We start from the raw sequence: 576,716 nt of genomic DNA, 5'->3' as shown, positions 1-576,716 counted from the left end.
TGCCATCGAGCTATCCACCAGCATTGACAATGTGATGCTGGAGGTTGTTTCGAGATTCACATATTGAGGCCAACAATCTGTCACTTGATGCTGAAATCAACACACACATTGCAAATGCTGCAGCTGCTATGTCCAAGTTGAATAAGAGAGCGGAACAACAGCAACCTGATTGAGAAATCAAACTGTGAATCTACCAAGCCTGCATCCTCAGTGCACTCCTCTCAGGTGGTGAAGCCTGAACAACACACGCTAGGAAGGAACAAAAGGTTGAACAGTTTCCATCTTCACTGTCTCAGACGTATCCTTGGCATCTCTTGGCAGGACGATGTCACCAACTCAGAAGTCCTGAGGCATGCTAATTCCATTAGCATAACCTCATTGCTGATCCAACGATTCTGACCAACTGCATTGACTCGACCGTGTTCATCAGATGGAACATCTGTAAACCCAAGACATTCTGTACAGGAAATTAGCCAATGAGTCACAACCTCGTAGGCATCCATTCCTTTGCTACAAGGGCACCTGCATGTGGGATATGAAGATGGCAGACATTGACAGAAGGAGACAGTCGCTGATGGCCGTGACCTGTGGATGTTGAATGTTTGGATCATCATTGGAAGAGAGGGGCAGAAATGAAGAGCTCAGCTGGCTGAAAAGAAGGCCCAGAGAACACAAATGCCAGTGAATTCTGCACCTTCTCAGTCCAATGTCACCAACTGCAACAAATGCAGCAGAGACTGCCATGCCAGAGGGGACCTGCGGGCCATTGCAGCCAATGCTTAACACAAGAGTTGAGCACCACAGTGCAACCATCGAATTGTGAGAGAGACGGCTGCCGTATTTTCAGAGCATGACTCAAGCCAGTTGGAACTGATGGACATATATTCTTCTTCAGACTAAAATACAAAGGGCAATAAATAATCAATACCAATGGGGAATCTTTGTACAATAATGTTTTAGAAGGATAGACAAAATTGATTTTTATTGCTGATTTACTCTCTCCATGGCTCCCCTATTTCTTTTAACCATTATTCCAATCCCCTCCTCCATGTCTTCTCTTTTGTTTCCCATTGTCATTTTGTAAAGCAGCTCTGAACGTTTCCCAATGTGCGATGGTACAAATGCATGTTGTTTATTTAGCACACTTTTCTAATCTGGTGTGCTGTCAGCGAGTTTACTGATGCTGCAAAAATACATTTCTGTTATTTTTCTCCGCTAGCTTTTCCTTTTTCTATTGGTTTGAAAAGGGTCGCAGTAGGAGCCAGGCTTCATAATACATCAAAGAGAAAAATAAACCATTTATATATTTGAAATGATGCCCCATTTGCAACTCTTGCTCGAATTATACCTATGGACTCACAATATTGAGCAGTATCTTGGAAATCAACGGCCAAATGCATAGTGCAACTGAAACCCTGGGCTGTAATTCAGACAACAGCACTGGCGGGTTTGAAGGCGGAAGGCATGTTAAGATCCAATGGGTCGCTTGCCCGCCACCTTCCCAAGCACCCAACCCCACTACAATAGTACTCGTGGAGGGGGGAGCGTTGGGCGGTCCACACTCCGGTCAGCCAATTGAAGCCCTGACATGGCCAATATTTTTTTTAATTCATTAATGGGATATGGCATCACTGGCTGAGGCCAGCATTTGTTGCCCATCTCTAATTGTCCTTGAACCTAGTGGCTTGCGAGGCCATTTCAGAGGACATTTAGGAGTCAACCATATTTCTGTGGGTCTGGAGTCACATGTGGCAGATGGGTTTTTATAACAACTGTTGATTGAAACAATGGTTTCAAGGTCATGATTAGATTTTTAATTCCAGATTTCACCATCAGCCATGGGATTATAAAAGCATAAGACATAGAAGCACAATTAGGCCATTCAGCCCATCGGGTCTGCTCCACCATTCAATCATGGCTGTTATTTTATCATCTCCATTCTCCTGCTTTCTCCCCATAACTCCTGATCCCCTTATTAATCAAGAAGTCTTAAAGAACTCATTGGACTTCCGGTGGCGGCCATGGGGTAAGCGGTCACACATTTGGTAGCTCCCGCTCAAGGTGGACTTTTGTGGTCCTTTCCCCATCTGAGAAATGGAATTTTGGATGGAGAGAGGTGTCGGAGTGCCAGGAGAAGGTATAACTCCTCTGGTGTGGCTGGTGGATGGATCCACAAACTAGGAGTGGGTCGAGAAGAAGGGAGCTGTTGGAGGAGGAGAGTCTTTGTGCACTACAGGTTAAGATGGCGGAGGGCAAAGGGGCTGTTCTGCCCGCTCAGTGGTCAACCTTTTCTCCTTTGAAATGTTTTGGTGGGTTTGGTGGTGGTGAGCTTGGGGAGCTTCAAGGGTGAGTGCAACTTTTTTCTGATTCTTTGTTTCTTGAGGGAGTGTGGATGGGGGAGGGGAATCAGGGGAAGTAGAGGGTTTGGAGGCCTTGGTGGGAGCTGCCAGGCTAGCTGAGCAGGCTAATTAATGGAAGCACAGTGGGGGATGGTCAGGTGGTTGGTATAGGGGAGGGGGATGTGGTTATTGTTTTGTGTGGGGGGTGGGGGGGGGGGGGGTTGACAAGGGAGTGATAACGGTGGACACCTGAGGGTGGGCCAGGAGGGCCGCGAGTCACCGGCGGGGGGCTGGCCCAAAAAGGGATATGGTTGATCGGCAGGGGAAGGGGGTGGGGAGCCCCCGGTCAGCCTGGTCACGTGAACACGGGGGGGCTGAATGAGCAGGTCAAAAGGTCAAGTGTGTTCGCGCACCTGAGGAGGCTGAAGGCAGATGTGGCTTGTCTACAAGAGACGTATTTAAAGATTGGTGATCAGACAAGGCTGAGGAAAGGATGGGTTGGGCAGGTGTTCCATTCGGGATTGGACATGAATATGACCGTGGTGGTGGTGCTGGTGAATAAGCTGTGGCGTTTGAGGTGGGCAACATTGTGGCAGATTCGGGAGGGGGGGGGTGGGGGAGGTTCTTGATGGTTAGTGGGAAGCTGGAGCGGATGCCGGTCCAGGTAAACATTTATGCCCCAAATTGGGATGATGTGGAGTTTATGAAGTGGGTGCTAGGGACGATTCCTGACCTGGACTCGCACCGGTAGATCATGGGGTGGATTTTACCATGGTCATTGAACCAGGTTTGGACCGGTCGAGCCCAAGGCTCGGCAGTGGCTAAAGGGTTTTATGGAGCGCATGGGGTGAGGGACCCGTGGAAGTTTGGGAGGCCAAGGGCGAAGGAATTTTCATATTTTTCCCATGTGCACAGGGTGTACTCTCGGATTGGCTTTTTGTGGTGGACAAGGCATTGTTGGTGGGGTGATAGACTTGGAGTATTTGCCGATTGTGGTCTCAGACCACACGCCACACTGGGTGGATTTGTGAGTTGACCAGGGGGATGGGTGGGGCAAGCGCCCAAAGTGGAGGCTGGATGTAAGGCTGTTGACCGATGAGGAGGTGTGCGAGTGGGTGAGGGCTGGCATGCGGGGGCATGTGGAGCTGAACGACACGGGGCGATCACGGCCACGACGCTGCAGGAGGTGCTCAACGCGGTGGTTCAAGGAGAGTTTATTTCAATTCTGGCACATGGGAGAAGATGGAACGGGCAGAGTTGGAAAGGCTTGTGGGTTTGAGCAGAGGTTTGTGGACTGGATCCGGTTGCTGGATAAGTCACCGGTCGCAAGTGTGCGGACGAACCGAATTAGCTTGGGATATTTTGGGTTGCACCATGGGACAAGGCAGGGGTGTCCTCTCTCCCTGTTGCTTTTTGCCTTGACGATAGAGCCATCGGCAATGGCGCTTAGAGCATCAAGGGACTGGAGAGGGATTGTGCGGGGGGGGGGATCGCGGCTGTCGAGCACAGGGATTCATTGTGCTCAGCCGACATGTTGTTCTATATTTTGGACTCATCGGGGGCACTGGCAGCATTATGGGGATTCTGGAGGACTTTGGCCCATTATCCGGCTACAAGTTGACATGGGAAAGAGCGAGCTGTTCAAGATTTAGACCAGAGGGCAGGAGAGGAGGTTAATGGAGCACCGTTTAAGGTGGTGGGGCAAGCTTTAGATACCTGGGCATCCAGGTGACGCAGGTTAGGCACAACTACATAAGTTAAATTTGACTCGGCTGGTGGAGCAGATGAAGGGGAACTTTAGGAGGTGAGATGTGCTGCCATTGTTGTTGGTGGGTGCAGACAGTGAAGATGACGGTGCTGCCAAGGTTCCTATTTATATTTCGGAACCTCCCAATCACTTGAGGAAGGAGCTGTGCTCCGAAGCTAGTGATTCAAAACAAACCCGTTTGACTTTAACCTGGTGTTGTAAGACTTCTTACTGTGCTCACCCCACTCCAACGCCGGCATCTCTACATCATGGCTACCATCGACACTGCATACTGCCGGCTCAAAGTGGAGAGGATCTCCAAGAAGATCGCGCATATTGACAGATTCACCTGAGGAAGGAGCTGTACTCTGAAAACTAGTGATTTGAAACATACTAGAAGGCAGCCGATACTTTGGAGCACCACCCGCAAGTTCCCCTCTACGACACTCACCTGACTGACTTGGAATTATGTCGACATTCCTTCACTGTTGCTGGATCCAAATCCTGCAACTTCCTTCCTGGCAGCACTGGGGATGTACCTACACCACAGACAGCAGTGACTCACCACCTTCTCAATGGCAATTAGGGATGGGCAATAAATGCTGGCCTGGCCAGCGATGCCCACATCCCATGAATGAATTTTTTTAAATGAAGGATTTCTCTGACACAAAGAAGAGGATCATTTATTTTACCTCTTCGGCAATTTATGGTGAGTTAGTGGTCCAATATTATAAAATCATTACCATCATTCTTGTTCAATGCACCTTGTTCAACTGTCATTCCATCTGTAAACTGTCTTGTCTAAGGTCCTTTGATGTGTCCTCACCTTCCAGCTCCATGTTGCCCATCCTGCAACTGCTTGTTTGAATTGCTTCAGTATAGTTTCCATCCTGCACATAACACTGTGATCGCCCTCATCAAAGTCATCAACAGCATCCTTTGTGATTCAATATTGGCACATTATCCCTTCTTGACTTCAAAGTGAACTTTGTGACCGTCAATCACACCATCCTCCTCCACCATTATTCCTGTGCCCCAACGCAACTCTATCAGTGGCTCCTTTAACTCATGTTGGTCATCACTAAGTGTTCCCCATGAAATTATCCTTGGTCACTTCACTCCTGCTCCCTCATGGAAGAGGCAGAATTTCCTCGAACCGAACATCAGGAAGATTAAAATTATATTTTTGGCACCCACGTAAGATTTCACAGCCTTACCATTCACTCTGTCATCCTCTCTAATTTTGCCCATCTGCCTGCACGCAAACCCAACATTCTGTTCCACCCAGAGGTGTGCTTTAAACCCCATATCCTATGAACATTTTCTTACTTTCACCTCCACAACATTGTCTATCTCTCCTGCAACCTAACCTCATTGCCACTGAAATCCATACAAATTTGACACCACGAAATGTGACTTTTCCAACATCCTCTTCACCTTTACCGACCAAAGTCTTCCATCTTCTTTTGCAGCTGGGATTTTCCAGAGCCCCTGAAAGTTAATGGACTGTCAGACAGAACGCCAAATATTCCGTTCTTGATCACAAAGGCCCCCGCCATGGACAAGACTGGAAAATCCCGCCCACTGTCTATAAACTCCAAATTATCTGAAACTCTGCTTGCGCATCCTGTTCTGAAGTAAAACTTCGATCCTATCACCTCAAACCCAGCCTTATTAGCAGACTCCTGAATGACCCTCTTATGGACTGAACTGATCTCTCTACGCATCTTCTCTACTGTTATAGCAATACACCCCATGGGCTGGATTCTCCGCCATTGGGATGCTTGTTTTTCCGGCAGACCGGGGGGTTCCCGACAGCATGGGGCTGCCCCACAATGGAAAACCCCATTGACTAGCCGGTGAAGCGGAGCATCCCGCTGGCGTGCCGCACCAGAAGTCTGGCACAGCGGGACGGAGAATCCAGTCCCATATACTTCACCCGATGCCTGTCTATGTATTTACATTTTCCAAAGGGCAGCACGGTAGCATTGTGGATAGCACAATTGCTTCACAGCTCCAGGGTCCCAGGTTCGATTCCGGCTTGGGTCACTGTCTGTGCGGAGTCTGCACATCCTCCCCATGTGTGCGTGGGTTTCCTCCGGGTGCTCCGGTTTCCTCCCACAGTCCAAAGATGTGCAGGTTAGGTGGATTGGCCATGATAAATTGCCCTTAGTGTCCAAAATTGCCCTTAGTGTTGGGTGGGGTTAGTGGGTTATGGGGATAGGGTGGAGGTGTTGACCTTGGGTAGCGTGCTCTTTCCAAGAGCCGGTGCAGACTCGATGGGCCGAATGGCCTCCTTCTGCACTGTAAATTCTATGATAATCTATGAAAGGTTGAGTTTAGAATTTCTGTACTCAATTGCAAATCCCTCTGTGACCACACCTTAACCGATCAATGCAGTATTTTCCAGCCTTATATTTCCTTCAGTCCTCTGACTTTGGCCACCTGCTTACTCTCTCCTCTCTCCAGTCCGGCTTCTATGGTGGTTACATGCTGGACCTCACTTTCCAAATCAGCCAACTTTTCTGCTTCCTTCCCAGTCTTAAGAAAGCATATCTCTTTGACCCAGAATTTGACATCTTAACCTTCCCTGACACCGATTTCCTTTTCCTTTTTGTATTAAATGTGTGATATAAATCCAGGTTGTTGCCTGAGTCAGCATCATTTTACAAAGGAAAATAGAGAGATTAGCTATCTCTATTTTGACTCACCAAGTATTATCTTGAGCAGAAGACAGTGAATGGGCGCGATTCAGCAGACTCATGTTAAAATCCGCTGCACGGCGCATTTAGTGAGGTGTTAGTTGGTGGTTGCAGAGCCGAGAAACACCCTGCTGTCTAACGTCACTTTGCGTTTCTTTTGGCCCAGGGAAGATTCTGTCCTCTGAGGCCGTACTTCAAGGGATATCCTGCTGCAAAGACTCCTTGCAGATCGGGGCGCATTTTGGATGGCTGCCCAGTTCTTCCATCTCCATTTTCAGGCCCCCCCCCCACCTCCGCTGATGTTTTCTGACACCCCTCACAACCCCCCCGCCCCCAATCTGGAAAAGTCACTCTGGGCCCGACCTCTGGCAGTGGCAACTTGGCACCTGGGCACCCTGGCACTGGCAGCCTGGAAGTGCCCCTGGCACCTTGGCAGTACCATTCTATCCTGTCCCTGACCACGCGGGAAGCTCCAATTGCTGCAACCCGCCCCCAGGTGGCATTATGTCTGGTCCATGTTTGTGTGGACTAGTACTAAATGGTGGCCTGGCAATACACGCCCAGGCAAATTTGGTGAGTCCCTCATGCCGGGTCAATCCGGTGTCCGGGTTTTTTAATGAGCCCGGCATAGAGCCCAATTTGGGGCTTGCACGTGATTCACCCATTGCACCTGGATCCGCGCCATACGCAACGGGATCGCTGAATCGCACCCATAGTGCGGTGGAATCTGAGTCATTAAATGTTTTCAAGAAAGAGATAGATATATTTTGGATTTTAAAAATTGGTTCAAGGGATATGGCAACAGGTGGGTTGACTGGGATGTAAAGGGTTAACAGGTGAATGATAATGATTCATACCACTAGAGGGAACCACAGAACACTCATATATATCATGTGACTTTGGGGATTCTTGCAGTTGAAATCATAGAAATCATAGAAATTACAGTGCAGAAGGAGGCCATTCGGCCCATCGAGTCTGCACCGGCTCTTGGAAAGAGCACCCTACCCAAGGTCAACACCTCCACCCTATCCCCATAACCCAGTAACCCCACCCAACACTAAGGGCAATTTTGGACACTAAGGGCAATTTATCATGGCCAATCCACCTAACCTGCACGTCTTTGGACTGTGGGAGGAAACCGGAGCACCCGGAGGAAACCCACGCACACACTGGGAGGATGTGCAGACTCCGCACAGACAGTGACCCAGCGGGGAATCGAACCTGGGACCCTGGAGCTGTGAAGCAATTGTGCTATCCACAATGCTACCGTGCTGCCCCACGTTAGTTGAGTTAGTAGAGAACTGGAAGAGTGTCAGGCATAGATAACAGTTGTATACTTGAGAGTTTTGTAAGTTAGAGATAGCATAGTTGTATATAATAACCTTCTACTTTAAGAATGTGAATGAATCTTAGTTGTGTAAATAAATGTATAGTTTTGTTTGTTAACAAAGCTTTGTGTTCTTTATTCGACACTACACATCTGAGCCATCCAGGTAAAGTAGAATAGAGAATACAACAGTGGGAGGTGGATTGAGACCAGGAAGAGATCACCCATGATCAGATTGAATGGTGGCGCAGATTCAAAGGGTTGAATTGCCTACTTCTGTTCCTAGTTCCTCTGTCTCAAATTTAAACACTCAGTTGATAGAGTTGCAGACCTGGAAAAATCTACATCACATGAGAGTCGTGCAGGTTCATGAGCAGTCAGCATTCGGGAAAAGTTAAACAAGTCATGAAGCAGCCGGGGATGTAGAGGACAGCTGTTCAGCATCAAATAAGATCTTAAATTTAACGCTGGATTCCCTGCAAACCCCGTCCTGCTAAAAAGTTGGGGAGGGAGGGAGGGGTGTCCCAGACTGGAGATGGAATGTCCCACCTGAGTCAGATGCCAGCCTTCAGAGGCAGCAGTTCCCTAGTACATCAGGGCAGAAATGTGCGCCATTGAAGGTGTTTGGCTGGCAAGCCTCAGCTGGGGACGTTGGGGGAACTGGGGATTTGAGACATTTATGGGGGAGGGCAACCTTCAATAGGGGGGGGGGACCTTCCAATGGGCCCAGGGGGTGGTTAAAGAACAACCCTTGCACCCTACCCGTCACCAGCTTGTGGCTGGAAACCTGCCAAGCTGGTGGCTTGGCATGGACTTGCCAGTTAAAACTCAATACTGGTGGGATGAAGCCCTTGAAATTGAATTAATTCCCCACTTAAGGGCTTCAATTGGCCCACTGGTGGGCAGGTCATCGAATGCCACACCATCACTGGAATGGGGGCAAGGGCGGGTGGAATGGTGATGGGCAGACCACCCGCTGTATTGAACAAGCCCCCCCACATCTTTAAATCCATCAATGGGGAAAGAGGTGTAAAATCTAGCCCAGTACTTGCAGCGCAGAAGAAAGTAAGTTGCCAATACAATGTAAAGTTCAGGATTTTGTCATTGTGAAATTATCATTGGCTATTTGTTGCGAACAGGGTGAGGGAGTTCGAGGCAATCGGTCTCAGTGAGGTTAAGCAGACTTCAAATATTACACCTACTAATGGAATATCAAAATAATGTCAATCCATGGACATGTTGGGCCCATTCCATGCTGCAGTCTCAATAATTTGATTACTGAGTGAGAGAGGTCTGTAGTAGGATAGGGCATTCTGGGTGATTAATCAGCCAACTTGGTTCATTAGTGGGAGCGGGAGAGACTGAAGGGACATATCACTGGAGCTCCAAATTGTCCTACAAGTTAATGCTCAAATGCGTTGTGTGATCATCTTTGGAGAAACAATAGTAATTAGGCTACTGCTGCTGTGTGTTCTCAAAGGAATAGTGATGCACGATCACTAAAGTGAGGTTGTAGTCCAACTGAAGGCTTTTATAAGCTAGATGTTTCCCCCAGCAGCTCAGGTACAGAATGAAGGCTGCTGGGGTGGCACGGGTTCTTATACCCCGCCTAGCAGGGCAGAGCTATCAAACATTCTAACCAATAGAAAGCAGACAGTTTCCACCAATGGTGCTTTAGCCTACCGGGTACCGTAATACCTATAATACCACATTCACCCCCTGTTAAAAAAGAGTCCGGCCCGGGGGGGGGGGGGGGGGGGCATGAAACTACAAAACATGGAAGGACATACTGGCACTGGAGCGGGTCCAGCGGAGATTCACACGGATGATCCCAGGGCTGGTAGGCCTAACATACGATGAACGTCTGAGGATCCTGGGATTATATTCATTGGAGTTTAGGAGGTTGAGGGGAGATCTATTAGAAACTTACAAGATAATGAATGGCTTAGATGGGGTGGACATAGGGAAGTTGTTTCCATGGGCAGGGGAGACTAGGACCCGGGGGCACAGCCTTAGAATAAAAGGGAGTCACTTTAGAACAGAGATGAGGAGAAATTTCTTCAGCCAGAGAGTGGTGGGTCTGTGGAATTCATTGCCACAGAGGGCGGTGGAGGCCGGGACGTTGAGTGTCTTTAAGACAGAAGTTGATAAATTCATGATTTCTCAAGGAATTAAGGGCTATGGAGAGAGAGCGGGTAAATGGAGTTGAAATCAGCCATGATTGAATGGTGGAGTGGACTCGATGGGCCGAATGGCCTTACTTCCGCTCCTATGTCTTATGGTCTTATGGCAACGTGGCATAATTAGTTATGGAGGTACCGTAATACCTCCGTACAGTGTTCAATAACTATTTGCAATTCTGATAGCTATGTACATTTGATGGTTTATATTTATAGTTTACAATTAAAATGGAGCAATTAGATTACAGTTTACAGTCTACAATTTAAAATGAAGCAATCAGTCGATCGGGGGCCCTGGTCGGCCTCTGTGATCGTCAGAGCTTCGGTGGTGACTCCGTGGAAGGCTCGGGCGTCTGTGACTCCGGGAGCATGGCTTCTCCATGGCAGCTTCGGCACACCGAGACCGCACTGGTGGGGAAAATGGTTGACCTGGGAAGGGAGCGTCTGCAGGGGGCGTCGGTGGGTGGGGGGGCCTAGACAGAGCTGGCGGAAGGACCAATCCTCCTGTAAGGTGCTGCGGTGGAGGGGTGGGTAGGACTGGTGGCTGGGATGTGCGTGGTGTTCCGGCGGGCGCCAGATCCCGTAGGGAGACTGTATCTTGTCGGCCGTCGGGGTACGCCACGTAGGCGTACTGGGGGTTAGCATGGAGCAGATGGACCCTCTCGACCAATGGGTCCGACTTGTGCGCCCGCACGTGTTTTTGGTGTAGGATGGGTCTGGGTGCTGCCAGCCAGGTCGGGAGCGAGGTCCCAGAGGAGGACTTCCTAGGGAAGACGAGAAGACGTTCGTGAGGTGTCTGATTGGTGGTCGTACAAAGCAGTGACCGGATGGAGTGGAGGGCATCCGGGAGGAATTCTTGCCAGCGGGAGACTGGGAGATTCCTGGACCGTTGGGCCAGTAGGACGGTCTTCCAGACCGTTCCGTTCTCCCTCTCTACCTGTCCGTTACCCCGGGGGTTGTAACTGGTCGTCCTGCTCGAGGCGATGCCCTTGCTGAGCAGGAATTGGCGCAGTTCGTCGCTCATAAAGGAGGACCCCCTATCACTGTGTAAGTGTACAACCCAAACAGTGCAAAGATGCTATGGAGGGCCTTGATGACGGTGGTTGCGGTCATGTCGGGGCAGGGGATGGCGAATGGGAACCAGGAGTACTCATCAATCACATTCAGGAAGTACGTGTTGCGGTCGGTGGAGGGGAGGGGGCCTTTGAAGTCCATGCTGAGGTGTTCAAAGGGACGGGAAGCCTTTATCAGGTGTGCTTTCTCTGGTCGGTAGAAGTGCGGTTTGCACCCCGCGCAGATTTGGCAGTCCCTGGTGGCTGTCCTGACCTCCTCAATGGAGTAGGGCAGGTTGCGGGTCTTGACAAAATGGAAAAAGCGAGTGACCCCCCTCGTGGAGGGCTCGGAGGCGGTCCACTTGTGCGGTGGCACATGTGCCGCGGGACAGGGCATCAGGAGGCTCGCTTAGCTTCCCAGGACGATACAAGATCTCGTAGTTGTAGGTGGAGAGTTCGATCCACCACCGCAAGATCATGTCGTTTTTTATCTTGTCCCGCTGTGCATTATCAAACATGAAAGCAACCGACCGTTGGTCCGTGAGGAGAGTGAATCTCCTGCCAGCCAGGTAATGCCTCCAATGTCGCACAGCTTCTACTATGGCTTGGGCCTCCTTTTTGACTGAGGAGTGGCAGATTTCGGAAGCATGGAGGGTACGAGAGAAGAAGGCCACGGGTCTGCCCGCTTGGTTGAGGGTGGCCGCCAGAGCTACGTCGGACGCATCGCTCTCGACCTGGAAGGGGAGGGACTCGTCGATGGCGTGCGTCGTGGCCTTTGCAATGTCAGCTTTGATGCAGCTGAAGGCCTGGCGGGCCACTATCGACAGGGGAAATGCTGTGGATTGGATCAGGGGACGGGCCTTGTCCGCGTAGTTGGGGACCCACTGGGCATAGTAGCTAAAAAACCTGAGGCAACGTTTCAGGGCCTTGGAGCAGTGAGGGAAGGGGAACTCCATAAGGGAGCGCATGAGTTCAGGGTCGGGGCCTATAACTCCCTTTCGCACTACGTAGCCGAGGATGGCTAGGCGGTCGGTGCTAAACACGCATTTATCCTTGTTGTATGTAAGGTTAAGGATTTTTGCGGTCTGGAGAAATTTTCGGAGTTGGTATCGTGGTCCTGCTGGTCATGGCCGCAGATGGTAACATTATCGAGATACGGGAATGTTGCTCGTAAACCGTACCAGTCAACCATTCAGTCCATCTCGTGCTGGAAGACCGAGACCCCGTTGGTGACACCGAAGGGAACCCTTAAGAAGTGATAGAATCACCCATCTGCCTCGAAGGCAGTGTATTTGCAGTCACTAGTACGGATGGGGAGCTGGTGGTAGGCGGACTTGAGATCCACCGTGGAGAAGATCTTATAATGCGCAATCCTGTTTACCAGGTCTGATATGCGGGGGAGAGGGCACGCGTCCAGCTGCATAAACCTGTTGATGGTCTGACTGTAGTCGATGGCCATCCTATGCTTCTCCCCGGTCTTTACCACCACTTCTTGAGCTCTCCAGGGGCTGTTACTGGTTCCAATGACCCCTTCCCTCAGTAGCCTTTGGACCTCTGACCTAATAAAGATCCGGACCTGGGCACTGTAGCGTCTGGTCCTGGTGGCGACGGGTTTGCAATCCGGGGTGAGGTTCGCAATTAGGGAAGGCGGGTCGACCTTAAGGGTCGCGAGGCCGCAGACAGTAAGGGGGGTTATAGGGCCTCCAAATTTGAAGGTCAGACTTTGAAGGTTACACTGGAAGTCTAAACCCAGGAGTGTAGCCGTGCAGAGGTGGGGAAGGACGTAGAGACGGAAATTTTTGAACTCCCTTTCCTGGACTGTGAGGTTTGCTACACAAAACCCCTTTTGTCTCCACTTAGTGTGAACCGGAAGCGGGGGAGATTTTTTGATTAATGGGGTGAATGAGGAGAGAACAGCGCCTTACCGTGTCAGGGTGTATGAAGCTCACCGTGCTCCCAGAGTCGATTAGGCAGGACGTCTCGTGCCCGTTGATGAATACTGTCGTCATAGCAGTTGAGAGTGTTCGAGGCCGAGACTGATCCAGAGTCACCGAGGCTAATCGCAGCAGTTGAGAGTTATCTTCAGGCAGTGCGTGGTCAGCTGTGCTGGGGTCCTGGGGGTTCATCCAAGATGGCGGCTCCCATTGGTCGCACATGGCTGGGGGTGCACAAAATGGCGGCGCCCATCCCTCCAACGTGGCATCCACGGAACAAGGTGGCGGCGCCCAGGGTCCGCTCGTGGCCCTGGAATATGAAGATGGCGGCGACCGCTGGCCGCACGGGGCCCGTGGAGAAGTTTGTGGTTGCGGTCCGCATTCGCCGCCGGAGACCACGGCAACCGCATGGGCCTGACATACCCCCACGAAATTGCCCTTTTTGCCCCATCCCTTGCAGGTGGATGCGCGGGCCGAGCAGTGCTGACGGGGGTGCTTGGCCTGCCCGCAAAAGTAGCAGCGGGGCCCCCCGGGGTTGCCAGGCCGCCTTGCAGCGCAGGCCTGTGGGGGAATGGGGGAAGTCTCGGGGTCGGCCGCGGAGAGGTTCCATGCTGCCCAGGGGGCTGCCACGCGTTCGGGAACGTAAGCGCAGGTGTTCCTGGAGGCCACGTCCAGGGAGCCTGCAAGGGCCCATGCCTCCCTGAGAACCAGGGTGTCCTTTTCTAACAGATGCTGGCGGATTTGTGAAGATAGCATACCTGTCACGAAAGGGTCCCGGACTAAGAGTTCCATGTGTTCGCGTGCCGAAACTTGCGGGCAGCTGCAGCTTCTGCCCAACACCAGGGGTGGATGGTAGAATTCCTCCAGCGATTCCCCAGGGGTTTGTCGCCTTGTTGCAAGCAGGGGCCGGGCATAGACTTGGTTTACCGGGCGAATATAGTGTCCTTTTAGCAGCTCTATTGCTGCATCGAAGTCTTCCGCTTCCTCGATGAGGGTGTAAATCTCCATCTCACCCTTGAGTGCAGGACATGCAGTTTCTGCTCTCCCGTGGGTACATTTTCAGCCGTCTCGAGATACCCTTTAAAGAACGCCAGCCAGTGCTTAAAGATTGCCACTGAGTTCGCCACGTGGGAGCTAAGTTGCAGACACTCCGGCTTGATTCGGAGCTCCATCCTTTCTTCTTAAAAAACTAGCTTATTAAACTGATGCACGATCAATGACCACTAAAGCGAGATTGTAGTCCAACTGAAGGCTTTAATAAGCTAGATGTTTCCCCCAGCAGCTCAGGTAGAGAATGAAGGCTGCTGGGGTGGCACGGGTTCTTATACCCCGCCTAGCAGGGTGGAGCTATCATACATTCTAACCAATAGAAAACATACAGTTTCCACCAATGGTGCTTTAGCCTATCAGGTACTGTAATACCTATAATACCACAAATAGTAAGAAGTCTTACAACACCAGGTTAAAGTCCAACAGGCTTATTTGGAAACACTGGGTTGGATTCTCCGAACGCGATCGGCCGGAGAATACCTGTTTCCGACCAAATCGAAAGCGACATACTCCAAAGCGCGCCGTATTGACGGTCTGAGGACATTGCCTGAGTGAACTCACCTGATTAAGGATCTGCGCTTCGAAAGCTAGTGATTCCAAATAAACCTGTTTGACTTTAACCTGGTGTAGTTTACCCAAATAAGCGCCGGAATGTGGCGACTAGGGGCTTTTCACTGCAACTTCATACTTGTGACAATAAAAGGTTATTATTATTAAGACTTCTTACTGTGCCCACCCCAGTCCAACACTGGCATCTCCACATCATTCTCCAAGGAAGTCACTGGTAATAAGAGTACACACCTTTGGCAATGTATTGGTCAGGAGACTGGTCTGTGTACTCTCAGTGTACTTCCTGGATGTGCAGAATCAGTCATTTTAGTACAAATATTAAGAAAGGAAGAATAAAGGACTCAATTCAGCCAACTGATGCATCAAGCAAAATGCAATGTGGCCTTGGGTTCGTTGTAGTGGAACGGGACTTTGTGTATTTACAAAATAAAAGGCAAACTGGCACCTTTACATATGGGGCAGGGAGCATCACTGGACAACAGCACCTACTGGGAAATCTGGGGTCATCTTGGTCACAAGCATCAGATCATTCATTTTAATAATTGGAAAATTATGAGCAGTGTGGCTACATTTCATAGATTATCATAGATTATCATAGAATTTACAGTGCAGAAGGAGGCCATTCGGCCCATCGAGTCTGCACCGGCTCTTGGAAAGAGCACCCTACCAAGGTCAACACCTCCACCCTATCCCCACAACCCAGAGGATGTGCAGACTCCGCACAGGCGGTGACCCAAGCCGGAATCGAACCTGGGACCCTGGAGCTGTGAAGCAATTGTGCTATCCACAATGCTACCGTGCTGCCCTATTTGAAATAGGCTCCTCTGTCAGGCTGTCCACGTATGGTGCAGGTCCTTTAGATACTTGTGACTATTGAACTGCAATGAGGTAAGACAGGATTACATAGCATGTACAGCATAGAAACAGACCATTTAGCACAACTGCCCTATGCCTGTATTTATACATCACACAAGCTTCCTCCCTCCTACTCCAGTTTCCACCATATTGCTCTGTTCCTTTCTCAATTATGAAGTCTGCCCATAAACGTGTCAGTACTATCTGCTTCATGTGGCAGTGAATTCACAACAATCCCCACTCCCTGTAAAATAAATCGCTCTCTTCATTTGATCCGTTCGTGGCTATTTTATACAGATGCCCTTTTGTTCTGTGCTCACCAGGAAGTGGAAGCAGTTTTGCTGCAACCATCCAATCAAACCTCATTTTTGAACTGTCAGGTCTCATGTAACGTTTCTACTTCCCAAAGCATCAAGACCCCAGTCTGCTCTACCTTTCTCGGTAACTGCATGACCTGACAACTATTTGCAGAGCCATTGCTGCACCATGGTTCGTGGACTTAACAAAAGCCTCTAGCAAGTGAATTAAAAATAGAAAGATGTACCACTAATAGTGTCTTATCTACAAACCTGCTGTGACTCCTCCATCTGGAAGAAAAGGTCATTCACTATAATCCAATTAAGCACAAGATACAAGCATCATGTGACTTTTGCAAAGTGCTGTGGTCAGTAGGAATCAGTGGGGCTGGGGGGGGAGGGGCAGGGAAGTGACCTGAAAACTTCATCGACAGATTAGCTGGCCTGATTTCCGACAGCCTCTGCAAAGTATTCTCAGAGAATAAAACCTAACTGCAATATCACCACATAGAACCAGCCAAACACGGTAACCTGCACATATAAATCACCAGCTTTAAAAACTCCTCACACTATTCATGTAAAAATAAACAGAAATGTTCCAATTGCTACTCGGATCCAATTATTGGCTAAAGCACAGTCAGTTTGATGCAAAAATTACTTTACATATCTCTGCTCATTCAAAAACATACAGCCCAGCTTGCCATTGGCAAGAAACAAATTTTTAAAAATTAGGTCAGTAAACCAAAGACGAGGCACTGAGAAGAGTTTTTAGGGGAAATCTTAGAAGGCAGGATTGGAGCAAGGAATGTGAAGTGGTTTTCGGAGAGGATTCCAGATATCGGGTGTATACTTACTGAAATGTCAGCCTTGGAGAGGGGAGCAGAGGAGGCGAAGGCTCTGACACACCACTGAAGAAAAAACACTTCTGTGACGTTTAAGCCTTAAAGTTCCCACAACCTTTTGCTGTTTGGTTTGCCCCTAACATTTCCTGTGACTTCTATTTGTGGTTCCATTGATCCCCACCACACCTGGGCCTTTGCAGCCATCTCCTTTATGGTGTTGCTCCAGGCAAACCTCAATATTTGCTTTGGCAGATTTCCTGCCTTCCCAAATGGCAGGCCGCACATGAGCACTTCCATTGCTGCTGGCCTATGTTTGAGTAAGACCCAATCGCCAAAATGAACGAGGCCACCGTTGGATAGCAGCAAATGGATGTGGTCATCTCTACGCCCACCGCCCATACAACATTCTTGACCCCCTGTTTTCTAACAGTTTCACAGTATGTCGGAACAAAGTTCTACAAAAATTGGACAACTGCCTTGAAGATGAAATTTGGATCAGAATTTAAACATGGTGTTTGGAGGTATGTGGTTTGCAAGAAATGTGCTGGAAAGAGAAAATATGTTGCATTGCCAAATACCAAATATGCAATAAAAGTCTCAGTACAGTTCGCCCAGGATGTTTGGTGGCACTCCTCTGGATTTATCTTGAGAGAGCAATTGGGAAGGGTGAGTCACCCAGAGGAACAATATAGGTGCAGGATACGTGGATGGCTCTGGTGGTTCAGGGATAATGGCCCAGGGAAACCATGGATTAGCAAACCAAGTGCTGCACTGAATTGGAGTAAGAGGCAAGGGCCATTTATGGCAGTGGGAACTCCCGGTCCCGCAAACAGCAATGCCCCGCCAGGGCGGAAAGTTCCTTGCCAGCGGAAAGTGTGAACAATGGGTAAACCTGTTGACAGTGGTGGGACCGGAAGATTCCGCTGCCAGCCAATGCGTCACATGGTTGGGGGGGGGGGGGGGGCTGCAAAATCCCATCTAGGTTATGGATGCAACACAGTGAACTTTTTAAAGTCAATTGAATTATAGATGACCGAAACTTGAAGGGCATCTTAATCCATATTTTTCTGAGACTCATCAGTTACTTTTGGGTCTCACTTTAAAACAGAGGCGGATCATTTATTTTTATCAACTAATTGTGTGTATTCATCTTCTAAAAGGATTTGTGTGGAGCAGATGCAAGAAACTTTGAAAAAAGGTGGAAACGAGTGCATGGAGGTCCACTTGAAGAATGTTTCGCTGGATCCTCCAATGTAATCGAAAAGTGATGCAGCGCTGAGTCCATCACGAGAAAAATGAAGCTGTTACTTCCGAAGCGAACATTGGACGAATTCCCACGTTGCACCCATGTAACCAATTATAGAATGACACTGGCAGATATAGGAAAGGTTAAGCTTCTGTTATGTTCCAATTAGCTACTATCAGGTAGGCCTAAAAGTGGGACTGCATTAAAACGTGAAGGAATTTTAAAAAAAGAAATAGAGCAAAGCACAATATAAGAATTAAAGTGATGCAAAATGCTATCACACCACAGTTTTCTAGTTCAAGCATGTTGGCCGAAGGTAAGAAAATAAATAGTTGAATGTGTGAAAGATATCACGCGCATGTGGTGGGTGGGATCAGTTTGGGGATTGCTGGGGCAGCCACACAATATAAGCAAAAGCTAAGCTGTTTCTTTAACTTCACTTTTATTATTTGCATTTCACTTCCATTTTATTTCTTTCCTGGTTATTTTACAATTCAGATGTTTTTTTCATTTTGTTCCTCTTTGTAATAAACAATGCTGGAAAAACTCAAATAAATACTCGGTTTGCAAAGGAGAGATCCTGGGCGGGATTCACCGGAACGATTTCTAAGTGTGGTAGCGAGCGCGAACTGCCGCGAGCTTCCTAGAGCTCGGCCCAGCAAGGCCGGCAATGCTATTCAAGTTGATTGGTCCACTTAACGAGGACCCATAGCTTCTCACTGCAAATGAAGGCTCGCCAGCCAATTCACTGGCAGCACTTAAACAGCTCTTGCACAGCCAACCCCAGCCAGCCCGCAACAATGACGCCCAGGAAACCAGCCCCACGATTTGGGGATGCAGGTCTGGCCAGGCTCGTAGACGCAGTGGAGGCCAGGAGGGTTGGCCTGTCCCCCGGGGGTCCGGAGGGTGTCACAAGGCAGCCAGTGCTGCCTGAGACGAGGTAGCAGAGGTTGTGAGCGCCGGGAGTGTGACCAGGAGAATGAGCACCAGTGCCAGAAAAAGGTCAAGGACCTACACCGGGCAGCACGAGTGAGTAGACACCAAGGCACTATCCCCGCGAGACCTTTCCGCCCCCACGCGAGCATCCACCCCCCAACTCTCCATGTGACGTTGCACCCTCGCTCCACACCCTCTCGCTGCAAACACCCCAACCCTCCCTCCACCCCCCCTCCCTTCAACGCCCCCAACCCTTCCTTCACATCCCCCTCCCACCACTGTGAACCACGCATGTGGCTAACGATGCCCTCTCAGTATCTCCTCAGAGAAAGCTCTCCCACAACCGTTGGGAGAAGGCCCCGACTGGTGGACGGGTGATGGACATAAGAATCCTCACCTCCTTTGAGGGACGCACCCTGGAAGTGACTGGGTTGGCCGAGGACGTGAAGGTTGATGGATGCCGCAGAGGTGAGGAACCGCTGAGCTCCACCTGGTGGACCTGTCAATTTGAGTTGTTATTGCCTTACTGACTGACCCATCCCTCTCATTCACCACATGTCCATTCTCTCGCAGGTCTTCCAGCCGATGGCATCAGCCCATCCTGTGTAGCTCTCTCTCCAGCTTTCCAGGGGAACATCTTTGAGGGGAGCTCCGAGGAAGACACGATCAAGGCGTCATAGCTGTCACCCCCACCCTTCACCAGGGCAGAACCATCCCATGGAGTGTCAACGGTGGCCCCCAAGTCCCCCGTGTTCCACCCCTCTGATGAGGCCGCCTCTTGCAGCAGCACCCAGAACAGGGCAGCATGGCTATGCATGTGCCGCTGACAAGTGAGCTGGGGCCCTCCGTCCCTACAGCTCCCAGAGGACGCCTGGCAGGGGCATCGAAGGCCACAGGACGCGGTGAGTAGCTGCCTGCCTCTACCTTTGATGTGCATCCTAATAATAATAATAATTGCTCATTGTCACAGGTAGGCTTCAATGAAGTTACTGTGAAAAGCCTCTAGTCGCCACATTCCGGCGCCTGTTCAGGGAGGCCGGTATGGGAATTGAGCTCACGCTGCTGGCATTGTTCTGCATTGTTCTGCATTACAAGCCAACTGTTTAGCCCACTGTGCTGAACCAGCCCCTGGTGCTAAACCAGCTCCTGGCGACACATGTAGACGTAGTGGTAGAGGTAGGAAGGCAAAGCACAGCAAGGATCACTGAGGGCACCGGGGAGGGGTGAGGTGGTGGGGGGAAAGGTAGGGGGTGGGGTGGGGGGAGGGGCAAAAGGGGTCAACACAATTGGCAGAATGGGGAATTGTTACACACAATAAACACCTTTGTGCACAACCAGTATGATGCCTCTATTGCTTTCTTCTGCAATGAGAGCTGACCTCCGAACACTTGGCCCATCTCTCCAGTCAACTCCCCCTCCCAGGGCACACCATGTGCAGGTCAGACCATGGCATAAATTGAGGCACTCAGCCCTCTGCGGGTTAGCATCATCCCCCTGCCCTCGACAGTGATCCGCTGACGGTGCCGACACAGTCCCGTCACCCTGGAGTGGTGTTACACAGACCCTGGGAGGGTGGGAAATGGGATTGGGGGTAACGGACCAGGCCATGTCCTAAGTGAATCGGACGAGAATGAGAATATGAGATCCTCCCTGGCCCTCAAGACTTGTCGGACCCTCGCCACTGCTGCCTGTCCTGCAGCCTCCAGCTGGGCCTCCAGTTCCTTCCTGGGATCAACCTTCAGCCCCTACTGCTCCACTACCTCCTCATCATCCTCATCCACCTCCTCCTCCTCGGTGGTGGCCACATGTTCCTCATCACCAACCTCCAGTTCATGCCCCGCTGCTGTGCGAGGTTGTGGAGGCCACAGCAGCCCACCACAAAGTGGGCGACCCTCTGGGCGGTGTACTGCAGTGCACACCAGAACAGTCGAGGCATCGGAACCACATCTTGAGGAATCCGATGCACCCTCAATGACAGCTTGGGTGGCCACATGGGCCTCATTGTATCAGGTCTCCGCTTCGGTCTCCAGCCTCCATGCTGGCGTCATTAGCCAGGCTCTCCACGGGTACCCCTTCTCCCCCAAGAGCCAGCCACCCATCCTGGGGTGCTCCTCGAAGAGGCCGGAGATGACCCACTGCCCCAGAATATAATTGTCGCGGACGTTCCTCGGGAAGTACACATGTGCACACACGTGCATGATCTTCATCTGATGGTCACACATGAGCTGCAAGTTCAGGGAGTGGAACCCCTTTCTCTTAACGTAGGGCACCCCCAGATGGTCTGGTGAGTGCAGGGCAATATGCGCACCATCTATTGCCCCCTGGACCTGGGGCATCCCGCCAATGGCGGAGACATCTGCTGCCCAGGCATATTGCTGAGCTTGGTCCATGTCAAAGTTGATGTAGTTTTTCCGCTGGGCATACAGGGGATCCGTGACCTGTTGATGCACCTGTGGGCTGTGGCCTGCGAGATATCACACAGGTCCCCATTTGAGCCCTGGAATGATCGTGAGGCATAAACGTTCAGAGTTGCAATTACCTTGATGACCAACAGGAGCGGGTGTCCTCCTGCTCCGTGTGGAGCCAAATCTGCGAGGATATGGCACAGGTGCCGCACCGTCTCCTTGTTGAGGCGGAGTCTCTTGCGTCATGCGCTGTCTGTCATCTGTTCAAACGACCAAGAAAACCTGTATACCCAGGTCCGGCATGGGACACCCCCTCTGGGTCCCTCCCTGGCCTGACGGACAGCCGTGTATTCAGGGTGTGGGGCAGGGTCCGGTTCATGGCCTGCCGCCTCGAGCATCTGCAGACGCTACTGCTGCCGCCATCTCCGGCGTCTGGCCGCCCGGCCTAGCAACAGCACCACTAGGGCAAGTTCTGGGTCCAAAATCCCTGCCAAAGCGCTCAATATCAGTAAGGCATTGGGAGAGGGTGTTAGACTGACAAACAGCAGTAGCACCCATCCCGGGACCCTAAATTCCCCCATTGATCCCCCCCTCAACCCGGCACACCCTGACCACGCACACACGGCCGCAGAGGATTCCCCTCACCAGTCCCGACAACCCATACCCCAGGCACCCGCTCATAACATCACTGGGTGATGGTCCCCTCCCCATGGCACTCATTCACTCTCCTGCCGTGGACATGTCCCCGGAGCTGTGTCCCAACTCCTGGGTGTTCGGACGTTGGTTGTTTTATGTGTGGTGTTGCCTCCCGCAGTGGTCAGGGACAGTATCCAGGCATCTCAGTCTGATTGGGATGCTAGGCAATGACTCCCACATGCTACATGGCCTGCCTACCCACTGGGAACCACTTGGGTTGTGTGAAGTGCTCACTTACCCGCAATTGCCAATTCCCTATTAGCAATAGCCTCAGCTGCACGGCCAGTTGGTTGGGGTAATGGTTGGTCAGTGGGGCAGACGGGCAGGGCCAAGGGTTGCCCGGAATGGGTACACATGATCCAGGGGTTGGCATAGTGGTGTCACACACGTTTGCCCCGCGGTTGCCCCCCCCCCCCCCAGCACCTCTCCCCCACAATCCTATGGCGACCCACCCCTGCAAAGGCTCCCCCATCGCCAGCCCAGCACTTGGATGGCACGCCCAGCGCCTCCGGGCTCTTTGCCTGTGAGCAAAGATGACTACTCACCTCCTTGGTTCCCCACAGAAGCCCTTCCACCACGTTCACATTTTTAAAAAGGAGTACTAATCGACGCCAGTGTGACCACTTGTTGGGGAGGCCGGTGAATCACAGGAGGCTATTGGATATGGGGTAACTCCCGTTAATTGTATGGAAATAGGGCTTAAATGGTGATAATCTTTTACTTTTAGTATTGTCACGAGTAGGCTTACATTAACACTGCAATGAAGTTACTGTGAAAATCCCCTAGTCGCCACATTCTGGCGCCTGTTCGGGTACACACAGGGAGAATTCAGATTGTCCAATTCACCTAACAGCATGTCTTTCGGGACTTGTGGGAGGAAGTCAAAGCACTGAGAGGAAACGCATATACCCTTGCTGAATATACAGTTTATAAAATGTAAAAACTTCAATAAAAACATTTTTAAAAAGGGAAAGCTGAAGATGGGGAAGGCCAGCTGGTTCCCGCTAGAATTCTGTAAGAAATTTGCAGTTCAGTTGGCCCCGTTGGTGCTGGGGATGTTTAACAATTCACTGGAGCGAGGTTCTCTCCTGGAAACACTGGGGTAGGCATCCATCTCCCACCTCCTGAAGAAGGATAAGGACTTCGCAGAGTGCGGTCACACCATCCAATTTCACTGCTCAGTATGGATACAAAGCTTTTGGCTAAGGTCTTGACACTGAGGCTGGAGCCTTGACACCCTGAGGTGGGGGAGGATCAGACAGGATTTGTGAAGGGCAGGAAACAGTTTTCCAAAGTGAGGTGGCTTCACAACGTAGTGGAACCAGAGATAATTGTGTCTCTGGATGCAGAAAATCATTCGATAGGGTTGAGGGGAGCTATCCTTTTGCGGTTCTGGAGAAATTTGGGCTAGGACCTGAGCTTGTGTTGTGGGTGCAGCTGTTGTATGAAGTTCCATCTGCTAGTGTGGGCATAATTGGCTTTCGACAATCTACGGCGAGATCCCGATTTTACCTACAGGAGCGGGCAGTTGCATCACAAACTGTTTGGCGTCTGGCTCGGTTCTCGTTTTCGGCGTCTCCCGCTATTCATCGGCTTCATTTTTCTCAAGCGAGAGCGCAACGAGGCCAGCGAATCGTGCCTCTGATCATTTGCATTCACACAGCATTATTCTTTTCAGAAACATGGTGAGGTGTTAGAGGCTGTGGAGAAGGCTCTGTCGAGGCTGGTGGCTGAGAAGAACAAGAGTCTGAGGGCTAAAGTTGACGACCTTGAGAACCGTTCGCGGAGACAGAACCTCAGAGTTGTGGGGTTGCTGGAGGCTGTGGAAGGCCCGACCCCCACTGTGTATTTCTCGCAGATGTTCAGCCAGGGCATGATAAGGCTCAAATATATGTAAGGATAGAAGCCAATCAATCACATTCGCCTGGATTTTCATTGGGTCAGGTTGACATGGGAGTCATCTAAGAATGACTGGCATGTTCTGATTCCAGGATTCCCAACCCTGTTCCCAGGCTGTGTGATTTTTGTGAGTGCCTTTAAAGGATGTCGGCTCGTTCCTGTCAAAATTCCACAGCCAGCACTCTCAAGCTGGTCATCACCATTGTGGAGATAGGTATCTCCGACTCCTCCTTTTCATGGACTTGATGAGCTAAAGAGCCTCTTCTGTGCTGTATTATTTTGTAATTCTGTGTTTCCGAGTCAGGCCAAGTCTAAAGGGTTCTGCTTTGTGGCCCCTTTGAGGAGTTTTGAATCCTTCTGCATGAGGGGACCTTTTAAAAGGTAAGTATTAATGAGGCTTAGCTGAGAACCCAGAGAGCTATTATAGTAATTGAATACCTGCTTTCAAAATGAGGAACTTCTCATTAGATTATTTTTACATTTTTGTACACATTGGTACAGGGGGCATGAGGGGTCATAGGGGGTGGGGAGGGGGACTTGAGGTGGCATGAATCATGACTGTTTGGGGGAGATGGATGAGGTTGTGAAGTTGTTGTCAGCTGATCCAATTTCAACCAGCAACTGTCCCCCGCAATGAAGATCCTGGGCGGGATTCTCCAATCGCTGACACCGAAATCGCGTTCGTTGATCGGTCAGAAAGTCCCCATTTGCACCAAAATCGGGGGCGGCGCCGCTTTTGTGATGCTCCACCCCCTCAAAACCGGTGTACTCGCACGCCGTCTAGACGGCCTCAGGACGTCACCTGAGGCCCTCCCCCGAGGCTCAGCCCCCGATGGGCCGAGTCCCCGACGGCACTGAAAATTTTAATTTTTTTTCCCTGGCCCCAGCATGGTGGCTGCGGACTCTGTCCAGCGCCACCACAGTCAGGGGGGCGCCGTGCCGCTGGCCAAAGCGGGCTTCAGCGAAGGCTTGTGTGGGGACTGGTTGGGGGGGATCCGGGGGTGGCGAGGGAGGTTACTGGGGGTCATTATTTGGCAGGCCGGGTCCGTGCACAGCCGGCGGCATGTTGCACGGCGCAGTCGCCACAGGCCGCCGCCATGCACATGCGCGGCCATGGACCCAGCCATTCTCCGACCGTATCCCACGTAAAGCCAGGCTTTATGCTGCGCATCTTCTAGCTCCCCACTGGATGGAGGATCAGTGCAGCTGTTGCGCCGTTTTATCTGGCGGAAAATGCCAATGTCCCCACGCTAGCGTCAGCACTAAGTCTGGAAATCGGAGAATCCAGCACCCTGCCTTTGCGGACACTTTTCCCTGAGGCAGATGGGCCAGGTCAGGAATTTTTCAACTCCTCCTAACCACCTCAGTGATAAAAATCCAGGCCTATCAAAAAGGGTTGAGAGTTAAGCAGCAAACTAAACAGAGATATCATATGATATGCTCCAATTTTAATTTATTTATAGACCTAAATTTTGTTTAAATTTGGGTCACATCAGATGTGGAGTCATTTCACTCCTGCAGTTTGCATTCAGTTATAGAGGGGTTGCCCTGTGATGTACCGACAATTACCATGAAACGAGAATGGTGAAACAATTGAGGCTTTATTGCACAAGATGTTGTGCCTCCTGCAGCTGGAACCAGAATGGGAGCAGCGCAGGAGAGCACACACTTTTATGCATTGCCTGCTGGGAGGAGCCAGCAGGCAGGGATTTACTGTAGTACCTTTAATATACAGGCAGTGCCATAATACATACACTATATCACTAGTGGTGTTTACCACATTCATCCCCTGTTTAAAGAAGAGTCCAGGGGGGGGGTGAAGAACAACATTACAGATTAAATCTGTCGGGGGCTTTGACGCTCCGCTGCAATTGCCTCAGTCCTGGCGGTGATGTGGGTGCCGACGTGGTCACCTGCGACTCCAGGAGCGTGTTGTGCTCTCCTTCGTCACCCCTGAGTGGGTCCAGTGGGAGGACGGATCCTGCTGGGGTGCGGGCTGTGGTGAGGTTCGTTGGAGGGAGGGTGGGTGGCGCAGGGGTGAATGAGGCAACCGGGGGGGGGGAGGAGCGCTGTCAGGTCGTAGGTCGTGGGTGGGGACCCAGCGGGTGCCAGGTCCCAGAGGGAGACTGTGTCCTGGCACCCGTTGGCGTGTGCCACGTGGGCGTACTGCGGGTTGGCATGGAGGAGGTGGACTTGCTCGACCAGGGGGTCCGATTTATGGCTCCGCACATGCTTCTGGAGGAGGACGGGTCCAGGAACTGTCAGCCATGTTGGTAACGAGACCCCGGAGGTCGACTTCCCGAGGAAGGCAAACACACATTCGTGAGGGGCCTCATTAGTGGCGGTGCTGAGGAGCGACCAGATGGAGTGGAGCGCGTCAGGAGGACCTCCTGCCAGTGGGTGATGGGGAGATTTTCAGACCGAAGGGCCAGCAGGACGAACTTCCAGACCGTCCCGTTCTCCCTCTCCACCTGCCCGTTTCCCCGGGGGTTAAAGCTGGTCGTCCTGCTCGAGGCGATGCCTTTGCTGATCAGGAACTGACGCAGCTCATCACTCATGAAGGAGAATGCCCGGTCGCTGTGGATGTAGGTGGGGAAACTGAACAGAGTGAAGATGCTGTGCAGGGCTTTGATGACTGTGGCAGAAGTCATGTCGGGGCATGGGATGGCGAATGGGGAACGGGGAGTACTCATCAATTACATTGAGGAAGTACACGATGCTGTTGGTGGAGGGGAGGGGTCCTTTGAAGTCCATGCTGAGGTGCTCAAAGGGGCGGGAGGCCTTCACCAGGTGCACTCTATCTGGCCGGTAGAAGTGCGGCTTGCACTCTGCGCAGATTTGGCAGTCTCTGGTTACGGTCCTGACCTCCTCAATGGAGTAGGGAAAGGTTGCGGGCCTTGACAAAATGGAAGAACCGGGTGACCCCCGGGTGGTAGAGGTCATAGTGGAGAGCCCAGAGTTGGTCCACTTGTGCGCTGGCACATGTACCGCGGGACAGGGCATCAGGGGGCTCATTGAGCTTCCCCGGGCGATACAAGATCTCATCGTTATAGGTGGAGAGCTCGGTCCTCCACTTCACAATCTTGTCGTTCTTGATCTTGCCCCGCTGCATATTATTAAACATGAAGGCAACCGACCGTTGGTCAGTGAGGAGAGTGAATCTCCTGCCGGCCAGGTAATGCCTCCAATATCGCACATCTTCCACAATGGCTTGGGCCTCCTTTTCGACAGAGGAGTGCGGAATTTCGGAGGCATGGAGAGTGCGGGAAAAGAAAGCCACTGGGTTGCCCGCCTGGTTGAGGGTGGTGGCCAGAGCTACGTCTGATGCATCGCTCTCCACCTGAAAGGGGAGGGTCTCGTTGACCGCGCGCACCGTGGCCTTGGCGATGTCCGCCTTAAAGTGGTTGAAGGCCTGGCGGGCCTCAGCCGTCAGGGGAAAAACTGTGGACTTGATTCACTGACTTAACATAATGTCCTTTCAGTAGCGTCATAAGTAGGCGCATCCCGGATGAGGGGAAAAATTTCAGGGCTCACCCTTGAGTAGAGGACTTGGAGCTTCTGTGGGTCCGAGAGTTCTTCAGTGGCTGCTCTGAGGTAGCCTTCAATGCAGGTTAGCCAGTGCTCGAAGGCGGATGTGGCTTTGGCTGCGTGGGGGCTCAGCTGCAGGCGATCAGGGTTGATTAGGAAGTCCATCTTTTAAAATCTTGTGCAATAAATGAATGTACCGTGATGCACGATCAATGACCACTAAAGCAAGGTTGTAGTCCAATTGAAGGCTTTAATAAGCTAGATGTTTCCCCCAGCAGCTCAGGTACAGAATGAGGGCTGCTGAGGCGGCACGGGCTCTTATACCCCACCTATAAGGGCTGAACTATCATACACTCTAACCAATAGCAGGCATACAGTTTCCACCAATGGTGCTTTAGCCTATCAGGTACCTTAATACCTAAAATACCACATTCACTCCCTGTTTAAAAAAAAGTGTCTGGCGGGGGTGGTGGCCAGAAACTACAAAACATAACAACATGGTACAATTAGTTATGGAGGTACCGTAATACCTCCATACAGTGTTTAGTAACTATTTACAAATCTGGTAGCTATGTACATTTGATGGTTTATATTTACAGATTACAGTTAAAATTAAGCAATCAGTCGATCGGGGGCCCTGGTCGTCCTCTGTGATCGTCAGAGCTTCGGTGGTGACTCTGGTGGAGGCTCGGGCGTCTGCGACTCCGGGAGCGTGGCTTCGATTTCCATGGCAGCTTCGTCACCCCTAGACGGCGCTGGTGGGGAAAATGGCTGACCTGGGAAGGGAGCACCTGCAGGGGGCATCGGTGGGTGGGGGGGCCTAGACGGGGGCAGTGGAAAGACCAAACCTCCTGTAAGGTGCTGCGGTGGAGTGGAGGGTGGGACTGGTGGCTGGAATGTGCATGGGGTTCCGGCGGGCGCCAGGTCCCATCGGGAGACCGTATCTTGTCGGCCGTCAGGGTACGCCACGTAGGCATACTCGGGGTTAGCATGGAGCAGATGGACCCTCTCGACCAACGGGTCCGACTTGTGCGCACGCACGTGTTTTCGGAGCAGGATGGGTCCGGGTGCTGCCAGCCAGGTCGGGAGCGAGGTCCCAGAGGAGGACTTCCTAGGGAAGACAAGGAGACGTTTGTGAGGTGTCTGATTGGTGGTCGTACAAAGCACTGACCGGATGGAGTGGAGGGCATCCGGGAAGACATCTTGCCAGAGGGAGACTGGGAGGTTCCTGGACCGTAGAGCCAGTAGGACAGTCTTCCAGACCGTTCCGTTCTCCCTCTCTACCTGTCCGTTACCCCGGGGGTTGTAACTGGTCCTCCTGCTCGAGGCGATGCCCTTGCTGAGCAGGAATTGACGCAGTTCGTCACTCATAAAGGAGGACCCCCTATCACTGTGTATGTAAGCGGGGAAACCGAACAGTGCAAGGATGCTATGGAGGGCTTTGATGACGGTGGTGGCGGTCATGTCGAGGCAGGGGATGGCGAATGGGAACCGGGAGTACTCGTCAATCATGTTCAGGAAATACGTGTTGCGGTCGGTGGAGGGGAGGGGGCCTTTGAAGTACATGCTGAGGCGTTCAAAGGGACGGGAAGCCTTTATCAGTTGCGCGTTCTCTGGCCGGTAGAAGTGTGGTTTGGACTCCGCACAGATTTGGCAGTCCCTGGTGGCTGTCCTGACCTCCTCGATGGAGTAGGGCAGGTTGCGGGTCTTGACAAAATGGAAAAAACGAGTGACCCCCGGGTGGCAGAGGTCCTCGTGGAGGGATCGGAGGCGGTCCATTTTTGCGGTGGCACATGTGCCGTGGGACAGGGCGTCAGGAGGCTCATTTAGCTTCCCGGGACGATACAAGATCTCGTAGTTGTAGGTGGAGAGTTCGATCCTCCACCGCAAGATCTTGTCGTTTTTTATCGAGCCCCGCTGTGCATTATCAAACATGAAAGCCACCGACCGTTGGTCAGTGAAGAGAGTGAATCTCCTGCCGGCCAGGTGATGCCTCCATTGTCGCACAGCTTCTACTATACGAAGTCTTACAACACCAGGTTAAAGTCCAACAGGTTTGTTTCGATGTCACTTTTGTGCGTTTTGTGTTCCACCCCACCAGGAGAAGGCTGTGCACAACTGCCCTGAGCAGGAGAAGACAGGAGGGGAACCACTGGACCTGTGGCCCCTCACCGCAGCAGAGCAGTGGGCACTGGACATGTGCTTCTACTATGGCCTGGGTCTCCTTTTCGACTGAGAAATGGCGGATTTCGGAAGCATGGAGGGTACGGGAGACGAAGGCCATGGGTCTGCCCGCTTAGTTGAGGGTGGCCGCCAGAGCTACGTCGGACGCATCGCTCTCGACCTGGAAGGGGAGGGACCCGTCGATGGCATGCATCGTGGCCTTTGCAATGTCTGCTTTGATGCGGCTGAAGGCCTGGCAGGCCTCTATCAACAGGGGAAAAACTGTGGATTGGATCATGGGACGGACCTTGTCCGCGTAGTTGGGACCCATTGAGTGTAGTAGCTAAAAAACCTTGAGCAGCGTTTCAGGGCCTTGGGGCAGTGAGGGAGGGGGAACTCCATAAGGGGGCGCATGCGTTCAGGGTCGGGGCCTATAACTCCATTTTGCACTACGTAGCCGATAATGGCTAGATGGTTGGTGCTAAACACGCATTTACCCTTGTTGTATGTAAGGTTAAGGATTTTTGCGGTCTGGAGGAATTTTCGGAGGTTGGTGTCGTGGTCCTGCTGTACGTGGCCGCAGATTGTGACATTATCGAGATACGGGAATGTTGCCCGTAAACCGTACCGGTCAACCATTCGGTCCATTCGCGCTGGAAGACCGAGACCCCGTTGGTGACACCGAAGGGAACCCTTAAGAAGTGATAGAGCCGCCCATCTGCCTCGAAGGCAGTGTATTTGCGGTCACTAGTGCGGATGAGGAGCTGGTGGTAGGCGGACTTGAGGTCCACCGTGGAGAAGACCTTATAATGCACGATCCTGTTTACCAGGTCGGATATGCGGGGGAGAGGGTACGCGTCCAGCTGCGTAAACCTGCTGATGGTCTGACTGTAGTCGATGACCATCCTATGCGTCTCCCCGGTCTTTACCACCACTACTTGAGCTCTCCAGGGGCTGTAACTGGCTTCAATGACCCCTTCCCTCAGTAGCTCAGATCCGGTCCTGGGCACTGTACCGTCTGCTCCTGGTGGCGATGGGTTTGCAATCCGGGTTGAGGTTCACAAACAGAGAAGGCGGGTCGACCTTAAGGGTCGCGAGGCTGCAGACAGTAAGGGGGGGTATAGGATCGCCGAATTGGAAGGTCAGTCTTTGAAGGTTGCACTGGAAGTCGAAACCCAGGAGTATAGCCGCGCAGAGGTGGGGAAGGACGTAGAGACGGAAATTTTTGAACTCCCTTCCCTGGACTGTGAGGTTTGCTACACAAAACCCCTTTTACTCCACTGAGTGTGAACCGGAGGCCAGTGAGATTTTTTGATTAACGGGGTGGATGAGGAGAGAACAGCGCCTTACCGTGTCGGGGTGTATAAAGATCTCTGTGCTCCCAGAGTCGATTAGGCAGGACATCTCGTGCCCGTTGATGAATACGGTCGTCGTAGCGGTTGAGAGTGTTCGAGGCCGAGACTGATCCAGAGTCACCGAGGCCAATCGCAGCAGTTGAGAGTTCTATTCAGGCAGTGTGTGGGCAGCCGAGCTGTGGTCCTGGGGGTTCATCCAAGATGGCTTCTCCCATTGGTCACACATGGCTGGGGGTGCACAAAATGGCAGCACCCATCCCTCCAACGTGGCATCCGCTGAACAAGATGGCGGCGCCCGGGATCCGCACGTGGCCCTGGGATATGGAGGTGGCGGCGACTGCTGGCCGCACGGGGCCAGTGGAGAAGTCTGTGTTTGCTGTCCGCATTCGCCGTTGGAGACCGTGGCCACCGCTCGGGCCTGGCATACTCCCACGAAATGGCCCTTTTTGCCGCATCCCTTGCAGATGGATGCGCGGGCCGGGCAGCGTTGGCGGGGGTGCTTGGCTTACCCGCAAAAGTAGCAGGGGGGCCCCTCGGGGAAGCCAGGCCGCCTTGCGCGGCAGGCCTGTGGGGGACTGGGGGAAGACTCTGGGTTGGCCACGGAGGGGTTCCACGCTGCCATGGGGGCTGTCGCGCGGTCGGGAACGTAAGCGTGGGCGTTCCTGGAGACCACGTCCAGGGAGCCTGCAAGGGCCCATGCCTCCCTGAGACCCAGGGTGTCCTTTTCTAACAGGCGCTGGCGGATTTGTGAAGATAGCATACCTGCCATGAAAGCGTCCCGGACTAAGAGTTCCCTTTGTTCGCTCGCCGAAACTTGCGGCCAGCTGCAGCTTCTGCCCAACACCAGGAGTGCACGGTAGAAATCCTCCAGCGATTTCCCCAGGGGTTTGTCACCTTGTTGCAAGTAAGTGCCGACGTAGACCTGGTTTACCGGGCGAATATAATGTCCTTTTAGCAGCTCTATTGCTGCATCGAAGTCTTCCGCTTCCTCGATGAGGGTGTAAATCTCCATCTCACCCTTGAGTGCAGGACATGCAGTTTCTGCTCTCCCGTGGGTACATTTTCGGCCGTCTCGAGATACCCTTTAAAGCACGCCAGCCAGTGCTTGAAGATTGCCGCTGAGTTCATCGCGTGGGGGCTAAGTTGCAGACACACCGGCTTGATTCGGAGCTCCATCCTTTCTTCTTAAAAAAACTAACTTATTAAATTGATGCACAATCAATGACCACTAAAGCGAGGTTGTAGTCCAACTGAAGGCTTTAATAAGCTAGATGTTTCCCCCAGCAGCTCAGGTACAGAATGAGGGCTGCTGGGGCGGCATGGGTTCTTATACCCCGCCTATCAGGGCGGAGCTATCATACACTCTAACCAATAGCAGGCATACAGTTTCCATCAACGGTGCTTTAGCCTATCAGTTACCGTAATACCTATAATATCACATTCCATCAATTACCACGAGACGAGAATGGTGAAACAATCGAGGCTTTATTGTACAAGATGTTGTGCCTCCTGCAGCTGGAACCAGAATGGGAGCAGCGCAGGAGAGCTTACACTTTTATACGCTGCCTGCTGGGAGGAGCCAGCAGGCAGGGATTTACCGTAGTACCTTTAGTACACAGGCAGTGCCGCTAAACATACAATATATCACTAGTGGTGTTTACCACACCCTGCTAGCTCTGTGCCTCTTCTGAAACATGCTATAATCTTCCAAACTGAAAGTAAAGCTATTAACAGAAGGGACAGTAATGTCTGCCTTGGTTTGTTTAAGTCGGGCCCACATTTGATCAGTCCTACCTCCATTCCTATCCGCACACCCGTTAATTGACCGTCAAACCTCAGGAGCCCCGGTGATTGTTTGCTCTGGGAGTTGGTTTCAGGACACGGAAATGGTACCAAATTCTTTCTAACCCTAGAAGGAAAATTCTGCACATATAGGCACTCACATGAGGTGCCATCAGAAGGATAGTGCAAGATTCCTCATGGCTCGTCTCTCTCTTCCAAACAAAATGGAATGGATGCATTTTCTCCTGTGACAATCCTACTAAATAAAAAGTGACTATGCACAGAAAATAAAACTTGTGTGAAGTTTTCCAGCAAAATTATTGTTGAGTGGAATTTCACCCCTAACTTTTGATAAACACTTTTTGACAAAGTGATGTACCTTTAAATAGCTGGAGTATAATTAGTTGGCAGACATATAAACAGAGCTCTTAAAAATGATGTTATCGTGTACAATATTTACAAAATAATTCTTAGTAACTAACATTGAGAAAAGTTGATAAATGAGAAAGTCTGCCTCACTGCTGCATGCATTTGTCTTGTGAATTATACACCAGCTAACAGATTGTAAACATGTTCAGTCTCATTTTTTACAAGCTGCCAATGAAGACAGACGGGGCCTTTGGTGCACATTTTGCCCGATTTGAAAGTTCCCATTTAGTCACCATCTGGCAAAACCATAGATTATATAAAGATACAGCCGCACGTTTGGCCCATGCTCAGTTCTGAAATATTCTTGACTTACAATTAGCTGAATCTTTCCTGCCCCTTAACATTGAACTCATTAATAAAAAGCTGCCAGCTTTATTGGCCCATGCTATTAAAATTCTGAACTAACCATAAACCAAGACAAAATTAGCATTATTTAGCCCATGAGGACATGATTTTCTCAGGATGGTTTAGAGCTTCACATTCTGTACTGACAATATGTATAATTAGAAACCAGAGAGAGAGTCAATTATTAGCCTGGTTTTCATGTGACTTTAAGAGAACTTTCTTTTCCTATTCATCTCTCAATGCTTCTGAAGAAATCAATTTCAACGGATGTGGCACGCCCTGTCTCTCTCTATCAATAGGAACCAACTGTTCTATCTGTCTGTCTATTGTTTTGCCATAGGCCTCAGCCTATGGGTGAATCTTAAAAGCTCCTTTGAAAAGACTGCTCTTGTTAGAAAAGCAAAAGTATCAGATTGATGCAGAATAGATGCATGAACTTCAGGGTAGGATGCCATGCCCCTTTACATTCAGCTATTGGTTCAGCCAGTAACACAGGACTTGAAACGACCCACATCTGTGCCTCTTTTTCAAATTGCAAATCATTTGTATTCAGACATGAAGGAATTATTTAACTGTTATACTGGCTAAAATGATTGAAAGGCTTGAAGACCTCTTTTCAACAGGTCAAGCTTTGCAGTCTTCGGGGACTGGAGGTTTTCACATGCAAATAGTTGCCTTGAAACAACTACAGAGCAAAAAATGGCTGTTGACACTACAGACCCACATGTCTGTATATCCATGATAAAAGAAATGAAAGAATTACAACACCACATAGACTCTAGCATTATTCATATCCATCACCTGTTGTTCTTCCATTTTGGCTTGTAAATAATCCAGAAGACAGGACCAGAGGTTCATGAATAAGCAGCCACTCCAAATGTTGGGATAGAACAGACTCATTTAGCTTTTGTTTTCTTCACAAAAGTATGGTTGTAATGAATTTAACATTTGCCGTGGTTTAAATAAAGCATTTAAATGAAAGTTGGCAACAAAATCAATGCTCCATTTAAATTATTCTCTGAGTTTTCATTGAATGAAGTCTAAATTTAGAAAGACACAAAAATATGCAAACTTTAGGGAATAAATAAACATGTATATAACGGATTCTCCATAGCCCGAAGCCAAAATCGGGAACGCGATCAGGGGAAGAATGGCTCCCAATGCCGGAATCGGGGCAGGCGCCGGTTTGGCGCAGGGTCGTGATGCTCCGCCCCCTCCAAATCGGCTCCATTGGGACACGTGCTGCAAGCTGTCGCATCCCCGTCTGCATATAATTATCGGGCTCACCCGTGATGCTCCGCCTCCGATGGGCCGAGTTCCCGAAGGCACGGGCCACATGTGGTCTCAGCGATCGGAAGCCTAGAATGCCGACTGTGAGGAGAGAGAGAGGATGTGCGGACAGTATTCACGCCGCCACACTCGACTGAGATCTGTGCCGCTGGCTGGGGGCTTCTGCCAGGGCTGGGGGGAGTGGTGGAGGGTGGCCAGGAGATGGGCTGTGGGATCGGGGTGGATGGGTACGCATTCCAGCATGGCCGGCGCAACTGGGGCGTGTGTGGGGGGGTGTAGGCATGCACAGCTGCAGCTTATCAGCCCTGCGCATGTGCAGCACAGGACCTGGTGATTCTCCGACCATTTTCCACGCGTTTAGTAGGTCTTTCACGGGGCACCGGTACCGGAATCGCCGATCTTCCCATCATGAAACACCACGGATCCTCCGTTGGTTTCGGCACATAGCCTCAGGAACAGAGAATCCAGCCCCGTATTTTTTCTTCCAGGTTGTTATGCGTTCTGTGTCGCAAATCTTTCTGAAATTTACACAGATTAGCCCGCATTAGCCATTGGTGAGAACAGCGATGTAGGCGCAAAATTACTCGCGCTTCTCGCCGGCGAAATTGGGTTTCCCGACTTTCCACACTCCTCGCTGGTGACGTAACAAGGTTCTCGCCATGGAAGGTCAAGAACCTCATTTACATACATCACCATAGCAGTAAAGAACCCTCCTGTCGGGATTCCCCCCCTCATTGAATATTCATCGGCATTGAAATAAATATTTGTAAAATTGATTCCAATCCATGCACAGATTTCTAGAGACAATTACCCCCAAGATATTAACTCACAATATGCAAGAAAAAGAATTGCATGGACTTCCGGGTGCGGCGATGACCAGCTGAGTCGCACGTTTCGGCAGCTCCCTGTGAAACGGACTTTTGGGCTCTTGATAGGAGCCCCAACGGCAATTTTGACGGCTAAAAACACTGTGCGGTAAACCAGAAGGGAATCCCCCCTGGATACGGATGGAAAAAGGAGGAGAAAGTGGCCAGATTGCAGTGGATCCTTTAGAACAGCGGCAAGGAAGGCAAGCAAAAACCAAGATGGCGTCGGAAGGTGGCAGTTTAACATGGGGCCCTGAACAACAAGAGTTCTTGAAATGCTGTGTGGAAGAGATCAAAGAGGAAATGAAGAAAGAGCTGTTGGCCCCGATACGACAGGCGATCGAAGGGCTAAAGGAGGAACAAAAGACCCAGGAGCGGGAGCTTCGGGTCGTGAAGGCAAAGGCAGCCGAGAATGAGGACGACATACAGGGCCTGGTGGTGAAGACGGAGACGCAGGAGGCACATCAGAAACGATGTGTGGAAAGGTTGGAGGCACTGGAAAACAACGCAAGGAGGAACAACCTGAGGATTCTTGGTCTTCCTGAAGGTGTGGAGGGAGCGGACGTCGGGGCATATGTGAGCACGATGCTGCACTCGTTAATGGGAGCGGAGGCCCCGGCGGGTCCATTGGAGGTGGAGGGAGCATACCGAGTGATGGCGCGAGGACCGAGAGCAGGAGAAATTCCCAGAGCCATAGTGGTGAGATTCCTCCGTTTTAAGGATAGAGAAATGGTCCTTAGATGGGCGAAGAAAACTCAGAGCAGTAAATGGGAGAACGCGGTGATCCGCGTTTATCAAGACTGGAGTGCGGAGGTGGCGAGAAGGAGGGCGAGCTTTAATCGGGCCAAGGCGGTGCTTCATAAAAAGAAGATAAAATTTGGAATGCTGCAACCGCAAAGACTGTGGGTCACATATCGAGGGAGGCACCACTACTTTGAGACGGCGGATGAAGCGTGGACTTTTATTGTGGAAGAAAAACTGGAATGAGCGGGTTATTAAAAAGAACGTTCGAACAAAGTGGTGGGGCGAATGTGGGGGGCAAAGAGGGGTTTTATGTAATAATCCTGCGATGTGGTAACTTTTCTCTCTCCCACAGGTGGTGATGGGGGGAGGAGGGGAGGTGGAGGAGATGGGGCGTTGGCCATTGGGGACGGGGCCAAGGGAGAAGCGCGGGCTTGGTTCCCGCGCTATGATAATCATGGCGGGAATAGAGAAGCAGGAAGGAGGGGGCGTCGCACGGTGCGAGCCGAGGTCACGGGGGGAAGCCGAGGTCAGCCAGAGTTTGCTGACTTCTGGGAGCAACATGGGGGGAGTAATTACGCTAGCGGGGGATCTAGCGGGGGGGGGGGGGTGGGAGGGGGGAATTACTGGGTTGCTGCTGCTGGGGAGAGGGGGGAGCTGGTATGGGAGAGGGTGGGCGGAGGGGCACCGCCTGGGGGAGATACAGCTGCGTGGGAACCGGGTGAGGAGCTGGAAAAAGGTGATGGCTAATCGACAAGGTTAGGAAGCCCCCCAACTCGGCTGATCACGTGGAACGTGAGAGGGCTGAACGGGCCAATAAAGAGGGCACGGGTACTCGCACACCTTAAGAAACTTAAGGCAGATGTGGTTATGTTACAGGAAACGCACCTGAAACTGATAGACCAGGTTAGGCTACGCAAAGGATGGGTGGGGCAGGTGTTCCATTCGGGGCTAGACGCGAAAAACAGGGAGGTGGCTATATTAGTGGGGAAGCGGGTAATGTTCGAGGCAAACACTATAGTGGCGGATAACGGGGGCAGATACGTGATGGTGAGTGGCAAACTACAGGGGGAGACGGTGGTTTTGGTAAACGTATATGCCCCGAACTGGGATGATGCCAATTTTATGAGGCGGATGCTAGGACGCATTCCGGACCTAGAGATGGGAAAGCTGATAAAGGGGGGAGATTTTAATACGGTGTTGGAACCAGGGCTGGATAGGTCGAAGTCCAGGACTGGAAGGAGGCCGGCAGCAGCCAAGGTACTTAAAGATTTTATGGAGCAGATGGGAGGTGTAGACCCGTGGAGATTTAGCAGACCTAGGAGTAAGGAGTTCTCGTTTTTCTCCTATGTCCATAAAGTCTACTCGCGAATAGACTTTTTTGTGCTGGGTAGGGCATTGATCCCGAAGGTGAGGGGAACGGAGTATACGGCTATAGCCATTTCGGATCACGCTCCACACTGGGTGGACTTGGAGATAGGGGAGGAAACAGGAGGGCGCCCACCCTGGAGAATGGACATGGGACTAATGGCAGATGAGGGTGTGTGTCTAAGGGTGAGGGGGTGCATTGAAAAGTACTTGGAACTCAATGATAATGGGGAGGTCCAGGTGGGAGTGGTCTGGGAGGCGTTGAAGGCGGTGGTTAGAGGGGAGCTGATATCAATAAGGGCACATAAAGGGAAGCAGGAGAGTAAGGAACGGGAGCGGTTGCTGCAAGAACTTTTGAGGGTGGACAGACAATATGCGGAAGCACCGGAGGAGGGACTGTACAGGGAAAGGCAAAGGCTACATGTAGAATTTGACTTGCTGACTACAGGCACCGCAGAGGCACAATGGAGGAAGGCACAGGGTGTACAGTACGAATATGGGGAGAAGGCGAGCAGGTTGCTGGCACACCAATTGAGGAAAAGGGGAGCAGCGAGGGAAATAGGGGGAGTGAGGGATGAGGAAGGAGAGATGGAGCGGGGAGCGGAGAGAGTGAATGGAGTGTTCAAGACATTTTATAAAAAATTATATGAAGCTCAACCCCCGGATGGGAGGGAGAGAATGATGGGCTTCTTGGATCGGCTGGAATTTCCCAAGGTGGAAGAGTAGGAAAGGGTGGGACTGGGAGCACAGATCGAGGTAGAAGAAGTGGTGAAAGGAATTAGGAGCATGCAGGCGGGAAAGGCCCCGGGACCGGATGGATTCCCAGTCGAATTCTATAGAAAATATGTGGACTTGCTCACCCCGGTACTGACGAGGACCTTTAATGAGGCAAAGGAAAGGGGACAACTGCCCCCGACTATGTCTGAAGCAACGATATCGCTTCTCTTAAAGAAGGAAAAGGACCCGCTACAATGCGGGTCCTATAGACCTATTTCCCTCCTAAATGTAGATGCCAAGGTCCTGGCCAAGGTAATGGCAATGAGAATAGAGGAATGTGTCCCGGGGGTGGTCCACGAGGACCAAACTGGGTTTGTGAAGGGGAGACAGCTGAACACGAATATGCGGAGGTTGTTAGGGGTAATGATGATGGCCCCACCAGAGGGAGAAACGGAGATAGTAGTGGCGATGGATGCCGAGAAAGCATTTGATAGAGTGGAGTGGGATTATTTGTGGGAGGTGTTGAAGAGATTTGGTTTTGGAGAGGGGTATGTTAGATGGGTGCAGCTGTTGTATAGGGCCCCAGTGGCGAGCGTGGTCACGAATGGACGGGGATCTGCATATTTTCGGCTCCATAGAGGGACAAGGCAGGGATGCCCTCTGTCCCCATTATTGTTTGCACTGGCGATTGAGCCCCTGGCGATAGCGTTGAGGGGTTCCAAGAAGTGGAGGGGAGTACTTAGGGGAGGAGAAGAACACCGGGTATCTTTGTATGCGGACGATTTGCTACTATACGTGGCGGACCCGGCGGAGGGGATGCCAGAAATAATGCGGATACTTGGGGAGTTTGGGGATTTTTCAGGGTATAAATTGAACATGGGGAAAAGTGAGTTGTTTGTGGTGCATCCAGGGGAGCAGAGTAGAGAAATAGAGGACCTACCGTTGAGGAAGGTAACAAGGGACTTTCGTTACCTGGGGATCCAGATAGCTAAGAATTGGGGCACATTGCATAGGTTAAATTTAACGCGGTTGGTGGAACAGATGGAGGAGGATTTCAAGAGATGGGATATGGTATCCCTGTCACTGGCAGGGAGGGTGCAGGCAGTTAAGATGGTGGTCCACCCGAGATTCCTCTTTGTGTTTCAGTGCCTCCCGGTGGTGATCACGAAGGCCTTTTTTAAAAGGATTGAAAAGAGCATCATGGGTTTTGTGTGGGCCGGGAAGACCCCGAGAGTGAGGAAGGGATTCTTACAGCGTAGCAGGGATAGGAGGGGGCTGGCACTACCGAGCCTAAGTGAGTATTATTGGGCCGCTAATATTTCAATGGTGAGTAAGTGGATGGGAGAGGAGGAGGGAGCGGCGTGGAAGAGATTAGAGAGGGCGTCCTGTAGGGGGACTAGCCTACAGGCTATGGTGACAGCCCCATTGCCGTTCTCACCGAGGAACTACACCACAAGCCCGGTGGTGGTGGCTACACTGAAGATTTGGGGACAGTGGAGACGGCATAAGGGAAAGACTGGAGCCTTGGGGGGGTCCCCGATAAGAAACAATCATAGGTTTGCCCCGGGGGGAATGGATGGGGGATATGGAATGTGGCAAAGAGCAGGAATAACGCAACTGAAAGATCTGTTTGTGGATGGGAAGTTCGCGAGTCTGGGAGCGCTGACCGAGAAATATGGGTTGCCCCAAGGGAATGCATTCAGGTATATGCAACTGAGGGCTTTTGCGAGGCAACAGGTGAGGGAATTCCCGCAGCTCCCGACACAAGAGGTGCAGGACAGAGTGATCTCAAAGACATGGGTGGGGGATGGTAAGGTGTCAGATATATTTAGGGAAATGAGGGACGAAGGGGAGACTATGGTAGATGAACTAAAAGGGAAATGGGAAGAAGAGCTGGGGGAGGAGATCGAGAGGGGCTGTGGGCAAATGCCCTAAGCAGGGTAAACTCGTCGTCCTCGTGTGCCAGGCTAAGCCTGATTCAGTTTAAGGTATTACACAGGGCACATATGACTGGAGCACGGCTCAGTAAATTTTTTGGGGTGGAGGATAGGTGTGCGAGGTGCTCGAGAAGCCCAGCGAATCATACCCATATGTTTTGGTCATGCCCCGCACTACAGGGGTTTTGGATGGGGGTGACAAAGGTGCTTTCAAAAGTAGTAGGAGTCCGGGTCGAACCAAGCTGGGGGTTGGCTATATTTGGGGTTGCACAAGAGCCGGGAGTGCAGGAGGCGAGAGAGGCCGATGTTTTGGCCTTTGCGTCCCGAGTAGCCCGGCGCAGGATATTGCTAATGTGGAAAGAAGCCAAGCCCCCGGGGGTGGAGACCTGGATAAATGACATGGCGGGGTTTATAAAGCTAGAGCGGATTAAGTTTGTCCTAAGGGGGTCGGCTCAAGGGTTCACCAGGCGGTGGCAACCGTTCGTCGAATACCTCGCAGAAAGATAGACGGAATGGGAAAAAGAAGGCAGCAGCAGCAGCCCAGGATCGGAGGGGGGGGGGGGGGGGGGGAGGAACCAGAAGGACTCTCAGGGTTGTTAATATATACTGTATAGTATGTATAGGTCGTTGCTACAGATAATTATATATTGGACTGTTAAATTATATTTTTGGAGAGTGTTACTTGTGACAAGGCAGTTGCCAATTTGGGCTAGTTTTCATTTTTGTTATTTATTATTTATTCATTTTTTGTTTATAAAATAGGTCATTGTTATTTGTGTTGTTATAATATTGTGTAAAGGATGCACAATGTACTGTGTTGGTTGACCAAAAATTTTCAATAAAATATTTAATAAAAAAAAAAGAAAAAGAATTGCATTTGTGCTTTCCCCTTCCCCCTCCCAATTTGTTTATTTATCTCCACCAAGATATTGGGGATAAAGTGCCCAGACAACGGTTCACATGTTTTTGTCTGTGTGGAGAGTTAAATTCCCTGAAATTGACATTAACTCAGAATCCTGACATCTTTTCACCCTCTTTCGGGTTTCTGTGAGGCTGTGATTTGAGAACAACAGATGTATAAAAATGAGAACCTGGTGACCTCATTTCCAAACAGGATATCGGAGGTAAGCGCTCAAGTCGCCATTACCCTCTAGGGTGCCAATTGCAGAGAGGGCATCAGAGAGCAAGTGGTGGGGTGACACAGGAAATTGTATCTCGGGGCTAAGGATGGGGTTAGGTCTCAGCACCTCAGGAGGCGTAGGGCCACTCGCAGACATCAGTGGCCCTTCACGGCTGTGAGCATTTAGGTTTAACGGGCTAAAGGGGTCTGGCGGCTGGTTTGCAGGTTGCACTTCCTGTGCCCTCTTTCCTGGGCTTGTGGCGATATCTCCGCTGTGGGATTGCCCTTCTAGAGCGGCAGCTGGAAAGTGGATGGAAGTAGGTGAATTCACCAGCATGTTTTTCCACTGGCATTGCAGGGAATGGACCCCACCTTCATCTGCATCCCATCTGCTTCCCATTAACAGGATGCAAATTTGTTTCATGCTGGCCACCAGCTGGTTTTCCGATTTGCCATGGTGGACACAAGCGGAAGATCCAATAGGAGATTTACAACGGCGTAAAACATATTTTTGTACTTCTGATGAATTTTCCCCCTTCCAGCCTGCCATTGAACCCACTGGCAGGAACATGAGAGACTTCCGCTTATTGACTCTGGTTCAGATTTTTGCCACAGTGGACAAAATTCTGGAAATGGCCAAAAACCCTTAAGTTCTGCCCCGAACCTGACTCTTCCCATTTTTGTGGGGACTGGAGTTGGGCCAGTATTTGGCATGTACCATTTGCGGAGGCAGGTGCCCATTTAAATGACAAGTTACCTCCACTGAAATGGGATTTTGGAAGGCTAGGAGCATTAAACCCAACAATTGCAGATTAGAACAGGTAAGAGGAGATCTGGATTTTGTGGATTCATTTGGATAGCCAGGACACCCCCTTGGGCAGGTAATTTGCCCCATTTGGACAGGGTCCTGGATAGCTGCCAAAGCTGTCCAGGAGTATCAAAGCGATCCAGGAAGTGTCAAAAGCTGTCAACGAACTGTCCGGAATCTCTGGAGACAGCAAGGGTTCCGGAAGTTTGGAAAATGGCTAATGTAATACCCCTGTCCCTGGGAAGGAGGCAGAAGACAGGAAATTATAGGCCAATTAACCTGACTTCAGTCATTGGTAAGATTTAATGATGAAATTGTGGAGTACTTGGAAGTGCATGATAAAATAGGACTGAGTCAGCACGGCTTCGTCAAGGGGAGGTCATGTCTGACAAATCTGTTAGAATTCTTTGAGGAGGTAACAAATAAGTTAGACAAATGAGAACCAATGGACGTGATTTATTTAGATTTCTAGGAGGCCTTTGACAATGTGCCGTATAGGAGGCTGTTAAATAGGTTAAGAGCCCATGGTGGCATGGATAGAGGTATAACTGACTGGCAGAAGAGAGAAAGTGGGGATAAACAGGTCTTTTTCAGGATGGCAGCAGGTGACTAGTAGCTTGTCTCATGGGTAGGAATTGGGACCACAACTTTTCACAATATACATTAACGATCTGGAAGAAGGAACTGAGGGCACTGTTGCTATGTTTGAAGATGATACAAAGGTATGCAGAGGAATAGGTAATATTGAGGAAGCAGGGGGGCTGCAGAAGGATTTGGACAGGCTATGAGAGTGGGCAAAGATGTGGCAGAATGTGGAAAAGTGTGAGGTTTATGCACTTTGGTAGGAAGAATAGAGCCATAGATTATTTTCTTAATGGGAAAAGGCTTAAGAAATCAGAAGCACAAAAGAACTTCGGCGTTCTAGTTTAAAATTCTCTAAAGATTAATGTGCAGGTTCAGTCGGCCATTAGCAAGGCAAATGCAATGTTAGCACTCATGACAAGAGCAGGGATATACTTCTGAGGCTGCATAAGGCTCTGGTTAGATCCCAAGAGAGTACTGTGAGCAGTTTTGGGCCCTGTATCTAAGGAGGGTTGTGCTGGCCTTGAAAACGGTCCAGAGGAGGTTCACAAGAACGATCCCTGGAATGAAGAGTTCGCTAGATAAAGAGATGTTGTGGAATCTGGGTCTATACTCATTGGAGTTTAGAAGAATGAGCGGGAATACTATTGAAACTTATAGGATACTGAGAGGACTAGTTAGAGTGGACATGGAGAGGATGTTTCCAATAGTAGGAAGAACTAGAACCCAAGGGCACAGCCTCAGACTGAAGGGATGATCCTTTAAAACTGAGATGGTCCAAGGATACAAGGTCAGTTGGTATGGAGGGGATAAGAGCAAAGGGTGGTTGGTGGGGGCATGGATTGGCATGAATTGGCACTAATTTGTCACAGGAAATGGGGATGGTTAGAGGAGCACCAAGTTGGTATAAAGGATATTGGGGACCATAAGGGTGGGTGGGAGGCATGAATTACATTGGGGGCGTGAGGGGTAATTGGAGGGTTGGGTGTGGACAAGGCTTGGCATATGTTGTCATAGATAGGTCTAGGGAGTGCTTGGGGAGGGTGAGGGTGGTTTAATCTTTATTTTTATTTATTTAAACACAGTGCCGGAGCACAGAGGTTGGCCTTGCGGTCAGAAACCTATGGACTCATTCTGGGATCAACCACACTGACTCTCATTTCAGCCAGGCGACCCTCCACTCACAACCGAAAATCCAACCTCAGGCAAGCATTTTTAAAGATGGGATCCGCCGAGCCGCTCAAACTCCCAACTCTGCAAACCCAACAGGGACAAAAAGCAGACCGCTGTTTCTCTCGCCACTGATGCTGCCAAATGGAGTATTATAGAGTATGTTGAACTAAAGGGTTGACTGTAACATATGGCATGGAAGGAAGTGACGTATACTCATGTGATCTGAGAGAGTCCAGGAGAAAGTAAGGGAGTATTCTTATAATGGAAAATATGTTACAGTAAGGTTCCAGTGTTTACAGCCAACAGTTTTCAGGAGTAATTCAAACTACTCTAACCCAACAATACAAGCATATATCAGACATGCTGTGTATTTCAAGCATTTTTAGATTTCTAGTCCACAGTATTTTGTTTTTGGATTCGAAGAAACAATTTCTTGAAAGTTTTGGTGCCTCTGACAAGACTCTTTTGCACAAAAGCATCACTCTGAACAGCAACAAGAAGGTCTTGTGGGGAATATTGGTGCAATGCTGTTTCTCAGGAGTGTCAGTGCTTGAACTGACTCCAGAGCATCTGAGTCTATTGCAATCTGAAATCAAGTTAAGGTCTGACACTCTACAACTTTCAAAACAGTGCAAAGCAGAAATGACACTTTACAGGGGTCTGCATTGGTAGCAGAAGTACTCCTTCAAAAGATGTGTTTTTAATGCATTTCCGCAAATTATTAGAACAGCAGCAGAAGAAATGACTCAACACCAAGACTAATTAGATGTTTTGATCACAGCAGCATTAGAGTAATGCAAAAAGATCAGTCAGATTTGACAGACTATTAACAGGTCATGTAATTTCTTGTGTCAAAAGATATATCACGGTGTGAGGACAATCTTTGTATAATGCATCACAGAATAGGGTACGAGGCAGCAGACAGATGTTGCCTCTGGTAGAAAACTGTTGAGTAGAAAAATTACAGTTTGATGGCTCCCTTTATGAGCAAGTAAGCCAATGTTCATGATCTACCAGATCAGTCTTTATGTACATTTATATTTAATACAGTGGAGGGAATTTTAACCTCAAGTAACATATGGATTTAAATGAGGTTGGAATGGGAAGGGGTTACAAGTGAATAAAAATGTGTTCACATTTGCAAACCAGCTCTCAATCATTCATTAACGGTTGGATTTAACTTGGGTTTGTTTGGGCGGTTGCGCCTCACCCCTCCTGGATAGGTTGGGTTACCAAGTTTAATATTTTGTATTAATCAATTCCAAACATATTTTAACCTGTGTTCATACTTAACTGCCCATAGGTTTCACAAGCTTTCTGAAACTCATTATTGAAACCAAGGCAAGAGCAGAACAGCAAGGAGGAGGACCTTTCCTTGTTAGCCTGCTCCTGGCCTTGGCCAAGCTGACTATCAAGAGGCCAGGATCATCCAACCTAATGGTCTGCCGCTCTTCTGTGACTATGTTTTTTTGGGACAGGACTCCTTGGAGACGGAACATGCAGCGTACAATGACACAGTTGAGGACGATCAGTGGACACTGTGGGGGCTGGAGTGCTTCCTCGCCCCACAAAATTACCTTTATCTTAAATTTAAATTTCCATTTCCATCTTTTGTTACGATGTCCCTTGGAGCTATTTCACCATTTTAATCTAATCTGTAAATTTGATGACTTGTTTATTGTTTCTGCTCAAAAAGAATTTAAAGAGAGTCTGGCCTCTTGCTCTAATATTCTGAAAGTACTGACCTTGTTTGATCTTGGAAGCTAAACAGAATCTGGCCTGGTTAGCACTTGGATGGGAAGTTGCCTTGGAATACCAGGTGCAGTAGACTTTTGCCCCTTTACAGGATTTGTGCTTACAAAAAGTGGAGTCCACACTGAATTGAGCAAAAGACCATAAGACTATAAGACATAGGAGCATAATTAGGCCACCCGGCCCATCGAGTCTGATCCGCCATTCAATTATGGCTGAAATTTTTCTCATCCACATTCTCTTACCTTTTACCCATAAGTCCTCATCCCCTAATTAATCAAGAGCTATCTATCTCTGTATTAAAGAAACTCAGTGATTTGGCCTCCACAGCCTTTTGCGGCAAAGAGTTCCACAGATTCACCACCCTCTGGCTGAAGAAATTCCTCCTCATTTCTGTTTTAAAGGACCGTCCCTTTAGTCTGAGATTGTGCCCTCTGATTCTAATTTTTCCTCCAAGTGGAAACATTCTCTCCATGTCCACTCTATCCAGGCCTTGCAGTATCTTGTTAGTTTCAATAAGATCCCCTCTCATCCTTCTAAATTCCAATGAGTACACTCCCAGAGTCCTCAACTGGGGAGGCGGTGGCAAAGTGGTATTGTCACTGGACTAGTAAACCAGAGCCCAGAGTAATACTCTGGGGATCCAAGTTCAAATCCCACCACTGCAGGTGGTGAAATTAAGACAAAAGGTATGTTCTCAGACTTAAGATACATGGCTCCTGGCGATACCCAAACGGTTTCTACAGGAAGTGATTAAGCTGCCCTGCCCCCTTAGCGGGGAAGTGCATATTCAGCAAAGGACTCTGGGAATACGATCGTCCCGACCCTGTATGTTTCACACGGGGACAGGTTATTACATCCCCCCCCCCCCACCCCCCCAAAGTCCGAAGAACCCTACGATGGCCGTAGACAAGGAGGAAGAGGAGAAAAGGAAGGAAAGGAAAAGCGATGGACTCTCTTCAGCTCAGGCAGAAGATTCTGTGCCCAAGAAACCAGGTCTGACAGTGAATATCGTGTCGGGGAAAGCCGCTTCCTACAGGAGAGCCGCAGCGGAACTGCAGCAGGAGACAATTGCACAGCCGAGTCCATTTCAGAGGTCGCAAAAGGCTGTGTGTTCATTTTGGAAAAAGAAGAGGCCGTATCCTGTGATCATGCGCTGACTCATTCATGGGGCAACACAGCGGGTCTGTTGGACAGCGGACCGGATAATCTGGAACAGGGCACATCAAGAACCGGACAAGTGGCGGCCTTTGTGACCGAAAGTGATCCAGATTCTGCTTTCGGAGCTGGCCGCCGACCTAAACCTGGTAGGACACTGGTCCAGTTTGACAAATAACAGTCCCCAAGTGCCAGCGGGCGCTGATGGCGAAGTTCCGGATGAACATCAGGTCACCTGGAGAAAACTGCCAGGGCAAGATAATGTGAAGCAGGGCAGTGTCCTTGTAGTTCCTGGGCATGGCACACCTTCGACCTGATATCAGGGAACAGCAAATTCAGGCAGGTACAGAGTCGCCAGCTCATGAGCAACTCTGCTACTCCAGTCACAGCGTGCGGTGTGGTCTCGTATGCAAACAAGAACAGAGCCAGCCTCGTATCCATGGATCCCAAAGTCTGTTTTCAGAGTCCTCATTTGAATGCCTGAAAGGCACGCTCACCGAACCCGTTAGACGCCAGGTGGTATGGGGCCATCCCGAATCCCACTGGCCTGTTCGAATACCGAGTATTCCTCACTGGTAAAAGAAGCCCCGTTGTCCATGACAAGAACTTATCCGTATCCATGACGGGGATGCCATGCGTCAAAAAAGAGACACGCAGTTTCTCGACAGTTGTCCGACAGGTGATCGTCGTCTTCCTGTGGATCTCCAACCACTTTGAATGGGCTCCAATAAAAGGAGAAACATCAAGTCCATGAATGGACCAGTGAAGTCAGCAGGAACCCAAGCCCGGGGTGGCCCAGCCACTCCCAAGGGTGAAGGGGCACGGCGGCAGGGAGTTTCTGGTGCTCTTGGCAAAAGGGACACTGGTATGCCACTTTCTTGATGTCTGCATCGAGTCCTGGCCACCAGACATAGCTCCTTGCCAACATCTTCATTTTAGACAGCCCTGGGTGTCCGTTGTGCAGGTCCTTCAATACAAGTTCCTGGCCTTTCGCTGGTACTACAACCTGCAGGTCCCAAAGCATGATACTGTCTTCTATACTGAACTTGGCCATTCTGGAGGAGAAAGCTTGCAGCTCTCCCACAGCTGTTGATGCTGGCCACCAACCAATATCAGATGCCGCACATTGGTGAGCACGGGGTTCAGTTGTGGATGCGCGATGCGGTGACCAGCAGGGAGGCCATGAAATTTTCATGGTGATGACCTCGCCCACCAGAGGGGGGTGCGAGACCTCAGTCAACAGGGGCAGCCGGCTCAGCGCGTCAATGTGTGCTATGTGGCTCCCAGGCCGATGCTCAAAGGAGTACTCATTTGCTGCCAGCAGCAGGGCCCAGCATTGGATTCGTGCTGATGCAAGGGGAAGGATTACTTCACCCTCCCGAAAAAGGCCGAGCAAGGGCTTATGTTCCGTAATGATATATAAATGGCAACCATATACGTACTGGTGGAATCTTTTCATACGAAATGCCATCAGACCCTCTTTCCCAATCTGTGCGTACTTGCGCTTGGCTGCAGTCAGCTTCTGGGATGTGTAGGCGGTTGGCCTCTCCCGACCATCCTATTGGCCAAAGCGGCCCCAATCCCATAAGGTGATGCATAAGGGGCAGCACGGTAGCATTGTGGATAGCACAATTGCTTCACAGCTCCAGGGTCCCAGGTTCGATTCTGGCTTGGGTCACTGTCTGTGCGGAGTCTGCACATCCACCCCGTGTGTGCGTGGGTTTCCTCCGGGTGCTCCGGTTTCCTCCCACAGTCCAAAGATGTGCAGGTTAGGTGGATTGGCCATGATAAATTGCCCTTAGTGTCCAACATTGCCCTTAGTGTTGGGTGGGGTTACTTGGTTATGGGGATAGGGTGGAGGTGTTGACCTTGGGTAGGGTGTTCTTTCCAAGAGCCAGTGCAGACTCGATGGGCCAAATGGCCTCCTTCTGCACTGTAAATTCTATGATAACATGTCATGATTTGGCTTGCTCATTGTGTGTCAGCACCCAGAGGACGACAGCTGTCTCTTTACACACCGGAAAGCCACCTCCTGAGCCGCATACCAGATCCAGGTCTGGTGTTTCTTCAAGAGCATATGTAGAGGGGCCACAAAATTCGGGACGAATTTCCTGAATTGTTGACCAATCAAAGAACAACAAAGAACAAAGAAAAGTACAGCACAGGAACATGCCCTTCGGCCCTCCAAGCCCGTGCTGACCATGTTGCCCGACTAAACTACAATCTTCTGCACTTCCTGGGTCCGTATCCCTTTATTCCCATCCAATTCATGTATTTGTCAAGATGCCCCTTAAATATCACTATCGTCCCTGCTTCCACCACCTCCTCTGGTAGCGAGTTCCAGACACCCACTACCCTCTGTGTAAAAAAAATTGCCTTGTACATCTACTCTAAACCTTGCCCCTCGCACCTTAAACCTATGCCCCCTAGTAATTGACCCCTCTACCCTGGGGAAAAACCTCTGACTATCCACTCTGTCTATGCCCCTCATAATTTTGTAGACCTCTATCAGGTTGCCCCTCAACCTCTGTCATTCCAGTGAGAACAAACCGAGTTTATTCAACCGCTCCTCATAGTTAATGCCCTCCATACCAGGCAACATTCTGGTAAATCTCTTCTGCACCCTCTCTAAAGCCTCCACATCCTTCTGGTAGTCTGGCGACCAGAATTGAACACTATACTCCAAGTGTGGCCTAACTAAGGTTCTATACAGATGCAACATGACTTGCCAACTCTTATACTCAATGCCCCGGCCAATGAAGGCAAGCATGCCGTATGCCTTCTTGATCACCTTCTCCACCTGTGTTGCCCCTTTCAATGACCTGTGGACATGTACACCTAGATCTCTCTGACGGTCAATCCTCTTGAGGGTTCTACCATTCACTGTATATTCCCTACCTGCATTAGACCTTCCAAAATGCATTACCTCACATTTGTCCGGATTAAACTCCATCTGCCATCTCCCCGCCCAAGTCTCCAAACAATCTAAATCCTGCAGTATCCTAGAAACAAGCACAGTTTTGTTGTGTCCGTCGGGGTGGAGGCCGACTAGATGGCATGCACCCTCTCTACCACTGGAAGCAACCCATCGTGGTCCACTCAATAGCCCAAGTAGACAACCTCTCTGGCATAAAACACACCATTCGCCTGACGCAAGCGGACACCAAATTCCAAAAATCAAAGCAGCACTGGCTCCAAGTTTCTCTCATGTGCCTAGTTGGTAGCCCCCATGACCAGCACATCATCCAAGTTTAACGTGACGCATGGCACGCCTCGCAGGAGATTTTTCATGATGCGCTGAAATAATGACGAGACCCCAAAAGGCTACCCGGTATACTCTTAGAGGGTGGTTTTACTTCGGGTTCCACTATTCCTACAGCAAGTGCCTTTGTTGGGCGCAGAGGGTTTTCCTGGTGGTAGGTCCATGTGGAGTGGCCGCCATTCACCACTGGCTAAAAAACAGTGGTGATGTCATGAGGACCTTAAGTGGGCTTAAACTTTACTCTTAATAGCATCAGTTGATCTCTCAATGGGAAGGTCATCTTCAAGCCCTGGACTAAATCAGAAAGAAGTGAAAATATTGGGACTTCCAATTTGTATCTCCTCACTGGATCACAAACCCCCTCACCTCCGAATCTGTCTCTGGGGGATATCAAATTCTGCCCCATGTCTCCATGTCAAACTCTCATGGTTTAGTTTCTTTTTAACTATTTTTATTCTCCTCCTTTTTCACATTTTCTCCCAAATTTTCACCCACCAACAATAAACAATAATCTGCAACAAATATAATGTCAATCCCCATATCAACAACAACAATCCCATCCTCCCACCAAACCCCCAAACAATTGCCCGCATGTTAACATAAACAAATAACAAAAGGGAATCAGGAATCACCCATAGTTACCATTAACACATACAGTCCCTCCCTCCCCCCAACCCTCCCAATCCTCCCCTCCCCCCCCCCCCCCCCCCCCCCCCCCCCGCCCCGGCCCCCGCAACTCCTGTTCGATGTTCTCTAATTCTCAAAAGTGCATAATGAATAACGCCCATGAATTGTAGAACCCCGCCACCCTTCCCCTCAGTTCAAACTTAACCTTCTCAAGTGTCAAGAATTCCATCAGGTCCTCCCGCCATGCCAGGGCACAGGATGGAGAGGTTGTTCTCCATCCCAACAGGGTCTGCCTTCAGGCGATCAATGAGACGAAGGTTACAATATCTGCCTCCGCACCGGTTTCCAATCCCGGCCGGTCCAATACCCCGAATGTGGCCTCCCAAGATCCTGAGTCCAGTTTCACGTGCTCCACTTTAGAGATTACCCTGAAAACCTCCTTCCAGTAATCGTCCAGCTTTGGACAGGACCAAAATATATGAACGTGATTTGCACTGGCTCTTGGAAAGAGCACCCTACCCAAGGTCAACACCTCCACCCTATCCCCATAACCCAGTAACCCCACCCAACACTAAGGGCAATTTTGGACACTAAGGCCAATTTATCATGACCAATCCACCTAACCTGCACGTCTTTGGACTGTGGGAGGAAACCGGAGGAACCGGAGGAAACCCACAAACCCACGCAGACACAGCGAGAACGTGCAGACTCCACACAGTGACCAAGCGGGGAATCGAAACTGGGACCCTGGCGCTGTGAAGCCACAGTGCTATCCACTTGTGCTATCGTGCTGCCCTCATCCTTGCCTTTATGAGGTATGCTCCATATACCACTTCAGCTGTATGAGCACCAACCTCGCGCACGAGGCGTTCACTCTCCAGAGCACCTCACACCAGAACCCCACTTCAATACCCTCTCCTAACTCTTCCTTCCACTTCACGTTGATCCCTTCCAGTGATGCCTTCTCCTCTTCCAAAATAGCTCCATAAACCGCCGACAATACCCCCTTCTCCAGTCCCCCTGTCGTCAGCATCTCCTCCAGCAATGTGGAGGCTGGCTCCACCGGGAAGCTCTGTATCTCCTTCCTGGCAAAATCTCGAACCTACATGTATCTAAACATTTCCCCCTGCTCCAGCCCATACTTTGCTCCCAGCTCCTTCACTCCTGCAAACCGACCCCCAAGAAACAAATCTTTTAGTGTCTTAATCCCCTTCTCCTCCCATTTCTGAAAATTTCCAACCCACTTCCCTGGCTCAAATCTGTGCTCCCAATCGCATCTTTTATCTCCTGCTCCACTATCGCTCCTTCTAGTGTAGCCCTGTCCCCCTCCCCTAACCTTGGGTACTCCAGCCCATCTAGATGTTCCTGCCTCTCCTGTTCTCCCCCAGGTGGCTCTGACCTGTACAGCCTCTCATAGAATTCCGCAAAGACCTTGTTAATCAGATCCGGAGCCACCACCAACTTCCCTGCCCTGTCCCTCACCTGAACAATTTCCCTTGCCGCCGCCTCCCTCCGAAGCTGACCTGCTAACATACGTCTCGCCTTCTCTCCATGGTCGTAAACTGTACCCCTTGCTCGCCTCAGTTGGTGCACTTCCTTCCTGTTAGATAGTCGGTCAAAGTTCACCTGTAGTTCCTTCCTCTTTTCCAACTTCGCTGGGTCCACATCTTCTGCATAACTCCTATCTACCTCCAACATCTCATCTCTTACCCTCTGCCGCTCCAATCTCTCCTCTTTGTCCACCCTGGCCGTAAACGAGATCACTTCACCCCTCACCGCCGCTTTTAGAGCCTCCCAGAACAACTGTCTTCGACACCTCACCCGCACAATTGAAACCGACATATTCCTCAATTACCTTTTCGATTTTGTCACAGAACCCTCGATTCCCCAACAGTCCCACATCTAATTTCCACCCAAGCCTCTGTACTACCTCTTTCTCCAGTACCACATCCACCCAATGCGGAGCATGATCTGATGCTGCAATTGCCGAGTACTCCGACCCCTGAAACCCAGCCAGCAAAGCCTTCCCCACCACAAAAAGTCAATCCGTGAGTATACCTTATTGACTGCCGAGAAAAATGAGTACTCCCGCTCCCTCGGGTGCAGAAACCTCCAAGGGTCCACTCCTCTCATTTCCACCATTAGCCCAGCCAATGCCTTCGCCCCGCCCCCCCACCACCACCCCGATGGGACCAGCGAGCGCAGCTGTGACCCGTCCAATTTTGGCTCCTGCACCAAGTTTCAGTCCCCCCCCCCCACTATCCTGTGTGTATAGGCAGGGATGGCCCCGAACCCCTTCTTCGTGAATCCCATATCATCCCAATTGGGACCATAGACACTTAGCAGCGCCACTAACCTCCCCTCCAGCACCCCTGTCACAATCACATATCTACCCCCTTGATCTGCAACCACATTCTCCATCTGGAACTGTACTCTTATCTGACCATTACCGCTACCCCTCGACCCTTTCCATCAAATCCAGAGTCAAACAACTGACTAACCCAGTACTTTTTAATCTCACCCGATCCTTCATCCTCAAGTGAGTCTCTCGCATGGTTTAGTTGAAGTGATTTTCCGAATTTGTTTTTGTGTGCTGCTTACTATCTGAGATGATCTCTATCCACTGTGTCGAGGCTGGAAGCCTACATTACTTCAGTCTTTTCTCATATCTGCCTTCTAACACCAGGGATCATTTGCATGTGTCCATATACACCTCCAGGGTTTGCATATCTCACTTACGTCTTGGGAATCAGACCGGGCACATTATACAAGTTGTGCTATTTTCAAAGCAAGAGACAGTCTTGACAGTGTGGTTCAGACTTTAATTGTTTAGTTCAAGCCTGCTTTGTAAAAATTGGATATGTGGAGTCTGTTAAAACTTCTAGATCACTTTCATCCGTAACTATAGCAACACCATTTATGAGGTACTTATTCTGCTCATTATTTCTTCCCGCGTAATGCTTTCCATCAACTTATTAAAGTTTAACTGCCCTTATCTGCCCACTTATATGGAACAACTGATTATACAACTTCATACCCCGTACATAGAGCTTCACCTGCTGGGAGAGCACATTGGGAATGCAGAAACACAGAACAATACAGCAAGGCTAACTGACCTCAATGCCTCACTGGATACACCCCCCCCCCTCCCTCCACCCCCTCCCCGCTCCATCCCTCCCCACCACCACCACCAAGCCAACAACACTTTCCCACCTCCACATGGTTCCTCTTCAAGGTCATCAGTTTCCTTTCCTTCAAACAATTTTGTTACGATTCCAGCTTTTAGATTAAGTCTCCCCCTGTTTAAATTTCAATCGATGCCTTTCATTTTTATTTATTCATTCACAGGAAGTGGGCATCACTGATGAAACCAGTGTTTATAGTCCATTGCTGATTGTCTTTGGGAAGGTGGTGAGTCACCCTTCATTTTAATTTGTTTATGGTATGTGAGTGTTGTTATTTATTGGCCATCCACACCTGCCATTGAGATTACATGAAACATGGAAGTATTGTGAACCATGAGAAGTTTAGAATTTCAAAAGGATACAGACAGATTCAAATTGACAGACAGTGGCAGATGAAATTTAATTTTGAGATGTGTGAAGTGATTAATTTTGGGAGAAAGAATGAGGAGAAACAAAAGAAAATAAGGGGTACAATACTAAAGTGGGTGCTGTGGTGTTGGGTGTTCTGACACACAGATGAGCCAACACAGTTGCATATGGTACAACGCTTCTTTATTTAAACTCACTATTTACAACTTGGTCTTTGCACTCTGCACGTGGGGGGCTCCCTGCTTGTGGTGTTTCAACAGCACTTTCTTGTTCCCTTCTCCCCAGACCTACTGGCCTCCAGGTGTCGTGCTCGTGCTTTTTATGTGGTTGGTGTTCTTGTCTGTGATTGGTTGTGGTGTTGTGTACTCTGATTTGCCTGTTAGTGTGTCCATCATGATGTGTGTGTTTGAATATCATGACATCCCCCCTTTTTACAAAGATATGTGCCTACGTGGTAATAAATATGATCGTGACGTGAGTGCATCTAAGAGTGTGTGTGTGTGTCGTGTGCAGCATGTGTCTATGACGGAACTATGTACATGGGGCGATGTCGAGTGCGTCACATGAATCCAGTTGTACCATAACATAACAGAAATGCGAACGAGAGAAGAAGAAAAAAAAATTTGAACAGTTGTCCAGTCAGACGACATCTGGAACGATAAACAACAACAGGTTATCATGTAAAATTGTCCAACTTATTAAACATATGAACTGTATTATAAGTCCATTCTAATGGGTTTGCGACGAATTCGGGTTGACCGCCTCAAGGGTGGATCAAGAACCACCGGCTGCTGTGCAGGCATGGCCATGGGTGGCGATGGAAAGGGCGTGATGTGCGGCAGCTCCACAAAGTCATCCTCGGAAGCCTGTTGAGGATCTGGCGTGTTGTGTGGCTGTGAGCGTGGAAGTCGGCGAAGGGCGCGCCGATTGCGGCGACGCACGGAACCATCCGGCATGCGAACCAGGAACGAGCGGGGAGCCACTTGTCGGAGGACTTCGGCCGGTGCTGACCAGCCACCATACGGTTGATGGACGCGTACTTTGTCTCCGGAGGACAGGGGGGGCAGGTCCGTCGCTCGTGTGTCGTACCGACCTTTCTGGCGATCACGCTGCAGTTGCATGTTCCGAAGAACCGCCTCATTGTCTGTTGTCGGTGCCAGGACGGAAGGTACCGTCGTCCTGAGGGAGCGACCCATTAGTAGCTGCGCTGGCGAGAGGCCCGTGGATAAAGGGGCCGATCGATAGGCCAGCAAGGCAAGGTTAAAGTCCGATCCGGCATCAGCCGCCTTGCACAGGAGCCGCTTTGCGATGTGGACACCCTTTTCAGCCTTCCCGTTCGATTGTGGATGCAGAGGGCTGGATGTCACATGAGTGAAACCATATGCTGCGGCAAAGGACGACCATTCACGGCTGGCAAAACAAGGTCCATTGTCTGACATGACAGTCCTTGGAATGCCATGGCGAGCAAACGTTTCCTTGCAGGCCCCAATGACTGCGGACGACGTCAGATCATGGAGAGGCATGACTTCCGGGTAGTTTGAGAAGTAGTCTATAATAACAATGTGATCTCTGCCGAGCGCGTGAAATAGGTCCACACCCACCTTCGCCCAGGGGGACGTCACCATCTCGTGTGGTAGAAGTGTTTCCGGAGGTTGCGCCGGCTGAAACCTCTGACAGGTTGTGCAGTTGAGCACCATGTTGGCTATGTCTTCATTAATACCCGGCCAATATACCGCCTCCCGGGCCCTTCGTCTGCATTTTTCGACGCCCAAGTGGCCTTCGTGTAGTTGACGAAGAATCATCTGGCGCACACTGTGTGGAATAACGATCCTATGCGATTTCATAAGGACCCCGTCTATATTGGTGAGATCATCTCGCACATTATAAAACTGGGGGCACTGCCCTTTTAGCCACCCTTCCGTCATGTGGCGCATCACTCGCTGCAGCAGAGGGTCAGTCGCCGTCTCTGCGCGTATGTGGGCCAGACTAGGATCATCAGCTGGCATATTTGCTGATGTCAGAGTCACGTGTGCCTCAATTTGACGCACGAACCCCTCTGCATCTGGTGGTGTGCTCACTGCTCGGGAAAGAGTGTCCGCCACGATGAGTTCCTTCCCCGGAGTGTAGATCAGTTCAAAATCGTACCTCCTGAGTTTGAGTAAGATGCGCTGGAGGCGAGGAGTCATGTCGTTCAGGTCTTTGTTAATGATGTTGACCAGGGGGCGGTGGTCAGTTTCGACCGTGAATCATGGCAGGCCATACACATAGTCGTGGAACTTGTCCAGTCCAGTTAACAAGCCCAGGCATTCTTTTTCGATTTGCGCGTAGCGCTGTTCGGTAGGGGTCATGGCTCGTGAGGCATACGCAACCGGGGCCCATGATGACGTGCTGTCTTTTTGCAGGAGTACCGCTCCAATACCAGATTGGCTGGCGTCTGTTGAGATCTTTGTAGGGCGAGTCGTGTCAAAGAAGGCCAGCACTGGTGCTGTGACCAGTTTGTGCTTGAGCTCCTCCCATTCCCGCTGATGCGACTGGTGCCAGTTGAATTCCGTCGATTTTTTTACGAGATGGCGCATGTTTGTTGTATGAGAAGCCAGGTTGGGAATGAACTTCCCAAGGAAGTTGACCATGCCCAGGAATCTTAAGACAGCCTTCTTGTCAGCCGGTCGTGGCATGGCTGTGATGGCGCTAACCTTGTCTGCATCGGGACGGACCCCGGACCTTGAGATGTGGTCCCCGAGGAATTTCAGCTCCGTCTGGCCGAAAGCACACTTCGCACGGTTGAGACGCAGGCCATTTTGCCGTATGCGGGTGAAGACACGTCGAAGACGATGCATGTGTTCCTGCGGAGTGGTGGACCAAATGATGATATCGTCCACATATACACGTACCCCTTCGATGCCTTCCATCATCTGCTCCATAATGCGGTGGAATACTTCAGATGCCGAAATGATGCCGAATGGCATCCGGTTGTAGCAGAATCTGCCAAAAGGGGTGTTGAATGTGCATAGTCTTCGGCTGGCCGGGTCCAGTTTGATCTGCCAGAATCCTTTGGACGCATCCAATTTAGTGAATATGTTGGCTCGCGCCATCTCGCTGGTGAGGTCTTCTCGTTTCGGGATGGGATAGTGTTCCCGCATGATGTTGTTGTTCAGATCTTTTGGATCTATACATATACGGAGCTCGCCAGAGGGCTTCTTTACACAGACCATGGAGCTGACCCATGGCGTGGGCTCCGTGACCTTGGATAGGACCCCTTGGTCCTGAAGAATCTGCAGTTGTGCCTTGAGGCGGTCTTTGAGAGGCGCAGGAACCCTGCGAGGTGCGTGAACGACAGGGATGGCGTCCGGTCTGAGTCGAATCTTGTACGTGTGTGGCAATGTCCCCATGCCTTCAAAAACCTCCTGGTTGTGAGCGAGGAGGGAATGGAGATTCGCGTGGAACTCAGCATCCGGGAAGTCGGATATCTCATCTGGAGAGAGAGACATAATGCGCTGTACCAGGTGAAGGACCTTACACGCTTGTGCGCCCAGTAACGAGTCCTTTGATGAGCCCACAACTTCGAAGGGGAGTGTGGCCGTGTACCTCTTGTGAGTCACCTGTAGCTGGCAAGATCCTATGGACGGGATAACGTTCCCGTTATAGTCAACCATCTTAAGCCGGGATGGTGTGATGGGTGGTTTGACCTTCATGGCCTGGACTGCAGAGTAAGCAATCAGGTTGGCGGATGCGCCGGTGTCCAGACGGAAGGCGACGCGCGATCGGTTGACCGTCAGGGTGGCACACCACTCATCGTCTGGATTGATGGCATTGACCTTGTTGACATCAATGACGGCAACTCGGAAGTCATCCTGGTCATCTGCATCACTTAACTGGAAGTCTTGATGCGTGGGCTGGACGGTCCTGACTCGTGTGCGAGGTTGTCGAGGATGCGCCGGATCCATGGGTTGAGCCGCACGACAGCGGGCTGCGTAGTGGCCCATCATGGCACATCTGTTGCACTGTCGGTTTTTTGCAGGACATTGCCCTTTTAAGTGCAGACCTCCACAATTGCTGCACGTCATGACGTCACGGCGTTCGTTGCGCCACTGCGCATGCGCAGTGCGATCTTGCGGTGGGCGCGCCTGCGCAGTGCGTCCCTCGTTGTGGCCGTTATTTTTGGCGCGCACCTGCGCGGGAGACCGCGAAAAGCGCGGGAAGCGGCCGCTGTCGTCCGGGCCGTGGGGCGGGAAGAAATCGACGGCCTGGATGCGTTCAACGTCGTGGGCGGCCTGGCTTGCCGATTCGACGGCTGGGGACCCCCTCCGTGCCAACTCGGACGCCTGAAATCGGGCAAAACGGCAGGTAGCATTTTCATGGAGGACACAGGCTTCCACAGCAGACGCTAAGGTGAGGCTTTTCATTTTAAAAAGCTGCTGGCGTAGGCCACTAGAGGCAACGCCAAAAACAATCTGGTCCCTGATCATGGACTCTGTAGTGGTGCCGTAACCGCAGGACTGCGCTAGAATCCGGAGGTGCGTCAAAAAGGGTTGAAAAAGTTCCTCCTTACCTTGCAGGCGTTGCTGAAAGATGTATCTTTCGAAAGTTTCGTTTACTTCAGTTTGAAAGTGCTGGTCCAGTTTGAGGATGACCGTGTCATATTTGGCCTGGTTTTCGCCTTCTTCGAACACCAGTGAGCTAAAGACATCGGTTGGGTACGGGCCTGCGTAGAAGAGGAGCATTGCAATCTTCGAATCATCCGAGGCATTCTGTTTTTCGGTGGCACGGATGTACAGGTCAAATCGCTGCCTGTAGAGCTTCCAGTTGGTGCCTAGGTTCCCCGTGACTTGCATCGGCTGCGGTCCGTCGGTGTGGTCCATGTCCAGAATGGCAGGTTAGTAGGCAGGTATCGATCCACTCCTGTACCATGTGGTGTTGGGTGTTCTGACACACAGATGAGCCAACACAGTTGCATATGGTACAACGCTTCTTTATTTAAACTCACTATTTACAACTTGGTCTTTGCACTCTGCACGTGGGGGGCTCCCTGCTTGTGGTGTTTCAACAGCTCTTTCTTGTTCCCTTCTCCCCAGACCTACTGGCCTCCAGGTGTCGTGCTCGTGCTTTTTATGTGGTTGGTGTTCTTGTCTGTGATTGGTTGTGGTGTTGTGTACTCTGATTTGCCTGTTAGTGTGTCCATCATGATGTGTGTGTTTGAATATCATGACAGGTGCAGCGGCAGAAAGACCTGAGGATGTATGCATACAAATCATCGAAGGTGGCAGGGCAGGTTGAGTGAGTGTTTCAGAAAGCATCGAGGATCCTGGGCTTCTAAATAGAGGATTGGGACATGGGATACTAAAGCAATGGAATTTACGATAAACCCCTATAAAACACAGGTTTGACTCAACTGGAACATTCAGCAGAGTTTTATCAATGTGCCTGGAAATGCCCCCTTCTCCCAGACCCCAAGGTGTCACTGGGAGATGAAAGGACAAGTAAAAATGGCCCTCACTTGGGTTTTATTGGCATAACGTCTCCTTGTGGCATGAAATCTGTCTGATGCCATTCCCATTGTTGCGAAAATCCTTGATGGTGGATGTGGTTGGTGAGCTGATTCACCATGGCCCCCTGTGATTTTACCAGTCCCCATGCCTTGTTCACGCCTCGTGGGGAAGGCTGTAGTGTCCATTTCTGGGCACCGCACTTTAATAAAGATGTAAAGACACCAGAGAGGGTGCAGAAAATGTTCACGTGAATGGGTACAATGGTGAAGAACTTTGCTTGCATAGGCAGGTTGGAATAGCTGGGGCTAGAGATGGTTGAGAGGAGATTTATTAGACGTGTTCAAAATAATGAGGAGTTTGTACAGAGTTCAGAGGGACAAACTGTTCCTATTGGTGGAAGGATCTAGAACCAGAGGACATCGATTTACGGTGGTTGGTAAAAGGAGCAATGGTGACATGAGGCAAACCTCTTTTATGCAGTAAGTGGTAAAGACCTGGAATGCACTGAGTGTGGTGGAGGTAGGTTCTATTGTGCCTTTCAAAAGAGTGTTGAATCATTAGCTGAAGAAGGAAAATGTGCAGGGCTATAGGTAAAAGGCAAGGGAGTAGCACTCACTGCTCCTGAAGATAATTAGAATAGGCATGAAAGACTGAATAGCCTTGCTCTGTGCTTTAACCATTCTATGATTCTATGACAAAGCTAGAATTTAATGCGCATTTATAATTGCCCTTGAGAAGGTGGTGGTGAGCCGCCTTCTTGAACTGCTGTGTTCATGTGGTGTAGGTGCATCCACAGTGCTGTGAGGAAAGAAGTTCCAGGATTTATGCCCAGCAACAGTGAAAGAATGGTCATATCGTTCCAAGTCAGGATGATGAGTGACTTGGAGGGGGACTTCCAGGTGGTGGTGTTCCCAACATCTGCTGCCCTTGAGCCTCTAAGTGGTAGAGGTCATGGGTTTGGAAGGTGCTGTCAAAGGAGCCTTGGTGAGTTGCTGAGTACATCTTGTAGATGGTAAACACTGTGGTGGAGGGTGTGAATGTTTAAGGTAGTGGATGGGGTGGCAATCAAACAGAATGCTTTGTCCTGGATAGTGTTGAACGTTTTGAATGTTGCTGGAACCAGGCAAGTGGAGAGTATTCCATCTTACTCCTTAATTCTGCTTTATAGATTGTGGGCAGGATTTGGGGAGTCAGGAAGTGAGTTACTCACCACATAATTCCCAACTTCTGATCTGTTCTTGTAGCCATAGTATTTATATGGCTTGTCCAGTTCAGTTTCTGGTCGGTGAGCCCCGGGATGTTGATAGTGGAAAATTCTACAATGGTAATGTCATTAAATGTTGGGGGGAATTTATAGATTTGCTTTTTTTGGAGACTACTTCTATTTAGACCAGCTCCAGTTGAGGTTCTCAAAAAGTTGTTGATCCGGACGAGACCCCTTAATTTGTCATTATCCAGCTGGGATACCCCCAAATTGTTATATACCCGGGGCGGGAGGATGACTGGCTCTGTGTCTTTATTCAACCCATCCTCTGTTGATAGCAACAAGGATGAATCTAACAAGGTTCCCTTTCTCTTGGATACATTTTACAGCCCCAATAGTTATGTTTAACAAGGAGCCAATTTAACCAGGTTTTCTTGAGTTACGATAGAGTAAGTTTATTAACCACTAAAATGGTAAGAAAAATGGTAAAATACAAGCATTAACAATCATATATAATATCATAGATTATCATAGAATTTACAGCGCAGAAGGAGGCCATTCGGCCCATCGGGTCTGCACTGGCTCTTGGAAAGAGCACCCTACCCAAGGTCAACACCTCCACCCTATCCCCATAACCCAGTAACCCCACCCAACACTAAGGGCAATTTTGGACACTAAGGGCAATTTATCATGGCCAATCCACCTAACCTGCACATCTTTGGACCGTGGGAGGAAACCGGAGCACCCGGAGGAAACCCACGCACCCACGGGGAGGATGTGCAGGCTCCGCACAGACAATGACCCAAGCCGGAATCGAACCTGGGACCCTGGTGCTGTGAAGCAATTATGCTATCCACAATGTTACCGTGCTGCTCTTAAGAAGTAAGGATTGAGTCCAATAGTAAGTAAATATGAATAGAGGGTTATACGGAACAGTCCTTGACGTATGAGGAGTATCTGTTGACACGTTACAGGTTGATTCCAGGACAGATGACTTCTGCAGGTGAGTAGTTGATTGTTCAATTCAGGTGTTTTGTGGTTTGGTAGAGATACTTCCGTTTGTTTGTTTTCAGCTGCGATCCTTTTACTGGCCAGTTGACTTCCACAGTCACAGAGAGAGATTTCAGATATTCCTGCAAAATATAGCTATTTCCTTTTTGCAGGTGTACTGTTTTTGGTACTGCATCACACACTTTCTGTGTGAAAAACTTTGAACTGATTTTTCTCACAATGTACACACACAGACCGAAAGACAGACACAGGCAGGCAGCTATCTTTTAACCCCGCTTTGTATATTCCGACTGGAACCCTAAAATACACTAGTCTGGCTCGGCCGAGATGAGATAGCCATTCTGTTCCTTTGTCTTTACCAGAGATGGGTGTCAGTCTTTGGATACTTTTTATTGGAATTTATTTATTGGAATTCAATGGAAGCAAGTGTGAGGTAATCCATTTTGGACCAAAAAAGAGTTCTTTCGAAATGGAAAGAGGATAGGTACAGTGGATGTCTAAAGAGACTTGAGAGTTCAGGTGCATAGATCTTTAAAATGCCAGGAACAATTGCAGAAAATAATCAAAAAGCCTAATGGAATGCTCGCCTTTATATCTAGAGGACTAGAGTATAAAGACACAGGGTTATGCTGCAGCTATACAAAACCCTGGTTAGACCTCACTTGGAGTACTGTGAGCAGTTCTGGGCACCACACCTTAGGCAGGATATTTTGGCCTTAGAGGGAGTGCAAACTAGGTTTACAAAAATAATACCTGGATTACAGGGGTTGAGTTACGAGGAGAGATTACTCAAATTAGGCCTGTTTTTGTGAAAATCTAAGGTTAAGGGCTGAACTGATCGAAGTCTTCAAGATAACAGGGAAAGAGAAGGTCGATAAAAATGAACTATTTCTGCAGGTTGGAGATTTTAAAACTAGGGGGCATTGTCTAAAAATTCAGGAGAGATGTTACGAAGCATTTCTTCACTCAAAGGGTGGTAGAAGTTTGGAACTCTCTCCCACAAACAGCAGTCGAAGGTAGAACAGATGTTAATTTTAAATCTGAGAGAGATAGATTTTTGTTAAGCACATATATTAAGGGATATGGGCCAAAGGCGGGTATATGGAGTTGGGTCACAGATCAACCATGATCTCATTGGATAGTGGGATAGTCTCGAGCGACCGAGTGACTTTCTCCTGTTTCCATGTTCCTATGATTTTAAAAGTACTTTGTCTGGAAACAGGGAGAGATTCCATAATCCCTTAGAGAAACACCTTGCAGCCTGTATAACCCCCACGAGATCCGCGGGGATGACCCAATTGATTTTCCCATGGGGCTCGTGAAATATGAGATTCCCACTGAGGGGCAGAGGCCTAACAGCGGAGATCATTAAAATCCACAGGTAAAAGCCTGGCAGGAAGAAAACTGTCATCTTTGGATGGTCCCAGCTGGGACTAATCATACTCGCCGCAGCTTTGCGGATTGCACTTACTTTTGGAATAAAACAACCTGCTTTAAACCTTTTCGGGACTCCTGTGATTGTAATACTGGCTATGAGGAGAAACTGGAACTACAGGCGGTATTGATGGGCGTCCAGACAATGGCTGACACTTACTGCAGAGGAGCAAGGTTGGAACCAATTTCAAAATTGATCCATTACAGCCATCACAAAGGAGAAAGTGCTAGAGAAACTAAGAGGTCTAAAAATTGATAAATCTCCGGGCCCAGATGGGCTACATCCGAGAGTTCTAAAGGAGATACCTGAAGAAATAGTGGAGGCGTTAGTTATGATCTTTCAAAAGTCACTGGAGTCAGGGAAAGTCCCAGAGGATTGGAAAATCGCTGTTGTAACCCCCCTGTTCAAGAAGGGAACAAGGAAAAAGATGGAAAATTATGGGCCAATTAGCCTAACCTCGGTTGTTGGCAAGATTCTAGAATCCATTGTTAAGGATGAGATTTCTAAATTCTTGGAAGTGCAGGGTCGGATTAGGACAAGTCAGCATGGATTTAGTAAGGGGAGGTCGTGCCTGACAAACCTGTTAGAGTTCTTTGAAGAGATAACAAATAGGTTAGACCAAGGAGAGCCAATGGATGTTATCTATCTTGACTTCCAAAAGGCCTTTGATAAGGTGCCTCACGGGAGGCTGCTGAGTAAAATAAGGGCCCATGGTATTCGAGGCAAGGTACTAGCATGGATTGACGATTGGCTGTCAGGCAGAAGGCAGAGAGTTGGGATAAAAGGTTATTTTTCGGAATGGCAACCGGTGACGAGTGGTGTCCCGCAGGGTTCAGTGTTGGGGCCACAGCTGTTCTCTTTATATATTAACGATCTAGATGACAGGACTGAGGGCATTCTGGCTAAGTTTGCCGATGATACAAAGATAGGTGGAGGGGCAGGTAGTATTGAGGAGGTGGGGAGGCTGCAGAAAGATTTAGACAGTTTAGGAGAGTGGTCCAAGAAATGGCTGATGAAATTCAACGTGGGCAAGTGCGAGGTCTTGCACTTTGGAAAAAAGAATAGAGGCGTGGACTATTTTCTAAACGGTGACAAAATTCATAATGCTGAAGTGCAAAGGGACTTGGGAGTCCTAGTCCAGGATTCTCTAAAGGTAAACTTGCAGGTTGAGTCCGTAATTAAGAAAGCAAATGTAACGTTGTCATTCATCTCAAGAGGCTTGGAATATAAAAGCAGGGATGTACTTCTGAAGCTTTATAAAGCATTAGTTAGGCCCCATTTAGAATACTATGAGCAATTTTGGGCCCCACACCTCAGGAAGGACATACTGGCACTGGAGCGGGTCCAGCGGAGATTCACACGGATGATCCCAGGAATGGCAGGCCTAACATACGATGAACGTCTGAGGATCCGGGGATTATATTCATTGGAGTTTAGGAGGTTGAGGGGAGATCTAATAGAAACTTCCAAGATAATGAATGGCTTAGATAGGGTGGATGTAGGGAAGTTGTTTCCATTAGCTGAGGAGACTAGGACCCGGGGGCACAGCCTTAGAATAAAAGGGAGTCACTTTAGAACAGAGATGAGGAGAAATTTCTTCAGCCAGAGAGTGGTGGGTCTGTGGAATTCATTGCCACAGAGGGCGGTGGAGGCCGGGACGTTGAGTGTCTTTAAGACAGAATTTGATAAATTCTTGATTTCTCGAGGAATTAAGGGCTATGGAGAGAGAGCGGGTAAATGGAGTTGAAATCAGCCATGATTGAATGGTGGAGTGGACTCGATGGGCCGAATGGCCTTACTTCCGCTCCTATGTCTTATGGTCTTATGGTCTTAAAATGCCACTCTGCAGGAGGCTTGATGCCTCTGACATGAGCATAAAAGGCTGGGCCCAGTACATTGAGTGAATGCGTTACTTTTTTAGAGCAAATGCCATTATTGGGGATGATCACCAGAAGGTGATGCTCCTGACTGCCTGTGGGGCCCCTACTTTTAGTGTCATCAGGAACCTGACCTACTCTGCAGCCCAAGATTCTAAAACATTTGACGCATAGGTGGCATTCGTGGCAAACCACTGTGACTGCAAACCGCCAGGCATTGTCCAAAAATACTTGTTCAATATGACCAGAAGAATCCAGGGGAGTCAGTCACAGAGTTTTTTGCATGCCTACCCAAGCTGGCTGAGCATTGCAATTATGGACCATCCCTGCAGATGATGCCTTGTGTCCAGAAATAACATCATGGTGAACCAATGAAAGTTGCTGAGTGAGCCATCTTTGGTCCTGGAAAGGACCATAGGAATCTCTTTGTCACATGAAAACACAGAGACGGGAGTCCAGAAGTTCCAGGGCTCATAAGAGATGGAGGTGAATAGTTTTAGACATCCCATATTCAGGTGAACAGCACCCCCGAATAATAAATCCTCTGGGACCCAGTCACTGACCAAGTAATGTCGGTGCCAGACTCAATGGCCAAGGACCTCTACAGCCTGTTGAGATGGCTCCCTTAAACCCCAGGAGGAGGTCTCACAGCAGGCTGCACCTGTGGTCAGAGGAACCACAGAGACCAGGAACGCAAATCAGTTGACAAGCGTACCGCGCTGGTCAGGGGCTCGGCCACCTTGAGCCAAGGCTTTACACCTAGCGCAGCCCGAGGAGGCCGAGTGCATGCAGTTAGACTGCATCGCCGCACCAAGAATAGCCCCGATCAAAATGGCCACCCAATTGAAATGGAAGTTGACACTGGGGCTGCGGTCTTGGCAATAGGATGGCAGGTAGTCCGGACAGGAATGCAATGCCTTGACCTGAGGGACATGGAGGCACGTTTGGCAATGCAAATGGGAGAACTGTCAGCCATCATGGGCATGACGATTACTCCAGTTGCCTATGGACAGCTGTCAATCCGTTTGCCGTTGATGGTGGTATGAGGGCCCGGACCCAGTCTGTTGGACCATGGCTGGCTGCAGAGGCTCCATCTCGACTAGCCGCAGAATTTCAGGATGGGCACTGGGGGGATTGTACAAGGTCCTTGGGAAATATCCAGATGTTTTCCAGGATGGGTCGGGAAAAATATAGGGTGCCATGGCCCAAATCTACGTCGACCCAGAAGCTCAGTCGAAGTATTTTAAGGCCTGCCCAGTTCCTGATGCCTTGTTGATGCAGGTAGAGAATGAGCTCATCTGGCAGGAAAGCCTGGGAATTATTTGTCCTGAGTAGTGCCTGTAGTTCCGGTGCTGAAGGCGGATAAAACTGACTGCCTTTGTGGTGATTAGAAATCAACAGTGAACAAGGCCTCGCACTTGGACGGGTTCCTGATGCAGCGCATGGAGGATCTCTGTGCGGAGTTGGCTGGGGAAAATCCTTTTCAAAACTAGACATGAGTTATTTATACCTCCAGTTGGAGCTTGACATGGAATCCAGATGATTTGTGGCTATCAATACGCACAAGGGTCTTTACAAATATACAGGGCTTTCATTCAGGGTATCATCTGCCTGGGCAATTTTTCAGAGGGTCACGGAAAGCATCCTCTAAGGGCTTCCAAGGATGGCAGGTTACTTGGATTATGTTCTAATCACCAGAGCCCCCGAAAAGAAGCACTTAGAAGAAATCCTTCATTGGTTCTCTGCCGCAGGCACCCGCCTACAAAGGGGCAGCTGCGTTTTTCACGCAGTAGAGGTCAAGTAGCTGGAGTACTGGGTTGACAGGTACAGCTTACAGCCAATGGAGCAGAAGGTATGGGCCATCAAACAGGCTCCCACACCAGAGAACACGAACAAACTACAATTGTTCCTTGGACTCATAAATTATTACAGCAAATTCATCCCTAACTTAGCGACCATCCGAGCGCCACCTCATGAGTTGCTGAGAAAGCACCAAGACTGGGCATTGATGGCACCACAGGAAGTGGTATTTGCCAAGGTGGAGTGACAAGGATGTTGTCCTCAAGGCTGCTGATGCACCACAACCCTTCCAGGCCACACTTGCTGATGTACCACGACCCTTCCAGGCCACTCTTGATCACATGTGATGCCCTCCCATATGAAACTGAGGAGCTGCTGGTTTTCGCGACTAAGCAGCAAGAGTTTAGCATGGAGGACAACATCCTCGTGTGTGGAGCTCATGTTCTGGTCCCGAGCCAAGGCAGAAAGGCCGTATTGCAGAACCTGCACAATGGATACCCAGGAGTGGACAAGATGAAGATGCTCACCGGGAGCTACGTATGGTGGCCAGGATTTGATGGCTACATCGAGTGGTTGGTACAACAATGCACCATGTGTAAGGAGCATCAAAACTCCCACCAGCAATGCTCCTTCACCCTGGGAGTGGTCAGGTTGACCCTGGATGCGATTGCAAACCGATTTGTTCCTGCTAATAATAGACCCCCACTAAAAATGGTTAGATATCTATTGAATGCCTCCACCACTTTTAGGACTACTATCGAGCAGTTGCGCCTTTCGTACACCACCCATGGCATCCTGGAAGTGCTGGCTACAGATAACGTCATCCCTTTTACTAGCAATGAATTTTCACACTTCATGAACTCAAACCGGGTAAAACACATTCGGACCGCCCCATACCACTAGTGGTTAGCACTGCTGCCTCACGACGCCGAGGACCTGGGTTCGATCCTGGCCCCGGGTCACTGTCCATGTGGAGTTTGCACATTCTCCTCGTATCTGCATGGGTGTCGCCGCCACAACCCAAAAAGATGTGCAGGGTAGGTGGATTGGTCATGCTAAATTGCCCCATAATTGGAAAAAAGAGAATTGGGTACACTAAATATGAACATTTTTTAAAAATAAAGACTGGAGTGGGACTAGCGGCATTATTGATGGGCCGAAGACTGAGGAGCCGCCTTAGGCTGACATTCCCCGATATTGGCGGGAAAGTGTTCTCCCCATGGGGGTTCTGGAATACAAGCTACCCTCCTGAGGGGCGGAAGCCGAACAATGGGGCTCATTAAAATCCTCAGATAAAAGCCGGCCAGAAAGGGAACAGACATCTTCGGATGGTCCTGGTTGGCACTCGTACTCCCCGCAGCTTTGCGGCTTGCCGTTACTTTTGGACTAAACCAATCTGCTTTAAACCTTTCAGGGACTCCTTTGATTGTGATGCAACTATTCCTGTCTGTGGCTAACTATACATTCTCAGCCACAGGGTCATAGAATTCCTACAGTGTAGAAGGAGGTAATTCAACCCAAGCGCCTGCACCGAACCTCTGAAAGAACACCTTGCCTCGGCACACTTACCCCACCCTGTCCGCGTAACCCCACCTAACCTACCCTTCCTTGGACACAATGGGGCAATTTAACATACTTACCATGGCCAATCACCTAACCTGCACATTTTGGACTGTGGGTGGAAACTTGACCAGCCAGAGGAAACCCACCCAGACATGGGGAGAAAGTGCAAACTCCACATAGACTGTCATTGAACCGGGGTCCCTGGCGCTGTGAGGCTGTAATGCAAATCACTGTGCCACCTTGCTGCCCTTTCGGGGTTTATGTCACCTTGGCAGTGCCAGGGCGGCAGTGCCAAGGTGCCAGCCTGGGAGTGCCAAGGTGCCAGCCTGGGAGCGCCAACGTTCCTGCATTCCAGGGGGAGGGCCTAGAGGCCAGCCAGCACTATCCCTGACTACCCAGGGACCTGCGATGACCTGTTAAACCCCCCTGGTGCCATTCGGCCTGGTCCACATTTTTGTGGACCAGTACTGAATGCCGCCCGGTTACGGCCTCCCTGGGGAGATAGGTAGGCTATCCAGATGATTTGTGGATATCAGGTGGCTGGGAGATACTGGGTAAGCTCACCAAAGTCAGTTTAAACCCTACTTAGGCGTGCCGTTTTGTCACGCCCATTTTGGATAGGGTTTTGATTCTGACGCCTCGCGAGATCTGGGTAGATTTCACGAGGCATAAAGGCTGCCGGGAAGCTTGTGGGTTGCCTCTCCTGGGATCTATCAGCCGCGCCGCATTCTCGCTAGAGAGCAATCGTGCCCTCATCTTTTGTCTCTTATTGTACTTAGTGGTGAATATTGTTCAATGCTATTTGTTTGGAGCATTTTTTGGTCTATCAAGAACTTCTATTTCATTGAGGATAATTTTACTTAGATTATTTTTATTGGGGAAAGCATGGTGTTCATCTGTTCCCTATTTGAATTCTTTGGGGAAATAATTTTTAGTTGTGTTAAGCAGGTTATACTCCTCAAGATTTGCACCATTTACATTTCTGTGATTGTTATTCCTTTTCTGATGACCCACTTAGTGTCACGAGACTGGAAAAAATGATTACTAGTCTGCTTGTGTCTATTATTGTATTTTTCTGTGTCCCCAGGACACTCTATGCTTCTTTTTCTCTCCTTTTAGTGTATTTGTGCATGTTTCAATCCTGTTCACCTTCTTTTATTCAGGATTTAAATGGTAATGTGCTTTCTTTTGCTTCGATCTAATTTGTTAAGCACCTCGGAATCATGGATTTTAGTCAACACTTGGTAATCAGATTATGGATGCAGTTGCACAATTAATATTAAGGCAATTGGGAGCTATTAATTGTTTAACCAATTTGTTATAAAATCAAGATATTGGTGTGTGTCACATTTTCTAGACTAAAATTGCAAATATACATGTTCATTTCAATATGCTCTGGTTTTTCCACTGGACCATTACCTGTTTATTTAACCAAAGAAACAGATGTTACAGACAGACACAGCTGTGAAAACAGATGTCACAGACACACCCTCACACAAGATGACCAGAAAAACAGATGTCACAAACATGCAAAGCAGCAAAGAAACAGAGAGAACAACCTTCCTTCTCTCCAGATCACCAAATGAACACTGTGCAGAGCTGCTAGACGAGCGTTCAAACCACCCAATAGTCTACAAATTTAAAAAATCAAATGCAAACCAAATCTAAAAAAAAAGTTCCTGCTACTCACTCGGTCTCTTACACCATAAATATAGAAACAAGGATGTGGGCCAAATTTAATTCAAGACATTTGTCAAAATGTCTTCAGATTCCTGCAGAAAGATTTGAATTTACAAAGCACTATATCAGTTCTCAGCAAAAACCCAATGTGCTTCTTTGTGTAACATTGGTGTCTCAGTGAGGAGCACTTGAGACCTGTATACTTAAAACATTTTATTGGTGGTCTTTAACTATTTACAGTTCCCAAGTTACTATTATGCATGGTGCTGTCTCTTTGCAGGTAGTCTCCTTAATTACGGAATTCTGTTCCAGACTGTGCTCTCCCAGAGGCTTTTACCATATGACATCATACTGTGGGTGGTGCTATTCTCCAGTCCAATATTAACCCTTCCTCTGCTGAGCACCTTTGGATTACAATAGCATGTACACAATATCACAACATTTCTCACACTGAATTATTTTGAAATGTGGAAGTTGTTCTAATATAGGCCAATGCAGCAGTTGCTTGGGCACACCTGGACCAGCAGTAGGATGAATGGCCAGTTAATCTGTTTTTAAAAATAAATTTAGAGTACCCAATTATTTTTTCCAAATGAGGGGCAATTTAGCATGTCCAATCTAGCTAACCTGCGCATCTTTGGGTTGTGGGGGTAAAACCCACGCAGACACGGGGAAAATGTGCAATCTTCATACAGACAGTGACCAAGATCGAACTCGGGTCCTCAGCGCTGTAGGCAGCAGTGCTAGCCACTGTGCTACCGAGCCGCCCCAGTTAATCTGTTTTTGATTGGCCAAGAATGTTAACCAGTGGGCCAGGAAAACTCCCAGCATTTCTTCACATGGTACCAGGCACGAGTAGTTATTCAGAGGATGACTAGCATGTGTACTCCATATCCTAGCTGTGAACAATGGCAACAAAATTTCTGTGTGCAGTGCCTAAGGAATGCTTATCTTCCAGACAAAATAACAGGCAGTCAGGACCACAATTGAACATCTCATTTGAATTGTGGCAACTCCAGAAATGGAGCATTTCTTCGGGCTATCATGCTGAACTCATGCCCTGAGCCTGCAACAAACTGATGCAGAAACAATACTTTCAAATTAGTCAATTTTACAGACTCAATACAAGATCTGCCTGTTGCAGTGGAGGTAGGCACCACACAAATTTGGTGGTGCCACCTGATTGTACCAAAGGGTAAAGCTGGCCTCATGCTGCTGGCTGCCTGAGTGTTTAGCAGGATGCCAAACAATAGGTGTAGCCAGCCTTTTCTTCTCAAAGGCAATCTGTCCCTCTGAAAGGAAAACAGCATTGAATTGCAGGCAGCTGCAGCTGAATTGTATTGGTGCAATTCTAAACAAAGTAAATGGAAAACCAGGACAACATGTAGACCCCCAAGTCCACAGATGTGGATTGGAGGCCTTGGTGGTAGAGGCCACAAGAGGGAAAAAGGCATTGCTTGGAGGTCTCTGTTCCATCTCCCTACTGTCCTGATATTGCAGAGACACTGCAACATCAGCCTCAATAACTGTTGTAGCCTTTGTGGGGACAGGTCACCATATTCCATGGCCACCCTCTGAGGAGTCAGCTACACCACCTGACAAATCCAGGAACTCAAAACACTTCCAAAAACACTGCATAGTACCTGTGCAGACTTTGTAATAGCATAAGTTATTTGGAAATACTTCATCTGCAAGTTGGGTGCCTGACCCTTTAATAATGTTAGTGCTGGGCCTCTCTTGCGACTGATCACCTGTTGTTTGGTAAGTGACAAACAATTCTGTGACCTGGACCTGTGTGGAGGACACATTTGGAGTCATACGTCTCGTTAAGTTTATTTCCCTGAAATGCCCATCCGATTTCCTTTTGAAATAATTCATCATTTCCATTTCAACAGCCCCTGTAACCAACAAATGCCAGATCGTTATTATTCTGTGTAAAAAAGTTCTTCCTTGCATTCCCCTAAATCTCTTGCCCAAAACCTTAAATCTGTGTCCACATGTCCTCATACCATCAACTAATGAGAACAACTTTACTTTGTCTACCTTATCTAAGTCTGTCATAATTTTGTACACCTCTATCAAAGCTCCCTTCAGTCTCCTTTACCCCAAGAAGAACAACCCCAGTTTTTCCAATCTTACCTCGTAGCTCAGTTATCTCAAACTTGTAAATCTCCTCTGGACATTCTGAAGGACCTTCACATCCTTTGTAAAGTGTGGTGACCAGGACTGGATGTAATATTCTAGTTGTGGCTTACCCAGAATTCTTTGCAGGTTCAGCATAATTTCCCTGCTTTTTTACTTCGTACCTCTATTTGTAAAGCCCCAAATCCCATGTGCCTTGCTAACTGCTCTCTCATTTTAAAAGATCTACGCTCATGAACCCCCAGTGCACACATTAAAACTGTGTGATTTAGTCTATCACTTCTGCCAAAATGCATCACCTCACACTTTCCTGTATTAAATTCCACTTGCCACTTATTTACCCATTCTGCTAGCCTACTTATGTCTTATTGCAACTGATTGGTATCATCTTCACTGTTTGCCATACCTCCAAACTTGAAATGAGAGAACATTTTGACATTTCTGTTCTGTATTTGAATATCCAAGTCATTTCTATATATTAAAGAAAATAGCACATGCCCTTGGAGAACACAACTGTCTGCTGTCCTTCAGTCTGAAAAATACTATTTACCATGTCTTGATCTTCTTTTTCATCCAAGCTGACAGTGACTCTCCTATTCATAAGAATATAGGAGCAGACCATTCAGCCTATCGCGCCTGCTGAGCCACTCAATGTGATCATGGCTGATTATCCACCGCAATAGGGTTTCATGAACCTCAATTTTGGTAACCAGTCTTTTGTGTGGCACTTTGTCAAAGGCTTTCTTAATGTACTGCTAAACCTGAGTAACATTATCATAGTGCCAGGTCAGATGCGTCTGGTGATGCATGCGTGCCCATGTGTGCCCTTCCTATGATGGCGGTGAATGGGTCATACTAGAGGTGGCTGGTGCTGCAGCTCACTCCATTAGGAGTACGTTCAACTTCTGGAGTGCCATCTCCAAAAGAGATTCTTGATCCTAATTTCAAAGCCCCAATATTCAAAAAGCAATAATTTGTCCCTGTGTGTGGCGTTTTTTTAAGCTTATGAATGTCCCAAACTCTACCAACGATTTTTGAATGATTCTAAATCAGTCCAGTTCACATTTGCCCACTTTCCAAAACATTTGAGTTAATTGAACTGATTTTTTTTTTCAAACTTAGATTTATGAAATACACTTATTATGAAGGAAATTAAATCTAAATATTCATAATGTGCTTTTTCCATTATTTTAATTTAATATAATTCTCCTTGCTCCCGGATAGATAGTTGATAAAAGTAACATGTAGTTGAGCCATACAGGTCAGATTTAGCTCCTGGTCTGTAATGAGTTAACTGTAAGCTTCAGCACCACTTGGTCTTTGTTCTTGTCCCTTGATTATCATTGAGTGAGATCTGCTAGAAATGTATGTCGGCATTTAGTAAGGTCAGATATCCCTGTGGTCGAATGTAAATGTTGATAAGCTAGGCTTATATAACACATGAGTAGTTATTCAGAGGATGACTAGCATGTGTACTCCATATCCTAGCTGTGAACAATGGCAACAGAATTTCTGTGTGCAGTGCCTAAGGAATGCTTATCTTCCAGACAAAATAGAGGAGAACGAGAGGTGAAGAGCTGTTATGTCAGAACTTTGCATTGTCCCAGCCTTTCTGGGGATTCCTCAAATGGACCTGTGCCTACATCTACACCAGCTGCAGGGCCAGTCAAGTCATTGAAATGGAGTTGATAGTCCCAACCAACCTAGCTCCCACTCCACTTTGCCCAACTGAGGAGCCCATATTTTAATGCCTTGTTCATAGATTGCATGGTCTGAAGAGACCATGTTGTAAGGCCAGGGAAGCTGGAAAGGCCAGTGTTACCCTTTGCATCCAACTTCCTTCAGATCTTCTGGCCTGGATGCCATTATAATAATGGTCCTTATCAGTTCTGTAAGCTGAATGTAAGTTCCTGGCTCAGCTTTGCTGGCACAAAGGGGGTAAGCATTTTCAAGGGTGCGACTATGTTACGTTAATGACGCAATAGCAAGTATAATGAGGCTTGGGCAGAAAGGGGCACTTTAAACGGATACGTCTTTCTCCACCTAAATAAAGCAAGAGGGAGGAATATTAGGGTCAACATCTTCAGTAGAGGAGGGGATCAGGAAATAAGCAACCAAAAACAAATTCCCTGATTTAATGAAAATGTTACTATAAGCTACTGTGGAAACAGCGACTGTGACAGTGGTTCCCTTTGTAACACGGTATTGGGCTTTCAAAGCACTTGGGTGGTTGCATTTGCAACTTGCTTCAAACACTCTAATTGAGCAATGTGATCAAAGTAGTGCTCATAATGATATGCTTTAAAATTCTGAAGGTGCATCTTCTCTCTAATAAGCTAGATTCTAATGATCTAACAACTATAATCATGTGAAAGATGAGTAATTAAATACAGAGAATGTATACACTGCGCAGTTGTTATCCTTTTTGAAAAAAAACAACTTTGTTGTTAACAGAGGTCCTCAATCAGAAAATTTATTGCTGTTAACTTCGCCTTTTCATGTTGAAAAAGTCTGTGATCCATGAAGGTGCTATCTGCAGACACAAAATGAAACAACTGATTTATTTCTTACAGGCCTACTTGGAAATATTTAAAGCCACCAACACCATTAAATGTTCAAGACCTAATAAAGCCCAGGCTTCACAAAATGTTCTGAATTATTTTCTGACATATTCTGCAAAGGCCATGAGCCTTTACAATGTTCTGGCAATAGCACTGAAGTCTTGTCCTCTAGAACTTTCCGTGCTCCTAGCCAAACTGCTCCAGTACAGCTTCAATACTAGTATCTTCCTGGAAATGTGGAATATTTCTGTCCTGTGCACAAAAAGCAGGACAAATCCAGCCTAGCCAATTACCACCCCATCAGCCTACTCTCAATAATCATTAAAATAATGGAAGAGGTCATCAACAGTGATATCAAGCGGCACTTACTCAGCAATAACCTGCTCACTGATATTCAGTTTGGGTTCTGCCAGAATCACTCGGCTCCTGACTTCATTACAGCCTTGGTTCAAACATGGGTAAAGGAGCTAAAGTACAGAGGTGAGGTAAGAGTGACTTCCCTTGACACGAAGGCAGAATTTGACCGAATGTGGCATCAAGAAACCCTAGCTAAACTGGAGTCCATGGAAATCAAATAGAAAATTCTACACTGGTTGGAGTCATACATGACACAAAGGAAGATGGTTGTGGTTGTTGGAGTTCAGTCATCTCAGTCCCGGGACATCACTGCAGGAGTTCCTCAGGGTAGTGTCCCAGGCTCAGTCATCTTCACCTGCTTCATAGTGACCTTCCTTCCAACGTGAATGAAAAATGAAAATCGCTTATTGTCACAAGTGGGCTTCAAATGAAGTTACTGTGAAAAGCCCCTAGTCGTCACATTCCGGCGCCTGTTTGGAGAGGCTGGTACGGGAATTGAACCCGCGCTGCTGGCCCTGTTCTGCTTTACAAGTCAGCTGTTTAGCCCACTGTGCTAAACCAGCCGCTCATAAGGCCAGATGGGGTGATGTTCACTGATGATTGCATAATGTTCCGCACCACTTGCTACACCTCAGGCATTGAAGCAGTGCCTGTTCAAATGCAGCAAGACCTGGACAATATCGAGGGTTGGGCTGACAAGTGGCAAGTAGCATTCACACCACAAGTGCTAGGCAATGACCATCTCCAATAAGAGAGAATTAAACCATCGCCCCTTGGCATTCAATGGCATTACCATCACTGAATTCCCCGCCATCAACATAGAACATAGAACGATACAGCGCAGTACAGGCCCTTCGGCCCACGATGTTGCACCGAAACAAAAGCCATCTAACCTACACTATGCCATTATCATCCATATGTTTATCCAATAAACTTTTAAATGCCCTCAATGTTGGCGAGTTCACTACTGTTATAGAACATAGAACGATACAGCGCAGTACAGGCCCTGAGAGTTGCCATTGACCAGAAACTGAACTGGGCTAGTCATATAAATACTGTGGCTACAAGAGCAGGTCACAGGCTAGTGATCCTGTGCCAACTAATTACCTCACTTACTAACTTACCAAAGCCTGTTCACCATCTACAAGGCACAAGTCAGGAGTGTGGTGAAATACTCCCCATTTGCCTGGATGAGTGCAATTCCAACAACACTCAAGGAGCTCGATACCATCCAGGACAAAGTAGCTTGCTTGATTGGAACCCCTTCCACAAACATTCAAACACTCCACCACTGACGCACAGTGGCAGCAGTGTCTACTTCTACAAGATGCACTGCAGCCACTCACCAATACTCCTTCGTCAGAATTTTCCAAATCCACAACCACTAACATCTAGAAGCACAAGGGCAACAGGTACATGGGAACACCACCACCTGCACATTCCCCTCCAAGTCACTCACCGTCCATTCCTTTACTGTCGCTGTGTCAAAATCCTGGAACTCCCTCATTGCACAGTGGGTGTACCTACACCAATGACTGCAGCGATTCAAAAAGGCAGCTCACCACCACGTTGTCAAGGGCAATTATGGATGAGCATCAAATGGCCTAGATTTACAAAGCCCACCTGAAAAATGATGGATGGAGACTGCTGCCCACTCCTGTAGCCTCAGTGCATTTCCTTGGCAATGGGAGGGAGGCGAGGGGATGGACAGAGTGTGAAGGAAATGACAAATTTCCTATGCAAGGTGGGTTAAAGGCTACCATGCTGCTGCTGACGTAAGGGATCCTGGTTTAGTTGGATTGGGTAAAAGGCTGTCACAGCTTAAAAGGACAGAAGATATTCATTTAAATATAACCTTTCATATCTATAGTGCTTGCCATAATACCAGGACACAGGGTGGTGCAATGGTTAGCACTCTTGCCTCACGGCGCCGAGGTCCTAGGTTCGATCCTGGCTTTGGGTCACTGTCCGTGTGGAGTTTGCACATTCTCCCCATGTTTGCATGGGCTTCGCCCCCACAACCCAAAAGATGTGCAGGGTAGGTAGATTGGCCACGCCAAATTGCCCCTTAATTGGAAAAAATGAATTGGGTACTCTAAATTTTAAAAAATAATTAAAAAAATATAATACCTGGACAGTCCATAGCACTGCACAGCCTACAAGATGCTTTCTAAATTGAAGTTGCTGTTGGAATGAAGGGAAGCATGGCAGTCAACATGGCAAAGAAAAGTTTCATAAATAATAATCAGGGTCGAGATTCTCTGACCCCCCGCCGGGTCGGAGAATTGCCGGGGGCTGGCGTGAATCCCGCCCCCGCCTGTTGCCGAATTCTCCGGCACCGGAGATTCGGCGGGGGCGGGAATCGCGCCACGCCAGTTGGCGGGCCCCCCCCCCCGCCCGCGATTCTCCGGCCTGGATGGGCCGAAGTCCCGCTGCTAGAATGCCTGTCCCTCCGGCGTGGATTAAACCACCTCTCTTACCGGCGGGACAAGGTGGCGCGTGCGGGGTCCTGGGGGGGGGGGGCGCGGGGCGATCTGGCCCCGGGGGGTGCCCCCACGGTGGCCTGGCCCGCAATCGGGGCCCACCGATCCGCGGGCGGGCCTGTGCCGTGGGGGCACTCTTTTCCTTCCGCCTTCACCACGGTCTCCACCATGGCGGAGGTGGAAGAGACTCCTCCACAGCGCATGCGCGGGGATGCCGTGAGCGGCCGCTGACGCTCCGGCGCATGCGCTGCCTGCCCGGCAAAGTCATTTCCGCGCCAGCTGGCGGGGCACCAAAGGCCTTTCCCGCCAGCTGGCGGGGCGGAAATCAATCCGGCCCGGGCCTAGCCCCTCAAGGTTAGGGCTCGGCCGGTCAAGATGCGGAGGATTCCGCACCTTTGTGGCGGCGCGATGCCAGACTGATGTGCGCCGTTTTTGGCGCCGGTCGGCGGACATCGCGTCGATATCGGAGAATTTCGCCCAAGGTCAATAACCAAATCACTTACTATCTCAAAGGGATAAATGTGGCCCAGGAGAACTACCCTACTTTACTTTAAATCATGTCACTGGAGCTTTTATGTTCGTTTTTTATTCTTTCATGGTGTGATTATTGCTGGCAAGGTCAGCATTTATTGCCAATACCTTACTGCCTCTCAGAAGGATATTCACCTGACAGGGGTGATAACAACTCGCTTTACCTCCCGATCACACACCTCTGACAGTGTTGCAGTCTTTATTTTCTGTTCTGAAATTGGTTTTTTTTTCATGGGATGTGAGCATTTCTGGTAAGGCCAGGATTTCTTGTCTATCCTTAATTTCTTGAACTATTGCAGTTGAGCTGGTATAGGCACACCACAGTACTATTTGGTGTGGAGTTCCAGGATTTTTACCCAGTACACAAAAGTAATGATGATAGTTCCAATTCGAGATGGCGGGTAGTCTGGTGGGGAACTTGCAGTGATGGTGTTCCCATGTATCTATTCTCTTGTTCCTGGTGGTAGAGGTCACAGATTTGGAAGGTATTATACAAGTTGCTTGATGAGTTGCGGCAGTGCGTTTTACAGGTGACAACCTCTGCTGCCAGTGTGCGGTGATGGCAAAGGGAGTGAATGTGTAATGTGGTGGATTGGGTGTTGATCAAGTGGTCTGCTTTGCCCGGGATAGTGTAGAGCTTTGTAAACATTTCTGGAGCTGTACTCATCCAGGCAAATGGAGAGTATTTAATCACATTCCTGATTGTGCCTTGCAGATGGTGGACAGGCTTTGGACAGACAGGAATTAAATTATTCACCACAGAATTCTCAGCCTCTCATCTGCTCTTGTAGCCACAGTATTTATGTAGGTGGTCCAGTTAAGCTTCTGGTCAATGGTACCCCAAGGAAGTTGATAGTGAGAAATTCAGCAGTGGCAATGCCACTGAATGCTAAGAGAATGGTTAGATCCTCTCTTGTTGGAAATGGTCATTGCCTGACACTTGTGAGACATCAATGTTTCTTGTCACTTATCAGCCCGAGCCTGAATATTGTCCAAGTCTTGGGCTTGGACTGCTTCAATGTTTGCAGTGTTCTGAGATTGGGTCCTTCGGTCTTGGGACTATACAATTTGGTTAAGACAACAGACTGTAAACATATTCTGGTACCTGATTCACACTTGTTTATTAATACTATGTCTAAACAGGTTACATAGTAGGCATGGTGCTCATTAGCATGATTCCAACTTCTCTCTCAAGTCTAACACATGACTGACACTAATACATCGTCATGTACATCATATATTAGCATATCCCACCTGTTAACACTTTATACCTCATGGGGAGTCACAAATGGTACTGAATATTGTGCAGTCATTAATGAACCATCAGTGAACATCCCCCCTTTCTGACCCTATGGTGGAAGGAAGGTCATTGATGATGCAGCTGAAGATGACTTAGGACATAATCTGAGTAAATCTTGCAGTAATGTCTTTGGCTGAGATGATTGGCCTCCATTAACTATGACCATCTTCCCTTCTTGGTATGCTGGGTATGACACCAACAACTGGAGAGACTTTCCTCTGATTGCCTTTGATTTATATTTTGCTAGGGTTTCTTAATATCTTATTCAGTCAAATGCTGCCTTGGTGTTAAGGACTTTCACCTTACCTCTTGAGTTCAGCTCTGTTGCTGATGTTTTGTCCTAGTTATGTACTCAAGTCTCTTGAGAGGGACTCAAATCCAAGAGGTTCATGACACAGTGGCCAGAACGCTTCCATTGAATCCAACTGAACCAGTGGCAGAACCCAAGTCAGTTACGGGGAATGGTCACATGATAGACATAAATGTAGCTGAATTGATCTCGCCTCCATCAACCCAGTATAGGAGGCAGTTTCCAGCTCATCTCAGTGGGCATCAAGTGTCAAAACAAAATGACAGCAGAAGTAGGTCTTGCAAGGACATCAGAAATATTGGGATGAGTGTTATTAAATGGCTCTATAGCTATCATCCCAGCGACAAGTCTCACAAACTCCTTGCTTCCTATTAATGAAGTGGCATTGCATGAGAGTAAATGGTCACGTTTATATTCATAAAGAGCTTTAGGCACAAGAGATAGGTACAATGATAAGAAGCAGTAACAGGACAGAATGAGGAGACAATTACTACATAGGGAAATCTTTGATGGATTGGAGTTTGTGTACCATACGTTATTCCCACTGCCAATTTTTGGCATGGGTTTTGTTTTGTGAGATTTTGGTGCCAGAGTTTTAGCTGCAGTAATTATCATTTTGTAAATTAACTAGTCTTTGCGTAAGATAAGGAAGACAGTGAAATCAGGGATGGAAAGTAGGTCAGACGGCAGAGCAATGAGGTTAATATTCCTCCCACTTTTCCTAATCCAGTGTCACTTTCAAGATTGTGTAAGATATACATCAAAACTAATAAATAGCATCGTTGTTCCTATCTGGAAGCTTTGAAGTAAGGGCACTTGTAGCAGACTAAAATTCTCCGAAGGATAATCAACTATGAGCAGTTGATGTATTAATATCCGGCAATTGAGATCTTAGATTGTTGACTATTCAGCTCAGAATAGAAAATGCTGGCAATATTTGTGGGTCAAACACCATCTGTGGAGTGGAAACTGGAGTTAATGTCTGGATCTTCCGATTGAATTGGCAAAGAACATACAGATATTCACCATTGTTGTATGTCGGAACCGAGAGGAAGTCCTGATGTGTGCACATAGCTGGTATTTACCTGATAATATCAAACATTTGAGGGACAGCGATATGCTGCCCGAACCCTTCTATGGATGCCTTTAACACTGATCTCACCACTGTAGATCAACCTGAACACTCCCAGACATTTACTTCAGAATACTCATGCTGTTAATCACAGGCATAGGACCTGAGTCGAAAGTGATTAACAGCAGTAGGCAAGGCTGCAGTTTGAATCAGAGACCATTACCACTGAACAGGGAGGATCTAAGCCAGGGATATTCAAAGTGCGGGTCATGACCCGGGGGTCGGTTGTGCACGGGTGACGCGAGGGCCGCGGAGCAATCGGTTGCGGCATTCCCGTAGCATTCCCGATTATATAAAATCAGGAACAAAGCAGTATAAAGATGATTTCTTCAGGTATGGCTTTGTTAATTGTGCCAATGCAAAGCAGGATGCAAAGCCCATGTGTATTATATGCAGGGAAGTACTGGCAAATGAGAGTTTAAAACTCTCAAAACGTCAAAGGCATTTGAAGATTAAGCATGGCGTGTTCGAGCACAAACCTCAAGATTTTTTTTAAAGAATGCAGCGAGAACTGAAATCATCAGCTGAAGTCTTTAGCAGAAATGTAAAAGTGAAAGACAAAGCAAGTGAGACATTGATGACCAAGCAGGCTCACCAGTGCCATTAAAGGTAAGCGAAAATGACGTGTTGCGAAAGTCGACCGGCGTGGGTCGCGAAGGTCGTTTGGCATGGGTCGCGAAGGTCGGCCCGTTGATAAAAGTGGGTCCCAGGAAAAAAAGTTTGAAAAGCACTGATCTGGGCCAATGTTTCAGGAGACTGGCCATTCATTGCTTCTCACTCCACAGATACTACCCAGCATGTTCGAACGTTTCCAGCATTTCTGTTTTATTTATTCAGTCTTTGAAGAATTTTGTTTTTGCATTAGCTCAGAGTAGATATTGGGCAAAATTAGCACTTTTAAAATTGTTTTTAACATGAAAAGTGCAGTAAACACGCATTATACGGAGTAGTTCTGAATGAGTCAGCAGATCAATGGCTATATAAATACCACCCAAGTACACCATGCTCACATGGTGAATATTAATTAGGCATAATTTCATTCTCTTGAAACAATGGAACATTAAGTCATGTTTTCCCATGAAAGACTTCACAGTACCTGCATGTTCTGTATCTTTAGAATTCAAAGCAAGAAAATACAGTTAAAATGACTTAAAAATGATATGACAGAATACACAAACACATTTTCTTGTTTTCAGGACAGACACAAAGTTTTATCTTTCCCCTACCCACCACCCTCCTCCACCCTTTGTGGAATGGACTCCTTTATGGGCCGATGGTGGTGAGTGGTAATGTTACTGAACGAGTAAATTAGAAAAATAGGCTAATGCTCTGGGAACACAGGTTCAGGCAGATAGCGGAACTTAAATTCAGTTAATAAAATCTGGAATATAAAGCTAATCTCAGTAATGGTGACTGTGGTAGAATGGCCCTTTAAGCGGGAGTGCTCCATGGACCACATGACTGGCTTGGGGCCAATTGTGCGGGAGCGCGAAACTCCGGCCAATGGGTGCTTGCACAGGACCCTGGGAGTAGGACCCAGGGCAGTGTGGATCAGGGAGCTTAAGTGCTGAGACCTGTTATATAATATCTTGTGCCTGTTACTTGACTGCCTTTGCCTTTCATCAATAAACCCCTATGTTAACTATTGGAAGCCTCCTGTGAGTGTTTCAGTCACCACATTGGCAACAAGGTGAAAGTTTTTGATTGCAGACTACAGTCGTCATAAATCGAGGGGGCAAGGAAGGAACAGCTGACAAAGTAGAGAAGTTCCAGCAAGAGTCAGAATTATTTAAATTGTGTGTGGAAATGCCTATCATTGGGGAACTCAACCCATTTGGCGAACGGATTATAGGATTGGAGTCAGTACATTGAATGGCTCCTTTTTGTTATCACAAATGAGATCACAGCAGAGGACAGGTAGATGGTGATACTTCTGACAGTTTGCAGGCCCAAAAGTTAAATTTCTCTCATCCCCCGAGGGACATGACTCAAAGACCTTTGACCAGATAGTGATGGTTAAAGAATATTTCAACCTTAGGCCCTCAATTATCCTCCAAAGTTATATATTTAACTCTACAGTGAGGGACCATGAAGAGCCTGTCTCAGCCTTCATAGCCAGGCTTAGCCAGATTGCTGAGCACTGTGAATTTGGGACCATGCTTAATGACATGTTGCGTGACCAACTGGTTTGTGGGATCTATGACCTTAATATCCAAAAGAAGTTGCTGGCGGAGACCGCAATTACATTGAAAAAAGCAATCGAGGTAGCTCAGGTGATGGAGTGCGCTGAAAAAAGTGCCACTGTGTTTCAAAAGGTGGCTGAAGTGGAGGTCAACTGGGTATGGGGTGGAATGGCCACAAGGTCTGTGGTGGGATCAACAGGCACAGCATAGAACCAGACATGGTCTTCGGGACTGGACAGGAACCCAAGGAGTGGGAAAGAGGTGGTGTGTCAAGCCAAATGTAAGGTAGACTGCTATCGTACCAGGGAAGAACCAGCCCCAGGAGACCTGCCATGTCCGGGAGTTCATATGCCTCTGATGCAACCAAAGGGAGCACATTCAAGCACGTTGCCCTGCGAGGCAAAACTCAGCTGATGGAGTAATGTCATTTGTTACACAAATACATTATCGGAGCGTTTCACAGGCTTTTGTGGTGTTCACAATTGTACCCTGTTTGAGCAACATCTGGCACTATGTTATACGAACTCGGCATGTGCCACCTCTGATTCTTTCTCTACGCGGCTACAGAAAAGATTATAATGAAAGAGAAACTGATGACGAGATCTGGGTCATAAACGAAAAAGGAAGGAAAACAATTTTCAACATACAATTTACTGAGTGAGAAGAAGGAATCCTCGACGGTTATCCAGGCCCATAAACCATCAGAAGTGAGGTTGGGAGAAATATCGTTGACTTCCAAGATGAAATCATCACTGTGCCAAGTAAAAATTACTCTCAAATAAATATTTGGACACCGTGCAGTTTGTAGCGGGGCATCAGTGAATCATCCAATCGATCACAATAGTCGCTTGTGCAAGTAAAGTTTTTTTTTAAAAAAACTATTGGACAACTGCGAATTACTATGGGCTTATTTCAAATGGAGGATCAAAGTTTTCAGTACACTTAATGTTATAGTGGGTAGAGCTGTGGAGACAGCACACAAGGCACTGGAATGGGCCACGGGAATTCAAACCTACGTGGCTGACGACTCTGTAACCTACTGTCTGGGAATTGATAGTGAGACGCAGAAACAACTAGTCTACTTGTGCACTGCAAGATTCTCTGCTATAAACAGAGAGAAAATAAGAGAAAGACAGGCAGAAGGTTGAGTAGCACAGATCAGAGCTGCAATCCAAAAATGGTGGGAAGAAAAGTGCCTTGGACGGGTTTGATGATGAGGGGGAGACATGGAACTCTTGTGAGGAAAAGGTCCAGTTGTTCCTGAAAGCCAATCAGACTCCAGCATACCTGCATACGACAACCTTTCTCAGATCACCTAGGAGGAAATAATTCATGTCACCACAAAATCTAGTGCCCCCAGCTAAATCTGGAGACAGGTCAGATAATGCCTTAATGGCTGTATTGCAAGAACATTTCTCTACCCGTCCACGATTAATAGCTGAAAGATTCTGCTTTCACCATCATGCACGGAGGAAGATGAAAACATTTAGCAATTTATTGCATCACTGTGAAAGCTAGCAAAGTACTGTGAATTTGGCCAGACTTTGGATGATACACTTGGTGACCGATTATTTTGTGACCTCAGGAATGAAGCTATCCAAAAGAAATTGTTGACTGGAGGTGCATGATGCACAATCAATGACCACTAAAGCGAGGTTGTAGTCCAACTGAAGGCTTTAATAAGCTAGATGTTTCCCCCAGCAGCTCAGGTACAGAATGAAGGTTGCTGGGGCAGCACGGGCTCTTATACCCCGCCTTGCAGGGTGGAGCTACCATACAGCTTGACCAATAGGAAACATACAATATCTACCAATGGTGTTCCAGCATTGCCAGGTACCGTAATACCTCTACACAGACTACCACAGTGCATTAACCCTAAAATCTGCTATAGAAATCACAACATCAATGGATTATGCTGCGAGAGAAGCTTCACTGATTGGAGTTCAGGCTAAAGTCCATAAGATGGAGTCTGTGAGAAGCAGATCCACCAAAAACCTACCACGTCATCACCGCAAACAAGTGGGGCATATGGCTGGAAATTGTTGGAAAATGCAAAAATTGTGGTAAAGTTTGTCACATTGCCAAGGCATGGTGGTCATGCCATCTTTTATCAGCACAAAAGAAGTGTACCAAGAAATTGCAAAGTCTACAGGGCAGGTTTACCAGTTAAGTGATCCAACTGAAAACTCACCAAGTACCAAAGTGTCAAGTCAGCATAAGGAATTTAAGCTCAGCATTCCAGCAGTACAAAGGGACCAGAAATTATTTTGGATCTATCCAAAATTAAATGGAAACACTTTTAGTATGGAATTGGCTATGGAAGCTGCAGTATCCCTTTTACCTGAATTGATATACCATCAGAAATTGAAGTAGTTTTCAGTACAACCATCTGATGTGGTCTTGAAAACATATATCGTGGATGCCATGCCACTGAAGGGCTTCATCAAGGTTACTGTGGAAGTTAACAAGTAGAAAGTGGAGTTGCCTCTTCACATTGTTCAAGGAAACCTTCCAGTGTTATTTGGGAGATCTTGGTTAAGGAAGATCAAGCTAAACTGGGCCGTCGTGAACCAACTTGTTGAGTCTACAAATGATCTTCAAACACTTCGGAGAAAGTATGTGAAGGTATTCAAGGAGTCATTTGGATCCATGACTGGGGTCGAAGTGAAACTCATGATAAAGGCAGACAGGCTGCCTCAGTGTTTGAAAGTGCTTACCATACCCTATGCTCTTCAACCTAAAGTGAAGGAGAACTCGAGAGGTTACTGAAGACAGGAGGCATTGAACCTGTTATCACCAGCGGTTAGGCAACCCCAATCATCCCCCTCTTCAAGAAGGATGGTTCAGTACGAAAATGTGGGAGTTTCAAAGCAACTATCAACACTGTATTATGTGCTGATCAATACCTTTACCATGTATCAAAGATCTTTTTGCAGGACTCTCAGGTAGCCAAAAATTTAGCAAAATTGATCTCTCCCAATGAACGCAATTATTTAGCCTCAACGATTATTGACCGAAGTACCACATAAGGGTCTCATTCGGTATTGTATGCTTCCATTCAGGATAATGTCTGCACCGGCTCTCTTCCAACAATTTATGGATCAGATCTTGAGTGGGCTATCGGGTTTTCAATGCTACCTAGATGTCATTTTGGTCCAGGTTTGTATGATGCATGTAAAGAAATTAGACGCTACTCTTGCATGGATGAAACTACATAATCTCAGGGTCAAAAAAGAGCAGTGCAAATTTTTTAAATCTTCTATTCACTATCTTGGACGACCCATCGACCAAGATGGCCTTCATAAAGAACGTAAGAAGATGTCAAAGATTCTGGATGCTTCCCGACCACAGAACATGACTCAGTGAAGCTCATATCTAGGATTATTAAATTACCATGATAAATTCGCAATGCGCTGAGCAACAAGGCTGAAGCCTTTATATGCATTGCTTTGCAACAAACAAGCTTGGCTCTGGCTGAAAGACTGTGAGTGTGTTTACCAAAATAAGTGTCAGGAATCGGAGTTATTGGTCCAGTATAATCCTTAAATGAAGCTGCAGCTTGCTTGCGACACATCACCTATGGGCTCAGAACAGTTATCGCACATATAATACCTTCAGGTGAAAAGTGACCAATAGCATTTGCTTCCAGGAGATTGACAAGTGCTGAGTCCAACTATGCTCAACTTGAGAAAGAAGCTCTCAGCATAATTTCTGGCATTCGAAGGTTCCACCATTATTTTTTGAGCCATCAATTTACTCTGCTGACCAACCATTGTCCCTTAACAACAACTTTTAAGCTGCATAAGTGGATCCCTTTGCTCGTTGCTAGTCGATTACAACACCAGGCGTTAATCTTGTCGGCACATGATTATGTCATCAAATATCAAGGACTGACGCCAAAATCGTGAAATGCGACTGAGCGGAGAATAGGTTCCGACTCCAAAACTGCAGCAAGCGTCAATTTGACGCCAAATCATAATTCTCCATTGCTTTGACAGCGGCGCCAATGCGGTCTGGAACGCACATACAACAAATATCGTTTGCATGTCATTAGCGGGTCTGACCCGGTATTCTCCGGGACATGCACAATTCCCCGCCTCCGATGGGCCGAGTTCCCAACGCGCATTTCACTTGTGCCTTTAAAAACCGTGAAACCGGCATCGTGGCTGCTGAGGGAGAGAGAGGGGATACGGAAAGTGTCCAACATCGCCATAGTTTGCTGTAAGTTGGGCCGCTGGCCGGGGAGTTTCAGCCAGGGCCGAGGGGAGTAGTGCGGAGTGGCCAAGAGGAAGGTTGTGGGGTCGGGTTGGATTGATACGGAACACCATATGGAACATAGGGGCTGGTTTAGCACAGGGCTAAATCGCTGGCTTTGAAAGCAGACCAAGGCAGGCCAGCAGCACGGTTCAATTCCCGTACCAGCCTCCCTGAACAGGCGCCGGAATGTGGCGACTAGGGGCTTTTCACAGTAACTTCATTTCAAGCCTACTTGTGACAATAAGCGATTTTCATTTTTCACCATTGCTGCAGCCAGCAAGGCAGCATTGCAGCTGCACACACCGCTAACAGCCCACTGTGAACCTAGGGCCGAGGGTCGTATAGGTGTCCCCCCAGGGCCCATCCCCCCTAAGTACCAACTTGTTGGCTGGGATGGTGGGTGTGGGGAGTGAAGTGTGTACATGCAGCTGCAGCCTGTCAGCCTCCCGAGTGTCAATCGTGGACCCAGCAAATCCACACCATTTTCATTGGAATCGATTGTGTTCCACGTGGGGCTGGTGCTAGCCCCTCCACAGTTGCTGAATCGGTTCAGGTTCGGTGCCAGTTTTGCTGTCGTGAAAGTCCACGAATTTTGCGTCGGCGTCAACACTTTCTCAGAAACAGAGAATCCTGCCCCTTGGGTCTGAACAGCATGCGAACGCAGATGCTTTCTCTGGTGCTGCAAGATCAACAAGACCAAAAAGACAAGTACGAATCTGATGAACACTTCAACGACATATTCAATTTATCTCACATGGAAAATGTTCCAGTAACGTCTTCTCAGGTGCGAAAATTTATCCAAACTGATCTGGTGATGGGGAAGGTTCAAAGTTTCAAAGGGCACTGTAATACAAGAGCACAGAAAAGGATGCAGACCTTAAACCCTATCATACCAGGTACCTTGAATTGACAGTACAAATGGAGTATTGTTGTGCAGTATTGGAGTCATCATTCCTCCGTGTCTATGAAATAGAATCTTGGAACAGTTGCACGAGGACCATCCCAGTGTAGTTGGAATGAAGGAGTTGGCAAGAAGCTCCTTCTAGTGGCCCAGGATGCATGCCCAAATAACGGAGAAGGTGGGGTTATGCAATCCTGTGCTGCGTTGAGAAATGTACCTCCACTACAACCTTTGAATCCATGAGAATGGCCTACAAGGCCATGGCAACGAATTCATGTTGATTATGTGAGACCAGCCGAAGGACATATGTTTTTGGTCATGGCTGATGTGCATTTGGAGGTTGCCATCATGAAATTGACAACTACGGAACAGACCATAGAAAGGCTTGACGAGGTATTTGCAAGATTCAGGAGACCTGAACAACTCATAAACGATAATGGTACTCAGTTCACATCGACCAAATTCAAGGACTACATGAATAAATATAGGTGCCCCCTACCATCCAGCTATGAATGGCCTAGCTGAACATTTTGTACAGTCACTGAAGCATACAGTGATGGTTTTGTGGGATAAAGGCTCTCTACCTAAACGTGTCAATAGCTTTCAATTGAAATACAGAAACACTGTACGCTTAACAACACAAAGCTCTTAGGGTGGCATCCTCGCCAGAGTCTTTGACCCTGGGGATCGTGGCCAGGATTCTCCGAGCCCACACTGGGTTGGAGAATCGCCGTTGACTCCAAAAATTCCCGCCACGCCGCTCCGACGGTGGGATGCGATTCTCCGGCGACCGGAGAATCGGCGCCAGTCGCACATGCGCGATCGACGCGGTGCCAGTCGGCGCCCATTGAAAGAGGCCCCTGGGCGATTCTCCACGGTCGACCGGTCGAGTTCCCGCCGAGTTCCGCCGGTGTGGTTCACATATGGTACCACCAGGCGGGAGCTCGGATCCGTGGCTGTAGTGGAAGTCCTGGTGGGGAGGCGGGGGATCAGACTCCAGGGGGGGTGGGGCTCCACGACAGCCAAGCCCGCGATTGGGGGCTACTGATCGGTGAGCAGGCGCGATCTGGGGGGGCCTACCTTCTTTCGCACGGGCCCGCTGTGTCGCTACACCATGTTGCGTGGCACCGGTGTGGAAACGGCCACCATGCGCATGCGCCAGCACGAAACGGCCGCCGCACACATGTGCAGGCCCGCACCAGCAGTGCAGGACCGCTTATCGGCGCCAGCGGCTGGGCCAAGAGGCCCGTTGACGCCGACGTGAAACACTCCGGTGTTTACGCTAGCGTCAACACTTAACTGGGATTTTGGAGAATACCAGCCCATGATCTTGCTAGAAATTACACCTCAGACAATAAATGAACTCCAGCAACTGTATTGACCAAAACAAATCCAATTTTATATACTGTACAAACTGACGATGAGTGAATTTGATGTTGGCATGCTGGCCAATTATTTTCTGCACATATTGAGAGTACAGAATCTGTACCAGATGTTTACACCACAGAGAGTCCTGGGATTATATTCATTGGAGTTTAGGAGGTTGAGGGGAGATCTAATAGAAATTTACAAGATAATGAATGGCTTAGATAGGGTGGATGTAGGGAAGTTGTTTCCATTAGCAGGGGAGACTAGGACCCGGGGGCACAGCCTTAGAATAAAAGGGAGTCACTTTAGAACAGAGATGAGGAGAAATTTCTTCAGCCAGAGAGTGGTGGGTCTGTGGAATTCATTGCCACAGAGGGCGGTGGAGGCCGGGACGTTGAGTGTCTTTAAGACAGAAGTTGATAAATTCTTGATTTCTCGAGGAATTAAGGGCTATGGAGAGAGAGCGGGTAAATGGAGTTGAAATCAGCCATGATTGAATGGTGGAGTGGACTCGATGGGCCGAATGGCCTTATTTCCGCTCCTATGTCTTATGGTCTTATGGCAGTGACATGTTCGACTTGAGGACTGCAACTGCCGAAATTACATAATCTGGTATGACAGAATCATCCAAACAACCAGAGACAGTTTCTGAGTTGCTTTCGCCAGATGTAACACCAACCAGTGTACAGGGAGACACTCTTAGTAGCCCTAAAAGCGAAGTTCCTGTCGTGTTCTGCTAAAATGAGATCGATGTTGACCCAACAGACTGCCTTACTCATGTTCATATGTATCAGTAACCTGGGATTCATGTCGCATTACATTCATCCCCCACCATCTGGCCTGCGAAATCCTACCAACTGTCCTGGCTTGACACAATTCACACCTCTTTAACCTGGGGTTACGCCATCTCTGGATCTGTAAAGATTTAATCACCTGCTAATGCTCGCATTCCAAGCATTGTCTGGCATCTTTGAATCTGTCTATATATATATGTTTCTGGAACATACCCCTTCATTCACCTGAGGAAGGAGCAGCGCTCCGAAAGCTAGTGACATCGAAACAAACCTGTTGGACTTTAACCTGGTGTTGTAAAACTTCTTACTGTGCTCACCCCAGTCCAACGCCGGCATCTCCACATCATAATAATGTTAGTTATGGCATAATGTGTTGGATCTGAGTTAAAGTGTTTGATAAGGAACAATGCCGGGGAAACTAAATGAGTAAAGAGGGATGGGTTTTACATTATAGAGTGGCACCATTGGCTGATGTAATTCCCATGTTGCACAATGACATCATCAGAGCATTTCACAGGCTTTTGTGGATTTCACCACTGTATCCCGTTTGAGCATCAATCTTGTAAATAAACCCGATGCACTATGTTATACGAACTGGTTGTGTGCCACCTCTGACTGTTTCTCTTTGCAGCTACTCAAAGAATACAACAGCACCAATACAAAAAAAAGCAGCAGAAGCAGTTCACAGCACCATTGTATATAGTGAAGAAGAGCTCTGAAGAAGAGCATGCAATGTATTGGTTGGATGCAGTCTAATTGAGTCAGACGACTCCGATTGAAATTGTCTTCAGGGTAAATGGTAGACCCCTTAAAATGGAGGCTGACTACGGAGCTTCGGTGATCGACGTGGGTGAGCAGAATTTCCAATATCTTTGTGCAGGAACACAGACTTTAAGGTTGAAGAGTAGTAAGCTTTCAATACATGCCGGGGAAATTTTGAAGATCTGACTTTGGTTGTCATGAAAGGATATAGACACAGTCTGTTGGGAAGAGAAAATTAGGCTCAACTGACTGGAAATCTTCAAAATACCTAACGGCGTCCTCCAAGATATCTTAAGGAGGTCTTCCACAAGGAATTGGTCTGGATTAAGGGCGTAAAAGCCACAATATATGTCAATCTGGATTCAACACCCAAGTTCTTCAGAGCCAGACCAGAGCTATACACATTGCATCAGAATGTTGAAGCAGAACTAAAGGGATTGGAAGAGCTGGGTATAATCAAGCTGGTCCAATTTTCATAGTGGACAGCACCAATAGTTCTGTCCTTAAACTTGACCGTCCAATAAGGATTTGTGGGGACTATAAGCTGACCATCAATCAGGCCCAGGTTGATCGGTATCTGATTCCCCAAATTAAGGACTACACTAAGCTGACGGGGGGGGGGCATCAACTATTCAAAATTAGAGCTTAGTCACACCTACTAGCAAGTAGAGTTAGATGAGGAGTATCAAAAGTTTGCTACCATCAATACCCACAAAGGCCTCTCCCAGTGTCCCAGACTGCAATTTGGCATCGCTTCAGCCTGCACTATCTTCCAGTATACGGTGAAAAATTTCCTCCAGATAATTCCCAAGGGTGATGGTGCACCTTGATGACGTGCTAGTCACCTGCACTGCACCAGAAGAACACATGGTCAGCCGAGAGGAAGTATTAAAGAGATTTGTGATTCACGGGCCCACCTAAAAGCTTGAAAAATATACTTTTCCCTGCACCCAAAAATGTCAAAGGGATTAAATCTTTCCTCAGTATGGTCAATTATTATTCCACACAATGGGAGATGGTATGGAACAACCTATCGCCTTTGCCTCAAGGACCCATTCTGAAGCAGATCAAAACTACATCCAGATTGAGAAGGAAGGCTTAGCGGTTATTTTCGGTGTGACAAAATTTCACCAGTATGTGTAAGGTTGACGGTTTGACACAGTGACTCACCACAAGCCATTACTGGGCCTTTTAAGGGAAGATAGGCCCATTATGCACACAGCCTCGGCAATGGTGCAGCTTTGGCCCCTGCTGTTGCCGGTTTACAACTGTGCTTTCAGCACTGACCTGGGACGCAAATAATTTGCCTGCCCCTACTCAAGAGCATTCCACCACTCCCTGTGCCCCAGGCGATAATTCTAGTTTTAAGCTTCCTAGACACTCTGCCAGTGTCGATGGGGCACATCCATAACTGGACCGAAAGAGACCCGATTGTTTCAAAGGTTAAACAAAATGAACAGTCTGCCTGGCGTTATGAGAAGTTTGAACAGCTGAAGCCCTCCTTCACTCATTGGAACGTGTTAACATTTAAAGACAGTGTGGGTCTGTGGCGATCACAGGTGGTTGTCCCACCTCAGGCCAGGGGGCCCTGCCTTCAAGAGCTCCATAGCACTTACCCAGGGCAGACAAAGATGAGGATGTTGGCATAGAGTTACATCTGGTGGCCAGGCATTAAGAAAGCCGTTGAACGGCTAGTATAACAGTGACTCTCTTGCCAAATGCAGCAGTCTTTGCCACCTTCTGCCACCCTTCACCCTTGGGAATGACCAGGTCACTCGTGGACCAGGGTCCATGTTGACTCTGCTGGCCCGTTTAGGGGCAAGATGTTTTTGATGCCCACGCCAAGAGGCTATCGGTTCAAGAGATGGAGACCGCTACCTCGGCAGCCACGGCAGATGCCTTGTGCCCAGTATTTGCCATTCGCAGACTTCCTGAGTCAATAGTGTTGAAAATGGCACCGATGATTTCCAGTTTTTTGTGCGAGCCAATGACATACGACTCACAATGACATACCACCCAGCGTGAAATGGTCTGGCTGAGGGAGCCGGTCAAACTTTCAAAAATACCATGAAAAAGCAATCTGAAAACCACTTTGCCAGAGGTTGGCTCATTTTTTGTTGTTGTACAATTCAATCCCTTATTCAACCAGGGGGAGGTTACGGCAGCTGAGCTCCTCATGGACCATAGGTTGAGAATCCGATTGGATCTTGTGTTTCCAAATTTGGCAGGGAGGGTGGCACAGTGGCACAGTGGTTAGCAGTGCTGCCTCACAGTGCCAGGGACCCGGGTTCGATTCCGGCCTTGGGTGACTATGTGGAGTTTGCACTTTCTCCCTCTGTCTGCATGGGTTTCCTCCAGGTGTTTGGGTTTCCTCCCACAGACCAAAGAAGTGCAGTTTAGGTCGATTGGCCTTGGTAAATTGCCCCTTAGTGTCCAAAATTGCACAGGTTAGGTGGATTGGCCATAATCAATGCGCAGGGTTATGAAGATAGGGCGGTGGAGTGGAGCTATGTAGAGTGCTCTTTTAGAGAGTCGGTGCAAATTGTGGCCTCCTTCTGCACTGTAGGGATTCCATGGATTCCATGGATGGAGGCACGTCAGGCCTTCCTGAAGAGTCATTGGTCAGAGCAGGGGAGTGCCAGGTCGATCCGAATGGGGGACCTTTTGGTCCAAAATTTCACCTCAGATTTCTCTTGGTTTGAAGGATGGGTTGTGGCCCAGCCAGGGCCTCATGTGGTCATTGTGAATGCGAAGACCATCAGAAAGCACATCGACCACTTGAGAAGTCAAGGGATGGTGACCCCCAACGTGGAGTCGACAAGTTTCCTTAGCATCGTGAATAAACCTGTAACTCTGCCCAGCCAAGGGGAACCAGGGACTCCCATTTCTGTTCAACCAGCTGTGCCTGTAGTGATCTCTGTATATCAATATACATAATCAATATATGTATATATGTGATGTTAGTACAGGCAATTGAACACTAGAGGTCTCACTATCAGAAGCTATATTAATGGTTTTCCCACCCTTTCTGATGACTGTGTATCAGGAGTGCAGAGAGAACAGTCACAGCAAATCTAGAGAGAGAAGAAGTTATTTGTTATCAAAGCATTGTGTTGTATAATTTAACTAGTTGTCTCTCCAATTGTTTCTTTGTTTATTAGTTGAGTATTAAGTTAAAGAACTCACAATATTTATTTATATTACTCAGTAAATTAGTTTATATTTAAAAGAAGACTATTACTCATTTCAACAACTTGGTTGGTTCAAGAGAGTAATATATATATTGCACAAGGTAATATAACAATGCCGTTGAGGCTGATGAGATTCACCTGTTGTTGAAGTGGTGCGTCCTGAGGTGGCACCAAATGTTGACCACTCGGTCACCCAAGAGGATCAAGCCTGTGGCAGCTTTACAGAGGTCAGGGAGGACTCAGGACTCCAGAACACTTGACTTTTTGATGGACTTTATTTCCCTTGTTACCTCTGTTAACATTTGTAACTTCTGCATATAGTTTTTGGGGTAGTTATAATAAGGGATTTAAGGGGATGGGCTCCGTGGACCACGTGACAGACTTGGGGCCAATTGCGTGGGAGCATACAGCCCCAGCCAATAGGAAGTTGCACGGGTCCCTGGAAGCAGGACCCCAGGCAGTGTGGACCAGGGTGCTGAAGTGTTCAGGCCTGGGTTTCGTGTTCTATGCCTGTTACTTTGTGTTTCATGGGGTGACCCCTTTGTTAACTATTGGGAGCCTCCAGTGTATGTCTTGAGCCACCACAGTGACCATGAAACTATTGTTGATCATTATAAAAAACGATCTGGTTCACTAATATCCTTTGGGGAAGGAAATCTGCCGTCCTACCTGGTCAGGTCCATATGTGACTCCAGACCCACAGCAATGATTGACTTTTAACTGCCCCATGAAATAATCTACAAAGCCACTCAGTTCAAGGGCAATCAGGGATGTGCACAAATGCTGCCCTTGCCAGTGGCGTCCAAGTCCCATGAAATAATTAATAAAAAACTTAAGGTACACAATTATGATCCCTGTGCTCAGTAAAGAGTTTGCTTTCAACAGCTGAAAAAAAAGAATAAGTGCGTTCATCAATTAGCTCTTAATACAGTATAAATTCTGCTCATTGGAAGATATTTGGTATAGTAAGCAGTGTAAAGTTACATAGAGATACTGATAAATTAATTGAAAAGCATAACTTTGCAAAATTGATTTCAATCTCGGTAAATCTGAGGTCATCCAATTTGGACCCAAAAAGGATAGGACAGGGCACTTTCTAAATGGTGAAAAGTTAGAAGCCGTGGAGGTTCAAAGTGATTTGGTCCAAGTACATAGATCATTAAAATGTCATGAACAGGCGCAACAGATAATCACAAAGAATAATGGAATTCCTGCTTTTCCATATAGAGGGTCCATATAGAGGGCCCTTTCCTTATAGAGGGCCCTTTCCATATAGAGGGCAGGATATAGTGGGTGGAAGTCATGCTTCAGCAATAGCTTTAGACCACACCTGGAGTACAGTTAACAGTACTGGCACCATAGCTTCGGAAGGATATATTGCCCTTGAAAAGAGTGCAGCAGAGATTTACCAGAATGATTCCTGGAAGCTAAAGGGAAGATTTAAAACAACTTAGCATAGTTTTCCCTGGAATTTTGATGGTTATGGCGTGATTTGATCAAAGTTTTCAAAATACTAAGGAAAACCGATGGAAGAAATGCAGAGAAACAATTTCCATTCGTTGGCAACTAGTTAGAACTAGGGACCTTAGTCAAAGTATTAGGGTTATACATGTCAGAACATAATTAGGGGAGGAATTTAACGGAAACATTTCAAAGTTCAGTTGTGATGGATTTTGCTGGGAGAGAGCCGGCGAGTTCCAATGACACTTAGTCACTTTTTTGGGCCCTGGTAATTTCTCACCAGTGTTGCCTTTTTTACCTACTGTAAATATGGCAATCAATGAGGTTGCCCTTCTTTCTTTGGATATCGATATTATATTGCTCAGAGTCGCCAAGTATCAAATGGTACCACCACACGGTTCAATCAGATATCGATCAAAGAGCTAAACACCAGTTAGTTAGTTCAAGATCAAGGGTACTTTATTTACACACATAATTAAAACAACATAGACACTACTAGTTAAACTACACCTATCAACAATGACAACCTGTACTTAACTTCAGGCACCAGGCTTAGGTCAGAGGAACAGTGGCCGTTGTTCGAATCCAGGTCTATCGTGTCTGGAGAAGTAATTGCTGCTCAGCTGGGCTCATCCGTCTGGTAGCGGGCGTTGAACTTGAACTTGCTTCTGGTGGTGCTGCAATTGGAAGTAGACGTTGCCGGAGCGCCAGGTCCAAGAGAGGCCGAACACATGGTGGTCTCTCTCTTCATCCTTGGAGGTTTTCGCCCTCTTTTGGGCGGTCCTTCAGTTTGGACCCCACTAATTGGGTAATTCTTGATCACTGTGTTCGATTTGAACCAATAAAGGGACGGGTGCCTGGATGGCTGGGCGTGTCTTAAGGGCTCATTGACCCTGTTGTTTACGCTTCCTGAGTACAGGGAGTGCGCTGAAATGTCTGGGATTGTATCGGTTACTCAAGTATCAGTCCTTTGTCTGACGAAGATGGGCCATCAAAATGCGAATCGGTTGGGCGTTTCGATACCGTCTGGATTCTTCGCTCACAAATATACATTCAGGCTCTGAGTCTGCCTGAACCTTGCATTGTCCATTTTTACAATTATGCTTTGGACCGTCCATGTTCCTTATTGTAAGTGGCCATCCCAGATGGCTACACCAGTTTAGCCCACACTTAGAGGGCAAATTCTCCATTGGCGGGATCCTCCGGTCTGCCAGCAGTGCACCCACGCCCACAGGTTTCCGATGCTGTGGGGTGGCCACAATGGTCACCTTTTGCCATCTGCGGTAATGGAGAATCCCGCTGCCGGTGGGGGCGCGCCGTGCAGGAAAACACGGCTGAAGGAACTGAGAATCCAGGCCAAAATTTTTTCAGCACTGGGGAGTTGAACTCAAAAGGTAGAGCCGCCATTGTGAAAGGGTGCCCTGATCTCTAAGTGGGTGCCCCACGTCCCCCACACACATGAGCACTACCCCACACCCCTCCATGGAGTACATGGGCACTCCCCTCTTCAGGCCCCCCCACACACCCTTACAGGCCCCCGCCTCCAGGACTCCCACCTGTCACCCTGCCCCCTAGAGGACCCTACTTACCTACCCTGCATCACCATACCCTTCATACCCCCTACATCCTCCTTTCATGGGCATGGCCCCCCTCTGGCCCTGACCCTTGGCAGTGCCACCCTGGAACATGGGCACCCTTGCACTGCCACTCTAGCATCCTAGCAATGTTCCTACCAGCTTGGCAGTGCCACATGGGCACTTTGGCAGTGCCATGGCAGCAGTGCCAAGGTGCCAGATGGGCAGTGCCAAGGTGCCCGCATTCCAGGGGGAGGGGGAGGGAGCCACCATGCACTACCCCTGGCCAACCAGGGGCCTCTGATGGCTGGGAAATCACCCGGGTGCCATTCCACCTGGTCCACGGTTATGTGAATGGTATTGAACGGACACAGCTGCAGCATCCCTGGGAGGCTGGTATATCCCGGGGGGCCAGTAGGTCCCGGGTAAGCCTACCTATGTAGGTCTAAAGCCTATGTAGGCGCACACCATTTATTTACACGCCTTTTGAGCGGGATTCTGATTTTGACACCTCACGGAACTTAGGTACATCACATGTGGCATAAAGACTGCTGAGAAGCCCTTGGGAGGCCTTTCCCGGCATCTACTGGCCATGCGGCCGTTAGATTGTGCCCTTGAAAAACCTATTCATACATTGGATGGTAGAAGTTTGAAACTCTCTTCTGCAACCAGGAAACGTTGCAAGATCAACTGTACATTTTAAAGTTGATTTTGGTAGATTCTTGTTATCCAGAGGGATTAAGTGATATGAGACACAGGTGTGTACAAGGTGTTAGGTTGCTCAGACATGATTTCATTCGATACTGGAACAGTCTCAAGGCGCGATTCAATTAATTGGGAACAAAGTCCCGTAGAGAGCGCGTTTAGCCGCTTGTTTCCTGGTGCTCGCAGCGCCGGGAAACACATCGCTGTACAACGTGACTCATGTTGCATAAGGCGCCTCAGCGGGGCCAAATCCGCACATAGCCCCCTTTTGTGCACTGAGGAGCTCCGCTCGCCAGAACTCACAAGTGTAGCAAGAGAGCAGGATGCCATTTTTAAATGGCGTTCCAATCTCTGAGCCCCTGAATGGACCCCCCCCACCAGCCCAAATGTACTACGGGATAGTCCCTGACCCTCCTCCAACACCCACATAGGGCACCCCCAGCCTGGTCACACACATACAAAAATGTCAGCCTGGCAGTGCCTAGCATCCAGGTGACACTGCCAAGTTGCCAGGTTGGCACTGCCAGGGTGCCCAGTTGGCACTAGCAGTGCCAGGGCACCACCTTGCCCAAAGGGCATGCAGTTGGGGCCTCTGACTCCCTGGGAGACCCTCACGAGTGTCGTTCCATCTGGTCCCCGTTTATGGAGGATAGATCCCAAAGCCTCAGGTACCTTGGGAATCTGTACATTAAAGTGAGACTAGCTGTCTCACTTTAATATGCAGATTTTCCAAAATGTGGGAGGGGTTAACATCGCAAAATCTCACGCGATCGTGTTAGATCTTGTGAGGCATTGTGAGCCATATTGATCCCGGGAGCATGGTCTCCTGGCTTTTATTGGCCACGCCGTGACGGAGCTAGCTAACTTTCAGGCGAAGCGTGGCAATTGGATCGCACCCTCAAAGTGCTAAATGGCTTATCCTGTTCTGGTGTTCCTATGCAGCGCTTTTCCTTTCCTCTCCAGAAGAGGTGGCAGTTGAATAGCCTCACCTCTTTTCACTGGTTCCTACTTGGTGTTATTGGGTAATGAAGGAATTCTGAAAGACTTTCTTCCCTCTAGAGTGGTGAAAACTACTGTCTGAAAACAGAAACAGAAAATGCTCAACAATCTCAGCAGGTCTGACAGCATCTGTGCAGAGAGAAGGGAGCTAATGTTTCGAGTCTGGACGAAACTTTGTCAAAGCTACTGTTGTCTAGCTTGCGATCAGTTAACTCCATTAACAAATAATTACACAAGAGACCTTTTGACCTGCATAGTTCATGACGCATTCACCAGGTAAGGAAATATGTGAACACCCATTGTTCTTCATCGATGAAAACATAAAATACTACCTAGGGCTATTTTCCAAGTATAAGTCAGTTCAAAATGTTTAGAATTAATTTAAATCCAGGACAGCACAGTGGCACAGTGGTTAGCACTGCTGCCTCACAGTGCCAAGGACCTGGGTTCAATCCCGGTGCAGGGTCATTGACCCTATGGAGTTTGCATATCCCCTGTGTCTGCGTGGGTCTCACCGACACAACCCAATGATTTGCAGGGTAGGTGAATTGGCCACTCTAAATTGCCCCTTAATGGAAAAAATATAACTGGTACTCTAAATTAATATTAGAAAGGAATTAATGTAAATCCCATGAAAACTGATCCAATTATAATGCAGGTACAATATCTCAAATTGGAACCATAAGATCGACGCTGTGCTGGATTTCAACTCTTGCTGGATTTCAGATCAGGCAGTTGGAGCTATGGGTGGTTCAGGTCTATCTGGGCCTGGTGAGATCAAGTGTCGCTGAGAACACGTGAAAAGAACAAGGTGCTTGCGGTAAAGGGGTGGCAAGTCTGGTGCCACATCGGAGCAATGCAGTACCTAACCAAATTGTCCAGGTAAGGTGTGTTTTATTTTACTCAATTAAAATTGTCACATTTTTATAACGTCCATTTTTTGACAGCTCTTTGGAGACACTGGGCGAAATTCTCCTACCCGCCCCGCCACATTTCTGCCCCGACCGGCCAGCGGGAGTCTCCGTAACACCGGGCGGTCAATGGGTTTTCCCATTGTGGGGCAGCCCCACGCCGTCGGGAAACCCCCGGGCGCCGGCAAAACGGAGACTCCCGCCGGCGGAGAATGACGCCCACTGTATTGTAACATTCAATTCTCCAGTCTAAACTCAGTTTCACAACTTTTGGGGGCAATTTAACCACCGCAGAGGGTACGGCGTAGATCTGTGTGCGCCAGTTAAATAGCGGTAAAGGCCAAAATCGAGATTTGCACCAGGCGCGAATCAGTTTGCCATCTAACCGGCCTGCTCCCGATGGTGAATTCAGGATCTCGCCCAAATATGGTGAGCCCATAAATCCTATTTGCATTCATTTCAATCTTATTAAAGAGATTAACATCAAATGTAACCGCCTCCTGGAAATCAAACAGCTCCCGAGCGAGAAATCAAGCGGATGTTTAGCACTCCTTTGTAAAAATGTGAAGCTGGCACAATAGCTGCTGAGGGGAACTGAGGAGATGAGTAGCCATTTCTATTATGGGGCACAGAAGCAAAAGAGGTGGCAGTAAACAAACACACGGCCTTCGGGTATTTGCAACTACCAGAAGAAGCAATCAACAAAGGCAGTCTTCAGCACCACTTGAGAGCTGTGCAGCTGCAGACGATTGGTAATAAGGAATTGGTCTTGTTGGTTGTGAGAACACTTCACAGCTGCAGGTTGTTTTTGTTGGAATTCAAGTACACTAGATTCCAAGATGACGCCGGAGTATGGCGACTCTCTGCGAGCTCTCGCCCACAGATCCTCTTCCTACATCCTTTATAATCATACTAACCTTTTAAAACTTAATTCTAAAACTAATAGTATCTCCAACCATGCTCTTTTATGATTACTCACAGGTCTGGAGATCCTCTGACGTCTGTGGACCGACCCACATGACCAATTTAACCACTTTAGCAAAATCGGTCCTGTACAGGAATGGAGTAAAATTTGGAATGTTCGCAGACAGGCTCTGGAACACTAATTCAACACCCCGGCAAAGGCAAACGAGTTTGTTTGGACGAACGGCCTGGAAAAGGAGCAGGCAAACCACACTGAAGGCGAAGCAGAGAAGGAAAGAGGCAAGAAAGAAATATGATGGATGCACAATGTGGGACTGTAATGCTCCGCTTTGATTCGAAAGAGCAGATCACAGGGAAGGACGAGGTCAATGGAACTCAGGTGAGGGTGAGGCATAGGCAGAGGGAACAGACAATCAGCGGGCATAAGACAGGGGTAAGACCAGCACCGGGAAGGGGGCCACCCACAAGTAGGGATAGCTAGCGCAGGAAGTACGATAGTACGCAGCACACCTCCCGGCAGTTAGGTGCTTGGCAGTGGGGGGAGGACATAGGGATAGGGGCCATAAGACATAGGAGCAGAATTAGGGCACTCGGCCCATCGAGTCTGCTCCGCCATTCAATCATGGTTGATATTTTTCTCAGCCCCATTCTCCTGCCTTCTCCCAAGTGGAAACATCTCCCAAAGCGGAAAAGGGGCCGCACTGTAGCATTGTGGATAGCACAATTGCTTCACAGCTCCAGGGTCCCAGGTTCGATTCCAGCTTGGGTCACTGTCTGTGCCGAATCTGCATATCCTCCCCGTGTGTGCGTGTGTTTCCTCCGGGTGCTCCGGTTTCCTCCCACAGTCCAAAGATGTGCAGGTTAGGTGGATTGGCCATGATAAATTGCCCTTAGTGTCCAAAATTGCCCTTAGTGTTGGGTGGGGTTACTTGGTGACTGGAGATAGGGTGGAGGTGTTGACCTTGTGTAGGTAAGAGTAGGTGCAGACTTGATGGGCCGAATGGCCTCCTTCTGCACTGTAAATTCTATGTAATCCTCTCCATGTCCACTCTATCCAGGCCTCGCAGTATCCTGTAAGTTTCAATAAGATCTCCCTCATCCTTCTAAACTCCAACGAGTACAACACAGTCTACGACCGTTCCTCATACGATAAGCTGTTCATTCCAGGGATCATTCGTGTGAACCTCCTCTGGAGACCCTTTCCAAGGCCAACATATCTTTCCTTAGATATGGGCCCAAAACTGCTCATAAAATTCCAAATAGAGTCTGACTAGAACCTCACACAGCCTCAGATGTACATTCCTGGTCTTGTATTCTAGCCCTCTTGACATGGATGCTAACAGTGCATTTGCCTTCTTAACTGCCGACTGACCCTGCACGTTAACCTGAAGTGAATCATGAACAAGGACTCCCAAGTCCCTTTGTGCTTCTGATTTCCTAAGCATTTCCCCATTTGGAAAATAGTTTATGTCTAAATTCCTCCTTCCAACGTGCATAACTTCACACTTTTCCACATTGTATTTAATTTGTCACTTCATTGCCCACTCTCCTAGCCTGTCCAAATCCTTCTGCAGTACCCTTCATCTTTAATAGTGGACTCTAAAATCTTACCAATGACCAAAGTCAGGCTAACCGGCCTATAATTTCCCATCTTCTGCCTCCCTCCCTTCTTAAACAGTAGCCAATTTTCAGTCCTTCGGGACCCTTCTTGTCTCCAGTGATTCCTGAAAAATCACCACCAATGCCTCCACAATCTCCTCAGCTATCTCTTTTCGGACGCTGGGGTTTCCCCAGAACCTTCTCCTTTCCTTAGTGATGGCCACTGTACTCACCTCTGCCCCCTGATTCTTCTGGAGCTCTGGCATCCCACTGGTGTCTTCCACCGTGAAGACTGATGCAAAGTAACTATTCAGTTCATCTGCCATTTCTTTGTTTCCTATTATTACTTCTCCAGCCGTGTTTTTCAATGGTCCAATGTCTATTTTTGCCTCTCCCTTACCTTTTATATATTGAAAGAAGCTCTTCCTATCTTCCTTTATATTACTAGCTAGCTTGCACTCATATTTCATCTTCTCTCCCCTTATTGCTTTTTTAGTTGTCCTCTGCTCCCTTTGAAAGGATTGCCAATCCTCTGGCTTCCCATTAATTCTCGTCACTTTGTATGCTTTTTCTTTTGCTTTTATGCTGCCCTTGACTTCTCTCGTCAACCATGGATTCCTTGGCCTTCCCTTAGCATGTTTCCTCCTCCCTGGCTGAATTTCTGTTGTGCCTCATGAATAACCCCCCAAAACTCCTACCATTGCTATTCCACTCCCTTCCCTGCTAGTCTCCTTTTCCAAACAGCTCTGGCCAGTTCCTCCCTCATGTCTTTGTAGTTACCCTTATTTAATTGTAATACCGTTACATCTGACTCCAGCATCTCCCTCTCAAACTGGAGAGTAAATTCTATCATATTGTGGTCACTGCTCCCTAAGGGTTGTTTCACCTTCAGATCCCTAATCAAGTCTGCCTCATTACACATCACCAAATCCAGAATTGCCTGTTCCCTAGTGAGCTCGACCACAAACTGCTCCAAAAAACTATCTCTGAAACATTCTACAAATTCCTTTTCTTGGGATCCACTACCAACCTGATTTTCCCAGTCCACGTGCATATTGAAGTCCCCCATGATTATTGTGATATTACCTTTTTTACATACCTTTTCTATCTCCTGATTTATTTTCTGCCCCACATCCTGACTACTGCTAGGGGACCTGTACATAACTCCCATCAGGGTCTTTTTACCTTTGCGATTCCTCAACTCTACCCACAGAGGTTCTATGCCTTCTGATTCTATATCGCTCCTTGCCATCGATTTAACTTCATTCCTTACTAACAATGGAAGGGAGGGGGTAAGCAAAGGGGGAGATGGACGGGGGGGACATGAGGGGGGATAGTAGGGGGACAAGGGAGAAGCAATACAAGGGGAAAACGAAGAGAAGAACGGATTGGGTCTCAGATTGGTTTCAGCAGGTAAGGTGCAGGTTGAGGGAACAAGATGGCGCCTTAGGAGGGTCCCTAAACAAAGGGAAACCCCAGAGTGCAGGGGCATGTCCACCAGGTAAGTATGGTTGATCCCGGAGGAAGTGGGGGACAGAAACCCCCACCAGGATTATCACCTGGAATGTCAGGGGACGTAATAGCCCAGTGAAAAGATCCAAAGTGTTCACCCATTTAAAAAGTTTGAAAGTCAACATAACCTTCCTGCAAGAGACACACCTGAGGAGAAGGACCAACTGCGGGTAAGGAGGTGCTGGGTGGGACAGACGTACCATTCATGCTAGGGGACGAGGGCCAGGGGTGGGTAGCCACCTGATTAGCAAGTGGACAGTGTTTACGGTGACAAGGACAATCACAGACCCAGGGCGATGGTACATCAATGGGTACTGCCTCAGTACCCATTACCAAATCCAACATAGCCTGTTCCTTGGTTGGCTCCAAGACATATTGCTCGAGGAACCTATCCCTAATGCACTCTATGAATTTGATGTCGCAGCTACCCTTTCCAACTTGATTAACTGAATCAACATGAAGGTTAAAGTCACCCATAATTATTGCTCTTTACTTTTTGCATTTCCTATAATTTGTTGATTTATATCCTTTCCTACAATTTGGGCGTCTATACACTACTCGCACCAATGTCTTCTTTCCCTTGCTGTTTTTTACTTCCACCCAAATGAACTCTACATCATTTGCATCTAGATCATCTCTCACAACTGTCTTCATTTCATCCCTTATGAAGAGTGCTATCCCACCATCTTTCCCTTCCTTCTTGATTTTCTGACAGGTCAAATAACCCTGAATATTAAGTTCGCAATTTTGATCTCGTTGTGACCATGTTTCCATAATGGCTATGAGATCAGTAAGGATCCTTCTGTTTAAACTCTGTTTTCCCTGTGTACTCTCTTTATTTTATTTTATTTTCGCTTTTATCATTTTTGTACCTGGACAAACATTTGCCTATCCTTTAAGATGGAGGTTCACATTTAATTTAAGGAAAAGGGAATCCAGCCGGATGTGATGACATCAGTGATGATTCATCTTGATGGACTTGGTTGTCGACCCATGAGCTGTTTACATTTCCGGGATCTCAGCTTACCATCAATATTGATTGGTAGTGACTGTTCTAGAATGTTCCTTTTTTCTATGAGACTGTTTGCAAGTTAGTTTTGGTTTGATCAATAAGCTGGTGGGTCAAAGCCCTGATCTCTCTCTTACCTAATGGATTCTGTCTAAATGTCTAAATTAAAGATCTTTCTCTCTCAACAGTCAGATTGACATTCAAGGAAGTTCAGCAACTGCAGGCAGGGCCAGTTGTTTAAAGAACCTTCTTTAAAATCTCATGAGCGGAAATCTGTTTTTCGTCAGTAAAGCTAGGAGACATTCTAGTGGAGTTGGAAACATAAACGAATCACACAGGCCTGAGGCAGATCTTCTGAATGAAGGACCAGGTTAGTAGAAGCGAAAGTGACTCCCCAGAGGGAATCTCATAGTCTGGGGATTTGGACTGAATGTTCCAGCCAGAAGATCCTCGTTAGCCATCAAACCGATGCTTCTCAAACATTCCGCATCCTGAAAGAACAGTCAGCTGAAATATCAATGTCAACATCCAAAGCAAGGTCAGTTGGAAAGAAATTATGTTTTAAAAGGAACAAAACAAAGGCAAGAGAGAGCACAGTAACAAGAATACACACATGTAAAAGAGATAGCATACACGGTATGACGTAAAATGAGAGAGTTTGTGATGTTAACCTGAGACACAAGGAAAACAGTGAACACTTCCTTCTTAAAATTAGGTAATGCACACACTATTCCTGACTTAGGTTGAGGTAAGAATGCTGCTGAAGATCTTGAGTGGCTAAGGCCTCTGGTTGAGAGCCCTTCTCCCCTCCCCCGACTCTCTGAGCATTTCATCTTCTGTGCTACCTTTGCTCAATTTTTCTTTCTTGCTGTACGGCGAGTAGGATGGTAACTACAGTATCCATGACCCGGCGCAAGTAGTCGGACTGAAATCAGAACTAAGGTCTTTTATTAAAAGTTATTTTTAAGGCTAGTGAGTCATCAGCCAGGGGGACTCTTTTTTTTCTGTTCACGTTGGGTTATAAGTTAAAAATAAGTGGGGGGGGGGGGGTAAGTGCCAGGGTGGCAGCAGATAGAGTCCGGGGGGGGGGGGGGGGGTGGAGATGGTTGGGAGGGTTGTAAGAATCTTTAGGCTGTTTGCAGTTGCCGTGGTTGGTTTAATGTTTTTTCATCTTTTTTATGTATACACTTGATAATGATTCCAATAAAACGTTTTTCAAAACAAAATTCATTTTTATGGGATGTGGGCATTGCTGACTAGGCCAGCATTTGTTGCCCATCCCGAATTTGACTTGAAAAAGTGATGGTGAGCTGCTTTCTTGAACCATTGTAGTCCATGTGGTGTAGATACACCCACAATGCTGTTTGGGAGGAAGTTATAGGATTTTGGCCCAGTGAGAGTGAAGGGATGGTGAAGGAAGTGGGAAGTATTGCATCACACTCCTGACTTGTGCCCTATGGGTGGTGGACAGGCTTCGGGGAGTCAGGAGGTGAGTTACTCGCAGCAGGATTCCTAGCCTCTGACCTGCTCTTGTCATCACAGTGTTTATATGGCTAGTCAAGTTCCGTTTCTGGTCAATGGTAACTCCCAGGATGTTGATAGTGGGGGATTCAGTGATGGTAATGCTATTGAATATCAAGGCGTGATGGTTTGATTCTCTCGTATTGAAAACGGTCATTGCTGCCTCACACTTGTGTGGCACAAATATTACTTCTCACCAGGATATTTTCCAGCCAGGTCTTGCTGCATTTACACGTGGATTGTTTCAGTGTCTGAGGAGTCACAAATGGTGCTGAACATTGTGCAGTCATCAGCGAATATCCCCACATCTGGCCATATGTTGGAAGGACGGTCATTGATGTAGCAGCTGAAGATGGTTGGGCCAAGGACACTACCCTGAGGATCTCCTGCAGTAATGTCCCGGGACTGAAAAGTCTGACCTCCAACAACCACAACCACCTTCCTTTGTGCCAGGTACGACTCCAACCAGGGGAGAGTTTTCCCCTTTATTCCCATTAACTCCAGTTTGCTGGGGCTCTTTGATGCCTTACTCGATCAAATGTTGCCTTGATTTCAAAGGCAGTCAATCTCATCGCCCTTCTAGAATTAAGCTCTTTTGACCATGTTTGAACCAAGGCTGTAGTAGAGTCAGGAGCTGTGTGCACCCACACTGAGCATCAGTGAGCAGGTTATTGCAAAGTAAGTGCTGCTTGATGGCACTCTTGATCACTATTTCCATCACTTTACTGATGATGGTGAGTAGACTGATAGGGCGGTTTTTGGCTGGGTTGTCCTTTTTTGTGTACAGACATACCTGGGAATGTTTGAAATTGCCGGGTAGGTGCTAGTGTTATAGCTGTTTGGAATAGCTTAGCTCGGGCCGTGGAAAGTTCTGGAGTGCAAGTCTTCAGTGCTATTGCTGGAATATTGCCTGGCCTTTGCAGTATCCAGTGCCTTCAGCCTTTTCTTGATATCTTGTGTAGTGAATTTATCGGCTGAAGCCTGGTATCTATGTACTTAGGGACCTCCAGGGGAGACTGAGATGGATCATCCACCTGGCACTTCTGACTGCAGATTATTACGAATACTTCAGCCTTGTCTTTTGCAATGATGTGCTGGGCTCCATCATTGAGAATGAATCATAGAATCATAGAATTTACAGTGCAGAAGGAGGCCATTTGGCCCATCGTGGAACCTCCTCCTTCAGTGAGTTGTTTATTTGTCCTCCACCATTCATTACTGGATTTGGCAGAATGAAAGAGCTTAGATCTGATCCGTTGGTTGTGGGATTGCTTAGCTCTGTCTATCACTAGCTGCTTATGTTGTTCAGCACACAAGTAGTCCTGTGTTGTAGCTTCACCAGGTTGACACCTCATTTTTTGGTATGTCTGCTGTTGTTCCTGGCATGCCTTCCTGCACTCTTCATTGGACCAGGGTTGATCCCCCGGCTTGGTGGTAATGGTAGATTGGGGAATATGCCGGGCCATGAGGTTACAGATTGTGGTTGAGTACAAGTCTGCTGCTGCTGATGGCCCACAGCACCTCATGGATGCTAGACATGTTCTGAATCTAACCCATTTTGCTTGATGAAAGTGCCTTCACGTGTGCAGCCTGCCTCCCTGTAGACATTGACAATCTGGAAACCACAATAACAAACTAGCTCTACACCCAAATCAATCAAAAGCCAACCTGAAGGTAGTTGGTGATTCCTTTAAATAGCACTAGTAGTGGTGGGGGGTCATTCCTGCTGCTGAATACACTGTGTGTTTAAGGAAAGATGAATTTGATGGAATGGCAAGGTTGAAAATGCCATCACTGGTGACAAATCAGTATTACATGATCTGCCCATTCTGCATACGCCTGGTGGGCACTCTTGATACCCACATTAACATCCTTACCAAAATGAGATCTGATCTGGGCCACACTGGAGGTATGTGCATCACTGCATTCTTAAACAGACATTTTCTGATGGATTCTTGAGGGAGTAGTGCAGTGCATCGACTCTGGTGGTTGGTTAATTCCTAATTGTTTTCTCTTTTAGTGTAGCTTTAACCTGCATGCTCTATAGTTTCCTCCTCCTCCTGTTTCAGTGTGTCTACATTATACAGGAGTTTCAAGAATGCCTGTAATGAATCCCATGGTAAACGTTTCATGACGGGAGAGACAGGTTTCCCCATTTGAATATGCTATAAAAACAAGTTATTGAATTATTTTTTCAGCAGTGCCAGCTGTGCCAGTCGTGGTTGGGTTGGCAGAACCCTTGCCTCTAAGCCTCAAGATTCTGGGTTCAAGTTCAACTCCAGGGTTTAAATCAAAACTGATACTCCAGTTTGGTAGCAAGGGAGTTGTGCTCTGTCAGAGACGCTGACTTGCAGGTGTGATGTTAAACTGAGGCCTATCTGCCTGCTGGGGTGGCTGTAGCAGATCCCACGGCACTATATTTCAAAGAGGATTGTCTGTTACCCTTGGTGCCCTGGCCAATAATTATCCCTCAATGAACATCTATAAAACATATTATCGAATTGCTATTGTGTGAGTTGCTGCTACGTTTCCTACAGTACAACAATGACTACGCTTTGGCGTGATTCACTGGAAAAATGTCAAAGTACGGTTTGGGGCGTGTCTGGCACAGCGGTTCACAAGTGGACAGAGTGGATAGTCAGATGCTTTTTCCCAGGGTGGAAGAGTTAATTGCTAGGGGACATAGGTTTAAGGTGCAAGGGCCAAATTTTAAAAGAGACGTGCAAGGTATTTGTTTTACACAGAGGGTGCCTTTAACTCACTGCCGGAGGAGGTAGTGGAAGCAGGTACGATAGTGACATTTAAGGGGCATCTTGACAAATTGATGAACAGGATGGGAATAGAGGGATACGGACCTCTGAAGTGTCGAAGGTTTTAGGTTAGACGGTCAGCATGGTCAGCGCAGGGTTGGAGGGCAAAGGACCTGTTCCTGTGCTGTACTTTTCTTTGTTCTTTGTTCTTTGACTGCAATGCCGAGATTGAGTCCTCTATTCAACAACACTGAACCATTTCTTTCGTCCTCAGGGAGTTTGTCCCCGGTCAAGCCCACACTTTGAAATATTTCTGGCACTGGGAAGCTGAACCCGCCAGCAGGACCAGCTCCTCACAGATTGGGGCACTATTTTTAAAGGCTATCTCAATCTCTGCACCCCCTCTTCGGGGCAATGCCATTCACCGCCCCCCAGCCTTTCTGTTGCCCCCACAAACTCCCTCCTCAACCTGCTTTTATGGGCATGGCCCCCAGGTCCCGATCTTCGGAAGTGCCAAATTGACACGCAGGCACCTTGGCACTGCCAGTCTGGCAGGGTACCTGGGTGACATGCTGGGATGCCTGGGTGCCAGGGTGCCAGGGAGAATGCCAGGGTACTATCCTGCCCTGTCCCCGGCCAACCGGGAGGTTCTTATGGGCTCCAGGATCCCCCCGCACCAAGGTGCCATCATGCCTGGTCCAGACTTGTGCAAACCAGTACTAATCGACATCCGGATGAGGCCTGGCAGGCGTGCCGTTGACTCCCATGCGCTGGGTGAAAGTGGCATTGGGATACTTAAATGAGCTGAGTTGCTACTTTAATTGCTCATTTAAATACCATTCTGTGGATTGCACTCAGTGAGGCCGTGAGCCAGACTGCGCCGGGCCCAGCAAGTCGGGTGACTCACAATTGGACTGACGCAAGGCCCCATTTAGGGATGTCTCAGGATTCACCCGTCACACCTGGCTCCACGCTGGGTGCAAGGCGGTGGTTGAATCATGCCCTTCATTGTTGATGATTCCTTTAATCAGCACTGGTGCTGGTGACAAGTAATTCAAGCTGCTAAATGCAGTTTCTGCAGTGTGTGTTTAAAGAGAGGACACACAAACTGTAAAACACTTTGAGATGTTCAGTAGGTGTGAAAAATGCCACATAAATGCAAATCTTTCTTTCAGCTGCTTCATTGAACTTACAGCACAGAAACAGGCCACTTCCCCAATCTATGGGCACGATTCAGTGGCATCGTTGCGCTTTAGCAAGAGTGCGACGAGGCCAGTGAATAGCGGGAGAGGCCAAAACCAGAAATGTGCCTGGGTGCCAAACCGCTTGTGATGCAACCGGCCCGCTCCCATAGGCGAAATCAAGATCCCGCCATAACGTGGCAAGAAACCACTTATCATCACTTAAGCCTTATTTCCATACAATTAACGGGAGAAGCCACGCCTTATCCAATGCCTCCCGTATTCAGCAGACTTCCCAATGGGTGGTCACACTGGCGCCGATTAGTTCTCCGATTGAATAAAATGTGAACCTGGCAGTGTTTTGTTATGCTCTTGACGTAGCATAAGCTGCTTCCTTGATGTGCAGTCTGACAAAGGAAGGTTCAGACTTGGAGATAGCTTTAACATGTTTATTAAACTATTAACAATTCTCCTACATGGATTCAACGCTGCTGTTAATCCTGCTATAGCTACTCAGACTGATGAACCAGTCTGCTACAATCCACGAGGTGGGAGTGATGTTCAATCAACCCTGTGTCTGTACTCACTGAGTGTCTCCACTGGAAAGAGACTGAGCATGTGTGATGTGTCCTTTTATATGGATTGGTGTAATGCCCTCCTGTGGTAGTGTTACCTCTGTGTGTAACGTGACTGCCCATTGGTTGTGTCCTATCTTACTGACCTATTGGTTGACTGCCTGTGTGTCATGTCTCTGGTGTTCCCTCTAGTGTCTAGCTAAGTGTAGTGTATGTACATTAACCCTTTGTGTACTTGATAATGATAAAATGAAAATCGCTTATTGTCACAAGTAGGCTTCAAATGAAGTTACTGTGAAAAGCCCCTAGTCGCCACATTCCGGCGCCTGTTTGGGGAGGCTGATACTTACAATGATGTATAATACCACAGGCAGAAAGGCTGCTTCAGGGACCCTAGGAGTAGCCATCTTTGTTCACAGGCAATGAGTCCGGGGCATTGGGCTAGCTGCCCCTGTGCTCAGAGGGAGTAGGGGCGGGATGACCGGGAGGGTGGAGCCCTGGTTGGGATGGTCCTTCACTGGGTGTTGATGGGTGGGTGTTCTGCTGGCATGGGGGAATAACCATGTGCGGATCCTCATTGCCAACCCCTGGATCGTGTGTACCCATTCCGGGGTAATGCTAGTCCCTGACTGTCTGCCTCCCTGAACACCCAGTACCCCGCTGCCAGTCTGGGCCCTCTCATGATAATTGTGGGACAACTTCTCCTGCGGGGACACAGAGAGGGCATCGTTAGCCACATGTGTGGTTCACCGTAGTGGTGACAGGAGGGTTGGGGGGGTGATGGAAAGATTGGGGGGTGAAGGAAGGGGGGCTGCCAAGTGAGGTCCCGATGGATTGGCTGGCGAGCCTTCATTTGAGTCCTTAAGTGGACCAATTAACGTTGTACTGCGCTGCCGGCCTCACCGGGCCGAAGCGCAGGAAAGCTCGTGGCTGTTCCCGCTCACTACCACACTTAGAAATCTTTCCAGAAAATCAGTCCTCAGTCTATGTTTATACTGCACTCGGGTCTTTTCAGATGCTGTAGCTCTTCCTCCTCAGCTCCCAATAACTTCTCTGTCTCCTTTCTCTTTCATGTAATTCCACCTATTCTCCTATGTACAAGTTAGAAACTTATTCCAGTAACTCCTCTCCTCATATCTTAATTGCCCTTGGCAGGCAGCTTGCTGATAGAAGCAGAAACAATTGCTTGAAAGATTGGAGGCCACACTGTGGTCTTGAATTCACACCACCGGAACAAATCAATAGGGTTGTAAAATGCAGCCAAAATGAGCACTGAAAACAGATCCTGTGCACATGCTAGTCAATACACAAAGCTGACATTTCAGACAAATGTTGTGAATACAACCATTTCCTGCTTTGATCAGTCACACTAGAAATGTGCATCCCTTTTCTGCAGATTTAATTTAAATTAGAATTGTTGCATTGCTTTAGCTTTCATTACCCTGACATCATCCGCATTTGCCACTTTGAGAGTGAGAACATTTTCTGTCAACATTCAGTCCTACCAAAATGTATTCTGTATTCACTTGGCGGGATTTCCAGTCCCACCCATTCCAAGATTGGAAACACTTGCCCGAGGCCAATGGTCCATTCAAATTTTCCATCCCGCTCATGACAATTCCCAGGATGGGGGGACTGGAAAATGTACTCCAACATGTCCAAATTAAACCCCAAATTCTAGAGCCATACTCTAGAACTATATCTTCGCCACTCAAAACCTCAGGATTTTGAAAGCCATACTGTATAATTTTAACTACAAAGTTCTATGTTCTGTTAGTGTTGCTGATTGCTGCTCAACATTGACTACATTGAACATTGGAGTTTATATTCAACTGTATCCTTGAATGTTTCATAACTATTCACACAAAACTTTTTTTTTTTCACGCGTGAAGTGCTTTAGCCTCATTCTTGATTAATTCCTGATGAATCTGCTATTTATCTATTTTATCTATGGCCGGAACTGGCCATTCCCGCCGATGGCGCACTCCTGCCACAGGTTTTCCGGCGGCAAGGGGTGCATTCAACAGGAACCTCAATTGGCAACAGCTGGACCTTCCCATCCATTATCTTTGCAGTTCTCATGTAATTAGTTAAGTTGTATCTGATTTACAGCCCATTATCTTCTGTGGCTGTAAAAAGACTAATATCTGTAATAATGGGTTTTGGTATATTCTGGCTGACAAATTGCAATTCCTGGAATGTAATTGGATTCATAGCAGGTAATAAACATGATACATTGTGAGAAAATATAAAACATGTTGATAACCATCTATCTGGTTAATAAGTGATGCATTATTTCTAATTTTAAAAATTTACATTCTTTTCAGTTACATGTATTGTATAATCAAACTAATAAAACTGAGATAGTGCTTCATGTCAATATCTAAACTGTGCTGTAATCTTCTGTAAAAGAGCCCATTTGTAAAGAATTTTCTGGGCAACATAGGTGCTTTTCTGAGTTTCTAGGATCTGAGTGGAATTTTATCATTTTTTTGACTAAGTGTCAACTCAGGCAGGAAAAGCGATGTGTTACCTGTCGGCTCGACGACCGGCTTCCCCCATCATATTTTTTGACACGTGGTTGAAACAAAATCCTGGAGGCGGGTCCCACAACGTCACACCAGCGGAATGAGCCAGCCCCAATCAGGGCTCCAGTGGTACAGGACATCCTCCGGGTTGATGATGGTGGTGTCTGGGACACTATCTGTAAGGTATGATTACATGAGTATGGTTATGTCAGGCTGTTGCTTGACTATTCTGTGAGGCAGCCTTCCCAATTTTGGCACACGGCCCCAGATGTTAGTAAGTAATATTTTGGAGGGTCGACAGGGTTGGGTGCCGAGGTCATGCCCAGTGGTCTGTCCGGTTTCATTCCTTTTTATTGACTTTGCAGTAGTTTGATACAACTGAGTGGTTTTCTAGGCCATTTCAGAGGGCGTTTAGAAGGTGAGGACTTGCCAGATGACAAGATAGAGGAGCTTTACATCTCCTCCGATGGGGAGGATCTCAAAGGGAATGAGAGAGATAAGTTTGAGCTTGAGGAAGCCAAGGCTGCAACAGAAGAGGTCATAGCACAGGCCAGGCTGGGTAGGCATGCACGTCTGGACCTGATGGCCTCTAGATCCCTCCAGGATAATGACAGGTTGCAATGAGTACCCTCTTGGACAAACCATTATGAACCATCAGCGTCTCTATTCTTCTCATTCTGCACATGGAGTTTAATATGAGAGAGAATAGTTACACACCAGGCTCACTGTCCTGATCTTTTGAAGGACGATGAACCCTCGGGAGCAAGTGTTCTCGCTGAGACAAGGCGCTAAATGTAGGCGAGGAGGGTGCCAGCATCAGCCATCAGAAGGTTCTACCTCTTCAAGCAACTCTCCAGCACTCAACAAGAGCCAGGAGTAGTTACACGAATCTCAGTGGTCTCATAGCACTGATGCATACCCTGAAAGTGGAAAACACAGTTTAGCAGCGCACTTGAGCTCTGAGTACCAGCTCATAGCTTGAAAACCATGCCGAGGGACAAAGAACACATGGAGCTGAACCATGTGTAAGGCTGCCGCTGTTGGAAGTCCGGGTTTGGGAGCTAGAGTGGCAGCTAGGGACAGTGTGGAGCATCTGCGAGGTGGAGAGTATTGTGGATAGCACATAAAGAGAGGTGGTCACACCGCAGATTAAGATTCCACAGGAAGGAAGGGAATGGATGACCACCAGGCAGAGCAACTGGACTGATGCACGATCAATTGCACAGAGACGAGAGTTGAATACAACTGAGGCTTTATTACTCTAAGATGTGTGGCCTCCTACAGCAGCTGGCGAAATGGCTGCTGTATAGGGAGCACACATATTTATACTCCACCTACTGGGCGGAGCCAACAGGCAGGGACTACCCCCGTACCTGTAGTACAGGGTCTTACCACACATCTTCTAATATGTACAACAGTGGTGATTACCACATGGACTAAACAGACAGTGCAAGAATCTCCTGTGGCCTTGGAGGGCCTCGGCCTACTTTGGGTGTCCTCCTGTGGGGCAGGTCTACCCTCCTCAACAGTGGCACATCTATATAATATACACCTGTATAAATAGAATCATACCTATTTCGCACCTTCTCTGGTGTGTGCCTCCTTCTATGATGAACTATGTTGCTGTTGATTAGGTGTGTGACCATTGTCCCTCCCCCCACTTATTGCACATGTTCCTATGACTGTCACTGCAGCTCCAGCAACAGATTTAGAACCGAGTCCTGAGACTTGTCATCTGATTTGGACTCAGCAGACTCGTGGCCTCCGGCAGTCCTCCAAATGCTGGTGAACTTAGATGGCCCCAACTCTACCTGCTATGGGCCAGGTTAAGCGCTATACTCAACAAATCATAACCCAGACTGCAGGATCCTCACTTGGGTGTGCACTGCCCAGCACACTGTCAGAGCAAGCAGGCTCGACGTCCTCTGTGCACAGCTCCATGGCACGGTTTTCGAACTACGTGAGAACCTTGCGTTCGGGCACTCCGCCCTCGGTCTGGGATCTCTCCCTTGAATTGTGCACCAGCTTGTTCTGCACGAAGAGAGACAGAGAAGGTTTGAGCAAGTTGCATTCCAGGGCAGATGATGTGGCTATCTCACAATTGTAGCTGGTGAGTGAAGCCATAGGCGGGATGAGGATGTAAGCTCTAGAGTAGAAAAGGCTAGCATGCAAGTTCAGCATGTAATTGGGAAGGCAAATGGAATATTAGCCTTTATTTCAAAGGGAATGGAGTATAAAAATAGGGAACATTGGGAGTAGGAAAACAGGTATCTATACAAGGCACTAGTTAGACCACACCTGGAATACAGTTAACAGTTTTGGCCCCCTTATCTAAGGAAAGATATATTGGCATTAGAGGCAGTCCAGAGGAGGTTGACGAGGTTGATCCCGGTGTGGAGGGATTTTCTTATGAGGAGAGGTTGAGTAGGTTGGGCCAGTACTCATTGGAGTTTAGAAGAATGAGAGTCAACCTTATTGAGACATATAGGATTCTCAGGAGGCTTGACAGGGTAGATGCTGAGGGGTTCTTTCCCTTGTGGGAGAGCCTAGGACGAGGGGCACAATTCCAGAGTAAGGGTCACCTATTTAAGGCAGAGATGAAGAGACTCCCAGTGGCAACATGTAAGTGGAGGCCGCACATTGAGTGGCTCCCACTAGAGCTTTTGTTTTTTGGCCCTTTTCACCCAGATTTGGGGGGAATTTTACATGAACGATCTCCAATACAGTTGTGGTAATTAGAGGATATTGAAACCCAATGGAAGAATACAGGATGAAAAGGAACGAGCGCCAGTCCACCTGAGAGCTCCAGTTCAGTGCAGAGTTCTGTGAGAGGATAGATGGTGGGAGCAAGCCCATTATGGTGGACGCACTGACCGAGGTGATGGTGGTGGAGTTCGAGCAGCAGTTTGCTGAGCATTTTGAGCAGCATGGGAAGGAGATGATGGGAACGCTCAAACAGTCAGTGGACGATATGGTGGGCCCGATAAAGGAGGCTCTTGAAAAGATGTTGAAATGAAATGAAATGAAATGAAAATCGCTTATTGTCACAAGTCGGCTTCAAATTAAGTTACTGTGAAAAGCCCCTGGTCGCCACATTCCGGCGCCTGTTCGGGGAGGCTATTACGGGAATCGAACTGTGCTGCTGGCCTGCCTTGGTCTGCTTTCAGAGCCAGCGATTTAGCCATGTGGAAGCATTGGAAAGGCTGCAAAGGAGATTTACCAGGATGCTGCCTGGATTGAAGGGTAGGTCTTATGAGGAAAGGTTGAGGGAGTTAGGGCTTTTCTCATTGGAGCGAAGGAGGATGAGAGGCGACTTAATAGAGGCATTTTTGACTGCTGCATGCCCATACCTGCTCTTCATCTGAAATGAAAGTTAATCAATGCTCAGTTCTGAATGGCCAAAGGTTTCAGAACTTAGCATTCTTCAGCTAATACAGCGAAGACAATTATTTATAACGTCTGTCCAGATTCTCTGATCAATCCTGGAAACATAGGAAATATAGAACATAGAACAGTACAGCACAGAACAGGCCCTTCGGCCCTCGATGTTGTGCCGAACATTGTCCGAAACCAAGATCAAGCTATCCCACTCCCTGTCATTCTGGTGTGCTCCATGTGCCTATCCAATAACCGCTTGAAAGTTCCTAAAGTTCCGACTCCACTATCACAGCAGGCAGTCCATTCCACACCCTTACCACTCTCTGAGTAAAGAACCTACCTCGGACATCCCTCCTATATCTCCCACCCCGAACCTTATAGTTATGCCCCCTTGTAACAGCTACATCCACCCGGAGAAATAGTCTCTGAACGTCCACTCTATCCCCCTCATCCTCTTATAAACCTCTATTAAGTCGCCTCTCATCCTCCTTCACTCCAATGAGAAAAGCCCTAGCTCCCTCAACATTTCCTCATAAGACCTACCCTTCAATCCAGGCAGCATCCTGGTAAATCTCTTTTGCACCCTTTCCAATGCTTCCACATCCTTCCTATAATGAGGTGACCAGAACTGCACACAATACTCCAAACGTGGTCTCACCAGGGTCCTGTACAGTTGCAGCATAACCCCATGGCTCTTAAACTCAAGCCCCCTGTTCATAAACTCTAACACAATATAGGCCTTCTTCACGGCTCTATCCACTTGAGTGGCAACCTTCAGAGATCTGTGGACATGAACCCCAAGATCGCTCTGTTCCTCCATATTCCTCAGAACCCTGATGTTGACCCTGTAATCTGCATTCAAATTTGTCCTACCAAAATGAATCACCTCGCACTTATCAGGGTTAAACTCCATCTGCCATTTTTCGGCCCAGCTCTGCATCCTATCAATGTCTCTTTGCAGCCTACAACAGCCCTCCACCTCATCCACTACTCCACCAATCTTGATGTCATCGGCAAATTTACTGACCCACCCTTCAGCCCCTTCCTCCAGCACTGATCCCTGTGGTACACCGCTGGTAACTGGTCTCCAGTCTGAAAATGTTCCATCCACCACCACCCTCTGTCTTCTATGTGATAGCCAGTTACTTATCCAATTGGCCAAATTTCCCTCTATCCCACACCTCCTTACTTTCTTCATGAGCCGACCATGGGGAACCTTATCAAATGCCTTCCTGAAATCCATGTATACGACATCAACTGCTCTACCTTCATCTACACACTTAGCTACCTCCTCAAAGAATTCAATCAAATTTGTGAGGCAAGACTTGCCCTTCATGAATCCGTGTTGACTACCCCGGATTAAGCTGCATCTTTCCAAATGGTCATTAATCCTATCCCTCAGGGCCCTTTCTATTAACTTACCGACCACCGAAGTAAGACTAACCGGCCTATCATTACTAGGGTCATTCCTATTCCCTTTTTTGAACAGAGGAACAACATTTTCCACTCTCCAGTCCTCTGGCACTATCCCCGTGGACAGTGAGGACCCAAAGATCAAAACCAAAGGCTCTGCAATCTCATCCCTTGTCTCCCAAAGAATCCGAGGATATATCCCATCTGGCCCAGGGGACTGGTCGACCCTAATGTTTTTCAAAATAGCTAATACATCCTTCCTCAGAACTGCTACCTCCTCCAGCCTACCCACCTGTATCACATTCTCATCCTCAAAAACATGGCCCCTCTCCTTGGTGAACACTGAAGAAAAGTATTCATTCAACGCCACTCCGATCTCTTCTGACTCCATGCACAAGTTCCCACTACTGTCCTTGACCGGCCCTAACCTCACCTTGGTCATTCTTTTATTTCTCACATAAGAGTAAAAAGCCTTGTGGTTTTCCTTGATCCGACCCGCCAAGGACTCCTCATGCCCCCTCCTAGCTCTCCTAAGTCCTTTTTTTTAGCTCATTCCTTGCTACCTTGGAACCCTCAAGCGACCCAACTGAACCTTGTTTTCGCATCCTTACATATGGTTCCTTTTTCTTCTTGATAAGACATTCAACCTCTTTTGTGAACCATGGTTCCCTCACACGGCCATTTCCTCCCTGGCTGACAGGGACATACCGATCAAGGACACGCAGTATTTGTTCCTTGAACAAGCTCCACGTTTCAATTGTGCCTTTCCCTGACAGTTTCTGTTCCCATCTTATGCTCCCTAATTCTTGCCTAATTGCATCATAATTACCGCTCCCCAAATTATAAACCTTGCCCTGCCGTATGGACCTATCCCTCTCCATTGCAATAGTAAAAGACACCGAATTGTGGTCACTATCTCCAAAGTGCTCTCCCACAAACAAATCTAACACTTGGCCCGGTTCATTACCCAGTACCAAATCCAATGTGGCCCCACCTCTTGTCGGCATATCCACATATTGTGTCAGGAAAGCCCCCTGCACAAACTGCCCCATCCAAACGTTTCGACCTATAGAGGTTCCAATCAATATTTGGAAAGTTAAAGTCACCCACGACAACTACCCTGAGACCTCCACACCTATCCATAATCTGCTTTGCAATTTCTTCCTCCAGATCCCTATTACTATTTGGGGGCCTAGAGAAAACTCCTAACAACGTGACCGCTCCTTTCCTATTTCTAATTTCAGCCCATATTACCTCAGTAGGCAGATCCCCCTCGAACTGCCTTTCTGCAGCCGGAAAACTATCCTTGATTAACAATGCTACTCCTCCACCTCTCTTACCACCTTCCCTAATCTTACTGAAACTTCTATACCCCGGAACTTCCAACAACCATTCCTGTCTCTGTTCTAACCATGTCTCCATGATGGCCGCAACATCATAGTCCCAAGTACCAATCCACGCTCCAAGTTCACCTACCTTATTCCGGATGCTCCTTGCATTAAAGTAGACACACTTCAACCCACCTTCCTGTCTGCCGGTACACTCCTGCAACCTTAACACCCTCCTAAGTACCTCACTACTCTCAACACTGGCTTCTGGGCTACAGCTCGTTTCCCCATCCCCCTGACAAGTTAGTTTAAACGTGCACCCCCCCCCGAAGAGCCAGAACAAATTTTCCTCCCAGGATATTGGTGCCCCTCTGGTTCAGGTGCAAACCGTCCTGTCTGTACAGGTCCCACCTTCCCCAGAATGTGCTCCAATTATCCACAAAACTGAAACCCTCCCTCCTACAGCATCCCTGCAGCCACGTGTTTATCTGCACTCTCTTCCTGTTCCTCAACTCGCTAGCACGTGGCACCGGCAACAAACCAGAGATGACAACATGGTTTGTCCTGGCTCTCAGCTTCCACCCTAGCTCCCTGAATTACTGTTTTAAATACCCGTCCCTACTTTTACCTATGTCGTTGGTACCGATGTGTACCATGGCTTGTGACTGGGATTCCCCCTCCCCCTTAAGGATTCTGAAAACACGGTCCGAGACGTCACGGACCCTGGCACCCGGGAGGCAACATACCATCCGTGAGCCTCTTTCGTTGTCACAGACCCGTCTATCTGTCCCTCTAACTATCGAGTCCCCAATAACTATTGCTCTCCTGCTCATCCCCCCTTCCCTTCTGAGCCACAGGGACAGACTCAGTGCTGGAGATCAGGTCACCGTGGCGTACCCCTGGTAAGTCCCCCCCCTCCCCACACCAGTATCCAAAGCGGTATACTTGTTATTAAGGGGAACGACCACAGGGGATCCCTGTACTGACTGCTTCCTCCCAGCCCCTCTCACCGTCACCCATCTATCTTCATTCTTCGGAGTAACTACATCCCTGAAGCTACTATCTATGACCACCTCTGCCTCCCGAATGATCTGAAGTTCATCCAGCTCAAGCTCCAGTTGCCTAACGCGATTTCTGAGGAGCTGAAGATGGGGTGCACTGCCCACAGATGAAATCAGCAGGGACACTGACGGCGTCCCTCACCTCAAACATTCTGTAGGAGGAACATTGCAGTGCCTTCCCTGTCATCCCCCTAGATAACTTGTGGTAAAAACAAGAAAAAGAAAGAAAGAGCTTACCTGATATTCACTCACCCGCTTAGGTTAGAGGAGGTGGAAGGGTAAAGGACACTACAAGTGTAGCGTCTCGGGTTTAGCAAACGCCCAACTTAAATATAGGTAAAAATAAAACACTTAACCAGCAACCACTGCATCTCCCGGCTGTCTCTCCTCTTGCGCTGTTTTAACTCTCCCGGCAGTCTCCCCTCTCGTGCCGTTTTCAATGTCCCGGCTGTCTCTCCTCTCACGCTGTTTTCACTCCCCGACTGTCTCACCTCTCGCACTGTTTTCACTCTCCCGACTGTCTCTCCTCTAGCGCTGTTTTCAATGTCCCGGCTGTCTCTCCTCTCGCGCTGTTTTCACTCTCCCGACTGTCTCTCCTTCGCGTTGTTTTCGCTCTCCCGCTGTCTCTCCTCTCGCGCTGTTTTCACTCCCCCGGCTGTCTCATCTCTCGCGCTGTTTTCAGTCTCCGACTGTCTCTCCTTCGCGCTGTTTTCACTCTTCCGGCTGTCTCTCCTCTAGCGCTGTTTTCAATGTCCCGGCTGTCTCTCCTCTCACGCTGTTTTCACTCCCCGACTGTCTCACCTCTCGCGCTATTTTCACTCTCCCGACTGTCTCTCCTCTAGCGCTGTTTTCAATGTCGCGGCTGTCTCTCCACTCGCGCTGTTTTCACTCTCCCGACTGTCTCTCCTTCGCGCTGTTTTCGCTCTCCCGCTGTCTCTCCTCTTGCGCTGTTTTCACTCCCCCGACTGTCTCATCTCTCGCGCTGTTTTCAGTCTCCGACTGTCCCTCCTTCGCGCTGTTTTCACTCTTCCGGCTGTCTCTCCTCTAGCGCTGTTTTCAATGTCCCGGCTGTCTCTCCTCTCGCGCTGTTTTTACCCTCCCGGCTGTCTCTCCTCTCGTGCTATTATCAATGTCCCGACTGTCACTCCTCTTGTGCTGTTTTCAATGTCCCGACTGTCTCTCCTCTCGCGCTGTTTTCAATGTCCTGTCTGTCTCTCCTCTCGCGCTATTTTCTCACCCCTGATTGTCTCTCCTCTCGCGCTGTTTTCACTCACCCGGCTGTCTCTCCTCTCGCGCTGTTTTCAATGTCCCGACTGTCTCTCCTCTTGCGCTGTTTTCAATGTCCCGACTGTCTCTACTCTCGCGCTGTTTTCAATGTCCCGACTGTCTCTCCTCTCGCACTGTTTTCAATGTCCCGGCTGTCTCTCCTCTCACGCTGTTTTCAATGTCCCGGCTGTCTCTCCTCTCGCGCTGTTTTCACTCCCCCGACCCATGTATGTAGATAGTATGTCCATACTGGACCCAATATTAGGGAATGAGCCCGGCCAGGTGGTCGATGTTTCAGTAGGGGAGCAGTTCAGGAACAGTGACCACAATTCACTCAGCTTTAAAGTACTAATGGATAAAGATAAGTGTAATCCTCAGGTGCAGGTGCTAAATTGGGCAAAGGCTAATTACAACAATATTAGGCAGGAACTGAAGAATATAGATTGGGGACAGATGTTTGAGGGCAAAGCAACATCTGGCATGTGGGAGGCTGAGAAGTGTAAGTTCATAGGAATTCAGGACCGGCACGTTCCTGTAAGGATGAAAGATATGTATGGCAAGTTTTGCGAACCTTGGATAACGAGAGATATTGTGAGCCTTGTCAAAAAGAAAAATGAAGCATTTGTCTAGGCTAGGAGGCTGGGAAAACATGAAGCAAGTGCGGAATACAAGGAAAGTGGATAGAAAGTTAAGCAGGGAGTCAGGAGGGCTAAAAGGGGTCACAAAAAGTCATTGGCCAGCAGGATTAAGTAAAATCCCAAAGCTTTTTCTGCATATATAAAGAGCAAGAGGGTAGCCAGGGAGGGGTTGGCCCACTCAAGGACAGGGGAGGGTATCTATGCGTGGAGCCAGAGGAAGTGGGAGAGATATTGAATGAGTATTTTGCGTCAGTATTCACCAAAGAGAAGGACTTGGTGGATGATGAGTCTCGGGAAGGGTGTGTAGATAATTTGGGTCATGTTGAGATCAAAAAGGAGGAGGTATTGGGGGTCTTGAAAAACATTAAGGTAGCCTGGTCCCCAGGGCCTGATGGGATATATCCCAGAATACTGAGAGAGGTAAGGGAGGAAATTGCTGGGGCCTTGAGAGAAATCTTTGTATCCTCACTGGCTACAGGGGAGGTACCAGAGGATTGGAGAATATGTTGTTCCTTTGTTTAACAAGGATAGTAAGGATAATCCAGGAAATTACAGACTGGTGAGCCTTACGTCAGTGATAGGGAAATTATTGGAGAAGATTCTTCAAGACAGGCTTTACTCCCACTTGGAAATAAGTGGACATATTAGCAAGAGGTAACATGGTTTTGTGAAGGGGACGTTGTGTCTCACTAACTTGATCGAGTTTTTTGAGCAAGTGATGAAGATGATTAATGAGGGTAGGGCAGTGGATGTTGTCTTCTTGGACTTCAGTAAGGCCTTTGACAAGGTCCATCACAGCAGACTGGTTCAGCACGTGAAGTCACACGGGATCAGAGGTGAACTGGCAAGATGGATACAGAACTGGCTCGGTCATCGAAGACAGAGGGTAGCAGTGGAAGCGTGCATTTCTGAATGGAGGGCTGTGACCAGTGGCATTCCTCAGGGATCAGTGCTGGAATCTTTACTGTTTGTAATATATTTAAATGATTTGGTGGAAAATGTAACTGGTTTGATTAGTAAGTTTGCGGGCGACACAAAGGTTGGTGGAATTGCGGATAGCGATGAGGACCATGAGAGGATACAGAAGGATTTGGATCGATTGGAGACTTGGGCAGAGAGAAGGTAGACGAAGTTTAATCCGGACAAATGTGAGGTCATGCATTTGGAAGGTCACAGATGGGAAATATACAGTAAATGGCAGAATCCTTAAGCATATTGATAGGCAGAGGGATCTGGGTGAACAGGTACACAGGTCACTGAAAGTGGCAGCGCAGGTGGAGAAGGTAGTCAAGAAGGCATACGGCATGCTTGCCTTCATTGGCCAGGGCATTGAGTTTAAAAATTGGCAAGAGCTGCAGACGGGAGTGGGGGCAGACGTTTTAGCTATCGCCTCGCTGATTGCTCGCTGATGGGTCCTGTTGGGGTGGAGGTCAGCCTCTTCGCCCAGTGTCTCAGTATGGCTTGAGGACCTGAAGGAGTTCTGATATTTGGAGAAGGTTAAGCTCACCTTGAGGGGGGCGATTGAGGTGTTGGACAAGAGATGGGGTTTGTTTATTTTTCTCTTTACAGAGTGGGTTACTGTCAACTGCTAGGGGAGTGGGGGGGGTAGGGATTAGGGGGCTATTCTTTGCGTTATTGATTGACAGAGTGTTGGGGGTGTTCTTTTGTTCTTGTTCTTGTTGTTTTGCATTTTTTGTTTTATGTATAAAGTGTTAAAATGTTAAAAACCGCATTCAAATATTATCATTAAAAAAGAGAGATGAGGAAGAATTTCTACTCTCAGAGGGTAGTAAGTCTGTGGAATTCTTTACTGCAGAGAGCTGTAGAGGCTGGGTCATTAAATATGTTGAAAACTGAGATAGATTTTTAATCAATAAGGGAATCGAGGGTTATGGGGATAAGGTGGAAAAGTGGAGTTGAGGATTATTATTTCAGATCAGGCACAATCTCATTCAATGGTGGAGCACACCTCAATGGGCTGAAAGGCCTATTTCTGCTCCTACATCTTGTCTTATGGAGATGAGGCCAGATGGAAATGCGAGGGTGAGTGTGGATGTGAATGGTGATGTCCTTGAGCTGCCAGGGAGTGAGGTGTCAGTGAATGTGTGATGGTCTTGTTTTTAATTTTTAATAATCTTTATTGTCACACGTAGGCTTACATTAACGCTGCAATGAAGTTACTGTGAAAAGCCCCTAGTCGCCACACTATGACACCTGTTCGGGTACACTGAGGGAGAATTCAGAATGTCCAAATCACCTAACAGCACGTCTTTTGGGACTCGTGGGAGGAAACCGGAGGACCCGGAGAAAACCCACAGAGACACAGGGAGAACGTGCACAGACATAACCCAAGCTGGGAATCGAACCTGGAACCCTGGTGCTGTGATGCAACAGTGCTAACCACTGTGCTACCGAGCTGCCCACATAATGAGTGTGTAAATTGACATACTCCAGCGACACGGGTGAGATTACTCATCCTCTTCCTGCACTGGGTAGCTGACCTCTTCCGTATGGCTCTGACTACACTGCCACCCCCCTCCCAAGTTGGATTGTTGATCTTGCTGGATCTCCTGCAGCCAGAACGGGGGGAGAGGACCCTGCACTGGTCTTAACTACATCAAGTAGGCGCTCCACTGAGATGCCACAAAATTTGGGGATTCCATCTTCTTGAGTTTCAGATCCATGTGGAGCAGTTCTGGGTTGCCGACATTGAGAAGCCTGTGCATGGCCGCATGTTAAATATGGCGCTCGTAGTGAAGAAGCGATGAGCTGACGGCAGAATGGGTGAATCAGAGACCAACCAACAGCAATCGGGCCTGTTTCTGTGTGCGCAGAATTAATGTGATGGGAAGCAGACGGCACGCATGAAAACTCGCCATTGCAGCCAGCGGGTAAAATGCTGTTTTTCACGCCAGCTCCCACACGTAGTGCAATGGGGGGGGGGAACGTCCTGTCCGATAATTTAATCCATTAAGCCTCCCCCGCCTAATATTTTCCACAATCATGTTCCTTTTCCATTTCCTGAAGTAGATGAATCACCAGAAGGAAATCTTTGCAACGGATAAAGTCCAAAGATAACAGGAAAATCTCTATGATGTCAATGCATCATCAATTACAGCCAGGTGCAGATCAAAGCTAAATGTTTTGTAGCTGTATCAGGACTGGAAGAATCTTACTTCAGAATATTTGAAATCAACATTTCTTTATAACCGGTCCAAAGCATATATTTGTCCAAGCTCTTTTGAAAAGTCTCTCTCCAGCCACCATTAATCATTTGGTTAAAGATATTTTTCTTACCAATTTTCTCATCTCCTAATGACTCCTAACAGGTCCAATTCACTGCACACTTTCTGCTACCTCAGTCAAGCAACTGTCATAATATACACCAGTATATTATGGTGCAGACACACACACACCTTGATGGACATGCAGTGGGACCAATCAGCATACACAACACCGCAGCCAATCACCAGTGAGAGCACACGCACTATAAAGACAGGGGACAGGAAAGTTCCCACTCATTCTAGTAGCAGCCAGCTCGGAGCACAGAGCTCACAGCCTGCAACACAGACATTCACCATGTGCTGAGTGCATCACCTGGTTAGGACTAGGTAAGGGTCAACAGTTAAAGCTGGTATTGCATTTACCCACAGTTCACGTATGTTAATATAGTTAACCTTATAATAAAATAGAGTTGCACCACTTCAAGTGTTGGTGACCTGTTTGTGATCCAGAACACCCAACACATCAGCAACTATTATTCATATGTGACTTTAACATTGAGTGTCGACAAACTATATGTAATAAACAAATAGGCCAAGCCAATATTTAATTTTAAGTAAAATATTTAAGTCCATTACTATTCACGCCAAATGTTCAAATATATGTACTTCCAACAGAGCTTTCAGGATCAGGGAAGAATTGGGGTGAAGTTGACTAACACATGCAGTTGGAGCGAAGGCAGGCAAATTTTCATGTGTCTTTTGGTAGACTCACTAGAATACAATTCCATTGAATGTCTAGGGTTCTCGCTGTTCTACACTAATGTATCATTGGATTACATACTCAAGCCCATAGATGCTGGTTTAAGTCCATAATATTAATGACTTGCAGGTGGTATAGTGCTACCACTGAGCCAAACATGTTGGTCATAATGTTTCAAAACAATATAACCTGTTTTTAAACCATAAACAGTGTAAATTGAAACAAACTACACTGAATGACACTAATAATATATTTTTCTATTGATCAGAAAACATTGCAAAAGCAACCTTAACACAGTAAGTCAGATAAATGTGGCTGCAACGATTTGTTCAGTTAATATCTGAAACGTGATGTTGTTAGTATAGGAACACTCGCTCTGGTGTGTCAGAAGGTTGTGTTCCCTGACAGAGTGCTGAGTAAGTGCTCCACTGTCAGCAGTCCCATCGTTTAGATGAGGTGGACATAAAATATCCTGTGGCATTATTTGAAGAAGAGCAGTTGAGAGTTCTCCTTGGAGTCCTGGCCAATATTTATCCCTCAATCAATAATTATCTCTGAACATACATTTCATTGCTGTTTGTGGGACCTTGCTATGCCCAAACTAACTGTTATGTTTCCTCCTACAGTGACTGCATTTCAAAAGTACTCCATTGGTTGTGAAGCACTTTTGGGACGACCTGACTTGAAGCTGAGAATGTTCTTTCTTTAAGTAGCTTTTATAAAATGCAATTAATATTTTTTATAGTTTCTGGTGTCTTGCCAATATCTGGAGTTTTATGCAGTGTTAATGTTCCATGAACTTTATTTAGATAGACCTTTCACACTGCAATTGAAAATATCTTGGTACTGCATTTAATTAAAAGCAACCTATTGTACTCCATGGGAACAGTGTAATGTTTAAAACAATAACTGCTCTTGTCAACTAGGGTCTTCATGCAGCCTGAAAGGACACAATGTACTGTACTTACCGGTTTATGTAGCTGGGTGGAGACTGAGACAAAAGTCAACAATCTGTGCTAAAAAGAGCTTGTCCCTCTCAGACACTATGTACTGACACAGCAGAAATGGTGGGAAAGGAAGCCCATTGCTAGACTTCATAACTCCACCAAATTGTTTTAATCCCTGGCTAATTACATCATATATTCATAGGAAATAGGTGGTGAAATGTAAAAGAAATTGCGCAGATTATAAAAAATAAGACTTTTGGGAAGAAGAACAATTTTCCTTAAGTGGGCTTTTTTATCTCCACTCCTGTCACCAACTTGTTTGATGTGTCCCAGCCTTAACTCCTTGCAATATGACCTCTGTTGCTATTGTATGCTAATTGAGGCTGGCTGCTTTACAGCCAAAAATAGATGCGCTTTTAATGCTATTCAACAAATGTACCAGATCAATGGTGATAAGCGCTGATAGAGGACAATTGCACTGTCGTAACCATAGAACATATTATCGGTTTCACTTTTATTTTTAAAAGAGGCTTCATTTTCACATCATCCTGAATTTCATTGCTTTTCTGTTCATGCCTGTTTGCAGGAACCACAGTGCAATACTTCAGGGGATTGAGCTTGTATCATTGGACTGGGGCCAACAGTTTAATCAAAAAGCATTCATTACAAATTCCTAGCTACAGGATCAGAGTAAATTCTTATCTCTTTTTAGTCTTAGCTAATTTAAGGCCATGTTCTACAGAAATAATTTTATTTCACCAGAAATCCAGGTATTTATTTTGGTCAGAAAACAGATTATTTAGCATTTCATTATTGCTGCCTGCATTAAGTAAATAATCATATTTTTATAGACCTATGGGTACATTTACAATGATACAAAGGCTGAAGTGTAGTGGTAATGAGATGGAGATCCATGGCTTCCAGGTACCCTTCCTCCCTCATGTTGAACATGTGAAATGGAATTCCACTGAAGACACAAACTGTGCTTCCTTTATATTACAGTGCGCCGTTGGTGGTGGAGTAGTATGCACCTGCTATTTCTGAAACACTATCAACAAACGGAACCTTTTAACAATTATTCCCACCACTCAAGTGTCCTAAATCTTTATACAAGAGGAAAATTATAACTACAAAGAAATTATCCCAAGTTTGATGTCTGTATTAAACAGCCAAGGTGCTGTTAAAGGCTCTACAGCTTCAACTGTACTCACAGGGAAGGGAAGGGGAAACCAATATAAAATAATTCTGCCAGGGGTTTCTGCTTCTTATGAATATTGCTTGATCCTTGCTGCCAAGTACCTGTGTGTAAATGAGGTCAATAGTAAAGTCATCTCCTAACAATCCCCCGGTCAAACTCACATGGGCTGGATTCTCTATCCCGCCACGCCACTTTTCAGCCTCGACCCGCCAGCGGGATTATCCGTTACGCCAGCCGATCGGTGTGGGGCAGCTCCACGCCATCGGGAAACCCCAGGGCGCCGGCAAAATGGAGAATCACGCCGGCGGAGAATCCCGCCCAGGGTCTTCCATTCTCGTCCATACATCAGGTGAGCAGATTCGTGAGAAATCCCAGCTCCGTAAACCCAATTTCTGAAAATGTCTGACTGAACATGAGATTGTCAGTTCAGGGATTGCTGGCTATCTAGAGTCAGGGTAGGTGATCACGGGCGTAGAGAGAGTTTGGAGGCGGGGACATTCTGGCTTGGGCAACTCAGGCGCTGATAAAATGTGGGCCCTCAGAAAAGTCCATTTGAGAAGTTGGCCATCCATGATGAAGTCTCCATGCCTCAGAGACTTGTCAGGTGAGAAAGAAATCTGTAAATATTGTCCAACAGGTTGCTGGCCTTGGGACGGATATCCCATCATGGGCATTTCCGAGAAAAAAATTGTGGTTGTATCTTCATAGTGTACTGTACTAATGCACTTGAATCAAAGAGTGGATTCACCGCTTGTTATAGATATTCTGCAGTTATATAATTCATTGCCAGAATTCAGTGGATGAATGATGAAGTGTCATGGTCATTACCGCATCCACTTGTCCTCCTGCCATCCATATGTCAAGATGTGTCTACACAGTTGACCCTTGACCAGATCCCTACAACTGTACATTGTCATGGCATAACAATGAGACTAAGAAGGTGGAAGTCAACCGGATTGTTAATGGTCACAGAACACAGCATGTTACATTGGTGCCACAGCCACAACATATATGGCACCAAGTATTTGTGCAGAGCCATTTTCTCCATCACACTTTACCAGTAATCACTGTTGTTATGGTGAAATGAGTTAATGCATGTAAACCTCAAAAGTGAATGAGAGCATTGTAATCTGAATGGCTCACAACCCGTTTTGGCTTACATTTTTATTGATAGAATGTCACACAAAGGAGGCCTGAGGTAAGGGATGGGTCCAGCTCCCTCACACTTTACTGATCAGGACCTTCAGGCTTTGCTGGAAGAGGTTCAGAAGAGGAGAGCAGTCCTGTATCCTGCTGGCCGTCCTAATGCCCCTGCAGCAACCAAGAAGGCCTGGATTCAACTTGTAGTGCTCATGGATTCAGTTCAGGAAGAAGTTCAAGGACCTGCTGGGTTCCAGCAAAGTGAGTAGCTTGGCTCAACCACACAGAGGTCCAAGGGAAGAGTCACATCTGCAAGCTGCAGCTAGGGTGTGAACCTGGTATTTTCAAGACTTAATGCTGAAGCAGATGTATGTGTAAGCTGCTCATATAGGTGAGTTTAGAACATCTGTGAATGAACACTGTGATGCACACAGTGAAGTGAAACATTGCTGCATGCAGTACCAAGTTAGTATGAAATCATATTGTCGTTGCAATTGAAGAGGATGAGATGGGGGGGCATTGATTAAGCAGAATGCCATGGGGATTTCCAAAGTCATTGAGCAGCGATATGAATGGCCATTAGGAAGTGATAAAGGTGGTGTTAAAATCACCTTGGAAAATTGTGAAGGTCATGATGCAGAAGGGGATGTTGGAATGGGAGGGAGTGTAAGGATGTGGTTGCGTCAGACACACAGCACAAGCGTGGTTTAAGTCAATGGTGTGCATCAGAATGTGCTTTTACAATGAGAAGGGCTTTTCCTAAATATCTCCTTTTATGTCTCACACAAGTGCCAGTATTGTTCCCTCCCCCACCCAGGCCAGATCATCCCTCAGGCACCGAGTGAAGGAAGGGGTGTCTGAGGAGACAGCATCACATCATTCTCGCTTACACTCTGCCAACTCAGATAGCAGCACTTCGGAGGGATATAGAATGTGTAGAGTCAGTGGCACAGGGTGTTAGGAAACTGTGTTTCCAGGTTTTGTTTATTGAGAGGAGAAGCCACACTTCTCAAAACATGTGTGGATCTCAGGAACTAGTTCTGGAGGGAGGCATCTTTGCACAGTCCCCCTTGTAAGAGGAAGGAAAGTCACAATGATGCTTCAGGGGGCAGGAATGTGGAGCCTCAGGAATCATTTATTGGGACTTAGTATTGGACGATCAGCAGAAGATATGTGCTCATCTTGCGGAGTTTCATGAGGGAATGGGAGATATAGGACTGAATGGACACCATCATGAGCTCCACATTGTCCCGGGGGCTCAACCGCATGAGCTCTGACTGTGAGAGATTGGCCGCTCTCATAAAGAGGCACAAGCATCTGCTTTGAGTGCTGCTGCAAGAGCAGAGCTTTGGCCAGGAAAGGGTGCAAGCCTTCCTCAGTATCTTGGATCAGTCTGTTCAGAGTATGAGCACTAACTTCCATGAAATACATAAGGAGCTGTGTACTCTTAACAAGACGGTCGCAGTGTTGGCAGAGCAGTACCTGGAATGGACGACAGATGCGCAGCCTCAACCTGCCCCATCAACCCCACCTGAAGGCCAACGCAGAGCTGTGCAATTCACTGAAGTGGATGAAAATACCAAGAGCTCCTGAATACCTTTGTTTTTTTTCACAAGTCTGGCCTTCTAGCAGTGCCCTTGTCTACTCAACATGTGTCATGACTATGCAGAGGTGCAAAAGTCACAGTTTGAACGAGGTCTCCTTTGGATGCCTGCATGACGAGGCTAGCCATTACAGTCCTCATTGCCACACAGACTGAGAAATCAGCAACCTGCACCCACCTCCATTGAGGCAACACTTGGATGGTGGGATGGGCTGGAGAGGGCCACTTTATACTAATGTGTGCTGTCTCATCTTGAGCTCTAATGGATTCACCATGGTTACATGTTCCACATTATATATTGCCACGAGGTCCTGAGCGACCAATTCCAGCCCCACTTGACCCGGTTGAGCCCAATAAACTACAATCACCAGCTTTGTAACTAACACAAGTAACCTTTTATTCTGTACAGTATTATAATTAAATGGACAGGCAATGTAATTGATTATCTACTATCCCTTTCCCAACCCCTTGCCCCCAATTCTTCACACACACATACACAAACAACAAGAGGGGAAAGGGTGATGGAAATGGAAAGAAAATATTAATAAAAATAAAAGAATAAAGCAATTTGATGCTCTGGGATGATTTCCGGTTAGTGTCGTTCTGAAGTTCAGCTTTCATTTCGATACTTCTTCCTTCTGGGCTTGGGATGGTTTACTCTGGTAAGGTTTTCTATCTTCTCTGCAGACTCAGCATCATTTCAGATTCACAGCAAAGAATGTGCCAGGTTCACTGCTTTCAGAACAATAGAGCAGTTATTTCACTTCAGCAAGTAAGAGAGAAAGAGCGAGCATTCCTTTAACTTCAAAAGTCTAAATACTTCTGTCCAGTTCATCCATAAGAACGGTTTGGACAGGCAGCAAGAGAGGCAGCGGTGAGAAAGGCACAGAGGAGGTGGAAGAAATCAACGGACAATTTTGCGCGGGACTGCATGTCCTCGCTATGAACAGGGGAACCAACTCATAAGGCAACAGATGGCAGGAGAGGGTGAGGAGGAGAAAGTAGGGACATCAGCAGAGTGGGCTTAGGAGGGCGTCAGATCGAACACTGGGAGGGGGCCAACATACTAGTGGGAAAGCTAGCACCATGAGGTATGAGTGAGACCGGGGAGAGGGTGTTTGCTGGGGAGGGGAGCACAGCATTTGCGGGGGGGAGACAGAAGAGGGGGGACATGGGGGGATAGGGGGAGCAGCGACAGGGGTAGGGGGAGAAACAAAACCACTGGGGGAACAAAATGACAAGGGGGAAAGGCTCTAGACTGGCTTCAGCAGGTCACTCTTGGAAACGTGGAACAAGGTGGCACCACAAGCAGCCACTGTGAAGAGTACCTGAACAAAGGGAAACCCTAGAGTGCAGGAGCTCACTCACATGGGGTACACACAGTTGGTGGCCATGTTGGATGGCCCCTGGACAAAGGCTAAGCCAGGAGTGCAGGAGACCAACTACATGGTGAGAACAGTGACCACGGCCATTTTGGATGTCCCCCTAACAAAGGGAAACCGCAGAGTGCAGGGGACCATCCACAAAGTAAGTATGGTTGATCCCACAAGGGGGGGGGGGGGACAAAAACAACCCAGCAGGATTGTCACCTGGAATGTCAGGGAACTTAACGGTTCTGTGAAAAGGTCCAGAGTCTTCTCCCACCTGAAAAGTATGAAAGCTAATATAGTCTTCCTTCAAGAGATGCACCTGAGGGAGAAAGACCGACTGTGGGTAAGGAATGGCTGGGTGGGACAGATCTACCATTCCTGCTATGGGACGAGAGCCAGGGGGGAGCCATACTGATAAGTAAGAGGATGGTGTTTACTGTGATGGGAATGGTAATGGACCAAGGAGATGGTACATCATGGTCAGTGGTGTCTTGGACAGGGCACTGGTGGTCCTGGTGAATGTGTACGCATCCAACTGACCATGGCAGAAATCCCCAACATAGATACACACCGACTGACCATGGGGGGAAACTTTAACTGTGTTCAAAGCATGACTTTCCAGGACCTGTTTGAGGCCAGCAGCCAATAGAGTGAGGGGAGGGGGTGATGCATGGGAGCCAATGAGGCTGCAGGGAACAGACAGGGAAGGGAGGGACGGGGGTGGGGGGGGGGGGGGGGGGGGGGAGGCCGGAGAGAGAAGAGGGGGAGGCTGGAACAAGGCCATTACAGAAATCAGGGGGCCTAAAACAGGGCTACAAGAAATGGAACCCCCAAAGAGATGCTGAAAATAGGTTGGGGGGAGGTGAGAAGAGGGGCTGATACTAATCAACAAAAAGGGGGGGAACGGAAAGGGAAAACAGCGCCCACATGTAAATAGAGGATAGCTGTCCAAAGTAAAACAAGCGACCCTGGAAAAGACCCTGAAGCAACAAAGGGAGTGGGTTGGGGGAGCGGCCAGGGGGTTGGGGGAGGATGGATCGATACAGAGGGAAATTACTTGTCTATTGTAACCGGCGCATCTACCCTTGCTGAATGTACATTTTATAAAATGTAACAACTTCAATAAAAACATTTTTTTTTTAACTCCCTGACTGTTCTAGGCTGGAAATGGATACTTAAATTTGTCAATTGAGAATATTTGCAAAACTGCTTATTGACATGAATGCAAAACCAAACTTGCTGAAAAAGCTAGTACAGAGCCAGACTGTAACGTGTATTGTTATTGATTTCAGCCTTCCTGTTTATTGTTTGAAACTGGAATTAAATTTGACTGAGTAACATCCTTCCAATGTTTCACCAAACTACAGCTAAAATCTATTTTAGAGTTGTCTGCAACCATAAAATGGAATTTCTGTTGTAAAAGCATCACTTTAACTTTTTTTTCAAACTTGACAGCCAATTCAGCTGGGAATTCAATCCAAGTGAACACAATCTTTACTCTCAGCACAGTGATTTGACGCCGATACTAAAATTTTAAGAAGGAGATTAACTGGCGATTCGCCTTCAAAAGATGCCAATATTTCTACGCAGACAGTTCTTCAATACTTCTTCTTTTAGTGTTATTTCTGCTCCTTTTATTTGTTTATTGGCCATTCTTTGAACACAATAGACAACGTTGTTGCTCATCCTCAAAGTATCATACTCTTTGGCCAGTGTTTATTTTCATCTTATACAATTTGCGAAACTACCACCACTATTAGCAACGATTTGCATTTATATAACCAATTTAATGTAGATTAATATTCCAAAGGGTCGCAAAGGTATGATTAAAAAGAATAACTCGAAAAGGGTAGCTTTGGAAAGTTCAAATTCAGCATGATGTTAAACGGCTGATATTTGATCAGCTGTCCATTATTTAACCGGCTCACTTTTCCCTTCCAGAGATTGATTTTAAGGAGAGTCTTAAGTGGGAGAGTTTTAATCCATCGCATGGGGCCCAGGCAACTGAACAAAAACAGTTGTCAGTAGTGGGACCGAAGTTTGCACAGTCGGCTGGGACCAGAGAAATGGAAATTTCAGGATGGAAGGATAAGTTAAAGGTAGGAAGGAGCAAGGCCGTGGATAGCTTTAATACAGTATGAGAATATTATATACAGTATGAGCCTATCGAGATTGCCCCACCATTCAATACAATCATGGCTGATCATCTATTTCAGTGCTTATTTCCCTCATGATCCTTTATGTCATTGGTATTTAGAAATCTGTCAATCTCTACTTTAAACAAATCCAATGATTGAGCTTCCACATACCTCTGGACGCACAACCCCCCCAATCCCCTCCGAGCAAAATAAATTCTCCTCATCTCGGTCCTAAGCGTCTTCCTCATTATGAAATTATGTCCCCTTGTTCTAGATACCCCTTGCAGGGGAACTATCTTACCTGCTTCTACCCTGTCTGGCCCTTTTGTAGGTTTCAATGAGATCACCTTTCATTCTTCTTGCCATCCCAGGAACAGGTCTAGCTGCACTCCCTCTATGGCAATAATATCCTTTCTAAGGCCAAGGGAGGGGAAAAGCTGTACTTCAGGTGCAGTCTAACCAAGGTTCAGTACAATTGAAGCAAGACTTTACTACTGTGCACACATCCTCTAGGAAGTGTTAAATGGGTCTGGCAACATCCAGGGAGAGAGAAACATAGACAATGGGTGAAATGTTGCGTGTCTGTTTACAACTGATGTAAATCCCATAATGAGCATAAGTATCACGAGAGGCCAAAAACAGGGGGCTGGATTCTCTGCTCCCCGATGACGAAATCACTTTCAGTGACGGGGCGGAGAATCCGTTTTGATGCCAATATCGGGAGAGACGCCGGTTTTTGTATTCTCTGCCCCCTGAAAAGCGGCGTACTCTAGGAGTACGCCATGCTGATTATCCACGGCCTCAGGCCTGTAATGTTCTGTCCCCAATTGGCCGAGTTCTCGATGGCAAGGATTATGTGTGCTCCCACCGCCCGGAACCTCGCGTGGTAGCTGCGGACTCAGTCCGGGGCCTCCGCAGTTGGGGAGGGCCGATCCGCGGGCAGGGGGGGCTTCATTAGGGGCTGGGGGCACTGTGGGTGGGCAGTCCGGGGAGCGTGAGCGACCAAAGTGGGGCACTACTTTTCTGGGCCGGGTCTGCAGGCTGAGTCCGCCATGGAGCACAATGTTATGGCATCCTGGACTGGTGCATGATCAATTCCAGCCGCAAAGGCCCTGGGGTCCCAACCATAAGTGAATTAACCAATAATTTGTATGTTTTCCTGAGATCTTTGACTCTCGATGGCACCAATGACTTTCAGGCACCAGACGTGTAAGTAAAACTATGATGTTGTGGCCATTATGGAGATATGGATTTCACAGGGGCGGGAATGGTTGTTAGATGTTCTGGGGTTTAGATGTTTTCAGAAGAATAGGGAGGGATGTAAAAGAGGAGGGGGAATGGCACTATGAATTAGGCAGTGCACCACAGCTGCAGAAAAGGAGGTAGTTGAGGAGGGTTTGTCGACTGAGTCAGTATGGGTGGAAGTCAGAAACAAGAAAGGAGCAGTCACTTTATTGGGAGTTTTCTGTAGATCCCCCCAATAGCAGCAGAGAGATCGAAGAACAGATTGGGCAGTGTGACAGTCGAGGAGTATTCTACCTAAGATCTTCCCGATTAGTTGAGGTTGTAAGCTACCAGACAAGGTCGTGTCAATATCTAAAGTAAGACTCACTGTTTGGGATATATAATTATAGTATCAACAATGTTCCTTGCTTTCACTACCTTTGGTATACAAGATAGACTATCACTTAGGGGGCTATCTTATCCTTAACTGCAGCTAAACCTTTCTTATTCTGAGAGCCAGGTATGGGTAAGTCATCCTCCAGTAGCCTCAGAGGTGAGGATATAATGAGCCTTCGTTAAATGTCACACTTATTTATGAAAATAGACACGGATCTGTATGGTAAAGTATATACGCAATTTATTTAAAGAGTAAGGGTAATACAAGTTTTTAGTAAATGATACTGTTTGGCAAATACAGGATATAGAGGATTTAGCCCTTGAATTCCCTAACTACATAGTTATCTAAGCTATGAACAATTCATACTTACAACGGCTAGTAGTCTCGGAATTCAATACTCAACCAAGAGCAGAACTCTACGAGTCGAGATAAAGGCAGCGGCTTGGTCAGATAAACGCTCAGCAATCTTCTAAACAGCTCTTGAAGCAATTTCCTCCACAGCTTTTTGCTTAAACTTTTATAGGGCTTTTACTTAGTGAGTTCTAGGGCGGTTTTAGCCGACCTCTGCTTCAGAAGATACTAGATTAACACACCAACAGTCATTTCTAGACAAACAGAAGCCTCCCGTAGTTGGCAAAGCCACTAGACAAGGCCACTGGACTAATAAGCTCACTGCAGCTGGGCCTGTACAAAGGTAATGCCTGCAGTACTTGTTGAAAGGCATTATTGCGATAAGTAGCATCAATGTTATGGTTTACAAGAAATACATGGCTTCATCAGCTTTTAATATAGAGTTGGCGATGATCTTTGTGTCCTCACTCTCCATTGGAGTAGTACCGGATGATTGGAGGGAGGCGGATGTTGTTCCCCTGTTCAAGAAAGGGAATAAGGAAATCCCTGGGAATTACAAACCCATCAGTCTTACGCCTGTGGTGAGCAAAATATTGGAAAGGATTCTGAGAGATAGAATTTATGATTATTTAGAAAAACATAGTTTGATTAAAGATAGTCAGCATGGCTTTGTGAGGGGCAGATCTTGCCTCTCAAGCCTCATTGAATTCTTTGAGAATGTGACGAGACATATTGATGAAGGTCGGGCAGTAGATGTGGTGTATATGGATTTCAGTAAGGCATTTGATAAGGTCCCCCTTGGTGGGCTCATTCAGAAAGTTAGGGGACATGGGATACAGGGAAATTTGGCTGCCTCGATACAGAATTGGCTGGCCAAAAGAAGACAGGGAGTGGTAGTGGATAGAAAGTATTTCGCCTGGAGGTCGGTGACCGGTGGTGTCCCGTAAGGATCTGTTCTGGGACCTCTGCTCTTTGTGGTTTTTATAAATGATTTGGATGAGGAAGTGGAAGGGTGGATTAGTAAGTTTTCCGATGACACAAAGGTTGGGGGAGTTGTAGATAGTGTTGAGGGTTGTTGCAGGTTACAACAGGACATTGACAGGATGCAGAGCTGGGCTGAGAAGTGGCAGCTGGAGTTCAACCTAGATAAATGTGAAGTGATTCATTTTGGAAGGTCGAATTTAAATGCTGAATACAAGGTTAAAGGCAGGATTCTTGGAAGTGTGGAGGAACAGAGGGTCTTGGGATCCACGTACATAGATCCCTTAAAGTTGCCACCCAGGTTGATAGGGTTGTTAAGAAGGCATATGGTGTGTTGGCTTTCATAACAGGGCAATTGAGTTTAAGAGCCGCGAGGTTTTGCTGCAGCTTTATAAAACCCGAGTTAGACTTGGAGTATTGTGCCCAGTTCTGGTCGCCTCATTATAGGAAGGATGTGGATGCTTTGGAGGGGGTATAGAGGAGATTTACCAGGATGCTGCCTGGGCTGGAGGGCATGTCTTATGAAGAAAGGTTGAGGGAGCTCGGGCTTTTCTCACTGGAGCGAAGAAGACAGAGAGTTGACTTGATCGAGGTGTACAAGGTGATGAGAGGCATGGATAGGATGGATCGCCAGAGACTTTTCCCCAGGGTGGAAATGGCTGTCACAAGGGGACATAATTTTAAGGTGATTGGAGGAAGGTATAGGGGAGATGTCAGAGGTAGGTTCTTTACACAGAGTGGTGGGTGTGTGGAATGCACTGCCAGCACAGGTGGTGGAGACAGAGTCATTCGGGACATTTAAGCGACTCTTAGACAGGCACATGGACAGCAGTAAATTGATGAGGTGTAGGTTAGGTTGATCTTAGATTAGGATAAATGGTCGGCACAACATCACGTGCTGAAGGGCCTGTACTGTGCTGTACTGTTCTATGTTTTATGTTCTAATACATTTTTTAAAACTGTTTATTTATAATAAGAAAAGAGGTTAACATTAAATGGAAATAATAAAACGATGATCTACGAATCTAATTATTCCCGAAACCCTGTCCCATTCTCCACCCAGACACACAAGACAGACACACGGTCGGCAAGAAGAAAAGGTTAAAAATAGTAGGAATTTCTTTTTATTCGTTCATGGGATGTGAGCATCGTTGGTTGGGCCAGATTTTATTGCCCATACCTGAGGGGATTTAAGAGTCAACCATATTGCTGTGGATCTGGAGTCACATGCAGGCCAGACCAGGTAAGGATGACAGACTTCCATCCCCAAAAGACATCAGATGACCAGATGGGTTTTTACAATAACCAACAATTCAAATTTCATCATCTGCTATGACTGGATTCAAACCCTGGTCCCAGAGCATGACTCTGTGTCTCTGGATTACTAGTCCAGAGATAATACCACTATGCCACTGTCTCCTCTAAGCAGATTGAAGGGGCTGAGTTGAATCTTTGCTGCTGAGGTGGTAGTGACAAAACACAAATTTCTTTACCCGTCAGTCTGGCCTCAATAAAAGTCGAGATGGATTTGCAGGTGCAGCATTAGTTATTTTATTTGACTTGCAAGCCTGGCTCAGTTCACAGCGGTACAAAACACATCCTGCTTTCTGTACCTCCGGAATCGAGTGAGTCTGTAGAACAAAGAAGTCTCTACTGATACATTCAAATGGCATCAATTTTCACATACACGATTCCCATAGGTCATCCTATACCCCTCCTGACCTGGCCATACATCCTAATTGGCTCACTTCCAATCCCTTCCTCTGGCCCCCTATTACCCAGCATCCTTTTCCCCTCCATAGCTGGACACACCTCCTCCTTGCTTTGCCATGCGTTCTGAAATCCTTTGTCTGTGAACTCACCAGGATGAGACTGGCCTATCTCTACATTACAGTAACTAATATCTCTAAAACAATTATTTTATATCACATTCGTCAGTAGTCTTTGTCATCGGCGCTCTTTACATCATCCGCAAGTTTGGGTCTTTTAAAATCTGCTTTAAATTAGACCTCACAGACTGCAGGAATTCCTTTGGAGAGTATCCTTCACTTGGAAAGGACTCTAACAGATCGACTCTCAGTCTCACTCCGATAATACCAGAATTCTCTATTTGAGAGTTTACAGCAGGTTCACCCTCCACTCTGCCTTTAAGCTGCTTCTCCAGCCTTTGTCCAGGTTTTCCAGCTGTGGTACAGAAAGAGAGGAAAGGGCTTGGACGTCAGGACCCTTTTTGGATTCTCAGGAGAGATATCAGCTTGGGCTTTCCCTAGCCTTTCTCACAGAAGTTTTTCTTGCACAGGCTTGGCTGGAAATAAAGTTTGCAGCATTTAAATCAGGAGATAAACCTTCCCAGGAGTATCCAGACCTGCCCACTCCAGTCGAGATATCAGAGAGAGAAGAAGTTCTAACCTTTCCAGGAGAGATATTTAACAGACTTCTGCCCAGATCCTTCTCAGAACAAAACTGAAAGCAAAAATGGAACCTGCCTTCTCCTCCAGATTCTTCTGAAAGCCTCTACCAATCCTAATCGAAAACAGAAACTGTTCCAGAATTTCAGCAGAGGGGATTGGCTGCTAACCATCAAAATGAAATCACAAGCTACGTCACAGAGCACACCGCATCAAGGGGTGTGCCTAGGCCAGTTCAAATAACAGCTTGCAGTGGGGAAGTTCAGTTCAAAACAAGAAGTTTGGAGTTTTAAAAGCAGCCAGCAAAAAGCAGCCATCAAGACTGGGATGAAAAAAAAAACAGGATCAGGCAAGGATTTCTCAAGATTCCATACACTAGTGTTTTTTTTAAAATCGAGAACCAGGCGCCATGATCACCAACAGGGAGAAAGAAGGTAACCCCCCCTCTCCACCTTGTACTAGGGTGTATAAGGGGACAGTTCCAGGTGGCCATGGGGAGGGTGCGGGGTTCAAGGGTGTGAGAATGAGGAGGAGGGTCAACCTGGGTTGGGAGTCACGGCTGGAGTGTGTTGTCCTGAAACCTGCAGGCTGTGTATTTTTTTTAAGGTTTCAGAGTACCATTCTGCAGGCGGTGTTATCAGGAGATGGAAATAAGCGCTGCGTTACTCAGCCATCAGTGGCATGGGGTATCTGTGGGTGTGGAGCTCATGAAGTTGGGGGAAGGGTGTTATGAGACTGAGGGTGGCTGGCCTAATGGGCTGGTTGGATGAGACCCCAACAACGAAGGCAGGATGGTGATCAGCCTATGTGGGTTGAAGAGGGCTGGGGGGGGGGGGGGGGGGGGGCGCTGCGGGGGGGCTAGGTGGGAAAGCATTGAGTGTCTGTCCAGGAGTCTTAAGTATAAATGCTCGACAGCAATGAAATCTCGGGATGCTAGCTGGAAGAAGACAACGGTGGTTGATGGGAAATGTTCAGACTGGAGGCCAGTTACTAGTGGTGTACCACAAGGATCTGTTTTGGGGCCACTGCTGTTTGTCATTTTAATAAATGACCTGGAGGAGGGCGTAGAAGGATGGGTGAGTAAATTTGCAGATGACACTAAAGTCGGTGGAGTTGTGGACAGTGCGGAAGGATGTTACAAGTTACAGAGGGACATAGATAAGCTGCAGCGCTGGGCTGAGAGGTGGCAAATGGAGTTTAATGCAGAAAAGTGTGAGGTGATTCATTTTGGAAGGAATAACAGGAAGACAGAGTACTGGGCTAATGGTAATATTCTTGGCAGTGTGGATGAGCAGAGAGATCTCGGTGTCCATGTACATAGATCCCTGAAAGTTGCCACCCAGTTTGAGAGGGTTGTTAAGAAGGCATACGGTGTGTTAGCTTTTATTGGTAGAGGGATTGAGTTTCGGAGCCATGAGGTCATGTTGCAGCTCTACAAAACTCTGGTGCGGCCGCATTTGGAGTATTGCGTGCAATTCTGATCGCCGCATTATAGGAACGATGTGGAAGCATTGGAAAGGGTGCGGAGGAGATTTACCAGAATGTTGTCTGGTATGGAGGGAAGATCTTATGAGGAAAGGCTGAGGGACTTGAAGCTGCTTTCGTTAGAGAGAAGAAGGTTAAGAGGTGACTTAATTGAGGCATACAAGGTGATCAGAGGATTGGATAGGGTGGACAGTGAGAGCTTTTTTCCTCGGATGGTGATGTCTAGCACGAGGGGACATAGCTTTAAATTGAGGGGAGATAGATATAAGACAGATGTCAGAGGTAGGTACTTTACTACCTCAGAGAGTAGTAAGGGTGTGGAATGCCCTGCCTGCAACAGTAGTGGACTCGCCAACATTAAGGGCATTCAAATGGTCATTGGATAAACATATGGATGATAAGGGAATAGTGTAGATGGGCTTTAGAGTGGTTTCACAGGTCGGCGCAACATCGAGGGCCGAAGGGCCTGTACTGCGCTGTAATGTTCTATGTTCTATGTTCAGCCTGAATGCCTATTAGTCTTGGTTATCCCTGATTCAGAGAGCAATTGTGCCCTCTAACATTCCTGAAACTCATGCTCATCAAAATAATTGACCATCATGGGTTAACCTTTAAGAAGATCAGTTGGCCATATTCCCAAAGTCAAGGATATATTTGAAACTAATTTTTCAAGGTTAAAAGGTTGGGTGCAGTGACTAGAGAGGAAATGTGGAAGCTTAATTGCCGTGCCCTAGCACCTACCAAAGAGGAACCATTAGCCCTCAAGGTATATGTAAGTGGCCAGTTGATTCCACCCATGAGGGATGGATGACCATTGGAACAGCATGTCAGAATCCCCAGCAATGGGGCGGCACAGTGGCGCCTCACGACTCCCAGGTCTTAGGTTCGATCTCGGCCCTGAGTCACTGTCCGTGTGAAGTTTACACATTCTCCCCATGTCTGCGTGGGTCTCACCCACACAACCCAAAGATGTGCAGGGTAGGTGCATTGGCCAAGCTAAATTGCCCCTTAATTGGAAAAAAAATAATCTAAATTTATAAAAACAACAAAAAACACTCTTGCAAACTTGGCACCACATGGAAGAGGAGGGCACACACTCAACGGCAGCCCTCAACGTCTACATTGTGGGATAATACCAGGGCTCAAAAGGTGAACTGTGTAGCATCTCGCAGTTATCTGCCCACATCCATGAGGTCACGGGTGCACTCTATACCAGGGCATCAGACTACATTATTTTCAAACTGGACCAGGCCCATCAGGAGGAGAGGGCTGTGGGATTTGGCACCATAGCTGATAGTCCACAGGCACAGGGGGCCATAGATGGCACTCATGTGTTTCTATGCATCCCATGGCATCAGGAAATCCTGTTTATGAGCAGGAAAGAATTCCATTCATTTAATGTCCAGATGATATGTGACCATCAGCTGAGGATCATGTATTTGTGTGCACATTTTCCAGGGAGCGTGCATGATAGCTTCGTCCTTGGGCTGCTTCAAATCCCTGAGATTTTTCAGGGTCACCCCAGGCTGCATGGATAGCTTTCTGGGGACAAGGGTTAACCGCTGAGGTCTTAACTGATGATGTCAGTGCGGAGTCCTGAGACCAAGGCAGAAGCCCATTAAAATAAGGCTCAGTGCCACCTGATCTGTGATTGAGTGGTGCAACAGGCTTGTGCTTCGAGCCTCGATAGGTGCATTGGGACCTACAGTACAGTCCCAAGAGGGTTTCCACATCATCATGGTCTGCTGTGCCCTACATAACATGGCGCAGCAGCGGGGTGACGTCCTTGATGATGATGACCAGGAGGAGCAGAATGTCTCCTTTGATGAGGAGGAAGTCTAGGAGGGAGTGGAGGGAGAAGCCGAAGAGGAGCTGGAGGATGAAGGCTAGGCAGGGCGAGGGTTTGAATGGGCAGATGCTGGTGCTGCCTGTCCTGGAGACCAACCAGTGTCTGCACTATGGTCGAACCCTTCAGCCATGGTCGTAAGGGACTGAGCCAAGCTTTGGAGTTTATCACTCAAGTTTCTGATGTCTTCCCTCAGGCGTTCCACTGCTGTCGCCACCCTCACAGTGTTGACCTGGATGCCACGTAATGCCAGGATTCCTCCTGCAACTGAAGGTCTTGGGACTCCTCTATTCAGCCTTGCAGTCATAGGAATGTGACTGACCCCCTGTTGGTATTCTCGGCTCTGCCTTTGCATTTCCAGCTTCTAAGGGACAAACCTGTCTTAACGCACGGCACCTGGCTAGAGCACAGCTGAGCCCTGGGATCCAGCAGAGCTCCGACTGTCCAATCCCTGGGTCGCCCCTGTCTCCACCTGCTGTGCATCAGAAGTAGTGTGATGCTCATCAGATAGTGAGCCAGAAGCCTGTCTGCTATGTTTGCCTACCAAGGTGTGCGTTTCTGCGATGGTTTAATGTGCGGGTGATAGCTGTGACACATCATTCATGTCGTCCTCAGTGATCTCCTCCGAGGTGCTGTCGAGGGGGCCCAGGAAGGCACTTCTGGTGGATGGCTGAGGCTCATCAGTTGATGTTCCTGAAAGGCAAGGGACATGGTTTTACGACATGGCCTGGTCAAGGGTTTGGACATCAAAAAACTCACTTGAGACTGGTCAGCTGGATGAAGTTGCAGTAGTTCCTCACTTTTCTGTTGCAGGCCAACCCTGGTGTATGTGCAGAACTGCTCCTGGTCAGGGCAGCATGAGGCACTGTGGTTAGCACTGTTGCCTATGGCGCTGAGGATCCGGGTTCGAATCCTGGCCCTGGGTCACTGTCCGTGTGGCATTTGCATATTCTCCCCATGTCTGCGTGGGTTTCACCCCCACAATCCAAAGATGTGCAGGTTAGGTAGATTGGCCACGCTAAATTGCCCCTTAATTGGAAAAGAAATAATTGGGTGCTCTAAATTTCAAAAAAAAGAGGAACTGCAATAACGAGTACCTCTTCTACACAGGCGAATCATCACTATTTGCTTCCATGGAGACATCAATAACAAGTCGTTCACGTATTTTGGTGGGCGGCACGGTAGCAGAGTAGTTAGCACTGTTGCATCACAGCTCCAGGGTCCCAGGTTCGATTCCCGGCTTGGGTCACTGTCTGTGCAGAGTCTGCATGTTCTCCCTGTGTCTGCGTGGATTTCCTCCGGGTGCTCCGGTTTCCTCCGACAAGTCCTGAAAGACGTGCTTGTTAGGTGAATTGGACATTCTGAATTCTCCCTCAGTGTACCCGAACAGGCGCCGGAGTGTGGAGACTAGGGGATTTTCACAGTAACTTCATTGCAGTGTTTATGTAAACCTACTTGTGACAATAAAGATTTTTTTTTTAAAACATGGTTCGAAAACATGTCTTGATTGCAACACTGACTGCTGGAGTGCCTCTCTACTCATTAAGCGGTCTACATGTTTAGGGAAGATTCATCCCTCCATGTTCACTTGGTTTGAAAGAGGTCTGGTCTTAGAGACAATAATGATCCCATGTTGAAGTTTCTCAAATATATGGCTTAATTTACCATAAATGATTGTGCTGTAATGCACGAATCATGGCTTGCTTTCTGATTACTTTGGCTGGCTTTGATCCTCACTAGTAAATTTGGAGACAATTGGCTCAGTCTCGTTCTGAGATGACTAGCAATTCTGCTGGTTTAACTGCCGCAATTGTATATGGAGTGGTACAATAGCTAAGGAGGAATTTGGTCTTCAAGGTTCCTTCTGATATTCTTAATAATAATAATAATCTTTATTAATGTCACAAGTAGGCTTACATTAACACTGCAATGAAGTTACTATGAAAGTCCCCCAGGCGCCACATTCCGGCGCCAGTTCGGATACACTGACAGAGAATTTAGAATATCCAATTCACCTAATTTGCACGTCTCTGGAAAAATGTGGGAGGAAACCTGAGCACCAAGAGGAAACCCATGCAGACACGGGGAGAATGTAAAGTGTCAACCATGTAATTACTGTTTGAATTTCATGACACCAAAGACTATTGATGGTCCTTCCTTCTCAATTTATGAGTAGCCTTTTTCAGCCTTTGGGAGGGTTCTTGATACATACCCTATTAGTCTTTCAGATGCCATCATCCATCTCATGGAATAGCACCTCACTAACCCCATATTGAGTGGAATCACAGGTCAATATCAGTTCTTTGGATGCATGCAAGTGTAATATAAGGTTTGAGGAATTCAGCAATTGCTTTACTCTGGGGGAGACTTCCAAGACCAACAATGGTGTTTTTTTAGCAGAATACGCAAGGGAACAAATACCATCAATAAGTTTGGTTAAAAAAAACTTTCATTGTAGTTTGCAATCACCAAGAACAATGTGAGTTCAGTTATGTTTGGCGAGGCAGACACCTTTTTTTTATCGTGTTGGCCTTGTATTCCACAGGGTGTAATCCTTGTGATTTACAAGGTGCCCCAGGCAGGTCACCTCAGTGGTTTGAAAGGTGCACTTCTCTTTGCTGAGGTAAACTCCAGTCTCCTGAAATCTCTTTAACACCCCCTCTATGTTTGCTAGATGCTCGGCCTCTATCAATCCAGTTTTAAGGACATCATCACAGTATACTACAGTCCACAGTAGCCCCTGTAGCAGACTCTCCATTGTCCTTTGGAATAATGCACATGCCGAAGACACACCAAAAGGCAGGCCTGTGCACGAGCACAGGCCTGTATATGTCCAGGAAGGCCTATATGTGTGTTTATCATGACATACCCCCGGGAAGCGTCATCTAATTTGAGTTACTGGTGCGCATGACTCATATCGAACTTTGTGTAAAATTAACCTCCTGCCAGCTTTGTAAATAGGTCTGAATTCTTGGGATTGGATATTTATTCAACTTGGCGGCCTGATTAACTATTAGCTTATAATTGCCGCAAAAGCGGATGGTCTTGTCCGGTTTCAATATGGGGCCTGTAAGTGATGCCCATTCTGAGAGCTGAATTGGCTGGATAATACGCAGTACATCCAACCTGTTTAATTTAGTATCCACTTTATCTTGTAAGGCATATGGTACCGGTCTTGCCCTAAAGAATCTTAGCTTGTAGTCCTTTGATTTTGCCTAATTCATCACAGAAGACGGTCTTGTATTTTCTTATCAGTTTGGCCAGGCCCCTCCTGGCCGACTTCAACTTGATTTATTTTAGCCGATCGCAACTGAGAAGGCTTGGTCCTTCACCTGTCACTTTTATCACTGGGGGCTGGGTAGACTGTTGTCCATAGCTTACAAGTACCATTGTGGTGCCTGTTATTTTTAATGCCTGTCCCGTATGTCTCCAATTTGGCAGAAGTACTCTTCAAGTCCAATGGTTGGATCCCTCCCTTAGGTATTGAACTGTATGCTCACCCATCACAGTGGCTGATGCCCCTATATTCATTTCCATCGTAAGAGATTTCCCATTTACCTGTAGAGTTACAGTAATTGGGTCTATCGTGTCTGTTTTCGATTAAACAGAGAGTGAATACCAGAATCACTGGTGCTAGGTTCTTCCATATTGTATACTTGTAACATCTTGGTTGATTGATTACTCGCCAATCTTGACTTAGCTCTGCACTGCTTTATCAAATGTATTCTTTTGTGGCAACAAAAACACTCAGCCTCCTTAAACCAACATGATTCACGAGTGTAGTTACCTTCACATCATGACTGATTGTCTATTACTGACTGATTACTTATTCTGTACATTTTTGTTTTGTTGGAGGCTGAAATGGTTTCCTGCTTTGCGGCTCATTTGGAGGTCTTGGCGCCATGGATGGCTGCAGATTCCTGCTCTAACTGGTAAATGGCACCATTCTTTGTGCTCTGCAGCTTTTATGCACCCTTTTCAGCACTTTCCATGGCCAGCGCTATCTCCATTACTTGTATTAAATTGATGTCAACCTCAGCAAGCAAACTGTGTTGAATAGCATCATTGTTCACCACATGGACTAATCTATCTCGAAACATGTCATTTGGGGTGGCTCCAAAATCTATTCACCCAAAGAGAGGTATTCTGGTGAGTACTTTTTTTTCCAGAGTTCGGTTAAAACAGGATACTCTCAGGTGTTGGGCCAGGGGCAGTGTCAGGATAATTTATCATCATTGCCAGATGTAAAAATGCACTTTCACAGGCATCCTTAGCAAACATAAGAATTGGACAGCAGCCTCATGGCTGTAACTAGCTCCCAAAATGTCTCTTTGCCTCGGAGCCTCTCTCACCATTCCACACTCTGGAGTCCTGATTGGCCACACAGGCCATGTGATCATACTCTGCTGTGTTGCCCAGAAAGGGGACAATCACCACAACTTGTATTTAACTTGTGATTTTCACAACAATCAGATGTCTCAGAACGTTTTACAGCCAGTGAAGCACTTTAAAGTGCAGTTCAAGTTGTAATGTAGGAAAACCTAACAACTAATTTACATACAATCCCCCAGAAACAGAAACATGATAACGACCTGATTTTTTGTGATGCTGATTGACTGATCAGTATGTTCCAAGAACACCAAGGATAATTCCCTTGCTCTTCATTAAGTTAATACCAAGAGATCATTAACATCCTCCCAAGGAGGCTGATCTGATCTCAGTATAACAACTCATTTGAAAGGCACAGCTTTCAAAAGTACAGCACCTCCTCAGTAATGCACTTTCCAATATTTTATAATTAGCCTGAGTATCCTTGGGCTTTAGAGGAAGAAGAATTATTTTTTTTTTAAATTTAGAGTATCCAATTTTTTTTCTCCAATTCAGGGACAATTTAGTGATGCCAATCCACCTACCTTGCACATCTTTTGGGTTGTGGGAGTGAGACCCACGGAGACACAGGAAGAATGTGCAAATTCCACATGGACAAGTACCCAGGGCCGCGATCGAACCTGGGACCTCAGCGCTAACCACTGCGCCACTGTGCTACCCTTGAGGAAGACTAATGATTACCATGTTTCCTACTTAAATATTATTCACAGTGGTCATCCTTCAGTTGCCTACAGGTATCATACTCTGGGATTTCTTTCCAAAACCTCTCCAACTCCATCTTTTCATTTAAACACTTGAGACATTCTTGAAAACCCACCACATTGACCTAGATTTTGGTAAACACTTGCACAATGTTGCTTCTTATCTTGGTATCCAATTTTTTTTATATCCCTTATATCTTTGTGAAGTGCCTTAGGATGTTTTTTACATTGAAGTTTCTATATAAATGCTAGTTGAGGAAAAATAGAGTTGATGACTTCAGGATGGAGAATAAATTGGAAAGAAAACACTTTAAAAAAATAAGAGCCTCAAGGAAATACATACAGCAGTTACAAAATGAAAACAAGTTATTCCGATTAGCCAGTCCTTGATAGTACATACCCTTCACATGGGCAAAAGATAGTCCTGTCAATGTTCAGAAATAGTTCAAGTTTTACTCTCAGGTTTATGAAAGGATCTTGAAATTTACCCAGCAATACCTTGGATAGGGATGAGGATAACCCTCGCGTTAAGGTGCTAAACTGGAGAAAGGCAAATTACGAAAGCATTGGACAGGAATTTAAGAATTTGGATTGGGTGCAGCTGTTGGAGGGTAAATCAATATCGGACATGTGGGAGTCTTTCAAGCGACAGTTGATTAGGATTCATGAAAGTCACGTTCCTAAAAGAACAAAGGATAGGCATGGGAAGTTTAGGGAGCCTTGGATAATGAGGGATATTGTGAACCTCGTCAAAAAGAAAAAGGAGGCTTTTGTACGGTCACGAAAAGTGGGAACAGTCCAAACCCTTGAGGAATATAAAGAAAGTAGGACGGGGCTTTGAGAACTTCGGTAAGGCCGCACTTGGAATATTGCGCACAATTCTGGTCGCCACACTATCAGAAGGATGTGGAGGCTTTGGAGAGGGTGCAGAGGAGGTTTACCAGGATGTTGCCTGGTCTGGAGGGTGTTAGCTATGTGGAGAGGCTGAATAGATTCGGACTGTTTTCATTCGAAAGACGGAGGTTGAGGGGTGACCTGATAGAGGGCTACACGATTATGAGGGGCATGAATAGAGTGGATAAACAGGCACTCTTACCCAGGGTGGAGAGGTCAGTCACCAGGGGGCATAGTTTTAAAGTCTGTGGGGCAAAGTTTAGAGGAGATGTGCGAGGCAGGCTTTTTACGCAGATGGTGGTGAGTGCCTGGAACTCATTGCCACGGGAGGTTGCGGAAGCAGATACATTAATGGCGTTCAAAAGGCATCTTGACAAACACATGGATAGGATGGGTACAGAGGGATACGGCATAAGGAAGTGGGGAGAGTTTTGGCCAAGGGTGGTATCATGACCGGTACAGGCTTGGAGGGCCGAAGGACCTGTTCCTGTGCTGTTTTGTTCTTTGTTCTTTGTAATGTTGATCTCCATATTGTGTAGAAAATAGCATATGCTGTAAATTTGTGCATAAACTGCATAAACTGATATGATTTCACTCCCAGTCAATGGTTTTCTTTTGTCTCAATTATCATTTAATTTGGGCCACTCTTTTTTGATTAGCTGAGATCATGTAGCGATTTCTCATCCAAGAGGACAAATTGGGAATCAGCTTCAATCCTGTTGAAAGTCGTCTATCACTCTGTAATCAGCTGCCATGAGGTCTGTGTGAACAATCCAGGATAACATGCTTACAGGTTTTCATTTCTTCTTCCCCGTGGAGACAGACCTTCTGCAGACAGCATGGATGAGTTAAACTCAGCATGTGGGAATAACAAGCAAACATCCAACCTGTAATCTGCTGCACAAAGTCTTGAAATACCATTATGCGACACCACCACACCAGCTGTTATCAATGTGCATGACCACTCCTCCAAAATTGACATTTCATTCTTCAATTCCAGTTAATAAGTAAGCACATTATAGGAACTTCCATCTTTTTTTATACAAACCCTGCATTGCAGAATGAGACCTTTCAGCCCATTGAGTCTGCACCGACCCTCTGAAAGAGCCCCCTACCGAGGCCCACTCCCCTCACTGTATCCCTGTAACCCCACCTAACCTGCACATCTTTAGACACTAAGGAGCAATTTAGCTCAGCCAATCCACCTAATCTGCACATCTTGGGACTGTAGGAGGAAGCCAGAGCACCCAAAGGAAATCCACGCAGACATGGGGAGAAAGTGGAAACTCCACACAGTCATCAAAGGCTGGAATCAAAACTGTGTTCCTGGCGCTATCATTCATGTATGTGGATCACTGAAGCAGTATTGCATACAAACCCATAACTTTGGAGCCCAATTGCTACGTTCCAAAAATAATCTCAGAGAAGATTGGAGTTGCTGGCAGGAGATTCATACAAATACAAGCATCCACTGTCATTTAGGACTCCTGAATTCAACATTCTACAAGAGAATGCTTTTCAAAGAAAGAGCACAGCATGTCTGCTGTTGACAACCTCTATGAGTGTGAAACTATCTCCAATGAACTATTACTGCTGCATAGGTTAAAAACAGAAGTATTAGCACACAGTCAGCATCATTAATAAGACTCAATTAGTGGACGATCACCAGAAATTTCTGGTGGAGTCCTCCCTTTCATTTTGCAACAATGGTGGAAATGGAGGACATTCGAATTACACTTGCTCTCCGCAGAATGACGATTTTGATTGGCTTGTTCAACGTGATTTCAGCGGAAATCCTGCAGAAACATCGCTTATCTCCTTTCTCTGAGATTTCCAGAGAAATGGTGAAGGCAATCGGTAGAGCCCATTTATTAAAGAATTAATTTCATGAACCATTCTACCTGGTCTAAATGATAAAATGGATTTTTTTCTCTTATAGAGCAGGAAGATCTTTATACATATAAAGCTGCAACAACGGGATCAATGGATCCAAATCAAAACACTATGAGAGGTTTGACTGTCGTTTCTATCTTTATATTAATGGTTCATTAGTATTGAATCTCAGACAGACGAGGCAGAATTTTTCAGTTTTTGGTGGGTGATGGAGGTGAAATGGAATGGGAGTGGTCCGCTTGCTCAAGCACAGGATGACCAATTGGCGGTCACCCGGCAACAAGATGGCCAGATGGGAATAACAAGTGGGCTCTGTACCCAATCAGAAGTCTAGGCCGGGATATCAGGCGGCTGAGGGGCTATGGCATGAAAAGGCGGTCAGCCATGGATACAAATGAAAAAGTCTCTCTCAACATGTCCTTATGTATGACATCAAGATCAAAGCAGTAAGTAAATTAAGTCAAACACTGCTATCTTCACCAGCAGACTCTGCTGCTACATTCAGCCGTGGTACCGTAGGAAGGCCTTTTCTTCCACTCTTCTGCTGCCTCCACATACCTGTTGTAAAACTCTCCCAAATGTTTGCCTGTCCAGCGCCCATAAAACAGAATGGCAATGAAAAATTGTACACAATTGACTGTTTAAAAAGCTGAATAGCTTGTTAATTGGTTATATTAAAATGGCAGGCAGGCTTCTGATACCCGTATCCGCTCACCTTCCACAATATCGGAGATTGCTAAACCAATGCCATCAGGCTGTACTTTTGTTTGAGAGAGAGGGCGGGACTTCCGATTTGCAGCAGTAAAATCCAACCAATGCTTGCTGCAAGTAACTCAGAAATGGAGTCTATTTTTGACAAATTCAGCTGACCTCTCCTCCCATCCACTATATAACCTGAATTATTCAGTCTTCTGACTTCCATCACATTTCAAATTGACAACTTAACAAATGACAATTTTAAAAGATACTGTAACCTGTAATGTCACTTCATGTAAGAAGCTATTTCCAAGTAAAATAAATGATAAAGCATTTCTATTGCAATTCCACAGATTTTAGTTTAAACATGAATTAATTTAGTGCTATTCAGCATCAAGCCCAGGCGCCATTCTATATTTCATTTAAAATATAAAAGTATTGAATGTATTAATAGCATGAAATTATCATATATTTTGTAACCTTGATTGTGCTTTTAAAAATCCTCTAAAATCATTCTCGATGTAGCCTAAATAGGAAAGATATAGAAGTGGTTTGTGAGTCAGGCATTCAACTCAAAACTATTCAAATTCAAAACGGTAAAACCGCTGGGATTTGACTGCCAGTGTCTCACCTTCACCAACTCCAGGAACACTGGTGAGTGGCCTCCATCCAGATCACAGATGTCAGCTGTGGTTCGGTTGGTGGCACTCTTGTCTCTGATTCAGACAGTTCTGGGTTCAAGTCCCATTCCAAGAACAACGCCTCATCTCTGAGGTAGAAATTCTACAGCCTTGCAGACTCAACATTGCCATCAACAATTTCAGATTACAGATCTGCACTCACTTTCTTTCCTTTTTCTTTGCAGGTTTCGGTTTTACTCAAATTCTTCCCTTGTTTTTGTTTTTGGCTGGCAGCTGCTCATTATTCTGCCATGCACCCATCCTGTGGACTCGCTTTTGTTTCTTTACTGCACCCTTTGACCCTTCACCACAAAATGTTTTGTCATTTAATTTCTTTTGTCCTCCAACCCATCGGGATACGTTCTTACTGTTCTATTAGCATGCTTCCATCTTTCATGTGCTTCAAGTTTATTTATTTATTTATTTTTAATTTTTCAAATTAAGGGGCAATTTAGCCAATCCACCTACCCTGCACATCTTTTGGGTTGTGGGGGTGAGACCCATGCAGACACCAGGGCAGCACGGTAGCACAAGTGGCTAGCACTGTGGCTTCACAGCGCCAGGGTCCCAGGTTAGATTCCCCGCTGGGTCACTGTGCAGAGTCTGCACGTTCTCCCTGTGTCTGTGTGGGTTTCCTCCGGGTGCTCCGGTTTCCTCCCACAGTCCAAAGACGTGCAGGTTAGGTGGATTGGCCATGATAAATTCCCTTAGTGTCCAAAAAAGGGTAGGAGGGGTTATTGGGTTTCGGGGATAGAATGGAAGTGGGTCGGTGCAGACTCGATGGGCCGAATGGCCGCCTCTGCGCTGTATGTTCTATGTTCCAATGTGCAAACTGCACAGGGACAGTGACCCGGGACCAGGGCTGGGATCGAACCAGGGTCCTCTGTGCTCACCACTGCGCCATCGTGCCGCCCGTTTTTCAAGTTTATTTCTAACTTTCTCCAGTTTCGTTGAAGGGTCGTTAGCCCAAAACATTGGCCGTGATCCAGCAGACTTGAGTTAAAGTCTGTTGAACAGCACGTTGAGTGGGTTGCTTCTCGTCGCTAAAGGTTCTGCTGTTTAACGGCACTTTATCATTTGTTTTTACCTTGGCGAGGAATTCACCATCGAGGCCACTCTTTAAGTCATTTCCTGCACTGGCGAGCTCATTTTTAAAGGCAGCCCCGATTTTTCAAACCGCCTCTGCGCCCCCACCTCAGCATCAGGATCCCCCACTTCACTCAATTTACCTCTTTCGGGTTCTCGAGTGCCCCCTCACCCCACCTCTTGTGGGCATGGGCCCCCTGGGTGCACCCCTGTTACGGGCAACCTGGGGACCTTGACAGTTTCCCTGCCAGTCTGAAAGTGCCACCTGGGCACCTTGACACTGCCAGCTTGGCACCCTGACAGTGTCCCTGCCAGTCTGGAAGTGCCACCTAGACACCCTCGCAGTGCCATGGTGGCACTGTCAGAATACCTGGGTTGAATTTGCAAGGTGCCAGGCTGGCAGTGCCAAGGTGCCCTCATGTCAGGGGGAGTGCCAGGGTATCACCCTGTGCTAGAACACCCAGGGACCTCAACTACCCAACAACACTCCCAAGGTGCCATCACTTGGTAAACCAGATCCTGATGCTGAGCACCCCACCCAAGATCAACACCTCTACCCTATCCCCATAACCCAGTAACCCCACCCAACACTAAGGGCAATTTTGGACACAAAGGGCAATTTATCATGGCCAATCCACCTAACCTGCACATCTTTGGACTGTGGGAGGAAACCGGAGCACCCGGAGGAAACCCACGCACACACGGGGAGGATGTGCAGACTCCGCACAGACAGTGACCCAAGCCGGAATCGAACCTGGGACCTTGGAGCTGTGAAGCAATTGTGCTATCCACAATGCTACCGTGCTGCCCACTAGAAACATTTCAGAAACATCCAGCTGTCATCTTTCACAGTTGTAGAATAAAAGAGTTGTGTTTATTCAGCACTTTAAAAAAAATTATTATTATGACAATAGCACTTCCTGAAGCATTGAACAGCCAATGAAGCACTTTTGAAGTGTGGTCACTAATGTAGAAAACACATCAAAACCAAGGGCTCATCTCGCCGCTCAGTTAGACAGAAAGGTCCCATGGCACTAAAAATAAAGCAATGTCAAAGTAAGAAATTGACAATTTTAAAAAAGTAATAACGATCATCGTTAGAGTGCTAGAGATACAGAGTGTTTGCCTGGAGGTTAGTCAATCCCTGAAAAATTCCCAGCCTCTGGCCTACTTTTGTTGCCGCAGTATTTATGTGGCTGGTCCAGTTTATTTTTCTGCTCAATTGTGGTTTCCAAGATGTTAATAGTGCGGTATGGTTAGATTTTCTTTTGTTGGAGCTGGTTATTGCTGGTCACTTGAGGCTGGCATTTGCCAGTTATCAAGTCTGAATTGAGCCTGAGGTTTGTTCAGGTCTTGCTGCATGCGGGGACTGGGAGGAACTGAAAAATGATGTATCGTGATATTAAATTAATAAAGCATACCAATGATTTTTAATTTTAAAATATTCTGAGTTGAAAAAAAGTTGCACATAAATTGTACAAAAAATATACATCTAATGTAAGATTTACAATTAAAATTTCTATTTCATTTTATGAAAATTGTCTCTTAATGGCTGAATTAATCAGAGGTCATGTGTTCTATCTTTAAATCTGTTCTGAGCTAACTGTGGCTGGGCTACAATTGGGCTCAGCATCCCTAGACTGGGAGAGAAATAAAACTATAATAAGCGTTGCTAATTCTGTCTAATACCCTAGGAGAGTGTACGTATGTAGATGTCATGTGAGGACGGGATCAGGCTCAGCTGTGATGGTAAAGAGCTTACTGACAGTGTCATATGTGATTAATGGTCATATGCAAAAGATCCTGGGAATCAACTAACATCCACAGAGACTCTGCAGGAATCAGCACCTTCACTCTAAGAGAGACAATATACCCTTTTTTTAAAAAATTCATTCCTGGAAACCTTGCTTGCTTCTCCTCTGCATTTTCTTAACCTTTTTAAGCCAGTTTTCTCTCTTCCAAATGATGGCATTCATTTCTATTCATTATTTTCCCATGTAATTTTGTAGTTTTATAGTTTTGCATTAATAATTAACATAACATTCTTTGAGTTTCAAACAATGTTCATTACTTAGTAAGTTCAAGATGTGGAGATGCCAGAGTTGGACTGGGGTGAGCACAGTAAGAAGTCTTACAACACCAGGTTAAAGTCCAACTGGTTTGTTTCAATATCACTAGCTTCAGGAGACCTGAGGAAGGAGCAGCGCTCTGAAAACTAGTGATATCGAAACAAACCTGTTGGACTTTAACCTGGTGTTGTAAGACTTCTTACTGTAGTAAGTTCAAAGCAGAGCATCCCGTTTGGTTGCACAATTTGAGGAAAATCAGCTCTGACTTAAAAGAAGTAAAAATTCAGCTGGAATATGCTAAATTCAGCTTTGACATTGTGCAGTAATTTGTTTTTAAGCCCTAAAGCACAATTAACAGTTCATGATCATCTCTATTTTACATTGGGTGGAATTATCCTTTATTTTTCCAGTGCAACGCTCTGACTGAAACTCGGCATGCCGCTCTCCAGCTGCAGAGTCGAGTTTTAGTCCCCATTTTGAGCTTCTCTGAAAAACAAAATTCAGGGGGCGGTTTTCACCCCATGTTGGCCATCAGTGAGTACGGCAACATGGGTGGAAAATCCCGCAAGAATCCAAAAACGCGATTCTCGCTGGCGAGATTGCATTTTCCAATTTTCCATGCCCCTCGCTGGTGACTTGGCAAAGTTTCCACCCAGAAAAGGCAGGAACCTCATTTAAATACATTTTAATATACTTACCGAACCCCCCCCCCCTTCCCGCCTTCCCCTGCCTCATGTTTCCCCCTCACTGAATATTCATACATAGCCGACATGACATCACGACAGCAAGGTTTACAATGGGCTCCGAAAAATGTGAATCAGTCGAATGGGTCCCTCCAGGGTCGCAAAGGTAAGTATCGCCTCCGGGGGGAGAGCAACATGCCGGCACAGGTTGGTACTGTCCCAGCACAGGCTCGCACTGCCAATTTGGCACTGCGAGGTTTGCACTATCAAGTCTCACCTACCAGAGTGACGGCATAAACCAGGCCCCCAGATTCTCTGAGTGCCAGAAAACCTGGAGTGAAAAAGCAGCTGGAGAGCTACACGCTGGTTTACAGTCTGAAACAATAAGAAGTCTTACAACACCAGGTTAAAGTCCAACAGGTTAGTTTTGAATCACTAGCTTTCAGAGAGAAGCTCCTTCATCAGGTGAGTGATGAAGTAAATTATGGACTGAAAGTGAGACCCTGACAAATTTTGGGACAATCTCATCCGGTATTTCTTTCAAAAGTTTGCACTTATTGCTGTATCCGATCGCCAGATGAACAATATACTTGAGCAGAAGCCATTTAACACATCATTGAAGTCTCTTTCTTCTGAAATGTACTCACATTCATTTCTTGAGGGGTGCAAGTATTTATATTCTTGGTTCTCCCAGTGAGCCAGAGAAGACACAGCCAGAGTTAGACACAGCTAAGAGTGAGTTTGGGAATTTGAAGCTAGGTGGGAATTCGAAGCTTGGGGGGAGGAGGTGCTTTTTATCCCTGGTAAGTGACTGGTAAGTAGTTTTTCCTTTTCTTTTTTCTTTTTTGTTTCATTGGTATATTTATTTATTTGTTCTTCGATTTTTGGGGGGGAAATGTAGTTGTATAAGTTAACCGAAGGTTTAAGACTTGGCAAGAGATCCCAGACTCGTGTCATGCTCCTCATTTGCGATGTGGAAGCTCAGGGACAGGTCCACTGTCCCTGGCTCCTTCACGTGCAAGAAGTGTGTCCAGTCGCAGCTACTGTTAGACTGCCTGACGGCTCTGGATCTGTGGATGGACTCAGTTTGGAGCATCCACGATGCTGAGGATGTTGTGGATAGCACGTTTAGCAAATTGGTCACACCGCAGGTGAAAGTTACTGAGGGAGATAGAAAATGGGTGACCAAAAGACAGAGCAAGAGTAGGAAGGTAGTGCAGGTGTCCCCTGCGGTCAACTCCCTGCAAAACAGATATACCGCTTTGGATACTGTTGAGGGCTCACCAGGGGAAGGCAGCAGCAGCCGGGTTCATGGCACCGTGGCTGGCTCTGCTGCGCAGCAGGGCAGGAAGAAGAATGGCAGGGCTATAGTGATAGGGGACTCAATCGTAAGGGGAATAGACAGGCAGTTCTGCGGACGCAATCGAGACTCCAGGATGGTATGTTGCCTCCCTGGTGCAAGGGTCAAGGATGTCTCAGAGCGGCTGCAGGACATTCTGGGGGGGAGGGTGAACAGCCAGCTGTTGTGGTGCACATAGGCACCAACGATATAGGTACAAAATGGGACGAGGTCCTACAAGCTGAATTCAGGGAGTTAGGAGTTAAACTAAAAAGTAGGACCTCAAAGATAGTAATCTCAGGATTGCTACCAGTGCGATGAGCTAGTCAGAGGAGGAATGTCAGGATAGATAGGATGAATGCGTGGCTCGAGAGATGGTGCAAGAGGGAGTGATTCAAATTCCTGGGGCATTGGAACCGGTTCTGGGGGAGGTGGGACCAGTACAAACCGGAATGTCTACACCTGAGCAGGACTGGAACCGATGTCCTAGGGGGACTGTTTGCTAAAGCTGTTGGGGAGGGTTTAAACTAATGTGGCAGAGTGATGGGAACCAATGCAGGAAGTTGGAAGGTAGTAAAACAGGGAGAGAAACAAAAGGCAGTAAGGGGCAGAGAAGCCATTGTCAAAAATCAAAAAGGGCGACAGTACAAGGTACAGTGACTGAGGGGAGCTCAGTGAATAGGCCCAGTAATACTAAAAGGAATAAAACGGGAAGTAAAAACATAAATTCTCAGCGACGCGGCAGGTTGTTACATGAAGATATGGGTTCAATGACAAGGAAAATTAGGAGAAAAGTTAAGAGGAAAAGAGGTTACTGATCGAGGTGTTAAGATTCAAATAGGAGGTATAAAAGCCAACATAAGTGTACTTTACCTGAATGCTCGTAGTATTCGGAATAAGGTAAATGAGTTGATGGCGCAAATCATCGTGAAATACTATGATTTAGTGGCCATTACTGAAACATGGTTAAAGGATGGTCACGACTGGGAGTTAAATATCCGAGGGTATCAAACTATTCGGAAGGACAGAGTGGATGGTAAGGGAGGTGGTGTAGCTCTGTTATTTAAAGATGACATACGGGCGATAGTAATGTCCATCGGTGCTATGGAGGATAAGGTTGAATCCATTTGGGTGGAAATCAGGAATAGTAAGGCGAACAAGTCACTGATAGAAGTAGTCTATAGGCCACCAAATAGTAACATTATGGTGAGGCAGGCAATAAACAAAGGAATAACTATGCATGTAAAAATGGTACAGCAGTTATCATGGGGGATTTTAATCTACATGTCGATTGGTTTAACCAGGTCGGTCAAGGCAGTCTTGAGGAGGAGTTTATAGAATGTATCCGTGATAGTTTCCTAGAACAGTATGTAATGGAACCTACGAGGGAACAAGTGGTCCTGGATCTGGTCATGTGCAATGAGACAGGATTGATTCATGATCTCATAGTTAGGGATCCTCTCGGAAGGAGCGATCACAATATGGTGGAATTTAAAATACAGATGGAGGGTGAGAAGGTAAAATCAAACACCAGTGTTTTGTGCTTAAACAAAGGAGATTACAATAGGATGAGAGAAGAGCTAGCTAAGGTAGACTGGGAGCAAATACTTTATGGTGAAACAGTTGAGGAACAGTGGAGAACCTTCCAAGCAATTTTTCACTATGCTCAGCAAAGATTTATACCAACAAAAAGGAAGGACGGTAGAAAGAGGGAAAATTGACTGTGGATATCTAAGGAAATAAGGGAGAGTATCAAATTGAAGGAAAAAGTATACAAAGTGGCAAAATTAGTGGGAGACTCGAGGACTGGGAAATCTTTAGGGGGCAACAGAAAGCTACTAAAAAAGCTAGAAAGAAGAGTAAAATAGATTATGAGAGTAAACTTGCTCAGAATATAAAAACAGATAGTAAAAGTTTCTACAAATATATAAAACAAAAAAGAGTGGCTAAGGTAAATATTGGTCCTTTAGTGGTTGAGAAGGGAGATTTAATAATGGGACATGAGGAAATGACTGAGGAACTGAACAGGTTTTTTGGGTCGGTCTTCACAGTGGAAGACACAAATAACATGCCAGTGACTGATAGAAATGAGGCTAAGACAGGTGAGGACCTTGAGATGATTGTTATCACTAAGGAGGTAGTGATGAGCAAGCTAATGGGGCGAAAGGTAGACATAAAGGTATGGCCCTGATGGAATGCATCCCAGAGATGCATTCTCTAGATGCATAGAGAAATTGCAAATGCACTAGTGATAATTTACCAAAATTCACTAGACTCTGGGATGGTCCCGGCGGATTGGAAATTAGCAAACGTGACACCACTGTTTAAAAAAAGAGGTAGGCAGAAAGCGGGTAATTATAGGCCAGTGAGCTTAACTTTGGTAGGAGGGAAGATGCTGGAATCTATCATCAAGGAAGAAATAGCGAGGCATCTGGATGGAAATTGTCCCATTGGGCAGACCCTGCATGGGTTCATAAAGGGCAGGTCGTGCCTAACTAATTTAGTGGAATTTTTACCAGAGCGGTAGATAACGGGGAGCCAATGGATGTGGTATATCTGGATTTCCAGAAAGCCTTTGACAAGGTGCCACACAAAAGGTTGCTGCATAAGATAAAGATGCATGGCATTAAGGGGAAAGTAGTAGCATGGATAGAGGATAGGTTAATTAATAGAAAGCAAAGAGTAGGGATTAATGGGTGTTTCTCTGGTTGGCAATCAGTACCTAGTTGGTGACCCTCAGGGATCAGTGTTGGGCCCACAATTGTTCACAATTTACATAGATGATTTGGAGTTGGGGACCAAGGACAATGTGTCCAAGTTTGCAGATGACACTAAGATGAGTGGTAAAGCAAAAAGTGCAGAGGATACCGGAAGTCTGCAGAGGGATTTGGATAGGGTAAGTGAATGGGCTAGGGTCTGGCAGATGGAATACATTGTTGACAAATGTGAAGTTATCCATTTTGGTAGGAATAACAGCAAAAGGGATTATTATATAAATGCTAAAATATTAAAACATGCTGCTGTGCAGAGAGACCTGGATGTGCTCGTGCATGAGTCGCAAAATGTTGGTTTACAGGTGCAACAGGTGATTAAGAAGGCAAATGGAATTTTGTCCTTCATTGCTAGTGTAGCCATATAAAATGGCTGCGTTCCGATTAATCTGACCAAAACCCAGTTTAAAATGGCTAACCCGAAAGACTGCTGGGAAAAGCAGCCAAGGAGACACAAGCAGGCAGCTGCAGACAGGTTTGCAGCTTCAGCTCGGGGAACGTAGCCCAGGTCAATACTCAGGGCTATCAACAGCCCATCAACCCATGTATCCGCAGTTGCATTCAGGACTGGTTACACCTAATCTACTCAGACATCCACAGCTAAATCGGCTATCCCCGGGAACAATTGCAACATACTAGCAATTGAATACCGGGCCAGACCTGTCGGCGCCTGCAGTGGCTGAAACAAAGACAGGTGAGCGATCACCCCCCGATCGAGGACTCACCTCACCATTGGACACATCGACCCCAGAGACTGGGGGCAGAATCCAATCACTTGGGACTCAGGGTCAAGGACCGCCCAGGGAGGCGGGAAGCCGCTGGGCCCTATAAAAGTAAAGGTCCAAGTTCAGATCTCGCTCTCTCTCATCTTCGCCTGCTCGAGACCTTCGCAAGACCAGCCACCGTGTATCGTAAGTTTGAATCCAACGATCGCTATCCGGTAGAGACACCTAGCCACCGACCTGTAGCAGCCTTTTGAATCCAGCGGGCCAACAAAGAACAAAGAACAAAGAAATGTACAGCACAGGAACAGGCCCTTCGGCCCTCCAAGCCCGTGCCGACCATGCTGCCCAGATTTGATTGGACAAGCCATTCATTTCCCTGACCTGGTGGGGTCTTCCTAAGTTAAGTATTGACCAGTAGTGATAGGTTTATTATATAAATAGTAGTATTAGGGTATTAATATTGCTTGTTGTATATAATAAATGACCGTTGTTTTAATCCATACTAAGCGGTGTGCTGTGTTATTAATCATAACCTGAACTTGAACCACGTGGCGGTATCATAAAGATACCTGGCGACTCATGAGCAAAGGTGACCTAAACAGAGCAAATAGACTAAAGGTGAAAAAGAGCAACACTAGAGGCATGGAGTTTAAGACTAGGGAGGTTATGCTGTAATTATATAAGATGTTAGTGAGGTCACACCTGGAGTATTGTGTTCAGTTTGGGTCTCCTTACCTGAGAAAGGACGTACTGGCTCTGGAGGGTGTGCAGAGGAGATTCACTAGGTTAATCCCAGAACTGAAGGGGTTGGATTACGAGGAGAGGCTGAGTAGACTGGGACTGTACTCGTTGGAATTTAGAAGGATGAGGGGGGATCTTATAGAAACATACAAGATTATGAAGGGAATAGATAGGATAGATGCGGGCAGGTTGTTTGCACTGGCGGTTGAAAGCAGAACTAGGGGGCATAGCCTCAAAATAAAGGGAAGTAGATTTAGGACTGAGTTTAGGAGGAACTTTGTCACCCAAAGGGTTGTGAATTTATGGAATTCCTTGCACAGTGAAGCAGTAGAGGCTCATTCATTAAATGTTTTTAAGATAAAGATAGATAGTTTTTTGAAGAATAAAGGGATTAAGGGTTATGGTGTTCGGGCTGGAAAGTGGAACTGAGTCCACAAAAGATCAGCCATGATCTCATTGAATGGTGGAGCAGGCTCGAGGGGGCAGGCAGCCTACTCCTGCTCCTAGTTCTTATGTTCTTATGTTCTTCCACATAGATATAATTTTGTAAAAATTGTTTCTGATCCCAGAAATAATTCACTCTTTGATACCACTAACCATATTATCCCTCCTCATCCATCGCAACCTGTCTGCAGAGTTTGACAGAGATGACTACACCATTCTCTTCCAATGCAACTCCTTCATTATCCAGCTGGGTGGGACAGCCTCACCCAGTTCAATCACTATCTTTCCAGACATCTCCAGAGAATCACTATATACGTTTTTTCTTCTGACTCCGAGATCATTATTTCTGTCGTTCTCCTAAAGATCGAAAATTTGCTCCTCCAATGTCCCATCTACATGGTGCCCCCAAAAATAACATCTGAAAACAAAGCATCAGATTCCACATGGGCATTGATATCACCCAGCTCGGTCCCACCACCACAACCCTGTTTTGATTATTCCACTCTCTGATTTGTCATGCTGCTTGATTAGCATGCTGTATTAGGTGAGCAGAAATGTTCCTCAATTAAATATCGAGAAGAAAAACCATTGTCTTCAGTCCATACCACAAACCTCTGATCGCTGGATATTGACTCCACTTATCTCCCAGTTAACTATCTGAGACTGAACCAGACCATTTGCAACCTTGGCTCGAATTGAACCTGAGCTGAACATCTGACTGCATATTCTCTCACTCATTAAGATAGCCTACCTCCACCTCTGATCATTGCCATTTTCGTCCCTTTATCAGCTCATCCACTGCTAAAATCTTCAGCTTTTGCTACCTCTAGACTCCTCAGTTCTAATGTTCTCCTGGCCAGCTTCCCAACTTCCAACCTCCATTACTGTAAGCTCATACAAAATTCTGCTGGCCCTATTCCAACTTGTACCAAGTCTCTTTCACTCATCAATCTGTGCTCGCTGACCTACATTTGTTTACAGTTGGGAATGCCTCAATTTTAAAATTCTCAACTTTGTTTTCAATTCTTTCCCATAGAGCCACCCTCACTATTGCTGTGAACTCCTCGAGCTGCACAATCCTCCGGGATTCTGCACATTGACAATTCGAACAGCCTGTGCTGTGCTGGCCAGTGTCTATGAACAGTTCTTGGGCACCAATCAGAGTCTGATAGCTCTGCATTTGCTAATTGACTCAATGTGCCTATCTGTAGACAATGGAGAACAATATCAGACAGTGATTGGTTGAGTTCCCTACGAGTGGAAAAAAGCTGATTTGAAGTCGTCGAAGTGACGTGGCTGCAGCCAAGGTGAAGATCTCCTGTGTTTTTGCGAAGCAAGCTGAAGATCTTTGCAAAAAAAGTTGCAGTTTTATTTGACCTCGACCTAGGGTTGAAGAGGACAGGCCACAGCCAAGCATCTTGCAGCAAGGTGAGGTCGTCGGACGAGGTGAGGTGCAAGGTGCTGGTCATCGAGGGGAGCATCGGGCTGACTCAACCCCCAGGCCGGGGTTGAGGAGGGTTGGGCATGCTCGGCCATAACCAGGCAACCTGAGCCAGCAGCGAGGCAAGGTCATTGAGGGGCGAAAGGTGACTCGCCACTTTGGCCAGACTGAGGTGGGCTGGACAGGCCATAGTCAAGCAACCATCAGCAAGCTGAGGTTGTCAAGGTGAGGTGCAAGGTGGGACAAAATTGGAAGGGGGTCAAAATTGCAAGAGGGGTGGCACAACTGGGTGAAGGGACAAAGCTGGGATGGGGAAATAATACTGCAATGGGAATAATACTGGGAGTGAGGGGGCAATGCTGGGAGAGGGTTAAAGCTGAGAGAAGGGACAGAGTTAGAATAGGGAGCAAAACTAGGATGGAGATAAATTGGAAGCGAGGGGGCAAAGTTGGCAGAGGGCAAAGCTGGAGAGAAGCCAAATTGGGGGTTGGGGGGAAGAGCTGTAGAGGAGGGAAAGCTTGAGGAGGGGCAAGGTTGGAGGGGGGCAAATCTGGAACACGGGAAAAACTGGAAGGGGGCAAAAGTGGAAGGCGTGTTTTTGCAAGTTGCAAAGAATTAAAACAGTTAATCAGTGACCAATTTGTATATTTTTGTGGCTTGTGTTCTGTGGGTCGAAGGTGGGCAGGGTCAGGAAAGGCATCATGCCATTGGGAGGAGTGAAGTGACATCATTAGGTAGGGCATCAGAAAGGAATTGAGCACATGCCCCACAAAGTGTAAGTCCGCCCCTGCTCTGGGCATCTAAATTGGCCCTTGCCTCCTGTGAAAATCTGGAGACCAAGTGAAAAATTCCAGTTGACATCCTTGCATTCTCTAATTGACCTTAAATGGCCCTTAATTTCTTGAATTGATCACCTGCCGCACCCCCACCACCCCCATCCTGCTCCCATCCTACAAAGTCCCATCTGTGCAATGGTGCTATTTTTATTCCTCACTCACAGTTTTGGCAGCTGAATATCTAATCCCTTAAGTCTTGTTTTGTTGCTATATTTATTTGGTTATGAATATGGCAGTCAATATGGTCGCTTTCGTTAATCCTAATTACGTTTTGCTCTAGAGTCGCAAGGTATCTTTCGATACCGCCACAAGGTTCAAAACCGAATACCGATCAAAGACTCGATACACCATTCGTTAGTTCAAAGTCAATGCTTATTTATTTACAGACACAGTTAAATATACTCATGCACGAAACTCTACAGACTAAACTAGCACTGCTGCTTAAGCCTAAACTTAGGTTCGGGCGCCCAATCAGTCAGAGGAATAATGGCCGTTGTTCGGTTCTGATGCTGCTGGGGTCGAACTGGTAAAGGGGAACAGGTAAGGTCATCTGTCTGGTAGCATGCGTTGACCTTGGACTTACTTGCTTCTGGTGTAGCTGGGGGACAGGTCTCTCCTCGGTGAGAGTCAGGCCCAAGAGAACGATTCTCTCTTGGGGGCTCCTTCTTATACCCAAAGGGGCTTCACGCTCTTTTGGGCGGGCCTTGAACTTGGACCCAATTGGGCCGTTTCTTGATCATTCATATTGATCTCGTCCAATAAAGATGTGGGTGCCCTGATGGCTGGGCATGTCCTAGGTGGCCATTGGCCTGCTTAGTTGCAGTCTCCTCTGGCGCCGGGGGTGTCTGCCTTAGTAGCGGTTACTCAAATGTTACTCTTTTGTTCCCGGAGATGGGCCATTAGTATGCTAATGGGCCTACAGTTTTGGTCTTGTTTGGGAGCTGCGGCTTCAATATGCAGACAAACCCTGAACCTGCTTGTTTTCTCAGTATTGTCCATTTTCCCAGCAGTCTTTGCAAAGTGTCCATTTTGTAATTGGGAAGTGGCCCTCCCAGATGGATACACTCCCTCCTTGTGATCCTCAACGCGAAGCGGGAAGGATCACATTACCACGTTGCCTTCGTTCTCTGACCAAACGGGGCACCCATAAGCACTTCACGGGCTCTACACTGCCCTATCCTATGAATCGCAATTTTTACCGAAAATCATTTTACGTACATACATCATTATAAAACTCCACGGGGAGTGACATTCAGGCATGCATTACAAAATAAAAAACTGGAACCTCTAACTATCCAAAATAAACTATCCTCACTTAAACAATCAAAAATAATCTACAACATCTTAAACTTTACAAATAGCAGCAACACAAGTTTCTCCGGCTTGGCAGTCAAGCACAGAGGTTTACATTTCTTTATTAAACGAACAAAACACACACAAAGAAAAACGGATGCACTTTAATTCACTTAAATGGGTTGGGGGGTTTGTTGGAGTCTGAAAATAGGGGACCTACACGTGAATACCGGGGTGCGAGAGCGGGAGGCTCTCCTTCGCCATTTCCTGAGTCTAAGTGCCTGCACGACACTGCAGAGTATCGCCAGTACTAAGAGTGCTTCTACGATGTAAGATAGTGAATAAAGGTGATAAACCTTTCACACCAGGTCGGGGTGTCGGTAACTGTCTCGGGGTAACTATCTCGGGGTTAACTTTCTCGGGGTTAACTATCTCGGGGTTAACTATCTTGGGGTACAGTGTATGGCAGGGCTGGGAATCATTCACAGCCTGTGTGGTCGGGGTCAGGGGGGTAGCGTCCGTGCGCAACTGAAGGGATCCCGCCAAAATCCAGGTGAAAAACATGAAGGTCGTCTTCATTTTTCCTTTTTTTGTCGTCTTCTTTTTCTTCCTCTGGGGTTCCTGAGGTCCCGGAGTTCTGTGGACACAAGCATAATATCTGTTATTATCTTGCTTAAGATCTCATATGTCTGTCTGTCTGTCCGTTGTTGCCAATTACCCATTATAATTGGTCACCATCTGTGACTTCCTCATTTTTTTTAAAAACCGAATATTTGGACAAGACATCCGAGAAAAATACTGACACAGTGCGAGCCGTCTCGCAGCCTGTGCGATCTACCATCCCAGTGTTTGAGGATGTAAATAGCATATAGAAGCAACCTAAGGGTCATCAGGAACAAACAAAAACATTTCGAACTGAAAGTGCCAAAATGGGGAGCGTATGGACTGCGGCGGGTAAGGAATGGGTGGAATCCCCGGGTAGGACGGTGATAAGTGCCATTTGTGCTCTACCAGAGCGTAGCTGACCAGAGGGGGTTCCTCAGGCAGGATGGGGACCAGTGCCGTTTCTCCACTGCCTGAGCAACCGGCAAGAACGGGTAAGAATGTGGTTGTCGTGGGGGCTGCCTCTCTTGATTACCTTCAAATCAGGAGAGCAGCTATGATTGGTGTCTGCCGACAAACTAGTTCCTTTAACTGCCAGTGGGCGTTAAAAGAGTGGTGGCGTGCGGCTATTAAAACTTTAACAAACAACATTTAACGTTCACAATAACGAACAAACATACATAACAAAAATCGTGCAGGTTCCATCAGAAAGAAGGATACCGTAAATCACATTTGGCTTGGGGTGTAACTAGCATATGGAGGCAGTGTAGTGTGACGAAGAAGAGATGAAAGAGGAGAGAAACAAAAATGAAGTGGCATTGCTGAGGAGTCCCTGCCATGAGAAGTGGTGGGTAAGCGCTCACAGTTTGCATGGGGCAGCTGGGACCTTGTAGCTGCTGTGGGTGGTGTTCTCCTTCATATCTGGGGGCTAGTCGAGCTGGTGGGGGTCTCCTGCAATCTCGGGCGAAGTGTCCTGACTGCCCACAGTTGTAACATGACCCCTGGGGCACGTAAGGTGAAGCAGGCTCTCTGGGGTATTGCTCCCTTGGATATGGTTCCCTGGGTGGAGGGGTTGGGTCTATTGGTGTCGTTGCTGGTTCGGGGGGCATTTGTGGGCTGATTCCGTTGCTGTTTCAGGGGGGCATGACTTTCTCGTGCGTAATGTCCTAATTGGCCGCAATTATAACACTCCTGGGATTTGGTTTGCTGTGGGCTGTTTCTTCCCTCATTTACCCATGCGGGGTTCTGGTGCGTCCTAATTGGATGCATGTCTGCCTGATCTTCCTCTGGTTTTGCAAATGCAGTTTTGCCTTGGACGGATTGTTCCCAAGTGCAGGACAATATTTTCAAAACCCATTTCTCGTTGTGGGCCTCGTCTGAGGGGGTCATAATTTGCGCAAGCTCTCTGTCCTGCCTCTGTCGCATGAGAGACTAGGATTCGAGTCCATTTGGCCATATTATCTGCGGACAAATGGGTGCGGGCTAACTCACCAAATACTGCTGTGAAATGTATCCACAAGCGTCCAGCAAATGCTGTGGGGTGCTCTGTTTTCTTTTGCCTACACTTGTTTAGGCCTTCTACGGGGTCTCCTGTTATAGCTGATCGCATCCAGGATCGGTGTGCATTTCTTGGAGTGTGCCTCGCGCGGTCGGAGAATCCCGCCCAGTACCTTCCTTTCTTGAGGACAATCGTCACGTTGTTGCCAATAGCCTGTGGACTTTGGAGAATCCAGCAAATAAATGGGGGAGTCTCATACTTTGTTGTTTCTGATCAAAATGAACAAGTTAACCTTGATGGGTGTGGCATGGTGGCAGAGTAGTTAGCACTGCTGCGTTACAGCGCCAGGGACCCGGGTTCAATTCCGGCCTTGGGTGGCTGTCTGTGTAGAGTTTGCACATTCTCCCCGTGTCAGAGCGGATTTCTTCCAGTTGCTCCGGTTTCCTCCCGCAGTCCAAAGATGTGCAGATTCGTGGACTGGCCATGATAAATTATCCCTTTGTGTCCAGGGATGTGCAGATTAGTTAACAGAGTTACAGATATAGGGCGGAATGGGTCAGTGCAGACTCAAGGGCCGAATGGCCTCTGTCTGCTCTGCAGGGATTCTATGATTCTATGAATTCCTATTTCAAAAAAATAATTTAAAAAATAACGAATGATACATCTCCACCCTACAAATGGCCTTATATTGCAGAGATCCCTCGGGATAACATTGAAAGGAACTGGAGGCAGAAGAGGTGAAATAATGGTTACTTTGACTGAAAAGTACTTTGACCCTGCGATTGAATGTTTTTTGCATGCATGTTTGCAAAAGGTGGAACAGTCCTATAACCAGAGCCAGGAAAGGGTATATCCTGAAAATTGCCAAGTTTCTGTGCCTATGCCTGTAAGGCTGGCTTTTTGATAGTGGTGGGTGTAGATACTCTACTTTTGGTGTAATTGAATCTTTTTGGTGATCCTTTTTTGTTGTCTTATATTAAATCTAGTGAAAGACAGCAGCAAATTCAATCACCATAACTTTCGAATCAATGCCATTCAATAAGTGCAGCTTTAAGAAATCTCTGGTCACTGGCCTTTGAATGTTTACTTTATGAGTCCCCGGCTGCCGTGCACTGTAAGCACCAGGAATTTGCACAGTAACCAATTTATTGTTTATTAGCATCAACCTAATGAAAGCGCTGCCTATTCTACATCAGAGAAAGGAATGTTAGTGAACAACCAGGTCGGCACTTTCCACTGTTGTTTTATTCAACAGTGACCTGATTATCTGCCCAAATTCCAAATCCTGCTCGCGCATTTCACAATTAGTCCCCGGCTGCTGGAAGTTTTTGCCTATTTCAAAGACATTGAACAATGGCGAAATTTATCTGTTCTGAACTGTTTGAAGTAGATTTAATCCTTTTAGTTTTCCTGTTCAGTAATTAGTTAAATCTAAATTCCAGTTGATCTGGCTAAGCGACATAAGAAATAATGTTAGGAAAATGATGTACGGCCAGCAGTGAGCAGGAAACTTCCAAATCAGTCCTCCTTCAAAAAGAAAAGTATAAAATGTAAAGATATGAATACTGGCTGCATGGCGAAACGACTTGATTGCATTGCATTCCCTAACTCAGGGGCACTGGCTGACAACTCCAATTAATTCTGCAATATCCTTTGTAGTTATTTCAATTCTAGCGACTGCTGAAAAAGCTTCTCAAAAGCTCAGTTACATTTTATTTCCTCCAGTGAGTCTTTGAACTGTATAACCAAGCTGGTCTCAGGTTTAAACACGTTCCCTGCTAGCGGATCTGAGCACATCCTAGGAAAGAAAGAAAACCACCTTCCTGCTGCTGCTGGTGCTCCCGGGACCTCAGCTAGATGTGCATGCACATATTGCAAGGTCAGGGTTAAAGGATTGTGATGCTCCCCTTCAGCAATAATGTGATAATATTCACAATCCCAGAATCATACATAAAAAATAGCCACTTGACCAAGAGACCAGCAGTAATTGGTAACCTGTTCAATTCTAAATGAGAAAAAGGCTCAGGTTGGAATTTTGTGCTATGACACGGAGTGGGAAACAAGGTAGGTGGGCGCACTTAATTGACTGGGTGGAAAAATGTCTTCCCAATGGTGTGGTGAAAGTGGTGTATTAGGGCGGCGGCAGATTGTGCTTCTTGGTAGCACAGTAGCATGATAGTTAGCACTATGGCTTCACTGCGCTAGTGTCCCAGGTTCAATTCACGGCTTGGGTCACAGTCTGTGCTGAGTCTGCACGTCCTCCCCGTGTCTGCGTGGGTTTGCACCAGGTGCTCCGGTTTCCTCCCACGAGCCCCGAAAGGCATGCTTGTTAGGTAATTTGGATATTCTGACTTCTCCCTCTGTGTACCCGAACCGGCGCCGAATTTGGTGACTAGGGGCTTTTCACAGTAACTTCATTGCAGTGTTAATGTAAGACTACTTGTGACAATAAAGATTATTATTATTGTTATTATTATTATTGATGGCAAGCAGCAGGAAGCAGTTTTTAATGCATTAACATGTTATGCATAATTATTAAAACACAAGTTTCTTGGAGTAAATTAATGATTTGCAATTAACTCCACAGCAAATGAGAAACACGTCTTCCGATTGATGACTTGTTAAAGGTAGACTGCAGTAGACTAATTATTCCTTCTGGTGGATTTGGGTTGAGTAGGAGCTGCTTTTTCTTGGATGGGAAACTTTGTTGACCAGGGGAGAGAAGGTATTGATGCATTGAGATCGGGTGTCAGCTGTGCAAAGAGGAGGGGAGCATGGCTGACGAGATGGGGGGGGGGGGGGGAGGATTCTGCCAGTCTTGCAAAGGCTCATGGGGGGACTGAAGCAGGAAGCTGGACTACACAGGGAAGGTCAATCTCTATAGACAGGAGGGCAAGTGTGATTGTGGGGAGACCAAGTGTTATAGATGGAAGATTAATGGTGAGGTCTTGAAAGTCAAGAGTAACAGAGAACAGGTCACAGGTGATAGAGGGTGGGCCAATGTCAATAGTGGATGGCAGGTCAAGTGTGCTGATGACAGGCTGATCGATAAGGGGCAGTACTAGAGTGAATAACAGTTGTCAGGGTGATGGAGTGAGGGTAATGTCAATGGAGGGAAGGTGACTGAAGATGGATGCGAGGTGATGGTTTCTAGCTCCAGGGTCAGTGTTGGAGTATCCAGGGACATGGCTGTAACAACAGAAAGAGATCGCCAATGAACAGGTCAATCTAGATGGTCCACGGTGAGGTGGGTGGAGACCAAGATGTTAAGTATTGTCAAAAGTGCTCAAGTCAGGGGGAGGGCCTTAAAGACTGTGCTGACCCGATCTTTGCCTGCCTTGTGTCTGCAGTTCACCTCAGACAGACAAGATGGATCAAAGTGAGCCCAGTGATGGTGCAATGGTACATAATCAAATGTACCACAGGTGGAATAACTAGCTGCAAATGTCAGAGAAGCAATGACAGAGACAGTTGAGGATGTCACAGATTTCTGTCACTTACCTACGCCAGCTCCTTCAGGGAGAGCCATGACCTTGTGGATTGGGAGACAATCCAATGCAAATATCTTTAAAGGTCACCATGGCATTCAATTGCAACACCACTGGATCATTGCAGGGATCCACTGAGGACGTGTGGCATCTCACAGTCATCTATTCAGGAATGCATCAAGGAGGTCACCAAAGCCTTGTTCAGAAGAGCCCAAAAAACCTATGCGAGTCACCACAAACCCTTGAGGCAAACAGCCAGAGCTGTGGGTTTCACTGCCATCACTGAATTTCCACAGTTACAGGGAGTAATTGATCACACATGTGGCACAGATAGCTCCCGGGGATTATCCAGTGGCTTTCATAAACCGAAAAGGCTTTCACTCACTCAGCAGCTAGTGTGTGACCATAGCAAACAAATCCATTTAGTGGGTGCTCACTTCCCAGGGAGTTCTCACAATCCTCACTCACTCACTCTCAGATGCCCCAACTGTTTTCTTCCCTCAGCAACTGAAGAGGTTGCTCCTGGGGACGGGGAGATCTGCGGAAGACCTGGATCACGGTACCTGCGTGGAACTCACAAAGTCCAGCAGAGGAGAGTTACAATGCTGTTATGTCTCAACAAGAGCAACAATAGAACAGGCCATTGGGCTATTGAAGGTGAAGTTCAGCTGCTTGGATTGCTCAGGTGGAGCACTGCAGCATCCATCACAGAGAGTCTCCATTATGGCCTGCTGCACCCGATACAACTTTGCGCAGCAAAGGAGTGAGGAATTCGCAGACACAGAGATGAAGGAACTGGATTCCTCCTCAGTGGAGTTGGTAGAGAAAGAGCCTGATGACCCGAGGGATTCTAACAATTGTAAAGTCATAGAAACATTGAAAATAGATCAGGTGCAGGCCATTCAGCCCTTTGATCCTGCTCCACTATTAATTATGATCATGGATAACAAGTTCAATACCCTGATCCCACCTTCGGCTTGTATCCCTTGATCCCTTTAGCCCAAGAGCTATCTCTAATTCCTTCTTAAAATTACACAACATTTTGGCCTCAATTACTTTCTGTGGTAGCGAATTCCACAGATTCACCACTCTTTTGGTGAAGAAATTTCTCCTCATCTCAGTCCTAAAAGGTTTACCCCTTATTCTCAAACTATAACCCCTAGTTCTGGACTCCCCCACCATCGGGAACATTCTTTCTGAATCTACCTGTCTAATACTGTTAAAATTTTAAAACTAACTATGAGATTGCCTCTCACTCTTCTAAACTCCAATGATTATAATCTTAACCAACTTAGTCTCTCCTCATATGACAGTCCCGCCATCCCAGGAATCAGCCTGGTAAACCTTCACTGCACTCCATCCATAACAAGAACATCCTTCCTCAGATAAGGACACCAAATCCGCAGACAATACTCCAGGTGCGGCCTCACCAATGCCCTATACAATTGCAGTAAAACAAATCTATTCCTGTACTCAAATGCTGTTGCTATGAAGGCCAACATACCACATGCCTTCTTTACTACCTGCTGTACCTGCATGCTTACTTTCAGTGACTGATGCACGAGGACATGAAGGTCTCGCTGAGTATCCACCTCTCTCAATATACACCCATTCAAATGATAACTTGCCTTCCTATTTTTGCTACCAAAGAGATAACCTCACATTTATCCACATTATACTGCATCTGCTATGCAGGTGCCCACTCACTCAGTCTGTCCAAACCCTGCTGAAACATCTCTGCATCCTCCTCACAGCTCACCCTCCCACCCAACTTTATATAATCTGAAAATTTGGAGAAAATACATTTAATTCTTTCGTCCAAATCATTGACATATAATGTGAACAGTTGGGGCATAGGACAGATCCTTGCGGTACCCTTCCAGTCACTGCCTGCCAACTTTTTGTTTGCTGTCTGCTAACTAGCTTTCTATCCATCTCAAGACAATACCTGTAATCCCATGTGCTTTAACTTTACATATTAATCTGCTATGTGAGAAGTTGTTGAAAGCCTTCTGTAAGTTTAAATAAACCACATCCACCAGTTCTCCCTGGTCAAATCTATTAGTTACATCTTCAAAGAATTCCAGTAGATTTGTCAAGCATGATTTCCTTTCGTGAATCCATGTTGACTTTGTCTGATTACACCATTGCTTTCCAAATGCTGTGCTATGAAATCCTTGATAATGGACTTCATCAACTTCCTTACTACTGACGTTAGGCTCACTGATCTATAGTTCCCTGTTTTCTGTCTACCTCCTTTTCTGAATAACGGGGTTACATTTGCTACCCTCTAATCTGTAAGAACCATTCCAGAGTCCAAAGAATTTTGTAAAATGACCACCAATGGATCTACTATTTCTAGGGCCACTTCCTGATGTACTCTGGGATGAAGATTATCAGGCCCTGGAGATTTGTCCACCTTTAAACCCATTAATTTCCTCAAAACCATTTCTTTACTCATGCTAATGTCATTCAGCTCCTCACTAAAACTTGTGCTTCTCAGAACTTGTGGTACATTATTCATGCCTTCCTTGTGAAGACAGAAGCAAAGTACAAATTTAGTTCCTCAGCCATTTCTTTGTTCCCTGTTATGAATTCCCCTGATGGCACTGTTGCTTCACAGCAACATGGAACCCGGGTTCTATATCCGGCTTGGGTCACTGTCAGTGCGGAGTCTGCACGTTTTCGCCGTGTCTGCATGGGTTTCCTCCCACAAGTCCCGAAAGTCGTGCTTCTTAGGTAAATTGGACATTCTGAATTCTCCCTCAGTATACCCGAACAGGCGCTGGAGTGTGTCGACTTTCACAATAACTTCATTGCAGTGTTAATGTAAGACTACCTGTGACACGAATAAAGATTATTATTAATATTATAAGGGCCTGAGCACCACATGCTGGCTTGCCAGACAGGTTCAAAATCCCTGACCCAACAACGGGTGACAAACATAGAAACCTGCAGATATCCAGGGACTCAGAGATGCCACTGCTTCTGAGACCACACATTAGATAGCGTTTTCATAGCCTTGCACCACTCATCATTGGTGGTCCCTTGTAAGTTTGCCATAACCATTTAATACACATGAATTAATTTATTTAAACCAGTGTTCTTCAAACTTTTTTTCCGGGCACCCATTTCTACCAACCGGCCAACCTTCGGGACCCAACCTGGCCGACCTTCGCGACCAGCGACGGCCGACCTTCGTGACCCACGCCGGCCGACCTGCGCCACCCACCATTTTCTCTTCCCTTGTTTGCTGCTGACAAAAATGGAGGAAATGGTTTTGGGTCCCTTTGGCCCTCGTACACACTCCTCCAACGGAATCTGTTGGATGAAGGTGAAGTCTTCCAGTGTCGGAAAGTATGGAGTCTCCATCTGTCCAAAGTTCTGCATTTTTGTCCGGTAAAGTTTTATCAAATAAACCCCCTCCCCCGAAATTGTAAAAAAACAATAAAAAGAAAATGAATAAAATAAATGAAAAAAAAAAAAAATGAATAAAATAAATGAATAAAAAACCCCAAACTTGTAAAACAAAAAGCTGTGACTGTTTAAAAAAAAAAGCGGGCGCACTGCGCATGCGTGCCCGATCATCGGCGCGCATGTGTATGGTTTTGTGCATGCACGCCAATGATCTGACACGCATGCGCAGTGCGCCCGGATTTTTTTTACATGGTCGCGGCCATTTTGAAGGCCGCTTGCAGCCGCCGTTTTCAACTGTTGCGCACAGATTTGCGCGATCGGGAGTGCCGCAACGGACGGCTCCGCGACCCTCCCGACACCTGCCCACAAACCACCTGCGGGTCGCGCCCCGGAGTTTGACAATGCCTGATTTAAACTGTGTATTTAAACATAACTTTTCAGATCCATTGAATGAATAAACACTGTGCCACCTTCGTACCATCAGAATTGTTTTCAGTTTTCATTTCCTAACACTGTGCCTTGGTGCTACTCCAACGTCTACATGTGATGTAGAGGAGCAGCTTGTAGAATGCTGTACCTTATTAACTAAGAAGACCTTGACATCTGGTGGTCTGACGTCTAGACAGCTCTGACCTGCTAAGGGTCTCCTGCAGAGGTGAAGGTTCGCCCTCTTTGGCCTCATCCGCTGGAAACAATGGGGTCATTGGCAGAAATAAGGAGAAGCACCTACTCACCCTTGGAGCTACATGAAATGATACCCCCAAGGTGTTTGGTTGGTGCGCCTCCTCCCTGTCTGTGCATGATAGCACCTCTCTGATTCCAGGAGAAGGGGCACCTGGAAGGAAATGAAGGTGCCTTGTTCCCTCTCTCGCTCGCTGTTATATAGAGCCTATTGCCAGAGTGATGAAACGCAGGTCCGAATGCATATCTGGCAACCATTGAGTGTTCTGCTGGACCTGGCTCTCCACTGCGGTTGCCAACCTCTCCCTAGAGGAAGACTTTCACTCATATGCCAGAGTCATAGCAGAATATAAGACTTGGATGCACTCCTCTTGGGCAGCACGGTAGCATAGTGCTTAGCACAATTGCTTCACAGCGCCAGGGTCCCAGGTTCGATTCCCGGCTTGGGTCACTGTCTGTGTGGAGTCTGCACGTTCTCCCCGTGTGTGCGTGGGTTTCCTCCGGGTGCTCCGGTTTCCTCCCACAGTCCAAAGATGTGCAGGTTAGGTGGATTGGCCGTGCTAAATTGCCCTTAGTGTCCAAAATTGCCCTTAGTGTTGGGTGGGGTTACTGGGTTATGGGGATAGGGTGGAGGTGTGGGCTTGGGGAGGGTGCTCTTTCCAAGAGCCGGTGCAGACTCGATGGGCCGAATGGCTTCCTTCTGCACTGTAAATTCTATGATCTATGATCTATGATCCTCCAACCTTTAGTCATGGTTGCACATGGCCTCTGGCATCTCTGCCATTTGTTCCTGTGTTCCTCTGCCTGACTCTGCATCTCCAGCAAGTTTCTTAGAACCATTTCTAGAGGCAAGTCATCAGCACAGGTCTCAGCATGGACCTTAATTTTCTCCAACAGTTACCCAACTGTCAGATACATCAGCTGTCACATCCTCCCACGACTATAGAGACTTCAATGTGGTGTGCTCCCCTGATTGTGACCCCAAGTCTAATCACAAAATGTGTAACCACCATCGAGGAGGGTGTAGCTGAATGATATGATAGTGCATCCGCTTACTGGCCTGTATCATCATTCTCAGAGGTGGAGGTGTGCACACTGAATTCACTCTCTCTCCTAACTGTGAGGGCCTGGAATGTAGAGCACAAAAAATTAGCTGATGGTTGTGTGCAGTCACTTTTCCTGTCGCTGAATCACAACTGTATCCTGTCTGCCCAATACTGAACACCGGGTTGGAGATATCCTCACTCTGATGCCCTGAAACTCCGGCCTCTCCATCTGCACTGTTCTGCAGCCTCCTCTATTGTGGGCCTCAATGTTTCGATGCCTGTGACAACTCTACCTAACCTTGATGGCTCTCTGGAGTTGTATGCTCTTTTGGCCTGCAGATAGATAGAGGAATTGTGTGTCATCTCAATGGGTACACAAGGCGTTATGAGCCTGCAGGCTTCTGACAGTTCCTGCCAAATCCATAGTAAGTGTTCAACCCAAGCACTCTCCTGAAATTGTTCCAACTGTCATACCATGAACGGTTCCCACATATTTGGTCCACACCTTCCATCTGGTGCTGATGATTAGAACCTAGAAGACAGCAGGGATGATGATGCTGGATTGCAGGGGGTGGAATGCCTGTCCGCAGGTGCTATTTAAACATGATGCCCACACCTTTTACCCCAAGGAGTAGTAGCAGGGCTGGCGACCTCCTGCCCACCTCCACAGGATATTTGGCTGGGCCTTTCGCCTCTGATTAGATAATTGAGTGGCCATCACATGATTGTACATGGCTAACCATTCTGCCTCCAAATCGAAGTCACCTGTCAGGACACAAAACACTACCACAAGATTTTGGCTTCAGTTTCAGAAGAGAGGAATGGTGTAGAGGGAGAGGATAAAATTGACAATCAAAAACTAAGTAGGAATAAATAAAATAATAGAAACCCTACTCACATAAATTTGCTACTTTTTAAAAATTCATTTAGGGATGTGGGCTTCGCTGGTCAGGCCAGCATTTATTACCAATCCCAAGGGACCTTCAGAGGGTGATAGTGAGTTGCCTTCTTGAACTGCTGCAGTTGTTGAGGTGTACGTTCTCCCACTGTGCTGTTCGGGAGGGAGTTCCAGAATTTTAACCAGCGACAGTGAAGGAACAGATATATATTTCCAAAGCAGGGTGGTGAGTGACTGGGAGGGGAACCTCCAGGTGGTGGGGTTCCCAGGTATCTGCTGCTTTTCTCCTTCTAGACGGCAGTGGTATGGGTTTGGAAGGTGCTGTCGAAGGAAACTTGATGAGTTACTGCAGTGCATGGCTTCCACTGTTCGTCGGTGGTGGAGGGTTTGAATGTTTGTGGAAGGGGGAACAATCAAGCGGGCTGCTTTGTCCTGGATGGTGTGGAGCTTCTTGATTGTTGTTGGAGCTGCTGTCATCCAGACAAGTGGAGAGTATTCCATTACACTCCTGAGTTACTCGCCGTACGATTCCTCGCCTTTGACCTGCTGTGGTAGCCACAGTATTAATATGGATAGTCCAGTTGAGTTTATGATCAGTAGTACCCCCAGTATGTTGATTGTGGGGGATTCAACCATGGTAATGCAATTGAATGTCTCGGGGTGAAGGTTAGATCCGCTCTTGTCGGAGATGGTCATTGCCTGGCACTTGTGTGGCATGAATATAATTTGCCACTTGTCACCCCAAGCCTGGATATTGTTCAGGTCTTGCTGCATTTGGACATGGACTTCTTCTTTATCTGAGGAGTTGCAAATGGTGCTGAATATTGTGCTGTCACCTGTAAACATCCCCACTTCTGACCTTTTGATGGAAGGGGGGTCATTGATGAAGCAGCTGAAGTTGGTTGGGCCCAGGACATTATCCTGCAGTAATGTCCTGGAACTGAGATGATTGACCTCCAACCACCACAATCATTTTCCTTTGTGTTTGATATGACTCCAACCAGGAGAGTTTCCCCCCTGATTCCCATTGATTCCAGTTTAGCTAAGGCTCCTTGATGCCATACTCAGTCATATGCTGCCTTGATGTCAAGGGCAGTCACTCTCACCTCACCTCTGGCACTCAGCTCTTTTGTCCTTGTTTGAACCAAGGCTGCAATGAGGTCAGGAGGCTGAATGACACTGGGGGAACACAAACTGAGTGTCCGTGAGCAGGTTATTGCTGAGTAACTGCCGCCTGATAGCGCTGCTGATGACTCCTTCCAATACTTTACTGATGATGGAGAGTAGACTGATAGGGCGGTAAATGGCTGGGTTGCTTTTGTCCTGTTTCTTGTGTACAGGGCACACCTGGGCAATTTTCCACATTGCCGGGTAGCTCCCAGGGTTGTAGTTGTACTTGAACAGCGGGGCTAGGGATGCGGCAAGTTCTCGAGCACAAGTCTTCAGTATTATTGCCGGAATATTATCAGGGCCCATAGCCTTTGCAGTATCAATACCTTCAGCTGTTTCTTGATATCACATGGAGCAAATCGTATTGGCTGAAGACTGGCATCTGTAATGCTGGGGACCTCCGGAGGAGACCGAGATGGGTCATCCACTCGGCACTTCTGTCTGAAGATTGTTGAGAATGCTTCAGCCTTGTCTTTTGCACAAATATGCTGGGCTCCTCCATCAATGAGGATGGTGATATTTGTGGAGCCTCCTCCTCCAGTGAGTTGTTTAATTGTCCACCAGCATTACGGCCGGATCTGGCAGAACTGCAGCGCTTAGATCTGCAGCGTTCATTGTGGAATTGCTTAGCTCTGTCTATTACTTGCTGCTTATGCTGTTTGACACACAGGTTTTCCTGATTTGTACCTTCACCAGGTTGACACCTCATTTTTCGGAAGCCTGATGTTGCTCCTGGCATGCTCTTCTGTACTCTTCATTAAACCAAGTTGATCCTCTGGCTTGGTGGTAATGGTAGAGTGGGTGATATGCTGGGCCATGAGGTTACAGATTGCGGATGAATACAATTCTGATGCTGCTGATGGCCCACAACACCTCATGAATGGCCAGTCTTGAGTTACTAGATTGATTTGAAGTCTATCCCATTTAGGACAGTGGTATTGCCATACAACTCAATGCAGGGTATCCTCAATGTGAAGACGGGACTTTATCTCCACAAGGTCTGTGCGGTGGTCACTTCTACCGATACTGTCATGGACAGACGCATCTGCAGCAGGCAGATTGGTGAGGATGAGGTCAAGTATGTTTTTCCCTCTTGTTGGTTCCCTCACCGCCTGCTGCAGTCACAGTCTAGCAGCTATGTCCTTCAGGACCCAGCCAGCTTGGTCTGTGGTGGTACTATCAAGCCACTCTTGATGATGGACATTGAAATCCCCCACCCAGAGCATGTTCTGTGCCCTTGCCACCCTCAGTGCTTCCTCTAAGTGGTGTTCAACATGGAGGAGTACTGATTCATCAGCTGATGGTGGCGAGTACGTGGTAATCAGCAGGAGGTTTCCTTGCCCATGTTTAACCTGAAGCAATGAGATTTCATGGGGTCGATGTTGAGGACCCCCAGGGCAACTCCCTCCCAACTGTATACCACTGTGCCGCCACCTCTGCTGGGTCTGTCCTGTCTCACTGGCAGGAATGGTGATAGTGGTGTCTGGGACATTGTCGGTAAAGTCTGATTCTTTGAATATGACTGTGACCTGATTCAGGCTGTTTCAGATTCTGTGAGACAGCTCTCCCAACAAGCCCCCAGATGTTAGTTAGGAGGACTTTGCAGGGCTGGGTTTGCCGTTGTCGTTTCTGATGCTGTCCTGTTTCATTTTCGTCGTGGTTGAATACAACTGAGTGGCTTGCTAGGCACTTCAGAGTCAATCACATTGCTGTGGCTCTGGAGTCACATGTGGGCCAGACCAGGTAAGGATGGCAGATTTCCTTCCCTAAAGGGCATTAGTGAACCAGATGACAATCGACAATGGTTTCTGTCATAATATACACCAGTATATCATGGTGCAGACACACACTGATGGACACACAGTGGGACCAATCAACATACACAACACCGCAGCCAATCACCAGTGAGAGCACACTCACTATAAAGACAGGGGGCATCAGAGTTCCCACTCATTCGATTAGCAGCTAGCTAGGAGCACAGAGCTCACAGCCTGCAACACAGACATAGAACATAGAACGATACAGCGCAGTACAGGCCCTTCAGTCCACGATGTTGCACCAAAACAAAAGCCATCTAACCTACACTATGCCATTATCATCCATATGCTTATCCAATAAACTTTTAAATGCCCTCAATGTTGGCGAGTTCACTACTGTTGCAGGTAGGGCATTCCATGGCTTCACCACTCTTTGCGTAAAGAACCTACCTCTGACCTCTGTCCTATATCTAGTACCCCTCAGTTTAAAGCTATGTCCCCTCGTGCCAGCCATTTCCATCCGCGGGAGTAGGCTCTCACTGTCCACCCTATCTAACCCCCTGATCATTTTGTATTCACCATGTGCTGAGTGCATCAACTGGTTAGGACAAGGCAAAGGTCTTTAGTTAAAGCTAGTATCGTATTTACCCACAGTTCAAGTATGTTTGAATAGTTAACCTTTTAATAAAATAGTGTTGCACTACTTCAAGTGTTGGTGACCTGTATGGGATCCAGAATACCCAACACATCAGTTTCATGGTCATCATTAGACTTTTTAATTACAGATATTTATTACGTTTAAATTCCATCACCTGGCTGTGGTGGGATTCGAACCCGGTTCCCCAGATCATTATCATGGGTCTCTGGATTACTACTCCAGTGACAATATCACAATGCTACAGAATCCCCAATCCAGTGTACTTAAACCAGAAGGAAGTAATTTCTGGGAGTGCATTGCAAAGTTGTAGCACATTTGATGATGTCATCAGCTACTTGAACTTTGCTCATATGCTAATCAACCAAGTTCCAACATTGCTTAATGTACGGCAGTGAACAGATTCCCACATCATTTTACGATTTTGTCAGAATGCTTTATGATCTTGAATGCACAAACTGAAATGGTGGTGGAAGAAAATGTAATAGTTACTTTCAAATGGGAGTTGGATATATTCTTGAAAAGAACATATTCCAGGGCTCTGGGGGGAAAGAGCAGGGAAGTGGGACTAATTGGAAACTTCTTTCAAAGAGCTGACACAGATACAGTGGGCTGAATGGCCTCCACTGTGCAGTAAGGTTCTTTGATTTTTACATGTTAATGTATGTTTATGTGTTTCCCTTCAGTAACATGTAGTGAATATAATTATCTCAGAGCATTCCTGGTGTTATGCAAGGAAAATTTGGATCCCTCATTATTCCAACATTATATTTTCCACGTGATTCCACATGTTTGTTTATTTCTCTCAAATTCAGCTGTTAATTTACTAGTTCACCTTTGGTTCATCCAGGAAACTCCCAGATTTAATTCCTAGCAGATGGTAATTTACCTGGGGCTACATTAACACTAACTATACAATTGACAATAGCATACCTGGGTTTGTAAAATTAGTCACGTATTGACTGCTGATCCTTATCCAGTGACCCCTTTGAAGTGTATGTCAGATGATGGCAGTGATTGATTTGAATCAATTTGAATACCCTAACAACAGTCACTGTTATGGCTCACTTAGTACGAAGTCTTACAACACCAGGTTAAAGTCCAACAAGACCTGGGATTCATGTCACATTACATTCATCCCCCACCATCTGGCCTGCGAAATCCTACCAACTGTCCTGGCTTGATACAATTCACACCTCTTTAACCTGGGGTTACCCCATCCCTGGATCTGTAAAGATTTAATCACCTGCTAATGCTCGCATTCCTAGCATTGTTTGGCATCTTTGAATTTGTCTATATATGTGTTTCTGGAACAGACCTCTTCATTCACCTGAGGAAGGAGCAGCGCTCCGAAAGCTAGTGACATCGAAACAAACCTGTTGGACTTTAACCTGGTGTTGTAAGACTTCGTACTGTGCTCACCCCAGTCCAACGCCGGCATCTCCACATCATGGCTCACTTAGAGTAACTGGAGGAATTAATATTAGTAAGGAAAAAGTACTGAATTAAATTAATGGGACTAAAAGTGAACAAATCCCTAGCACCTAATGGCCTACATTCTAGGTTCTGAAAGAGGTATTTGCAGAGATAATGGAAGCATTGGTTTTGAATGAGGACAATTACAGTGGCTTCAATGTTCCTCTATTATTAGCTTTGACAAAGGGTCACCTGGACTCGAAACGTTAGCTCTTTTCTCTCCCTGCAGATGCTGCCAGACTTGCTGAGATTTTCCAGCATTTTCTCTTTGGTTCCTCTATTATTAGTTGGGTGGAGAGCTAGTTTGTGATGCAGAGCAAGACCAGCAGCGTGGGTTCAAATCCTGTACCGACTGAGGTTATTCATGAAGGGTCCACTTCTCAACATTGCCCCATGCTTGAGGTGTAGCGATCCTCAGGTTAAATCACCACCAGTCATCTCTCCCCCGCAAAGGGGAAAAATAGCTTATGGTCATCTGGGACTATGGCAACTTTACTTTGCTTACTTACTAATTATCATTGAATCGTAGAAAGCTTGCAGTGCAAAAGGAGGCCATTTGGTCCATCGAGTCTGCCCTGACCCTCCGAAAAAGCACCTTGTCCCCATAACCCCACCTAACCTTTTATTTGGTCACTAAGGTGCAATTTAGCAAATCCAATCCAATGGACCATATCTTTCTTTTTTATCTCCTGTGTCAACAAAGAACAGGCTGTCATCTGTCTTTTCAGATACAAGACCGCTGACCATCAGCTTCTGCGGCTGAACATTCTCCAGAATTCCCTTCAATTTACTCATGCATACCCTGCTCCATTTCTTCTTCTTCTTCTTGTTGCGCTGCCTGCCCTTTGCACCAGGTGTTCCCTTCTGCCTCCATGAGGCTTTGCCTCTATATTGATACAGCAGGAATCCCAGTGGAAGAATACGATAACTCTGTTGGGAGATGGAGGGAGCTGTGCTTGATGACATACAATGAAAATATTACATAATTGACTTAACTTGGCAGCTTCTATTCTTTGGTGCATTCTTTGAATGGAAAAACAATACTTTATCACTGTCTCAGAATACTGTAATAGTAGTAGCATTCTTCTGACAGTGATAAAATACACTGCCACAAATGCACAGAAATTAATCTGATTCTCAACGCTGTCATCATGTTTACTAATTTTCTTGGTAATTAAGAAGAACCTGGGTAGCATAAGTTTGAAAGTACGAGAGAGTCCCAGAATGTGAGTATATTTCTGGTAAGAATTAATATACACAGCATTGTTTTTATTCTCGCTGTTTCTTCCATTACCTATCTCAAAAGACCATTATTAATGTGGAAGAGAAATAGGAGCAGCAGGAGAATATATGGCCCCTTGTGGTTGCTCCATCATTCAATAACATTGTGTCTGATCTTCTACCTTAACTTCACTGTCCCCTGCTGATCTCCATTTCCATGATTCCCTCAGAGTCCAAAAATCTATCAATTTCAGCTTTAGAATAATACTCAGGGAGACCGGTAATAATAGCCTCATTGAGAATTTGGAGGCAGTTTCGCCAACACGTCGGGTTGGGGGCAGGGTCAAGGGAAATGCAGATTCAGGAGAACCTCACGAGGGCGAGGATGAGCCGATTCTTTGAAGGAGTAGAAGATGTGTGTGAGCGTTGCCGGGGGGGGGGGGGGGGGGGGGGTGATTAGCGGGCCCCCCCCATCACGTTCATATGTTTGGTCCTGTCCAAAGCTCGAGGATTACTGGAAGGAGGTTTTTAGGGTAATTTCTAAAGTGGTGCACATGAAACTGGACCCAGACCCCAAGGAGGCCATATTCGAGGTGTCGGAACTGGCAGGGTTGGAAACGGGTGTGGAGGCAGATGTTGTAGCCTTCGCCTCATTGATCGCCCAAAGGCAGATCCTGATAGGTTAGAGAGCAACATCTCCACCCTGTGCCCTGGCGTGGCGGGAATTCTTGACTCTTGAGAAGGTTAAGTTTGAACTGAGGGGAAGGATGGAGGGGTTCTACAATTCATGGGCATTATTCATTATGCACTTTCGAGAACTGGATAACATCGAATGTTAGTTGGGGTGTGTGGGTGGGAGGGTTCGGGGGAGGGGGGCGGTGTGTGTTGATGGCGACTATGGGTGATCCCGAGTTCCTTTTTGTCATTTGTTTGTGTGAACATGCGGGCTAATGTTTGAGGTTTGGTGGGAGGGTGGGATCGTTGTTATTGATATGGGGATTGACATATTTGTTACTGATTATTTTTTATTGTTGGTGGGTGTACATTTGGGAGAAAATGTGAAAACGGAGAATAAAAATAGTTTAAAAAAAATAAAATTCAGCTTTAGAACATAGAACACACAGTGCAGAAGGAGGTCATTTGGCCCATCGAGTCTGCACCGACCCACTTAAGCCCTCACTTCCACCCTATCCCCGTAACCCAGTAACACCACCTAACCTTTTGGACACTAAGGGGCAATTTAGCATGGTCAATCCACCTAACCTGCACATCTTTGGACAGTGGTAGGAAACCGGAGAACTCGGAGGAAACTCACTCAGACACGGAAAGAAAGTGCAAACTCCACACAGACAGTTACCCGAGGCTGGAATTGAACCTGGGACTCAGGAGCTGTGAGCAGCAGTGCTAACCGCTGTGTCATCTTGCCGCCCACGGAAGGATGAGGGGGGATCTCATTGAAACTTACAGAATACTGAAAAGCCTTGATAGAGTGGATATGGAGACGATGTTTCCACCAGTAGGAGAGACTAGACCCCAAGGGCACAGCCTCAGACTGAAGGGACGATCTTTTAACACTGAGATGAGTAGAAATTTCTTCAGCCAGAGGGTGGTGGATCTTAGGAATTGCCATAGAAGGCTGTGGAGGCCAAGACAGTGGGGGTCTTTAAGACAGGGATAGATAGGTTCTTGATTAATAAGAGGATCATGGGTTACCGGGAGAAGGCAGGAGAATGAAGATGAGAAACATATCAGCCATGATTGAATGGTGGAGCAGACTCAATGGGCCAAATGGCTTAATTCTACTCCGATATCTTATGGTCTTTGGTGATGGGCTGGGTGGCAGGAAAACTGGTAAACAGCAGAGGAAGGCATTGGGAGCGAGATAACAAGCAACTGCGATCTCCGCATTCAAATATTCTGGGCGGGATTCTCTAAAAATGGGGCTATGTCCCCAGGCCGGCGGGAAAACCGCCGCCAACGACTCAGGCATCAACGGCCCCTGAAAGTGAAGTATTCTCACCTTTCTAGGGGGCTAGGTTGCTGCCAGAGTCATCCCCGCATCTCTAGCCGGCGCCGAAGGGCTGGCGCGAGTTTGTGCATGCGTGAAATGGCCGGCGTGGTCTCGTGCATGCGCTAACCAGCAGGCGTATTTCCACGCATGCGCAGAACAGCCGGCATATTTCCGTGCATGTGCGGGGGTTTCCTTCTCCGCGCCAGCCCCCGCGGGGCAATATGGCGGAGCCCAACAGGGGCCCGGCGTGGAGAAAAGAAGGCCCCCCATGGAACCAGCTGCCCGCAGATCGGTAGGCCCCGATCGCGGGCCAGGTCACCATGGGGCCCCCCCGGGAGGCAGATCCTCCCGCCCCCCCCGTAGGACCGCCCTGCACGCTTACCTGCCCAGGTCCCGCCATGTGTGAGGTGAGTAATTCACGCTGGTGGGACTGGGAAAACTTTATGGCCACATGCCCATCGGGGCCCGGTGAATTGCCGGGGGGCCACTGTCAATGGCCCCTGACCAGCGTGGCAGGAATCCCGCCGGCCCCCGAAATACGGCGCCGGAGAATAGGGCAGCCGACGGCGGGGCGGGATTCGCGCCTCCCCCTGGGGCTTCTCAGACCCGGTGCAGGGTGGGAGAATCCTGGCCACTGCCTCTCCGAGCAACAGGGGCCCTTATAGCAGGTGTGTCCATGAATCACAGAATCACAGACGAATACAGTGCAGAAGGACCCTTTGGTCCATTGAGTTTACACCAACGCATGAACAACACCTGCCCCACCTACCTAATTCCATTATCCAGTACTTGGTGCTGTAGCCTTGAATGTTATAATGTGTCAGATACTTTTATAGAATGTCAGGCAACCCACCTCGACCACCCTCCCTGGCAGTGCATTCCAGACCTTCACCACCCTCTGGGTAAAAAAGCCTTTCCTCAAAAGCCCCCAAACATCCTGCTCCTAACATTGAACGTGTGTCCCCTCGTAACTGACCCTTCAACTGAGGAGAACAGCTGCTCCATAGCAACCCTGTCCATGCCCCTCATAATCCTGCACATCTCATAACCTTGTACATTTCATATCGCCCCTCAATCTTCTCTACTTCAGCGAAAACAAATCAAGTCTATCCAACCTCTTTTCATAACTTAAATGTTCCATCTGTAGCCATCTGGGATGGCCACTTTCCGATTACAAAATGGACACTCTGCAAAGACTGCAGGGGAAATGAACAATACTAAGAAAGCAATCAGGTGCAAGGTTTGTCTGTTGATTGGAGCCGTAGCTCCCAGCCAAGACCGATACTGCAACCTATTTGCATACTAATGAGCCCATCCCCGGGAACAAAAAGGTAACATTTAAGTAAACAATACCAAGACAGACACCCCGGCGCCAGAGGAGACCAGAACAAAGCAGACCAACGGCCACCTAGGACACGTCCAGCCATCAGGGCACCTACCCCTCTATTGGACGAAATCGATGGGAATGATTGGGAAACGGCCCAATTAATTGGGGCCAAGTTCAAGGCCCACCCAAAAGCATGTGAAGCCCCTTTTGGGTATAAGGAGAATCCCCCAAGAGAGAATCGCTCTCTTGGCTCCGGCTCTCACCAAGGAGAGACCTGCCCAACAGCAACATCAGAACAAGTAAGTCCAAGGTCAACACACGCTATGAGACAGACACTCCTAGCTGTTATTCCGTACCAATTCGCCCCCAGCAGCCTCAGAACCGAACAACGGCCATTGTGCCTCTGACTGAGTGGGCGCCGAAGCTAAGTATAGGCTTTAGCAGTAGTGGTAGTTTAGTTTGTAGAGTTTTATGCATGAGTATATCTGACTGTGTGTGTAAATAAATGAGCATCGAGTTTGAACTTACTAACTGGTGTATCGAGTCTTTGATCAGTATTCGGTTTTGAACCTTGTGGCGGTATCGAGAGATACCTGGCGAATCTAGAGCAAACGTAATTAGAATGAAGGAAGGTGACCATATTGGCCACCATATTCAGAGCCAAATTAAGAGAAACACAATTAGCAACACATCCCAGGCAACATGCTCTTCGGCACCCCTTCCTGTGCAACCACATCCTTCTTATAATGTGGCAACCAGAATTGCACAAGAACTCCAGCTGTGGCCTCACCAAATTTCTATACAACTCCAACAAGAGGTCCCTAGTTTTGTAATCTATGCCTCGATTAATAAAGGCAAGTATCCCATATCCCTTTTTTACAACCCTATTAACCTGCCCTTCTGCCTTCAGAGATCTATGGACAAAAACATCAAGGTCCCTTTGTTCCTCTGAACTTCCCAATGTCATGCCATTCATGAATACTTCCTTGTCACATTACCCCTTCCAATTTTTCAACCTCATATTTTTCAGGGTTAAATTCCATCAGTCACTTTTCTGCCCATTTGCCCATCCTGTCTATATCTTCCTGTGACCCAAGACACTCAACCTCACTGTTAACCACCCGGCCAAACTTTCTGTCATCCGCAAACTTGCTGATCCTACCCCCGCCCTCCCTCCCACCTAGTCATCTATGTCATTTATATAAATGGCAGACAATAGGAGACCCAGCACAGGTCACTATGATACACCACTGGTCACTGGCTTCCAGTCACTAAAGCAACCATCTGTCATCACCCTCTGACTCCTACTGCTCAGCCAATTTTGAATGTAAAGGCCCGAGAAAGCAAATGGCGAAGAGTTGTAGGAAATAATAGATGGCCAAGTTTGAAGTTTGGTTGCTATTTTCAGGACAAGAATTTCTGAACCCAGAACACCATTGATTGACAGTTTCCTTGCTTTTATCTGTATTTATGTTCTGGTGAAATATATACATTTCCGCAGTTTCACTCTCCGTTGTTGGAAATAATTTACAATGTTTATTTCAGTAATCTCCAGAGGGCCACCAGAATGACCCATAGTTTTTTTATGTATTTTGATCACGAGTTGTAATGGTGACTTCTGTTATTTAGGATAGACATGCTGAAAATCTGAAACAAAAATGGAAAACACGAGAAACACTTAAGAGGTCAGGGAGAATTGGTGGAAAGATAAAAAACATTTGGGTTTGGACTATTAGTCAAAGCTGGCTGCTGCAATTCCAAGGATGGAGTTCCTTACTGAAAGATCTTGGGTGGAACTTTCTGATAAAATGGCAAAGTGTCAATTCTGGCATGAAAATCGGTGCGAATCCTGCCAGTCCTGGTGATGCGGTCCAAATTGCAATCTTTAGGCACTTCAAAATGATTTTCTTCCACACATGAAAATCACTTTTGCCTGAGGCACCCTGGGGGGTCTCTGAACACTTTAGTCGAGGAGGCGCTGCATTTGAACGGCTCCATTGTAGCTGCTCACGGTCAAGTCAGGAGGATGGCAGTGAGAAGATAGGCTCCCAGGTTTTCGGCTGGAGCACCACCCAGAAGAGCCTGGGAGTGACCAGTCCTTCTGAATCCCCCCTTCCTGATACCGGCGCATCTCAGGAACAGTGTGCAGAACAGGGTGAAGTGGCAACATCAGTGCCACCTGAAAGTAGGTCGGGGCTCTCCAGGTCCCGGCCCTCCAGAGGACACCCCTGAAGGGCATCTCATGCAACAGGGCATGGAAGACAGCAGGCCGCCTGCACCTCTGATATGAATCCTGGGAACATACCTAGACCTAGTGGGAGGATTCACAAGGGTAAGGATTTACAGAGGCAATGAGTGGGCACTGGTGAAGTTGGGCACAGATAGTTGAGATCATAATGAAATGTCACAATTGCATTTCACAATCTTAAGGCTTCATTCTCTTTGACCCTCCTCCCACTGGGATAGATCTTGACCCTAACTGGACTTGATATTCTCACAGACCCTTAATGTAAGGGAAATGGTAAGGTACACTACAACAAGGAGTAGCTACATCCTGGAAGGACTCTGGCATTAATCAGTGAAACCTAGACCCTCGCCCCTAAAACACCTCTGGGACAGGATTTAAGCCCGAACCTCACTCGCACATGAGCCGGGGAGTCAGCGTGCTGGCAGCTGGCAGCAGGCAGACAGGAATCAGGCATAAGCAAAGGTTCAGGAGCAACAGAGCTCTCCTCACTGCGAGTCATAGTCATCCTCCTGCATTGACAGGCTAAGCAGTCACAAGGGCTCCCCAGGCCCAGCACCCTGAAGACCTGTTTTCAGGTGGATCCCCTCCCTTGGTTGTGGAGGGGTCATGAGTGGTGTTGTAGAGCGGTGTGAAGCAGGAAGCAATGAGGGCATCCATTGTCTTCCTCCCCTCATCTCTACCTGGCCTCCATTCCCTAGCTGCTCTTCAGCCTCTCCCTCCACTCATTCCTAGACTCCCTTCTCATCAGGAAAAATGTTCTGCACCTCCTGGACATCTATTTGCTCTACTGCTGCACAAAGTTATGAAAGGCACTGCAGACCACGATGATGCGGGAGACCCTTTGAGGACCCATTGAACATGTCAATGCAGCGGAAGGGCATCTTCCAAAGCCTGATACACCGCTCTATCACAAACCATGTTGGACTGTGAGCCTCATTGTACTGGGCGTCTGCATTGGGGGCTCCACAATGGCATCACCGGCCAAGACCTTGGAGGGTAAACCTTGTCCTCAACGAGCCACCCCTGCAGCCTGGGGTGGCGCTTGAATATCCCAGGTATATGAGACTGGCCAAGGATGAAGCTATCATGCACACTCCCTGGAAAGCGTGGGCATGATCCTCATCAGGTGGTCACAGACCATCTAGACATCAAGGGAGTAGAACCCTTTCCTGTTAATAAATGAACTCCCTGATGCCATGGGGATCATAGAGTCATATGAGTGTCATTGATGGCTCCCTGCACCTGCCTCCTGTGATAGGTTGCAGCCATAAAGGGATTTGCACCTGTGGCTTACAGACCCATAGAACAGAGCCCCTTATCTGTTTTATCCACAGATGCTCCTTGGCCTGCTGAAGATATTTACATCACTTTCTGTGTTTATTACTTAAATAGCATTGCTCTTGAACAACATTTTTCTGGAAGAGTATTAAGTACGGCCGATACCAAATAACATGCATGCTGATTAATTAATCACAATGCTCAATTCTAATACCAAACAGAATGTTTTAAATATAGTCACTGCTCTTTTTTAGTATATACTAATGATTGAATTTGGATGAGCAATTTTTTAATCATTTAAACCAATGGGGGATGACACCTCATTACACAGAGCCTGCTGATCAGGTAATAATACCAGTAATAAGAACCTCATGCCAGAGAAATTCACTGCAACAGCTAGGGAAGTACCCATAATGTTTGTGTTGTGAGCCTTGAGCTGCGACTGGCAGATGTGTAATAATGCTGCTGTGTGAATAGTGTCAGGCACTGTACATCTGGCAGGCTGTAATTTCAAAGTTTTCTTTCTCCTTTCCAAGAAACATTTCCCTTCACAGTTATAACTCAATAATGATATAAATGCAGCATTAAGGCATATACATTGGAATGTTCAAGCTGTGTTATTGAGGCTTGTTAAACTTGCATTTATATAGCATCTTGACAACTCAAAATGTCCCAAGATGTTGTGAAGTACAGAGAAGATGGAAGTTATTCACGGCAATTTCATCTTCTAGTTTAGTTTCCAGAATATTTTTTGTTCCTGCTCTCGCACTAGCAACAGTTGTTGGGCTTCTGGCTTGATGTAAAGGAGTTTGTCTGGCTTTAAGTATTTTAGAAGGAATTTTCAAAACCATATCCAGTAAATTTATTTTAAATTTATGGAAATAGATGAAATCACACTGATCCTTGTGCGACACAGGGGTAATCCATGGGCTGGACAACATTAACATTGGACTGGCAAGCTACAATTAATTTAAGGCTTATGAGCTCCAGCGGCTGTTTACATGAGGTATGAGGATTGATGTGATATCCTCTACTTAACAGATTAATGTTTGTTATTTCTGCAATTGTAAAATTGAAAGAAAGAGAGATTTATCCTCTATCTAGGAAGATTAGAGCTGTGTGTATGATCATCAAGACATGGGATGATCGATGAGATTAGGGGCAGGATTTTTGGAGGTTGACCGGGGTGGAAATTGAGATGGGTGGGTGTATAATTTTGCCTTGCTGGCCAGTATGCTGGTTTGTCAGCACTATCCCGTCCCGAGCCATTTTTGGGAAGGCTCAGTCAGGGGAATTTCCAAGTCAGTAAGGGGTTCACAAAACAGGACCCGAAACATGGGCAGTTAAACAAGATAGGCAGCACGGTAGCACAAGTGGATAGCACTGTGGCTTCACAGCGCCAGGGTCCCAGGTTCGATTCCCTGCTGGGTCACTGTCTGTGAGGAGTCTGCACGTTCTCCCCTTGTGTGCATGAGTTTCCTCTGGGTGCTCCTGTTTTCTCCCACAGTCCAAAGACATGCAGGTTAGTTGGATTGGCTATGCTAAATTGTCCTTAGTGTCCAAAAAGGTTAGGCGGGGTTATTGGGTTACGGGGATATGGTGGAAGTGAGGGCTTAATGTGGGTCGATGCAGACTCAATGGGCCGAATGGCCTCCTTCTGCACTGTATGTTCTATGTATGTTCCATAGCTTCCCAGCGGGAGCAGAAGGTTTATATTTCATGTCGCTAGGGACACCACAACCCTTCACCCTTTATTGCCGTTGGACCGCAGCTGAATTTATGGATAACCAAAATGGGTCAAAATCCTGGAACTCCATCCCTCACAGCACTGTGGATGTACCTACACAACATGGACTGCAGCAGATCAAGAATGCAGTTCACCACCACCTTCTCAAAGGCAATTGGGAACAGGCAACAAATGCTGGTCTAGCCAGCGACACCCTAGAATAAACAAACAAAGAAATGTACAGCACAGGAACAGGCCCTTCGGCCCTCCAAGCCCGTGCCGACCATACTGCCCGACTAAACTACAATCTTCTACACTTCCTGGGTCCGTATCCTTCTATTCCCATCCTATTCATATATTTGTCAAGATGCCCCTTAAATGTCCCTATCGTCCCTGCTTCCACTACCTCCTCCGGTAGTGAGTTCCAGGCACCCACTACCCTCTGCGTAAAAAACTTGCCTCGTACATCTACTCTAAACCTTGCCCCTCTCACCTTAAACCTATGCCCCCTAGTAATTGACCCCTCTACCCTGGGGAAAAGCCTCTGACTATCCACTCTGTCTATGCCCCTCATAATTTTGTATACCTCTATCAGGTCGCCCCTCAACCTCCTTCGTTCCAGTGAGAACAAACCGAGTTTATTCAATCGCTCCTCATAGCTTATGCCCTCCATACCAGGCAACATTCTGGTAAATCTCTTCTGCACCCTCTCTAAAGCCTCCACATCCTTCTGGTAGTGTGGCGACCAGAATTGAACACTATACTCCAAGTGTGGCCTAACTAAGGTTCTATACAGCTGCAACATGACTTGAATGAATTAAAAAATAGTCCAGTGGCCAGGCACTCCATGATCAGGGCCAGGTGGCTGTGGCCTTTCTTAAATTCTTTACAGAGGGTGCCTCGATTGTGCCTTCTCTCTCCACGGGTGCTACGGTTTCCTCCCACTGTCCAAAGATGTGCAGTTTAGGTGGGTTGGTTATGCTCAATTGCCCTTAGTGTCCAAAAGGTTAGGCGGGGTTTCGGTGATAGGATGAAGGCATGGTCTTAAGTAGGGTGCCCTTTCCAAGGGCCAGTGCAGACTCGATGAGCCGAATAGCCCCCTTCTGCACTGTAGATTCTATAACTCCATATAACATAGGTGGCACATGTATTTGAAAGGAGAGAAGTCAATATGGCAGCTGAGTTTTGTCTTTTCGTTTTAAGGAAACGGCTAAAAATTGGTCCATGGTGTTTATTATATACATAGGCTGCAATTTGCAATCAGTCCATGCCCGTTCCCATGGAGAAATCCTCTCCCTAACAGCACTGTGGGGTATCTACACTTCAGTGACTGCAACAGTTCAAGAAAGCAGCTCACAATCACTTTCTCAAGGCAATGGGTAATAAATGCTGACCAAGCCAGTGATACCCACATCCCGCAACTGAATAAAAATAAAAGTGCAGCAAACAACTATGGTGCTGTCTGCTCATTTACCTGATTGTAGTGTTGGTCAAAGTGTGGCCTGCACTGTTGGCAGCCTGAACAGTCCACAGGGGGTCAAACAGCATTGACTGATGTTACCCCATAACATATGGGATAGCCAGTCTTTTCCTCTTAAAGGCGGTCGACCCCTCTCAATGGGGATCTGTACTCAGTGGAAGGGAGTTACTGCAGACTTGCCCCTGTCAACACTGGCTGCATGCATGAGCTGTACAAATGGAGCATCAGGGAAGTGAGGGTTCTTGGGTTCAAAGATGTGGTGCTGCTGGCCTTAATGGACACAGGAGAAGAGAGGCCATGTTGTTGCAGTAGTCCAAGAAAATTCTCAAAAGGTAATAGGAGCAAGTGGTCAGGGACATCAACTCCTGGAATCTTCAAGGACCTACCTGTAGCAAAATAAGTGGAATAAAAATATAAATCATACAGCCCCTCCAGCTTGCTTACACCTTTAACCATGGCTGATCTTCTGTCTCAACCAATGATTATCAGTGGTCAAGGTCAGTGCATACATTCTCAAAAGGCATTTCCCAGCTACTGCTCCAACAATACCTCATGTTTCTCAATGCAAAACACCTCCATTACTCACTCAGCAGCTCTCTCCAGTGCTCAGGATTTCCATCTAATAACCAATTACTCCATCTCAGCTTAACACAATTCCCAATGATGCTCACCTCAAACCCAATTCTCACTGCTTCCACATACGCCCAACTATTTAGATGTGTCAGGCACATCACTCAAGCACAATCGCTAATATTCTCCCTAACAATTGCAGGATAAGGTGGTGCACAGTGGGGGTACCGGAGAACCAGTGGGAGACAGGACAGCTGTACCTCTTGAGGCCTAGGGAGAGAATGATACTTTGCATCTTTAGTCCATCTGGGAGAGATTCTGTCGTATCTGGTGTCACTGAGAACATTGAGAATGTTTCTACCTTCTGTCCCTTCTCAACTACAGCTCATCCTTAACTTGCTATCTGACACAATGAGTAAACTGCAACTGCAATGTCCACACCCCTCTTTACTTTTCACCTCCTTTCGCCACCGCAACATTCCCTTTCTAATGTTTTGTTTTCTGACACCCAATAACTACTACATGCCCAACCTCAGCACACCGAATGTGAGGAGAAAGAGCAACAACATAGATAGCATTGACGAAGAGGTCCCCATCACTTGATATGACACTCACAGCCAAAAGCTCAGACACTGGTACTTCATTGACTTTAGGGGTTAGTATAGAGTCAGGATCTGCACTTGAAAGGATAATTTACCTGTCAGTTCACTGGAGACCGAGGCCGCTGTCATGATATGCAAACATGCAGCTAATGAACACATAGAATAGGACATGACCAATGAGCAGTCAGGATACTCAGGGGTGGTATCTCACTATAAAAGTGATGAGCACTCACACCCTGCCTCTTTCCACAGACCAACATCTACAGAGTGAGACAAGGTGTGTCCTCAGCATCACACCCCAGCACGTGGTGTTGCTGCTAACTTTAGCCTTAGTTTAATTGCTCTGTTCTATCACCTTTGCTCTTGAGTCACCAGGTATCTTTCTGATACCGCCACATGGTTCAAGTCCGAGTAATGATCAATAATCCAACACACCGCTTAGTAAGAGTTAAATCAACGCACATTTATTATATACAGTAATCAATGCTTATGCATAAATTCTACTTCTAAGCTACTTCCTACAACTAACAGGCCAATACTTAACTTTGGAAATGGCCCACCAGGTCAGGGAAAAGAATGGCCTTTTGTTTGGGTTCTGAGCCTGGTACAGATCGATAGCTAGGAGCGCCTATCTCGTAGCGAGCGTTGAAGTAAGACTTACGATTTGAGCGGCTGTTGTAGAAGGCGAGCAGAAGGGTGGCAGGAGGAAGAAGGGTGCAGAAGGGTCGATTTGAACTTGGACTCTATTCTTACAGTCCCCAGGGGCTTCCCGCCTTTTGGGGCGGACCCTGTACCTGGTTCCAAGTGATTGGACTTTGTCCAAATCACTTGGTTCGATATTCTCCAATGCTGGAGCGATTCTTTGATCGATGGGCGGTCTTGGGGTAATCGTTCACCTCCCTTTGTGTAGGCTCCTGTTGGTGCCGCAGAGTCTGGGTTGGCTTTGTGTGTCTAAATTGTTGCACATTGTTCCCGGGGATTGCTCATTAGTATTCAGATGGCTGGTGTTTTGTTGTGCTGATGGCTACAGGTATCAATCTTGTCTGGCCTTTCCAGAGGAGAATACACAGTTTACCTATAGCTGCTTGTTTTAGTCCTGATGGCTGATTTTCCCATCAGCCTTTTCTGTTTGCCATTTTAAATCGGGGTTAGCCATTCTAAATCGGGAGTTAGCCATTTTAACTGGCTACAGTGGCTTAGAGCAAGGCTGGTTCAGCTAGACTGAGTTACTACATTTAGATTAGCAGAGAGACGAACTCATTGGGAACTCGGTAGCATGGTGGTTAGCACAATTGCTTCACAGCTCCAGGGTCCCAGGTTCGATTCCGGCTTGGGTCACTGTCTGTGTGGAGTCTGCACATCCTCCCCGTCTGTGCGTGGGTTTCCTCCGGGTGCTCCGGTTTCCTCCCACAGTCCAAAGATGTGCAGGTTAGGTGGATTGGCCATGATAAATTGCCCTTAGTGTCCAAAATTGCCCTTAGTGTTGGGTGGGGTTACTGGGTTATGGGGATAGGGTGGAGGTGTTGACCTTGGGTAGGGTGCTCTTTCCAAGAGCCGGTGCAGACTTGATGGGCCGAATGGCCTCCTTCTGTACTGTAAATTCTATGAAAACTGTGCTAATAGTTCAATAAAACACATTGAACTCACTTCAAAGCCCGGAGCATCTTTTACTCAAAACTGCATCAAGTGGCAGCTTGTGTTATTCCAAATTACATAACACAACATGATACCAGGAGTCTGTTCAATCTAGTTAGTTCAACTCAGCAAGATCCGTGACAACCAGCGAATGTATACCGGCACAATGGAAAAGATTCAGGCTCCTCACCAGCTCAGGCCCTCCGGCAATCTCAGTGCCAACTGGTGGACATCCAAGCAGAAATTTCAGCTTTATGTCAAAGCATCAGACCTCAATGGTGCGTTCAATGCACGGAAGATAGCTCTTCACCTCACCACAGCGGGTGATCACACCTTGGAAATATTCAACTCCTTTCACTTCGCCAAAGACCAGGAAAAGACAAAGTTTCAGACCATCCTGGACAAGTTTGACAGCCACTGTGGGGTGGACACCAACGAACTTTTCGAGCGCTACATATTCAAGCAGCGATTGCAAGGTAAAGACGAATCCTTCAACTCATATTTAACTAACCTTAGACTGCTAGCGCAATTCTGCAACTTCGGTGATATCACTGACTCCATGATCAGAGACCAAATCGTTTTTGGAGTTCACTCTGATCCTCTGAGAGAGCAGTTACTGAAGATCAAGCATATGACCCTGCCAGTCGCGATTTAAACATGCACAGTGCATGAGCACGCTAAAACCGCTATTCCCAGTACAAAACGGCAGAAAATGATAGACTAGCCTCCCACGTGGCGGAGAGTGTGCAGGCCATCTCCGGATGCAGCACCTCAACATTGACAAAAGCGGCCATTTTGCGCGCTCTTCCCGGGGCCCAACACATGTGCGATGCGAACGATGCGAAGGGGCCGAAACCCGCACTGCGTAGGTGCAGACGTCTGAGAATCACACTGCACATGTGCAACAACGCACGGAGCGTCAGGACGCCGACGTCATGACGTGTTCGAACTGTGGCACCGCCCATTTAAAGAAACACTGCCCTGCAAGAGGCAGACGCTGTTTAAATTGCGGGAAGCCAGGCCACGATACAGCCCTGTGCAGATCTGCACCATCAGTCAGGAGCCATCGCTCCCAATTCCGACGACGGCACATCCGGAGTGTGCAACAACGCCTACAGGATTCTGATCCTGGCAGTGCAACGGATCCAGATGCTGAATGCCTGGACAACGCCTACCATGTGGGCATTATTACAACGTGTGAATATGCCACATCAGACACATCGCAAGTCCAATCAATCCTAGCTGTGGATTCCGAGGACGAATGGCAAGCGGTGCTGAAGGTCAACCACTGCCCCATCCAGTTCAAGCTGGACACAGGTGCCTCTGCCAACCTCTTCCCACAGGCAGACTTCAGACACATTAAGAAGCCTCCCACAGTCCTTCCAGCTGCCTGCAAGCTCCTGGATTACAACGGGAATGCCATCACGGCACTGGGATCCTGCCATCTGCACGTATTCAACCAACACACACAAGCACGGTTACGCGTTCAAATTGATAATCCGGACAGGGCATCCCTACTAGGTGCGCACACCTGCAAGCAACTGAACCTCATTCAAAGGGTTACACTACGACATCCTCCCATGTGGATCTTCAGGCCGGCATTGACGACATCCTCGCCCAGTATCCAGATGTGTTCGACGGGATGGGCACGCTGCTGCATCGATACAAGATTCTGCTGTGGCCTGATGACAAGCCAGTGGTCCACGCACCACGACGAGTCCCTGCTCCACTGAGAGAGCGCCTGAAGGTACAGCTCAAGGATCTTCAGCAAAAAAGCATCATATCCAAGGTCACTCAACCGACTGACTGGGTCAGCTCGATGGTGTGCGTAAAGAAGCCTTCGGGAGACCTGCGCATCTGCATTGATCCCAAGGATCTCAATAAGAATATCATGCGGGAACACTACACCACCCCAAAGTGGGTGGAACTCACGAGTGAGATGGCATGCGTGCTTCTTCACTAAATTGGATGCATCACAGGGATTTTGGCAAATCCAGCTGGAAGAGTCCAGCAGAAGGCTCTGTACCTTCAACACGCCTTTTGGCAGATACTGCTACAATCGCATGCCATTTGGCATCATCTCGGCATCGGAGATATTCCATTACATCATGGAGCAGATGATGGAAGGCATTGAAGGGGTTCGTGTGTACATGGGCGACATCATCATTTGGTCCACGACCCCTGAAGAACATGTGTCCCGTCTCCAGAAGGTATTCCGCCGTGTACAAGCCAACGGCCTAAAGTTAAACAAGTCCAAATGTTGTTTTGGCACATCGACGCTCAAGTTCCTAGGCGAGCAGATCTCACAGCATGGTGTGCGCCCGGACACAGACAAAATCAATGGAAAAGTCGAGAAAGGGGTGCACATTGTGAAATAGCTCATCTGCAAGGCTGCGGACTCTGCTTCCGACATACACCTTGCACTGCTCGCGTACAGGGCAACTCCATTGGTCGCCGGCTCAACTCCTGATGAACAGGGACCTGCGGACATCGCTTCCAGCCATACACCTGCCCAACCTGGATCACCTCTCCGGTGCTGCAGATGATGCAGCAGCTCAGAGACCGTCAAAAGCAGGACTATGATGCTCATGCCACCGATCTGGCCATGCTATCCCCAGCAGACACTGTCAGGATCCAGATACCGGATGGTGGGTGGTCTGCCCCGGCTGTCGTTGTTCGACAGGCTGCGCCCCGCTCTTATGTTGTACGTATGGCTGATGGCTCCATCGTGCGAAGGAATCGACGGGCACTGCGCAAAGTTGCCTGCCTGCAACCACTTTCTCCTCCACTTCCATATGTTGAATTGCCACCTCCTGATACCTCGCACCACGAGGCCACCAGTCAGGCGTCCATCCTGCCTGTCAAGGCGCCGGTCGTCCCCTCTGCCAGCTCTCCGGCGGTCGACCAGGATCAGACGCAAGCCTCTGAAACTGGACTTATGAACATTTGTTTTGTTTGCTCTGTTCTGTTGTCCTCCGTCAGTCACGTTAGACAGACTCATTCACATGTAAATACATTCACATACGCCAACAAAACATTAAAAAAAGGAGATGTCATGATGTGCAAACATGCAGCTAATGAACACATAGAATAGGACACGACCAATGAGCAGTCAGGACACTCAGGGGTGGTATCTCACTCTCAAAGGGATGAGACACTCACTCCCCGCCTCTTTCCACAGACCAACATCTACAGAGTGAGACAGGGTGTATCCTTAGCATCACACATCAGCACCTGGCTTAGAGCAAGGCTGATTCAGTTAGACTGAGTTACTACATTTAGATTAGCAGAGAGTCGAACTCATTGAGAACTGTGCTAATAGTTCAATAAAACACGTTGAACTCACTTCAAAGTCTGGAGCATCTTTTACTCAAAACTGCATCAAGTTGCAGCTTGTGTTATTCCAAATTACATAACACAACAGCCGCAGATAAACTCTGCATGGAACTGAGATGAGGACCTTGATGGGGTGGCATTCTGGAAAATGATGCTGAGGATGCACGTGGAGATACTGGCTGCATTGGTCCACCTGCCAGACAGCATCCTTCACTCTCAAAGGCCATGGAAGTTGTGGCAGTAGAGGCATTACGGTACCTGGTAATGATGGAACACTATTGGTAGAAATTGTATGCCTCCTATTGGTCGAGCTGTACGGTAGCTCCGCCCTTCTTGGTGGGGTATAAGAGCCTGTGCTGCCCCAGCAGCCTTCATTCTGTACCTGAGCTGCTGGGGGAAACATCTAGCTTATCAAAGCCTTCAGTTGGACTACAACCTCGCTTTAGTGGTCATTGATCGTGCATCAGAAGTGTCTGGATAAAAGTAGGTAGAGGGAATCGTGCAGTTGCATCTTTCATCTCCCTTTCATCCTGCAGACTCTGAGGCCCTGCAAGTGCAGCAATTGCAGCTTTTATGTGGTCAGGTGATCAAATCCTTTGTTTCCCCCTAAAAGGATACAGCAATACTTCCTGCTAAAATCAGGGAGTCACCACAATAACTCCTAAAACACTGCAGAGCATTTCCAGAGCCACTGGAATAGCATAAATTATTCAAGATTACCGTGCCACAAGTTGGGTGCCAACCTGTTAAAAGGCCTGTCCCTTGCTGTCAAAGACATGGTGGCTTCTTTGGTGAGAGACAAATGAATATGTTGAATGGACTTGCAAAGTCTAAGTTTGTAAATAGTGCACCCAATCAGTCAGTGCTGCTGTTTGACATCAATGCAGCATTGGTTGCAAGGCTTTTGTCACAACTCAGTGAACGTCCACATAAGCGTCCGTCATATTCTGAGCCACTGTGCAGCTGCACTGAAAGTGCCTGGACGTACAGTGCAACCCACGCAGAGGGCTTTCAACTTCATTAGCTCTGCTCCAGCGGCACTATGGATCTCAATTCCTGCCAAATGAGTCTAGTGCTACAGTACCTTGCCAAGTGACCACTCTGCAATAGCAACATCTTGCACATGTGTAGTATCTTTAACAAGGACAGCAAACTAAAGGCTCCTAACATAGAAGAGTGTAAATTGAATTGATGTCGAAGACTTAGAAGAGATAACAAACACATGGTCACCATTTTATTCTAAAATTATTAGCGGGAGAATTCAACCCTGGATGTCCACTGCAGACATCAAACTGTGCATACACGAGCTAACAAAATGCCTCAATTATACACATTGCAGGACTGTGAACAAAGGAATCCAACCACCAAACAAAATTATTAATAGTTATATCACGTGTGTAATATCCTCAGTGACCTTGATTCACTACAAATATATATCATCCTACCTTTCATAGTTTGCTTTGCTGTTGTGTCTTAAGTGCCTGCTCAATTCCATTCCAAAGTACTCATCTGCTGGCAGGTAAGTGCATTATTGCTGTCCTGCGTTTCTGCTGGACCACAATTCAAGCAGTTTCACAGCTACTCCTGATCTCAACTTCATACGCTAGTTTTGACTGCTTCTTTGAGAAAAGTAGTAGAAAATCATGAATCAATAAATGAAGATATTGAAAGACAGTGGAATTAATAGTGCAGTGCAATGCTGTAATATATAATGGTCATTGAAGTTCTTTATTGCAAGTTGAAGATTACTTCCTTATAAACCTTAACATCTTTCTTTTGTCAGTTTTCCCCTTCCTCTCTTGACTCTACTGTGGCAGTTTCACAGACAGTAGAATCCCACAAATGCCTTCCTTAACACCCATGGGAAGAATGGTCACTTAAGAGTATACGTTCGCATGTTATTCATCTAGTAGCCCAATCAGAGTTCCACTCATCTCCAGGAGTTCTAAACTTAAGTGTAAGGCTCCGAGTAACGTCTTGGCTGAGATCACTTAGGTTTGCAAAGACTGGGGATTGAACCTGGGAATTTCCTAGCCTTCGTGGTTAAGTTACTCACCTGGTAAATCACTGACATAACGGAGGGCCTCTTGAAAACATTGAACAGGTAACTAAAAATGTAATTCTGCAATATAGTCAGAATAAAAGGAATTGAATTATAGACAAACAAGAATACCAAAAAGTGGTGGTGTAGTGGTATTGTCACTGGGCTAGTAAACCAAAGACCCAGGCTCTGGAGACCTGGGTTCAAATCCCACTAGCACAATTAAAATTTGGAATTTACTGTCTCATTATGACCATTGTCATAGAAACCCATCACGTTCACTAATGCCTTTTGGTAGAAGTAAATCTGCCATCCTTACCTAGTCAATAATGTAGATCAATTTAGGATGGACAACAAATACTAGCCTAGCTAGTGAATGAATATCAAAATAAAAGAAGAGCAGAAGAAAGACTGGTGTAGCAACATACATTGACCGAACCATAATTCAATTGTACAAAAAAAAACGGAAAAATGTTATTGCTGTATTTTTAGAATTATTACTTCTGGCAAGGCTAGTATTTATTGCCAAGAATCAACGTTGTTCATGTGGTGAAGGTAAAATTTCCCCCAATGCAATTTCACGATTTCGACCCAGTGATGCTGAAGGAGTAGCAATTTTATTTCCAACTAGAATCATATGTGAATTGGAAGACAATTTTGAGGTCATAGTGTTTCCATGCACCTGCTGTCCTTGTCCTGCGAAGTGGTCAAAGTTGTGGGCTTGGAAGGTATGGCTGACGAGGCCTTGGTGACTTGCTGTGGTGCATCCTGCAGGTAGTATGCACCATAACCACTGTGCACCATTGATGGAGGGAGTGATTGATTCATCCAGTTGATTAGATGCCACTCAAACAGATTGCTTTGTCATACTTTTGCTGTTGTTACAGCTGCATTCTTCCAGACAACTGAAGTGTTTTACTGAACATTTGACTGATGCCTTGTAAGTGATAGAAAAGCTTTGGGGAGCCACAAGTGAGCCATTCACCACAGAAGACCCAACCTTTAACCTGCTCCAGTACCCACAGCAGTTATATAATTAGGCTGGTTGAGTTTATGATCAATAGTGACACTCACCGCAAACCCGCCAAGGAATGTTGAATGTTTATGAGAATATTCAACGAGAGTAATGTCACTGAATGTCAAGGGGGAAGTGGTCAGGCTCAAGATGGCCATTGCCTGGTTCTGGGTGGCATGAATGTTATATGCTATTTATCAGCCCAAGCCTTGATGTTGCCAGGATCTTGCTGCATGACAACTTGACTACTTCATTGTCTGAGGATTTGCCAGTGCAGCTGAATTTCAGCAAACTGCCTAATTTCTGGAAGGTTCATTTTGTACCAATTAGAAACAAGGAAATAAAATGTTGCTTTATCCTCCAAGTCACAAGGTCATAGAGTCAAGAGTTCTACAGCACAGAATAGGCCCTTTAGCCCATTGTATCTGCGCTGGTCAAAACCAACCATCTAACTAATCTCATCCCATTTTGACCCACAGCCTTGTGTGCCTTGGAATCACAACTGCACATCTAAATACTTCTTCAATGTTATGAGGGTCTCTTCCTCCACCACCCTTTCAGGCAGTGAGTTCCATATTCCCATCACCCACTGGGTGAAAAAGTTGTTTGTCACATCCCCTCTAAAACTTCTGCCCCTTACCTTAAATCTATGCCCACTGGTCATTGATCCCTCCATCAAGGCAAAATCTTCTTCCTGTCTACTCTATCTATGTCCCTCATAATTTTATACATCCGAATCAAGTCCCCCCTCAGTCTCCTCTGCTTCAAGGAAAACAGCCCCAGCCTATCCAATCTCTCTTCATAACTAAAACTCTCCCTCCAGCACAGGCAACATCCTGGTAAATCTCCTTTGCACCTTTTCCAGTGCTGTCACATCCCTCTTATAATGTGGATTCCAGAACTTCACATAATACTCTAGTTGTGGCCTAACCAACATTTTAGGCAGTTCCAGCATAAGCTGTCTGCTCTTAAGCTCTATGCCTCGGCTAATAAAAGCAAGTATATCACATGCCTTCTTAACCACTGTATCCACCTGCCCTGCTACCTTAAGGGACATGCACACCAAGGTCCCCCTGATCTTGGTGCGTCCCAGTATACTGCTGTTCATCATGTATTACCTTGTCTTGTTAGTCCTGCCCAAGGGCATCACCTCACACTTATCCGGAGTGAATTCCATTTGCCACTGATCAGCACATCTGACCAGCTGTAATCTAAGGCATCACCCTCTGCTTCCTGCCATTCAGACAATTGTGGATCCAATTTGTCAAATTTGCTTGGATCCCATGGGCTCTTACCTTCTCCATCAGTCTCCTATGTGGGACCTTATCAAAAGCCTTGCTGAAGTCCAAGTAGACTATGTAGACAATGCATTGTCTATATCTATACACCTGCTCACCGCTTCGAAAAATTGTATCAAGTTGCTCAGACATGACCTCCCCTTAACAAAACCATACTGTCAGTTCTTGATGAAACCCTGCTTCTCGGAATGTAGATTAATTTTGTCTTTCAGAATTGCTTCCAACAATTTGCCCATAACTGAGGTTAGATTGACTGGCCTGTAGTTTCCTGGTTTACCTCTTCCACCCTTCTTGAATAATGGTACCACATCGGCTTCCTCCAGTCCTCCGCCAACTCTCCTATTGCCAGCGAAGAACTGAAAATTATTGCCAGCGCCCCTGCTATTTCTTCCCTTGCCTCACTCAGCAGCTGGGATACATTTTATCTGGCCCTGGAGATATATCTCCTTTGAAGCTTGCCAGACCACTCAGAACCTCCTCTCTATCTACGTCACTTTCTTTAATTTTATCCAAATCCTTGTCTCTGATTTCTATACCACACTGTCCCTCTCATTCGTGAACACCGACACAAAGTATTCATTCAGAACCCTACCTATGTCCTCCAGCTCCACACACAAATTAACACTGTGGTCCTTAATGGGCCCTACTCTTTCCCTAGTTATCCTTTTACCCTTAAAATACTTCTAAAACAACAGGTTCTGGGTTCAAGTCTCACTTTAGGGCTTGAGGAGGAAAACAAGGGAAATAAGTACTGAGGAAGTACTGCACTGTCAGAAATGTGATCTTAACTAGTCCCTTAAACTTAAATAGAGACAATTACATTGGTATGAAGCAAGAGATGGCTAAGGTAGACTGAGAAAATAAGTTAATAGGGTCAGATATTTAAGGAGATATTTGATCAATCTCAAAGTACATCCGATTGAGAAAGAAAGACTCTCATTGGGATTTTCTGGCTGTTGCCAGATGGGATCTTCCAATCCCACCGATGGTCAATCCTGCTGTGGGTTCCTCGCTGGAGGTGGGTGTGAATAATGTGAAATCCCATTCAAGAAAGGAAGGAGACAGAAAGCTAGAAACTATAGGCCAGTTAGCCTTACATCTGTCATATGGATCAGGCTGGGACCTCAACTATTTACAATCTATATTAATGGCATGGGTGAAGGAACACTGTATCATCAGCAAATTTCGCTTCAATAAACAAAGATGTGAAGGAGAGCAAGTTGTTAGGAGTACACAAAGAGACTATAAAGTTATATAGATAAGCTAAGTGAGTGGCAGAAATTTGACTGACGGGGTATAATGTGAGACTATTTGAGGTTATCCACTTTGGTGGGAAGAATAGAAAAGCAAAATATTATCTAAATGGAGATAGATTACAGAATGCTGTGTCCAGAGGGATCTGATGTCCTCGTGCATAAATCTGCGAAAGGTTAGCATGCAGGCACTGTGAGTAATTAGATTGGGCCGATACTCATTAGAGTTTAGAAGAATGAGAAGTGATCTGAACGGGTTTGATAGCGTATATGCTGAGATGATGTCTCCCCTCTTGGGAAAATCTAAAACTAGGAGGCACAGTTCAAAAATAAGGTGTCTCCCACGGTGATGAGGAGGAATTCTTTTCTCTAAGGATTGTTAATCCTTGGAAGTCTGTACCTCAGAGAACATTGGGTGCTGAATATACTCAGCACCATTGAATATACTCAAAACTGAGCCAGACAGAACATTGATCTACAAGGGAGTGAAGAATTATGGGGGGCATGTAGGCAAGTGAAATTGAGGCAATAATGTTTTTCAATGTAAGAGCAAGCTCGAGGGGCTAAATTGCCTACAGCTATTCCTATCTTTTATGTTCTTATGTCTCTCAGATGAGATATCAAACTGAGGCCCCATCTGCCTGCTTGGATGGATGTAAAAGATCCCATAGGCACTATTTCAAACAAGAGCAGGAAAGTTATCCCCAGTGACCTGGCCAATATTTATCCTTCAATGAACATCGCAATAAAGCAGATTATCTGTTCATTGTCACATTGCTGTTTGTGAGAGTTTATTGGGCAATAGTTGGTTGTCAGCTTGGCTGTATGGCGTAAAAATGTTCATTGCCTGTAAAGCACTGAGACATCCGGTGGGTGTGAAAAGTGCTATATAAATGCAAATCTTTCTTATTTTTCCATTCATACTCTTATACCAAACTGGTAAATGGTGTACACCAAATTTATTGTGTCCTCCTGCATATTACTGACCTGTTTTTTCTTGAAATATCTTGAATATCAAACAGTTTAAATGGTAAATGTGGTGACTGGTGGACTGAGCCACTCTGTCCGAGTTCACTGTGAATTGAATAAGCTGCCAAGTTCGTACAAAGCAGGTGTGGTGGAGGTAATGTTTCTATGCATCAATGCATCACACTGAAGTGAGGCAGCATTAAACTTCAGCCTTATTAGAAGGAAAATTAGTTTGGTTAAATATTTTCAGATAAAGCATAAGGGTTTAATTTCTTCCAGTAATGTGTTGCTCCTTAAATTACCCATGTCATATTTTAGGAGCACAACACAACAACAACCTAATTTAAATCAAGATATTTACATTAGTTCTTTTATCAGTCAATTCTAGATTCAAGTTTTTTTTCTTGAAAAGACATCTAGAACAAATACTCCAGTGCTAGCCCCCTCCAAAACATAAAATATTCAATGCCCAGAGTTTTTTTGAAAATGCTTAACCTATTTGAGGATTTTCTTTAAGTCTAAATATGAACATATGCTAGTGTTAGGATATTTGAGTAGCTCATGCCTTCATTAATAGAACGGTTAATGACATACAGCATATTGAAACAAGAGTTCAAAGTGCATAACTAGGATTTTATGAGGCTGAAATTTAATGCTGCCTCAACTATGCGGTCTTGTACATGAAGTACTTCTTTAGATGCGCCTGCTCTTTAATAATTTGGTACGCTGTGAACTAAAGCAGATGTATGTGGCTCATTGCACCAGCAATGCACACATTCCGTATAAACCCCCTTTCTATTGAAGGCATTTGAAATAGAACCAATTTGGTAATGTGCTGAAGACCTGGTGCTGTTTAATACAAACCGGTATAATATAGATGGTATATTTGGAAACCCTGAGCTGCGGGGCGACAGTGGCGCAGTAGTAATCCCACTGGACTAGTAATTCAGAGGCCCATGCTAAAGCTCAGGGGACAAGGGTGCACCTACCATGGCAACTGGTGATATTAATTTCAATAATAATCTGGAACTAAAAAGATAATTAATGGTGACCATTGTCAGTGGTCGTAAAAACCCATCTGGTTCAGTAATGTCTTTTAGGGGAGAAAATCTCCCGTTCTTACCCCGCCTGGTCGAGAAGTGACTTTGCCAGCGGTGCCCATATATCATGAAAGAATAAGACTTCTGTTGCAAGTGGAATAAGGTGGGCAGGTCAGGGCCTTTCATGCTTTGGTGCACACTGGATGGGCTGAAGGGCCTCTTCTGCACTGTAGTATTCTGTGATACTATCTCCAAATGTCAGAGGTTCAGTGTCAGAGAAGACTGCATCCGTCCCAAGGGAGAGTGGACCATATGTGCCAGGTGATGCAAGAGTTGGTATCACATGGACTGGGAAGTCACTCGCTGCCTGTGGCACTGAAGGTAGTTGCCGCTCTGAACTTCTATGCCAGCATGTTGTTTCAAGGCTGCCTGGGTGACCTGTGCAGCATCTCCCAGTCTGCCGCACACAAGCACATAGGGAGGTCACAGATGCATTATTTGCGAGGACCCACATGTACAGCAACTTGGAAAAGGACCAGAAGAGCCAGGAACATGGGCTTCACCTGCGTAGCAGGCATGCCCCAGGTACAGGGTGTCATCGACTGCACCCGCATTCCCCATGATGATGTGGGGCGCCATTTATAAAGCGCAAATGATACCACTTCCTCAATGCCCAGATCATCTGCAACCATGATACACATTATGCCGGTGTGTGCCCATTGCCCGGGGAGCATCGATGACAGTTATGTTTTGGGGCACTCACAGATCCCAGATGTATTTAAGAGATGGCAGTGACCAGAGAGATGGCTCTTCAGGGCCAAAGTGTACCCACTCAGGAAATGGCTGATGACACCAGTGCAGAGGGCACGAACACCTGCGGAGACTCGCTACAATGAGGCCCATCCATCAAAGCACGCGCTGATCAAGCAGGTGATTGGCCTGCTCAAGACGTGGATCTGGTGCCTGTGCCGGTCAGGCGAGCCCTCCAATACAGCCTCCAAAGGGTCCCATGCATCATAGTGGTCAGCTGCACTCTGCACAACCTGGCACTGCAGCAGGCTGAGCAGCTGGATGAGGAGGACATGTAGCAACGCCACATCTCCTCAGATGATGAGGATGTCAAAGAGTGTGGTGTAATAATAATAATAATAATAATAATAATAATAATAATAATAATAATAATAATAATAATAATCGCTTATTGTCACAAGTAGGCTTCAATGAAGTTACTGTGAAAAGCCCCTAGTCGCCACATTCCGGCGCCTGTTCAGGGAGGCTGGTACGAGAATTGAACCCGCGCTGCTGGCCTTGTTCTGCATTATAAGCTAGCTGTTTAGCCCACTGTGCTAAACCAGCCCCCGTGGAGGAGAAGGAGGAAGAACCTCAGGGGATGGCCAGAGTCCACATGGGGCGCAGGACTTGGGATGCCCTCATGGACTCTCGGTTTGGGGATGAGCAGGACTAGGGTGTGAGGACCTCTCCCACCATGGGACTTTACATCTTCTCACTACTATAGTGCCTGCGGGAGGTCACATGATGGTGGAAACATTAGTGGATAGGGCGCTAAAGAGATTGGCCAGCACTGAAGGATTGTTACATTCTGGTGCTTGGCCGGTAGGAATTATGCACAATAGAACGTCTATGTGTTGTCTAGTTGAAGTATTTTATTATGAAACAAATGCGTGGTAAAGATAACTATAAGAAATATATTACAAACTACCAATACTGATAAATTATCCTAGAGCTACTGCAAGTATGATGATCCATTAACATGACTATCTCCCACCTTCTCAAGGTATAGTGTCACATGGTAGATTTACACTGTCACCTGCTGGTTGGAGGTCATTTACATCATTATATACATGATTGCTTATGCATTTCATCACAATGATGATGGCTTGCAGTGAGGGCAGAGCGATGCTCCACTTATCCTCTGCAAAATGTCTGACTCCTGCCTGACAGAGAGCTGAACATGACCTGCCACTGAACAGGGTAATCTTTGGGCCCAGAGAGAGTGAATGTCACATCTCAGCTGCTACTGCCTCGTCCGAGGTCAGAAGCCCCTGAATGTTTCTCAACCTACTGACCAGGTGGACAGACTCACACTTTTTCAGCAGATGCCACCCTCATTACGAGAGAATGTTGGCAGACATGAGAGGCATGAGCATTACTGTTGGGGGGTTGACCCTTCCATAGATGGGGGGTGAGGCTGCAAGGTCCATGCCAGTAGCAGAGCTGCTTTACGGCATCGTCAGTTTGGAAGGTGGGGCAGACTGCTCAGGGATGAAATGCCGAGTGTGTGCAGGGGGTTTGTGGAGCATGTCACCATGACATGACATCATGGAGGTTCTTGAAGGGTGAACTGAGGAATTTTTAATACAAGTGAGTTATTACGATGGTGACTTATCTCTACTAGTGCCAAGGTTCACCCGTGCCCACTCGGTGACTGTCGCTTCTTACTCTTCCGCACCCTCCTGCTATGTCTAGGTTTATCCTCAGAATCCACAGCTGAAGTTGAGGTGACCTTCTGACTTCCATGCCCTGTTGCCTGAGATGACCTTGGTTGGCATCCCTGGGGAGCCTAGTCCTTGAGGTTCCCAGCCTACTTTGGGGCTATATGGATGCTGCAATGTTGCCCTCCTCGGTGCACTGTGCTGGGGGGTGTCGCTCACAGGGATGAGGTGTCACATGGGCTAGACGCCCCTAGAATCACCTGGGTGAATCACCGGGCTGCGTTCCTGACAATCGTCTTCCCTTTAGGTGCTTTTGCACGCTGCATTCTTCTATGGGATAGAGGGGCTGCTGGAGTGAGATCCAGAAGCCACACCATCCTCTGGCGCTGACACTCGTAGATTTCTACGAGTGCCTGCACCAGGCAGTTGAAGTCCTGTACCTTGAACAGCCCTGGAAGTCATGACCGAAACGATAGAGCTGATATTCCCCACCATCGAGTGCATGTCCTGCGCCAAGGTCTCTTTGCAATATTGGTCTCATTGCGTCGGAGTGATGGAACCATCTCCTTGGATAGAAGGCACTGGGGCTTGTCCAGTTGGTCTTGCAGTCTGAGAAGGGATGCTGTCATCCCTACTGATGCTCGCGACTCTGCCTTTGTACCTTCAGAAGCTCTGGGATGACCGGACGCGGTGGCACGTCATTGGACTCGGGGCGGTTCACTAGGATGTCCCTGTCTCCACCTGCAATGGATCATCAGTTATGAGGTGCTCACCAACGAATGATCCAGAATCATGTCTACTAGTTACTGCTGTGCGAGTATCTACGATGGTGGAGGGTGCTTTTCCATAGAATCTCTACAGTGCAAAAGGAGGCCATTCGGTCCATAAAATCTGTACCAACCTTCTGAAAGAGCTCCCTATCTAGACCCACACCCCCATCCTATCACTGTACCCCATTTAACCTGCATGTCTTTGGACACTAAGGGCAATTTTATCATGGCCAATCCACCTAACCTGCACATCGTTGGACTGTGGGAGGAAACCGGAGCACCCGGAGGAAACTCACGCAGACACGGGGAGAACGTGCAAACTCCACACAGACAGTGACTCGAGGTCGGAATCAAATCCGGGTCCCTGGCGCTGTGAGGCAGGATGCTAACCACTGTTTTTTTTTATTAGTGTCACAAGTAGGCTTACATTAACACTGCAATGACGTTACTGTGAAAATCCTCTAGTCGCCACATTGCGGCGCCTGCTCAGGTACACTGAGAGAAAATTCAGAATGCCCAATTCACCTAACAAGCATGTCTTTTGGGACTTGTGGGAGGAAACCGGAGCACGCAGAGGAAACCCACGCAAACACAGGGAGAACGTGCAGAGTCCGCACAGACAGTGACCCAAGCCGGGAATCGAACCTGGGTCCCTGACACTGGGAAGCAACAGTGTTAACCACTGTGCTACGTGTCACCCTTTTGTGAGGGTGACAGCTGTGACGCTCTTCGATGTTCATCTCTGAGATGCCTCCCTTGGAGCTGCTCAGGTCTGCAGTCTCCAGTGAGCATGAGGATGGTCAGGGCTAGTCGACTGACCAACCTGCAAGGGAAGGGAGATGGAATTAGCTCATCACAGAGGCTGATTGAAAGGAGAAAATTAACTCACATGAGGCTTGCACCATGGGTGGATGTCTTCTTACTTGTCTCTTGCCCCCACCTTGCCTTCTGCACAAATACGCTTCTGTTCATCTCCAGCCAGCTCAAGGGCTCTCTCCTCAAAGAACACTAGGGTTTTCAGCTCAGGCATGACCTCGGTAGGCTGTACCCACTCATGCCAGTTGTGCTTGAGTTTGTCCTGCAATGAGACAGATGGGGAGTCCTGCTAGGTCATAAGTCCATAAGATACAGGAGCAGAATTAGGCCAATCGGCCCATCGAGTCTTCTCCGCCATTCTATCATGGCTGATATGTTCCTCAGCTGCTACCTTCAATGTTACAGACCAAGAATTGGATTGCAAAATCAGCCAGAGCATCTCCTCACAAGAACACATGACCTAGGAGCGGGAGTAGGCAATTTGGCCTCCCGAGCCTAACACCCTCAATGTGATCATGGCTGATCTCATCCTGGCCTCAACTACACCATCCTGCCCATTCTCCATAACGCTTCAACCCATTGCCAATTAAAAATTGGTCCAACTCCTCCTTAAATTTACTCACTGTCCCTTCATCCACCGCACTCTGGGGTAATGAATTCCACAGATTCACAACCCTTTGGGAAAAGTAGTTTTACCTCAAATCTGTTTTAAATTTGCTACTTCTTATTCCTATGATTATGACTTCTCGTTTTAGAATGCCCCACAAGAGGAAGCATCAGCTCCACGTCTACTTTAGCCACACCTTCTAGTATACCTCAATTAGATCTCCCCTCATTCTTCTAAACTCTAGAGAGTGTCGGCCTAAACTGTTCAATCTCTCCTCATACGATAAACCCTCATCTCTGAAATCAATCTAGTGAACCTCCTCTGAACCGCCTCCAATGCCACTACATCATTCCTCAAATAAGTGGACCAAAACTGTGCACAATATTCCAGGTGCGGTCTTACCAATGCCTTGTATAGTTGCAACAACACTTCCTTACCTTCGTTCTCTATTCCTTTTGCAAAAAGTGCCAACATTCCATTTGCTTTCCTTATTATCTGCTGCATCTGCATGCTCATTTTCTGTGACTCATGCACAATACCCAGAACCCTCTGCTTCGGAGAACCCCAAAGTCTCCCCCCATTTAGATTATAAGTTGCCTTCCCAATTTTTCGACCAAAATGCATGACCTCACACTTATCCACGTTAAGCTCCATCTGCCACATTTTGGCCCACTCTCCTAACCTATCTGTCTCCATTTGTAAAGTTCTTATTTCCTCATTGCAACTTACTGTCCCACCTATTTTTGTGTCATCTGCAGGTCAGATGGTGATGAAGCCTGGCATGTATGGGAGGTGAGTGGAAGTAGGGATGTGCGGAGCAGAATAGATCCTGGGGGAAACAGTGTGGATTGGGGAGGTGGGGCCAGTGTTTGGACCCTGTGAAGAGGCTTGGAGAAAGATCTCATGGAAATGTGATGGATGTGTTAAGGGGTGCAGCAGGAGACATGAGGCAAACTTATCCCGGCTGCATAAAGAAGGTCATTCATCTTCTTGCAGCACTATAGCCCCGTCCTGGCACTCACGATCGTGGCTTCAGCCTCCCAGGTGACTTTGGTGACCTTGCTTGCTGGTCATCTGCCAATCGTGGGTACAGGATGTCATGCCTGTGCTCAATGTAATCCAGATGTTTGGTGAGGGCTCCTCCTGTGAAACGTGGTGCTGTCTTCCTGGTAGCCATCCCCCTGACTGCACTTGGAACAAGTGCTGAGAAAGCGTTTAAAAGGAGTGCCCCATTGATTAAGTTTTACCGAGGCGAACACATCGAAGGCAAGCTGCCAAGAGCACGACGTGAAGCACATGGAGAAAAAGATTTTTGTTGAAGAGGCTGAATATCCAGCGACTGTTCCCTCCGCTGGTGCCATTGGAGGGAACAGTCGACGTATATTCAGCCTCTTCAACAAAACCTTTTTTCTCCATGGCACCATCGGAGGGAACAGTCGCCATATATTCAATTTCGTACAATATTTCTTCTCATCTCCACTTAAATGGGAGACCCTTTATTTTAAAAGTTTGCCCCCTAGCTCCAGTCCCATCCATAAGGAGAAACATCCTTTCAGCATCCACCCTGCCATGTCCCCTCAGGATCTTCTATATTTCCGTAAGATCACCTCTCATTCTTCTAAACTCCAGTGGATATAGGCTCAGCCAGTCCAACCTTTCCTCACAAGATAACCCTCCCATTCCAGGTATCAGCGGAGTGAACCTTCTCTGAACTGTTTCTAATGCATTTATATCCTTTCCCAAATAAAGAGACCAAAACTGTACACAGTACCCTGGATGCGATCTCACCAATGTCTCATGTAATTGTTGAGAAGCATCCCGGGCGGGATTCTCTGTTTGCTGAAATCGGGAAACGCGGTTGGGTGGAGAATGGGTTCCAAAGCCAAAATCGCGGTGGCTGTCGACTTGACGCCAAATCATGATTCTCCGTCACCTTGACAGCGGCGTCAATGTGTACTGGAACGCACGTACACTGCACACCGTTTGCATATCATTAGAGGGCCTGACCTGGTATTCTCCGGGGCCTCCGCGATTCTCCGCCTCCGATGGGCCGAGTTCCTGACGGCGCGGTTCACTTGTGCTTTTAAAAATCGTGAAACTGGCGTTGTGCCTGCTGAGGGAGGGAGGGGGGTCACAGAAAGTGTCCAACATCGCCATAGTTTGCTGACAGTTGTGCCGCTGATCGGGGGGGCTTCTGCCAGGGTCGGAAGGAGTCGTGGGAGGTGGCCAGGAGGTGGGCAGTGGGGTCAGGGTGCACCTGCAGGAACACCATTGCCGCAACCGGCAAGGTAGCCATGGAGCTGCACATGCCGCTAACAGCCCACTGTGAACTTAGTGCCACGGGTTGTATAGGTGTCCCCCCAGGCCACCCCACTAGGTACTCTTGGCTCCAGCTAACCCATCAGCTGTATGTGTGTGCTCCACCACAACCAGTGCCATCTTCTGGCTGGCATGGTGTGTGTGGGTAATGAAGTGTGTATATGCGGCTGCAGCTTGTCAGCCTCCCTAGTCGCAATCACGGACCTAGCGAATCTCGCACCGTTTTCCATTGGAATCGATTGTGTTCCGTGTGGCACTGGTGCTAGCTCCATAACAGTCGCTGAATCAGTCCAGGTGCGGAACCAGTTTTGCTGCTGTGAAAGTCCATGAATTCTGCGTTGGCTTCAACACTTAGTCTCAGAAACAGAGAATCCCGCCACCCTACTTTTATATTCCAAAGTACTAATAAAAAAGGGAATGGAAATGTATGTGATCAAGGCAAATACAGTTTGTGTCAGGCTCATATTGGATTTTAATTTTCTCAACCATTACTGTAATGTCACAATGACTCAATGATAATGGGAAAGTGCTTTGAAAAAGGAGTGAAAAAAGCTGCCTTTTAATGTACAGCATTTCTTTAATTATAGGACTAGAACTTAACCAAGCTTTATTGTCTTTAACACAATATGAGTTTTAGTATTATTCAAAATTTCCTTTTGGTTAATGCTGCAATGGATATTTTAAAATTTGTGAGTAATAATTGATTTGTTTACAGAATGCCATCATCAACTCTTTGTTGCTACTAAACACAGCAGCCATACAGTGAGTTATATTATGCAAACCTTGACCTGCGTGCTCCAACAGCACCACAAATTTGTTGTATTGTAGTTTCCTATTTTAAAATTTGAAAACAAGCTATGTTGGCCTGTACCTTCCAGGGGAGATGCAATTGAGATTTTCACTCCATTCCTGGTTTCTTCTCTTATTATGAAGCCAGTCCTATCTCGTCCGACCTTCCGACTCAGGCTGGTAAGATCACTCCAACATAGTGCGTTCCCGAGTCTTACAATCGAGGGCAGCTCAGTCGAAGGTAAGTAAGTCTTTTTTATGGTAATAGCTGCGGTCGAGCAGGTGAGTGTATAAGGTACATGCGTAGCATTTTGGCGGTCGGGTGAAGAAAGGAGGAGGCAGTGGGAGATTGGATCAAGCCTAGACAAATTGGGAGGAGAATTTGGCAGAGCCTGGGGGCGTGGGGTGGGTGGTTGGGTTTGACTTGTGCTTTTAAAAATCGTCAGCTCGAGGATGGAAGGGTACTCAGGGCAGTAGCTCTTTCTTGTCTCCTGAAGTTACCGTTTCCAAAGTAGCTGTGACTTTTTCTGGACTTAGCTTGACTCTGTCAGGTATGTGCACGCCTTTGGGAAAGTGGTGCTGAGTCCACAAAAGATCAGCCATGATCTCATTGAATGGCGGAGCAGGCTCGAGGGGCCAGATGGCCTACTCCTGCTCCTAGTTCTTATGTTCTTATGTTCTGAATCATTGAAGTTCTCATGAATACAAAGTCAACAAAATAGTGCCAGATCATAAACCATGGCATGCATTCTCAACAACAGTCTTTTTTGAGGCAGAGAATGAATGACTTGCCTGTTGCAGGGCTTTATCATATCTCACAGAAATGTCCCAAAGTATTTCACCTGGGAGTTATTTTGAAATGGAATTATTGTTATGTTTGCAAGGATGATATTTAATGGGTGAAATTTAATCCGGGTGACTGGAACCTGGTTTGCCAGCTAGAGAGCAGGTAAGACCCCGCGTCACCTCCTTTAGGGAAAGCTGACCATTCGGCACTTAAGTCACTGGTGTCAGGGCTTCCCAGGACAAGGATCCTAGGCTAGAAACCCTGCTCCTCGAGAGCTGCTGGCCAATCAGAGGCTGGCAATTCCGTTTTGCCATCAGTGCAACCGGGTGAGCACTGCCTGCGGTTGGTAATGCAGATACTCCAGATCAGTAAGAGATCCAGGCCACAGGTGAGTGAGTGAGTGCAGGATGGGGCTTCCAGGAAGAGGCCGCTGGCAGGGGGTGGCTCTCAGTGGCACTCTCACTTTTCTGATGCTCCAATTTCCCCTTCCCCCATCTGCCCAAGATTCTGCAAGGAAACCTGACAGGGTATTGCCTTTTGCTCTCCCCTTGTGATGATTCACCCACCCACCACTGGTTGAATACCAACAGAGGCAGGATGAAGCCCTGAAGTGTGTATTAATTGTCGACTTTAGCGGCGCAATTAGCTCCAGGGTGGGAAGACCATCCATGAAATTTCCCTCCCTACACCTAATCAAGGCAGAGGTTGGAAGGTGGCGGGATCCCCACCCTGCATCAAATACTCCAATGTAAATTCCAAACTCGCCACATGGGAGGGAACTAAATTTGTCAAATGTGTGCAAAGCAAATGCCTATGAAGAGCAACTGGCTGAGTGAGCAGCTAATCTACTTAACTACTTGAGAGAAATTGAGTGAAGGATTCCCTTTGATTCTTCAAAGAGTGCCACTGGATTTTTAACGTCTGCCACACCATAGTCACAAGCAAAATAACTGGTTTAATGTCTTGTACAAAGAACTGCATTCTTCAATTTAGCAATCCATTAGTAGTGAGTGTCAGCCTAGATTATTTACTGATGTGGGACTTTGACCTCTGACATTCGACTCTTACGTGAGCACAAGTGAAATATTAATGAACAGAAAAAGCACTGCTGTTTTTAGTAGTCAGACAAATTTATGCATATTCCACTGATCCCCTGATGACAAATGTTTCTTTTTTGTAGTTTTAGAAACTCCGCTAGATCGGGTAGCCAGTCTGAGGCTTGGGTGATGCTGCCGACCTTCATCCAAGCAGTCGGAGGTCTGCTGGATCCCAGGACACAACTAGCTTCCAGCCAGATTCCGAGCCTCTGGACAAGGTTCTCCCAGAGCTGATGCAGTACAGGACAATGCCATGAGATTCAGGAGGTGGTGTCGCTGATATTCCAGCGACTACAAGGCTGATTGGAGTCCCAAAGGTTGATGGCACAGGATATGGTGCTGACGATGCATGGCACTGAGGCCAATACTGTTAAGTTGCCGACCGCAATTGAAAACCTTGAGCATCATGTCCACGTCTTGAGTGGAGGTGTCCGAAGCATGGCTCAGTCTGTGATGACCATGGCTGAGGGTCTTGACATCACGCCCCAGTTGCTGAGGGACATATCCCGGACACAGATGGACATTGCCAAGGCACTTTAGAGCATGGCACAGCACTGAGGATCATTGCTGAGGACATCGACACCATGGTGCAGACACTGGGGATTCTCCAGGACTGGCAGCACCAGATGACTCAGCCAAAACTGAGGACCACCAGGGCTTTCCTCACAGTGAGTTATCATACCTTGTACGGTGACCCGCTGGCAGTGCCAACACAGGCCTATCGCCCTGGAGTAATGTTACACAGACTCTTGGAGGGAGGGGGAACAGGTGGTCGGGGAGGGGGCATTATGGTGGGGGTGGAATGGGGGAGGGAAATGGGGGGGGGGGGGGAGGGAGGGAAAAAAGGGGAGAGGGTGGGGAGATTGGGAGAATGGAGGGAAATGCCGGGGTAAGGGTGGTTGAGTTGGGGGACCCAGCTTCATTCCAGGAGACTGTGGAGACGATGTGAACCTCCTTAGTCCTCCGAGCATGTTGGACCCTTGCTGTCACCTGTGCTTCATCCTCTGGCTCCTCCTCAGTCTCGTCCTCCAGCCCCACCTAGACCGCCTCATATTCCTCCTCAGACATGGCCACGTGTCCCTCCACCTCCTCCTGCTCCTCCTCCTCCTTCAGCATGTCGCCCCACTGCTGTGCCAGATTGTGCTCAAAGCCCTTAACCCCACAGGCCCAGGGCCTACCCCCAATCTGAAATGCTTCAGCCCCCCGACCATGCCCAACCCCTCTGAAGCATGTGTGCCCCGCCCCCCACGCCCCCAAACCCCAAGCACTGGGGCAGCAGCTCCGGTGCCTTTGAGCTGCATGCGATAAATGGAAAGGGCTACTCATCTCCCACTTCCCTGTAGTAGCCATTGCACCAGGAGTACTAAACAATGCCCATGTGACCTCCCGCTGGGGAGCCAGGTAATTTCAGGAGGTCACTTCAATCTCGTTAATGAGTTTGAAATGCTTGCGAATTAGGGTTAATGATATTCTCACCAGAACTAGTCATCCGGAGCAGGCCGGGTGAATCGTAAAATGGTTCACGCCCAATGCAAATCTCGATTTTGCCCTCACCCGCTATTCACCCGTCACACTCGATCTGCATTGTGCACAATGCGGTCGCTGAATCGCACTCGACATTTCTGTCCACTTGCCAGATCTCCAATGGCTCAATTTTTACATGCAGCTCAAGATCAGATGGCCCAGGTACAATTCCCAATCTTTGCTTGGTTGGCTGATCTGAGTGCAAAATGATGTGTTAGGCAGGTAGGTTCGATGTGGACTGCACTTGATGCAGGGAAGCTAGAAACAGACATCTAACACTGGAGAAGATCCAACACTGTTTTATTCAACGATAGAACTGCTATACATGTTCAGCTGTGGGTTGACACTATACTGAACTGACTGGAGACCTTGTAGTAGCCTGACCAGACTTAATAGCTACCGCATGGTGTTTGCACTTGCTAGCTCGTGGACTCTGACTGTCTCAGTGGCTGGGTCCCGAGAGAGCGGGAAACCTAGTGCCCTCTGGCTTTATAGTGGTAGTGTCCTGTCTGGTGATTGGCTGCACTGTGATGTATGCTTACTGGTCATCCTGTGTGTCAATCACTGCCTGTCTGCATCTCATTATATACATGAGTGGGTATTATGACATCTCCCTCTTTTTTTTTTCAATAAATAAATACTAATGTGTGTGTGCGTATATATATATATATGCCTGGCTATATACAAAAGGTGTCTAAATGAACATATCTACATAGGAAGGTGTCTATGGTGCGATACATGGCAAACAAAATAATATTTACAGAGGTTAAATCGATGTAGTCACAAAATGTACAAAAGTTCAGTCTACAGATTCAGTCTTTGTGGTGGGCGACGAATTCTTGTTGATCCTGCACATGGATAGGCGGGATCGCTGCCATCGCGGTGGTCGCATGGGCCGGCAGGATTGCAGGTAGATTGGTGGCCTCGTGGCAGGGTACGTCCGGAGGAAGCATCATAGGCGGCGGGGCACTTCGGTCAGGTAGTGGGTGTGGAACTCTTCGCAGTGCCCGTCTGTTGCGCCGTAGCAGGGAGCGATCAGCCATGCGGACAAGGAACGATCTTGGGACCACTTGTTTGATCACAACAGCTGTGGCTGACCAGCCGCCCTCAGGCAACTGGACACGAACATGATCAGTTGGGGCCAGCTCGGGGAGATCCTTGGCACGAGCATCATATGTGGCCTTCTGTTGGACCCGTGACTGCTGCATTTTCTGTAAGATCGTAAGGTGGTCAAGGTCTGGAACATGGATGGCTGGAACTGTGGTCCTCAGAGTGCGATTCATGAGCATCTGCGCTGGAGACAACCCAGTGGACAGTGGGGTTGCCCTGTATGCCAGCATCGCCAGGTTGAAGTCGGAGCCTGAGTCTGCAGCCTTGCACAGCAACCGCTTTACAATATGGACCCCTTTCTCGGTCTTCCCGTTTGACTGCGAGTAGTGGGGACTGGAGGTTACGTGACGGAAGTTGGAGGACTGTGTAACATCAGACCATTCCTGGCTGTAAAAGCAAGGACCGTTGTCGCTCATTACCGTGAGCAGAATCCCATGTCTGGCAAAAGTTTATTTGCAGGCTTTGATTACCGCCTTCGACGTGAGATCGGACAGTTTCACCACTTCTGGGTAACTGAAGAATTAGTCGACCAGCAGTACGTAGTCACGCCCCTTGGCGTGGAAAAGGCCTACACCTACTTTGGACCACGGACAGGTCACGATCTCGTGCTGTTGCAGCGTTTTTTTGGGTTGAGCTGGTTGAAACTTCTGACAGGTAGGGCAGTTGAGGATTGTGTCGGCAATGTCCTGGCTGATGCCCGGCCAATAGACCGCCTCCCGACCTCTGTGGCAGCATTTCTCGACCCCAAGGTGACCCTCATGGAGTTGGCGCAGCACCATAGCCCGCATGCTCTGAGGAATTATGATCCTGTCGAGTTTCAGAAGGATTCCCTCCACCACCGTTAGGTCGTCTTTTACGTTATAGAACTGGGGACATTGTCCCTTCTGCCAGCCATGGGTAAGGTGCTGCATCATACGCTGCAGCAGAGGATCCTTGGCCGTCTCCTCACAAATTTGGACCACCCGTTCATCAGAGGCCGGAAGGTTGGTGGCACACAACTGCACTTGCGCTTCTATGTGGCAGATGAAGTCACTTTGTTCACACGGTGTGGTAATGGACCTGGATAGAGCATCTGCAACGATCAGCTTTTTGCCTGGCGCGTAGACAAGTTCGAAGTCGTAGCGGCGTAGCTTAAGAAGAATTTGTTGTAACCGAGGTGTCATGTCATTTAAATCCTCCTGGATTACATGGACTAGAGGCCTGTGGTTCGTTTCTACCGTGAATTTTGGCAGGCCGTAAACGTAGTTGTGAAATTTGACTATCCCTGTCAGGAGGCCCAGACACTCCTTCTCAATCTGAGCGTACCGGTGCTCAGTGGGCGTCATGGCCCTGGAGGCATACGCCACTGGAGCCCAGGACGAGGAGTCATCTCGCTGAAGGAGCACCACCCCAATGCCGACCTGGCTTGCATCAGTCGATATCTTGGTTTCCTTGGTTGGGTCGAAGAACACTAGAACCGGGGCTGTGGTGAGCTTTGCTTTCAACTCACGCCATTCCTCTTCATGCGTGGGTAGCCACTGGAATTCCGTCGACTTCTTGACGAGATGGCGGAGGGCCGTGGTGTGGGATGCCATATTGGGAATGAATTTTCCGAGGAAGTTGACCATCCCGAGGAAGCGGAGGACCGCCTTCTTGTCCTCCGGGCTCTTCATGGCGTTGATCGCCGAGACCTTGTCGGCATCTGGCCGCATGCCCTGCCGTGAGATGTGGTCACCCAGGCACCTAATATCAGATTGACCAAATGAGCACTTGGCCCTGTTGAGCTGGAGACCACGTTCATGAATTCTCTGGAATATCTTCTTGAGGTGAGCGATGTGTTCCTGGGGCGTTGTGGACCAGATAATTACGTCGTCAACGTATACTCGCACCCCCTAGATGCCCTCCATCATCTGCTCCATGATGCGGTGAAATACTTCGGAGGCAGATATGATCCCAAAAGACATCCGGTTGTAGCAGTCACGAACGAACGGGGTGTTGAATGTGCACAGCTTGCGACTGGATGCGTCCGGCTTAGTAAAGAATTTGGCATGAGCCATCTCACTGGTCAACTCGTCACGTTTTGGTATCGGGTAATGCTCCCGCATGATGTTGCAGTTTAGATCCTGAGGGTCAATGCAAATGCGAAGCTCCCCTGACGGCTTCTTTACCAAGACCATGGAGCTGACCCAGTCTGTTGGCTCTGTGACCTTCGATATGATGCCCTGGTCTTGGAGGTCCTGTAATTGCTTCTTCAGACGATCCTTGAGGGGTGCCGGCACCCGGCGTGGTGCATGAATTACAGGGATGGCGTTCGGCTCGAGCAGGATTTTATATCGGTACGGGAGCGTGCCCATTCCATCGAATACGCTGTGGTACTGCGTGATAATGTCATTTATGTCGGCTTGCAAGTTTCCATCAGGCGAGGCCGTCGCCGGTGATGATGACACGGTGTGAACTCGCTGAACCAGGTTCAGGAGCTTGCAGGCTCGAGCACCGAGCAGGGGCACTCCGTCAGGCCCGACAATTTCAAACCACAGTGTTGCCTTAGAAACATAGAATTTACAGTGCAGAAGGAGGCCATTCGGCCCATCGCGTCTGCACCGGCTCTTTGAAAGAGCACCCTACCCAAGCCCACACCTCCACCCTATCCCCATAACCCAGTAACCCCACCCAACACTAAGGGCAATTTTGCATGGCCAATCCACCTAACCTGCACATCTTTGGACTGTGGGAGGAAACCGGGGCACCCGGAGGAAACCCACGCACACACGGGGAGAACGTGCAGACTCCGCACAGACAGTGACCCAAGCCGGGAATCGAACCTGGGACACTGGAACTGTGAAGCAGTTGTGCTAACCACCATGCTACCTTGATCGCCTTGTTGGATACCCCTAGTTGACAGGAGCCACTGGCAGCTATGACATTGCCATTGTAGTCACAGAGCTGGCAGGCCGGTGGAAGAATGCTTGGTCTGGTGCGGATGGTGTCGAGGTCGGATATTGAGATGAGGTTCGCTGATGCGCTGGTGTCCAGTTTAAATCGGATGCGAGCCTTATTAACTGTGATGACAGCACACCACTCGTCGTTGGGATCCACACTGAGGATCGAGAGGCGTTTTGCCATTGTGGTGGAAGGCAGCGCATGTGTAGTTATGATGCCCACCCGGTATGGGGACTTGAGGCACTCAGCATCAGGGTCTGTTGGGCTGTTGGGATCGGAATCTGGCATGCCTCGTTGTATTGAGCGGATACCTCTGCGCCGCAGCTGGGATCGCTGGCTGCTGAGCGGTGGAGCAGATCTGCAAAGGCTGCGTAGTGGCCAAGCTTGCCACACTGTAGACACCGGCGTCCTGTTGCCGGACATTGCTGCTTTAAATGGGCAGAGCCACAATTTGGACACGTCATGATGCATACGTCAGCACGTTCCGTGTGCCATCGTGCATGCGTAGTGAGGCTGGACGACATACGCACCTGCGCAGTCGAGTTGTCGGGCTCGTCGTCCACTCGGTCGTGGCGCGCATGCGCAGGGACCCGGGAAAAGTGCGCGAAATGGCCACTCTCCTCAATGCTCAGGCCCTGCATTTGTGCAATGGCCTGCACCCCTTCCGCCTCGTGGGAGGCCAGCTTTGCAGTTTCTGCCGCCCTGATGTGGGAGTAACGATTCTTAGCATGCTCATGGACAACGCATGTCTCGATAGCGACAGAGAGGGTCAACTGTTTGACTTTCAGGAGCTGCTGCCGAAGGGAGTCGGAGTGGACCCCGAGAACGATCTGATCCTGGATTATGGAATCAGCCGTCGAATCATAGTTACATGATTGCGCTAGTATGCGGAGATGGGTCACGAAGGACTGAAAAGGTTCATCCTTACCCTGTAGCCTCTGCTGGAAATATACCGTTTAAAGCTCTCATTCACCTCAATGTCACAGTGGCTGTCAAACTTCAGCAGGACTGTTTTGAATTTTGTTTTGTCTTCGCCGTCAGCGAACGTAAGGGCATTGTAGATGTGGATGGCGTGGTCCCCCGCGGTGGAGAGAAATAGCGCGATCTTCCTGGCATCCGATGCTGCTTCGAGGTCGGAGGCCTCGATGTACAAGAGGAACTTTTGCTTGAAGATTTTCTAATTGGAGCTGAGGTTGCCGGAGCTGCGGAGGAGGCTGGAGGTTTTCCATTTCACCAGAGGGCTGCTTGCTGGTCAATGCTGATTCACTCGAGGTAGTTCCGTCAAGATCAGTATCACTCTGGTACCATGATGTGTTAGGCAAGTAGGTTCGATGTGGACTGCACTTGATGCTGGGAAGCGACTGACAGACGTCTAACACTGGAGAAGATCCAACACTGTTTTATTCAATGATAGAACGGATATACAATTTCAGCTGTGGGTCGACACTATACTGATCTGGCTAGTGACCTTGTAGTAGCCTGACCAGACTTACTAGCTACCGCATGGTGTTTGCACTTGCTAGCTCGTGGACTCTGACTGTCTCAGTGGCTGGGTCCCAAGAGAGCGGGAAACCTAGTGCCCTGTGGCTTTATAGTGGTAGTGTCCTGTCTGGTGATTGGCTGCACTGTGCTGTGCGCTTACTGGTCATCCTGTGTGTCAATCACTGCCTGTCTGCATCTCATTATATATATGAGTGGATATTATGACAAGAAAAGCAAATTCAGCGAGGGTTCACTGCAGTGAGAGTACTGCATAATGAAATAATAACGTGTAGAGAAAAAACAAAATGGATACATTGCTTCCTGTGAAAATAAAGATAGCATTAATATGTATAAATATTTTTATTTACTATCAGAGGACAAATGACAATTCGGTGCCCATGTTCAGCCAACAGTTATTGTGCTCACTCACTGAGGGTGGCTATTTAAGCTGGAACAGAAGGGTGCTGAATATCTGTGGATCCAGACCTAGATTTAAGAGAAGAGAAAAGAGAGAAATGGAGAAAATTGAAAAAAAATAGCTATCTTGGCTGGAGGTCCCTTCTAAGGGCAGATTCCAGATCCCCAGTAAGGGACCTGATACCCAACAATAGATGCTATATGCTGAGTATATGTGAATAATGAAAAAAATATGGGAGACTTGATCATGTATGCTTACATGAACCAATATTCTCCACTGTCCCATGTGCTTTCTTTACATTTCACAGGATTGATCCCCATGCCATGTAGGAACAAGAGGAGCAACAGCAAATGTATTTTCACCCCACGCAGTTTGAGAGCATGGAATCACATGCCCTCATGCACAGATTGCTGAAATATAAAAGGATTCAATTAATGAAAACAACTGCACTAATAGTATGGAGCTTTTTCATAACGAATCAGAGGTTAGAAGATGATGTGCAGAGGCACATCCACTCTAATTATTCTCCTGATATACCTGATCTATTTTCAAATCCACTTGAGTAAAGGGCACAAGATCATGCAATGGCATGAAAAGGTCTATATGGCAGGGACTAGAAGCTCCAAGTAAATCTCTATCCAACATCTCAAGCAACCCGAACAACATGAGTAAAGTGAGGAAGGAAGGCTTCTTAAAGCCAGGGGCTCAAGATGAGCAAGTGCCAATAATATATAAAGTAGAAACTTCAGTGAATGACAGTCTGTAAATCTCACATGGAGGCACAGCAGGTAGTGACAGTTACGTTGCAATGCATGGAAGCTCAGGTGAAAAGCAAGCAGTGTGCAACAATTCAACTCACGAGGGGCAACGCTGCAGGAGAGGTTGCTGTTTGCTTTGGTGGTAGAATTCTGTGCTGCTGCAGATCAGTGGAGTCATAAGACGTGCCTCTGCTGCAATGTGAAGCAAGATATTTGGCAGCAATCCTGTGCAAACACCAAGCCCAGTACATTAAACAGTCTCCATGTTTATCAGTTGAACACAACTCCCCAATTCTTTGAATGCAAGATGACATCATCTCTCGAAGCTTGTGGAACTGATTCTTGTGCATTACCCTTGTTCACTGCAAGAGGTAAAGGAGCTTTGATCCCAGAGGTTGATTTTGCACCCAGTAGTCTCTAGTGAATTACAACAGCCCAGAAATTACGGGAATGGTACAACTCATGCTGAGCAGCATCAATTGGATTTTTTTCAACTCACTTCCTCAGATTGTGTTATTTCTGTGACGTAAGTTGCTCAACATGCGTATTAACAACTCAGAAACAGGAACAGCACATCGGACACCTTGGGTGGAGTTTTACAGTCCCTCCTGTGGTGTTGGGTGTTCTAACACACAGAAGAGCCAACACAGTTGCATATGGTACAACACTTGTTTATTTAAACTCACTATTTACAACTTGGTCTTTGCACTCTGCACGTGGGGGGCTCCCTGCTTGTGGTGTTTCAACAGCTCTTTCATGCTTCCTTCTCCCCAGACCTACTGACCTCCAGGTGTCGTGCTCGTGCTTTTTATGTGGTTGGTGTTCTTGTCTGTGATTGGTTGTGGTGTTGTGTACTCTGATTTGCCTGTTAGTGTGTCCATCATGATGTGTGTGTTTGAATATCATGACATCCCCCCTTTTTACAAAGATATGTGCCTACGTGGTAATAAATATGATCGTGACGTGAGTGCATCTAAGAGTGTGTGTGTGTCGTGTGCAGCATGTGTCTATGACGGAACTATGTACATGGGGCGATGTCGAGTGCGTCACATGAATCCAGTTGTACCATAACATAACAGAAATGCGAACGAGAGAAGAAGAAAAAAAATTTTGAACAGTTGTCCAGTCAGACGACATCTGGAACGATAAACAACAACAGGTTATCATGTAAAATTGTCCAACTTATTAAACATATGAACTGTATTATAAGTCCATTCTAATGGGTTTGCGACGAATTCGGGTTGACCGCCTTAAGGGTGGATCAAGAACCACCGGCTGCTGTGCAGGCATGGCCATGGGTGGCGATGGAAAGGGCGTGATGTGCGGCAGCTCCACAAAGTCATCCTCGGAAGCCTGTTGAGGATCTGGCGTGTTGTGTGGCTGTGAACGTGGAAGTCGGCGAAGGGCGCGCCGATTGCGGCGACGCACGGAACCATCCGGCATGCGAACCAGGAACGAGCGGGGAGCCACTTGTCGGAGGACTTCGGCCGGTGCTGACCAGCCACCATACGGTTGATGGACGCGTACTTTGTCTCCGGAGGACAGGGGGGGCAGGTCCGTCGCTCGTGTGTCGTACCGACCTTTCTGGCGATCACGCTGCAGTTGCATGTCCCGAAGAACCGCCTCATGGTCTGTTGTCGGTGCCAGGACGGAAGGTACCGTCGTCCTGAGGGAGCGACCCATTAGTAGCTGCGCTGGCGAGAGGCCCGTGGATAACGGGGCCGATCGATAGGCCAGCAAGGCAAGGTTAAAGTCCGATCCGGCATCAGCCGCCTTGCACAGGAGCCGCTTTGCGATGTGGACACCCTTTTCAGCCTTCCCGTTCGATTGTGGATGCAGAGGGCTGGATGTCACATGAGTGAAACCATATGCTGCGGCAAAGGACGACCATTCACGGCTGGCAAAACAAGGTCCATTGTCTGACATGACAGTCCTTGGAATGCCATGGCGAGCAAACGTTTCCTTGCAGGCCCCAATGACTGCGGACGACGTCAGATCATGGAGAGGCATGACTTCCGGGTAGTTTGAGAAGTAGTCTATAATAACAATGTAATCTCTGCCGAGCGCGTGAAATAGGTCAACACCCACCTTCGCCCAGGGGGACGTCACCATCTCGTGTGGTAGAAGTGTTTCCGGAGGTTGCGCCGGCTGAAACCTCTGACAGGTTGTGCAGTTGAGCACCATGTTGGCTATGTCTTCATTAATACCCGGCCAATATACCGCCGCCCGGGCCCTTCGTCTGCATTTTTCGACACCCAAGTGGCCTTCGTGTAGTTGACGAAGAATCATCTGGCGCACACTGTGTGGAATGACGATCCTATGCGATTTCATAAGGACCCCGTCTATATTGGTGAGATCATCTCGCACATTGTAAAACTGGGGGCACTGCCCTTTTAGCCACCCTTCCGTCATGTGGCGCATCACTCGCTGCAGCAGAGGGTCAGTCGCCGTCTCTGCGCGTATGTGGGCCAGACAAGGATCATCAGCTGGCATATTTGCTGCTGTCAGAGTCACGTGTGCCTCAATTTGACGCACGAACCCCTCCGCATCTGGTGGTGTGCTCACTGCTCGGGAAAGAGTGTCCGCCACTATGAGTTCCTTCCCCGGAGTGTAGATCAGTTCAAAATCGTACCTCCTGAGTTTGAGTAAGATGCGCTGGAGGCGAGGAGTCATGTCGTTCAGGTCTTTGTTAATGATGTTGACCAGGGGGCGGTGGTCAGTTTCGACCGTGAATCGTGGCAGGCCATACACATAGTCGTGGAACTTGTCCAGTCCAGTTAACAAGCCCAGGCATTCTTTTTCGATTTGCGCGTAGCGCTGTTCGGTAGGGGTCATGGCTCGTGAGGCATACGCAACCGGGGCCCATGATGACGTGCTGTCTTTTTGCAGGAGTACCGCTCCAATACCAGATTGGCTGGCGTCTGTTGAGATCTTTGTAGGGCGAGTCGCGTCAAAGAAGGCCAGCACTGGTGCCGTGACCAGTTTGTGCTTGAGCTCCTCCCATTCCTGCTGATGCGACTGGTGCCAGTTGAATTCCGTCGATTTTTTTACGAGATGGCGCATGTTTGTTGTATGAGAAGCCAGGTTGGGAATGAACTTCCCAAGGAAGTTGACCATGCCCAGGAATCTTAAGACAGCCTTCTTGTCAGCCGGTCGTGGCATGGCTGTGATGGCGCTAACCTTGTCTGCATCGGGACGGACCCCGGACCTTGAGATGTGGTCCCCGAGGAATTTCAGCTCCGTCTGGCCGAAAGCACACTTCGCACGGTTGAGACGCAGGCCATTTTGCCGTATGCGGGTGAAGACACGTCGAAGACGATGCATGTGTTCCTGCGGAGTGGTGGACCAAATGATGATATCGTCCACATATACACGTACCCCTTCGATGCCTTCCATCATCTGCTCCATAATGCGGTGGAATACTTCAGATGCCGAAATGATGCCGAATGGCATCCGGTTGTAGCAGAATCTGCCAAAAGGGGTGTTGAATGTGCATAGTCTTCGGCTGGCCGGGTCCAGTTGGATCTGCCAGAATCCTTTGGACGCATCCAATTTAGTGAATATGTTGGCTCGCGCCATCTCGCTGGTGAGGTCTTCTCGTTTTGGGATGGGATAGTGTTCCCGCATGATGTTGTTGTTCAGATCTTTTGGATCTATACATATACGGAGCTCGCCAGAGGGCTTCTTTACACAGACCATGGAGCTGACCCATGGCGTGGGCTCCGTGACCTTGGATAGGACCCCTTGGTCCTGAAGAATCTGCAGTTGTGCCTTGAGGCGGTCTTTGAGAGGCGCAGGAACCCTGCGAGGTGCGTGAACGACAGGGATGGCGTCCGGTCTGAGTCGAATCTTGTACGTGTGTGGCAATGTCCCCATGCCTTCAAAAACCTCCTGGTTGTGAGCGAGGAGGGAATGGAGATTCGCGTGGAACTCAGCATCCGGGAAGTCGGATATCTCATCTGGAGAGAGAGACATGATGCGCTGTACCAGGTGAAGGACCTTACACGCTTGTGCGCCCAGTAACGAGTCCTTTGATGAGCCCACAACTTCGAAGGGGAGTGTGGCCGTGTACCCCTTGTGAGTCACCTGTAGCTGGCAAGATCCTACGGACGGGATAACGTTCCCGTTATAGTCAACCATCTTAAGCCGGGATGGTGTGATGAGTGGTTTGACCTTCATGGCCTGGACTGCAGAGTAAGCAATCAGGTTGGCGGATGCGCCGGTGTCCAGACGGAAGGCGACGCGCGATCGGTTGACCGTCAGGGTGGCACACCACTCATCGTCTGGATTGATGGCATTGACCTTGTTGACATCAATGACGGCAACTCTGAAGTCATCCTGGTCATCTGCATCACTTAACTGGAAGTCTTGATGCGTGGGCTGGACGGTCCTGACTCGTGTGCGAGGTTGTCGAGGATGCGCCGGATCCATGGGTTGAGCCGCACGACAGCGGGCTGCGTAGTGGCCTATCATGGCACATCTGTTGCACTGTTGGTATTTTGCAGGACATTGCCCTTTTAAGTGTAGACCTCCACACTTGCTGCACGTCATGACGTCACGGCGTTCGTTGCGCCACTGCGCATGCGCAGTGCGATCTTGCGGTGGGCGCGCCTGCGCAGTGCGTCCCTCGTTGTGGCCGTTATTCTTGGCGCGCACCTGCGCGGGAGACCGCGAAAAGCGCGGGAAGCGGCCGCTGTCGTCCGGGCCGTGGGGCGGGAAGAAATCGACGGCCTGGATGCGTTCAACGTCGTGGGCGGCCTGGCTTGCCGATTCGACGGCTGGGGACCCCCTCCGTGCCAACTCGGACGCCTGGAATCGGGCAAAACGGCAGGTCGCATTTTCATGGAGGACACAGGCTTCCACAGCAGACGCTAAGGTGAGGCTCTTTATTTTAAGAAGCTGCTGGCGTAGGCCACTGGAGGCAACGCCAAAAACAATCTGGTCCCTGATCATGGACTCTGTGGTGGTGCCGTAACCGCAGGACTGCGCTAGAATCCGGAGGTGCGTCAAAAAGGGTTGAAAAAGCTCCTCCTTACCTTGCAGGCGTTGCTGAAAGATGTATCTTTCGAAAGTTTCGTTTACTTCAGTTTGAAAGTGCTGGTCCATTTTGAGGATGACCGTGTCATATTTGGCCTGGTTTTCGCCTTCCTCGAACACCAGTGAATTAAAGACATCATTTGGGTGGGGGCCTGCGTAGAAGAGGAGCATTGCAATCTTCGAATCATCCGAGACATTCTGTTTTTCGGTGGCACGGATGTACAGGTCAAATCGCTGCCTGTAGAGCTTCCAGTTGGTGCCTAGGTTCCCCGTGACTTGCATCGGCTGCGGTTTGCCGGTGTGGTCCATGTCCAGAATGGCAGGTTGGTAGGCAGGTATCGATCCACTCCTGTACCATGTGGTGTTGGGTGTTCTAACACACAGAAGAGCCAACACAGTTGCATATGGTACAACACTTGTTTATTTAAACTCACTATTTACAACTTGGTCTTTGCACTCTGCACGTGGGGGGCTCCCTGCTTGTGGTGTTTCAACAGCTCTTTCATGCTTCCTTCTCCCCAGACCTACTGACCTCCAGGTGTCGTGCTCGTGCTTTTTATGTGGTTGGTGTTCTTGTCTGTGATTGGTTGTGGTGTTGTGTACTCTGATTTGCCTGTTAGTGTGTCCATCATGATGTGTGTGTTTGAATATCATGACACCTCCCACCAGTGGGATTTTTCAGTCCCGCCGAAGTCAATGGCTCCCCGCATTTTAAAGCCTCATCCCCATCCTAACTAGACCATAACCCTTGAATGTTGGACCAATAGCTCAACTCGTTAATCCATTCAATTTAAGGGTACAGAAAGAATCTCCACAATTTCATACTTCTCTGTCTGGGGCTCCAAGTTAGAAATAAACAAGGCTGTTACGACATTTTTTGTTTTTAAGAAATATTTTTATTCAAATTTTTACATATTTTCAACATGTAAAATAGTTACATGTTGAAAATACCCCAAATAGTGCTAACCCCCAGCTCGGCTTAACCCGGGTGGTCACCACCTTAGACATCGTCCTCGCAATACCCCTTCAGAACCCTTACAGAAAAAAGAAAAACAAAGAACACATAAATAAACATCTTACAACTACATCACAAATTCCCCCAATATACAAATCCCCCATTAAGCAATAATAAACACAGTATAAAACACAAAGTACAGCCCCCCCTCCCCCCCCCCCCCCCCTCTGGGTTGCTGTTGCTGCTGACCACCTCCTAACGCCCCGCTAGAAAGTCTAGGAACGGTTGCCACTGCCTGAAGAACCCTTGCACAGACCCTCTCAAGGCAAATTTTACCCTCTCCAATTTAATGAACCCTGCCATGTCGCTGATCCAGGTTTCCATGCTCGGAGGCCTCGCATCCTTCCACTGGAACAGAATCCTCCGCCGGAGCATAACCACATCTGCCTTCAGTCCCTTCAGGTGCGCGAACAGGTGCGCGAACACACGGGCCCTCTTGACCGGCCCATTCAGGCCTCTCACATTCCAAGTTATCAGCCAGATCAGGCCCCCCGTCCGCCCCCCCCCTCCCCCCGCACCGATTAGCCATCCCCTTTGCTAGGCCAGCCATCTGCCCGCACCCCCCGCACTCTCCATCCACCCCAGTGGCAGACCCCCGCCCCGACTCTCTCTCCGAGCTCCAGCTCACCTTAGGCCAATGCAGCAGTAACCCAGTGTTCCCCCCCCCCCCAGCTAGTCCCCCCCCCACAGCTGCTTTGCTCCCTCATAGCACTCCCGTAAGTCACCTGACTCCTGCTGACCCCGGCCACTCCCACCACTCCATCGACCCCCCAGTGTGGTAGTCCCCTCCCCCCCTCTCCTGTCCATCAGCGGGCGCTCCTCTCCAACACCGCCCTCCCCCCCCCCCCCCAGCTCTGCCCCCTTCCTTCCCTAGCGTAGGAAAAAGCCCGCGCTTTCCATCAGACCGGCCCCGCCCTCTCTGGCGCATTTCCCTTTTGCGACCTAATCCCAGCTCCCCCACCTCGGTCCTCCCATCTCCCCTCCCCCAATGGGGCCCCGTCCTTCCAACCACCGACGCCCACACTCTCACAAACCCCCCCTTCGAACCAATTCACCCTACCCCACCCAGTACCCAAGGAAACAATACAGAACAGAACATCCCCCAAAGCACAGTAACCACTGTAGCCCCCCGCGACCTCCCCTCACAACCAACCCTCAGTCCGTGTCCAACTTTTCGGCCTGAATAAAGGTCCACGCCTCCTCCGGCGTCTCAAAGTAATGGTGCCGATCCTTAAACGTGACCCATAGTCGCGCCGGCTGCAGCATCCCGAATTTCACCCCCTTCCGATGCAGAACCGCCTTAGCCCGATTGTACCCGGCCCTCTTCTTGGCCACATCTGCGCTCCAGTCCTGGTATATATGGACCTCTGCATTCTCCTACCTGCTGCCCCACTCCTTTTTTGCCCATCTTAGGACACACTGCAAGCGGTGGAACTGTACCAATACCGCCCGCGGCGGCTCGTTAGACTTGGGCCTCCTCGCCAGGACTCGGTGGGCCCCATCCAGCTCCAGGGGCCTCGGGAAGGCACCCGCGCCCATCAACATGTTCAGCATCGTGATCACATATGCTCCAGCATCCGACCCCTCCACTCCCTCTGAGAGACCCAGAATCCGCAGATTCTTCCTCCTCGACCAATTCTCCATGTCCTTGAACTTCTCCTGCCATTTCTTATACAGCGCCTCGTGCGCCTCCACCTTCACCGCCAGGCCCAATATCTCGTCCTCATTCGCCAAGGCCTTCTGTCGCACCTCCCGGATCGCTGCCCCTTGGGCCTTCTGGGTCTCGACCAGCTTGTCGATCAAAGCCTTCATCGGCTCCAGCCGCTCTGCTTTCAATTCCGTGAAGCAGCGCTTGAGAAACTCCTGCTGCTCTTGCGCCCACACTGCCTGGTCTCCACCCGCCGCCATCTTGGCTTTCCTCCCTCGCACTTTTCGCTCCACCAGAATTACTTTTTTCACTGCTCCACTCCTGGTCCAATCCATACAATGCCGGGGAAATTGTACAGTCACCTTCCCATACTGGGAACCGTCGAACAAATGCCTCTGGGGGCCCTCAAAAGAGCCCTAAAGTCAATTTCTGGCGGGAGCTGCCGAACGTGCGACTTAGCTCAGCATAGCCGCAACCGGAAGTCCGTTACGACATTTTTTTACTTTTAAGGGCTGCCACAAGATTAACTTGTATTAATGAAGCAAATCCAGTAATTTCATGACACACAGTGGGCATGAACCCAGCAAGATGGTAATTTTGCGGCCAATGCTGGAGTAATGGCAATCATCCAGCAATTTCTGACAAATTGGAACAAATGAAATATCTTTTACAGGGGTTTTTACGCACTAATAATGGTGGACACCACCATACTACAAATACCACATCGGCTGTTGCCCCTTTTGAAGAATTCAATGTTGTTTGTCGAGCAATTTCTGGGCCAACATAAAAAGATAGATTGAGTACAGCAGAGTGCAGACACATAGCATTAATTATTTGTTTCAACCTGCCTATGGCATTTCAGTACAGCACAAATTGCAGTATAATAGCATGCTTACCTATCCTGAATATCTAACTAAATATTCTCAACAGAAAAACACCAAACAAACCCTGGCTCGGCATTAAATAGTGGGAATTAGTGCCAATTTCACAGAGCACAAAATCTAGAACTGAGCTGAAACCACCTGACATTTTCAGCACATTTGTTTTTTCTTATCCATCCCTCGTGGCAGCAAGCTCCAGGTCTGTAACAATGGAAAACATACTCAAGGGAAGTCAAGTTTCTCCCACAACTGATTTTAGCAAATAGAATAAAGCAATATTTTTTGGAAGGCATTTCATGACCAGCATACCACAAATACACAGAATAGCATGTAGTTTGCAAGTATAAGCATTTTTTATGACTTCACTAGCTAAGCATTAAGTTTTGTGTATTGCTATTTTTACAAACTGTTAATCTTACTGCTTATGAACATCATCACTACTTAGTCAGCATGTCACACTGATTTACTGTGCTAAAGTTAATTTATATTGAACTGTTAATCGGGTGAACTGAAAATTTATGGAACTTTCATGTCATTGCTCTGCTATCAAATATAATGATTAGACTCAGTAAGTAGCATATTTTACTTTTGAAATAGCTGGGAGGGAAAATTATATACAGAACACAATACCCTTTTCAATTAAATCCAGGTTTTGTGAGGGTACCAAACTGATTTCTGTGTGCTGCTGTGGTTGCTAACAGTGTTTAGCACTGTTGCTTCACAGCGTCTGGGCCGGGTTCGATTCCCGGCTTGGGTCACTGAGTGTGCGGTGTCTGCACGTTTTCCCCGTGTCTGCGTGGGTTTCCTCCGGGTGCTCCGGTTTCCTCCCACAAGTCCCGAAAGACATACTTGTTCGGTGAATTGGATATTCTGAATTCTCCCTCAGTGTACCCGAACAGGCGCCGGAATGTGGCAACTGGGGGATTTTCACAGTAACTTCATTGCAGTGTTAATGTAAGCCTACTTGTGACAATAATAAAGATTATTATTACTGTCCTACATCTATGTTGTCCGGCAGACCTACTAGAGGGTAATTGGGTAAACTAAGACCAAACTTCTCGAAATGGAGAAGACCGGATCTGCATTCTCCAAACTGGCCCGCAAAGGAGCGATTGGAATGGAAGTGGATATTACACCCAAAAATAGGATTTTATTAACAATTAGGTTTCTAGACCTGAAGGGGTGATCAGCAAAGACCTGTGCATTACATGTGTTCACATCTATTTACAATTTTCCGACACACCCGAGCTCACTGCTGCTGAATCCAATCAGAGTATTTAGAAGGCCAACAAGGGAAGGTGTAGCTTTGATATCTGTGGAGAGCCACCAAGCTGGGACTTCATTCTTGTTAGTTATATTTAAATGTCAGAGCAAGCAATTGTGCAGAGTTTACATGGGTTAGTTAAGCTTGGTTGGGGCTGAGATTGGAGAGGCAGGTGCTCTGAATAGCATTGCCGACTTGTGTATTGGTTCCGCAGCTCCATCCTGCCCCGAGGCAGGATGGGACCTGGCAGGACAACCTGCCCAAACGCAGCCGGTAGCTGATTTGAGTAAGTAATTTTTGAACAGGTTGAGTATCAACCAGAAAATCCCTCCAACACATGCCAACGGTAGGTAGTAAGAACAGGAGAGTTCCCATATCAGCCATGTGATGGAAAGGAAATTGCAGTCTCTGCCATCACTGTCTAGGGCCAGACTACAGCATGCATGCAAAAGAGTATATGGCCACAGAAATCCAAACTCCCTGAGTGATCTGTAACACACGAAGACCAAGTTTGCTGTTCCATTCCAGATTCCCACAGGCAACAGGGACCAGTTTAACTGCTTGTAGGTGGTTCCAGTGACAGACTAGGGGACCCGCGCTCCCGGCAGGTCGAGAGATGCTGTCTAGGTGGAACATTAGCCACAGGCCACCCTGTAAGAAGTATCCCCAACAGCGGTGGCCGCGACACAGAAGCCATTTATAATTTAACTTTTACAATGTTCACGAGGCCTCCATTCCTTTCCTTTCCTAACCTTCCATTGCAGCATGCCAGCTTCGAGAGCTCACCCACTGTCTTTAATTGAAAGACAAGCCCACCTTCTGGCCATTGATTATAGTGTGGACGCTTGACCCACATTTCAGCCTGACAGAAGGGTGCAGAAGCCCACAGGAAAAACACTGCCCCATGAATAAACAGCCCTAGACTAAAGAATAAATGCCTATGTTATGATGGTTATACAATTTAGATTCATGCAGTAATTCTTCCATGTGACAAGTTTGTGTTTTTCTTCATTACAACAATTACTTCCAAAGTATTGTATCGTTTGTAAAGAACATTGCAATGTCATGAGGTCATAATAGGTACAACATAAATACAAGCTAGTTTCCTTCTTGATCTTGACTGTGGCAAAGTTAATTAATGAGGGAATTGCTGTAGATGTCATATACATGGACTTCAGTAAGGCATTTGATAAAGTTCCCCATGGCAGGTTGATGGAAAAAGTGAAGTCGTATGGGGTTCAGGGTGTACTAGCTAGATGGATAAAGAACTGGCCGGGCAACAGGAGACAGAGAGTAGTGGTGGAAGGGAGTGTCTCAAAATGGAGAAGGGTGACTAGTGGTGTTCCACAGGGATCCGTGCTCGGACCACTGTTGTTTGTGATATACATAAATGATCTGGACGAAGGTATAGGTGGTCTGATTAGCAAGTTTGCAGATGATACTAAGATTGGTGGAGTTGCAGATAGCGAGGAGGACTGTCAGAGAATACAGCAAAATATAGATAGATTGGGGAGTTGGGCAGAGAAATGGCAGATGGCGTTCAATCCAGGCAAATGCGAGGTGATGCATTTTGGAAGATCCAATTTTCAAGAGTGGACTATATGGTCAATGGAAGAGCCCTGGGGAAAATTGGTGTACAGAGAGATATGGGAGTTCATTAATTATTATTTATTATTATTATTATAGGGATTATTATTTAAATGATAAAATATTAAAACATGCTGCTGTGCAGAGAGACCTGGGTGTGCTAGTGCATGAGTCGCAAAAGGTTGGTTTTCAGGTGCAACAGGTGATTAAGAAGGCAAATGGAATTTTGTCCTTCATTGCTAGAGCGATGGAGTTAAAGACTAGGGAGGTTCTGCTGCAATTGTATAAGCTGTTAGTGAGGCCACACCTGGAGTATTGTGTTCAGTTTTGGTCTCCTTACTTGAGAAAGGACGTACTGGCACTGGAGGGTGTGCAGAGGACATTCACTAGGTTAATCCCAGAGCTGAAGGGGTTGGATTACGAGGAGAGGTTGAGTAGACTGGGACTGTATTCGTTGGAATTTAGAAGGATGAGGGGGGATCTTATAGAAACATATAAGATTATGAAGGGAATAGATAGAATAGATGCAGGCAAGTTGTTTCCACTGGTGGGTGAAAGCAGAACTAGGGGGCATAGCCTCAAAATAAGGGGAAGTAGATTTAGGACTGAGTTTAGGAGGAACTTCTTCACCCAAAGGGTTGTGAATCTATGGAATTCCTTGCCCAGTGAAGCAGTAGAGGCTCATTCATTAAATGTTTTTAAGATAAAGATAGATAGTTTTTCGAAGAATAAAGGGATTAAGGATTATGGTGTTCGGGCCAGAAAGTGGAGCTGAGTCCACAAAAGATCAGCCATGATCTCATTGAATGGTGGAGCAGGCTCGAGGGGCCAGATGGCCTACTCCTGCTCCTAGTTCTTATGTTCTTATGTTCAGGTCCATTGTACCCTGAAGGTGGCAACGAAGGTCGATAGAGTGGTCAAGAAGGCATACAGCATGCTTGCCTTCATCGGACGGGGTATTGAGTACAAGAGTCGGCAGGTCATGTTACAGTTGTATAGGACTTTGGTTAGGCCACATTTGGAATACTGTGTGCAGTTCTGGTCGCCACATTACCAGAAGGATGTGGATGCTTTAGAGAGAGTGCAGAGGAGGTTCACCAGGATAGTGCCTGGTATGGAGGGTGCTAGCTATGAAGAAAGGTTGAGTAGATTAGGATTGTTTTCGTTGGAAAGACGGAGGTTGAGGGGGGACCCGATTGAGGTCTACAAAATTATGAGAGGTAGGGACAGGGTGGATAGCAACAAGCTTTTTCCAAGAGTGGGCGTGTCAATTACAAGGGGTCATGATTTCAAGGTGAGAGGGGGAAAGTTTCAGGGAGATGTGCGTGGAAAGTCTTTTACGCAGAGGGTGGTGGGTGCCTGGAACGCTTTGCCAGCAGAGGTGGTAGAGGCATTTAAGATGCATGTAGACAAATATATGAACGGGTGGGGGACAGAGGGAAGTAGATCCTTGGAAAATAGGCGACAGGTTTAGATAAAGGATCTGGATCGGCGCAGGCTGGGAGGGCCGAAAGGCCTGTTCCTGTGCTGTAATTTTCTTTGTTCTTTGTCATTAGGGAAATAAATTTAAACAACTCATAGGAGGAAAAGGGCAAAAATGAGGGTAAATATACCAGCCAGCAACAAGTTTTATTTTGTACATTGAAGGGACGTGGGCATCGCTGGCTTGGCCAGCATTCGTTGGCCATCCTTGATGACCTTTGAGAAGGTGGTGGTGAGCCGTCTTCTTGAATTGCTGCAGTCCATGTGGTGTAGGTACACCCACAGTGCTGTTAGGGAGGAAGTTCCAGTATTTTCCTAGTGACAGTGAAGGAGTGGCAATATATTTCCAAGTCAGGATGGTGAGTGACTTGGAGGGGAACTTGCAACTGGTGGTGCTACTATCATCTGCTGCCCTTTTCCTGCTAGATTGTCGTGGTTTTCGGTTTGGAAGGTAGAAGAATGTATCACAATAGAGGGAAAAGAAAACCCACAATATATTTCCACAAAAATTCTGGTATTAACTATTCCCCCTTCAAAACCACCAGTATATCCTGATGTTGTCAGGAAACTGGATGAGAAAATTCCCAATTTTGTTGCAATCCCCTCTTTACCAACCTCCTCAGTTGGCAGCAGAAAAGTCTTGTTTAAGACTCTTTCCTCCTGGATGTCTTTTCCCAATTCAAATGTAGGAACTTTTCTAAGGAGCCAATTTAACCAGACTCTTTTGAATCAAAGAAAGTGGTCACGGGTTAATCAAATAATATCAGAGTCTGTTCTGGGTGCAATTATTGGAGTGGTTCCAGCGCTAGTAGGACCGGACATGATCCCGCTATCTAACGGCACTTTGTTGCTCTTTCAGCCCCGGTGGGAACTCACTGCCGCCCCACCCCCCCTCTGAGGCCATACTTAGTGCCATTTCCTGCACTTGACGAGCTCCGACGAACGGAGCTCCTCAGTGCAGGAAGAGATTGAGGCGTCATTTTTGAATGGTGCCTCGATCTCTCAACTCCCCCCGATGTGACCACCGAACCACCCCAATGCCCGAGCTCACTATAAGAGGGGTCGCGGACTTCCGCATCCCACCTCACACAGGCAGGGCACCACCGGGCCCAATCCCATGCATGGGCAAAATGCCAGTCTGGCACCTTGGCACTGCAAGCCTGGCACCTTAGCAGTGCCTCCTCAGCCTGGCAATTAATGGGCACCATGGTAGCACAGTGGTTAGCACTGTTGCTTCTCAGTGCCAGGGACCTAGGTTTGGTTCCCAACTTGGGTCATTGTCTGTGCGGAGCCTGCACGTTCTCCCCATGTCTTCATGGGTTGCCTCCGGGTGCTCGGATTTCCTCCCACAAGTCCCGAAAGACATGGGGCGGGATTCTCCGTTTCTGAAACTAAGTGTTGACGCCGACGCAGAATTTGTGGACTTCCACGACAGCAAAACTGTCACCGAACCTGGACCGATTCAGGGACTGTGGAGGGGCTAGCACCGGCACCTCGTGGAACACAATCAATTCCAATGAAAAACGGTGTGGGATTCGCCGGGTTCGTGATTGACACACGAGAGGCTGACAAGCTGCAGCCACATGTACACATTACACTCCCCACACACACACTTATCCCAGCCCATCAAGATGGCAGTGGTTGTGCTGGAGCAAGCCCATACAGCTGATGAGTCGGCTGGGGCAGAGGACACCTTGGGGGGCGTGTCTTGGGGGGGGTCACCTGTACAAGCCATGGCCCTAAGTTCACAGTGGGCTGTTAGCAGTGTGTGCAGCTGCATGGCTGCCTTGCCGGCTGAGGTAATGGTGTTCCGTGTTTATCCATCCCGACCTCACAGCCCACCTCCTGGTCACCGGCTACTCCCCTGGCACTGGCAGAAGCCCCCCAGCCAGCGGCACAAGTGTCAGCAAACTATGCCGATGTTGGACATTTTCCGTATGCCTCTCTCTCCCTCAGCAGGCACGACACCAGTTTCATGATTTTTAAAAGCACAAGTGAACCATGACATCGGAAATTTGGCCCATTGGAGGCGGAGCATTGTGGAGGCCCCGGAGAATACCGGGTTGGCCCCGCTAATGATGTACAAATGGTTATTACTGTATGTGCATTCCAGACCGCATTGACGCCGCTGTCGAGGTGATGGAGTATCGTGATTCGGTGCCTGCTGCGATTTTCACGTCGGAACCTATTCCCAACCAATCGCGTTTCACAAACTTACCATTCGCCAATGGAGAATCCTGCCTGTGCTTGTTCAGTGAATTGTAAATTCTGAATTCTCCCTCAGTGTACCTGAACAGGTGCCGTAACTTCATTACAGTGTTAATGTGAGCCTACTTGTGACACTAATAAAGATTATTATTAATGCCACTTGGAGACTCTGGCAGTGCCAGGGGGAAGTGTCCGGGTGGGAACAGCAGTGTGAGGTTACCATCCTGCCCAGAGGTTGACCACCAGGAGACCTCCGATCACCTGGGAGACCCCACGATGTGCCCTTCAGCCTAGTCCCCATTTGTGGGGACAAGTGCTAAACGGCGCCTGACTGGGGTTTCCTCGGCGAGGCAGGTAGATGCCCGGTGGCCATACGATCCGGCGTAGACATCATTAAGTGGGCTGTTAAACTCACTTAACTTTCCGAGTCTGGGTCTCCTGCCCATTGTGGGCGGGATTCAGATCGCGATGTCTCATAATATCTGGTTAGATCTCATGAGGTGCAACAACCTTCAGGATCCAGGGAGAGGGCTCTCCCGGGATCTACCTGCAAGGTCACAGCCCGATTCTGGCGGGATGTGGCCAGTAAATCGCGCCCAGTATGTTTATTAGTTGGTAAACCCCGAGCGAAAGTAATAGACAACACATACACAAACACACACTCTCTCTCTCTCTCACGGCACACACATGCACATAAGCACACACCAGAAATGAGAAGTTAAGAGTCCAAGCAAAAATTTAAAAAATATGTAAAAGGCAGTCTTTGACTTGTCTGTGAGGCATAAATGGTGATATGCTGCAGCCAAATAGTTAGGTGATTTCGGTCAACCCACTTTTGCAGATTCGCAGTCTGTTGGAGACGCTGTTGGCTTGTCCCAGAGGTAACCGACCGGCCTGCCTCTGCAAGGGTAACAGAAGAAGCTGTCCTTATTCTTCCTGCTTACTGTCTCCAGCAAAAGAGAGACTACTTGCTTCTCTTTGGATACTGTTGTGGGGAATAGCCTATCAGGGGAAAACAGCAGCAGCCAGGGCAGTGGCAACATGGCTGGCTCTGATGTTCAGCAGGGAGGGTCAAAGCGTAGAAGAGCAATAGTCATAGGGGACTCTATAGTCAGGGGCAAAGATAGACGCTTCTGTGGACGTGAAAGGATGGTATGTTGCCTCCCTGGTGCCAGGGTCCAGGATGTCTCCGAACGGGTAGCGGGCATCCTGAAGGGGGAGGGCAAACAGGCAGAGGTCGTGTACATATTGGTACTAATGACATGGGCAGGAAGGGGCATGAGGTCCTGCAACAGGAGTTCAGGGAGCTAGGCAAAAAGTTAAAAGACAGGACCTCTAGGGTTGTAATCTTGGGATCACTCCCTGGGTCACGTGCCAGTGAGGCTAGAAATAGGAAGATAGAGCAGCTAACCACGTGGCTAAACAGTTGGTGTAGAAGGGAGGGTTTCTGTTATCTGGACCACCGGGGGCTCTTCCGGGGCAGGTGTGACCTGTATAAGGACGGGTTGCATCTAAACTGGAGAGGCATAAATATCCTGGCTGCGAGGTTTGCACGTGTCACACGGGAGGGTTTAAACTAGAATGGCAGGAGGGTGGGTATCGGAGCAATAGGTCAGAAGGTGAAAAAATTGAGGGAGAACTAGGGAATAAGGTCAATATGGCTCTGAGGAAGAGCAGACAGGGAGATGTTGCTGAAAACAGCGGGACTGGTGGCCTGAAGTGCATATGTTTTAATGCACGAAGTATAACAGGTAAGGCAGATGAACTTAGAGCTTGGATGAGTACTTGGAACTATGATGTTGTCGCCATTACAGAGACCTGGTTGAGGGAAGGACAGGATTGGCAGCTAAACATTCCAGGATTTAGATGTTTCAGACGGCATAGAGGGGGATGTAAAAGGGGTGGAGGAGTTGCACTACTGGTTAGGGAGAATATCACAGCTGTACTGCGGGAGGACACCTCAGAGGGCAGCGAGGCCATATGGGTAGAGATCAGGAATAAGAAGGGTGCAGTCACAATGTTGGGGGTTTACTACAGGCCACCCAACAGCCAGCAGGAGATAGAAGAGCAGATAGGTAGACAGATTTTGGAAAGGAGTAAAAGCAACAGGGTTGGTGTGAGGGAGACTTTAACTTCCCCAATATTGACTCACTTAGTGCTAGGGGCTTGGACGGGCAGAGTTTGTAAGGAGCATCCAGGAGGGCTTCTTAAAACAATATGTGGATAGTCCAACTAGGGAAGGGGCTATACTGGACCTGGTATTGGGGAATGAGCCCGGACAGGTGGTAGAAGGTTCAGTAGGGGAGCATTTTGGGAATAGTGACCACAATTCAGTAAGTTTTAAAGTGCTGGTGGACAAGGATAAGAGTGGTCCTAGGATGAATGTGCTAAATTGGGGGAAGGCTAATTATAACAATATTAGGCAGGAACTGAAGGACCTAGATTGGGGGCAGATGTTTGAGGTAAATCAACATCTGACATGCAGGAGGCTTTCGAATGTCAGTTGAAAGGAATTCAGGACCGGCATGTTCCTATGCGGAAGAAGGATAAATACGGCAAATTTCGGGAACCTTGGATAACGAGAGATATTGCAGGCCTCGTCAAAAAGAAAAAGGAGGCATTTGTCAGGGCTAAAAGTCTGGGAACAAACGAAGCCTGTGTGGAATATAAGGAAAGTAGGAAGGAACTTAAGCAAGGAGTCAGGGGGGGCTAAAAGGGTCACGAAAAGTCATTGGCAAATAGGGTTGAGGAAAATCCCAAGGCTTTTTACACGTACATAAAAAGCAAGAGGGTAGCCAGGGAAAAGGTTGGCCCACTGAAGGACAGGGGAGGGAATCTATGTGTGGAGCCAGAGGAAATGGGCGAGGTACTAAATGAATACTTTGCATCAGTATTTACCAAACAGAAGGAATTGGTGGATGTTGAGTTTGGAGAAGGGTGTGTAGATAACCTGGGTCACATTGAGATCAAAAAGACGAGGTGTTGGGCGTCTTGAAAAATATTAAGGTAGATAAGTCCCCAGGGCCTGATGGGACCTACCCCAGAATACTGAAGGAGGCTAGAGAGGATATTGCTGAGGCCTTGACAGAAATCTTTGGATCCTCACTGTCTTCAGGTGATGTCCCGGAGGACTGGAGAATAGCCAATGTTGTTCCTTTGTTTAAGAAGGGTAGCAAGGATAATCCAGGGAACTACAGGACTGTGAGCCTTATTTAAGTGGTAGGGAAATTACTGGAGAGAATTCTTCGAGACATTATCTACTCCCATTTGGAAGCAAAAGGACATATTAGTGAGAGGCAGCATGGTTTTGTGAAGGGGAGGTCATGTCTCACTAACTTGATAGAGTTTTTCGAGGAGGTCACAAAGATGATTGATGCAGGTAGGGCAGTGGATGATGTCTATATGGACTTCAGTAAGGCCTTTGACAAGGTGCCTCATACAGACTGGTACAAAAGGTGAAGTCACACGGGATCAGCAGTGAGTTGGCAAGATGGATACAGAACTCGCTAGGTCATAGAAGGCAGAGACTGGCAATGGAAGGGTGCTTTTCTGATTGGAGGGCTGTGACTAGTGGTATTCTGCAGGGATCAGTGCTGGGACCTTTGCTGTTCGTAGTATATATAAATAATTTGGAGGAAAATGTAACTGGTCTGATCAGTAAGTTTGCAGACGACACAAAGGTTGGTGGAATTGCGGATAGCGATGAGGACTGTCAGAGGATACAGCAGGATTTAGATTGTTTGGAGACTTGGGCGGAGAGATGGCAGATGGAGTTTAATCCGGACAAATGTGAGGTAATGCAGTTTGGAAGATCTAATGCAGGTAGGGAATATACAGTGAATGGTAGAACCCTCAAGAGTATTGACAGTCAGAGAGATCTAGGTGTACAGGTCCACAGGTCATTGAAAGGGGCAACACAGGTGGAGAAGGTAGTCAAGAAGGCATACGGCATGCTTGCCTTCATTGGCCGGGGCATTGAGTATAAAAATTGGCAAGTCATGTTGCAGCTGTATAGAACCTTAGTTAGGCCACACTTGGAGTATAGTGTTCAATTCCGGTCGCCACACTACCAGAAGGATGTGGAGGCTTTAGAGAGGGTGCAGAAGAGATTTACCAGGATGTTGCCTGGTATGGAGGGCATTAGGTGTGAGGAGAGGTTGATTAAACTCGGTTTGTTCTCACTGTAACAATGAAGGTTGAGGGGCGACCTGATCGAGATCTACAAAATTATGAGGGGCTTAGACAGAGTGGATAGTCAGAGGCTTTTTCCCAGGGTAGAGGGGTCAATTACTAGGGGGCATAGGTTTAAGGTGCGAGGGGCAAGGTTTAGAGGAGATGTACGAGGCAAGTTTTTTACACAGAGGGTAGTGGGTGACTGGAACTTGCTTCCGGAGGAGGTGGTGAAAGCAGGGACGATAGTGACGTTTAAGGGACATCTTGACAAATACATGAATAGGATGGGAATTGAGGGATACGGACCCAGGAAGTGTAGAAGATTTTAGTTTAGACGGGCAACATGGTCAGCACAGGCTTGGAGGGCTGAAGGGCCTGTTCCTGTGCTGTACTTTTCTTTGTTCTTTGTTTATTCTCTGCTCTCCTTCTCTCATGGTTGTTCAGTCAGTATTTAACCTTTTTTGTGTGTATTGCTAGGAGGGGAAATGGCCGTGTCTTGCACTAATCTCAGAACTTTTACACACTCTGCGATACGAATCAACAGGAGAAGGGTGTTTTGGGGTGTCTAGTGAGATGCAGGAAACCGTCCATTGTCTCCACTACACAGGAGATTGAAGTCCAGCCTTTCGCATACCGAAAGTGTCTGTTTAAAGTGGGCCCTGACACCCCTTCAGGGGTAAACTTCCATGTCGCCCCCAGAAAGGTCTGCCAGAATAATCTACCTAAAAATATTCCAGAAAGTGGTCACTTTGCATTATCAGTCATCTCTTGGTCAGTGTCTTTACTTGTATTATTAAAAAACACACAGGTCTCCTTAAAAAAATTCAATATGCCCATAGGTAGTTGGCAGGTCAAAGTCCACTGTTGTGACTCTTCTAGTTAATGTTGTCCATACACAGAACAAGTAGTATTGTCCCTTCAAATTTAAGACACGGAATGAATCTAAACATCTGGATTCGTTAGCGCAAAATTGGTCAGGACTCCTACATTTTAAAGCACTTACCCATTCTTATTTGCGAGCAAAAATTAGTATTTAATTATACTCAGTTAACAATGTTCTCTGCATTAAAAATGATCAAGTTAATATAGAGACAGTGTATTGTTGCTCATAAATCCCACAGATTTTCAAGAAAATATATACCAGCAGCATGTCACTAATCAAATGCAAATGCCACAGCTCGTAAAGCCATTGTGTACATGGATCACCTGCCCCATTTCCTGCTTTTATTTTTGGAATGCAATCAGCTTTGTTTGAGAAGTCAGCACATACAGAGCCACCCTGGGGCACTGGATGGCCCAGCCCATCACTTTGCATTATCATCAGTGTGCAGCAGTATGTGGGATAGATAACTTCACTATCAGCCTATAAAGGAGCATCACTTTGGGCTATATTTTTCTCCTTTTATTCATCATTTTTATATCTACTTTATAAAAGCCAGGAAGGCAGAATTTTGAGAAGTGCAATTCAGGTCTGTTTACTAGGAATACAAATAACTATCAGAATAATATAGGCAATCATCCCCGAGTACCTTTCAGGCAACTGCCAAGCCACTTAATCATAAATTGATGTTTGTTAATTGATTTATAAAGAACAAAGCTTTTTTCTAAATAGTTGAGCAACGAGTCTGAAAAGCTAACTTTTTTCTTGATGTCCTGTGTGCAGATGTAAAATGCATTGTGGGAAAAAAGTAGCCATTTGGTGTGTGAGGCAGGTCCTGAACATGATCCAGAAGTAACAAACATGTCAATACATCAGAGTTTGCGAACGCCATCACAACTGACAGGAGGTAGAAAAGAATTTAAATATTTTAGTAAAAAGTGGATGAAAATTAAGATCAGCATATTTTAGTAAAGCAGCAGCACAGGGCAGTGTACACTCAAAGGTCAGGATTTAAGATGGACAACATTGACTGAAAAGTAGGGATCAAGTCCACCTCGACTGGGTCTGGAAGCCACAACTGAATTTTACTCGATTTAGGCTGTTAGTTCCCACAACCATCCCCCGAGGCAGAAGAGCTGTCAGCCAATCTGATACTCATTATACCCGTACAGTGGGCAGAAAGCTTTCTGTATTATTCGCTACTTAGTCTGGCAAATGTGACCCAGAGTTACATATTCCCTTTTTAATTATCTCCCCGTGCATAATATTTTCACGATAGAACTTAAATTTGAGGCCTGATTGCAGTATAATGTTCATTAACAGACAAATGAAGTGCTTTCTCAGTTCCCCAATGAGACTCGTGCAAATGGTTATCATCCATTATTCTCAATCCCTCTACACAATGAAAGATTGATGAACGTGTTTCTGTACGCTAGTTGTGATTGTTTCATCAGGAGTTTTATATAACATACAACTTCTCGTTAAACTCCTCAAACACCCTGGGCGAAATTCTCCACCAACGGCGCGATGTCCGCCGACTGGAGCCCAAAACGGCGCCAATCAGACGGGCATCGCACTGGCCCAAAGGTGCGGAATGCTCCGCATCTTTGGCGGCCAAGCCCCAACATTGAGGGGCTAGGCCGACGCCGGAGGGATTTCCGCCCCGCCAGCTGGCGGAAATGGCGTTTGTTGCCCCGCCAGCTGGCGCGGAAATGCGGCACATGCGCGGGAGCGTCAGCGGCCACTAACAGTTTCCCGGCGCATGCGCGGGAGCGTCAGCGGGCGCCGACAGTTTCCCGCGCATGCGCAGTGGGGAGAGTCTCTTCCGCCTCCGCCATGGTGGAGGCCGTGGCGGAGGCGGAAGGGAAAGAGTGCCCCAACGGCACAGGCCCGCCCGCGGATCGGTGGGCCCCGATCGCGGGCCAGGCCACCGTGGGGGCACCCCCCGGGGTCAGATTGCCCCGCGCCCCCCCCCAGGACCCCGGAGACCGCCCACGCCGCCTGGTCCTGCCGGTAAATACCAGGTTTGATTTACGCCGGCGGGACAGGCAATTTCTGGGTGGGACTTCGGCCCATCCGGGCCGGAGAATTGAGCGGGGGGTCCCGCCAACCGGCGCGGCCGCGATTCCCGCCCCCGCCCAATCTCCGGTACCGGAGACTTCGGCGGGGGCGGGGGCGGGATTCACGGCGGCCAACGGCCATTCTCTGACCCGGCGGGGGGTCGGAGAATGACGCCCCCTATATCTGATCCGGGGCAACCACCAACTTTCCTGTCCCCTCCCAAACCTGAATAATTAACCTCTCCACTGCCTCCCTTCGAAGTTGACCTGCCAACATGCATCCCGCCTTCTCCCCATACTCATAAACAACTCCCCCCACCCACCTCAATTGGCGCATCTGTTCACCTGTTCATGCATCTCGTCTATCAACCTTTGCCGCTCCACCTTCTCCTCCTTATCCACCTTTGTCGTAAACGATATCGCCTGCCCCCTCACCACCGCCTTCAGAGCTTCCCATACTACCGCCTGCGAAACCTCCCCCATGCAGTTAAAACCCACGTATTTCTCAATTACCTTTGCAATCTTTTCACAAAAATCTAGTCCCCCAACAACCCTGTATCCAATCTCCACCCCAGCCACTGCACTGCCCCCTTCTCCAAAACCATGTCCACCCAATGCGGCGCATGGTCCGAAATTGCTATTGCCGAGCACTCCGATCCCTTAACCCCAGCTAACAGCGCCTTCCCTACTACAAACAAATCTATCCTTGAATAGACCTTATGGACTGAGGAGACAAATGAATACTCCTGCTCCCCGGGTGCTGAAACCTTCACAGGTCCACTCCTCTCATTTCCTCCATTAGCCCAGTCAATGCCGTCGCTCCCCCCACCCCCCTAAACTGGGCAAGCAAGCCGGCTGCAACTTGTCCAGCCTTGGTTCCTGCACCAAGTTCCAAGCCCCACCCACTATCAGCTCATGCGAATTCAAGTCAGGGAAGGCCCCACATACCTTCCTCACAAACCCTACCAATTAGGACCATAGACACTTGCCAATGCCACCAACCTCATCTCCAATGCCCCTGTCACTATCACATACCAACCCCCTCGCTCCACCACCACTTTCTCCATCTGGAACCTCAACCTCTTACTGACCAAAACCGCTACCCTCCATGCCTTACTATCAAACCCAAATGAAACACGTGGCTAACCCAGCCCTTCCTAAGCCTCACCTGATCTTTCACCCTCAAATGAGTCCCCTGCAGCATAGCCACATCGGCCTTCAAACTTTTCAGGTGGGCGAGCACCCTCGACCCCTTCACTGGTCCTCCCAACTCCCTCATGTTCCACGTAACTAACCGAACCGGAGGTCTCTCCCACACCACCTCCCCCCCCCCCCCATCTTCCTATTCACCATCATCATTACTCCGGGCCCTGCCCACTGGCCTTGACCCACCTCCATCCATTGTTACCATCGAAACCTTCCCCACCTCCCAGAATACCCCCACTCACTTACTCTCGAAAACACCTCATCTAGTATCGATACCCGCCCCCGCCTGCTTTTCTCACCTCCGAGGCCCACCAGGGTCACCAGGCTCCAAAGTCCGCAGCCCCTCCCCTCACCACACCTCCGTTCACTAGCTAACTTAAGCTTGCTAGTGCGGGTGGCCATGCCCAGGCCTTCCCTCCTCTTACACCCAGCCCTCCACCCTGCCCAGTCCCAGGAAAACAACTAGAAAATCCAATCATTCATCATGAGCAACTTATTGTTAATTAGTATGCCAGATATGAAATAGGAGCACTGAGCTCAGGCAGATTGTGCATTTCATTCAAACCTGGTCCAACCTCTGTGAGATTCAGATTTAAATCACAGGAAGGGCATCTTGGTCACCTGATGTTTCTGTTAGCACCTGAGATACAAGACTGCTTCAGCGACAAGGCGAGTGGGGATGAAACCAAAATAAACCATTACAGCTGCTATTGGTTACAGATTGTGAGCTTCACTACTGTGGTACCCTCAATAACGACGCTTAGAGTGTAAACGGTAAAGAAGGCTTTAATAAGCTAAGAACTAGCCTGGTGCCGAGGCGTGTGCTAACAGAGCGGACCCTTATATACAGCTCCCAGATGGGTGGAGCCGGAGGCGGAGTCCCCCAGGGTTCCAAGCCCGGTCTTAAAGGGGACATCACCTTACATGATGACATGGGTACAGTGTTACAGTAACCGTTCATCACATTCACCCCCTGTTTAAAAAAGAGTCGGGCGGGGGTGAAGTGCCATCATAAATCCATTCGTCTCAGTGGCCGGATAGCCCTCATCGACTTCCTCAGCTCGGGCGGTTGTGCGGCAGACACGGACGTCTTGGTTGAGGGTACATCCCCGAGCACGACGGTCGGAGCCTTGGTCCGGGTCGGGGTAGGGGAATGGGGCGCAGGGGAAATAGGTGGGGCCAGGGATAGCGGTGCCGGCGCCGGCGGGGTGTGTAGAGGGGGGGGGGGGCGCTAGGGGACGCGCGCGGTAGGTGCTCTGGGGAGTGGGGCCAGAAGGGGATGTGTTGTAGGGGGTGCCGGGTCCGGCAGAGGAACGGCGCGGGAAGGGGCGTCTGTAGTGGGGGATCCAGCGGGTGCCAGGTCTGGGAGGAAAACTGTATCTTGCCTGCCGTCGATGTACTCGACGTAGGCGTAACTGGGGTTGGCGTGGAATAATCGGACCTTCTCGACCAGGAGGGCCGTTTTATGGCTCCTCGTGTGCCTCCGGAGAAGAACAGGTCAATCAGCCAAGGTGGAAGCGAGACCCCGGAGGTAGACTTCCTGGGGAAGACAAACAATCGGTTGTGAGGGGTCCCATTCGTGGCCGTGCAGAGGAGCGACCTAATGGGCTGTAGGGCATCAGGCAGGACCTCCTGCCAGTGGGTGGTTGGGAGACTTCTCGACCGTAGGGCCAGAAGGACAGTCTTCCACACTGTCGGGTTCTCCCTCTCCACCTGCCCGTTTCCCCATGGGTTATAACTGGTCGTTCTGCTCGAGGCGATGCCTTTGCTGAGCAGATACTGACGCAGTTCATCGCTCATGAACGATGTACCCCGGTCGCTGTGGATATAAGCGGGGAAACCGAACAGGGTGAAGATGCTGTGCAGTGCCTTAATCACCGTGGCTGAGGTCATATCGGGGCAGGGAATGGCGAATGGGAAGCGGGAGAACTCATCGATAACGGTGTGGAAATAGGCATTACGATTGGTGGATGGGAGGGGCCCCTTGAAGTCCACGCTCAGTCGCTCAAAGGACCCCGAGGCCTTCAGGAGCCGAGCCTTGTCTGGCCGGTAGAAGTGCGGTTTGCACTCCGCACAGGTCTGGCAAGCCCTGGTCATGGCCTTGACCTCCTTGGTTGAGTAAGGTAGGTTGCGGGACTTGATAAAGTGGACGAGTCGGGTAACCCCCGGGTGGCAGAGGTCATTGTGGATGGCTTTCAGGCGGTCCTCCTGCGCGTTGGCGCGCGTGCCGCGGGGCAGGGCATCTGGGGGCTCGTTGAGCTGCCCTGGACGATACTTGATATCGTACGTGTAGGTGGAGAGTTCGATCCTCCACCTCAAAATTTTATCGTGTTTTATTTTGCCCCGTTGCGTGCTGTCGAACATATAGGTGACCGACCGTTGGTCGGTGACGAGGGTAAACCTCCTACCGGCGAGGTAGTGTCTCCAGCACCGCACAGCCTCCACAATGGCTTGTGCCTCCTTTTCGACTGCAGAGTGTCGAACCTCGGAGGCGGTGAGGGTTCGGGAGAAGAACGCTACTGGTCTACCTGCCTGATTGAGGGTAGCAGCCAGGGCGATGTCTGACGCATCGCTCTCTACCTGGAAGGGGATAGTTTTGTCCACCGCGCGCATAGCGGCCTTGATGATATCAGCCTTGATGCGGTTGAAGGCCAATCGAGCCTCAGCCGATGGGGCAAATATGGTGGTCTTTATGAGTGGGCGGGCTTTGTCCGCATATTTGGGGACCCACTGGGCGTAGTAGGAGAAGAGCCCCAAGCACCGTTTGAGGGCCTTGAGGCTGCGGGGGAGGGGGCGCATGCGGTCGGGGTCGGGACCTAGGACCCCGTTTTCCACGGCATAGCTGAGGATGGCTAGCCGGGTTGTGTGGAAAACGCATTTTTCCCCATTATAGGTCAGGTTAAGGACTCAGGCGGTCTGGAGGAAATTTCCGAGGTTTGCGTCATGGTCCTGCTGGTCATGGCCGCAGATGGTGACATTGTCCAAGTACAGGTATGTAGCCCGCAAACCGTACTGGTCCAGCATTTGATCCATCGCCCTTTGAAAGACGGAGACCCCATTTGTGACGCCGAAGGGGACCCTGAGGAAGTGGAAGAGCCGGCCGGCTGCTTCGAAGGCAGTATAGGGGCGGTCTTTTGGTCGAATGGGGAGCTGGTGGTAGGCGGATTTGAGGTCGACCGTGGAAAACACTCGGTATTCGGCGATCCGATTGACCATTTCTGCTATGCGAGGAAGGGTGTATGCATCAAGCTGCGTGAAGCGGTTTATGGTCTGGCTATAATCCATGACCATCCGTTTCTTATTCCCGGACCGGACTACCACCACTTGTGCTCTCCAAGGGCTGTTGCTAGCCTCGATGACCCCTTCTCCCAGTAAACGCTGGACCTCGGACTTAAGAAAAGTCATGTCTTGCACACTGTACCGCCGGCTCCTGGTGGCGACGGGCTTACAGTCGGGAGTGAGGTTCGCAAATAGCGAGGGGTGTGCGACTTTCAGTGTTGCAAGGCTGCATACAATGAGGGGGGGCAAGGGTCCGCCTAACTTCAGTGTCAGGCTTCGGTGACTGCACTGGAAATCCAGTCCGAGCAGCAGGGGGGCGCAGAGGTGGGGGAGGATATAAAATTTGAAACAAGTGTACTTGGCACCCTGGATCGAGAGATCCGCGATACAGTACCCCGTGATTTGTACCAAGTGGGACCCGGATGCGAGGGCTATGGTTTGGGACGCGGGATGGGTGTGCAAGGAGCAGCGCCTTACCGTTTCAGGGTGGATAAAGCTCTCTGTGCTCCCGGAGTCGAAGAGGCACGCAGTGTCGCACCTGTTGACTTGGACCTTCATCATCGGGTTTTGCAGATGTTTTGGCCGAGTTTGGTCGAGGGTGATCGCTCCCACTCGCGGGTAGTCCGAGTCCTCAGCCGAGTCGGACTCGTAAAATGGCCACCGTCATCTGTTGCACATGTCGGGTCGAGAAGATGGCCGCCGACAAGATGGCCGCTCCCATGATTCGCACGAGGCTGATGACGCGTCAGAAGGGGGCGTGTCGGGTTAGTGCGCAGCCGCATTGCGAGGCCTGCGGGCCTGAGAGCCTGATTTTCAGGCAGGCTGTTCTTTGTTCTTCTGGCCCCTAGGCCTGGCCAGGCAGACCCTCGCAAAATGCCCTTTCTTCCTGCAGTCGCTGCAGATCGCGGAGTGGGCTGGGAAGCATGGGCGTGGTTGCTGGCCCTGCCCACAGAGGTAGCACGGTGTGCCCCCAGGATGAGTGGGTCGCCGCGTGGCTCAGGCCCGTAACGTGGCTGAGTATGAGGAAGTCCGAGGGGGGCTCACAGAGTCCGTGGAATACGTACCCAAATTATGTCGGGCCACCTCCAGCGAGGAGGCGAGCGTTAGCGTGTCCTGGAGGTCTTTTGCCCCGTTTTCGAGGAGCTGCTGCTGGATGTAGGTCGAGCGGATGCCGGACATGAAAGCGTCTCTGATGTGCAGGTTCATATGGGCTTCCCCTGACACATCCTGGTGGTCACAGTCCCTGGCAAGCGCGGTGAGTTTTTCGACGAATTCGTCTAGCGATTCCCCCGAGCGCTGCCGGCAGGTAGAGAGCAGATGCCTGGCGTGTACCTCATTGATGGGATTGACGAACCGCTTGCGGAGTAGCTCGACCGCCTCTTCATAAGTCGTCGCCTTCTCGAGCGTGGCGGAGATTCTGTGACTCACCCGGGCGTGGAGTAGATGCAGCTTGCGCGGCCCCAGGATGGGAGTCTCTGAGGAGTCCAGGTAGGCCTCGAAGCATCGGAGCCAGTATTTAAAAATTTCCTTTGTCTCTGGTGTCCGTGCTTCCAGGTTGAGTTTCTCTGGTTTTAGGCCTGCATCCACCCTGATGTAGTTTAGCTTATTAAATTGTGGTACCCTCAATAACGACGCTTAGAGTGTAAACGGTAAAGAAGGCTTTAATAAGCTAAGAACTAACCTGGTGCCGAGGCGGGTGCTAACAGAGGTGCCGCCCACAAGGCGGCCCCTTATATACAGCTCCCAGATGGGCGGAGCCGGAGGCGGAGTCCCCCAGGGCTCCAAGCCCAGTCTTAAATGGGACATCACCTTACATGATGACAAGGGTACAGTGTTACAGTAACCTTTCATCACAACTATGTTCACCCATTAATCTATAATCAATTTAACCTTTCATTTCAGAGAGAAGGAAAAAAACTAATTCTGGATCTAGGGCTCAATGGAGAAGGTAAAGGAGGGACAGGCGACCCCGAGCACAGCCTCAGGAGGCGTCTCCGCCTGCATTCCAGGTTTCAGGAGAGCGATGGCAAGAGCATGAGATCAGGAGGAGAGTCCCAGACAACAGCGGTAATTCAGCAGACCCGGCGTATACTAAAGAAGACTCATATTTACCGATGAGTGAGAGAGAATTTTTCTCATATCTGCACTTGTCCTGAATTCTAGTAGATCACATTTGTCACATCCTTCATTAAGAACTAAGACTCCTTGGAGTGGGAGGCTATCCCCTACCAGTGGCTTTTAGGGTGATTGCCGCGTTCAAATTTCTTGCCTGCGGGTCAATTCAAGGATTCACAGGGGACCTGTGTAGCATCGTGCAGTCCGCATCATATAGGTGCATTGCCAGGGTGCCTGGGTGGCATTGCCAGACTGGCAGGTCACTGCCGGGGTACCAGAGTGGCATTTAGCCCATGCCGGGGATCGGGCCTGTGGGTGCCCTGCCCATGTGAGCTGGGGTGCGGGGGTGTCCCAGGTACTCCCTTATCGGTGAGACGGGGCATTGTGAGGTGTCTGGGGTCATGTCGGGATGTTATGAGATCGGGCACCATTTAAAGTGGTGATCTGATCTCTTTCTGCACTGAGGAGCCCCACTCTCTGGAAATGATGCTGAGTGCAGCCTCGGTGGGGGGGGGGGGGGGGGGCTGTCCCCAACAGGGCACTAAAATAAAAGAGTGCCGTTAGATAGCGGGGTCACGCCAGCACTACAAGCGCCAGGAACGACCCCGTTAATCCTGTCCCGAAAGGACTTTTATTTTAAGTTAGACCGCGCCCTATAGTTCTTTGCTGAGTACGATTAGCAGATTTATTTTTTATAACGTGTTTCAAATGTTGAATCCATTTTAAATGACTTGTGCGATGAATCTAGACATCTCCTTTACTATGGAGAGCAATATAGAGTCAGATGAAATACAAGATATAAGGTGAACTGACACAAATTTCCTGAATCATAACCCTTGACCAGACTCCAAGACTAATCATCAAGGTGTTTCATAAAGACTTCCGGGTGCGGCAATGACCAGCTGAGTCGCACGTTTCGGCAGCTCCCGTTGGAACGGACTTTTAGGCTCTTAATAGGAGCCCCAACGGCAATTTAAACGGCAAAAACACTGTGCGGTAAACCAGAAGGGAATCCCCCCGGACACGCATGGAAAAGGGAGAGGATAGCGGCCGGATTGCGGAGGATCCTCTGGAGCAGCGGCAAGGAAGGGAAGCTCAAAGCAAGATTGCGTCGGAAGGTGGCCGTTTGCTATGGGGCCCGGAGCAGCAAGAGTTCCTGCGACGCTGTGTGGAAGAGCTGAAGAAGGAGTTGAAGAAGGAGCTGTTGGCCCCGATATTGCAGGCGATTGAAGGACTAAAAGAGGAGCAGAGGACCCAAGAGCTGGAGCTTCGGGTCGTGAAGGCAAAGACTGCTGAAAACGAAGATGAAATACAGGGCCTGGTGGTGAAGGCAGAAACGCACGAGGCACAGCATAAAAGGTGTGTGGAGAGGTTGGAAGCGCTGGAGAATAACTCAAGGAGGAAGAATTTAAGAGTCCTGGGTCTTCCCGAAGGCGCAGAAGGGGCGTACGTCGGGACATATGTGAGCACGATGCTTCACTCGCTAATGGGATCGGAGGCCCCGACGGGCACTTTGGAGGTGGAGGGAGCTTATTGAGTTCTGGCGCGAAGACCAAAGGCTGGAGAAATACCTCGAGCTATAGTGGTGAGGTTTCTCCGCTACAATGACAGAGAGACGGTTCTCAGATGGGCGAAGAAAACTCGGAGCTGTAGGTGGGAGAACGCGGTGATCCGCGTATACCAAGATTGGAGGGCGGAGGTGGCGAGAAGGAGGGCAAGTTTAAATCGGGCTAAGGCGGTGCTTCACAAAAAGAAGGTCCAGTTTGGAATGTTGCAACCGGCGAGATTGTGGGTCACACACCAAGGGAAGCACCACTACTTTGAGACGGCAGAAGAGGCGTGGACATTCATTGTGGACGAGAAGCTGGAATAGTCTGGCGAGAGAAAGAGCTTTTGGGACAAAGTGGTGGTGTGATTACAGGGGACGGGGGGGGCGGGTGATTTTTCAATTTGTGAATTTTGTGATCCTGTAACTTTTCTCTCTTCCCCATTTTGGGGGGGCGGGGGAAGCATGAGGAACTGTGGGCGCCGGCCATTAGGGGCGGGGCCGAGTGGGAAACGCGGGCTTTGTTCCCGCGCTATGGTAATTATGGCGGGAACAGGGACGCAGGAAGGAGGGGGCACAGTGGGAGCCGAGGATAAGGGGGGAAGCCGAGGTCAGCCAGAGTTTGCTGACTTCTGGGAGCAACATGGGGGGTGCAACTACGCTAGAGGGGGATCTAGCGGAGGGGGGGGGGGTTAACTGGGTTGCTGCTGCGAAGGAGAAGGGGGAGCTGTTATGGGATGCGGTGGTCGAGGCGGGAGGGCACCGTCGGGGGGATATACGGGTACGTGGGAACCGGGTGAGGAGCTGGGTTAAAAAAGGGGATGGCTAATCGACAAGGGGGGGGGGTAAAGAGCCCCCCAACCCGGCTGATCACGTGGAACGTGAGAGGGCTGAATGGGCCGATTAAAAGGGCACGGGCACTCGCACACCTAAAGAAATTAAAGGCAGATGTGGTTATGTTGCAGGAGACGCATCTGAAACTGATAGACCAGGTCAGACTACGTAAAGGATGGGTGGACAGGTGTTTCATTCGGGTTTAGATGCGAAGAATAGGGGGGTGGCTATCTTAGTGGGGAAACGGGTACTGTTTGAGGCAAAGACCATAGTGGCGGACAGTGGGGGTAGATATGTGATGGTGAGTGGCAGATTGCAAGGGGAGGCGGTGGTTCTGGTGAACGTATACGCCCCGAACTGGGATGATGCAAATTTTATGAGGCGTATATTGGGACGTATCCCGGACCTGGAGGCGGGAAAGTTGGTAATGGGGGGGGCGGGGGGAGACTTCAACACGGTGCTTGATCCAGGGCTGGACCGGTCGAGGTCCAGGACCGGGAGGAGGCCGGCAGCGGCCAGGGTGCTCAAGGACTTCATGGAGCAGATGGGAGGGGTAGACCCCTGGAGATTTAGTAGGCCTAGGAGTAAGGAGTTTTCATTTTTCTCCCATGTTCACAAAGTATACTCACGAATGGACTTTTTTGTCTTGGGAAGGGCACTGATTCCGAAGGTGACAGGGAAGGAATATACGGCCATAGCCATTTCGGACCACGCTCCACATTGGGTAGACCTGGAGGTAGGAGAGGAAAAAGAACAGCACCCACTCTGGAGAATGGATATGGGCTTATTGGCGGATGAGGGGGTATGTTTAAGGGTGAGGGGGTGTATTGAAAGGTACTTGGAGCTTAATGACAATGGGGAGGTTCAGATGGGAGTGGTCTGGGAGGCGTTGAAGGCGGTGGTCAGAGGGGAACTGATATCCATAAGGGCACATAAAGGGAAGCAAGAGGATAAAGAAAGGGAGCGATTGTTGAAAGAACTTTTGAGGGTGGACAGGCAATATGCAGAGGCACCGGAGGAGGGACTGTACAGGGAAAGACAAAGGTTACATGTGGAGTTTGACCTGCTGACCACGGGTAAGGCAGAGGCACAGTGGAGGAGGGCACAGGGTGTACAATATGAGTATGGAGAGAAGGCGAGTCGGCTACTGGCCCACCAACTGAGGAAGAGGGGAGCAGCGAGGGAGATAGGTGGGGTGAGAGATGAGGAGGGAGAGATGGAACGGGGAGCGGAGAGAGTGAACGGGGTGTTCAAGGCATTCTACGAGAGGTTATATTAGGCTCAGCCCCCGGAAGGGAAGGAGGGAATGAGGTGTTTCCTGGATCAGCTGGAATTCCCGAAGGTGGAGGAGCAGGAGAGGGCGGGACTGGGAGCACAGATTGAGATGGAGGAGGTGGTAAAAGGGATTGGGAGCATGCAAGCGGGGAAGGCCCCGGGACCGGACAGATTCCCGGTGGAATTTTATAGGAAATATATGGACCTACTGGCCCCGCTTTTGACGAGAACCTTTAATGAGGCCAGGGAAAGGGGGCAGTTGCCCCCGACTATGTCGGAGGCGACGATATCGCTCCTTTTGAAGAAGGATAAAGACCTGCTGCAGTGTGGGTCCTACAGGCCCATTTCCCTTTTAAATGTAGATGCTAAGCTCCTGGCCAAGGTGATGGCGACGAGGATAGAGGACTGTGTCCCGGGGGTGGTCCACGAGGATCAAACTGGGTTCGTTAAGGGGAGACAGCTGAACACGAACATACGGAGGTTGCTAGGGGTAATGATGATGCCCCACCAGAGGGGGAGGCGGAGATAGTGGTGGCGATGGACGCCGAGAAAGCATTCGACAGAGTGGAGTGGGATTATCTGTGGGAGGTGCTGAGGAGATTTGGTTTTGGAGAAGGGTTTATTGGATGGGTACAGCTGCTGTACAGGGCCCCGGTGGCGAGTGTGATCACGAACAGGCAGAGGTCCGACTACTTCCGTCTTCATAGAGGGACGAGCCAGGGGTGTCCCCTGTCTCCGTTACTGTTTGCATTGGCGATTGAGCCCCTGGCCATAGCACTGAGGGGCTCCAGGAAGTGGAGGGGAGTACTCAGGGGAGGAGAAGAACACCGGGTATCTTTGTATGCAGATGATTTATTGATGTATGTTGCGGACCCAGTGGAGGGGATGCCTGAGATAATGCAGACACTCAGGGAGTTTGGGGAATTTTCGGGGTACAAATTGAATATGGGGAAGAGTGAGTTGTTTGTGGTGCATCCGGGGGAGCAGAGCAGGGGAATAGATGATTTACCGCTGAGGAAGGTAATAAGAGATTTCAGGTACTTAGGGATTCAGATAGCCAGGAGTTGGGGAACCTTACATAGGCTTAATTTAACAAGATTGGTGGAACAGATGGAGGAGGATTTTAAGAGATGGGACATGGTGCCCCTGTCACTGGTGGGTAGGGTGCAGGCGGTCAAAATGGTAGTCCTCCCGAGATTCCTGTTTGTGTTTCAGTGCCTTCCGGTGATGGTCACGAAGGCTTTTTTCAAGAAAATTGAGAAAAGTGACATGAGTTTTGTGTGGGCCGGGAAGACTCCGAGAGTGAGGAGGGGATTCTTGCAGCGTAGCAGGGATAGGGGGGGGGGGGGGGTGCTGGCACTACCGAGCCTAAGTGAATACTACTGGGCCGCCAATATCTCAATGGTGTGTAAGGGGAGGGAGCGGCGTGGAAGAGATTGGAGATGGCGTCCTGCAAAGAAACCAGCTTACAAGCACTGGTGACGGCGCCGTTGCCGTTCTCCCCGAAGAAATACACCACAAGTCCAGTGGTGGTGGCAACGCTAAACATTTGGGGGCAGTGGAGACAACATAGGGGAAGGACGGGAGCCTCGGTGCGGTCCCCGATAAGAAATAATCATAGGTTTGTCCCGGGGAGAATAGATGGGGGATTTGGAGCATGGCAGAGAGCTGGGGTTGTGCAACTGAGAGATCTGTTCGTAGACGGGACGTTTGCGAGTCTGGGAGCACTGACGGAAAAATATGAGTTGCCACCGGGGAATGCATTTCGGTATATGCAACTGAGGACATTTGCGAGGCAACAGGTGAGGGAATTCCCGCAGCTCCCGACGCAGGAGATTCAAGACAGAGTGATTTCAGGGACATGGGTGGGGAATGGTAGGGTGTCGGATATATACAGGGAAATGAGGGACGAGGGGGAGATCATGGTGGATGAGCTGAAGGGGAAATGGGAAGAAGAGCTGGGGGAAGAGATTGAGGAGGGACGGTGGGCTGATGCCCTACGTAGGGTAAACTCGTCGTCCTCGTGCGCCAGGCTAAGCCTGATACAGTTCAAGGTTTTGCACAGGGCGCATATGACCGGAGCAAGGCTCAGTAAATTTTTCGGGGTAGAGGATAGGTGTGGGAGATGCTCGAGAAGCCCAGCAAACCACACCCACATGTTTTGGTCATGCCCGGCACTGCAGGGGTTCTGGGTGGGGGTGGCAAAGGTGTTTTTGAAGGTGGTGGGGGTCCGGGTCGAGCCAGGCTGGGGGTTGGCTATATTTGGGGTTGCAGAAGAGCCGGGAGTGCAGGAGGCGAAAGAGGCTGATGTCTTGGCCTTTGCGTCCCTAGTAGCCCGGCGAAAGACATTGCTTATGTGGAAGGGAGCCAAACCCCCAGGCGTGGAGACCTGGATAAATGACATGGCAGGGTTTATAAAACTAGAAAGGATAAAGTTCGCACTAAGGGGTTCGGCTCAAGGGTTCACCAGGCGGTGGCAACTGTTCATTGACTACCTCGCAGAACGATAAAGAAAATGGGAAGGCAACAGCAGCAACCCGGGGGGGGGGGGGGGGGGGGGCTCGGGCAGGTCCTCAGGGGTGTTTTTGTATAGATATTTGTACTTGGTTATGTACATTGGATTGTTTGATTTTATCTCTGGAGAGTTATTATTTTTGTTCTGGCAGTTGCCATTTAGTTTATATATTATTTATTTATTTGTTAAAACGGTCACTGTTATATATATTGTTTTATTGTTGTAAAAAGGTAAACCTTTGTATTGCTTTGTTTGACCGGAAAAAAATTTGAATAAAATATATATTTTTTAAAAAAAAGATGTTTCATAAAAATTATGAATGGAGAATAAACTGCAAACCATTTGGACTAAGCATTTGGCACAATTAGAAGCTTGTTGTGAACTTGCAGGCATATTAGAAGCAAGACATCCAACTGAGCAATTGGGCAATTAAAGTACAATTTTTTCTGCATGGCCTCTGCATGCTATTTGGTGAGCTGCCCAGAATAGATATTTTTTCAGCATAAATTATGTCATGAATCATCTGTTTGATACAGAGTAACACATCTGCATGAGTTTCCTATAAGTTACCTTGCAGTAAAGTTGGAGAGAGTGAATATGGTGGATAGGTTGCTGATCAAAAGGATACTTTATCTGGATGGCGTCAAGTTTCTTGAGTGTTGGAGCTGCACACATTCAGGCAAGTGGAGAGTACCCCATTAAATTCCTTACATGTGTCTTGCAGATAGTCAAAAGGCTAATGGGAGTCAGGAGGGGAGTTACTCGCAACAGAATTCTCGAGGCGGGATTCTCCGTCTCGCCAGCCAGCCAATGGGGCTTCCCATTGTGGGAAGCCCCACGCTGTCGGGAAATCCCCGGGGTGCCGGCATCACAGAGAATCCCAACAGCAGCGGAGAATCCAGCCCTCAGTCTCTAACCTGCAGCAGTCACAGGAATTATATCACTGGTCGAGGTATGTTTCTAGGACATGGTAACCCACGGGACACTGATGGTGGGGAATTCAGTGATGCTCATGCTGTTGAATATCAAAGGAAGATGATTAAATGCCCTTTTGTTGGAGATGGTTACTGCCTGGTACTTGTGTAGTATGAATATTAGTTGATAATTATGAGCTCAAACCTGGATGTTGTCCGGGTTTCGTTGCGATGCTGGCACAAACTGCTTTACGCAGTTTTACTATCTGAGGAATTGTGATTGGAACTGAACACTGTGCGATCATCAGCAAAAATACCTCTGATGGGGAGGCCCATTGACTTTTTAAAATAAATTTAAAGTGCCCAATTCTTTTTTTTCCCAAATAAGGGGCAATTTAGTGTGGTCAATCCACATCTTTTTGTGTTTGTCCGGGTGAGAAGAATGTTTAAACTCCACACGGACAGTGACCCGGGGCCAGAATCGAACCCAGGTCCTCGGCGCCGTGAAGGATTAGTGCTAACCGCTGCTCCACCGTGCTGCTCTCAGGAGAGCCACTGATGAAGTAGCTGAAGATGGCTGGGCTTCAGACAATGCCCTAAGGAACTCCTGTAACAATATCCTTGGCCATTATTGGCCTCCAATAACTACAACTTCTAGCTATGACTCCAGATCTTCATTGACTTCAATCTCACTCAGGCTCTTTGGTGCCACACTTTATTGGCTGGATGCTAATTTAACTGCATTAGAAAAGCTTTTTTGTTGTGGTTTCATACAACAGAATGGGTTGTTCAGCCATTTAAGCAAGCAACCAAGCACATTGCTTTGGGACTAGAGTCATACATAGGTCAGACTGGGTGGAAGATGACAGATTCCTCTACTTAAAGAGCATTAATGAACCACTTAGGTTCTAAATGATAATCCAATAGCTTCATGGTCACGATTACTGATGTTAGCTTTTTTAATTCCAGATATATTTAATTAACTGAATTCAAATTCACAAACACCCTTGGTAGACTTTGAACTCATGTCTCCAGATTATTTGTCCAATATTTCTAGTAACCTAACCACTATGATATGGAACCTACCAATCCTAAATGTCAGGGCTACAATAAACTGTACTTTACAAAGCTCTGTTACAGCACTAAATTTATCTTAAATTAGTATTACACCAAAACCATTTCAGTGAATGTACATTATAAACATGGGCTGCATATGTAATTATATTGTCAAAACCATGGAGTACGTGACAATTATATCAGGTTTCCAATCAATGTTAGCAGCCTAGATTTGTTTCTGGAGATATTACTATTGTTGTATTTCTTAAGTGAATAAGATGAAGCAGGAATAATAGACCTTTGTCTAAAATACATTCTGAGGAGGCCACCCGCATGCTGTAAAACAAAAACTGAAAACAGGATATTGAGGATGCATGCTACTGCAACTGTGGACACCATGAATTAAAACATATATTTATGTTCCTTGGTAAAAAAAGTAACTTTAACCCATCTCTGGAGAACATTAAAGAAAACACCAGAGAAAGAAGCAAATTCATTCCAATAACAATATAGGGCAGCACGGTAGCATTGTGGATAGCACAATTGCTTCACAGCTCCAGGGTCCCAGGTTCGATTCCGGCTTGGGTCACTATCTGTGCGGAGTCTGCACATCCTCCCCGTGTGTGCGTGGGTTTCCTCCGGGTGCTCCAGTTCCCTCCCACAGTCCAAAGATGTGCAGGTTAGGTGGATTGGCCATGATAAATTGCCCTTAGTGTCCAAAATTGCCCTTAGTGTTGGGAGGGGTTACTGAGTTATGGGGATAGGGTGGAGGTGTTGACCTTGGGTAGGGTGCTCTTTCCAAGAGCCGGTGCAGACTCGATGGTCCGAAGGGCCTCCTTCTGCACTGTAAATTCTATGATAATCTATGAAACATTTCCAGACAGTAACATCAAAACATTAAATGCATTAGTATCAGATCATTGCTTAGGTACACTCATTCAATAGCCTCCCTGCCACTTGTTGGAAAATGTGGCCATTTGCATTCCCTCAAAAAGAATTAACATGTAGGTTCAGGAAACCAGTTATGAACAATGTGTTTCTGACCATTGATGGGCTGAAAATTAGAGCATATACTACTTGAAAAAAAATCTGCAGAATAAATTGAAGATGTCTGAATAGCTAATAATTTTTTTAAAATAATTTATCGCTCCCTGCAGAATAACATCAGAGTTTCTGGGCAAGAAAAAGACTATAGCAAGGATCGGCAGGTGGGAAAGATGAAAAGAAAATATAAACACCATTGAAAAGGTGGGTTTTATTTGATAGAAAAGCAGTTTGGGGAGATTTCCGAAAAGTACAGTAGCAGTGAATAAAGGAACAGCTTCCAAATGGGAGCATGGGGGACAAGCATTTAAATTTCCCAGCCCAAAAGTTCAGCTGGGATTACTGGGATAGGTTGGGGGCATAGGGCTAGGTAGGGTGCTCTTTCCAAGAGTCAGTGCAGACTTGATGTGCCAAATGGCCTCCTTCTGCACTATAGGGATTCTATGAATCTAGAATTAACAGAGGGGAGTTGGGGTTGGAAAGTATAATTGGAGATCTCTTAGATAAGGGGAGTGAAGTCATGGAGGATTTAACAAGTAGGATCTTGAAGTCAAAACAATGGAATCAATCAGCTTGACAAGGAGTGAAAAGAACTCCAGACATGCCGTAGTAAAAGAATTGGTCACACGTTATGGATGAAAAATGACCAATCAAGGGGAACCTGATTGTCCACAGGATAAAGGAAAAAATAAAGACCGTCATAAGCCATGGATAATATAAAAGGACAGAGATGTGCAGTGTTTTGATGGGATACTAGGGACCAGTTCTACATTCAGGAACATATAATGGAGTACTTATTATAAAACTCATATAATGCTGAGCAGCATTTGGTAGTAAACCATAGGGCACTTTACATGCTGCCAATGTTTATGAGAAAATTACAAACCCCGGTGATGGGCCCTGTTTCCTGTCATTAAAAGATGCAATTATTTCCAGTTTCAACCAGCCCACCCCCAATCAGTTTTCTCAGCAATCTCAATCCTTCATCAGGACATGGCCTTTGTGAGAGGGTAACAGTTCCACAGAATGCCTCTGGTACGTCATCTATGTGGAAGCTTGTATGCGGAGTTTTAACAAGAGATATCACATCCAAGCCCAATTCCACCTCATCAGTAGAAATGTGGTGGTATAGTGGCTATGTTACTAGATATTGTAATCCATAGGCCTACGATAATGATCTGAAGAGAAGAGTTCAAACCTCAAGACCAGGGAAATTAAATTGATGGTAAAAGCCTGGAATTAAGCAGCAGTATGATTTGTCAAAAGTAAACATTCAAGAAGGAGATAAAGATTTCAGAACAAACATATTCCCTCAAAAACATAGTGTGGGACTCCCAAATCTCAACTTCCCTGGATGTCAAAGACCAGACAGAGTAGTAGAAGTCAAGAGAAGGGGAAATTTATGTCCAATACTGAGATCTCACCGGTGTATAAAACCTCGAGGGGTTTAGGAGGTGCAAGGAAGTTAAAAAGCAAAAAGGCATGAAAAGAAAATGCTAATAAAGTCAAGAAAAACCCAAATAAATTGTTGAGGTGCACAAAGGAAGAGTAGGGCCAATTAGAGACCACAAATGTCTGGAGGCAGAAGAGTTGGGATGGTTTGGAATGAATATTATGGCCCAAATTGTTGCTGCTGGTCAGATGCTCAGAGATGGGAGAATTCCTGGCTCCGTGAACCTGACCTTTAAAAATGGCTGCTGAACTTCTAATTTTTGGTCTGGGGAGGGTGAGTTAGAATAGGAGTCAGAGTGGGTGATGTCAGAAATAATGAAGGGTTGGCGATGGGGCCAGTGCAGGTTGGGCGACTCAGGTGTCGATAAAAAGCAGAGCTTCAGAAAGGCCAATTTGAGAGATAGGCCATCAATGATGAAGTCCCTGTAATTCAAAAGTGATGCCACTGACTTGTCAGGTGAGTGTCAAAGCTGTAAATATTGTCTGACTGTTAGCTGGCCCTAAATCAGATTGCCCTTCATGGGCTTTCCCTGTAAGAGAATTGCTGCTACCTACCCAAAGTGAACCACTGAAAGAATGGAATGGATTTCTAAGCACTGTCCTGCCACCATGAGCTGATAGATATTATGCAAGCACCCAAGACTCAGTGGGTAGATGAATGATAAAAGTACCATGATAGTATCCCCATCCACTTGCATTCCTGTCATCCAACTATCAGGGTGTGCCACCTCTTGACCCTTGACCAGATCCCTGCAACTGTACACTGCATGGCATAACAATGAGACTAAGAGAGAGGAAGCCAAAGAGACTGTCAATTTTCCAATGGTCACAGAGCACAGCACGCTGCATTGGTGTTACAGCCACAACACACATGGTACCAAGCATTTGTGCAGAGCCATTTTCTCCATCACACTTTACCAGTAATCATTGTTGATATGGTGAAACAGGTTAATGCATGTAAACACTCAAACGTGAATGAGAGCATTGTAATCTGAATGGTTCACAACCCTTTTCGACTTACATTTTCAAAGACTGTCACACATAGGAGGCCTGGGGAAAGGGATGGGTCCAGCTGCCTCCTGCTTGTCCGATCTGAACCTTCAGGTTTTGTTGGAGGTGGTCCAGAAGAGGAGAGCAGTCCTGTATCCTACTAACCATCCTAATGACCCTGCAGCAACCAAGAAGGCCTGGATTCAAATTGCAGCTGCAGTGAGTACAGCAGGAGACTATCAGCACTCACAGATTCAGTGCAGGAAGAGGTTTAATGATCTGCTGGGTTCCGGCAAGGTGAGTAGCTTGGCTCAACCACACAGAGGTTCAAGGGACGAGTCACATCTGCATGCTGCAGCTGGGGTGTGAGACCAGGGCACATACATCTGCTTCAGCATTGAGGCTTGTATGTGTGAACTGCTCATGTAGGTGTGCACAGAACATCTGTGAATAAGCACTGTGATGCACAGACGCAGTGAAAAAGCAATATGCCCCCATATGTTTCCCTCCTATATATCAGGACACATCTATTCATGTTGTCATTGCAGAGCAAAAGAATAAAAAATACCTTGAAGATGGCCTGGAGTGGGGTTGAGTCAACCTGGCATCCATCCCATGAAACAGATGCCCATGGAGATTGCTAGGCTTCCAGAACAACACCAGGCTGCCAGAATAATGGTCTGTTCGTGAATCACAAGAGCAAGTGATGAAGGTGGTGTTAAAATCCCTTTGGGACACGATGGTAATGTTGGAGGTCATGATGTCAGTTCTGAGCAAACTGGGGAATTTAGCATGAGAGGGAGCACAAGGGTGGGGCTGTGTCATAAGAGCAGCGCGAGCATAGTTAAAGGCAATGACATGCATCAAAATGCACATTCACAAATAATTCCTTTTGTGTCTCACACAAGACCCAGTTCTGCTTGCTTGCTCACTCATACCTCAGCACCCACCACCCTACCCCCAGGCCAAATCATCCCTTGGGCATCAAGAGGAGGAAGAGATATCAGAGAAGGCAGAATCACATTATCCTAGCCCATACTCTGTCAACAGAGTTACAAATACTTTGTAGGGGTGTAGTGAGTGTAGTCAGCTGCACAGGGTGAAAGTCACTGCACTGGAGCGCAGGAGGGGGGTAGCATATTCAGAGACATCTTTGCACAGTTCCCCTCGGAGAAAGGGGAAAGTCACAAAGATGTTTCAGGGGCAGGAATGTGGAGCCTCAGGAATCAGCTTTTGGGACACAATATTTGGATGATCAGCAGCAGATGTGTGCTCAGCTGGCGGAGTCTCTGGAGGCAGTGGAACATCTGGGACCATGAATGGAGGAGTCCATCACCACTGTAAGCTCCATTGTCCCATGGTCTCAAACACATGAACTCTGACTGTGAGAGATTGGCCGCTTTCATGGAGAGACACATGCATCTGCTCAGAGTGCTGCTGCAAGAGCAGCATTTTAACCAGGAAAGGTTAAAGGCGAGTCCCCCTCTGTAGGCTGGGTCAGTCTGCCCACAGAATGGGCACTGACATCCGTGGAATATCTGAGGAGTTGTGTACACCTAACAGGGCGGTCGCATTATTGGCCCAGCACTTGCTGAAATGGACGACACTGCGGACCAGCAGCGAGTCCCATCAACCCCACCTGAAGGCCAAGTCAGAGCTCTGCAAGTCACTGAGAAGAGTGAAAATACTGAGAGCTCCTCAGTACCCTTATCCTCCACCCACCCAGCACCCTGATCTTCCTCCACTTCCCCAGTTCCTCCCACTAGAGCCTTCATCTGCTGCACATGGGCCAGTGACCACGGATGCCCATGCAGAGGTACAGAGCGTGCAGTCTGAAGGAGATCCCAGTAGGTGCCTGCTTGATAAAGCAGGTCACCACACCTCCCATTGCCATTTAGAAAGAGAAGTGAACCAGCTGCCCTGACCTCCTCAGAGACAGCACATGAAGCACTTCATAGGAGCGTAAGAGACCACTGATGGGTTCACTTTTCACATTGTAAAAAGCACATTTGAGCACATCTTTAATATATTTATTTGTGCTTGTACATGATTTGGTCGAATCTTGGAGAGCTAAAAAAGAATGTTAAAATTATCAGAGAATTCACAGCGCAGGAGGCCATTCGGACCATCGAGTCTGCACCAGCTCTAAGAAAGAGCACCCTACCCAAGGTCAACACCTCCACCCTGTCCCCATAACCCCACCCAACACTAAGGGCAATTTTGGACACTAAGGGCAATTTATCATGGCCAATCCACCTAACCTGCACATCTTTGGACTGTGGGAGGAAACCGGAGCACCCGTAGGAAACCCATGCACACATGGGGAGGATGTGCAGTGCCGCACAGACAGTGACCCAAGCCGGAATCAAACCTGGGACCCTGGAGCTGTGAAGCAATTGTGCTATCCACAATGCTGCCGTGCTGTCCTATGAAGGTTGTTCTTTTAAAAAGGTTTAGAGTACCCAATTCATTTTTTTTCCTATTAAGGAGCAATTTCCGTGTGGCCAATCCACCTAACCTGCACATCTTTGGGTTGTGGGGGTGAAACACAAGCAGACACGGGGAGAATGTGCAAACTCCACAAGGACAGTGACCCAGGGCCGCGATTCGACCAAAGATTGCAAATCTTCCCTGTAAGATTCCAGTGTTCAAAAGCTCAAGCAGTGAGATGCTTCTTGTATCTTTCATCGTCCATTTAAGCTTGAATTTAAGGGAGGCTCAATGATCAGATTCCGCAATGAAATGCTGGGCAGCAAGTGCATTTGAAGCATGAGTGATGGGGTAAGGCACTCCTTTGCACTTCATGCTACATATGGACCGAGGGGTAGGCATTGCAACTCAAAAGGCCATGTATTGACTGAATATTGGTCATCTATTGTGCCTATTATTTTGGTAGCATTTGCTTTCCTCGGATGTGCTTTGTGATTTACGCAGAAGTATATGGAAGACAGGAATATTGCATGTGGCGCCCCTGTCAAAAACTGGACCATTGGCTGGAATGGATGACATTTTTGGACTCCTCATGCACAAGATGCCTTTTCTGCATGTATACTACTACATACAATCCGAACAGCATGTATAGTGCTTGAAGTCTGACATGGTGTCACCCTCAGCATTGTGGGCATGGTCTGATTATAGACAGGTTGGTGGCATGTATTGTGTATTAATATTGTTTTTAGTGTTTCCTTACAAGCAGCTGAGCAGGGGCACTTTAAGAGAATGATTGCATGACGTCATTGGCCGTTCGCGCAGGAAAACGGGCAGTCTAACATTACAGTCTGTAGTGTTAACATGTTCTAAATAAAGTTTTACGTTTTGGTTGAACCTCCAAGGTTTGCAGACTCAATCTTGAACCCGCCACAGCATAGGCGCCTAATTTAGTTACTGCCATTCATGTGAGGGAGCCAGGACGTGAATGACTTATTATCTTGTGTGTTTGGCAATATAATGAATGAGACTCCTAGTTATGATGGTGCAGGTGTCAGCCAGAAGAATATGACTGAGTCAAACTCATTGATGTTTATTCTTTCCTTTGTGTGGGAGCGCAGTCCTTGGTGTAATTGTGGAGTCAGTGTACAACATACTTTGGATGGAACTATTTCAACAGAGGCTGGCTGATGGCAAGTGTGAGATAGGAGGACCATATGAGAATCTAATTTGCACAAGGACTCCTCTGACGGTGATTCCCTCCCACACAAAGTCATCCCTAGCTACATGGTTATGCCTCCCAGCAGCTCGGCAAGAGGTGGCCCCCCCAACTTCATCAGTTTTGGATTCTTCTGAATGGACAAGGGCTTCCTCCCCCTCAAGAGGTTGGAGCCCTGCCCATTGTATCATCATCACGGTTTTGTATGCCCCTCCACTGCAGAATGTTGTGCAGCATCCAGCACACCATTACTATACTTGGTGGCACGGTAGCACAGTGGTTAGCAGTGTTGCTTTACAACGCCAGGGTCCCAAGTTCGATTCCCAGCTTGGGTCACTGTCTGTGTGAAGTCTGCACGTTCTCCCTGTTTCCTCCCACAAGTCCTGAAAGATGTGTTAGGTGAATTGGACATTCTGAATTCTCCCTCTGGCGCCAGAATTTGGCGACTAGGGGCTTTTCACAGTAAGTTCATTGCAGTGTTAATGTAAGCCTACTTGTGACAATTATATTATTACTTCGTACCCTTTCTGGGACATATTGGAGAGGTCTACCTGAGTGCTAGAGGCACCTGAAGCTCATAATTAAAATTACAATTGCCTCCTTGATAGTAATTCTGGTTATATGTCTGCTGTTGCAGTTACGCTCCACCTCAGTCTGAGGGGTCCTAAAGGGAGTCATTAGCCAAGGTCTTATGGGGTAGTCCTTGTCCCCTAGAAGCCAATCACGGACCAACGTTAGTACTGAAAGAACAGGGAGTTGGGAACTCCTCAGCATAGAGTCTTGACAGCTGCCAGGGAGCCTTACAGAGACGGAGGAAGACCTTATTGTGGTTACAAACCTCCTGCACATTGACTGAGTTAACAAAGGTGCCCAAATTATGAGTTGTAGCCTTTATGGCACAATAGTGCAATTAATTACACTTGGCACCTGAGGGAAGCTTGCTAATTGGACAGAGGCTGTAGCTCTTTACACCGAAGATGCCAAATCCATAGAGAAATTAATGTGATCACCCCACATAAGCAAACAGGGCTTCAGCTACAGCCTTATGCAGCTGTGTGCTTCTGATTGGGATATACCAGACTGGTTTCCTGCTGAGCTCTGCGCAACCGTTTACTTCACAACCACTGGCAAGGCATGGAGGTTGATCGATTGTGGTGAGAGTTATTGCTGGACCATACAATATACATGTCACCACCTCACGGCTTCACCTTCAGCAGTGGGTGTCATCATATTGAGGTCAGATGTCCTTGGTCTGTACATATTTCGCCTTCTGCAGTGGGTGTCCATCATATTGAGGGCAGATGTCCTTGATCTGTACATATTTCCCACAGGATAATGATACCTGGTTGCCCTGCTTCGCCTTCTCCTTCCTGGTGCTCAGACAACAGCCTGTTTATCCTGATCTACTGCTCTCCCTCTGACCCCCAGCTGCTCAAGGTGACTGGCTTCTATCGCCTCTATGTGTGAGGCTTCCATGGCTATCTTCTATGTTCCTTCACCAGCACAAAGTTTTTCTTGCCATCTGGATGCATAAGCTAGTAGGGGCAACAAGGATTGCCTTGCGACACCAGGGGCCCCACCCTCCTCCTCCCTTAGGTTAAGGTAAGACTGTTGGAACTTGTTCTCTGCCACTGTTGGGACTGAATAAAACTTTTAAGGCGAATTCCACAGGGGTACCCTATCTCACCAAAGGGATCCCCTGACCTGCCAAACCTGCGCTTACCGGGTCTACATTGTATACTTTGGGCTCCACGCTCCCAGGTGACCAAAGTCCAACTATAGCGGAGGCAGCTGATTATTTAAATGGCCAGCTGCCTCTGTAAAAAGTGCCCGTGAGAAATGTTTCCAGCGACAATGGAAAATGCCATCTTCAGAGATGGGACTTTGGATTTTTGAGTAGTTCTGCTATTTTCACCATAACAAAGAGTCTACTCATCACGGCATAAATCTGGTCGTTTGCACGTCTTCACAAAACAGGGCGATGATGCTGACACGGTGGTTAAGGAATGTGAAATTTGGATAGGATAAACATAATGAGGGGAGATATTAAGGGGTTTAGCAACTTAGATTGAAAATGAATAAGTCAGAAGACCCTGGTGAAATTTATTATGGTTGCAAAGAGAAACAGGAGAGGAAATAACAGACTTTGACCATCATTTTCCAATTCTCTCTGACCACAGGCTTGGTGACACAGGACCAGAAGATTGCAAGCATTATATCATTGTTTATAAAAGGCAAGGATAGAACGAGTAATTGCAGGCTAGTTATCCTTACTTCAGTGGTGAGCAGATTATCGGAAAAATCATTTTGAGGTCAACAGCCACCATGGGTTTGCTTAGGGAAGATTGTATCCGACTAATTTGAATTTTCAATCAGGCAACAAAGAGGGTGGATGAAGGGGCTGTATTTGATGTAGTCTGCATGGATTTTAGCAAAGCTTCTGTCCCACAGGACATACCGATCAGAGAAGTAAAAAATCTTGGGGTCTAAAAGTGAGTGGCAAGTTGGATCCTAATTTGGCATGTATTTTGGTGACTGGAAGGCTGTTTCCAGTAGGGTTCTACAGGCTCAGTATTATGTTCCTTGCTTTTCATAACATATATAAATGACTTAGACTCAGACAGATGTGGTATGATCAAGAAGTTTGCAGATGATACCAAAAATTTGTCATATGTCTGATATCTTGTTCTAGAGTTCCCTATCCAACGGCAAGTCCGACTCACAATGCCGCAATCTCTACCATGGGTAGGGTAAGAAGGCAGGTCCAAAATCCATCCCAGCCGGAAAGTGGATTGAACTCTGCTGTTAACACCAATCCGATCCAAACTGACTGGGATAACCAGCCACCAAGGAGTCTTGGTTCCTGTGGAACATGCATGTTGTAGCCTGGTGCTATGGATAATGATGGCACAGGCTCCAATTTTTTTTCTATCATTTGGCTGACCAGTAACATCTCTTATCACCTGCCATTGGCATGTGTCAGAAGGATTTAGAAGTTGATATAATCTATTTGGCCACGTTATGAATGCACCATTCCTGGCCAATGAGTCCTGAATTGTGATTTGAACCCGGAGCCGGCTTCTGGCTCAGTGGGACACTATCGTCTGCACCACCTCATTTGTAAAGAAGCAAAGCTGTAAACTGTGGGAGACTGGACAGGTGCACAGAAAAGCAGCAAATGGATGTCAATTCAGATAATTGTGAGATAATGTATTTGGAGATAGCAAACAAGGCTAGAGAATACATAAAAAATAAGATAATGAGGTGGAGGCGCATCGGAATGCATGTTCATAGATTTGTGAGGGTAGCAAAGGTAGTTAAAAATCATGAAATACTTTCCTTTAACTGAGGCATGGAAATTTAACAGCAGGGAGATAATTCTGTAACTGTATAAAAGACTAGGCCACAGCTATAATAGTGTATAGTTCTGGCTTTATAGGATATGTTGATACACAAGAAGGTATATAGATGTACAAGGATGTGATCAAGGATGGAGAATTTTAGCCTCGAGGACATACTTGTTAGGGTGGGGCTATTTTCATTTGAACAGAGGTGGCCGAGAGATATAATTAAGGTGCATCAAATTGAGGAGCCTAGATATAGTGACCAGAAATAAAGTTTCATTTAGCACTTGGCAGAAAGATTGGACGGAATCAGAGGAGAATCTTTTTCACCTAGAAGGTGGTGTGAGTCTGGAACTCTCTACCTGAAAAGGGTGGTGGAGGCAGAAACCCTCGTATTTAAAACTACTTAGTGTCATAGTCCAAACAGATATGAATCAAGAGCTGAACATTGCATCCTAAAGGACTCAGCTCCGAAAGTGGGCCTGCATGTTGGTTAAGAGATCCAAGACTGGGGGGAAAGTGTACTTGACCTCATCTTCAACAGTCTGTCACAGGTGTACCTATCAAGTGACCACCATAGCCCTTGTGGAGGTGGGGTCCCATCTTGGTGGAGGATGCAGTGGTAGTGTCACAACATCAGTAGGGTGCTAAATGGAATAGATTCACAACAGATAGTCAGCTAAATAACAGACTGTAGCAGATCCAGGTTCCAGTTCACCACCACCTTCTCAAATTAGGGATGGGTAATAAATACTGGTCTAACCAGCCACAAGCCATGAACAAATAAAAATAAATGCATATATTTACATGTTGCCTTTACTCTCCAAGCCACACCAATTTGATGAACAACTTAGTAGAAACAGGATACTCAGTAGCACAATTTAGTTTATTTTAACTAGGAAGAAATGCAAATCCATATGCAATTTTCTCATAAAATCGTCATATTGCAGCATTTATCTAAGCTTTATCAAACTAAATTGTTTTGGAGGTGGGTTGCGGGGGAGGAGGCAGGTGGTGTAGGAGAGTGGACGATTCTAGTGCTGAAGCAAAAAACTGAGAAAACCGAATGTGGAAGAACGATTCAGGCAAAAATGGCACAGACTATTGCATATTTTTATGTTAGATAATTAATTGAAATTAAGGCTACGGTATAAAAAGGCTGGAGATTTTTCACAGCCATTGGCAGTGGCATGTTTGTAAATGAGTTTGACAGCAGTTTAATTACAGAACCCCTACCACTGCACCAATGGATACTTGGAGCTCATGGAGGCAGAGTTTTTCAGACAAATCCAGACAAGTGCAACCACTTGTGGTTGTATGTCACTCCTTTGCTTCCTCTAAAAATATTTGAGCTGGAGGGACTTCCACAGGAAAAATCAATGTTTACATCTCTGAAACCACAGTAGTGTCAGAGCTCATACCACAAAGCCTTTAAAATAAGGTGACCAAAATTAAAAAGGGAAAAGGAAAAAAAACTTAATGCATTAGTTTTGTCTGACCTTGGCCTGTTAAGCTTTTTTCTCATGGGCATGCAGTCAAGATCCAACATAAACACTGGGAAATATTAGGAACATAGATATAACACTGCCATTAAAATTCAGCTTCCAGGACGATTCAAAATGAAACCACTTTATGCCCATATTTCTGGAGACTAGAAGCCAAAATCAGGATATATTAGATCACAGCAGTATTGTATTTGCACGCTGCAGATACAGAATTCCTGTGCTGACAATGTGATATAGTTTTAAATCAACTGTAAAAGCTAAAAGAAAACAGATTGCGATTTTTAGTTGTTAAAAATCAGTTTCAGAAAGAGTTTCCATCATCATCATGTAATCCCAATATATTTTGAAAAGCATTAAATGTGAATCTTTTCTCAATCTGACTTATTTGAAATAAAAAGACAATTCCTATTTTACGGGGTTATTACCATCTCTTAACAGCTACAAATTAAACAAACCCACTGTTAAAAATGTTGGCAACACTGAACAAATCTTATAAAAGTGTTTTGAACTGAAAACTGACACAATTTATTCAGAGTTGTATTTATTAAGGTCCAACATTTATATAAATATAAAGAATTTTTCCAATCAGTGACAGCAGTGCCACTAGTGCAGGTGGTAAACACATAACCAGAGACAGATCCATTAGAAGTCATTGAATTCTTCAAACAAGTTATTAAAAGATGTTACACAAAGCTGCTGATCTTAATGAACACTAAAGTGCATTTCTTGAAGCCACTGTACAAGTCAAACAGAAGATATTTACAGTGCCGCAATCTGTACAGTAAAATATCAACAACAGCCTTATTTAGCTCAAAGGAAATCCCGATGTAAGGTCTTTGGAGAGTTTGAATAGCATCAATTACATTTTTCTGTTAAGACTTTGTCAGATCAATAAGTTTGCTTTTGCTAAATTTTATTTTGCAAGTTGATCGGGTTTAGTGATAAGGAACATAATTATAATTAATTGATCTGCCTTTTTGACTTATCGAAAACGCTGGAAGTAAACAAGCTATATAGTTATGTGCAAGCCATAGATAACCTTTTTTCATACCAGGGATATTCTCTGCACTGAGAGCACCAGGTTTCAATTCGTTTTGACATTGTGTAAATTTGAACACGTGTGTTCACACAAGGTTCTGTGCTTTTGTACACATGAAAGATGAATGTTTTCCTCAGCAATTTATACACAAGTGCAGGGCCCCAATATTTTACAAACGTAAATGGGTAGGACAAAAAGGAAATACCAAATCCATATTTACAAAGGCTTCAGGAATTTATAGGTTAATTGGGATGTTAACTTAAATGCAGCAAAGGAAGAATATTGTACTTGGGTAATAAACTTCAAGCTAAGTGGTGTAGGAAAAAATAGCCAGTACACATTTTGACCAAACAGAACTCACTCTCAATTGTTTTTCTTCAGGTGGAGAATTCTGGTTACACTTTGAAGACATTTGCTCAGAATAATCTATGGACACCCTGGCCTAGATTTAAAATGTAAAAATTTTATTAAAAAAAATAAAATAAAATAAAAATCGACAGGTGTGTTACTGTCAGCATTCCAATAATTAAATTTGGGTAATTGTCTTTTGCCTGATAGATTTCAGCAATTATAATAAAAGGTTCACCACTTTTTTCATACTTGCAATGTGAAGAATATAGCCATAAAATAAGAAAATTCAATGGATGTTTTAATATTTAAATATTGTACAGCTTCTTTGAGCTTGCTCGCATACAGAATGACAAATTCTTTCATAAATTACAAGTTGAGAAAAGACCTGCTGTGATCTTACAGTTGTCTTGGATGCTGAGGAGAATATTCAACTCAAAAAAAGGACAAGAATTTGGAAAAACTTATGATTTTCATAGATCTGTGTAATTTGTGTACACTCCTCATCTAAGTTACCGCTAGCCAGTTGTAGTTTAATTTGAATGGTACCATCCCTTTACGAGGCCAGAATACAAATACTTTATTTTCACTAGAGTAGCCACCTGTTCAAACCTTTCTCAAATTCTTCACGGCAGAGACCACTAGCCACCTGTGTATGGCTACATTTTAATATGAATCATATGTAGAGAATTATGCAACTTTTAAAGAAAATGAAATCTCAAAATTCCCACATAGAAACTCTTAAAAAAGGTGGCACCAAATACTACAATTAATGGCAAAGCTGCCCTAAATGACTTTAATTGGTAAATTGTACAGTTGGCAACACATGCAGGTCTAAAGGTCTTCAGTTTCTAACACATTTCAAGTCACAGCTTATATATGGTATAATAATGTCTATCTCCCCAAAGTTAACACTGCTTAGAAATTAGGCTTCACAGCAACTTTAATGTGAATATCAGTAACAAGAACAGACTAACATGTGATTGCTACATTCCTGTGTCTATATAAAAAAAACATCAGTAGACAAGGTTCAAGGTTAGTTAAACAATGTTCCATGTTTCCCCTCCTCTCTCCAGAGGCCTCCAGTTCTGACGCTGCACTCTTTCCACTGACTTAGAGAGATACAGTCTTGCCAATAACCCAAACACTACAGATAAAATAGGTGGAGTCTTTTCTTCGATACCAGTAGCATTTCATTTTAATTAGTCTCTGACCATTACCAGCCAAAGACAGCAAACAGCAATAAACATCTCTTGCACCATCAAAAACAGAAGAGCACTTGAACATTTTAAAAACTACAATCTGTAGCAGCCATTTCCCCCCCTCCCAAAGTAATTTTGGTAAATATTCCTTGTATTGCAATAGATCACATCCAAATATTTTAGTATCCAATTGGCCTAAAAATATTGTGCTGTAGCAGGTACCTGTTGTTTCAGGCCAAAAAATGGAACACTTGACTTACACGTACTTAATCACAACCTGCCAGTAAGAAGATCAATGAATATAAAACAAAATACTACAGATTTGAATATGTTTTGGTCTGAACAATAAAAGGATGCCGACAGTTTTATGCCAGTATAACTGCTCTCCATACTTAATTTATCATATCCACTTTCCATTGCGATCCCACTAATAAACTTTGCACTAGGCCTCACTAGACTTGCATTTTCAACATAAACGTTGTCAAAAGGCTACAATGACCAGTGTAGAAACATTTCAGCTTTCAAAAATACAAAGTATCTTCAACTTTTGTACAATCATCTCTTCTTCTTTTGCTGTTTCAACATTTTCCGCCTCTTGATGATCATTTCATAAAGTTTTTCCAGTCCCTCTCTAAGCCCATCTCCTATAATGGCACAGGTAGGTTGAAGGTGCCATGGGGTGGAGGAACTTATTTCACTCAAAGCTAATAGTTTCTCCACTTCAGAGAGGGATAGGCAGTTCCTGAGATCCTGCTTATTGGCAATCAAAAGCACTGGCACACCTTGATTCTCAGAGATCCTGGTTATTTTATGCAATTCTGTTTTGGCTTCTTCCATCCTTTCCACATCTACTGAGTCCACCACAAAGATAATGCCATCTGTGCAGCGAGTATAAGATTTCCAGAGTGGTCTCAGTTTCTCTTGACCACCTACATCCCAGAAATGGAAAGTCACTGCTTTTGAATTCCCCAGAGTCACTCGAATTTTTTCAGTATTAAATCCTTTTGTTGGGACAGTGTTGACAAATTCATTGAACTGTAATCTGTACAGAACTGTAGTTTTGCCAGCACAGTCTAAACCCAGAATAACTATGTGGAGAGACTGAAACGATGGGAAGCTTGATAAAATAGGAGTTTGTTCTGAAAGTCCATTACCCATCTCGGATTGGAGGGAAAAGGAAAATGCAGATGTCCACACTGAAAGACTTTGACAGTTAGTTCCAAATATTGCTGATCATTCCAAGTCTGCAACTACGAGAATCCGGTGCAACTTAAATATTATCTAAATAAAAATTAAAATACACGTTATCAATGCATAATGTAGCAACTGCATTAGTAGGAAAAAACACAAACGATTATGCACATATCAATAATTAGATCCCACCTGACAGTGAAAGATCCCATCTTCCATTGTTAACTAGTCAATTATACATTTGGGACTTTGAAAATGTTTTAAAACAGGCTCCTCGCTGTTCTAATGTACCGAATTATCATGAGTTTTAATTAAATCCTGAACAAAATTGCACACCAAATCCAGACCAACCGCCACTATGGGCCAGCATCGCTCGGTTGGTTTTGTTACTCGGATTATACTGGGCGAAAAAAGATCTCAATTTCAAAGGAATAAAAATTTCGACAATGCACTTCGGTTAACAGCCACTTCAAATGCCCACCTTAACAAGCCTAGCACACAAGAAAAAGCAAATCCCTGAATTACTTTGCACAGGGCGTTTACCAACCGCCTGAAGTCACGGAACACGCAAAAGCACAAACATAAATAAACCCAACTGCTGTAAACCATTTATGCGTTACATAAACGGACTTTTCCCAAACCTGGCTCATATTAAAAAGGCCAAACTACTCATTCAACTGTCAAATTACAACCACTCCAAACTGGCCGACAAATCCTCAAAACACACAAAAAATTAAAACTTTATGAAATCTGTCAGCAACAAAATTGAAACCACAGCAACAAATTCACGCCGGTTCTCCCTCACCTTGCTCAACCCAGGATAAAGGAAAAGCCAAAATCAGTCACAAGGAACAACAAATTTGAACTTTTTTTTAATTTTACGATGTATATATGTAATTCCACTTTGCGTCTGATCGAATAGTTTAAACCGATCGCAGCGCTAACTCGTTCGTTTGGAGATGTATAAAAAACACCACTTACTTCTAAACACAAACCACAGTTCATGATTCAACAAGTCTTGGCAGCGCAACATTACAAACATCCCAGGCTGCTCCTGCCTATGACAATTTCTGTGAAGGTGAGTTAGTGCGACCCTGACTGAACCCCCTTTCCAAGCCTGTTCTACAATTGGGAGCTGAGCCCTAACAACACTCGATCAGCACAAACTAATTCCGTCCTTATCCACCGGTGAACTTTAAAAAAAAATGATTCAGCCACAGCACCATGGTGCCTCCCTGCTTCATTTACTAAACGCCGGAGTGCATCGCAAAGCTGGCTCGATGTTATACTCACAGCTTGTTTCAGCCACACGCTCCCAACATCACACACGCTCTGCCCTCTCAGTCTGCAGACGCGCGCCTGGAACCCAGCCCCGGCCGAAAGCTGCAACACCAACATTCCACACCAGCCCCGCCCACCGGCTCCGGCACCCCGTGTCCATTGGCTCCTCTACCCTCCCCTCCCTGACTCTCCTATTGGCTAACACGACCGTCAATCACATCGTAGCCCCACCCTACCCCAACGCAGCTCCCGTCCCCCAACCCCTCCCCCCCGCGACCACGTTTCCACCAGCAGCCAAGCCGGGATTGAAATTCAATCAGGTGGCGAATTCAAACGGAGTATATTCAAACAAAAATAGATGACCGCGCCACTTTGTTCCGTTTTATTTCACAGACAAAAGCCAGAACCACAATCAAATCTACTGCAGACCGGGTAAACGGGACACATATCTTTCCATGCTGGAACAGCTGGCTCTCCCGCTCTCTCTCGCTCCATTAACGGCTCTCAGGCGACCCCTGGCGGCCCCGCGCGCCGCTCCGCCCACGTGATTGGTTGTTCGTTCACTGGTCACCAGGAGACCGTCAACAGCGCGTTTAAAAATAAACGGAAAACGCTGCGGCCGCGGCAATGAAGCGAAAGGCCCGAGTTCCGGGAATGGGAGCGGCCCCTCTCCACAGGCACAGCTCAGACTCCAGTTCGCTTTTATTTTTTAATTCAGTAAACGCCTGGTGAAGCGGGGAGGGAGAGATGGATGGGGGAAGGGAGGAGGGAAGATGAGGGATGGAGGAGAGATAGGGAGGGAGAAGAAATCGGGGAGGGACGAGAGATGGAGGGAGGGAGGAGAGATAGGGGGAGAGATGGAGGGAGGGGTGGGGTAGAGGAGGGAAGGAGGAGAGATGGAAGGAGGAGGGAGAAGAGTGGGAGGGAGGAGAGATGGAGATAGGGAGGGAAGATGGGGAGGGTGTGGAGCTGGAGAGAGGAGAGACGGAGGGAAGATGAGGGAGGGGGTGGGAGGGAGGAGAGAAGCGGAGGGAGGAGAGGTGTTGGGGGGGGGGGGAAAGAGGAGAGATGGATGGAGAGGAAGATGGATGTGGGGAGGGAAGAGAGATGGATGTGGGGAGGGTGGAGAGATGGGAGGGGTATGGGAGGGAGGAGAGATGGAGCGAGGGGTAGGGGAGGGAGGAGGAAAGAGGGGTGGGGGAGGGAGGAGATGGATGGAGGGAGAGAGATAGATGGATGGAGGGAGGTGGGTGGGATGGTGGGAGAGGTAGGGAGGGAGGAGAGAATGAGAGGGGTAGGAGAGGGAGGTGAGATGGACGGAGAGGGAGGGAGGGAGGAGAAATGGAGGGGGAGGGAGGAGAGATGGATTGAGGGAGGGATGAGATGGATGGAGGGAGAGGAGGAGGGAGGGGGACGGAGGAGAGATGGAGGGAGGGAGGAGAGGTGGAGGGAGGGAGGAGAGGTGGAGGGAGGGAAGAGAGATGGATGTGGGGAGGGAGGAGCGATGGGTGGGGGGGGGAGTGGGGAGGGAGGAGAGATGGAGGGGCGGAGGTGGAGAAAGGGACGATAGATGGGGAGGGAGGAGAGATGGAGTAAGGGGGAGGGAGGAGAGATGGCAGGACTGGTAGAGGAGGGAGGGAGGCAAGATGGATGGAGGAGTAGGGGAGGGAGGGTTAGGCGATGGATGGAGGGAGGGGAAGGAGGAGGGATGGAGAGTGGGAGACTAGGGAAGGAATGGAATGAGGAGAAAAGGGGAGGAGGCCAGAGGGAGGATGAAGTATATTGGGGGGGAGGGGGGGGGGGCATGGAATATGTGGGCATGGGAGAGACCACAAGTGTATTGGATTATTCCAGTGTAGGATACCAAAGGGATGGATGAGAGCTCCGACAGTTGATGAGCCTTAAATTAGACTTTTATTTACATAGCACCTTTCAACACCATCTGAAATCAGTTAATGAAATACTTCTGAACTGCAGTCACTTGTAATACGTGACACACAACAAGCAATCTGTACTCCGCAAGCTCCCACAAACAACAGTGCACTAATGACCAGGTAATCTACTTGGTGATGTTGTTTGAGTATTGAATATTAATGCAAGATACTCGGGATAATTCCCCAACTCTTATGAATACCAGTTTGTTTTCCATCAAGTCGAAGAGTGAGCTATAGTCCCAAACAAATTGCAACCTCACAAACACATCTTGGGACCCAACAGTTTGCAAATTCTTCAATGCGTCCTTCTGCACACACTCGCTGCAGAGCAAACACAATGCACATGAATACAACCACCCAGTGTGTTTTTTTAAAAAATCAGGCCTATTTACTTTAATTAACCCATGTGTGTCACTGATGTGAATGTTTTAAATCAATGATGAAGTACCGGCAAGATTTACTTTGAAGACGAATAAAAACTCAGATCATGGGATCCTCAAAGAATTAGGTTATAGGCACTGTTGTAAATGCAGAAGTCGGGCACTTTATCTTAAAGAATGTTTTGCTGGCCAGATTAGATGATAATGTACTGACAGTAGCATATTTTAATGTCATTATCACCATCTTATTCCAGGGTGGGTATTGCAATCACTGCCTCGTGTACAAGTTGAAATGTACTTAATGAACCACAATTTATGAAACATTAGTATTCTGATGCAAGTGCCCTGACATTGCTCTGAGCAGTCAAACACATTCTTTATGTGGTCTCTGCAACTACTGAGGTCAGACGTGTTAAGCCATTGTGCCCTTGTTAAAGTTGCCTGTGGCTAAGTAATATTTTGACACTTGGAAGCATAAAAAAGTGGCAGGTATTCTCAGTGATTCTTTTGGAAGAAGACTGAAAGAAAAAAATAAATACTTCTGCAACCAATTTTGAAAGTCTAACATGTCTGAATATTTTCATTTAGTAAGTTTCTATTTAAGGATATTGAATAGGTTGCCAGAACAGTTTGCCAAGGAAATAATAAGGTAAGAAAAGATGGGTGGAACTCTGAATATTTTAACTCTGCTTCTTATCTAAAAATGGGTCATGGTCATTTGCAGCTTAAGTATCTCCTTTTTGTTTCTTTTGTAAATTTAGAGTGCCCAATTATTTTTCTTCTAATTCAGGGGCAATTTAGCATAGCCAATCCACCTACTTGCACATTGTTTTGGGTTGTGGGGCTTGAGACCCACGCAGACATGGGGAGAATATGCAAACTCCACACGTACAGTGACCCGGGGCCAGGATTGAACAGCTTAAATATCTCCTAAGGCAAAAATTTAAATTACTTCAGTAGTATGTTATACATTTTTAAATTTAAGCAATCTCCAAATGGCATCTGTTCATTTCTTTGCTTTTTAATATATGTAAAGAAAGTTTGGAGTATCTCACCTGTTGATTTGTTGTTTTTGCTGTGGTTCATTTGGCAGAACTATCACCTCTGAGTCAGAAGAAGTTCCACTACAGTGTCTGAGCACAGACATCAAGGTTGACAATCCAGTGCAAGACTGAGGGAGTGCCGCACAAGCAAGACCCTGTGCCCTCTCAACTGGAGATAAAAATAAATCTGATGTATTCTTTTGAAGAAGAGCAGGGGAGTTTGCTTAATGTCCTGGCCAATATTTATCCCTCAGCCTCACAAAAAATTAGATTAACTGGTAATTAATATTTTGACATTTGTTGGAGCTTTCTGTGCACAAATTAGTGATTACATTTCCTACATTACAATAGTGACCTCACTTCAAAAGTGCTTCATTGGTTGTAAAGTGCTTTGGGATCTACTGGCTGTGAAAGATAATCTTTAAGGCTTTGAGTCATTAGGCACATAAAGAAGACATTCAGTCAATTGAGTTCATGCTGGCTCACTGAAGAACAATCTAGGCATTCTCTTGTACCATCATTGTTTGAGCAAGTAAATAAAAAACTAATTGTTCTCAGCTATAACTCAGGACATGAACTGAACACAGATGTAATAAGTGTTGTTTACAAAATCTTTTGTGTATTTTGCAGTTCTTTCACCCAAGTTACATCACCTCCACTAAGGGAAGAGTGTAATTACTGTTATGGGCCAGGTGTTTTCAGAACCCCAAAATGTATCATGGAGTTCACCCAACCTCCCCCTTTAATGGATTGTTGCTTTTCCAGCACATGGCTTGTTCCCCAGGTGTGATATTACAATTATGGACACGTGGTTTTTAACACATAACGATGTTTATTCCATTAACTCAAAATTAACCTATTAAATAAACATTGGATCTCTTAACAGCCCTTACTTCAAAGATAACCCCAAACATAATACAACACTAAATAATCCCTCAAAATGTTCCTTCAAAAATCCAAAAGGCTTCAAACCTTCAAAACAGTAACACACTAGGTCACAGTTAATATATATATTTTCTGTTTTATGGCAGAGATATATCAGCTTGGTTGACTTCAGCTCCAGCACCTTGTTTATTTCTTCCTGCAGCTCTCTGGAAACACACAGACACACCCAAGCTGCTTTCTCAAACTGGCTTTCTCCCTTCAAGCAACTCACAGCAAACCAGAACTTCTCAAGCTGCTGTCTCGAACTGGCTTTCTCCTTTTAAGCAGCTCACAGCAAAACAGCCAGGCACTTTTAAACTGCTCTCAGCAAAACCAGTCAGGCACTTTTCAAAACTGAAACTTCAAAATGGCTGAACTGAGCTGAGCTGCACCCACTCTCTGACATCACTGTTTTCCTAAAGGTACATTGCTTGCACATCCATTTCTTAAAGGTACTCTCACATGACACCTCCCCCCAAGAAAAAAAATAAACCATCACTTCAAGATGGTTTCATTTTTCACTTTTGCACCATCCACTAAGAAATGTACACAGTAAATATACCTTTTCGTTTTTAAAAAAAACAACACGCAAACAGGTATAACAATATAGTCCATTTTTCTTTGTTCTTCTTCCTCCAACCGAAATCCTTCTCGATTGACAGTCTCTTTGAACAAAGTCGCTGCACGATCCATCCATTCCTCTACTCTTTGGCATTTCTCTTTAAAGCCAGATACTTTAGTTCAATCTGACCACAGAATCCCTTGCAATTCTCCAATACTGGAACATTGGTTACCACAGCTTTCAGGCAGTCAAATGCCTGTTGAAAGTCTGCTGTCCATTGAAATTTTTGACGTTTCATTAGCAAGTCCATCAGTGGAGTAATCACGCCACAAAACGTTTGCACAAATGTTCGATCAAATCCACTCATGTTAAGAGATCGCATTATTTCCCTTCGTTTTGAGGGTACCGGAAACACCTCAAGGAAGGTGATTCGGGCTTCTCCAAATTCACTTTCGGCTAGGTTCATCACCAAACCCGCCTCCTGAAGTCGATCGAAGAACTCCATGCGATGTTTAAAATGTTTTTTCCATGTCTTTCTATAGTCCACACACAACCGTTGGGTACCGTCTGGTTTAGGTACCATCACTATGGGTGAGCTCCATTGGCTGCAACCCACTTCAATTATGCCATTTTAAAAAAAATTTAGAGTAACCAATTCATTTTTTCCAATTAAGGGGCAATTTAGCATGTTCAATTCGCCTACCTTGCACATCTTTGGGTTGTGGTGGCGAAACCCACGCAAACACGGTGAGAATGTGCAAACTCCACATGGACAGTGACCCAGAGCCGGGATCGAACCTGCAGTGCTACCACTGCGCCACCGTGCTGCCCTAATTATGCCATTTTAAGCATACTCACAATCTCTCTGTTAACCTGTACCAATTTTAAAGGGTGAAGTCTATATGGATGTTGTTGGATAGGAACAGCATTTCCCTCATCTACATCATGTATAGCCATTTGAGTACTTCCCAATTTATCTCTACAAACTTGCCCATGTGATATCAATAACTCTTTCAGGTCAGTTCGTTTTCTTCTGGAAGATAACTTAACAATTCATCCCAATTTTTAAGAACATCCTCATTTTCCAATTTAATTTGAGGTATGTCAAATTCACAGTCATCTGGATTTGGTTCGTCACTGAGTTAGAATCATTAAAACCTCCTTTTTCTCTCATTCCCTTTCAAAGTACCTTTTAAGCATATTCACATGATACACTCAGTGAGTCTTCTATCTGGTGTTTTTACCACATAATTCACCTCACTTAATTTCCTTTCAATCTGATACGGTCCACAAAACCTAGCTTTTAAAGGCTCACCTACCACTGGTAACAACACTAAAACATTATCTCCACTGGCAAAACTACGAACTTTGGATTTCTTGTCCGCTACCTGTTTCATCACATTTTGTGCAACATTCAAATGTTGTCTAGCCAATTCACCTGCTCTATTTAATCGTTCCCTAAAATTTGACAGGTAATCCAATAGAGTAATTTCCAATTTCTCACCCACCAATTTTTCCTTAATCAATTTAAGTGGTCCTCTTATCTCATGACCAAAAATTAGTTCAAAATGACTAAATTTGGTAGACTCATTAGGTGCATCCCTAATTGCAAACAATACGAATGGGATTCCTTTATCCCAATCCTCTGGATAATCTTGATAATACGCCCTCAACATTGTCTTTAATGTCTGATGCCACTTTTCTAACGCTCCCTGCGATTCTGGATGGTATGCAGTTGATTTAAATTGTTTTATTCCTAAGCTATCCATAACTTCTTTGAATAAGTCTGAAGTAAAATGCGAGCCTTGATCCGATTGAGTTTCTGTGGGTAGTCCATATCTAGTAAAGAAGTTAAGTAACTCCTCCACAATTCTTTTAGCTGTAATATTACGTACTGGAATGGCCTCTGGAAACCTAGTAGACACATCCATTATAGTCAAAAGATATTGATTCTCACTTTTGGTTTTAGGAAGCGGTCCTACACAATCAATTAGGATCCTCGTAAAAGTTTCCTCAAATGCTGGAATGGGTATTAAGGGCGCTGGTTTTATCACTGCTTGAGGTTTCCCTCGTGACATGTGTGACATGATTGACAAAATTTAACTACATCTTTATGTCGTTCAGGCCAATAAAAATGTTTCTGGATTTTAGCTTGAGTTTTCCTTATTCCCAAATGACCTCCCACTGGTACCTCATGTGCAACTCGCAACACCTCCTTTCTATACCCTACCGGCAACACTACTTGATGAACTTCTGCCCACTTTTCATCCGCCTGCATATGTACAGGTCTCCATTTTCTCATCAAGAAATCACTTTTACGGTAATAACACTCTGGTATACACTCAGATTCCTCTTCCGTATATGCTTTCTGATATATCCGTTTTATTTCTACATCTTTCTGTTGTAACTCCACCAATTTTCCTGAACTAAAAATATCTGCCCCATCCTCCACCTGTTCTTGTTCTTTTACAACCATCTGATCAAAAATCGTTTCTGATAATTGCACTTCAACTTTATCTTCACTCTTTGATTTCTCCTCATGTCTTAACCTGCGACTTTGCGACCTTGTTACTACACAATCCGGAAAAATTCCAGAATATTCGTCCTTCAACACTTCAGTTGTCTGATTTTCCACTGGCTTATCAATCACAGTAGGCACCACTCCCACCTGCGATCCAGCTATATCATTACCCAAGATAAACTGTATTCCTGGACAAGATAGTTTATCTCTTACTCCTACTACTACTTCACCACTCTTCACTGGACTTTCCAACCTTACCTTATATAATGGAAAGCTACTCCTCTCACCCTGAATTCCACACATCACCACTTTTTCTGGCAACATTCTTTCCAAACTACATAATTCCTCATCTCTTACCATTAAAGATTGACTAGCCCCTGTATCTCTTAAAATTGTGACTTCTTTACCTGCTCCTCCTGATACACATGAGTAAATTTTAACCACACAAGTAAATTCTTTAAAGACATCTGGCACCTTCTTACCAATTACTTCTTGAACAGGCTGTCCAATCGTTTGCACCTCCGCTTCCCTTGGGCTTTCCTTTACCACTCTAACAAATCCCACTGTCTTATCCTGTTTTACCACATCAGCCTTCCCAGTGCTTTTCTTCAACCACCAACACTGACTTTACATGGCCTAGTTTATTATAGTGAAAACATCTGAAACTTTTCATTTCTTTTCCACCCTCCTGGATTTTTATTTTAATCTGAGGTACACTCTCTTTATTGTCTCCCATCAGATCACCTTTACCTTTACCACTTGAGTATTTCTCATGTCCCCAGTTTCTATCCCTCACCGGCTAAACTGATGTCGGAAACCAATCATTGATTTATGAACGAATTCATAATTATCTGCCATTTCTGCTGCTAATCTTGCAGTTTTAACCCTCTGTTCTTCTACATGAGTTCTCACTACATCAGGAATTGAATTTTTAAACTCCTCCAAAAGTATAATTTCTCTGAGAGTTTCATACATTTGGTCTATTTTCAAAGCGCTTATCCACCTATCAAAATTACTCTGAGCCTTTCAAACTCCATGTATGTTTGACCAAATTCTTTCCTTACATTTCTACACCTTTGTAAGCTTCAGGCACTAGCTTGAATGCACTTAAGATGGATTTCTTCACCTCCTCATACTTTCCAGATACCTCCTCCGGTAGTGATGCAAACACTTCACTAGCCCTATTTGGATTTCTTCATGACTATTAATAGCCAGAGCTTCAGGATTTGATTCCTAGCAGCCATCTAACCAGTTTTCACTTTCCTTGGAATATCCTGGCACAAATTAAGGTGTCCTGCTAAAATCATAGCCAACTAAAAAATGAGAATTTTTTAAAAATCCAGTAAGTGAGGAATTATTTTCCAGGAACCCTCTTTTTCAATATTTTAAGGAAATGGATGAGAAGAATATTAAAGAGGAGATGATTGATTCAAAGGCAGTGGCTTATCATAGATGGTGTCTTACACCTTAATCATTGACATCCCTATTCCATGGTACGGAAACTGATGAGACTATACCAGGATTTCTCACACAAGTAGTATGATAAGAAGGCAGGTCTACTCATAAGTCTTTGAGATGAGTAATGCCAATCACACTAGTCCATTGTCTGTGCAGTATTATATTAAGAAATCACAGACGCGTTCAAGCAGGTATGTCAATGTATGTGCTTCCCAAAGGAATTTTGCCAAAACAGCAAACACTCAGCTGAATGGAAATGGAAGAATTTCCCAAGATTGTACTAGCTGTGAACAACTTTCCCTTGACCTTTTCCAAGGCATATTACCAGACAGCTTTCCAGTAAAATGGCTCACAATTCTAGTGCACTGTAATGTGACCAGCAATGCTCAATGAAGGCCTTGGGGTTGGGAGAGAGGTTTTCAGTGATGATCAGGAGTGGGATGAGTGCAGGCTGGCAACAACCCATAGCATAGCTGTGGGGGTAGGAGGCACACAAATTTGAAAAAAAACAAGTCAGGTGTTATGGGCCAGGGTTTAGAGAACCCCAAAGTGTATCATGGAGTTCACCTGACCCACAACCTTTAATAGATTGTGGTATGGGGAGCACACGGCCCACTCTACAGGTGTGGTACAGCAGAAATGGAAAAGTAATTTTTAAAGCAAAACAATGTTTATTCTATGAACTCAAATTAACCTTTTTAAAACACAGTGAACATCTTAGCAACCATTAATTCAAATACAACCCCCAAAGACTACAATACTAAGTAAACCTTTAAGCTTTCCTTTTTAACATCCATGCGACTTAAAAACAAAACCTTTATCAGAAGCACATCAGGTTAAAGTCACTACTGAAAACATTTGTAATTCTGAATTCACCAAATGATCAAGAGATAATCTTTTAATGGCAGAGAGAACAGCAGTACACCTGCTTGGTCTGGTTTCAGCTCCAACACTGAAACCGAAACTGAAACACACCCTGCAGCCTGCTCAAAAACAAAAGTAAAAAGCTGACAGACAGCCCAGCTCCACCCTGACATCTCTGACATCACTGCAGTAATAAACATCCATTTCTTAAAGGTACTCTCACATGACACGGGTGAGGTGGAAAATCGGCTGCCAATTTACTCGCACACATTTTTTGCCCTGCAGTAAAACTTACAGTTACCACAAAACTTAATAATATTTCTAGAATCTGATAATATGTTTTTCTTCATTTCAACTGAAGCATTTCTCACATTCAGAAAAGGTTGTCTCATCTGGAAATATCTGGGGAGTTATTTGCAAAACTCCTTGATAATGGGTTCTTTTTATTGGCTTCATCTTCATGCACCATGTTATTTTCAAAGATTACTTTTTATTATCCACCATCTGGGCAAAGCAAAACATGTCAGGTTATTTTGAGTAACCCTACCGTTTCCTGATGTCAACCATAAAATTGCAATTGGTTATGAAATTCAGCAGCCAAACCATTCCTTAAGATGACCTGGGATCAAGGTTTGTTTTAACTTCTCAGGCACTTATTTAGTAATATGCATTTATATTACGTTGTGCACAACGTGCTAGAGATCAAAGTTATCTAGGTAATGACTTATGGTCTATTAATTTCAAATATCATCATTTGCATACTTCATAGGATTACAAAAATAATCAGACCAAATGGGAAAATTGCAATTGGTTATGAAATTCAGCAGCCAAACCATTCCATTTCAGTTTGGTAATAAGAACCAATTCCATTTGCCATGACCCATTTGCCATTGAGTCAGCTCCTGAGGTCAACCATGGCCTTGCTCATGATTTTTATTTGATTCTTTCAAAAATTATGGTATGCACGAAATAACACACATCTCCTGGCAATTGTATTAGTTTTGTTTATATGAATTTCTTTGTTAAACTAATGTTATTACTTTATTTTCAGATGTCCAAAAGTATGAAATTTCGCAAATGTTAATGCAATTTTTTGAGTTTCAAATGTTTTATATTTTGAATATACCACATTGAAATTTAATTGACTGAAACTGCTCTTATGGCTCAGGAGGTATGAAGGACTTTTGTAAATATATTCTCATTATTGCTGCCACACAACACGCAACTGAATAAGTTTAATGATACAAAAATTGTGACTTAGAAATTGCTGCTTGCAATATTGGTGTGTGAACCCTCAACACATTTTTATTTTTATATTTATTTTTTTTAAAAATATGTTTATTCAAGGTTTTCAATAAATTTTTACAAAACACTCCAAAAAGGAAAGAAAATATACATAAGAAAAATAAAAAGGGGGGCCTTACGCCATCCCCTCCAACAACTTAAACCACTAAACATTAAACGATCTAACAAACTAAAAGCAAAAATGGGGCAAACGCCCCTTACAATAATAAAAACAAGCCAAACCCCCCCCCCCCACTCCTCCCCCCTGGGTTGCTGCTGCTCTTGACCTCCACCTAACGTTCCACGAGAAAGTCTAGGAATGGTTGCCACCACCTAGAGAACCCCTGCACAGACCCTCGCAAGGCAAACTTTATCCTCTCCAACTTGATGAACCCTGCCATGTCATTAATCCAAGCTCCACGCTTGGGGGTTTCGCATCCCTCCACATTAGCAGAATCCTCCTCCGGGCTACCAAGGACACAAAGGCCAGAACTCCGGCCTCTTTCGGCTCCTGTACTCCCGGCTCATCTGATACCCCGAATATTGCTATCCCCCAGCTCGGTTTTACCCGGGTGTCCAAGACTTTGGACATAGCCTTTGCGAAGCCCCTCCAGAACCCCTCTAGCACTGGGCACGCCCAGAACATATGAGCGTGATTTGCTGGGCTCCCCGAGCACCTCACGCATCTGTCCTCCATCCTAAAAACCTTGCACATCCTCACCCCGTCACATGTGCCCTGTGAACCACTTTGAACTGGATCAGGTTAAGTCTGGCGCAAGACGAGGAGGAATTAACCTTGCCCAGGGCCTCCGCCCACAAGCCCTCATCCAGTTCCTCGCCCAGCTCCTCCCACTTGCCCTTCAGCTCCTCCACCGAGGCTTCCTCCACCTCCTGCAACTCCTGATAGATCGCCGAGATCTTGCCCTCTCCCACCCATACACCCGAGGTCACCCTGCCCTGACTCCTCCGTGTGGGAAGCAGTGGAAATTTCCTTACCTGCCTTCTCACAAACGCCCTCACCTGCATGTACCTAAAGCGTTTCCGGAGGGTAACCCAAATTTCTCCTCTAGCGCCCCCAGGCTAGCAAAAGCCCCATCGATAAATAGGTCCCCCATCCTTTTAATTCCTGCCCGATGCCAGCTTAGGAATCCACCATCTATCCTGCCCAGTGCAAACCTATGATTATTCCGTATGGGACCAAATTGAGGCCCCCAACTCACCCCTGTGCCGTCTCCACTGCCCACGCATGATGCCGCCTCTAATCTTTTCCACGCCACCCCCTCTCCCTCCATTACCCATTTCCGAATCATTGCCACATTGGCTGCCCAGTAATAACTACACAGGTTCGGTAGTGCCAGCCCACCCCTGTCCCGACTACGCTCCAGAAACAGCCTCTTGACCCTCGGGATCTTACTTGCCCATACAAACCTCATAATGCTCCTGCTTACTCACTTAAAAAAGGCCTTGGGGATGAGGATGGGCAGGCACTGGAACACAAACAGGAACCTAGGGAGGACTGTCATCTTAATGGACTGCACCCTGCCCGCCAGGGAGAGTGGCAACACGTCCCATCTCCTAAAGTCTTCCTCCATCTGGTCTACCAACCGTGCCAAATTAAGCTTATGCAGGGCCCCCCAACTCCTGGCCACCTGGATACCCAAATATTGGAAACTCCTCTCCGCCCTCTTAAGCGGCAGCTCCTCCAGCACCCTTTCCTGGCCCCTCGCATGCACCACAAAGAGCTCACTCTTCCCCACGCTAAGCTTGTAGCCTGAGAAGTCCCCAAACTTCCTAAGGATCCGCATGACCTCTACCATCCCCTCCACTGGATCTGCGATGTACAAAAGCAGATCATCAGCATACAATGAGACCCGATGTTCCTCCCCTCCCTGGACCAACCCCTCCAGTTTCTAGATTCCCTCAACGCCATGACCAGCGGCTCAATTGCCAAAGCAAACAACAGAGGGGACAGGGGGCACCCCGTCTCGTCCCACGGTACAACCTAAAATATTTTGATCTCCGCCGGTTCGTAGATACGTTCGCCACCGGGGCCTGGTATAACAATTTGACCCACCCTATGAACCCCTCCTCGAACCCAATCCTGCCAAGCACTTCCCATAGGTACTCCCACTCCACCCAATCAAACGCCTTCTCCGCGTCCATTGCCGCCACCACTTCTGCCTCCCCACCCTCCGAGGGCATCATAATCACATTTAGGAGCCTCCGCACATTTGAATTTAACTGCCCTTCACGAACCCCGTCTGGTCCTCGTGTATCACTCCTGGGACACAATCCTGAATCCTTGTGGCTAAGACTTTTGCCAGCAACTTGGCATCTACATTGAGGAGCGAGATCGGCCTATACGAGCCACACTGCAGCGGCTCCTTGTCCCCTTGTCCCGCTTAAGGATCAGCGAGATCAGCACCCGAGACATTGTCGGGGGGAGAATCCCTTCCTCCCTCGCCTCGTTGAAGGTTCTCACCAGCAGCGGACCCAGCAGATCCACAAACTTCCTGTAAAATTCGACCGGGAACTCATCAGGCCCCGGGCCTTGCCCGCCTGCATGCTCCCCAACCCCGTAACCAGCTCCTCTATCCCAATTGGGGCCCCCAGGCCTTCCACTTGCCCCCCCTCCACTCTTGGGAACCTCAATTGGTCCAGGAACCACTGCACCCCCCCCCCCCCCGGGGTTCTCACTTATATAGGTTCTCATAGAAATCCCTGAATACCTCATTTATTTTAGCCGAACTCTGCACCGTGTTCCCCCCATCTGTCCCTGATTCCTCCAATTTCCCTTGCCGCCTCCCTCTTGCGTAGCTGATGCGCCAGCATCCGGCTCGCCTTCTCCCCATATTCGTATACTGCCCCCTGCACCTTCCTGCATTGGGTCTCAGCTTTCCCTGTGGTCAACAAATCAAATTCCGTTTGGAGGCTCCGTCGCTCCTTCAGCAGCCCCTCTTCAGGGGAATCCGCATACCTATCAACCCTTAATATCTCCCCCACCAACCTCTCCCTCTCCGTCCTCTTTCTCTTCTCCCTGTGAGCCTTAATTGAGATTAACTCTCCCCTAACCACCACTTTCAAAGCCTCCCAAACCACACCAACCGGTACTTCCCCATTATCATTGGCCTTTATGTATCTCTGAATGCACCCCCGGACCCGCCCACAAACCTCCTCATCTGCCAACAGTCCCACGTCCAAGCGCCACAGCGGGCGCTGGTCCCTTTTCTCTCCCATCTCCAACTCCACCCAGTGCGGGGCATGGTCCGAAATTGCTATGGCCGAATATTCCGTTCCCTCCACTCTTGGAATCAGTGGCCTGCTCACCACAAAGAAGTCCATCCGGGAATAGGCCTTATGCACGTGGGAGAAAAAAGAGAACTCTTTGGCTGCCGGCCTAGCAAATCTCCACGGATCCACTCCCCCCATCTGATCCATAAACCCCCTGAGAACCTTGGCCGCAGCTAGCCTCTTGCCCGACCTCGACCTGGATCGGTCCAGTGCCGGGTCCAGTACCATATTAAAGTCCCTCCCCATTATCAGGCTCCCCGTTTCCAGATCCGGGATCCGACTCAGTATGCTCTTCATGAACCCTGCATCGTCCCAATTTGGGGCATACACATTCACCAGCACCACCTGGGTCCGCTGGAGCCTACCACTCACCATCACATATCGACCCCCATTATCAGCCACAATGTTCAGCGCCTCGAACGACATCCGCTTACTCACCAGGATTGCAAACCCTCTATTCTTCGCATCCAGCCCCGAATGAGAGACCTGCCCCACCTATCCCTTTCTCAGCCTTATCTGATCCACCACTTTCAAGTGCGTCTCCTGCAACATAGCAATGTCTGCCTTCAGTCCCTTTAAGTGCGTGAACACCCAGGCCCTCTTGACCAGCCCGTTCAGGCCCCTCACGTTCCATGTGATCAGCCGGATCGGGGGACTGCCCCGCCCCCCCCCCCCCCCCCCCCCGCCCCCCCCCCCCTGCCCATTAGCCATCTCCTTTCTTAGGCCAGACACATGCCCACGCCTCCCGCACTCTCCAGTCCCCCAGTCGGAGGACCCCCGCCCTGACTCTTCCTCTTAGCTCCTGCTCCCCTTCGGTCAATGCAGCAGCAACCCAGTCCCCCCCCAGCTATAAAACTGTCTCCCCTTGCTCCCCCCATTGCACTCCCGTAAGTCAGCTGACTCCTGCTGACCCCAGCCGCTCCTGCCTCTGCCAACGATCCCCCGTTTAGATTCCCTGTCAAAGTCCCCCCTCCCCCTTCAAGTCGATACGGACACCCCTCCAGCACCGCCCCTCCCGTCGGGCCATGCCCCCTTCTTCAGCACGGGAAAAAAGACCGCGATTTTCTACCTGGGCCGACCCCCCCCCCCGTGGCGCAGCTCCTTTCTCCTGCAGCCTCTCCCCAATTCCCAACGACCCAGGGCCTCCTGCCCTCCCTTCCCCCTTCGAACGTGAGGAGCGGCACCACCAAAACAATACCCAATACCCAATTAAATGATCATTCTACAGAAGAAAGTAGCTGAATGACAATTGTTATTAATAGATTTTAATTATGTAAAATAACAACTTTTTTTTTTCTTTTTATAAATTTAGAATACTCAATTATTTTTTTCCAATTAAGGGGCAATTTAGCGTGGCCAATCTACCTAACCTGCACATCTTTGGGTTGTGGGGTGAAAACCACGCAAACACGGGGAGAATGTGCAAACTCCATACGATCAGTGACCCAGGGCCGGGATTCAAACCCGGGTCCTCAGCGCCGTAGTGTCCAATAACAACTTTAACACAATAAATACCTCAGAGTGCTTTACAAAGGAGTAGACAGGGAAACAGGGCATTTGTGAAGGTAACTGATACTTGGTGAGAGAGATATGTTTTGAAAAGACTTTTGAAGGTGTAATCAGAGGGGACAAGGCAAAGGGGCTTAGGGGGAGAACATTTCAGAGAATAGGATCTAAATAGCGAAAGGTTCTGACTTCAGTAGTGGGACCATAAAGAGTGGGGAGGGGAGGTGATGCAGAGGAGGTCAGTACTCGGTTAGGACTTGGGGCTACAGGAGGTTCTGAGGTAGGATGGGATGAGACTATGAAGAATTTGGAATTTAATGTACATGGAAATGTGGTATCATTGGAGATTGGCATGAATGCAATTGTATAGTAGAGTTGTGAGAGTGGAATGGTTTACCAGGAATAGTTTTGGAATAGGTAGAGTTTATGCAGCTCAGGAGGCTAATGAGGAAATTGTAGGAGTGAAGTCTTTTGGTGATGCAGAAATGGGTAAGAGTTTCAACAGTAGTGGGCATGAGGTAGAAGCAGGAAGGAACAATGTTAAAAGGATAAAAGTCAGTTGTCTCAGTGATGTATAAATGTGCGGCGGGATTCTGCATTTCTGAGATTAAGTGTTGATGTTGACTCAGGATTCATGGAGATCCACGACAGCAAAACTGGTGCCGCACCTGGACCGATTTAACTACTGTTAAGGAGCGAGCACCAGCGCCACATGGAACACCATCGATTCCAATGAGAAACTGTGTTGGATTTGCCGGGTCAAGAGACTGACACTCAGGAGGCTGACAAGCTGCAGCTGCATATACACACTTCAATCCCCACACACACCATCCCAGCCAACAAGATGGCACCAAGGAGATCAGCATCCCGTTTCACGGATGCCGAGCTGGAGACCCTCCTGGACTCAGGGGAGGAGAGGCAGTTGACCCTGTACCCCGGCTGGGAAGGAGGCTGCCAGCTGCCACCGTTCGTGGTGCCTGTTTGCAGGTGGTAGAGGTGGTCAGCGCCGTGAGCAACGCCGTCTGGACCGGCCAGTAGTGCCGGAAGAAACTGCATGACCGCCTCAGGACAGCCCAGGGGGAGTAGGCAACACGGTGCCTCTGGCACTGACTCCCATTGCATACACCCATAACCTGACCCCCCTCACCCGGAGGGTGGCCAGACCCCCACCCTGCACTGCATGTTGGCACCCATACCGGCTGCCATGGCCGGTTGCCCTGGCCACTGAGGCCACCAGCTACTCACCCCCGGCCGCATGTGGTGGATCGCCTAACACTCAATTTCGTTTTTCCTCACCTCCAGGAGAAGGCCGCTCATAAATGCTGGGAGAGGAAGAAACCTGAGGGGAACCAGCGGATCTGCGGCCCCTCACCGTGGCAGAGCAGAGGGCCCTGGGTGAGGTCGGTGGTCTGGAGGAATGGGAGTTCACCAGGGTGGAGGTCGGCCATGCGCAAAGAAATGAAACCTGCTGAGTTGCAGTTCCTCATGCCACGTGTGTCAACCACCCCCACTAACACCAACCCCACACCACCCTCACCCTCACCCTACACCACCCTCACTCTCGCCCTCATCCCCACACCACCTTCACTCTCAACCTCACCCCCACACCACCCTCGCTTTTACCTCCATCTCACCCTCAGCACCACCCTCACCGCCACCACACCCCCCACCCCCCACCCCACCCCCACTCCCCAGCCCGCGGTTTAGTCATGCGTCTTGTCTTGTGTCTTGCAGGACATGTGAGGATGAAGCGGATCCACCCGGTGTTCCCCGCCCCAGCCAGTGCCACAGCCAGAGCCCCCCCCATGAACCGAGCACTGACGACGAGGGTAGCCTGGACGCAGCTCTTGATCCAAGACTCAGGATACTCAGGGCCCATGTGCTGCTCACCCACCCCCTCCACTGCCTCCTCCTCATCAGGCGAGGCCTGGCGAGCATCTTCCTCCTCCAGCACATTGATCTTCTGCTCTGCGATGTTGTGGAGGACGCATCAGGCCGCAACAATGAGGGCGACCATCTCAGCATCATACTGGAGTGCCCCTCTAGAGTGGTCAAGGCACCTGAACCGCATTTTCTGGAGGTCGAAGCATCACTCGATCAAAACCCTGGCCACTGCATGGGCTTAGTTGTAATGGGTCTCCACGTTGGTCTCTGGTCTCCTGATAGATTAAATCAGCCAAGGCCACAGTGGATAACTCCTGTAACCTAGGAGCCAACTCCCCCTTGCCAGGGGTGGGGCGTCTCAAACATGTCAGGAACCATCGAGTGTGCCAGGATGAAGGCGTTGTGCCCACTGCCCAGGTACCAGCGCAGACGTAGATGATGCGCAGCTGATGGTCGCATATCAACTGCACGTTCATCGAGTGGCCTGTCATCTGCAGGTGCTCGTTAAGGGATATGCATCATGTCGATCACCCCCTGGATCCGGGACATCCCATCGATGGTGGCGGACCCCACTGCTTGGGCATCCTGGTGTGCTTGGTCCACATTGAAATAAATTGAGCTGATTGGGCATATAGGACCTCCTTGACAATGCGGATGCACCCTTGCACCAAGGTTTGTGAGATGCCGGACAGGTCCCACTAGGCGCCTGGAAGGACTCCATCACGTAAATGTTTAGTGTGACCGGCACCTTGATTGCCTCCGAGAGTGGGTGTCCCCTCCATTCCCACGCGGTGCTGAGTGTGCCATGGTCTGGCAGACATGTTACATTACCTCCCTGCTCAGCCGGAGTCTTCGACGACATGGCCGGTCCGACAGGTCCTCGAACGACAACTGCTGCCGGTACACATGAGGCCTCATGCGACACCTCCTTTGTACCTTATCCTCCTCGGCCTGATGGGAGGTGGTGCTACATGCTGGGTGGCTGCTTCCTGTTCCTCTGGAGCTGGCTCTGGAGTGATGCCATGGCGACAGTACTGTCCCCTTAAGAATCCAAGCATTTCTCCGGAAGTTTTATAGCCTTTTAAAATTCATCCCATAAAAGGTTTGAATTGTATAACTGTTCTGTTACATAGTATTCGGAGGGCATGCGGGAACTGATTATGTGATGACATTCTGGTATTTATTTTACTGTATCCTATATTATCTGACAGTAAATTGTATCATGAAACATTTGTGGCATTCCTTTTATTGTTAATGATATTTAGCTTTGCAACATCTGTTTGTATATAAATTCAAGTTGTTGTTGGTCTTTGACTCACAAATACTTGAGACAAAAATCTAAAATGGGGGTGTCCTTTTAAAAATAATTTTACTGAATTTATTCCGAACAAGATCTGGAACTTTCTCCACATAACCCCTCCTCCTGTCACAATAATTTCTTTTAAAAGCAAGCTTCTCTGAAAAATATCTAATACATGCTAGTCCTTTCTCACTTGAAAAACGATCATATTATTACTGAATTTCATCGACCAGTTAAATACTTGGCTAAGGCCTGAAATAAAGGCTTTCTAGTTGCCACAATAGCTTTGGATCACAATTCAGTTAGATTCAGTATCAGCATGAAAAAGGACAGAGATAAAGCAGGAGTAAACATTTTGAACTGGGCAAAGGCACATTTCGCAGAAATGAGAAGGGACTTGGCTGAGGTGGACTGGCCAGCACTGCTAGAGGCAAAATCATTGGAAAACCAGTGGGAAGCACCAAAAGGCATGATCCTAAATGTACAAAGTAGACATGTCCCCTTCAAAAAAAAGAGTGGTCCTATCAAATCTAGATCTCCTGGTTGTCTACCATAGAATAGAATTCCTACAGTGCGAAAGGAGGCCATTCAGCCTATCAAGTCTGCACCGACCCTCTGAACGAGCGCTCCACTAGGCCCACCCTCCTGCGCTATCCCTGTAACCCCATAACCTCACCTAACCTGCATATCTTCAGACATTAAGGAGCAATTTATCATGGCCAATCCACCTAACCCACACATCTTTGGGCTGTGGGAGGAAATCAGAGCACCCAGAGGAAGCACACACACAGGGAGAAAGAGCAAACTCTACACAGTCTTCCAAGGCCGGAATTAAACCCAGGTCCCTGGTGCTGTGAGGCAGCGGTGCTAACTACTGTGCCACAGTACTGCTACTAAAGGAATGCAGGAGAAGATCAAACAGAAAAAGAAAGTGTATGATAGGCACAAAGAACTAAGCATTGCAGATAACCTCGATGAGTATAAGAAGTACAGGGACAAAGTCAAAAAGGAAATCAAAGAGAGGGCATGAAAAAAGATTAGCAAGTAAAGTTAAAGAAAACCCAAATATGTTTTGCCAATATATTAATGGTATAAGTTTAGTTAAGGAAAAAGTGGGACCTATCAGAGGTGAAGAAGGGAACTTGTGTGCAGATGCAAAGGCTGTGGGAAGGGCTTTAAATGAATATTTTCTCTCCGTGTTTACGAAGGAAATGGATGATGCAAATATAGTCGTCAGGAGGGACACTGTGAACATAGAACATAGAACATTACAGCGCAGTACAGGCCCTTCGGCCCTCGATGTTGCGCCGACCTGTGAAATTATTCTAAAGCCCATCTACACTATTCCCTTATTGTCCATATGTCTATCCAATGACCATTTGAATACCCTTAGTGTTGGCGAGTCCACTACTGTTGCAGGCAGGGCATTCCACGCCTTTACTACTCTCTGAGTAAAGAACCGACCTCTGCCATCTGGTCTTATATCTATCTCCCCTCAATTTAAAGCTATGTCCCCTCGTGCTAGACATCACCATCCGAGGAAAAAGGCTCTCACTGTCCACCCTATCCAATCCTCTGATCATCTTGTATGCCTCAATTAAGTCACCTCTTCACCTTCTTCTCTCTAACGAAAACAGCCTCAAGTCCCTCAGCCTTTCCTCATAAGATCTTCCCTCCATACCAGGCAACATTCTGGTAAATCTCCTCTGCACCCTTTCCAATGCTTACACATCCTTCCTATAATGCGGCGACCAGAATTGCACGCAATACTCCAAATGCGGCCGCACCAGAGTGTTGTATAGCTGCAACATGACCTCATGGCTCCTAAACTCAATCACTCTACCAATAAAAGCTAACACACCGTATGCCTTCTTAACAACCCTCTCAAACTGGGTGGCAACTTTCAGGGATCTATGTACATGGACACCGAGATCTCTCTGCTCATCCACACTGCCAAGAATATTACCATTAGCCCAGTACTCTGTCTTCCTGTTATTCCTTCCAAAATGAATCACCTCACACTTTTCTGCATTAAACTCCATTTGCCACCTCTCAGCCCAGCGCTGCAGCTTATCTATGTCCCTCTGTAACTTGTAACATCCTTCCGCACTGTCCACAACTCCACCGACTTTAGTGTCATCTGCAAATTTACTCACCCATCCTTCTACGCCCTCCTCCGGGTAATTTATAAAAATGACAAACAGCAGTGGCCCCAAAACAGACTCTTGTGGTACACCACTAGTAATTGGACTCCAGTCTGAACATTTCCCATCAACCACCACCCTTTGTCTTCTCCCAGCTAGCCAATTTCTGATCCAAACTGTTAAATCACCCTGAATCCCATGCCTCCATATTTTCTGAAGTAGCCTACCATGGGGAACCTTATCAACGCTTTACTGAAATCCATATACACCACATCAACTGCTTTACCCTCATCCACCTGTTTGGTCACCTTCTCAAAGAACTCAATGAGGTTTGTGAGGCACGACCTACCCTTCACAAAACCGTGTTGACTATCTCTAATCAAATTATTCCTTTCCAGATGATTATACATCCTATCTCTTACAAACCTTTCCAAGATTTTTCCCACAACAGAAGTAAGGCTCACTGGTCTATAGTTACCGGGGTTATCTCTACTCCCTTCTTGAACAAGGGGACAACATTTGCTATCCTCCAGTCTTCTGACACTATTCCTGTAGACAAAGATGACTTAAAGATCAAGGCCAAAGGCTCAGCAATCTCCTCCCTAGCTTCCCAGAGAATCCGAGGATATATCCCATCCAGCCTAGGTGACTTATCTATTTTCACACTTTCCAGAATTGCTAACACCTCCTCTTTATGAACCTCAAGCCCTTCTAGTCTAGTAGCCTGAATCTCAGTATTCTCCTCGACAACATTGTCTTTTTCCTGTGTGAATACTGATGAAAAATATTCATTTCGCTCCTCTCCGATCTCCTCGGACTCCAAGCACAACTTCCCACTACTGTCCTTGACTGGCCCTACTCTTACCCTAGTCATTCTTTTATTCCTGACATATCTATAGAAAGCTTTCGAGTTATCCTTGATCCTACCTGCCAAAGACTTCTCATGTCCCCTCCTGGCTCTTTTTGGCTCTCTCTTTAGGTCCTTCCGAGCTAACTTGTAACTCTCGAGCGCCCTAACTGAACCTTCACGTCTCATCTTTACATAAGTCTCCTTCTTCCTCTTGACGAGTGTTTCGACTGCTTTAGTAAACCACGGTTCCCTCACTCGACCACTTCCTCCCTGCCTGACAGGTACATACTTATCAAGGACACGCAGTAGCTGTTCCTTGAACAAGCTCCATATTTCCATTGCGCCCATCCCCTGCAGTTTTCCTCTCCATGCGATGTATCCTAAGTCTTGCCTCATCGCATCATAATTGCCTTTCCCCCAGATATAACTCTTGCCCTGAGGTATATACCTATCCCTTTCCATTACTAAAGTAAACGTAATCGAATTGTGGTCACTATCACCAAAGTGCTCACCTACATCCAAATCTAACCAAATCCAAATGTCCTGGTTCATTACCCAGTACCAAATCCAATATGGCCTCGCCTCTCGTTGGCCTATCTACATACTGTGTCAGGAAACCATCCTGCACACATTGGACAAAAACGGAACCATCTAATGTACTCGAACTATAGCGTTTCCAGTCAATATTTGGAAAGTTAAAGTCCCCCATAACAACTACCCTGTTGCTTTCGCTCCTATCCAGAATCATCTTTGCAATCCTCTCCTCTACATCTCTGGAACTTTTCGGAGGCTTATAGAAAACCCCGAACAGGGTGACCTCTCCTTTCCTGTTTCTAACCTCAGCCCATACTACCTCAGTAGACGAGTCCTCATCAAACGTCATTTCTGCCACCGTAATACTGTCCTTGACTAACAATGCCACCCCTCCCCCTCTTTTACCACCTTCCCTCAGCTTACTGAAATATCTTAATCCCGGCACTTGCAACAACCATTCCTGTTCCTGCTCTATCCATGTCTCCGAAATGGCCACAACATCGAAGTCCCAGGTACCAACCCATGCTGCAAGTTCACCCACCTTAATCCGGATGCTCCTGGCATTGAAGAAGACACACTTTAAACCACCTTCCTGCCTGCCGGTACACTCCTGCAACTTTGAAACCCTACTCATGACCTCACTACTCTCAACCTCCTGTATACAATTCAGGTTCCCAAGCCCCTGCTGAACTAGTTTAAACCCTCCCAAAGAGCATTAGCTAATTTCCCCCCAGAATATTGGTACCTCTTTGGTCCAGGTGCAGACCATCCCGTTTGTAGAGGTCCCACCGACCCCAGAATGAGCCCCAATTATCCAGAAATCTGAAACCCTCCCTCCTGCACCATCCCTGTAGCCATGTGTTCAACTCCTCTCTCTCCCTATTCCTCGTCTCGCTATCACATGGCACGGGTAACAACCCAGAGATAATAACTCTGTTTGTCCTAGATCTAAGTTTCCACCCTAGCTCCCTGAATTCCTGCCTTACATCCCCATCCCTTTTCCTACCTATGTCGTTGGTACCTATGTGGACCACGACTTGGGGCTGCTCCCCCTCCCCCTTAATGATCCCCAAAACACAATCCGAGATATCACGCACCCTGGCACCTGGGAGGCAACACACCAACCGTGAGTCTCTCTCGTTCCCACAGAATCTCCTATCTATCCCCCTAACTATGGAGTCTCCAATGACTAATGCTCTACTCCTCTCCCCCCTTCCCCTCTGAGCAACAGGGACAGACTCTGTGCCAGAGACCTGTACCCCATGGCTTAATCCTGGTATGCCCCCTCCCCCAACAGTATCCAAAGCGGTGTACTTGTTACTAAGGGGAACGGCCACAGGGGATCCCTGTACTGACTGCTTCCTCCCAGCCCCTCTCACCGTCACCCATCTATCTTTATTCTTCTGAGTAACTACATCCCTGAAGCTTCTATCTACGACAACCTCTGCCTCCCGAATGATCCGAAGTTCATCCAACTCCAGCTCCAGTTCCCTAACCCGGTTTCTGAGGAGCTGGAGATGGGTACACTTCCCACAGATGAAATCAGCAGGGACACTGACGGTGTCCCTCACCTCAAACATTCTGCAGGAGGAACATTTCACTACCTTCCCTGTCATCCCCTCTAGATAAATAAAAGAAAGCGCTTACCTGTTATTCACTCCCCTTCTCAGCAAGCACTCAGCAACCTCTGCGCCCTGCACAATAACACCTGAGGGAAAATAAATAAAAACTACTTACCAGTCACCAGCCAATACTTTACCTGCAGGCTGTGACTTCACGGTTCAACTTTCCACTTCTACCTGCCCTCGAGCCTTCCTCTTGATCCTTACAGCGGTTGTTATTTTTTTGGTTAGAGGAGGGGGTAGGGAGGGAATCACTGAAGAAGTGTTTCGGGTTTAAGTGTCACTTGACAAGAGCTCCTCCACAAACCACCTCCAAGTTAGGGTGAGCACACGGACGTATGCAAATTTCCCCTGCAATGGCCAATCAGCAGCTCCGCTCTACTGCCCTCTGCTGGATGCTTGCCTTCACTTGAACAGCTAGTGTCTCTTGTTCAGGTACGCCTCCAAGTTAGGGTGAGCACACGGACGTATGCAAATTTTCCCTGCAATGGCCAATCAGCAGCTCCGCTCTACTGCCCTCTGCTGGATGGGATAATTGTAAAGAGAGAGGAAGTACTCGAAGGGTTGGAGTCCTTGAATGTTGTTGAGATCGATTGGGTCCGAGCCTACTGAAGGAGGTCAGGGAGGAGATAGCAGATTCTCTGAGGATGATTTTCCAATCCTCACTGGATACAAGGGAGGTTCCAGAGGACTGGAGAAATGCAAACGTGGGTCCATTATTTAGAAAGGGATCGAAGGAATGCCAAACAATTATAGGGCAATTTGTCTTAGGTAAATGGCGGGAAAATTAGTAGATTGAATCCTGAGAGGTTGGATTAACTGTCACATAGAACATCATGGACTAGTCAGGGATAGTCAGCATGGATTTGTTAAAGGAAGGTCTTGCGTCACAAATCTGATTGAATTCTTTGAGCAAGTGACAAGAAGGGTTGATGAAGGTAGTGCAGTGGATGTGGTGTATATGGATTTTAGCAAGCTGTTTGACAATGTCCCACATGGAAGATTGGTCAAAAAAGTAAAAGCCCATGGGATACAGGGCAATGTAGCAAACCGGATAAAAAGTTGGCTTAAGACAGGAAACAAAGGGTAATGGTTGATGGCTTCCCTTGCAATTGGAAAGTTGTTTCATGTGGTGTTCCACAGGGCTCGGTGTTGGGACCCTTACTGTCTGTGCTATATATTAATGATTTGGATGTGAACATGGGGTGCGGGGGGGGGGGGGGGGGGGGGGCTCGATTGGGAAATTTGCAGAGACACAAAGATTGGCCAAGTGGTGGGCAGTGTAGATAATAGCAAGAATCTCAAAATTATATAGATGGGTTGGTGGAGTGGGCGATAAAGTGGCAGTTGAAACTTAACACAGTGAAGTACGAGGTCATGCATTTAAGGAGGTCAAACAGTTATAGGGAGTACACAATAAATTGGAATCTATTAAGAGAGATCTTGACATACCAGTACACAGGTCCCTAAAGGCAGAAGTTCAAGTCGACAAGGTTGTAAAGAAAACATATGGAATGCTCTCCTTCATTGGCAGAGGTATCGAATATAAGAGCAAGGATATAATGCTGGAATTGTATAAAGCACAGATGAGGCCACAACTGGAGTATTGTGTGTAATTCTGGTCACCACATTACAGGAAGGGCGTTATTGCTCTGGAGGAAGTGCAGAGGAGGTTTACAAGAATTTTGCCAGTGCTGGAAAAGCGTAGCTATGAGGAGAGATTGGAGAGGTTGGGGTTATTTTCCTTGGAACAAAGAAGGCTGAGGGGTGACATAATTGAGGAGAAGAGATAGAGTGGACAGGATAAAATTGATTCCCTTGGTGGAGAATTTTGGAACCAGAGGACATAGATTCAAGATAAGTGGCAGAAAGTACAATCGGGACATAAGGAAGAACGTTTTTACGCAGAGGGTGGTGGAAGTCTGGACTTTGCTGCCCGAGTTGTTGGGGAAGGTATTTTTAAAAAGTACCTGGACATGCACCTTAAATGCAGGTACAGGGCTATGGACCAGTTACAGGAAGGTGGGATTAGAATGGGCACCTGGGTGTCATCAGGCTGGCATGGACAAGATAGGCCGAATGGCCTCTTTCTGTGCTGTAACTTTTCTATGGTTCTATGGAAGAAGAACTGCAAACACTGGAGAACAATTTAAATCCCAGGGGTCATCTTCAAAGTTACAGGGAATGTTCAGGAGAATTACCACAGAGGAAATCCATTTTAATTTTAATAATCTTTATTGTCACAAGTAGGCTGACATTAACACTGCAATGAAGTTACTGTGAAAAGCCCCTAGTCACCACATTCCGGCGCCTGTTCGGGTACACAGAGGGAGAATTCAGAATATCCAATTCACCTAACAGCATGTCTTTCAGGACTTGTGGGAGGAAACCGGAGCACCCGGAGTAAACCCACGCAGACACAGGGAGAATGTGTGGACTCCACACAGACAGTGACCCAAACCGGGAATCGAACCTGGGACCCTGGAGCTGTGAAGCAACAGTTCTACCCACTGTGCTACCATTTTGACAGTGACACAACCAATTACTAATAATCATAGAATTTACAGTGCAGAAGGAGGCCATTCGGCCCATCGAGTCTGCACCGGCTCTTGGCAAGAGCACCCTACCCAAGGTCCACACATCCACCCTATCCCCATGACCCAGTAACCCCGCCCAACACTAAGGGCAATTCCGAACACTAAGGGCAATTTATCATGGCCAATCCACCTAACCTGCACACCTTTGGACTGTGGGAGGAAACCGGAGCACCCGGAGGAACCCACGCACACACAGGGAGGATGTGCAGACTCCGCACAGACAGGGACCCAAGCCGGAATTGAACCTGGGACCCGGGAGCTGTGAAGCAATTGTGCTATCCATAATGCTACCGTGCTGCCCTGAGCTCCCACAATTCAAAACACATTTGCCCATATATAAGGTTCTTATTATAACCAGTGGTAGTACCAAAGGCTGGCCACAATCCTTAAAATAAATAGTAATTTAGAAACAGATTCATGTTTTGCCTTACAAAGCAAAGGGACTCTGGAAAATACAGTTCATGGGACTCCATTTTCTAAATTGATATTACTTTGTTGTGTCCAAAGTTTCATATGAAATGTATTGATGCACTATCAATTACGATGAGACGAGAGTAGAGAGTAATCGAGGCTTTATTACGCAGAGATGTGTGGCCTCCTGCAGTTGCTGCCGAAATGGCTGCAGTTCGGAGAGCACACACATTTATACGCCACTGACTGGGCGGAGACAGCAGGCAGGGATCTACCTCCGTACCTGTAGTACAGGGGCCTTCCCGTAATACCCTCGTATGCAGTGCAGTATATACAATAGAATACAACAGTGATGACTACCACATTCACCCCCTGTTAAAAATGAGTCCAGCGGGGGTGGTGAAAAACTATTTACATACAGGTTGTCATTAAAATTTCAGAGAAGGTTACGGTCGGGTGCTTTGATCCGTCGTTGAGAGCGCTGCAGTGCTGGGGGCGAGTCAGGCGTTGGCTCGGTCGTCGGTGACTTCGGGAGCGTGTCGACATCCTCTTCATCCCCGGGTGGGACAAAGGGGAGGACGGATTGTCCTGGAGCGGGGGTTGTGGTTGGGTGCGCTGGGGGGAGGAAGAGTGGCGCCAGGACAGAGGGTGGGGGGTGTGGGGACCCAGCTGGTGCAAGGTCCCTGAGGGTGACTGTGTCTTGGCGGCCGACAGGGTACGCTGCGTAGGCGTACTGTGGGTTCGCATGGAGTAGCTGTACTCTCTCAACCAACGGGTCCGCCTTGTGGAGACGCACGTGCTTGCGGAGGAGAACGGGTCCTGGAGCTGCCAGCCACTTTGGGAGCGAAACCCCGGAGGTGGACTTCCTGGGGAAGGCAAAGAGACGTTCATGGGGAGTTTCGTTAGTCGCCGTGCACAAGAGCGACTGAATGGAGTGAAGTGCGTCGGGGAGGACCTCCTGCCAGTGGGAGGCCGGGAGATTTCTGTACCGTAGGGCCAGCTGGACGGCCTTCCAGACCGTCCTATTCTCCCGCTCCACCTGCCTGTCTCCCCGGGGGTTGTAGCTGGTCGTCCTGCTTGAGGCAATGCCCCTGTTGAGCAGGTACTGGCGCAGCTCATCGCTGATAAATGAGGATCCCCGGTCGCTGTGGACATAGGCGGGGAAACCGAACAGAGCGAAGATGGTGTTGAGGGCTTTGATGAAGGTGGCAGACGTCATAGCGGGGCATGGAATGGCGAAGTGGAATCTGGAATATTCGTCGACCACATTGAGAAAATACGTGTTGCATTCGGTGGAGAGGAGGGGCCCTTTGAAGTCCACACTGAGGCATTCAAAGGGGCGGGAGGCCTTCACCAGGCGCGCACGCTCTGGCCGGTAGAAGTGCGGTTTACACTCCATGCAGACCTGGCAGTCTCTGGTGACAGCCCTGACTTCCTCGATGGAGTAAGGCCGATTGCAGGCCTTAATGAAGTGATAAAAGCGGGTGACCCCTGGGTGACAGAGATCATCGTGCGGGGTCCAGAGTCGGTCCACTTGTGCGCTGGCACATGTACCTCGGGACAGGGCATCGGGAGGCTCGGTGAGCTTACCGGGGCGATACAAAATCTCGTAATTAAAGGTGGTGAGCTCAATCCTCCACTGCAAGATCTTATCATTTTTGATCTTACCCCGCTGTGTGTTGTTAAACATGAAGGCAACCGACCGTTGGTCTGTGAGGAGATTGAATCTGCCGGCGAGGTAATGCCTCTGGTGCCGCACAGCTTCAACGATAGCTTGGGCCTCCTTTTCGACGGAGGAGTGCCGTATTTCGGAGGGATGGAGGTTGTGGTAAAAGAATGCCACGGGCCTGCCTGGTTGAGGGTGGCGGCCAGAGCGACGTCTGATGCATCGCTCTCGACTTGGAAGGGGAGCGTCTCGTCGACCGCGTGCATTGCGGCATTGGCGATGTCGGCCTTGATACGGTTGAAGGCCTGGTGAGCCTCGGCCATCAGTGGGAAACCGGTGTAGAGGATGAGTGGGCGTAGTGAGGGACCCACTGGGCGTAGTACGAAAAGAACCCCAGGCATCGTTTGAGGGCCTTGGGGCAGTGGGGAAGGGGGAGATCCATGAAGGGGCGCATGTGACCGGGGTCGGGCCCTAGAATTCTGTTCTGAACCACATAGCCGAGGATGGCTAATCGGTTCGTACTGAACACACACTTGTCCTTATTGTAGGTTAGGTTGAGGAGTTTGGCGGTGTGGAGAAATTTGGAAAGGTTAGCGCCATGGTCCTGCTGGTCATGGCAGCAGATGGTGACGTTATCCAGGTACGGGAAAGTGGCCCGTACCGTTCAACCATTCGGTCCATCTCCCGTTGGAAGACCAAGACCCCGTTAGTGACGCCGAAGGGAACCCTAAGGAAATGGTAAAGACGGCTGCCCGCATCAAACGCGGTGTGCGGTGTAATTGAAAATATGGAAAGATATGACATTTGAAACATGGAAGTCTGGTAATACCTGTTTTAAGAAACATGAGAGAATGTAGGGACAAATCCCACAAAGGGTTAACAGCAGCTGCCAGGAGAGGATTCTAAAATGCAGACTTGGTCAAACAGGCTTAGCAAACAAAACAGCAGGTTTTTCAAGTAACAATCGAGTGACTTTTGGTATACAGCTAAAAGCAATGTTTCACACCTTCATTGAAATTAGCTAGCTTCGTAAGCAGATGGAAAGGAAAGAATGAGGTTCAGTTGAATTAGGTGACAATTCTAAGTGTGAAATTCTGCTAACACCAGGTGAATATGGGAAGCTGGAGACAACATGTCTACGAGAACACAAATTAGACCCAAATCAAAGTCAAAATTATGAGCTGGGGACACGAATTGATAATAATAAAACTATAGAAATGACAGGAACCAAAATTCACACCCCTATTGAAATCAAAGCATTTTGAACATCACAAAGGACACAATGTAATCAGATCTATGGGCTGAGGTCATGCCCAAAATGAATACTTAGTTGTGTTAGAAAAATTTAGATTAAAGATACCTTTTACAATCCAAGTGAAATAAAAGTTACTTTACAATAAAGTCATAAAAACTTAATAACTTTTAGAAAAATATATAAACCCTGAGAAAGGGGCAGAGAAGCAGAGAAGGAACAAGAGAAGCAAGCAGAGTCAGCTTACGATCAGCTCGGTCATGGGACAGGGCAAAGCAGCCGAGCTAAAACAGCTAATACATCTAAGGAAGACCAGAATTTAAAGAGGAAGCAGAATCAGCTCAGAGTCAGCCAGCAGAGTCAGCTCTCACAGCTCAGTACATGGGAAAGATAGAGCAAAGCAACCGAGCAGAACAGTGAATACATCTGAGGAAGACCAAAAGAATTTAAAGAAGAACGATTGTCAAGGTGGGCCTTAAGATCCCTTCAACCAACCAGAAGGACCCAGAAGCAAGATCTTTTTACTTTTCTGTAAAGACAGTGATTGCAGCTTTTAAAAGAAAAAAATATAATACTAAAATAACTTAAAAGTTTTAACCTGAAACAGTGGTTATTCCTAAGCCTACTTTACTTACGCAGCAACGCAGGACCCAGGACATCGATGCTGCTAAGTGGTAAGTAGGTAAAATTCTTCTATGAAGATATGGGTTATACCGCGGGATAACTTGAAAATATAGTTTGCCCTGAATAGCACCCACCTAAGTCTGCATAGGAGTCAGGGAGTGAGAATCCCTGTTCACCATTTAGAATGTTGGCCCTTTTTGGTATAGGGGGACTTCTAAGAATAGTGGTGAGTTTTCAACAACAACGGGTGGTCTGCCTTGCGAATGGGAGCTGGTGGTTGGCAGATATCAGGTCCACTGTCGAGAACACCCAGTACTGTGCAATCTGATTGACCATATCAGATTTGCGTGGGAGGGGGTACGGCCGAGCTGCGTGTACCGACTGATGGTCTGACTGAAGTCAACGACCATCCTGTTTTTCTCACTCGTTTTCACCATTACCACTTGGGCTCTCCAGGAGCTGTTGCTGGCCTCGATGATACCTTCCCGCAGCAGCCGCTGGACCTCAGACCTGATGAAGGTCCTGTCTTGGGCGCTGTACCATCCTTGTGATGACGGGTTTGCAATCCGGGGTGATGTTTGCAAACAGAGAAGGCGGGTCGAACTTAAGGGTCGTGAGGCCGCAGACAGTAAGGCGTGATAGGGGCCCGCCAAATTTCAGGGTTAGCCTCTGGAGGTTGCACTGGAAGTCAGGCTGAGCAGCAAGGCAGCGCAGAGGTTGGGGAGGACGTAGAGCCGGAGGCTGCTGAACTCTACACCTTGGATGGTGAGGGTGGCGATGCAGTACCCCTGGATCGCCACGGAGTGGGATCTGGAGGCCAGGGAGATTCGTTGGTTAATGGGTGTACCACGAGGGAGCACCGCCTTACCGTATTGGGGTGAAAGAAGCTCTCAGTGCTCCCAGAGTCCAGAAGTCAGGATATCACATGCCCGTCGACCTTCACCTTTATCAACGAGGTTGCGAGGTTGTGCGGTTTGGACTGGCCGATCGTGACAGAGGTGAGACGCGGCTGGTCATCGGCGGTTGCAGGCAATGAGCGGCCCGATGAGGTGCCGACGGGCAGGGGTCCTGAGGCGGGGAAGATGGCGGCTCCCACAGGCTGCATGTGTCCTGAGGCAGGCAAGATGGTGGCGCCCACTGGCCGCACGCAAGGGGTGCAGGGACAATAGCGGCGATTGAGCAGGCCTGGCACACTGCAGCAAAATGTCCTTTCTTGCCGCAGGCCTTGCAGAGTGCGCTCCACGCCGGGTAGTGCTGCCGGGAGTGTTTTCTCTGTCCGCAGAAGTAGCACTTGGGTCCCCCGGGGTTGGTTGGCTGCCGTGCGGCGCATGAGTGGGATTGGTTGGGGGCGGTCGCTGATGGGGTCCACGATGGGTTGGCCGCTGGCGGGGTCCACGATGCCCAGGAGGGGTGGGCCGTACGGTCGGGGCCATATGCCTGTACGTTGTGTGAGGCGACTGTGAGCGAGAGCGCTAGTTTCTTGGTCGCTGCGAGGTCAAGCGTAGCCCCTTCTAAGAGGTGCTGGCAGATGTAGGCCGACCCTATGCCCATAATGAATGCGTCTCTCTTAGCAGGTTAAAATTTTCAGCGGCTGAAACGGCCTGGCAATCATAGTCTCTCACCAGGGCGAGCAGGGCACGCCAGAAATCTTCCACAGACTCACCGGGAAGTTGGTGCCACGTGGACAGGAGGTGCCTGGCGTTGATCTTTTTGGTCTGCTAAGCATAGTTCTCCTTCAGTAGCGCCATGGCCTCTGCATAGGTAAGCACATCCTGGATGAGGGGAAAGACATCGGAGCTCAGCTGCGTGTACAGAATCTGGAGCTTCTGTGCTTCTGGGATTGGGTCTGTCGCAGATCCGATGTATGCTTCAAAGCAAGCTAGCCAATGTGCAAAGTCCTTTTTGACATTGTCTGCTTGAGGATGCAGCTGCAGGCGATCCGGCTTGATGCGGAGATCCACCTTTGTAAAATCTCTGTGTAATAAATTGATGCTCCTATCAATTACGACGAGACGAAAGTCGAGAGTAATCGAGGCTTTATTACACAGAGATGTGTGGCCTCCTACAGCTGCTGCCGAAATGGCTGCAGTTCAGAGAGCACATACATTTATACTCCGCCTACTGGGCGGAGTCAACAGGCAGGGATCTACCCCTGTACCTGTAGTACAGGGGTCTTACTGTAATACCCTCGTATGCAGTGCAGTACATACAATATAATACAACAGCGGTGACTACCACAAGTATGTACTAGGGATTTTTACTGTTTGTCGAAAGGCAACAGCTTTGTGTCTCTCAGCTGTGGAACTAGCCATCATTTTCATTGTTGCACATATTAAATACACAAAATCCACCACAAGATTAAATGCTCTAACTAATAGGCCAAACAAAAATGAAGACTGTTCTATTAACAGTTATTTTTCCACCAGACATGTTCTTAAGAGATATTTTCAGATGATTAAATGAAACATACAGCAGCATAGGTTTCCTGCCTCACCACCAAATTAGTTGGCAGGAAATGCACCCCTGCTCCTGATGGCTGCCCCACAGTCATTTAATCCTCTAAAGAGTGTTATTTGTCAGGAACCGGGCCTCTGTCCCCACCAGGGGAGAAAGTCTGGCATCAGAGAGCTGCTAGCCATCTGATTAGCCGACAATTCTCTAATCCCAGCAGTGCAACCAGGAGCCGTGACCACTGCTCGGTCTGCATGCAGTCCAACAGGACAAAGTGCCTCAAGACTAGGTTGGAGGTAAATCCAGGTCTCTCTCAGCAAGGCCAGGAGAGAAGGTCTGGAGGTCAAGTGATGTTGATTAGGGTTGAGATAAATGGTTGACACTAGGTTGCAGGCACTGGGAGGGAGGGGAGAGGCAGCCCAGTTTGGAATGGGGCCCCGGTGAGGAATCTGCTCTCCCCTTCCTTCCTGAGGCCTGAGAAGGCTAAACCACTGGGCCTCCATCCCATCCCCATCCCTGACCTCTCTCCACTTAAGGGCTCCATTAGCATAAGGGCAGAACAGCTTTCCAAAGACTTGTCCACTCCACATAAAATTATTGTCAGATTGGGGTGGGCAGGTAGATGGTGGGAAGGACACCTGAAGAATTTTATGCCCCCCCACACCTGCAAACCTGCTAGTGAGGATTATTAAATTCGACCCATTGTTTTCCACTTAGGAAATAACTCACTCGGGAAGAGCATGCAGAAAAGTGAGCAGCCCATTTTATTATTTTCTATTTTAAACCTCATAATGTAAATATCTGCTTAATTGGGACCCATTTCTAGCAGGCAAAGGAGATCATTTTCTTTGCTGTGCATCACATTTACCAGCTTGCAGCAATTATGCTTGCCTGTAATTTTGAACGGAAGAGCTCAATAACAGTAGAGAGATAAAAATTGATTCCAGACCAGCTGTGCAAATGGGATAAAAGAGCTGGGCAACCTTTTGGTAAAGCTGTTTGGCAAGCAACATGACGAAAATGGGGCAATTAATTTACATTCTTTTCTTTTATGTGCTTTTTCACAAAATGCAGACAATATGAATCATATTTCAGTCTGGTTGATGTCATAAGTATTCAGCTTTGACTGCTTTTGAATGGATTATTCATCCACTGCATCTAAAACTTATGTCTCTGGCAGCAGCATGGTGGCATAGCGGTTAGGATTGCTGTCTCACAGCGCCAGGGATCGGGTTCAATTCCGGCCTTGGGTGACTGTGCGGAGTCTGCCCGTTCTCCCTGTGTCTGCATGGGCTTCCCCCAGTTGCTCCGGTTTCCTCCCACAGTCCAAAGATGTGCAGATTAGGTGGATTTGCCATGATAAAATTGGCCATTAGTGTCCACAGGTTAAGTGGGAATAGTGTGGAAGAGTGGGCCGAGGTAGGATACTCTTTCAGAGGGTCATTGCAGACTCAATGGGATAAATGGCCTCCTTCTGCACTGTAGGGATTCTATGAACATCTTTGGTTGTGATGTCTTGATCTTAAATACAATTTTAAGTAGGATGAATATTTAACATTTTAAGACTATATATTTTATAAAGTTACTGTTGATTTGTTCTGTGCAGCAGACTATGTGCAGAATGTAAAGTCCTTCCTTGAGGTAAGCTTTGAAAAATTCAATCAGCGGCAGGTGGGGTAGTCTCCACATGGGAAGCCGTGAAAACAATCCCTCATTGTCAGGCATTCAATGCCTGATCGAGGTGCCCTATATTGAGAAGACATAGCCCACTGAGAGATAACTACTGACCCTTTCATCCGAACCCTTGTCCCCACCACCTAGCCAAGTCCCACCGCACCGCCCCCCCGCCCCCCCACCCCTTATCCCTGCAACCCTCATTTCTGCGTCCTCACTCATCTGTGGCATGTGATCCTGAGCCTCTGGCAGCTCCATTGCCACCAACTGCCAAAGGAACCAATGCGGAGATCTTGGCAACTCTCCAGTCGGCAGTTTTAACTATAATCTGTGTCTCTATACTTAATTCTTGATAGATGGATTGTTTTTTGACATTTTTCTCAGAACGCAGATGCTATTTTAACAGAGTTCAGCACTTTGTAAGAATAAGCCATTGACCAATATCAAGTGTAAGCCCTGTGCAGTGTGATAAATTCAATATGCTATTTGTGCTTGTAATTTGTCCCTTTTTCAGACAGCTGCCTTGTTCCTTTCACACACCAATAATACAGTGATAACTTACCATAAAGGAAGAAAACCCTCAGAATGAAAACATTCCTCATTATACTCAAATCTCTGTCGATTTGTCAGTCACTCGATTCCCATATTCTTTGGAGAGTGCCCTTGTTTTGAGGTAAGAGCCACTATCATTTCCATGAGTTAAGCACAATCATGTTACATGACTGCCTGATGATTACAACAGAAATTAAAGCAATGACTGGGTGGCCAAGTTGACTGAAAGAAGCCATTTCACTTTTGTGCAACTTTCTCCCTGTGTACAATCACGACAATCTGAAACAGCTTAATGACTCCTCTTTAATCAGTGAATGTCACCCATCAGTAGGTCAATGATAGTTGGTTTTTCATCAAATACCTGCAATTCGTGGATACTCATTACTACAGCCTTGGCTAAATATAAGCTGACGACGCAGCATTTTACAGACCAGACAACAAAAATGGACAGAGGTACAAACAAGGAAAAAGGAAGATTGGTCAAAGGTAAAAACAGAAATAGAGGACTATTAAAGAATTTTGAATGTGAGGAGGGAGGTGATGAGACACAAGGGGCTGGATTCTCCGTTAGAGGGATCTTCCGTTTTGCCAGCCCGTGAATGTCCCGACAGTGTGGGGGTGTCCACAATGGGAAACCCCATTGGCCGGCTGCTGGGATTGAGAATCTCGCCTCACCCAGAAAACGGATGCCTTGGTCCAGAGGATCCCACCTTAGTGATTCAGGAGGGTATGGCAGAGGGAAGGCCATAATGATTGAAAGATTTTTAGACACTCGGAAGTGACTCTGTAATTTTATGCTCCCAAGAGGAATCCATGCTCAGAATAATTATGAGCTGGGGATTTTGAGATCTACATTGTGTAGTTCTATCTCTGGCATATAAGGCTTGAAATTGTGGGATCACAGAATCACTTCTATTGAACTTCAAGGGCCTTGTCAGGGTAACGTATTAAAAAATCTCCATAAGTTAAGTAATTTGACATTGCCATGTCTTTCTCTCTGTTTCTCTACTCACAATGGATGGATTGGGAGAGTTTGATGGTGGTGGTCTTTGGGAGAAACCCTTTTTTTTAGCAGAGAAACAGCTGGTGGAATTGAAATGGTAAACCTCTTTGCACTTCCCAATTTCTGAGGAGAGTTTATTAAAATTTGGAGGCAGTACTTTGTGCATGGACTGGCCCAATTGCATATTACAAATTAATGGAAATAATTTTTGCCCTGGATTCCTCATGTGTATTGCTGCACAGCTATTGATTTGTTGGTGTGTCCAACAGGTTGATATATTTCCAGTATGTGGGTGAAGAGAATTAGAATACTTTCTGCTTTTGTGTGCTAGTTTGCTTCTCATTTTCAATGTACATGACTGGCCAGCAGCAATATGAAAAAGAGAGCCAACTGTGTCAAATAAGTCTCCCCTGCCAGTCCACAGCCTCTCCATCTGCCTCCTTGAAAACTGGCTCCCTCATTCGCCGGGTACGGGCTGGGCACTCCAAACACTGACAAGCTGCAGTCGCATATACACACGCCACACACTTATCCAGATAAAAGATGGCAGCACGACGCGCGGCCCCAATATTCACCGATGCGGAACTGGAGACCTTGCTGGATGCCGTGAGGCGATGCGGGAGACCCGGTACCTCGGGGTGGGAAGGAGGCTGCCAGCCACCGCCTTTCGCTGGGCCTGGGTGCAAGTGGCAGCGGTGGTCAGTGCCGTGAGCAACACTGTACAGACTGGCCAGCAGACCCCTCCCACCTGGCTTACTCACTCCTCCAACTTCTTCCATTGGGCAGGAGATACAGAAGTCTGAGACCACGCAATAACAGATTCAAAAACAACTTCTTCCCAGCTGTTACCAGACTCTGAAACGACCCTCTTATGGACTGATGGTCTGATCTGATCTCTTCACACATCTTATAATAATAATCTTTATTATTATGTATTTAATGTAGGCTTACATTAACACTGCAATGAAGTTACTGTGAAATGTCCCTCGTCACCACATTCCTGCGCCTGTTCGGGAATACACATGGAGAATTCAGAATGTACAAATTACACATCTTTCGGGATTTGTGGGAGGAAACCGGAGCACCCAGAGGAAACCCACACAGACACGAGGAGAACATGTAGACTCCACACAGATAGTGACCCAAGCCAGGAATCGAACCTGGGACCCTGGTGCTGTGCAGCCATAGTACTAGCCACTATGCTACCGTGCTGCCCTTGCTAACCACTATGCTACCTTGCTGCCCTTTTCTCTACTGAGTAGTGTACATTGTGAATTTTACGTTTGCCCTATTATGCATTTTTCTTTTCATGCACGGAATGATCTGTCTGAGCTGCACGCAGAACAATACTTTTCACTATACCCAGATACATGTGACAATAAACCAATCCAATCCAATCCAACAACCTCCTCAGGGCAGCTAGGTGAGTAGGATCCATTGTGCCCCTCACACTAATCCCCATCCCACACATCCGTACCTCTAACCCCCACCCCCATCCGGAGGGTGGCCGAACTCCCACCCTGCATCACATGCTGGCACCCATATCGGCCCTGGTCACTGAAGCCACCAGCTACCATTCCCTGGGCTGCATGCGTCTGTATTGTCTAACATAGAGCATTCTCTGTTTACCCCCCTTCACCGGCGCCCCCATGTCCCCCCCTCTCAGGAGAAAGCCACGCACAACCGCTGAGAATGGAAGAAGACTGCGGCACCTCACCGCAGCAGAGCAGAAGACACTGGATGTGGTCGGCGGAGCAGAAGGGCAGTCGCCGGAGTGGAGGTTGGCATCGGACGAGGAAGTGAGACCCCGCTGAGTTGCGGTTCCTCATGGCACGTGTCCCCCCCCCCCTCCACCACCACCACCATACCCATATCATCCCCACACCCACCACCATCCCCACATCACCCCCACACCCAGCACCACCCCCACACCCACGACCAACCCACACCACCCCCACACCCACACCCACCCACACACCACCCCCACCACCATCCCCACACTACACCCACCATTATCCCCAAACCACACCCACCACCATCCCTACACCACCTCACACCCACCACCATCCCCACACCACCCGCACACCCACCCCCCCGTTCCTCCATTGCCACCCTCCCCCACTCCCCCCCCCCCCCGGCCCTCGATGCAATCATGCATATTGTCTTGTGTCTTGCAGGAGCTGCTGATAATAGGGCGGGCCCTTCTGGTGTCCCAGGCCCCCACCCAGGCACAGCCAGAATCTGAGGTATCGACAAGGATGACACTGACCCCAGATTTTGACCCACATCCCGGGACGCCCCGGAGCTCTAGTCGGGGATGACATTGACCCTCTGTCACAGCTGTTTCCAACACCCTCCACCATCCCAGAAACACTCACCTCGGTTGGGCACTTTAGTACATTGTGGTGAATCACATAGGCAGCGGGCAGAACAGGGTTGCAACATGCCACCTGGGACACCCGAGCAGCAACCAGGCCCATCCAGGCCCAGCCGCCCCAGAAGACGACCGCCTAAGGGGACCCAGGTCACAGAACGGGAATCAAAGCAGGCCGCCTCCACTCCTGAGGTGGTAGGATCTCCCAAGGATGTGGACGGTTGGAGGGTGTCTGGCCCCAGGGACTAGCTGGCATCCAGACTGGTTTCAGGCTTCTGGAACGGATGGTCCCATCGATTGTGGAGATGCAGTCACAGAGCCATGGACTGCATGAGGGATTATTGGATAGCATCCTGCCCCTGCAGGTGCAGTCGGAGGAGCCCATTGGCATGCAGCAGCAGGAAGTGGTGCTGATCATGCGTGCCACCTAGGCCAATACTGCATGGGTGGCGTCCGCGGTGATGGCCTTGGAGGCAAAGCTATTGGCTATGGGTCCTGGCAATCGGTGCAGGCAGTGGCCAAGGCCAAGGACAGGACAGCCCTTTCACAGGCAGCCATGTCCCAGAGCCATCTGGACATTGCACTGGTGCTCTTGAGTGTGGCCCAGTCACAGCAGGCCACGGCTTAGAACGTTAGCGGCATTGCACAAGCACTGGCCGACCTGGCATAGACACAAGAGGGAGGTGGTTCACTCCCAGAGGGAGATGGCGCAGTCACAGCATGAGATGGCATGGTCCCAGATGGAGGTGGTTACTCCCTGTGCTCCATGGCCGCGAGCATTCAGACCCTGGTCGAGATGGCATGGGCCTCCAAGACTGGCAGCGCCAGGTGGCGGGGGAGCCTTAGGGGATAGCTCCGTTCAGAAACCCATCCCATGCAATGGCCCGGAGGTCATCGGGCACCCCAAGGGAGGAGGAAGTGATGGGGCCCATGCCGGGGGTCTCCCGGAGGGGAGGTGCCGGAACACTGCATCACTTCGGACTCCCCCCCCCTCCTGGTGAATCTGGTGGGCAGCAGCCTGATCAGGGCAGCACCATGCCACCTGAGACACCCGAGCAGCAGCCGGGCCCATCCATACCTGGTCGCCTCAGAAGATGGCCGCCAACGGGGATCCAGGTCGCAGGGTGGGAATCGCAGTAGGCCGCCTCCATTCCTGCTGTATCATCTGGGGATCCACCTAGGTGTATAGTTAGGGCCCGTAAGGCCGGAAAAGTAGACACCAGGTGCAGGGCTTGGTCCAGAAACCACAGTTCAGTCAGTGTTCACCACTCCAGAGTCCCGCTCTGTCCCCCCCCAACATCCTCACCTCTGCCTCCCCCCCCACAATGATTCGATGGGACCATGTGATGGAATTGCCAGCTCACATGCAGGGTTCACCTGGGTGAATGGCAGAAAGTACGACCGTGGACAGGAGTCAGGCATTGTCAAACAATGTGGAGCATCAGAGCTCATAGCCCAGCGGTTGTAATCATCCTCCATCCCATGAGGCAGACCTGCTGTTGCTGCCAACCCAGGGCCTGCATCCCATGGTGAGGCATTTAGGTATCACGGAGGGGGTTGCAGGCAGGGGGCTGTGGCCGGGCCAGGGGGGTTGTGGAGGTGGGATGCGGTGTCCGTGCTCCATGCCAGTAGCCCCCCTCAACCCCCTCCCCACCCCCACCCCCGTCGGTGAAGCTGAAGGCAATTAGAGGTCCCATGCACGTTGGCCCTGGCGCAAATGTTGTGTGGCCTCCCGTGCCTGCCTGGGTGGGCACCATGTCCTGCTCGTCTTCGCCCTCCCCCATTAACTCCGTAGGATGAGAACGGGCGTTCATCCTTCTCCAGCATGTCGCCCTCTGCTGCGCGGTGTTGTGGGGGACGCAGTAGGCCACCATGATTTGGCCGACCCTCCCACCGCTATACTGGAGGGCCTCTCCAAAGCGGTCCAGGCACCAGAACCGCATCTTCAGGAGGCCAAAGCACCGCTTGATTACACCCCTAGTCGTAGCATGGGCGTCGTTGTAGCAGGTCACCGCATTGGTCTGTGGCTTCTGGATAGGGGCTGTCAGTCATCGCCCCTGTCGCCTAGGAGCCAATCCCCCAGCTGAGGAGGCCAGGAACCATTGAGTGTACCAGGATGAAGGCATCGTGCACGCTACCCGTGTATCGGGTGCAGACGTGCATGATGCACAGCTCATGGTCACACACCAGCTTCACATTAATCAAGTGGAACTCCTTTCGGTTTGTGAAGAGCGGCTGGTCATCTGCAGGTGCCCATAGGGGGACATGCATCCTGTCGATCACCCCCTGGACCTGGGGCATCTTGACGATGGCGGCGAACCGCACTACCCGGGCATCCTGGTGGGCTTGATCCACATTGAATTGGATGTATTGTGTCAACTGGGCATATAGGGCCTCCATGGTGGCGCGGAAGTCCCTGTGCACTGAGCTCTGTGAGATCCCGGGCAGATCCCCACTCGGCGCCTGGAAGGACTCCGTGGCTACCGTCACCTTAACGGCCACCATGGGTGGGTATCCTACCCTATTCCCCCTCGGTGCCAGATGCGCCATGATCTGGCAGATTATGTGGGCACCATGGCAGTGCAGTGTTTAGCACTGTTGCTTCACATTGCCGAGTGCCCAGGTTCGATCCCGGCCCCGGGTCATTGCCCGTGTGGAGTTTGCACATTCTCCCCATGTCTGCTTTGGTCTAACCCCACAACCCAAAGATGTGCGAGTAGGTGGATTGGCCATGCTAACTTGCCCCATAATTCTAAAAAAAATTGAATTGGGCACTTTAATTTAAAAAAAGATCTGCCAGATATGTCGCACTGTCCCCCTGCTCTGCTGGAGTCTTCGACGGCATGCCCACTCTGGCATGTTCTTGAATGAAAGGGGTTGCCGGTACAAACGAGGCCTCATGCGGTGCCTCCTTTGGACTTCTTCCTTCTCCCTCTCCTCAGCCTGTTCGGTGGTTGTAGCGCACAATGACTTACGAGAGAGACGAGTAGAGGTGAAGTCGATGAGGCTTTATTAAGCGAGACTTGTCCCCAGCAGTTCAGCAACAGAATGGAGCGGCGGGGAGAAGCTCGGGTTCTTATACTCCGCCTTCAGAGCGGAGCCAGGAGTCAACAGCCAACCAGGACCCGGGATCTGTCAGCCAATAGCATCACGGCTCCACAGTCCCACATGACCCCTAATACATACTACCACATTCACCCCTTGTTAAAAATGAACCCGGCGGGGTGGTCGTTCGCATGGTGGTAGGGGTTTACAAGGCTGGTCCTGGGAGGAAAATTTTGGGCATGTCATTACAGTTTTAGCCCTACACTGGGCTATGTACAAGGTTTCTGAAACTATTTACAATATTAGTAAGAGAAAATTTTTTGTTACAGTCCAACAACATTCTTGGTGTCACGCCGATGCCACGAGTCGAGCGGGCGGTCTGGTCTTCCTCGTCGATTGCCTCAGCCCCGGTGGTGGTGCAGGTGCTTGTTCCGGCGTTGTTGTTTCCGGGAGCGTTTCGGTGTTTGTTCCTGTTTCACTCCTGGGCGGACACGGGAGGAGGACCGATCCTCCCGGGAAGGGGACGGTCACGGGGTGCGCCGGTGGCAGGGAGGAGATGATCAGTGTCGGGGGGGTGTGTGTGTTGCCGGCGGGCGCCAGGTCTCGCAGGGAGACCGTGTCCTGTCGGCCGTTGGGGTACGTAGGCGTACTGCGGGTTCGCGTGGAGGAGGTGAACCCTCTCGACCAATGGATCCGACGTGCGCTCCCGCACATGTTTCCGGAGCAAGATGGGTCCTGGGGCCGCCAGCCAGGTCGGCAGCAACGTTCCGGAGGAGGACGTCCTGGGGAAGACAAGGAGGCGCTCATGAGGCGTTTGGTTAGTGGTGGTACACAGCAGCGACCGGATGGAGTGGAGAGCGTCCGGGAGGACCTCCTGCCACCGGGAAACTGGTTGATCCCTGGACCGTAGGGCCAGTAGGACGGTCTTCCAGACCGTGCCGTTCTCCCTCTCTACTTGCCCATTCCCCCGGGGGTTGTAGCTGGTCGTCCTGCTCGAGGCTATGCCCTTGCTGAGCAGGAACTGGCAAGCAAGCCAGTGAACTGCTCGTCACTCATGAAGGAGGACCCCCTGTCGCTATGGATATATGCAGGGCAACCGAACAGTGTGAATATGGTGCCAAGGGCTTTAATGACTGTGGCCGCTGTCATGTCGGGGCAGGGGATGGCGAAGGGGAAACGGGAGTACTCGTCCATCACGTTCAGGAAGTATGTGTTGCGGTCGGTGGAGGGGAGGGGCCCTTTGAAATCCAGACTTAGGCGTTCAAAAGGCGGGAAGCCTTGATCAGGTGCGCTCTATCCGGCCTGAAAAAGTGCGGTTTGCACTCCGCGCAGATGTGGCAGTTCCTGGTGACTGTACGGACCTCCTCCACAGAGTAGGGGAGGTTGCGGGACTTTATAAAATGGTAGAACCGAGTGACCCCCGGGTGGCAGAGGTCCTCGTGGAGGGCTTGGAGACGGTCTGTTTGTGCGTTGGCACATGTGCCGCGGGATAGGGCATCGGATGGCTCGTTCAGCTTTCCGGGACGGTACAAGATCTCGTATTTGAAGGTGGAGAGCTCGATCCTCCACCTTAAGATCTTGTCGTTCTTAATTTTGACCCGCTGTGCATTATCGAACATGAAGGCTACCGACCGTTGGTCGGTGAGGAGAGTGAATCTCCTGCCGGCCAGGTAATGCCTCCAATGTTGCACAGCTTCCACTATGGCTTGGGCTTCCTTTTCCACTGAGGAGTGGCGGATTTCTGAGGCGTGGAGGGTTCGGGAGAAAAAGGCCACGGGTCTGCCCGCTTGGTTAAGGGTGGCCGCCAGAGCTACGTCGGAGGCGTCGCTCTCGACCTGGAAGGGGAGGGACTCGTCGATGGCGCGCATCGTGGCCTTTGCGATATCCGCTTTGATGCGGCTGAAGGCGTGGCGAGCCTCTGTCGACAGGGGGAAGGTAGTGGTCTGCATTAGCGGGCGGGCCTTGTCTGCATACTGGGGGACCCACTGGGCGTAATATGAAAAGAACCCCAGGCAACGTTTCAGGGCTTTGGAGCAGTGGGGGAGGGGAAATTCCATGAGAGGGCGCATGCGTTCGGGGTCGGGGCCTATTATCCCATTGCGCACTACGCATCCCAGCATGACCAACCGGTTTGTGCTAAAAACGCACTTTTCCTCGTTGTATGTGAGGTTCAAGGCGTTAGCGGTCTGGAGGAATTTTTGGAGGTTGGCGTCGTGGTCCTGCTGATCGTGGCCGCAGATGGTTACGTTGTCGAGATACGGGAACGTGGCCTGCAACCCGTGCTGGTCAACCATTTGGTCCATCTCCCGTTGGAAGACCGAGACCCCGTTCGTGACACCAAATGGGACCCTTAGGAAGTGGTATAGACGCCCGTCTGCCTCGAAGGCTGTGTACTTGCGGTCACCTGGGCGGATGGGGAGCTGGTGGTAGGCGGACTTGAGGTCCACGGTGGAGAAAACCTTAAACTGGGCAATCCGATTTACCATGTCGGATATGCGGGGGAGAGGGTACGCATCTAGCTGTGTGTACCTGTTGATGGTCTGGCTATAGTCTATGACCATCCTTTGCTTTTCCCCGGTCTTTACTACTACCACCTGAGCTCTCCAGGGACTATTGCTGGCCTGGATTATGCCTTCCTTCAGCAACCGCCGGACTTCAGACCGAATAAATATCCGGTCCTGGGCGCCGTACCGTCTGCTCCTAGTGGCGACGGGTTTGCAATCCGGGGTGAGGTTTGCAAACAAGGACGGCGGTTCAACCTTGAGAGTTGCGAGGCCGCAGATAGTGAGTGGGGGTATTGGGCCGCCGAATTGAAATGTTTGGCTCTGCAGGTTACACTGGAAATCTAATCCCAGTAATGTGGGCGCGCAGAGTTGGGGGAGGACGTAGAGCCTGTAGTTTTTAAACTCCCTCCCTTGCACCGTTAGGTTCGCGATGCAGAACCCTTTGATCTCTACGGAGTGGGATCCTGCAGCTAGGGAAATCTTTTGCGTACTTGGATGGATGGTCAGAAAACAGCGTCTTACGGTGTCGGGGTGAATGAAACTTTCGGTGCTCCCGGAGTCGATCAGGCATGATGTCTCGTGTCCGTTGATCAGCACCGTTGTTGTCGTCGTCTGGAGCGTCCAGGGCCGTGATTGATCCAGCGTCACCGAAGCCAGTCGTAATCATAGTGTCTCGGCGTCTTCTTCGGACCCCGTGGAGCCGTCGATGCTGGGGTCCTTTGTTGTCATCCAAGATGGCGGCGTCCATGAATCGCACGCGGCTGGGGGTGGACAAAATGGCCGCCCCCATGGATTGCACGTGGTCGGGGGTGGACAAAATGGCCACCCCCATGAATCGCACGTGGCTGGGGAGTCACAAGATGGCGGCGCCATCCTCCCCTCGTGGTGCCCGGGACCCAAAATGGCGGCGCCCGCGGGTCGCACATGGGGCGCTGGGGGGGGTTAGGGAGCGTTTGGGATGCGCTGGGCTCGTTCTTCTCCGGGGATTGCGGCGACCCCCCGGGACCGGCACGCAGCCGCATAATGGCCCTTCTTGCCGCAGCTTTTGCAAATAGCTGCGCAGGCCGGGCAGCGCTGCCGGGGGTGTTTCGCTTGCCCGCAGAAATAGCAGCGGGCCCCCCAAGGATGATCTGGCGCTTTAACCACGCAAGCCTGTGAGGGAGGGGGGGGGTTTGTCGCGACGGGGGTCCACGGAGCCCAAGGGGCTGCCGCGCGGTCGGGGCCATAGGCGCAAGCTGCAATGGCCCGTGCCTCTGAGAGTCCTCGCGACTCTCTTTCTAAAATTCTTTGGCGGATTTGGGGAGAGTTCATACCTGCCACAAACGCATCGCGAATTAGCATGTCCGTGTGTTCAATCGCGTTCACCGGTGGGCAGCTGCAGCCCCGTCCCAAAATTAGCAGCGCGGCGTAGAATTCCTCTAACGATTCTCCGGGACTTTGCCGTCTCGTTGCTAGTTGGTAGCGTACGTAGACCTGGTTCACGGGGCGAACGTAGATGCTCTTCAGTGCTGCGAGCGCCGTCGGGAAATCCTCTGCGTCTTCTATGAGAGGGTAAATTTCCGGGCTTACCCTCGAATGCAGGACCTGCATTTTCTGGTCTTCTGTGATCCGGCCGGGGGCTGTTCGGAGGTAGCCTTCAAAACAAGCTTGCCAGTGTTTAAAAACTGCTGCCGAGTTCGCTGCGTGGGGGCTGATCTGCAGGCATTCCGGGGCGATCCGGAGCTCCATCGTCCTTTAAGCTCGCTTAATAAATTGTAGCGCACAATGACTTACGAGAGAGACGAGTAGAGATGAAGTCGATGAGGCTTTATTAAGCGAGACTTGTCCCCAGCAGTTCAGCAACAGAATGGAGCGGCGGGGAGAAGCTCGGGTTCTTATACTCCGCCTTCAGGGCAGAGCCAGGAGTCAACAGCCAACCAGGACCCGGGATCTGTCAGCCAATAGCATCACGGCTTCACAGTCCCACATGACCCCTAATACATACTACCACAGTGGTCGACTCTCTATCCTCACTGACCGCCTCCTGTTCCTCTGGGGCAGGATCTGCCATTGCATCGTCATCCTCCTCGAGCAGCTCCAGCTCGTAAAGCCTCAGTGCATGCCCCAGGGCTGCGGCGACTAGGAGGCAGGCTACTATTGCTGATTGTATTCCAATATCCATTGTCTGCATGGGGTGAAAGGCCGACATATTTGCATGGTGCATTCCCCTATGCCCAACCAGGCCCACCGGTCTATACGATGGCGCCAGATGGCACTACGGATCCTGCCCCACATGTCCCCCCCTCCCCATCCCCATACCCCTGGCCCCGTCAGTGCCCAGCACCACAGGGATCTCTGGCCCTGGCACCTGTCTCTGCTGCCAGGGGTACTGTCGGCTGGTGCTGCCTTTGTCAGGCGCTTCCTGTAGGAGCTACTGTGGGCATTGCCCTTGTGCGACATATGCTGCCCTGTTGGCGGGTGGCGGCTGGTTGCGTGGTGTGGTACTGTGGAGGGAGGGGTGTTGGGGTGGGGGCTGGGGTGCAGGAGTGGTGGGGTGGAGAGTGAGGGCGTGGTGCGGGGGTGGTGGGATGGGGGCACCCATACAGCCAGTGTCACTCTGCAAAATCAGGGGCCACGGTGGGTGGTCAGTGGGGTGCTCAGCAAGGTGGCTGCCTTGCAGGCACGAGTGCCCCCGATTTCGGCGTGAAATTGGATTCTCCGCCCCCACGCCATACGCGATTTCAGCGCGAGGTTGCGGAGAATCCAGCCCCCGGTTCTGGGAGGGCTGGGAGAGTCAGGATTTTCAGTCAGGATTTGATAACAGGGCGATTTTAATAAATAGAAGGATCTACTTCCAGGTGGGGAAGGTCCTGGCTGGTCAGGGGGCCAGTACGTGGTGGTTGTAGGTGGGAGAGCTGATTTAAACTGTATTAGGTCTGAAGCTGAATCCTGCCAATCTGATGTCGTTGGCCCTTTTTGGGATGGCAAAGATGCTTTATGCATAATGGAGGAGACAGGGGCGAAATCGGGAAATGTGATTTGCCGGAGAATAGGTTCCGACGCCAAAATCGCAGAGGTGCCGATTTGACGCCAAATCACTATGCTCAGTCACCTCAAAAACAGTGTCAATATGTTTCACTCCGCACGTACAGTAGGCGCCGCTTGCATATCATTAGAGGGCTCGACCCGGTATTCTCCGGGGCCAAGTTCCCGACGGCGTGGTTCACTTGTGCTTTTAAAAAATCGTGAAACTGGCGTGGCAGGTGCTGAGGGAGAGAGAGGGGGTACGGAAGGTGTCCAATATAGCCATAGTTTGCAGAAAGTTGTGCCCCTGGTGGAGGGGCTTCTGTCCGGGCTGGGGGGAGTAGTGGGGGAAGCCAGGAGATGGGATCGGAGTGGATGGACATGGAGCATCATTGCCGCGGCCGGCAAGGCAGCCATGCAGCTGCGCACTCCGCTAATGGCCCACTTTGATCCTCGAGCCACGGTCAGATAGGTGTCCCGCCAAGGCACCCCCTAGGTGCCCTATGGCCCCAGATGACCCATCAGCTGCATGGGCATGCTCCAACATAATGAGTGCCATCTTTTTTGCTTGGATAAGTGTGTGTGGGGAGTGCAATGCATATATGCGGCTGCAGCTTGTCAGCCTCCCGAGTGTCAATCACGGACCGGAGAATCCCACAGCGTTTTTCATTGGAATCGATTGTGTTTCACGCGGAACCAGTGCTAGCCCCTCAACGGTAGCGGAATCGGCCCAGGTGCGGTGGCAGTTTCTCTGTCGTTAAAGTCCACGGATTCTGCGCCGGCATCAACACAGGACTGGATTCTTCGATGTTGAGGCTATGTCCGGAGCATGTGTCTAGTCTTACGACAAAAAAGTTGGCCCCGCCCTCGCATCGATGCTCCGCCCAGTGGGGGCCTAGCAACCCCCCCCCCCCCCCCCCCCCCCCCACGTAGGCTTTATCAGCAGATACGGATGGAGAATTGCCAGGTCCGTGGCCGCACATGCGCGCAGCGGCGACCTACAGTGGTCGCGCCGTACAACATGGCGCTGGCCGCCCGCGGACCCGGCCTGCCAGATAGTAGCCCATGTAACCTCCCTTACCACCCCGGACCAACCCCCACCAGCCCCCCCAGACCCGCCGAAGCCTCCCCAGCCAGTGGAATGGTTGCCTCCCCCACCTGTGGTGGCGCTGGACACAGTCCGCAGCTGCCACGCGAGGTCCCTGAGAACTATGAGCACACGCACCCCACGGCCGTCGAGAAGCCAGACCATCAGAGGCGGAGCTTCGGGGGAGGGCCTTAGGTGACCTGCTGAGGTCGCCCTAACGCCGTGCGACATACTCAGCAATGATGCCGTTTTTGAGGGGGCGGAGCATCCGAAAAATGGCGCCACCCTTGATTTCGATGTAAAAACGGATTCTCCGGCCAATCGCCAAACGCGATTTCTGCATCGGTAATCAGTGAATCCAGCCCTTAGTCTCAGAAATGGAGAACCCCGCCCAGGCTGTGCAAACCCATGGCACTTTATGTACACTGGGGGTGAGGAGTTGTAGTTTTTTTCCTCAATACACAAGGTGTACTCGAGGATAGATTACTTTGTTATGGGTACTCTTCTCTCAGGTTGAAGAAGACAGAATATTTGGCTGTGGTTATCTCTGATCATGCTCCTCATTTGATAGGTTTAGTGTTGGAAGCGCCGAATGCAGTGCACGGGATGGAGGCTGGATGTAGGGCTTTGGTCAGATATGAGGTTCTGCGGGAGGGTTTCGAGAGCACGAAAGGAATATGTGGAATTAAATAAGAATGGGATAGTCTTGCCTTCTACTCTGTGGGAGGCATTGAAGGTAGTGATAAGAGGGCAGATAATATCGTATAAGGCAGACATGGACGGCGAGGTTAGAAAGGAGTGCCAGAAGTTAGATGATGAAATCTTGGAAATGGACTGGAGGTCTGCAGCCCCAAATCTGGAACCCTTGGCATGCAGGAAAAAGCTGAAAATGCCATTTGACCTTCTGTCTACGGATTTGGTGGTGCGCCAGCTGAGGCTTTTGAGGGGGTGGTGTATGAGCATGGGGAGAAGGCCAGCCATCTTTTGGCTCACCAGCTAAGGCAGCAGGAGGTTGCTAGGCAGATCATTCAGGTAGGGATTCGGAGGTTAGGGTGGTTTCCGCCCTGGACAAGGTGAATGGGACATTACAAGCCTTTTAGGAGAGGCTTTATAGGCGGAGCTGCCAGAGGACAAGTTGGGAATGGCAAAGTTTTTAGAGGGCCTGGATGTTGGAACCCTGTCTCCCGGAGGTAGTTGGGGAGGATCAGATGGGGTTTGTAAAGGGCTGAAAATTGCCATCAAATGTGAGGCGACTGATGAGTGTGGTTCTCGCCCCAGCGGCTGGGCCAAAACCTGAGATAATTGTGGCGTTGGATGAAGAAAATGCATTTGATAAGGTCGAGTGGCGAAGTGGAGACACTTCTTCACAGTTTGGGAGAAATTTGAAATTGGGGGCGGCACGCGGCTCAGAGGTTAGCACTGGGACTGCAGCACTGAGGACCCAGGTTTGAATCCCGGCCCTGGGTCACTGTCCGTGTGCAGTTTGCACATTCTCCCCGTGTCTGCGTGGGTTTCACCCCCACAACCCAAAGATTTGCAGGTTAGGTGGATTGGCCAAGTTAAATTGCCCCTTAATCGGCAAAACATATAATTGGGTACTCTAAATTTATTATTAAAAAAGAAAAAAAAAGAAAATTTGGATTTGGCACTGTGTCATGGGCGCATTTGCTGTACGAGGCTCCTTCCGCCAGCGTTCATACCAACACCTCATGAGTTCTGAGTCTGTTAAGTTGCATGGGAGATGAGGCAGGAGTGTTCTATGTCTCCCCTTCTGTTCGTGTTAGTTATTGAGCCACCGGCCATTGCAATCAAGGCCTCATACAAGTGGAGTGGTATCGTTAGGAGTGGGATCGTTAGGAGTGGGGTGGAACACAGGGGGTGGGGTTCATCCATTTTCTGGTGTGGCACAACCCTTCCCCCGGCAGTGGGATTCTCCGTCCTGGCAGCTGGCCAATGGGGTTTTCCAGTGTGGGGACCCCACGCTGTTGCGAAATTAGCGGGCGTGAGTGTGTTGCTGCCGAAACGGAGGATCCTGATGATGGAGAATCCAGCCCAGGGTGTCCCTGTATGCAAATGATCTTCTGTTATATGTGAAGGACCCGGGGTCAATAATGGAAAACAAAATGGGCGGGATTTTCCGGTGGCTGGCGCCGAAATCGTAAAATGCAATTGGGCAGATAATAGGTTCTGACACCAAAATTGCGGCGGGCGCCGATTTGACGCCAAAATGCAATTATCTGCCATTCCGGCAGCGGCATCAATGCTGTCCAGAACACTCGTATAGTAGACCCCATTTGCATATCATTAGTGGGCCTGACCAAGCATTCTCAAGGGGCCTCCGTGATTCTCCGCCTCCGATGGGCCGAGTTCCCGATGGCGCGGTTCACTTGTACATTTAAAAATCAGGAAACCGATACCATGGCTGCTGAGGGGGCGAGAGCTAGTACGGAAAGTGCCCACCATCGCCATAGTGTGCTGACAGTTGTGCCGCTGGAGTAGCTGGGCTGCAGGAGGTGGGCTGCGGGGTCGGGTGAACGGGCACAGAACACTATTGCTGTAGCCGGAAAGGCAGCCATGCAGCTGCACACGCCACTGACATCCAACTGTGAACTTAGGTCCGGGTCGTGTAGGTGACCCCCAAGGCCACCCCCCCTGGGTGTCCTCTAGCCCCAGCTGACCCATCAGCTGTATGGCCGCACTCCAGCACAACCAGTGCCATCTTGTTGGCTGGGATGGTGTGTGTCGGTAGTGAATGTATATGTGGCTGCAGCTTGTCGGCCTCCCAAGTGTCAATCACGGATCCGACGAATTCCACACCGTTTTCCATTGGAATCGATTGTGTTCCACGTGGCACCAGTGCTAGTCTCTCCACAGGCGCTGAATCGGTCCAGGTTCAGTGCCAGTTTTGCTGTCGTGGAAGTCCACAAATCCTGCCCCGGCCTCAACACTTAGTCTCAGGAATGGAAAATCCAGCCCAATGAGCTGAAGAGCTTTGGCTCCCTTTCCAGATACAAGTTATATTTGGAGAAGAGAGAGTATTTTTTGGTCAACATTTTTGGGAGGGGGTCCAGTCTGGGGGGGGGGGGGGGGCTACCTTTCCACCTAAACTGGACTAGCTTTTAGTATCTGGTTGTTCAGGTGGTTCGTGATAGGGCACGGCTCCATAAATTGAATTATATCAGCCGAGTGACTAGGGTCAAGGCTGACCTGCAAAGGTGGGACAGCCTCCCATTGTCCTTGGTGGGCCAGGTTCAATCATTCAAGATGAACAATTTTCCAAGATTCCTGTACCTACTTCAGTGTCTTCCGGTATTTCTACTCAAGTCATTTTTCCAGGGGGTTGAGTGGCTTATATCAGGCTTCATTTGGGCAGGAAAAACTCAGAGGAGTCAAAGGGATGTCCTGCAGAGGAATAGACAGTTGCCAAATTTGATACTTTACTACTGGTCTGCCAATGCAGAGAAGGTGTTGGGGTGCTATGGAGACCCACAGTCTACCTAGGTATGGATGGAGTCTGGGTCATGTCGAGGGTCCAGTTTGGGGGCACTGGTGACAGTGTCTCTGCCATTTGCTCTGACAAAGTACTTGTCAAACCCGGTTGCTGTCTCCACTTTAAAAATATGGAGGCAACTCTGTCAGCATTTCAAGCTGGGGTCAATATCAAGGCTGGCCCCCATTTGTGTGAACCACTTGTTCGAGCCGGCAAAATTGGATGGTACATTTGGGGTATGGGTATTCCTGGAGGGCCGATTTGCCAGCCTGGAGGAATTGAAAGAGAATTTGGGCAATCCGGCTGTGCCTCATTTCGGGAGTTCCTGGTACAAATTTTTTTTAATGGATGTTTCCGACATTCCTGGTGGTGCCACCATCATCCTTGTTGGAGAGGATCCTTTATTGTTCAGGGTCTGAGGAGGGTTGTACGTCCGGCATATATGGTCGGATTTTGGAGGAGGGTCTGGTCTTGGTGAAGGCTGAATTGAGGATGAGCTGAGGTCTATATTGGAGGAGGAGGTGTGGAGTGAGGTCCTTCACAGGGTGAATGCCACTTCATCATGTGTGAGGCTGAGCCTGATCCAACTTCAGGTCATGTTTAGGGCGTACCTTACTAAAGCAAGAAGGAGTTGTTTCTTTGCGAGGGTTGAGGATGGGTGTGAGAGCTGTTCGAGAGGGCTCACTTATCAGATGCACATGTTCTGGTCCTGTCCTTAGCTTGTAGGTTTTTGAGTCTCTCTTTTCAGCACCTTTCATTCAGTGGCCATACTTGGGGTATCGGACCTGCTGGAGCTCCGGACGGATGCAGGGGCAAATATCCTTGCCTTCACCTCATTGGTTGCTCGGAGGCGGGTCCTGTTGGGTTGAAGGCTGGCAATGCCACCTAGTGCCTTGGCGTGGCTTGGTGACTTAATGGAGTTTTTGCACCTCAAGAAGGTCAAACATACCGTGTGAGGGTCAATTGAAGGGTTCTACCAGAAATGACAACTGTTTGTATTGTATTTCAAGGAATTGGTCACTGTTAGCTGCTGGAGGAGGATGGAAGGGCTGTTTTGAGATGGGGGTTGCATAGATTAGACTATTGTTTTTTTTACTGTTGTTTGTATTTTTTGTAGAAAATAACAAAGCTTAATAAAAATATTATTTTTAAAAATGGATTGCAATGTATGATGGAGGAGCCCATCTGCGGCCAGTCTGAGGTGATAGAGTGGCATGCCAGTGCAACGGGATCAACACTGTGTTGTCACCCTCTCCTGGCTTCAACTGATGAAACAGACAAATCAGTCATAATGTGGATTATACTCAATATAAACACTATTGAATCTAACATTATTTAACTCACTAAGACTTTTTTTATGTGCTTATTTGAACTGATACATATGTTTCAAAACTCACAACTTAAGTTCAAAATACTACACGATAGGGAAAACTGGAGGATGCGCTCTTCTCTGAAGGCAACCCCGTTGCCTCTGCCCATCTATCTGTCTTTTCATTAGGACACAAATAATTGAATATTTAGATCCCAGCCCAGATCCCCTTGCCGCCACGTCTCTGTGATGCCCAGTACATTGTACCTGCCAATTTCAATGTGCGTTACAAGCTCATTTACCTTGTTTCATATACTGCGTGCATTTAGGTACAATACCCTCAGTCCTGCGTTGACTGGCCCCCTTTTCATAGTTGTCCCCTTATCTGTTGTGCCTGAAGTTAGATTCCTGCCACGTTCCATGCTCTCTGTTCTGTTACTTGTTCTGGAAACTTTACAAACCTCTCCCCTCGGCCCCTTTAACGAGTTTAAAGCCCTTATCATTAACCTTATGGTCAGGCTGGCAAGGCATACAGACCACAAACACAAACTGTCACATGAGGCCCTGGCTGGAATCGATACTGGCCACCTGCAAGAGAACTTAAGTCAACGCATAAACTCGTTATCGCTATATGGATTTTGCGATTACCCACTCATGTTTACACAAAAGAACAAGACCGTGCTATGAATATGTAATGAACTTTCAGACGCAGGTGATTAACTTTGCAGCAGAACGAAGGACAGGCAAAATAAGCCGTCAGACTCCATAATGAGCTGATGGCTGGTCAGTCAAGGATGTTTCAGAGGACAATGGGTCCCTGCAGGGGGCTAGCAGGGACCCGGAGTAAATCTTGCAGCTTTAGCTGCGGATACGGGCCACCGCACTTCCGGTTTGGAGTCCGCGCATGTGCATGGCAGCGGTCGCGTTGAGCTCCATGGCGGACTCAGACCGCGGAGTCTCACACAGAAAGGAGATCCCCCAATCGGCCGCGTGCCCGAGCATCTGCCCACGCAGATCTAATCCCCGGCCACCAAAAAGGCCCCCCCTCAGTGTCCGATCCCCCTTCCCCCAAGCAGGGCGGCCGCGGACTAATAAGTGGTAGTTCCACGCCGTCGAGAACTTGGCTGGTCGGGAGCGGAGGATTGCTGGGCGGGCCTCTGTCAATGGGCCCCCAGGCACGCGGCATACCCCACAGTCAGAATCGCCGAACCGGTGCCGGACTCGATTACGGCATGAAAGTGGATTCTCCAACCCGAGACGGCCACGATTTTGGCGTGGGCCAGCGGAGAATCCAGCCCCTTATATCTTATCTTGACACAATCAGGGATTTGTGGACAAGTACTCCAAATATGAAAAGGGTTTTACACATGCACTTTTGGAAAAACGAAACAGGCTCTAATTTGTGAGAATAAAAGAAATAGAATTGTCGAGATACATAGAACATACAGTGCAGAAGGAGGCCATTTGGCCCATTGAGTCTGCACCGACCCACTTAAGCCCTCACTTCCACCCTATCCCCATAACCCAAACACCCCTCCTAACCTTTGGACACTAAGGGTAATTTAGCATGACCAATCCACCTAATCTGCACATCTTTGGACTGTGGGAGTAAACCGGAGCATCCGGAGGAAACCCACGCACACACGGGGAGAACGTGCAGACTCCGCACAGACAGTGACCCAGGGGGGAATCGAACCTGGCACCCTGGCGCTGTGAAGCCACGATGCTAGCCACGTGTGCTACCATGCTACTGCGCTGGCTAAGATCAACATGAATTGTCATACAAGTTTACTATTTAGCAGACTTAAAAGATTTTGAATTTTTGTTTTGAAATGAAATTAAAATCGCTTATTGTCACAAGTAGGGCAGCACGGTAGCATTGTGGATAGCACAATTGCTTCACAGCTCCAGGGTCCCATGTTCGATTCCGGCTTGGGTCACTGTCTGTGCGGAGTCTGCACATCCTCCCCGTGTGTGCGTGGGTTTCCTCCGGGTGCTCCGGTTTCCTCCCACAGTCCAAAGATGTGCAGGTTAGGTGGATTGGCCATGATAAATTGCCCTTAGTGTCCAAAATTGCCCTTAGTGTTGGGTGGGGTTACTGGGTTATGGGGATAGGGTGGAGGTGTTGACCTTGGGTAGGGTGCTCTTTCCAAGAGCCGGTGCAGACTCGATGGGCTGAATGGCCTCCTTCTGCACTGTAAATTCTATGATAATCTAGGCTTCAAATGAAGTTACTGTGAAAAGCCCCTAGTCGCCACATTCGGCGCTTGTTCGGGGTAGCTGGTACGGGAAAATAAGTTTTGTTAAATTATTCCTTATGAAATTATTCCACAAGAAATATAAGTCATTCCAAAATGTTTGCGCAAATTTTTCAAAAATTAGTTATGTATTGTTTGATAAATGCATAGCACAGATTTCACATTAACTGTGACGTTTGCTTTTTCTGTATCTCTGTCTTGGCGTTTGAATGAAAGGTCTGATTAGACATTTTCTGCTGTATAATGTAATCAGCAAATTTTGTTTCAAGGACAAGTAATCTCCTGAAAAAAACCTGTTTCCTTCTGGATTTCTGTTCCTTGATGCTTACATCGAAACGTTTAGACATTAATATAAATTCCATGGACTGATTCTCCGTCCGGGAATCCTCCCTTTCGCCGGCAGCGCACTCACGCCCATGAATTTCCCGGCAACGTGGGGGTGCCCAAAATGCAAAACCTCATTGGCCGGCTGCCGGGACAGAGAATCCCGCAGCCTGCGGGAGGGGCGGGGGTGGGGGGGGGGGGCGCACCAGAAAATAGGTGCTGCGCGATGGAGAATCCCGCCCACTATCTCTTTCTGCACATATCTATTTATGTATACGTACATGTGTCTCCATCCATGTGGGGACAGATGTTGCACTTTTTCAATATAAACATAAAAAGGTTGTACCATATATTATTGTTATAAGAGCAAATCATTCCTTTTCGGGGAAGTAGATACCTAAATATATATAAAATAAAAAACAGAAACTTCTGGAAGCACTCAACTGGTCAGGCAGCAACTGTGAAGAGAAACAGAGCAAGTGTTTCAGGTTGAAAGTCTTTTGTCTTAAATGGGGAAAGATAGAAATATGACAGATTTTGAGCAACTGAAAAGGAGATGCTAGGAGAAATAACAAAAGGCATGGTCTGTGATGTCGGAGGGCAGGAGACGTTAAATGAGAAACGATTTCATGGCACAAAAGCCAAAGACAATGGGCGGGATTCTCTCAGCCCAGGGCCGGGCCGGGGAATCCCCGGGACTGGCGCAAATCGCAGAGTGGAGAATCGGTGCCATTGGCGCCAGCATGGTCGGCGCGGCGCTGGTCGGGGGCCGTTCTACGCGGCCCCTCCCCCGCCGATTCTCAGCCCGGGATGGGCCGAGCGGCCGTAGCAAAAAACCTGAGTCCTGCCGGCGCCGTTCTAATCTGCTCTCAGCCGGTGGGACCTCGGCGTGGAAGGGTCCGGGGGCAGCCTGTGAGGGGGGGGAGAGGGGGAGATTGACCCCGGGGAGGGCCTCCGTTGTGGCCTGGCCCGCGATCGGGGCCCACCGATTGGCAGGCCGGCCTCTCGGGCTGGGGGCCTCCTTTCTTCTGCGCCGGCCCCTGTAGCCCTATGCCATGTTGTGTCGGGTCCCGTGCGGAGAAGGGAGCCACTGCGCATGCGCGCGTTGGCGCCGGTGCCACTGCGCATGCGCGGACCCCGCAGTGCCCAGTTGACGCCAGGATCAGTAGCTGGAGCGGCGTGGGTCGCACCAGTGGCATGCTGCCCCCCTGTACGGGCCAGAATTGCTGATCCTGAGGCCATGTTCACGCCGTCGAGAAAAGCGACTGTGTTTCCGACGGTGTCAACACTTAGCCTCAGGATCAGAGAATCCCGCCCAGAGATTTAGGGTAAAGCTAATAAAAAACAAAAATCATGTCTAAATGAGGAGAGAATGGCTGGATAGCAGCCGTCCAAATGCAAAATAAAGGAAGAAATAAGAAATAAAACCCCAGCAAAACAAAACTGAAACAACATGCAGGGGGAACTTATGCTCTGAAATTTTTGACTCACTGATGAAGGCTGTAGAGTTCTTACTCGAATGATGAGGTGATGTTTCTCAAGTTTCCACTGAGCTTCTTGGAGCATTATATCAGGCCAAGGACAGGAAGGTCAGAGCGGGACCAACGTTCAGAATTGAAATGACAAGTAACAGGAAGCTCAGAGTCATATTTGTAAATAGAACAGTTACCACTCTGCATTTGGCCTTCCCAGTGTAGAGTATGTTCAGGAAGTATATCCAAGAATTTCAAGTCTGCAGCACCACCAGTTGGCAGATGCACTTACACAATAAATCCAGTGGGCAGAATTCAGGAAAGGCAATCATGATTAGTTGGAAGGAGAAATTTAACGGCACAGTGGTTAGTACTGCTGTCTCATAGCACGAGGGACCCGGGTTCGATTCCTGTCTCGGGTGACTGTCTGTGTGGAGTTTGCACTTTCTCCCCATGTCTGAGTGGGAATCCTCTGTGCTCCGCCTCCCGCAGTCCAAAAATGTGCAGGTTAGGTGGATTGACTGTGGTAAATTTCCCCTTAGTGAATAAAACGTTAAATGGGGTTGCTGGGTTACGGGGATGGCGTGGAGGGGTGGGATGCTCTTTCCAAGGGCCGGTGCAAATTCGATGGGCCGAATGGCTCCTTCAACACTGTAAATTCTATTCTCTAGTTTAAAGTAACACAACTCACTTATCCTTGTATTTCCTTTTTAAAGTTGTTTCTACAACTTCCCAGCATATGCCCCAATTACTTTATGTAGAATGGAGCACGACATGTTGGCAAGAGAGATTTCTGAAGTCGCCTTCAATGAGATTGTTACTACTCTCTCAGTAACTGTGATATATTACAAAGTATTTCTTACAGGCAGTTGTTGGTTGGGAATTTCCTCAGAACCACTCCCCTTCCACCTCCATTATATCATTGAAAGATCCCTAAACACTCTATTCACATCGATAAATTAAGTTTCTGTTGCAGTTCTTATGGGCCAGAGGTTTAGAGAACCCCAAAGTGTATCATGGAGTTCACCTGACCCACAACTTTTAATAGATGGTGGTATGGGGAGCACATGGCCCACTCTACAGGTGTGGCACAGCAGAAATGGAAAAGTATTTTTTAAAGCAAAACAATGTTTATTCCCTGAACTCAAGTTAATCTTTTTAAAACATAGTGAACATCTTAGCAACCATTACTTCAAATACAACCCCCAAAGAATACAACACTAAGTAATCCTTTAAGCTTTCCTTTCAACATCCATAAGACTTAAAACACCTTTTACCTGAAGCACATCGGGCTAAAGTCACTACTGTTATTAGTTTTAAATCACCAGGATCGATTTACAGTCTTTAGATTACAGAGAGAGACTGTAATACACCTTCTGGCTGTGACTGCAGCTATCCAGCTCTGAAAACGAAACTAAAACACACCCTGCAGCAAACAGCCTAAAACAAAAGTAAAAAGGTGATTGAAACCACCCCACGCCGCCATGAAGCCCACTGGCGGGGGTGCATTGCCAGCAGGAAACATGAATCCCGACAGCTGGAGAATTCCGGTCCAGTTCACTGTGTTTAGTTGCAAGCCTGTGTGTGGAGCTAGAGAGCTTAAGTAACTGACACGTGAGAGATGTTTCTGGAATCTGGGCTGTGAGCAGATATGTAGAAATCCTTTAATTGCTGAGATGTTTTGAAGTACGGTAAATAAACCTGTGATAGATTTAGAACTAGTGTCATTTCTGCATTGCTATGAGGTAAATGTATGATATGCAGCAAACTAGCCAAGACATAACAGATAAGGGCCTGATTCTTCATGCATCCTGCAGTGTATTTCATGGCAGAGGGAAGGGGCCTGCTATTGGATCTTCTAATCCTGCCGCTGTCAATGGGATTTCCCATTTTATGCACCTCCTGCCGTCAGGAGATCCCGCCGGCAAGAACTATTGGAAAATTCTAGCCATAATTTCAAGTTTTTATCACTTTACTTTTTTTTATGATGAATCTGTTACGGTGTACGTGACATTTAAAATGAAGATAATTGCCGGGATTCTCTGGTTTCCCAGTCGCGTGTTTCTCGGTGGCGCGCCGTTCGCTGGCACCGGGATTTTATCTTCTCACCACTTGTCAATGGGATTTCCCATTGTAATCTCCCGACACAGTCAGGAACCCCACAGGTGTGAGTGCGCTGCCGGTGGAAAAAGTGAATCGCAAGGACTGGAGAATTCCGGTCTATTTGACCTACTTTTGATCAACAACTCTGTGTGGATAGTGCTAGCAGTTAACTACTTGTAAAGGATCACAAACATCTTATAATTTTATATATTATGTAATTGTTTCTCATCAGTTGCTTTATTATTTAAATGCAATCACAGAATGCAAATGTTACAAAAACTTAAAGATTACAAATTAACAGTAGTACAAGCATTGGAAAGACAGTAGGAATACATTTAAATTTGGAATTAAGCAGGCAGTTTTCTGAGTTACATACTTTTTAGGTAGGTTTGCAGTTGTTTTTTTTAAAGTTATAAGCAACCAGCTGCTTACATTCTATGTCACTTTGAGTGAAGCCATATCTTCATTTACATTGTCTCCTGTCCATTTCTTTGGGTCCCAGGCGAGGAACCAACCTGTGAATGTTGGGGGCTCAAATCCCTGCTTGACGATGATGATTGGAGTCCCTTTGTCCCTTCCAGATGGATCTGAATCAATGTAATGTTTTGCTGGTATGGGGAGAAAACAATTAAATGTTACAGATTGTGTAGAAAACTATTGTCAATACTTTACTAATGTGCAGTTTTTCCTCAAATAAAATTGATGTATATCAATGTTTGAGAGTGGAAGAGTTTATCTACTTTTATCACCAGAGTGAATTCTGGCAAGAGTTCTCCTCCTCATCTGACATAACATCAATGGAAGAGCCACAAAAACCCCAGCAAAATTGTGTAAACATATGCGAATCCCTAGGGATAAACTACACAGTAACATGAAGAGGTAAAAACAAAGCAAGGGCTCTTCAATCTTCAAAACTTATACCTCGGGGTACACAGATACATAGATACATAGAAGGTAGGAGCAGGAAGAGGCCTTTTGGCCCTTCGAGCCTGCTCCGCCATTCATCACGATCATGGCTGATCATCCAACTCAATAGCCTAACCCTGCTTTCTCTCCATAGCATTTGATCCCATTCTCCCCAAGTGCTATATCCAGCCGCCTCTTGAATATATTCAAAGTTTTAGCATCAACTACTTCCTGTGGCAATGAATTCCACTCTTTGTGTGAAGGAGTGTCTCCTTATCTCTGTCCAAAATGGTTTACCCTGAATCCTCAGGCTGTGACCCCTGGTTCTGGACAGACCTATCATTGGTCTGCATCTACCCTGTCTAGTCCTGTTAGAATTTTATAAGTCTCGATGAGATCCCCCCTCATTCTTCTGAACTCCAGCGAGAATAATCCCAACCTAGTCAATCTCTCCTCATATGACAGTCCCGCCATCACTGGAATCAGTCTGGTAAACCTTCGCTGCATTCCCTCGAGAGCAAGAACACCCTGCCTCACAGAAGGAGACCAAAACTGCACACAATACTCCAAGTGTGGGCTCACCAAGTCACTGTACAATTGCAGCAACACATCCCTGCTTCTATACTCGAAACCTCTTGCAATGAAGGCCAACATACCATTAGCTTTCTTTACCGCCTGCTGCACCTGCATGCTTACCTTCAGCGAATGGTGCACAAGGCCACCCAGATCCCGCTGCACACTCCCCTCTCCCAATTTACAACCATTCAGGTAGTAATCTGCCTTCCTGTTTTTGCTTCCAAAATGAATAACTTCACACTTATCCAAATTATACTGCATCTGTCATTGGTTTGCCCACTCGCCCAACCTGTCTAGATCTTGCTGTAGGATCTCTGCATCCTCCTCACAATTCACCCTCCCACCTAATTTGGTATCATCTGCAAACTTTGAGATGTTACATTTTGTTTCCTCATCCAAATCATTAATATATATTGTGAATAGATGGGGTCCCAGCACCGATCCCTATGGTACCCCACTGCCAATTTGAAAAGGACCCATTAATCCCTACTCTTTGTTTCCTCTCTGCCACCAGTTTTCTATTCACCTGAATACATTTCCCCCAATCCCATGCTCTTTAATTTTGAACAATAATCTCTTATGTTTGACTTTGTCAAACGCCTTCTGAAAGTCCAAATATACCACATTGACTGGCTCACCCTTGTCGACTGTACTGGTTACCTCTTCAAAGAATTCCAACAGATTTGTCAATAATGATTTTCCCTTCATAAATCCATGCTCTGCCTGATCCTGCCACTGCTTTCTAAATGTTCCGCTGTAAAGTCCTTGACAATGGATTCAAGCATTTTCCCCACTACCGATGTTAGGTTTACTGATCGATAATTCCCTGCTTTCTCTCTACCTCCCTTTTTCAATATCGGAGGGACGTGAGCTACCCTCCAATCTGCAGGGACAGTTCCAGAGTCTATAGAATCCCAGAAGATGACCACCAATGCATCCACTATTTCCAGAGCCACCTCCTTAAGCACTCTGGGATGCAGATTCTCAGGCCCTGGGGATTTATCCGCCTTCCATCCCATCAATTTTCCCAGCACCATTTCTCTACTAATGTTGATCTCCCTCAGTTCTTCCCTCTCACTAAACCTTTCATTCTCCAACATTTCTGGCATCTGATTTGTGTCCTCATTTGTGAAGACAGAACCAAAGTATGTACTTAATTGCTCAGCCATTTCTTTGTCCCTTATTATTCATTCCCCTGTTTCTGTCTGCAGTGGGCCTACATTTCTCTTTACCAAACTCTTTCTCTTCACATATCTGTAGAAACTCTTAGTGTCAGTCTTTATGTTCCCTGCAAGCTTCCTTTTGTACTGTACTTTCCCCTTCTTAATCAATCCCTTTGTTTTTCTTTGCTGAATTCTAAACTGCGCCCAATGCTCAGACTTATTATTTTTCTTGGCCAATCTGTATGCTTCTTCCTTGGATCGGATATTTGTTCTAATTTCCTTTGTGAGCCATGGATTGGCCCTCTTATCCCCTTTGCTTTTGTGCCAGACAGGAATGAACAGTTGCTGTAGTTCCTCCATACGTTCCTTGAATGTTTGCCATTGTCTATCCACTGTCATCCCTTTAAGTAACTCTCCCCAATCTATCAAGGCCAACTCACGCCTCATATCCTCATAGTTCCCTTTATTAAGATTCAGCACACTAGTCTCCGAATCAACTACTTCACTCTCCATCTTGATAAAAAATTCTATCATGTTATGGTCGCTCATCCCCAAGGGGTCTCGTACAGCCAGGTTGGCAATAATTCCCTTCTCATTACATAGTACCCAGTCTAAGATGGTCTGCTCTCTAGTTGGTTCCTCCATATATTGGTCAAGAAAACCATCCCGTATACACTCCAGGAATTCCTCCTCTACGGCATTGTGGCTAATTTGATTTGCCCAATCTATGTGAAGATTAAAATCACCCATGATCACCAATATTCCCTTATTACATGCATCACTAATTTCTTGTTTAATGCCATTCCCAACCTCACAAGTGCAGTTTGGGGGTCTGTATATAACACCCACTAATGTTTTTTGTCCCCTGGTATTTCTCAAATAAGGGTGGAATTTGGAGAGGCAGGAAAGGCCCTAAAGAGGTGTTGTATGGGATAGCAAGGTGCGTGATACTAGAACCGTTTAAGGAACATGCAGTAATAAAAAGGTGATTGGATTGGTAGAAGGAGATCCAACACGCAAAAACAACCTACTTGTTTGTCAGAACCTACTTGTTTATTATGTCAAAACTTTCCTAATTGCTGAGGAATATTGGGGAGTGGTAGCTTAACCTCTTTACTTTACGAAGGGTGGATAAAGGGAGGGCTTTAGTTACTCAGTCTGGTGGCAGTTAATTTATCCAGCTTTTGACCTGATTTATGCCCCAAAAAACTACATTCTAACTGGGATGCATTTACCAGACATGTGGCTGGGTATTTCAAGAAGCAGGTATTTAAATGTATGGAATGAAGAGTACAATGTATTCTGGCTTCAAGTTACATTATCTGACTCAGAAGAAAATGAGGGCAATATATTCAGATGCATGATAAAGACATTTCTAACTTTTAAATCCCTGGGTTCTTTTTTTATATATAAATTTAGAGTACCCAATTATTTTTTGTCCCAATCAAGGGACAATTTAGTGTGGCCAATCCACCTAACTTGCACATCTTTGGGTTGTGGGGGTGAAACCGACGCAGACACAGGAGAATGTGCAAAGTCCACACGGACAGTGACCTGGGCCGCGATCAAACCTGGGTCATCAACACCTTACGCAACTGTGCCACCGTTCATCCCTCCATGGGTTCTAATTGATAAATGTAATTTATCTATTGGCCAGGCAGTCTCTTTGGTAACCGCTTTCTTTCCCTTCTTCCTGAAACTGCTTCCATTTGATTTAATGGGTCTGTTCAGAATTTGAAAAAAATTAGAATCCTGAAATAAAGTCTCCATAGTCCTAGGTGACCACAGGCTGCTTTCCCCTCTGAAGGGGAGTGCTAACTGGTGTTGATTTAACCTGAGGATCACCATATCTCAGGTGAGGAGCAAGGTTGAGAAGACAGGCCTTTATGAATAACCTCAGCATGTGCAGGAATTGAACCCACGCTGTTGGCTTTGCTCTGCATCATATCATGAACCAGCTGTCCAGCCAACTGAACTATATACAACAATGGCAGCTGCAGCATGACAGCTCATGGTCAATAGGGCATTAAATACCTCTTAATTATTGAGACTCAGGTGCGTTGCTTCTTTTGCAATGGGCAGTGAAAATTAAATCTGATGGTACTTAATGGTGTCTCATTAAATTTGCTGCTCTCACCTATGGAGATCGAAGTATTTTGTGAGGAACTCAATAAAGTCTATGAATTGACTCTTTGGAGTGCCCTTGTCATCCCAGTTTTCAATTAGTTTTTTTCCTCATCAGGCTCAAGAAAAAGGATAATTCTGCATTTGTTTCACATATATTGACTATTTGTAGGAGTTATATTTCAAATTTTAAAATATTATGCCTAAAAGATTTTAGGTGGTATTTGCAATAACATTCAAAATGGTCTTATTTGCATGAGAGAGGGAAAAATATTGAGATCAGGTGGCATGGTAGCACAGTGGTTAGCACTGTTGCTTCACAGCGCCAGGATTCCAGGTTTGATTCCTGGCTTGGGGCACTATCTGTGTGGAGTCTGCATGTTCATAGAATTTACAGTGCAGAAGGAGGCCATTCGGCCCATCGAGTCTGCATCGGCCCTTGGAAAGAGCACCCCACTCAAGCACACACCTCCTCCACCCCATCCCCTAAACCCAGTAATACCAATTAACCTTTTTCGGACACTAAGGGCAATTTAGCATGGCCAATCCACCTAACCCGCACATCTTTGGACTGTGGGAGGAAACCGGAGCACCCGGAGGAAACCCACGCACACACGGGGAGAGCGTGCAGACTCCACAAAGACAGTGACCCAAACAAGGAATTGAACCTGGGACCCTGGAGCTGTGAAGCAACTGTGCTAACCACTATGCTACCGTGCTGCCCCTTGTCTGCGTGGGTTTCCTCCAGGTGCTCCAGTTTCCTCACACAAGTCCCGAAAGACATGCTTGTTAGGTGAATTGGACATTCTGAATTCTCCCTCAGTGTACCTGGAGTGTGGCGACGAGGGGATTTTCACAGTAACTTCATTGCAGTGTTAATGTATGCATTCTTGTGACAATAATAAAGATTATTATATCTTAACTGAAGTAATAACATAATGAGATTCATAATGTGGCAGCAAACACATTTTTTGCAGTTTTATGTTAAGACATTCAGTTCCTATAAACCAGGGAGTCTCCACAGGAAAGTCTGCCAAAAGTCAACCTCTGCTTTAAGAAACAGATACAGGTGGGCCGATTGTCTCCCTTCTAAAAGTTAGTTCGAACATATGCTCATTTTTATCAATCATTTTTTTTTCAATCATGTACACTTCCTTCTCCTAAATTTATTCATTCAGCACTGCTTATCATTTCCACACTTTTCATCTACGCATTCAGTGATCTTTGTTCACAAGTTTCATCGTTTTATTATTATGACTTATGTCCAGTTTCAAGAAGCTGAACATTGTCTCAGAATTTATATTCACAAGAAATAAAACGGCTCGGCACAGGGGATCAAACTCTAAAAATGCCCGTCTTTTATCTGTGAATCAGTTTTACTTCTTGATGCCCCAAAGTCTGGATCCTATTACATAAAGTCTGGATCCTATTACATATTTTTTTCCTAGGTTAAACAATCTCTCCTTTCATTTTCTTTCTCTCATTGGGTTTTCTCTTTTACTGCCGCTGAAGTAATTAACACAAGTAGGTGTTACCAACTTTGTATTTGCATTGAGGTGTGTCCAAGAAACACGAAACTACCTATGAAATACAGGCAGAAGAATGAAAACAGGGCATAACTATTAATACAAACAATGCCAGATGCGGTATACAAGCTCCTGGCTTGATGAGGAATCTACACAAATGGCTTTGACTTAGTTTGCTCTGATATGTACGGATGTGTAGGTTAGATATAGAATCTCAACATAGAAGCTCAAAACTGATCATTGTGACAGTGTCATTGAATTCATGCTTATTAAAACATACTGTTATATGGGATGCCTACTTTGGCAAAGAGTTATGTTTAATATATGTTGATACATAGCAAGTATCTTGACTTCCACAAAAGAATCATTAGGTAATTGCTCTAATCCAATGTGATACTAGTACAGGGGTGCCCTGCTAAGATCACAGGACTGTGATAGTTAGTCACCCCGAGTCAAATGGCAATTAGAGTGCCTCCAACATTTGTTGTTGGAAGGGTAAAAAAGTAATCACGAATTCCCACTCTTGACTACCAGTGACTCTTGCGAGAAAGTGCATGTGTGCAGACACCATATGAAGCAGGTTCATATTGACAACAGTGTAACTGAATACAGTATTGCTCTTTCGGCTGCACTGACAGTGTGGATTCCATTTAGAACCTACTGGTGCAAAGCTTGATTTTCAGTATTGATAACAATGAATATAGAGAACAGAGCCAGGATGAACATTGACCATGGGATGGGATGTCTGCCTGCTAGTAGAAGATACCTCTACGTTTGTCCAGATTTGTTTTACATATTAAGTAAGTAAAACAAATATAATAATAGACACAGATGTTTAATTCTGCAACTATTTTATACAGGAAAAGTACTTGTGTTGCATGGGGTTTGCAATTTATTTAAACGTGGAAAGAGGGCCTCAGAAGCAAAAAATGTAAGAAGCCCTGCAGTGGACAATCAACCAACAAGGTAAAATGAAAGTCTCTTATAGAAGTAAACTGATCCTTATAATTAACTATTACTAGAGTAAAATTATTCTCAGTAGGTGCTTGGAGATATAACTTAAACTTATTTGAAGAACAGCCTTTGTGCACTGAGCTTAACCCTGAATGGCATTTCACTTTTGTTTTAGATGCTGATTCAAACCTTTGTTATTCATTTCTCAACAATGACAACAACTCACCTTGATAGAGTGAGTGCCTTTATTGTAGTAAAATTACCCTTTGTGCACTTCACAGGAGTGTTAACAAACAGAATTTGACACCGAGTCGCGCAGCATGATATTAGGGCTGATGACCAAAAGCTTGGTCAAAATGGTAGGTTGAAGGAGCATCTTAAAGGAAGAGTGTTGGAGAGGTGGAGGGGTTTGGGAGGGAATTCCAGAGTTTAGCTTCTGAAGGCTATCAATGGTAGAGTGAATAAAATTGGAGATGCTCATATTGCCAATATTCAGGAGTGCAGATATCTCATAAAGTTGTACAGGGGGAGATTACAGAGTTAGGAGGGATGGAACCATGGATGGGTTCGTAAACAAGGATAACATTTACAATCTCTACAGTAACCAATGACTTTTAAAAGAAATTCAAATTCCCAGTTACTAACTGGATGCTTTACTCCACAAGATTTCACGTTTTAAACAAAAATATTCCATGTAATAGTGTTAGACAAAGTAAGTGCTACTAATTTAACTCGATGGGCTGGATTTTATTGGTAGTGGGGTGGAGAGGGTGGGATTGCAAGGGGGAACTGAGGGGGAGTTGTGGGGGGAACATATTGCCCACTGAAATGCACTTCCAGATTTGTCCAGAAATTTGAAGCACGATTTTTGTCGTATGTTAATAGCTTGCTTATTAACTTTGACATCCAGTGGTTAGCGTGGCCACCAGGTTCAGTTTATATCAGGGCTTGTTTCAATTGGCCGTAAATGTCTGTCACTATCTAACTGTTTAAAAAAAATATTTTTACTGAAGTTTACATTTTTACCCCATACAGGGGATGTCTGAAACAGTTAATATTTACAATTTACATGCTGTTTCTTTTCGGCACCCCCTCTCCAGCTCCACCCCTCTCTTCCCCCCCCCCCCCCCCCCACCCCTCCCCCCGATACCCGTGGCTTTGTTGTCCTCCTCCCCTCTCCAGTTTTTTCTACTTTATCCGGGCCCTGTCTTATTCCTTTCCTTCATCGTAGATGGTTTGTTTGCTGTTTGTTTTGCTCTTGCAGCTTTGTGGGGGTCTTCTGGCCCCCGTGTAGGTCTCTCTCTGGGTTACTGCCTGGCGTTTCCTTGGGTCTTTCCCCCGTTTCCCCCACCCCCACCCCACATTCCTGTCTGCTTTCTGTGGCCCTGGTAGTTCTCATGTGTCCTCATAGCCCCTCCCCCCTTTCTATCCATTGTTGGCTTCAAAAAGGTCCTGGAACAGGCTGATGAATGGCCCCCACACACTTTGTGGAAGCCAACGTCCAACTCTCGGATGGTGTATTTGATCTACTCCAGATGGAGAAATTCCAATAGGTCTGCCAGCCAGTCTGCAGCTGTGCGTGATGCTGCTGATCGCCAGTCGAGAAGAATTATCCGGTGGGCGATTAGGGAGGCAAAGGCAAGAGCGTCAGCCCTCTTCCCCATATGAAGTTCTGGCTGGTCTGAAACCTCGAAGATTGCCACTCTCGGGCACGGCACCACCCTCACCCTCACAACCTTGGATGTTGCCTTGAAGAATGCTGTCCAGAACTCCACTACTCTGGGGCAGGCCCAGAACATGTGGGCATGGTTGACCGGGCCTCCCTGGCACCGTTCACATTTGTCCTCCACCTCCGGGAAGAACCTGCTCATTTGGGTTTGTGTCAGCTGTGCTCTGTGCACCACTTTAAACTGCATGAGGCTTAGCCTTGCGCAAGAGGAGGTGGAGTTGACCCTGCTCAGTGCTTCACTCCAGAGTCCCCACCCTACTTCTGTCCCTAATTCTTCCTCCCATTTCTGCCTTGCTCCATCCAGTGGTGAGTGTGTCCTTTCTAAAAGTCATCCATGTATGTCCATGCAGTTTCCTTTTTCCGCTACTGTCCGCTTCCAGTAGCTCCTCCAACATTGTGTCTCTTGGGGCTCAAGGGTAGCTCGCCATCTCCTTGCGGAGAAAGATTTTGACTTGTGAATGCTGGAGTTCATGTCTGTATGGTAGTTCCAGTCTCTCCGTCAGCTCTTCTAAGGTCGCAAGACTGTCCCCCGTGTAAAAGTCCCTAACCGTTACCATCCTTCCATCCTGTGTCTATCTCTTAAAGATGGCGTCTAGCATGGCTGGTGGGAACCAGTGGTTGCCGCAGATGGGGGCCATGCTGAACACCTCGGTTAAGCCTAAGCACTGTCTCATCTGGTTCCAGGGTCTTAGTGTTGCTACTACCACTGGACTGGATGTGTGTTTTACCGGTCGGGATGGGAGTGCTGTCATGGCGACGGCTCGGAGGATCGTTCCGTGCAGGAGGACTCCTCCATCCTCACCCATTCCATGTTCGGTTCCCTTACCCATCCCGCCACTCTCTCGGCTATGTCTGCCCAGCGATAGTATTGCAAATTTGGGAGGACCAGGCGACCCATGCCCTTTCTCCTCTGCAGTGTTATCTTCGAGATTCTTGGTTCTTCCCTCCCACCACACAAACACGATAATCATTTTGTCAATTTTGGGGGAAAAGGCCTTGGGGATGAAGATTGGTATGGATCTGAACAGGAAGAGGAACCTTGGCAGTATGTTCATCTTGATTGTCTGCATCCTCCCCGCCGTGGATTGCATCCCATCTCTGCAGGTCCTTTTGAACTTCCACTGCCAGACTAGTCAGGTTTCACTTTTGGAACCGTATCCAATCATGGGCTATCTGAATCCACAGGTAGCGGAATTTGTTTTGGGCTATTTTACATGGGAGACCTTCCAGCTCTGTCCCTCTCCCATTCGGGTTCACCAGGAAAACCTCACTTTGCCCGGGTTCAGTTTGTAGCCCGAGAAGGCCCCAAACTCCTCCAGGAGCTTCATGATTAGTTCCAGGCTGTTCTGTGGGTCCGAGATGTGGAGGAGCAGATCATCAGCATAGAGTGGAACTCTGTGATCTCTGCCTCCTCTTCGGATTCCCTTCCAGCCTCTCACGTCTCGCAGGGCGATCGGCAGGGGTTCAATAATCAGGGCGAACAGGAACGGGGTAGCGGGCACCTCTGCCTGGTGTCTCTGTGCAACTGGAAGTTTTCAGAGCTGGTGGTATTGGTCTGAACGCTTGCCTTGGGGGCATTGTACAGGAGTTTCACCCATGAGGTGAACCCTGTCCCTAGTTCAAACCGCTCCAGTACCTCAATGAGGTACTTCTATTCAACTCTGTCGAAGGTCTTTTCTGCATCCAGGGAGATGATCACCACTGGTATTCTCTCCCCGGATGGGGTCAGTGTCACATTCAGCAGCTGTCTGTTAGCTGTCTACCCTTGACAAAACCTGTCTGGTCCTGTGCGACCACCTCTGGCACACAGTTCTCCAATCTCTTGCCAGGATTTTTGCGAGTATCTTCATGTCCATGTTGAGCAGCGAAATGGGTCTATATGGTCCACATTCCATGGGGTCTTTGTCTTTTTTGGGTATAAGTGATATGGTGGCCTGAGTTAGTGTTGGAGGCAGGGTACCCCTCACTGGCGAGTCTGCGAACATTTCCCGTAGGTGCGGGTGAGAGCTGGTGTGAATATTTGGTAGGAGTCTGCCGGGAACCCATCAGGTCCCGGCGCCTTCCCCGCCTGCATGGAGTTGATACTCTCCATGACCTCTCCGAGTCCAATGGTGCTTCCAGTTCCCTCTGTGTATCGTCTCGCACGACCAGCATGTACAGTCCATCGAGAAATGGTTTCATCCCCAAGTCCCCATGGGGGGCTCAGGGGTGTACAGTCCCCGGTAGAAGGCCTCAAATGCCTTGTTGACTTTTTTTGGTTCAGCTACCGGTCTGCCTCTGCTGTCTTTTATCTGGGCTATTTCCCTCGTGGCTGCCTGCTTTCTCAGCTGGTGAGGTAACAGGCGGCTAGCTTTCTCTCCATATCTGGCGGAGTTGGTCCACGCCTCCCTGGTGGATAGCACTTTAAAGTCTATTTGTAGCTTTTCCCTCGCAGCCAGAAGCTCGATGGTCGGGGCCTCGATGTATCTTCTGCGATCTCTAGGATGGAGTCAATCAGTTGCTGCCTAGCCGCGCTCTCTTCCCTGTCTCTGAGAGCCTTGTAGGCAACAATCTCTCCCTTAATCACCGCCTTCAGTGTCTGCCAGAACATGGAAGGTGAGACTTCCCTGTTTTGGTTGTTAGTACTCGCCTATAGCCTGTGATATTTTATGTCAGAAGACCTTGTCGGCCCAAGAGGGTCGTGTCCAACCTCCCTATGGGCCGTTGGGCACGGCCCATCTCCAATCTCACATCCATATCCATGTAATCTGGAGCGTTGTCGGAGATGACAATCGCAGAATATTCCCCTCTGACTATTTCTGGAAGCACCTATTTCCCCACTGCAAAGAATTTGATGCAGGTGTCGATCGTGTGTACGAATGAGAAAAATGAGAATTCCTTCTCAGCCGGTGGCAGAAACCGCCATGGGACCACTGCCCCCATATTCCATGAAGGTTCCCAGTTCACTAGCCATGCCTGTCGGTTTCCCCGTTCTGGGGTTTGATTGGTCTGTCAATGAGTCCTGTACAGTCAAAGTTCCACCATGGTCTTCTTTATAAATTTTGTGTCGGCCCAGTTGGGTGCATACAAGTTTACCAAAACTGCCGGTGCCCCATCTAGGGCACCGCTGACCATGATGTACCGTCCCCCTTGGTCCATAACATATCTTTGTCGCCATAAACATCATCCTCTTGCTCACCAGAATGGCTACCCCCCTAACACTTGTTCCATAACAGGAATGGCAGGTCTGTCCCACCCAGCCCTTCATTCACACTCAGGTACTTCTCTTGGAGGAAGACTATGTCAGCTTTCAAACTTCTCAGAAGGGCGAAGACTCTGGATATTTTCACTGGGCCATTAAGTCCCCTAACATTCCAGGTGATAATCCAGGTGGGTTTTTTTTGTCCCCCCCTTCCTGCAGGATCAGCCTTATTTAGTTGGCGGATGCGTCCCTGCACTCAGGGATTTCCCTTTGTTTCGGGGCCCTTCAAAGTGGATCCTTATGGTGACATCTTGTTCCCTCAACCCAAACCAGACCTGCTGTAGCCAGCCTGAAACCCTTCCCTTCCCTCTCATTATGTTCACCCGTGGTCACCCTTCCCCCCTCTGTCTCCCTTTCTACCTTCCCCCTCTCCCCTGTGCCCTCCCCTCCCTATTCACCCTCCCTACCTTCCCCTTCCCTGCCCCTATTGTTTCACCACCCCCTGCCAGACGCTCTCTCCCCACTGGGAGATACGCTGCAGCCCTCCTTGCTTTCATACCTCCTGGCGCTAGCTTTCCCTGTTAGTGTGGTGGTCCCCCTCCCGGGGATCATCTTGCCCCTCCTTTTGCCTGATCAATTGCCATCCCTCTGGCTCCTCTTCCCCCTTTCCTGCGCTCTGCTGCCCTTGCCCCTTCCTCCCTCTGAGCTGGTGCTCATGCTCAAGCGAGGCAGTATTATCCCGCGTAAATATTGTTCACGTCCATCACTTTTCTTTCTTCTTTTTCTCTCTGCATCTTTCTCATCACTGCCTTGTCAGCCCCTGGTCAGGTCTTCGTCCGCATGAACTCCTCCGCCCTTGCCAGGGTGGTAAAATAATGTTCTTCATTCTGGAATGTCACCCAGAGCCTAGCTGGGCATGACATCCCAAGTTTTATTCCAAATTTGTACAGGGCCGATTTTGCTTGGTTGAACTCAGCCCTGCGCTTTGCCAGGTCTGTCCCAATGTCTTTGTACACCTGTATTCTGTGTCCTTCCCAACTACTCGCTTTGTCTGCCAAGCCCACGCAGGATCGCCTCCCGATCCTGATACCTGTCTAGTTTGGCGATTATCACCCTTGTCTGCTCTCCGGCCTTGGACTTCGGTCAGAGTGACCTGTGTGCCCTGTTGGTCTTTGGCGACTTGGGGAAGTTGTCCCTTCCAACCATGATGCCCAGCATCTAGGCCACATAGTCTGTCGGGTCCCTGCCCTCGATCCCTGCTGGCAGGTCCACTATTCGAATATTTTGACGCTGAGACCCCTGGGTCGCCACCAACCTTTTTATTTTGGCCTCTAGAGCAACCATCCTGTTGCTCTGGTCAGCTGATGCCTTTTAAAGCTCCTGGATCATCGTCCCCTGAGCCTCCAGCTTCTTCCCCGGTCCGTCAATCACCGGCTGCATGCTGACCAGTGCCCTGAGCCTCCAGCTTCTTCCCCGGTCCGTCAATCACCAGCTGCCTGCTGACCAGTGTCCTGAGCCTCCAGCTTCTTCCCCGGTCAGTCAATCACCGGCGGCTCCATGCTGACCAGTGCCCTGAGCCTCCAGCTTCTTCCCCGGTCCGTCAATCACCGGCTCCATGCTGACCAGTGCCCTGAGCCTCCAGCTTCTTCCCCGGTCAGTCAATCACCGGCTCCATGCTGACCAGTGCCCTGAGCCTCCAGCTTCTTCCCCGGTCCGTCAATCACCGGCTGCATGCTGACCAGTACCCTGAGCCTCCAGCTTCTTTCCCGGTCCGTCGATCACCGGCTGCATGCCAACCAGCGCCTCCACCTCTGCCACCTTGCCCGCCACCTGGATCTCCACTTTGATTGCCTCCCTCATCGTGGTCAATTTCTTAGTCAGGAATATCTTCCATCCCTCTCCAGGTGTGTGTGGGGGACGGGGGACGGGTTGCGGGAGATTGTTGTTCAGGTCTTCGGTCTCCCTCTTTCGGGGGTGGCCGGGGACCTCTCGCCTCGTGGGTCCACCGACTCGTTCGCTTGCTGGTCCTGTCCTTTTCCATCGCTTCTACCTTCCCTGCGGTCCCTTGAGCTACCAATTGCTGGCATAGTGTTCCTTTCCTCTTCCTTTCTATTTACAAGTAGAACGAATCTGAATTTTCGGGCTAAATTCATCCAAAAGTGCCTATTTTACTGTGTTCTGGAGGAGAGCCACCTGATGTGCGACAGCTCAGTGGAATATGCAGCCTCAGCAGCCGGCCAATGGGAGTTCCCATTGTGGGCATCCCCACACCGTCGGGAAATCTGCGGGCATGAGGGTGCTGTCGGCGAAGCGGTGGGTCGCGTCGATGTTGAATCTAGCCCATGATTTCCTCTTGTGAGCTGTATCTTTCTGCTGATCCTTTCTGTTCTGTGAAGCAATAGGTCTATGAACAGAGGGCTGCTGCTACTCCTGTTACTGCTCATCTTGGTCCTCATCTGAAGCCCAAAACAACATAGCATGTGAGGCACCCAATCAGATATGATCGATCAGAGTTTCGAAGTGCAGATTAAAAGATGGAATCACCAAAGTTTAAAAAGTTACTTCTCTTCTTTCAGCACAAGTGTTGTTCAGAAATCTTTCACACAAACTGGCAAGTAAGCAGTTGTGAAGTGTCAGTATTTATTATCATATCTCCTTGTCGTGTCTTCAGCCCCTCAATTGTTGCTGTATTCTTGCCTCCCTTTTACCGGCAAGTTTCAGGAAACTCAGAGCACCCACATCAAATTGCAAACTTCATGTTAATATCATTGTAAGTGAGTCATTAACAGATTGAAATTGAAAACCCACTTTCCTGAGGGTTTTGTGTAATTACAGCTTTATGTGTTGAAGGTAAATGCGGAAGTCGACAAGTTGGGGCTTGCATTTTTTCTGGAACTTAACCGTCCCATCGAACCAAACCTACACCCACCGATGTTAAAGTACCTCCCAGGATTTTTACAATTGCATTTTTACAGGCCCAGATTAAAGATTTAAAAGGTGTGTCTCAGACAATAAACCTGTGGAGTTTCTGCTGTCATTTTGATTAGTCCAGGAAGATGTTATAGTTGTTCCAACTAGTTAGAGCTAAGGACCCCTTACAGTGAGCACTAACATACAGCTGTGAACAATGTACCTCCCCATATCCCAATGTTATCCTGATAAAATAATAATAGGTCACACACAGGAAATAACGCTGAAAGAATGTAAATCGTACATTTCAGATCTTTGCTTACAACACATAAACTACAACTGAAGGAAATCCAATTACTTTTATCTTTTCATTTTTAAACATCAAATAGAGTAAACATAAGTGTGTCACGGGACCAGAGAAAATTACAGTTGCTAATTTAAGATAGCTTGAAACAGCTGCAGAATCTGTATGTTACAGTGGGAGAAATAGCAACAGCAAACATTGCTATTCCATTGGGAAGGAATGCTTCCATCTCTATAGGAATTGATTAAAACAGACATTTCTCATTAGGGAAATAGCACATTAATATTGCACACAGTAGGGCAGCACAGTGGCGCAGTGGTTAGCCTGCTGCCTCACGGCCCCGAGGTCCCAGGTTCAATCCCGGCTCTGGGTCACTGTCCTTGTGGAGTTTGCACACTGTTCCCGTGTTTGCGTGGATTTCGCCCCCACAACCCAAAAGGTGTGCAGGGGAGGTGGATTGGCCATGCTAAATTGTCCCTTAATTGGAAAAAAATGAATTGGCACTCTAAATTTGAAAAAAGTAGCAGGCGTTGTTTGATAAATTCAATATATTAGACATAAACAGTGCCAAGATTTTTGGTATGTAGATTTCTACTTGTGAGCTCCCCAAGACTTCATTGGTAAACCAACATGAAAGTGAATAATCCCAGTTCAATCCTTGCTCTATGCTGAATTGGCCAAGCTCAGCTGGGAGAGCAGTAATGGCACTCCAGTGGGCCTCAGGATAATGGGCAATTTGTGTGAAACTCTATCCAAGCACAAGTTCAGAGCTTCAAGAGGAGAAGGGACAGAAAGTCGAAAGACAGGTGGAGGGAAAGAAGAGGGAAATTGGGCGAATGACAAGGCTGCCATTCTCTGGATCAAATGAATTATTTTTTCATTGATCAGTTCTGTTGAAACTTTGAGAAATTGATCTTTTCACCCTTAGAAAATCATCCCTCTGCATAACACACAAAGATAATTCCCACTTACCCGATTTTACTGACTCAGTTTTCTCCACTTCATTGGCATCACTTCCGATCCAGATAAAGACCTAAATATTAACAGACAATTGCCATACAGATCTCAGGTCACACTGCAAATAATTTATACTTACAAAACAATTTACATATTCACTTGTATGCTAGCAGTTATATGTAAAAGCACCTGCTGAACATCTATCTCTTTATAAACTTCCCACCAAGATGAAGATAATGAGAGATAGGCATGGCTACACTGTATAAGGTTCAATCAAAAGTGTATTTACAAGATGCCATTTAACAGTAAATGTTCGCAAAGTATTTGGAAATTTAATTGGAAGTGCATCACTCTGTGGGTTGAATGCCAATTGAAAGACACACATTTTGCGAGTTGCGATTGGAGTCAGATGAGCCTATCACGGACAGTCTGGCCAGAAAGACCATTTGTTTTCTTCACTCTGCCATCGTCATGTTCCTCCGCCATCCTCCTCAGCTACTCACTATGTACCTGATGGTAAGGGGTAGTTTGCATAATGGCATGGTTGTGCAGGATACAGCAGATTACGATAAACTGTGACACACACTCCAACAAGTACTTGAGGACTCTTTCAAAGAGCTTCAGACAGTTGTGTTGTGAGTGTTGATTGAGCACTCCCATTGTCTGTTCAATTTAGTTAAGTTAAGATGGGGTTACGGGGATAGGGTGGAAGTGTGGGGATAGGGTGGAGGTGTGGGGTTAGGTAGGGTGCTCTTTCCAAGGGCCGGTGTAGACTCGATGTGCCGAATGGCCTCCTTCTGCACTGCAAATTCTGTGATTCTGTGAAGGTTCATATGGCAGAATGGCTCCCTTTATATGAATGTTACTTTGTGTGTTTGAATTGTGCACTGCAGTCATGAGCCAGGTAGTCAGTGAACAGCCCTTGTCACCCAGCAGCAACTCGGTGATTTGATGTGATTGTTAAAATAATGAGCAAGTGCAGACTGGCGCCGAATGAATACATCATGATTGCTGCCAGCATAATGGACATTCATCAGGATAATACGCAGAGTATTTGCCACACACCAATTACACATTCAGGGAGTGGACCCATCTGTAGCTGTGGTGCATCTCAATATTTACACGTTCCCACCCGCAAACCCATGTGTTTGCTTCCAATGGATTCATGGACCATCAGGCAGGCTGCTATCCTGGCAAAACTTTGAAAAGAGAGAATGCAACGTATTCCTCCCTCTTTGTAACTGGAGCATCAGTCCCCTCCTTTACACAGCAGTGGAGGGGAGTTGTCACCTGCTACGGCCTGGAACTGATCTCCATGCAAAGAAAATTGTAGCCATGATCACCAACACTGCCACGCCACAGCCATTGCTGCCCCTGTCCTGCTCCGAGGCTGCAGATCTGTCTGAAAGATGTGGAAGATTTCCATGAGTAGCTTCTTCATACAATTTAATTTTGTTGACGACAGTCCTCCTGTCCATGGTTATATAATAGGTGGAAAACTCACGTCGCTTTTCACTGGAAGGCCCGATGGAACTATAGGGAGTCAGGCATTTACCATGGCACTGTTTGGTCTCCCACTTGAACAAGACCCCATTCGGGGGGAAATACTCTCCCCAGCAGTTCTCACCCAATCAAAGATCAGCAGCTCCCTAATTCCAGTAGAGCCACTAGGAGTGGTGGTTACTGGTGGTATTGTACTAGGCCTTCACCAGGTATACCTGGAGGGAAAGTGGTGTGAAGGAAGGGGTTTGCAGGGAGTGGGTTGCGAGTGAGAGAAGGAACGACTTTCAGAAGCAAGGACAGGGGCTGGCTTTCATTTGCCCCTTGGCGTCCTGATGCAGGGTCCCTTGATTAGGCACTAACTGCCTGTGAATGAGGGGACCCCCACAGCATGCACTGGATATCCTGACAGGGTTTGCTGGGTGAGTTTCAGGGAGGCCCCTGAGAGGCCCATTTAATTCCTGAGCCACCAGTGGGCTCAGGGTTAATTGGATTTAAGTGGTTCATTAGCAAGTTTAATTGACATCCAACCATTGGTGAGTGACTTTCCCATGTTTCCACCTTTGCGTTGCATACTCAATATGGAAGAGTTATCCCTCCACCGGGAGTTAGGTGCGGAACCTTCCGTGAGATTCTCTGGGTTTGCCCGCCATCTTACTTGCTCCCGAAGGCTCCAATAAATTCTACCCATCGTTCTTGGCCTAGGTAGAGGGAAGAGAAATGCTCTCCAAAGACCGTGGGGTCGATTCTCCGATATTGAGGCCAAGTGTTTGCGCCGTCTTGAACGCTGTTGCATTTCATCACGGCGCAAACAGGGCCCGGACACAACCTATTCTGTCCCCCACAGAGGGCTAGCATGGTGCTTGAGCAGTTCACGCCACTCCAGCCTCCCTTCCTGGCGCCAAATGGGCACCATGCCAACCCGCGCATGCGCAGTTGGCCCGCACCAACCTGCGCATGAGCGGGGCTCTTCTTCAGCATGCCGGCCCCGACGCAACATGGCATGGGGATTCAGGGGCCGGCCACGCAACAAAGTAGGCCCGGGGGGGGAGAATGGGCCCCGATCACGGGCCAGACCCTATTGGAGGCACCCCCCCCTCCCCCCCCCACCCCCAGGTGAAGGAGCACTTTTCCCCGCCCCACAGGCTGCCCCCCCGACCCTTCGCGCAGAATTCCTGCCGGCAGCGACCAGGGGTGAACGGCACCGGTGGGACTCTGTTGTATCCGCGCGGCCGCTCGGCCCATCTGGGCCGGTGAATTGGCGGCCCCGCCGATTATAGCTGCCCGCGACCGGCGCCGCGTCAAATGCGGCGGCGCAAATGGCGCTGATTCTCCGCACCTCAGCGAATCACGCGGCGGCGTCAGGGCGCCGTGGCGCGGTTGCGCCGATTCTCCGGTCCAGTGCGGGGCTTGGATAATCGCGCCCGAGAACCTAAAAGTCAGTGAGTTCATATCCTGAAGATTTCACTTAGTTTTTCAATTTTATGTGATGTATAGAATAAGTACCACACCTTAGGATGTGGGAAGGGAGCAGGAGCAAAATTTGTTTGCACCACTTTCTGCCTGTTTGCAAGTAAAAGGAGATGTCAGCAGCATCTCATGATACGATCTAGTTGACTCAGCATTTGTGTATCTCTTTCTTGCCCCATTACACATAAAGTGAAATGAGAGAATGCAATCCAAGGCTTCATGGAATGACCCTCCTCAAATGTATTTCCTATATTGGGGATGATACGGACGCTACTTATTTCACCTCCCAACTGAAAATTCCTAATTAGAAACATATTTTAACATGCAATCCTACACTCTCATATAGCCTTCAATAATATAATTTTAGGCGACATACATGTCCTTATAAGACCCTTTGAAATAATATTAGGATTGAAGTAACTCAAGTTTCGTTCAGATTTCTACTTCAGATTAACCTAATTGGTTCAAGCTCATGAAACTCATAAACAGGATCAGAGGAAATGCATCTGTGCAGCTCGCGTCAACTACAAGTTGGTCCGCAAATAGTGCTGTCAATGAGTGTCACCACTGCACGTGGTGAAGGGCGTGGTCCTAACTTCAAGTGTTCTGCTCAGAATACTTGTTCCCAGTCATGGGACTGCAGTTACCACCTCCCGTGGCCTGCTGCGTGACAGGGATATTGAGTAAAGGTAGCATATAGGACAAGCTCTTTGGAAATGGTGGAGAAGGAGGTGCCAGCAGCAAAAGGCCATGTACACTCAGGGTCTTTGGAGATCGGGGGCTGAATTCTCCGCTGTCGGAATTCTCCATTTCGTCGGCAGGCCGGGGATCTCCCGGCGGCATGGGGCTGCCCACAACGGGAAACCCCATTGGCCGGCTGTCGAGACGGAAAATCCCGGGGGCCTGCCGCACTAGATTTCTCGTGTGATAGGATGGAGAATACTGCCCCATTTCTCTTCCCTCTACCTAAGCTAAAAACAGTGGGTAGAATTTATTGGAGGCTGCTGGAGCAAGTAAGATGGCGGATTTGGTTTTTTGATATCTAAATCTGGGTAATTAAAGCCTGATTATTAATATATCTGAAAAGAACATAAATTGTGATGGTGATGGGATGGGGTAGCAAGAAGCTGAACTTTATGTACACGTGTGTCACATTTGTCATATAAACCAATTTCGCATATGAGTTTAAAGATTTCCTTGACAGACCTGATCCCAAACATCGAATAGCATGACATCATCTTCAGCTAAATCATCTTGCGTATATTCCCCTGGAACCTCCTCAATCTAAAAGGAAGAATATATTATCATTATCACATTGCATATTGGTACATCACGTAAACTAACTTTGGTTAACATTATTGGTGAACATAATTTGAAAACAAAAGCCATGATTCTAGCATTATAAGCCAGAACAATTGTACCATAAACTGGATTTACTCTGTATTAAGCACAATGCTTATTTGGAGAGTTGTTTGTGTGACTTGTAACATGAATCAAGTCAATTTGAAGCATTTTACAGATAATAGTCAAGTTGATGTTTATCGTTACCGATAAACAGATGATTCCCAAAAGGTATCAAACAGAAGCAGAACATATACTTTCAGAGAATCACAACTGTATTATATTCAGTGCAGCTAAGAAAATTCATAAAACATTCATATGGAATATGAATGTGGAATTATTTGAATTTAAAATAAAAAGACACCTCTGGGCGGCACGGTAGCACAGTGGCTGGCACTGTTGCTTCACAGCACCAGGGTCCCAGGTTTGATTCCCGACTTCGGTCACTGTCTGTGCGGAGCCTGCATGTTCTCCCTGTGTCTGCATGGGTATACTCCAGGTGTTCCAGTTTCCTCCCACAAGTTCCGAAAGATGTGCTGTGAGATAATTGGACATTCTGAATTCTCCCTCCGTGTGCCCGAACAGGTGCTGGAATGTAGCAACTAGGGGCTTTTCACAGTAACTTTGTGCAGTGTTAATGTAAGCCTACTTATTCCTGGCTTGGGTGACTGTCTGTGCGGAGTCTGCACGTTCTCCCCGTTCTGCGTGGGTTTCCTCCAGGTGCTCAGGTTTCCTCCCACAGTCCAAAGATGTGCAGGGTAGGTGGATTAGTCATGTTAAATTGCCCTAAGTGTCCAAAAAGGTTGGGCGGGGTTCCTGTGTTACAGGGATAGGGTGAAGGTGTGGGCTTGCGTAGGGTGCTCTTTCCAAGGGCCGGTCCAGACTTGATGGGCCGAATGGCCTCCTTCTGCACTGTAAATTCTATGATTCTATGAATAAAGATTATTTTTATTGTTACAAAAACAAATGCCTGGGCCCAAATTTTCACATTTCCACCAGAGGGAGGGGGAATTTAGAAATGGCAGTCCGGACACAATTCTGTCTCCTTTCCTATTGTGTGGTATTTGTATGGCTCTGGGTTAAGGATGTGGGTGGTGAAAGAGCACTCACTCAGCACCCTCCAGCAATCTTGCTCTTGTCTGGGGTAGGAGTAGCCTTTTCAGACAGCCAGTTATTTTCATGGTGTTGGGCACGTTCTGGTAAGAATGTGGTTCAAGGCAGCTCAGAGGAGTAATGAGCCATGGGGAAATGCAATTCCAAGTGGGGAACCAACAAAAAAACCTATCACCTGCTACTGGAATTCTTTAATTGAAAGGTCTTGAAATCCCGCTCCAAAGAAGTCTGGGGCTGGATTCTCCGCAGCCCCACGCCGAACACGATTTCGGCGCGGGGAAGGAGAATCCAATTTCACACCGATATTGGGCCTGGCGCCCATCCGGCAATTCTCCAGAACCCAGGAATCGGCGTGATTGGGAGGTACGCTGTGCGGCATGGGGCCCATTGACAGAGGCCAGCCCAGCGATTCTCCGCTCCCGAACGGCCGAGTTCCCGACGATGTGGAACTAACCTATTGCCGGTCAGGATGCTCGCTTGGTGGCTGCGGACTCAGTCCGCGGCCGCCCTCGTGGGGAGTGGGGGGGTTGGACACCGGGGGGGGGGCTTTATAGACGGCCGGGGTTAATACTCGTGCGGCCAGATCCTCAAGCGCGCGGCAGATCGGGAGGATCTACGTTTTCAATCGGCCTCCCCGGTCCGAGTCCGTCATGGCGCTTGGTGCGCCATTCGAGGCTGCCGCCGTGCACATGAGCGGACTCAAAATCGGAAGTGCGGGGGCTCATATCCACTGCTCAAGTGTTAATTGTTGAACAAATTTCAGAACCTGCTACACGCAATTGATTAACATTGTGGCCGCGATTCTCCCCCCCCCATGTCGGGTGGGAGAATCGCGGGGCGCCACGTGACGCGCCACGCCACCCCGACCCCCGCACGCGATTCTCCCCCCCCGCCGAAACCAGCGCTGCATGATTCGCGCCAGGTCGCTCGGAGAATCGCCGCAAATGGCGAGCGGCTAATCTCCGGCCCGGATGGGCCAAGCGGCCGCTACAACACAAAAGGTTCCCACCAGCGCCGTTCATCCCTGGTCGCTGCCGGCGGGAACACTGGGGGGGGGGGGGGATCTGTGGAGGGGGGCTCCTTCAGCGGGGGGGGGGGGGTCTCCGATGGGGTCTTGCCCGCGATCGGGGCCCACCGATCGGCGGGCCGGCCTTTCCCCCCCGGGCCTACCTCCTTCCGCGCACGGCCCCAGAACACCGGCGCCATGTTGGTGAGGGGCCGTTGCGCGTAAGAAGCTCCCCGCGCATGCAGACGATGGCGCAGCCCAACTGTGCATGCACGGGTTGGCGCAGCGCCCATTTGGCGCTGTGTAAGGATGCTGGAGTAGCGTGAACCGCTCCAGCGCTGTGGGAGCCAGAATAGGTTGTGCCCGGCCTTGTTCGCGCTGTCGTGAAATGCGACGGTGTTCACGGCGGCGCGGGCACTTGGTCCGCGCCGCGGAGAATCGCCCCCTGTATTTTGAAATGGAAATGACACAGCAGACCCAACTTAAAAAAATGGCCAGCTGGTGTTTCAGTTTTAATGGACGCCATTGTTGATATTTTTCTAATTTTGGTTTTGAAGGTTAGGGTTGTTATGAATGCTCAGCTGAGTTTCAATAGGTCCAGAACCACTCAGCTGAACAGAAGGGCCGTGTTCACAATTTGATGGACAGTGATAAGACGTTATAAAAGGAGTACCTGTCTTTCCATTGTAAGTGGATGCGTGTTTGTTTTTACTGCAGGTTGAGCGCTTGAGGGAATTTACAATTTTTTATGATGGAAAGTTTTTTCAGTATGAAATGTCTTTGAATATGGAAGCTGCATCAGATTGTTACAAGATTTTTTTTAAATGTCAATTTCAAAGATATCCTGATATCTGCTCATAGTTGTTACTGGGTGACTGGCGATGGGGGATGTATGGGTGATATGGGAGGACATGGAGATGGTATGGGGTTATCATGGGCATGGAGAGGACATGTGGATTGGGGATTGATAGGCGAGGGTTTGAGGGACTGACATTTATCATTAAAACTGGGTCAATGTCCAGTAAATGGAGGCAGCCGCGGAAGCTTGCCGGCTTCCGGAGGTAGTAGGCCCGCCTCATTCCAGGCCCCTCCTCCAAATGAAAACAGGTTGGCAAAGATCCTTTTAAAGAAGATATTTATAAAGGAGGGAGAAAACAAGGCATTACAGACCGATTAGCCTAACATCAGTAGTAGGGAAAATGCTAGAGTCTATGAAGGATGCCGTAACAGGGCACAGAAAATATTGATGGGATTAGACAAAGTTAACATGGATTTATGAAAGGGAAATCATGTTTGACAAGGATACTGGAGTTTTTTGGGGATGTAACTAATAGAATGGTTCAGGGCAAACCAGTGGATGTATTTCCGAAAGCTTTTGATAAAGTCCCACACATGAAGTTAGTGTGCAAAATTAAAGTGCATGGGGTTGGGGGTAATATATTGGCATGGACCGAGAACTGGTCAGCAGACAGGAAACAGAAAGTAGGAATAAATTGATCTTTTATTCCTTTTTTGAAAAAAAATTTAGAGTACCCAATTCATTTTTTCCAATAATGGGGCAATTTAGCATGGCCAATCCACCTACCCTGCACATCTTTTAGGTTGTAGGGGCGAAACCCATGCAAACACAGGGAGAATGTGCTAACTCAACACAAACAGTGACCCAGGGCAGGCATGGAACCTGGGACCTCGACGCCGTGAGGCAGCAGTACTAACCACTCCGCCACCGTGCTGCCCATAAATTGATCTTTTTTGAACTGTGAGGCAGTAACTAGTGGAGTCCCGTAGGTATCAGTGCTTTGGCCCCAGTTATTCTCAATATACTATACATCAATAATTTGGATGAGGGAACCAAAAGTAATATTTCCAAGTTTGATGATAACACAAACTTGATGGGAATGTGAATGGTGAGGAGCATGTTAAGAGGTTTCAAGATGATTTGGACAAAGAACAAAGAACAATTCAGCACATGAACAGGCCCTTCGGCCCTCCAAGCCTGAGCCGACCATGGTACCTGCCTAAACTAAAACCGTATGCACTTACAAAGAACAAAGAAACGTACAGCACAGGAACAGGCCCTTCGGCCCTCCAAGCCTGCGCCGACCACGCTGCCCAACTAAACTAAAATCTTCTGCACTTCCGGGGTCCGTATCCCTCTATTCTCATCCTATTCATGTATTTGTCAAGATGCCCTTAAACATCACTATCGTGCTTCCACCACTTCCTCCAGCAACGAGTTCCAGGCACCCATTACACTCTGTGTAAAAACCTTGCCTCAGACATCTCCTCTAAACCTTGCCCCTCACACCTTGAATCTATGCCCCCTAGTAATTGACCCCTCTACCCTGGGAAAAAGTCTCTGACTATCCAATCTGACTATGCTCCTCATAATTTTATACACCTCTACCAGGTCGCCCCTCAACCTCCTTTGTTCCAGTGAGAACGAACTAAGTTTATTCAACCGCTCATCATAGCTTATGCCCTCCATACCAGGCAACATTCTGGTAAATCTCTTCTGCACCCTCTCTAAAGCCTCCACATCCTTCTGGTAGTGTGGCGACCAGAATTGAACACTGTACTCCAAGTGTGGCCTAACTAAGGTTCTATACAGCTGCAACATGACTTGCCTCGATCAGGTTGCCTCTCAGCCTTTGTCGTTCTGGTGAGAACAGACCAAGTTTATCTAACCCCTCCTCATAGCTAATGCCCTCCATACCAGGCAACATCCTAGTAAACCGCTTCTGTACCCTCTCCAAAGCATCCATATCCTTCTGGTAATGTGGCGACCAGAATCGTACACAACATTCCAAATGTGACCTAAATAAGGTCTTGTACAGCTGCAACATGACTTGCCAATTTTTATATTCAATGCCCCGACCAATTAAGGCCAACATGCCGTATGCCTTCTTTACCACCTTATCCACATGTGTTGTCACTTTCAGTGATCAGTGAACATGCACGTCCAGATCTCTCTGCCTGTCATTACTTGCAAGAGTTCTACCATTTACTGTGTAATTCCTACATGCATTAGACCTTCAAAAGTGCATTACCTCACACTTGTCCGGATTAAACTTCATCTGCCATTTCTCCCCCCAAGACTTCAACCAGTTCATATCTTGCTGTATCCTCTGACAATCCTCTTCACTATCCACAACTCCACCAATTGTTGTGTCGTCTGCGAACTTACTAATCAGACCAGCTATATTTTCTTCCAAATCATTTATATACACTATGAACGACAAAGGTCCCAGAACTGATCCCTGTGGAACGCCGCTGGTCATAGTCTTCCATTCAGAAAAGCACCCTTCTACTGCTACCGTCAGTTGAGTGAGTGGTCAAGTACATTACAGATTCAGTATAAATTGGATAAATGTGAAGTTATCCATTTCAGACAGAGAAACAGAATGACAGAGTATTATTTAAATGATGATAAATGGGGAAATGTTTATGTGTAAAGGGATCTAGTTGTCCTCATGCACCAGTCATTGAAGGCAAGCATGCAGGTACTGCAAGCAGTTAGGAAGGCAAATAGTATGTTGGCCTTCATTGCAAGAGGTCCTGAATACAGGAACAAGGATGTCTGACTGCAGCTGTACAGGGTCTTTTTTTCATTTTCATTTCATTTTCTTGGTGAGACCACACTTTGAGTATTGTGTGCTGTTTTGGTCTTCTTATCTCAGAAAGGATATACTTTCCATCGGGGGAGTTCAGCAAAGGTTCAGCAGACTAATTTCTGGGATGGCAGGATTGTCAAATGCGGAAAGATTGGGCCGACTAGTCCTGTATTTACTGGAGTTTAGAGGGGATCTAATTAAAACGTATAAAATTCTGACACGGCTGGACAAACTGGACGCATGAATGTTGTCTCCCCTGGCTTGGGGAGGGTATCTAGAACAAGGGGATCAGGAACCGAAATAGGCCATTTAGGACTGAGATGAAGAGAAATGTCTTTACTTAGAGGGTGGTGAGCCTGTAGAATTCTCTGCTACAGAAGTCTTCAGAGGTCAAATCACTGAACATATTTAAGAAGTCTTACAACACCAGGTTAAAATCCAACAGGTTTGTTTCGATGTCACTAGCTTTCGGAGCGCTGCGACAACGAATGAACGGACATCGGGCAAAAATCACCAGGCAGGAATGTTCCCTTCCAGTCGGGGAACACTTCAGCAGTCAAGGGCATTCAAGCCTCTGATCTCCGGGTAAGCGTTCTCCAAGGTGGCCCTCAGGACGTGCGACAACGCAGAATCGCCGAGCAGAAACTTATAGCCAAGTTCTGCACACATGAGTGCGGCCTCAACCGGGACCTGGGATTCAAGTCACATTACATTCATACCCCACCATCTGGCCTGCGAAATCCTACCAACTGTCCTGGCTTGAGACAATTCACACCTCTTTAACCTGAGGTTACCCCATCTCTGGATCTGTAAAGATTTAATCACCTGCTAATGGTCGCATTCCAAGCATTGTTTGGCATCTTTGAATTTGTCTATATATATGTTTCTGGAACAGACCTCTTCATTCACCTGAGGAAGGAGCAGCACTCCAAAAGCTAGTGTTTGAAACAAACCTGTTGGACTTTAACCTGGTGTTGTAAGACTTCATACTGTGCTCACCCCAGTCCAACGCCGGCATCTCCACATCATATTTAAGAAGGACACAGATACGTTTCTGGACTGTAACAGTATTAAGGGGAATGAGGAGAGGGCAGGAGTGTTGTTTTGAGGTAGAGAATCAGGGATGATCATATTGAATGGCGGAGCAGGCTGAAAGGGCTGACAAGGGCTCTCATTTTCTATGTTCCCGTGAGACAAGTCTGCCAGGTCAGGAAGTCTTCCAACTCGGCCTTCCCGCCTTCTCCATGAAAACCTGGTCGCTAAACTTATACATTGTTTTCCCTCTCTTTAGCCTATTAATTTTTATTGCAGTACAATTCCAAAGGCAGCACAAGCCTTTCTGTACCTCACTCTGCTGATCATTCATCAAGTAGGAGCTGTGGGAGTAAGTGGGAAGTCCAAACCTCACCTAAATGTACTTTCTGCCAGTTGGCTAATTTATTTTGCTGCTTCTCTAGCCTGAGATTACCAAAGTCAATTGTAGCATTCTAGCTGAATACGTTAACTCAGCGAGGACTAAACTGGAATTCAATACCAATCCTGGTACATTTATTCCACAGTCATTGAGGACAGGCCTCAGGGCCCGAACAGGCGCCAGAATGTGGCGACGAGCGGGGTTTTCACAGTAACTACATTGTAGTGTGAATGTAAGTCTACTTGCGACAATAATAAAGAATATTATATCTGTAGCTTTCCCACTAACATTATAGGAGGAAACTCCAAAATGAGGAAATGCCGCAGGCATAAAGCTGTATGACAGAATCTTTAAAGATGTTTCTTTGTTTCTAAAAACTGTAAGTAGTGCATTTCTGCCCCTGAGATTGTGTTGGGGTTCTCTTTATTTCTGCATTAGTCACTGCTACATCTGATTAGGAACACTAAATGCCAAAAAATGGGAAGACGTCCTATTTCCTGCACTGATACTGTTAAAATGTGACTGGCACAAACAATAATGTAAAATATTGGAACAAAATGGTACTTGTTCAGCATGTGACGACTCCTTCAAGTGAACATTGCAATCACTCATCAGTTCATGCATGCTAAGTGACAAAAATAACTGCAGTTCCTTTGATAATTCAATGGATACATTTACTGCATGGAAAAATATAGAGCCATACAGGTTAGACAGTCTTAACCTATAATGAGATAGCCAGTATAATAGGTGGCACATGTGCTACCGGGGAGGATTTCACTAACTTGCACCAGGTGGAAATTGAGGAGCCATGGCCTGCGTCAAGGAAATTTACCGACGGTGGGACTAGCTTCACGCAGGCGAGGGGTGGGGTGATTCAGGGAATGTGATCTCTTCGGTGAGAATCCCGTTTCCCGATTCTCATGAAATTTTCCTCCTACACCGCCGATCCCACAGGTTGTGGGTGCGGGCTCAAAATTGCACCCTATAGGTTTCCTTATCCTGAACTTCCAACTCAGTCTCCACATTCAACGGTCATCCTCTGCCATTTCCAACAACTCTAGCATGATGCAACACCAAGCACATCTTCACTTCCCCTCTCAGCATTCCAGAGGGATCATTCCCTCGACTCACTTTTACCTCCTCCTTTCCCACCAAACACCCCTTCCAGGTAAAACGCCGATTTAGTTTTACTTCTTTCAATTTAATATACTGTACTAATTGCTCATTATGCAGTCTGCCCCACAATAGGGAGACTAAACAGAGTGGGTAATCCCAAGTTAACAGCCGCCTGTCATATTAATTTTCCAATCCACTCCTATTCTGACCTTTGGAAGAAATGGTAACTTCAAGGATCCTAGAACCAGTAGGTATAGAATTGTGAACCCAGCAGAAGGGTGTTTCGCTTTTCTCATTATCCCCTGCCACCCTGCCAACTCCCCCCACCAGTCGCTCTTTAAAATAAACAGTTCTTAACAGCCAGGAATAATAGGTAATAGCTAAGGAGAATGGTGCACTTAGGGTCTCAAGTCAAGGTCTCCTGATATAGGCCACCATGGAGACGTCCCCAAGTTGTTATATTGTATCCCTCTTATTGAGACTGGTGTCTGGCAGGAGTTAATAAAAAGCCCCCGGCATGCGATAAACGAAAGATGACCTTGAGGAAACGTTAGGGGCGAGGGAGGGTTTTGTGAGGGACACGAAGAATCCAACACTAGTTTTAAAGATACAAAGTAATAATATTTATTTACAATAACATAGATATATATACACAACAGCAGCAGCAACTTCCCTTGCTGCACACTCCTTCCTGCTGGTTCCAAACTGGCCAGCTTTATTTATACTTGGAGTTTACTAATGGTTTCTCCGCCCCCCTCATTGGGGAAGCTCATACTCCCACAGGATTGTGGGATTGTCATTAGTCCCCAGCCAATGGTAAGCAGGCAGGTTATAACATCCCTCCCCCCCAAAGTCCAAGGAATCCACCAAAGACTGGCGAAGGAGGGCGTCAGACTCGTTTTGCCGCAGGCCGGACACCATTTGCACGCGGCGCTGGATCAGGCGGCCTGTAACGAGATGGAGACCGGCGCTTCTGTGATGAACGGCGTAACGGTTGTACATCCACAGCCCGTGGACCCGAGGATTCCCCCTCTGATGCGTCCTGTGTCTCCATCTCGGAGTCAGAGTCTGCTGCCTCCGTCATGTCAGCGTCTCTATCTCCATTCGGTTCTGTAACGACCTGCGCAGGCTTCGAGTGAGGCACCAGTGGAAGATTGTGAGGACTACCTTCCCTTGTCTCTGGTCTCTGCGGCTGTAGAAATGAGCTCCGGGGGCGGGGAATCTTTGGAGGGGATTGTCTTCTGGACCGAACGTGGTCTTCATGTTTGCGCTAGAGACGATATTGGGCTTGGCCCTGGTAAGATATGGGGCCCGTTTGGCAAAAGAGCATGCCAGGAACCCACTGGGCACCACCAGCAAAATTCCGAATGAACACTGGGTCACCGGGCGCAAACTGCCGAATCGACCGATGCCGAGAAAATCCCTGTCCCTGCCGTTCTTGTGTGCGGCGTACTTTTGCGCCAATGCCGGGGGAAACCATACTAAGGCGGGTGCGAAGTCTCCGGCCCATTAGGAGTACTGCGGGAGCTACCCCAGTCACTGTATGGGGGGTGGTCCTATACGTAAACAAAAAGCGAGCCAGTCTCGTGTCCATTGATCCGGAAGACTGCTTCTTTAGGCCTCTTTTGAATGTCTGCACTGTACGCTCTGCCAACCCATTTGAAGCCGGGTGGTAAGGGGCAGTGCGGATATGGCGGATGCCGTTCATCTTCACGAACCTCGCAAACTCCTCACTCGTGAATGGAGTGCCGTTGTCCGTGACCAGCACCTCGGGGAGGCCATGCGTACTAAAAGACAAACGCATCTTTTCAATTGTTGAGCAGGACGTTGTCCCCTGCATCTTATGTACCTCTAGCCATTTAGACTGGGTGTCGATTAATAGAAGGAACATGGATCCTTGAAAAGGTCCTGCGAAATCCGCATGCAAGCGTGCCACAGGCTGCCCTGGCCATTCCCAGTGATGTAGGGGCACGGCCGGCGGAAGCTTCTGATGCTCCTGGCAAATGGAGCAGTTTTGGGCCACCTTCTCAATGTCGGTGTCGAGGCCTGGCCACCAGACATAAATCCGGGCCAACATTTTCATCTTGGTCAGACCTGGATGCCCATTGTGCAAGTCTCTTAGTATCAGCTCCTGGACTTTTTCCAGGACAAGCACACGCGTCCCCCACAAGAGGATGCCGTCTTCCACTTGAATTCTGACAGCTTGGAGGAAAATGCCCGCAACTTGCCTGGGAGCTGTCTATGCTGCCCACCATACAGGACTATGTGCCGAACCTTTGACAGGACTGGCTCCGTCTGGGTCCACTCACGGACCTGTGATGCCGTGACAGGCAAGGTGTCCATCAAATTTAGGGTTGCAACCACCTCACTGGTCGTGGGGGTCAACATGGGGCTGGTCGATAAAGGCAATCGGTTCAGTGCGTCGGCATTCCCTATCTGCGTTCCTGGTTTGTGCAGCGAGCAACAAAGCCCAGCGCTGGATCCGTGCGGAAGCAATGGGCGGTATTGGCTTATCCTCTCTGAAAAGTCCCAGCAGAGGGTTATGATCAGTCACGATAGTGAAGTGGCGGCCATACACGTACTGGTGGAAACGTTTCACCGCAAAGACCCCTGCGAGGCCCTCCTTCTCGATCTGCACGTACTTTTTTTCCGCTGCAGTCAACGTGCGGGAGGCGAAAGCTATCGGCCACTCGGCTCCGTTCTCCATCTTGTGGGACAGGATGGCCCCAATACCATGCGGAGATGCATCTCATGTGACGAACAAAAGCTTTCCAGGATCATAGTGGGTTAATAACCCAGGCGACGACAATTGTTGTTTTACCTACCGGAAAGCGGTTTCTTGCGGCTGACCCCAAACCCAGGTGTGATTTTTCATTAGTAGAAGGTGCAACGGGGCAAGCGTAGTTGCCAGATTGAGGAGGAACTTCCCGTAATAGTTTACGAGGCCGAGAAAAGAACGAAGATGCGAAGTGTCAGTCGGGGCGGGAGCCTGTTAAATCGCGCACACTTTCTCTGCGACGGGGTGCAAACCTTCGCGGTCCACCCGATAATCCAGGTAGACTACTTCCTTCGCCTGAAAGAAGCACTTTGTGCGACGTAAATAGACTCCAGCCTCCAAAAAGCGTCTAAGGACAGCCTCCAGATTTTCCAAATGTTCCTGCTCCGACGTCCCTGTGATCAAAATGTCATCTAAGTAGACAGCGACACGCGGTAAACCTCTCAAAATGCCCTCCATAACGCATTGAAAAATAGAGCAGGCAGGGGGTACTCCAAAGGGCAAACATGTATATTCACACAGGCCCCGGTGTGTATTAATCATTACATATGGTTGGGAGGCAGGGTCCAGCTCCAACTGTAGGTAGGCGTGACCCATATCTAATTTTGTGAAGGAGAGTCCGCCTGCAAGCTTTGCGTAGAGATCCTCTATGCGAGGCATTGGATATCGGGCGAGTCGGGAAGTCGTATCCACTGTAAGTTTATAGTCGCCGCACAAGCGAACTGTGTCATCTGGCTTCATTACAGGTACAACTGGTGCTGCCCAGTCAGCGAAACTGACGGGCCTGATAATATCCCAAATTCTCCAAACGAGTGAGCTCCCCTTCTACCTTCTCGAGCAAGGCGTAAGGCACGGGGCGCGCCCGGAAATAGCACGGCATGGCTCCTGGTTCGACTTGGATACGGGCTACGGCCCCTTTTATTTTCCCCAAACCGGGCTGGAATACATCTGGGTATCGTCCTAGCACCTCAATCAACCCTCCAGAAACTGATTGGAGGATGTGCTACCACTGCAACTACAAATGCCGCAACCAGTCCCGACCCAACTGGCTGGGCCCATGGCCGCGCACCACGATAAGTGGGAAACGCCCCTCCTGGCGTCCATAAACAACAGGGGTCATCGTAGTTCCAGCAATGTTCAATGGTTCCCCCGTGTAGGTGGCCAACCTGGCCTGTGTGTCGGTTAATGTAAGGGTCTCTATACCCTGCTTGATGCGGTCGAATGTCCTCTGGGCGATCACGGAGACTGCTGTACCAGTGTCCAACTCCATCTCAAGCGGGTGACCATTGACCCGTACTGTCACCTTAATGGGGGCCACACGGGGAGCTGCCACACAATGCAGCTGCAGGCAATCATCCTCCGTCTCCACGTCCTCAGGAGTAGTCGCCGCAGGTTCATCCACATGGAAGATACGGCCCCTGGGCTGGCCCCAGTTTCGGTCGGAACGACGGCGCCTCTGGCGCCCCCAGGGCTGGCGTCCGCGATGGGGTAGCCACCTACAAGTCTGACATGGACATGGCTCCTCATCCATTGGTTCTGGAGAAGGCTCCCTTCGGGGAGGAATGTCCGACGGCCACTGGCATCAGTCCGGACGTCGCCTTGCCCAAGGTACCGCAGGAGTGCGGGGGGGACGTTTTCAGACGGAAGGGGTTGCGCCTCAAGGCATGCACCTTAATTTCCTGTAGCTCCTGCACTCCTCATTCTGCGCTCTCTCGGGACAATACTATTTGAATGGTCTGTTGAAAAGTCAATGTTGGCTCAGCTAACAACTTTCTCTGGGTGGCCGCATTGTTAATACCGCAAACTGAACGGTCGCGTAACATTTCTGACAAGGTCTCACCATAGTCACAGTACTCCACAATCTTGCGTAGCCTGGATAAAAAGTCGGCAAGGGATTCTCCTGGGGTCCTCTCAGCGGTATTAAACCGGTAACGTTGGACTATCATGGACGGAGTTGGGTTAAAAAGTTGCCCCACTAAGTTCACAAGTTCATCAAACATTTTGGTGTCTGGCGCAGCTGGGTACGTAAGACTCCTAATCACCCCAAATGTATGCAGGCCACACTGGGTGGTGAGCAATATGACCGCCTGGTGCTCGTTTTCGGTGAAGTTGTTTGCCCGGAAATAGTAACGCATCCGTTGTGCGTACTGATTCCAGCTTTCCAGCGCAGCATCAAAAACATCCAAACGTCCATACAGAGGCATGGTGTAATAGAAAACAACTTCCAACCTGTATCCAACAAAAATCCAGGGAGGTGGCTTCAGCAGTGTAGACAGCCATTCACTTTAACCCTCGTCGCCAGTTTTGTGAGGGCCACGAAGAATCCAGCACAAGTTTTAAGGATAAAAAGAAATAACATTTATTTACAATAACATATATATACAACAGCAGCAGCAACTTCACTTGCTGCTCACTCCTTCCTGGCTGGTTCCAAACTGGCCAGCTTTATTTATACATGGAGTTTACTAATGATTTCTCCGCCCCCCTCATTGGGGAAGCTCATACTCCCACAGGATTGTGGGATTGTCATTAGTCCCCAGCCAATGGTAAGCAGGCAGGTTATAACACCCTTGAATCGCATGATCAAGCATCAGGAAGAGGCAGGCCCGCTGAAAGCCATCCCTTTGATCTTGCATCCCCCCCACTGGCAAACCCCCACCCTGTGACACCCAACCACCTCCCATTTTCTAGGAAGCCAGCGATGATCCCTGGTGATGGCCTCAATGTATTACCAATAGTGATCACTGTTCCCAGAGGTGTTGTTAGTAATGGAGAGCTGCTGGCCTCTGATTTGAGGCAGCTCTTGGTGGGGCAGGATCTCCACCCCACAGGAGCCTTAATTCAGTGGGCCATGGATGCCGTCGAGTTAAGTGTCTGCTTACCTTGTAATTGTTTCAGGCCTCTCATGTAAGCACAATGGCAGGGCCCCCACCGATTCTCCAACTGGCGAGTGGGACCCCTGTCATCACAACTGCATTTCAATCATTAACCTCTCTCCACAGGTGCTGCCTGACCTGCTGAATATTTTCAGCATTTTCTATTTTTATTGCAATTGTATGGATGTTGAGAAATAAATCAACAATCTATAATTTCATGAGGACAAATTTTACAGACTTTTAAAAAAAGGAAATAAACATTATGATTGATTAGATCATAACCTCACAGTAGATTCACAAGAGAACTATATACAATTCATTTGAATAAAAAAAACTTACAATGAAGCATCCAGTCTTATTTGAACAAGCAAATAAGCGAGGCTGATAGTCGTCTGCACCGCTTTGTAACATCGTTGAAGTTTGGTACTCTTTCTTGTCGCCAAGAGCCTTCCAAAATGCATCTGTTGAACAAGCCATTTGAAAAACATAGGCAGATAATCTATGTATACAAGTGTAAGTGAATATGTTTTAAAACATCTTCAAATCCTTTGACTTTTAATAAATAACTATTATTCAATGGAAATCTTACCAGGTTCTTCCCCTTCAATAATCCTGGTTGTCATGCATTTTAGGACAGATGTAATATATTTAGCTCCATGCTCCTCCTCACCACTGGCTCCTTTTCCAATCCAAAGATATGCGGCATTTGGTAATTTTAGTACAAAAACATCATTGGAATTCAGAGACTGTGCATCCACATCAACCTGACAATAGAACAAAAATAAATCATTGGAATCCATGCATCATCTTTCACAAATTTGCATATCAAACAAATGTCAGTGGTTGGTACTTGTGATAAGCTGAAGTGGAGAGAAATTTGCCATCGATAAACACAAACTTTCCTGTAAAAAGTGGCTACTAGGCAAAGATGGACACAGTTTACCACTGACTTAGCAAAATCAGCACAGCTGCCCTGACTCATCAGAACAAACTGTCATTTTAAAAATTTACATGGAGCAGTCTGAAAGAATATTTTAAAATGCTAAATAGAAGCAATTTTCCAATCCTTCTTAAATATGGCAGCTGATTTCAGAGTTTACAGTTCAAAAAAGTGAGAAGCATAAATGCAGTTAGCATAATATCAATGGGGAAACCTATAGACAATAACAGAGGACAAAATCAATTGGCACTTGGAAAACTATGGGTTAAGAAATAAAAGCCAGCACTGATTTATTAAAGGCTAAAATAAAAACAGAAAATGCTGGAAAAACTCAAAATAAGTATCTGGATGCGATTCAGCAGACTCGTGTTAAAGTCCACTGAATGGCATGTTTCGTGGGATGTTTAGTGGGATGTTTCTTGGAGGCTGCAGCGCCGTGAAACACCCCGCTATTTAACAGCAGTTTGCTTTTTTTTTACTTCGGGGAGTCTGTCCCCGCCAAGGCTGCACTTAGAGACTCCTCGCAGATCGGGGCACCAGTTTGTCCGGTAGCCTTGATCTCCCCCCCTCCCCCCTTTCAGGCACCCCACTCTTGATCCCCCTCATCCCTTCCACCTTGGGGAAGCCGCTGGAAGCACCCCTCACCCCTCTACCTGGAAAGATCACCCCCGGGCCAGACCCTTGGCAGTGCAACTTGGCACCTGGGCACGCTTGCAGACCCCTGCCAAATTGGCAGTGTCACCTGGACACCCTGGCAATGCCAGTGTGGCACTGCTGGCAGTGCAAAGGTGTCCAGGTACCAGGGGGAGTGCCAGGCGGGGTGCCAAGCTTTCCTGTCCCTGACCACCCAGGGGTTTCTGCATAAAAAAGTTGTTCGACATGTCCCCACTGCACCTTCTGCCACTTATCTTGAACCTTGGTTGTAGAATTCTCCACCAAGGGAAACCAAGTTACCCCTCAGCTTTCTTTGTTCCAAGGAAAATAGGCTTAACCTATCCAATCTCGCCTCGTAGCTACACTCATCTAGCCCTGGCAACAATCTTGTAAATCTCCTCTGCACTCTCTCCAGAGCAATTACGTCCTTCCTGTAATGTGGTGACCAGAACTGCACACATTACTCCAGTTGTGGCCTCATTAATGTTTTATACAGTCCCAACATTATGGGTGCGATCGAATGGCCATCCTGCACCCGAAAAGCAGCTCACCATGGCAGCGTGGCTGATAGAAGTAGGGAGACCCCGCTCATGGGATCTACCTGGCTCACAATGCCTCGCGTGATCTAACGCGATCTCTCGATACGTTGCAATGTAAATCCAGCCCATTGTGAAAGTGATCTTTTCTTGGCAAATCTGCATATTAAAGCGAGACAGCTAGTCTCAGTTTAAAGAAATGAAAATGAAATGAAAATCGCTTATTGTCACAAGCAGGCTTCAAATGAAATTACTGTGAAAAGCCCCTAGTCGCCATATTCTGGCACCAGTTCGGGAATTGAACCGTGCTGCTGGCCTGCCTGGGTCTGCTTTCAAAGCCAGCTCTTTAGCCCTGTGCTAAACCAGCCCTTGTGCAGATTCCCGAGGTACCTCGGAGACCTTGTGCAAGCGTGGTTCATTACTTGTCTCCAAAAATGGGGACCAGGTGGAATGGCGCTTGAGGGGGTCTTCCAGGGGATTGGAGGCCCTCCAGCTCATGCCTTTTGGTTAGGGTGATAGCCTGGCACTGCTGATGTTGCCTGGGCACCCTGGAATTGCCATCTGGGTGCAAGCCTGGCACTGCCAAGGTGCCCAGATGGCACTGCCAACTGGCAGGGAACTGTCAGGATGCCAGGTTGGCACTGCCTAGGTGAACCCTCCCATAGTGTGTTGGGGCTTGAGGGCGTGGTTGGCGGTTGCTTCAGGGGTTCCTTTTTACATGGCGTCCTGATCTCCCGCTACACGGAGGACTTCCGACGAGCGGAGCTCCTCAGTACACAATAGTTAATCCTATCGCTCAGGATTAGTCCTATTAACTTGTCCACCACCGACATAAGACTAACTGGCCTATAATTGTTTGGTATTTTCTTTAATCTCTTCTGAAACAATCAAATAACTTTGCCTTTCTCAGTCCTTCGGTACCTCCCATGAATCTAGAGAGGATTGGAAAATCATCCTCAAAACATCTGCTATCTCCTCCCTGACCTCCTTGGAAACAATCCATCTGCCCCTGGCGACTTATCAATTTTCAAGGATTGCAACCTTCGAGTACTTCCTCTCTCTTTATGATTATTCCATCCAATATCTCATAGTGTTCATCCTGGACTACCAAATCTGCATCATCCCTTTCCTTTGGAAACACAGAGACAATGACCAGGATTTTCCGAGCCCGCGCCGGGTCGGAGAATCAGCGGTCACGCCGGAAATTCCCACCACGCTGCTCCAACGCCGGGACGCGATTCTCCAGTGACCGGAGAATCGGCGGCAGTCGCGTGCGCGGTCGACACGACGCTGGTCGATCGTCGAGTTCCCGCCAGCGTGGTTCCAACCTGGTACCACCCGGCGGGAGCTCAGACCCACGGCCACGGTGGCCGTCCTGGTGGGGGGTGCGTAGGGATCAGACTCCTGGGGGGCCTGCACGACGGCCAGGCCCGCGATCGGGGGCTACCGATCAACGGGCGCGCACGATCTGGAGGGGGCCTACCTCCTTCCGTGCGGGCCCGCTGTGTGGCTCCGCCATGTTGCACGGCGCTGGCACGAAAACGGCCACCACACGCCTGTGCAGACCCGTGCCGGCAGTGCAGGGTCGCGTATCGGCGCCGGAGCAGTGTGTAGCACTCCGGCGCCGTGCTGGCCCCCTGCGGGTCACTGAATCGCTGGGCGAAGAGGCCCATTGACGCCGGCGTGAAACACTCCGGTGTGTACGCTGGCATCAACACTTAGCCGGGGTTTTGGAGAATCCCAGTCAATATATTTGTTTAAAACCCGTCCCACAGCCTCAACATCTACACACAAGTTCCCGTCTTCATCTCTGATAGGTCCCATTTTTCCTTAACTAATCTTTTACCATTAATATATTGGTAAAACATCTTTGGGTTTCCTTTAACTTTCCTTGCTAATCTATTTTCATGCCCTCTTTGATTTCCTTATTTCCTTTTGACTTTGTCCCTGCACTTTCTTTTTTAAAATAAATTTAAAATACCCAATTCATTTTTTCCAATGAAGGGGCAATTTAATGTGGCCAATTCACCTACCCTGCAGGGGAGAATATGCAAACTCCACACGGACAGTCACCCAGAGCCGGGATCGAACCTGGGACCTCAGTGCCGTGAGACAGCAGTGCTAACCATTGCGCTACCATGCTGCCCTCCCAGTCCCTGCACTTTCTATATCATCTAGACTATCTGCAGTGCTTAGTTCTTTGTGCCTATCGTATGCTTTCTTTTTCTAGACAACCAGGGGGTCTAGATTTGGCAGGACCACTCTTATTTCTGGAGGGGACAGGTCTACTTTGTGCATGTAGGATCTCGCTTTTTAGTGCTTCCCAGTGGACTGGTTTTCCAATGATTTTGCCTCTCACAATGCTGGCCAGTCCACCTCAGCCAAGTTCCTTCTAATTCCTGCAAAACTTTCCTTCCCCAGTTCAAAATTTTTACTCCTGCTTTATCTCTGTCCTTTTCCATGGTAATGCTGCATCTAATTGCATTGTGATCACTATCCCTGGTATTGTCCCCAACTGTCACTTCATCCGCTTGCCCTTCTTTGTTCTCCAAGACAAGGCCTAAAATTGCATCTCCTCTCATTGGGTTTGTCATTAATTGGTTGAAATATTTTCCCAGACACACTGCACAAATTTTTCTCCCTCAGTTCCCCTTATATTGTTTGAATCCCAGTTAATATTGGGATAATTAAGGTCTCCTACTATTATTGCCCTATTGTTCTTATAGGCAAAAATTAGTCTACAAATTTGATCTTCTGTCTCCCTTTCGCTATTTGGGGGTCTGCAGTATACTCCCAGTCATGTCACTGCCCCTTTTTTATTTCTAAGCTCAATCCATAAGCCTTGTTTGTTGACCCATTTAGTATATCATCCCTTCTCACAACTGGAATTGATTCTTTAACCATTAGTGCTACTCTCCCTCCTTTTTTTAATCTCCCACTCAATCGTGTCTGAAAACTCTGTACCCAGGGATATTGAGCTGCCAATTTTGTCCCTCTTTAGCCAGGTTTCCGTTATATCAATGACATCCTGCTGCCATGTGTATACCTGTGCCCTTAACTCATCTATCTTGTTTGTAATACTCCTTGCATTGAAGTATAAACAGTTCAGCCCACCATTTTGCCTTGCTGGACACATTTTAACCCTTGCTTCTCCGGTAATTCCAAGTCTATCACTACATCTTCTACATCACGAGCTAAATTTCAAGGTTTGCAGGTAACATGAGACTTGGAAATGCCCCTCCCCCTCACAGGCATCAGGGCACAGAACCCTCACCACCACACAAAATGGAAACGTCCCAAATGGTGCTCCCAAGAGGGCTGGCTCCTGGCAGTGTTAACCTGGCCATGTCACCCTGTCACTGCCAGGGTGACACTGCCAGGATGCCTGGAGCAGTGCCCTGCTATGTCCCTCACCACCAGTAGTAATTCACGTCGGTGTGACATCACAGCAGCTGGGTGGGACGATGCGGTGAGGGCAGAAGTTGCAGCGTTAAGTCCTATAATTAATTGATTGTTAAATATGCTAATCATATTCATGGGCGGGAACCTGATCATGGCATCAGAGGCAGTGGTGGGGGATGGGGGGGGGGAGGATGGCGGTGAAAATTAAAAGCCAAAATCTCCCTGGTGCAAATCGCGTTTTGGTCTCTTTCACGATTTAGCAGCCATTGCTGGATTTGCGCAGGTGGCTAGTTCAGCAGGTAGACCGTGATCCAGGTTATTACAAGAAAATAGCCCAACTCCCAGAGAAATCCACCACCCTGTAACATAAAATCTCAATTTCCAGGGTATTTTCTCCCAGGTGGCATTTACGGATCAGGCAAGCATCCTAACTCTGCAGCCCTGACCCAGGAATATTTCATGCCACAGAATACAAAAACAAAGAGGTCATGCTAACTTTTAGAAATTAGGAAGATGTCAAGTGGGTGCAGAGGTTGACTAAACTGATTTGAAGGATGTGATACTTAGTTATATGGAGAGACTAATGAAGCCGGGATTGTTCTCCTTGAAGCACAGAAAGTTAAGGGGCTATTTATTTGATACAAGTGTTCAAAATCATTAAGGATTTTGATTGAGTAAATAAGGAACAACTATTTCCAGTGGCAGTAGAGTCGGTAACCACAGGGTCCAGATTTAAGTTAATTGATAAAAGAGGCAGCATAATCAGTGAGTTGCAATGGTCTGCAATGCAATGACTGCAGTGGCAACCTGCGAGAATATTCAACAGTAATTTTATCAAGAGAAGGAGATCAGCACTTAATGGGAAAAATTTTCGGGCTATGTTATTGAAAATATGGAAAAATGTGTCATTTGAAACATGGAAGTCTGGCAATATCTGGTCTGAGAGAAACATGATAGGATGCAGGGAAAGATCCCACAAAGGGTTAACAGCAGCTGCCAGGGAAGGATTGTAAAATGCAGATAGCCTTGGTCAAGCAGGCTGAGCAAACAAGAAAAACAGGATTTTGAATGAAGCCAAAAACAATGGCTCATACCTTCATTGAAAGTAACTAACTTAGTAAGGATCTGGAAAAGAATGGATGAGGTTCTAGGTGTGAAGATTTGCTAATACCAGATAAATTAAAGAAAACTGGAGGCTATCAGTCTAAGAGAAACATAATTCAAAGCCAAAATCAAAGTCAAATTTGAGCTGAGGACAATTGGAAAATAAAACTATAGAAATGACAGGAATTAAAAGTAACACCTCGTGAAACCAAAGCATTTTGAACATCACAAAGGAAACAATGTAATCAGATCTATGAGATGAAGTCATGTCAAAATGAATACTTCGTTGGGTTAGACTGTTTTAGATCAAAGTTCCTTTTTACAATCAAAGAAAATAAGAGTTACTTTACAATAACATCAAAAAACGTAATTGTTAGAAAGCAAATATAAACCTCGAGACCAGGGCAGGAACTATCAGATTCAGATCCACATCCAGAAGCAGAGCTCAGAGAGGGAGAGAGAGAGAAGCAGAGAAGGAACAAGCAGCTAGACTCAGATTACAATCAGCTCGGCCATGGGAAATGGACAGGGCAGAGCAGCCGAGCTAAAATAGCTGATACATCTAAAGAAGACCAGACTTTAAAGAAGATTGATTGTCAAGTTGGGCCTGAAGGTCCCTTCAACCAGCCAGAAGGATCCAGAAGCAAGATCTTTTTACTTTTCTGTAAAGACAGTGAGTGCATCTTTTAAAAAGAGGAAAAAATATATAATAATAAAATAACTTTAAAGTTTTAACCTGAAACAGTGGTTATTCCAAAGTCTACTTTACTTACTTAGCAATGCGGGACCCAGGATCGATGCTACTAAGTGGTAAGTAGATGAAATCTTCGGTGAAGGTATGGGTTATACCAGGGGATAACTTGAAAATATAGTTTGACCTGAATAGCACCCACTGAAGCCTGCATCGGAGTCGGAGAGCGAGAATCCCTGATCACTATTTAGAATGTCGGCCCTTTTTGGTATAGGGGGACTTCTAAGAATAGTGGTGAGTTTTCAAAAACAGCTAATGAGAAAATAGCTGGGAAGTGGGATTGGTTAGATAGCTTTCAATAATCCAACAGAGACATGGTGGGGGGAATTTAATGCCCTCCTCTGAAGCAAGCTTATAGGTGTTGGGAGGGACATTTTATCGGGTGAGAGAATACCCAGTGGGGACCCTGCTGCCTTCCCCCCTTGTCCCAGATTAATTCTAGGGCATGAAGGCTTGTGGTCGGCCTTCCCACCCCACTGAGTCCATTGAGTGGGCGATTAATGCTGCTGGTATTCAACCAGTGGCAAGTGGGCAGTCACCATATGGAAGCCTGGAAAGTAAACCTACAGGGGATCACTCCGTGTAAGGCGCAGTTCCTGATTGAGGGTCCCAGCAATGGGAAGATCAGGGGGGCAGGGGTTGCTTATTGCTGAACCCCTCCACTGCCCCCTTTCCCTGCTCTCACTTCACCATGTACCCCATAACCCTCATCTCACCTTAAATTACTTGTTTCCTGGGTCCCTCGCTGATGTAAATGAGGATGAATGGATCAAATAGTTTCATCCTGTGCTATATTGTTCTACAATTAATAACAGCATCAATCCCTGAGGCAGATATATTCTATTTGCTAACGCAATATATAATTCGGCACTGTTGGGTGAATTTGTAAATAATGATTTCAGTTTCACAAACATTTTGTTAAATGCCTGCAGTAAATGGTTACAGGTCTCTCCAGAAATTGAGGCCACTTTACTGATTCCAGGTGAGCACCTGAAAACCACTGAAGCCATAAAATGAACATAATATCACTACTGGCAGCAATTGATGTGATGAATGACTATAAATGATCTTTCTCCCCCTTATCCGACTACAGAATACCCATGTATTTTTTTTTAGTAGTTGTGTCATAAAATGTCACACTTAGGTGGCACGGTAGCACAGTGGTTAGCACCGTTGCTTCAAGGCGCCAGGGTCTCATGTTCGATTCCCGGCTTGGGTCACTATCTGTCAGTCTGCATGTTCTCCCTGTGTCTGTGTGGGTTTCTTCCTGCCCCAATTTCCTTCCACAAGTCCTGAAAGACGTGCTCTTAGGTAATTTGGACATTCTGAATTCGCCCTCCGATTACCCGAACTGGCGCCGGAATGTGGCGACTGGGGGCTTTTCACAGTAACTTCATTGCAATGTTAATGTAAACCTACTGGTGATAAGAAAGATTATTGTTATTATGCTTTTTAGTAGCTTCCAAAAAACCATGTTATTAAAGTTATTTTTACTCATGGAAATTGTGTAAAAGATGCAATACTCACAGGTAATGCAAGTCATAACAGCTGATTTACCTTTTAGGGCCAGGAGGTTCTCAGACATGTCTTAATTTAATTTATGATCATATAAATCACTGGAATTCTCTATGATACTCTGACCCTAAAGAACAGGAATTTTTTTTATTTTATAAATTTGGAGTACCCAATTATTATTTTTTCCCAGTTAAGCGAAAGTTTTGTGTGGCCTATTCACTTAACCTGCACATCTTTGGGTTGTGGGGGTGACACCCACGCAGACACGGGGAGAATGAGTCACGGACAGTGACACGGGGCCAGGATCAAACCCGGGTCCTCAGCGCCGTAGGCAGCAGTGCTAACCACTGCGCCACCCCAAAAGGAATACCTGATAGACTCATGAAATATACTGCACTGAAGGAGGTCAATTGGCCTGTTGAAGTTTCACCCACTCCAGACTCCAGGGGCGGGATTCTCTCACCCCGGGGCTGGGCCGGAGAATCTCCGTGACGGGCGTGAATCGCGCCACGCCACCCCGACGCCGGTCCGCCGATTCCCGCCGCCAATGACGCTGGTACGGTCGGCACGGCCGGCACGGTGCCGGTTGTGACCTATTCTACGGGGCCCCCCCGGCAATTCTCCGCCCGGGATGGACCGAGCGGCCACACAGAAAAAGCCAAGTCCCGCCGGCGCCATTCACACCTGTTCTTACTCGGTGGGACCTCGGCATGGATGCATCCTGGGGCGGCCAGGTTGGGGGGGGGGGGGCGGGGGGTGGGGGGGGCGACCGACCACGGGGGTGGGCCTTCGCTGTGGCTTGGCACACAATCTGGGCTTACCGATCGGCGGGCCGGCCAGTCAACATACACAACACCGCAGCCAATCACCAGTGAGAGCACACGCACTATAAAGACAGGGAGCCTCAGCGTTCCCACTCATTTGAGTTGCAGCAAGCTAGGAGGACAGAGCTCACAGCCTGCAACACAGACATTCACCATGTGCTGAGTGCATCGACTGGTTAGGACAAGGCAGAGGTCTTTAGTTAAAGCGAGTATCGTATTAACCCACAGTCTGAGTATGCTTAAACAGTTAATGATTCAATAAAATAGTGTTGCACTATTTCAAGTGTTGGTGACCTGTATGTGATCCAGAACACCCAACACATCATGATAACAGGGGTGGTGGGATACTAGCACTTCTTGGACCTACCTGCAAATGATCTGCCTTCTGCCAGCATTCCGTCATCCTGCAACATGGACAACATCAGCCTGCCGCCACCGCTCCGCATCGCCGGCAACCTCAGGGGCAAATGGGAGATTTTCAAACAGCGCTTCCAGCTCTTCCTCGAAGCCACGGACGGGGAGGGCGCCTCGGACACCAGAAAGATTGCTCTTCTGCTCTCCACTGCCGGGGACCATGCCATCCACATTTTCAACTCTCTCACCTTCACAGATGATGAAGATAAGGCGAAGTTCAAGACGGTCCTCCTCAAGTTTGACACTCACTGCAGCGGAGAGGTGAATGAAAGTTTTGAACGCTATGTGTTCCAGCAGCGTTTGCAGGGTAAGGATGAACCTTTCCAATCCTTTCTCACGCACCTCCTCATCCTTGCGCAATCTTGCAGCTACGGGCCTACCTCCAACTCCATGATACGCGACCAGATCGTTTTCGGTGTTCAGTGGGACCCCCTACGTCAGCAGCTCCTCAAAGTAAAGCAACTCATCCTAGCGACCGCCATTGAGACCTGTGTCTTACATGAAAACGCCACGAGTCAGTATTCCCATATACAAGCGGCTGAAACGGCGCGGCAAGGTCCCCACGAGGCGGAACGGGTCCAAGTGATTGAGCACCTCCAGGGCCTCAGCCTGATGAGGGCAGCCATTACGCGCACTTTTCGCGGGCTCCCGCACTTGTACGCACCAAACGATGGTGCCGGCGATGTTGAGGAACGTAATGCACAGGCGCGCACCACGCACGACTGCACCGCGCATGCGCGGTGGCGCAGCGAACATGCTAACGTCACGACGTGCGGCAACTGTGACTCCGCCCATTTAAAGAGGCAATGCTCCGCTAAATCTCGACAATGTCTATGATGTGGAAGACTTGGCCACTATGCTGCCTTCTGTCGAGCAGCTCAGCCTGCCAACTACCATCGCTTCAGCCAGCCTCGCAGGAATGTTCGGGCAATTCAACCTTACAGACCTCCCACACAGCAGTGACACCGAGGACCCGAATGCGCCTTTTCGAGTCGGTGTCGTAACGAAAAACAGGCTGTCCCCGAAGCAAAGACACCGGCCACTGTCGGTATACAGCATCGATCCAGACAATGAGTGGTGTGCCACCCTGACGGTCAACCGGTCCAAAATACGATTCCGCCTGGACACTGGTGCCTCCGCCAATCTCATGGCGTGGTCTGCTTTCCAAAGCCTTTGTGTCAAACCAGACATCCTTCCATCCGCCTGCCAGCTATTGGACTACAATGGCAACATCATTCCTGCTACCGGCTCGTGCCTACTTGAAGTGACACACAAGACACGGAAAGCCATCCTTCCTTTCGAGATTATGGGCTCCTCGAAGGACTCCCTGTTTGGCGCACAGGCGTGCAAGCTGTTGAACCTCGTTCAAAAAGTTCACTCTCTCTCTCCTGATGACACGCCTGCCTTCCAGGACGCTGACTTCAGGGCGCAACTCGACGCCATCATCGACCAGCACTGCGATGTCTTCGAAGGCATGGGCACGCTCCCATATACTTACAAGATCCTACTCAAACAGAACGCCACGCCTGTGGTTCATGCACCTCGCAGAGTCCCAGCACCCCCCAAGGACCGCCTCAAGCAGCAGCTGCAGGACCTCCAAGACCAAGGATGATCTCAAGAGTTATGGAACCAACCGACTGGGTCAGTTCCATGGTGTGAATAAAAAAGCCTTCCGGCAAGCTGAGAATTTGCATTGATCCCAAGGATTTGACTCGCAATATCATAAGAGAGCATTATCCAATTCACAAGCGCGAAGAGATCACATGCGAGATGGCTCGCGCCAAGCTCTTCACCAAACTTGACGCCTCGAAAGGATTCTGGCAAATCCAGCTCGACAAATGCAGCAGGAAACTGTGTAACTTTAACACTCCCTTTGGCAGATATTGTTACAACATGATGCTGTTTGGGATCATATCGGCTTCAGACGTGTTCCACAGGATCATGGAACAAATGATGGAAGGCATTGAAGGTGTTCGCGTCTATGTCGATGACATCATCATTTGGTCCCCCACCCCACAGGAGCATGTCAGTCGCCTCCAGCGCATATTCAAACGTATACGTGAGCAGGGCCTCCGCCTCAACAGGGCCAAATGCTCTTTTGGTCAGGCGGAACTCAAGTTCCTCGGGGACCACATCTCCCAGTTGGGTGTGCGGCCGGATGCGGACAAGGTGGCTGCCATCACAGCCATGAAAAAGCCAGAGGACAAGAAGGTGGTCCTCCGATTTCTGGGCATGGTCAACTTCCTAGGGAAGTTCATCCCTAACCTCATCTCTCATACCACAGCTCTCAGGAACCTGGTCAGGAAGACGGCAGACTTCCAATGGTTTCCTGCCCACGAGCGCGAATGGAGAGAACTCAAAACCAAAGTCACCACGGCCCCGGTCTCATCCTTTTTTGATCCAGCGAAAGAGACAAAAATTTTGTCCGATGCCAGCCAATCTGGCATTGGGGCAGTGCTCCTGCAACGCGATGAGGCCTCATCATGGGCCCCTGTTGCATATGCGTCACGCGCCATGACCCCCACGGAACAGCGCTACACGCAGATAGAAAAGGAGTGCCTGGGCCTGTTGACCGGTGTCGTCAAGTTTCATGATTATGTGTACGGCCTTCCCCAAGTCACCGTCGAGACCGACCATCACCCGCTGGTCAATATAATACAGAAAGACTTAAACGACATGACGCCTCGCCTCCAGTGTATTCTGCTCAAGCTCCGGCGATACGACTTCCAGCTGGTATACACCCCGGGCAAAGACCTAATCATTGCCGACGCTCTCTCCAGGGCAGTCAACACTCCATGTGACCCAGCGGCATTCGTCTGCCAGGTTGACGCCCATGTGGCCTTCGTGGCCTCCAATCTACTGCCACGGATGAACGCCTCGTCCAAATTCGTCGCGAGACAGCGGCTGACCCTTTGCTACAGCATGTCATGCTCCACCTAACAGACGGGAGGCTCAATGGCCAATGCCCGCAGATCTACAACATCAGAGATGATCTGGCGGTAGTCGATGGTGTTCTCCTGAAACTGGACCGCATTGTCCTCCCGCACAGCATGCGCTAGCTCGTCTTGGAACAGCTACACAAGGGCCATCTTGGCGTGGAGAACTGCCGCCGACTGGCCCGAAAGTCAGTGTACTGGCCCGGCATCAATGACGACATCGCCAACACAGTGCTCAACTGCCCCACTTGTCAGCGCTTCTAGCCGGTCCAACCACGTGAGACCCTACAGCCCCATGAGTTGGTCACGTCCCCTTGGTCCAAGGTCGGCATTGACCTGATCCACGCGCTGGGCAGGGACTATATCCTGATTGTCGACTACTTTTCAAACTACCCAGAGGTGGTATGTTTACACGACATCACATCGTCTGCAGTCATCCGTGCCTGTAAGGACACCTTTGCTCGACACGGCATCCCACTCACTGTGATGTCGGACAATGCCCCCTTCTTTGCAAGCCAGGAATGGTCCAACTTTGCCAAGAGGTACAACTTTGTGCAGGTGACATCTAGTCCCCTGTACCCCCAATCCAATGGCAAAGCGGAGAAGGGTGTCCACATAGTCAAACTGCTCCTCTGCAAGGCTGCCGATGCTGGGTCCGATTTCTACCTCGCCCTGCTGGCCTATCGCTCGGCCCCACTGTCCACTGGCCTGTCGCCAGCCCAGTTGCTCATGGGTCGCACCCTGAGGACGACGGTGGCGTCCATTCATGTCCCAGACCTCGACCACGTTCCGGTCCTTCATCGAATGCAGCTCTCTCGTGCACAGCACAAGGCGGCTCATGACTCCCGTGCAGCTGATCTCCCTGCTCTGGCTCCAGATGACAACGTCCGCATCCATCTTCCAGATGGTAGCTGGTCTGCAACCGCTGTGGTTCTTCGGCAGGTGGCTCCCCGCTCATTCCTGGTTCGTCTACCGGATGGTTCCATTCTGCGCCCCAATTGACGTGCCCTTCGTCTCGTTCTGCGCTCGCTACGTGATCCTCTGCCATTGCTACGCCCTCCTGTTGACCCTGACCTGGACTATGCAGAGATTCCGGTCACTCTGCATCCTCCTCACTCTGACGCAGTCCAGCCCGCTCCTCAGCCGGCGGCTCTCGCCCCACCCTTGAGGCGGTCAACCAGAATTCGTCGCCCACCTCAGAGACTTAATTTATGAACTTTGTAGATTTATGGACTTTCTGATTTGTTCTGTTCTTCCGTTTAGTCGTTCAAGTGGTTTGTATACAGTGTTCATCTCGTTAGTCTTGTGACACACTGTTTTTTTCTGCACCAGGCACCTTCCCATGTAAATAGCTTAGTTTTTATGTACATAGTCCTGTAAATATTTTGCACACACGTAGTCAAGAACATTCACCATACACTATTTATTGCCATGCAGGTACATTTTCTATAAAAGAGGGGATGTCATAATATATACCAGTATATCATGATACAGACACACACTGATGGACACATAGTGGGACCAATCAACATACACAACACCGCAGCCAATCACCAGTGAGAGCACACGCACTATACAGACAGGAGCATCAGAGTTCCCGCTCATTCGAGTTGCAGCTAGTTAGGAGGACAGAGCTCACAGCCTGCAACACAGACATTCACCATGTGCTGAGTGCATCGACTGGTTAGGACAAGGCAGAGGTCTTTAGTTCAAGCTAGTATCGTATTAACCCACAGTCTAAGTATGCTTAAACAGTTAATGATTCAATAAAATAGTGTTGCACTATTTCAAGTGTTGGTGACCTGTATGTGATCCAGAACACCCAACACATCAACAGATTTAGATTTTGTGGAGGGAACTGTAGGATGTTAGAGTACAGAAAGTGAGCAACCAGTCCAGTGCATCTGTGCAGGCTCTTTGTACAAGCAACCTAAAACGAATCCCACTGCCCCGTTACCTCTGTGTTGCCGTATACATTTCCCTGCTTCAGATATTGATCCAAATCAAAGCTCAAGGATCTCCTCCTCAACCAAAATCCCTTTCTTAGTAATAATTGGTCCCCAACCAGACAAAATTGTCTTTCTTAATTCATTCTATCAAAATCCGTTTCAATTTAAAAAACACCTATCAAATCTCATTTTAGTTATATTTGTTGCAGTATAAATAATCCTCTCAATTTTCCCCTTGTAACCATAATTTCTCATCCGTGGTATCATCCTGCTGAATTTGTGTAGTTTACTCCCCATGGTTTAACATCCTTTAATAACGGGACACTCAAAATGGCACATTGCGCCCTAATTATGGCCTAAAGAATATTCTGCACAATTTTTAAATTATTTCCTTGCTTTATGCCCCTAGTTCTAATATTGAATTATGTCTGAAAATCCATATAGACTACCTCTGTTGCATACTCTTTATTTATCTAATCAGTTATATCTTCAAACAAGTTTGTGACATTTTTCAAACGACTAAAATTAAGGTCCCATTGATAATTGAGTCATTAAAACTGTGCTTCTCCATTAATTTCTGTACGTTCTTGAGTGACCCTTCCTACCTCCACAATTCTTGTAATCGTAGCCAGATTCCTTCTGACTTGAAAAAGACGCTTTGAAGGGACAGGAGCCTGTCCTTCTTTCCGTGAAGTTCCATTCTTATAAATAATAAGTGGCTTGTCTTTAAACAAACTGAGCAGATGAGAAGGCTCCTTCCCTTGGGTCACCCGAACCTTTGGAAGAACAATAGTGATAAGTGCCATGATGTAAAATACTGAAGCTGTCACATTAATAATAGTTTCTGCAAAATTACAGTTACTGTCTTTCTAATCATTGTGGTTAAGTTATTTTACAGCCATAATCTGCAAACTAACATTCTTTTCAGTATACTTACATTTGGCTATTTGGACAAAATTGCTCATCAAATCAGTGTGGTAAACAAATTCCTTTATGTAACCAAATAATATTTGCATTGGTCAAAACATATTTACAAAACAAGCCAATTTGCATGAGATTTTATATGCTGAGAAATAGGTTCCTTTATTTGAAATATCCTTTAGTAGCTAACAGCTTGCCCTGAGTAAAGGAATTGTCAAAAGATACAACAGCATTATTTAATTTTTGTTACATCTGATATTATTATATGAGGATAACTGTTGCACTTCACAGCATTGACAGTGGCACGATGTTATAGGGGCAATGAGGAATTTAATACCTCCAGAGGATTCTGAAACTACCTCAAGATTTAGATTCCCAGAGTTCTCTGGAGGCTATGACAATTAATGTCCAGTGACTAGAAACAGAAGTTGTGACTTTAAAATAACACCTCATTTGCTGTTGTCTCTGATGTTAAAACTACAGTATCTATAATGTAAAAGGGGGGTATGGTGGCACAGTGGTTAGCACTGCTGCCTCACAGTGCCAGGGACCCAGGTTCAATTCCGAGTTTGGGTGATTGTGTGGAGTTTGCACTTTCTCCCCGTGTCTACGTGGGTTTCCTCTGAGTTCTCCGGTTTCCTCCCACAGTCCAAAAATGTACAGGTTAAGTGGATTGGCCATGATAAATTGTCCCTTTGTCCAAACGTTAAGTAGGATTATGGGGTTACCGAGATAGGGCAGGGGAATGGGCCTGGGTAGGGTGCTCTTTCAGAGGGTCAGTATAGACTCAATGGGCCGAATGGCCTCCTTCTGCACAATGTGGAGATGCCGGCGTTCGACTGGGGTGAGCACAGTAAGATGTCTTACAACACCAGGTTAAAGTCCAACAGGTTTGTTTTGAATCACTAGCTTTTGGAGCGAAGCTCCGAGCACATTCAGCTTTCGGAGCACATTCACCTGAGGAAAGAGCTGTGCTCCGAAAGCTAATGATTCAAAACAAACTTCCTGGACTTTAACTTTGTGTTGTAAGACTTCTTACTGTCCTTCTGCATTGTAGCGATTCTATGATTCTGTGAAATTAGAAAAATTTCACAGCACCCAGAGTCAAGGCTGTGGAATAACTGCTTTTGGTAGAAGTGACTTACAATAATAATAATAATCTTTATTAGTGCAACAAGTAGGTTTACATTAACTGCAGTGAAGTTATTGTGAAAATCCCCTCATTGCCTCACAACGCCACCTGTTCAGGTACAATGAGGTAAAATTCAGAATGTCCAATTCACCTAACAAGCACGTCTTTCGGGATTTGTGGGAGAACCCGGAGGAAATGGAGGAAACCCACGCAGACACAGGGAGATCATGCAGATTCCGCAAAGACAGTGACCCAAGCCGGGAATTGAACCCGGGTCCCTGGTGCTGTGAAGCAACAATGCCACCGTACTGACTTTGCGACGTAACTCCAAAGTAATTTATTTACACGTTTGCAGCATAAAATTTTACTTCAGTGAACAAAAGTCACATTGTCTCATTGTCTCATTAGCTGGGAGAAGAAAGCTGAGTATTGGTAATGTCACTGGACTAACAAACCAGAATTCCACGCTAATGCTTCAGAGACATGGGTTCAAATGACAGCTGATGGAATTTAAAATCAATTACTTAATAAATCTGGGATAGTCTCAGCGATGGTGACCATGAAACTATTATCGATGCCGGAAAAACCTATCAGGCTTACCAATGTCCTTTAGGGAAAGAAATCTGTCATTCTTACCTGATCTGGTCTGCATGTGACTTCAGGCCCACAGCAATATGCTGACTCTAAACTGCCCTCTGAAATGGCCTCGTAAGCAACTCAGTTCAAGGGAAATGAGGGATGGGCAACAAATGCTTGCCTTGCCAGCAACGCCCACATCTCATTTAAGAATAATTTTGTAAAACATCCAGAGAGGACCACAGGCATTTCTCTCCATTAGAGAGACAACCAGTTATATATAGCTTGAATTGCATCATTCAACGAAAATGGGGAAATGTGAGGAGGCAGGTCTACACAAGCTATCACAGCTAGTACAGTGATGGAACCCACTGCATCACACGTAAGCCATCTAGCCAACTGAGCTAACCCAAGCCCCATTAATTTAGATATAACTGGGTGAAAAGAAGCAACATCTAGGGGCAGCACAGTGGCGCAAGTGGTTAGCACGGTTGCCTCACGGAGCTGAGGTCCCAGGTTTGATCCTGGCTCTGGGTTACTGTCTGCATGCAGTTTGCACATTCTCCCCGTGTTTGCGTGGGTTTCGCCCCCACAACCCAATAGTTGTGCAGGATAGGTGGATTGGCCACGCTAAATTGCCCCTTAATTGGAAAAAATGAATTGGATACTCTAAATTTATATTAAAAAAAGAATTAACGTCTCAAGAAATTGAGACTAATTTTAAGTGTATGTTTTAAATTATTTTATATAAATATAAGTTGTTGCTTCACATAGAGATGAATGTAAGTTCTGGCACTACAGTAGCTGCGAAAAAAAAGTTAAAATGAGAGGAACGTAAATTGGAGTCACTGGCAGAAAACCAGCATAATGAGAATGGCACAGTGAACTGATCAATATCAGGAAAAATGACTAAGGGATCCATAATCAGCTGAGCCATGCCAAGTCAAACAAAGTCAGTTTCATCTGAATTACAAACGAGGGTTTGCTTTGCCCCAGAATCCCATTTGTGTACATTTCTTACAAAATATAACATTTTTCAATTTGTTAGATTACAGAAAGGACATGGGCCTGCAGCATTCACACAATCACAATGAAGCACAGGCAGAGGAAAGGAGCAAAATGAGAGGTCATCTATTCTTGAGAGAAAAGGAAGGATGTTGGGGGATGGGTGGGATATTTTCAACAAAAGTCCAGCAGCCTTGCAATGGAAAGTAATGAATGGAGAACAGGACATTAACAGAAACAACCTCGGGGTTAAACCATCAAGGAAGCTGTGTCAGGGGCTATTCAGTCTTGAATATATTCCTAACTTTTGCTTTCTTTAATAATATCATTCATTTTTTAAAAAGTCCAATGCTGAGATTTCAAATTCATTTTTGCCAATTACTATTAAATTTGCTATATTCATTATCAATTGATCAGGATAATTGTCTAGTTTTTTATGCAATTTGCAAGTCATGGTAAGAGAGGTATTTAACAGGAAAATGGTCAAGTGATTGAAAACAACAGCTTTATTGAAAAGTATTAGTTACTGGCTGATTTTATGTATCAGCAGAGAATGGCTGCTTGGCAGGCAAAGTACCCAAACCTGTTTTTGCTGGTGGGAGGTCTGTACCATTTGGAGGGCCTGGTCATGTATTTGCTTTGTTTGGCCCCTTGTTCCGCACTGTAACCAATCACTGTTTGTCAATGTACCATTTGCCAATGTTCTCTTTTGATTATTCTGTTTGTCTACTATGTACGTACTGTGTACGTTCCCTCGGCCGCAGAAAAATACTTTTCACTGTACTTCGGTACATGTGAAAATAAATCAGATCAAATCAAATCAAAATCATTCTCTTGTTGAATTGTGTGCACCACAAGGGCCTGTCACTGCCACTCACTAGGTAGCTGGAAAACAGTCTGACTCCCACATGAAGAGCTGAGTTTTGTCAAGGTGGAGTTGACCCCGATGTCAGACTGGAAAGCTGAGCTGGAAACTCTGCCTCAGAAGTCTCAGGGGCCCCCCGACTGATTCGATGGAAATCAGTCATACCAGCTGCATGGTCAGAGAGTGAAACCTCTTTTTGTTGATGAGTGCAGCAGGCTGATTCCAGGGAGCTCTCAGCACCAACTGTCTACAGTCAATTGTCCCTTGCACTTGTGGGAATCCTGCATTTGCAGAAAATCCTACTGGTCTGGTTGTCTGGCACTGTGCTCAATTTGACAAATTCACGCATTCTTCCAAAGAGGGCATCGGTTACCTCCCAGATATACTTGAGCATGGCAGACTGGGATATTCTGCACATGTGGAGCCCTGGAAAGAGCCACTGGCAAAAAAGGTTAATGCCACAGTCACTTTTAATGCTGCCAGCATTGGATTGCCTCCCAGTCTTCATGCAGCAGCTGGCTTATGTTTTTTCATTTAGGGGATGTGGGGATCGCTGGCAAGGTCGGCACTTATTGCCCATTTCCTAGTTGACCTTCAGAAGGTGATGGTGAGCTGCCTTCTTGAACTGCTACAGTCCCTGAGGTGTAGGTGCACTCACAATGCTGTTAGGGAGGGAATTCCAGGATATTGAGCTAGTTACAGTGGAGGAATGGCGATATAGTATCAAGTCAGGATGGTAAGTGAATTGAATGGAAACCTTCAGGTGGTAGTGTTCCCATGTATTTGCTGCTCATGTCCTTCTAGAGGGTAGTGGTTGTGGGTTTGGAAAGTGCTGCCGAAGGAAATTTGGTGAATTCTTGCAGTGCTTCTTGTAGATGGTACATACGGCTGTCACTGTTCGTCTGTGGTGGAGGAACCAAGGAACCAAACCAAGCAGCAACCAAGCCACCCCAGGTACCACAGTAGAAAACAATACAGGGAAATCTATTGTCAACTTGTCAGACTACACCCTTCAACCAGACAAAATCGAAGTCCTCAGCAGAGGACTCAATTTCTGCACCACCACCAAAATGGACCCTATCAGTCTTGCGGCAGACACGGAGGAATTCATCAGGCGAATGAGGCTCTGGGAATTCTTCCACAGACCCCAAGAGGCCAACAGCGAACCCAAGCAGACTATCAATGAACCAGAACAGCAGACCGAGAGATCTGCGGTGCGGCAACCGAAGAGGAAAGAGTCGAATTGGATCCCTCCGGAAGGCCGCTGCCCTAGACTCGACATGTATGCTCAAGCCGTCAGGAGTCGCGTCAATGCCAGATTCATCAGTCGCATTCACAAGACAGCCCCGAATGTCACCCAAGCACAAGGCAATGCCATCCGCGCTCTCAAGACCAACCGCAGCATCGTCATCAAACCAGCAGACAAAGGAGGGGCCACTGTCATACTGAACAGAACGGACTACTGCAAAGAAGTATACCGACAACTGAACAAGCAAGAACACTACAGACAGTTACCCGAAGATCCGACCAAGGAACACATACGCCAACTTAACAGACTGATCAAGACCTTGGATCCAGATCTTCAGAGCACCCTACGTACTCTTATCCCACATACTCCCCGCATTGGAGATCTCTACTGCCTACCAAAAATACACAAGGCCAACACACCAGGCCGTCCTATCGTTTCAGGCAATGGGACCCTGTGTGAGAATCTCTCTGGCTACATTGAGGGCATCTTGAAACCCATCGTACAAGGTACGCCCAACTTCTGTCGCGACACGACAGACTTCCTACAGAAACTCAGCACCCATGGACCAGTTGAACTAGGAACATTCATCGTCACAATGGACGTCTCGGCACTCTACACCAGCATCCCCCATGACGACGGCATTGCTGCAACAGCCTCAGTACTCAACACCGACGACTGCCAATCTCCAGACGCAATTCTGCAACTCATCCGCTTCATTCTGGATCACAACGTCTTCACCTTCGACAACAAGTTCTTCATCCAGACACACGGAACAGCCATGGGGACCAAATTTGCACCCCAATACACCAACATCTTCATGCACAAATTTGAACAAGACCTACAGGACCTTCAACCAACGTTATACACCAGATACATCGATGACATTTGTTTCCTGTGGACCCGCGGCAAAGAATCACTGAAACGACTACACAATGACATCAATAAGTTCCATCCAACCATCAGACTCACCATGGACTACTCTCCAAAATCAGTTGCATTCTTGGACACACTCGTCTCCATCAAGGACGGTCACCTCAGCACTTCGCTTTACCGCAAACCCACGGATAACCTCACGATGCTCCACTTCTCCAGCTTCCACCCTAAACACATTAAAGAAGCCATCCCCTAAGGACAAACTCTCCGTATACACAGGATCTGCTCAGACGAGGAGGAGCGTAACAGACATCTACAGACGTTGAAAGATGCCCTCGTACGAACGGGATATGGCGCTCGACTCATCGATCGACAGTACCAACGCGCCACAGCAAAAAACCGCACCGACCTCCTCAGAAGACAAACATGGGACACAACCGACAGAATACCCTTCGTGGTCCAGGACTTTCCCGGAGCGGAAAAACTACGACATCTTCTTCACAGCCTACAACACGTCATTGATGACGATGAACATCTTGCCAAGGTCATCCCCACACCCCCACTACTTGCCTTCAAACAACCGCGCAACCTCAAACAAACCATTGTTTGCAGCAAACTACCCAGCCTTCAGAACAGTGACCACGACACCACACAAACCTGCCATGGCAATCTCTGCAAGACGTGCCAGATCATCGACATGGATACCACCATTACACGTGAGAACACCACCCACCAGGTACGCAGTACATACTCGTGCGACTCGGCCAACGTTGTCTACCTCATACGCTGCAGGAAAGGATGTCCCGAAGCGTGGTACATTGGTGAGACCATGCAGACCCTGCGACAACGAATGAAAGGACATTGTGCGACAATCACCGGGCAGGAATGTTCCCTTCCAATCGGGGAACACTTCAGCAGTCAAGGGCATTCAGCCTCTGATCTCCGGGTAAGCGTTCTCCAAGGCGGCCTTCAGGACGCGCGACAACGCAGAATCGCCGAGCAGAAGCTTATAGCCAAGTTCCGCACACATGAGTGCGGCCTCAACCGGGACCTGGGATTCATGTCGCATTACATTCATCCCCCACCATCTGGCCTGCAAAATCCTACCATCAGTCCTGGCTTGACACAATTCGCACCTCTTTAACCTGGGGTTACCCCATCTCTGGATCTATAAAGATTTAATCACCTGCTAATGCTTGCATTCCAAGCATTGTCTGGCATCTTTGAATCTGTCTACATATATGTTTCTGGAACATACCTCTTCATTCACCTGAGGAAGGAGCAGCGCTCCGAAAGCTAGTGACATCGAAACAAACCTGTTGGACTTTAACCTGGTGTTGTAAAACTTCTTACTGAGGAATTAAGTGTTTCTGGATTGGGTGCCAATCAAGCGGACTGCTTTGTCCTGGATGGTGTTGAGCTTCTTGAGTGTTGTTGGAGCTGCAGAACATAGTGCTGAATATTGTGCAGTCATCGGTGAAAATTTCTCACTTCTGGGGCGGAATTCTCCACAATCGGTGCAATGTCCGCCGACCGGCGCCAAAAACGCCGCGAATCAGTCCGGCAACGCGCCGCCCCAAAGGTGCGGAATCCTCCGCATCTTGAATGGCCGAGCCCTAACCTTGAGGGGCTGGCCCACGCCGGACTGATTTCCGCCCCGCCAGCTGGCGCGGAAATGACTTTGCCGGGCGGCGCATGCGCGGGAGCGTCAGCGGCCGCTCACGGCATCCCCGCGCATGCGCAGTGGAGGGGGTCTCTTCCGCCTCCGCCATGGTGGAGACCGCGGCGAAGGCGGAAGTAAAAAAGTGCCCCCACGGCAGAGGCCCGCCCGCAGTTCGGTGGGCCCCGATCGCGGGCCAGGCCACCGTGGGGTAACTCTCCAGGGCCAGATCGCCCCACGCGCCCCCCCCCTCCCCAGGACCCCGGAGCCCGCCCGCGCCGCCTTGTCCCACCGCTAAGAGAGGTGGTTTGATTCTCGCCGGTGGGACAGGCATTCCAGCAGCGGGACTTCGGCCCATTCGGGCAGGAGAATCGCCGGGGGGGTGGCCCGCCAACTGGCGCGCCGCGATTCCCACCGCCGCCGAATATCCAGTGCCGGAGAATTCGGCAACCGGCGGGGGCGGGATTCACGCCAGCTACCGGCGATTCTCTGACCCGGCGGGGGGTCGGAGAATCCTGCCCCTGATCTTGTGATGGAAGGAAGGTCATTGATGAAGCAGCTGAAGATGGTTGAACCTGGGACGCTACCCTGAGGAATTCCTGTAGTGATGTCCTGGAGCTGAGATGATTGACCTCCAACCAGCACAGCCATCTTCCTTTGTGCCAGTTATGACTCCAACCAGCGGACGTTTTCCCTCTAGGGCTCCTCAAAGCTATACTCGGTCAAATGCTGCCTTGATGTCAAGAGCAGTCAATCTCATCTCACCTGTGGACTCCAGCTCTTTTATCCATATTTGAAACAAGGCTGTGTTATGGGCCAGAGTTTAGAGAACCCCAAAGTGTATCATGGAGTTCACTAGACCCACAACTTTTAACAGATTGTGGTATGGGGAGCACACGGCCCACTCTACAGGTGTGGCACAGCAGAAATGGAAAAGATTTTTTTAAAGCAAAACAATGTTTATTCTATGAACTCAAGTTAATCTTTTTAAAACATACAGTGAACATCTTAGCAACCATCAATTCGAATACAACCCCCAAAGAATACAACACTAAGTAATCCTTACTAACTTCCCAAACAACATCCAGAAGACAAAAGAAACACCTTTTAACAGAAACACATTAGGTTTACTTTCACGATGGAGAACATTTATAATTCTGAATTCACCAAATGATCAAGAGATAGTTTTTTTCATGGCAGAGAGATCAACAGTATACCTGCTTTGTCTGGCTTCAGCTCCAACACTGAAAATGAAACTAAACACACCCTGCAGCAAACAACCTAAAACGAAAGAAAAAAGCTGACAGAAAGCCCAGCTCTACCCACACTCTGACATCACTGCAGTAATATGAGCAGCCAAACATTTCTTAAAGCAACATTCTCATGACACCTCCCCCCCGCAAGAAAAAAAATAAACCATCAACTTCAAGATAGTTTCATTTTTCACCTTTTCACTATCCTTCAAGAAATGCACACAGTAAATATACTTTTTTGTTTCAAAAAACAACACACGCAAACAGGTGTAATAATATAGTCCATTTTGTTTCCTTCTTCCTCCAACTGGAATCCTTCTCGATTGACAGTCTCTTTGAACAAGAAGGTCTCTGCACGATCCATCCATTTCTCTATGCCTCGGCATGTCTCTTTAAAGTCAGATACTTTAGTTCAATCTGATCACAGAGTCCCTTGTAATTCTCCAACACAGGAGCATTGGTTATCACAGCTTTCAGGCAGTCAAATGCCTGTTGAAAGACCGCTGCCACTAAAATTGTTGACGTTTCTTCAGCAAGTCCATCAGTGGAGCAATCCCACTACAAAGCCTTTGCGCAAATATTCGATTAAATCCACTCAGGCCAAGAAATCGCATTATTTCCCTTCGTCTTGAGGGTATCGGAAACTCCTCAAGGAAAGTGACTTGGGCTTTTCCAAATTCACTTTTGGCTAGGTTTATCACCAAACCCGCCTCCTGAAGTCGATCGAATAACTCCATCAGATGTTTCAAATGTTCTGTCCATGTCTGACTGAAAATTACCAGATCGTCGATGTATACCGCACAATTGGGTAATCCTGAAACAACTTTGTTAGTGAACCGTTGAAATGTGGCTGGTTCATTTTTCATGCCAAATGGCATAACTTTGAAAATGTATGTACCATCTGGAGTCACAAAAGTTGAAATCTCCTTCGCCCTTTCGGGTAAAGGTACCTGCCAGTAACCTTTAAGTAAATCAGGTTTGGAAATAAAAGCTGATTGTCCCACTTTCTCAATGCAATCCTCCAAACGTGCGATAGGATAAGAGTCCGTTCTTGTAACTGCATTATCCTTTCTATAGTCCACACACAACCGTTGAGTACCGTCTGGTTTTGGTACCATCACTATGGGTGAGCTCGATTGGCTGCAACCCACTTCAATTATGCCATTTTTAAGCATACTCACAATCTCTTTGCTAACCTGTGCCAATTTTAAGGGGTTAAGTCTGTATGGATGTTGTTTGAATGGAACAGCATTTCCCGCATCTACATCATGTATAGCCATTTTAGTACTTCCCAATTTATCACTACAAACTTGCCAACGTGATATACATAACTCTTTCAGGACAGTTAGTTTTTCCTCTGGAAGGTAACTCAACAATTTATCCCAATTTTTAAGAACATCCACGTTTTCCAATTTAATTTGAGGTATGTCAAATTCACAGTCATCTGGATTTGGTTCGTCACTTTGAGTTAGAATCATTAAAACCGCCTCCTTTTCCTCTCCTTCCCTTTCAAAGTACCTTTTAAGCATATTCACATGACACACTCGGTGAGTTTTCCTTCTATCCGGCGTTTTTACCACATAATTCACCTCACTTAATTTCCTTTCAATCTGATATGGTCCACAAAACCTAGCTTTTAAAGGTTCACCTCCCACTGGTAACAATACTAAAACTTTATCTCCACAGACAAAACTACGTACTTTGGATTTCTTGTCCGCTACCCGTTTCATCACATTTTGTGCAACATTTAAATGTTGTCTAGCCAATTCACCTGCTCTATTTACTTGTTCCCTAAAATTTGACACGTAATCCAAGAATGTAACTTCTGATTTCTCACTCACCAATTTTTCCTTAATCAATTTAAGTGGTTCTCTTACCTCATGACCAAAAATTAGTTCAAAAGGACTGAATTTGGTTGACTCATTAGGTGCATCCCTAATTGCAAACAGTACGAATGGAATTCCTTAATCCCAATCCTCTGGATAATCATGACAATAAGCCCTCAACATTGTCTTTAATGTCTGATGCCACCTTTCTAACGCTCCCTGCGATTCTGGATGGTACGCAGTGATATAAATTGTTTTATTCCTAAGCTATCCATAACTTCTTTGAATAACCTTGAGGTAAAATTCAATCCTTGATCTGTGTATTTCTGTGGGTAGCCCATATCTAGTAAAGAATTTAAGTAACTCCTCCACAATCTTTTTAGCTGTAATATTACGTACTGGAATGGCCTCTGGAAACCTAGTAGACACATCCATTATAGTCAAAAGATATTGATTCCCACTTTTCGTTTTAGGAAGCGGTCCTACGCAATCAATTAGGACCCTTGTAAAAGTTTCCTCAAATGCTGGAATGGGTATTAAGGGCGCTGGTTTTATCACTGCTTGAGGTTTCCCTATCACTTGACATGTGTGACATGATTGACAAAATTTAATTACATCTTTATGTAGTCCAGGCCAATAAGAATGTTTTTGTATTTAAGCTTGAGTTTTCCTTATTCCCAAATGACCTCCCACTGGTACCTCATGTGCAACTCACAACACATCCTTTCTATACCCTACCGGCAATACTATTTGATGAACTTCTGCCCACTTTTCATCCGCCTGCATATGTAAAGGTCTCCATTTTCTCATCAAGACATCACTTTTACAGTAATAACACTCTGGTATAGACACAGATTCTTCTTCCGTGCATGCTTTGTGACACATCCGTTTTATTTCTACATCTTTCTATTGTAACTCCGCCAATTTTCCTGAACTAAAAATATCCGCCTCGTCCTCCACCTGTTCTTGTTCTTTTTCAACTTCTGATCAAAAATCGTTTCTGATAATTGCACTTCAACTTCTTCTTCACTCTTTGATTTCTCCTCTTGTCTTAACCTGTGACTTGCGACCTTGTTACAACACAATCCAGAAAAATCCTAGGATATTCGTCCTTCAACACTTCAGTTGTCTGATTTTGCACTGGCTTATCAACCACAGTAGGCATTACTCCCACCTGCGATCCAGCTATATAATTAACCAAGATAAACTGTATTCCTGGACAAGATAGTTTCTCTATTACACCTGCTACCACTTCACCACTTTTCACTGGACTTTTCAACCTTACCTTATATAATGGAACACTACTCCTCTCACCCTGAATTCCACGTATTATTACCTTTTCTGGCAACATTCTTCCCAAACTGCATAACTCCTCATCTCTTACCATTAAAGATTGACTAGCTCCCATATCTCTTAAAATTGAGACTTCTTTACCTGCTCCTCCTGATACACATGAGTAAACTTTACCCACACAAGTAAATTCTTTAAAGAGATCTGGCACCTTCTTATCAATCACCTTTTGATCAGGCTGTACAATCCTTTGCACCTCCTTCGCTTCACTTGGGCTTTCCTTTCCACTTCAACAAACCCACTGTCTTATCCCGTTTTACCACATCAGCCTTCCCAGTGCTTTTCTTCAACCACCAACACTGTGACTTTACATGCCTAGTTTATTACAGTGAAAACATTTGAAACTTTTCATTTCTTTTCCACCCTCCTGGATTTCTTTTTTAATCTGAGGTACACTCTCCTTATTATTTCCCATTAGATCACCTTTGCCTCTACCACTTGAGTATTTCTCATGTCCCCAGTTTCTTTCTCTCACAGGCTGAAACTGATGTTGGAAACCAAGTTTTGATTTATGAAGTAATTCATAATCATCTGTCATTTCTGCTGCTAATCTCACAGTTTTAACCCTCTGTTCTTCCACGTGAGTTCTCACTACATCAGGAATTGAATTTTTAAACTCCTCCAAAAGTATAATTTCTCTTTGCAGTATCCAGTGCCTTCAGCCACTTCTTGATATCATGTGGAGTGAATCAAATTGGCTGGAGATTGATATCTGTGATGCTGGGGACCTCTGGAGGAGGCCAAGATGGATCACCCACTTGGTACTTTTGGCTGAAGATTGTTACTTATGCTTCAGCCTTATTTTTTGCACTGATGTGCTGGGCTCCTCCATCAGCTGAGGCGGTGGCACGGCGGCATAGTGGTTAGCACTGCTGCCTCACAGCTCCAGGGACACAGGTTCAATTTCACCTTAGCTTACTGTCTGTGTGGAGTTCGCACCTTCTCCCCATGTCTGCGTGGGTTTCCTCCGGGTGCTCCGATTTCCTTCCACATTCCAAAGAGGTGCAGATTAGGTGGATTGGCCATGCTAAATTGTCCCTTAGTGTCCAAAGGTTAGATGGGGTTACAGGGTTAGGGCAGGATGCTCTTTCAGCGAGTTGGTGGAGACACAATGGGCCAAATGGCGTCCTTCTACACTATAGGGCTTTTATTATTGAATGGGGATATTTGTAAAGCCTCCTCCTCCAGTGAGTTGTTTAATTGTCCAGCACCATTCACGGCTGGGTGTGGCAGGACCACAGAGCTTAGATGTTATTCTTTGGTTGTGGAATCGCTCAGCTCTGTCTATTACTTGCTGCTAATGCTGTTTGGCATGCAAGTAGTCTAGTGTTGTATCTTCACCAGGTTGACCCTTATTTTTTGGTATGCCTGTTATTACTCCTGGCATGCCCTCCTGCACTCTTCATTGAATCAGAGTTGATCCCCTGGCTTGTTGGTAATGGTGTATTGGGGGATAATTCAGGGCCATGAGGTTGCAGATTGTGGTTGAATACAATTCAGCTGCTGCCAATGGCCCACAGCACCTCGGGATTGCCAGTCTTGAGTTGCTAGATCTGTTCAAAGTCTATCCCATCTAGCATGGTGATCATGCCACATAACATGATAGAGGGTATCCAAGACTTTGTCTCCACAAGGCACTGGTCACTCTTACCCTTACTAGTCCTGGACAGATGCATCTGTGGCAGGCAGGTTGGTGAGGATGAGGTCAAGGATGTTTTTCTATGTTCTTGGTTTCCTCGCCACCTGACGCAGTCCAGGTGTTGCAGTGAAGTCCTTTAGGACAGGCATTGTCAAACTCGGTGGGTTGAGGGCGGGTGTTGGGAGGGTCGCGGAGCCATCCGTTGCGGCACTCCCGATCGCGCAAATCTGCGTGTAACAGCCGCAGCAGCTGGCTGTTAAAAACGTCGGCTGCAAGCGGTCTTCAAAATGGCCGCGAACATGTAAAAAAAATGCGGCCGCACTGTGAATGCGTGCCAGATCATCGGCGCGCATGTGCAAAACCGTACGCATGCGCACTGATGATCGGGCACGCATGTGCAGTGCGGGCGCTTTTTAAAAAAACGGTTGCAGCTTTTTGATTTACACGTTCAGGGGGGGTTTATTCATTTATTTTATCCATTTAATTTTTATTTTTTTCATTTATTTTATTCATTTTTTTTTTTTACAATTTCGGGGTAGCGGGGTGGGGGGTGTTATTTGATAAAATTTTACTGGAAAAAAATGCAGAACTTTGGACAGATGGAGACTCCATACTTTCCGACACCGGAAGACTTCACCTTCATCCAACAGGTTCCATTGGAGGAGCGTGTACGAGTGCCAAAGGGATCCAAAACCATTTCCTCCATTTTTGTCAGCAGTAAACAAGGTAAGAGAAAATGGTGGGTCGCGCAGGTCGGCCAGCGTGGGTCGCGAAGGTCGGCCAGGTTGGGTCCCGAAGGTTGGCCGGTTGGTAAAAATGGGTCCCCGGAAAAAAAGTTTGAAGAACACTGCTTTCGAACCCAGACAGCTTTTTCTGTGGTGGAACTACCGAGCCACTCTTGCTGATGGACACTGAAGTCCCAACCCAGAGTACGTTCAGCACCCTTGCCACCCTCTGTGCTTCCTCCGAGTGGTGATCAACATGGAGGAGGACTGTTTCATCAGCTAAGGGGCATGGTACGTGGTAATCAGCAGGTGGTTTCCTTGCCCAAGTTTGTCCTAGTTCCACGAGAATTCATGGGGTCCAGAGGCGATGTTGATGATTCCCAGGGCAATTCTCAACTGTATACCACTGTACCGCCACCTCTGCGGCGTCTATCCTACTGGTGGGAGAGGACATACCCAGGGAGGTGATGGTTGTGTCTGTCACATGATCTGTAAGGTATGCTTCTGTCAGTTTCACTACGTTAGACTGCTGCTTGACTAGTCTGTGAGATAGCTCTCCCAGTTTTGGCACAAAAACCCTTAGATGTTAGTCAGGAGGTCTTTGCAGGGTCAACAGGGCTGGGTTTGTTATTTCTGGTGCCTGGGCCGATGCAGGGTGTTCCATTCGGTTTCATTCCTTTACTTCTTCCTTGTAGCAGTTGAATACAAGAGAGTGGCTTGCTAGGCCATTTCAGAGGGGATTTAAGAATGAACCAAATGTCCATGCACTGTTCTTCAAAACCTATTGTGCTTCCCTCCATCACCCTTGATGCACATTACATTTGTCCCTGCCTTGCTATCATAGATGTATCACCCCCCCCCCTTATCAGCCATGAGTATCGACCTGGGACTGTCTAGGTTCTAAACCTGTACATTGTTAAACACACCCATCCAGCCTCAGGAGTTAACCCATGCCTCCCTCCCTCCACACCACCCCACTTCAGTGGTCAACTCGAATTGCCCTTTAGCGCAGACTTTATTGTAACTCCCGACCTTGCTGGGATCTTGATTTTATGAGGTTGATGAGTCAGGGAGCAACACTGCTGCTATTGCAGGCTTCACCGTAGAGAGGAGAACATATCTGAGCATGGTTCTCTTTCAGTTGATTCATGATTATTGCGTGTCCCTTTGGTGAGCTTTGAACTCCCTTCAACTCCACCCCCTGAGGAGATCTTCCTCCCACTTCAAGGGATTGCACTCATTGACTGATGACGTTTTCCATTTGAGATTTAATAATTGTCACACGTCACCTTTCAAACCCATTCCATTACCTTCTCCCACCCTCCTGTCACTCTTAACCCACTATTCCTTACCCCTCTGATGCCCCTGAACCTCCCCCCATTACCCTTGAGCCTATGACTATCACCCTCCACATGCCTTCTTTCCCCTCTGAGTTCCATTACCATCCCTACTCCCATGCTGACCCTGATCCATCCTATTATCCTAGCCACCTGTTTTGTGTGTTTTCATGACCCACACCCCATGAGACCATCTGCTCCCAGCCATTACCCTGGACTTACCACACTTCAACATCTCAGTATCCCCCCCACTATGACTATTTCATCCACTGGACAGTTCAACCCCCAGGACCACACTGTAGACTGCATCCCCCACACCATTCAGGACCACAGCTCTCCCACTAAACTTTCCTGGAAACTCCCACCAATTCACAGGACCCCACGTGCAAGACCCTTCCCTCCCTCCCACATCCCTGTACCATTGCTTTCTCTCCCTGGATCCCTCCTGCCCCGGGCATTTCGCCTCCCTCCCAGGCTCCCTCTCTGCCACAGACATCCTGCCTTCCACCCAGAATCCATCACTGCCTGGACTCCCTCACTCCCTCCCTCATTCAGCCTCCCTGACCAATGCCCCTTAGATTGCCACCACCTGATCATCACCCTGTTGGTCAATGCTCCCCAAAGAGAAAAAAAAAGCAGTAGTTACTCAGTCCAACTCCGGCTTGCTGCACGGCACTTATATGCGATTGTAAATCTGAAAACACAAACTGCTCATTCGTCGATACTTAATTAGCAAGGGAAGCTTGATTCTGGTGAGATGGCCTTTTAATGAACATGCAGGTGCACTCAAAAGTGCTTCCTTAAGCTTGCCATCAGGTAGCTTGACCGGCCTTCAAGCTTCCCTGAACTTAAAAGCTTAGATTCAACTTGCTGTCAGGAAGCTGATTTTTGGACTTCTGGTCAATTAAGTTCCCCCTCCCACCTTGCTTCCCGCTCCCAGGAGCAGCACAAGATTCCGCACATTGTCCATGGTGAAACATATTGTTGGAATTTAACATGAATTTAAAGACAACACTGATGAGTATAAACTGGAAAATGTCTGCATTACATTTCTTCTAACATTTGATAAGTAGCATCAATATTTATATATTTATGATCATTTTCTTTGAAAACAAAAACTCAATTATAACCTAGAATTAATGTCAAAATGCCTGTTACGAATGCAATAAATTCGTCTGAGCATCAGAGAATCATGGTTTATTTCCACGGTAACTGTTGCACTTTATTTGATGTTTATGGCAAATAGTTTGTAGCTAAGGACCTTTACACCGAGATTCAGGCTGGCGGTTTTGCAAGCTATAACTATCAACTCTGCTTTATTCTTTGGAGCTTCATAGCACCATTAAAGACTGGAAATAATTCATTTTTGAAATTCAGGCCAATATTTTTACAAGCAAGGGAAATAGCCTATTTTATTTGCATCTGTTAATGCTGGTCATCATAGTTGACAGGGATATTCAGTGGTACAATTTTGACATTTGCTTGCAAACAGAAAACTTACTTGAACAGCTCGCCCGCCAAGTGACCGGTCAAGATGGACTGTGAGGAATGCTGACATGGTGAGTTCATCTTTAGTGGAATTGGCTCCTTGCCTGAAATAAATCAAGTTGATCTAATTAATTCTCTTTTTTAAAAACATAAATCAGAGGAATAGACAATTTTAAATAAATTGGAGTAAAGTGACACAGCACTTGACATGCCAGTGGGGTCAATATTGTGGATGCATGCAATTTGCTGACATGCTGTTCCTAGGGCACCCTGGAGGTCATTTTGACTTTGGATAATGGTGATATAGTTGTACAACTGATGTACAACTCCCGATTTTAACTTCTATTGAAGTAAATAGAACTGGGAATGGTGTGTAATCGGTGGCTGAATCGTTATCGCTATTTTATACAATCAAAGTTAGAAATACCCTAGACATGAATGAGCTGACCCAATAGAGCAGGATGCCATGCACCAACAGTGCACAAACAGTTACTGGCGACTACACAACCCACGGAATTTTTCATGGAGCAGGGAAGGAGCACTGAGCACTGAACAAATTGCTCTTTTAAAACATGACTATCCAGCTGCAGGTAAGCTGGGTAAAAACAGGAACACTAAGGAGAAAATGTGAACATTTCTCTTTGGTGCTCGCTTGAGGCAAGGGTGCAAAGTGAATACTGTGCTACTCAAACCTCTCCTGCAGATAGTATGGGACTCCAATGCCTGAAACATGCGTTAGCCCAGTCACAAAGTAAAGTATCTGCTCAACCTTTCTCCTTGTTGATAAGGAAAAACAAACAGAATGAGGAAAAACAGAACAGCGATTAATCTGCTTCATAGATTTTTCTATCAGTGACACATTGATGCATTTCTATTTAGTAAAAGAACATAAAGATTTGCCATGAGTTTGTGATGACAGCGATGTCTCTTTAAATCCCTTTCCAGTTGACTTTGTGTTTGTAACACCAGCTTTACAAATAGGATAGAATTTTGCCTTGCAATTTAAAAAATAATTTGCTAGAATAAGGTACAATAACATTGTTACTGTATTTGAAAGCTTTGACATATTGAGTTAATAATTGTGCACACCTATTATCATTTTCAGTTTGTTAGTTAAAAAGATGTTTAATATATCTAACTGAGAATTGTGGAATCTCACTTCAGTATAATGTCATCTTTCTTATGAAAGATGAATCATTGTGCAATCAAAATTTCCTGATGAAATATTTTACTCTTTTCATTGATTTCCATTTGAGTAATTTGGACTTCACTGGCCTTTCAAGTAACGCTCTGAGAACAGCTACCCAAATAATACCAGATGCATATGGTTATAAAGAGCACATTTGCGTGCAACAATGGCGTAAGTATATAAACAAAATTGAAATGCAAAATATGCATATCATCTACTACAGAATAAATGGAATGTACTGAAAGGAACAGGTAGCCACAGTAATTAGGATGGAACAATGAATGTAATAGAATATGTTGAATGCATACTGTGTTCCCAAAATGTTTAGAAATTCCACATTCAGTCTTTGGATAATAAAGAAGTGTCTCACTTTGATGGCTGCTGTGACAAATGCAAACAGCAGCAGCTTCAGTTTGGAAATTTGTAATGCATTTACAATTTACTTGGAAAAAGCTAGCCACATAGTAAAAATAAAAAAATAAAAAATTTAGCGTACGTAATTATTTCTTTTCCAATTAAAGGCCAATTTAGCGTGGCGAATCCATCTAACCTGCACATTTTTGGCTTATGGGGGTGAAACCCACACAGACATGGGGAGAATGTGCAAACTCCACACGGACAGTGACCCGGGGCGGGATCGAACCCGGGTCCTCAGCGTCATAGGCAGCAGTGCTAACCACTGTGTCACCGTGCTGCCCTGCCACATCAGTAAAATGGGAATAAGTACAGTGCCTGTAAATTAGCACACTTAATGCTGGATAGTCTTGCACTAAACATTCCAAGTAAAAGTGACCCTTTAAAAAATAGCTCTTGATGGAGTGGCACGGTGGCACAGTGGTTAGCACTGCTGCCTCATGGCGCTGAGGTCCCAGGTTCGAATCCCAGCCCCAGGTCACTCTCTGTGGAGTGTGGTGATACACCACTGTACTTCCGTACCATTGTACATAGTATACAATAGTTGTGTGTAACGTGGCCCTGTAATACTGTGTATTGTACTGTAGCTCTGCAGAGGTTTGGTCACTGGCAGGTAACCCGACCTGGCCACGGAGAGCTCCGCCTTAGCCACTCCCCCGGGAGTTACGTATAAGAACCCTCCTCTGGGACCGACCCCATTTAGTCTGGGGTCGTCTGTGTCGGGTAAGCCTCCTATGTAGTATATTAAAGCCTTAGTTAAAGTCTCACATGTCTTTGTGGTTCTTGACGCTTAGTGCATCATGGAGTTTGCACATTCTCCCCGTGTCTGCATAGGTTTCACCCCCACAACCCAAAGATGCACAGGTTAGATAGATTGGCCATGTTAAATTGCCCTTTAATTGAAAACAAATATTTGGGGACTCTACATTTAGAAAGCAATAGTTCTTGATTACAGGGACACTGATTGCATGGAAAAGTGCTCAGTAAAATATTTTTCTCAGTTATTTATTAACCTCTTCTCAGTTATTTAGGGCATGGATTCTCACCAGGGGAATATACAAAGGACAAGCACCATTTACAACACCTTGATGATTGTTTTAGATTCTGTGGTCCTCAATTGAGAACACAACAAAAGATCATTGGCACCATTCTAAAAGATGAAAGAGTGTAATAACACTGCAGCAATGTCAGTTGTGGCTCAGTTTGGTCACACTCACACCTGCTGAACCAGAAGGTTGGTTGTTTTAAGTTCCACTCCAGAAACCTGAGCACAAAAGTCTCGGCTGACATTCCAGGGCATTGCCAAGGGAATGCTGTGCTATCAGAAATGCTGAGCTTGATTTTCAATTGGTATTGCCAATCTCTCTGAGGAAGGGGGAGATGCCTGCTGGAGGAGGAGCATCAAAGGCAGGCAGCAGCTGGGCAAGTATCTACCTCTGCCTTGCACAAGATAGGGAGGTAAGATTGGCCAGAATCTCAGTGATCAGATACTGTGCCCGATCTTGCAGCAAAATCTTTGGTGGCAAAAAAGTTTCCAGTTCAAAAGAAAATCTTGCAGCTCCCTGCATCGAACCAACAGCTGTACCATAATGTGAAGCAGACTGTTTGGGATTGGCAATTTCCCATGTTGAAATCCCATACTGGCCGTCCCTGGTCTTCAAGGAGTTTAATGGTCAATTAATTGGAAGCAAAGGTTTTCCCAGCTCCCCATTTGGCATTTGGATCCAGTGGCACCCTCCAGGAATTTGTCTGCACCCTGCTTGACCCCCACCCCCCCCCACCCCCGCTCTCTTTGTAAAAGATGCAATGGCACAATTGTGAAGAAGGACAAAGGAATTGTTAATTTCCAAAAATTACGCAGAGTGCTGGATCAGGCGAGAAAAGCAGTGTGAAACTCGTTGCTTTCACAGCAGATCACATGGTACTTTGTGCAATTTCAAAGTGCTGCCTGAACTCTCCAGCAAAACTGGGATTTAGAGATTGGGGAGCTCTTCCTCAAGGATGCTCCAATCTTTTAATTTATTTATTCATTTTATAAATTTAGAGTACCCAATTCATTTGTTTTCCAATTAATTGGCAAGTTAGCGTGGCTAATTCACTAACCTGCACATCTTTTGGATTGTGATGGTGAGACCCACGCAGACACGAGGAAAATGTGCAAACTCCACACGGACAGTGACCTGGGACCGGGATTGCACCTGAGTCCTCACCATTGTGAGGCAGCAGTGCTAACCACTACCCCACCATGCTGCCCTCATGGATGCTCCAATCTGAAGGTGAAGTTAAAGGTCCCCCCCCTAGACATCAGGACCCCTGGCAGACAAGGGGAACACCCCCAACCCTCCACACAGAGGGCCAACCTCTTCCCCATCCCCTCCACAACTCAATAGTCAGGGCACCCCACCCTGCCGCACCAGACCCCCAAATTCCATCCCTCTGCTGAGGCTGCATCTCGAAGTCAGTTCACAGGACAGTGCAACATGGCTGTGCATCTGCCGCCGGCAGGTGAGCCGGGGCCCTCCGGCCTCAGAGTCCCCAAGGACGTATGCTAGGGGCATCGAAGACCACGGGACGTGGTAAGCAGCTGGCTGCCTCCACCTCAGATGTGCATCCTGGGGACACACCTAGACATAGTGGTAGAGCCAGGAGGGCCAAGCACATCGAGAATCACTGAGGGCACTGGGGGAGTGGGTGGGGGGTGGGCAGGGAGTGAGGGGGCTGGGGGTGGGGAGGGGGCAGCACCATTGGGACGGTGGAGAATTGTCAAACACAATAAACACCTTTGCACACAACTAGTATGACGTTACTTCCGCAATGAACCCCTGGCCCATTTTTCCAGGTAGCTCCCCCTCCCCGTAGCACTCACACACCCACTGGCCATGGACGTGCCCCCAGAACTGTGTCCCATCCCATGGGTGTTGGGATGTTGGCTGCTGCGTGTGTGGTGTTGCCTCCCGCAGTGTTCAAGCACAGTGTCCAGGCATGAAGATGTGATTGAGATTCTAGGCAATGACTCACACATGCTACATGGCCTGCCCATCCACAGGTGTCCATTTGGATCATGTGAAGTGCTCACTTAACCGCAATTACCAATTCCCTTTTAGCAACAGCCTTCAGCCACATGGCCAGAGGCCTCAGCAGTCGATCAGGGCTATGGGTGGCCGGAGAATCATACTCTGTGTCTCTGCTATGCTGGATCGACTAGCTTTAATTTGTCAGACAATGGACATTATTTAGTTTGAGGTGGGACGTCCATCCGTCTTCAGGAGGAGGTCCTTGCTTTTTACAATCGAAGGACAGCAGCACTGCACATTGACAGTTCAAACAGGAGCAGTAGAGGGAGCAGTCAGCAATAGACCCACACATTCAGGAATGTCAAAGATCTCACTAGGGTCAGGCTGATGGGCCCATGAGGAGAGGGGGTGGAGGTGTGGGGGCAAGCGGGGTGTGTTGCTGAGAGACTAAACTGTGGGAAGGGGCCTTTGACTGGTACTGAAGGCCAAGTAGGAGGCACACCTTCCCATCTACACCCCCCATGTGTTAACTGGACAGCAGCCAAATCAGAGTTAAATCTGTTGGGCGGAATGTTGAAATGGCAAACTCTCCTGTTGCATATTAAATCAGAGTGATAGTGAGATGAGATCCTGAATTGGGCATTAATTGCCCACTCAGGGCTTCAATTGTGCCATGGGTGGGTGCTCAAATGCTTCCTCCACTGTTCGTAAAATTGTGGTGGCGACAGGGCTAGGCAGGCAGACAGGGGGTGGGCACACTTTCAATGTCAAGGATCCCTAATTTATGGGTCTACTCACCTGCTTTCCTGCCCAGGCATGGTCCCAAGAATTCAGCCCCAGGTTTATACCATTCAGATTCTTAAAGATAATCTGACTAATAATAATAATCTTTATTGTCACAAGCAAGCTTACATTAACACTGCAATGAAGTTACCCCTAGCCACCACACTCCGGCCCTGTTCGGGTACACAGAGGGAGAATTCAGAATGTCCAGTTCACCCAACAGCACGTCTTTCGGGACTTGTGGGAGGAAACCGGAGCACCCGGAGAAAACCCACGCAGATACGGGGAGAGCTTGTAGACTCTGACTACTAATTTTTCTTCTTTTTCACGCACCATTGATATTTGTTATTGTGCATTAGTTTTAATCGTTATCCTTTACAGCTAACCATCTCCATGGAAATGTGGCCCAAAGCTGAATGTTGAGGGCTGCTCAGCCTCTGACCTCACCATTCAGATGGAGAGATTGCAACCTGTGCCTTCAACACATGCAAAATTCTAGGCCTGGGAAACCAAGGAAGAAATTACTGTCCTGGATCATTCGCTGATGATCTTGATAACTGCAGATTCCATTTAAAACATTCCAGCTCAAAACATTGAGGCTGTCGAGCTTTGAAATTATGAGAATCTACCCCCACGGAGCAAGATTGTTGAGAGCAATCATTCGCAATTTCAAGGATATTACACATGTAAAATAATATCCTAGGATAAATGGAATATTCCGGGTGTATGATCATAAATGTCTCATATTACTTAAAAACAATAAAAAGCATTATGGGTTTGTCACATAAACCTGCCAACATATTCAACATTTAATTGAATTTGCAAAGTGTTGTAAATGGAGTTGTTATGAAGAATAAGAATACTCAGATCAGAGTGTGAGTAATCTAGATAGTTACAAATATATTTTTAAAATGTTAGTACTGGTGCTTTCAGGCATCTCCAATCTTAATATTAATGTATTCGTAATACAATTTATATGAAGCAAAATGACACAGGATTGACGCAAGGTAACCTAATATATAGTACAATAGAACTGATCGCTTTGAATTTAATAAGGATAGCTCAAAGGTTTCCGGATGCCTTCTGATTTTTTTTTATCTTCGCATAAGAAGGCTGAGAGAAAAAGACAACAAGTATACTTAAGATTTCAACTTCCCTTTATATGAATTCATTCCTATTATTTATTGCTATTTTTTCTTTGAATTTTCACAATGTTTTGTGAAAAGCAGCAAATCCAACTGGAAGAGGCACTGAGGGTGGCAAGGCCACAGAATGGACAGAATGCGAGGACTTGAATGTCCATCACTAATAGTGGCTTGATACTACCACTACTGACTGACATCGCTGCTAGACTGGGCCTAAAGCAGGTGGTGAGGGAACCAACAAGAGGGAAAACCTGCTTGATCTCGTTCTGATCAATTTGCCTGTCACAGATGCATCTGCCCATGATAGTATCAGTAGGAGTGACTACTGCACAGCACTTGTCAAGACAAAGTCCCATCTTCATGTTGAGGATAGCTTCCAACTTTTTGCATGGCGCTATCACCATGCTAAACAGAATAGATTTAGAACCGATCTAGCAGCTCGAAATTGGGCATTCATGAGGTGCTGTGGGCCAACAGCAGCAACAGAATTGTATTCAAACCCCATCTGTAACCTCCTGGCCTGTCATTTCCCTCGCTCCACCATTGCCATCAAGCCGTGGGGTCAACCCCGATTGAATGAAGAGTGCAGGAGGGCATGCCAGGAGGAACACCAGCACACCTAAGAATTAGTGGCACAATTCTCTTGCCGCGTTGCGCTCAAGTGAGAGCACAACATGGCCGGAGAATCTTGTGAGAGCCCTCTCGCAGCCTCCGTGCCTTGCGGGATTCACCCAAGTCTCGCAAGATGTCGGGGTCGGAACGCCACTCAAAAGGGGTGGGACCAAATGGCATTCCCGGAAATAGGTCTTAAACCTACTTAGGACCTACCTGCCTGATGTCCACCGGCCTCCATCGATTCTCTGGCCTCCACAGGAAGGCTGCAGCCGGACGCCATTCAGCACAGGCCAACACATATGTGGACCAGGTGGAACGGCACCCGGGGGTCTCCCTGGCCGTAGTAGACCCTTGGGAGGTGAAGGTAAGTGCAGAGTGGCCCCCTGACCCTCCCCCTGGGACATGGGCACCTTGGCACTGCATAGCTGGCACCTTGGCACTGCCGAGAAACACGTGGTTATTCAACGCGACTCACTTTAAATATGGGGCCTAAAGGGAACGCGCAGCTGATGCCGCACAAAACGCCGCTTTTTAAACCAGGGAGCTCTCTTCGCCAGAACTCCCTGCTGTAGCGAGAGATTGGGACGCCATTTTTAAATGGTGTCCCAATCTCCGAGGTCCACAAACAAAACCTCCCCACAGTCCATGGTCGTGCCCCACCACCTTCTCAAGGGCAACAAATTCTGCTCCAGGCTGTGATGTCTGCATGCTGTGAAAGAATAAAATAAATCCTGTGCTGAATGTTGCTTCCATTAATTTTGTCCATTGTGTGATTTTATTTCTACTCAAGCGGGTTTCTTCAGTTATGTGCTGTAGGGTATGGTGGAGGTCAATGTCAAAATGGTACACATTGCTGATTTCTTCACTCTTGTATTGGGCATGACGGACAATGTCAGAGTCTTCTTGCCCCAAGGAAGAAGCATTCCATCTGGTCGCCTCACTTCGAACTGACAGAACCCATTATAATCAGGCTGTTGCACTTTACAGTGCCAAAAATGGAAGCTGCAACCTTCTGCCACTTATTTCTGAAAACCCACAAAATAAGTAACGTTAACTAATCTACAATTGTGTAAAATATAGAGAATCAAATCTGAATGGATCATTTTCATTTGGTGGTATAAATGGTGTATTGTATCATATCAAGTTGATATCCTGTATTTATATACTTAGCACAGTCCACAGAATTGACACTTTGTGGTAATACCAGGTATTGCAGTACCTGAGAGGTGAATGACCATTGGCTCGACCTAGGAGTCTACCATTGGCTAAGGTACACAGCCCCGCCCTGAGAGGTGGGGTATAAGAACCCATGCCGTCCCAGCAGCCTTCACTTTCTGTATCGAAGCTGCTGGGTACAGTTCTAGCTGATTAATGCCGATTAGCTATGACTCACCTTGTCTCGAGAGTTATTGATTGTGCATCAATTTAATCTATTACTTCTGAAGGATGGATCTCCGCATCAAGCCGGCGTGCCTTCAGCTCAGCCCCCATGCAGACAACTCCGCTGCTATTTTTAAGCATTGGCTGGCGTATTTTGAGAGCTACCTCGACACGGCTGCTGACACCCACACGGAAAGGCAGAAAATACACCTCCTACGCTCGCGGGTCAGCCCTGCGATCTACCCTCTGATCGAAGGGGCGGCGAACTATGCTGCAGCTATGGAGCTGCTAGAAGGACATTACATCCGTCCACTGAACCAGGTCTACGCCCGTCACCTGCTGGCAACGAGAAGGCAGAGCCCAGATGAAACTTCTACCGGGCACTAATAGTGCTGGGCCGAAACTGCGGCTGCCCAGCAGTTACGGGGAATGAGCACACGGAACTTTTAATTCGGGACGCTTTCTTGGCAGGTATGACGTCCCCCGACATCAGCCGAAGGCTCCTTGAAATGGATACACTGGGCCTCACTGAGGCACGGGCCCTGGCAGGGTCCATGGATGTTGCGTACAAAAACGCACTGGCTTTTGCCCCCGCTCGCACGGCGCCCCCCTGGGCTGCGTGCCACCCCGCCGTGGCAGCCCCCCAGACTTTCCCGCTAACCCCGCAGGCCTGCGCGGCAAGACGGCCCGCTACCGCCGCCGGCCAACGCTGCTTCTTCTGTGGCCAGGCGAATCATCCGCGCGCGCTGCCCGGCCCGCACCACCACCTGCAAAGGTGGCGGCAAGAAAGGCCACTATGTCACGGTCTGCCTGGCCCACGCCGTGGCCGCAGTCTACAGCGACTATCAGCAGCCTTTCTTCCAGGTCCCGGCCGCCCAAGGCCCACCGCAGCTTTTCTTTCAGGTCCCGGCAGTCCAAGTCCCACCGCAGTCTTTCTTGCAGGTCCCGGCCGCCGAAGGCCCACCGCCGCCCTTCTCTCCCCAGGCAGTGTGCGACCCGCAGCCGCGGCAATTTTGCCCCCCGGCAACCACGCTGGATGGGTGGGCACCGCCATTTTGTCCCTCGCCGCCGCCATCTCGGGCATCCCCGTCCCCGGACTCCATGTGCGACCCATGGCTGACACCATCTTGGATTGGGCCTCAAGCCCCCAGCACAGCCGACTACACGCTGCCCGACCAGAACGCCCCCTTACTGTCTGCGGCCTCGCGACCCTTAAGGTCGACCTGCCTTCTCTGTTTGCGAACCTCACCCCGGATTGCAAACCCGTCGCCACCATGAGCAGGCGGTACAGTGCCCAGGACCGGACCTTCATCAGGTCTGAGGTCCAAAGGCTGCTGAAGGAAGTGGTCATCGAAGCAAGCAACAGCCCCTGGAGGGCTCAAGTAGTGGTAGTAAAGACCGGGGAGAAACATAGGATGATCATTGACTATAGCCAGACCATCAACCGGTTTACGCAGCTGGACGCGTACCCTCTCCCCCGTATAGCCGACCTGGTAAACAGGATTGCGCAATACAAGGTCTTCTTCACGGTGGATCTCAAGTCTGCCTACCACCAGCTGCCCCTCCGTCATGAGGACCGCCAGGACACTGCCTTCGAAGGAGATGGGCGGGTCTATCACTTTTTATGGGTTCCCTTCGGTGTCACGAACGGGGTCTCGGTCTTCCAGCGTGAGATGGACCGAATGGTTGACCAGTACGGCTTACGCGCAATGTTCCCGTATCTTGATAACGTCACCATCTGCGGCCATGACCAGCAGGACCACAACACCAACCTCCGAAAATTTCTCCAGACCGCGAATCTCCTTAATCTGACCTACAATAAGGAGAAATGCGTGTTTAGCACAGACCGTCTAGCCATCCTAGGCTACATAGTGCGAAATGGAGTCATAGGCCCCGACCCCGAACGCATGCGCCCCCTCATGGAGTTCCCCCTCCCTCACTGCCCCAAGGCCCTAAAGCGCTGCCTCGGCTTATTTAGCTATTATGCACAATAGGTCCCTAATTACGCAGACAAGGCTCGACCCCTGATCCAGTCCACAACCTTCCCCCTGTTGACGGAGGCCCGCCAGGCCTTCTGCCGCATCAAAGCGGACATCGCAAAAGCCACAATGCGCGCCATCGACGAGTCCCTCCCGTTCAAGGTCGAGAGCGACGCGTCCGACGTAGCTCTGGCGGCCACATTCAACCAAGCAGGCAGGCCCGTGGCTTTCTTCTCCTGCACTCTCCATGCTTCCAAAATTCGCCACTCCTCGGTCGAAAAGGAGGCCCAGGCCATAGTAGAAGCTATGCGACACTGGAGGCATTACCTGGCTGGCAGGAGATTCACTCTCCTCACGGACCAACGGTCGGTGGCCTTCATGTTCGATAATGCACAGCGGGGCAAGATTAAGAACGACAAGATCTTGCGGTGGAGAATAGAACTCTCCACCTACAATTACGAGATTGTGTACCGTCCCGGGAAGCTGAACGAGCCTCCTGATGCCCTGTCCCGCGGCACTTGTGCCACCGCACAAGTAGACCGCCTCCGAGCCCTCCACGAGGACCTCTGCCACCCGGGGGTCACTCATTTCTTTCATTTTGTTAAGACCCACAACCTGCCCTACTCCATCAAGGAGGTCAGGACAGTCACCAGGGACTGCCGAATCTGCGCGGAGTGCAAACCGCACTTATACCAGCCAGAGAGAGCGCATCTGATAAAGGCTTCCCGTCCCTTTGAACGCCTCAGCATGGACTTCAAAGGCCCCCTCCACTCCACCGACCGCAACACGTACTTCCTGAACGTGATTGACGAATACTCCCGGTTCCCATTCGCCATCCCCTGCCCGGATATGACCACGACCACCGTCATCAAGGCCCTCCAAAGTATTTTTACACTGTCCGGTTTCCCCGCATACATTCACAGTGATAGGGGCTCCTCCTTTATGAGCGACGAACTGAGTCAATTCCTGCTCAGCAAGGGCATCGCCTCGAGCAGGACGACAAGTTACAACCCCCGGGGAAACGGGCAGGTAGAAAGGGAGAACGGAGCGGTCTGGAAGACCGCCCTGCTGGCCCTTCGATCCAGGAATCTCCAAGTCTCCCGATGGCAAGAAGTCCTCCCAGTGGCCCTTCACTCCATTCGGTCGCTGCTATGTACTACCACAAACCAGACACCTCACGAACGTCTCCTTGTTTTCCCCAGGAAGTCCTCCTCCGGGACCTCGCTCCCCAGCTGGCTAGCGACACCCGGACCCGTCCTGCTGCGGAAACATGTGAGGGCGCACAAGTCGGACCCGTTGGTCGAGAGGGTCCACCTGCTCCATGCCAACCCCCAGTACGCCTACGTAGTGTTCTCCGACGGCCGCCAAGACACGGTCTCCCTTCGGGACCTGGCGCCCGCACCCGCACCATTGCCCCCACACCCACCTTCCCTGCAGCACCTGACCGGAGGGTCAGTACTGCCGCCGCCCCTACCCAGCGCCAAACAGGCACCGACGCCCCCTACAGGCACCCCTCCCCCTGCCCACCTTTCGCCCCAAAGGCGCCGCCTAGGCGTGACGAAGCTGCCTGGGAGGAAGACACCACGTTCCCAAAGATACAACCGCCGGGGCCCCCACCAGGATCATCGCCGAAACTCAGACGCTCCAGAAGGACGACCAGGCCACCCGATCGTCTGATTGCTGCACCATAAACACTTCTTCTGTTACCCGCGACATCACGGTACCTCCATACCTGGTCCTACCATGCAAAAGGCACAGTAAAGCTAGCTATCACCCCGCTGGGTTCTTTTTAACAGGGGGTGAATGTGGTAGTACCAGGTATTGCAGTATCTGAGAGGTGAATGACCATTGACTAGACCTAGGAGTCTACCATTGGCTAACGTACATAGCCCCGCCCTGAGAGGCGGGGTATAAGAACCCATGCCGCCCCAGCAGCCTTCACTTTCTGTATCGAAGCTGCTGGGTACAGTTCTAGCTGATTAAAGCCGATTAGATATGACTCACCTTGTCTCGAGAGTTATTGATTGTGCATCACACTTTAAGAGAACTTTTAAATTTCCTTGTTTGATTTCCATTCTGTTGCAATTTATCAGATGCCTGTGGGTGCCCACCTAGTCCTACATTTATGCAATCCTGTGATCAGGATCCTATGATGTGAAGTGCATACTTTGGCATTTAAACTGCCAACAGGATGATTCAATGAAACCTGATTGATAGGGAGCAGAGGCTGTTTGACCACTGCTAAACACTCCTTTGCCCTGAATCTCACAATGTAAGTCTGGGCTCTATTGCCTCCGGCTTCCTACCGTAAAATTTGTTAACTCATCCCCTGCACACTACCCCCCACAAACCAACATGACTCTCCTTGGGTAGGCATACGCTACATATTCTTCATCTCTCAACAACTGACCAGCAATCCATTTGCCCATTTGAGTGGACAGCTGGCCGGTACATGTCAATGAGGCCTGGCTGTTAAAATCCCACACAGGGAATAAAATTCCCCTTTACTTTTTTTCATTTCCTTCTAATTTTTCTCTCCGCTTCTGATGGCACTGGCCTACATTTAGCATGTAGTTCCATGGGTATTGACTGTCCACTCAAACGTCACTTCTACTGCGAGCACAAAGTGCTTTCCAATCCTGAAGCTATCAAATGTGTGTGTGAACTTGTCTTCACCAGACACGCACACATTCCAGCAGGAATATCCATAGTGGAAGCCCCAGTTGAATTTCCCCTTCCTAGCCAAGGAAAGCAAAGTCAAATATCACCTCCACCTGAATTAACTCGACTTATCCAGCAGAGCCCAGAAATCAAGTGCTTGCGAGCCTACCCAGTGCAGTTCGGCACTGGATAAAATATTTTCCAATTGAACCATCTGCTGAGCCAAATAATTTTACCACTCTGTCAGCACCAACAGAAAATATAAAATATTTTTAGAGATTATATGATTATCTCCAAATTATTTCCCATATAATCAATTTTCTGTGAGTTGAAACATTTGGTTACACAGTAAATCTCTTTTTTTCTGAAATTTCACTGAACTACATGAGCAATGTCACTAATCTACCTTTTCACTTCAGTTGCCAACTGACCTGATCTTTTTTTCTAGTATCTTCCTTTTTTCAATTTAAACTTTCTAACAGTTGTGCCTCTTTCCCCCGTGTTAAATTATGTTACTGTTATGTAAGAGTATTTTGATATTTGTTAATTTAACTTTCATTTGGATTGTCACATTCCAACACTTCTTTAAGTTTGTACTTGTTATTCTTGTGCCATGTTATATATTGAACTATCTTCTGCCTTTGCTAGTCATGCGACTATAATCTGTACTTTGCAGTGAGAGCCTAATAACGTTCCCAGAGGCGAGAACGGTGCTCTGCTTGCAAGGAAAAATATTGCCGCAGTTCTACTAAAATTAAACATCAAAGCACAGCTGTATAACACCAGGCTCTGACAGCCCAATGCTTTCATGCCTTTCAGTATGACAGCTTATTGGCAGACTTACTTTACTGAGGCTGATGTGATATGACTTGTAGTAATTTTATTTTCCAGAAATAAAAGGTTTTCAGATTGTCTCATTTACAGTAATAAATGTAACATCATTCAGTGATACAATTCAAACCATCTTCTCCTAATCAGGCAATTCGAATCAGCAAAGAATATCTTTTCTCCTCTTGATATCATACAACTAAACGTCTAGCGGAACGTTTTTACTGGCACGACTGGGTGGAAACATGACAGTAGTGGAATCAAAATGGAGGGGAAAGTTTCCCGATTAATACCTGCTCCCCATCTAAAATTTATTCTTGTGATAAGTGCGTCATTAGCATGGCCAACATTTACTCACCATCCCGAATTACCATTGAGAAGGTGGTGTTGAGCTACTTTTTGAGCCATTGTAGAAGCCACTGTGCATTTATGAAGGGGAATTTCAAAATTTTGACCTGCGACATTGAAGGAACTGTGATAGTGGGGCAATTTTGAACCCGGGGTAGTGACCTGCGGGATTGCCAATGTGGTGGGAAAATCCAGAGAGAATTGGGGAACTGGAATTCTCTCTGGAGTGATCACATTTCCGGATTTTCCACGCCCTCCCCGGTGACCCCACAAAAGGCAAGAACCTCATTTAAATGGTTTTGCATTCATTTTAATATAATTAGCCAGCCCCCCTGTCACATGACCCCACTTCGCTGAATATTCGTACCTTGATATCGGCGAGGTTTACAACAGATTTTGAAAAACGCAATTTAGTTTAGAGGATACCCTCGGGCATGCAAAGGTCTATTTAAAAAAATAAAAATTTAGAGTACCCAATGTTTATGTGGGAGAGGTGGGGGTTGGAGGGGCATGAGCCTGGGGGTCGTTCAGTCTGTGCACTGATCAGGGTGCCCTTTAAAGATGCTGACGTGATCTCTGTGGAGCCGGCTCTATCAGACCCCACCCTGCCAGATCACACCCACTCAATTTTCTTACTCAGAGAGGCTCAAGATCAGGGGCGGGATTCTCCCCTACCCGGCGGGGCGGGGGGTCCCGGCGGGATGGAGTGGCATGAACCACTCCAGCGTCGGGCAGCCCCAAAAGGTGCGGATTTCTCCGCACCTTTAGGGGCCAAGCCCTCACCTTTAGGGGCTAGGCCCGCGCCGGAGTGGTTGCCGTCCTGCCGGCTGGCGTGGAAGGCCTTTGGCGCCACGCTAGCTGGGGCCGAAGGGACTTCGCCGGCCGGCGGAAGTCCGCGCATGCGCGGGAGCATCAGCGGCTGCTGACATCATCCCTGCGCATGTGCAGGGGGTGGGGTCACCGATGCATCGGCCATCGCGGAGCCCTACATGGCCGACGCGTAGTAAAAGAGTGCCCCCACGGCACAGGCCCGCCCGCGGATCGGTGGGCCCTGATCGCGGGCCAGGCCACTGTGGATGCACCCCCCGGGGCTAGATCGCCCCGCGCCCTTTCCAGGACCCCAGAGTCCGCTCGCACCGCCTGGTCCCGCCGGTAAGGGAGGTGGTTTAATTCACGCCGGCGGGACCTGCATTACAGCAGCGGGACTTCGGCCCATCGTGGGCCGGAGAATCACTGGGGGGGGGGGGGGGGCGCCGACCGGCGCGGCGCGATTCCCGCCCCCGTCGAATCTCCGGTGCCGGAGAATTCGGCGGCCGGCGGAATTCACGCCGCCCCCCGGCGATTCTCCGAACCGGTGGGGGGGGTTGGAGAATCCCGCCCCTGGAGTGAAAATTGGTCTCTGCAGCTGGGGAGCTACACACCGGTTTTCAGCCTGAGCCTGACACTTTGAAAAATATGGTAAAATTCCACCATAGTTCTAACTCAGGACAGTTTGTGACTTGGAGGGGAACTTGCAGATGTTGGTGTTTCCAAGTTGCCCTTTTCCTTCTAGGTGGCAGAGGTTGCAGGTTTGGAAGGTCGAAGGAGCCTTGGTGCACTGTTTCGGAAGAACCAACATCTAGTGCCTGACAAGGTTTACAGATTAATCAGGCAGGCCCTTTCAGATGCAAATTGGGGCCCTATGCTGTACGCAGGACCTGAATACCATTTTGGAACACAGATGGATGGATCATGCAAATGAACTGAAAAGGAGCAAAAAGGTTAACTTTGAATTTTGTTTTGGAATTGGGACAAGGGCTGGAGATCTTAAGTGTTCCACATAAATGATGGGAACTACCCCAATCCAAGAATGCCCCTTCCTCCACATCCTGTCCTACATTGATATTGGCTGGGGTGGACCACCTGATAATGTCTGGTCAGTAAATGATGAGCAGCAGCAGGCACCCATTTGGCACCTACTGCCCATCAGGAGTGTTATCAAATAGAATTTCACAGCACACCAAATATGAGCCATTGGGAGAGATGACCAAAGCTTGGCCAATGAGGTAGATTTTAAGCAGCATATAAAGGAGAGAGGGAAAGGGAGAGGGAGAGATTCTCTAGGCTCCCTGCGCCGTGTTTCGCAGCTGTGGGAGGCGGTCCACCATTGGCCAGCAGCGGGATCTTATGATCTTGTCACTGTCAATAAAATTTTCCATTGAATCCACCCAGACCCCTGGGAAACCCACAGCGAGACCGGAAGATCCCACTCAGAGGAAGAAAGAGAGTGTTCAGGAGTGAAATCCAGAATATAAGGTCTTGGCAGCTGAAAACACAGGCTCGGATTTTCCAGCCCTGCCCACCGGCTCGATCTTCCAGCCCCCTTGAAGGAGATCTCCCATGACGGGTGCCAGCATGGACCAATGATGCAGCGATGGGCGAACAGGATTGTGGGCAGGAATAGTTTGGATAAGCTTGAGTTTATGGAGGGATGGAAATTGGGGTCTGTCCAATAGCTGGAGTAATCCAGACCAATTTAACCTCTTCTCTGAGACTGAGCAACAGTTTGCATATCTTGTTGTCAAATCAAGCTGACTAAATTGGAGGGTAAGAGACATATACACACCAGGTATAAATGATTTGCCCCAATCTGTATGTGTAAAGAATGATGTAACAGTCTCCGCCAAAGAATTGTCCATAGGTACTGGGGTCAACAGGAATCCGACCATTGTTCTCAACGCGCCAAATCTGGAACAAGAGAAGTGTGAAAATACATCTATTCAAATGCACACTTTCAATAAATAGCGCCATACAACTCCAAATAGTCTCAGTTTATTGAATAGCTGATGAAGGATGTTAGAGAAGGAGCTACATTATGTTCAGTTAGTTCTAATTTTGACACATGGCGGAATTCTCCGGCCGTTCGTTGCTGGCAGGATTCTCTGTTCCCGCTGGCAGCGCACACCCACCTGCGGCTTTCCCAGTGGCGAGGGGTAGTATCAACGGGAATTCCCACTGACAGCGGCGGGAGCAGGGAATCCCACTGGCAGTGAACGGCATGCTGCCTCCTGCTGCTGAGAAATACGCGGCTGGGAGGTCGGAGAATCTCACCCCCGGAATCAAAATAATAATGGAAACTTGCATTTACGTAAATACATGTTCCAAAGTGCTTCGTTTATCACGAATTACACTTGAGTTATAATCACTGCCAAATATCAAGAAAAATAATGACTTGCCGGGTGACCGTGGTGTGGTGGTAATGGCACTGAACTAATGCTTTGTGGATATGGGTTCAAATCCTAACATAACAGCTGCTGGAATTTAGGGTGCGATTCTCATGAATGATTTCTAAGTGTTGTTACCAGTGGGAATTGCCGCGAGCTTCCCGCTGCTTGGCCCAGCGAAGCCGACAACGCTATTCAACATTAATTGGTCCACTTAATGAGGTCTCGTTTGCTTCTCGCCGCAAATGAAGGCTCGCCAGTCGATTTTCCAGCACTGCGCTCGCCAGCCCCTGGCTAACAAGGTCGAGCAGCACTAAAGCTGCACTTTCTCAGCCAACCCCAGCCAGCTCGCAGCAATGCGCCCAGGAGACCTGCCCCACGATTCGGGGATGCTGAACTGGAGAGGCTCCTCGATGCAGTGGAGGCCAGAAGGGATGTCCTGTTCGCACGCGAGTCACAGAGAGTGAGCCATAGAGCAGCCAGTGCCGCTGAGGTGGCGGCAACTGTGAACTCCGGGGGTGTGACCTGCACCAGGCAGAATGAGTGAATAGACACAAAAGCCCCCCACTGCTCCCCCCCACACCAAGGGAGCATCCACCCCCCAACTCTCCATGTGACCCCCAACCCTCCCTCCACCACCCCTTCCCCTTCAACCCCCAAACCCACCCTTCACACCCTCCTCCCACCACTGTGAACCACGCGTGTGGCTAACGATGCCCCCTCTGTGTCTCCTCAGGAAAATCTCCCCCATAACTGCCGGGAGCTGGCCCAAACTGGGGGACCTAAGAAGCCTCACCACCTTCGAGCAGCATGTCCTGGAAGTGACCGGTGTGGCCGAAGACAGGGCGGTCACAAATGCGAAGCCTGGCGGATGCCACAGAGGTGAGGAATCACTGGACCCCAGCTAAAGGACCTGTCAAACGTGTGTTGTTGCCTTACTAATTGACCCGTCCCTCCCACTGACCACATATTCATTCTCCCGAATGTCCTCCTGCCGACGGCGTCGGCCCATCCCGGACGGCACCCTCTCCAGTCCCCCGAGACCACCATGGAAGAGCGCTCCGAGGATGCCACTGTTATAGTCACGGCACAGCTGTAATTCCCACCTCCACCAGCGCAGATACACACACCCCGGTGGGAAATGTTAGTGGTCAGGCTTCGGGGCACAATCTAGTGAGCACCACACAGCTGCTGATACACATCAGGTGGTGGCAGGAACCCCTAGGGAAGACCGCAGTCGGACGGCTGCTGGATCCCAGGACCCAGGTGGGTCCCAGCCTGATGCTGAGCCTGTGTTACCCGGAGCTGATGGAAAAGATAGGGAGCTTCCGGGAAATTCAGAGGGAGATGTCAGCGCCACTCCAGCAGATCCATAGGAGGTGTCCCAGAGGCTACAGGCACAGAATATGTCGCTGGCAATGCGTGGCACCGAGGCGAACACTGCTAGGGTGGCGACCGCAGTGGAGAGCCTGGGAGCATGACGTCGGCATCATTAGTGAAGGTGTCCAAGGCGTCGCGCAATCGGTGACGGCCATTGCTGAGGGGCTCGGCAGAATGTCCGACTCGCTGGGGGATGTTACCCAATACCAGGCTGACCTTGGTGAGGTTCTGCGGGACATGTCCCGCTCTCAGATGGGAATGGAAGAAGCATTGGGAAGCTTGTTCCAATCGCAGGTGGACACTCTCGAGGCTACTGAGCATGTCTCAGTCATTAAGGAGCTTCACCATCGACACAATGGTGCAGACTATGAGGAACTGCCAGGGCTGGCAGAGCCAGATGATGCAGGGACAGCCGGGGCTCGAACCAGCTGCCCCTCCATCCCAAGGTGAATCCCAGAGCTCTTTAGGCACCGAGCGGAAGGAGCGGGCGCTGAGTGCCAACTTGGACCTGTCCCATGGAGCGGCAATGGTGGCGACCAGCTCCCCCGGGTTCCACCCCTCTGATGAGGCTGCGTCTCGGGGTCAGCACACGGGACATGGCGGCATGGCCTTAGAGCCCCCAGAGGACGCCTACCAGGGGCATCAAAGGCCACGGGATGAGTTAAGCAGCTGGCTACTCCCACCTCTGATGTGTGTCCTGTAGCGGAAGAGCTAGGAGAGAAAAGCACATCGAGGATCACTGAGGGCACCGGGGGAGAGGGTGGGGGGAGTAGGTAGGGGCTGGGGAGGGAACAGGGCCGTGGGGGTTGATGGGGTGGGGACAACACTATCGGGAGAGTGGGGACTTGGATTACACATTAAACACCCTTGTGCACAACCATTATGATGCCTCTGTTACTTTCTTCTGCAATGTGGGCTGATCTTCGATCCCTTGGCCCATCTCTCCAGGCATCTCCCCCTCCCCGTGGCAACCACCAACCCTCCGGCCATGGACATGTTCCCAACCCCTGGGTGTTTCAATGTTGGCTGATGCGTGTGTGGTGTTGCCTCCTGCAGTGTTCAGGCATAATGTTCAGGGATCAAGGTGTGATTGGGTGCTAGGCAATAATTCCCACATTCTACGTGGCCCGCCCACCCAAGGGGGCGTATGAAGTGCTCACTTTAACCACGATTGTCAATTCCCCACTCTCCCGATGGTGCATTCAGCGCACGGCCAGAGGTCTCAGCAGTTGCTGAGGGTTATGGGTGATCGGTGGGGCAGACAGGCGGGGACAAAGGTTGCCCCCAGAATGGGGACACATGATTCAAGGGTTGGCATGGTGGTGCACGAGCAATTGATCCCCGGTTGCCACCCCAGACCCCCCACCCTCCCATGGCAGCCCACTCGTGTGGAGGGTTGGAGGGTTCCCCACCCAAGCCGAGCACTCGGGTGGCAAACCCAGTGTTCCCGGGCTCTTTGCCTGTGAGCAAAGATGGCTACTCACCATCTCGGCTCCCCACAGAAACCCTTCCGCCAGGTTCACATTTTTCAAAAGGAATATTAATCGGCAACAGCGTGACCTCTGAATGACAGGAGGCCGTTGGATATGGGGTGGCTCTCGTTAATTGTATGGAAATAGGGCTTAAGTGGTGATAATTGGCTTCTCGCCACACTACGGTGAGATCCTGATTTCGCCTACGGGAGCAGGCTGGTTGCATCGCAAACTGTTTGGCACATGGCGCGGTTCTCGTTTTTGGCCTCTCCTGCTATTCGCCGGCCTTATTTCGCGGGAGCGAGAGCCTAACGAGGCCTGAGAATCACGTCCCTTAAATTCAGAGAATCAACAGAGTCAATTAATTTTAAAAATATGGAATGCAAAAGCTAGTCACAGTAGTGATGACCATGAAACAATCATTAATTGTTATAAAAACCCACTAATGTCCTTTCAGAAGGAAATCTATCATTGCTGGCCTAAATATGAGTCTAGACCCACAGCAATGCGGTTCAGTCTTAACTGCTCTCACAGTCAATTAGGGATGGGTAACAGATGTTACCCAGGGCAGCACGGTAGCATTGTGGATAGCACAATTGCTTCACAGCTCCAGGGTCCCAGGTTCGATTCCGGCTTGGGTCACTGTCTGTGCGGAGTCTGCACATTCTCCCCGTTTGTGCGTGGGTTTCCTCCGGGTGCTCCGGTTTCCTCCCACAGTCAAAAGATCTGCGGGTTAGGTGGATTGGCCATGATAAATTGCCCTTAGTGTCTAAAATTACCCTTAGTGTTGGGTGGGGTTACTGGGTTATGGGGATAGGGTGGAGGTGTGGACCTTGGGTAGGGTGCTCTCTCCAAGAGCCGGTGCAGACTCGATGGGCCGAATGGCCTCCTTCTGCACTGTAAATCCTATGATCTATGTTGGCCTTGCCAGTGACACACACATTCCAGCAAAGAATTCAGAAAAAGACTTGAGGTTGATTTTTACTGCTAAGCAAGGTCAGCAGTGAGTTGGCCATCTGTCTCACACCCTGTTCCATTTTCCTTCAGTAGTGTTGTAGGAATGTTGAGGCATTAAACTAAAGGCCCCTCTGCCCACTCATGTGGAAGAGTTGATTGGGAACTGTTGACTAGCGGAAGTTTTCCTGGTGCCCTGGCATATGTTTATCCCTCAATCAGTGTCAGTAAAACAGATACCTGCTTATTTAGATCGTTGTTATTCATGGGATCTTGCTATGTGCAATTTGGCTGACATGTTTATCCAAATTACAATAATGACCAAACTTCAACAATGCATTTCATTACATACAAAATATTTTGTGATGCCCTGGGGTATAAAAGACTATTTTTGTGGAAGCACTTTTTTGTTGTTGGCTATGTGTTTGTCTTGGTGCCAACCACATGGGTTACAATGGTCTCCTCTGTTGCTGTTTAATCCTATTCTTGCCAAACACAAAAAACAGTTTCCATAAGGCAGAAGAGAGAATCACAGTAAGAGTAAACATGAGGCACCATTCAGCAACAAATTACAGAGTGACATTGACAATATCTGTGAATCCAAACTCCCCATCAAACTGGCATGGAGGAAAAGTACAAAAGGGAGGGGCAGGTTTTAAGAATTTAAATTCTGATTGCTGTTTTTTGTCACTGAGGTTCATTATCATCATAAAGTCATCAACCCAATGCCATAAGTCAAAATCATTAACTGCTCTAACTATGACTTAATTATAGCTAATGGCCTTCCAACTGGGATAAACATTAATCACTTCATCATGGCAGAAGCAAATGATCATCAGTCATTATTGATTGATTATGTAGTGACAGTTTTGATTTTGTAAGTGATTTTACACTATTCTATTTGTGACCTTTTGAACCATAGAGTTGTTTATGATGACAGTTGCAGAAATGGAGACAGAGGGTTTGTTAACCTAACCTTTCCCTGATGATCATGGGGCAGTAATAGGCTCAAAATGGGTTCATAGAATTCACAGTGCAGAAGAAGGCCAATCGGTCCATTGAGTCTGCACCAGCCCCTGAAAAGAGCACCCTATCTAAGCCCACACCTCCACCCTATCGCCGTAACCCAGTAATCCCACCCAACTTTTCTTTTTGGACACTAAGAGCAACTTAGCATGGTCAATCCACCTAACCTGCGCATCTTTGGACTGTGAGAGGAAACCGGAGGACCTGGGGGAATCCCACACAGACACGGGGAGAACGTGCAGACTCCGCACAGACAGTGACCCAAGTGGGAATTGAACCTTAGAAGTGACAGTGCTAAACACTGTGCTACTGTGCTGCTCATAAATTAGGGTTAAGGAATCTGATTGCCTCATTAAAGCCTACGATGCACCTGCTCCATTTTGAAAGGGCCTTTCACTGGATGTCCAACGTGCTTGCCCAATTTAGGTGATGGTCCATTTTAATATGGAAATTAGGGTTCTAAACAGGACTCCAATTGCCATTTCTGGTCTGTGCTCATCTCCACTGGTTTTGGAACCAAAAATGGCACAGCACAGCCAAGTTACGTTTTGAGTTATTTTTGTGGACCACAGGAAGAGAATGGAGCCAACAAAGATATTATGGGGCACTGCCAACCTAGGTCTCTGCTCTCTGCAATAATAATCTCCTTCCCCAGAACCTACTTCACCAGGGACCACCCTGGTTGAACCTTTAGGTCTCAATCCAACAAGATGCATTATATTTGGCACTGTACAGTCTATTTAAGTGACGTTTTGGCTACAATCCATGGCCAAATAATGTCCTTTCATAGTGGTTTGCCCAAAAAGTCAAAATAGACCACAGTACTCTTGCTGTAAGTAGCAAGAAACGTCTCCCAGAAAAGAGGGTTCCTCTAACTGAGAATGGTGAAGGTACAAATGGAGAACCCAGGTTGGTGGAATTTAGCATTTGGTTATCATTTCGCAGGCAGATTATTCAGCTCAGAAATAAAGGTCAGTAATGCAGTTTAAGCAATACTAGACTGGAAGGACCCTCACCTAACCTAGGGGATTATCTGCCACGAGATCCATAAAAATGTTGGGCTGCAACGTGCCCAACCAAAAGATGACTCTGGACTCAATGTTCAGTTCGTCAACTTTAAATTTTTCCTCCATTTTAAACTCCCCCTTTCTTTCTTTTTAATATTCCATACATGCATTGCCTCAATGCAAAACACCCCTCTCCCCCTCTCACACCAGGCCATCTGTTTTTGTTCTTAAAGTTGAGACTTTTTGCTGCAGTGTCTACATTCTCCCTCCTTTCAGTCTAACAAAGGGTCTAGGAATCTAAAAGTTAACTCTGTTTTCTCTCCTGATAGATAGATGCTGGCAAACCTGCTGAGTTTTTCCAGCATCCTCTGTTCTTGTTTCACACATTCTTGTTTTGTTGAGTCACATATATTCAGCACTATTGTAGCTCGTGTAATATTGAGCCATTTCCAATAGTACAGATTACACTCTTCTCATGGAAAAGGTTCAATAATCTAAAAGTGCACAATTGCATAGAAGCAAAACTTGTATCAGGACAATACAGTGAAACCACACAAGGCTTGTAATTAATATAGGGCCATTTTGTCTTTTCCATGTGTATGAAATTGGAAAAGAAGGAAAAAACCCTTTCTGAAGGATGGAACTCTGCTTCTAGATAACAGAAACTTGTGTTTAAATGGGAAATTCTATCAAAACTGAAGTCAGAGCAAAGAGAGGGGGGTTGGTGAGAGAGGAGATGTAGTTAACTGGGGCGAGATTCTCCGACCCCCTGCCGGGTCGGAGAATCGCCGGGGGCTGGCGGGAATCCCGCCCCCACCGGTTGCCGAATTCCCTGGCACCTGATATTCGGCGGGGGCGGGAATCGGGCTGCGCCGGTGGCGCCCCCCCCCCCCCCCCCCCCCCCGGCGATTCTCCGGCCCGGATGGGCCGAAGTCCCGCTGCTAGAATGCCTGTCCCGCCGGCGTGAATTAAACCACCTCTCTTACCGGCGGGACCAGGCGACGCAGGCAGGCTCCGGGGTCCTGGGATCCCGCAGGGCGATCTGGCCCCGAAGGGGTGCCCCCACGGTGGCCTGGGCCGCGATCGGGGCCCACCGATCCGTGGGCGGGCCTGTGACGTGGGGGCACTCTTTTCCTTCCGCCTTCGCCACGGTCTCCACCAAGGCGGAGGCGGAAGAGACCCCCTCCACTGCGCATGCGTGGGGATGCCGTGAGCGGCCGCTAACGCTCCCGCGCATGCGCCGCCTGACAATGTCAGTTTCGCGCCAGCTGGCGGGGCACCAAAGGCCTTTCCCGCCAAGTGGCGGGGCGGAAATCAGTCAGGCGCGGGCCTAGCCCCTCAATGTTCGGGCTTGGCCCCTCAAGATGCGGAGGATTCCGCACCTTTGGGGCGGCGCGATGCTGGACTGATTTTGCGCCGTTTTTGGCGCAGTCGGCGGACATCGCGCTGATTACGGAGAATTTTGCCCCTGATCTCTGTTTTTATAACCACACTTCAAACTCATTTTTCAAAGCAGTCAATAACAGTTCATCTTGAAGGTAGTTTGTGGTAACAGGCAGCACAGTGGTATCCAGTCAGGAGGGAGTTGCCTGGTAGTCCTCAACATCGACTCTGGAACCCATGAAGTCTCATGGCTTCAGGTTAAACATGGGCACAGAAACCTTCTGCTGATTACCATGTACCAGCTACCATCAACTGATGAATCAGTACTCCTCCATGTTAAACACCACTTGGAAGAAACACTGAAGGCGGCAAGGGCGCAGGACATGCTCTGGGTGGGGGACTTCAATGACCATCACCAAGAATGGCTCAGTAGTACCACCACAAACTGAGCTGGCCAGGTCCTAAAGGACATAGCTGCTAGACTGGCACTGCAACAGGCGGTGAAGGAACCAACAAGAAGGAAAAACATACTTGACCTCATCCTCACCAATCTGCCTGCTGCAGATGCATCTGTCCATGACAGTATTGGTAGAAGTGACCACCACACAGTCCTTGTGGAGACAAAGTCACATATTCATATTGAGGATACGCTCCATCATGCTGTGTGGCACTACTGTCATGCCATATGGGGTAGACTTCGAACAGGTCTAGTAACTCAAGGCTGGGCATCTATGAGGCACTGTGGGCCATCAACAGCAGCAGAATTGTATTAAACCACAATATGCAAGCCCATGGCCTGGCATATCCCCCACTCTACCATTACCACCAAGCCAGGGGATCAACCCTGGTTCAATGAAGAGTGCAGAAGAGCATGCCAGGAGCAACATCTGGCATACCGAAAAATGAGATGTCAACCTGGTGAAGATACAACACAGGACCACTTATGTGCCAAACAGCATAAGCAGCAAGTAAAAGACAGGGCTAAGCGATTCCACAATGAACGCATCAAATCTAAGCTCTGCAGTCCTGCCACATCCAACCGTGAACGGTGGTGGACAATTAAACAACTCATTGGAGGAGAAGGCTTCACATATTCCCATCCTCAATGATGGAGGACCCAGCACATATGTGCAAAAGACAAGGCTGAGGCATTCGCAACCATCTTTAGCCAGAGGTGCCAAGCAGATGACCCAGCATCACAGATGTCAGTCTTCAGCCAAAATGATTCACTCCATGTGATATTAAGAAACGACTGAAGGCACCGGATACTACAAAGGATATGAGCCCTGACAATGTCCCAGCAATAGTACTGAAGACTTGTTCTCCAGAACTTTCCGCACCTCTAGCCAAGTTGTTCCAGTACAGCTACAGCACTGGCAACTACCCAGCAATGTGAAGAATCCCCAGATGTGCCCTGTACACAAGAAACTGGTCAAATCCAACCCAGCCAATTACCGCCCTATCAGTCTACTCTCCATCATCAGCAAAGTGATGGAAGGAGTCATCAACAGTGCCATCAAGCAGCACATACTCAACAATAACCTGCTCACGGACACTCAGTTTGGGTTCTACCAGGGTCACTCAGTCCTGACCTCATTACAGCCTTGGTTCAAACATGGACAAAGAGCTGAATGCCAGAGATGAGATGAAAGTGACTGCCCTTGACATCAAGGCAGCATTTGACCGAGTATGGCATCAAGGAGCCCGAGCTAAACTGGAGTCAATTGGAATCAGGGGGGAAACTCTCCGCTCGTTGGAGTCATACCTTGCACAAAGGAAGATGGTTGTGGTGGTTGGAGGTCAATCATCTCAACTCCAGGAATCACTGCAGGAGTTCCTCAGTGTAGTCTTCTAGGCCCAACCATCTTCAGCTGCTTTATCAATGACCTCCCTTCCATCATAAGGTTAGAAATGGGGATGTTTGCGGATGACTGCACAATGTTCAGCACCATTCGCAAATCCTCAGATAATGAAGCAGTCTATGTCCAAATGCAGCAAGACCTGGACAATATCCAGGCTTGGGCTGACAAGCGGCAAGTTACATTCGCGCCACACAAGTGTCAGGAAAATGACCATCTCCTGCAAGAGAGAATCTAACCACCGCGCCTTGACATTCAATGGCATTGCCATTGCTGAATCCCCCACAATCAACATCCTGGGGGTTACCATTGATCAGAAACTGAACTGGACTAGCCACATTAATACTGTGGCTACCAGGGCAGGTCAAAGGCTAGGAATCCGAGTAACTCACCTCCTGACCCCCCAAAGCCTGTCCACCATCTACAAGGCACAAGTCACGAGTGTAATGGAATACTCTCCACTTGCCTGGATGAGTGCAGCTCCAACAACACTCAAGAAGCTCAACACTATCCAGGACAAAGCAGCCCGCTTGATTGCTCCCCCTTCTACAAACATTCAAACCCTCCACCACCGACGAACAGTGGCAACCGTGTGTACCATCTACAAGATGCTCTGCAGTAACTCACCTTGGCAAGACCTTGACAACATCTTCCAAACCCACGAAGACTACCATCTAGAAGGACAAGAGCAGCAGATACCTGTGAACCCCACCACCTGGAGGTTCCCATCCAAGTCACTCACCACCATGACTTGGAAATAAATCACCGCTCCTTCATCATTGTTGGGGCAACATCCTGGAACACCCTCCCATCAGCACAGTGGTGTACCTACACCTCCAGGACTGCAGCGGTTCAAGAAGGCAACTCACCACCACCATCTGAAGGGCAACTAGGGATGGGCAATAAATGCTGGCCTAAGCAGCGACACCCGCATCCCGTAAATTAATTTTTTTTAAAGTATGGGTTGGCCCAGTACAATATTGGGTCTGCAGAAGCAGCAAGGACCATGTTACATTGTAATAGCATTTACTCAGCTTCCACTATCTGCCATCTGAGAAAACGTATGGACCATGAAATTGTTGACTTGACCCAATGATCAATGCTGCCAGCTGGGGCAGATGTAGCTGCAGATGACCTCATTACACCCAAACAAGTGAAAGGGTAAACCACCCAGGGTTTCCATAGTTCATCACATTACAGCAATCCTTTTTTCATTTTACATTTAAAAATTATTATAAATAAATTTAGAGTACCCAATTATTTTTTTCCGATTAAAGGGCAATTTAGCGTGTCCAATCCACCTACCCTGCACATCATTTTGAGTTGTGGGGGTAAGACCCACGCAGACACAGGGAGAATGTGCAAACTCCACATGGACAGTTACCCAGAGCCGTGATCAAACCCGGGTCTTGATGCCATGAGGCAGCAGTGCTAACCACTGTGCTGCCCTCCAATACAGCAATCCTGTTGGAAATACATTCACGTGGACTTCAGATAAACACAAGATGGAGAATTTTCCGCACGTCCCCGCAGCGTATTTCCTGGTGGTAGGAGGTGGCCTGTCATTGGCCGACAGCCAAGTCTTCTGGTCTCAGTGCTGTCAATGGGATTTCCCATTGAATCCATGTCCTGCCACAGGATTCCTGGTGACGGTGGTTCACCGTCGGTGGGACTGGAAGGTCTCACTGGCAAGATCAGGCAGAAAATTCCACGCTCCCATGATCTGGATTAATGACCATACAACCAAAGAGCCTCAAATGAGACACTCGAGGCTGATTAAAAAGAATAACCAGTTGAATTAGATCCTGCAGTGTTTCTGTGGAAGTGTACCACAGTACAAGCCACCACTTCCAGAAAAGCAAGGACCAGGTGGAGGAGAATTGAACCTTAGACCTGCACCAAAGCAGAGTCTCAAATTGAATGGCATTGTTATAATGTAGCTCCCAGACCATTGTTCTCCAAATTTCTCATGACACAGTCATTTTATGTCAGCGCATATACATACATGTCCTCAAACACATTTTCACTTTCTATGTTTCACATGAGATTGTGAGTTACCTCTGTCTTTCCAGAACCATCATCCACCATGTTATGATTTGCAGCCATCTGCGGGGAGGTGTGCAGCTTTGAAGCATCAAATTTGACCTGCTTGATTTTTGCAATTGTCTCAGTGATGTACACTTTTCCAAATCCCTCGCTTTGACCTTTGTCTTTCCAATTTTTAAAGAACTGTTTGAAGATTGGAGTCTCTCCTCCTTCAGGAAGTACTTGAATCTGCAGTGGAAAACAAAGCTTTACATTGACGCTGTCGTAAATTAAGACACAATGGTAGCAGGAATTCTACAAGACTTTATGATCTATTTTGGTGTTCGCATTTTTGATTGTCCCTCTCCGCATAGCAGCTGGAAGAATGTCAACTGCACAGGTCCTGAAATGCAGGTGGTGTACTCCACTTAATATGGACAACCTGATAAACTAAATATCAACTGCTGATAAAACAGCAATGGCTTCTGTGCCAACCAAACGTATTAATTTGTGTACAAAGTTTGTCGGTTTGTTTAGACTTTAATAAGAATTTGTACAGGCAAACTAGCTTACATTAATGCTCTTGGTATTTTATGTGCAACTAAAGTTTTCCAGATATCTTTGAACCAATTCAAGAACCTTCTTCGAAATTTATGACTGGATTTTTTTTGGTGATTAATTTACATTAATAGCCTCTAGATATACTATTCTCACAAAAGGAGACATTCTCAATGAATCTACTTGATGAAAACCTTTCATAATTTTAAAGACCTCTATTAGGTCAACCTTCAGTCACCTTTCTTCAAGAGAAAAGAGACCCATTGTGTCAATTCTTTCTTGATATGCATACCGGAGCATCCCTGGTATTATTCTTGTAAATGTTCTGTGCACCACATCCAGTGCCTCTATATCATTTTTATAACATGGCAATCAAAACTGCACACAGTACTCCAAGTGTAGTTTAATAAAAGTTTATTACTGAGCATAAAGATAGCATAACTTCCCGACATTCTAATTCTCAACCGTCCAGAAATAAATCCCAGTTCTGGATTTTTGCGGAATTGTGGGGACTCCATACCTTGGCCAAAATGGTGAGTGGACCCAAAAGTGGCATTCCCATTTCCAACGATTGTATTTTGCCAATTGGGGAAGGGGCTAGGACATCATTATAAATGGGAAAAACCCAAACCCAGCTGGGCTGTTTGAGCACAATGCTGAGTTCAAACGTACCTAATTTTCACTGGAGCAAGGTCCGATTCCCACAGTGCATGACTTATGATTTTTAAGAATAGATGTCAATGATCACAAAAAGTGAAAAAGGAACTATCAAGCTGTTGAGTTATTTAAACCCCCTGATCTTTAATGTTTCAAAAAAGACTGCTCTGCCTCTGAGTTGAAAAAAATCCAATGCTTTTAGTTTTAATAGCTGTTTGTTGACATAACCATAAGGGATATCATTATAATATTACTACTTCTTAACTGCTTCCACAGGCTATCATCATCACAGTGGGGACTGTATGTTCACAGTTTGACTGATAGCTCGAAGAGGTTATTAAGAGGTTAGCTCTTTTTGATGCAGGGCTATGAATACAAATGTTTATTTGGTATAAGGAATTAAACACTCGAGGGGATTTAAATGTATTGAATGGGCATTCATGAATTGAGTTTTTTATATATATAGTGAAATCTGTAATAGATATTTAGAACTTAATTTTATTTCATCTCAGCATTGCTCCTGTGGTCTGACCCTGGTGGATATTGGATGAGTTAGCATGGAGAGTTCAAGGAAATGGGTGGTGCCTTGGAGGCATGTGTTGGTGTGTGCTAGCACTAAGTTAGCACAGGGTCTATAAGTTGGCATGGAGAGGAGTTGGTGGTGAGACAAGCATGGGGAGTCAGTAGAAGGGAATTTATTGATATGGAGGTTGTGAGAGGTAATTGGAGGGTGGGTGCAGCAGCATGGGTCGGCCTCAGCTAACATGGAAAGGACTTCGGGAGTGGGTTGGGTTCAGGGGCACTACATGGTGAAAGCCAGAAGGCTAATATTTAACCACACAACTGGGATAAACTCTCAGACAATAGAGCCGGGCCTGTTAATCAGTTTGTCTCAACACTCGGCAACACCTATGGCTGCCTCCGAATTGTTTCCAACTCCAGCATGCACCGGATTGGAAGATCCTGCCACCAGCCAATGGCGGGCGGGGCCGTGTCCGTCACCATAAAATATGCTGCGGTGAGGGGGGGGGGAGAGAAAAATTCCCTCTCCTTTTTTAGTCCTATTATGGGGCACACTATTGAAGACCTTTTGAAAATCTAGATAAATTACATCTAGTGCACAACACTGTGTGCTTCACCTGATGTCTATGTTTACGTATTTACATTGTATATTTATCGTATGTCCTATGGAACGATCTGTCTGAACTGATACCAGAACAATACTTCTCACTGTACCTCAGTACACGTGACAATAAATCCAAATCTATTAACATACTCTGTTATCTTTACAAAAATTCAATAAGATTGGTCAAACAGGATTAGCCCTTTTTGAAGACCATGCTGACTATTCATTATTTTCTACGTGTTCTTCTATTCTCTCCTTTGGTGAGGATTTCATGATACTGCCTATTATCAAAATCTATTGGCTAAACATTGAGAAGTCATTTAAAAAAAACCAGAATATGTTGTAGATAATTTTACGTTAACAGGAAATTGAACATTTTGTTCACTGTTGCCACCCAACATAATTGTAAAGAATTCCACATAAGGTGTACAACATGGTTAAATGCAGAGTGAGGTGTCTTATCATCTGCCCCAGTACTAAGTGTCAATGTCAGCTGTTGATGTTTATTACCTACTGTGCCACTGTGGCGTTGCTCATTATTTTTACAATGTTAACGGAATGGTGACCTTTCTGAGTGTGTCCTAATTTAATAGCAACTTGGGCAGAATTATGGAGAACCAAGTTGCCCGAACTCACTTGAACCTTTACACTGGTACATTATGGACATTCTAAAGTTTTGAATTTGAATCAAAGCCAGGTCTTGATCAGCAAGCGTGCAGATCAAAGAATCGGTGACAAAGAGCACCACACCTGACTGGCAGCGCTTGCACTCCTGACTTTATGACCCAGAAAATGGGAGTTCCAAAAATTGGGTTTCTCCAATCTATGTTGCTGTCCAACTGGGCTCTGTACAGGTTCTCTGGCAATCTATCCCACTGACACTTGACCGATCATACCACTAAGTCACAATTTCATTTTGAAAATAAGTGGAAAATCATGGGCGAGATTCTGCGACCCCCCGCCGGGTCGGAGAATCGCCGGGGGCTGGCTTGAATCCCGCCCCCGCCGGTTGCCGAATTCTCCACCACCGGATATTCGGCGGGGGCGGGAATCGCGCCGCGCCGGTTGGCTGCCCCCCCCCCCCCCCCCCCGCGATTCTCCGGCCCAAATGGGCCGAAGTCCCGCCGCTAAAATGCCTGTCCCGCCGGCGTAAATTAAACCACCTACCTTACCGGCGGGACAAGGCAGCACGGGTGGGCTCCGGGGTCCTGGGGGGGGGGGGCGCAGGGCGATCTGGCCCCGGGGGGGTGCCCCCACGGTGGCCTGGCCCGCGATCGGGGCCCACCGATCCGCGGGCGGGCCTGTGCCGTGGGGGCACTCTTTCCCTTCCGCCTTCGCCACGGTCTCCACCATGGGGGAGGCGGAAGAGACTCCCTCCACTGCGGATGTGCGGGAATGCCGTCAGCGGCCATTGACGCTCACGCACATGCGCCACCCGGAGATGTCATTTCCGCGCCAGCTGGCGGGGCACCAAAGGCCTTTTACGCCAGCTGGCGGGGCGGAAATTTGTCCGGCGCCGGCCTAGCTCCTCAAGGTTGGGGCTCGCCCCCAAAGCTTTGGGGCGGCGCGATGCCCGACTGATTTGCGCCATTTTGGGCGGCAGTCGGCGGACATCGCGCCGATACCGGAGAATTTCGCCCCATAGATTTTTCTGCACCAGAATGAATGATTTACTACTTACTAAACAAGCATACTACAACCCAAATTGAAAAGCAAATCATCATCAAACCAAAATTCTTTCACAAATTAAATCTAACAAATCTAATTAAATATATAAATTCTATATTCTGAAGTTAAAAGTATCATCTGACATTGTAAAATATTTGTATGAATGTTATTCCACAGTCCATTGTACATCTGTACAATACAAGTATTATTTTGGTCATTAGACTTATTTCCTTCGCATGAGATGAGGAAAAGTAGAAGGCAGAAGTAATTGTTTAAATTTCTTCCAATGATTGAACTGACAGTGATTAATTGTGAACCCCAGGCACAAATATGCATTAGCTTGTCAACTTGACCAGGGTAGAGTTGACTGAAGGCGATATAGCTTTTTTCTGTTCGGTGTAATTTATAACTTCTACTTGATTTTAGCTAAAACTATATTAAACAGACAAGTTGGCTGGCAAGTAGACTGTTTAGCTATTGGGAAGTTGTCTTGTCTTTTTCAGTACAAGGGATGCAGTGGAAAGATACTTTGAAAAGGCACTGACAAGGTTAAACTCGTTTTGGGTAACATCATTCATTGCTTTCAACCAAACAATAAACACATCCCAAGCACTTATTGTAGCATATTCTGTTCCTTATGTAACAAAACATCTTAGTCTCATTTGAAAATATCCTACCTGGCTATTGGGTGGGTAATTCATTTGTTTAATGAATCCTTCAGCAGTCTTCATAGCTGCCTTTCTCTCATTGGGGTTTGCATTTTTACCTAAACACCAAAATATTACCTCAGTTAGGATTAGCAAGGATCACATTACATTTGTATTTGTTTCCATTTACATTTCAGTAATAAGTTGACACAAATTTATTATTTGAATATTTGTTAGGCTTGTCATATTCACTGAAATGTTGCATCCTTTCTTTGATTAGGCATTCCTTACCTTCATTTGCTTCAAGTTGCAAAGCTTGGTGGATTCTCAGCTGTGCTTGGGGATCCTGCAAGAGTTCAACTCACGAAAAACACACACCTCATCAGCACAGAGCAGGGATACATTTCCCAAAGATTGTGTTGTGACATTGGAAAAAACCGCACCAACTCTGTACCCCCATCCACAGCCTCCCCACCCCCCACCACCCCAACTCACCAAGTGAAGAATCCACCCTGGATTCTTGGATTGGTCCGTGTTTTATCCGTGAGCCATGGGAACATAGGAACATAGGAATTAGGAGCAGAAGTAGGCAATTCATCCCTTCGAACCTGCTCCGTCATTCAATCAGATCGCAGCTGATCTCTTCCTGGTCTTAAAGCCACCTCCCTACCTGTTCCCCATTTCCCTTTAACCCATTTTTAAAATCAGAAATATATGTATCTCCCTCTTAAAACCATTTAATGATTCGGACTCCACTGTACTATGGCAGCGAATTCCACAACATCACCACCCTCTTCAGAGCACCCCACGTACTCCCCGCATTGGAGATCTCTACTGCCTCCCGAAAATACATAAGGCCAACACACCAGGCCGCCCTATCGTTTCAGGCAATGGGAGCTTGTGTGAGAACCTCTCGGGCTACACCGAGGGCATCTTGAAACCCATCGTACAAGGTACGCCCAGCTTCTGTCGCGACACGACGGACTTCCTACAGAAACTCAGCAACCATGGACCAGTTGAACCAATCACAATGGACGTCTCGGCACTCTACACCAGCATTCCCCATGACGACGGCATTGCTGCAACAGCCTCAGTACCCAACACCGACAACTGCCAATCTCCAGATGCAATTCTGCAACTCATCCGCTTCATTCTGGATCACAACGTCTTCACCTTCGACAACAAGTTCTTCATCCAGACGCACGGAGCAGCCATGGGGACCAAATTCACACCCCAATACGCCAACATCTTCATGCACAAGTTTGAACAGGACCTACTCACCGCACAGGACCTTCAACCGACGTTATACACCAGATACATCGATGACATTTTTTTCCTTTGTACCCACGGCGAAGAATCACTGAAACGACTGCACGATGACATTAATAAGTTCCATCCAACCATCAGACTCACCATGGACTACTCTCCAAAATCAGTTGCATTCTTGGACACACTCGTCTCCATCAAGGACGGTCACCTCAGCACTTCACTTTACCGCAAACCCACGGATAACCTCACGATGCTCCACTTCTCCAGCTTCCACCCTAAACACATTAAAGAAGCCATCCCCTATGGACAAGCTCGCCGTATACACAGGATCTGCTCAGACGAGGAGGAGCGTAACAGACATCTACAGACGTTGAAAGATGCCCTCGTACGAACGGGATATGGCACTCGACTCATCGATCGACAGTTCCAACGCGCCACAGCGAAAAACCGCACCGACCTCCTCAGAAGACAAACATGGGACACAACCGACAGAATACCCTTCGTCCAGTACTTCCCCGGAGCGGAGAAACTACGTCATCTTCTTCACAGCCTTCAACACGTCATTGATGACGATGAACATCTTGCCAAGGTCATCCCCACACCCCCACTACTTGCCTTCAAACAACCGCGCAACCTCAAACAAACCATTGTTCGCAGCAAACTACCCAGTCTTCAGAACAGTGACCACGACACCACACAACCCTGCCATGGCAATCTCTGCAAGACGTGCCAGATCATCGACATGGATACCACCATTACACGTGAGAACACCACCCACCAGGTACGCGGTACATACTCGTGCGACTTGGCCAACGTTGTCTACCTCATACGCTGCAGGAAAGGATGTCCCGAAGCGTGGTACATTGGCGAGACCATGCAGATGCTGCGACAACGAATGAACGGACATCGCGCAACAATCACCAGGCAGGAATGTTCCCTTCCAGTCGGGGAACACTTCAGCAGTCAAGGGCATTCAGCCTCTGATCTCTGGGTAAGCGTTCTCCAAGGCGGCCTTCAGGACGCGCGACAACACAGAATCGCCGAGCAGAAACCTATAGCCAAGTTCCGCACACATGAGTGCGGCCTCAACTGGGACCTGGGATTCATGTCGCATTACATTCATCCCCCTACCATCTGGCCTGCAAAATCCTACCAACTGTCCTGGCTTGATACAATTCACACCTCTTTAACCTGGGGTTACCCCATCTCTGGATCTGTAAAGATTTAATCACCTGCTAATGGTCGTATTCCAAGCATTGTTTGGCATCTTTGAATTTGTCTCTATATATGTTTCTGGAACATATCTCGTCATACACCAGAGGAAGGAGCAGCGCTCCGAAAGCTAGTGACATCGAAACAAACCTGTTGGACTTTAACCTGGTGTTGTAAGACTTCATACTGTCCTCATCTCAGTGTTATATCTACTGCCTCTCAACCTATAAATGTGACCTCTTGCTCTAGTTTGCCCCAGAAGGTGGAACATTTGTCTACAGTTACTTTATCAACCCCATTTAGTATTATATATACCTCAATCAGATCCCCTCTCATACTTCTAAACCCCAGAGAGTATAAGCCAAACTGTTTAATCTCTCTTCATACATCAACACCTTCATCCCCGGAATCAATCTGGTAAACCTCCTCTGAACTGCCTCCAATGCCGCCACATCCTTCCTCAAATAAGGAGACCAAAACTGGATACAGTACTCCAGATGTGGTCTCACCAACATGCTATACAATTGCAACAGTACTTCTCTACTTTTCTACTCTAGTCCTTTTGCAATAAATGATAACATTTCATTTGCCTTCTTATTCCATTTTGCACCTGCACACAAACATTCCGCGATTTATGAACAAAGACATCCAGATCCCTCTGCCCAGAAGCATTTTGAATCTGCTTTCCATTTAAATATTTTTCCTGACTATTTTCTTGGCCAAACTTATCCACATTAGACTCCATCTGCCAAATTTTGGCCCATTCTCCTAGCTATCTATATCTGACTGTAAAATCTGTATCTCCTCTTCACTGCCTGCTTCCCCTTGGTACCATCCACAAATTTTGCTGTGTTACACTCTGTCCCTGCATGCAGATAATTTATATAGATTGTAAACAGTTGAGGTTCGAGGATTGACCCCTGCGGCACCCCACTAGTTACAGTTCACCAGCCGGTGAAGGACCCATTTAAACTGACCCTCTGCTTCCTGTCAGTCAGCCAATCCTCAATCCAATCTGGTATTCTACCCCCAATTCCCCTGCAATCTCACCTTCTGGATCAACCTTTTATGCGGCATCTTGTCAAATGCCTTCTGGAAGTCTAGATATACCACATCTACAGGTTCCCCATTATCCACCTTGCACGTTATGTCCTCAAAGAACTCGAGCGAGTTTGTCAGCATGATTTACCCTTCATAAAACCATGCTGACAATGGTAGGTTGAGCTTTTTCTTTCCAAATTTTCAGCCATCGCCTCCTTAATGATTGATTCCAGCAACTTCCCCCAAGGTCAAGCTAACCGGTCTATAGCTTCCTACTCTTTGCCTCTCTCCCTTTTTCAATAGCGGAGTTATATTAGTATGTTTCCAATCCACTGGGATCTTTCCAGAATCCAGGCAATTGTGAAATATCATAACCAATGCATCCACATCGCTGCTGCTACCTACTTTAATACCCTAAGGTGCAGGCCATCAATTCCCGGAAACTTATCTGCCTTTAGTCCCATTAGTTTATTCACTACCTTCTTTCTAGTGATGGTATTGCACTAAGTTCTTCTGCATTAACTGCAATTCTTAGAAATTTTTTATTATTCTCGACCATGAAGACAGAGGCAAATTATTGGTTCAGTGTCTCCGCCATCTCTGTGTTTCCCATTATTACCTCACCAGCATCATCCTCTAAAGGGCCAATATTTACTTCAGCTATTCTCTTCCTCTTTATATACTTATAGAAGCTTTGGGTATCATTGTTTATCTTTCCTGCTAGTTTCCTTTCGGAGTTCATCTTAGTTTTTTGATTCTATTTTTCGTAGCTTTTTGCTGACCTCTAAAGTTCTCCCAATCCTCCAGCTTACCACTAGCTTTGCAGTATGGTATGGACTAGTTTTTGCCTTTATGCCCTCCTTGACATCCTTATTTAATCATGGAATATTTTTCTCCCTTTTACATTTCCTCTTCCTCTCAGGAATATACTGTAATTGAGAGGTATTTAATATCCCCCTGAACATCTGCCATTTTTCCTCAACTGTCCTATCCTCAATTATTTGTGCCCAATCTACTTGGGCCAACTCTTTCCTCAGGCCTGTATAATTACCTCTGCCCAATGCTACAACTCTAGTATGGCACTCTGTCCTTCCTCGTTCAATCTGAATTTGAATTCTAGCATGCTGTGATCACTCCTTCCAAGAAGATCCTGAATGACAAGACTATTTGTCAACCCTTATTCGCTACATAATACGAAATCTAAAATAGCCTGCTCCCTGGTTGACTCCATAACATATTGCTTGAAGAAACAATCCCTCATGCACTCTATGAAATCTCCCTCGAGGTACCCTGCCAATTTGATTAATCTGGTCAATATGCATGTTAAAATCACCCATGATTACCGATGTGCCTTTCTCACAAGCCCTCATTATTTCTTGGTTCATATTATGCCCCACTTTGGAAATATTGCTCGGGTGCCTGTAAATTACTCCTACCAAGGAGTTTTTCCCCTTGTTTTTTATTTCCACCCAGATCGAGACAGTTAGCAATAAACATTGCCCTGAATACCTGCAGATTTGCATGGTTCAGGTAGCTGTTGGTTGAGCTCATCACAAAGGATCACCTAATCTCTCTTAACAAGCCTGTTATTTTGTTCTTAGTTCAATTTTAATAACCATGTTAATCCTGTCTCCTCTCCCTTCATAGAACATTTGCAAGTTGGTTATTAAAGAACCAGCAAGTGTGATTTTACCCACTGCTGAACAGACAACCAATATCAGTAACCCCTTTGAAACATCATGATGATCAGTGAGTGCACAGCCAGCATTCTCCTTAACAAAGTATGTGGATGCACACCATAGCCATTACACAGTGGCTCCACCTGTTGGAGGCTCAACACTTCAGTCGTAACACCTTCTCCATTAAAATCCTCGTAAATTAAGAACCATGCTCTGGATGTGGGAGCACATTCGCAGACATTCCTGGTTCCAGAAAATGTCTTTCAGCAGTTGTCATCCCAGGCTTCAGTTTTCTCTTGTATATTACATTTTATGCTCCATTATTTCAAAGAGTGGGATAATAATATCCTTGCACCAGAACCTCATGTTTGCATTGCATTCATATAAAAATTGGTTTATGGTCCTCACTCTTCCACAATCAGAAATTTTGAAGCATTTAAGTTAGAGCAATTATTTTTAAAGTTAGCAGGTCTACCGAGGAGTGTAGATCCAGCAGCATTTCAAACAGTTAATTAGTCAGCTTAATCTCTTCTTGCAGCACTTAAGATAAAGGCAAACCACCACTTCAGGACAACTAAGGATGGGCACTAGATGTCAACCTCACCCAGAACACCCACATCTCGAGAATGAATAATATTGTTCCTGTTGCTCTTGCTATCTTAAACCAGCACAATTATTTTCAACATCGCAGCTTCACAGTTCTCTAGCAATCGCAATTAATTTGCCCTGATCACAAAAGTGATCCTTTGCCTGGAGTGTTGGAAGATGAAGTAAACATGATCCAGGAGCTTTCTGAATGGAAGAATTAGCTAAAGAGTCCAAAGGATTTAAGAAGATTCAAGGAAAGAAGCTTCCAAACCAACACCACCAAAAAAAGTAACTTGTTTGATGTCTGTGTGATCAATGTTATGCACTTGCTACAAATTGGCCATTATTCTTCTACATAACTGAGGTAAATACACTTTAAAAAGTCATTCATTGTATGGGAGGGACTTTGAGACATCCTGAAGATATATAGTAAAATTTGGAACATCTTTCTTGATTGTCACCTCAAGCCATGTTAATTTTATTTTAATTAATCGTACTGGTATATTTTCTTCAAATTGCATTAAAAATGGATCACAATTTGTTACTTTTTATTCTTTGATGATGAGTATTACTGGTATACACATGAAAATGAAGATAATCACAATGACTGAAGGATAGGAACATTCCACCGGGTATTAACTGCTCTGTCAACAGCACTGATATCCTGCTGGTGGTGCTGTTGACAACAAAGTCTTTTCATAGCTCATTGGCACCACCTGCTGAAAGCTAGTGGTAACACCAAAGTTTACAATGTGCAAAGTGGTTGAAATTATTTTCAGTGATCACTTTTCCCTTAAGCTAAAACTAGACTGGGTAGCTTTGTAAAATAATCAAATTGTACATGTGCAACACAAGTGTCAATTATGTATTACAGAGGCCAGTATTCTCAATTCCAGAGTTAAAGTGCTCCCGCCAGCAGAGTATCAGGACTGTGTTCTGCTGGTACTAGGAGCGTCGCCGAGGTGATACTCTCATAGCTAGACTCTGCAAAAATCTGAATAGTAGTGAATACGCCATTTTCCCTGCCCTTACTGCTGTTGGACGCTCTGATGCCAATGTCCAGAGACAGGCCCCTCCCCTCCACACCGCATATGTCGAAACCACCCCCCCCCCCCCCATCTCACTGTCAAGGGATCACCCCAGCCCCTCATCAAGCAGGGGCATCCTCCCTGCCCCTCATCAAAGAGGGGCATCCTCTCCATCCCCAACATCAGGGGAAAAACGTGTCACTCCTCCTACACCACGCATTCACGAGGATGACCCAACACCCCCTCCCAACCCCCTCATCCCTCCTAAGTGCTTTCACTTCCTCTTTTCTAACTGCAGTCTTGAACTGGCTATTGGATGTCATTTTTCAAAAATACGGTTAGGATCAATGGAGAGGGTGTACGTTAATTCAGATGTATTCAAATGTGAAGGGAAAGATTAATAAACAAATCTCCTGGCAGCTGCGTTTAAATTAAGCTGCCAATCAAAGTCTAGTTAAAGGTACTGCACTGTGATCACTGCACTTTGAAATTGAATGAATATTCAATGTTTCAAGATCTCAAGGAATTTCAAGGTGCATCAAATATTGTGGGCTTTCCAGGAAGGCTCTGACACTTCAAAATGCAGACGTTTTAAAATCACAGGCTAAGGGGGCAGATGTGAAGGAAAGGAAAGTCTTCCTGCCTTAAAATTCCTGCCTTGAATCTTCAATGAACTGTCTGATCTGCTCTGCAGCTGTCCAACAGAGCAGTTCAGAGTGAGAAGACCATTCAATGTTTAACCAGGTCAGACCAGGGTGATTATTTTGAACAGAGGGCATGTCAAGAGTGAGCTTCAGGTTGGTCAGGGGTGGAAGGTACAATCCAGGCACAAGACCCTCATCTCAGGGAGGATCCTGGAGTCAACCCCTTAACCACAGTCCGAGCCCACCAAACCCCAGGGCCCTTTGGGGACCTGCCCTCTGCAGCTTGGCAGTAGCAGACGGACACATGAGCAATGTCCCAAGACCCTTGACCCTACTCGGGGTCCAGCACACCAGAACTGCACTTGGCAATACTTACACTCAAAGCCCGCTGGTGGAGCTCCTACTGTGGGGGCTGGAGCATCATGGGGGTGGAGTTACAGGCTTTCAGTCCTTTAATCATAGAATCCCCAGAATGAGGCCATTCGGCTTACTGAGTGTGCACCGATCATCCGAAAGAGCATCTTACCTCGGCTCAAACCCCTGCCCTATCCCCGTAACCCCACCTAACCTTTGGACACTAAGGGGCAAATTTAGCATGGCCAATTCACCTAACCTCACATGTTTAGACTGTGGGAGGAAACCTGAGCAGCTGAAGGAAACCCACACAGGCACAGGGAGAAAGTGCAAACTCCAGACTGACAATCACCGAGGAATTGAATCCAGGTCCCTGGTGCTATGAGGCAGCAGTGCTAACCACTGTGTCACCATGCTGTTATCTAATTTTCATTCAAATTAATGCAATGGAGCTGTTTGCAAGTTCCCGCTTGCGACGGGCAGGAATCCTGCTATGACTGGTTGGGACGGGAGCGGAGACAGGAGCCCAATCCCATTTTCTTTACAAAAGTACCAATCGAAGCAATTATGAAAATGCCTACTGGAGAAAATTCTTCTTTTTCACATCAACACCAGTCACTTTTTGTAACATTGGTTCTAAAATTAAACCTGGAAATACACAGAAAGTTCTGCAAAGACAAAAAGGCAGGCAAATCCTTCTTCAATAATATTCTTACCCTTCCAAACGAATATCTTTCTGTCTGCTCCATTGTCCAGTATAAAGCATTCTTCAGTCAAGAGCATGTCACATGAGAATGGGTTTTCCGCTGACATTAGTGACACTTTCATAGACCCACTTGCATCTGAGACCTGACGGAAGAAATTTTCATAAAAATTACAACTCTCACCACTAAATAAATGTTAATGTCTCTGTATGTTATATCGTTAAGATTCTATAGGTCGGATTTTCTGGTCCCAACGTGGCGTGCAGCCCAGCCAAAAGGCTACATACTTTAGGTCGTCGCAGATTATCCCAGTGGCGGATGGACAACAATATACTTCCCTGGCTTGAATTTTCAGGATGGTGAGTGCTTGGTGCTCACCCAACCAACTTTGACAGGTCTGCTAACATTTAACACTCAATTGAATATTGACTGGCAGCAGGCAGATCTTCCTTTGGTGCGGCACAGTTCCCAGGTGGCTTGGGAGAGGGTACCCCAAATCTTAAGGAGCTTTCAGATTAAGGCACCTGCCCCCATGAAACTCCCCTTCCAACCCAAGGCAGGTTGACCCAAACAGAGCCCGCTAAACAAAAAGTTGAAACTGGGCCGGAAAAAGACCATAATCGGGGCATGGGTGGGCTTCAGTCCAATGTCCTTTCCACCCAAATGTGAAATTGCATCTGCGTCAGGATGGATGGGATCCTGCAGGTATTCCTGTCCTTGTAGATTTAGTCTAAAAACTGAAGGAAGACGATTTCACAAAAATTACAATAAATGCTATTGTCTCTATATGTCATATAGCTATGGTCCTATAACCCACTTTGGGGTGGGGGGGATGGGGGAGTAAGATGGGGAGCATAAAGCCTGCCCCATGATATAGGCCACAGGCTATTGTGTTATCCTTTGTAGCTATTAAAGGTCTGGGGACAGTACCTGCTGTTTCTGGGAAGCACTTGGGAGCAAAGAAGCAGTCTCATATTTAAAAAAACGGTAGTTAGAAAGCCAGCTGCTCCCCTCGGTTAATGGATCCATGCAGAGCTATATAAATAAGTAACCTTCTTTTCCCCTTTGCAATTGCCTCGACCTGTCAATCAAATAAATTTTAGGAGGCAACGGTGCATGAAATTGAATGTAAACAATGCAGTTCAAAGCTTTTAATCTTCTCGACATACACAGACTTCGATACTTTGAAGAGAAATTAAGTTGCCTGTGAGAAAACTACTTCAAATGTTTCCACCACTTTAAAGGAATTACTTTTACTTTCTTTTCACAGTCCTTCAAACTTGGTACACCAACAAACCTTTGAAAGAATTTAGGGGTACAGCTTGGATCACTTTCTCTTTTTTATGAGACATCTGTATTTCTGAGATACTGACTAACTGTTTAATGGGCTAGGAGGACAGATGAGAATACTTACACTTTATTGTGAGAAAACTTGAATTTTTAGATACTGACTGTTTAAAGGGTTTAACGGCTACAGATGGGAGAGCAACCAAACTATCTCCATCCTAGGTTTCCATTCAGTTTCACACACCATTGCCTCCTAAATCCTTAACTGAGCCCCTCAAGCCCAGTTTGTACCTGGAGGCAATTGTATGGGAGGGTGCACACCCCCTTGCCACCCCTCGGATTGCAAGGTACCAAGGGGCGGGATCTGAAAGGGGGGAAAGCCTGACGGGAAGGACGGGGAAGGGTGAGAGGGCCAATGCAGGGCTGAAGGGGAGTACTGAGGGGGGGCCTGACCAGCGATTAGGGTAGGGAGGGTGCCCTGCAGTAATCCAGGGGGCTACAGCAGAATCTTGAGATTGGAGAACCCTTTGAACATGGTGCCCCAGTCTCTGAGGTGTGCGACCTGTCAGAGAGATTAAGCGAGGTGTTCTCCGTTTATTCACACCAGCGGGATCCTCCGTTACCATTGCAGTGAATGGAGAATCACACCAATGTTGCTGTTCCAGTTAGGTTCAATGGATTGTGATCAGGAACAGGAATCCTGAATGTTTTTCGCCTTCCTAGTGAAATTCCAGTGCTCCAATTGCTACTTTGGCTGATCAAATTCATAATCTGCTCAATTCTGCAACTCATGACCACACACGATGGTGCAGTTACTCATTTAATTATTCATGGTAACTCCAGTTATAATGGAGGGTTGCAATTATCAGATGTAACTCTTTCCCATGCTGCTGTAAAACAAAGTACAGTGTTTTAGTCAGGATATAAGAAAACTAGTTTATTATCATAGTCCCACAAAATGTGCTCTCTTCCTATCACATTACATTGTAGCCATTTGGGATGGCTACTTCCAGAATACAAAATGGACATTTGCAAAGATTGCAGGGGAAAATGGACAATGTTAAGAAAGCAAGCAGGCACAGAGCCTGTCTGTTTATTGGAGAAACAGCTCCCAGACGAGACTGAAACTGTAGGTCCATTAGCATATGGATGGCCCATCTCCGGGAACAAAGGAAGATACTTAAGTAACCGATCTGGCCCCAGACCTCGTGGCGCCAGTTCCCCAAACCAAAAGCAGAAAAAAAAGCAGGCCAACGGCCACCTAGGACACGCCCAGACATCAGTGCACCCACCCCTTTATTGGTCAGGATCAATGCGAATGATCAAGAAATGGCCCAATTGATTGGGGCCAAGTTCAAGGCCCCCTTAAAAGCGCGCGAAGCTCCCTTCGGGTATAAGAAGAAGGCCCCAAGAGAGAATCGCTCTCTTGGAGTCGGCTCTCAAAGCGGAGAGACCCTTCCACCAGCTACACCAGAAGCAAGTAAGTCCAAGGTCAACGCTCGCTACCAGACAGATGATCTTAGCTGTTCCCCTCTACCACTTCGACCCCAGAAGCCTCAGAACCGAACAACGGCCATTGTTCCTCTGACTGAGTGGGCGCCCAAAGCTAAGTATAGGCTTTAGCAGTAGTGATAGTTTAGTCTGTAGTATTTCGTGCATGAGTAGATATTGCTGTGTATATAAATAAATAGTGTTGACTTTGAACTAACTAACTGGTGTACCGGCTCTTTGATCAGTATTTGGGTTTGAACCTTGTGGCGGTATCGAAAGATACCTGGCGACTCTAAAGCAAACATAATTAAAATTAAGGAAGGCGACCATATTGACCGCCATATTTAGAACCAAATAAAGAGAGCAACAACATGTACACCAAATAAAAAGACACCTTGGCCATAATGGCAGGAACAAGAGTCCTATAAAAAGATTTGGTGAACTACTTTACAAAACGCTGTTCATCCTAAACTGCTGCAACCAATAGCGAATATTTGATTGCAAGGATACTCTGTTAACAATTGAGGAAAATTAAGATTAAAAAAAAGAAATTGGGATATAGTAAAGGGGATACAAGTGGACTGATAGGTGCACCTGTCTGAAGGGGTGTTTTGATGTGTGAATTAGCATACTAGTGGTAAAAACAGGTGTTTACCTGTGTGACTAGGCAAAAAAAATGGTGTGTAGAAGAGGTGACTTCAAAGTGGAGAGATAAGCGAATTGACACTTATATGCTAAAAGCCGGGTCCACATGGTGGGTAACATCAAAAAATGATATATCCATAGCCAGACAACTGGAGAAAGGTATGCAGGAGAGGCAGCTACCATCATAGCGACATCCAGCTGTAGAAACCTAAAAAGAATTCTCAAAAAAAAATTCTCTCAAAAAAACTATTGCTAAAAGGCTGCTGTTTAAATGACAAAACTCAAACAGAGAAGATTATTCCTTCGCTGAAACTGAAAACGGATTTCCCAATCATGGACAAATAACCTGCGGGTTATAGTTATCTGCTGGATTTAGCTCATAGAGTTATATAATATTGGATCTTGTTTAGGAAAATGGATGTTTTTTAAGAGTTCAGGAAACGTAGGTAGTTGAGAACAAAGGGATAATTTCATGAGCTACTCGGCGGGATCCCACGCTTCGCCGGCAGTGCACTCACGTCTGCGGATTTCCCGACGATATAGGGGTGCTCACAATGGGAAACCCCATTGGCCGGCTGCCGGGACGTAGGATCCGGCTGCCGGTGGGGGTGCGCCGCACCAGAAAACAGGTGCGGTGGGACGGAGAATCCCGCCCACTGTGTGTGTATAGCTGTCAGCGTAGTTAGGTGAACGTTGTAGTGTTTTATGGTCCTTCTTGTCATGTGTTTCCTTTTAAGTTAATAAATATTCTTTATTAACTGAAGATAAAATGACTGGACTGTTCCTCCCTGGTTTGCATATCTTTTCTCACTTTATATCAAACTGTAAATATCCACTCCTAAAAATCGGTTTTCCACCGGGTTCGATCCTGGCTCTGGGTCACTGTCCGTGTGGAGTTTGCACATTCTCCTAAGTCTGCGTGGGTCTCACCCCCACAAACCAAAGATCTGCTGGGTAGGTGGACTGGCCACGCTAAACTGCCGCTTAATTGGAAACATTCCCCCCCAAAAAAAATCAGTGTTCCAACTTACCCTTCTGCGTTTTGTGATACCCTCACATTTAACATCAGTGAGGTTCTCAACACCTCTAATTAATGTACTGTTGCCACCGATATGTAGTGCAGTTCACCAGCTGGAGGTGCAGTCTGTAAGTTTGCTGCCATCATTAAAATCTAGGTCCACTCCTGTATCATCTTTGCAATCTGGGAGTGAAATTGGTCTTTCGGTGGCATACAAACAGGCAATGGCAAATTGGCAGTCTGTTTCACATCCTGATCTTAGTGCAAAGGACAATTGGAGTGTAGAATGGGCTGCCATTTCATTGTCACTGGCTTTGCATTACAACAGAAGATCAATTTCACCTCCTATATTTCTGTATTGCTGTCAATAAGATTTTAGGACGGGGAAGAGGTGGTGGAGTTTTGTCGTCATCGAGTCATTAGAGATCTACAGCACAGAAAAGGCCCTTCAGCACATCACATCTGCGTCAGCCAAAAACAACCACCCAACGATTCTAACCCCATTTTCCAATTGGCCCATAGCTTTGTATGCCTTGGCATCGCAAGTACACACCTAAATACTTATTAAATGCTATGAAGGTCTCTGCTTTTCAGGCAGTGAGTTCCAGACTCCCACCACCCTCTGGGTGAAAAGGTTTCCTCTCACATCCCCCTTAAGCTCCTGCCCTTGCCGTAAATCTATGTGCCTCCTGATCACTGATCCCTCCACCATGGAGAGAAGTTTCTTCCTGTCTATTCTATCTGTGCCCCTCATAATTTTATACATCTCAATCATGTCCCCCCCTCAGTCGCCTCTGCGCCACGGAAAACAAACCTAGTCTTTCAGTTCTCTCTTTATTCCTAAAATTCTCCATCCCAGGCAACATCCAGATAAATCTCCTCTGTATCATTTCAGTGTTATCACATGCCTCCTATAATGTGGATTCCAAAATTGCACACAATACACTAGTTGTGGCCTAACCAATGTTTTATACAGTTCCAGCATAACCTCTCTCTTAAATGTTATGCCTCAGCTAATAAAGCCAAGTATACCATATGCCTCCTTAACCATTGTGTCCACCTGCCCTTCTAACTTCAAGGACCAGTGAACAAGCACACCAAGGTCCCTCTGATCCTTGTGTTTCCCATGGTCCTGTCATTTATCATGTATTCACTTGCCTTGTTTGTTCTGCCCAAGTGCATCACCCCACACTTGTCCGGATTGAATTCCATTTGTCACTGATCAGCCCATCTGACCAGCCCGTCTATATCCTCCTGTAATCTAAGGCTACCCTCCTCACAATTTACCACCCCACCAATTTTCCGATCATCTGCAAAGTTACTGATCGTCAGTCTGCCAATCTACTTCATCATTACTGGTAACGCATTGGCAGTGTTTCTAAACTGTTTACAAAATTGTTCCTCGAACTACACACATAGGGAGACTGGAAGTCCTGATATAAATGTGTTATTATAGTCATTTGACCTGTGTCACTACTTGTAGACATTTGAAGTATGACTTTGGAAAATTGCTGTTAACAAAAATGTCATCAACCCTACCCATGTTGGTGAAATGAGTGTAAAGGTAAGAACAGGCACAGAAAATAAAGAATACCATATAGAGCTTCGCCATCTTCCTGTTCGCTATGTCTGCAACAATATCTTCATCATCATCTCCTTTACTCAGTTCTGGTTTCTGACCAAGAACCTGCGAGGGAAAAAGAAAAACTATTTTTAGATATTTGTGTATACAACACTTATTCCAGGAGAGCTAACCTCAGGATGTGGTTCCTGTCTTAACTATTACTTTGAAATAGAAAAGTACAGTACTGGTTAGAAATAAAGCAACACCTGGCTGAGAACGGTGCATATTCAGCTAGTTTAGGATATTGACAATACCAATATAAAGTCAAAGCTGAGCTTCCATTGCATTTTTACTAAATTATGAAAATATAATTTTATAAAAGTCATTCTTGTCGAAGACTTTTACTCAGACCATTAATTGGTGGATGGGTGGGTGGATTTAATCGTTAGAACTGACTAACAATGTGTACCAGCCAGGCATCTATTCTGGAATAGAGAACAAACAGTTACCATATGATACCGGACCCTCATTTGTGCCCGACTGGTGAACTGCCTTTGAATAATAGTTTGGATTTTTCAGGAATGTGATCTGGCTGGGACAAGGGGAGTCCTGGAAGAGGAGGAAGACAAGATTGAAGGGTGGGGGTGTGCACGGTGAGTGATGTTTTGTGAATACAAGGGAAACACTCCAGCTTCTTAGGCTCCACTAAAGCACAAATTCCAAAAATATTTGTGGCCTTTACTGAAGCATTCAATAGTTCATTTGAGGATAATTGCTTATAAAAATGATCGCTGCTCAGTACACTTTACAGTGCACGTGTAACATTTATTTTGTCGATGTGCCCCTTCAAATTGTAATCCGTGTTCTTACCATATAATTAAGACCATGGCTTACATAGGTTAGAGGCCCATCTCCTTACTTGAGGTGGGCATTGCAACTGGTCAGGGTTAGGCCTCCAGTGATGCAGCCGGACAATCAGTAATAATGGATCAGTAAGTCGCTGGACCCCATTTTGCGGCATTTAGCATCTTGTTAACCAGCTTCTGGAGCTATAATTGGTTCCATACTCAGTTGCTTCAGCATGTTGAGCTTTCAGATTTTCTTTTTTAAATATACTCAATGAAATTACCCATTTGTTATCTCAGTCCTTCTGTGTACTTTTTGTGACATAAGTTCAATTGACAGCATTTTTTGTGATTGTGATGGTTTGGCTCAGTTGGTACTATTAGAGCAACCCGTTGCTCAGTTGGCAGCATATGGAGGGTATGAAGGGACAATGGGGGGAGGGATGTGAGGCAGGCTATTTAAACATCCCGCTTTGGCACTCGGCAGTCCCCATGACTGCTTCCACACTGTTTCTAGCAGAAGCAGGGTGGGCTCTGGGTAGCATCTGCACCCCCGGAATAAAAATCCAGCCTTTGGGGACGTTTCTCCCAATTTGAGCTCGGGGAGTTGCCCTGCGCACCAGACACCCGAGTGAAAATTCGGCCTATAGTGTCAGGATTAGCCGTTGGTCATTCATGACTGAGATGAGGAGGAATTCCTGAACTCAGAAATGTCGTAATGAAGACTTTGACTGTATTCAAGAGTATGAAAGGGTAAGGGGAGGGGTCGGGAAAGTTGATGTGAGATGGAAGATCAGCCATGATCTTATTAAAAGTATTATGCGCTGCATGCCTCCTGCTACTTCCATTTCTTTTGTTCAGAATAAAATAAAAATTCCACTACTCCACATTTTTTCTGTTGATTCTATTCAAGATGACTTCGCTCATGGACAAGGTGACTAATTTCCAAAACTTTATCAAACTCACTCTTGTGGTTTGTGAGAAGAACACAGGATGACTACTTTCTGTCCTCAATGTTTCTGTACAATTAATGCTCTTGAGAACTATGAAGACCCAGGAGGTCCTTGTAGGTTAATAAATGCAAGTTTATTGTAGTCATAGAAAATGGCACAATGGCGACGTACACACAATAAGTCCCATTTGGGACTACCGGAATGCCGGTCCCTGTCCGGGCCGCCTTTTACATCATTTGAATGAGTCCCAGCTGGGCGGGTCTTTATCCACTAGTGGGGAAGCTCTTATTCCATGAGTCCCATGGGGAGGTCGATTAAGATATCCCCTTGGGCCTCATGATGGTTATTAGGTCCTATTCAGCCACTGCAGAACCCACCGCCCTGACGTGGAAGCAAGTCATCCTCGAACCTGAGGGACGCCCAAGAAGATTACACCCCTCCCCCCACCCCCAAGGCTAAAGGTTCCCCTCCAGTGGCCCGCTGAGGGGCTTCTTTGACACTTCACGTGTGGCTGCACGTCTGCCAGCAGTGGGGCTGGGGCTGAGTTTGGGGGGTATGTATCGAATCGGCGATCACCTTTTTTGTGATGAACGATGGAGGGTCGCTGCCGGGAGCTCGGCTGTGGTTTTCATGTTGGATACTTCCGCTTCCATGTCCGAGGCCAAGTCATTGTCGTTCTCATCCTGTTGGTCCGGATGCTGGCCCATTGTAGGTATGTCTCTTGACTGCATGGCGGTATGAGGGACAGTGGAGGCACTGATATGCCTGACATGGTTTCTTACGAGGCGGGTTTCCTGCCCTTGAGGTGGCCCATGTGTTTCCGTATGGGCTTCTCTCGGGTTCTGACCCTGTATAAAACAGGCCCCGTTCTCTCGGGCACGGCCTCGGGGACTCACTGGGTGCCATTCCCGAAATTACAGACATATACGACGTCTCTCAGTTTAAAGCCTCTCTCAGGTATCGGTGGTCATGGTACGTCTTTTGGAGGCTCTGCTTTGTCTCTATTTTCCATCTAGACTTGGAAATGACAGGCTCAGGTGGGTTCTGAGGCGTCGGCCCATTAATACCTCTTGTCAGTTGTGATGTGAGGCATGGCCTGGTAATGGAGTTGGAACCTCACCAGCTTTGCATCAAGGGAACCCGTGTTCTCATGACTTGTTTGAATGTTTGAGCTGCCCACTCCACTAAACCATTCAAGGACCGGTGGTATTGGGCAGTGGGATTTGCCTTATCCTGCTGCACGCATAAATGTTTGGGACGCCTCACTAGTAAATGGGGTCCCATTGTCCATGACCAGTACCTTTGGTATCCTATGGATGCCAAATGATTGGCGTAATTTCAGAGCGAGGTGTACCTGGCATGCTGGGCACCGTTTTACCAGTCTCTCAACATCACTGTCGATTCCAGGCCAGCACACATAGGTGAGAGGCCCTGTTCAGGTCAATTTATAATCGCTGCAGAGGCAAACTGACTTATCCGATTTCAACACCGGAACCACCAGTGCAGTCCGCTCTGCAAATCGGACTAGGTGTATGATACCCAAACTTTGCAACTGTCACAATTTGCTTTCCACCTTCGCAAGCAAGGCATACTGGACCAGGTTGTGCTGATGTGTTTGGGCTGGGCCTCCGGGTTGACATAAATTCTTATCCTTGTCCTTTATATTTTTCCCAGGCCCTCCTGGAAAACCTTTGGATATTTGATGAGGACCTCGTACAAGCTGCCGCTACCCATCCAGAAGATTTGTTGCCAGTTTGGGAATCATTAGTGCAAATCGCGGCCCAAAGGTTGGGTCTCAGCTCCTGTACCACGATTAGTGGAAGCCTGACTGCCTACTGTCCCTGGCTGATAAGGGTCGTGGTGGTACCTATGATATTCAATGGCTCCCAGATATATGTCGCCAACCGGACCTTGGTAGCATGCAAGCCCAAAGACAGAGGGCGAGATTCTCCAACCCCCCGCCGTGCTGGAGAATCGCCGGGGGGCGGCGTTAATCCCGCCCTGCCGCCCCGACGCCGGCTGCCGGATTCTCCGGCACCGGTTTTTCGGCAGGGGCGGGAATTGCATCGCGCCGGCCGGGGGCCGTTGGCAGTGGCCCCTCCCGGCGATTCTCCGCTCCGCGATGGGCCGAGTGGCCGCCCGTTTTCGGCCAGTCCCGCTGGAGTAAATCAAAAAAGGTCCTTACCGGCGGGACCTGGCTCTGCGGGCGGCCTGCGGAGTCCCTCGGGGGTGGGGGGCGCGGGGGTATCTGGCCCCGGGGGGGTGGGGGGGGCACGGTGGCCTGGCCCGCGATCGGGGCCCACCGATCTGTGGGCGGGCCTGTGCCATGGGGGCACTCTTTCCCTCCGCACCATCCGCTGTAACGGTCCGCCATGGCCGGCACGAAAAAGATACCCCCTGCACATGTACTGGGATCACGCCAGAACACGCTGGCACTCCTGTGCACGCGCCAACCCCCCCGGCCTAGCCCCTGAAGGTGCGGAGGATTCTGCACCTTCCGGGCGGCCCGACACCGGAGTGGTTCACGCCGCTCCTCGGCGCCGGTATGGCCCGCCCCGCCGGATAGCGGAGAATCCCGCACTTTCGCTCCATTTGTGAACATAGGACCATGGGGACAGAAGGAGGCCATTCAACCTCTCAAGCTTGTTCCAGCATCCAATTAGATCATGGCTCATCTGCATATCAACTCAATTTACCGACACCCCCCCGATTTGATAGCTTTTCTGTCAAACATTTTTCACTCTCAGTTTTGAAATTTCCAATTGACTGAACAGTAAAATTAACTTTTTTTTGTGGGGAGCGAGTTCCTGATCTATAAATGATATAACTTCAATGGAGGTCGCGAATTCAGGACTATATGATTTCCCATGACCTCCCCGAATATGAACTTCCCCTTTAAGGCAGGCACGGCGCATGGATCGTCTCCAAAGGCGTGTGCTGGACACCCCGCCGTATCGGCCGGTGATGCTGATGTCTCATCTTCCCTGCTGCCCAGGCCACCCCTGTTAACACCAGCACCCCTGGCTCCATCGGTTGCCGTGGATTCAGCGGTAACTTTGGAGGACACCAAGATGCGGATAAGGAACCGCCTAGATCCGACTCAGAAACCGCGATGGACATTCTGCCACCAAACGGTCGAAAACCCTGGCACACTTACCCATTGATGTGGACGTTGCTCTGGACCTAGAGGGGAGGAATGTTATAACCCCAACGGAGGTTCCGGGATCAGGACTATATACCATGGCAGACTGGTACAAAAGATGAAGTCACGCGGGATCAGAGGGGAACTGGCAAGATGGATACAGAACTGGCTAGGTCATAGAAGGCAGAGATTAGCAATGGAAGGGTGCTTTTCTGATTGAAGGGCTTGACTAGTGGTGTTCCGGAGGGATCAGTGCTGGGACGTTTGCTGTTCGTAGTATATATAAATGATTTGGAGGAAAATGTAACTGGTCTGATTAGTAAGTTTGCGGACGACACAAAGGTTGGTGGAATTGCAGATAGCGATGATGACTGTCAGAGGATACAGCAGGATTTAGGTTGTTTGGAGACTTGGGCGGCGAGATGGCAGATGGAGTTTAATCCGGGCAAATGTGAGGTGATGCATTTTGGAAGGTCTATTACAGGTAGGGAATATACAGTGAATGGTAGAACCCTCAAGAGTATGGACAGTCTGAGAGATCTTGGTGTACAGGTCCACAGGTCACTGAAAGGGGCAACAGAGGTGGAGAAGGTAGTCAAGAAGGATTACGGCATGCTTGCCTTCATTGGCCGGGGCATTGAGTACAAAAATTGGCAAGTCATGTTGCAGCTGTATAGAACCTTAGTTAGGCCACACTTGGAGTATAGTGTTAAATTCTGGTCGCCACACTACCAGAAGGATGTAGGTGCTTTAGAGAGGGTGCAGAAGAGATTTACCAGGATGTTGCCTGGTATGGAGGGCATTAGCTACGCGGAGAGGTTGAATGAACTTGGTTTGTTCTCACTGGAACGAAGAAGGTTGAGGGGCGACCTGATAGAGGTCTCCAAGTTTATGAGGGGCATAGATAGAGTGGATAGTCAGAGACTTTTTCCAAGAGGCGAGGGGTCAATTACTAGGGGGCGTAGGTTTAAGGTGCAAGGGGCAAGATTTAGAGGAGATGTGCGAGGCAAGTTTTTTACACAGATGGTAGTGGGTGCCTGGAACCCGCTGCCGGAGGAGGTGGTGGAAGCAGGGACGATCGTGACGTTTAAGAGGCATCTTGACAAATGCATGAATAGGATGGGAATAGAGGGATACGGATCCTGGAAGTGTAGAAGATTTTAGTTTAGACGGGCAGCATGGTCGGCGCAGGCTTGGAGGGCCAAAGGGCCTGTTCCTGTGCTGTACTGTTCTTTGTCTTTTGTTCTATATGATTTCCCGTGATTCCCCGGAATATGAACTCACCCTTTAAGGCAAGGAGGCCTTCCTCTTTAAGGAGGCGGGGTTCCCCCTTTACAAGGAGAGCATCAATTGTATAAAAAACCCCGGCCTAGCTGCAGGTCGGGGAAGGAGACCCTTAGGGGAGTGGAGGTGTATTGTTGTTGGTGTTCCTGGTAAGTGACTATGGACATTGAAGCTGTGTCTACCTGTTTAATAGAGAACATAGAACATACAGTGCAGAAGGAGGCCATTCAGCCCATCGAGTCTGCACTGACCCACTTAAGCCCTCACTTCCACCCTATCCCCGTAACCCAATAACCCCTCCTAACCTTTTTGGTAACGAAGGGCAATTTATCTTGTCAATCCACCTAACCTGCATATATTTGGACTGTGGGAGGAAACCAGAGCACCCGGAGGAAACCCACGCACCCACGGGGAGAACGTGCAGACTCCGCACAGACAGTGACCCAGCGGGGAATCGAATCTGGGACGCTGGCGCTGTGAAGCCACAGTGCTATCCACATGTGCTACTGTGCTGCCCATTGTATCGAAATAAACCATGTTCTGTAATTTCTACTACCGCCGATCCAACAATAGAGCTGAACCTTTATCCTCAAGGCAGGTAATGGGAGTCATGAAAATTCCCAGTTGGCCAGCTTGTCTTGGGAGAAGGTACCTAAATGGATGGGATTTGTATTATGGGGGAGGGGTGAGCAATGCTACTGTGGGCTGCAGTCCAACCCGAGAAAAATTTCAACAGGTTGCCAAGTGTGGAAGTAGGCTGTTCTAAAGGCCTGCTTCAGTGCTCTGGGACCTCGCCCTAGTTAAAAAAGAAACAGAAAGGCCCTCCAGCCCCCAACCTCCCACTTCCTCATACACCTGACTTGCCCTGCCATTCCACACATTACAAGGTAAACCCTTCAACCGCCTCATGACCCTTCATGGCCACATGACAAGATATGTCCCCACATATCTATGTTCTCTCATGCCCCCGACCTGGGGCTCTTCTATTCTCATTCACCCTCTATAAACTCCATAGAGCCACTGAACCTGTAGTGATGGTATGATGTGTATAAAAAGGTTTTAATAAAAAACAGCCGTCATTCTACCTTCCCAAAGTTAGAGGACTCTAGAACTAGAGGGCATAGGTTTAAGGTGAGAAGGGAGAGATACAAAAGAGACCCGAAGGATAATTCTTCGCACAGAGGGTGGTGAGCATGTGGAACAGCTGCCAGAGGCAGTGGTAGAGGCGGGTATGATTTTGTCTTTTAAAAAGCAGTTCGACACTTACATGGGCAGGGTGGGTCTAGAGAGATATGGGACAAATATGGTCAAGTGGGACTAGCTTAGTGCTGTAAACGGGGCGGCATGGACAGGCTGGGCCGAAGGGCCTGTTTCCATGCAGTAAACATCGATGACTCTATGACCCTAACTTTCCATTTTTATTAAAATTTCATTTTTACGAAAGACCAAAAAGAGTGACAATCATCCAGACCCTTTAAAATAGCAATGGCAGAAACTGCAAGCACTTGAAACCACTTTATCTTGTGTGAATAAATATTGTGAAATTGACAGAATACATTAGAGAGCCAAAGCTATCAATCAAGGAATGTTTACCCTGGTTATCTCGTACTCCAGTGGATGTTTGGGCTGTCAGCCAAGAATACATAATGAGGCTTGGCAGAGAGCCCAGACATCCATAAGACCATTGATACACCTGAGCCCATCATCCTTCCTGATAGCACCCCTGTATGGTGTAGCTTCAATTTATTGTTATGCCTACTTGTTGTGGACACCCTCTCCAGAGGAAATACGTTTTCTCCATCAACCCAGACAAATTCTTTAATTATCTTAAACACTTCAATTAGTTCAGTCTGCTGAGTAAAGAAGACTGAAGAGAATATAAACTGTCTATACGAAATGACGTGTGTCTTGCTCACTGAGTGAAAAAGTAGCAATGCACCCATGCTGACTCAGGAGAGGAAAGCCCACCAGATCTTCCACTCAGCAGACAGTCAAATGGACAGCGGCAGGCTTTCCTCTGGACTGAGGACCCCAGAAGACAACTTCCTTCCAAGACCTGCTGTCCAAGTAGAGAGCAACAGCTTTTGTACTTGGCACCACCATGAAACAACATTTCCTAGAGCCCCAGGATCATGGACTGACCCTTGGAAAGGTACGTTTGTTGGGGGAGTTGATATCGGGGGGGGGGGGGGGGGGGGGGGGGGGGGGGCTGGAGGTCATGGGTCGGCAACAAGTGTGCGTATTGGCTGTCGGTGGTCATCCCTTGCCCCAAGTCCCTGCTCTCGATAGGCATCGATTAGTGTCGATTGAAGGACCCAACCCCTCAAGTTGAAAAGCAGTTTGCACTATCCTACTTGTCATGCAGGTTGCCTGATGGCAGGCCCAATTATAGCTTAGAAGATTGCAACGGAGGAAGGACGAGATCCTTAAGTGCTCATTAATTGGCCACTTAAGGGCCTTAAGTGGAGACAGGGCAGCAAGGTCAAGCTGGAGATCTCAGCTTGTTCCCTGCCCTTCGTCTGAAAGCTGATGCTGAGCAGCAAGCGAAGTTGCTGCTGCTGTTGTATATATATGTTATTGTAAATAAATGTTATTTCTTTGTATCCTTAAAACGTGTGCTGGATTCTTCGTGGCCCTCTCAAAAAAAAGCATAAAATAAAATTCAAACAAAAAGGCATGCCCTCCAAACTCCAGTTTGTTAGCTTGAACCTTGGTTATGATATGCAATAAGCCAGTACCTTAGGTTCCAGCTGATTTGCAATGGGAAGCTTCTACCTAGACTGTTTCCAATGTTGACCGCTGGCTACTTCCAAATGGCTCTTTGACAATTCAAAATTTCACAGTTGTATTTAGCGCAGTATGTTGCAATCTCACCATCACAGGTTTATCAACAATATGCTGAACCAGTTGTCTGTTTACACATACCCACTCTTTAGGGCAACATAACAGATCCTACCCTTCAGTAGTTCTCTTGCAGAGTGGTGAATAAATGAGAGACAGAGAACCAGACATTTAAACTAATGTTTTCCTTGTGTCATGTGAGAGTACCTTTAAGAAATGGGTGTTTGTCAATGATGTCAGAGTGTGGGTGGAGCTTGGCTGTCTGTAAGCTTTTTACTTTTGTTTTAGGCTGTTTGCTGCAGGGTATGTTTTAGTTTCGTTTTCAAAGCTGGATAGCTGCAGTCACAGCCAGAAGGTGTATGAATCTCTCTCTGTATTCTAAAGTCTGTAAACCAATCCTTTGGTGATTTGAAACTAATAACTGCTCTTAGTGGTGACTTTAACTTGATGTGCTTCTGTTTAAAGGTTTTTTAAGTTTTCTGGATGTTAAAAGGACAGTTTAAGGATTACGTAGTGTTGTATTCTTTTGGGGTTGTATTTGAATTAATGGTTGTTAAGATGTTCACTGTATGTTTTAAAAAGATTAACTTGAGTTCATAGAATAAACATTGTTTTGCTTTAAAAAATACTTTTCCATTTCTGCTGTACCACACCTGTAGAGTGGGCCGTGTGCTCCCCATACCACAATCTATTAAAAGTTGTGGGTCAGGTGAACTCCATGATACATCTTGGGGTTCTCTAACCCTGGCCCATAACAAATGGGAGAGTTTGTGTCTCCGTCTTTTAAAATGACAACTTTGCTGTTAATTAACATTCAGTTTTGGGAAATGTAGCGCGCAATTCTCCGGAAAGATTTCTAAGTGTGGTAGTGGGTGGGAACTGCCCATAGCTTCCTGGAGCTCAACCCAGCGAGGCCAGCAACGGTATTCAAAAATAGTTGGTCCACGTAACGAGGCCTCATGCGCTTCTCACCGCAAATGAAAGCTCACCAGCCGATTTGCCGGTACAGCGCACGCCAGCCCACCGCTAACAAGGTCGAGAAGCACTTAAACAGCTCTTGCACAGCCAGCTCACAACAATGGCCCCAAGGTGACCGGCTGCAAGATTTGGGGATGCAGATCTGGCCAGGCTCCTAGATGCAGTGGAGGGCAGGAGGGATGTCCTGTTCCTTCAATGGTCCCACAGGATCAGTCACAGGGCATTCAGTGCTGCCTGGGATGAGGTGACAGCGGCAGTGAATGCCGGGAGTGTGACCAGGAGGACTGGCCTCCAGTGGCGGAAAAAGGTCAACGACCTACACTTGGCAGCACGAGTGAATCAAAACCAATGCCTCACCCCCCTCCCCCCCCCCCCCCCACCCGAGACCTTTCCTCCCCCATGCGAGCATTCACCCTCCCCAACTTGCCACGCGATGCCTAACCCTCCTTCCACCCCCTCACCCTTCAAACCCCCCAACCCTTCCTTCACACACCCCGTCCGAAAACTGTGAACCACATATGTGGCTAACAATGCCCTCTCTGAGCCTCCTCAGGAAAAGTTCCCGCACAATCCTCGGAATAGAGCCCAGACTGGCGGTAGGGGGCCGGACACAAGAATCCTCGCCTCCTTTGTGGATCAAGCCCTGGCAATGACTGGTGTGGCCAAGGACAGAGCAGTCACCAACGCAGAGGTGGATGCCGCAGAGATGAGGAACCATTGGGGTCCAGATGGACGAACTGTCAAATGTGAGTTGTTATTGCCTTACTGACTGACCCATCCCTCCCACTGACCATATGTCCATGCAGCTGACGGCATCGGCCCGTCCCGGGTGGCCCGGTCTCTAGTCGCCCAGCTGATCACCTCAGAGGAGAGCTCCAAGGAAGATACAATCGAGGCGTCATAGCGGTCATCCCTATCCTCCACCAGCACAGATACACGCACCTCGGTGGGAAATATTAGTGGTCAGGCTTCTGGGGCACAAGCTGGTGAGCACCACACAGCTGCTGATGCACATCAGGTGGAGGCAGGAACCCCCAGGGAAGACAACAGTCGGAGGTCTGCTGGATCCCAGGACCCAGTTGGTTCCCGGCCTGATGCTGAGCCTGTGGAAGAGGTCATCCCGGAGCTGATGGATGCATTAGGGTGCGGCCAGGACATTCAGAAGGAGATGTCAGCATCATTCCAACAGATCCAAAGCCGATTGGAGGAATCCCAGAGGCTATGGGTGCAGGACATGCCGTCGGCAATCCGTGGCACCGAGGCCAACACTGCTAGGGAGGCGACCGCAGTGGAGAGCCTGGTGCATGTCGTCGGCACCATTAGTGAAGGTGTCCAAGGCATCGTGCTGTCAGTGGCGGTCTCAGCTGAGGGTTCGGCAGAATGTCCGACTCGCTGGGAGATGTCACATCGTACCAGGTCGACCTTGATGAGGTGTTGCAGGAGATGTCCCGCTCTCAGATGGGATAGGCCGAGGCACTGCGAAGCTTGCCCCAGCCGCAGGTGGGCATTGCCGAGGCTGCAGAGCATGTTCCAGTCACTGAGGAGTATCGCTGCGGACGTCAACGCCTTGGTGCAGGGAACCGCCAGGGCTGGCAGAGCCGGGGGAGCCGGGGCCTGAACCTGCTGCTCCTCTGTCCCATAGTGAACCCCAGGGCCCTATGGGCACCGAGCGGGCGATGGTGGCCACTAGCTCCCCCAAGTTCCACCCCTCTGATGAGGCTGCATCTCGCAGCCAGCACATGGAACGTGGCCGCACGGCTGTGCATGTGCCACCGTCACATAAGCCGAGGGCCTCTGGCCGCACAGCCCCCAGAGCACACCGCCAATGGCATCGAAGGCCACAGGACGCGGTGAGTAGCTGGCTGCCTCCACCTCAGATGTGCATCTGGGGGACACATGTAGACGTAGCGGTAGAGCTAGGGGAGCCGAGCACATTGAAGATCACTGAGGGCGCCTGGGGAGGGGTTATGGGCAGTAGGTAGGGGATGAGAAGGTGGGCTGTTGGGGGAGGGAGCATCACCATCAGGAGAATGGGGAATTGTTACACACAGTAAACACCCTTGTGCACAACCAGTCTGATGCCTCTGTCAGCTTCTTCTGCAATGCTCTCCAGGCAATCCCCCCCCCCCCCCCGTCCACCCCCCTCCCCGGACACACCACATTCATGTAATGGGTGTGAGTGAGCACTCAGCAGAGTGGCAGGGGTCAGACCATGGTATAGATTGAGGAGCACTGGCACTCAGCTCTCTGCAGGTTATTATCACCCCCCTGACCTCGACAGTGACCCGCTAACGGTGCCGACATCTTCCCAGATGGAGTGATGTGACACAGACCCAGGGAGGGTGGGAAATGGGAGTGGGGGGTGATGGACCAGACCACTTCCTTTGTGAATCGGGCGAGTATGAGGGCCTACCTGGCCCTCCGGGCTTGTCGGATCCTCGCCGCTGCTACCTGTCCTGCAGCTTCCGGCTGGGCCTCCAGTTCTTCCCTGGGCTTGTCCACCAGCCCCTGCTGGTCCGGCACCGCCTTATCATCCTTGTCCTCATCCACCTCCTCCTCCTCAGAGGTGGCCACATGTTCCTTATCACCAACCTCCAGCTTGTTGAGGTTATGGAGGGGGACAACAGACCGCCACAAATCGGATGGCCCTCCGAGAGGTGTACTGCAGGGCACTACCGGAGTAGTCGAAGCATCTAAACCACATCTTGAGGAGTCCGATGCACCGCTCAATCACAGCCCGAGTGGTCACATGGGTCTCGTTGTTCTGGGTCTCCGCTTTGGTCGCCGACCTCCATACTGGCATCATTGGCCAGGTCCTCAGCCGGTACCCCTTATCGCCCGACAGCCAGCCGCCTATCGAAGAAGCCGTGGATAACCTTTATTTTTAAAAAAATTCTATAAATTTAGAGTACCCAATTAATTTATTCCAAATCAGGGGCAATTTAGCATGGCCAATCCACCTACCCTGCATATCTTTAGGTTGTGGGGGTGAAACCCACCAAACTTTTTCATAAACTATGATATAATCATTATTGAACTGGACTTAAATGTCACACAGATGGCCTGGCCAAATCATGTTCATCAATTAAACAACTCACTGGAGGAGGAGGCTGCACAAATATCCCCATCCTCAGGAGGAGCCCAGCATATCTATGCAAAAGACAAGGCTGAGGCATTCGCAACAATCTTCAGCCAGAAGTGCAGAGTGGATAGTCCATCTCAGTCTCCTCTGGAGACCTCCAGCATCACAGATGCCAGTCTTCAGCCAATATGATTCACTCCACGTGATATCAAGAAAGGGCTGAAGGCACTGGATACTGCAAAGGCTATGGGCCCTGACAATATTCTGGCAATAGCACTGAAGACTTGTGCTCCAGAACTTGCCACACCCCTCGCCAAGGTGTTCCGGTACAGCGACAACACTGGCATCGACACAGTAATGTGGAAAATTGCCCAGGTGTGTCCTGTACACAAGAAACAGGACAAATCCAACACAGCCAATTACTGCCCTATCAGTCTACTCTCAATCATCAACAAAGTGATGGAAGGAATCAGCAACAGCGCTATCAAGCGGCACATACTCAACAATAACCCGCTCACCGACACTCCGTTTGGGTTCTTTCAGCGTCACTCAGAGTTGACCTCATTACAGCGATGGTTCAAACATGAACAAAAGAGCTAAATGCCAGAGGTGAGATGACATAAGGCAGCATTTGACTGACTATGGCATCAAGGAGCAGTACCTAAACTGGAGTCAATGGGAATCAGAGGTAAAGTTCTCCGCTGGTTGGAGTCATAACTGGCACAAAGGATGATGATTGTGGTGGTTGGAGGTCAATCGTCTCACCTCCAGGACATCACTGCAGGAGTTCCTCAGGGCAGTGTCCTAGGCCCAACCATCTTCAGCTGCTTTATCAATGACCTTCCTTTCGTCATAAGGTGAGAAGTGGGGATGTTTGCGGATCGCTGCACAATGTTCAGCACCATTCGCAACTCCTCAGACAATGAAACAGTCCATGTGCCAGTATCCAGGCTTGGGCTGACATGTGCAAGTTACATTCATGCCACACAAGTGCCAGGCAATGAGCATCTCCTACAAGAGAGGATCTAACCATCATCCCTTTACATTCAATGGCATTACCATCGATTATTCCCCCAAACAACATCCTGGGGTTACCATGGATCAGAAACTAAACTGGTCTAGTCATATTAATACTGTGGCTACCAGAACAGGTCAAAGGCTAGGAATCCTACAGCGAGTAACCCACCTCCTGACCTCCCAAAGCCTGTCCACCATCTACAAGGCACAAGTCAGGAGTGTAACGGAATACTCTTCACTAGCCTGGATGAATGCAGCTCCAACAACACTGAAGAAGCTCGACACCATCCACAACAAAGCAGCCCGCTTGATTCCTACCCCTTCCACAAACATTCAAACCCTCCACCACAGATGAACAGTGGCAGCCGTGTGTACCATCTACAAGATGCACTGCAAGATCTCACCAAGGTTCCTTCGGCAGCACCTTTTAAACCCACGGTCGCTACCATCAAGAAGGACAAAAGCAGCAGGTACCTGGGAACCTCACCACCTGGCGATTCCCCTCCAAGTCACTCACCACCCTGTCTTGGAAATATATCGCCGTTTCTTCACTGTCGCTGGGGCAAAGTCCGCTGAGGACAAAATCCTGGAACTCCATCCCTAACAGCACAGTTGGTGTACCTACACCTCACGGACTGCAGTGGTTCAAGAAGGCATCTCACCACCACCTTCTGAAGGACAACTAGGGATGGGCAATAAACACTGGTCTAACCAGCGGCGCCCACATCCCGTAAATGATTTTTAAAAAAATGCCAGAAATCTCTTTTTGGGAAACTAAGGGCGCAATTTAATGAGACAGAAACAGAGCCCTGTTTCAGCCGCGTGGCAGTGTGTTTCTCGGCACACAGCATTTTGCAGTAATTTTTAGCCTCAGCAAGGAATGCCTCACCGAGGCCACACTTACATAATTTCCTACACAGATGAAAGCAGAACTAGGGGGCATAGCGTCAAATCTACTTCCCCTTATTTTGACGCTATGCCCCCTAGTTCTGCTTTCACCCGCCAGTGGAAACAACCTGCCCGCATCTATCCATTTTTAAATGGCACCCGACCTTTAGGCCCTCTTCAGCTGCCCCGCTGCAGCCTCCCGACCTCCCAATGCATGAACTTACCTCTTACAGGGTCCATGCGCCCCTGTACCTCACCTCCTAAGGGTAAGGCCCCCCGGACCCGATCCCTGGCATGGGCAACCTGGCACCAAGGCACTCTAGGTGCCAGGCCGGCAGTGCCAAGGTGCCCAGGTGTTGGCGGGAGTGCGAGGGTACCACCCAGCCCAGAGCCCGACCACCCAGGGGTCTCTAATGGCCTGAGTGAACACCACCCCCACCCCCTAGGTGCCATTATACCTGGTCCATGTTTGTGTAAACCACTAGTAAGCAGCGTCCTGACGTGGTTTCCCAGAAGTGGCCTCCGCTCCTCTAAAAGAGTGAGTGCAAATAGAGAAAACAACTGACTGTGGTGATATACATCACTGTAAATACACAAGGGGTTAATGCAGATACACTAGGACACTGTAAATACACAAGGGGTTAATGTAAATACACTTAGACTAGATAAACACTAGGGGGAGCACCAGAGACATTATGACACACAGACATTCAATAGGTCAGTAAGATAGGACACGACCAATGGGCAGTCAAGACACACACAGAGGTGACACTACCACAAGGGGGCTACCCATATAAAAGGACAGGGCGCACATGCTGTTTCTTTTTCCATAGGCGACACTCAGAGAGACAGGAGCAGATCAGGGAAGCATCACGCTGCATGGATTAGAGCAGACTGGTTAGTTAGTTGAGTTACTATAGTTAGATTAGCAAGAGAGTCAAACTCAAGTAGGAGAACTGTTAACGGTTCAATAAATCTTATATTGAACCAATGCCTTCGTTTGGTGTATGCTTGATCAGTTAATTTCATTGTGTGCAATTTGTGTTACCCCAGGGTGAACAACACAACATGATACCAGGAGTGCTTGTTAACCCCTATAGTTCAACTAAACAAATCCGTGACAACCAGCAACAGCACCCAGGCAAGATGTTCGAGATTCCGGTTCCACAACAGCTCAGGTACCAAGGCAATCTCAGTGAAAACTGGCGTGCGTTCAGGCAGAGATTCGAGATCTACCTAGTAGCGTCCGACCTAGATGGCGTGGCGCATGCAGAGAAAATAAAGCTTCTACTCACCATCGCGGGTGAAAAAGCAGCAGAAATCTACGAGACCTTCACATACTCAAAGGGGCAAAACAAGAGCGACTTCCAGGCAGTCCTGGACAAATTTGAACAATTCTGCGAGAAAGACACAAGAAAAAACAGTGAAAGAGGCGCCAATCCAGACCACGAGGCGAAGGTAGGCCTGCAAATGCAAGAAAAGCAATTTTGATTTGCAGCCATCTTGGAAAAGGAGCCACACTTGCGCAGTTGCACAAAGAGCGCACGGAACAGAAAGGTTCATTTGCGCATGCGCGAGAAGCCGCGATTGCGCTGTTGCAAAAAGGGCACCAAGTAAAGGAACAGCGATCTGCGCATGCGCAATCGCTTACTACGCTCCACGTCGCTAGCGTTGTGACGTCAGAGGCCCCGGACCATGCCCACTTAAAGGGGAAATATCCCAAAACAGGAAAAAAAAAATTTTAACCCGTAAAACACCTTTCTTTTACCTGGAACGACAGCACACTGCCTGAATTTCGACCAGTAGCTGAAAGTAACCTCCGCAGAACCCTGCAACACACAGTAAGCACCGCCCTAGCAGATGATATGGTCTTTGAAGACACCGACTCAGACGAAGATTTCATCTTGGGAGATGGCTACCCCAGTACCAAATCCGAACCACAACTCGAGGTGTTGTACCGTGAAGACACCGACGATGAGTTCTTCGGATTGGGGAATCTTCAGCCCAGCATATATGACATCCCGACTCGTGAGTGCAGGATTATGCTGCGGCTGACGACAACAAACAGCGAGTGGTCCACGCACCACGAAGGGTCCCAGCCTCCACACAAGATGATTTGTTCATTGAACATGAAGAGAATGATCACAACGCCGAAACAAAAAGCGATGATTTGTCTATCGAACAATATTCGGATATGCTGATCACAGCATCAGCAACACGGTTGAAAAGCTCAACACTACTCTTCTCATGGTAGATGAATCCAATACCATGGTGCCATGGCAGATCGTCGATACATTGGATGACAGCAATACCCAAGAAGAAGATGACGCCACAGCGAGACCAATGCACGATTCAACACAGGGCAGGGAACGCTGCAAGACTCCACAGACAGTGTGACACAAGCCTCCACAGTGAACTCGGTGACAGACTCCACGATAGAAGCAATGCAAGACCCCAGAGCGCAGTCCTTGCATGCACAAGACCATGAAGGCCTAGCAACACTAACTGAGCAACCAGCCGCAGACAATGCAAGTCTACTACGCCCAAGTGAACAACAGAAAGACCATGACAGTCCACCCACAGTATTTGAGCCACCAGAAGAAGACTCTGACAGTCTACCAGCTCAAGTGAACGAGAAACGCAAGCGGCAGATACCATCATCAAAAACATGGCAGAAGACAAACAAGCCAGGTATATGAAAATGAAAGCAATTAAGGAACGTTTGTTGCAGGAATTGGATGCTCGACAGCAAGAGCTGGATATATTAAACACGAATAAGGAACCCCTGGGGGCTGAGGTAGCACATTCCCAGGTGAAGCAAGAAGCTGTGGTGCTGTATGAAAAGCTGCATGAGTTGGAACCTCACCGCAGTCAGGTGGTTGCAGAGGATAAGAGGATGGGATCGTCACAGGAGGCGAGGGAGCGGCTCCTAAAACAGGTTACAGAAGACAATCACAGTGAGACTACTGGTGACTCCGGTGACACCACGTTAATTCACACTCATCCGCTCGAGCCCCTCCACAAGCAAATGCAGTCAAGAATGAAATGACTCCAGACGGGGAGCATCGACAAGCCAAAGCTGATTCAAGTAAGCCGGACATGATTCCAGACGGGGAACGCTGAGGACTTAATGACGGCACGCTCAAGGAAACAGCAGATTCCACAAAGGACGCTAACACGAGTAACTGTGTGAAGGACTCGTATTATCCACAGAGTGTGGTCCTTGAACGCAGCAAACACGGCAACAAAACCAACCAACACAGCAACACAACCTATGAAAACCACATCAAAGACAGTAACAAGAAGCGTACCAACGGCAACAACATCGACAACAAGCACGACAAAAACAACAATGGAACTATGACTGGTACGACATGGTACAACTCTGCCAATGCGGGACACTGTTACTGCTCAGCTCAGTACAATGACATACCATGGCAGGACGACACAGATTGCGTGCATCGCTACCACAAGCATCGAAAGAAAAACAGAGTCCAAATCAGACAACAAAGTGATTTGACCACTTCTTGGTTCCTTACGCACAGGGACACTGACGGCGTTTACAGAGCAATGCCACCATCAACATCACAACTTCACCAACCAAACAAGAAAGCCACTCAACCATAATAATTAATGAATTTTGGACTCATACATATTATTTGGACTTATTGTATGATAATCACTGTCATCGTGATTTGTACATATCGTCATTTGTGTATCAATGTTGTTCAATTTTCTTTCATCATGTACAGAAAATATGTAACATGAAAAAAGGGGGATGTGGTGATATGCATCACCATAAATACACAAGGGGTTAATGTAGATACACTAGGACACTGTAAATACGTAAGGGGTTAATGTAAATACACTTAGACTAGATAAACACTAGAGGGAGCACCAGAGACATCATGACACACAGACATTCAACCAATAGGTCCGTCAGATAGGACACGACCAATGGGCAGTCAAGACACACACAGAGGTGACACTGCCACAAGGAGGCTACCCAGATAAAAGGACAGGGCACACATGCTCTTTCTCTTTCCATAGGTGACACTCAGAGAGACAGGAGCAGATCAGGGAAGCATCACACCCACCGCATGGATTAGAGCAGACTGGTTAGTTAGTTGAGTTACTACAGTTAGATTAGCAAGAGAGTTGAACTCAAGTAGGAGAACTGTTAACGGTTCAATAAATCTTATATTGAACCAACGCCTTTGTTTGGTGTATGCTTGATCAGTTAATTGCATCGTGTGCAATCCGTGTTACCCCAGGGTGAACAACACGACACTGACCATTTAAGTGGCTAAAAGCCATTGATGATCAACTTCTGCAGCAATAGCTACAGAATCATATTGTAAAAGGATTTTCTTTTGGTCCAGGTCAAATCAAGCATTACTGAAGTCAGTGTTAGTCAGCCTTTTCTTGAAAAACAGGTATGGATGGAGTGCAGTGACAGTGAAATTCTACGAAGATAATTCTGAACATCACTAAACCTTGTGAACTGCACTGGCGTATATCTCCTCTTTATTGAAAAGAGCTTTCAATGAAATACAGAAATAGAGGCAGAAAGAATTTCCAACAATAAACTACACCTGGTAACCAGGCAACCAGGTTCACTGGGGACTGGGAGTTTAGGCAGCTGTTTATTTAAGAATCATTGTAATGCCAAAATAGGTGCTTTCGAACACTTCTCTAAACTGTTTCAGATCACTTTTCCTTTCCAACTGATATTTGAGCAGTCTTGGGGTATCCGTTAGCATAGCTGTCTAGATGGCTATGTTGTTGTACAGAATGACGTCACCAGAGTGGGTTCAATACCTGTACTAGCTGGTGCTAGTTCCTGGTGGTCTGATTCTTTGCTTGTCCATGTTTAAATACATATTCAACAAACCTGACTCTCTTTAATTTATTACAAATGATATGGTTTGATGAATGTGCATACGTGTCCTGTGTTGCTACTCCACAGTAACACATGTGCCTTTTGTGGCATCTTATTGTGAATATTAGTTTTCCTCTATTGCCATTCAAATACTTTCACCAAAAATGGATTAATATTTTCAACATTAATTTTTTTTCAGTAGTTCTCCTGCTGTCAAGAAACATAAAGATAATTATTGGAATTATTTCACAATTGGCTGCTAGATTCTCATTGACATGAATAAAACCACCAAGTCACAAAATGGATGGTTGAAAGGTGCAAGTTGTCAGTGTTGTTTGGGAAAAAAATGTTATTTTCTCCCAGTTTGAATGGCGAGAGCACTGTTAGATATTTAGTATTTATATTTTGGGTTAATTGTACAAAAAAAATCAAATATACAAGCTGCTATGGGAGAAGCCTGAAGCATTAAACAGAAAAAGTTAGAAATGCACAGCCAATCAGTTAACATCTGTGGTGGGTAAACACTGATTAAAGTTTCAGGTGTCACCTGTCACCAGAACAGAACAATAAAAGATGAGGAAGGCTTTAAAATTGATGAGTAATGTTGAGGATCAAATTATATGTGTTTACTCTAAAAAAACAAACAATCATTGTGGCTCCAACAGATCCTTTAATACGAATGAGGGATTATTCTTGTCAGGTTTCAAAGGCTGTGTTGGCTTAGGCCCAAGTGAATACATGTTTAGATACAAAGCCATAATCTTCAGGAAGCTTTGAAAAAAACAAACTTTCTACCAAAGCACCGGATAGGCTTTCAAAAATTTTTTGAAATTTGTTTTTCATGAGATGTGGCTGTCTTTGGTGAGAACCATAGAATTCCTACCATGCAGAAGGAGGCCATTTGGCCCATTGAGTCTGCACCGACCCTCTCAAAGAGCACCCTACCTAGGTCTTCTTCCCTGCCCTATACCCGTAACCCCACATAACTTAGGCATCTTTGGACATTAAGGGAAAATTTAGCGTGGCTAAACCACCGAAGCTGCACTCCTTGGACTGTGGGAGGAAACCGGAGCACCCGGCGGAAACCCACACAGACATGGGGAGAAAGTGCACACTCCGCACAGTCACCCACGGCCATAATTGAACCCGGGTCTATGGTGCTGTGAGGCAATCGTGCGAACCACTTTGCCACCATGCCGCCATAGTTAGGCTAGCATTTACTACCCATCCCTAATTTCCTTCTTGAAAAGGTAATAATGAGCTGCCTTCTTGAACTGCTGCAGTCCTTGGGCATGATTTAACCACTACGTTGCTCCTGGCGCGGTCTGGCACACCAGTTAAATAGCAGGAAAGACTAAAATCGCGACTCGTGCCAGGTGCGAATCGTTTTGCATCTAACCAGCCCTCTCCCGATGCCGAGTTCCAGATCATGCCCAAATATGGCAAGTATATCATTAACCCTCATTTGCATTAATTTCCATCAAATCAGCGTGATTGCAGTCGAATGTAATGGCTTCCGGGAATTAACTGGCTCCCCAGCGAGAAATCACATGGGCGTCATTTAGTACTCCTTTTTAAAAATGTGAAGTTGACGCAATGACAGCTGAGGGAAACTGATGAGGTAAGTAGTCATTTCCATTTTTCCATGCAGCTCAAGGGCACGGGAGCTGCTGTCCCAGTGTTCAGGGAGGGAGGGGGGGGAGTGTAGAGGGAGGGACTGGTGGGGCCTGGGGGTGGGGGCCCTCAAGGAGGGTAGGCTTGGTTGGGGGGCTGAAGCGTTCCAGGTTGGGGTCGCCCCTGGTCCAGGGGAGGGGATATGACAGGATTTTTGTCTGTGAGGCCTTCAAGCCATCTTTAAATATTGTGGAGCTGCTGCCTGTCTATCCCACCAAACACTTCCAGGACAGAGCCCTGCTCTTGGTTATATGCTGAAGGTCACTGTAATATCCCATATAAAAGCTACGAGAGCTTGTCTTCCCCATGCTCCTTGCGGAGTACGACCTTCCCCATTAGGGGTGGGGTATCTCAATTACTCATTGTATATAAGGTTGGCCAGTAAGTCACCAATCAAGCAGGAACCAGGTAGGGGTCTAAGGTATATATATCGTTTGTCACATTCTCCCTGTGTTTTCCTAGGTCTCACCACCACAACCCAAAGACGTGTTGGTTAGGTAGATTGGAATTGCCTTTTAAATGGAAAAAAAATAATTGGGTTCTCTAAATTTAAAAAAGTCTGGGTGGATTCTCTATCCCGCCATGCCAGATTTCTGGTTCAGCGCGCCAGTGGGATGCTCCATTTCGCCGTCTGGTCAATGGGGTTTCCCATTGTGGGGAAGCCCCACGCCGTCGGGAAACCCTCGGGCTGCTGGCAAAACAGAGCATCCCGATGGCGGAGACACCAGCCCCACATATATCACTTGTGTAATGAAAATGCTGTTCTTATTTTACTTGGTGTGGACTCCCCGTGTCCGCATTAAAGCCACTTTAATTCCCTTTGACTGTGAGCAGCCTCTAGCTTCACAGCTGAAGTTTATTGCTATTGAGGAATTGGCCCTGTTAGTTGTGAGAGCACTTGCTTCTCGTGGGCACACGTGCCATGTCTCAGATGATGACTATTGCATCATATTTCAATCAATCTTTGAAGCCTTAACAGTTTGCCTGAACTTTGGAAACATCAGCACCAAAGAGGCAGCAGCCAACAATCAAACACTCAAGCGCTGAGCTTCAGCTTTGGGGATAATCCTCATGACCATAGAGTAAGTGTGTGAATCAGAGGAGGGCACCTGAGCATGGTCTCCCTAATGTCCCCGGCAGGGGTCTGGGGTCTAGGGGCTCCTGCTATGGCCGGGGGTGAGTGTGCAGAACAAGGTTTTCCAGTTCAACTGGCTTGGTGGATGGCAATCTGAGAGAAGGCGGGACATCTAAGTTTGGTGGAGGCTTGGGGGATTTGAGGGTCCCGGGGTGGAAGCCCGAACTGATTGTTGGTCTCCTTTTCCAATTCCTTACAGATATAACAATATGGCTGGTATTGTCGGTTTCACAGAGGCTGTCCTTGTGGTGCTTGTGGCCACCCAGTCAGCCAGATGTTGGAGAATCCAGCAGCATAATGCAAACAGGAGGTGGCACCACATGTGCAGGGGCCAGCCGCACACCCTGCAGACACGGCTGCCCACAGACCAAGGAGGACGCCAGCGATGGCCTAATTGTTGGTCTTTCAAGGAGATGACTGGCAGCTTGTGCCGCAGGAGACTGCGTCTCAGCAAAGAAAGAAACAAAGAAGTGGACTTGGAACCCTGTGGAAGAGGACACCCACTTCTGGTGGCCATGAATGTCACCGCAGCCTTCAAACTCGATGCACCCAAATCATTCCAGAGCCCGGGCAGGGATTGTGCAGCAAATCACAAGCTGCAGCACACAAGTCACGGATGCCCTGTATGCCCAGGCATTAGACTTTTATCAACTTTGAGCTCGACCAGACTCAATAAGACGTCTGGGCTGCAGGATTCACCCCCATCACCAGGATGCGCCAGGTTCAGGGGGCATGTCGCTTTGCACACACCAGGGCATCAGGGAATGCCCTTCAAAAGGGAGTGCCCTTTTTTGCCTATTATGTACGTACTGTGTACGTTCCCTTGGCTGCAGAAAAATACTTTTTACTGTACTTCGGTACATGTGACAATAAATCAAATCAAATTAACATGTAGGGGTTCCACTCCCTCAAAGTTCAATTTGTGCACAACTGCCGGCTCCAGATCATTCACATGTGTGCACGCTTCCCAAGGAGCATGCATGACAGCTAGACCTTGGGACACATGGCGTCTTCGTGGACCACCCCAGGATGACGGGTTGACTCTTGGGGAATTAGGGGTACACCCTGAGGTCCTGGCTAATGGCGCCAGTGCAGAAGTTGGAGACTGAGACTGAGACACGATATAACGAGATCCATATTGCCACCTGTGCTGCCATTGAGCAGTGCATTGGGCTGTTCCAAATGTGGTTCCGATTCCTGGATGGCTCTGGTTGTGCACTGCAGTGCAGCCCCACAGAGGGTCTCCTACTTTTTGGTGGTCTGCTGTGCCCTCCACAATCTGGCATGGGGTGACATGCTGGAGGAGGAGGAGGTGGAGGGACATGTGGCCTCATCTCAGGAGGAGGTGGACTGAAGGGGATGGAGGAACGAGTTCGGAGAGGACCCACAGGAGGAGCTGAAAGATGGAGGAGAGGCGGCGGCAAGGGTCTGACATGCTCGCAGGACCATGGAGGCATTCAGTCTCACCCGATTCTCATAGACCGAAGCTTTGGCCGTCAACTCAACACCTCCCCGTCCCCGGTCCCTCCTTCCCCCGCATCTCTCCACTACCCCCCCCAACCCTCTTCCCCCCCATTCCCTGCACCTTCCAAAACCTCCCCCGCTCTACAAATAACTCGGTCAACCCTTGGATTTCCAGGGCCACTTCCTCATAGGGGATCTCTGGGACTCAGTCCCCCATTTGTCCCTTTCCCACCTATTATGGGCTATCATCACCTGCAGGGACAAAGAGAGGGCATTGTGGGCTGCATGCTTGATGGGTTAGAGGAGTCTATAAGAGGTGGCATGTGTGGGCACCGCACATTGTCATGAAGGGGTTGTTCTGGTGGGTGCCAGTGGGTTCTGAGGAGCAAGCACGAAGATCAGAGGTGGGGAGGGTGCGAGGTGTCAACGATTTGTTGGGGGGAGGGGGTTGCACATTTGAGAGGTGGCTGATGGAACTGATGCCAGGAGAGAGGTGGTAACTCACCCTTGCAGTTCTGTGGAAGTTGTTGATCTTCTACTGACATTGGACGGCAGCCCTCCTGGTCATGCTGCCTGCACTGACAGTCACTGCCACTGCCTCCCAGATGGTATTGGGGGCCCTGCTGCTTGGCCTCCAATGCCCTCAGGGGTACAGGGTATCCCACCTCGCATCAATGGCATGAAGAAGCTTTGTGAGGTCTGCATCGCCAAAGTGAGGAGCAGGTCTGCGCGCTGCCATCATGTGTGTTGACTGGGAATGAGCGCTGCGGAAGCATTTAAAAGCAGCTCTTCCTTGTTAGTGGTGAGATGCCGAGGCGTGAGCCTGGCGAATCAGATGGCGAGACATCCAGTAATAGCAAGAAACTCGTGGGGGCTCATTTCTGGCACTAAGTGTCATTAAAGGCGGGCCACGATCTCATCAACGCACCATCGAGAAACACCCCACCAATTGTGCCCAAAATGAACTTAGAAATGTTTCTGTTAAATCGCACCCGTTGTATTGTAGGAACACCCACAGTGCTATTAGGAAGGGAAATAATTTATTTCCTGACAGAACAATTCTTTGAGTGCCAGGTATTTTGTGTACATCAGGCTTGTAAAGATACCTGGACCCTTTCATTAAATACAGGCAAAGGGAAGACTAATCACCGTACTATTTTCTCACCACATTCAAAATGATGAGAGCAGATGTGTGTACATGAAAGTATTAACACCTGAGGCAATATAATTTTTTCTGTTTATGTTCACATTGCCAAAGGACTGTATGATAACAACAGTTTTCGCACTTAAAAGGATCTATGTAGCAAGCAGCCTTTGATGCATTATGCTGAACCTCATGTGCACTCTATCCATTGTGGCCGCGCTGATCTGTATGTGGACTCAGGGGGATCCCACATTGGCAAAACAATATTGTATAGCTTTCCCGGCACCATGGTGGCACAGTGGTTAGCACTGCTGCCTCACAGCGCCAGGGACCCAGGTTCGATTCTAACCTTCGTTGACTGTCTGTGGCAGTGCAAAGGTATCAGTTTAACACAGCTATGTGGATTCTGGAGGAATCAGCAACAGGCATTCTGACACAGCTCCAAAGGCTGGCAAATCATTGTGATTTCGGTCCTTCCCTTTCCGAGATGTTAAGGGACCATTTGGTGAGCGGGATTAACAACGTGGCAACTCCGAGGAAGTTGTTGGCAGAACCAACATTAGACACCTGAAAAGAGCCATTGAACTAGCCATATCACATGAGAATACTGAGAAGCGGTTTCAGCAGCTCCAGGGTTCCATTGACCACAGCATCCATAGCGTTGGATGACCATGTACAGGAGTGCAGCACCCTCTCAGTGTAATGCTCACATGACCAGATCGCTTCCAAAGCAGCAACCAAGTACACAATGTTGCGTCCAGACTCAATAATCAAGGGCCACCACAGAGCAGCGTGACACCTCCCCGGAAGGTGAGAGGGCGTACCAGTGGCATTACCATGCTTGTGGTCACAGACAAAGAACACACCCCCCTGGGAAGACGACAAGGTCACCCCGAGACACAGCCTTGCATGTGGCCCTGCCCGAGGAGGACGACCTGATGTAGCTGAATTACATCACAGCCCCTAAAGTGACACCGCTTCAGATTAGACTTCAAGTCAGTAGTCACTCTCTGGTAATGGAGATTGACCTGAGGGCTGCCGTCTCCATCATTGGCCAACACACCTTCCCTCGATTTTGCAGATATTCTGGGCAGGATTCTCCGATCATCCGCCAGGCCGGAGAATCACCGGGGGGTGACGTGAATCCCGCCCCGCCACACGGCCGCCAGTTTTTCGGCGTCGCCGGGAATCACGCCGTGCCGTTGACAGCGGCCCCCCCCAGCGATTCTCCGGCCGCGATGGGCCGAGTGGCCGCCCACCTTCGGCAGGTCCCGCCGTCGTATATTACACCAGATCCGTACCGGCGGGACCTGGCTCTGCGGGCGGCCTGTGGAGTCTTCGGGGGGATGCGGTGGCCTGGCCCGTGATCGGGGCCCACTGATCCGCGGGCGGGCCTGTGCCGTGGGGGCACTCTTTCCCTCTGCGCCGGTCAGTGTAACGGTCCGCCATGGCCGGCGTGGAGAAGAACCCCCTGCGCATGCGCTGGGATGCCACCAGCACAAGCTGGCGCTCCCGCGCATGTGCCAACTCGTGACTGCCGACGAAGGCCCTTCGGTGCCAGTTGGCGCGGCGCTAAGCCCTCCGGCGCCGGTTGGAGCGGCGCCAAGCCCTTCGCCGCCAGCCACGCCGCAAACCCCGCAATCCCCGAAGAATTCAGCACCTTCTGGGCAGCCTGACACCGGAGTTGTTCACGCCATTCCTCGGCGCCGGTACAACCCGCCCCGCTGGTTAGGGGAGAATCTCGCCCATCATGTTTGCAATCACCAGCTGTACATCCCTGAGAATGGTGCTTCAGGAGATAGTGGACATGCTGTGTCCGAAAATCAGCTACCGTGCCGCAGCGTGGCTGATAAAAGCCGGGCGACCCCGCTCCTGGGATCCACCGGTTCGCAACTCCTCGCGAGATCCAACGCGATCTTACAAGACTTTGTGATGTAAATCCCGCCCATTGTGTAGGGGCTCATTTTTGGCAAATCTGCTTATTGGAGCCAGACAGCTAGTCTCATTCTAATGTGTAGATTCCTGAGGTACTTGAGGTTTTGGGATTCTTCTCGGAGATTACAGGCGAGCGCTGTTCAGCATTGGTCCACACAAACAGGGACCAGATGGAATGGCACTCCCAGGGTATCAGAGTCCCGGAGCTGTGTGCCCTTTGAGAAGGATGGTATCCTGGTGCTGCTGGTGCCAGCTGGGCCCCCTGGCAGTACCAGAAAAATTGTTATACTTTATTGAAGACATTTTTCTTTCCCTCTTATATCATGCAGAATTAATCATAAATACATAATTCTATTCCCTTTCCAATGACTATACATGTCATACTCTCCCCCTTGTTCCTGTTTCTTGTCTAAGATAAATGGAGATTGTTACAAACATATAAATCAAGAGCATTGTTTGAACGCTTGGTGCTCCTCACCTGGAGTCAACTTGTCCACAGTCTTCATCTTTTGTTGGCTGTTCATCATTGCTGTGCTCTCAAGTGATCTGTTCACTGTTGCACTTCTGTCATCAGCCTTTGTACAGTGCAGTTGAGATCTGTCAATCTTGCTTTTATCCTGCACAACTTGAATGCTACCAGTGGTTGCTTCTTCACTCATCGCAAATAATGTGGATAGACCGTCATAGTCTTTTTTGTGTTGCCCATCATCCTTTTCTTCACTGTTGTCTTTGCTGTGAACTACAGTGGTTAGACTTTTATAGTCTTCTTCTGCCGGCTCATCAAATAAACTTGCTAGACTTTCCCAGTATTTTTCTTCTGGCTCAGCAAACAAACTTGATAGGCCTTCATCTCAGTCAGTCGACCGACTCGTTGAGTATATTCTTTCAACAAGATTTAATACTGTACAAGCTTGCAGACCCACTAACGATGACTGCCCATCGTCCACCACCTCGAAGTTCAGAGGCATTTCTACCTAAGAGACGACATGAATCTTTTGTGACAACTGTGTTCCCATTGTAACCTACCAGTCGACACTCAGATTTCTTTACTATTGGGGTTTGATAAGCTTGATGCATATGCTTCTGTGTGATAATGTTTGTGTACGCTCCTCTATCAACCTTGAATCGTGTTGCTATGCCACTAAGATTTAGTGATATAGTACACTCTTTCATTATCTTTGCAAGAGGCGTGATTGGTTCTTCATCAGAATCCAGCAGAGCAATCCCATTGACTGTTTCTATCAAGAACATATCCTCTTCTGTGACCTGTGAGGCTTCACTTTCTTCATTTAAGTTGCCATCCTTTTTATCCTCACTTTGACACTTCGGATCTTTCTATAATCAGTGAGACGTTTTAAATTTGGTTCGTGGAGAAGCTGCTTCTTTCATGCTGTAAACTGCCAAATCAATGTTGCTGCAAAAGTCTTGTTCAGCTGCTGGTGGAGATTCAATCAGTGTTCTGCCATTTAAACTTGTTTTTCCAATCGCCGGGCACGGTTTTTCAGTGGGTGGGGCCACAACATCTAGACATCATGATGTTCATGACGTCTTGTGCACACTTCCATTGCGCATGCGCAAATCGATCGTCGTCCGGAATGCGCTCTTTTTTCAAGTGCAAACACGCAACATTGTGCACATGCGCAGAACGGTCATCTCCCGAATCTCGTCTTTTGTTCCACTGCGCATCAGTGAAATGTCCGTGTTCCAAAGCGCGCTTTCTGTTCAACTACACTTGCACAAACTGGTCTTCACTTCCAGTACGCTGAATGTTTAGCTGCGCCACAGTTTCAACGGAGTCGACAATTTTTACTTTATTTTCCCGATGCAACATTTGGGAACATCTATTTATAAGTGCTCCACTTGCATGGGACATTTTTAAAGAATCCTCCAGCATCACTGTTTCTTTCTTTTGACATCGTTTTCCTGGCTTTGTTGGAAGCCCACAATAGTCATCAAATTTTTTCATGACCACATTGAACTGAGTTTTTTCATCCTCATTCTCATAATAGAATAAGTGATACAGTTTTGCAGCCAGCGATCCTGCCAAATTTAATAAGTGCTAGTTTCCTTTGGTCTGAGGAATTTTTAAGCGCAGAGGCATAAAGAAAAATTTCAAACTGCTGCTTAAAGGCAGCCTAGTTTTTGCACAGTGTATTCTGAGATGCCTTGGTTTCTGCTGACTCTCCATCTTACGATTGGTCTTGCTTCTCGGATTTAGTTGTAGAGGCTTGATTGCTTTGTTTTTCTTCGTTTCCGTTTATGTTGTCTTTCCTAATCTACCTGTATCTAAGTCTTTTGGGATAAACACCTGGTACCATGTGTTGTTCTCTGCTTTACTATACCCAGATGGGTTTGATGTGTAGTATTGATCAAAAAACCGCAAGCTTTATTAACAAACAAAACTACTTTACTTCATACTACTAACTGGATTCGACACTTATCCCACAGAAATATACAGTCGATATATAATACATAAACTACTCTCACCTACATCTAAACTCAGTACCAGTCTAAATGACTATCTGCTCTCACTCACTATCTTCCTTCAGTCTATCTCTAGCTAACTCCTGACTTCTTCTGCTACCACCTTCTCTATCCTGCCCACAAGGCTTAGCATCATCCCTTATATACTTCTGGGACTAGCTCCCTCTAGTGGCTGTCTGTATACATTTCATTAACCCTTGCATTGTCTTCATGTATGATAATACCAGTCTGGTGAATCAGAGCAGGTAGATGAGGAAAATCATGCAGCCATGTCATAGTAGGAGCAAAGACATAGCAGGTAGAAGCCTCATTACGTGAGATGGAGGGCAACTATGGTGTGGCATGGTAACACAGTGGTTAGCACTGTTACTTCACAGTGCCAGGGACCCGAGTTCGATTCCCAGCTTGGGTCACTTTCTCCCTGTGTCTGTGTGGGTTTCCTCCGGGTGCTCCGGTTTGCTCGCATAAGTCCTGAAAGACGTGCTTGTTGGGTGAATTGGACATTCTGAATTCTCTATCAATGTACCCGAACAGGTGCCGGAGTGTGGTGACTCAGGGATTTTCACAGTAACTTCACTGCAGTGTTAATATAAGCCTAATTGTGACACTAATAAAGATTAATATTATATAAGAATTCTTCCATATCTGCTTATCTTTTAACAGGCTTCCAATTCTGGTGAACTCCTGTAAATGCTTCCGTTATAGTTGACTATCACATGACTTTGAGATTAATGTTTGCTTATTTTTCTTTCCACCGATACACTGCTGCCCCATTCCCTTATCAAAACAGCATGAAAAAAGTTGTAAATGAAAACTAATAAAATCAGGCCCTTTCATTGTTCCTTTGTAATATCCCTATCAAATAGTTCCTTTTCAACCACACCAAATAGCTTGAGGAGAGCATATGTTAGGGGCAATTCACATCCAATGTCAATTAAAATTAAGCTTTGCGCATTTTGTGAGAGTAGATTAAACCTATAGGCAAGTCATTATTTTTGGGTGCAGTTCTGATGACAGATAGATACTTGGAAAGTTAGTTTGTTTATTCTCTCCACAGATGGTGCCTGGTCTGTTTTTACTGGCCTATTCTATTGTTGTGCAATTTGAAATGCCTGGTGGCTAAGTGACTCAATAGAGTTGCCTGTCTCCATGGCTGAGGGTGCAAATGGGTAACAAATTATTTGAAGTCAGAAATTAGCTGGGTAAGTTTAGTGTGTGTTTTTGCCCAGTTTAGTATATTTTTCATGAGCAAGTTTCTTTGTCACAAGAGCAAAGTTAGAAAATTATCCCTATCAAATAATTTCCAGGATATTATGCCTGTCTTTCTATAAGACCATAAGGCCATAAGACATAGGAACAGAATTAGGCCACTCAGCCCATCGAATCTGCTCCGCCATTCAATCATGGCTGATATTTTTCTCATCCCCATTTTCCTGCCATCTCCCCATAACCCCTGATCCTCTTATTAATTAAGAATTTATTTATGTCTGTCTTAAAGACACTCAGTGATTTGGCCTCCACAACCTGCTGTGGCAAAGAGTTCCACAGATTCATCACCCTCTGGCTAAAGAAATTCCTCCTCATCTGTTTTAAAGGGTCGCTCCTTTTGTCTGAGATTGTGTTCTCTGATTCTAATTTTTCCTACAAGTGGAAACATCCTCTCCACATCTACTCTATCCAGGCCTCGCAGTATTCTGTAAGTTTCAATAAGATCCCCCTTCATCCTTCTAAACACAAATGAGTACAGACCCAGGTTCCTCAACCGTTCCTCATACGACAAGCTCTTCATTCCAGGGATCATTCTTGTGAACCTCCTCTGAACGCTTTCCAAGGCCAGCACATCCTTCCTTAGACATTGGACCCAAAACAGTTCACAATACTCCAAATAGGGCCTGACCAGAGCCTTATACAGCCTCAGAAGTACATTGAGCACAGAAGCCTAATTGATACAAGGGTGTCATGATATCCACATTAGCATATCATGGTGCAATCACACACACACTGATGGACAGGTAGTTGGACCAACTAACACACACACAACATCGCAGCCAATCACCAGTGAGAGCACACGCACTATAAAACAGTGAACACCACAGTTCCCGCTCATTCTACCAGGAGATAGCTCAGAGCACAGAGCTCACAGCGTGCCACTCAGACATAGACCATGTGCTGAGTGCCTCACCAAGACAGTGATAGGGCTGGGTCCACAGGTTAACTGGTGAAGCACGAACCTCAGCCAGCAGTTCGTAGTTGTTATTGTTTAAGACAATAAAACAGAGTTGTACCATCTACAGCCGTGGTGGATCATTTGTGCCTCGGAACACCCAACACGACAAAGGGCAGCCCACTTGAATAATTTAAATTGATTCCCAACACAGCTTTGTCTTACACTGGCAAGAAAGCTAAGGGGGATAGTACAAAATCTGTCCAGCAGTTCCTATTGAAAGGGATATGTGCACTTACAGGTAAGGGACTGATTATGGGGTCAAATATTTCATCAGTCCTTATAAAACTTCTAAACTTACTTTTAAATATTAATCAAGCCTTAGTTAATGCTGGTGGGTTAGGGAAAGGTAAAAAATGAGGAAGCACAAAGTGAAGTCTTTGGCAAAATCATATTGTGACACACCAGCCAATCACATAGTTTGCCTGGCAAAGTGATGGTGTAACTGCACGAGCGGTAACCTGTGTGGTGCTGCCGTGCATCTTCTCCACATTACGGTAATGCAAATTATCTTCAGATGATGGGCCTAGTTTTGCAATCTGGACAACACATGGGAGCACTTGGGCTGCAATTTTATGCTTCACACTCGGTGGTTCTGAGGCGGAGGTGTGGGGAGCCGAAAATAGCATGGACAGGATTCTCTCCAGGGTCTTGCCTGCTCCAACCCACACGTGAGTTTACAGTGGGGCGGACAGGGCCTCAGTCAGGAAGAGTGCCCATGCACCTACTGAGGTCCTTAAGTGCCTACTTGATGATCTATAAGGGCTTTTCCCCACCCAGCCTCAATTTGTAGGCTGGCTGGCGCCCGATGACTGAAGGTTTGAAACTGAAAATGTTCTTACCTTGATCTCAGGAGGGAAGGCCCCTTCAAACTGGAGACACCTCTCCTACAGGCAGGAGACCTCTGATCCTCACTCCCCACACCCCCCACACCGGCCTAATCCCCCAACAATGAGATCCCCCGTCTTGCATGACATCCATCCCCAGGTCCGGTGGTAATTACCAGCACAGAGGATTTCTGGAACTTAATTTCAGACACGAAACTGCAGTACCTCTCGAATGGGCTGAAGAACTGTCAGCCAATCAGATTGGCCAGCAGTTTTTCAAGGGGTCAGAAGTCAGAGCGTGAAATAACAGGGTGCCTGTTGGAGTTGGCGGGAGTCTCCAGATGACAGGCACTGAGCACTCGCCATCCTGAAAATTGTCACTTGAAAAATGCTCTTCTTCTTTACTCAAAAATGTCGCTTTTTGAACAGGTTTTCAGTGGTGTTCCACAGAGTTTAGTTGCTATTGAAATGAAATGAAATGAAATGAAAATCGCTTATTGTCACAAGTAGGCTTCAAATGAAGTTACTGTGAAAAGCCCCTAGTCGCCACATTCCGGCGCCTGTTCGGGGAGGCTGTTACGGGAATCGAACCGTGCTGCTGGCCTGCCTTGGTCTGCTTTCAAAGCCAGCGATTTAGCCCTGTGAATGGTTTGGACTGAATTGTGGGAAGCATGAATGTGAAATTTTCAGCTAACACAAAAATAGACCCTGTGAAGAGGATAGCTGTTGTCACCATAATCATAGATGCAATCTTCCCAAAACTGCACAGAGTGTTGGATCAGGCGTGAAAAGCTGTGTGAAACTCACTGGCTTCACGGCCACCTTTTCTTGCCTAATCAAATGACACTGTGTAATTTCAGCATGCTGGGGAGGATCCCACAGCCAGCTGAAGGGACGGGCTTAAACATGGTGGCAAATCCGGGATTCTGAGATTACGGTGCCATTTCTAAAGGTCGCCCGGTCTTAAAGTAAATTTTAAGCCCCCCATGGACATTGGGACTTCCCTGGTGGAGAAAGTCCCAACACGCAGAAGGGGAATGCGGCGCAATGAAGGATGGTAACCCCTCCCCCGCATGTGCCCACAGCATGTACACCCAGCATGTGTCCTCTTGGCAGTGCCCCCTTGGCACTGCCCCATGCCAGTGGTAGCCTGGTATTGTCGTCTGTCAGTGCCCCTTGCACCAGAAGGCACTGTCAATGTGCCGGGGGGTGGGTGGGGGGATGCATCATGGGCAGACGCTATGGGGAAGGGTGGGGAGGTGGGGAAGAACTCAAACTAAGAACTCAATGGTTTGGCTGAATGGACATAGAAGTGGCAAATGGAATTTAATCCAGAGCGGTGTGATGCATTTGAGGAGGGCAAGCAAAGCTCGGGAATACTCAATAAACGGGAGGATATTGAGAGGAGTAGGGGAAGTGAGAGACCTTGGGCTGCATGCCCACAGGTCCCTAAAGATGGTAGTACAGGCAGATAAGGTGGTAAACAAAGTATATGGAATGCTTTCCTTCATTGGACGAGGTATCAAATACATGCAGGGATGTAAAATATAAAACGCTGGTTAGGCCATGGCTGGAATGTTGTGTACAGTTCTGGTCACCACATTACAGGAAGGACATAATTGCTGTGGAGAGAATACAGAGGAGATTTACAAGAATGTAGCCAGGGCTTGAAAATTGTAGCTATGAGGAGAGATTGGATAGGCTGGGATGGTTTACCTTAAAACAGAGGAGGCTGAGGGGTGACCTAACTGAGGTGTACAAAATTATGGCGGGCTCAGATAGGGTCGACAGGAAAGACCTATTCTGCCTCGTTGAGGAGTCCATTACCGGGGGCACAGATTTAATGGATCAGTAGTAGGATAATCGGGGATATGAAGAAAAATCTTTTCACTCAGAGTGGTGGGCACCTGGAATTCACTGCCTGAATTGGGGGTTGAGGGTGAAATTCTCAACTCTTTTGAAAGGTACCTGGATATGCACCTGAAGTTGCATAACCTGCAAGATTATGGATAAAAGCAAATTACTGTGGATGCTGGAATCTGAAATGAAAGAGAAAATGCTGGAAAATCTCAGAAGGTCTGGCAGCGTCTGTAGGGAGTGAAAAGAGCTAATGTTTCGAGTCCAATGACTCTCCTAAGAGCTCGAAGATTATGGGCCTGCCGTTGGAAAGTGGGATTAAAATCAGCGGCTAGTTTCTTTTTTCCTCTCTTTTTTGGCCTGTGCAAACACAATGAGCTACAATAGCTACAATTTTCAAGCCCCGGCTACATTCTTGTATATCTCCTCTGCACTCTCTCTGGAGCAATTATGTCCTTCCTGTAATGTGGTGACCAATGGGCTGAATGGCCACTTTCTGTGCCGCAACTTTTATATGGTTCCGAGGAACACAATGATCACATTGTTTTTTGAAAATGGTGATGCACTTGCAGATTACTAACTGTCTAAAGTGACATCTGCGACCCATGATAGTTTGGGAAGATTTAGTGGCACAAAGGCATAACACGCGTCCACAGAATTAACAAGGTCTCTGGTCATTTCCAGGTCAACGTGCAGCAGGAAACACAGCTCTATAAAACCTTTCTTTCAAGCAGAGGCATTGAAAACATGTTCAGATTCTTATGGTTGGATCCATAAAAGCAGTATTGAGTGGTGAGGGGGAGGTGGTGAGTGTGAAGGATGCGAAATTAGGTGTCATTGCGCTACCCACCCCCCCCCCCCCCCCTCCCCCGCCCCTGCCCACCCCACTACCACCCCTTTCATGAATTAAACTTTCATCATCTAAAGCATTCAGTGCTTATTGAAAACCCTAAACAAAATCGGTGGGCAGGATTTTCCATGGCCTGCATGAAGGCTAGGAAGCTGGGGCAGCCAAGACAATAGTGGGGAGCTGTAATGGGCCAGATCCCCGTGCACTCCGCTACCAGGGAAGTTTCCCAGAGGTGGGCTGGCAGGATAATCCACAAGGTGCTGAAATTCAACACATAATGTTAAGTCCTCTGAAATTATCTGAATTTATCTTATGTTATTTTAAGACGCCCTGCTATCCAATTCAATTTAATCTATATTATAGCTGCTTTGAATACCATCAGTGTACATTATAATTTCTTAGTCTATCTATTCTCCATTATGGTATGATCTTCAAGAAATATAAAAATCTTTGGAGATGAAATTAATTTGGGCTGGAGCACAAGACAGAGAGTAGTGATTGGGCCGCCTGTTAGACATCCTGCCCAATTTTCTTTTCGATTGACCTCGGTGTGTGACATTGGCACAGGCAATTTCACCCTGTTTAACATTATCACTGTGGTGTCAACAGAAATTCATCGTTATACCTTCAACAATTATAGGGCTGGATTCTTCCACCGCACGATCGCCACGGGTGAGTCGCGGACCATATAAAGATCCATTGACCTCAGGCTGGAATTTCTGGTTACCGGGCAGGTGGGGACAGAGAATCCCATCCATAGTTTTGCTACTGAAGAAGCACAACATGTTCCTGTAGAATGTGTTGTCATTCCCACTTTCCTATATTGAATCGACATTGCTTCAACACATCACTGCCATTCACTATTTACTAGTATTATCCAATGTCTTGTTTGTTTTTCTGATCATAAAGTACCGTACTTTCATGATCCTAGCAGCCTTTGTCAAACAAAGAATTTCAGCTCATTTCCTCCTCAAGTGTCTTTTTATATACATCAAACATCAAGCACTAACACCCTGTGGTTTTACTTTGAATATTCTTTCTGCTTTCACACAAGCTTGCAGATTGCTTACCTCTTAAGTGCAGACCTCTCTCCATGGTCTGTCTACATTTTAGCTACTAAGCCACAAAAACATTTCTTCCCGTTGAAACCTTTTTCTATTGAGGAGATTCTATTTCTGCATCTTGTTTCTTCATTGCAGATAATCTAATCTCTCATGTTCAAATTCCAATCGTTTTGGCAGCTGACAGCAGGTGTTCATGGTATGATGCTGTTGCAAATGTTGCTTCTACTCTGAACTCATGGGGGGTGGGGGGAGTGGAGATGGGGTGTGGATTAGAAATTTGGATACCGACTATAGAGTTCTTAATGATAAACTTGTGGTCTTGATGCTGCGACAGTTATATTAAGATTCTATGACTGTCATTTGGCTAAGAAGAGAATTGCAGTTCTCATCAATAATGCTCTTACCTGAATGATAGCTTTTGGCTCCTGGCCTTCATCCGTAACAATAAGTTGTGCCCTTCCATTTCTTTCATTGTCTCGAATGCCTGCAGCGACCTGGGCAGCCTTTAGACGCTCGTACTTATTGCACTTTGAGCCACACCACTGATAAATGACCTATGGAGCATATTATGAAAATGTTAGGCTAATGTTTTCCATTGCTGTTCTCTCAGTTACTTCAATAAATGCTGCACTGCCTTCAAATTGTCTCAATTTCCTTCAGCTTTACTACACTCAGCAATCAGTGATCATCTAACATTTGCATAGGCTGTTGATTATTTCATGAATTAAATGTATGAAATAACATAGTGTTGAAATGAAATGCAGCTATTAATAGGGAGAATCCAGTTATAAATAAGGAGACATAGTGATTCTTCTATGAAGTAGAGATTAAAAATTAAAAGCAGAGTTTACCTGCTGGACAAAAGTTAAAGTATCCTGGGCATAACTGTGTGCTCAAGGACATTAACCATCTATAGAATAGAGTATGGCATATCCTCCAATACAAGGCAGTTCCCCCCGAAAAAAACAGGATCTGGCCATACATCATCTAAGCAAGGTACTGATAACTTGTAAGGTAGTACAATGTAACAATGGACAACCTTAAGAGTGATCTAAATAATTTGTCAACTGAATTTTGGAAACTGAGTGTAGTGACTGCAACTCACAGTATCCCATTTACTTGAAGGATGTTGACTAAAATGAAGAATGTTGCTGAAAGCAAAGGACATTGTCCAGCACTGGGGCTTAAAATACTTCCTGGTTTTTTTTCAGTTTTTTTATGGTATAAATATTGAACCACACAGTAAGAGTTTTATATTTGTTACATTTATTCCAGTGTCACTCAAGATAAAGGCATAGATGTGTAGTATAATGATAGTTCTCCCGTTAATTGGGGTAGAGATATCTTCCCAGACTCAATAGTTTTCTCCTCAGGGATTTAAGATAAATGGTACTCTAAGTATTGATGAATATCTTAAATATCTCTCTATAACATTAACGAGACTTGGATTCTCTATTAGTAACAAGATTATATTTACTTTTCCTAGAACTACCAGTATGGCGATTACTAGCAAAAGTGAATTGCATGTTCAGCTCTTCAATAAACTTTTATATAGTTTAGAAAGTATTGTCTCATTTAGTCTTCTGTATCCAAACTCATAAACCCATCTCTGTACACTCTTCAGTGTGGAGGTACATTGTTGAGGAGTAATTCCAAGACCCTTATAGCTTCGGGTTGCTATAATCTGGCTTAAATTTGTTAAAAAGACTATCTGGAGGACAGTAGTCTTCTCTGCTGGTTCCATTTCTTCGGGGAAAGTTCGATCAGTTCTTAGACCCATTTAAGTGTCTGTGAGGCATGTCTACCTCAACCTTAAGTGAGTGTGATCATCTGAGGAATATGCCCGATCCAGAATAGTCCCAAAAAAGGATAGTATTACAATCCACTTCAGTTACGTACATTCATGTAAATCTGTGGCCAGAAGTTTGTGTTGATCAAGCGGGAGTGCACCAAACCTGGAATCATGCAAAATCGCATGAGAAGGCTTTGGGTGTGTCCCCTGATGAGCTCATGCAACATTACGGTTGGTGGGCGCACGCAGGAGTCAGAAGTGCCCCCGCCGACAATTAAAGAGGCAATTAAGCCCATTAAGGAGGCCATTGGTGGCAACTTTTATGTTGTCCGCCCACCTTTACGGTTGGTGTACGGACCAATTGGCCAGGCGGCCCGCATGATTTTGCAACAAACACGTTCCAGGGCAGGATAAAACATCTGGTGTGATGCAAAATAAAAGAAGACATTTGAGGGCTGAGCTGCCATGTGGTCTGCTGTCAGGTGCTTGAGTTTGCAGTGTAGACATAGTTTGCAGCATTTCTTTGAGCTCATTTCATTTATGCAGAAATGCAGGTCCTCAAGGCAGCTCCACATCAGCTGACAGCCTTCAGGGAGCTCACTGGAACCACCCACTGCACCCTGACCTTTCTAGCCACCCACCCTCTTCCCGTCCCCTGACAGTGCTGGCCCTTTCTCAACACACGTTACACACTTGCTGCCAGTTAACTGGTCAGTAGTCCGATCGCACCTGAAAGCGTATAATCATGTCCGCGTTCGGCCCCACCGATCGCACATGCCTGACGAGCGCAAGATTCAGGCCTATGAGTCACAGAAGAGAGGGTACAGAGGATAAGGTTGAGGTCTAAAAATAATTTTTTATTTGGCAAGCACTGAAAATCCACAGTAGAAATTAATTTGCTTATTTGCAAATCAAATGCCATTGTTAGTGCATATTTTGTGATGTACATGAAAAATAAAATAGAAATGGAGAAATTTTACAAAATTGTGCTTATAATAGAGCTTCCACAGATGTACAATGATGTATATTGCATGAGATAATACTTTTAAGAAAGTTTATTTTTACACTTAGTTTGCACCCTGACACGAGCAAAGCAGAAAACCCTGAATACTTGAAACTCAGCACCCATTTCTCTTTCATTTGTGTTATTACACTGGATCTCAGTTGGTGCACATCATAAAATATCCGATACTAAACAATGTAATAACCTGTAAATGTTGAAGAACACATCTGAACTAACTTAGCTAATTAATCATTGATATTGTTTGACAATAGAAACAAGGATTGCTTTTATCTCTGAATGCTCAGCTTTCAGGTGTTACAAAGAGGTAACTGTAATAAGGATGCGGGGAGTCCATACCGAATAAAATAAAGAAATGTAGTTTTATTTACAAATGATATACACTACCCGGTAGATCCCTACCGGGTTCGTGGTCTGATCGGACCCTTACAGGCCGACCTTTTATACAAAGGTTGATAAGAGATTCTCCACGCCTAGCGGGAGAGCTCAGACACCAGAAGGGCCACGGGGAAGATAATCATTCTCACCCCATAAACCCCCTGAGGGCTATTACAGTAATAGTGAATTTTATGCAGGGGTGTGGCAGTCGGAGGGCAAGGATGTAGACATTAGAGACAAGCCTGTCTCTGCTTGAGTCGAGTCGCCCTGCAGCAATTTAGTGGGCATAGCATCCACCCTGGTCAAAGGGGACGTTCTGCCTTCAAGAATGGCTGGGCAATCAAATAGCCAGCATCTGTCATATCCCAGCAGTGCCACCCGGAATGAATAAGAGGCAGGCCTGTGCCCAAGCTGCTGACTCATGAATAATCTGATGTTCAAAGACCTTGCGAGGCGCAGCACTCAAATGCACTGTGCCTGCTTAGCATCAAAAGCACGGAAGAAAAGGAAAACCAGCCCAACAGCTCTGATTTTAATTGTTATTGCATGTCATATTACCTTGAGATCTGGTGAGCCAGTGTCACTCTTATTACTATTTACTGAGATCTCCCCATTCTATACCCGCAGCATAAATAAATAACATGTTGTGGAAACTCTTCGATATATTTATCCAACACAGGGAACATACCAACTAAAACATTAACAGCCAAGTTCAATGGATTTCTCTTACTGAACTCCATCAGGGCTTCCTGTGCAAGTGTCTGGAAACCTTGAGCGCACTCCCTTTCATGTTGTGCCATTATTCAATAATTACCAGAATATATTCAATTCCTGCTAACATCTGTTCCAGCCACAATACCACTCCCATTTAAAAATCTGCAGATTACATTGAAGCAGTTCAGACTGGTTTTAAGTGTAGCCAGCCTTTCACAATATTTGCCTCCTGCTGACAAATTCAGCAGTTTGTGCAAGCTCTTGGCTGAAATCATGTATCTTCCCACACTTTTTTTTCCTTTGGGAATAGTGGGGGGAGGATTCCTGAACTGATTAACAGCCTGTTGAAGCGTGGCCTTACATCGCCAACAAGGTCTGGCATTGGACTTGAACTGAGAGCTTCTGGTCCAGAGGTCTGGCCAGTAATACTGCACCACTAGACCTCTTGCTGAACTCATCGAAATAACTAGACAACACAAATTTGGTGTTCTGTCTGCATTATAATCAATGGGTATAAATTAATTAATAATCTTTATTGTCACAAGTAGGTTTACATTAACAATGCAATGAAGTTACTGTGAAAAGCCTCTAGTCGCCACATTCCAGCGCCTGTTCAGGTACACAGAGGGAGAATTCAGAATGTCCAATTCACCTACCAGTATGTCTTTCGGGACATGTGGGAGGAAACCGAGCACCCGGAGGAAACCCATGCAGACACAGGGAGGTCTCCAGACATTCAGAACAAAGGCATATGAACAGATAAACATGGAGATCAATGCCACTGCTCTAGCTCTGAGGACCTGGGTAGTGTACTGGAAGTGGTACAATGTCCTCACATGAGTAGGCAAGGTTAGTGAATGCAACTCCAAATGCCATATCCTCCCAACAGCACTACCAGTCCCACATATTGCTTGATGCATCACCATTCACCCAGCAGCAATCTCTAGCAATCACGATTCATGACTAACATCCATCTATCCCTCAATGTCAGCAGAACTAAGGAGCTGGTCATTGACTTCAGGAAGCAAAGTATCATACACACCCCTGTCTGCATCAATGGTGCCGAGGTGGAGGTGGTTGACAGCTTCAAATTCCTCGGTGTACACATTACCCACAATCTGTCCTGGTCCACCCAAGTCAACATCACAAACAAGAAAGCACAACAGCCCCTAAACTTCCTCAGGAAACTAAGTAAATTTGGCATGTCCACATTGACTCTTACCAATTTTTACAGATGCACGATGATGACGGCATGGTCGCACAGTGGTTAACACTGTTGCTTCATAGCGCCAGGGCCACAATTCCCAGCTTGGGTCACTGTCTGTGTGGAGTCTGTACATTCTCCCCGTGTCAAAGAACAAAGAAGAAAGAAAAAAGAAAAATTACAGCACAGGAACAGGCCCTTCGGCCCTCCAAGCCTGCGCCGATCCAAATCCTCTATTTAAAACTGTCGCCTATTTTCTAAGGATCTGCATCCCTCTGCTCCCTGCCCATTCATGTATCTGTCTAGGAAAGAACAAAGAATTTTTTCAATTTTTATTTAGGTTTCCTCCGGGTGCTGTGATTTCCTCCCACAAGTCCCGAGAGACGTACTTGTTAGATGAATTGGACATTCTGAATCCTCCCTCAGTGTACCCGAACAGGAGCCGGAGTGTGGCGACTAGGGGATTTTCACAGTAACTTCACTGCAGTGTTAATGTAGCCTTATTGTGACACTGATAAAGATCATTATAGAAAGCATCCTATCTGGCTGCATCAACTTCACTCCCTCTGTCAGCATTCCACAGAGACCGTTCTCTCCGGGATAATCTAGTTCATTCCTCCACCATACCCAACACCTCTCCTATTACCTATAGCACCTTCCCATGTAATTGCAGAAGGTGTAACACCTGTCCCTTCACCTCTTCCATGCTTAACATTCCAGACCCAAAACACTCATTTCAGGTTAAGCAGCGTTTCACTTGCACCTCTTTCAATTTGGTCTATTGCATTCACTGCTCCCAAAGTGGTTTCCTTTATATTGGAGAGACCAAACGTAGACAGGGTGATCGCTTTGGTGAGTACGTTCGGTCTGTGCGCATTCAGGATCCTGACCTTCCCATTGCTTGCCATTTTAACACAAGACCCTGCTCCCATGCCCACATGTCTGTCCTTGGCCTGGTGCAATGGTCAAGTGGAGCTCAACGCAAACTGGAGGAACAGCATCGCATCTTCCGGTTAGGCACGCTACAGCCTTCCAGTCTCAACAGCGAATTCAACAACTTCAGATGATTAACTCTACCCCACCTCGACCCCTTTGTTTTCATTCCATTTCATTTTACCTGTCTTTTACCTTTTATTTTTTTCTTGTATTTCTTTATATCTTACCCCCTATCTTATCGCCCCTTTCCTTATCTTTTCTCCCCTTGCTTCCCCCTTCCCCACTTTTCTCATTTTACCTCTCTCCCACCCATGTCCCCCTCCCCCCACATCTACATCTGTCACAGCTTACCCTCTGATATTAGTTTCTCCGCTGTTTGGCCTTTCACACCATTTATTCTCCATGGGGGCTGCCATAAGCACTCTTTTCCCTTTGTTTCGGTGGCTATGACTCATCTTCCATTCCCTCACCCTACAGTATAAATATCTCCCACTTTCTGTGCCTTTGAGCTTTGCAAAGTGTCATCTGGACTCGAAACATTAGCTCTTTTCTCTCTTTACAGATATGGCAGACCTGCTGAGATTTTCTAGCATTTTCCCTTTTGGTTAACGTTTCCCACTCCAGTAGTACCGGGCTTTGGTGGCCTTCCGGATGCAACAGTTAACAGCAAACTGAGATATGTTGGCAATGTCACTGGTTCTGCCAGGAAGAATGCTGAGGTGGCCTTGATGGTCACTGGCAGTGCCATCCTCACCCTTCTCAGTGACTGCAGGTCTGGTTTGAGGAGGTGGTGCAATTCTACAATTGTTTCCAATGTGTAGCCATTGTGGACACTCCTGGCTGAGATGCAAGTTGGAGAATGTCCTCTGGGTGGGTAAGGCCTCCTTGCTGAGAACACTGGTCCTCTCTCTGCACACACCTTCTTCTCTCTGTAACCGCTGTTCCATCTCCATATCCTGTTGCAGCCCAAGAGGAACTCTATGCTGCCATAAATGAGCAGGATTTCCACTCAGTGGCCTCTCAAATCCACACAACTCTTCCAGAAGCCCTGGACCATTCAAAGAACAAAGAACAAAGGACAAAGAAAAGTACAGCACAGGAACAAACCCTTCGGCCCTCCAAGCCTGCGCCGACCATGCTGCCCGTCTAAACTAAAATCTTCTACACTTCCAGGATCCGTATCCCTCTATTCTCATCCTATTCATGTATTTGTCAAGATGCATCTTAAACGTCACGATCGTCCCTGCTTCCACCACCTCCTCCGGCAGCGGGTTCCAGGCACCCACTACCATCTGTGTAAAAAACTTACCTCGTACATCTCCTCTAAATCTTGCCCCTCGCAACTTAAACCTATGCCCCCTAGTAATTGACCCCTCTATCCTGGGAAAAAGTCTCTGACTATCCACTCTGTCTATGCCCCTCATAATTTTGTAGACCTCCATCAGGTTGCCCCTCAACCTCCGTCATTCCAGTGAGAACAAACCAAGTTTATTCAACCTCTCCTCATAGCTAATGCCCTCCATACCAGGCAACATCCTGGTAAATCTCTGCTGCACCCTCTCTAAAGCCTCCACATCCTTCTGGTAGTGTGGCGACCAGAATTGAACACTATACTCCAAGTGTGGCCTAACTAAGGTTCTATTCAGCTGCAACATGACTTGGCAATTTTTATACTCAATGCCCCGGCCAATGAAGGCAAGCATGCCATATGCCTTCTTGACCACCTTCTCCACCTGTGTTGCCCCTTTCAGTGACCTGTGGACCTGACTCAACATTTTCTGACTCAACATTTTTTTTCATTTCCCTGTTTCAATAGCATGGAGAACAGTGTCACTACAGAAATAAATTGTGCAGCCACTGTTTTTCAGAAAGGACATTAACTCAAGGCCCCTCAGTCCACTCAGAAGGATGTAAGAGGTCTCGTTGCATAATTTGAGGAAGGGTACAAAGTTCTCCCCATTGCTCTAGCCAATAATTATCCTCAGTCTATATCACAAACTAAAACAAAAACATATCTTGTTGTTGGTAAGACCCTGTTGCTGCTACATTTCCAGTATTACAGCAGTAACTATGGGCAGGATTCTCTAACCTCCCAGCCTCGTGTTTTTTGCCAGCGGGAGGCAGTGCGCTGTTCACGGTGGCGGGATTCTCGGCTCCCGCCGCTGTCAATGGGAATTCCCATTGAAGCCACCCCATGCCGTTGGGAAACCCGCAGGCAGGGGTGGGCTGCCGGTGGGATCAGAGAATCCCATCGCCAACGAACAGTTGGAGAACTCCGGCCTACATGTTAAAAACAGTGTGCATTGTCTGTAAAGTGTTTTGTTATGTCCTGAGGTTGTGAAAAACACAAGATTATTTTTTTTCTCATTGCAAACTAAGGCAGCACGGAAGACTTACTTTTGTTTTCCAAATGCTGTGATATAAACTAGTTAAGACCTCAGGAAATAAGAAATAGGAGCAGGACTAGGCCGTTTGGTCGCTCGAGTGAATGCACTGTGATTCAATAAGATCATGGTTAAACTGATTATGGCCTTAATTCTGCTTTCCTGCCTGGTTTGCCTCAACTCCCTTGTCAATAAAAAAAATTGTCTAACTCAGCCTTGAGTATGTTCAATTATCCAACCTCGGCTGCTCTCTGGGGAAGAGAATTCCAAAGTCGAAGAGAAAGAAAAACCCTCCTCATTTCCATCTCAAATGGGAGACCACTTATTTTAAACTCGGGGAATCATCTGCCCAGCATCCACCCTGTCAATGGATCTCAGAATTTTTATATGTTTTAATTAGATCACTTCTCTTTCTAAACACCGATAAGTAGATGCCTATTGTACTCAATCTTTCCTCACAAGACAGCACCAGGTGAACCTTCACTGAATTGCTTCCAATGCTATTATATCCCTTAAGTAATATAAGACCGATAATGTACCCTATACTTCAGATTCAGTCTTACGAAGGCTCTGTACTGCTGTAGCAACACTTCACCACTTTTATATTCCGCTCCACTGTAATAAAGGCCAACATTCCATTTGTCTTCAGAATCACTTGCTGCATGCTAGCTTTTTCTGATTCATGCACAAAGGGATCATGGTCCCTCCATCAGAGATTTCTGCAGTCTCTCTCCACTGAAGCAATATTGTTTTTTTTATTCTTCCTGTCAAAGTTTTCCCACATTATACACCATTTGCCAATTCTTTGCCCACTCACTTAAACTACCTTTGTCTCTTAGCAGAGGCTTTACATCCTGCTCATAACTTGCTTTGATGCCTATCTCTGTGTCACCAGCAAGTTTAGCTATAATACACTTGTCCCTTCATCCAACTTTTTGATGGAAGTTGTAAATTCTTGAGGCCACAGCCCTGATCCCTGTGCCACTGTATTTGTTACAGCTTGCCAACCCAAAAATGATCCATTCACCTCGACTCACTGGGCGAAATTCTCCACCAACGGCGCGATGTCCGCCGACTGGCGCCAAAAACGGCACCAATCAGACGGGCATCGCGCCGGCCCAAAGGTGCGGAATGCTCCGCATCTTTGGGGGCCTAGCCCCAACATTGAGGGGCTAGGCCGATGCCGGAGGGATTTCCGCCCCGCCAGCTGGCGGAAATGGCGTTTGTTGCCCCGCCAGCTGGCGCGGAAATGCGGCGCATGCGCGGGAGCGTCAGCGGCCGCTGACAGTTTCCCGGCGCATGCGCGAGAGCGTCAGCGGGCGCCGACAGTTTCCCGCGCATGCGCAGTGGGGAGAGTCTCTTCCGCCTCCGCCATGGTGGAGGCCGTGGAGGAGGCGGAAGGGAAAGAGTGCCCCCACGGCACAGGCCCGCCCGCGGATCGGTGGACCCCGATCGCGGGCCAGGCCACCGTGGGGGCACCCCCCGGGGTCAGATCGCCCCGCACCCCCCCCCCCAGGACCCCGGAACCCGCCCACGCCGCCTGGTCCCGCCGGTAAATACCAGGTTTGATTTACGCCGGCGGGACAGGCAATTTCTGGGCGGGACTTCGGCCCATCTGGGCCGGAGAATTGAGCGGGGGGTCCCGCCAACCGGCGCGGCCCGATTCCCGCCCCCGCCCAATCTCCGGTACCGGAGACTTCGGCGGGGGCGGGGGCGGGATTCACGGCGGCCAACGGCCATTCTCCGACCCGGCGGGGGGTCGGAGAATGACGCCCACTGCTTCTGTTAGCTAACCAATCTTCTATTTCTGCTAATATGCTACCCCCAACATCATGAGCTCTTATCTTGCATTGTAACCTTTTATGTGGCACCTTCGTGAATGCCTTTTGGAATATTTCGCATCTACTGATGCTCCTTTATCCATCATAATTGTTACTTCCTCAAATGACTGTATCAAATTAGTCAAAATGATTTCTCTTTCACAAACCATGTTGATTCTGCTTAGTTAAGTTATATATTTGGGGCTGTTGCTGTATTGTTGCATGGTCACTTTGAGAGTCTAGTCACGTGTATAGTTTATAATGTTATTGGCTGCTTTGTGGGCTTTGCTTCAGTCTAGATCAAGTCTTTGTAAAGTTAACAGCTATCCAATACGCCTGTGTTGTTATTTGCATTCGACCCCACCTGCTACAACTTCATGTCCTTTTGTCCTGTGAGTGCAGAACATAACAAATTATATTACGGTTTTCTAAATGTCCTGCTATTATTTTTCTTAATAATGGATTCAAGCATTTTCCTGATGATTGATGTTAGGTTAATTGGCCTATAGTTTCCTGTTTCTGCCTTCTTCCTTTCTTGAATAGAGGTGTTACATTTGTGGTTTTCCAATCCCACTGGAACCTTTCCAGAATCTGTGGAATTTTGGAAGATATTAACCAGTATCCACTATCTTTGCAGTCAATTCTGCTTTACACCCTCGGACTCATCATGTCCAATGGACTTGTTATCCTTTAGTCTCAATAGTTTACTTGGTTTATTAATGAAATGCATTCCTCAGGAAGATCAAAGTTACAAGCTCACTATTTAAAAGGAGTACTCCAACACAATACCCAAAATGGTAACTTTGTTGATATGAATCAGCTATGCAAGATAAAAGAGCATATTTCCAAAACAAATAAGTCATTGCTGAAATGCCAATTTGGAAAGAACCTTTTCTGTAAGATTTCTAAGCTAGCTTTTCATGTAATGAATATTGGATTTGGACATTCTAGGATGGAATGAGTTGAAGTTGCCGAATGGAGGTTAAATCTAGAGGAAGAGGGTAGAAATGCAAAAGTTATAGTTAGGAACTTGAGGTTAACAATGGTATGTAGCATCTGCAACATCTCTGCATGAGCTGAAACATGTTCAACAAACTAAATGATCTTTCAGCAAAGCAAAAAGCTTCTGTTCTTACAGGTATGTCAGTTAATGAATATTCTTTAACTGTGTTTGATCCTTAAGCAATATTGGCAGTGACATCAACGAAAACTAACGTATATTATTATAATTATTATCATCACAAGATGTTTTTTCACAGGTGTCAGGAAGTTCCAAATGCACAACTTCATTCCAAATGTAAAAGGCATGTTAAGGCATTGCAACTATATAGCCTGAAAAAGACAATCAGATTGTACATTTATCAGTCTAGCTGAAAACAGTTTTCCCAAACTGTTATGTACCTGGGGAATATATTCTTGCTGGTTCTGCATCATGTGATGTGTAGTGATGTCAACAGAGTGTTTGCGCGGGCTTTGGGCAGATCTAAATTGTACGAGCAACACCCTTAATAAACCTCTCATCGTGTTTTACAAGAATCCAGAGTGTGACATCCAGACCTTTTCTCTTTGCAGCAACAAAGAAATATAACAGTAGAGAAAACTGGCAACAAGGATTGACTCATTGTGGGGCGGTATTGGGAGCAGCTGAAGATTATCAGGATCGGTCTCGCACCCACACAGGTGTTGGGTGAAGCACTGCCGCCTATGTGAAAGTTCAAAAAAGTCTTCAACAGAAGCTTTGACTTTGAAGATGACTAGCTTGCATTGAAGTGAGTGATCTGGGCTTCAAGGACCACACATGAAGTAAAACTAAACGGGCTGCGGGGAACGACGATTTCAATGTCTGCTGACTGCATGGGACACACTTGGCAGAAAGTCCAAATGCTCAAGCACAAAAGGGAATGATTCCCAAGTTGCGTGTTCAAGGGATTGTTAGTGCCATATTTTCCAATAAACTTGGAAGGGAAGAAGTGTAGACTCTAGGAGTCGGGATCCAAAAATGGCGGGGAAAACAGGCGCCACGGATGTGGTTGATGAGGATTATGAATCCACTGAGTAAAATAGAACCATAGGCTCCCTACAGTGCAGAAGGTGGCCATTCGGCCCATCGCGTCTGCACCGACTCTCTCCTAGGCCCACGCCCCCACCCTAGCCCCGTAATCCCACTTCACCTAAGGGCTAATTTTATTATGGTCAATCCACCTAACCTGCACATTTTTGGATTGTGGGATGAAACCGGAGCACCCAAAGGAAACCCACGCTGACATGGCGAAAGCGTGCAAACTACACACAGGCAGTCACCCAAGGCCGGAATTGAACCTGGGTCCCTGGCACTGTGAAGCAGCTAATACCTGAGTTAATTTATCATCAAAAGTCTCCCAGGGGACTAGTCGCCTCTGGGATTGCTGGTACCACCTGAACACGGGTGTTGCCTCAAGGCCTTGGATCGCAACATAGTCCTGTTCGATACAGTGGTCTTTCAAGGCATTGCGTGCACTGGAAAACACCCTGCTAAATGTCCTCAACACAGGATTCTGCTGCAGTTTGGTTAGATTGTGCCCAATATCTACATCTGCTCTTTTTCAATGATCCATGGCTCAAATTCTAAGTGGAGTACAATGTTATTGAGACGACATACTCATCACCGGTTCAAGTGAACAGGAACACTTGGAGAATTTGCAACTACCCTGAAGCGGTTACAAATCGACAACCTCAGAGTTAAGAAGAGAAAGTGTGACTTTTACGGTAGCACGGTGGCGCAGTGGTTAGCACGGATGCCTCACAGCGCCGAGGTCCCAGGTTCGATCCTGGCCCTGGGTCACTGGCCGTGTGGTGTTTGCACATTCTCCTCATGTTTACTGGGTTTCGTCCCCACAACCCAAAGATATGCAGAGTAGATGGATTTGCTACTTTAAATTGCCCCTTAATTGAAATAAATGATCGGGTACTCTAAATTTAAAAAAAAGAAAAAATGTGACTTTTTCAAGTAATCTATAAATTGCCTTGGTCATATCACCGACAAAGACAGTTTACACAAATAACAGAAGAAAATGTCAGCAATCTTAGAAGCGCGTCCTCAAAATTTGACACAATCAAGGTCATTTTTAGGATTGATCAATTATTATGCTAAATTTGTGCTGAATTTAGCAACACGATTGAAGCCTTTACACACTGTGCTATGTGTCAAACAGTGTGGCACTGGTCAGAAGAACGTGCAAATGCATATAATGAAGTGAAAGAAGCTTTACTGAAGTCAGAGTTTTTGGCTCATTACAATCCAAAAACGAAGTTGCAATTAGATTGTGATGCCTCATCCTATGGGGTTACCTTCAGGGGATGAATGACTGATAACATTTGCTTCACGCACTCTATCCGGCACTGAAACAAATTAGGCTAAGCTGGAGAAAGAAGATTTGAGCACCATTTTCGGGGGAAGAAGGTTCCACCGTTAACTTTATTGGTGTCATTTTACCCTTTTGATGTATCATCGACCCTTGGAGCGTATAAAGGTATACCTTCTTTGCAGCTAGTAGATTGCAAAGATGCTCATTGATATTGTCAGCACACACTTACGATATCCAGTATCGCAAGTCAGAGCAGCATGCAAATCTGGCGCCTTATCATGATTGCCATTATAAGTCAAGCGTGACCCAAAAGGAAACTTTGTCTCAAGTTCAAAGATATACAAAAAGCGATCCAATGATGGGGAAGGTGCTGGACTTTGTCCAGAAAGGAACATTGTCAGACGTTAATAAGAAAAATCCAGACCTCATGCCCTACATCACACGAAAGCTTGAGTTGACAGTACCAAATGGGAGTTTTATTCTGAGGAATCCATTATTCCTGTGTTTACATAGTAGATTCCTTGACCAACTGCATGTGGAATGTCCTGGTGTGGTGGGGATGAAGGTAGAGGAATGCAGCTATTCCTGGTGACCAAGATATTCAAATTAAAGAGAAAGTTCAGAAATGCCAATCTTGTGCAAAAGGAACACTCCACCATTACAACCATTACTCAAGAAGCACCATCTACAGCAAGGAATGAGGACACTTCTGAGGTCACAAGGAGCTGAGTTCAAGAACGCCAAATTCTACCAAAAAGGAACAGACGTCCACCACAGAGATTGTCTTATTGATCTATATATATGTACAGAAATAACATATTCGGGATTTGTTGTATAAAAGTTAATTGTTGTTATTACACTAATGAAGTAAGAAGGAAGAGATGTTATGTGTCTGGGAATATATTCTTGCCAGTTCTGCATCACGTAACACATCAGCAGAGTGTTTGCCTGGGCTTTGAGCAGATCATCATCTTAATTGTATTAAGCAACACCCTTAATAAACCTCTCATTGTGTTTTACAAGAATCCAGAGTGTGGGCACCTTCATACCTTTTCTCTTTACGGCAATAAAGAAATTTAACACAAATATAATACTTTAAATCCGGAAATTATTTTAATTTCAATAATTAGGATTAAAATCAGAAGATGATAGCAAATCAAAAGTCAGAGTTAGAAAAAAGCAAATGCTTTGAAAAAGCTTCAAAAGTGATTGTTGAAATTTTGTAAAAGAAGTAAGAAGGGAGTCAGTTTACGGTTACAGCATTATCATCAGCACAGGAGTCTGGAACTATTTAAGAATAACCTACACCTTTTTAATTAGCTTTCATTCAGTTTATTGCATGGCCAACAGCTGCTTTAATCTAGAAATGCATCTTATTAGTTGATCTTTATTCCTGGAATAAAACTGATAGACAAAAATGTAAAAACAAATAGAATGGATAGCTTGGACAATGGTAAAGGAAATATTGAAGCAAGCAGCTGGGATAAGGTGTTAAACTATTAAAGTGAAACTTGAGCAAACTATAACCAACATTGAAATTCTAAGATTATGACATTTTCCAGTGGATTTTGAAAGAACAAAGACAGCCAGAACTGAAGTTTCCTCCACCTTCTTGCCCACAACAGGGTAAGATAGTGAGGAAAATGTCGGAAAATGGGGCAGTGAAGTTTATTGCAGCCACCCTGCTCTGACCTCGATTTCCTTCCCCTACCTTCATCAATACCAACACTGATCAGTCCTTTCATGGTGACGAGAGCAGATCAGAGCCTGAATCCTGAGGTGAGTGGCCCCATCACCTACAAGACACAAGTCTGGAGTTTGATGAAATACTGCCTCTCCACTTGCCTGGACGGATGCATCTATGTAATGGTTAACAAGCTCAACATCATCCAGGACAAAGCAGGCCACTTGATTAGCAGCCAATCTACCTCCTTGAATATTTGCTCCTTCCATCCCAGGGCACCATAGCTGCAATATGTACTAATTACAGGATGCACTGCAGCAACTCACCAAGGTTTCTTTGACCGCACATTCCAAGCTTATGATTTCTACCACCTAGATGGACAGGGGCAGCAGGCACATTGAAGCATCACCAACTACAACTTTCCCTCCAAGTCACACACAATCCTGACTTGGATGCATATTGCATATTGTCATTGGATACAAATTCTGAATGCTCTAATTAACAGCACTGTAGTAGTCTTTCATAATATAGACAGCAATGGTTCAAGAAGCTGACTCACTACCACCTACTCAAGGGAAGCTAGGGACGACAATAAGTGTAAATCTTGCCAGTGGCACCTACATCTGAGAACAAATCGGAGAACATTCACTGACTAACACTGTGACTCCCAGGATCATACTACTCTAATACCAGAAAATAAACTCATTAATGAAATTTACTTGATAGATTCTCATTGGAAAGTGTGTATTCTGTGCTTTGTTGAAAAATTGAGAGAGGGCAGCACAGTGATGCAGTGGTTAGCACAGCTGCCTCACGGCGCTGAGGACCCCGCGTTCGATCCCGGCCCCAGGTCACTGTCCATGTGGAGTTTGCACATTCTCCCTGTGTCTGGAAGGGTCTCAGCCCCACAACCCAAAGATATGCAAGGTAGGTGGATTAGCCTCGCTAAATTGCCCCTCAATAAAAAAAATATTTAAAATAGACATTTAAGAAAAGAACACTTGCGAGAGGGTATATATCCCGGGCATTGGCAATTCTTCAAGTCATTGTGAGCATGGTACAATGTTCAAATGCTGATTTGCTTTAAATACTAATGGGTGTGAGTGAGCCACGAAGTTGACACACTTGCCAAGTTAGAGTATCTTTAGCAAAATAACAAAATATGTCAGCTTAGTAAGAGGTGAGTGATCCAAATATGAATTGAAATTAGACTGGGCTGCAGACCTCAGCCTCTTTTAATAATATATACTGTTGGGTACATGATCCAAGAATGTATGTATTTAACTTGCAGTTGGGAAAAGTAGTTGCCCTATAAAACTAACACAGCTTTTATCACAAAAATAGACCTCTGCTCCTTAAATGCAGTATGTGATAACTTTTCCCCAAAGGTGTGGTTATTTGTCACAAATACGCTTTTCATAGGCAGCTGTCCTTTATTTCTACACCCCACAGTAATGAAAATATGCACAAAATGTCTCTTACATCTGTCGAAACCACAGCTCCACAGCCATTGAGGACACTATGAAAGCTGCTTCTGTTCACATGCTCCCTGTATAAACTACCTTGTTGTCAAAGTGCTAAATCTGTTCCTCCTTAAAAAAATGAAGGTATGTACTTTTCAACAAACTATCATGGGCTAATTTTAACTTTCACCACTAGGCAGTAAACTGGTCCTTCCAGGTTAGCCACCCATTAACTCCTCAGCTCCAATTCATTTTCAAGAGGTTTCAATTCCTGTTAAACATGGCAAATCTGCTGATCCCCATTACAATCAGTTCAACAGTTTAGACTCGGGGAGGCTGCTATATTGCTCAAGGTATTCCAACCTTAATCAGCACTGCTGAGAAAAGTAACATGGCGACACAAGACTCCAAAAGCAGCAAAATCGTTTGCCGTTTGTTTTCTCTGGAAAGCCACACTCTTCGCAAATCAGAATTTCATTCAATGTTCACGATATTGATTGAAAGGCAGGCTTAGAGAAGTCAATCTTATTTAGTTGCATGTGAAGTAGATGCAGTAACAATATTATTGCCTCCAAAAATATACAGGGGCATGTATGCCAAAACTGTGCCCCCAAAATGGAACACCCACTCACCGATTACCAGTGTTGCTGACATTAACATAGGTGTAGGCTGTGGCCCAATTGGTTGCACTTTCACCTGTGAATCAGAAGGTTATGGATTCCAGTCTCAGTACCGAGGCTTGAGCATAAATTCCAGGCTGACAAACCGCCATATGCACTGGGCAGAGTTTTAACCATGGCGCTCCATTGTTGCCAGCGGAACTGGAAGTGGCACATTTTTCCCCTTTTAATCCCCCTCCCCCCACGACGAACAGCTTCTCAAATAGTGTCACGAACGGCCTCCACCGCACTTCAAAGCCCTCTTCCAACCCTCTTAAGGCAAACTTGATCTTCTCCAACTGGAGAAACCCGTACAGGTCTCCCAGCCAAGGCACAGCCTCCGGTGGCGTATCTGACCAATTCAAAATAATCCGTCGCCGGGCAATCAGAAAGGTGAAGGCCGTGACATATGCCCCCTTGCCCTCCAGCAGCTCCGGCAGCTCCAACCCCCAATGATCGCCACAATGGGGTCTTGCTTCACCTCGATACGGTCCCAAACACAGCTTCCCAGAAGCTCTCCAACTTCTCGCAACCCCAAAACATGTGAACATGATTCGCAGGACCCAAACCACACTTCTCACATCCATCTGTTAGCCCCGGGAAGAACCCATTCATCCGAGCCCATGTCATCTGGACAATGTGCACCACTTTAAACTGAATCAAGCTCATTCTAGCACAGGAAAAAGTTGAGTTCACTCACTGCATCGCCTCACGCCAGAGACCCCATCCTATCTCTCTCCCCAACTCCCCCTCCCACATCTGCTTAATCCTTTCCACCAGCACGTTACCCTTCTCTCCCAGTCAACCGTGTATGTCCCGATCCTGCCCTCCCCACCTCATCTGGAAGCAACAATTTCTCCAGCAGCGTGTACTCCAGCAGGTAGTAGGGGGAACGGCGGCAGCTCCTTTCGTGCAAAGTCCCACACATGCCAGTACCTAAACTCACTCCCTCTCGGTAACTCACCTCTCCCGCAGCTCATCCAACCCATCAACTGTCTCCTCTGAGAACATATCCCTAACCCGCTCCAACCCCTCCTACCTCCATCGCTTATACACCCATCCACCAGCCTGATCCACTCCTTCACCCCCACTCCCCACCAACGCCTTACCTTCTCCACATTTGTTGCCTAATCGTAGTGCATCAGGTTTGGGAGCGCCAAACCTCCTCTCTGCCTCTGCCTTTGTAACAGAGCCCTCTTCACCCTCGCTACCTTCTCTGCCCACACAAACTCCAATACCAGTGCCTCCACCTTACGGAAGAAGGCCTTAGGGAGACAAACCAGGGAGGACTAAAAAACAAACAGGAACATTGGCAGCACATTCTTCTTTACCACTTGCAGGGTGGCACGGTGGGGCAGTGGTTAGCACTGCTGCCTCACAGCACCAAGGACCTATGTTCGATCCCAGCCCTGAGTCATTTCCATGTGGAATGTGCACATTCTCCCCATGTCTGCATGGGTTTCATCCCCACAATCCAAAAATGCACAGGGTAGTTGGATTGGCCATGCTAAATTGCCTCTTAATTGGATAAATTAATTTTTTAAAAATTCTTTACCACCTGCATCCTCCCTGCCAACGTCAAATGCAACGCATCCCATCTTTTAAGTCCCCCTTAACTTCTTCCACTAACTCTTTAAAGTTCCATCGATGCATTGTGGTCCATTCATGAGTTACCTGAATCCGCAGATACCTTGGCAGGGATTCTCCGAGCCGCGCCGGGTCGGAGAATCGCGTTGATGGCGAAAATTCTCATTTCGCCACTCTGATGCCGGGACCGATTCTCCGGCGACCAGAGAATCGGCGGCAGTCGTGTGCGCACGGTTGACGTGGCGCCGGTCGGGGGCCATTAAAAGAGACCCCCATGTCGATTATCCGTGGTCAACCGGCCGAGTTCCGGCCGAGTCCCGCCGGCATGGTTCACATATGGTATCACCTGGCAGGAGCTTGGACCCGCGGCTGTGGTGGCCATCCTGGTGGGGGGATCATACTCCGGGGGGGGGGGCTCCACGATGGCCAGGCCCACGATCGGGGGCTACCGATCCGTGTTGCGCGCGCGATCTGGGGGGGGCCGATCTTCTTCCGCCCGGGCCCGCTGTGTCGCTACGCCATGTTGCGTGGTGCTGGTGTGGAAACGGCCACCACGTGCATGCGCAGATCCGGTCCGGCAGTGCAGGGCTGCCTATCAGCGGCGGAGCTGCTTGGAGCACTCTGGCGCCATGCTGGCCCCATGTGGGCCACTGAATCGCTGGGCCAAGAGGCCCATTGACGCTAGCCTGAAACACTCCGGTGTTTACGTCGGCGTCAACACTTAGCCGGGACTTTGGAGAATCCCGGCCCTTAATTTCACCCTTACCACCTTAAATGGGGTAGCACACCCAGATATGCCCTCCGCCCAACCGCGTTCACTGGAAACACCTCACTCTTCCCTGCATTCAACTTACAGCTGGAAAAGGCCCTGAATCTCTCCAACAAGCCCATAATTCTGCTCACACTTTCCAACAGATCCGACACAAACAACAGGTTTTCTGCATACAGCAATACCCAACGCTCTCTACACCGCCCCCCCCCACAATCCCATGTCACTCAGCCGTACCCAAAGGGCCATCGCCAAGGGCTTGATCGCCAATGCAAATAACAACGGCGACAGCGGGCACCCCTACCTCGCCCCCCTCTGCAACCCAAAATACCCTGAACTCATCTCATTCATTCAAACATTAGCCATGGGGGACACATACAACAATCGAAGCCACACCACCAATTTTGTTCCAAATCCAAACCTTCCCTGAAGTTCAAACAGGTACCTTCACTCTATCCAGTCGAATGCCTTCTCCTCGTCCATGGACACAATTACCTCTGGCTCCCCGTCCCCTGACAGAGTCATCATGACATTCAGCAACCTCCTAATGTTACTCCCCCTCACAAATCTCGTTTGGTCCTCAGAAACTACCTCCAGGACATGCCCCACCAACCTACACGACAACACCTTCACCAGGAATTTCACTTTCGTGTTCAAAAGCAAAATGGGCCTGTAGGACCCACAATCAAGTGATCAACAAAATCGACGCCACGCTAACGAAGCCGGAAACACCCTCTCTTCCACTGCCTCACTAAATATACCCACCAGGAGGGGGGCCAACTCTGTTGCATACTGCTTGTAAAACTCCGCCGGAAAGCTGACTGGCCACGGGCCCTACCCCGACTGCATCCCACTAATTTACTCCATCACCTCCCTTAACCCCAACGGCTCCTCCAATGCCTGCCTCTTCCCCTCCTCCAACTCTGGGAACTCCAGCCCATCCAGAAACCACCCCATATCCTCACCCCCCCCCCCCACCCCCCCCCACCCCCCCCCACTGACTCAGCCCTAAACAGCCCCTTGTAGAAAGCCTTAACCAACTAATTTATCCTCTCTGGCTCCGATACCACTTCACTCTTCTCTGCCCTCACCTGCAAAATTTATCTGTATGCTGCCTGATGCCATGACTGGTGGGCCAACATAATACTCCCCTTCTCCCCATCCTTATACTGCACCCCCCTCAACCTCCACAGCTACCCCAGCACCTTACCTATTGTCAACCGGTCAAACTGCCCCTGCAACTTCTGCCTCTCTGCCAACAGTTCCTTCATGGGGGCTGCCGAATATCTCTTGTCGACCTCAACTATCCCATCTAATAACCACCGGTGCTCCTCCCTCCTCGTCCTCTCCGTATGGGCCTTGAATGAAATAATTTCCCCTCCGACCAGCGCCTTCAAGGCCTCCAAAAATGTAGCTGTGACACCTCATGATTCTGGTTGAGATCCATATAGTTCTTAATCGCCATTCTCCATTCTCACCTTCCCACAGAACTCCTTATCAGCCAAAAGTCCTGGTCCAACCTCCACCGTAGCCTCTGCACCTGTACCGAACAAAGCCTCACATCTAACCAATGAGGTGCATGGTCTTAGATCACAATCCCTGCATATTCCGCCCCTGCCACCCCATCAGCACCGCCCGGCTCACCACAGAAACATCAATCTTGGAATAAACCCTATACACATGCAAAGAGAAAGAATATTCCCTTCCTCCCGGGTTCCCAAACCTCCATTGATCCACCATCCCCATCCTTTCCATGTCCCTCCCAGCTCTATCACCATTGTCGCCCTTCCCATCGACTTAGGTCGCGACCTATCCAATCTCGGCTCCATTACACAATTAATCCCCCCCTCCATGATCAACTGCTGAAAGTCCAGGTCTGGAATCGCTCCCAGTAACCTCTTTACAAAACCAACATCATCCCAAATAGGCGCATACACGTTTACCAACACCATCGGCATCCCCATTACACTGCACTCACTATCACATACCTCCTCCCCCAATTCCTGCACCTCCCTGGCCCCAATAAACCCTGTTTTCTTGCTCAACAAAATGGCCACCCCCCTTCAACCCCGAGCGAAACACTTGTCCCACCCATCCCTTTCGCAGCCTCATGATCATTCACCCAGAGAACAATCTGGTTGATCCGCTCTTAAGCTCTTCAGGTGCGCGAACAATCGGGTCCTCCTGACTGGCCCATTCCACCCGCGGACATTCCATGTCATGATTCTCACCGGAGGCTTACACTTCCTCTCTCTCTAGTGTACGCCATCACCACTCTTAGGTCCCGCCTCGCCCATTCCCACTCTAAACCAGGCTCAGCCAAGATGGCCCCCCCGCCCCACCCATGACCACACTCATCCTCCATACTTGCCACGTCGCATTTCCCCTCCCCCCCCTCCCCAAGCCCTCCACCGAATCTATCCAAAACATGGTTCAAAAGGGCCAAAACCAATACCTTCAAGCAGGCGCTGCTCTGAGGGCGACCACTCACTCCATGGCTGCCACCGGAAGTCCCAGAGGAAGATTTTCAGTGGTGAAACCTGACAATGCAGCTGGCACTGGCAGGCTATAACGAGCCTTCTGAACAAACAGGCAGGTTCTTCATCACGACCACAACTTTCTGCTGAACTCTATTGCCATTAACATGAGAGCACAAACGTGGCACGGAGGTTTGTCAAATTTAAATATCACTTGTAAATATTTAACATGGGCAGCAAGGTGGCGCAGTGGTTAGCACTTCTGTCTCACGGAGCTGAGGACCCGGGTTAATTCCTGGCCTTTGTTCACTGTCCGTGTGGAGTTTGCACATTCTCCCCATGTCTGCCTGGGTCTCGCCCCCACAACGTAAAAAGATGTACAGGATAGGTGAATTGACCATGCTAAATTTCTCCTTAACAGGAAAAAAAAAGAATTAGGTACTCTAAATTTAAAAAAAGTAAATATTTAACATTACAGTTGTTTCACTTTATTCATGTGAGCCGAGTTTAGTCAAGCGATATAATGGTGCGTCTTGCTGGCACGCATTGTTGGTACAGGGGAGTTAAGGACATTTCATTAGTGTAGAAGAAACAATGGCTGGGATTTGCCCCCCCCCCCCCCCCGCGGCGTGTTTTCCAATGGCTGAAGCGACTTGCCATTGGCTGCTGGGATTGTCTGGTCCGGACAAGATCTATGACTTTTTGTACAGCTGACCTGGCCCGCCCCTGGCGAAACTGCCATGGATATGTTGTCTTCAGAGGGACTGGAAGATTCTTCCAGCAGAAACAGCCAGAAAATCCCACCCAATGTGTTTTAATGTTCACTCTTCATTGAATGTTCATGTCCAGATACCCATTTAGATTTGTTAAGAGTACACATGAATGTGTATAGAAATGGATAACATCTGTGGATCTGTCAAGCTGTCAATTCATTTCAATCTGCTTCTCTTTAGATTTTGAAAGAACCAGCATACATTGAAAAATAAATCAGTGCTTGCAATTTCAACAGATATGTTTTCTCATTATAGGCTTAGGACTGCTTCCATAATTTGTCATTATCATAGTGGGGGTATTTGTAAGTTCACAGTTGATTGCCAGCTCCTAGTAATTAAAAAGGACTAACTCTCTTTGATTTGGGGCTCTGAATACAAATGTTTGTCTTTAGCAGGGATTAAGTACTTGAAGGGATTTAACTGCATTGAATGGCATTTTATCAACATGTGTTTTCTTTTAAATATAATTCAATCTGAAATGGATATTTAGAACTTTATTTTATTTCTTCTAGGCATGGGTGCTGAGTTCCGCCTACGATGGTGAAAGCTGGTTGAGTTTGGATGTAAGGGCCAAAGGGGAGTAGGTGGTGGTCATGAATTGACATGTGTTAAGTTAGCATGAGGCTATGAGGGACCATGGGGGTGTGGGTAGCAGGACATAGATCCACATTAGGGGCATGAGGTGCCATGGAGGTCGGTGGAGGGAATGAGATGGCATGGAGATTGTGTGGGCGGTCAGGGAGTGTGAGGGGTGAATGCACAAAGCTATTACAACTGGGACAAAATCCAAGAATACCAAGATGGGTCTTTTAAATTGCCTGCGTCAGCACCTCGAGATTCCTGTGGCTGCCTTGGCACTGATTGCAGGGACAGCGGGCCCAACTACAGATAGCACCCAAATCCACCGTCTGCCCTCCCCTTCGTACTGAAAATCCAAACATTCAGGGAAGTTTCTCCCTAAACGGGTTGTTGATGTTGAGAAATCTCCAATGCTTTGCACTCAACTCAGGGGTGAAAATTCAGCCCTTGATTTCAGCACGTAGACTGCTCATTTACAGTATCCGTTAGAAATTGAAGTTTAGACAAATCTTTAAAACTAGCCTTCCTATCTAGAAGTTACATTTTTTGTACTTCTTCAAATATTTATCCCGCATTTTATGTATTTCATCAAATATTTATCTTCAGCAACTGAGGAGGCCAGCAGTAATGGAACAATGATTATTGAACGACATACAATGCTCTGCCCATGGCTGTATCTCTCCAAAATCCAGTCCCCTTTAGGACAGCCAACAACTCCGGGCCCTGCTTGGGCCGGCTTTTATGTGTAGGTCTAATGAACCCCAACAGGATTTCCTCCACCCCTACCTGGGAAGCTCGTACCCACAGGGAGATCGACAATGTTTTCCCCGTGGACCTCATGGGGGTTATGACACCCCTCCCCCCGTGGACCTTGTGGTGGTTATGACACCCCTCCCTCTGCCCCAAAGTCTGAAAGCTCCCCTTCAGCCGGCAATGGTGGGGGTCTTCTCCAGCGCTTCGCCCGAGGCTGCGATTCAGCTTGCAGCGGTTCAGGTTCAAGCAGTGTATATCGATTCATCGACTGCCTCTTCCTATCCAACCTCAAATGTGCAGTCGCTGGGACCTCGGTCCCAGACACAACGTCATCCATCTGCACAGATACTTCCATGTCCATTTTCAAGCCGGAGTCATCCTCCTCCTGCTGGTCCGGGTGCTGGGATACAAACATCTGGGTCTCCTGGCTGAGAGGTGGTTCTTGGCACAGAGGAGGCATCAATGCTGCTGGTTGGACCTTGTGTGATGCGGGCTCCTGCTTATTGAGGTTGTCCACATGTTTCCACTGAACTCTCCCCTGAATAGGACCAGTCCTATTCTCTCCTGGGATCCAAAGCGCCGCGCCTCCAAAGTTACAGGCATAGACCATATCCCTCGAGTGAAACTGCTGCCCTGGCTTCCTTGGGACATGGTGCCACTTCTGTGCCTTCTGCTGCACCGCCACTTTCCTGCCGAGTTCAGAAAAAGCAAGGCCCAACCGGGTTCTAATCCTTCGGTCCATCTGCAGGAGCCACCCCCATCGTCACGTGAGGCATTGTGCAGTAGTTAAAAAGGAAGTGCAATAATCGCGTGTCCATGAAGCCTACGGTTTGCTTTTTAATGCCCCTTTTCAAAGTCTGGACTGCCCTTTCTGACAGGCCATAAGATGAGGGATGAAATCATAGAATTTCCATTGCAGAAGGAGGCCATTCTGCCCATCAAGTCTGCACCGGCCCTTGGAAAGAGCACCCTACTTAAGCCTACCCCTCCAACCCATCCCCGTAACCCAGTAACCCCACCTAACTTTTTGGACACTATGGGGCAATTTATCATGGCCAATCCATCCAACCTGGGTATCTTTGGACTGTAGGAGGAAACCGGAACACCCGGAGGAAACCCATGCAGACACAGGGAGAACGTGCACACTCCGCATAGACAGTGACCCAAGTCGGGAATTGATCCTGGGACCATGGAGCTGTGATGTAGCTGTGCTAACCACTGTGCTATTGTGCCGAATGGTACGGGGTGGTTCTGATGTACCGGATGTTGTTCCGTTTTGTAAATGTGGCAAACTCCTCACTCATGATAGGCATCCCATTGTCTGTCACCAGGATCTCAGTGATCCCATGGGTGCTAAACGCGCACCAAAGCTTTTCTATAGTGGACCTGGATGTTGCCGAGGCCACCTTGTGTATACTTTGAGTGGGCGTCCACAATGACGAGGAACATGTACCCCATGAAATCGCACACATGAGCGTCCCGACTATTCCCATGAAAGGAGGCCACTGGTGGGAGCTTCTGATGATCCTGACATGCTAGACAGCTGTGTACGACCTTCTCTATGTCCCCATCAATGCTATGGAACCTGACATAAATGTGGGCCACATTTCCAGCTTAGAAGCATCCCAGTGATCACTGTGTCCCTCAGCAGACCCTCCTGATCCTGCTGTGGGATGACTACGTGAGCTCCCCACAAGCTTGTACTCCACAAGTCCCCACGGGGAGATTGACAATGGCTTTCCCATGGCCCTTGTGGGAATTATGACATTATCCCACATGCTTTAGTTTTGTACTGAATAATATTTGGGTTGAGGAAGATATTTAGTTTACTATTATAACATTGCCTGTTATGATCTTTATGTTGTGGCAGAATTTGTTTGCTTAGTGTTTTGAAGTTGGGCAGCAATGCCATCCTTTGACGCAGTGATGGAGTTGTTGATGTCTGAGGGGTTAGATTATCCAAATTCTTCTGCTTAGATATCAATTAAAAAGTAAACCCTGAAATCAGTGGTGGTTAGCCTGCTATAGCATCACTCATTCTTCTGAACTTAGTATTCAATGTAATAATAATAATCTTTATTGTCACAAGTAGGCGTACATTAACACTGCAATGAAGTTACTGTGAAAATCCCCTACTTGCCACAGTCTGGCGCCTGTTCGGGTACACTGAGGGAGAATTCAGAATGTCCAATTCACCTAACAAGCACTACGTCTTTTGGGACTTGTGGAAGGAAACCAGAGCACCTGGTGGAAATCCATGCAGACATGGGGAGAATGTGCAGACTCCACACAGACAGTGACCCAAGCTGGGAATCGAATCTGAGTTCCTGGCACTGTGAAGCAACAGTGCTAACCACTGTGATACCATGCGCCCATATGTTGTATATGGCAATAAATACAGGGTAAGACCTGTCAAAGTGAGAGAACATTGGTCTTTGGGAATTTGAGTCATTTTAATATATTTTTCAGAGTTAATTTGATGTAGTCCAGCAGTCCTTGTTGTGGACAGGTCAGAGCTGGATAATGATGTGGCTCTCTTTGATCAGAGACTATTACAGGCAGATAATTAGCCTTGTTGTATATTACAAACAGTACACCAGTCAAATGCAGCAGAAGCCAATCGTATGATATGAAAGTGAGCTTAGTAACTAAGACAGCAGGTATAGAGCCAGGCGAATTTCAAAGATCGAGTCACATGCCTGCCACAACTCAATGCATCACCTCGAATACCTAGTTTTGGACGTGATAATAATTAACATTTTGTTTAAACCTATGTGCCTATAACCATTTTCACTTTCTGTATTAAAAATAATTCATGGCTGATACACCAAAATTGCCAGAAGTTGCAATACCGGCATGGCAAGACAGATCAGCTCAAGGGTCACATATTATTGTTGGCTATAAATTAAATTAATGATCCATGCCTGTAAAGAATCAACCGCTTGCCAAGAGACATGATCATTTAATTCTGAGGCATGTGCCCAAACCAGATAGTTTAGAGGCTTTGAAAATGCTTCCACTACTACAATGCTACAATTTGAGATTTAAGAATTTCAAAATCCCAGGCAGAGCACTCCCACTTCCAGTCTAGAAACCTGACTTCTATTTTCAGTTTTATCTGCAAATGCATGTTAACAGCTATTGAGAAGTCGTGCTCTCAAATTATATTTGTTGCTTTACAAGGCAATATCATTCTACAAAATTGGACATGTTAACCTTAAGGATAATGAATTGCATTCACTTATTTTCTGTTAGTAGGAATGTTTATGCTCAACAATATCACTAGTAAACCTAACCACAAATACATTTGCATATACCAAAACAATTTACACAATTTGAAGATTGGTGTAACAAGGAAGAATGTCATGGATCAAAAAACTGGTTTTAAAAAGAGCTTCACCGGTAATTGAGCAAATAAGCTCTTATTTTCCTCAGCCAATATGGTAGACCTTGGGCCGGATTAGCCCAGCCCGGCGCCGGGCCGGAGAATCCCCGCAACCGTGCCACGCCGCCGGCACACGGTTCTCCGCGATTGGCGCCAGCGCGTTTGGCGCGGCGCTGGTCGCAGGCCGCTCTACGCGGCCGGTCGCCGATTCTCCGGCCCGGATGGGCTAAGCGGCCGCTTTAAAAAGGCAGAGTCCCGCCGGCGCCGTCCACACCTGGTCCACAGCCGGCGGGAACTCTGCGCGCAGGGTTGGGGGATGGCCTGTTGGGGGGGGGGAGGGGGGGCTCCGACCTGGGGGGGGGGGGGACTCCGATGGGGCCTGGCCCGCGATCAGGGCCCACCAATCGGCAGGCCGGCCTCTCGCTCCCCGGGCCTATTTTCTTTCGCACCGGCTCCTGAACTCCCGCCCCATGTTGCGTCTGGGTCGGCACATTGAGAGAGGCCACCGCGCATGCGGGTTGGTGCGGCGTGAACCGCTCCTGCGCAATGCTGGCCCCTTGTATGGGCCAGAACCGGTACTCCCAGCGGCTCGTTTACGGCATGGACACTCTGCCGCTGAATGGGAGAATACCGCTCCTTGACTTTGTGCAACAGTGTAAACAGATGATAAGAAGTGAACAGCCTTTTAACATTTCTCTTGACTTATGGGTGGGATTTAACTAAATGGGAACAAAGTCCCATAGCGAGAGCATTTAGCCACATGCGTCCCGCGCTCGCAGTGCTGAGAAACGCAACGCTATAAAATGGTACCTGGGTTAAATAGGGATCCTAAGTGGGGAACAGGCGGCTGAGGTCGCACATAGCCCCATTTTGTGCACTGAGGAGCGCCACTTGCCGTTTTCAAATGGTGTCCCGAGCTCTGACCACCTCCCCCAAGCCTCAATTAACTATGGGAGGATCCCCGACATCTCCCGCACCCTGCCAACACACACGCAGGGCACCCCCGGCCTGATCGCTATTGCGCAAAAAATGCCAGATTGGCACCTTGGCAGTGCCAGCCTGGCACCCAGATGGCACTACCATGATGCCAGAAGTGCACTGCCATGGCACAATAGGCAGGGTTTACATCGCATTGCGAGCCAGGCAGATCCTGGGAACAGGGTCTCGCGGCTTCTATCGGCTACACTGTGCCATGGCGAGCTTCTTTTCGGGCATAGCGAGGCTATTCGATTGCACTCTATGGCCGGGATTCTCCAATCCAGCGGCCAAGTTCTGTCGCCTGCGTGAAAAGCGGCGCCAACCAATCCGGCGTCAACGGTCCCCGATAATGAGGAATGCACCCCTTCCTAGGGGGCTAGGCCGGCGCGAGTTCACGTATGCACATGGGTTCCTGTCTCTGCGCTGGCTCCTGGGCAATATGGCGGAGCCCTTCAGAGGCAGAGAAACATAGGCCCCACGGAACCAGACCGCCCACCGATGAGTAGGCCCCGAATGCGGGCCAGGCCACCGTGGAGGCTCCCCCCGGGGTCGGATCCCAACGCCCCCTCATCCAGGACGCCCCCCGCAGACACACCTTCCTGGTCCCGCGTCTGGTACCTGAGTAACCCACGCCGGTGTGACGCAGCCGAACTCGACGGCCACTCGGCCCGTCGGGGCCCGGAGAATCGCCGGGGGGGGGGGACACTTTGAATAGCCCCCGACCGGCGCGGTGGCGATCCCTCGGGCGCCCGAGAATCAGCGCCGGAGAATCGGTAAGCCGGCGGCGGGGCGGCGGGGCACGCTTCTCGTGTCCCCCCGGGGATTCTCCAACCTGGCGCGGGATTGGAGAATCCCGGCCTACATCTCCACTGACTTCAACAGAACTAAAAATTTGAAAGAAAAACATCAACTACCCACTCATTATCATCTGTTTTAAACTATTGCACTAAGTCAAACTCTGCTGAAATGTATGGCAGCCCTTTCAGCCAGAAAATGTAGACCATTGTTTATTTTTGTTTTTTTATTTACAGCACAGGGAAGACCATTCAGCCTATCATGTCTGCACCGGCTCCCAAAAGACCGACCCAGCTCGTCCAATTCTCAAGCCCTCTCTCCATAGCCCTCTAAATTAATCCTTTTCAAATAAGTATCCAGCTCTCTTTTGAAACCTCCAATGGAATCCGCCTCCACCACTCTCCTATGTTCTTCAATTAGTTTATAGTAACAATAATCTTTATTGTCACAAGTAGGCTTACATTAACAGTGCAATGAAGTTATTGTGAAAAACCCCTACTCGCCTCATGCCGGTGCCTGTTCGGGTACACCGAGGGAGAATTCAGAATGTCCAAATTACCTAATAGCATGTCTTTCAGACTTGTGGGTGGAAACCGGAGCACCCGGAGAAACCCACGCAGACACGGGGAAAACATGCCGACTCCGCACAGACAGTGACCCAAGCCAGGAATCGAACCAGGGACCCTGGCGCTTTGAAGCAACAGAGCTAACCACTGTGCTACCGTGCTGTCCATTTCTCTTTGTTCACAAACAAAAGCTGATGCGGGGGCTGGTCCCTTGTTCTCAGGTTCCTTGATGGTTTAAATAGGCTGGCATACAATTTGTTGCAATGAAAACAATACTTGGCTTCAGAAATACTTACATTTAAGACTCCTGAGGCAAATGGGGCAGCAAACAAAATAAATTGGAATGGTTAGGCCCATGGGAGTTTTAGTCAGAAGATAATTAGAATTTTTTATTTGTTTTAATATAGATTATGACCCCCTTCTTAGGCTGCTGGCATATATTGAGCCATTTTAACTTTGTGGTTCATTACAACTAAAAGGGTTATGACTGCTTAGTGCATCTGGACTATAATAAGCACCACCAGAAATTGGATTTTTGAAGTTTATATCACACAATGCACAGTAAGCCAGAATAGGAGCTGAATTTTCCCCTGCTATTTTATCCATAAATGGGAGGAATAGTGACAGAAAATGAAGGGGAAAATATCAGTGGGTTGAGGACAATCTCCACAATCTCAATTTTCCTCAAGGAGGAGCACTCCTTTGAAGCCTACAAGGGAGCTTAGGCCTCCGTACACTGGCCTGTTTCTTCCCCACTCCTTCCCTGACCATGAGGCTGTCCCAAACACCCCTCCCCTTATTCCCACTGCCCAGCCACTGAGAACCAAGGACCATTCCTATCTGTCTTCAACAGCAGCCTCCTGCCAACAGACATTCTGTTTGCATCCACAAGCTGCTGCCACCTCCAGCTTTGTTCAGGCAGGGGAATGATGGGGACCGTGCAGATGAGGCTTGTGAATTAAAATCTTTCAAGTCTCATATTTCTGAGGCCTGAAGAGTTTGCTTTTTGCCTCCATTCCAATTTGAACAACTCCCACAAAAAGTTAAAATCGAAGCTTCAGTCTTTATTTTTGATGCATAGTTCAATGTGCAACTCAGTTTACAAAGCTGTGGTTTCCTTACATGTTGCAGTCAATCAGCCGCACTGCAAAAGACTGATTCACCACTGTGATAAGCACGAACGCTTAAAAATAAATACGGACGATCCAACTGATAGCTCTGAACTGAGAAAATTATTCAGAAGAAATTAAGTTTATTCAGCACATTACATATAGTTGATTGTGTTAAATGTTGAATGCACATTTAACCAAGTGTGATGGTGTTGGTTTATAGATAGTACGATATGCTTGCTTGATTAATTATTTCAGTAATGACTGACCTAGTCATGACCAAAATAATTTTCTATTTCATCCATCCAAAACCTTGAAATGTCAACGGTTGTCAGCAGATCTTAGACTTTGAAGATCTATGCTACATTTTAAATAATGGACTTTTCTAGTTTTTAATTGAGGTCCCCACCTACATTTGTAAGATATTTAATATTTAACTAATTTGGTGAAACTTTTCACTTTACATTTTAATTTCAGCATATGTCAAGTAACCTGTCAATCTCAGTCCAAAATAAGTGGCGCTGGACTGGAGGTGGATTTAATGTTCCATAAAATACAGGAGAAATTTCCATTTGGGGAAAATCCAGTTGGGTGTCCTGACCTCCAAATTCTCCATGTGTAGTCTTGGCAGACAAAGTTCTTTGCTGGGAATGCAACTTCATAAAAATAGCCCTTGTGTATCCAATATGTTTTGCGAATCAAAACATTACCAGTTGACAAACTCAAGAAAGGGATCATATTTATATAAAGGGCAGAACTTATAACTACAACAGGAGTGTAAGATCTTCATTAAAGGCTGTTTCCCACCAGGCCTGATTTTCATTTTCAGTGGAACAGAAATTGATAGACCTGCCCATAGTTTTTTGTCATACCCACATGACATCGCAAACTATCTCACATCCAAATCATTGATTCTGAAGTTGCAATTCCTGTTATTTTGGAGAATATCGTAGCTACTTCTCAGTAAATAAGGCAAATGATCAATTAGCTTGTTTTTGGTGGTATTGGTTTAGGACTGTAATGTTGGCAAGACAACAGAAGTCTCTGTTCTCCTTGAAACATGTCTAGAATCTGTTATGTCGATCTGAGTAGGTAGGCAGGACCTCAATTCAACATCTCATCAGAGATATAGAACCGATGTAAATGCTGCTCCCAGCATTTAAATGGCAGTCTGGATTATCTGCTTAAATTAGGGAGTAATTTTCTGACTTCGAGGTAATGATGTTAGCAACTAAATCAAGTTAATATTTAACTGTAATTGCATCATAGCTGCAGTTTGTACAGTGTTCACAACATCATACTGTAGTCTCTGGAGCAGCACGGTAAATGAACACAATAATTCTACCAGAGGAATTTAATACTGTGGTCAGACAAATCAGAAGATTACCAATATTGGATCATCATATGAAGCACATACAACAATGTCTGCCACAAACATGGATATGTTAAGATAATTTCAAGAGCATGATTTTGCTTCAGACTAAGATGAAGGTGAAACATTTCCCAAGTTTTATTCTTATGTTTCATGAAATGGCTGGAATTACCTGTTTCAATAATCACTTTCAAGTATCCATTATTCAGTTTGAGTGGGTAGCGTTGGTATAGCACTCTCACACCTCAGCCACCATCAAGTTTGAGCCCACGTAAGCCAACTTAGCAATCAGAGATTAAAGCAAAACACTGAGAATACTGGAAATCTGAAATAAAATAAAAAATGCTGGGGAGGTTCAGCAGGTCTGCCAGCATCTGGGGAGAGAGAAACAGAGTTAATGTTTCGCACCCATATGACTCTCTTTCAGAGCTCTAAAGAACTCATGGGAACTCAAAATGTTAACTCTGTTTCTCTCTCCACAGATGCTGCCAGACCTGCTGAGTTTTTCCAGCATTTTCGGTTTTATTTCTGCAATCAGAGATACGGCCTTATTCCACACCACGCCTTGGAGCAGGTCTGGGGCTGTTCATGTGTCACTGCACTCATCTCATGATGCCATCTTGTGTCCTGGCACAAGCACATTAATGCACTGAAGACGTCCAGCATGGTTAGCAGAGCTCAGGAGTAGAGTTGTTCTGATGGCAGAATAAGAGTCCCACAATAAGGAAGGACCTTGCTCCTTTTGACTGAATGATGAATGGACAATTTAACCCTAGGAATTCCATTGGCAGCATCAGACATACTTGTATGCAATAGATGGAACCCGAGTAAGACATAACTACAGTGAAGTATGGAAGTATAGTTAACTTTCCATCTTCGACATGATGCATTTGTATGCAGCAGAAAACTCTTTTGCTGACTTTGATTGGGACACAGTGGGGGCAATACTCCGAGCCCCGCGCCGTGCCGAAGAATCGCCGCAACCGCGCCACGACGCCCCGAGGCCGGCGCGCGATTCTCCGAGGTGAGGAGAATCGGCGCCATTTGCGCCAGTGCATTTGACGGGCCACCAGCCGTGGGCCGCTGGAATCGGTGGGGCCGCCGATTCTCCGGCCCGGATGGGCCGAGCGGCCACACGGATACGACAGAGTCCCGCCGGTACCGTTCACCCCTGGCCGATGCGGGCGGGAACTCTGCACGAAGGATCGGGAGGCGGCCTGTGGGGTGACGAGGGGGGGAGGGGGGCTCCGTCACCGGGGGGGGGGGCTCCGATGGGGTTTAGCCCGCGATCGGGGCTCACCAGTCGGTGGGCCGGCCTCTCCCCCCCCCCCCCCCCGGGCCTACTTTCCTGCGCAGCTGGCCCCTGAACACCGACGCCATGTTGAGTCGTTGCCGGGGCGCGTAAGAAGTCCCCCGCGCATGCGCAGGTTGGCATGGCCCAACTGCGCATGCGCGGGTTGGCGCGGCACCCATTTGGCGCCGGGAAGGGAGGCTGGAGCAACGTGAACCGCTCCAGCGCCGTTCTGGCACCCTGTGGGGGACAGAATCGGTCGTCCCCGTGCCCGTTTCGTGCCGTTGTGAAACGCGACGGCATTCACGACGACGTGAACACTTGGGCTCCATTTGGGAGAATCGCCCCCAGTGTTTACCAGGAACAATAAATGAATAGAGTTCTCCCACCACTGTTTTATTTTGTGAGCTTGACATTCGCACATTGTTTTTCAACTCTTTCACCGAAAATAACTGATGGAATATTTTAGGTGGTTCACAGTCTCAGCATTAAGGCTCTGCTCGCAAGTCTTATGATTTTTATTTTCATGGTCTCAGAGTTCATTTGAATGCCTCAAGTGTATTACACCCTGATGAGAATGTTTTTCCCCAGTACAGCTGCTACCTGACTTACTGCCATTTGTTCTGAGGCTAAATCTAACGGCCAAAGTCTGTGTTTTCCTTTTGCAACCAGGATGGTGCATTATCTGCTGAGCTGGCTCTGCCCATGATGATGAACATGGTGATCTTCTGATACAAACACCACGAAGATGGCAGCACTTTGAATGATAAACTTTTTTACATTTGTTTTATCTTTTAGCCTTATGCTTTAGCGTGGGAGCTAAACATCAAACCTCAAGCAGTCAATTATCAGGATTATAAAGATAGTATAGTTTATCATTTTGACAAGATATCTAAGATACCATGACCAGCAATAAAATGCCTTCCTACTCATGGCAGACACTTGCATCAAAGAGCAAAAAGAAGTGGAGCAGGATTGTAACTGACCTTTTTAGATCAGAGTGCTTTACATCAAAGCGGGGTGACTTAACAGCAATGTATTTCCTTTGCATATCCTGCTGACAGACATGCTCCTGCCATATTCATTATATCCTGACACTCTTTCCCAGCTTTCCAATCATTTAAAAGTCAAGTCAGACAATATTAGAGAAATGGTGAGATTACATGCACAACAGAAGAGCTCTTCACAAAATTAAGAATCACAAGAAAGTGGACTATATTAGAAAAGATCACGTATGGAATTTAACAAGCTTTCTTAAGTTTCCGAGATATAATTTTTGGATTATTATTATTTTTTGCAAATTTACTTTTATAATAATTGTGTACAATCCAAAGTTGCTGCATCTTAAATTAATACTCACAGGGTGAAACTTTCCCAGAAATTGGCAAAGGCCAAAAAAGAGTGGGAAAAGTGGGGTTGGCAGCTTTCTCCACCATATTGTGCAGGACTTTCAATAAAACACAGTAAAGGGCAGGTCTCACAATATAATCCTGGTGGGGCAGCCTGTTTCACCTGCCCCACTAGCAAACTAGTACCTCAAAGATCGGTGTGCCATTTTGAAAGCCCGCCCCATGCTAAGGAGACCACCTACAACCCCGCTTCCACCACTCAGCCACTGACCGGGGCCAGTGCCAGGGAGTAGTGCCCGGTCATGACCCTCCCCAACCCTCCCCAGGGAGCTGCCAGCTCACCAGGGGCATGCTTTGGGAAGCCAGTTGTGAGTCACATCATTCTGCCCTCACGGCGATCTGGATGAACCTTCTGACGGGGTGTGTGTGTGTGGAGTGGGGGCGGGGGGGGGGGGGGGGGGGATTCTGGAGTAAAGGCATGATAATTAGGTGCAAATACATTCAAATGATGTTCCCAACATTGAACATCGGGACATATCTTCCGTCACTGATGGAGGGAGGGGACAATTGTTGGTGTTATTTGGGAGTTCTTGCGAAACTTTGTTTAAATTTTTTTTTTAATTTTCCAATTGAGGGGCTATTTAATGTGGCCAATTCACCTGCCCTGCACATCTTTGGGTGTGGGGGTGAGACCCAAGCAGACACAGGGAGAATGTGCAAATCACACAGACAGTGACCTGGGGCTAGGATCGAACCTGGGTCCTCGGTGCCGTGAGGCAGCAGTGCTAACCACTGCGCTACCATGCTGCTGCTCTCGGGAGATATTTTGCTTCTGCCGCCAAACCCACCTAACGAAAATGGGAGTGGAAAACCCAGGCCTCAGTTTTTTAAGCTTTCATTTGATTGCATTTTAGCACAAAAAATGTAGTTTTAGAGTTCATTCCGAGTCAAAGAATAAAAATGGTATTCAGTTGCACCAAAAAAATTATACTGAGCAGCCAGTGTTCAAAGATTGTAAATAATCAATCTCTAAACTCTTTTGCATGTTTAATCTTACACTTAGCAGCAGTGTGACAAAAATGAAGGATACTCACAGCCCAGGTGAAAGGCAATCAAATATATCAGAAGAGATTATCTTTTTGAACGTTAGATATGAAACAAGATTTCTTCTCAACTTACCGCTCCCAGATCTACGATGAAACAATCTCCTTTATTAAAGCTGGCCCAGCTAAGAGGAACTTCTGTCGCTCTGACAACCCTTCTGCCTTTAATATGTAGCAGTCTCTTTGCAGAGAGATCATTTGTAACGACATGTGTAAACCCAGAAGCCACACCACCAACCTAAAATAGCAAGAGAAACAAACAAATGTAAATGGATTTTTGTATGTGTGATTGGTTATGCTAATATAAGATATTAAGAAGAAACCTGTAGGAAATTAAATTACCAAAAAATATAGGCATTAGTGAAAGTACTTTTTGTCATATTTAACTGTAAAAGGCAACATACTTTTGCCTGGTTAGGCATAAATAACCTCAGCTCACAGGTCAGTGAGGATTGAGCAGCTCTTATATACCAGCATGTTTGTTCCTGGTGGAAGTTTATATTTCAATAGGACACAGTGCAGCAACATTTCATTGTTACTGACCATAATGGTACATCAGGCAGTTATACATTTTTGACGCATGATTTGCCAATGTCTTACAAAATCATTTGCTCGAGTAAGTTTTAAACGAACAACAGTAATATATTCACATATCAATCATTGGACAGCGACAACAAGCAGTTCCTTACTTGAAGGTTGATGTCTAACACAGCTTTCATGAGCAATCTGGCTGCAGTTATAAAATGCTTTAACTACATACGGCCATAATAATAATAATCTTTATTGTCACAAGTCGGCTCACATTAACACTGCAATGAAGTGCTGTGAAAAACCTCTAGTCACCACATTCCGGTGCCTGTTCGGGCACACTGAGGGAGAATTCAGGATGTCCAATTTACCAACAGCATGTCTTTCGGGACTTGTGGAAGGAAACCGGCGCACCTGGAGGAAACCCACGCAGACACTGGGAGAACGTGCAGACTCAGCACAGGCAGTGACCCAAACCGGGAATCAAACCTGGGACCCTGGCGCTGTGAAGCAATAGTGATAACCACTATGCTACCCTGTCGCCCTTTCCTGCATAATAAAATTAGTCTGAAATTCAAATGTAAGCTGTCTAAGTGCTATATGAATCTGGACAGATGGAAGAGGGCGAGCATTTGGTAGTCATAAATGAGTTAGATTCAGTGTAGTTATGGAAAAGGATGAAGATAGATCAGTATAAAAAATTCTCAATTGGGAAAAGGTCCAATTTTATAAAGTGGATATGTGATTTAGCAAAAATAGACTGGAAACAGCTACTTGAAAGGAAACCAGTGTCAGAACAGTGAGAGGCATTTATGGAGAAGATAAAGAGGGCTCAGAGCAAAACTTTCCCAGAAAAAAGGGTAGAACTCCTAAATCAAGACTTCTGGCTGTCAAAAGGCACACATAATAGAATAAGGCAAAAAAAAGGATACTTTTTTCAGATGCCAAGGGTTTAAAACTGCAGAAAACCTAATGGAATTAAAAAGTGCTGGGGTGAAATTATATAGGAAATTAGGAAAGCAAAGAGAGGACATGGAAAAATATTGGTAATTAGAAACAAGAAAAAGCCAAACACCCAAATCTGCTTTATAAATATATAATGAGCAAGGATAGGGCCTGATGGGACCATATACCATTGTGTACCATTTACACTGCAGCAAATCAACAAGGCTCCGTCAAGAGCACTTTTAACCCATAACCTGTACCACTCAGAAGGTCAAGGTCAGAAAATGCATAGAGAATTACCACCTGCATGTTCCCCTCAAAGCCACACACTATCCTGACCTGGAACTATATTTCAGTGTCACCCGGTCAAAATCCGAGAATTCCCTCCCTAACTGAAATGTAGGTGTGCCTACGCCACATGGATTGCAGCAGTTCAAGAAGGTGACTCACCACCATCTTCTCGAGGGCAAAGCGTGAAGGGTAACAAGCACTGGTCTCACCAGTTGTTATGTATCAGAGTAACACCATTGGCTGGTGCAATGTCATATGTTCCGCAATGGCATCATCAGAGCGTTTTGCGGACTTTTGGGAAGTTCACCATTGCATTTTAGGAATAAAACCCTTACATTATGTGATATGAACTCGACGTGTGCCATCTCTGATTCTTTCTCGTTGTGGCTACAACAAAGAGCATAACAAAAGAGAAACTGGCGATGGGACCTGGGCCATAAAGAAAAAAGGAGAATGACAACTTTTGACGACAATGTTGTGAGCCAGAAGAAGGAATCATCGATGGAGATCCAGGCCCATATACCTTTAGGAGTGAGGTCGGGAGAAATATTGTCAACTTCTGAGGCAAAATCATCGTTGTGGCAAGTAAATACTTGGACACCACACAGTTTGTAGCAGGGTGCGGGAAATCACGACAGCCACTAGTGCAAATAAAATGGTTTTCAAAAAAAGAAAAAAAAACTGTCAGACAACTGCGAATTACTGGGATCATGGTTTTCTGTACTGTTACTATTATAGTCGGTACAGCTGTGAAGACCGTACATGAGGAACATGAAATGGGCAGCGGGAAGGTGAACCTACGGGCCTTATGACCCTGTATCTACTGCCAGGAATCGATAGCGGGGCGCAGAAACAACTAGTCTGCTTGTGCGCTATGAGTTTGTCTTCTTTAAACAGAGAGAGAATAAATGGCAGGGGAGACAGACTGAAGTACAGATAAGGAAGCTGCAATCCAAAAATGACGAGAAGAAAAGGCGCCATGGACGTGTTTGATGATAAGGAGGAGGATACATGGAACGCTTATGAGGACAGGTTCCAGTCATTCCCTAAAGCCAATCAGACACCAGCAGACCTGCATAATGGAACATTTCTCAGCTTAGTTGGGAAGAAAACCATAAGACCATAAGACATAGGAGTGGAAGTAAGGCCATTCGGCCCGTCGAGTCCACTCCACCATTCAATCATGGCTGATTTCAACTCCATTTACCCGCTCTCTCTCCATAGCCCTTAATTCCTCGAGAAATCAAGAATTTATCAACTTCTGTCTTAAAGACACTCAACGTCCCGGCCTCCACCACCCTCTGTGGCAATGAATTCCACAGACCCACCACTCTCTGGCTGAAGAAATTTCTCCTCATCTCTGTTCTAAAGTGACTCCCTTTTATTCGAAGGCTGTGCCCCCGGGTCCTAGTCTCCCCTGTTAATGGAAACAACTTCCCTACGTCCACCCTATCTAAGCCATTCATTATCTTGTAAGTTTCTATCAGATCTCCCCTCAACCTCCTAAACTCCAATGAATATAATCCCAGGACCCTCAGACGTTCATCGTATGTTAGGCCTACCATTCCTGGGATCATCCGTGTGAATCTCCGCTGGACCCGCTCCAGTGCCAGTATGTCCTTCCTGAGGTGTGGGGCCCAAAATTACTCACAGTATTCTAAATGGGGCCTAACGTTCATGTTACCGCAGAATTTAGTACACCCAGCTAAACCTGGAGAGAGGACAGATAATGAGTTAATGACTGTCTTTCTCTTCCCATCCACTATTAATAACTGAAAGATTCCACTTTCACCATCGTGCACATTTGTTGCATCACTGCGAAAGCTAGCAAAGTTCTGTGAATTTGGCCAGACTTTGGGTGATACACTTAGTGACCGATATATTTGTGACCTCAGGAATAAAGCCATCCAAAGGAAATTGTTGACTGAAGGTGCATTAACCCTAACATCTGCTATAGAAATTGCAATGGCTATGGAACTTTCTGCGAGAGAAGCTCACTGATTGGAGTTCAGGCTAAAATCCAAAAAATGGAGCCTGTGAGAAGCAGATCCACCAAGGATGTACCATGTCATCGCTGCAACAAAGTGGGACATATGACTGGAGATTGTTGGAGCAGAAAGAACAAATGCAAAAATTGCGGTAATGTCGGTCACATTGCCAAGGCATATTGGTCAGGCCAACCTTCATCAGCACAAAATAAGTGTACCAAGAAAAATATTGCAAAGCCTACAGGGCGGGTTTACCAGTCAAGTGATCCAACTGAAGACCCACCAAGTACCAAAGTGTCAAGTCAGCTTAAGGAATTTAAGCTCAGTGTTCCAGCAGTACAAGGAGACCAGCATAGATTTTGGATCTATCCAAAATTAAATGGGGATACTATTATGATGAGTGCTGCTGTATCACTTATATCTGAATCGATATACAGTCAGAAATTGAATTATCTGCCACTGCAACTATCTGGCGTGGTCTTGAGGGCATATACCGAGAGATTGTGCCATTGAAGGGCTTCATCAAGGTGACTGTGGAAATTAAAGAACAAAACGTGGAGTTGGCTGGTCAAATTGCTCAAGGAAACCTTCCAACATTGTTTGGCAGATATTGGTTCAGGAAGATTAAGCTAAACAGGGCTGTCGTGAATCAACTTGTTGATTCCACAAACGATCTTCAACCACTTCTGAGAAAGTATGTGAAGGTATTCGAGGAATCATCTGGAACACTGACTGGGGTTTAAGTGAAACTCAAGTTAAAGGCAGGCAGTGTGCCTAAGGGCGCGATCCAACGGTCACCCTGGGCCCGAAAAGCGCTCGCTGTGGCGCAGCATGGCCGATAAAAGTCAAAGACACCCTCCCAGGTGTGATGTTCCTTGTATAGTTCTCCAAGATAGCTAAAAGTCGTAGTGTTTACAAAGGACATCAAGCTATGTATTTAAAACAAAACTAGTTTATTTTACACTACTTTAGATGGTTCACACATTCTACTGAGTAATAACAAAAGAACAGTATTGAATCTATGTTACAGTAATCTATTATGTCTATCTAATACAACCAACACTCTATCTCAATCTCGCATTATCCTTCTCCATAAGCTTCTCCCAGAATGTTTAGCAATGTAGCCTTTGTATAAGACGACTCAGTGATGCCATCAAGTGTTAAGATACATGAACATCATCTAGTTAACCTTAGATTATACATATCAACACATCCCCCTTTTTTTTTAGATGTTTGTACAGAACAAACAGGGAAATATAAGTAACAATACTACATGACACATTGATATGTATCAATATGAGTCAAAATTTGTTTTAAAAATTGTTTGTTTTTCTTTACAAATTAAGTCTTTCAGGTTTCTTTCTGATTCTGGAGGATCTCCTCAATCCAGTCAATTGAGTTGCAGATGTTTCCAAAGGCTTCTGGAAGTCATCTTGTTTATCATCAAATCCTGTAGTAGTATGTAAGAAATTACCATCAAACTGAAGATATGGAAATAAAGTTTGAGAAGTCTTGACTTTCAAAAGAGCACATCGGTTTCTTCCAAGAACAGAACCATCAGTCACTTTAACAATATACGAGTGAGGTGCTGCTTGGCGTATGACCGTCCTCCAAGTCAGACCATCCTCCAATGGGAATCTGAACTCTCACTAGGTCACCTGGATCAAGCGGTTCCACCGATTTTGCATGTTCATTGTAGTATTTCTCCAGAATATGCTTTTGATGCTGCATTTTCTCGATGATTTGCTGAAGATCAGGATCAGCTAGTTGTAAACATGGAAGAGTTGTACGCAACGATCTGTTCATTAACAACTGAGCAGGAGATAAACCAGTTGAGAGAGGAGTAGCCCCATAATTCAATAAAACTACGAACATATCTGAGCCAGAGTCAAGTGCTTTCTTGAAAAGTTGTTTCACAATTACGCAATTTTTCAACCTTGCCATTAGATTGCGGATAAAGAGGACTAGACATGATATGAGTGAAGTTATAGTTACGAGCAAATTCTGTCCAATCATTACGATCAGAGCAAGATCCATTGTCTGTCATAACTCTGCAAGGTATCCCATGACGAGCAAATATTCTTTAGTTGCTTTGATCACGGATTTCGAAGTAGAATCAGACAATTTCATTGCTTCTGGGTTGTTTGAAAAATAGTCAATGATCAAAACATAATTATGGCCATGAAAATGAGGAAGATCAATGCCAACTTTCGACCACGGAGTCTTCTCAAGGTCATGAGTTGTGAGTTTCTCTTTTCTCTGTATCGACTGATTTTGCTGGCATGTCTCACATTCTAGCACAAAATTCGCTATGTCAGTATTTATTCCAGGCCAATATACTGCTTGTCTCACTTGACGTTTACACTTTTCTATGTCTAAATGGCCTTCATGAACCTTCTGGAGGATCATCAGTCATAGCGATGTGGGAATGAAAAGATGATGAGACGAAGTCGAAATCCATCTATGACAGTGAGATCAGGCCTAATATTTCTGAAATTTGAACAGTTTCCTTTCAGTCAACCATTTTTCATCTGGCTGATTACTCGTTGTAACATTGCATCTTTTTCAGTTTCTGCTCTGATGAGCTTGAGTTTTTCATCAGAGACAGGAAGGGTTTGGGCTAAAATTTCCGCTTGAGCTTCTACAAGTTGAACTATCTCAGGTTGCTGTTCATCTGTTTTGTAGCATGAGATAATGCATCGGCAATGATAAGAGCTTTCCCTGAAATGTAGACCAGTTGAAAGCCGTACCTTCATAGTTTCATGATAATTAATTGCAGTCTTGTCGTCATATTATTCAAATCTTTCTGGAGTATATGAACTAGTGTACGGCGATGTGTTTCAACCGTGAACATCGGAGGTCCATACACGTAGTCATGGAATTTCTGTATTCCCGTAAGCAAGCCTAAACACTCTTTCTCGATCTGAGCATAACGTTGCTCTGTGGTGGTCATAGATCTGGATGTTAATGCAATGGGTCTCCATAAAGCATCATCATTCATTTGAAGGAGGACTGCCCCAAACCCAATTTGACTCACATCTGTGAAAATCTTCGTTTCTCGCTCAGGGTCAAAGGAGAGGACTGGTGCGGTGGTCAGTGCTGGGTTGAGATCAGACCATTCTTTTGTGTGCTCTGCAGTTCATGACAAGAATGTGTTCTTCCTTATGAGATGATGCAAGGCAGTTGTTCATGAAGCAAGGTTGGGGATGAATTTTCCTAAGAAATTCACTACAATAAGGTATCTCAGAACTGCTTTTTTATCTTTTGGGATGGACATCTTCTGGATAGCAGCAATCTTATGATCATCTGGTTGCACACCATGTTCTGATATTTCATCACCCAAAAAGTTTAACGTTCAGATACCAAAGTTGCACTTGGCCCGATTAAGCTTCAATCCGTATTTGTGTATTCTCCGTAACACTTGAGTCTTACATTGTGTTCTTCACGAGTAGATGACCATATTATAATGGCATCAACATACACATGAACTCCATATAAGCCTTCTGTCATGTGTTCCATGGCACAATGAAATATCTCAGATGCTGAGATTGTGCCAAATGGCATTCTATGGTTAAAGCAGTAATGAACGTACGGTGTGTTGAATGTACACAATTGTTTGCTTGTGTCATCTAGTTGCATTTGCCAAAATCCTCTGGAAGCATCTAGAACATAGAACACAGAACATACAGTGCAGAAGAAAGCCATTCAGCCCATCGAGTCTGCACCGACCCACTTAATCCCTCACTTCCACCCTATCCCCGTAACCCAATAACCCCTCCTAACCTTTTTGGTCACTAAGGGCAATTTATCATGGCCAATCCACCTAACCTGCACGTCTTCGGACTGTAAGAGGAAACCGGAGCACCCGGAGGAAACCCACGCAGACATGGGGAGAATGTGCAGACTCCGCACAGAGAGTGACCCAGCGGGGAATCGAACCTGGGACCCAGGCGCTGTGAAGCCACAGTGCGAATCACTTGTGCTACCGTGCTGCCCAGGTTTGGAGAATATCTTGGCATTAGCCATTTCACTCGTTATTTCCTCGCGTTTCTGTATTGAATTGTATTCACGTCTGAATACACAATAGGGCAGCACGGTAGCACAAGTGTATAGCACTGTGGCTTCACAGCGCCAGAGTCCCAGGTTCGATTCCCCGCTGGGTCACTCTCTGTGCAGAGTCTGCACGTTCTCCCCATGTCTGCATGGGTTTCCTCCAGGTGCTCCGGTTTCCTCCCAAAGTCCAAAGACGTGCAGGTTAGGTGGATTGGCCATGATAAATTGCCCTTAGCGACCAAAAAAAAAGATTAGAGGGGGTTATTGGGTTACTGGGATAGGGTGAAAATGAGGGCTTAAGTGGGTTGGTGCAGACTCGATGGGCCGAATGGCCTCCTTCTGCACTGTATGTTCTATGTTTTATGATGTTCATCTTCCGATCAATACAAATCCTGAGGTAACCATTATTTTTTTTACGCAGTCCATCGAGCTCACCCAATCTTTAGGTTTTGTGATCTTGGAAATAATCCTAAGGTGCTGCATACGTACCAGTTGTTGCTTGAGACGGTCATGTAAAGGAGCAGGAACTCTTCTTGGAGGGTGTACCATTGGTTTAGCATTCACTTTGAGTTGAATTTTGTATTGGAAAAGAAGAGTACCCATACCTTCAAATACCTGAGGAAACTTTGCTGAGATGTTTTCAATGTCTTCCTGCACAGGTGGAAGAGTTTTGTCGGTGCTGTAAATTCGTTTCACAAGGTGTAAGTCTTGACAGGCTTGTGCACCTAATCGTGATGAACATCTGGCTTCAACAATTTCGAACTGCAAAGATATTGCAGTATCGTTGTTTGTCACTAAGTGATAGCATGACCCTAAAGACATAATTGTGTTGCCATTGTAGTCACGTAACTGGAAGTCCGTTTTCTGAACCTTAGGACTGTGACATAGTTGGGATAAATCAAGAGTAGTGATTAAATTAGCAGATGCTCCCGTGTTCTAGTTTGAACACAATCTCGGAACCATTAACTTGTAATGGAGTGTTCCATTCAGCTTCCGTGTTAATCGATTGTATGGGATGCAGTATCTGTAGATAGGAAGTGTTCTTTACAGTTGTCTGGTACTTCTCAACAATACCCAAAAGAAAGAATCTTCAAGACAATAAGCATCTATATTAACATTAGGGTTATACATCTTTGAGGTTTCTGCACTTGCATGAACACTTTGAACATTCATTTGTTTCTTCATTGAATTTGATGTTTTAAAGTCTGTCCCTTTTAATGCAAATCTGCACAGGACAGCAAAGTGATTCAGTTTGCCACATTTGGAGATAATTTTCCATGTGCTGGGTGGGCATATCCACAACATCCACACATCATGATGCTGCCTTCGTCATGTGCAAATTGGTTGCGCGCATGCGCAGAACGGTCTTTGTCCAAATTGCATAGTCTGTTGAAGTGCGCATGTGCAGAACAACTATGTGCATGCGGAATACGGTTGCCGTCTGAAACGTGCTTGTTTCTCAACTGCGCAACTGATCCAACGCAGTCGGCCCCGAGGTGCGTTTTTGTGCCCTTTTCTTTTATCAGTATATCTGAATACTGAATCCTGGATATTTCATTCGCTCTACCCATTTCAATTGCATCTTCCAATTTTAAATCTTTTGTAATATACATTCTCTCAGCTTTTCATCTTTGATGCCAAAACGATTTGATCCCTAATCATTGAATCTGAAAGGATTGAGAAGTTGCAGGTTTGTGACTTCAATCTTAAATCAGTAGTGAAGCAATCTACGGATTCTCCATCTTTCTACACTCTCATTTTAAAACACATCGCTCATAAGTTTCATTAATTTGAACTTTACAATGAAGGTCAAATGTTTCAATCACTACACTAAATTTACTTTTATCATCTTCCATGGAGAATTGGAAGGAGATATATAGCTCAATTGCCTGTGGTCCAGCCATTGTTAAAAATAATGCAGGTTTTCTGTTATCACTAGCTGTATCTAAATCTGAGGCAGAGAGGTACAGTTGGAATTGCTGCTTGAAAATTTTCCAATTAACATCAATTTTACCAGAAGTCCGGAACAGTTTCAGAGTCTGCAGTTTCTCCATGAGGTCTCGACTTGTCTAAGTGAGTTGATGGAACATGTCTGAAAACAGTCTTGCCGTTGAAGTCTGAGCATGTGTTGATTTTCTTTCTTCTTAGGTTCTGTCAAATTTTAGCTGAATTACTTCAGTAATTACCTGGTACCATGTGATGTTCCTTGTATAGTTCTCCAAAATAGCTAAAGGTCGTAGTGTTTACAAAGAACATCAAGCTATGTATTTAAAACAAAGCTAGTTTATTGTACACTAATTTAAATGGTTCGCGCACTCTACTGAGTAATAACTAACAAAATAACAGTACTGAATTATGTTACAGTAATCTATTATGTCTCTCTACTACAACCAATGCTCAGGGCTGGTTTCTGCGCCCCGCCGCACCACATTTCTGTTTCAGCACGCCAGCGGGATGCTCCGTTATGCCAGTCGGTCAATGGGGTTTCCCATTGTGGGGCAGCCCCACGCCGTCGGCAAACCCCCGGGCTGCTGGCAAAACAGAGAATCCCGCCGGCGGAGAATCCAGCCCTCTATCTCAAACTCGCACTATCCTTCTCCATAAGCTTCTCCCAAAATGCTTAGAGATATAGCCTTTTATAAGACTACTCCGTGATGCCATCTATTGTTGAGATACAGGAACTTCATATTGTTAACCCTTTACTCTCCATAGATCATATATATCATTGCACCAGGTTCTACGCGGCTTGCAACGCTTTGCGATATCCAATGCGATCTCACAAGATATTGCAAATCCCGCCCATTGGGGGCAGGGTCACTTTTTCGCAAATCTACATATTAGAGCAAGACAGCGAGTCTCACTCTAATGTGCAGATTCCTGCTGTATCTGAGGCTTTGGGAAGGAATCTGGGACGGCACTCTTGGGGGTCTCCCAGGGGATCGGAGGACCCCAGCTGCTCTCTGGGCTGGGTGATGCCCTGGCACTGCTGGTGCCACCTAGGCACCCTGTCAGTACCAGCCTGGCATGCTGGCAGTGCCATCCTTGTGCCAGTATGGCACTGCCATGGTGCCAAGGTTGCATGGCAGCTGGCAGGGGCACAGCCAGGGTGCCAAGTTGGCACTGTCAGGGTGTCAAACTGGGGGAGTGCATGCAGGCTGGAGGAGTCAGGTGTCACTTTGGGGGCTCAGAGATTGGGATTATATTTTTAAATGGTGTCCCGATCTCTCGCTGCTTTGGGGCTACATACGCCCACGGCACACGTTTCCTGCTAAGACCCATTAGACAACACAAGTTGTGTTCTATAAACATGTGGGCGCTGCGATCGCCGGGAAACACGCGACTAAATGCGCTCGCAATTGGGACTTTGTTGTCAATTAGTTGAATCGTGCCCCAAGTGTTTGAAAGCATGTACCGTATCTATGCAATTCAACCTTGCAAGGAAGAAGAACTCAAGAGGTTAATGAAGACAGGAGCCATTGAGCCTTTCACCACCAGTGATTGGGCAACCCCAGTCATCCCTGTTGTAAAGAAGGATGGTCCAGAACGAATATTCAGGGGTTTCAAATGACTATCAATCCTGTATTATGTGCTGATCAATACCTGTTATAACCCGCACAAGACTTATGGGTTGGAGCAATCAGTCTCCCTGTGAGTCTCACTGAATATGAGCTCCCCCGCTAAGTGGGCGGGAAGCCTGAGATCATTGATGATTGAGATCTGTCTAACTTCGGCCAGGTGTGGAACCGACAGGGCAGGCCCGGCTAGGATCTAATGTGTGTTGTAAATATAATAGCTTTGCAATAAACCCAATATTCCTTTTACAACTCGGTTCAGACTGGTTTGTGGCCTACTAAAATACCTTTTACAATTTATCGAAGATCTTTTTGCAGGACTCTCAGGAGGCCAACTATTTAGAAAAATTGATCTCTCCCAAGGAAGAGAGGATCTCTCTTCCTGCAAACAAATATAGTGATTGAGTCTCAACTGTTACTGACCATAGTAATACACAAGGGTCTCTTTCGGTATTGGGCTTCCATTTGGTAAGCGTCAGCATCAGCTCTTTTCCAACAGTCTCTAGGTCAGATCTTGAATAGACCACCAGGCGTGCAATGCTACATGGACAACATTTTGGTCACAGGTTTGAACAATGTAGTGGAGATGCGGGCGTTGGACTGGGGTGAGCACAGTAAGAAGTCTTTAAACACCAGGTTAAAGTCCAACAGGTTTGTTTCAAACACTAGCTTTCGGAGCACTGCTCCTTCCTCAGGTGAAATACCTGAGGAAGGAGCAGTGCTCCGAAAGCTAGTGATTTGTAAGACTTGTGGTGGTGTTGTAAGACTTTTATTGAACAATGTAGAGCAGGTAAAGAACCTAGAAGCTACTCTTGTGAGGCTGCAGCTACATAATCTCAGGGTTAAGAAAGAAAAGTGCAAATTTTTTAAATTTTCTATTCACCATCTTCGACACATCAGTGATTAAGATGGTCTTCACAAAGAAGCTAAGAAGATGTCAGAGATCCTGGATGCTCCATGTCCGCAGAACGTGACTCAGTTAAAGTTGTTTCTAGGATTATTGAATTACTATGGAAAGTTCACTGAGCAAGAGGGCTGAAGCCTTTCCATTTGTTGCTTTGCAACAAGCAAGCTTGGTTCTGGACAAAAGGTGGTGAGGATACTTACCAAAATGTCAAAGTAAATTACAGGAATTAGAGTTATTAGACCATAAGACCATAAGACATAGGAGCGGAAGTAAGGTCATTCGGCCCATCGAGTCCACTCTACCATTCAATCAATGCTGATTTCAACTCCATTTACCCGCTCTCTCTCCATAGCCCTTAATTCCTCGAGAAATCAAGAATTTATCAACTTCTGTCTTAAAGACACTCAACGTCCCGGCCTCCACCGCCCTCTGTGGCAATGAATTCCACAGACGCACCACTCTCTGGCTGAAGAAATTTCTCCTCATTTCTGTTCTAAAGTGACTCCCTTTTATTCTAAGGCTGTGCCCCCGGGTCCTAGTCTCCCCAGCTAATGGAAACAACTTCCCTACATCCACCCTATCTAAGCCATTCATTATCTTGTAAGTTTCTATTAGATCTCCCCTCAACCTCCTAAACTCCAATGAATATAATCCCAGGGTCCTCAGACGTTCATCGTATGTTAGGCCTACCATTCCTGGGATCATCCGTGTGAATCTCCGCTGGACCCGCTCCAGTGCCAGTATATCCTTCCTGAGGTGTGGGGCCCAAAATTGCTCACAGTATTCTAAATGGGGCCTAACTAATGCTTTATAAAGCTTCAGAAGTACATCCCTGCTTTTATATTCCAAGCCTCTTGAGGTGAATGACAACATTGCATTTGCTTTCTTAATTACGGACTCAACCTGCAAGTTTACCTTTAGAGAATCCTGGACTAGGACGCCCAAGTCCCTTTGCACTTCAGCATTATGAATTTTGTCACCGTTTAGAAAATAGTCCATGCCTCTATTCTTTTTTCCAAAGTGCAAGACCTCGCACTTGCCCACGTTGAATTTCATCAGCCATTTCTTGGACCACTCTCCTAAACTGTCTAAATCTTTCTGCAGCCTCCCCACCTCCTCCATACTACCTGCCCCTCCACCTATCTTTGTATCATCGGCAAACTTAGCCAGAATCCCCCCAGTCCCGTCATCTAGATCGTTAATATATAAAGAGAACAGCTGTGGCCCCAACACTGAACCCTGCGGGACACCACTCGTCACCGGTTGCCATTCCGAAAAAGAACCTTTTATCCCAACTCTCTGCCTTCTGCCTGACAGCCAATCGTCAACCCATGTTAGTACCTTGCCTCGAATACCATGGGCCCTTATTTTACTCAGCAGTCTCCCGTGAGGCACCTTATCAAAGGCCTTTTGGAAGTCAAGATAGATAACATCTGTAGCGCACAAAGACTCCGTGAGACGAATAGAGTGAAGTCGATGAGGCTTTATTAAGCGTGTCTGTTCCCCCGCAGCTCGATAGTAGAATGGCTTGCGGGGGAGGACTCCGGCTTCTTATACTCCGCCTTCAGGGCCGAGCTAGAGGTCAACGGACAACCAGGACCCGGGATCTGTCAGCCAATGGCATTAGGGCTTCCAGTCCCACATGACCCCCAATACATACTACCACAACATCCATTGGCTCTCCTTGGTCTAACCTATTTGTTATCTCTTCAAAGAACTCTAACAGGTTTGTCAGGCACGACCTCCCCTTACTAAATCCATGCTGACTTGTCCTAATCCGACCCTGCACTTCCAAGAATTTAGAAATCTCATCCTTAACAATGGATTCTAGAATCTTGCCAACAACCGAGGTTAGGCTAATTGGCCTATAATTTTCCATCTTTTTCCTTGTTCCCTTCTTGAACAGGGGGGTTACAACAGCGATTTTCCAATCCTCTGGGACTTTCCCTGACTCCAGTGACTTTTGAAAGATTGTAACCCATTATAATCCACTATAACCCATAACTGGAGATGCAGCTTGCTTGCGGCGCATCACCCTATGGGGTTGGAGCAGTTATATGCATATAATACCTTTAGTCAAAAATCATTTGCTTCCAGAACGTTGACTTAGCACTGGGTTCAACTGTACTCAGCTTGAGAAAGAAGGTCCCAGTATTAGTTTTGGTATCCACCATTATTCATTTAGCCATCAATTTCCTCTAGTGACCGGCCATTGTTGCTTAACAATCATTTTTGGGCCACCTAAGGGGATTCTTTCACTCACTGCTAGCCAATTACAACATTGGGCATTAACCTTGTCAGCACACGATTATGTCATTGAATATAATAGATCAGAACAGCGCATAAACCTGGATCCTTTACCTCGACTGCCACTGCAAGATTAACAAGACCAAAAAGATAAGCACAAATCTAATGAGCATTTCACCGACATATTCCCTCTGTCTCCCATGGGAAATTTTCTGGTAACAGCTTCTCTGGTGCAAAAATTTACCCGAACAGATCCTATGATGGGAAAGTGTTGGACAGGATTCAAAAAAGCACTTTAACACAACCAGACCTTAAATCCTGTCTTACCAGGCATCTTGAGTTGGCAATACAAAATGGGGTCTTATTCTGGGGTATTAGAGTCCTCATTCTGCCATGTTTACGAAGTAGAATCCTGGAACAGCTGCACGAGGACCATCCCGGTGTAGTTAGAATGAAGGAGTTGGCGAGAAGCTACTTCTGATGCCCAAATAGAGGGGAAAAGTGGGGCTATGCCAATCTTGCGCTGCATTGAGAAATGTACCAGATGGGATATACCCAAGGTTACTACGGGAAGCAAGGAGATTGCTGAGCCGTTGGCGATGATCTTTGCGTCCTCACTCTCCACTGGAGTAGTGCCGTCTGGTTGGGGGGAGGCGAATGTTGTTCCCCTGTTCAAGAAAGGGAATAGGGAAATCCCTGGGAATTACAGACCAGTCAGTCTTACGTCTGTGGTGAACAAACTATTGGAAAGGATTCTGAGAGATAGGATTTATGATTATTTATGATTATTTAGAAAAACATAGTTGGATTCAAGACTGTCAGCATGGCTTTGTGAGGGGCAGGTCATGCCTCACAAGCCTCATTGAATTCTTTAAGAATGTGACGAGACACATTGATGAAGGTCGGGCAGTGGATGTGGTGTATATGATTTTCAGTAAGGCATTTGATAAGGTTCCCCATGGTAGGCTCATTCAGAAAGTCAGGGGGCATGGGATACAGGGATATTTGGCTGTCTGGATACAGAATTGGCTGTCGGAAAGAAGACAGTGAGTGGTAGTGGATGGAAAGTATTCAGCCTGGAGGTCGGTGATCAGTGGTGTCCCGCAGAGATCTGTTCTGGGACCTCTGCTTTTCATTGTTTTTATAAATGACTTAGATGATAAAGTGAAAGGGTGGGTTAGTAAGTTTGCCGATGACACGAAGGTTGGTGGAGTTGTAGATAGTGTCGAGGGCTGTTGCAGGTTACAACAGGACATTGACAGGATGCAGAGCTGGGCTGAGAAGTGGCAGATGGAGTTCAACCTAGATAAATGTAAAGTGATTCATTTTGGAAGGTTGAATTTGAATGATGAATACAGGGTTAAAGGCAGGATTCTTGGAAGTGTGGAGGAACAGAGGGATCTTGGGATTCACGTTCATAGATGCCTCAAAGTTGCCAGCCAGGTTGATAGGGTTGTTAAGAAGGCATATGGTGTGTTGGCTTTCGTTAACGGGGGATTGAGTTTAAGAGCCGCGAGGTTTTGCTGCAGCTTTATAAAACTCTTGTTAGACCACACTTGGAAAATTGTGTCCAGTTCTGGTTGCCTCATTATAGGAAGGATGTGGGTGCTTTGGAGAGGGTGCAGAGGAGATTTACCAGGATGCTGCCTGGACTGAGGGCATGTCTGAAGAAGAAAGGTTGAGGAAGCTAGGGCTTTTCTCACTGGAGCGAAGAAGGAAGAGAAGTGACTTGACAGAGGTGTACAATGTGATGAGAGGCATGGATAGAGTGGATAGCCAGAGACATTTCCCTAAGGCGGAAATGGCTGTCACCAGGGGACATAATTTTAAGGTGATTGCAGGAAGATATAGGGGAGATGTCAGAGGTCGGTTCTTTACACAGAGAGTGGTTGGTACATGGAATGCACTGCCAGCGGAGGTGGTGGAGTCAGAGTCATTAGGGACATTTAAGCGACTCTTGGACAGGCACATGGACAGCAGTAAATTGAAGGGGTGTAGGTTAGAATGATCTTAGATTAGGATAAGTGGTCGGCACAACATCGTGGGTCGAAGGCCTGTACTGTGTTGTACTGTTCTATGTTCTATGTACCTCCACTACAACCATTACATCCATGGGAATGGCCTAGTGGCCATGGCAAAGAATCCATGTGTTGAAAGACACGTGTTTTTGGTCATGGTTGACACGCATTCAACACCATCATGAAACCGACAACTACAGAACAGACCAAAGAAAGGTTTGGCAAGATATAGGCGACCCGGACAACATGTGAGTGATAATGGTATGCACTTCATATCTGCTGAATTTGAGGACTATCTAAGGAGTATGGCATGATGTGCCCCGTACCAGCCAGCTACTATCTGCTTAGCTGAACATTTTGTACAATCGCTCAGGCATACAGTGATGGTTTTGAGGGATAAAGGCTCTCGACCTAAACATGTCAACCGTTTTCCAATAACATACAGAAGCACCACAGAAAGTATGGACAGTGATATGCCAGACTTGAGGATTGCAACGGCCAAGAGTCTAGAACCGGTTCCGATAGATTAATCCACACAACCAGAGACAGTTCTTGTGCTGGTTTCGTCAGATGTAACACCAACCAAAGTACAGGAAGACACTCTTAGTTCCCCTAAGAGCCAAGGTCATGAACATGTGTTCTGGCAAAATGAGACCGACGTCCACCCAAGAGACTTTAATGTACATTTGGATCCGTAACAAAACAATGTTAGTTACGGCATAATGTGTTGGATCTGTGTTTAATTTTTTGATTCAGTAAAAATGCCGGCACATGAAAGGAGCAAAGCGAGAGGGGTGTTATGTGTCAGAGTAACACCATTGACTGGGGTAATGTCACGTGTTAGACAAGACACCATCAGAGTGTTTTGCATTCTTTATGAACCATTGTACCCGATTTGAGCAACATTTTGTAAAACTCTTGTACTATATTATACAAACTCGACGTGTGTCACCTCTGATTCTTTCACTTTGTGTTTACAACAAAGAACATATCACCAGTAGTGTCCATACCCTGTGAAAGAATAATGTACTAGTAACCTGTGTGTGGAAATAAAAATCACGGGCATGGTTCTTGATTCATCATTTGGGTTGCATTTTCCCAACTTTGGCAGGCCTTGATATTGGAACAATTTCTGGGTCCCGACCCCACAAAAATCAGAGGTGAGCCAACAGATGGAATCTTCCAAAGAAATCCAATTAAGGATGGCAGGCAGGTTCCTTACGTTGCAGCCTGCAGCTCTGTACAGGCACAAGCTCCACCAGTAGAGGCAGGTATTGCTGAGGCAGGTAGGAAATTGCGAGAACACAGCAACTCCCTGATATATTCTACAAATATTAACGAAAGAGACCCACAGCAAACTGGGCCATCAATGTGGTGGAGAAGCTCCTCAAAAGAATTAGTTCTGACTGTGGCAGCCTTCGACCTTCAGCTCCTTCATTGGAGCACTGATGGCCCCTTGTCCTGTCACTGGAGGGTGCTTCTGGGGAGCTGGCAGGTTCTGCACACAGCAGGATGTTCTCTGTCCCCTCAGAAAATGGCCTCCAATTCGGCTCTTAAATGGGGTAATTAGTTGCCTGTCTGCTTGGAGTATGCTACTGACTTTCTTCACCAGCTATCCCTGGGAATATCCCCTGGAGGAAGGAATTGTTCCCTACTATTGGCCCCATTGCCTTCAGCTCCAAATCCATGGGGCTGGAAAAATTCAACACTTTGCACCTGAGGAACAGTGCACACATTGCAGATATTGAAGAGGAATGTGAATTATGTGATGGAAGAAACTACTGTAAGAGGAGAAGTATTATGGATTTAGCATTGTTGAAAATAGATAAAACACCAAGCCCGGATAAAATGAATCCCAGTGTATGAAGTGAAAGCAAGGGAGCAAATACAAGCGAGACTGACCATTATTTTACAATGCTCTCCAGCTACAAGCATTGGTGTACTGCTAATGTTGTATTGTTGTTTAGAAAGGGAGAAAGGGATGGATCAACTAATATAGGCTGATCTGTCAAACTCAATGCAAGGCTATTAAAATAAATTCCTGAATCATTTATTAAAGCATAGATTAATCAAAGACAGTCAGCATGGATTTGTTACGGGAAGATTGTGTCTTACTAGCTTAGGATAGGATTTTCACAGAATCAGAAATTCGTTACAGTGCAGAAGGGAAGCCATTCTGCCCATGGTGTCTGCATCAGCTCCCCGAATGAGCAATTCACCTGGAGCCATTCCCATGCTTTCTTCCTGTAACTCTGCACATTCTTCCTTTTCAGATAGTGTTTTAATTCCCTTTTGAGTGCCTTGATTGAACTCACTGTGGTGTTGGGTGCTCTGAGGTACAGATGAACCAACATGGTTGCAATTGGTACAACTCTGTTTTATTCCAACTTGCTATTTACAGATTTGTCTTGATACTCTGCACGTGGTGACTGTGTGAGTGTGTTGTTAATCAGGTCCTGTCCTTGTCCTGGTCTCTAGATGGACTGACCACCAGGTGTCGTGTTTCTTGTCTTATACTGTCTCTGTCCTTGTCTGTGATTGGCTGTCGTGTTATGTGTGTTAATTGGTCTATTGGTCTGTCTATCATGATGTGTGTGTTTGAATATCATGACACTCACCTTCAACGCATTCTCAAGCAGTGCATTCTAGACCCCAACTATGAGCTGCATAAAGAAACTTTTCCTCATATTGCATTTTCTTCTTTTGCAAATTACTTTAAATCGGTGCCCTCTTGCTCCTAATCCTTTACTGAGTCAGAGCAGTTTCTCCCCATTTACTCTGTCTCAAATCTCCTCTCAGTCTCTTGTCCAACTCGGAATTCTCAACCTAAAGACTAAAGGGGCTGGTTTAGCACAGGGCTAAATCGCTGGCTTTGAAAGCAGACCAAGGCAGGCCAGCAGCATGGTTCAATTCCCGTACCAGCCTCCCTGAACAGGCGGCGGAATGTGGCGACTCAGGGCTTTTTACAGTAACTTCATATGAAGCCTACTTGCGACAATAAGCGATTTTTCATTTCATTTCATAACCTCCAAGATCTTTCCACTGAACACCATCACATTTGGAAGCAAATAGACTTGTTAGTGATAGGCAACATGGTTTTGTGCAGGGAAGGTCATGCTTTACCAACTTTATAGAGTTTTTTGAGGAGGTGCCAAAATTAACTTTTGAGGGAGAGGTTGTGGATGTCTTCTAATTGGATTTTAGTAAGGCGTTTGACAAGGTCCCTCATGGCAGACTGGTACAAAAGGTAAAGTCACATAGGATTCGGTGTGTGCTAGCTAGATGAATAAAGAACTGTCTTGGCAACAGGAGACTGAGAGTAACAGTGGAAGGGAGTTTTTCAGAATGGAAATCGGTAACTAGTGGTGTGCCACAGGGATCAGTGCTCAGACCACTGTTATTTGCAATATATGTAAATGATCTCGAGTCAAATGTAGATGGTCTGATTAGCAAGTTTACGGATGATACTAAGATAGGTGGAGTTACAGATAGTGAAGGGAACTGTCAGAGAATACAGTAGAATATAGGTAGATTGTAGGGTTGGGCAAATAAATAGCAGATGGAGTTCAATCTGGACAAATACGAGGTGATGCATTTTGGAAGCTCAAATTCAGGTGCGAATTGTACAATAAGTGGCAGAACCCTTCGGAGCATTGACATACAAAAGGATCTGGGCATTCAGATCCGTAATTCCATAAAAGTGGCAGTGTAGATGGATAAAATGGTCAAGAAGGCAAATGACATGCTTACCTTCATCGGCTGGGGCATTGAGTACAAGAGTTGTTCGGTCATGTTACAGTTGTATAAAACTTTCATTAGGCCGCATTTCGAATATTGCATGCAGTTCTGGTCGCCACACAACCAGAAGGATTAGGCTACTTTGGAAAGAGTGCAAAGAAGGTTTACCAGGCTGTTGCCTGGTCTAGAGGGTGTTAGCTATGAGGAGAGGTTGACCTAATTGAAGTCTAAAAATTACGAGAGGTAGAGACAGGGTGAATAGCCAGAAGCTTTTTCCCAGGGTGGAAGACTCAATTACAAGGGGGCACAGGTTCAAGGTGAGAGGGGGAACGTTTAAGGGAGATGTGCGGGGAAAGTTTTTCATGCAGAGGGTGGTGGGTGCTGTAGTGATATGCATATATAAAGGTATATAAAGGGTTAATGACAACATCATAGTGTAAGACAGCCACTAGATGGCAGGACTAGATTCACATATAAATATGTGAACTCAAAGGATCTTGGGTCTCTTCGAACCAGGAGTGATTAGAAAGCAGTGTGTTAGAGAGATAGATAATAACATAGTTAGCACGTGTAGTTAAATATAGTTAATACTTTATTCTGAATTACTTTATCACCAGTTATAGTTCTGTCAGAGTGAGTAAACTCAACATTATTTAATTCATTAAACCTATTTTACTTTGAGTTGAAGATTGGGTGTTTTTTTAGAATCACACCATCAGACCATTCTGGATATATGAAACAAAGAGTAACGACGTATTACAAACAAGTAATATAAGGTGCCTGGAACACGTTGCCAGTGGAGGTGGTGGAGGCAGCCATGATAGCAATGTTTAAGATGTATCTTTATAGACACATGATCGGGCGGGGAATGGAGGGATGCAGATCGTTTGGGCAATAAGTAGTAGGTCTAAATAAGGAATCTGGATTGGCGCAGGCTTGGTGGACCAAAAGGCCTGTTCCTGTGCTGTAATGTTCTTTGTTCTTTCTTCTTGTTCCAGCACAGGACCAATGGTAATGATTAACAAGCTGTCAAGTGAGAGGATTTTGTCTCGTTCAAAAGCTCCTAATATGAAATGAAACCAATGAAAACAGTTGGAACTTCTCCAATCTATTTTCAGAACTGAAATTCCTCATTCCTGGAACCATGCTCGTGAATCTTTTTTGCACTCTGTCCAATACCATCACATCCTTTTTAAAGTGCATTGCCCAGATCTAGGCACAATACTCTAGCTGAGGCTGAATAATGTCTTATTCAACATTGCTTCCTTGCTGTTGTACTCCATGTCTCTATTAATAAAGCTTAGGATACTGTATACTTTATTCACCGCTCTCTCAAGCTGTCCTACCACCTTGTGACTCATGCACATATACACCCAGGTCCCTCTGCTTCTACACCTCCTTCACAATTGTATCCTTTATTCAATCTAAAGGAAATAACAAGGTGGGTCAATGAGAGTTTGCTGTTGTCACCATAAATTTTGCAAGTCTTTTGACATGATCCCAGGTGACAGGCTGGTTAGAAAAGTAAGAGTCCATGTGATCCAAGAGGAGGTGGTATGTTGGATCCAAATTTTGCTCAGTAGCAGGAATTAAAAGGTAATAGTCATCGGGTGTTTTTCTGACTGGAAGGATATTTCCAGGAGAGTTCCTCAAGGCTCAGTGCTCTGCCCCTTTTGTGGTCGATATCAATGATTTAGACTTAATATAGGGGGCATAAAGGAGAAGTTTCCTAATAATACAAAAAAAATAGCTTTGGAGTTGATTGTGAGGAAGAAGCTGTAGATTGCGGGAAGATATCAATGGACTGCACAGGTGGGCAGAAAGCGGCAAATGGAATTCAATGCAGATAAGGGTGAGGTAAAGCATTTGGGAAAGGAAAATAAGGCCCAGGAGTTTATAATAAATGGTGGAATACTGAGATGTGCAGAAGAGTAGAGGGATTTGGGATGCATGTCCACAGATTCCCTGAAGGTAACAGGACAAATGGATAATTCAGGCAAAGCGTCCAGTATATTTTCCTTTGGTTGACTGAGGCATATGAGGGCAGGAAGGTTATGCAAAAATTGTATACAACATCAGTTAGGCCACAGCTCGTGTTCTACGTGCAATTTTGACCACACTGCAGAAAGCACATGATGAAAGAGGGTGCAGGGGAGATCACGATGATACTGCCAGAACGAGGAAATGTTAGTGATAAAGGATTGAATAAGCTGGAGTTGTTTTTTTATTAACATAGGAGGTTGAGGAGAGATCTAATTGAGATGTATAAAGTTATGGAGGGGGCCTAGATATACGGATAGGAAGGCCTGATCTCCCTGAGCAAGAAGATCAATATCTGGGACAGAATTGAAAACAATTGGCAGGAGGATCAGAGGGGAGTTGAGGATACATTTTTTACCCAGAGGGTGGCGGGGATCGTGAACGTACTACCTGAAAGGGTGGCAGCGGCAGAAACTCTCATCGTGTTTAAAAATACTTGAATATGCCTTTCAAGTGTTGAAACAGATCAAGAACTGGAAACTGGGATCAGGGTGGATCACTTTTTTTCTGGCTGGCACAGGTGCAATGGGCCAAATGGCTGCTTTCTGTGCCATAAATGTTGTATGCTTTGACGATGAGATAATTTGCTGAACTCTAAATTGACAAAACAGGTTGGAGACTTTTGCATATTAATTTGCATTCCCTGGTTACACAATTATTTTACAAATAAATTGGTTGTAAGCTAACACACTAATCTAGTTGAGAATTTCATTGGTTACGTTCCTGAGATCATACATTCATACTCATTTGAATACTCTGTTATCACACTGCATGACCATATTTGTCACGATAATTGGTTCACACTGCAGGAAGGCACCATCCCAATTGTAGCATAAATCTCCACACTGTGGTTTCTGTGTTTGGGCCTTCGTTTTTATTAAAATGAAAAACTTAGACTTCTCGTATATAATTGACAGGGCAATGACATCAGCATGTTTCAAACTGCACCATTATTATGTCCTTCTTCAAGAACTAGGGGTTTATCCATAACAAGAAGAAGCTGCTACCAGCCTCTTGCAAATCTTATGGTTCAGTGCTCAAAGTTATGCCACATCAGCAGTCAGGCCTATGCTGTTAAAGTGCATTTTTGTGTTGTGTTGCATTTTGTTCCAGAACTGCCTAACGAGCTCTTCCTGCCTGGAAGTGTCAGCCTAGGGGTGTCCATACCGGAGGAGTTGGCAATGATTAACCAACCAGTTTGTCAGGTTGTGCAATGTTTCCTTGAAGATTTTGCCCTTTGCTTTAGCCTTCAGTGTGTGAAGTAATTTGGAATCAAAAACATCAATGCGCATAGCTGAGCAATATTTAACTGATACATTGTCGGGGTGTACTTTCGACAGCTATACATTGGATGGAGTGTGCACTGGAGACGTCATAACTGCGGTGCAACTGGAAAAGTTAGGAAAACCGCCCCTCTTGAAGGAAATTGCAGCTTTTCGCTGATTATGACAGTAGTATTGACATTCCTTCCACTAGTTGCAAATTGGCTGAAGCTTGTTGCAAGTTCCAGGCTATGATGTCTTTTTGTTTCTAATATATACAGAAATCCAGCACGCCAGGATTGCTGGGCCCAGTTTTGGAGCCCAGCATGAATGAGAAGTTTCCTAATAATACAAAAAAATGTCTTTGGAGTAGATTGTGAGGAAGAAGCTGTAGACTGCAGGAAGTTATCAATGGACAGCACAGGTGGGCACGTGTGGTGTTTTCACATTCTCCCCATGCCTGCGTGGGTCTCACCCCCAGAACCCAAAAAGATCTGCAGGATAGGTGAATTGCCACGCTAAATTTGATTTGATTTGATTTATTGTCACATGTACCTAAGTACAGTGAAAAGTATTTTTCTGCAGCCAAGGGAACGTACATAGTACGTACATAATAGGCAAAAAAATAATAATCAACAGAGTAGATTGACAAATGGTACATCGACTAACAGTGATCGGTTACAGTGCGGAACAAGGGGCCAAACAAAGCAAATATATGAGCGAGAACAGCAGAGGACATTGCGAATCGTGTTCTTACTGGGAACAGGTCAGTCCGAGGAGAGTCGTTGAGGAGGCTAGTAGCTGTGGGGAAGAAGCTGTTCCTATGTCTGGATGTGCGGGTCTTCAAACTTCTGTATCTTCTGCCTGATGGAAGGGTCTGGTAAAGGGGAAAGCCTGGGTGGGAGGGGTCTCTGATAATGCTGTCTGCCTTCCTGTGGAAATGAGTCTCATTCCTGACTTTATAGTGGAGTTAACATAGAACATAGAAGATACAGCACAGAACAGGCCCTTCGGCCCACGATGTTGTGCCGAACCTTTGTCCTAGATTAATCATAGATTATCATTGAATTTACAGTGCAGAAGGAGGCCATTCGGCCCTTTGAGTCTGCACCGGCTCTTGGAAAGAGCACCCTACCCAAACTCAACACCTCCACCCAACACCAAGGGCAAATTTGGACATTAAGGGCAATTTATCATTGGCCAATTCACCTAACCTGCACATCTTTGGACTGTGGGAGGAAACCGGAGCACCCGGAGGCAACCCACGCAGACACGGGGAGGACGTGCAGACTCCGCACAGACAGTGACCCAAGCCGGAATCAAACCTGGGACCCTGGAGCTGTGAAGCAATTGTGCTATCCACAATGCTACCGTGCTGCCCGTAAGAACAAATAAATCTACACTATATCATTTTACCGTAATCCATGTACCTATTGTGGTAGTATGTATTAGGGGTCATGTGGGACTGGAAGCCCTAATGTCATTGGCTGACAGATCCCGGGTCCTGGTTGGCCGTTGACCTCTAGCTCCGCCCTGAAGGCGGAGTATAAGAAGCCGGAGTCCTCCCCCGCAGGCCATTCTACTATCGAGCTGCGGGGGAACAGACACGCTTAATAAAGCCTCATCGACTTCACTCTATTCGTCTCACGGAGTCTTTGTGCGCTACACCTATCCAATAGCTGCTTGAAGGTCCCTAATGTTTCCGACTCAACTACTTCCACAGGCAGTGCATTCCATGCCCCCACTACTCTCTGGGTAAAGAACCTACCTCTGATATCCCTCCTATATCTTCCACCTTTCACCTTAAATTTATGTCCCCTTGTAATGGTTTGTTCCACCCGGGGAAAAAGTCTCTGACTGTCTACTCTATCTATTCCCCTGATCATCTTATAAACCTCTATCGTGTCGCCCCTCATCCTTCTCCGTTCTAATGAGAAAAGGCCTAGCACCCTCAACATTTCCTCGTAAGACCTACTCTCCATTCCAGGCAACATCCTGGAATTGTTGAAGCATCTGAAGATGGCTAGTCAAGAATCCTGCCCCATGGACATCCAGCAATATGTCCTGGGGCTGTGGTAATGGATTTTTGACAACAATGGGCACCTTTCTCTGTGTTAGGTGTGACTCCAGCCACTGGAGAATTTGCTGTCTCATCCCGAGTGACCAAATGTTTGTTAGGCCTCCTTGACTCCATTCACACAAGACTTCCACAGTCCCAAACATCTTTTGGAAGTATGGAATTCAGGAGCCATTGGTGGCAATGCCTTCAGTTGCCAAGTTACCAAGCTCGAGAATTCCTTCCCTACACTTTGGTGCCTCTTTACCTTGTTTTCCTCCTTCACGAGATTCCTTAAAACCTACCTCTTTGATCAAGCTTTTTCTCTTCTGACCTATTACCTCTTACTTCCTTCCAAGATCTGAGTCCATGTTATGGCGACTGCAGAAGCTCCCGGTACAGCAGCTGTTCACAAATCACTTGTTCTGCATCACCAATCACCATGACTAAAATGGCACCACCCTCCTGATACACACATTTTTCATTGAATGGTGGTTCCATCAGCTGAGTGTGCAAGGTTTCTGCAGCACCTGTTTAACTCTGTATAATCTTTTTATAAATAACTTTAGAGTACCCAATTCACTTTTTTCAATTAAGGGGCAATTTAGCATGGCCAATCCACCAACCCTTTGGGTTGTGGGGGCGAAACCCACGCAAACAGGGGGAGAATGTGCAAACTCCACACGGACAGTGACCCAGAGCCGGGATTGAACCTGGGACCTAGGCGCTGTGAGGCAGCAATGCTAACCACTGCGCCACCGTGCTGCCCATCTCTGTATAATCTTATCATGGCAACATAAAGCATGAGGTAATATGAGGGAATATGACCCCTCCTGCACATTTCTATAAAATTTCTATAGAGAAGCTCATTGTTATTTCTAAAATTTTAAAATTGAATAAAGATCTTTATAATAACTGAACCGATCCTTCTCCCTCACCTGTGTCTCTTGCAGGAAGACTATGTCGGCTTTCAAACTTCTTAAATGGGCGAACACTCTGGATCTTTGCACTGGGCCGTTAAGTCCCCTAACATTCCAGGTCATAATCCTGGTGTGGGGGTTTCTTCCCCCCTTCCTGCAGGATCAACTGCACAAAGGGTTTTCCTAAATGGCCGTGGTCACCGTTCTCACCATGAGGCCGGGCCACTATGCTCCGGGGTTTCCCTTTTTCCAGGGGACACCCAACATGGCTGCCAACTGTGTATATGCCACGTGTGTGTCACACAAATAACGAGATGAACACTATATACAAACCACTTGAACGATTAAACGGAAGAACAGAACAGACCAGAGAGTCCATTAGTGCACAAAGTTCACAAATTAAGTCTCTGAGGTGGGCGACGAATTCTGCTTGACCGCCTCAAGGGTGGGGCGAGAGCCGCCGGCTGAGGAGTGGGCTGGACTGCGTCAGAGTGAGGAGGATGCAGAGTAACCGGAATCTCCGCATAGGCCGGGTCAGGGACAACAGGAGGGCGTGGCAGTGGCGGGGATCACGTAGTGAGCGCGGAACGAGACGAACGGCATGTCGATTACGGCGCAGAATGGAACATCCGGTAGACGAACCAGGAACAAGCTGGGAGCCACCTGCCGAAGAACCACAGCAGTTGCAGACCAGCCATCATCCGGAAGATGGATGTGGACGTTGTCATCTGGAGCCAGTGCAGGGAGATCAGCTGCACGGGAGTCATGAGCCGCCTTGTGCTGTGCACGAGACAGTTGCATTCGTTGAAGGACCGGAACGTGGTCGAGATCTGGGACGTGAATGGACCCATCGTCTTGATGGTGCGACCATGAGCAGCTGGGCTGGCGAAAGGCCAGTGGACAGTGGGGCCGAGCGATAGGCCAGCAGAGCGAGGTAGAAATCGGATCCCGCATCGGCAGCCTTGCAGAGGAGCCGTTTGACTATGTGGACGCCCTTCTCCGCTTTGCCATTGGATTGGGGGTACAGGGGTCTGGATGTCACATGCACAAAGTTGTACCTCCTGGCAAAGTTGGACCATTCCTGGCTTGCGAAGCAGGGGCCATTGTCCGACATCACAGTGAGTGGGATGCCGTGACGAGCAAAGGTATCCTTACAGGCACGGATGACTGCAGACGATGTGATGTCGTGCAAACGTCCCACCTCCGGGTAGTTTGAAAAATAGTCTACAATCAGAACATAGTCCCTGCCCAGCACGTGGAACAGGTCGATGCCGACCTTGGACCAAGGGGACGTGACCAACTCATGGGGCTGTAGGGTCTCACGTGGTTGGAACCGCTGACAGGTGGGGTAGTTGAGCACTGTGTTAGCGATGTTGTCATTGATGCCGGGCCAGTACACTGCCATTTGGGCCCGTCGGCGGCCTTTCTCCACGCCAAGATGGCCCTCGTACAGCTGTTCCAAGACAAGCTGGCGCATGCTGTGTGGGATAACAATGCGGTCCAGCTTCAGGAGGACACCATCGACTACCGCCAGATCGTCTCTGATGTTGTAGAACTGCGGGCATTGGCCCTTGAGCCACCCGTCTGTTAGGTGGCGCATGACACGCTGTAGCAGGGGGTCAGCCGCAGTCTCGCGGCGAATTTGGACGAGGCGTTCATCCGTGGCCGGTAGATTGGAGGCCACGAAGGCCACATGGGCGTCAACCTGGCAGACGAATCCCGCTGGGTCACACGGGGTGTTGACTGCCCTGGACAGAGCGTTGGCTATGATCAGGTCTTTGCCCGGGGTGTATTCGAGCTGGGAGTCGTATCGCCGGAGTTTGAGCAGAATGCGCTGGAGGCGAGGCGTCATGTCGTTTAAGTCTTTTTGTATTATATTGACCAGATGGTGAATTGGGGAAGGCCGTACACATAATCATGAAACTTGACGACACCGGTTAAAAGGCCTAGGCACTCCTTTTCTATATGCGCGTAGCGCTGTTACCCGTGGGGGTCATGGCGCGTGACGCATATGCAACGGGGGCCCATGATGAGGCCTCGTCGCGTTGCAGGAGCACTGCCCCAATGCCAGATTGGCTGGCATCGGTCAAAATTTTTGTCTCTTTTGCTGGATCAAAAAAGGCCAATCCTGGGGCCGTGGTAAGTTTGGTTTTAAGTTCTGTCCATTCGTGCTCGTGGGCAGGAAGCCACTGGAAGTCTGTTGTCTTCCTGACCAGGTTCCTGAGAGCTGTGGTATGAAAGGCGAGGTTAGGGATGAACTTCCCTAGAAAGTTGACCATGCCCAGAAATCGGAGGACCGCCTTCTTGTCCTCTGGCTTTTTCATGGCTGTGATGGCAGCCACCTTGTCCGCATCCGACCGCACACCCAACTGGGAGATGTGGTCCCCTAGGAACTTGAGTTCCGTCTGGCCGAAGGAGCATTTGGCTCTGTTGAGGCGTAGGCCCTGCTCCCGTATGCGTTTGAACACGCGCTGGAGGTGACTGACATGCTCTTGCGGGGTGGTGGACCAAATGATTATGTCGATGACATAGACGTGAACACCTTCAATGCCTTCCATCATTTGTTCCATGATCCTGTGGAACACTTCTGACGCCGATATGATCCCAAACGGCATCCTGTTGTAACAATATCTGCCAAAAGGGGTGTTAAAGGTACACAGTTTCCTGCTGTATCTGTCTAGTTGAATTTGCCAGAATCCTTTTGAGGCGTCAAGTTTGTTGAAGAGCTTGGCGTGAGCCATCTCGCATGTGATCTCTTTGCGCTTGGGGTTTGGGTAATGCTCCCTCCTTATGTTGCAATTCAGATCCTTTGGATCAATGCAGATTCTGAGCTCGCCGGAAGGCTTTTTTACGCACACCATGGAACTGACCCAGTCGGTTGGTTCCGTAACTCTGGAGATCACTCCTTGGTCTTGGAGGTCCTGTAGTTGCTGCTTGAGGTGGTCCTTGAGGGGTGCTGGGACTCTGCGAGGTGCATGCACTACAGGAGTGGTGTTCTGTTTGAGTAGGATCTTGTAAGTATATGGGAGCGTGCCCATGCCTTCGAAGACGTCGCGGTGCTGGTTGATGATGGCGTTGAATTGCGCCCTGAAGTCAGCGTCCTGGAAGGCAAACGTGTCATCAGGAGAGAGAGAGTGAACTCTTTGAACGAGGTTTAGCAGCTTGCACGCCTGTGCGCCAAGCAGAGAGTCCTTCGAGGAGCCCACGATCTCGAAAGGAAGGATGGCTTTTCGCGACTTGTGCGTCACTTCGAGTTGGCATGAGCCGGTAGCAGGAATGATGTTTAGCTGGCAGGACGATGGAAGAATGGTTCGTTTGACACAAAGGCTTTGGAAAGCAGACCACGCCATGAGATTGGCAGAGGCACCAGTGTCCAGGAGGAATCGTGGCACCTCACTCATCGTCTAGATCGATACTGTATACCGACAGCGGCTGGTGTCTTTGCTTCAGGGACAGCCTGTTTCTCGTTACGATACCGACTCGAAAAGGCGCCTTCGGGTCCTCGGTGTCATTGCTGTGTGGGAGGTCAGAATCGGACTCGGTGACCGTGGGTTGAATTGCCCGAACATTCCTGCGAGGCTGGCTGAAGCGATATGAATTGGAAGGCTGAGCTGCTCGACAGCAGGCAGCATAGTGGCCAAGTCTTCCACATCATAAGCATTGTAGAGATTTTGCGGGACATTGCTGCTTTAAATGGGCGGAGCCACAGTTGCCGCACGTCGTGACGTCAGCAGGTTCGCTGCGCCACCGCGCATGCGCGGTGCGGTCATGCATGGTGCGCGCCTGCACATTACGTTCCTCCACGTCGCCATCCCCTCGTTTGGTGCATACAAGCGCGGGAGTTCGCGAAAAGCGCACAAAATTTCCGCCCTCATCCAGGCTGAGGCCCTGGAGGTGCTCAGTCACTTGGACCCGTTCCGCCTCGTGGGGACCTTGCCGCGCCGTTTCAGCCGCTTGTATATGGAAGTACCGACTGGTGGCATTTTCATGTGGGACACAGGTCTCGATGGCGGTCGCTAGGGTGAGTTGCTTTACTTTGAGGAGCTGCTGACGTAGGGGGTCCGACAGAAGACCGAAAATGATCTGGTCGCGTATCATGGAGTCGGAGGTGGGCCCGTAGCTGCAAGATTGCGCAAGTATGCGGAGGTGCGTTAGAAAGGATTGGAAATGTTCGTGCTTACCCTGCAAACGCTGATGGAACACGTAGCGCTCGAAACTTTCATTCACCTCTACGCTGCAGTGAGTGTCAAATTTGAGGAGAACCGTCTTGAACTTCGTCTTGTCTTCATCACCTGAAAAGGTGAGAGAGTTGAAAATGTGGATGGCATGGTCCCCGGCCATGGAGAGGAGGAGAGCAATCTTTCTGATTTCCGAGGCGCCCTCCCTGTCCGTGGCTTCGAGTAAGAACTGGAAGCGCTGTTTGAAAATCTTCCAGTTGGCCCCGAGGTTGCCGGCAATGCGGAGCGGCGGCGGTGGGCTGATGTTGCCCATGTTGCAGGATGACGGAATGCTGGCGGAAGGCAGATCACTTGAAGGTAGGTCTAAGAAGCGCTAGTATGCAACCACTCCTGGTATCATGATGTGTTGGGTGTTCTGGATCACATACAGGTCACCAGCACTTGAAGTAGTGCAACACTATTTTATTAAAAGGTTAACAATTTAAACATACTTGAACTGTGGGTAAATACGATACTAACTTTAACTAAAGACCTTTGCCTTGTCCTAACCAGTTGATGCACTCAGCACATGGTGAATGTCTGTGTTGCAGGCTGTGAGCTCTGTGCTCCTAGCTAGCTGCTACTCGAATGAGCAGGAACTCTGATGCCCCCTGTCTTTATAGTGCGTGTGCTCTCACTGGTAATTGGCTGCGGTGTTGTGTATGTTGATTGGTCCCACTGTGTGTCCATCAGTGTGTGGCTGCACCATGATATACTGGTGTATATTATGACAGGACCCTTCAAAGTGGCTGCTTACGGCGCCATCTTGTTCCCTCAACCTGCACCTTACCTGCTGAAGCCAATCTGAAAACCAACCCTTTCTTCCCATCATGTTCCTTTCATATTCCTTCTCTCCTCCCCCCGCATCCCCCCATTCCCTCCATTGCCCCCTCTCTGTTCCCCCCTATGCGTTCCCCCTCCCTGCCAGGCACTGTCTCCCTGCCGGGCGGCGCGCTGCGGCTCCCCTTGCTGTCTGACTTCCCGTGCTAGCTGTCCCTGCTAGTGTGGTGGCCCGCTCCCGGAGCTGATCTTGCCCTGACTTACACTCGCTGACTGTCCATTTTCCTTGCCTGTACCTCACCCCCCCTGCATTCCTCTGTCCTCGTCCTTCCCTGTGACCCAGTCTTTTTGATCATAGCAAGGCAGCACAGTCCTGCACAATCGCATCAAGTGTCCAAGAAGTCTCTATCTCTTTAGCTATCTTTTTCTGATCCACCTTCAGCGCTGCCCCTTGTCCAGTCTGTTGGCCGTACAAATTTGTTTGTCTCTGCCGGAGTGTTAAAGTAGTGCTCCTTGTTCTGGAATGTTAACCAGCACCATTCTTGTACTGGGCCGATTTTGCCTGATTAAATTCGGCCTTGCGTTTTGCCAAGTCTGCCCCGATGTTTGGCCACACTCGGATTTTGTGCCCTTCCCAAGTGCCCTTCTCGCCTTGGTCTGTCTCGCCCACCTCAGGATCTTCTCATGATCCTGGTATTCGTGCAGCTTCGTGATGACCACCCTCAGTAGTTACCCCGCCTTTGATTTCGGCCTGAACGACCTGTACGATTTGTCGATCTCCGGGGGGGTTGGGGAATCTGTCTTTCCCGAATAGGGTGCCCAGCATTTGGGCGATGTAGCCCGTCATGTCTTAGCCCTCAATACCTTCTGGCAGGCCCACAATCCGAATGTTCTGGCATCGGGACCTGTTTTCTTGGTCCTCGACTTTCCCTGCTAATTTCTCTTGGGCGGCCACCAACGTTCTGACTTCTTCCTCCAGGGTGATGATCCTGTAGCTCTGGTCCATTGAGGCTTTCGCCAGTTCGTGGATTGTTTTTTCCTGTGTTTCCACCTTCTTCTCCAATCCATCGATCGTTTTTTGCATGATGACTGATGCATTATTACGACGAGACAAGAGTAGAGAGTAATCGAGGCTTTATTACACAGAAATGTGTGGCCTCCTACAGCTGCTGCCAAAATGGCTGCAGTTCGGAGAGCACACACATTTATACTCCGCCTACTGGGTGGAACCAGCAGGCAGGGATCTACCCCCGTACCTGTAGTACAGGGGCCTTACCGTAATACCCTCGTATGCAGTGCAGTATATACAATATAATACAACAGTGGTGACTACCACAATGACCATCGTCTCTATCACCACCACCTTGAGCACCAGCTGGATTTCAACTCTTATCGCCTCTTTCATGGCGTTCAACGCCTTCATGTGGACTGTCTTCCATCCGTCTCCATGTGGTTTGGGGGACTCTGATGCTTGGGTCGTCGGTCTCCCTCTCTCTTGGGTGACCAGGGCCCCCTCGCCTCGTGGGTCTGCCGGCCCGTCCGTCTGCTGCCCGTGGCCTTTTCCGCCACTTCTGCCGACCCTTCGACCCCTTGAGCTCCCGTTCACTGGCATTTTTGTCCTAGTCTTTTCTTCACTCAGTCGAGGTTGAGTTGCCTTTGAATTTTCGGGCAAAATTTGCCTAAAAGTGCCTATTTGGTTCTGGTCTGGAGGAGTGCCCAATGTGTGTCCACTCAGCACATGACCATCATTGGAAGTCCCCAAATTTAGCAGTTGTTACAATCCTGATAGTGGATACACATCCTTTGTCAAAGACCTGGTAGAGAGGTGGGAGGCATGTAACATGGGTCACTGGCTTGTGAAACAAGTAATATTGACGTGTTGAACTGCATAATACAGTTTGTTGTTTTCCATCTAACGAGCAGTGTCGCAGACAAGGAGCTCTGGCCCAGATTGGACACCTGACTCCATTTACAATACTTCTGCTGGAAATTCTCTCCCATCCCCTACAAGGCTGATTCATCTCAGTATGCCTATCTGATTAATGAAATGAACATCACTAAAAAAATGAATTATCCAGCTCTGATTTGCAGCCCACTAATCTCCAAGAAGGAATAAGCCATTGGACTTTGATTCTGGTTTCTCGAACTGGCATGAAATAATAGCCCATAACTTCCTGATTCCCCAGCGTCACATTTAGGGGGTACCCCAATGATGCTGTGGGGAATCCCTCTAAGAAGTTCCCATGTAAGGGTTTACCTGGCAGAGGAAGTGCTGACTTCCGCTGGACAATTGTGTTCGGCTAGGAATCATCCAACAGAAGTGATCTAAATTTCTAACTTCGGATGGTTCCGCCAGTTTTCCCCTGATAGGTACACTGAAACGGTGAGAGGAAAAGAACACTTCTAACTCCGAACATTTAAATAACCCAGACCAAGCCTCACACGGGACATCCCCCTACATACACCAACCCCCAGGGGACCACTTTCCAGGGGACCCTCCCCCCCCCCCCCACTCCACTCCCCAGGAGACCCCCCCACCCTGGGGATCCCCCATCCCGGGGATCCCCCCCACCCCCAGGTACGATCCAGTTCATCCCCCCCACTCTCGGACTAACCCCCCAACCTGGACTGACCCCTCCCTCCAGCGATTGGGGTGGGTGGGGGTGAGCTTGATCCAGGTAATAAGTTCAAACTTGAGTCATTTCAAACTTGATTCAACATTCCCTTAAACCCACCCATCCCTGGCTTCAACTGAGGTGAGTCGAGGTGACTAATTCTCTCCAAAGAAGTCGGTCAGTCCATACACACCTTTAATGAAGGATATTTGCCTCCGTTTTAACAACTTTCTACTTCTTCATCTCGAAACTACTTTGGCCCAGTTTCCCAGGCCCTATTATACCTGCCAGGTAAAATGGCGAGACCAGCCGGATGCATAAATCCACTGCATTTATATAGCATCGTCTTTTAAAAATTAATTTATGAGTCATGTTGTCAGCTGGACCAGCATGTATTGCCCATCCTTAATTGTCCTTGAGAGGGCTGTGGATCCGGAGTCACATGTAGGCCAGACCAGGTGAGAATAGCAAATTTCCTTACCTAAAGGACCAGATGGGTTTTTACAACAACCGACAATGATTTCATGGTCATCGTTAGATTTTTAATTCCAGATTTTTAAAATCTGCATGGTGGGATTTAAACCCGGGTCCCCACAGCATTGCTCTGGGTCTCAGGATTGCTAGGTCAGTAACAAGGCCATTCGGTCACTGCCTCCCCTTTACTGTATTGAACTGTAGTATAAGAATAAAACAGTTGTCATAATGAGTTCTGTTGCTGATTCAGTAAATGTCTGAACAAGCTATTTTGGAAATATCCTCACAATCTGTCCAACTCCCCATGCCCATCATCTCCAATCCTCCATCCTCCACTTAATCTGCCTGGTTCAGGCTTCCCCTACAATCAGAACACCAGCAACAGCGACCTCTCACTCTCTCTCCTCGACACCATCTCCATCCTGTCTTGCTCTCTCACTGACCAGCATCTTCACTCTCCCGATCAGCAATCTCTCTGCCGCCGACCGACACTTCCACCGCTACATAATTTTTCCCACTCCCTCCCCAACTAGCACCCCAGCCAACAATCTCTTCTTTTCGTTTGCTGCATTCTTCTCCTGCATCCTCTCCAGGCCAGGCTGTCAATCAGGCTGGCTGTTGGCCCAGGAAACCTGGGGGGAGAAAACTTCAAAGACATCCTGCAGTTACCAACTGCTGGACATTCAGGAAACACAAACTCCTCCCTTCCTCTCCAAACGCAAATACCTGTGAATATCACTGCCAGGTAGTTTCATGAAAGCTGATGTGTGAGGTAACAAACAAAACACTCTCTTAAAAATGGAATCAAGAAGCTGGCACCAAATTTGTAACAAACGTACTTGGTTCACTATTTCAACACAAATGTTAAATTGGGTTAAACAGCAATCAGAGAAATTTCACAGCATAGCATAGTGTATTCATTAGTAATAAAGAATAACACCTTTGTGATTCAATGGTTATGAATTTGACCATAGAATTTACAGTGCAGAAGGAGGTCACCTGGCCCAACGAGTCTGCACCGGCCCTTGGAATGAGCACCCCGTTCAACCCCACACTTCCACTCTATCCCTGTAACCCAATAACCCCTCCTAACCTTTTTGGTCACTAAGGGCAATTTAGCATGGCCAATCCACCTAACCTGCACATCTTTGGACTGTGGGAGGAAACCGGAGCACCCGGAGGAAACCCACGCAGACACGGGGAGACCATGCAGACTCCGCACAGACAGTGACCCAGCCGGGAATCGAACCTGGGACCCTGGAGCTGTGAAGCAACTGTGCTAACCACTGTGCTACCGTGCTGCCCTCAGCACGGTACTTCAGCACGTCGCACAACTACATGTTGACAATGCAATGACATTGATGCAACTAATTTTCAATGTAACTTATATTCACCCTTGGGTGAGGTTTGCCAAATACTTTCTAATGTACACAGTGCTCCTAAAAATAAACTGTTTCGCTCATTGGAAGGAAATCAAACAAAATGTGACATTGTTATGCAAGGATGATTACAAATGATTAGGACTGCTATGGGCCAGGGTTTAGAGAACCCCAAAGTGTATCATGGAGTTCACCTAACCCACAGCTTTTAATAGATTGTGGTATGGGGAGCACACGGCCCACTCTACAGGTGTGGTACAGCAGAAATGGAAAAGTATTTTTTAAAGCAAAACAATGTTTATTCTATGAACTCAAGTTTACCTTTTTAAATCATACAGTGAACATCTTAGCAACCATTAATTGAAATACAATCCCCAAAGACTACAACACTAAGTAATCCTTTAAGCTTTCCTTTCAACAGGCATTTGACTGCCTGAAAGCTGTGATAACCAATGCTCCTGTGTTGGAGAATTGCACTGTTTGCAATTAAGGATGCACCTAATGAGTCAACCAAATTTAGTCCTTTTGAACTAATTTTTGGTCATGAGGTAAGAGGACCACTTAAATTGATTAAGGAAAAGCTGGTGATTGAGAAATCGGAAATTACATTATTGGATTACTTGTCAAATTTCAAGGAATGATTAAATAGAGCAGGTGAATTGGCTGGACAACATTTAAAAGTTCCACAAAATGTAATGAAACGGGTAGCGGACAAGAAATCCAAAGTTCGTAGTTTTGCCAGTGGAGATAAAGTTTTAGTGTTGTTACCAGTGGTAGTTGAACCTTTAAAAGCTAGGTTTTGTGGACCTTATCAGATTGAAAGGAAATTAAGTGAGGTGAATTACGTGGTAAAAACACCAGATAGAAGGAAGACTCACCGAGTGTGTCATGTGAATATGCTTAAAAGGTACTTTGAAAGGGAGGGAGAGAAAAAGGAGGTTTTAATGATTCTAACTCAAAGTGACTAACCAAATCCAGATGACTTCAAGATGTTGTCTAGCCAATTCACCTGCTCTATTTAATCATTCCCTGAAATTTGACACGTAATCCAATAATGTAATTTCCGATTTCTCACTCACCAGCTTTTCCTTAATCAATTTAAGTGGTCCTCTTACCTCCAATTTTCCTGAACTAAAAATATCATCCTCCACCTGTTCTTTTCCAACCATCTGATCAAAAATCGTTTCTGATAATTGCACTTCACCTTTATCTTCACTCTCTGATTTCTCCTCTTGTCTTAACCTGTGACTTTGCGACCTTGTTACTACACAATTCATAAATATTCCAGGATATTCATCCTTCAACACTTTAGTTGTCTGATTTTCCACTGGCTTATCAACCACAGTAGGCATCACACCCACCTGTGATCCAGCGGTATCATTACCCAAGATGTTTTCCTAGACAAGATAGTTTCTCTATTATTCCTACTACCTCTTCACCACTCTTCACTGGACTTTCCCACCTTACCTTATATAATTGAACACTATTCCTCTCATCCTGAATTCCAGATATTACCACCTTTTCTGGCAACATTCTTCCCACACTAAGTAACTCCTCAACTCTTACCGTTAAAGGTTGACTAGCTCTCGTATCTCTTAAAATTATGACTTCTTTACCTGCTCCTCCTGATACACATGAGTAAATTTTAGCCATACAAGTAAATTCTTTAAAGACATCTGGCACCTTCTTATCAATCACCTCTTGATCAGGCTGTACAATCTTTTGCACTTCCTTCGCTTCACTTGGGCTTTCCTTTACCACTTTAACAACCGCTACTGTCTAATCCTGTTTTACCACATCAGCCTTCCCAGTGCTTTTCTTCAACCACCAACACTGTGACTTTACATGGCCTAGTTTATCACAGTGAAAACATTTGAAATTTATCATTTTTTTCCCACCCTCCTGGATTTCTTTTTTAATCTGAGGTATACTCTCCTTAACATCTCCCATCAGATCACCTTTACCTTTACCACTTGAGTATTTATCATGTCCCCAGTTTCTATCCCTCATATGCTGAAACTGATGTCGGAAACCAAGCTTTGATTTATGAACTAATTCATAATCATCTGCCATTTCTGCTGCTAACCTCGCAGTTTTAACTCTCTGTTCTTCCACATGAGTTTTCTCTACTTCAGGAATTGAACTTTTAAACTTCTTCAAAAGTATAATCATACATTTGGTCTATTTTCAAAGCCCTTGTCCGCCTATCAAAATTACTCTGTTTGATCCTTTCAAACCCCATGTATGTTTGACCAAATTCTTTCCTTAAATTTCGAAACCTTTGTCTGTAGGCTTCAGGCACTAGTTCAAATGCACCTAAGATGGATATTTTCCACCTCCTCATACGTCCCAGACACCTCCCCCGGTAGTGATGCAAACACTTCACTCGCCCTACCTATCAGCTTTGTTTGAATCAGTAAGACCCACATGTCCTGCGGCCATTTCATTTGTTTAGCTACCTTCTCAAATTAAATGAAAAAGGCTTCTACCTCCTTCTCATCAAACCTTGGCAATGCTTGGACATATTTAAATAAATCCCCACCAACCTTACCTGATAAGCTTACCTTACCTTGTACCTTACCTAAGACTTTGACGCTCTTTATCACTATCCGCCAACTGTACGTTTCCTTTTATGTCTACCAATTTTAACTGACTGTCATGGCCATTTTCTGTAGTTCAAACTCTCTCTCTTTATCTTTTTCCCTGGTCTGCATCTCCCTTTCTCTTTCTTTTTGTTCTGCTAAGGTTATTCTTTCTGCTTTCCTTTCTTCTCTCTCTTTTTCCCCTCTCTCTCTTTTTCTTTCTCTTTCTTTTTCCGCTCCCTCTCTTTCATATTCAAGCTGCTTTAATTCTTTCTCATGTTCCATTTGTTTAATTTGTAACTGTATTTTTGCTATTTCCAATTAATCAAACTGTATCTCAGGCAACTTTAAATGCTTAGCCACTGCCATAATGACCTCACCTTTTCATTTTGTCAGGTAATATTAACTGCAATGTTTTTGCCAAATCTAACAGTCTGCTTTTCGTCTCTGTCCGTAAGGTACTGCGCATGACCGTCTCCACCCCCAAAAACTTCAGAGCCTCTGAAAGAGCCATTGTCCACAACACACTCCCCATTTAAACTAAAATACCACACCTGAAAAGCAACCACAATATGCTCACCCCTCACTGTCTTTAAATTCACTAAGCCAATCCAGTAGATAGACTTTTATCCCCCTCGAGCCCCCAATTTGTTATGGGCCAGGGTTTAGAGAACCCCAAAGTGTATCATGGAGTTCACTTGACCGACAACTTTTACTAGATTGTGGAATGGGGAGCACACGGCTCACTCTACAGGTGTGGTAGAGCAGAAATGGAAAATTATTTTTTAAAGCCAAACAATGTTTATTCTATGAACTCAAGTTAACCTTTCTGAAACAAACAGTGAACATCTTAGCAACCATGAATTCAAATACAACCCCCAAAGAATACAACACTAAGTAAACCTTTAAGCTTTCCTTTTTAACATCCATACGACTTAAAAATAAAACCTTTATCAGAAGCACATCAGGTTAAAGTCGTTACTGAAAATTTTTTAAATTCTGAATTCACCAAATGATCAAAAGATAGTCTTTTGATGTCAGCGAGAACAGCAGTGCACCTGCTTGGTCTGGCTTCAGCTCCATCGCTGAAAACGAAACTGAAACACATCCTGCAGCCTTCTCAAAAACGAAAGTAAAAACTGACAGACAGCCCAGCTGCACCCTGACATCTCTGACATCACTGCAGTAATAAACACCCATTTCATAAGGTACTCTCACTACAGATATTTATATACACACCCATTAATAAACACCCATTTCTTAAAGTACTCTCACATGACAGACAATCCCATGTTCTGTCCTATACTGAGTTATTTCATCAACAGTCAGGTGATGTTGCCCCTGGAATGAGGAGAGGATATAGTCAAGTGAACGTCCAGCTTATTGGGAGGTACTCAAAGATTTTTTAACTTTTCAATACCTGCTTTAAGGAAACTGAAAGATTGATTAGAGCCCTGCAGTAATTACCTTCTAAAGGAGCTGAGATTTGTTTAAAAAAACTGTTAAGCCTACAATCCAGAAGACTCTAAAAATGAAATCTCTGGTCAGACTCCTGGACCAGCTCTGGTACGTGTCCAAGACAGTCTCTAGTCAGTCTCAAGGACAGTCTCCATTCAGGTTCCTGCACAGTGTCGGGAAATCACATTTGACCAACTTATTTGAGTTCCTTGAGGAAGTAACAATGTAACTTGGATTTCCAAAAGTTGTTCTATAAGGTGCCACATCAAAGGTTATGACACAAAATAAGAGCTCATGGTTAGGCAGTAACATGGTTGGAGGATTGGCTAGCTAACAAGAAGTAGAGAGCAGGGATAAATTGGTAATTTTGGGGGTTGATAAGCTATAACTTGTGGGTGTCACACGGATCAATGCTGGAGCCTCAACTATTTGCAATCTATATAAATGTCTTGGATGAAGGGACCAAATGTATGATTGCTAAATTTGTTGAAGATACAAAAATAGGTGGGAAAAAAAGTTGCAAGGAAGATATAAGGAGTCTGCATAAAAATAAAGATAGTTTAAGTGAGTGGGCACGAATTTGACAGAAGGAATTTAATGAGGGAAAATGTAAACTTTGGCACAAAGAAGCAGTATGCTCTTTAAATGGAGAATATTGCAGAACTCTGTGGTACAGAAGGACCATGAAAAAAGCAAGTGATTAGGAAGGCAAATGGAGTGTTATTATTTATTGCAAAGGGAATGGAATAAAAAATGTTTGGCGATGTTTTGCTACAGTTGTATGGGGCATCGGTAAGCTCATGGCTTACAGTTTTGTTCTTCTTTGTTTAAAAATCTGATAATAATATGTTAGAAACAAAGATTAGACAGATCGGGTCAATACCTATCAGGGTCGAGAAGAATGAGAGCTGACATTATTGAAACATATCAGTGACCATGACAGGGTGGATCCTGAGAAGATGGTTCCCTTTATGAAAGCATCTGGAACTAGGGGACACAGTTCATAATTAAGTAATCTCCTATTTAAGACAGAGATGAGGAGAAATGTTTTTTCTCAAAGGGTCATGGGTCTGTGAAATTCTCTTCCCCAGAGAGCAGAGGAGACTGGGTCATTGAATAATTTTAACATTGAGTTAAACAGATTTTTAATTGACAGGGGAAATCAACGGGTATAGAGGGTAAGACAGAAAAGTAGAGGCCACAATCTGATTAGCCATGATCTTATCAAATGTCAGAGCAAGCTTGAGGAACCAGATGACTGACTCCTGCACATAATTTGTATGTTTGTATGTTCTGACCATAGACAGTCCAGGAGACCGATTGTGAATGGTCCAGTGCAGTGACTAGATACTGTCCATGAGACTGAGCAAAGACAGTCCAGGAGCCAAACCAGAGACTGTCCAGGACACTGATTGGTGTCAGTCTAGGTGAACACCCACACATTGGGGAAGCACGGTAGCCTTGTGGATAGCACAGTTGCTTCACAGCTCCAGGGTCCCAGGTTCGATTCCAGCTTGGGTCACTGTCTGTGCGGAGTTTGCACATCCTCCCCGTGTGTGCATGGGTTTCCTCCGGGTGCTCCGGTTTCCTCCCACAGTCCAAAGATGTGCAGGTTAGGTGGATTGGCCATGCTAAATTGCCCTTAGTGTCCAAAATTGCCCTTAGTATTGGGTGGGGTTACTGGGTTATGGGGATAGGGTGGAGGTGTTGACCTTTGGGTGGGGTGCTCTTTCCAAGAGCCGGTGCAGACTCGATGGGCCGAATGGCCTCCTTCTGCACTGTAAATTCTATGATAAACAGGGGACTGGATTCTCCATTTCAGTGGCTAAGTGCTGGCTCGAACGGAAAATCCATGGGAGGTTTACGAGAGAAAAATCAGCGCCAACCCCTCACTGATTCTGGGAGCGGTGAGAGGCTAGTAGCGGCGCCGGGTGAAACCCCCGCACCGAAAACGAACAGAGAATGGCCAGGTCCCTGGCCGCGCATGCGCATGGCTGATGACCTGCAGTGGTCATGCTGTACTACATGGCGACAGTCGTGCGCGGATCCAACCCAACATACGCGGCCCCACAGGCCGCCCTCTGGCCATCCCTGGTCACTCCCCACCAGTCCCCCAGCCCTCGGGGAAGACCCCCCCCCCCCCACCCGCCCCGGGCCAGCGGCACGGGTTCGGGCTGAGAGTGGCGGCGCTGGCCACGACAGGCTCCCGACCGCTGAGACCACATGTGTCCCTGTCGGGAAGTCTGCCTATCGGGGAAGGAGCATCGAGGGAGTGCCGGCCGATGACGCACCCTCGGCTTTGCAATGGCACGCTGCGATGATGTCATTTCCGAGGGGGCGGAGTATGGCTGACCGGAATCAAACTGGCGCCGGCCTTGATTTGGAGTCGGAGTCGATTCTCCGCCCAATCGCCGATTACGATATCAACATCGGGCAATGGAGATTCCCGCCCAGGAAGTCAATGGCTTTTACCCCTCAGTCTCCCAAACAAGAAGAATTGGCCCATTCTGAGTTTTGAGGTTTACTTCAAATTAGGGTACATGAATCTCTAGCATAAAGCCAATTGATTAGAAACGTTTGTCACCTCGGCTGTTCTTACTGCTCATAAAGCATGAAAAAAGTTAAAACAAAAATCCAGGACACAGATAGATATATAAGTAAGATGACAATAGGTACTGCTTTGCTTTTTGATGACCTTATGAATAGCCTGTCAACTAACTGTCCTGGCTTACACGTGGAAAATGTTGCACAAAATATCGGAAAGGGAAATGAAAAGGTGTAATGGAGGAATTGGAAATGAGTAATTTATCCAGTTGTGCCAAACTAATTGACATAACTGGCATAATTGTGTATGAATGCAACACTGTCCTAACCTTATTTTCCATTCATTTGTATGTTTTGAACGAGTAGTTTTATAGCATTGAACAATTAAACTCACTCCATGGAGTATTGGCGCCAGCAGATAACGTTGTGAAGAACTACAGAAAACAAATAAAAGTACTAATGATAGTTATAGGAGGGGGAAAGTCCGCTACGAGGTTTGGAAACACTGCGATGTCTATCTACCTTGTATTTAAGACCACCTTTGAAGTAGCCAACGAAAGTGGTGGACTCGTAATCTTGCTGCTCCCGATACTGAACCGGTTTCCCCCCCAGGTAGTCATCCATTTGCACGGTAAATATCGCAGCGGCGCTACTTTCATCCTGGGAGCACTCTTTGCCTAAAGGGGAATGAAGCAGTTTGTAATTATTACCGCCGTGTCCTGCTGAGGGAAACAACATGCCCACGCAGTTGAGCTCAGCCTCACCTAACCAAAAGTGGAGATTGTAAGAGAAGTTGTTGCTCCTCACGATGGTTTGCATCACCAGGTAAGCGTCTCCCACATAGAAACTGCCATGGAAACCCTGTGGCACTGGTACCAGCTCTAAACGCTCCACTCTCCACACCTGGATCCCTTCCTTTTTGCCAGCGTTTTCGAACTCCTTGTGGTACAGCACCATCCTTCCCGGTCTCCAGATGTGCTGAGCTGAGCGAGAACTCTCTCTACCACAAAACTTTGCTGCAAGCGTCTCTGCAACTCTGCACACTTCAGCTTTAAAGGAAACGAGGGAAAGGGGGCGTGTGGCAGCAGACGTGTGATGTCAGGTCCCGAGCCTGTGAAAAAAAAACACAACACGGAACTGAGTGCTGAGCAATAAAAAAAAAATCAGCCCTGGATGAGCTAATAAGAAATGGATTCTGACTGGAAACGCTTGCCCCGATCGCCCCTGGTCCGTACTGACTCTCTTCAGGCGAAACAACCAGACTGAAGTGAAGTTTGACAAACTCCCCTCAGGAAGCCTCTCCCAGATTGTGCCTGGTTTATTCCGACCCGAGAAAGATAGGCGGACAGGGTGGGATGGAATAAATGGGAGGGTCAAGGTCCATGTGGGAAATAAACGTAGCCACGGATGAATGGGAAGGAATGGGACAGGATGAATGGCCCGCTTCTGGGGCGTATGTTCTTTGTAAGCATCTCCACATCATGGCTCTTTATAAACTCAGTCTTAGAACACTGGTTGCGCTCGTATTTTTCCTCTGGCGATTGGGCTAAAAAGAGCCACATATCTCCGAAGCCAGGTGCCGTGCTCTCGTTCCGGTAGGTGTGGCAGGTCCCCAGTGAGGATCCGACTCAGTCTCTTGGGTTGTCCACCCCACGGAGGACCAATCCAGGGCAACATCAAGCCAGGCTGCAAATGTTGGCTGTTCCCGGTGCTCTATATCTTTGTGATGTTTTGAGTAACCAGACAATCACACTTGCATTTTCAAAGCTCTAAATAGTTGCCACCAGGCAGGAGTAGAGCTCTGACATGGGTGTGAAAGGTAGTAAAAGAGGAATTCTGCCCACTGCGCTTTGCAATAGGGCTGCCAAGCCTCCAGGGTCGCCCTATCCTCTACCAGGAATTGGTCATAGATCATAGATCATAGAATTTACAGTGCAGAAGGAGGCCATTCGGCCCATCGGGTCTGCACCGGCTCTTGGAACGAGCACCCTACCCAAGGTCAACACCGCCACCCTATCCCCATAACCCAGTAACCCCACCCAACACTAAGGGCAATTTTGGACACTAAGGGCAATTTTGGACACTAAGGGCAATTTATCATGGCCAATCCACCTAACCCGCACATCTTTGGACTGTGGGAGGAAACCGGAGCACCCGGAGGAAACCCACGCACACACGGGGAGGATGTGCAGACTCCGCACAGACAGTGACCCAAGCCGGAATCGAACCTGGGACCCTGGTGCTGTGAAGCAATTGTGCTATCCACAAGGCTACCGTGCTGCCCCTTGGTGTTTAATCTCTGCATGGGGCCAAGTCCGATAACATGCTCTGGTGGGATACAGCAGAGTGGATAACTGGTTCAGATGCCAGGAGCTAAGGGAGAGGGCGGAGCTGCCCAGGAGGAGTGAGTTCAGGTATTTGCAGGTTAGGGACTTTGCGCGAAAGGTCTGGAGGGGTTCCCTAGGTTGACGGGATACACCCTGCTGGAGCAACTGTTGCTTTCGGATGTGGAAGGGGAGGGAAAAATTGGGGATATATGCAAGTGGCTGGGGGAGCAGGGAGGCGAGCGGGTGATGAAGATCAAGGAGAAATGGGAAGCGGAGTTGGGAGGGGAGATCAACTGGGGAGTATGGAGTGAGGCACTGCATAGGGTAAACAGAACCTCTTGTGCAAGGATGAGCCTGATACAGTTCAAGCTGGTGCAAGAGTGCATATGACTCGGGCGAAAACGAGTGGGTTCTTTCAGGGGGTAGCAGATGAGTGTGAGAGGTGTGGGCGGGGGCCAGCGAATCATGCGCAGATGTTTTGGGGTTGCGAAAAATTGGGAAGATTCTGGGAGGGAGTGTTCGCGGTCTTAGCCAGGATAGTGGAGGAGGAGATGGGCCGGGCCCTTTGGTGCCGATATTTGGGGTTTCAGAGAAGCCAGAGCTCATGGAGAGGAGGAAGGCCGATGTCGTGGCCTTTGCCTCTCTGATTGCACGGTGGTGGATTTTGCTGGAGTGGGGGTCGGCATCGCCTCCAGGGGTAGCGGTTTGGCTGGGTGACCTGCTCGACTTCCTGCGGCTAGAGAAGATAAAGTATGAGTTAAGGGGCTTAGCAGGGGGGGGGGTGTTTGAGAAAAGGTGGATGATGTTTGTGACCATGTTTGAGGAGCTGTTCGTCACAGGGGAGTGGGGGGAGGGGGGAGGATGAAAAAGGGGGAAAATCTGTACAGACTGTACAGACTGTACAGTTGATTGTTGGGATGTATGTTTCCCGGGGTGTTTATTTGCTGTAACCTGGTTTGATGCATGTTTGTAATAAAATATTTTTTTTTAAAAACTGGTTCAGATGCAGTTCTACAATGTGGAAAGTGGATTTAACGAGGTGTGGGTGATCTGTAGAAGGGTGCTCATCACTTTGACCGCCCAATAATCTGCTTCTGCTTTGCAGCTTACTTAATGTGATTCTCAATAGCGTGAGAAACTATAGGTTCATGAAAAAAACATGTTTATTTAGTCATTTTCATTGACCATTTTCATCTGTTAGTTCTAAAAATATCAGAGATGGGGAAAATAGTCTTTTTGACAAAGTGGAATGTTTGAAACCAGGAGACCATGCAGTTAAATCTCCAGGGACATTTCTAACCCACAATTGGCAACCCCAGCTTTGCCCTCTCCAGCTACTGGTTTGGGGCCTGTGGAGCTGTTTAACCACAGACTTGGAGAAGACTGTTGACAAGAAAAATTCTCCTGCAGTGGGCCCAGCCATGGCATGATGCATTCTCATAGCCTTCAGCTAGGATGTATCCATTGATTCAACTATTCTGCTCCATGGAATGTAGACTCACTAAGGTAAATCCTTCGCCTCTTTATATCTCTCTCTCTCACACACATTTAAGGGTCACTTTTGTTAACGTTGCTATAACAGTACAGATGGGTGTTTTAAAGGGGGCAGGGGAGGGTTCCCCTTTGTTCCCAACACCATTCCCCCTGTCTTATTATTTGATCTGACAAGTCTTGGGATAGCCACTCATCTCAACGAGATAGGGATTAACTTTTGTAGCCACCTAAAATGGCTGATTCCCTATTAATTTGGCCAAAACCCGATTTAAAATGGCTAACCGAAAAGTCTGATGGGAAAAGCAGCCAACAGGACACAAACGGACAGCTGCAGACAGAATAGCGTATTCGGCTCTGGGGAAGTTGGCCCAGATCGACACTCAAGACCATTAGCAGAACATCAACCCAGACATCTGCAGTTTAATCGGCTATCCCCGGGAACAATTGCAACATATTAGCAATTGAATGCCGGGCCAGACCTGTCGGCGCCTGCAGTGGCCGAAACAAAGACAGGTGAACGACCACCCCCCAATCGAGGAATCGCCCCGTTATTGGACATATCGAACCCAATGATTGGGAACAAGTCCAATCACTTGGGACTCAGGGTCAAGGGCTGCCCCGAGAGGCGGGAAGCCCCTGGGCCCTATAAAGTGAGGGGCCAAGTTCAGATCTCTCTCTCTCTCCCTTCTTCTCCTGCTCGAGACCTTCGCAAGAGCATCAACCAGAAACTGTAAGTTTGACTCCAGCGATCGCTACCCGATAAAGACTCCTAGCCATCGACCTGTATCAGCCTTTTTGAATCCCGCGGGCCAGATCCGATTCGATAAGCCATTCGTTTCCCTGACCTGGTGGGCCCTTCCTAAAGTTAAGTATTGGCCAGTAGTGGTAGGTTTCTATTTCGATAGTAGGATTATTGTGTAAGCATTACTTGTTGTATATAATAAATGACCGTTGATTTCAATCTTACTAAGTGGTGTGCTGACTTATTAATCATAACTCGAGCTTGAACCACGTGGCGGTATCAGAAAGATACCTGGCGACTCGTGAGCAAAGAAGGACAGAATTAGAGCTAATAAAACTAAGGCTAAAAAGAGCAACATAATTGGCGACTCCGCCGGGACCCGACATAGAAGTGGAAAACCACTCCGGGAGAACCCCAACAATTTGAATAGAATCCAATCGGAAACAAAAACAAAAGAAAAACCACAAGTGTTCAAGCGGTTCTGGTTAATAATTCACAATTCGGAAGTGTGTGTATGCATGCGTAACGAACAGGGTTATAAGGTAAAACTGATAGATTTTGTTGCGTCAAAACTGTCGGAAGTCTGTATTTTCTGAAATTAGCGCAAGCCGTACCCGCATGTATGACACCACCTTAGCCTCCTGTTCCAAATTTGAACATAACGAGCAGATAAGAGAGATGGCCATGCAGGCAATGCAGGCAATGCAATGCCTCATGAACCCCGAAGAATTTGCGGTCGCACCGATCAGCAGCATTAAAGTGGGACAGTGTCCCATTTGGGAAGTGGAAATTCGCAAATTTCTTCAGGGCAAAGGATGGCCCGTGTGGAGCGGTTTCTGTAATAATGACGACTCAGGTCCCGGAAGTATAGGGCATACTTGGTGGGAGAACATGAGTGAAATCCATAAGAAAAGCTTAGCGAAGGTGCGCAAGCCGATGGCAATCGTGTCCTGCATGGCACAATTGCGAGGCACAGAGGAGGTCGTCTGGACGCTCCGAAAAGAAATAGAGGGCATACATCGTATGAGTAAGATCGACGTATGCGAGATGGAAAAGGAAAACCTGGAATTGAAAAGGCAGTTAGAAGCCAAGGACAAAGAGGTGGCTGACGCCAAACGGGGTCACCAGTCTTGTCTGGCGCATTTAAGCAGTTTTCAATCTCAGTATGAGAAGGCTTATCAGGACACACAGCGTGCCATCCTGGTTAAGAAAGAGACGGAGAAGCAGGTGGAGACGCTACAGAAGCAATGTAGTGATCTCAAGGCAGCCTTGAGAGCGCTCCACGCTGCAACCACGGAACAAAGGCAGAGTACCTTAGACCATGCAAAGTGCCGAAAGCAAATTGCAGACCTGCAATCAATGCTTTCTGTCCAAAAGGGATTCCAAGACACCTTTGGGGAAAGTCTA

The 576,716-nt window shown here is 47.4% G+C and overlaps 2 protein-coding genes and 1 long non-coding RNA gene across 7 annotated transcripts; 1 reads left to right on the top strand and 2 right to left on the bottom strand.

Annotated features, from left to right (window-relative positions):
• Positions 1 to 276,115: 276,115 nt before the first annotated feature.
• On the bottom strand, positions 276,116 to 281,149 carry arl4aa (ADP-ribosylation factor-like 4aa). Of its 4 annotated transcripts, none has more exons than XM_072509140.1 (2): positions 281,082 to 281,149; positions 276,116 to 279,461 (listed from the first exon to the last, which is right to left on the bottom strand). In XM_072509140.1, the coding sequence occupies exon 2, from the start codon at positions 279,336 to 279,338 to the stop codon at positions 278,736 to 278,738; it is 603 nt and encodes a 200-aa protein (XP_072365241.1). In that variant the 5' UTR covers positions 279,339 to 279,461; positions 281,082 to 281,149; the 3' UTR covers positions 276,116 to 278,735. The 4 variants fall into 4 exon arrangements, with proteins under 4 accessions (XP_072365241.1, XP_072365239.1, XP_072365240.1 ...); XM_072509138.1 differs by lacking the exon at positions 281,082 to 281,149 and adding an exon at positions 280,665 to 280,815; XM_072509139.1 differs by lacking the exon at positions 281,082 to 281,149 and adding an exon at positions 280,353 to 280,644.
• A 1,367-nt stretch (positions 281,150 to 282,516) lies between these two features.
• Positions 282,517 to 284,573, top strand: LOC140425752 (uncharacterized). Its single transcript, XR_011947980.1, has 2 exons — positions 282,517 to 282,706; positions 284,060 to 284,573. It is a non-coding gene; the product is annotated as an uncharacterized lncRNA (long non-coding RNA).
• Positions 284,574 to 340,147: 55,574 nt separating this feature from the next.
• scin (scinderin) lies at positions 340,148 to 571,796 on the bottom strand. Of its 2 annotated transcripts, XM_072509136.1 has the most exons (16): positions 571,511 to 571,796; positions 571,269 to 571,423; positions 528,209 to 528,370; positions 492,252 to 492,401; positions 455,308 to 455,400; positions 449,285 to 449,417; positions 440,784 to 440,872; positions 436,131 to 436,346; positions 424,394 to 424,515; positions 407,446 to 407,536; positions 390,139 to 390,309; positions 375,098 to 375,272; positions 374,848 to 374,969; positions 360,459 to 360,536; positions 356,298 to 356,358; positions 340,148 to 340,560 (listed from the first exon to the last, which is right to left on the bottom strand). In XM_072509136.1, exons 1-16 carry the CDS (start codon positions 571,701 to 571,703, stop codon positions 340,388 to 340,390), a joined length of 2,184 nt encoding a protein of 727 aa, XP_072365237.1. In that variant the 5' UTR covers positions 571,704 to 571,796; the 3' UTR covers positions 340,148 to 340,387. The 2 variants fall into 2 exon arrangements, with proteins under 2 accessions (XP_072365237.1, XP_072365238.1); XM_072509137.1 differs by lacking the exons at positions 571,269 to 571,423; positions 571,511 to 571,796 and adding an exon at positions 528,537 to 528,552.
• Positions 571,797 to 576,716: the final 4,920 nt, after the last annotated feature.

Source organism: Scyliorhinus torazame, chromosome 6, assembly GCF_047496885.1.
Source record: "Scyliorhinus torazame isolate Kashiwa2021f chromosome 6, sScyTor2.1, whole genome shotgun sequence".
Classification (NCBI taxonomy): Eukaryota; Metazoa; Chordata; class Chondrichthyes; order Carcharhiniformes; family Scyliorhinidae; genus Scyliorhinus; species Scyliorhinus torazame.
The sequence above is the reverse complement of the archived record's forward strand: the minus strand, read 5'-3'. Positions and strand labels throughout refer to the sequence as shown.

Coding starts and splice junctions, on each gene's coding strand:
- arl4aa (XM_072509140.1), bottom strand. CDS start 279,338: ATGGGTAATGGACTTTCAGAACAAACTCCTATTTTATCAAGCTTCCCA.
- scin (XM_072509136.1), bottom strand. CDS start 571,703: ATGGTGCTGTACCACAAGGAGTTCGAAAACGCTGGCAAAAAGGAAGGG. Junction 455,401..492,251: donor AGCCAAAAGCTATCATTCAG/GTAAGAGCATTA, acceptor TTTCCCTCGCAG/GTTCTTGGTCAGAAACCAGA. Junction 407,537..424,393: donor GGGCAAATCATTTATACCTG/GTGTGTATATGT, acceptor GATTTATTTCAG/GCAAGGAGCCAATTCCACTA.